Source organism: Cydia pomonella, chromosome 19 (assembly GCF_033807575.1).
Source record: "Cydia pomonella isolate Wapato2018A chromosome 19, ilCydPomo1, whole genome shotgun sequence".
Classification (NCBI taxonomy): Eukaryota; Metazoa; Arthropoda; class Insecta; order Lepidoptera; family Tortricidae; genus Cydia; species Cydia pomonella.
In genome coordinates, this window is record NC_084721.1 from 2,441,736 (window position 1) to 3,018,451 (window position 576,716).

General features: G+C 36.7%; 7 protein-coding genes and 3 long non-coding RNA genes across 18 annotated transcripts; 5 read left to right on the forward strand and 5 right to left on the reverse strand.

Moving 5' to 3' along the window:
* The first annotated feature begins 28,687 nt into the window (after positions 1-28,687).
* LOC133528681 (sodium/calcium exchanger 3) lies at positions 28,688-292,558 on the forward strand. 6 transcript variants are annotated; one of them, XM_061866147.1, is made up of 9 exons: positions 28,688-30,429; positions 222,039-222,130; positions 224,630-224,689; positions 264,040-264,182; positions 270,392-270,491; positions 285,134-285,232; positions 288,829-288,987; positions 290,498-290,669; positions 292,281-292,558. In XM_061866147.1, exons 1-9 carry the CDS (start codon positions 28,772-28,774, stop codon positions 292,483-292,485), a joined length of 2,688 nt encoding a protein of 895 aa, XP_061722131.1. In that variant the 5' UTR covers positions 28,688-28,771; the 3' UTR covers positions 292,486-292,558. The 6 variants fall into 6 exon arrangements, with proteins under 6 accessions (XP_061722131.1, XP_061722132.1, XP_061722135.1 ...); XM_061866148.1 differs by having other exon boundaries at positions 264,067-264,182; XM_061866151.1 differs by lacking the exon at positions 224,630-224,689 and having other exon boundaries at positions 264,067-264,182.
* On the forward strand, positions 57,593-60,697 carry LOC133528420 (uncharacterized). The gene is made up of 3 exons (XM_061865807.1): positions 57,593-58,358; positions 59,035-59,198; positions 60,286-60,697. The coding sequence occupies exons 1-3, from the start codon at positions 58,292-58,294 to the stop codon at positions 60,640-60,642; spliced, it is 588 nt and encodes a 195-aa protein (XP_061721791.1). The 5' UTR covers positions 57,593-58,291; the 3' UTR covers positions 60,643-60,697.
* Positions 172,365-176,920, reverse strand: LOC133528645 (uncharacterized). Its single transcript, XR_009801028.1, has 7 exons — positions 176,593-176,920; positions 176,041-176,171; positions 175,532-175,658; positions 175,025-175,155; positions 174,709-174,789; positions 174,026-174,228; positions 172,365-172,612 (listed from the first exon to the last, which is right to left on the reverse strand). It is a non-coding gene; the product is annotated as an uncharacterized LOC133528645 (long non-coding RNA).
* LOC133528693 (uncharacterized) lies at positions 189,899-393,923 on the reverse strand. Of its 2 annotated transcripts, none has more exons than XR_009801036.1 (2): positions 393,911-393,923; positions 189,899-190,184 (listed from the first exon to the last, which is right to left on the reverse strand). It is a non-coding gene; the product is annotated as an uncharacterized LOC133528693 (long non-coding RNA). The 2 variants fall into 2 exon arrangements; XR_009801037.1 differs by lacking the exon at positions 189,899-190,184 and adding an exon at positions 346,577-347,179.
* Positions 312,381-314,378, forward strand: LOC133528516 (uncharacterized). Its single transcript, XR_009801005.1, has 2 exons — positions 312,381-313,077; positions 313,276-314,378. It is a non-coding gene; the product is annotated as an uncharacterized LOC133528516 (long non-coding RNA).
* Positions 337,350-339,176, reverse strand: LOC133528536 (uncharacterized). Its single transcript, XM_061865934.1, has 2 exons — positions 338,882-339,176; positions 337,350-338,483 (listed from the first exon to the last, which is right to left on the reverse strand). Exon 2 carries the CDS (start codon positions 338,472-338,474, stop codon positions 337,596-337,598), a length of 879 nt encoding a protein of 292 aa, XP_061721918.1. The 5' UTR covers positions 338,475-338,483; positions 338,882-339,176; the 3' UTR covers positions 337,350-337,595.
* Positions 389,466-392,752, forward strand: LOC133528694 (uncharacterized). The gene is made up of 2 exons (XM_061866165.1): positions 389,466-390,254; positions 391,344-392,752. The coding sequence occupies exon 2, from the start codon at positions 391,355-391,357 to the stop codon at positions 392,375-392,377; it is 1,023 nt and encodes a 340-aa protein (XP_061722149.1). The 5' UTR covers positions 389,466-390,254; positions 391,344-391,354; the 3' UTR covers positions 392,378-392,752.
* A 26,408-nt stretch (positions 393,924-420,331) lies between the features above and the next one.
* Positions 420,332-446,652, reverse strand: LOC133528688 (eIF-2-alpha kinase GCN2-like). The gene is made up of 7 exons (XM_061866160.1): positions 446,392-446,652; positions 441,998-442,129; positions 438,568-438,764; positions 437,057-437,181; positions 436,514-436,633; positions 432,703-432,826; positions 420,332-424,968 (listed from the first exon to the last, which is right to left on the reverse strand). The coding sequence occupies exons 1-7, from the start codon at positions 446,464-446,466 to the stop codon at positions 424,806-424,808; spliced, it is 936 nt and encodes a 311-aa protein (XP_061722144.1). The 5' UTR covers positions 446,467-446,652; the 3' UTR covers positions 420,332-424,805.
* Positions 446,653-457,358: 10,706 nt separating this feature from the next.
* Positions 457,359-503,319, reverse strand: LOC133528680 (eIF-2-alpha kinase GCN2). Its single transcript, XM_061866146.1, has 28 exons — positions 503,115-503,319; positions 501,402-501,568; positions 499,296-499,431; positions 498,644-498,760; positions 498,200-498,330; positions 497,386-497,528; positions 495,977-496,490; positions 494,928-495,050; positions 494,378-494,504; positions 492,611-492,733; positions 491,452-491,657; positions 488,548-488,682; positions 486,947-487,185; positions 485,145-485,282; positions 484,472-484,515; positions 481,084-481,316; positions 479,037-479,292; positions 478,571-478,722; positions 477,600-477,733; positions 476,085-476,264; positions 475,050-475,273; positions 468,319-468,452; positions 466,778-466,940; positions 465,963-466,177; positions 463,748-463,833; positions 462,533-462,663; positions 460,250-460,431; positions 457,359-458,874 (listed from the first exon to the last, which is right to left on the reverse strand). Exons 1-28 carry the CDS (start codon positions 503,166-503,168, stop codon positions 458,727-458,729), a joined length of 4,635 nt encoding a protein of 1,544 aa, XP_061722130.1. The 5' UTR covers positions 503,169-503,319; the 3' UTR covers positions 457,359-458,726.
* Positions 503,320-504,322: 1,003 nt separating this feature from the next.
* LOC133528684 (uncharacterized) lies at positions 504,323-517,335 on the forward strand. 3 transcript variants are annotated; one of them, XM_061866154.1, is made up of 11 exons: positions 504,333-504,786; positions 507,263-507,418; positions 508,061-508,266; positions 510,979-511,100; positions 511,975-512,061; positions 512,689-512,774; positions 512,984-513,113; positions 514,318-514,509; positions 515,089-515,157; positions 515,950-516,118; positions 516,426-517,335. In XM_061866154.1, the coding sequence occupies exons 1-11, from the start codon at positions 504,667-504,669 to the stop codon at positions 516,583-516,585; spliced, it is 1,497 nt and encodes a 498-aa protein (XP_061722138.1). In that variant the 5' UTR covers positions 504,333-504,666; the 3' UTR covers positions 516,586-517,335. The 3 variants fall into 3 exon arrangements, with proteins under 3 accessions (XP_061722139.1, XP_061722138.1, XP_061722140.1); XM_061866156.1 differs by having other exon boundaries at positions 504,646-504,786; positions 507,279-507,418; XM_061866155.1 differs by lacking the exon at positions 507,263-507,418 and having other exon boundaries at positions 504,323-504,786.
* Positions 517,336-576,716: the final 59,381 nt, after the last annotated feature.

The window sequence follows — 576,716 nt, forward strand, 5'->3', positions numbered from 1 at the left end:
GATAATTTCAGACGTGACTGTACGGAACCCGTAGGGTACAAGTTAAGCTCACACTTGGCCGGTTTAATAATACTTTGGTACCTATCGTGAAAGGCAGGGCTATATCATTTTACAAGCCACAAATCATCGCGGGCTTCACAACCCTGATTACAGTGCTCCAGCCACTTACAGGATTGGACGCTAATAGCTAGGGTTGTCGACGATCGAAACTTTTAGTTGGTTGCGAAAATTATTGCTCGTAATGTAAACGAGAATATTTAGTAGGGTAAGCTGTGAAAATTTGGTTCACAAATAATAATATGATTTATGTAGAAAACTTAATTCGTATGTACATTGAAACTGCTGTTAGTAAATCACAAAATTTCAATATGCAATGATATTCATTTATTTTTAGAGTTCCGTACCAAAAAGGTACAAAAGGAACTCTTATAGTGCAACTCTGTCCGTCCGTCTGTCACATCGGTAATTATCTCGATTTGAAAGGAATAGTTATGAAAAACACTAACCCAGACACATTAAAAAGTATTAGTTATTTATTTATTTTTTATTAAAAATGGAAAATGTCCAATATAAAGTGGGGGCAAAATTTCAAAGTCCAGTGACTATTTATAAGGTATTATTTTAAAGAGCTCAAATTGTACATTCAAAAAACATTTTTTTTTCGTAGTGAAAAAAAAAAGTTACCTGAATGTTTGCGTTAGAAATTGATTTCAATTTGAAAAGGAACAAGTTTTTAGGCATAAGACGACCGGTCTGGCCTAGTGGGTAGTGACCCTGCGTATGATGCCGATGGTCTTGGGTTATAATCCCCGTAAGGGCGTTTATTTGTGTGATGAGCTCGGATATTTTTGTTCCTGGGTCATGGATGTTTTCCACAAGTATTGCCACATTATACAACACAAGCCTTCTTGGCTTACCATGGGACTTGGTCAATTTGTGTAAGAATGTCCCTATAATATTTATTTATTATATATTTATAAGCAAGTAGCAAATGTATGAACTCGCAAAGTGTTTATTACACTAATTTATGTGTAAACAGGCCCAAAGGTGAAGGCCATGCAGCTATACTTATCCATATGACACACTTAACCGTATGCTTAAATAGATTCTATTAGACTATTTTATAATTCTAAGAGTTTGAAATATATTAGTACTATCTAAAAACAGTAGATTAATATGGACGGTGCCAACCCTACAATCGATCAATGAAGCGCAGTGAGGCCTGGAACACTTGTTCCAAAACAGCAGAGTACGGTACGATAATACAACATTATAATATTAGTCATCGTCTTTCGTCTCATGTCTTATTTTTTTTTTGAAATTATTTTGAGTTTATTATTCTTTAGCAAGTTAGGGGTCCATTTTCCAATCGCACTTTAAGGTAGAGTATAGACATAGACATAGAAAATTTTTATTCAACATCACATGAAATGGCAGAGTTAACAGACAGTGACATTTCATACAAATAAGCCTTAAATTCAGACTTAAAAACTAAGAAATTGAGTTGTATATATGAGGGAGAAATATTCATGAGTGTTAAAAAGGAGCTTGCCTCAGCATAGTGTTGCAGTGTATTTACTACAACGCTGGTTTTCAGGCAGACCCTTGATATATTATCCCTTACTCGCTGTTAGTCGGAAACTAAATGGCTTAGAGTTATATTATTATGTTTGAGTGTACACTATATGTATTATAAGTAAAGTATATTAACTTATAAGATTGATACGAGAAAGATAACATAATGTAAGATATACATGCGTGCAAATATACTTAAAAAGGTAAAAATAAATAAATAAAGACATAAGGTGCATAAATATTATCATTATAAATATGACGGCGTGGCTCTAGTACCAGGAGGTAGCGTGATTTGTATTGTATCTTTCTTAGGACATCTAAAAATTTAGGTTTACATTCACAATCAGTTCTACAAAAGGTTCGAGATCCTACTAAAACTACTTTCAACTACGGAAAAAGCCCACTTACCATTAAAAGAACCCATAAAACCGGTTTTTACCGGTACAGTCCGGTTTCCGGCGCCCTATTTCTCCGCCATTACGCCGCAGCTTGTCATTTCCTCTAATCTAAAAGGCAGTCGCGCTATCGCCTTTCCGGTTCTGGTGCCTGCCCTAATTGTATTTGTTTATAGTTATGAGGGTATAACTTGAGTGCATGTGGGTAATTTAATTGTTACAGGGTCTTTCGAGGTTATATAGTAAGCTAAGAACTTAAGAGACCTCGGCCAGCTCGGCTTTCACCTTCCCATACAAACGGAGTTTCGTTCTCATTTTAAAACTACTTGTTGGATTATAATGAAACTTGGCGCGTATAATGATATGAGGTATATCTAGGTCTGAAGTTAGTTTATATCGCTCCACCTTATAAAACAAACGAAATAGAGCAAAAACAAATTTTGTATGAAAATCTTAAATTCGCTGTATTTTTGTTACTATACTATATGGTATTTGAATATGGTATTTGAGGCTACATAATCTAATTACAGCCTTATACCTTATCCTTAGCCTTATGGATATCTGGTCCGAAATAAAAGCATTTTATTTTATTAAATTTATCCTATTGTAAGTACAAAGTTTCAGAACAATCTAGGTAGTCGCTTTTTAATGAGAACGTAACTACGTTTGTATGGAGAACCGAGCTTGCTGTTTTCTTTGTAAGGTAAGGTGGGGTAAGACTGTCACAGGGACAAGACAAACACTTGTATAGAATCCTCACACTGTTTGTCATGTCATGGGCAAAATAAACTATGTTCGTCTTATCCCACCTTACTTTATAACAAGTTTTAGCAACGAAAACTGGTTCCAGACCAAGTTTCATGTAATTTAAGCATATCGTTTTAAAATGAGAGTGTTAATTCGCGGATCGGCTATTCGGTGGTGGGTTTGTGTGAGTTAAGGGTTTGTGTCAGTCAGACCAAAAAGTTGACATTTCCGAATCAGGGACCGTGCGCGTTGGAGGGCCTGCCATCTTGTGGCCTGAATCGGAACCATAAACATGCACATTTCACGTCACGTGTTTTCTTGTGCATAGTAGGTTCTGCCATCTTGTGGGCTACGTCGGAACAATAAACATCACATTTACGCCTCGCGCCAAAAATTTGACGGTTCCAGTGCTGCCTCCTACAGTTCATGCACGCTCCCTATACTGTTCGGCAGACTGTTAAACAGTGGGGTCCTTTAGAGCGGTTTCAGACTAGCGTATTTTTCTGCGCGTATACGGTCATTTCGGCGTTACGAGCTTAGCCACGTGTTACATTTCCCTACATTTGGTTATTACCAACTTACACGCGCGTCACTCTTCCCTAAATTTCGTCAAGCTTACACGCGCGTATACAGTCGCCATCAGATATATCTGAGCGGCCGAGGTGGTCAAAAATATCTGAACACGCTTAGGTTCAGATATTTTTACCTTGACAATAGAGGCGTGTTCAGATATGTGTGACCATCATTAGTGATTATTACGAGATAGCTAGGTATGAGTAGCCATATCGACATCTTTTCCGTAATTACTGCCATCTTAAAGGTCGGCAACGCACTTACAACCCCTCTGGTGTTGCAGGTGTCCATGGGCGGCGGTAATCGCTTACCATCAGGTGATCCGTCTGCTCGTTTGCCTCCTCTACCATAAAAATAATATATATATATTTTATTTGATATTGTATCATTATTTCCCGATATTAATTTGACATTGTGATGAATTTATTTTGCTATTGATATTTGATGATTTTTTCTGTCTTTAAATTGTATATAATAAATAGTTGACGATCATAATATAAATTCATATAGCTTGAAATAATTTATATTGTAATTTAATATTATGAAAGAAATTAATCTAAAGCTAAATCACCTTGGCCGTTCGGATATATCTGATGGCCACTGTACGTGTATGCTCGTATGAAACGCTAGTCTAAAACCACCCTTAAAGTCAAGCTCTTGATTTTCAAGTTTAAATGCCTACGCGATCCCGCAACACCATTGAAAATGACAGTTATCATTATGTTTATTGACAAAATAGACCTTATTTCTTTCAATTTGAGTCTATCTTTGCTTCAACAAGACGAAGAAAGTCTCCGATTGAAAGTTGTACGTCGAAAGGCCCAAACCGTAACATTACCCTTAAATGCGAAACCATCAACATTAATTCCCCATTATTATTTTGCTTCGGCAAATGATGAAAAAGCACAGATCATATATTGAAATAGATATCGCAAGCACCTTTAATAGTAGGTATTTTATTAGTTAGAGTTATATGACCCTTTTTTTTTGCAGGTAGTGGCACGCGCCGTTTTGGTTAACAATGGACAAAAGATAAGCCGTTGAGGGCCAGCTACAAATCTAACAACTATATTATAACTAAGCTCATCAATTTTGCGTACTATTTGTTATTTTCTAATGCTTAAATTTGACATTATACTTGCACGCTTGTTTGCAAGCAAAATACACATTGTACTTGAATATTTCTAATACCCTTCGTTACTGTATTTTTGCAAATAAATAAATGATTGATTGATTGATTATTATGAAGACGCAAAATGATTTTTTGGATTGGACATTTTTTTTGAAGCGGCTGATTTATTACAATTTACTATGGTGTATTTTTGTTTTGTTGCAACGAATATCTGACAGATAAAACGCATAGAATGGGAGTGCAATTGAGCGGTATTGGGTGCATAGCACCTTTGTACCTCTAAAGTGGAGGTCAATAGAAATTGCCAATAATTTAAACAAACCAATTAACCCTAATTACTTCGAAGTCTCGTACTTTTTAAGGACGACCATGGTTTTATTCATAGCTTATATACTTTTTATTTATATCAATTATTAGTAAAAATATAGTAGTAGTAGTAATCACTTTATTGCACACAACACAAATAAATTGCAGTAATGGAAGTACAAAGGCGGTAATGATTTTTTTTCTACTTTTTCCTAATCATACCACGATATCGACTTTTTGTTACGTCCCGTATGTTAATTGTAATACTATGTCGGTGGCAAACAAGCATACGGCTCGCCTGACGGTAAACAGTCTCCGTAGCCTATGTACGCCTGCAACTCCAGAGGAGTTACATGCGCGTTGCCGACCCTAAACCTGCCCCCCCCCCCCTCGTTGAGCTCAATAATAAATAAAAACAACTTGTAAAAATATTAGAGGTCATAGGTCAAATGCTAACAAAAATTGACATTATTTGCCATTTCTATTGAAATCCACTATATATACATATATATAATCCTCATGCCATCGTTCTACGCCAAACAGACCACACAGTATATGAGAAAAAACGTTTACTAGAGAAATACAGACACTGAAGTGATCACTAAGTGACCGTGAACCAAGTTTGACATGGAGCACTAACTAAACATGACAGGCTCAGTCTAATTCATTATAATAATGGTCTGTGAAAAAGAGTCACTTTCTCCTAACGACATCATTTATTTCATCGCAAAATGGGCGAGTTGTTGTTTAGTAGCTTATAAATAAAAACTGGCTAAGAGCATGTCGGGCCATGCTCAGTGTAGGGTTCCGTAGTTACCCTTCCGTCACAATAAGCTATACTGGAGCTATTAGTATAATAGATTATTAACCAAGGGATGAAATGGTACCTTTCACTCGAGTTAAACAAATATATAGGCAAATTTGCATAATCAGTACCTAATTAAGCAATAGACGTATGGCCATGATTTTTCCTTTGGATTTACTTTCACTCGGAGACTGCATGTCTAAAGATAAATATCCCATAGCTACAAACATTTAGTTTGCTATATAGATGAAAAAACACATATTTTTGCAAACTGCAGTAATTTAAAAATGATTTTGTTCATTAAAGCATGAAAAAGAAAAGTGTATAAATCTGTTGCTATAACAGGTCCTAGACATAATAACGTAAAAAAGTCGCCATCGATGCTATTTTTAACAGACTTCCAAATTTAGAAGGCTCTCTTGAAGTTAGAAGTTCTCATTCGTTTGGATCTTTTTATTAGGTACAAGCTTTTATTTAACCTGCCCTGTAGTATGTTTAGTAGTTTGTTAGGGTTCCGTACCCAAACCCTATTACCAAGACTCCGCTGTCCGTCCATCCGTCCGTCTGTCACCAAGCTGTATCTCATGAACCGTGATAGCTAGACAGTTGAAATTTTCACAGATGATTTATTTCTGTTGCCGATATAACAACAAATACTAAAAAGTACGGAACTCTCGGTGGGCGAGTCCGACTCGCACTTGTCCGGTTTTTTGTTAGTTAAAGTGGGTCAAATCTTGGATCCTAAATTTCACCTATTTCCCGATTTTCGATTGGCCTGAAAATAATGATAACTTAATTGATCATCATCATCTCAGCTGAAAGATGTCCACTGCTGGACTGAAGCCTCCCCCAAAGATCTCTACAACGAATGGTTATTCGCTGCCCTCAACAAACGAATCGATTGAAAATCGTAAATACCCCAATAAATAAATATTATAGGACATTATTACACAAATTGACTAAGTCCCACAGTAAGCTCAATAAGGCTTATGTTGAGGGTACTTAGACGACGATATATATAATATATAAATATTTATAAATACTTAAATACATAGAAAACACCCATGACTCAGGAACAAATATCCATGCTCATCACACGAATAAATGCCCTTACCAGGATTTGAACCCGGGACCATCGGCTTCGTAGGCAGGGTCACTACCCACGAGGCCAAACTGGTCGTCAAAATAACCCCCAATATGTCGTGATCATGTATCGCCCACTTCCCTTATGCATATATTGTTTATATTATGGCGTGGCCGGTCACAGGCACGGTGGCAGGACACAGAAGCGCGGGCTTCTGGCCAAAATGTGTCGAGTTTCGGCGGTTCCAGGGCAATCAGATGAATCCTACGCCAGATCAGACGACGCAACGGAGCCACAATACGTCGTCGCCCAAATAGAATTTGTGTTTTGTGTGTATGTTAGGTAATTTTTTTTTTTTTTTTTTTTTTTTTTTTTTTTTTTTTTTTTTTTTTTTTTTTTAATATTATAGGACATTATTACACAAATTGGCTATGTCCCACAGTAAGCTCAATAAGGCTTGTGTTGAGGGTACTTAGACAACGATATATATAATATATAAATATTTATAAATACTTAAATACTTACATAGAAAACATCCATGACTCAGGAACAAATATCCATGCTCATCACACGAATAAATGCCCTTACCAGGATTTGAACCCGGGACCATCAGCTTCGTAGGCAGGGTCACTACCCACTAGGCCAAACTGGTCGTCAATTTGTTACATTATATGTTCATTTGTTTTGTAGTTTTGCAGTGCCTTTTTTTACGCTGTGTGACTAATTTGAATAACAATAGTAGATTGTTAATTAAGGGATGAAATGGTGCCTTTCACCCGAGTTAGACACTCTACTTTTCATTTCAAATACGAGGAAAGTAAAATCATATGTGTTTAGGAAAAACATAACAAAGTATATACTTTTAAAGTACATATTTCTTGACCTTTCCATTTACAGTAGGTATGGGGAGTTAAATATCAGAATAGAAATTGTTTAATAAATCCATTTAAAACCAAACTTTTTTTGCTAAGCATAGAAAAAATAAAAAACGTACTTGGAGTGTAAAATGCTCTAGAACAATAACTTATCACATTCTGCACACTTTATAGAACAATAATGACACACTTTCAGATCATGAGAAAAAAATAATAATATAACAATCCACTTTGTTCTGAGAGATAACCGTTTTTTTACGAGAAAAAGCACTAAACACGCTCTAGCATAATAATATCTACAGAAATTTCTCTAAAAAAACGACAACGCCAGCTAATATTGTCCAAGCAACACGAGCAACACGAACGGAAAAGGTAACAAGTGCCACAAGTTATCTATGAAGTTACTCCCTTTTTATCCGCGGCTGGAAGTGCAATATGCCGGTGCATTCAGAGCTACGATTTGCTTAGCAGGGTGTTAGATTGAGTTCTTGTGCAACGAAAAGGGATTAGGTCAGCTTTGTATAGGCCTTTAGTCGATAGCGACAACAGTATGCCAGTAAAACTTATAAGGGCATAGTCTACAAAACGGCTGTCAGACAAACAAACAAACATTTATTCAGCAAATAGGCCACAGGGGCACTTTTACATGTAATTTTTTTACAATCAATAAAAATAACTAAATACATTGAGAAATATGGAACCAATGAAATATTAGATACTTTATTAGAGATGTATACAGTCTCTAAATATCGAAATACACAAAAAACTATGATAAAAAAATACAAACAACAAATACTAAACTTCTTTAGAGATGTTAAAGTCTCTAAGTGTCAGAGATAAAATATAATAGAAAAAAACGATTATTAAATTATCCTTAGAGTTGTAAAGGGTCTACAAGACTTGAATTCTTATATAAATAATTAAAAGACATGAAATTAAATCAGACAAACAAGAAGCAAATTAAGTGTCTCACGGTAATGCCACTCAAAAGTAAAGTTACATACTTATAACATGTTGCCCGTGTAAGCTTAAAGAGACAGGTCTCCTCAAACAGACCCGCTTTGCTATATGACACTGAGTGTTGGGCGCAAAGAACCACGAAAACAAACTGCACGTGAACGAAATGAAGATGCTGTGATGGTCGGCGGGAGTAACGCGACTTGATAAAATTAAATGAGTACAGGGTCAAACAATATATTAGTGATAATATGTATAATAAAATAAACTAATATACGTCAGTATGTGAGTCTAAACCAATATAATATCGTCAGTTGCCTCACCGTTCTCGAATTCCATTCTTCGTTGAGCCGAACGATGAATTCCGGTAACTGCCTCACTTGCCTTAACTCCCTAGGGAGTTATAGCTTTTTTCCCAATCCATAACTCCCGCGGGAACAAAATAGGCCATTGTCCTTCAGTACACCTGCATGAAATAAGAACTTTTTCGAGCAAGTGTGATGAAAACATAAAAAAATACGGTCGCATTGATAACCTCCTTCTTTTTTTTTGAAGTCTATTAAAATAGTGAGAACCTTTTTAATTTAGGTGGTTTAATTCTATTTAATTTAAAACTTCCAAAACTCGCCAAACTTCTAAACTACGTAGCCTGAACTACATACTGTGATCCAGAGTTTTAATTAATCTCTTGAGATCCACCATACACAACAGCAGCGGAAAATCTTGTTTAAATTTGGACTTTATTGCACGAGAATAAGGTAACAAATTACATGACTTTTCCAATGGCTGTTATGTGTGGACGAAGGTTAAGACGTCACCATATATCATATCGCGGTTTAGGTGCACGAAAATTACTATCGACCGATGAGGGAATAAGGTGGATATGGGTATACATAGGGTTGCCATACGTCCCGTATATACGGGACTATCACCGTATTGAAGGGTCGCGTCCCGTATCTGTACCTGTCTAGGTTGTGTCCCGATCGAATCCAATTACGAAGTTCTACGACAGTCCGTGCTACGCCAGATGCCGTAGCAGGCTTATCGCGCTACGAGCTACAGCTGCTACGAAATGAACCGAAACCCGATAAAAAATAGAGGCAGACTCTGATAAAACCAAATGTCAACAAGTTCGATAGGCAGGTTATCTAATTACAAGAAAATCTCGTGCTGTTTGTTTTCACTGTTAAGGAAAACTCGTGCAAACATTCTACGAAAAGTGGCGCAAATGGCTTGTAGTTAGGGTTCCTCTGAGAAACACAATTTTCAAATATTTTATCTGATACCATTTGAAACGAAGTAGGTCATGCTTTTTACAGTATAATAAATACTACTTACAAAAATGTTCACAGTTTAGAAAAAAATGATATTAGAAACCTAAATATCATTTTTGAAGACCTATCCATAGATACCCCACACGTATGGGTTTGATGAAAAAAATTTTTTTTTAAATTTTATGACGTATTAAAAAAAACTACTTACTAGTTCTCGTTCAAACCAATTTTCGGTGGAAGTTTTCATGGCAATGTATATCATATATTTTTTTTAGATTTTTCATTCAGTTATTTTAGAAGTTGCACACACATTTTACCACTTTGGAGGTGTCTCTCGCGCAAACTATTCAGTTAAGAAAAAAATTATATTAGAAATCTCAATATCATTTTTAAAGACCTATCCATAGATACCCCACACGTATGGGATTGATGAAAAAAGCTTTTTTGAGTTTCAGTTCTAAGTATGGGGAACCCCCAAAATTTAATGTTTTTTTTTCTATTTTTGTGTAAAAATCTTAATGCGGTTCATATAATACATCTACTTACCAAGTTTGAACAGTATAGCTCTTATAGTTTCTGAAAAAAGTGGCTGTGACATAATCGGACAGACAGACGGACATGACGAATCTATAAGGGTTCCGTTTTTTGCCATTTGGCTACGGAACCCTAAAAATGGAGTCGTACCATAAGAGTTCCTTTTGTACCTTTTTGGTACGGAACCCTAACAAGTGACACATAGGTTAAAATTTATCATAATCGAGAACCTATTATTTTTTTAAGTTAGACAAGAACTCGGGAATGACTCGCGCTTGTCGCTCGGATCGCTTGCCGCTTGTTTAGCAATCCATTAGCGTTCGCGACACCACACTAATTATGTTGTTGTAGGCTTTATCGTATTGCTTACTATATAAGCTTATTTGAGTCCAAATTGCTTACAATTTGGACTCAAAATTAACATTAATAAAACTAAAACACTAATTGCTTCAAAATTTCGCCCGGTTAAGGAACAAATTGTCATCAGAGGGACACATATAGAACAAGTAAACAAATTTAGATATTTAGGCAGCTTAATTACACAAGACTCCAGATGTACAGATGAAATAATATCAAGGATAGCAATGGCGAAAACAGCGTTCAACGCCAAAAAACATTTGCTAAAGGCTAAGATATCTAAGAATATAAAAAAAAACGCCTAATTGAGATATACATCTGGAGCATCGCTTTGTATGGGTGTGAGACGTGGACAATGAGGCAGAAGGATAGGAAACGCTTGGAGGCTTTTGAGATGTGGTTGTGGAGAAGAATGGAGAGAATAAGTTGGACTGAGAAAAAAACGAACGAGGAAGTGCTGCGAATTGTTGGAGAGAGGAGAAACCTACTGAGGACCATAGAGAATAGACGAGGAAAAATGATAGGTCACTTGATAAGACACGACACTTTCTTTAAAACTATTTTGGAAGGCAAGATCGAAGGTAGAAGAGGAAGAGGAAAACCACGAGCAAGTTACACGCAGCAACTAAAAGGAAAAGTAAATGTCGTGTCTTACAGGGACCTAAAGAACTTGGCCGAGGACCGCGAAAACTGGCGTCTACTCCACCGACAAGAGCCATGCTCTTAAATGATGATGATGACTATATAAGGGATAGAACCGGGTTAATGATAAAAAAGAATATTTTTACGAGTTTAAAATACTTCATATTATTTGAAATTTGTTTATATTTATTTGTTATTATTAAGAACGATTGTTACATGCTGTGGTAGAGAGTATTCAAGAGTTAAATATCAATTACAATTATTTTATTTAACAAATAAAATTAATGTAGGTAATTACAATTATTCATATCATAACTGTTAAGCAACATAATTAGAGATGGGTAACTCACGAGTAAATACCGAGTAAATACGCAGTTTTTACTAAATTTAGCAGTATTTAGTAGTAGTTTAGTATTTGCAGAAAAACCCGTTTGTAAAGGCCGAAATAATGTTTATCCCTCTTTAACTTTCCAACCAAAGTTCAAAAACATATGAAAAAATATCGGGAGATTAGCCGTAGAATAGAGTACTAAAAAAAAACTTTGAGCATAATCGGTTGAGTCATTTATGAGTTTTCATTAAAAAAACCCTTAATATAAGGTCGTAAGTGCAGCGTAAACACGCACTTTTTCGCGCATGCAGTTATCTAGAACACCGATAAAACTTATGTCCCGTATTTTTAAAGTAAATACATTCTTATTAAAATCAAAATTGTTAACTACGCATTATAACAAGTGCCTCTCATTGATTGGCCTCCCTTTTTAGGGTTCCGTAGTCAACTAGGAACCCTTATAGTTTCGCCATGTCCGTCTGTCTGTCTGTCTGTCTGTCCGAGGCTTTGCTCCGTGGTCGTTTGTGCTAGAAAGCTGAAATTTGGCACGGATATATAAATCAATAAAGCCGACAAAGTCGTACAATAAAATCTAAAAATTTAATTTTTTTTAGGGTACCTCCCCTACACGTAAAGTGGGGGTGAAATTTTTTTTTCGCTTCAACCCTAGAGTGTGGGGTATCGTTGGAAAGGTCTTTTAAAACTAATAGGGGTTTTCTAGAAACATTTTTTGATAAAGTGAATATATTCGGAGATAATCGCTCCGAAAGAAAAAAAAATGTGTCCCCCCTCTAACTTTTGAACCATAGGTCCAAAAAATATGAAAAAAATCGTGGAAGTAGAGCTTAAGAAAGACATTAAATGAAAACTATAGCGGACATGATCAGTTTAGCTGTTTTTGAGTTATCGCAAAAAGTTTTCCCTTCATAGTAAAAAGACTTACTTTTATTAGGTACTGATTATGCAAATTTGCCTATTTGTTTAACTCGGGTGAAAGGTACCGTTTCATCCCTTGGTTAACAATTTACTATACTTTAAGCTCCAATTTAGCTTATTGTGACGGAAGAGTAACTACGGAACCCTACACTGAGCGTGGCCCGACATGCTCTTGGCCGGTTATTATTTTTTTTTCAAAAATTAAGCGTCCTATATGCTTTTTAGTATGTAAATATTGTTAGTTAATATACGTTAACACTCTTCAATAAGAAACAATTTAGTTCTTAAATCTCACATTTTTAAATATTTTATTAGCAATCGTTTTTACTCACCTAAATGAGTAAATACGAGTATTTATCGGGTGCTTTGAGTAAATACTGATTTAATACTCAGTATTTACTCACCCCTACCCATCTCTAAACATAATTATGTATAATCATAATAGGTATTACCTATTAATTTAGTAATTTCGCACCTTGTTCAATGTTTACACTCAGTCTCGTGTCAAGCAACATAATTAGAAGTAAAATAGGTATTATTAATTTTGTAATTTCGCACGTCATGTACTTTACTTTCTACCTTTGGAAATTTGTAATTGGCTTCTTGTTTCTATTTCGCAACATATTTTGTTTCTCTAGCTGTAACTTTTCCTAAGAAATAAAATAAAACAAAATAAAAAATGTACTTTTAAATTATATTAATATTCCCATTTTTTTACCTACCTACCTAAATTTTTGTACCTATTAAATATCAATGGGTAGACTAAAATACTCGTCATATGAATAAAATGACTCCTGTGTCAACCACTTCTTTACAACAATTTGTTCGTATTCGAACTGACTGGAAATATCTGTGTGGCCGCCTTTTATAAAAAAACAAAATGGCGGGAACTAGTGACAGGTAAGAGTCATTATAATGGATTGCGAGTCCCATATTATAAATGTTATTTAATAAATGGGTAGATGTTGTTGAACGAAACACGGCAATGTTTAATTGTTTACGCTAATTGCTATGAAATATAAATACCATCAAGCTTCTCTTTGTGGCCTATTTAATAAGGCTGTTCAAAAAATCTAAAATATAAATATATTCTGGCAGTGTCGCAACCAGAATCAGGGGCATGGTTGCACGCGTTGCCTTCGCCCCAATTGGGCACCTTACTCGACAGTGACTCACTGCGCGTGGCTGTTGCTCTCCGCCTGGGCTGCGATGTATGCCAACCACACTTTTGCATCTGCGGTTCCATGGTGGGTGCTGACGGCCACCACGCACTGAGTTGCCGTCGTTGCGCAGGTAGGCACCCGCGTCACCATGCCCTCAACGATACTGTCCAGAGGGCCCTTAGGTCGGCTGGTGTCCCATCGGTGCTTGAGCCCCCTGGTCTTAGCCGCACCGATGGCAAACGACCCGATGGCCTGACCCTAATACCATGGGAACGGGGGCGGTGCTTGGTGTGGGACGCTACGTGCGTCAGCACCTTCGCCGCCTCCCACATCAGCCGTACCTCGCGCACGGCCGGAGCGGCAGCCGAAACGCAAGCGGCTTTAAAGAGGCAAAAATATGCCCCTATTTGCCCAGGCTACATATTCGTTCCTTTCGCTGTGGAAACGGCGGGTTGCTGGGGAGTGGACGCAAAACGTTTCATACGCGAACTAGGCCGTCGTCTCAGGCAAAAGGGGGAGGTTCCCCGCTCCGAGTCGTTCCTAGTGCAAAGGCTGTCCATGGTAATTCAGCGTGGAAATGCTGCGAGTATCATGGGCGCCTTTGCACCCGGGACGGTGGGGAGCGGTTTGTTTGTGTAAATTTTAAGTTTTAATAATATAATAATATGATTTTATTAATAAAAATATTGATAATATTAATCTGTTTAAAAAATAAATTGCGCTAGATATGTATATAGTAGAGCCGCTGTACTAAATAGGTAGATGTCGCCGAACTAAACACGGATATTTCTGAATCGCGCTTACGATTTTTTTTACAGCGATTGTATATATGAGTATGTTTGGGAATTATCTTCTAACCGAAGCGTCCGAAGCTTATTCGTGGCTGTGGATTTATAATATTTGTTCCCATTTGAAGAGTGCTTTTTATCAGACTAGATTTAAATACTTATGTGCACAAATCTCAAAACGAATTACTTAATGATCAATATTAGTAGTAATAACTTCCCGTAACTGTGTCCGTCAACATAACAACAGTGGTCCAGCATCTTGATTAAGGTCACACGCGATATATGGGGTCAGAGGGCTAGCGGGGTTTGGGCGATAAATATCACTTATACCCTTAACCACCCTTTCCTAAGTAGATAGTCTGCAAGCTTTTGTGATGCTTTCTTTCGTGTTCTTATATACCATATAAACCCCTTTCTGCAAATTTGTCCTCGTAAAAATTGGTACGTAACTGTTAACGTTTTTCCTTTCTTATTTCTATTTGCCGCCGTTTTATTACTATACGTTTTCGCTTCACTCGACATTGTTCGCTTCACTGTAATGTAGTATTACTGGAACATCATTATCTGTGCAGGAAACGTCTGTGAGCCGCGACAGTGGTGACGTCACTAATTTCGCTACCGTCCTACTTGACACTGATTTATTCAGGGGCTTGTCTGTCGCGTTTTATTGGGTACAGACAGCCATGGTGAAAATAAGTGTACGGTTGCCTTGATCGAAGGCGTGTTAAATGTGAATTATAGTCGGCCAGCGACGAAATATAATGTATAGAATCTATATTATAGATGAAGCCCTTGGAAATTTATGGTATAAAAACGGATCAAATGACTGAGACATCTGACATGTACCGCTTCTCCCTTCAAAAAAAGAAATTCCATTCTCCATAAATCGGGGTTATTTAGTTCGTAGTTTTGAATTACAAAATATTTATGTACAGCCAGCATCAATAGAAGCGGATAAAACAAGGCGCCAAAAGTATTTGATATTTCAGATAACTTTTCCAAATATACACAAATCTCTAAAATGTACGGGAAAAAGTATATCTTTTGCATTTTCATGACTTTCTGCTAAGTGTTACAGAATGATAGATACTTTTGAAGCGTTGTTTGATCCGCTACGTTTGATGCTGACTGTACATATGCTGAATACATAATTTACTACATAATTTCTCGCTATTAAAAAAAATGGTGATTAGCCACTAAAAGTTTTTTTTGGCCATAGCCAAACAAGTAACCGTAAAGTACTCACTTCATATAGATAAAAACCCACTTATAATAAGTTTTAAGCGAGCTTTGCGAAAATTTATTTGTAATAAGATTTAAACCTAAGAAGTACTTAGTTTTAAGCGAGTTTCAAACTTATTAAGTAACTAAGTAAGTAATACGTTAATATGCCATTCATACATACTAGTCGATGCAATCTAAGATCACAACACATATCTAGTTTGACCCAGGACTTTGTCATTTCAAACATAGACAGAGAGAATCATACTGCACAGACACGCTAGTTCTAGCACCCAAAAGAAAGGGATGAGTATAATTTTCCTGATTCTTACTGATTAACAAATTGTGTTTGCAAGACTATTTTGTATATGGTGAGAATGTTTTCGTTTAAATGGTATATATATATATATATATATATATATGTGACGGCGCTTCCCTAGCGCCATCTTTTAAGTTACGATGGAACTAGATTGACAGCTATTAACTGTCAGTCTGGCGGAGCGTTGGGTCGATGGTTAGCGCCGCCATGTTGAATGTCAAAATGATTTTGAACTTCAACGAGCGCATCACGGAACCGACGACGAATCGCTTTTCTTCCGCGTAATCTCGCGTCATTTACAATTGAAAGAGTGTAAAATCGATGAAATGTGTGATTTCCTAATTACCAGTGCATTTATTTTGTGATTATTCTTTTGATTTGATATTAAATAGCTTTTGATTGTGAAGTGAGTTATTCTTTGACTACTATCTAAAAGTGCATCTACTTTAACCACTATGGGCGATGCTAATAAAGGCGGAGAACCGCCTACATATATATAGGTATATAAGGATCAATTCATAAATGTCAAATGTGAGATCTTAGAAATTGTCCACTATAATTAGTGTTCTAAATTATTCATGACTTTCTGCTTCTTTCTCCAAATCATAAAACCCTGAAACTCGCAAAGTCCTCCCGCAATCCTGACAATGGGCAAAAATCCAGACGTGTCAGGAAACATTCTGACGTATGGCAACCCTATGCCTACATAGCCTTAAGCACGTTCATGCCACTCATGTTATACTTTTACCATCACGTCACTTGACACGTAGGTAATGCAAAAATATGTTATAGTAAACTAATTACCTATACCACCAGCTAGTTTCGGCAAGAATTCAATATTTGGAGTCATGCCCCGAGGAGTCAACTCAAACTAAGTTAGGTCGTTACGTGACTCCACTAGTAATTTGATTGACGGTGAGAAACCTTGTCCATTAATATATTATTGTAAATATAATATACACCTACTTGTATATACAAAGGGTCACAATTATCTAACAAATGATATTACATTTCTAAAGTATTTTTATTTGTATTGTTTTAACCGTAATTGACACAAAACACGGAAGGATTGTGAGTCAAAACCTGGCGCTGATATCACGAATGTATATCACCAAATATCACGTGGGGTAGAAGGGGGGTTTCGACAAATAACACGTAATTTTTCTGGCAAAAAAAGTGTAAAAATGCGAGATATTTACATTAAAATATTTCTATTATATTCCACACTCGCGATCGCTTCGTGCCGCGATTCGCTCACGAGTCGATTTCGCAGATTGTTCACGCCTTCGCGCCTTATTTCCCGTTTTTTGTCGGTATTTGGCCCGCGTCAAAGGAGACGCGAAGCGCGAACTTGCAAGACTACACACTCGCAATCGCTTCGCGCCGCGATTTACTCACGAGTCGGTTAATCTGTTAAACTGTCATAACCTTCTATGGCGGCTACTTGAAGGTGCGAATAGGTGCGAACTTGAACCAAAAATCAATTTGACAATCAGTGCCTTGCCGCAAACTAAATCCGATCAGCTGACGCTTCGACGCCATCTTGCCGCGAACCAAACTGCGAAATCGCCGTGAAGTTGTGCGAGTGTGGAGTCTACGTTAACGTCGCGGTATGTTCGCTCCGCGAAGTCGCGCCGCGATTCGCGCGCATACTCTGGAGGGAGCTTTTGAATCAGTGCCTTGCCGCAAACTAAATCCGATCAGCTGACGCTTCGGCGCCATCTTGTCGCGAACCAAACTGCGAAATCGCCGTGAAGTTGTGCGAGTGTGGAGTCTACGTCAACGTCGCGGTATGTTCGCTCCGCGAAGTCGCGCAGTGACCACATAAAAAAATCTGTTATTTGGTACTTGTGTGTACCTACATCGATATAGTCTGTCAAACCTGGGAGCCTAGCCATGAGGATAATCGTACCTATATCGAAAAACACCACATGAAGATAAAAAATATAGCGGGATGACACGATGACAGATACTACGAAAAAACATTACTATCTTTTCATACCTTTATTTTTCGAATGCTTCGATTCGCGTATTATATTAACGATTAACATCTTAGGCTCCCTGGACTAGGTAATATTGGTCGATTTGTTACCATTATCCGATACAGGGTTCCGTTTGTGTTTAATATTGTGCAGTTTTACTGGTGACGTTATTGAGGTTTATCTCTTGTGACAACTTGTGTCATTAATTAATATTTGAGTCAGTTTTTTATTTGCCTGTTTAGTGACAAAAATCAATATCATATAGCCCGGGTGATTTCACTTTGGACTGCCATCTAACGCAGACAGAAATCCGAACTAAGAGGCCTGGCTGGTGGTGTTTAAATATTATTGTGCCTCAGTCGATGGAATCACTAATCAACTGGAAGCACAGCTCTGGCCAATACGAGTAGGCGAAGTGTGCCCTTTAAGATCCCAATTCATATTATATTTAATAGTTAGTTGAAAGGTATTGACATATTTTTTTACTAACTTGATTGATGGTTTTATAATATGATTGATAATCGCTTTTCCAAATGTTTCATTTTTATTTTCCTTGAGTTGGCAGGCTTGAAATATCCATAACATTGATCTGTCGATCAAAGTTGAAATTATCTTGTCAATAATGCGCTCTTGATCATATTAATTAGGATAACTTTATGACCGGACCATATAAGTTTACATATGTATAGGTACATTCCGCAACAGTTATCTAATACCTAATAGATTCAATGCCCTGACGAGGACAGGCTCGCCTGTTCACCTTGTACCTCTAATGGCCTAAACCTAAACGAACATGTATATAATTAATGCTAAACTGTGTTATTCGTTGTATGGAGCAAAAATACATGTATCTAATAATGTTTTAGGTAAACTACAATTTTATATTTCAGTATTAAGAGATGTTAACTGCTAACGGTTTTATTAAATCTGCCCTTTATAATTATATGTTTTGGGTACAGTGCCATAAGGCGTCGTATTCAATTCATAGTGTTGGATTCACTTTTAGTGTCTTACTTAATAAACAGCCTGTATAATGAAAGTGATTACGGGGCTGAAACAGGGCGACGCACTGTCACCCATGCTTTTTAATTTGGTTCTGGAGTACGCCCAAAAAAAACTTTTGTTACTGGAAGGGGGACTAGAGCTAAATGGAAGCCATAAGGTGATAGGCTACGCGGATGACATAGCCCTACTTGGTGCCTCTGTAGACGAGGTGCGGCAGTGCGTCAGTGTTCTGACAACGGAAGCTAAAAAGGTCGGCCTAAGTATATCACACGAAAAGACTGAGTATCTCCACATGCGACGCTATAAAAATACCCGTGTTCCACCCCAAAACCTAAATGTAGGAGATATAGTGTACAAAGGCGTGTCCAAATTTAAATACTTAGGCTGCACCGTTACTGATACCAACAATCGTGACGAGGACATAAAGATTAGGATCCAGAATACATTGCGATGCAGTGCAGCCCTTCACAAGGTGTTAGTGTCCAAGCTTCTAAGCAGACGCACCAAGATCCGAATCTATAAGACCGTGATTCGCCCAATCCTAACCTACGGATGCGAAGCATGGACACTAACACTCAAGGAAGAAAACATGCTGCTAGTTGCCGAGAGGAAAATCCTCCGTAAAATATTGGGCCCCAAACGAAGACCGGATGGAAGTTGGACAGTCCTTAAGAACCGTGAGATTGAAGACCTAGTGGCTGAACCTAACATCATGGGAGAAACTAAAGCCCACAGACTCCGATGGTTAGGCCACCTTGAGAGAATGGACGAAGATCGGAACGTAAAAAGAGCGTACCTGGGTCGCCTAGCAGGAGGACGTCCTATCGGACGCCCTAGATATCGCTGGAGCGACATGGTGGAGGCGGATCTGCGCGAGCTTCGAGTCGACAATTGGCGAGAGGTCGCACAGGACCGAGAAAACTGGCGCTGTCTTGTGTCGGAGGCCAAGTCTCATTTTGGGTCGCTGAGCCAACGGAGTAGTAGTAGTAGTAGTATAATGAAACCAATCTTATTTTTGTACACATGTTTACTACAAAACCTAGGTTATAATTTTGTCATTAAGGTCAAGAGTATAATAAAATTAAAATCTGGTTTTGCGACTCTCAAAACGTATAGTTGACAATGTATCGAACAGTTGATTTACTTACATTTGTTCAGTCAGGTTGTCCAGTTGTTATGTTGGTGACCACGATATAATTTATATCATATAATTCACCCTTTTATTATAGTTTTATTGAACTCTAACGTCAGAGTAATTTATTGCTGCAAGTTCATATTCTGCTACTCAAAGAAAGATCGCTTTAAGTCTACAAATGTATGTGTTATAGGTATATTGCTTTGTAGTCGACGTAGTCATCACAAATATCATTGTTTCGATATAATTACCAAAAAAAAAACTAAATAGTATATTGTGATGATAAATATTAAAATATTATATACCGGGTCGGGTCTGTACATGAGCAAATCATTAAAACATAGATTGTACTTGTGGGCGGCAATCCTTGATGTTTGTGTATATGCATATTTTTAAATGCTTAATTTTAATTAGATTTTAATAATTTAAAATCGATAGTTACGAATTAATATAAAAAAATATTTGATTTAAAGGAAGCATAGTCAATTGACTGTTTAATTATAACTTTTATATGAGAAGCTGATCATGTTTAATTAAAATAATCACAATATTATTGTACTAAATAAACATGACTGTTAAATTATAACTTATCTTTAGACGATCTAGGAAATATTAATAATTGGGAATTGTATTGATAAACAACTATAGCTCAGGTGGTGTGGCGTGATCTCAGGTAGTCCTACCTGGAAGGGTAGGGCGGGAAAGTTTATTTACAGTACATATGGGGCTACTTTATAGCACTAGTGCGAGAAGTAGCATATTACGTTACTGTGTCGAACATTTAAAGGGCCATATGTACTGTAAAACGTTGTACGATACATGTGCGAATAGGTAATTCGCAACTCGTGTCGATTTAAAACACTCCCTTCGGTCGTGTTTTAATTTATCGCCACTCGTTTCGAATTTCCTATTTTTCGCACTTGTATCGTAATGTACTATTAAGTGGTTGCATGCCTTTGGTTGATTCATTCTTATGCTAAGCCTAAGTCTAGGCTTAGCATAATAATGAATCAACCAAAGTTTTTGTGTAAGAGCTCTAATCATGAATAAATAAACAAGTGAGTTATTAAGTGAAACGTCTGTTTCTTATCTTCTTTTCTATCCTAATGGATGAAGATGAGAATGTGTTACCACCCGATGACCATGCGGACCATACAAATAGTGGAACTTCGCCGACAGCAGCGGTGGGATCGCAATCCCCTATACTAGGCAGGCACCGTCGACCGGTTGCTCAACCCGAGCCTATTTTTACCATGGACCAAATGATGAACCTGGTAACCACAGTCACCAAGCAAGCCGCAGCAAGTGCTGTTAATGCGGCGCTGTCTGCCACCGCCCACATACTCCTCCAACGGTAACACTTTTGTTCATTAACTTTTAAAAATTAAAGGTTAATGAAAAAAGTCTTTAGACTTTATATATTTCATATAAATTAAAATCATCTTTAATGGACGTCATCGCCGTCATCATTATTAAAATTGACGTCGCTTGTTACGCCTTGAACATAACAAAATTCGCAATGCATTGCATCTTAGAATAAACATTAAAGTATACTCATAATCAAAACATACATACAAACACCTCACTGGACGCCGCTATATATTAGCAAATTCGAAAGAAACCCGAAATACCTACCTCTAGAAACGATATTCATTTCTTAAATTACCCCATTTCATTTACGGTAATGTGTCAGTACAATCGCTTCTGCCAAGCATGATCAAGTTTAAGACCAGTGTATGCTTACGCTCCGAATACTCATAATTGTTACAGATCAAGAGGTCACGTAAGACTGGATTTACAAACTTGACAATGAAATCCTATGTGAGATAAGGGTCTGTGAAATTGATACCGTTTCTATGTCGCTGACTCACCGGCGATTTGACAACGTCATATTATCCCGGCTAAGTTACTGCCCCATCACGCATAGAATCATGCTTATGCCCGGTTCACATCTATTCCAGTGGCATTCCAGCGCTGGTTGTTTCTGGAATTATGTGAACCGGCACTGGGATATAATCATTCATGGAGCGTTAACGATTGGCACGTTGTCTACGCACCCTCTGCACATAGATAACAGCCGTAAAAAACATTGAAAAGGTATTAGGGTTCCGTACCTAACAGGTAAAAAGACCTTTATGGTGCGACTCTGCCTATACGTCTGTATATCTATCTCGAGAACAATTTAAGCTATCGATTTGAAAGGGTGTAGCAGGATAGCCTAGGAAAAATTGCCCCCAGCGATTTTGGGCCGAAACTATAATCAAACGATGCCTTTTGGGGAGGTTATACTCTGCACAAAGTTTCATCCCTCTGTTACCCCCTGGGGGTGAAAAACATCCGATTAACCCCAAAACTGTTTTAATTATTTTTTCCTAAACTATGAAAGTGACGAATTTCAATTTTTGTACAAATATTAATAAGATTAAAAGCTATGTGCAAAAAAAAAATTAACCCCCTAACCATTTAAATTCTTGTAAAAAAAACAAAAATAAAAGAAGAATCACCCTGTATATCAAGTTTGGCTCATGGTACACACACCATTTTTTTTTTCAAAAATGAACCAATTTATATTCTACATTATACAAAAGTTTGATGGACCTAATCCAGAAGGAACATTGCGAAATTAAAATAAACGTACTATTTCGTAGCCACTAATCATTATACTCGTATCATGCTTAATACGCAACGTCTCGGTCCCGAAACCAAAATAATTAAAAAAAAAACCGGCTAAGAGCATTTCGGGCCACGCTCAGCGTAGGGTTCCGTAGTTACTCTTCCGTCACAATAAGCTAAACTGGAGCTTAAAGTATAGTCAATTGTTAACCAAGGGATGAAACGGTACCTTTCACGAGTTTCACGCGAGTTAAACAAATAGGCAAATTTGCATAATCAGTACCTAATTAAAGTAAGTCTTTTTACTATGAAGGGGAAACTTTTTGCGATAACTCAAAAACAGCTAAACTGATCATGTCCGCTATAGTTTTCATTTAATATCTTTCTTAAGCTCTACTTCCACAATTTTTTTCATATTTTTTGGACCTATGGTTCAAGAGGGGGGGGGGGACACTTATTTTTTTCTTTCGGAGCAATTATGTCCGAATATATTCACTTTATCAAAAAATATTTGTTGAAGACCCCTATTAGTTTGAAATAATGTAGGATTGAAGCAAAAAAAAAATTCACCCCCACTTTACGTGTAGGGGAGGTACCCTAAAAAAAATTAAATTTTTTGATTTTATTGTACGACTTTGTCGGCTTTATTGATTTATATATCCATGCCGAATTTCAGCTTTCTAGCACTATAGACCACGGAGCAAAGCCTCGGACAGACAGACAGACAGACAGACAGACAGACCGACATGGCGAAACTATAAGGGTTCCTAGTTGACTACGGAACCCTAAAAATGTTTTTATAAATACAAATGAGTTTGATTCATACTTCTTTATCCCCTTTTTCATACCTTTTTTCAAATCGGGCACGAGCAGCGGTCCGATCGCAAGCCATTGTTTATTAATAATGCAAGGCTCTTAGTGGGAGTTCAATTAATAGTACGCACCAAAGAGCCAATACATATTAATTTCGCAATGTTCCTTCTGGAGTAGGTCCATGAAACTTTTGTATAATGTAGAATATAAACTGGTTCATTTTTGAAAAAAAAATGGTGTGTGTACCATGAGCCAAACTTGATATACAGGGTGATTCTTTTTTTATTTTTGTTTTTTTTACAAGAATTTAAATGGTTAGGGGGTTAATATTTTTTTTGCACATAGCTTTTAGTCTTATCAATATTTGTACAAAATTTGAAATTCGTCACTTTCATAGTTTAGGAAAAAATAATTAAAACAGTTTTGGGGTTAATCGGGTGTTTTTCACCCCCAGGGGGTAACAGAGGGATGAAACTTTGTGCAGAGTATAACCTCCCCAAAAGGCATCGTTTGATTACAGTTTCGGCCCAAAATCGCTGGGGGCAATTTTTCCTAGGCTATCCTGCTACATCCTTTGGAATAGTTATGAACAACGCTAACCCAGATACGTTAATTTTTTTTTAAAAAGTAACTATGAAAAATGCAATGAAGAGGGGCAACTTCAAAGTCTAGTCTAGTAGTGACTAGATCAAGTGTAGTATTTGAAAGAGTTCAAATTGTACATTACAAAACACTTTTGTCTCTTTTTTTCATAGTGAAAAACAAAGATTCATGAAGGAGGATGTAAAAAAAACAACCGAAGAAAAAATAAGACAGAGGTCTATCTTGGTAACTTTTTTTTTATTAATATAAAACATTTCCGAATTCATTTTAAATTATACTTAGTATAGGTACTTCTGATCAGTCTTTCAAGTCTTTCGCCTTTCTAGTTACACGAGATAATTCAAAGTTTGTATGGAACCCTCGGTGCGCGAGTAAAACGAACTCACACTTCACCGTTTTTTTTATTTAAAATTTATTGCGCGAGAATAAGGATAAACAATGAATGAGGCTGTGAACTGCGTTCGTCCCGCTCACTCAAACTGTCCATTCCTTCTCACCATACTGGTTTTATGTCCGACTCCTTCGCCGTTGAGGCAATCTGTCTCTGGAATTCCCTCCCTATTTCGATTCGACAAGCCCCAAGCAAACCTGTTTTAAGCAACTACTCCGCAAGCATCTTCTGTCAGAAGAAGTTAAATAATGTTCTCCATCTTATATGTATATAAGTATGTAGTAATATGTATTAGTTTATCTTTTGTATATCATATAAGTAATAGTATTTGATTATAGTTTTGTAGGTTTATTTTTATTATGTTTTAAATGTATGTATAATATTTTGTTTTTCTTTTAAATAATTTATGAATATCTTCTACACCAATATATATGTCTCTGTTTGACCCAATGGTTGACTGGTAGAGAATGCCTTTCGGCATTAAGTCCGCCATTTGTACATTTTTAGGGTTCCGTAGCCAAATGGCAAAAAACGGAACCCTTATAGATTCGTCATGTCCGTCTGTCTGTCCGATTCTGTCACAGCCACTTTTTTCCGAAACTATAAGAGCTGTACTGTTCAAACTTAGTAAGTGGATGTATTCTACGAACCGCATTAAGATTTTCACACAAAAATAGAAAAAAAACAATAAATTTTGGGGGTTCCCCATACTTAGAACTGAAACTCAAAAAATCTTTTTTCATCAAACCCATACGTGTGGGGTATCTATGGATAGGTCTTCAAAAATGATATTGAGGTTTCTAATATCATTTTTTTCTAAAATGAATAGTTTGCGCGAGAGACACTTCCAAAGTGGTAAAATGTGTGTCCCCCCCCCCGTAACTTCTAAAATAACAGAATGAAAAATCTAAAAAAAATATATGATATACATTGCCATGTAAACTTCCACCGAAAATTGGTTTGAACGAGATCTAGTAAGTAGTTTTTTTTTAATACGTCATGAAATTTAAAAAAAAATTTTTTTTTCATCATACCCATACGTGTGGGGTATCTATGGATAGGTCTTCAAAAATGATATTAAGGTTTCTAATATCATTTTTTTCTAAACTAAATAGTTTGCGCGAGAGAACCTTCCAAAGTGAAAAAAAGTGTGTCCCCCCCCCTGTAACTTCTAAAATAACAGAATGAAAAATCTAAAAAAAATATATGATATACATTGCCATGTAAACTTCCACCGAAAATTGGTTTGAACGAGATCTAGTAAGTAGTTTTTTTTTAATACGTCATGAAATTAAAAAAAAAAAAATATTTCATCATACCCATACGTGTGGGGTATCTATGGATAGGTCTTCAAAAATGATATTAAGGTTTCTAATATCATTTTTTTCTAAACTGAATAGTTTGCGCGAGAGAACCTTCCAAAGTGAAAAAAAGTGTGTCCCCCCCCCTGTAACTTCTAAAATAACAGAATGAAGAATCTAAAAAAAATATATAATATACATTACCATGCAAACTTCCACCGAAAATTGGTTTGAACGAGATCTAGTAAGTAGTTTTTTTTTAAAACGTCATAAAATTTAAAAAAAAAATTTTTTCATTAAACATATACGTGTGGGGTATCTATGAATAGGTCTTCAAAAATGATATTTAGGTTCCTAATATCATTTTTTTCTAAACTGAATAGTTTGCGCGAGAGACACTTCCAAAGTGGTAAAATGTGTGTCCAAAGTGGGAAAATGTTGAACAAGATCTAATAAGAAGATTTTTTTTAATACGTCTTAAATTGTACGGAACCCTTCATGCGCGAGTCCGACTCGCACTTGGCCGCTTTTTCTTTGTTTGTGCAATAAAGTTTAAATAAAATAAATAATAATAAATAAATGAGGGGAAAGTTTGATAGGTATTTGGAAAAACCGTATTCTAATATCATGTCCTGGAATGTGACCCCAGAAGCATACACCCATATTTTATATTACGTTATGTAAAACTTCAATGAAATTATGACGTTTACTTGACACTTGCACTATCTGGGTTATTAAAATCGCTGCCAACTTATCTTGTTCTAACTGTATCACGAATCATGGGATAGCTTCCTGCGTTTACCTATTTATAAACATCTGGTAATTCTAACAAGTTCAGGTATCATACCTATAGGTAAGTAAAAAATTAGCTCTATTATCTATTATAATTTAATTAACAAAATACAACGGTTATAGTATTTTATGCAACAGTTGTATAAGAAGGGTCAAAAAAGGTGAGTGGCGTGAGTTATTGTAAAGGAATACGCCACCAGCATTTTTGACCTACTTATACAACGTTGCATACAATACTTTTCCTACGAGTCAACAAAAATATATCTTAATTTAGGTAAACAATGCAAAACTATATAGCTAAGATACGAGCATACCTTATTACGCGCCCGGCCCGCCGCGGCCCGGCAGGTTGGCGACACCTAGTAACTCATGAGGCCCTGGTACTTGCTCTTTGCTAAATTAAATTGTTGGACAGTTTTCATAATTTTCGCAACAGTAGCCAATGGAGACTAACAAGCAACGCTAAGCGGTCTTCGTAGTCTATGGGTGTTGCTATATTACGGGTGTCACATGCGTGTTTCTGACTTATGAAGCAATTGTTTCTACTGTGCAACCAAATGAATATTTTGTAAGTTGGCAGCAATGCACTTAGTTTGAAACTGTATTAGTTTTGTTAGGTTGGTAGCCATTAATCGCAGTGGTAACGTTATAGCGATTTTAAAGCACAAGTGCTGTTATGAGGAATAGACAATATAGACTTATATTCGTGTTAATGAATGTATAAATGACAGATAACAGTAGAGGAGTAGGAAAACATACTTATTGGTATGTAACATATAAGCGAGACTGAATTCGGATTCAGCGGGCATCCATCTTCATCCATTGTGTATACGTTCACAAAAGCGACGGGCGTTAATTACTTGACTGTTTGTTTTCATTATAACTCACGATACTTCAATTTTAAATTCTAGATAGACTACTGACATACTAAAATAGAATATAATAGAAGAATTTTATTAGACATCTCTGTACTGTATGATATACCTCAGGGCGCATTGACAGTTTTTATTTGTTATCGGAGATCAAATTATCAGTGCCATCAATTAATATGCGTAATTTTGAGCGTTGCCTGTTTAGTTTACCCAGAGTTCATACTATGCTCAAAATTCGCCCATAAATCTCATTCTAAAACTTGATAATAAACAATTCAATAGTATCGACTGCAGAACACTGCACGAAATCAACTTTTAAAATCGTGTTCGTTCACTGTTACTAAAATCCAAAAAAGCGACTGTTGACAAAATGTAAAGCTAGGTAAATAAATCACAAATTTTATCCGTCTCAAGCTATACATTCAATTACAGTCACATACACACACACGCACTCTAAACACAACCACACGTTATCTACTTTGTATAAAGTTCTTTTTACTATCTAATTTTTTTCGTAATCTCTTGTTAGTTGAACTTTTGTGGATATCTGTTATTGTCTATGTTTATTTACTTTTTGTATTACTGTTGATGCCTTGGGGCATATATAAATAAATAAATAAATACCTGCTCTTTAACTAAATTGTGAAATACCTATCGGTTATAAATATAATCCTAAATTTGACATGACTGTAATGCGAAATTACCCCTAATTCGGGAATAATGAAAACGTGTCTATGAAATATTAAGCTGCATTAATCAGCGAATTCATTAAAGCCGTCCGTCAGCTAAATTATTATCTCCGAGCGCTCCGCAACCGACAATCCAATTTAAAAGATTACAACCACCCCTTTATTGATACACGCCCTGCCATAAGACAACATAAATAACTTAATCGCCTTGGAAACTTCTTAATATTCGCACCCCTCAACCGCAAATGACAATATAACCGCCTACTCCGCAACTTCGCTAAACTTCTGATAACAAGAAGCGAATTTAAACTTAGTTTGATAACTAAGCGCGAGCTAATAACCTTTTTACTGAAAACTTTCTAAGCCGCCGCCAAATGAAATTTACAACGTTGCGTACATTAAAACGTGTACAAAGCCTAAGTATTCGCATGTGAGTTTTAGTTAACCGCAAGAAGCCTCCACGGTGATCGGCGCGGGGCGGGGCGGCGTCGCGACGCTCAGTCGGGCGCCGGCTACGACCAGCGCCGGTCGCCGCGCATGGGTGGCGTCAGGTAACGCGGCATGCGGCCCGCGCTCGCCGCGCTCGCGGCCTGCTGCGTGGTGGCCCGCGCCGAGCCGCCAGCGCGCCCCGCGCCGCGCAACGCCACCACCCCGCACCGCCTCCAGTGCTCCGAGGGGCTCGTCCTTCCCGTCTGGCACCCGCTCGAGGATGTTCCGACCCTCGACATCGCGCTCCGCGGCTTCGTCTACTTCTTCGCGCTCATGTACCTCTTCATCGGCGTGTCCATCGTCTCGGACCGCTTCATGGCCGCCATCGAAGTCATCACGTCGCGTGAGAAGGAGGTGCGCGTGCGGCGCAACGGCAGCGATCAGATCGTTGTCGTTCGCGTGTGGAATGAGACTGTTGCCAACTTGACTTTAATGGCCTTAGGGTCTAGTGCGCCTGAGATTTTGTTGTCCGTTATAGAGATAGCTGGAAAGAACTTCGAAGCGGGTGATTTGGGGCCGGGGACTATCGTGGGCTCCGCCGCTTATAATTTGTTCGTGATCATAGCGATATGTGTGGGTGTGATTCCTGATGGTGAGGTGCGGAAGATCAAGCATCTCCGAGTGTTTCTCGTGACCGCCACTTGGTCCATATTCGCGTATGTGTGGCTCTACCTCATCCTAGCTGTTATATCACCGAACGAAGTCGAAGTATGGGAGGGCGCTGTCACCTTCCTCTTCTTTCCAGCGACAGTTATGACAGCTTACATAGCAGATCGCCGGCTGCTAGTGTACAAGTATTTAAAGAAAGGCTATCGTGTTAACGAGCGAGGAGTGATCGTGGAAGCTGAAGGCGATGGTTCCGTGGAAATGGCATTAAAACCGGGCGATGATTTCGCATCAGATGATGACGAAGGTCGGGAGGTGGAGAAATCTCGCCGAGATTATGTTGCTGTTCTCCGGGAATTGAGGAGACAACACCCGGAGGAGGATTTGGAGACCGTAGAAAGGATGGCATTAGAGACACTGATGGCAAAAGGTCCCAAGTCTCGGGCCTTTTATCGTGTGGCCGCAACGCGGAAGATGACTGGTGGAGGTGACTTCTCACGTAAAATATCGGAAAGGGCTCAAAGTGATCTTAGTGAAGTGAAGGCTGAGTTGCAGCGGCGAGGATCCGGCTCACCGTCGATTGAACCTCGCGGTCCCAATGTCCGTTTCGAGCCTGACCACTATACCGTCATGGAAAACTGTGGTTCGTTCGAGGTTAGAGTGGTTAGGGCGGGAGACTTGAGCGGAGAAGTCTCTGTGCAGTATACAACTGAAGACGGGACAGCCGAAGCTGGGTCAGACTACGAAGCAGCTCAGGGCACTCTAGTCTTTAGACCCGGAGAGACGGAAAAAACCTTCACTGTTCAAGTAATCGACGACGACGTGTTCGAAGAAGATGAGCACTTTTACGTGCGTTTGATCTCGGCTAAAGGTGCTTGTTTGGCTTCGCCATCATCAGCTACTGTAGTGATATTGGACGATGATCATTCCGGTGTGTTCTCGTTCCCTCAAAGGGACTTTGAGTTGACAGAGTCGGTGGGGACGTATGATCTTCGAGTGGGGCGGACTGCGGGAGCGAGAGGCAAGGTGCGCGTCCCGTACTGGACGGAGGATGGAACTGCCAAGAGCGGTGCCCAGTACGAGCCTGCTGAAGGACACATCATCTTTGAAAACAACGAAACTGAGTGAGTACCTAGCCTATTTTATAACACTTTAAACCCTCGCGTTTTGTACACATATTTAGTGATTAGAACGTCTCTAACGTAATATAATTTTATTATTTTTAACTTATCGGTAAATTCAGCTGAGTTACACCATTTGTGGTCACGGATGACTGACATCCGAGAAAAATGTCAGTGGTGTGGGTAAACAACAATAAACTAGCCGAAAATAGTTTAATAAAAATATTCGAGCTCGGTGATTTTTTAATAATTTCCTCAACAATTAGACACTTGCATTTATGAGTATTCTTAAAAATGTACGATAACTGACATATTTTGCCAATATTTTTTTATTTACCTACTGAGTAATCTAGCCTAACTCTGTTTTAAGCCATTAGTAGTAAGTTAAGCATAGATAATCGTTCGAAATTGCGATTTCGGTAAATTCGGTTAGCGAAGGACTACGCAAATGGGATTTTGCAGATGCCCGTTGTCCCGCGTTATGTCATCCATGTTAGCGCTATTTGCTAACCACATACTGGGCGGAGTTCCTTGTGGCGACAGTATCAACTAATGCAGCTGATTCGACGTTTTGCCGAAACATTAATATATATTTGGTTCATTATTATTTACATTATAGATAATAGACAATAGACAGTGTTTAAAAACCAAATTTAACTAACAAAGTAAAAATCCTGCTGAACGTATAAAACGTATTTATTTAATATCATATTACATTCTTCTCACTAAGGATTTTTTTCCTTTATCATTTCGAAATATTTTTAAAGTCATTGTTGATGACAGTGAATACACTTAATAATTTAATTGCTAAACTTTATTTCTAATTCATTAGCTCAAATTTAACAAAGTATCGACTTAATATTATTAAAAGCAAACATAAAAAAACAACAAGGAGCAAAAATATTTTGGTTATCAATTCACGATGTCTATTCAGTCAGTTGACTCCAATTTGGTTAATGTAAGACGTAATTATGTATGTGTAATTTTCATATTCCTCTAATTTATTATTTATTTATTCTAACTTATTCTTATAATGTTGTAAAAAAATGTACCTATCTCCTCTCCCTTTAGGCTATATTTAAATAAACCATCTCACAAGTCAGTAACTATCAATATCGTTTGAATGGTTTATTCATGCGGTGTAATTCCCCTGCGCGCTACGTGTTTGCTCGTACCCTTTTTAGTCCGCACCAATTTTGTACGGAATTCCCTTCCTGCTTATTCCTGGAGACCTAACGATGATGATGTATTTTAAGGCAGGAAAACAGTCATTTTATGAAGTAAGCTTGATACGTCCCTATTAAACATTGTCTGGGGCGAATTGTATCACCCGGGCTACAATTTTTGTCGGCCATGTCACATAATATGAGTATTGGCAGCAACTTAATAAATCTTCAAGAAAACACTTTAATTAGGTACATTTTAAATTATACGTGTCAAATCGAATTCTGGGATTAAAAAAGCGTAATGTAAATATTGTTTTCTATTTTACAAGAAACAAAAATTAAATATAAAGTTTGCAGGCGTTTAACTGGATAACCGTGTTATGGTTTTGAGATGCAATCTATTGAGTCTAACTTAATTTCCATATATATAAAAAAAAATAAAAAAAAATTTTTTTCAGAACCATAAAAATTCCATAAAACATTGTAATATTTATATATAAATATAAATATTTTTTACGAAATGTTCAAATAGCAAAATAAATAATTATAAACCGCCATTAATTTACTTTTCCTTATTTTGAATATCGTAGTACCTATAGCATTACATATGTATTTTGAGATGAAATTTAAGTTTCAGTATTATTTTATGTTAAGCTATTCCCCTAAATTGTTGCACGCGAGATGAAAGACAAAATAAGTTTTACGTTCCACACCTCATCAATGAAATTGTCGTACAATAACATTTTACTTGGAAATCTACTATATTTCAAAATGGTTCCTCGTACTCTAAATGCAATATGCGACTATAAACTTTAAGTTATTTTAATTTGCTGAAGTTTGTATTTAGCACGCTTCTAATACAAATTCTCCTACTACTTAAGGCAAAAATAAATGTATAGCAAAATAAACCATAAAAATAAAACGATAATTTTATACTATACGTTGGATTTAGACAATTTAAAAAAATACCTCAATGGCTTAATCTTTCGTGAAAAGTAATATAAAATGAATTTTTAAAAGTAATTATTACAATTAATAACGTAAACTAAAACTAAAATATGACTAAATTAAATCTAGAATAAAACTAAAATAAATCTAAAATAAATTGGAAACGTGATTTCTTACCTATACCAGAGTTATTTTTGGTAACGCCCGAGACGTGAAAAATATTAGTCTAAAAGTTGATTTGCCAAAAAATTGAGTTGTTTCTTCTTTATATTAATTCAAGATATTTATTATATGCACAATTCATAATTAAATTCAATTTGCCGAGGTCAGATCATAAACCTACAGGAATTGATTGTACTTAGGTATGATTAAAGCCAAAACGATCGACTAGCAGCAACTTCATTGTCTCCGGATCTTCAACGGATGTAGTCATTTAACAGCAATTGGTGACTCGTGTTGAACTTCACTATGTATTTATGTTGTCAGGCTCAGTTTGCAAATATTTTCAATAGGATGGTCCGAAAATATAAAGATATGTAAATTCCTTTTACAAACGGGCTTTTTAGTCCAATATACGTAAAAAGTATCCATAGCAAAATTTAGATCATTGATTAGTGTTTATTGCGAATTCATATATTTTCATCACACTTGCTCGAAAAAGATTTTATTTCGTGTTGGTGTACTGAAGGTCAAGGCCTATATTCTTCCCGCGGGAGTTATGGATTGAAATGCCCTTGTCATCCAATATTGAAGGTTTGGATGTGCTGTCTCTAGTATGATACTCGTACGCCCACGATTCCCGTTTAAATAGAAAGAGCAATAATATATATATAGCCTATAGCCTGCTAAAGAGCATATCATGATTTTTAATTGGCTGACTAATTGGGCACGCAATTCCTTTTCACGCTGTTCATTACCTCTCTTTCGGTTTAGTATGTGTAAGAAGGATAGGTTATAAATGTTATAATGATAACTTTTTCTTTACATACACTGATGTGTTATGTGATAACCAAAGTTATTTTAAATTTCATATAATGATTCGACTCACTAATTAATTTTAAAATTATCGTGATAAATATACCTACATAATTTTGTATCATTTCCCTAAAATTGCCGCTAACGATCGCATTATTTTGCATTATGCATGAACGGATTGTCGCCAACCGCCTTCGGAACAACACATATCGATTATACGAAAAGTGTGTTTTTGTCTTGGGGAAGGTATCACTACAAGGTAAAAAGCCACTGGCCTAAATACAACGACTAGTATATTAAAGTCGATGGATGGGACTGGCGTTGAAACAGACTTTATGCATTTTCTTCTTCCTCGGTCCCTCAATGCTGAGGATCACGTCCATGTATACTATGGTGTGCGGTCTTAACCCATATGGGACACGCACTGCATGTTGCCGCCAACCTCACAGCATCAGAACATCTCATGGGTGCTCTTTCTTGTGCACGCATTTTACCTTGCATAAAATAAGTTACGGCTGCTTTTTCTTATATGTTGAAGGTATACCTTTTAAAAATACGACAGTAGAGTAATTCAATTATGAAAGTAGTTTAGTTTGTACATGTACAATATAGTTATAAGGAAAATTGCTACCCCCCACCAGGGTCCATGTGAAACTTTACATCATTTGTAACATCTATGTACATGCCATGGTTTGCAATAAAGATTTACTTACAAACTTTCCAAATTCCACCCTTCAATACTCGAGGAGAGCCGCAGGGTGAAGTTAACCGTGCTTACAAGTTCCTTCGTGAATTTTTAACTAGCCCAGGCGACAGGTTCCGTGCCTCGGCGGGAAGTTATCGGGACAGCCAACTTACGTTTAGGGGGCCTATTTGACTCGGCACACTGATAGGATGTGACGTGGCCTAGCAAATATACATGTCTCTTTGCCACCACACAGTCGTAACAATCATAGGGAAATTCGTTTGATTTCGGAATTGATTGCACGAGAATAGGTTATCATGCATGGTGGTCATTTCTCATAAATGGGTTCATTGTTATTTTATTGTAGTTTGTTTTTCGCCCGAATTCGATCAATTTGGTGGATATATAGAGTTCCCTATTCTGTACAATATAATAGCAATTTTAAATTTGTGTCCTACATAGTATTCCTCTGAGTTACGAAAACGTATGATTTCGTAGATCAATGGAAAATTACATACCAAAACTTATCAAAAACTATCGAAAAAAAAACTACAGGAAAATCAAAATCAGCAAATAAGTATAAAGTTTTACAATTTTAAAATATATTTATTGAGATAACAATATACATAATGGATATATACAGATGATTACTATAATTAGCTTATATCTAAAATAGGCCCTTGAGGCATTGTACCAAGGATGCTGGCGGCATTTCCTCGTTGTATCGCAATACTGATACGTTGTGCGAGGAAGCCGCCAGCTCTTCGGTCACCAGTTACGTCAACCAGACGTTTCGCGATTTCTCCAAAAAACTTGTGACCCCATGGACCCAGAGTTTCAAAGAAAATAAAAGAAAATTTTCGGGATAAACCATCAAAATGAAGCTCCGCTCGTGTGTGACATTGACACTATAGTTAGTTTGGAGTAGAAAAGTGTAATATTTTTTGTGACGCTCGCTAACGATGTCGGCGCTTCAGTCGGATTATTATTTGGCGCTTTTCCGAATCGCTGTTGAGGTCATACTTTTGTAGAATTGGATGGCGTTTTCGGTAATCTGGTAATATTACAGTACTCTACCAAATACAGACCTATAGTAAATTCGGCAAAATGTGTCACCGAAATTACGCGGTTATATCCACAATCCACAATGTACGGTTTGAGAGAATTCAACATGAGAGTCTCGTTACGTTGCGTGTTTGATCGATTTCTACTTTGGCAATTCTGTGGGGTTATCGCGAACCTAAATGAAAGAAGTTTGTCTATTTGCCTCTCTATCATTCGAATAAGTATGAATAACAAAAAGGCAAATAGACGAACGAAGTGGCTTGCTTGCGGTACACGCCCCGTTCCTAAGATGTCATATTTCAGTTATAAAATTTTGCTTGTCTGATATTTAGAGGGAGTGAATTGCAAAGACGACTAGCCTGGACGGCGAAAGAATTGGTCATAAATCATAAAACCAGTGCGGTGAGATGGCGTACCCTAAACATGTTCAGTTTTAGATTGCGGGAGGTGTTACAGCATTGAATACGAATTTACTTTGAGATATCCAGGAGCAGAAAATTTAAAAAGTGGAATTGATGTCTTATAAAAAAACAAGTGACCGAGTCCACCGGCAGCGGAGGCCAGAATCGAACCAGCGTCTACAGCTTAAGGATGACTCACGCTACAACGGCTGGGCCCGGGCCAGGGCGCTCGACACTTCAATCAAATATCAAACATTTATTCAGCAAATAGACCGCAGAGGCAAAGACAAAAACAAAATACAATTAAAAATGTGGAATCAATGAAATAATATATACTTTATTAGAGATATATATAGTCTCTAAATGTCGAATTACTCAAAAAAAAAACTATGATAAAGAAATACAACCAACAAATAATAGAATTCTTTAGGGATGTATAAGTCTCTGTCAGAGATAAAATATAATTTAAAAAAAGATCACTAAATTATCCTTAGAAATGTAAAAGGTCTCCAAGTCTTGAATTCTTATATAAATAATGCAAAGACAAGAAATTAAATCAGACAAACAGACAAGAACCGAATTAAATGTCTCACGTTAATGCCACTCAAAAGTAAAGTTACATACTTATAACATACATGTGCCCGTGTAAGCTTAAACAGACCGGTCTCCACAAATAGCGCTCGTTCACGAGTATGACGCGTATTTTCTATAGGTATATTCACACAAGATGATCACCTGTCATAGAAAACGAAGCGTCGGAAGACCCAGCCAGGTCTAACGTGAGTCATCCTACAGGGCTAAAAGTCCTGCGGTGGCAGCATGGTTCCATTTTTATCACCTGTCACTATGCCCGTCACTTTTGCGCTTACATACTTGTTAGAACGTGACAGGCATGGTGACAAATCATAAAGAGCCGACCATCTTAGCGCTACTGACAACTATACCACCCCACACGACACTTGAATTTCTCAGAAAATAATGTAAACGTGTTTGAAAGTTGCGTTCGTAAATTTTTAACGATGTGCCTGGCGGGATCCATGTTTCAACTTGAATTTATTGGGTATGGCGACTAAGTGTAAACTTGTGTCAGATGGTGTTGGAGCATTTCCTAGTGATAACGTTAAAGTAATAGTTTATGCGACTGCTATATAATGAAAGGCTTATGCTTGAGCGTGGGTTTATGAAACTCGCTCGCTCGTTTCATAAAAACATCACCTAAGTCTGTACAGTTGGACCGCATATTATGATCGGCATTCTGGCATTTGATTACACACTCAACAAAACGTCATCTCGACTGATACTAGAAATGAGGTAAAATCAAAATATCCTTTTCTTTTCAGATATATTTGAAATGTGTCTGTCATAAGTAGATATCGACGTTATTATTACGCAACAATAACTTTCTTTACAAATAAGAAATATGTTGTAACAAAACAGTTTATATTTATGCTTGCCGTAATTAGCGGTTTTGAGAGCATCATATTAACAATTAAAGACCGTGACGTCACCCACAGATAATTGTTAAGGGTAAACCCAAATGATACGTCACAAACATATTATTTTGTTCTAGTTCTAGTCAGTACTTTTGTTGCGACCCGGTTATTAATTACATTTTTATTTAGCTTTAGCTGCTCATTACTCGCCCTAATTCAATTTGCTGTTTTTTTTAGAAATAGTTTGATATTTTACTTGTCTCACTAAATTAAAGTACTGACAAGACACGTTTCACAATAGTTCAATTTGTTCGAGCGAAAATGCTTTTTAATATTAAATTGAGTTGACTGTAGTTTTTATTAAAGCATACTCTGATAGTGACAGTTCTATTTCTGCCTAAATTGGATTTTGATGGAAATCAATGAATAGGCAGCCTTTTTGCCAGGCAATATAAAATTCTAATCTAAATCATATTTCAAGTTTCGGTACCGAACTCTAGACCTTTTATTAAAATAGTTGTTGGTTTAATTTAGATATCGAGCTATATACCTAATAATTTATAATGATAAAATGCCATGAGAAAATGTCATGACGCATTAAGTCCGCCATTTGTACATTTTTTGATGTGCAATAAAGTTTAAAATAAATAAATAATAAACGCCTTAATTAAGAATCTTACATACATATTTCTTGTACATATTCTTAATTATGTTTACATATTTCATTTTTGTTTTCTTTTGGTACCGGTTATTTGAGTGTTTCTTTTTTTCTGCAATTTTATTATTTGACCTTTTGTGCCATTTTTGTGTTATTTCTAGTCAGGGTCGCGAGCCCTTTACATCCCTATAGGAGAAAAAAAGATACTGCCATACAAAGTATATGAGGAAATGGTAACACCATAGGAAAAACTGTAGGACATTTTTTTACCCCATTAGGATCGAAAAAGCTCTTGATTCTGAGTTGAAATAACGCAAATTCCCATTTCCAATCGTCTTTGTTTTTTCTTATAGGTTATATCGAGCTATAAGGTCCTAATCATATCTCAGACGGAAGGATGTGGTATGTATTTCAGCTGTTTCGTGGGAATTTGCCCAATAACACTAAAATAAGAGATATTTGTGGCCTGACAATAAATGTTTTCTTTGAAAGATTAACTGCGTTGCTTAACAACTAATAAGAAGGTGCAATTACTTAGCATTTGCCCGTAATTAAAACGACAAAAAAAATCAATATAGAAACTCTGTGAATGCAGCGTCACGTACCTTGTCTATTTTTGCCACTACCGGGTTTATATTTGGCTAGAAAACGCCCAAATTTATCAGTAAGCGCTTACGACACCCGTGGATGATCCCGGATTACCGCCTGACCCGCCTACTGGGGCGGCAGTGATACGTAGGGCTTCGGAAGCCCGACCGAAAATGTGGGTTATACACCTGATTGCGACAAGCTACACTAATGTTGATCTGAGGTCTACGTGAATTTTGAAAATCGTTTACGTATCTTCACCTGGTCTGGCACCTACTGGCGTTCTGTATTCACAAAGTAACTTATCGTAGAGTACGTTATTCTTGTATGACACAGTTTAATTAGATTTAATTATATATCATTCTTCTATCATCTTAGTAGGTAGCTACAAACAACTTACTTTTAACGCACGGTAAAAATATCACCTAAGTCTGTACAGTTGGACCGGATATTATGATCGGCATTCCGGCATTTGATCACACACTCAACAAAACGTCATCAAACAAGCGAACAAGCATACGGCCCGCCTGATGGTAAGCAGTCTCCGTAGCCTATGTACGCCTGCAACTCCAGAGGAGTTACATGCGCGTTGCCGACCCTAAACCCGCCGCTCCTCGTCGAGCTCTGGCAACCTTACTCACTGGCAGGAACACAACACTATGAGTAGGGTCTAGTGTTATTTGGCTGCTGTTTTCTGTAAGGTAGCGGTACTTCTCCAGTTGGGCTCTGCTCTAGATCTGGAATGACATCCACTGGCTGTGCCCTACCACACAAAGCGAGATGACATTCACAATGCCCCTACCTCTCTTTTGGACGTAGTTTAAGGACGTACCCGGGTCCAAATCGCATTGCGCATCTGAAGATACTATGTGTTCTTAGTGTTCCAAGGAAATTATATGGTTGTTTCTTGTATGACTGTTTGTGTGTTATCTCCGAAATATAAAAAAAAAAATCATCTGGAATAGGTTCGTTTTGTGTGATAAACAGACATAGGAATCCGTGTGGCAAAATTGTTTGACAAGTAGGGAGTTCCTGTATCGATAAACTCGTCTATCGATGCTAGTTCTATATACTAGTGATCACTCAAGGGTTTGCTTGTAAAAATACGTTTTTATTAAGAGTAAAAATAATAATCAAATAATAACTCAATGTACTCTTCTTCGTTTTTAAGACAATAAAATACAATTTTATAATTTTACTCATCCCAATTGTTTATGTCCCATTTACTATTGTTAAAGTAAACGACCAGAATTTGTTCCATATTTTCGGGTATTAAGCGTCTAAAATTATAAAATTGACTCGTCTTGTCTTAAAAACGAAGAAGAGTACACTGAGTTATTATTTAATTATTTTTTTACTCTTAAAAAAACATATTTTTAAAAGTAAATCCTTGAGTGATCACTAGTTAGCATCGATAGTTGAGTTTATCGATACAGGAACTCCCTACTTGTGAAACAATTTTGCCCCACAGATTCCTATGTCCGGTGATAAATAAACATTTGGAAAATTTGCTAGGGTACTCGTACGATACGAACGCATCTTTTTCATTGTTGATTCGCTCAAATAAAATTAGATGCAATATTATTGTTTAGTAATTATTATAACAATTTATGATACATTTTGTGCTGATTCTAGTAAACTAGTTTTATTACCCCTTCATCGAAAAAGCAAAGTCCTTGAACGTCAAGAGCGATAGAAGTCATAGAAGTTTTTTTTTTTTATCTTTATTAAATAAAGGGGTTTTATCATGTTTGATGATGTCACCCCCATTGTTACAAATCAAAATCACAATTTTACCGTCGCTTAATTCCTAAATTGACAAGTTTGTACAAATCTTTAGCTTTTTTAGACAAAGGGTGTGCTAAAATATCGTTACATGTACCCACATTGAATATATTGATTTTATGCTTAATTATAAAAGCTTGCCTGTCAGCTTCGTTTCGGATACATTCCATCATAATGTGAGTAGCATCTTCTCTTGTCCCACATTCCGTACAGTTTTGTGAATGACTCTTGCGCATCAAAAAAGCAAAGCAGTTAAGTGGAATGTGTCCAGATCGAAGTCTGAGGGCTGTTACAATGTCTAACCTACCCATACCAGATCCTCTAAACCATGGCACTTGACGAAGTCATAGAAGTTGAGATCAATGATTTCATTTATTTTACTTTATTGGGTACACTTAACAGAAATCGTACAAAATCATGAAACATACAATTGAATATCATGGCTTGGAATCTAGCACGAGATCCAAAACAAGTATACACAGCATTCTTTACAAGTAAGCGCAAATATTACAAATTAATTTAATTTAATTTAACACCATATCAACAAATAAAATAACATCTAAACATTACACTACAACAGAGTCTTCTTCTTTCTCGCGTTGTCCCGGCATTTTGCCACGGCTCATGGAAGCCTGGGGTCCGCTTGACAACTAATCCCAAGGTTTGGCGTAGGCACTAGTTTTATGAAAGCGATTGCCATCTGACCTTCCAACCCAGTAAACAAGGCCCTGTTGGGATTAGTCCGGTTTCCTCACGATGTTTTCCTTCACCGAAAAGCGACTGGTAAATATCAAATGATATTTCGTACATAAGTTCCGAAAAACTCATTGGTACGAGCCGGGGTTGAGCCCGCGACCTCCGGATTGCAAGTCGCACGCTCTTACCGCTAGGCCACCAGCGCTATATTACACTACAACAGAGTAACATAATTTAAACTTTACGTTGTTAAGATTTAACATCACAAATGAGACGAACCTAAGTCAAAGCTGATGTCATCTGTCAGTGAGAGAGGAGGAAAAAAAGGATGTCAGTCAAGCATTTCTAAAACCTAGCAATGTGATTTGCACAGTAGCTATTATTAGTTAAACACAATAATACTTTAATACTTTAATTCTTAGATTTATGGTGAGCTCAGGCTTTTAAATAAACGGGCGGGGTAAATATCAAACCTAGCGTACGTAACGCATCAATCACTAATCTGTACCGCTAGTGTAAATTTTATCGACATCATAACGTGATGAACGCGTTTGCGTTAAGTCTCATTTTGTATAGGATTTTGACTTACCAAAACGTCCCGCTTGGCGCGCTCTTTCTAAATCCAATACAAAATGAGACTAAACGCAAACGCGTACGTCACGTTTCAAAATCGAATTTATTTACACTAGGGGTACAGATAATTAAGGTCAAAAGTAATAAATACCAGGATTGAGCTTACTTAACGTATCAATCACTAATCAGATAGTTAAGATGAAATACAAGAAATAAATACCAGAATTGAGCGTACTTAACTTGCAAGATGTAAGCTGCCGTCGTCTCCATAACCCGACGTCAGCACGTGGCACTCAAATTACTATAGTTAATAACACTACCAACCGATCACTATGGCTTCCACGGGCAAAATGGCCGAGCGGCCGGTTGCGTCGGAAATTCAAGAGTATTGTCCTACCCACTTATAAAAATATAATTAATGTTGCCGACTTGTCATCGCGATATCGATATCTACATTACACTGTCAAACTATGTAGATTGGAACTCGATTCGCGACTGGGTACTTAGACGACGATATATGTAATATATACATATTTATAAATACTTAAATACATAGAAAACACTCATGACTCAGTAACAAATATCCATGCAACATCGGAGTGTTACTCTCTCCTCTCCTCTGGAGTTGAAGGCGTACATAGGCTACGGAGACTGCTTACCATCAGGCGGGCCGGGCTAACATTCGATTAGGTTAGGTTAATATTTCTGGTATAAACTTACATGCGCAGAAAAATCGCTAGTCTAAAAAACTTCCAAGCGCTGTGCACGAGTAATCAACCAATATGTATGCACGTATGTTAATACTCGTACAAGCAAACAATTTAAACTCGTGATGGACAAGTTCGTTAACTACTAAAATCTGTGGTTACTCTGAAAACTCGCTATACAGTTCATATTAGTAATTTTTACTAATATACAATAGGTGATACAGTGTGGAAGAAATGAATGAGATCTGAAACGTTATTTTTTATTCGCTTGTCACGCCTGGAAATTGAACAGACTAAAAATTCCAAAAAATAAACACTCGCTATTTTATTCTTCTAGTAGATATAGTTAATGTTGGAGTTAAAATTTCTCTAAGAGACACTGGGTCTGACACTCCTCTGTCGTACAAAATATCCATAAAATCGAATATTTAGTACACACGAATATTTTTAGACAAGCAAATTGAAAAAATAAATGAAATAGATTGCAGTTTTGTTTCTTTTTAAAAATAAAGTAAAATGGGATATCCTGTAGTAAACCCGGTTACAAGCTCTGAGGTTGTTAAGCTAAAGTAGGTCCCTAAGTAGGTAAGTTAGATAAGATGGAGTCCAAATAGCTGGTCCTGGGGAATACGAGAGGATGGCGCGCGCCGGAAGATAACCAGTGGCTTGCTTTTAATATTATGGTGGCTAGCGTGAGGTAATGTCACGCTAGCGTCTCCCGAGCGCGTCTAGTCAACCCTATGGCTGCTGCTCGACGCAATGTTGACGCAACTGCGCAGCGACGCCAATTTCCATAGCGCTGACTAGATGCCGACGCTCAAAAGACGCTAGTGTGGGGTGGCCGTAAATGCGAGTTACTTTGTCTGTATTTATCTGAATAACGATATATCCATATACAGGGTAATTCATGAGACGTGAGCAGGACTAAGCCTACACAATCAGTAAATGTTAATGAATCGTTCACCATCATACTTAAGTATAACAATCACGCTTTTTATCTGTTATTTAACTTTTTGTTAAGGGCAAATTTGATTATCTACAATCATGGACACCCTACAACACTTAATTAACAAAGATAAAACCTCTTTAACCGTTATGACAGCACTTTGATTATGAAGAAAATAAAATGTCACACTTGAGTGAGATACGATTTTATAAAAGTAACCACACTTCGATGACATTCAATTTGTCACTTATTATGGATAAAACAAAGAGGGTGACCATAAATATCGTAAATAAAATAAAACTCTTTTTTTTAACAGTAAAAATTAAATTAACGTTAATCTCACAAATACTGATACGAAACAGTTGCTGATAAACTTACTGAATATGCAGGTTTGATCCTGCTCACGTCTCCTGAATCATCCTGTATATATAGTCGAGTACCGTTTGAGTTGCGTTTTTTAGCACTCGATAAAATCGATTTTAAGAGGACCAACTAAGCCCCTTCTCCGTTTTGAGAATTTTAGGTAAATATCTCCGTTGCGATGAAGTGACGGGGGCGGTTCCTAAAATTAGTACGATAAGGACAACTTCAGCTTAGGCCAATAATCCTGCGTAAAAATCTCAGAAATCGAGATTTCGTTCTCGACATTTTCCTCCTCTAAAACTTAACCAATCGTTACGAAATTTTTGGATCGTAATGAGAAATAGATTATCTGTGTCTGACCGTTTTGATTTTTGCATTTATTGTTGCCGATTTTGTATGCTAGGCGTCTGTTTAAGGGCTTCACGGCGCTTTTTTTGCCGTTTTAGCGCTTTTTAATGTAACCCTGTATTTTATAAAAACAAGAAAATAAAAAAAAGCAAAACCTGCAGCCTCAGGTACTGGTAATATTGAACTCATATAAAATAAGGGTTCCTAGTTGACTACGGAACCCTAAAAACCATCTAGAACCAAAATCTAGAGAAGAATATGTCGAGGACGTTGTTGGTATGTCAAAGGTATGTTGGTATGACCACTAAAGCGAGACTCGTATTAAACTTTCTTACCTCTGTTGGCCGTAAGACTTGAAAAAAATGTGATGAACATCTTTTAAGCGTATAACGATATTAAAATAACGCTACAAAGTTTCCTATTCATCCATCAATTACTTTTAATCATCAATTTATAACAATAGCTGCGTAACCATCCGGGATACGGGTAATCTATTAAGGAGGGTAAATTACCCCGTTTTAACGGAAAACTGTATCGCGCGAAAAGGGTATTTGTTACAAAAGGTCTGAAGTTTAATTTCTAAGCCTGTGCCGCGACTTTGTTCGCATCGAAGTCATTAAAGCGCCCCATTTCCCTTTCCTCATAGTTTTCGTGGATTAAATTGGAACCCTTCATTGCATCCTCTTAGAGGATAATTTTGGGTAAGTACAAAATATCTGACTCAGAAGGTCTCAAAAGAGAAGCAAGAAACAAACACAGAGTTAAAAAAAATTATAAACATACGTATATTAAGGCAGAACTGTTTCCACAGAAATCCGCTCTATAACACAAAAAAATGTTTAACAATTTTTTTTATACCACGACGGTGGCAAACAAGCATACGACCCGCCTGATGGAGCAGTCACCGTAGCCTATGGACGCCTGCAACCCCAGAGATATTACATGCGCGTTGCCGACCCTTTAAATACCTGTACACTCCTTTTTTGAAGAAACCCATATTGTAGCCCCTCGAGAAAACCTCGGTATGAAGCTCATTCCACAACCGGAGCGTGCGCGGAAGGAAGTTCCTCTTAAACCGCACAGTGCGTGACCATTTAGGTTCTAGGGTGTGAGGATGAACACCCTGCCGACGGTGAGCGGTGCGGTGATAGAAAGCGGCCGTTGGCAAACAATTCTTCAGAGCACAGCCCATTGTACAAGCGGTAGAACACACACAAGGAGGCAAAGTCTCTCCTCATGTCATGGATCTTATGGAATCTCCAATGAACAAACAATTACGCATTATTTTTAAATACTATCACTAGAGTCTAATAATAGGATTTAAAAAAGCTAGTGACAGGACTGGACTAAGGGTACTAGTGACAGGACTGTAAACTACATGTACAAAAATCTGTTATTTGTAAAAAGAATCAAAATATTCAATATATTATTAGTAGGTTCGAGCACTTAAAGCTCTTTAGTTTGAGGTTATTTTTCTATTAAAAAAGGATGCATAATCTGATTGGGTTCTTGAATGCGACGGATCGCTTAAAAGCATGACTGGTCACGTTTCGCTTTGTTTTTTTTTAAATGAGTTTTACTTTTGCTTGGAAAAGCGAAAATGGAGCGAGTTTTTAGTAGTTTTACGAGTTGATATAAAACTTTACATTTGAGTCTGTTAGATCAATCCTCAAAGATTTTAAGATCTGAAAAAGAGATGATGTTTTAAGGGGAACGTCGTTCTTCGCATTACATATCTGTAATTTTTAGTTCTGCTCAGCATTGCTCCGAGCAATTATTAGGGTTGGCATAACTTGACTTCCCTTTGCATGTACGACCACAGATAAGATAATGACTTGAATTTCACAACCCTAAATAGCCGAAAGGGATAGTACCATACATAAGAAAGGGACAGCATGATTCGCCTGAATCGCTGTCAAAGTTCGGTTTGTGGGAAGTTTCTTTTCAGTACGGTTGTACTATTACTTATTCTATACTTATTTTATAATATTAAAACAAGCCTTAATTATCTACTTTAAGTCTAAAATGAAAATGGTTAAAGTCTTAATAGTTACTATTATGTTTGGGAGAGGACACTGACTTCTGTAACACACTTCAATCACTAAAATGTACTTACCTTAATGCCAATAAAAATTTATTTTATTTATTTTATTATTATTCTGTGATTACGTGGTGTAACCATAGAAAACGAGGCGCCGGAAGCTCCGGCCCGCCCCCAGCCCGGTCAGGCGTGATCAATTGATCATCCTTGATCCTTAAATCAGCCCTAAAATTGTCTTGTTACACCTGCAATATTGGCAACTTAAGCAGCCCCAAAACCACTTATCCCGTTTGCCATCTTGCGTGATTGACAATTGTTACTGATCGTTTACAACCCCGATTTGGAAATAATTTACCCAAAAACATTAACACGTAGATTGTATTTCAATCAGGATTGTCAATATATTAAAATTATTTTCAAAGCGTTACTCACGTATTATTAAGTCGAATATACGCTTGACATGTATCGATCCAGTTTTGAGTATCTTAGACTAGAGCACCGACAACACATTCAACACAAAACGAAACAATAAACATGTCGATCGTTTATTCCTCTTAATAATGTCAAGTAGCCCGTTGACGCTATACAGGCGGGGAAACCCAAGGTTGCAGGCTATAGAAGGATAGGGATACGCAGCTGGGCAAACCCGTTCCTCGCCGTGATTTGTATAGTGCTTTTCTCAAACTTGTAATGACAAAAAATTGAATATATAATAATATCTAGAGCAGAACCCAACTGGGGAAGTACCTCCACCTTACAGAACACCGCAGCCAAATAACACTAGACCCTACTCATAGTGTTGTGTTCCTGCGGGTGAGTAAGGTTGCCAGAGCTCAACGAGGGTGCGGAGTGTTAGGTTCGGCAACGTGCATGTAACTCCTCTGGAGTTGCAGGCGTACATAGGCTAAGGAGACTGCTTACCATCAGGCGGGCTGTAAACTTGTATTCCACCGACGTAGTATAAATAAATAATAATGCTAAGTCAGCCTATATACATCCCACTGCTGGGCACAGGCCTCCTCTCATGCGTGAGAGGGCACGGGCTATAGTCCCCACGCTAGCCCAATGCGGATTGAGGACTTCACATACACCTTTGAATTTCTTCGCAGATGTATGCAGGTTTCTTCACGATGTTTTCCTTCACCGAAAAGCTAGTGGTAAATATCAAATGATATTTCGTACATAAGTTCCGAAAAACTCATTGGTACGAGCCAGGATTTGAGCCCGCGACCTCCGGAATGAAAGTCGGACGTCATATCCACTCGGCCACCACCGCCTAAAAAAAAAAGAAAAAAAAGGAATATAACAGAACTTTTCATTTTACGACACACAAGTTACTTATCTACTAACGTTCCAGCTAGTCTGCAGCATCTGGCTTGTGTTGTGTCTATGTATAGGTAGATTTTAAATTCAAAACTTACTTCTAACTGTAATAGGCAGAGCGCCGGGGTGGAGGGGTTGAATCACTTAACACAGTATACAGGTTAACAGATGTATTGTCTCCCAGCTTGTACACTTGAATCCCCAAATACTTGCTATTCTATCATTATATATATTTATTGTACGTGACAGAAGAGGAAATCCCTTATCGAGTGGAGGCGCAAGATCTACATTAAATGTGCTGATCACTCAATATGCACTGACGTGCCAATATGAGTGTCTGCCTATCGCATAACAAAAAATTACTTATTTCAGTGCTTAATTTGCATAATTTACTAAGGTGAAATCCTCTTTTTAATTAATTATCGGATTACAGCCCATAGCAATTTTTATTGGTCCTACGAACCGGATCCAACCAAAGAGTCTTCAACTGTTAATTAACAAGTAATCAGAATTTGAGCATCAATTAAATCAATTTATCTCTCAGACGCTTAGCAAACTTTGATCCTACGATTTAATGTTGTGGTGGCGCTGGGGTGAGATCATATTACATATTGCTGAGGTTACATTAATATTACACGTTGTATTGAAACATAACGTATCTACTAATATTTGGTACCAGTAATGTAGTTTGGTATTTGTAATATGAGTTATTTCTTAAGTTTTATGTCCTAAATGCTGGCGACTGGCTGGCATGTTCCCTCTTTTATATATTTACGTCAAATTTTTAGCTATACTTCTTGTTTATGTTCTATGTATTTTATGTAAGTATTTACCTACTTACTGTTAGTCTAATTGTATTGACAATCCTTATTGGAGCTATAATTTTATTTCATTAGTATTGTTATTATTTTCATTTTTTAACTCGAAAAATCTTTTTAATTTAAGATTAGTAGTTAAGTTAGAAAAATGCATGTTTTTTTGATATGAAATAAACAGATTAAATTTTTTTTTTTTTTAATCTAATCTAATCTAATCTATGTCAGTATTGTCAGTCGGCCTACATCACCCGTTGAAATTGTGATATATATTTGTTGTTTTAATATTTATTAAAATAAGTATTATTATACATACCATACAATCCACCGTTAGCTATCAGTGATATAAAAAAATCTATTATTTAATTATTGTATTGTATACTTTTCCATCCCATTTGTTTTTCTATCTTGTTCAAAAATTGTCTACAAAAAACTATGGTCAACCAAAGAAAGCAACCCTTTGTAGTGACATTAAAACCACTTTACACTTGGAAATAGTTGCGGAAAAATACAGTAAACAATTGTATGTTTTATTTAATGTTACTTACGGTTGTTATAGGGTCAGACCAAGATAAGTCTAAAACGATTTTGCACACGCAGTGGAAGTGTTATATTAAACGTCAAATTTCTATGAAATTATTTATTTATTTAACCTTTATTGCACAAAAGTACAAATCTTACAGTACCTACAAAGGGCGGACTTAATGCCATTTGATATTATCTACTCGTCAACACAGTATTAAAATTAAATAATTCTACGGATTACACTCACGTATTTTTAGAACTTGTTACTGTTAGTGCTTGAGAAAAGAGGCCTAAGCTCTCCGAAACATGTCGCGCGAGTGACTAAAAATACGTGAGTGTAATCCGTAGAATTATTTAATGTTCGTATGTCTCACGACAGTTTAAATTCGAGTCAACACAGTAGATAATTATGGCATATAAATAACACTTGCACTGCGTGTGCTATCAAAATCGTTTCAGACTTATGTTGGTCTAACTCTATGAGTGATGCGCCAATTTATGCTGTCTGTTTTAGCACTTAGTGTAAGACCTGAGTGGACGCTCGAGTTGGGCGTGCAGCGGGGTGGGGCGTGCGGCGTGCACATTAAACAAATGCAAACGTATAGGAGCGGCCTTAGTGTACGCTGCTGAAATCACTTGTGAGCCCGACGCCACGCTGTACGCCCCGCCGAACGCTCCGCTTCGAGCGTCCACTCAGGCCTTGCACTTAGGTATAAAATTACATAAAAGTAATTGTAAACCTGTTATTTTTCCTCGGTTGATTGCTTAATAAAGTCAATGAGCCAATGATATTGAGCTCTGTGGTAAAATCTATAATTTTAAAACTACAGCGTGCGTATGCGTACCCTGTAACTGTACACCAACTCCTATTTAAGGTTATGTGGGGTAAGAGGAACTATGGGACAAAGGGGACACTTGCAGGGAAAATAAACATTTATATATACTTAAAATGTTAAAGAAATAAATAATATCAAAAATAAACGTAATGCATAAATCACATTGATTTAAAAATATCTATGCAGAAGGACTTTTCTCCTACGGTTTCACTTAACCCGAGCAAAATAAATATATGTTTCTGTTACCCAACCTGACCTTACCTATCTCACTTCTTTGTTTCAAGAGTCAGTGACATTCGAGTCTGTGGTAACCTAGCCATATTGAGACTATCTGCAGTAATTGCAGCCATGCGGTCTGCTCGACGCGATTAAACGCGTTTCGGTCACGCGTTGCGCTGAATGCGTCCATTTTGGCAATGTGGGCGGAGTGTTGAAGCACTCAGCTTTAGGAAGCTTTAGAATTATAACCCGTTAGCTTGAACATGTCATGCTCGCTTAAAAGTTTATGCTTACGGTGGCCTCGTTGATCGGGTCGCCACTTTCCCGAATGAAGGTTGAGGGAGGCGATGGTTGAGATACGCGTCATACTCGTGAACGGGTGCTGTTTGTGGAAACTGGAGTGTATAAAACACAGGTTATATTTAGTAACTTTGTTTTTGAGGATAATTACAGTGAGACACCTGGTTCGGTTGTCGTACTTGATAATGAATGTTTTAATTATACAGAATTTTGACTCTCGGAGACCCTATACAACTCTAAGGATAATTTGATAAACTATATAATCATTAAGTTCAGACGCTTCGAGATATTTACACCTTTATTAATTTTAGGTTTTTTTTGTATCTGTTTGTGTTTTTTTATTAATATTTTGCAGAGTCAGCTTCAACTCTAAGTCAGTGACATTTGAGCTCTGTAGTTATAATATTGAACCTGCAGTAGTAATTGCGGTCTGCTCGATGCGATTAAACGCGTTTCGGTCACGCGTTGCTCTAATTGCATCCATTATGGTGTATGGGCTGAGTGTTGAAGCACTCAGCTTTATGTGTATATGAGAGCAAGAGAATTACAAACGTTTATAAGTACCTAAATGTTTAAAGACCGACCAGAAATATATGATCATTGTCAAGAGGGCGCTGGCTGTTATTCTCTTGTATAGGGTGTAGTTCAGTTTTGTATGAAAAATGTAGTTCCAATGAAATTACGCAGTATGGCGCGTGATCATATATTACTGGGCAGGCTTTAATATACAGGAGTTCTGCGGCTAATTTCTGATTTAAAATTTAAATAATTTTCTTCCAACGGGAAGTACGACGGAGATGAGGAAGGGTATTTTAATTTCATGAGTGTTGTGTGAGTGTTGATTAATAACAATGAATGGCCAGCAGATTATCGTGCATATGCTATTAAGGCGTATCGCAGTAAAGTATTTTCACTTCGTACCGTAAAGCTTCAAGTTTTGCATTAATTTCGGAATATGTGGAAAAGGTTGGAACAGTGCGTACATAGCGAAGGTCGATATTTAGAAAATGTGATTTTCGTTAAATGAATTCCACATTCATCTCTTTTTGTAATTAATACCGCAGTGCATGAACAAACTAAATATATAAATACATATCCTTACACAAATTGACTAGGTCCCACGGTAGGCCAGGAAGGCTTGTGTTGCGGGTACTCAGACAATGATATATATAATATACGAATACATCCATGACTCAGGAACAGATCTGTGCTCATAACACAAATAAAAAGCTCTTAATTACAGTCTTTGCCCCGTAATTAGTATGAGTGTGAATAAGGGCATCAATATAATACTTTTGTTATTTTCGTTCGTAATTTCGGAGAGCTGTCAAGGAACGTATAGCGATGACAAATCGTCCAAATACCCCATTTAGACACGGCCCATCATTCATCGTGATCTAAAAACGATGACTTTCTCTCAATTTCGAACGAAACCAGATATAAGTATAATTATGTCAAAAATGACAAATGTGTAAGGTGTAACAACAATGCTCATTTTTTAATTAAAAGTACAGTACGGTTTATACTTCCTGTCTGACTACCTCTTTACACTTAAACCGCTAAACTAATGTAAGTAGATGACATTTGGTATGAAAATAGTTAGTCCCGTCATACCAAATATTTATTCATTTTATTTATTTATGTATACACTTAAACGACACAGTGGAATACTATATACAATAAATTATAATCCAAGCAAAATAAAATTAAAATAAAATTAATAATGCCTTTGATTAAAACGTGTAAAAATTTAATACAAAAACTACAATTTTGCGAGGTCGAATGGCAAAAGTCAGTTGGACGGAAAAGAAAACCACCAAAAAGGTTTTATGTAAAGTAGGACAGAAGAGAATTTTGTTGAGAATCATAGATAAGAGGAAAGATGCTTGGACATCTACTACGACACGATGACAAGAGGAAGACGGGGAGACCAAGGAGAACGTACATAGATCAAGTAAAGGAAAAACTCAAGTCGTGTCGTCAGGCTGTTAAGAAGAAGGCAGAGGACCAACGTACATGGAAATCGCTCCACCGACAAGAGTCTAAGTTTTAAATATAAGATGATGATGATCATGTAGTCGCCGCAGCTGCTGCTGCCTTCGGCAAACTTCGCATCAAGGTGTTCCGTTCACACGACATTAAGCTTTCAAACCAAGGTCTCCGTGTATATGACAATAGTCCTGCCCAATCTCCTATATGCCACGGAAACGTGATGCTTCTACCGAAAGGACATTCGCACATTGAATAGGCCTGATGCCTGCGTGCCATAATGAACATCTCGTGGTCGGATCGTGTCAGGAACACGAAAGTTCTACATCGTGCTCATGTCAGCAGCATTAAAGCCTATCTAATGCGGCGACAGCTGCGATGGTGTGGTCATGTCTCCCGTATGTCCGATGACAGATTGGCTAAGTGCATCTTTTACTCCGAGCTGCAAAATGGCAACGAAACAACACATACGGAGATTATTATTATTATTATTATTTATTTGTTGTAAAGTCATGTACATAATAAATCAGGATGTTATACCATAAAATACAAGTCAGACCATGACACCCTGTAAGGGCACACAACATTAACTTAAAACTAAACAAAACAAGTCTTCTCATTTAAACATGACAATTAATATTACAAAAAAAAAAAGCATGTTATAAACTATCGTCATTAAGAAAATCCTTAACCGAATAATAACATTTATCAATTAATAATTTTTCTAATTTATTTTTAAACACTGTGTTTCGAGTTTCTACCTTAATATTATTGGGAATTTTATTTGTTATTAAAATACATTTATATTGGGGACTATTTTTACACATCTCTAGGTTAGTCTTTGGTAATAGTAGTTTATTTCTATACTGCGTTCTCGTGTTTTCCTTGTCTTGTTTTAATGTGAAAAAATTTGAATGTTCCCGAACAAAAAGTGCAGCCTGTAATATATAAATACAAGGCAAGGTTAATAACCTATATTGAATAAAGTATGGGCGGCAACTGTTTGGGATACGCACATTAGCTAAGATACGAACACATTTTCTTTTGCATCACAAACAGCTGGTCGGCCTCGGTGCTGTCCCCCCACAGCACCACGGCGTAGCGGAGCCATGAGTACGCATATGCGTAGTAAGCAGATAACGCACATTTAAAATTAGTATTAGTTTTTAGTACATTAAGCGCATATATAAATTTAGAAATTTTTGTTTTAATATTTTGGATATGTCCTTTCCAATTTATTCCAGAGTCTATTGTTATGCCTAATAAGTTAAATTCTGTAACTTCCTCTATCTTATATGAATTACTTTCCAAATTTAATTGTATTGGTTTTTTTTGTACCGGTTTAAATTGTATAATTTTAGTTTTATTCAAATTAATTTCTAAATTATGGTCACTAAGCCATTTTTTTACCGTGGAAAAAATATTTTTGAGTTGTGAATTACATTCTGAGCTATTATTGCATTTAAATAAAAGGGAAACATCATCAGCAAACATAACGCAGGTAGTGTTTGTATCTAGGCTTTTTGGCAGGTCATTTATATACGCTAAAAATAGGAGACATCCACAAACGCTACCCTGGGGGATAGAACAGGTTATATTTCGCATATTTGACGTAATAGTTTTAATATCTTCGGATTCCTTATCAAAATATTCTATTTGTACGCATTGCTTACGTTTGTGAAGGTATGATTTAAACCAATTATGGGCTAGACCACGTATTCCCATGCCATTCAGTTTACAAAGTAATATTTCGTGGGATACTTTTTCGTACGCTTTTGTCATATCTAACAAGAGCCCTACGCTATACGATCTATTGTTTATATGGTCTAAGATGCTTTGTATGTATTGATAAACTGCTAGTGAAGTTGAATGATGTTTCCTAAATCCATACTGGTTTTTATCCAAGATGTTATATTTCTCAAAAAAGTTATAAACTCGATTAATCATACTGTCGCGGATACCGCGAATCAGCTAAGGGTTGCCAGCGTCATTGTATAGATGGCGCTGGCAGTCACGTTCAAGTTTAACATTGCTTCTATCTTGTTATGATTTTTACGGGGCGGACTGGCGGGTAGACGCTCGGACGACGGAAAGAAAAGTGGTTGTGTGCGAACAGATCAATGGTGAGTGCTAGAATATTTACTTTTATATCTACTCAAGAACGGTCTTATGCTGTTATTAGGATGACGATGTGCCTCACGTAGATTGACTAACGTATATTCAGTGCAAACAGTGAGCCGAGGAAGTTGTTGACGGCTATGAACTCAGGGTAAACTCGTGTGAGGAATGGGGTCGCTGTAAGGGGAGGTTTGGAGGCGACTATTAAGCTCAAGAAACCAGGTGGATAAGCATGTGAAACTCATGTTACATGTAGGTAATAAAGTCGGACACCAGCACAACTCATATCGTCATCTCACTAACGTCCAGGCCTCGTATAGGTACGAGTATGTAGTATATTGACATATCGATTTCCAGTATCCGTAAAAGCATTAGCTCATTCGATAGGTTAATACGTATGGTGAGCTTGACGACATGGTGGAGCGTGCTGGAATTTTTTTTAGCAGATATACTTGTAATCATCATTTAATACATTATTAATACAATGAACGGTTACACAACAGAATGACAATCGATTGGAAAATCGTTTCTATGTAATAGATAAAAGGTCAATTTCTTTAATTTATGTCCGCATTTAAATTTACTAAACGGAAAATGTAATGCTTTCCTGACGACAAGGGGTTTTACAGGAAATGTTAGTGGATCAACGGTGTATAAGTATAAGCAATTACATTTTAACTGAATATTCTTGCTCTTCAATATACAAGCGATTGCAATGTCTGTAGGTATATACAAAAATAATCGCGCTATGCGCATCGCCGCACTCATCACACCAGCTCAAGGAGGATACCTCCATTCTGTAAAATGGTTTTAAACTACAAAGGGCAAATTATCACAACATATTTATTTGATGGATACGATAAAACGATTACGACAAGGAGCGATACAGTGGCTTTTCACTCATTGACGGTTGGCAAACAAAAATACAATTGCTACTCGTCCAGTATAAGCGGAGCTGTTTACACTACCGCGGGGCTAAGGGTGCAGCCGTTGCGAGCGAGGGTCTTATTGCACCGGACGTGGCGCGCTAACCCTCGTCGCTGCAGCGATCGTCAGGTCAGAGAGAATAGTGATGGGGCAAGCGATAAGTACCATCCATACCAGTAGCGGCGCGTGAAAATTCTGGCTAGGCAACTCGGAACAAGAAAACACCTTAACATTATGTACTTTTTTTCATGATAAAAGTGAGGCGTGCGCAATGAATGAATACTATTGAATAGTCAAGCTTAGCTTCACTTCGCGCGCCTGCTATGATTAGTGCTTTAGTAAATCGTGTTATCAATTCCAAGGTAATGTAATACGTAGTGTTTTCATTATGGATTTATTTTTAATTTTAATGATGATATATAGGTTTGGTTTATGTAGCAATAAATTTTAGGCAAGCCGGTGGGAATCGAGTTGTATGGACCCGCCGCCCCTGATCCATACCCATACGGCAAATCGACAACACGTAACTGCCCAATGCATGAAATTAAACGGAGTGTTTTTTTTTTAGGTAAGGTTTTTTTAAAGGAATTTTAATACTTATTTGTTTTACTGGGGGCAAAGTTGTTGTTTGGCCGGTCTTTACAATATTGAACCACGAGCGTGGCGAGTGATTCGAGAGGGGAGTATTGAGCGTTGCGAGGGTTTCAGGGCACGAGGATTGGGAGATTCGCCACCGAGTGGAGCACAACATTTTTCACCTCATCAGCGCGGGGAGGGTTCTAGCTGTAAAATATCAACCAAAGTTAAACCAAATCAAATCCAAACGAACGTTATTAGATGTTTATCATCCAAAATCATCATTTATAAGTCACTTCTACGTGCCAGCCAACATAAGGAAGCAACTCAATATTTGCATCAGATTGCTTTGCCACACATGTGAATGAAATGCAGCTTTCTCATCCGTTTTTGAGCAATCATGAGGGCCTTTGCCAGCTAGTGTGGTGAAAAGAATCTAATTATATAAGGCCGTAATGGGGATAGTCCAATATCATCAATGTATTCCAGGTAACATCATCACCAATCCTACAATAACAATTATTTACGAAGGACGTCTCTATAAATAGGTATCCATCAACATTCGTAATTAGTTACCAACTCATACCTAAGAAGTTAAAGTGAACAGGAGGTAGATTTAATCATAATCTATATTCACAATGTTGCGTTAATACAAACAAGATTGAATTTTGCTATCTATGTTTGATTACATAGATGATGCTTTAATTATTTAGTTTTGTCACATGATCAGTCTTTAGTATAATATTATTGCATAATTAAATTAATCAATTACGCACCGACGACATTTACAAGCGAAATAAAATTTGCTGATCGATTTATGGTCCATCCTTTCGAATAGCGACTTTATTGCCTGAGCTAGAAGATTCACATTACATCGGCATCTCGTATGGCCAGTAAATCAACATTATTAGGTACCTACGTCTGTTTAAAATTACAGGTATCTAATGACAACTATGATCATCTTTTTAATATAATTTTATATAAGAAAAATAAAATCACATAAAAAACTAGACTTGTTTAATTATTTGTATTAGAATTTCATGAGTATAAGTCATACCTTTACGACTTCAATTACAATTGAGTTTAGATCTTAACATTGTATCAATAAGATTCATAATCTCACGCTCGACGCTCATTGTTTAGTGTTTTATTTATCACACGGAACGTTATTACCATGGCTTGCAGATTAACTCTTCACTATTAGAACCAGTTTAGGTGTGATTTCCGATCCAATGTATTTTCTATTAACTTCAGGTTCAAGTTATATTAGGGGCACTCCGAATAAAATTACTGATTGTGAATTAAAGCATAGGCACTATGTTATCATTATTATTCTTGATTTACCTACATATCTGGCGATTTTGATTAAACTGATCTAATTTAAATCATATTGTAGTTTTCCTTGTGGGGCGGGTGTGTCGCGGATACCGCGAATCAGCTAAGGGTTGCCAGCGTCATTGTATAGATGGCGCTGGCAGTCACGTTCAAGTTTAACATTGCTTCTATCTTGTTATGATTTTTACGGGGCGGACTGGCGGGTAGACGCTCGGACGACGGAAAGAAAAGTGGTTGTGTGCGAACAGATCAATGGTGAGTGCTAGAATATTTACTTTTATATCTACTCAAGAACGGTCTTATGCTGTTATTAGGATGACGATGTGCCTCACGTAGATTGACTAACGTATATTCAGTGCAAACAGTGAGCCGAGGAAGTTGTTGACGGCTATGAACTCAGGGTAAACTCGTGTGAGGAATGGGGTCGCTGTAAGGGGAGGTTTGGAGGCGACTATTAAGCTCAAGAAACCAGGTGGATAAGCATGTGAAACTCATGTTACATGTAGGTAATAAAGTCGGACACCAGCACAACTCATATCGTCATCTCACTAACGTCCAGGCCTCGTATAGGTACGAGTATGTAGTATATTGACATATCGATTTCCAGTATCCGTAAAAGCATTAGCTCATTCGATAGGTTAATACGTATGGTGAGCTTGACGACACATACATTTTTCGAAAATCTTTGACGTGGTTGGTAAAAGTGCTATTGGACGATATTGACTAGGATTTTTTACATCGCCGCCTGGTTTAAAAATAGGTTTTATTTTTGCGATTTTAAGTAGTTCTGGGAATATTCCTTCACTAAATGATTGGTTAACTAACTGCACGGAAAAAAAAATTTTTTACAATACTACCAGAATGTATAGTAAATGGGAATTTGTTCTTGTAACAAATTTTGCGTTCTCCTAACATTTTTTTCTGTTCAGCCAACCATTGGATTTGATGCGTTTACAATTCGTTTGTAACGGGCAATGTTCAATTCTAGTAACTTGAAAGCTTGTAAAGGTTAGGATCTAAATGTTATATCAACAATACTCATAGGATAGTTACAATAGCATCGTCGTCTTTACAATTCCCATCGTTGTCGCAGCTATATAAAAATACGATACTACAAGAATGTGTAGTAAGCGGAAATTTGTTCTGCTAACTAATTTAACGTTCTCTTTACTAATTTTATTGTACGACCAACTATTTTGATGTGGTAGCGATTTCAATTCGTTTGTAACGGGCAATGTTCAATTCTAGTAACTTGAAAGCTTGTAAGGAATAGTATCTAAATGTTTACACCAACAATACTCAAAGTAAGTTACATTATACTATTATACTATTGTTGATATTACAATACGGATCGTTGCGTCTGGGAGAGCAGAGGGGCGCGGGAGCCGCGCGGGGCGGTTTCAAACAATATGGCGCTGATGGTGACCAATCGTACTTACGTCGCCCGCGCAAAAGTAGTGACAGGCAGTTATTGATTTACTTAGCAGTGAAAATAACAAAAGAAAAACTTGTGTCTTACTGAAAATGGACGAAGACATCGCGCAAATATTGCATGAGTGGGGTCTGTCAGAATACTACGAGATATTCAAACGTAAGTCTTGTTTCCATTTTTTTATATTTAAATGTGATATCTGTAAAAAAAATTCTTTTGTGCCGTATTCTAATTTTAAAATGCCTACATAGACAATACATTAAAAACACAATCTATCTCAAACATACTCCAACACGGAACAAAAATCAATCAACCGATATTGAGGTTGTATGTACCTATTGGAGTTACATGTGAATAATTTTCAAGCAAGTTTTGATATTTCTGATTCAGTTGTTTGTCGTTGTCGTGTCTAAACGTGTTTTAAAGTTATAATATGGCCCAGTGTGTCTGTTTGTCTGTTACTTCACGCTTTAACGCTGAACCGATTTAGATGACATTTGGTATGGAGATAGTTTGAGTCCCGGGGAAGGAAATAGGATAGTTTTTATTCCAGAAATCGTGATTTAAGGGGGTGGAAGTTTGTATGAGAAATGACTTATTCCACGTAGATTAAGTCGTGGGCAAAAGCTAGTAGGTATAATAATATGCCTCCTACTAGTCCTACTGGGTAGTAAGTAATATTCCCAGCACCTTGTCAAATCTACCGCATCGGCACCGTTGCCGTTGCAGAGGTAGGGTAGTTTTCGTCCACATGTGTCAGTTTTCCTTATTTATATTCACGTACTTTCCAAAAGCTTAAAAGAAAGAAAGGGTTAAGTTTTGTTTGTATTTACAGAAAATAAGATCACCCTCAAAACATTCAACATCATATTGGATCAGGGAATGATACAAGAACTAATTAAACCAATTGGAGACAGAGCCACATTCATAAGCAACTTAAATATTTGGAAACAAATATCAAATGATGATGATGATGATTTCTCTCTTAGTCTTAGTCAGGTACCTATCTGCTTCAATATTTAGATAATTTAATAATATGACGTTGCATTATTGAAATAAATAATTATTATGGGACAGTCTTACACAAACAGACCTAGTCCCACAGCACAGAATAAATAATAGTATTTTATACGGAATGGCCATGCTATGCCCGCCCCAATCTGAATTACCTCACCCCACGGAGGCCGATTAGCGTTTGTCTCGGACTTTTGCCATAGTTCTATTGAGCCTGGGGTCCGCTCGGCAACCTAATCCCAGTAATTGGTGTAGGCATTATTTTTACGAAAGTGACTGATATCTGATCGTCCAACCCAGACAGGAAACTAGGACTTGTTGGGATTAGGTCAGGTTTCCTCACGATGTTTTCCGTCACTGAAAAGCGACTGGTAAATATCAAATGAAAACTCATTGGTACGAGTCGGGGTTTGAACCCAAGACCTCCAGATTAAAAGTTTGTTGTCTTACCGCCAGGCCACCAGCACTTATTAATCTATCTATAATAGATAGATATGCCTAAATAAATACTTAAATACATAGAAAACAACCATAACTCAGGAACAAACTTTACTGCCGAGTATATAATACAACATTTTTCACCGCGCCACCGCGAAAAATACAAGTTATAAAATATTAAAAATTTAAGCCAAATTCATGCTTTCAAAATTATATAATTCAAAATCATCTCTTTAAAGTCCATCCTACCAGATAATGTAAAGAAACAAGTCAAAACTTACTTTCCCCACATCATGCGGATAAAATGCGTTTTTCTCCTCCGCTTTCTAAGGGATAAAGAACGTTCCGAGGTGGAGTGGTGAATTTTTTTTAAACAGTATAGATCAAAGATTGGTTGACTGGTAGTGAATGCCTTAAGGCATTAAGTCCGCCATTTGTACCTTCATGTATTGTGTAATAAAGATTAAATAAATAAATAAAGATTCTTGGAATTATTTTATGAACGTAACAATGCTATCTTTATACAAAACGACCTAAGATCCGTGAGTTCCCTAGGTACATTACGGTTAGGTATGAAAGGGTTCATGTAAATATGTTTTTTATACAAGGGACTAATTAACTTGTGTTTTTTTAGGGGAGCAAATCGGACATTAATGTCGATGTGTTGAGTGAGAAACACAGAAACGTACCACCAATAAAGGATATTACCAACTTCCAAAGCAGTCAAGATGGATCCCCTTCTGACAGTAGCGTCAACACATCAATTAATCTACCACCAGTAAAGGACCTTACCAACGAAATCGAACAGTTGACAAGTGAGGTGTTATATTATATTACAGTCGCCAACAGATATATCGGAGCGGCCAAGTTGATCACAAAACAACGTCTTTATTGTCAAAGCGATATAGTGCACGTCCAGATATTTATGGGTACCTTGGCCGCTCCGATATATTTGATGGCAACTGTACAATGTAAAACCTTTTTTCTATAAATGTGACTCACAATCAGTTTTGTTGCCTATTAATATAAAATAATGATTGATTTCATTTGAAGTTTTTTTTAAAACTAGACGTTTCCCAACTTTAGGAACCTGTTTTGTTCATATTGTGAAATAGGTTAAGGTGACTACATTATAATTACCTATTTAAGCTTTTCATAACATAAAATTAATATTGTATAGAAAATAGTCTACAGTTAATATTGAACTACATCGCATTTATTATAACGCATAATAATTAATATATGTACATAATTATGTCTACTTATAATATTTCACAATTTGATTGCAACTTACGACTGACACGACTTGTCCCCAGCCTCTGCACAATATATAATAAATGAAATGCCAGATATTACTACTTCCCATGAAAAAGTGCTATTAAGTGGTTTTATGTTTTTATTTAAAAAATCAACGTTTTCGATAGAAGTCGAAAAAGATGTATCTGTTTTTTAATTCAAACAATAAGTACAGTTTACAGCAGTTTTGGGAAGTAGTATAATCAGGCATTTCATTTATTGTGCAGATGCCAAGGGATAAGTAATACAGTAGATACTACAAAGTTACGTAGTAGATACTACAAAGTTACGTAGTAGATACTACAAAGTTACGTAGTAGATACTACAAAGTAACATAGTAGATACTACAAAGTAACATAGTGGTTAATACCAAGTAACATAGTGCTTACTACCAAGTAACATGGTAGATACTACAAAGTAACATAGTGGTTACTACCAAGCAATATAGTATATACCACAACATATTTTTGGTAACGGATACAAAAGGCTGTAGTTATTTCAACAATACACATCCAGCACTGTTAACAATTTAAGCCCTACTGCTTACTATGTAACATACTTACCCATACCATATAACTTTTACGAGAAGAGAATAGTTGAGTTTACTATTTGTAGAGTTGTCACATATAGTACGATAAAAATTGTAGGGTCTACCGAATTCTCGTTACAACAACCAGATTTTTTTTTCCGTGTGTGTAAGAGGGGGCGCTAACTCAGTTGTACATATTTTTATGAGGACGGGTGGTATTTCGTCAATACCGAAACTATATTTATTTTTAAGCTGCTTTATTATTTTAATTATTTCGCTTTCCGTAACCGGCCGTACAAATATTGAGTTATTAACGGGCGTATGCACGCAACGCGCGCGCGCCGGGCTGGCTCCGGCTCCAAAGTTAGTTTCGCCTACCGACGCGCGAGATGTGACAATAAACCACGGCACTGGGAGACTTTGGCACAAGATCGGCTGAAGTGGAGCCATACAGTGAGTACATCAGTACAACAATGCAAGCCTTCGAAGAGAAGAGGCGAGTGGAACACGATGCGAAACGTGACGAGTTAAATGCCCCACCACCTGCGGTCATCAATTACAATTTTGTCGGAGGGGTGACCTGCAGTGAATGTGGCCGTACATTTGCTGCTAAATAGGTTATGTTAGCCACCTGAGAGCTCACGAACGTCGGTCTCATTAACCAGTCCTAAACAATCGCCTTGGTCGAAACTGGCCAGCAGTGGCAGCATGGTTCCATTTTTATCGCTTGTCACGATGCCCGTCACTTTCGCACTTATGTACTTGTTAGAACGTGACAGATATGTTGACAAATGATAAAGAGCCGATCATCTTAGCCCTACTGGACATTATGATGATGACATAAGTACTCATTCTATGCAGACAAAATCGTAGGCAGATATTTATAATGTATCAATGACGTAAATCAAATGGAATTTAATTAATTGAATTGTTTACGAGTTCAGCAGACTGTTTAATGTAAATATGAGGACATAAATTATTCATTACTCCCTTGTGCGGGAAAGCTCGAGTGTTTATTTTAGCAATTAAGATTTTTGACAACGGTTTCAGAGTTTTCGTCATTAATTTTAATGGTCCAAATCTCGCACATACTTAAATCGAATTTATATTACGATGTCCTTATGTAAGTGTGTTTTATTAAAAAAAACACGTGTTAGTGTTTTATATATTGACTGTCAATAAATTTGGCAGAAAATGTAAACAAAAAAAATATTACGAATTCAGTTAATTTTGGAAATTGAGATATCTTATAAACCGTTGTAATAAGAGTCCCATTTTGGAATTATCCCCTACTTTTTTAGTATTTTTTTTTACCTTAAATACCTACATCTTACATAAAAATTGATATAGAGTCCGTCTACGCTAAGTTTGCATGCAGGTAGTGACAATTTTTTTCAAATTAGTCCTACTATAAGAGTCTATCCACTTAAGACTATGGCAAGTTAAATCATCTGGAAACTGCATAAATTTTTAATGAATTAATTGTATCACCAAGTTTCAAAATAATATTTCCCTAACAGCTATTAAATTAAGTACCGCAAGGTTACACTAATAAATAAATATAAATATAATAGGACATTATTACACAAATGGAGTAAGTCCCGCAGTAAGCTCAATAACGCTTGTGTTGAGGGTACTTAGACAACGATATATATAATATATAAATACTTAAATACATAGAAAACACCCATGACTCAGGAACAAATATCCATGCTCATCACAAGAATAAATGCCCTTACCAGGAATTGAACCCGGGACCATCAGCTTCGTAGGCAGGGTCACTACCCACTAGGCCAAACCGGTCGTCAAAATTTTCAAATAAAAGACATGTTAAGATTGTTTACCGTTTTTCTAATGCTAAAAACCGATCTATATATGTATTTATCGATCCAATACTGAGGGCGATTTTACTGTATTTTTGAATCAATTAGAGTTATTGTTAAGCTCAATAATAAACGAAAATGCCCATATTTTGATAATGGGCGATATAAATATCGACCTATTGCAAACCACGAAGCAGAAACGTGAATTATTGGGCCTTTTGGATTTATTCAACCTTAAGTCACACGTAAATTTTCCAACGAGAATTCAGGGTACATCCAAAACGTGTTTAGACCACGGCTATGCTGATTTAATGAGGGAGCAATTGAAAGCATACCCTGTCGATCGCGCGATTAGTGACCATCTCGCAGTATGTGTCGAAATATATATCCCAGATAAGAATCACCGCCCAAGCTATTGCTTGAGGCGGCTGCTGACTCAAAATAAATTATTTACATTTTTGGATTCAATTGGACATATTGACTGGCTTAATTTTGCGCATGGGGATGCCGATTTCGATAATATAATGACGGCTTTCGCAAATAAGTTCAATTTTCACTTTCCACTACAAAAAGTCGCAGTTGTAGGTAAAGAAAAATCATGGTGTAACAGTAAGACAAGCGAAAGCAAAAACTTTGTTCAACTTTTGTGCATGCTGCGGAGGTTTCACCCAAATAACAGAGAACTGCATAATTTATATCTGTCTAGTAAATGTAAACACGACGGTTTGCTTAAAAGGGTAAAAAGAGAATACCTAAACCGATCGATTGCTAATGCACCTAACACTTCCAGGTCCCTTTGGCGTATGATAAAATCACAAACTAACAAGGGATCGCGGGGGGGAGACACGCTGAGCGTGCTGCGTCATGCAGTGTGCGGCCCAACTGGCTCGGACGCTCAGCTTGCCGAATCACTCAACGCGTACTACCTATCTGTCGTGCGTGATACGCCACAGAGACCTGATATTGCGAATGCAATGAATTATCTGCGAATGAACGTCTCAAGTGTTGCAAAGACAATGTTTCTTGCGCCATTTACAGTTGAGGAACTTATGTCAATAATAAAAAAGATAAAGCCTAAGGGCACTAAAGATATATACGGTCTACCTACTTATATATTGCGTAGTCTTCCAGGTAACTTTTTGCATTCATTGTGCTACTTATTTAATCAGTCCGTGTGCAACGGTAATTATCCAGTCACTCTAAAGAAAGTAAAGGTAACACCTGTTTATAAAGGGAAGGGCTCTCAGAAAGAACAAAAATGTTACAGGCCAATATCGATTGTCCCATCTGTGTCGAAAATGTTCGAGATGGGATTGTGTAATCGATTAATAAAATTCTTAATTATGAATAAGTCGCTCTGTGAACAGCAGTACGCCTACCAAATCGGTAAATCCACGACCGGTGCCGCTCGACTATTGTTGCGAACGGTGTTGGACAAATTGGAAAATAGGAAGCGCGTAGCTGCTGTTTTCTTTGATCTATCACGTGCGTTCGATCTAGTCGACCACAATCTCATCGCGAGCAAGCTGAACCATTACGGCATCCGTGGAATTGCTCAGAAGGTCATTATGTCGTTCTTGAGTGACAGGGAGCAATCCACGGATGTTAATAATGAACGATCGAGTCTTAACCTGATAGGGGACAGGTCTGTGCCCCAGGGATCAAATATAGGAAATAATATATTTCTTATCCTAATGAACGACCTTCCCTTTGACTCGCCTATTGTGGACTTTATAATGTACGCAGACGACATCTGTGCCATCGTGAATGCAGAGAGTAGGGACCAACTGCTAAGAAATGTTCAGTCTGTCATTCTGCGCCTCTCGGATTGGTTCACTGTTAACGGAATGATTCTAAACCTTGAAAAAACAAGCCTTACAGAATTTAACTTGAAGCGAGGCACAGATGCAGCTACCACATCAAACTCGGTACTCGTACAAAATACCGCCGTCAACTTTGTTACGCATGCTAAGTTCTTGGGTTTTACTCTGGACTCCGGCCTGCAATGGCAGAAACATATTGACAGGATATGCAGCAAACTCAACTCAGCCTACTACATAATATCTCGGCTTATGCCCATCCTGTCTAAGGAAAACTTAATAATAGCCTACCACGCATACTGTCACTCTGTTTTGTCGTATGGAGTAGATTTATGGGGCTTGGCTGCAGACAGGGACAGACCATTCATCATACAAAAGAAAATTATAAGGAAAATGGCACGGGTGGCACCTGATGCACCAGCTCGTCAGTTATTTATGGACTTCCATATTCTAACGCTACCTTCATTGTTAATTCTAGAGGTAGTTAAATATGTTAGGCTAAATTTAGAAAAGTTTCCAAGGAAAATATGGACCAGCAACCGCTTCCAGGACCAGAGGCGACATGACCTAGAATTGCCGAAACATAGATTAAGAAAATCTGCTCTCTGCTTACACGTATTAGGACCTAAACTTTATAATAAGATTCCGATGAATATAAAAAACGCTCGCACCAAATTAGGATTTATATTGAAACTGAAGTCGTTTCTAATCCAGAAGGCCTATTATTCCGTAGCTGAATTCTTGGATGAATAGCCTATTAATGTATTAATTTTAATTATTCTTTAAAATGACATATTTTGTATTTTTATTGTTGTATCTTCCTTTGTACTAATGTAATTATATTTGACATCCATCATGCACCTATGTACCTAATAAAAATGTAACACTGACAATGTATAACTAATACAAATAAATGAATATGAATATGAAAATATATGCGCCTATGCATTCAATCATTGTACTCACCATAAACCGACTACTTCCAGTCGGTGGCGCAGCATAAGGTATCCCCAGGAACTAAAATAACATTATATATTTAAAAAAAACAAATAAAAAACAAAACACTTAGTAACAGTCCTGCGTCATGCCAGGCGCAAAGGTGCCCAGCACGTTTGCTACTTAACCGCGTTCAATCGAGATGGATAACCTTTGCAACAAGTATGACCCGGAGTGGGGACCAAAGCCTGTACTTTAAATTTTAATATTAATATTTTCCAATATAATTATCCGTGCACGCTACAAAATACCAGGACTTAAAAGTTAAAGAAGTTCGTTAGGAATTCGAAATTAATTCAATTCCAAGTCAATTGGTCATTGAATATGTATGGCGTTTTAGGCTTTTAGGAACTTGATGAAAATATTACAGTCAAAATTAATACCGACGTTGACGAGCCTTTTATTGCAAATTCCCTCGATTTTGAGGCTTAAGTTAGTTAATACTGATGAAACAATGCTGGGTTGGATTTTATTTTAAGACTGTTTTAGGGGCTTTCCACAAAATTGTTAACTTTTTCGTGGACGTGACGCGTTATTTTAATAACCTACAGAAATCAGTATTGTGTACCGTTTAGTTAATAAGTTTTTGGCAAAAATTTCACTTGTGGTGCATGCTTTTATCGCTGACTGTACTTTTTTTCCACAGGCAACTAATACTCATCGAGACAATTCTAAAAACCCCAAACACAATTAGGTTGCGTTGTTTTATCACAGAGTTCCTATGGCTACCTCCTGTCTCCGTCTTCAAATCAGCTTGATGGTACCATAATATTGCATTGTCACCCGACTTATATGTATGCAAATTTTCTGCTTGCAAGATTTGTTCCATACATACAGGGCAAGTTAAATAAAAGCTTGTAAAAACTAAGTTAAAATATAGAGTACTTTTCGGGTATGTAAGATGGGAGAACGCTCTATTCTTGAAGGTTTGACGGTCGAATCGGTACGGAAATACCTCGGGCGACGGTTCATCCCACATTTGATTAAGCAACTTATGGACATTATTAAAACAAAAACCAGACTGCTTACATATATTGTTTTTCCACTAGCTTTCATTTGAAACCCATATTGCTATGGTAAGAAAGAATCCCTTTTCATTTGAAGGCGCCATTATCAAAATTTATATAGCCTATGTACTACCACGATTTTGACGATTTCTACGATATCTCAGACGTCAAAAACCGTCCAGCCGTTTGGGCTGTTAGGGCGTGCCAGAGAAATGTATACGCTTGAAAATTATTATCCTCTTGTGCGGGTAGTTCCAAAAACTGGCGCGGCTAGGTGTTGATGTCAACTTTAGCCAGTCTTCTCCGAGACCACGGGGCAACACCGTCCTCGTCGGAGGTAAATTTAAAACTGAATACACGGTTAAGTCCCATTTCTATAATTTAATAACATTACTCTCCTTCTGACGCAGTCGGGTAATAAAACCGAAAACACGCTCGGGCTAAACAAAACGGCCCGCGCCTAAAACGCGGAATCTTATGAATAGGGCTCTAACGAGCGCTTGACGATCGCTAATGAACTTTTTGTCACCCCGGCTGGGATATTTAGTGATTTTTCACTAAATATGACACAAATAGTGATGACTTTATGATACAACTAGGGAATAAATCAAATACCTATGTGTTGTTGAGTAGACACACTACTATAATATAAATTATAAAGTTTTAAATTATAACTAGGCTCTCTGAAACATGTCGCGCAGGTGCCTAAATATATACGTGAGTGCAAACCGTAGAATTAGTTTAATATAGGTACCACCGGACTTGTTTTTCTCTTTCTTACTATTGTCCACGCATGACACTCGTAGTCCAATACATGCACGTATAATAAATAATTAACTTTGGTGATACATAGGTGGTAAAATATCACTGATTGTAAGCGGACGAGCAACCGTCCGTCGCAAGATTGCTGAGAGAATGGCCGCTGCCGGCCCCACTTCCCCGCGCCCCGCACCATGCATTGCGTCGGCGACGTCTCCCGAAGTTGCCCGAACAAAGACGAGGCGTTAACAACAATAAATTATAATTTGTAATGTTTAAGGAAGGTATCTTCTTCTTCTTTATCCTCGCCTCATCCCGTTACGCGGGGTCGGCTTTCCTAATCTTGAGGCGCCACTTTGATCGCTGATAAGCGTCGTCACTGGACAGGCCCAACTCCTTCATATCTCTTCGGACATTCGTCAGCCAGTAGGGCGTGCAGTCCCGGGACCGGTTCCTAGTTTTTCATTTCCCGGTACCGGGTCGGAGCCGGTACCGGGATTCCCGGTACTCCCGGTTCTTTATGCTGAGCTGAATTATTTTTATATATTTTGTTTGACATCATTTAACTGTGAATCTTGCAACTAACTTTAATAATAATGAAAAGGAATCGCAGGAATAATTAAGAATTTTTTATAGAATAAAAAACAGTTTTAGGAATAATTTTTTTTTTTTTTTATACTACGTCGGTGGCAAACAAGCATACGGCCCGCCTGATGGTAAGCAGTCTCCGTAGCCTATGCACTATGAGTTACATGCGCGTTGCCGACCCTAAACCCGCCCCCCCTCGTTGAGCTCTGGCAACCTTACTTACCGGCAGGAACACAACACTATGAGTAGGGTCTAGTGTTAATTGGCTGCGGTTTTCTGTAAGGTGGAGGTACTCCCCCAGTTGGGCTCTGCTCTAGATCTGGAATGACATCCACTGGCTGTGCCCTACCACACAAAGCGAGATGAAATTCACAATGCCCATACCTCTCTTTTGGGCGTAGTTTAAGGACGTACCCCCGGGTCCAAAATACACTTTAATCAGTCTTTATAGTTACTTTAATCAGTCTTAATTGATTAATCAGTTAACAGTGTCATTGATCATAACCATAATGTTATGAATCATGTGTAGTAAGTAATACTTACAAACACCATAATATTTTAAAAATTATTATCATGATATTGTGAACTATCATAATTATCATAATATTGTAATTAAAAAAAAAAAAAAAACAAATTGTGCAAAGTTATACAAATTTTAATATCTCAACCTGACTATTTATGTAAGATGTCGTCGAATGTACTTGACGTAACGCTAATCATTATTTTAATTTTAAATGTGAACTTAAATAATATAAATCAGTCTAATTATAATAGTTCAATATTTTTTCTATTTCAAATGTGATTAACTCAAGATAATTGTAACATTGCAGTAATATAATAATCAACACACTTAAAACAAATACAGTTCTTTTTTTTAACAAAAATATAATCACCTCACAAATAAATAATTTAACATAAAGAACTTATCAAATACCTAATCTAATCATTGGCTTAAGACGGATGGAACTGGAGATCAATAACAATTAGACACAAGAATGTGATTTATAGTTTTATACATAAACATTGTAGTTTAAGTCTTGTGTATATAACATTTATTAAACTCTGAGTAAAAAGTAATCAATATTACGGAAACTTAAACGTAACATTAACAAATTATAATGAGGTATTTCAGGTCATTATCTAACATTTGAATCTTACAAAATAATAAACTTTTGCAAAATTACACCTACAAGTTCTAAATCAAAATCTGACTAGTTATGTAAATATGTCGAATTTGTTTGACGAGACGCTAATGATTACTTCAATTAAATGTCAACTTAAGATGATATGTATAAATCAGTCTAACTAAATCTAGTACTTAGTCCAATACTTTTATTTGCATCTCTTTTCTTGATAATATGTCCGAAGAAAACTAATGGCGTCTATGGTACGGTCACCTAGAGATGTTCGCAATCGATTGCATATATATATATGCGACGCTGCCGAACTTGCCGGTGCGTTAATTTTACTGATAATATAAATGTTTATTTGATGTTATGGCGGGAACCGGGAGAACCGGGACTCGTTGCTCAGTACCGGTTCTTTGGATTCCAAATAAATCCCGGGATTTCCCGGGAAATCGAGAACCGGTATTTCCCGGGAGGACGCCCTATCAGCCAGGTAGTTACTGGCCTGCCCCTTCCTCCCTTTGCTGCAGCCATGGAGAGGCACTTCTTCACTACGTGATTTTCGGGTCTACGCATCACATGTCCGAACCACCTTAGTCTGGATTCCTTAAAGAATCCAGACTAAGGTGGTTTTGATTTAAGGAAGGTATGATTTCTAGTTTTGGCAAAAAACTTCTTTTTACTTTACTTTAAGTGGCTCAACAAATGTCCGTGATTGTACGAGCCGGGGTTTAATCGCTCGCTTTTACTGCTGTTACCAGCGCTTTTTATTTTCATAGCTATTTTATCAAGGAAAATGTAAGAATGCAATATCAAGCTGAATAAGATCGACAATTCCTTTATAAAAGGCCGGGACAATGCAGGGCTTTTCTCTTATAAAATACGAGTATGCAATGCAACGAAGCATCCTATATAGTCTGAAAGCTGCCTCCGACTACACCAATAGGTACATTATGATTATGTTGCGGAGTTTTATAACGCAGTTGAACCTTATTTTTAAAACCTTAATAACCACTTATATACATTGTGAGGTTTTATGTATCTAGCCCAAGCGTCAGTAATAAACTAGTGTCCGCTGAGTGCGGTCGTTTGCCTTATCGCCACTTAACCTAATCTTATATATATAAACGTGAAAGATCTGACTGACTGACTTAAATCAAATGACGGAGTTACGAAATAACAAACAATTTAAAAAAAACACCCGAATTGATAACTTCCTCCTTTTGAAATCTTGAAGTCGGTTAATAAAAATATGTGGCCATGTGTTTACATGAGATAAAAATATTCATTCATAAAGAAATAAATAAATATTATAGGACATTATTACACAAATTGACTAAGTCCCACAGTAAGCTCAATAAGGCTTGTGTTGAGGGTACTTAGACAACGATATATATAATATATAAATATTTATAAATACTTAAATACATAGAAAACACCCATGACTCAGGAACAAATATCCATGCTCATCACACGAATAAATGTCCTTACCAGGATTTGAACCCGGGACCATCGGCTTCGTAGGCAGGGTCACTACCCACTAGGCCAGACCGGTCGTCGATTCATTAATTCATTCATTATGGTACGGACCATTACGGATTGAACTTATAAATATCTCCTAAATTGTTATAGTAATAGATGAATAAGGTAAAATTCCTCACAAATTTCACGCCTTTTTAAGAAGCCTTTTGCTTCCGAAGTTTCCTTCCAACTAATAAAAGTATTTTTTTGCCAAGCGCGTTCCAAGTCCGTATCCCCATAAAACTTGAACGTGTCAGCGCCCTCTCGGTTCCTAGTTCCTACTCGTAACTCTTGCATTTGCTCCTATTTTACTGCAAAGTGCAATTCATTTCCTGGAGCTGCTATTTATCCGCTCGAATATTCAGGAGTCGTGTTATTTGGCGCAAAAAATAGATTTTAGTTCGATTTAGTACTTAGAAAAACGGGACGTATCCTACGTACTGTTGTTGATGTAAAGGTTGGATTGGAGTAGTGATGGTAAAAAAGCTTTAGATTATTTTACTTATATGTTTCGAGTCGAGTCCTCTATTGAGTTTTTTTGAATCGCAATTCAAGAGGACTCAATCCTCCGAATAAAGTCTCCGTCCGTATAGAAAATAAGCGTTATTGTATCGTGAACCTAACCCATGAATTTGACAAGACTTTGATTATTTTCATATAAAAAATGAGAATTCTCTGAAAAGGGTTCAAGTCTCGGTTCTCCATACGAACATAGTTACGCTCTCATTTTTAAACGACTAGCTAGATTGCTCCGAAAATTTGTACTTAGGTACAATAGAATAATGTATATCTACGCCTGTAATTAGTTTATGTAGCTTCAGATACCATAGTAAAAAAAGCGGCCAAGTGCGAGTCGGACTCGCCCATGAAGGGTTCCGTACCATTTATGACATATTAAAAAAAACTACTTACTCGATCTCGTTCAAACCAATTTTCGGTGGAAGTTTGCATGGCAATGTATATCATACATTTTCTTTAGATTTTTCATTCTGTTATTTTAGAAGTTACGGGGGGGGGGGGGGACACATTTTACCACTTTGGAAGTGTCTCTCGCGCAAACTATTCAATTTAGAAAAAAATGATATTAGAAACCTCAATATCATTTTTAAAGACCTATTCATAGATACCCCACACGGGTTTGATGAAAACAGATTTTTTGAGTTTCAGTTCTAAGTATGGGGAACCCCCAAAATTTATTGTTTTTTTTTTCTATTTTTGTGTAAAAATCCTAATGCGGTTCATAGAATACATCTACTTACCAAGTTTGAACAGTATAGCTCTTATAGTTTCGGAAAAAAGTGGCTGTGACATAATCGGACAGACAGACGGACATGACGAATCTATAAGGGTTCCGTTTTTTGCCATTTGGCTACGGAACCCTAAAAACAAATTCATACAAAACTTGTTTTAGCTTTATTTTGTTTGTTTTATAAGCTGGAGCTATGTAAACTAATAGCAGGTCTAGATATACCTCATGTAATTGTATGTACAAAGTTTCATTACAATCCAACAATGAGAACGAAATTCCGTTTGTAAGGTGAAATTTGGCCAAGCTTGCTGCGGACTCTTAAGGTGTAGAAACGTGACCATATTAGTATTCTAGACGGCTGTAAATTTTCATGCCATTCGCAGTAGATATCCAAGACTGCCTGTTAGAATTACGTAGGTATATCATTTCCTTTCCTATCACGATTTGAATTTCAATACCAAGTGATTTTCCAATACGATTTGAGATTATGATTATTATACTTGTTTGCCACGGTCGTGGTATAAAAAATAACGGCGGTGCCAATCTAATAACTGTTAATTGTTATAGAGAGATGTCTAAAAAAAAACGTGCTTCCCGGTTTGAAAGCCGACACAGATGACGCTGTACTGCATCATGTGTTTTGTGGTCACTGGTCGATCGTCAACTTTTGGCACTCATAACTAATCCCATTCACGTCTCGGGGTGTCTCGACGAGTGTGTACAGCCTGCATAACAAATACAACTCCTCAACGTAGTATCTTTTCCAAGACAAATAAACTGAATTAAAGTCACAATTATCCTGCCGTGAAATGTCAAAATAAGTCAGTCTCAACAATATTTGGACACTATTGGAAAACGTAGTTTCGATTCATTACACTAATTTTCCTTGTTTTAGCCACAATCTACTTATTTTAAGCTAATTATACGGCTTAACTCAAGTACTTATAGTCACTTGCGCGATGTTTCGGATTCGGAGAGCCTAGGTCTCTTTCTCATGCACTAAAAGTGCGAGCAGTGGACACGGTGGCCATGTCTCGGGTACCATTGCGATCGCGAAGCGCGACCATCGTTACGCTACTCACGCACTATTAATGCTTGAAAATGGAGTCCTAGGCTCTCCAAAACATGTCGTGCGAGTGACTAAAATTACGTGAGTCAAACCGTATTATTATCTTAGTGTTAGTATGACTAACTGACAGTTTAAATTGGATTATCTACTTACATGATTGATTATCTGACCTTTATATATTTATTGAGTTCATTGACACAAAATGACATTTAATAACATGTTTTATGCCCTAATCCGCATTGGGTTAGCGTGGGAACTATAGCTCGAGCCCTCTCGCCTATGAGAGGAGGCCTGTGCCCAGCAGTGGGACATATATAGGCTGAATTATTATTATGTGTGTTTGTGTTTAATAGTCTACATATTTAGCTCCTTGCACTACCTGTTGACTTTTGTATGAGTTCTACATTGCCTGCTACCTAAAGGTTGTCTGGAAGAGATATCGTTTTTTAGCGATAAGACCACATGTTGTTACCTGGATCTATTCCTTTAAAATTTATTTGTAGTTTTACATGTATGTAAAATGTATAATTGTTGGTGCAATTAAGAATATTTACTTACTTGCTTAATATTGAACGATAAACATTTATGGGCTTTATTGTCTATAGTCTATTTCATTCGGTTTTTAAAATAATTTACTCAACCTTATCGGCTTATGAGGCACAATATTTTGCATCTAATTATTATGTGTTTTAACTTCGTTTAACTTGATAATCAATATATTTGTTGAGTTAAGAAAACTTTTACAGTATTAATAAATGACAATATTTCTTTTAGACAATTAATTAGCACGAACTGGAAGTAAGTTCCCTGGTCCCGATAGGCAGCCCTAATGACAATAGAACTCCCAATAAAGAAAGTTTCTCATTAGTGGACGAAGAAAACTACACAGGGGATAGTAAAACAGTAGGCAAACTAAGTACCAGTAAACAGATCGCAGGAACAATATTTGACACAGACAGGATTAATATTTGGGGACAATCTTACACAGATCGACCTAGCCTCAAACTAAGCAAAGTTGTTGATATGGGTATTAAGCGACGATATATATACGTAATAAGTGGAGGAAAACAAGTAGGAAAGCGGACTCTGGCTAAGGTCGGGATAACGCTGGGCAGAAGAAGAAGACATAGCAAACATCAATGACTCAGGAAGAGTCTGTGTTTATCACACAATTAATGCCCCAGATTCGAATCCAGGACCATCGGCTTCATAGGCAGGGTCAAATTGGTCGTCAAGTTGTTTAAACTTGTTGTTGTTTTTAAATATGTAGATAACAATTAAGTACATGTAAAATTACTTAGTACAAGGTCTCAATTTTATACTCGTAACACGTATGATAAAAAATAAAACTAAAAGTAAATAGAAAATGAATAAGTTTTAAATGCAAGTACAGTGCATATAAGCTTTTGGAATCGTGGGAATTATTTAATTTTGAACTTTGAAAAGCGTTAGTTACTTTTTTCCCTCGATATTTTTTTCCTTGCGAGATTGTGAGATACATAATTATACTTGCATGAATAGCGCTGATAATTGGTATTTTTAGTTGGTTGGTGGCAATCTTAATCACACTAAACAAGCCGTGCTGAGATTATTTGTGTAACTATATTCATTTGTTTAAGATTTTTCTGTAATATTTGCTGGTATTCTTCGGATGTTAATATCGCACACGGTATTTACGGACCGATACGACCTTGAAGGAAACTTCAACATTTTAAAGGCCGGCAACGCACTTGCAACTCCCTCTGCCCTCTGATGTTGAGGTATCCATAGGCGACGGCAATAGCTTACCATCAGGTGTTTTGTTTGCTCGTTTGCCTCTTATATTATAAAAAACTGATCCCATACGTGTTCCGTCAATGAAGTTCTGCACGGAGCACTAAAAATTATACTGTTAAATAGATTTAGTTTTGTTTAAACCATGCACTCTCACTACTGCCTAGTGTCTTCTGTGCCATCTTGAAAAAGAGCTTACACAGTGAGCGGGTTGAACAAAGGTAACTAATTGCTAATTACCGTGTGGGTTTGGAGCCCTGGCACATGCCAAATTTATTAGAGTAGGCAGGTAAGAGTTTACAAGTTGGCACGTTGAAAAACTACTCTGTATTGTTTATGTGGTAAAACTCTTTTGCCCGAGAAAAATCGTTTGACCTCGGTCACCCTGGAGTACGTATGGGTGGCGAGGCGAATAGAGAAGTTTGGTTTTTCTGAGTTAGGGTTGCCATACGTCAGCACTGACAAGCGCTGGAGGCCTAGCGGTAAGAGCGTGCGACTTGGAATCCGGAGGTCGCGGGTTCGAACCCCGGCGCGTACCAATGACTTTTTCGGAACTTATGTACGAAATATCATTTGATATATACCAGTTGAAATTTTACCGAGCAATTGAGACGTAACATGAGATGAGATTACGAGCGTAGACAGTTACATTAAAAAACTCGTATCTCGCAATTTATGTTTATACTACGTCGGTGGCAAACAATCAGTCTCCGTAGCCTATGTACGCCTGCAACACCAGAGGAGTTACATGCGCGTTGCCGACCCTAACCCCGCCTCCTCGTTGAGCTCTGGCAAGCTTACTCACCGGTAGGAACACAACACTATGAGTAGGGTCTAGTGTTATTTGGCTGCGGTTATGTGTTGATTTAATTGCGAGCCGAATTATTTTATAATGGTAAATTTTTTAATTGTATTTCTAAACAAACGCGCGATATGTTTCGGGGAGCTTAGGTCTCCTTTCACAAGCACTAACAGTGCCAGCAGCATTCACGACTCGCGCGAGTCACGCGAGTGACTAAAAATACGTGAGTCATGACATGACTCATGTATTTTTAGTCACACTCATGAAATTTAGTTTTTAACTTATCTCATGGTAAATGTAATCTACAGCTGAAAAGACATGCAATAGTACTCGTCTTCTTTATTTATGTATTTGATAACATACATAAATAGATAGACAAACGATACAGATAATATACAAACGAAATGAATTTCGACCCAAGTACGAAATTCAAATAAATATATCACAATTCGGGTTAACTTTTGACCATTATTGAGATATTTTGAAGGAAAGTTCATATTTTAAAAGCCTAATTAGAACAGGTTAATAATAGTAAAACCCTAACTAAAATAAGACCTATAACGATAGTTTATTATTCAAGTAGGCATATTACAATGCCTATGATGAACAACGGCCGACTTTAATGTGTGTCATTCACGAAGACGTGTGCCTTGATTCGTATTATTATATTATTAAAGGTTAGATTTGACAAATATGCGCGTCATCGTGGATGACACGAACTATATAGCTTTAACAAATTTATATAACCACAGTAACGCCCTCCAGTGTCAAACTAGAATTATCTAGTAAGTACTCTCCACACGCGCCGTTATTTATGACGCCGATAATTGCTTCACACGATAAATAATGGGGACGTCCTGACCGGAGTGGATTCGGAATCAGTAAATTTAATTACTATCTAAATGGTGCTCATTGTAGATTTCTAAATTGGGTGTTGTGGGATACTGACAATTTGTTTTACATACAAGGTGTAACAAAAATAGTGGGTATCCGTTTAAGGCTGCACCCGACGCCAACAACCTCGCGCGTGTTGTCGGAGCTTATACCCCTCACCGCCACCTGCTGCAAAAGATCGAGCGCGCAGAGCTATGCGTTCGAAATAGAATTTTGCTTGCTCGCGCGCGCAACGCAGCACATGCCGCGTAGCCAACGTTACAATCGTTAACGCTCCGTAGCGTAGCGTAGTCATCTCTCTCTATCACTCTTCCATATTAGTGCGATTGTGATATTTGCGTTTCGTTCGCCACGAAGCGTGAACGATATGCACGTTGGCTACGCGGACAGGTCCGTTTAGAAACAGGACTTGCCCCGCATTTAGTGATGGGTAGGACATCAATTTAAAATGAGTTTGTATGAGTACCTCATTCTCTAAAATGAGGTGTTACAATGTCTTACTTCAAATGAGGAGAGGTACTAGCAGTTTTGCAGCATCGACTATTCCATCAACTCCAACGCCAGCAAACCATATTTAATGTAAATACATATTTAGGCATTGCTAAACTTCCTTTTAAATATTTAATTGGAGTGCAATTCTGGAGGTTTAAAACAGAACTTTAACAACAGAAGACATAAATTTAAGAATCAAACTAAGGAGTTAAAGTACATACATCCTATTGCAACTTAATTTGATGCTTTTATGAAACTTGTTCTAATTTAGCAGTTTATTATTTTTATTGTTAGATTGTTCACTATCAATTTTTGCTACTTGATATCATTTTAAGTTTAACATTCATATATTGAAATAAATACTAACCATAAACTACCAAACAAACAATTAACAAACTAAGGAGAACAAATCCAATATTTTTTGTACCATTATTATATAGAAATTACTAACTTACCACCTCATAATTTATCAGTAATAATATCATTGTAATATGATAACAAACGAAAGCCTCAATAACGTTCGCGCGGTAATGCCACCGGCGTGTAATATACACTTGATTTTTGTATGCAAAAGACACAACGAAAGACCCACAGGTATATTTTATCGCGAAAACAATGTTAATATATTGTTATTTTGGCATAATTATAAGAATGGTCACTGATCACTATTTATAAAACACAACTAAAGATTACGAACAACTTTTTCGAGTTTCTCGTACTATAAATATGTCAAAATCATAAATGATCGAAATACTATACGAAGCACGTTAACAAAAAGTATTACAAATTCAAATCGTTAAAATGTACATGTTTATTTCACCTATACAAATTATATTTACTTTTTTTATCAATAAACTAATGTAAATTATCATATTTTGTGTACGTCACTATATTATATTTCAATAATTTAAATAATATTTTGGTCTCTTAAACGATAACTGTTTTTAAGCAAGCTTCATAAATGCCCAGTGAGACTTGGTTGGCATTTCAATCGCTTATCAAGTAACCATTTCACTGTCCAGTCTAATTGATTCAGATTATACATGACACCAGCAATATGAGTCTTGAGGTCAGGTTATACTGGTATGCGCGTTAGTACAATAATAGCTAAGAAATATGGAGGCCTACCGCGAACCACGAAGTTTTGCTTTGCTGTCGCACTTACGTATGAAATTACAAGTGCGACAGAGAAAAAAAACTTTCTTCGGTAGGTTCTTTGATGACTTAGATTTTTCGCTTTTGACAAGTAACTTAGCAATGCTAGGATCAAAATGGCGTAATATGTATGTAAGCTTGCGGACGCTTACGCTTGTTTTCTTTCGTGTTTCATTTTTAACGTATTTTCGATGAGGTGTTATTGAAGCACGGCGCGTGTCTGTCTCACTCCCTCTTTCGGTAAATCTAATTCATTGTTTCATTTTGAAAGGATTTTTGAGGGGATGTCACAGTGAGGCGAGTGAATGGTACAAACACAACGCATTTCTCGGTGGACCTTTTGTCCTTGCAATAAGGTTTGTAGTTGGGCAGTTGTTAGTTTGAGCGATGAATACGATGACGTCAATGACTCATTTCTTCATTTGAATGTCGGCGAGCACCGAGCGCCTCGCGACTCGCTTGCGAGTTGTGAGGAACGCGAGTGAGTTTGAAAGACTGAGAGTTTTTTTTTAAATTTGAAGTGTTTGAGTGGTAAGAGCTGTGTGTGATGCGCGCGAGTAAATGAGTAAAATTAATTGAGGAGTGATGTATGACATTTATGCGGTGTGAAGTTCTGCGACAATTTAACAAAGTGAGTGGTACAAATGAGGTGCCTCACGAGTGAGCAACTCAACACTACCCGCATTGACTATACGGACGGGAGCGGGGTAATGGTAGGAACCTAGGCGGGATTTAGGCTTATTATTTTAGGAATTAAGGCATAGTTTTATGAATTTGCAAAAAGAAGGAAAACCAAATCATTTTATAGTGTTTTGTGAAAAAGGTTGTAAAGTTCCATATATTTATTTTCGATAAAACTTGCAGTAAAGTAATAAAGATACAACTGAAAGAAATATGGGTGAATACAAGATTTTTTTCTTCACTTATTTAAATTAAAATAGTTTTCCAGAAAAAACATATCATTGCTCATATCTTGTCAATTGTTATATATTTTTTTCTGCTCAGATAGTGTCATATTTAATATAATAAAATGGTTCAGAGTAACTTAGTTTTACGGCATTTTGCGGAGGAGGAACCTTAATATATATATGGGCATATTCAGTATCTTGTCCTGATTAGGAAAAAGAAGAAAAATGTTTTTACGTGAATGTTTTTGGCCTTTTTATGAAGGGTTGGCCGACTTGAACGACTTACCCCATAGAAAAAACGTCTGTTCGCGTCAAAAAAAAAAAATCTTCTACTTTTCCTAATCAGAACACGATACCAAATATGAGCATATTTGGTATTATAGGTACGGATCCCTACTGTTTTTGTTACATTCTGTACAAATCTCATTTATCGGCGCATTAACTTCACTTTATAAATCCGCTATAAAAAAAAGTAAAACCACACACAGTAGTCATTTAATTGCTCCCTGGAGTAAAAGTAAGCCACATAAGTGATAGTGTTTATTTCAATTATGTTGATATTAAATATCTGTGTTTGAATGTGCCCCGGTCCCGATAATTCATGGTGGCAGTTTAAAAAAGTTATACAAATCTCTATATTCTATCTTTTTATTAATTACCTAAGTAATAAAATATGGTAGTATAAATAAAATACTATAATATAACATACACCACATACATTTTCATGTATACCGTTTTTGACATTAAGTAGCTTCTATTCGTTCTACTCACATATTCGCAATGTATTGATTCATCTTTTTATTTGATGTTAATTTTTTTTATGAAATATATATTCATGTAAATTGACAAAGTTTTTTTTTATGTAATGCTATTATGAAATAAATAGTCTAAATCTAAATTTATCGTACACGTTTTTCTTGCATAGGACCTTATATTTTTCCTCCAAACAGGTATTCATTTAGATAGGATATTTAACATTCTCATTTAAAATCCTTGTCTTCCGTGCTCATAATAGGAAGTAGTCTAATAAAACAACGGAAATACACCAAGATAGCGACCGTATACTTAAAACAAACTTTTATTTGCAGTTTGAAAACTGTTAAAACTTATCGCAAATGTCCTGTTAAAACTACTGAGGAACTGCATTAATAAAATTGCACACGCACACGATATGTATATTTCATTCGAATTTCGACTGTGTAGATTGGTAATAAAGTAGATAGTTGTATGTTTAAGTAGCAAATTGTCTTAGATGTCTGGAGAATGTGTAAATGATGCAGTTCCTATTTAATGATAAATACATCCCACTACTGGTCTTAATTTGGTTCGTAGGATGGAATATTGTGATAATGGCTTCATATGGAATTATTAACCACTTTAGTGGGTGTTTGCTTGAAATAGCAAAGCTGTTACTTTTTGACCGATGGGCTAGTGAAGCTTCCCGTTTTGAGTCGGGCAAACTGCTTTCGTATGTCCGGATATTTTCCTCTACATGTCGCAATACTCAACCGATTCTCGTGAAATTTTGTGAGCAGGTTCTGTAGTTAGATATAATTATTATGTCGTTTTTTAGTTTTTCCACTGAAGAGTTCCTTTGGCTATTACGATTTTGGCATCTCAAATCAGGTCCATATCAGCATATTGTATTGCCATCGGAATTACGGAAGTACTCCAATTTTGAACATGTGTTTCACTGGCCAACAGGTCGGTTTGTATTTTGTAACCACAAAATCGGTTTTAGGATATTGTTTTTTTTTTTTTTTTAGTTTTCCGTACAAAACCTTGTTCACGGAACACTTATGGGATCCCTTCGGTTTTGCAAATCAGTTAAATGTGTTTTTAAAATTACTTACTCAATGAGGTTTCTTTCAGTGTATAAAACTATTCAACGTTCGCTAAACGAGCGCCATCTATCAATGTGTGACGATGAGAAAACTTTACCGAATAAGTGTGTGGGTGAGCTACCGTGCGAGATTGCCGTTAGATATCTCGCTTTAATGCATTTTGGAGTGATAAGAGTCACGCGAAGGGAAGCACCTAGCCGAGAGTGCCTGAAAAAAGCGGTTCCGTCGCTTTTAAGTTTTGTTTTGTTTTGTCAGCTGCAGCTGGCCGTCCTGCAAAGAAATTTGTTTGCAAGGGAGTCAGCTATCTCTGCAGCTGACGGTACATATCTAAAAATGCATAGTGTTTTATTCAGTAATTCGTAGCTTCTGTCAACAAATGTGTTAGTTGCGGAAAATTTCTCAATTTTTCCAAAATTTCTGGGGAATTTCGGGAGATGGAGATAATGTCGATTTTTTGCGGCCCGCTTATAAATACAACTTTTACGCAAGTTTCTTTGCTATGCCTTCTGTCTCGAATGTCAACTTTACATGATTAATTGTTTCCTTTGTACTTTTTTGTCTACAATTAAATTGTATTGATTTATCTCTTTTTATTTTTCCCTTATAGAACCTCTATTTTATCACATTCTTTGTTTACATCAGTTGATGTAAACAAAGCATGTGTGTTTATTATAGTCAAAGCGATATTATGACGTCGAAATTTCTTTAACATTATATCACTATTTTTGCTAAAATTAAGTAAGTAAGTAAATATTCTTTATTGCACCAACAATTATACATTTTACATACATGTAAAACTACTCGTACAAATGAATTTTAAAGGAAAATAGAACCTGGTAACAACAGGCGGTCTTATCGCTAAAAAGCGATCTCTGTTAAATTTAAATTTAATCTAAGAAATTACATGTATTTAAATAAATAAATAAACATTATAGGACATTATTACACAAATAGACTAAGCCCCGCAGTAAGCTCAAGGAGGCTTGTGTTGTAGATACTCAGACAATGATATATATTATACTAACTATATAAATACATAGAAAACACCCAAGACTCAGGAACAAATATCCGTGCTCATCACACAAGTAAGGTTCACTACCCACTACCCACTAGGTCAGAACGGTCACTACCCACTAGGCCAGAACGGTCGCATTTCTCTAATGGGATTAAAAATGTTTTACTTACTAAAATTACATCTAAAGAAAATCATCGTCTTAAAATCGTAGATAAAAAAGCCTTTTACAGAAAAGGACCCCATTCTCGCGTCCATGGCGGCCGTTTCCCTATATTTCCCTAGGGATTCGGCGCGAAGAGGAATATAACTTTACATACAAATCTGCGCTCTTTTGAGAGACTTAGGTTTTGTTATTTGGGAGCCAATATATTTATGTTTAGGCTGGTGAGCAATACTTTTTATGCTGATGAAATAAAATAATATTTAAACTTTAGTTAAATGTAGGTAAAACTGTGATCCGTTTTAAAAATACATAGTTGCATTGTGATCAAATACGTAAGTCTATTAATATATTACCATACTATTAATATAGTATCGTACTATTATTAATTTATTCAATATCTCTGTCTCTCTTTAAAGTATTGTTATTGAGATTTTAGTTCAATAGGTATATACCGAATATAGGCCATACTGAATGTTCGTATAGTTATACTAAACGTTCAGGTCATAAACTACCCAACTTTTCGTTGACTTACTTAATATTACGAACGAACATCAAGAACGCCGGACCCAATTTTGATCCTTGAGGGACACCACATTCTGCATATAAAGTACATATTATTTTACGTGTAATTCGTAGACTAAATCTAAGAAATTAATTATTAAATTATTTTTCTTGTCAAAAAAGTGCAGGTCGTTTTTCAAAACATGCGTCGCTTAATGACATAATTCGTCGATCTCTTGCCACCATCAATGTGCCTGCTCTTCTTGAGCCAACTGGCATTATCAGGGATGATGGCAAGAGGCCTGATGGGGTGTCCTTGGTTCCTTGGAGCTTGGGACGGATGTTAGTGTGGGATGCTACCTGCGTAGACACACTGGCAGCATCCCACCTCCAACGGACTAATGTAAAAGCGGGCGCAGCGGCGGAAAGCGCCGAAATTTTGAAACGTAATAAATATAAGAGCCTCGGTAGAGAGTACCATTTTGTACCTTTGGCGTTGAAACTCTAGGTCCATGGGGTCCCAGCGCGCACAAGTTTTTTGGAGAAATCGCGAAACGTCTGGTTGACGTAACTGGTGACCGAAGAGCTGGCGGCTTCCTCGCACAACGTATCAGTATTGCGATACAACGAGGAAATGCCGCCAGCATCCTTGGTACAATGCCTCAAGGGCCTATTTTAGATATATGCTAGTTATAGTAATCATCTGTATATATCCATTATGTATATTGTTATTGTCAATAAATAGAATATATTTTACTAGAAATTAATTTAATATATTAAAGAAACCTGAGTAAGGAACTAAATAAAAACAATATTTATTCGGTTATATGCCATTTTGTAATGAAATATGTAATAAACGTCATTTCTGGCCTAGTGGGTAGTGACCCTGCCTATGAAGCCGATGGCGGGTTCAAATCCCGGTAAGAGCTTTTATTTGTGTGATAAGCACGAATATTTGTTCCCGAGTCATGGGTGTTTTCTATGTATTTAAGTATTTATAAATATTTATATATTCTAAGTACCCACAACACAAGCCTTATTGAGCTTACTGTGGGACTTAGTCATTTTGTGTAATAATGTCCTATAATATTTTTTCATGTAAACCACATTCAAATTGTAACCTTATATCATTATAGTTGAAGTACAAATTTGATTGTCTTGTATCAGTTTCCATTAGCCCGAAAAGTTGGTTTACCAATAGTTATAATGAAATTAGTTCCCTCGTGCTGGAAAAACAAACTGAAATTAGATTTTGAACTCTAGCTGCTCATACGATTATGTTACATTATGCTACTGGAAACGTTTATATGCATGATTTTCGAAAATTGTATATTTTTGAACTACGTAAGGTCCCCAGCAAGCTTGGTTCTCTATACAAACGTAAAGCCCGACCAGAAATATATGATCATTGTCAAGAGGGCGCTGTTATTTACACGTAAGTATAGGGTGACAGTTCAGTTTAGTATGAAATTTTTAGGGTTCCGTACCCAAAGGGTCAAACGGGACCCTATTACTGAGACTCCGCTTTCCGTCCGTCCGTCCGCCCGTCTGTCACCAGGCTGTATCTCATGAACCGTGATAGTTAGCCAGTTGAAATTTCTACAGATTATGTATATCTGTTGTCGGTATAACAACAAATACTAAAAACAGAATAAAATAAATATTTCTTTCCAATCTTGAGGTTCTCATCCAATCACCTAAGTTAAGCATCGTCGGGCGGGGTCAGTACTTGGATGGGTGACCGTTTTTATAGATAATGGTACGGAACCCTTCCTGTGCGAGTCCGACTCGCACTTGGCCGGTTTTTTAGTTCCAATGAAATTCCGCAATATGGCGCGTGGTCATACATATTACTGGTCAGGCTTTAGTTACGCTTATATATTAAAAATAATAGCTAGATTGCTCTGAAACTTTGTATTTTCAATAGGATAAGGTACGAGTATATCTATGCCTGTAATTAGTTTATGTAGCTTTAGATACCATAGTCAAACATTTCAACATGTTATGTCGTACCTGGTTTTCGGTTAATTTCAGTTGTTGGATTGATATTTTTAAATGAAAACACTTACGATAAATACGCCCCATCAGCCTAGCTTAATCAGAAGGCACTTATTATATTATTTTTTATCTATTCCTTTATCGAGAACTTCATCAAAGCCTTTGTGTAGTTTCATTTAGCTGCTAGATAATAGCTATTCTTTATTAGGTACTTTAGGGGCCCACTTCTCATAGAGTATTTTTTTTTTGTTCCTTTTTTTTTGTATTTATTTAGAAAATATTAGTCTAATATTATTAGTGTGTTGCCATGGAAACCCATACGACTTGATAGTTCGTTGTCTTATAATATTAGTCTAATTCCGTTCTAGAAAATGGGGCCCTGACGAACAACAATGAAGTGTATACTAATCTAATCGGATCACTCATATAGCTGTAATAAAATCATTCAATTATATACCATATTTTCGAGCAATAAATTCCAAATTCAAACTGGTTTTTCAACGGTAGTTACGGCTTTTATTCCTTGTGCGGTGGAATTAATGAACAAGCTAGGTTTATTGACAGCTTGATCTCGGTGTGGTCTAATATCTGCTACAGAAGGGAAACAAAGGAAACAGTTTAATGAGAAAAGCACTTTAGTACTAAATATACCCAGCTCGATTCAAATTTAGAATTTTCAGTTTTAAACTGGTTTTGATAGGATCTCGGCAAGGGAATAATTAGAAAACGATTAAAATATTGAAATAAAAAATGTGGATGGTTTGTGTAATATTACTCGTTAGCGGTTTAGTAATAAATGTTTTGAAATTGTGATTTTAATTAATTGCAGGTCCATAAGTCAAAAAAATGAAAACATAGAACCGTATAATGATGATTTTAAGACCAATCTTAGCAATTATTTTCTACAGAGCCGATCTTGTAAAATCATGTTTCACGTACGGCCACGGTCTTTGAAATATAATGAATATTAACATATATTTTTTTCTTTACTAAAACAAGTAGTTTTTCTTAAAAAAATTACTTAAGTAACATACATTTCAAGGACGTTGGGTGTTGACAGCCCTTTAACTTAACTTTGCATTCGCCAATCAGCATGAGCGATCTTCAATATCGGATGAAAATAACATCAATCCTATAACAATGTATTAAATCGGAATCGGGCTCAAGCGGAGTGTAGAACTTTTAAATTACAAATAAATGATGAGTTTTCTAATGTAATTACTTAGATGTAGTCGTTAGCTTTCCAGCTTGCTCCTTACGGATCTTTGTCTGTTGTAAGTAAAACCGCACATGCTACTTACCTGCATAAATAAGATTTCGGTCACTTTATTAATAACGAGTCTATTGTAATTGCAATTACATTCAAAATGAACTAATGGAAAAATATTTTGCGAGACTGCGTGTGGTCCCTTTACGATTACTGAGTGCCGGCGAGTCGAACGCTACATAACCAGTCTAAAATGCGTGTTATAGAAAAGCGCACTTACATTGGTTTTTTGAGCGCTGGAGCTGCACTAGAGCTCAGGTGCCAATTAGAATTATACGCCAATGACCAAACCTTTTTTTGCAGGTAGTAGCAGGTGCGGTTTTACTTACAACAGACAAAGATCCGTAAGGGGCAAGCTGGAAAGCTAACGACTACATCTAACTAAATTACATTAGAAAACTCATCATTTATTTGTAATTTAAAAGTTCTAAACTCAGCTAACGACTATACCTCTTTAACAATAGAACAAAACGTTCATATTATCTTACGCCTAAACAAATAACGGAAACAAGGATTGTATTGATTTAGTTCTTACTCAAATTGACGTGTTATTTTAGAGACGGTATTCTCACTGTGAACCTAACCTTTTGGGTGACATGTCAAATGCGTACACTTCAAAGTCTTCAAACACTTGTGGGGTTTGTCTTGTAAAAATTCACAAAAGGTTTATTGAGACAATGAGGCCGATTCCAATTTAATAATGTGGTATAGTTTTGATCATATTATGATACGATCATGACTAGTCATCGAAATTTGTATCGCACGGTAAGACAATTAGCGAGCTATGGAGTCGACATTAGCAAGAAAATTTATACTCATACTTATTCATCTATTTATTTATAAATTTAATTTGTTAATCAGAGACAAGAACGTTGACGAATTTGTAAACGATTCTTTAATTTTTTATTTGAATATATAAATAATATAATATGAATATAATATTTATGTATAAAGACAAAATTAAAGGATCGTTTACAATCTCGTCAACATTCTTGTCCCTGATTATAAAATCAAAATCATTAATTAAATAAATCAATGAGTATGAGTAATTGAGTATGAATATGAGTTGAATTCTATTGCTAATGTCAACTCCACAGCTCGCTAATAGTCTTACCGTGCGATAAAAACTCCGATGCCTTCATGAGCTTCATGACACGCCTCGTAGTGCATCACGCGTGCATCGCAATAAAGGCGACCTTCGTATGGTTTTTGATGCTAGACATAGAACGTAACTTTCACTTGTATTGGCATGTTAGTTAAGGTTAGATTTGATAAATCTGTGCTTCGTCGTGGATAAGCGTTTTCCTATTTTAAAAAGTGACACTGACCTTCAACCTCTCTGGTGTTGTGGTGTCCAGGATTAGATCAGATTTATCTATTTCAGAGCATAAGATTACAGTACAAATTAAATTCAATATTATTATTTCATAATCTATAATGTGATGGTCAAAAAATAAATAAAAGAATAGCAAGATAATCCAAATAAATTAATTTCATTGATTATACGTAATATGAAGAAAAATCACCTGAAAAGGATCGTCAAAGGATATCGACGGCGGTAATCGCTTACCATCAGGCGATTCGTTAGCTCGTTTGCCTCCCATATCACAAAATTAGTTTTTGGCAAAAATTTCATTTTTGGTACAAGCTTTTATCGCTGAATGTACTTTTCTTTCCACAGGCAACTAATACTCATCGAGCAAATTCTAAAAACCCCAAACACAATTTGCGTTGTTTTATCACAGAGTTCCTATGTCCAAATATGTATGTCTATGATCAAATTTAACTTGCAAGATTTGATTACAAACAGACAACGGTCAGGTGAAAGTAAATAAAAGCTTGTAATAAAAAAGAAATACTGATTTTACAAGGTATATACGTTATCATTGACCTTTCAGAAACACTGAAGGGTAAAATTAATTAGTTTTAATTAAAGAAACAACGAAAGCAAAACTAATGAGCAACAACATAAAATAAATGGCAACAAAAATAAAGCTTAATTAACCGTATTAAGTTCTCAAACAACATCTATGTACGGGTCTGAAAGCATATTTTCTTACTCCTATATAAACAACAGTGGCTGAGTACAGTAAGCAACATTTTTTTTACCTTTCTTTATGATTTTATCATAATTAAGAGGTTTTGTTGATATCACAATATGTTAATTAATCATTCAATTAAGAAAAGTTAATATGAGAGGATCTGACAGTAGTAGTATTACACACATTGACTCAGTCCCACAGTTAGCTCAATAAGGCTTCTGTTGAGGGTACTTAGACAACGATATAATTATATAATATATACATATTTATAAAGACTTAAATACATAGAAAACACCCATGACTCAGGAACAAATATCCATGCTCATCACAAGAATAAATGCCCTTACCAGGATTTGAACCCGGGACCATCGGCTTCATAGGCAGGGTCACTACCCACTAGGCCAGACCGGTCATACCTGAGGAATAGGCATTTTTACGTGGGCAGTGAAAGTTCCTATAACCACTTAGAAATGGCTCAGCGAAATAAAATATTCATGGTTCGAAAAATTTTCGAGGTACAATTAAAAAAAAAATCTAATATGAGTTTTAGAAATGCTGGCAGTTTGAAAATTGTATGTCAAGCATTTGTATAATTAACGAAAACGTTCGTGCTATAATTTAATATACGACTTTCATACCTTTCAATGTGCCCTCACTGCCCTCAGACGACAACGTGTTTATTGGTATAACTCTTCGAGTATTATCTTATAATGAAGCCTGGTCTCGTGAGACTGTTTGTGGTAGGTTAAAATAAACTGCTCTCATATTACCCTTACGGATGATAATCGAGAAGGAAGTCTAGTATAGAGACTTTCCAAACTAAAATCGCAGCTGTGTGCTCAAGTAAGTGTTTGGACGTATTTGCAAACTTCAATCCATAGACCGGTAAACTGTTAACTTTTTCTGCAATAGTGCCAATGCCTGTTGCGATCGGTTCATGGGTGACTATTGTTGTGCCTGTGAACGGGTTCCAGCAGGGCGTTCTACATGACATTAAAGCTGTCCCTTTGGAAGCTGTCACTTCTACGTGTTGGGTCGATATCCCCACGCAAGCCTATCAAAAGACCGGGACTTGTGGCGCGAAGTCCAAGGCAATACAAATAATAATAAAAAAAATCGCGTAACTGCAGATTCAGACAACCTTAGATATTCAAATGAGCTAAGTAGAAAAAAATCCTACCTTTACACATATGCGTCAGAAAATATGAATCTAAATATATACCCCACAAATTCAATACAAAATCATCGAGCGTCCAAATTTCCTAAAAAAAGTGACAGAAAAAATGGGCCGTGTACTTTTCAGGATGATCCTATCGTCAAGAAGATTTGTACGCGTTGTAGAAACAGAAAGAGATGTCATCATAAACATAACTTGTAAAAAAAAACAAGTTTCGCAAAACAGTTCTGCTACCGAAAAATGTTGTGAGATCCATGTAATACCAAGTCGGTTTATTTAGTCCCTACTTAAGGGACCTTCTGTCTTAAGTTATTACGTAATTATCGAACCCAACAACATCTTATAGTGACCATATCAATATTAAAAATCTCATATGTTTTAAATGCACCCTGATGTTAAACCCAGGAGGTGACCATAGGAACTCTGTGATAAAACAACGCAACCTGATTGTGGTTGAATTTGTTAGGATTGTATCGACGATGATGGTGATGATGATGATGTTGCCTGTTGAAAGAAAAGTACAGTCAGCGATAAACCTATGAACAATTTTTTTTGTCAAATAAGGTATTTTTAATTAATAAGAGGTACCAAAAACTATGCTCCAACTTCAATCTTCAAACAACTTGTGTTTTTTTTAGCTGCTATGGATTCTGACTGTACCAACTGGTGTTCATAAATAGTGGCTGGATTGTGATTTATGACGTCACGAGTGGATTGCGGAGGAAAATGTCTTCAGGGTTTGGCCTGTGTAAACAACGGGGATCGCTACGTTATGGCAGAAGTATGATAAATTATATTGACTGTGAAAGGTTTACTGTTATGCTCGTACTACGATAGATGGGGATTGAAGTGCAACGTAGATAAGACGGAATGTATCTTATTCACGAAGAAGAGGAAATACAAACCAACGGTAAAAATAAAAAATCAAACGTTCGCTTATAAAAAAAACATAACGTATTTGGGCGTCATCTTCGATAAGACCCTGAAAATGAACCCACACACCGACAAAGTAGTTAAAAAACTTAAACAAGTAAGAGGTGCCTTGGGTCCCATCATTGGTTATTATGCTAAAACTAATGTAGAAGTCAAATTAGCGGTGATCCAAGCCTGCATTCTTCCCATTATGGATTATGGGGTAGTACAGTTGCTATCGAGGTACAGCCACTCAAATCTACAAAAAATCGAGAGACAATACAGAATGGCCCTCAAGAGTGCCGGCCAGTTCTCAAGACGTTTACCGACGGAAACACTTTGGGAAATCGCGGACCTTGAGGCGTGGCACCTTCGAGCCGCCGACCTAAACCGCAAAATGCTAGACAAGATCGCAACTCTAGGTATAGAAGACCTTGTGACCCCTGGCGACGCCTACCTGGCTCATGGTGAATTTAACCCACTCCTAACAAATAATAGAATAGGCGAAATCACCTATACTCCAAATAAAGACATGAGACGCTGGCCTCAGGGCGCGGCGGCTCCCCGTCCCCTCAGAATTAAATAAATGTAATGTAAAATAACATAACATAGAATAAAATACATAATATTAACATCCATAATAATTGTGACATAACACCTTCAGCTTACACAGATCTTTTAGACACAAGTTAGCTGACACAATCCTACGGGAACGCAAGGATGTAACAATTAATAGGTAATAAACAAATTCTCATTCTCATTCTCATTCATTCTATGCTCGTATGGATGTGAATATCTAACGTTAAAAAAAATATATAAATAAAACTAATGTAGTATCGCGATTGCTTTCGCCTTATTATTGATAAACGTATTATATTATTCATTAACAAATGGGTGAATCAACTTTTTTTGTTTTGTTATCCTGTCCCGTTGTCCAAGGGACAACAGTGGCACAGTTTGTTTGAAGAGACGTTGTATGCCGTTCTATTAACATGCTTAGTAGGGGGCCCATTATGGACATTGGTTATAACGACCACAAAAACGCAAGTTTGATACATTTAAGTACCATAAAATCAGTATTTCAATGAACTTTTGTCCCCTGGACAACTAATAGTAACCATGGCAACGAGTGACGCTAAAAAGTTGATTCTCCCACATACAAAAGGAACTTAATCGACAAAATATATATCGGAATTGCTCACATTTCATAAATAAGTTCAAAAACGCGACTTACAGGGAGGGAGAACAACTATACATTTTTGTTCGAGCTGAAACTGATACCCTTAGAGCTCGCTTAGTCAATCAAAAATATAAAATTCAAGTGCAAAAAAAATAATACAAAAAGTAATGTCCGGGGATCGAACCCGGATCGGTGCTGATACCGCCTGTACCGTTTCTAAGCGGCTATATGCCAACGGCGCCATTATAATGAAATTCGACTTCTTATTCTCGCGAATTAATTTAAACAAGAGGCCGTGGCGGAAAAATCTTACACTTTTTTTCGCCTAGCTTAGCTTTCTAATAAGCTGTTTACCTCATATATGTAACAGACCTTATGAAGAGCATACTCATATCAATCTTTGAGATATAACAATAAATAAATAAATAAATATTATAGGACATTATTACACAAATTACATTAATACACAACAACAACAACAACACAAACAACAACAACAACAATTTAACGCTTTTTATCAATATTTTCTTAGGAAAACACCATTTTACGTTGAATGTCGTCTGTAGGCTATAGGGACCGTGCGCGTTGGAGGGTCTGCCATTGCCATCTTGTGGCCTGAATCGGAACCATACACATGTACATTTACACGTCACGTGTTTTCTTGTGCATAGTAGGTTCTGCTATCTTGTGGGCTACGTCGGAACAATAATCATCACATTTACGCGTCGCGCCAAAAATCTGACGGCTCCTGTGCTGCCTCCTACAATTCCATGCACGCTCCCTATATACCTTTAATAATTTACAATAATTTACATAGACTTTGTACTTGTTTAATTTGTTATAAATCTTGCAATATAATTTTAGAACGACCATCAAACAACAAAATAACTAAATTCATAATAAAAGCTTAACAAAAACATAACAACTATTTTGACTTAATGAGAAACGGATCTATCGCTAAAAAACTATAGAAACAATTGACAGTCAAGCTCTATGGTCCGATATTCCAAAAAGGCGCGTTTGGAAAACGATTGCGATCCGTCGACGCCGGGTGCATTGATTATGCATTATCTGTCTGCACCTGCCAATGGAAATACGGTCTGTAGTGGTCAATGGAAATACGATGTTCAGGGTGGAAAAAACTAACACTGTGAAGAATAGAATCAGACGTTACTTTACGGAAATCCATACTAATTAAAACAAAAAATATTACTGTGCTAATTCGCGAAAAGATAACGTGATACTCAACCAGTGCTAACCTGTTATACTTACTTGTGTATTTTACATGCAATTAATGTCCCCACCCTCCCATCGCAAAAAAATACGGAAATAAATATAACAACCCATCATCACCAAAAGTACAAAACTCAAAACTCTTGGAGTTAAGACTAACACTCTGAGCAAGTGCGCCAAATATCATCATCTTCCTGGCTTTGTCGTAGTGTAAGTTGTAGCCAAATGTTAGCTGATGAAATTGACTTTTAAGTAACGACTTTAACCCATTTAAAGTACATCATAGCTATCGTTTGAATTTGATTTGTAATGTTCTACAGTAAGTATTTCCCTTACGCTGGTGTGTTGAAAAACCTTGTGTCTGACTCGGTCGCAAAGTTTGTTTCGCCCTCGTGCCTTGAAACTCAAGATTTCCCATTTCGAATTTCAATTTCGAAATCTTTCGCTTGCTCGGTTATTTATCAATATTGGCACGAGGGGTAAAACAAAAACTTTGCTCCCTTGTAAAACGACTTAATTTTTTGTCGACGACATTTTGACTTAATACTACTCCTAAAATTTGTCGCTAAGAAAAATATATCACGTATGCTGCAATCCTTTTCTTTGTTCAAATAATGGAAAGAAAAGAAAAGGATCAGAAGTTTGTAAGATTCTGAATCACCAGTGTCAGATGCAGCTTACTGCAAAGTTTCTTTTTCGCGCTGGAAACAGAAAAAGATTTATCGCGCGCCAAAATATTTTAGTTGATGTGTGCAAAAACTCTTTTCTTTGTCGAGTTATATTTTGAAATGTTCGAAGTGGTCTGTCATTTTATAAAGGACCAAAAACCAGATATAATGAAAAGTGTTATGGCGCGGTGGCTTATATATCTCTGTAATTATAATACTTATTGTAATTATTAGCTCAGGACCGGGTCAAGTGGCGCACTGGAAGAGAGGCCTATGCTCAGCAGTAGCCGATAAAGGGCTGATATGATGAATTATAATACTTATATATAGTTTTGATATCAATGTATAGAGGAAAGTAGCCTTTACTAGGAAATGCTTCTGCAGCTGTAATAGACGGTGCTGATTTTACGCATTCGGAGCCAAAAATACCCCTATTAGCAGTGTTTACTTAGTAATTACTCATCAGTCCATTAACCTATTTCAATGAAATTGGAGAGATTTGATTAAGCACTGATCTCTTGGACGCTTCGGGCCTTAGGCCCCACGCGGAGCTCGGCTTTCGGCCTTGGCATTAACACTTGCACTATTGTTCTCTATTTTAGCACTGATCTCTTGGACGCTTCGGGCCTTCGGCCCTACGCGTTGTCCACACAACGTTTCATATAAACCATTGCGGCTGTGTCCCTGACACAGCCTATCCCCATTTTTGCCTAAGCAAAATCCTATTACCTAGTTAAGACAACATAGTGGTTTAATTTTCGTGACTAATACATTTAATCCAAGCTAGTTCTATTATATAATCATGTGCATGTTCTAACCAAGTTAAATTAAAATAGTTTCGAGAGCGAGTCACGAACGAGCAAACTGAAACTTGAGTATTAATAAACTGCTTTTCATTAGACCACCTAATACTTAACTGTTATTAGTTCAAAATACTAAAACAGAAAATGGAGTTAAATGTATTTATAGAAACTCAACTGCTTGCAGAGTACACGCTCAAACACATTCGTCTATAAGTAACAACAGGGAAAAACAACTAGACCCTACTCATAGTGTTGTGTTCCTACTCATAGTGTTGTGGTTTATAAGTAACAACAACTAGACCCTACTTCATAGTGTTGTGGTTTATAAGTAACAACAACTAGACCCTACTTCATTGTGATAGTTGAGGAGAACGATTATATTTATTACATACACACAAAGCTACATGAGATAATTAATTGCATGAACGAATGAGTGACTGTGATTTAATTGCACGATATGTATGTAAGCCATTCTAAATAATAATGACTAGTGGCAAATAATGATAGAGGAATTGAAACTAAAATAATGATGACATTTTGTACCTTGTCACAGTGACAAACAACATGAAAGTCGCTAGAGATCTCATATCATACTATTGTCACTGTATCAAGGTACGAAATGGGTCACATATTAAATCTTTTGACTACATCTACCCTATACGTGTTTAGGATTATTCCGTTCGATATGGATTAGACTTAATTCCTTAATATTGGAACAAATTGAACGCGACTAAGCAGATCTGGCAATTCACAATAATATCTCCGCCTGCGCTACGCGCTTTAAGTACATTAAGAGCAATTCCTAGCTGAGCAACTTTTCAAATCTCGAATTTTTGAAGCTATGTTTCTGTCGCGCTGCGGTGGGCGGGAGCCGGAGCTATCTAAGTGTGAGTGCGCGCACACAGACGCGAGACTCGTGCGCTCGCTCATTGCGCGCCGTTCCGTCGACATCGCCCGCGAGCCGGACGGAATTTATTCTGCGCTGCCCGACGCAAGTTGTTTTTGTTGTTACCACGTAATATTGTTTTTCATTTTTATATTATACTGTATCTATTACACCCTAATACCAAACACCCTATCACCTGTACTAAATGTATTTTACACCTATGATGACGAAATAATAATTGATTGATTGATTGATTGATATTAATTACCATATAGGTAAAAACTGCAAAAAAGAATGATGTCTCAGCTTCGGTTGTCGTCGTACAGTCAAGTGCAAAAATATGTATCGAAAGAATCGTCTCATAAATATGGTACTACGCTCTTATTACACTGGAATAAGATGCTATGGGACATATTTTTGAGTAAGATGTGTACACCCATATTTTTACACTTGACTGTACCTATCCGTATCAGTAAGTTGGGAGTGATCATGGTGTGTTGTGAAATTTTGTAAGTAGGTATAAATATACCTATGGTTAAACTACAATCTATTTAACTTGTAGTACGATGGGGCTAAACTTGGGCCGCCTTATTGAAGAACGTTTATATCGCAACAATGACAATCTGGGTAAAGTATGTTGGGGTAATGCCGAACAATTTTGGGACCAATTGAGAGAACTCGTGAAAAAATGATTTTTCGAGATCTCAACACGTGACAGATTCTTGAAGTACGTAGCGAATCGTTAAATAATAACCGTAGATTCGGCCTGAATTTTGGTAACCTTCAATATAGAACGGTTTTAGTTTTGTACCTGTGTAAAGATGAGACATACTTTTTTTTAGGGTAACGTGTGTTTTGCCATCAAGGGAGAACATTGGATGGTGAAAAAAGTTGCTTCTAATGGAAAGAGAATAAGGTATCACAAAGAAATAGGTCCGGTGTCTACCCTTTTGTATCCGATGTTAACCCGGATACAAAAATTGGTAAAATTGTGGCTCTCAAACTTTGATACTTATGTCATAAGGCAATTTGATAAGTAAACAATGTGCTAAGAAACCTCTAGATTGTAAGGTTTACCCGAAGTAATAAAAAAAAACCACTAAAATAATAGATACGTTGCGTAGTTTTGACAATTTAAGATTTCGTGAACTGTACAGGTTTAGGGAAAGTGTAAATGTATTGTTTATTGAATGGAATGTACTGGAAGATATTAAGTACTTAAGTAGGAGGGACAAAAATCAAAATAAAAAATAATCGTGCCCAGTCATTTTTAATGAAGGTCGCCAAAAAAATAAGAATCAAACTTAGAAATCAAAAACACTAAGTAGTTCTTTAAAAAGGTCAAGGTCACTGAGAGCCCATCTTGAAGTATGGAAAATAATTAAAATTGCGATTTTGTTGGTTTAATTTTGCAATTATGTATATATATATATATACATATATATGTTACTGTAAAAGCCCGAAGTACGGTAAAACCTAGGATATACCGGTAAGACCTAGGTTTTACCGATGCCGATCGGTAAAAGCCCGAAATGTGAGATAATTATTGTTCACTTCGGGCTTTTACCGACATGAATTTGGTAAATCCTAGGTCTTACCACGTCGATCGGTAAAGGTTGAATCATCCACTGGTTCTTGAAATTATTAGATGAAAATCTTGTATCAGTGTAAGGGGCGTTACATGTAGCGCCATTTAGAGTGATGCTTCGTATTGTTTTGGCTATTTTACTAGTCATATAGATCTAGGTCTTTCGGTTTTGCTGAAGGTGAGAGTGAACTCTACTCACTGCAAATTCGAGAGCCGTGAGTAGGGATGTAGAAGTCCTGAGAGCAGAGTAATGTGTGTCACATACCCTTTGTAAGCAATATGCCCAGTTGGTGGGAATTTTCGGGCTGTAGCTAGCCGCTGTAATGGGTAACAGAAACGCGTTCCGTATGTGCTTTGTTTTCCAGATGACTAGGGTGCACTGCATAATGCAGAGATTATCATATCGCGAACGGTTGGCATCTTGACTAGGTACCAAGGTTTAGGTATAGTTTACAGTAAAAACAAATTAGGTATCTATTAATAGTTCTCGCCTGTTGAAGCGACTATGGCTGGGTTATCAAATGACACCCAGATGCTTTCAATTAAATCATTTTATTTTAATTAAAAAACCTTTTGCCAAGCGTGGGTCATGGTAGTGGTTCGTAAGGGAGAGAAATAAGCCTGTCTGGTTCCGTGGTATGTTGGTACTCCCCTGTCATGCTAGTTGGTCGTACCGAGGGCCGTTGGTTAGCCAGGAACGTCTTTAAGCGCCGTGGACAGCTGATGTTGATGCGAATGGAGGCCTCTGCGTCCCTAGGAACTATTGGTACGGCCGGTCGGAACAAAGGAACCGCGCCGCTAAAGGGTTATTTGAACCTGAATCTTACAGCTCTATTATGTAAGACTGCTGTCGACCGAAAGTGTGATTTTGTGTCTTAAGCAAGCTGTCAGGTACTACAAGGACAGGAACACGCCGATCTATGCGTGCTTTTTGGACTTGTCAAAGGCGTTTGACCTGGTTGTGTACAAGCTTATAAAAACGGGAGATTCCATTGAATATGTCGCGTTGTTTAAACATTGGTACAACAGCCAGGTCAACCGAGTGAGATGGGCGGGAGAGGAGTCTGACGAGTACAAACTACAATGTGGAGCGAGACAGGGAGGGCTAACATCCCTTCTCCTTTTCAACGTCTACGTAAACGAGTTGATCGAGGCACTCAGCAGAGCACATGTCGGTTGCCATACAGGTGATGTGTGTTTTAACAATATAAGTTACGCTGACGACATGGCGTTGCTGGGGCCTTCGGCTGACGCGGTAGGATGGTCTAAAATAAAACACGGCCCAAAGTCAGCTTGTTATATTCAAAGCTCGTAAGTATAACCCGTCTACGGAGCCGAGGATCATGTTGTGTGGCGTACCCCTAAAAGTTGTAGATCGCTTTAAGTATCTGGGGCATATGCTTACAACTGAATTGAATGACGATCTGGATCTGGAAAGGGAGAAAAGAGCGACGGCAGTGAGAGGCAATATGCTTGCCCCCAGGTTCGCACGGTGTAATACATCAGTTAAATTGACGCTCTTTAGAGCTTACTGTCAGACTTTTTACATGTGCAGCCTGTGGGTGAAGTTTACACAACGAGCCTATAACCCATTGCGCGTTCAATATAATAACATCTTAAGGATGCTGTTGCGGCTGCCGAAGCACTGCAGCGCGTCCGGCATGTTCGCTGAGGCGCGAGTAGATGACTTTTTTGCCATCAGGCGGAAAAGAATCGCCTCCATGCTGAGACGGGTGCGCGGCAGCAGCAACAGTCTACTCAAGGTGTTGGCCGAGCACCTCGACTGCCATGTTATAAAATTTGGGTGGAGGTGGCAATTGGGAGAGCGAAATAGAGTATGGTAACCTACGCCCCTACTCTCCACACATCTTAGTGTTTAGTTATAAGTTCTTTTTTTTATTTTACTCTTAGTACCTAATTAGGATAGTTTTTAGTTTATACTAATAATCGTTATGGATCAGTGATCTGAAATAAAAGGTTTTTTTTTATTTATACCCAGGGGTCGAGACGAAACTTAAATACGTCCTTTTCTACATATTAAAGGTTGTGCTAAACTATTTACTTTTATACCTAACATTTTATTCTGTAAGAAAAGGAGACACTTGACCTGTCCGACGCGTCGCGTGTGATGTCACGGCGCGAAGCTCATGAACGCGACCGCACAGGACCGGACTCTAAAGCGACAGAGATGTCAGTGGGTCGCATCGAACGCCTAGGATTGAATGTGCCCCTCCCGAAGACTGAAGCAATTGTCTCCGGGGGACCTGGAAGGGCGCTACCTGAGGACTTAACTATAGCTGTTGCAGGTGAGAGGGTTCCGGTCAACTCACACATGAAGTACCTGGGTCTTGTTCTTGACCGGAGGTGGAATTTAGAACAGGTTAGCGCCCCGAATCGTGGGTGCTGCCTCAGCCCTTAGCCGGCTATTACCAAACGTGGGTGAGCCGAAAACCCCTTGTCGGCGCCTGTACGTGGGCGTTGTTCGGAGCATGGCCTTGTACGGGGCAAGAATTTGGGCAGACAGGCTCTTGGCTAAAGCCAAGCCTTTCCTAAGGAGTCCGCTGAGGGTGGTGACCTTGCGCATAATAAAGGCATACCATACGGTGTATTTCGCGGTGGCGTGAGCCCTGACAGGCACTCCACCCCGGGAGCTGGAAGCTAAAATGGTAGCTGGAAATTACAGTATGAGAGCAGAGGCCAGAGCGCGTGGAGAATGCCTCGACCCAGAGGAGGCGAAGAGAGAGCAACGACAGGCTGTCAAGAGACTGAGGGACCGCTGGAAGAGTGACCTGGAGGATTCCTTCTATGAAGTCCGCAGTAAAGGGGCTCTCCTCCCGTCATTCAACCAGTGGCTCGATAGAGAACACGGGGTGCCCAGCTACAGATTGACGCAGGTAACAACCGGATACGGTTGCTTCGGTCATTACCTGCATGAAATTAAGAGAGAACCAACGACAATCTGCCATGACACGGCCCAGCACACACTTGAATCGTGCAGGCGATGGGTTGTGGTACGCCAAAACATGGTGGTGGCAGGGGAAATCACGAGTGGGGACCTCTCGCTGCACGACGTCGTGTCAGCCATGTTGCGCAGCAAGAGGGCATGGAAGGAAGTTGAGGCCTTTTGCGAATCTGTGATTTCCCAAAAGGAAGCAGCGGAGCGGTTGCGCGAAGATAGTGCAGATGCGCTACCGCTCTCCGCTCGCTAGGGTCTCCTCCCTAGGTAGGCAATATGCCCTAGCCAACAGCTAGTTCCTCCCCCTCGTAGAGCCAGTGGATTGGGGGTCCCCACGGAACGGCTCTGCACGTGTGGGAGGAGAGCCAAGCGTCCTGGTGCTCTTCCTCATTGGCGCGGGTGTCCAACACAGGTCGGTCGGGCTGCCGAGGGGCGTCGCAGATAGAATGCCGCAAGCGATCCCATGACGCTCCCCTAACGGCAAAGAGGATGACACCGCAGGGGATGTTAGTGGGTATTCCCCTCCCCTTCCTCTGGCTTAGAGAGGGAGTAACGGGAGGAGTGAGTCCCACATACCACCCCCCAATGGGCTTCCCCAGCCCGGGGTGAGATGCGTAAATGCATTTACCCCTGCGTCAAAAAAAAAGAGGACAGGGAGAACACGCTTATCATTCATGCTGTTGCTTTCCAGAATAACTATCCCGCGTGACCCTGACGTGACCCTGTCGCCTCTAAATGGCGATCCAAGTATGCCCCGTAGAATCATGCGTCCATCTGGTCAAGAGGTGTTAGTTGCACCACCCACACCGACCCCCGAAAAATCCAGCAAAATGCAAAGGGCATTAATTATTACTCGTGCTGGAGTTCCAAGAGGCGATGGCCTCGCTCAGTACTGCCTGAGCTCCAGCGCGGTCCCTCGCCTTTGCTTTTTGCGACGCACTCGCTTAGGCGTACGACCCGTCGTCGTTGCGCTTCGAGCTACTGACTACTCTAATGTTATAAACTATACATGTTTAAAACAATTTGGAAAGCAACAAATTACTCTAAAGGCAACTTTCTCTTCACTCTTGGGAAATTTCCGAGCATATTCTTGGGAATGTTCTCGCGAGAACTTTCTCGAGCACTTTCTCGGCATTTTCTTTGTCCGTTTATTGAAGGAAACATACTTATTTATTGGGATAATGTTCCTTTTTTTGCTCAAATTAAATCCGTATGTGTGTTTTATTGATATTAGTAAAGCGACCTGGTCTCGAAACAATATTTTAAACTTAATAGAGCAAATTTCTCATTTCGCGATACGATAATCTCTGCATTATGCAAAGCACCCTAGTCATCTGAAAAGCGAAGCACATACGGAACGTGTTTCTGTTACCCATTACAGCGGCTAGCTACAGCCCGAAAATTCCCACCAACTGGGCATATTGCTTACAGAGGGTATGTGACACACTGTACATTACTCTGCTCTCAGGACTTCTACATACCTGCTCACGGCGTTCGAATTTGCAGTGAGTAGAGTTCACTCTCACCTTCAGCAAAACCGAAAGACCTAGATCTATATGACTAGTAAAATAGCCGAAACAATACGAAGCATCACTCTAAATGGCACTAAATGTAACGCCCCTTACACTGATACAAGATTTTCATCTAATAATGTCAAGAAACAGTGCATGATTCAACCTTTACCGGTCGCCGTGGTAAGACCTAGGATTTACCAAATCCATGTCGGTAAAAGCCCGAAGTGAACAATAATTATCTCACATTTCGGGCTTTTACCGATCGGCATCGGTAAAACCTAGGTCTTACCGGTATATCCTAGGTTTTACCGTACTTCGGGCTTTTACAGTAACATATATATATATAGTTGATATACAATCTTTTTTTTTTGATAAAATGTAAGGATCGTATGTAAAGAGTAAAGTATATATATATAGGAAAAGAGAGCCCTCTTGAAGCATTTTAAGGAAACTAATTTCGAAGCCCTATCTCTATTTTGTATCCGAAACTAGCAATGTATGTATGCGTGCACATCTAAATATGCATCCGTATGTGTAGGTACTTTATTGCGAAAAATTGCTCATTTGCTATCTATTTCACTCGATTTTGTTATAAATTTCAACATGTATCATCATCCCTATACAATATAAATACTCTTTATTGCACACCTCAATAAAAGAAAACAATACAAAAGAAAACATACACATAAGCACAGGTAAACAACATGCGGTCTTATCGCTAAAAGGCAACCTTTCGGTTGCGGAAATTAAAAAAATTACATTGTCAGTAACCGTCGCGCTGGTAGTGGTACTGGATAAAAATAATGGTACGAAAGTGTGATAAAAAAAAACAATAAATGTGATAATTAAGGTCAGTAGGTAAATTGAAGAAAATTTAAAGTTTGATAATCACTGCTGTTTTTTAAATAGGTAAAGATCTGATTGTTTCTGGTCCGATCTTTACCTGGAAGGGTCAAGATCGGATATCGGTCTACAGCAGTGCTAGATCTGTTAACACAATTACAAAAACAAACACAGTTTCATCACAATACGCAAAATAAATTACAGAGCGAAGATCGGATAGAAGGAAGAATTCGCGAAATTTACCTTGGCCCTTATTTTGATATCGGCTAGCCGTAATGTAATACGGCGGATTATACAATACGACTGCGATACTTATATATAAATCCCCTCGTCAATGTAATTTCATTAAATTTGCTATTTAGTGGCAAACATCAAAGTAGTTATCTTTTACTTGTGACGCACAAGTGTGAGCAATGTAAAATACTATATTTCTAAAAAAAATTGCCTACTACGTAATAAAAGAAAATGTGATTATTAAATTATAATACGAAAGGTGGTCAAATCGCAAAATGCTGTCGTTTTATTTAAAATAATGAAATAATTAGACCAGTTCCGAAAGTACCGAGAAATCCCGGTTCTTTAAAACAGTACCGGTTCTGCAATCCCTAATAAGGATGTTATGCCCATCACTATTCCTTCTGTGTACGTATATTTAGAAACTGTCTCCGCCTCCAATTCGTGCGATAAGGACAACTGCAGCTCGGACCGAAATTCACTCGCAAAAAACTCAAAAATCGAGGTTTCGCTCTCGACTGTTTCCTCCTCCAAAACGCAACTAATCATTATGAAATTTTGGAAATTGCAAGAGGAAGAAATAATCTATGCCGCTATGTTTTGATTTTTTGGATATTTTTTGTCATATTTGTATACTGTGCCTTTTTTTACAGCCAATTCAATTGAGCCGTTTTTGCGATTTTCGAGGCGCTGTATCTTTCTTCAAAATAAAATAATCCAAAAAAGCAAAACATAGCGGCACAGATATTGATGATATTGATCTTATTTGAAAAAATCACTGCTCTAGGTTAAAAATCCAGGGAGGAATCAGTCGAGAGCGTTTGTATGGAAAAATCGCAACTAGGAATTCCTCTTAAATCGGTAAAGTACTCCAAATACATATTTCAGCTACAAATTTATTGGCTAAAAATATGGCATTGTACGGTGCCTTTTTTACTGTGGAACGTACCACATTACAATCTATAAATTGTATGTATACATGTCAATCACAATGAAAAAATCAACGATGATCAACTATAGTCAACGTGGGATACGAACCCAGATCTTTGGATCCTTGAACCGGCAATCCAAAGATGTGGATTCGAGTACCATTTTGGCCAGAGTTGATCATCATTTTTTCATTGTAATTGACATCTGAATATACAATTTATATCTAAACCTTTCTCAAGAATTACCCTATTGATATGTGAAAACCGCATGAAAATCCGTTCAATAGGGTTTGAGTTTATCGCGACACAAGCCTTCTTGAGCTTACTGTGGGACTTAGTCAATCTATGTAAGAATGTCTTATAATATTTATCATATATATTACTCGTATATATATGTATGTATACATGCAACTTTGTTTTATAAGGTGTAATGATAAGTTTTACTTGATGGCATTTGTTTATGAATAGCCCTGCGTTAACAGATTCTAGTTTAATCACGATTCACGCTCGTTTCAATGGAATGATTAATAGCTAGACCGTAAATGGGACCTAGGCTGTGCCAGTGGGGCTTAATAGGATACCTAGCGATAAAGTGAGCTTCTGTAACGTGAAGTGACAGCTCTAATTTTGCAGCGTGAATTTCTAAATGAAAATTGGGCTATTTTGTGTGCTGAATGAGCTATCTTCACATTTCCACGTCTTTTTTGATACTAGGAAGTGGCAAACAAGGACACGGCCTGCCTAATGGTAAGCAGTCTTCGTAGCCTAGGTACGCCTGCAACTACGAAGGTAACCTTACTAACCGGCAGGAACACAACACTACTATGAGTAGGGTCTAGTGTTATTTGGCGGGTTTTTGCTGTTTTCTGTAAGGAGGTACTTCCCCAGTTGGGCTCTGTTCTAGATCTGGAATGACATCTGCTGTGCTGTGCCCTACCACACTAAGCTAGACGACATTCACAATGCCCATACCTCTCTTGTGGACGTAGTTTAAGGACGTACCCGGATCCGGATATTTATTTTCCACTATGGAAAAAATGTTTTGGAAAACTCCATTTGAGCTCTTCCTAACGGCACCCCACTTGACCTAGTAACTAGACTTTGAAACATTGCCCCCTCTTTATATTGGACCATAGTTAATAAAAATATAAATACAAAATTACACTTTCAATGTGTCTGGGTTAGCGTTTTTCATAACTATTCCAAATATCAAAGCGATAGCTTAAGTAGTTTTCGAGATATTTAACAATGTGATAGATAGAAGTTTTGTACCTTTTTGGTACGAAACCCTAAAAATAACTATTAAATTCAAGTAATTCCTGTAGCAGAAGCCCGACCCGCACTTGACTGCACGAATAACCGACATGACCGACATAACCGTCATCTCGCCTTGTGTGGTAGGGCACAGCACAGCAGATGTCATTCCAGATCTAGAGCAGAGCCCAACTGGGGAAGTACCTCCACCTTACAGAAAACCGCAGCCAAATAACACTTGACCCTACTCATAGTGTTGTGTTCCTGCCGGTGAGTAAGGTTGCCAGAGCTCAACGAGGGGGGTGGGGTTAGGGTCGGCAACGCGCATGTAACTCCTCTGGAGTTGCAGGTGTACATAGGCTACGGAGACTGCTTACCATCAGGCAGGCCGTATGCTTGTTTGCCACCGACGTAGTATAAAAAAAAAATGATCAGTAATTACCACACATAATCAGGTATTAACACTAATAACTGATGTGCATAAAGCTATGTTCACATGAACGCGTGACGTGCGTTTGCCACGTCATCGCTTTGTGCACACGCCAGAATGATTACAAAGGCGAACAGAGCTTGATATAATTATTATAATTCACTTGACAGACCGCCAGCGTGTATAATGAAAGCGGTCGCATTTGACGTATTTCCCGTCTCCCGGGATTAACCCTTTAGACTAGGCTTAAACAATTGTAGGTGATTAAATTTAACCGTCAATTTTAACTCATTTTGTCTTATCAACATTTAAATTGTATTTTCTATAGTAATTTAAATTGTATTTTTGCATGATAATTTATGAAATGTAATGTTTTGAAAATATTGGTCCCGCCGAGTTACTTGCCGGTCCCATATTGGGATTCATTCCCCTAATTTAGAAGGGATTTAAATCTTTCTCGAGCAGCGGTGTAGGGTTACAGCCAGCGTAGCTTTATTTGACGTTCGTAAAAATATTGTAATTTGCCTATTTGGAAAAGAAACCATATTTATCTTTACAAGGAACTTAATTTTGTTACTGTTATTAATTGTAATTAATGTTATTTTATTTTGTTTCAGGTAAGTGACATTCCCGTATCAAAACAATAGAGCCAAAGCATGTAGGTAAGTCGGGAAAGTTCCGCTTGGTATAAAAAACCGGTTAAGTTCCGTACTTTTTAGTATTTGTTGTTATAGCGGCAACTGAAATACATCATCAAAATTACCTATTAAATAATACAAAAATAAAATGGATGAGGTCAGTTCGATTAGAAAAATAATAAAAAGACTGGTAAATATCAATGATATATCGTATATAAGTTCCGAGAAACTCATCGGTACCTACAAGCCTGGGTTTGAATCTGCGACCTCCGGATTGAGAGCTGCACTCTTACCGTGGTCTAGCGCTTTTTTATTTATGTACAGTCAAGGTATTAAATATCGGCACGGACAAAGTGCCAAAAATATGTATACACGCCCTTATTGCCCATACATTAAGGTAGTGTGTACATATTTATGGCACTTTGTCCGTATCGATATTTAATACCTTGACTGTACCTAAATTATATTCAAATCAAAGTTACAAACTTTGATTTGAATACTACCACGACTAATCTTACTTGCACCTACTTAATGTTTCTGGTTTAACCCATTGGTTGACTGGTAGAGAATGCCTTAAGGCATTAAGTCCGTCATTTGTACTTTCATGTATTGTGCAATAAAGAATAAATAAATAAATAAACTTAGCACAAAATAGTTATCGTATCCTATTCTAAAAAACATTATTCTAAAAAAAAACAAATGATCATAATTCTTATGATAACTTCATATTCGATTGGAGGAACCGAAAAAATATCTGGATAGACTCTTCTAGGTTTTATCAAGGACCAATAAATATACGGGTTTTATGAATATTTAGGATGAAATATAGACGGGATGAAGCACAAAACGTTCAATAAGCAAAACACGGTATCTTATAGTGCTGTGCTTTTTCTGGAAAATATTGCCGAAATTAAAATTATTGCCAACATTGTCAACAATACTGAATAATGATTGGAGTGGAAATGTCATCCTATTAAGAGGATAGGCCAGGGCCGCCGCGAAACCGCCTTTTTCTACAAACGTAGTCCTCATTTTTTTATACTATGTCGGTGGCAAGCAAGCATACGGCCTGCCTGATGGTAAGCAGTCTCCGCAGCCCATGCACACCTGCAACTCCAGAGGAGTTACATGCGCGTTGCCGTTGCCTCATTTTCCTCTCTGGATATTAACCTTATGAAAAATATTTTGACACAGTTTGTTGTATATCCACCACAGCAAACATAGGGATTTGAATTTTTGAATATGGATTTGGGTTTGGCAAGACATTTCCGTCAGTAGAAAAAGGCAAAAAATAAAAAAAATAAAGGTGCGAAGGGTTGTTCTCCCTTAGAAAATTTGAATTTAGGGCCTTTTTCTACTTACAAAATGGGTTTGTCAGTCACAGAAAACCGCATAGTCTGTGGCCAGAATAAGATTCATTTTGTGCCAAAAACCTATCGATCACATTAGGGAAATCTCACACCGGGACACTACGGTGGGGCGCAACCAATCGCTGGGCACCAACAAAATGTATACTGCTCCATAGAGGGTATCTGTTGCGAATGCAACTTATTATTATATAAAAATATTCCCAATGCTGTAGCTAAACGCAGCCGTCGGGCTCGGCTAGTATTCGGAGGCTTTTCAAAAGCACCAATAGCAGGGCTCCACATATTTTGTATCGTGGCCAATTAGAAGCACCTAAATTTAAACCACCTTTTGTACCGATCAAATATTGAAAATCACTCTTTCGTCATCCTCCATACTAACAACACCCACTTTCTACATTTAACCGTTTTGATAAGAACCCTTGTAAACTAGTACATTTTGGAAGATTATACTTCACTTCATTATAAATCGTAGTTTTATTTGAGTCGTCGAGATCCTGACCTGCACGGCGGCTACTGTATCCCATCTGGTTGCTTCAGGAAGCAATAAGTTTGATTGTTTTTTTTTTTATTTTGTTCGGTCTGTTTTATGTTAACCTGTTTATGTGCAATAAAGTGACATACATACAAATTCTTATTAATATAGGTCGTGTCATTCACGACGACGCGTGCTTGACCTGTATTGTCATATTATTAAAGGTTAGATTTGACAAATCTGCGCGTCATCTTGGATGACACGAAGTACACGTATAATTCATATTTATTAACCGACTTCAAAAAAGGAGAGTACATGTATGGCGCATGTATGGTACATGTATGGCGCTTTTGGTAATATTTATTTGAAGTCGGTTTTATTTATTTATTATTTTATTTAAACTTTATTGCACACATAAAGAAAAATGTACAAATGTCGGACTTCATGCCAAAAGGCATTCTCTACCAGTCAACCATTGGGTCAAACAGAGGCATTTGTGTATGTTGGTGCAGGAAAAAATAATAACAAATAATAAGGAAAAAATTAAACGTCAAGAAGTCAAATAATATTTAAAAAAATATATAAATAGTTAAATACTACTACTTATATAATGTATAAAAGATAGACTAATACATATAATTATGTACATTTACATGATGGTGAACCTTATTTAAGTTCTTCTGACAGAAGATGCTTTTTTTATTTTTTGTTAAAAGTTTTTTCTTTATTTTACTTTAAAACTTATTTTACGCAGCTCTATTTAAAATGAATTCAATGGATGGATATTTCCTTGTATTTTTTTTTATATTTTACTTAGACAAAGTTGGGCACCAATGGTGAAGTTTGTCAACCCTTATTTCGACTTGAGGTCCCATTATCGACTTTTATCCCCTTTAAATTTCAATCTGTGTATAAGTTTTCAAACGATTCATAAAAATGTCATGTAAATGTTTCTATGCTGTTGTAGATATTCATAAGTATTTCGAAAAAAAAAAACATTTTTGATACAAGCATTTATCGTTGAGTGTATACTTTTATACTTTGTATACTTTTCTTTCCACAGGAAACTAATACTCATCGAGACAATTCTGATAAATCCAAACACAGTTAGGTTATGTTGTTTTAGGGGCACCTCCTGTCTCTTTATTTTAATGGAGGATACGTTTGACCACGATCTCACCAGATGGTAAGTGATGATGCAGTCTACGGTGGAGCACGCTTACCTACAAGATACCTATTTACTCTTGCCTTGAAGAGATCCAGATTGTACTAATGCGGAAACACAGACTCGGCCAGGGCATTCCACTCCTTGGCAGTTCGCATAAGGAATGTTGAACCAAAACGCTTCGTGCCTATTTGTGGAATACCTACCATGAAGCGATGCCGAAGTGCCGATTGTCTGGTATTAGTCCGATGGTGAAATTGGGGACGGAGGAATTAGGTTGTGCAGTTCCTCGCACACTCTCCGAAATGTAGTAAAAGAGCGTCTCTATCACCATATCAGCTCGATAGTACCGTCGCATTGTCATCCAACTTACATATGTACCTATCCAAATTTTCAGCTTCATCGGAAACCCGGTAGTGAGTCAAATTTAACTTTAAGTTATATAGTCTTTGCAAATTAAATAAAAGCTTGTAAAAATATTAAGTCCCATCACTAGCCTCCTTCGATGAAATTCCTCGGATATTGTATTATTTTTTCGCGAATTGAACACGCAGGGCTGGCTCGTTACATTTGAATATTTGATACGAGCCTTTGTGTGTTCGCGCGACAACCCTAATTTACATGGAATGGAAACCTTGGCAGTGAATTCAATTTTTAATGTTAACAGTTTGAAATTAGATCTTGGAGAAGATCACGATCTTTTAACTGTTAATTTCGAAATACTGAACGTTTTTGAAGGGAATCTAGTAGCAATTCATGACCGGTCTGGCCTAGTACGTGGGTGACTCTGCCTATAAAGCCGAAGGTCCCAGGTTCAAATCCTGGTAATCGCATTTATTTGAGTGATGAGCACGGATATTATTGCTGAGTCATGTGTGTTTTCTATATATTTAAGTATTTATATATTATATATATCGTTGTCTAAGTACCTACAACACAAGCCTTACCAAGCTTACTGTGGGACTTAGTCAATTTGTGTAATAATTTCCTATAATATTTATTTATTTATTTACTATATAATAATATTCTGACGTAATCAGAAAAAATAATTTCAAGATTTCATATGCAGAGTAAAACTAGGTTTGACTGATAAACCCTTGTTAAAACGAGTTTTCACCAACACCTTACGGAAAAATACTTTTAACTAGTGAAAACGCGTTTTCACTAAGGCTATACGGAAACCATGTTTAAACTAGGAAAAGCGCGTTTCAATAAAAGCAGGTTTTTACGGTAACATACATACCAGAGTTGTTAACTTTATGAACTTTTTCTAAAATGTGTTTGACCAATTTACTGGACGAGAAGCGTCCCATGGCTAATAAAAGATAGTGTTTTGCATTTTAATCACACAGTGAAATAAACAGAAACGTCGACGACGTGTTTAAAATCTCTTCTTCATTACTTATTCAACTCTTGCACTCATAAATTGCAACCGCGATACGAAAGCATCCGCACAATTATATTTCCCGACCACTCATAAAAGCTGTAACAGCTATTAGAAAACCCATTCAATTGTAGACCGTATTGCCACGCAATAAATTTTAAATTCAAACTGCTAATCAAATGGCTGTTGTTCGTGGTGGGACAGAATTATAGGTGCTATCCCAAGTTTTATCTAGAGACTCGGTCGTTCTGCGTTTCGGAAACAAAGAACCACTTAAAGAAGATGCTTGAAATGTAGATTTTATGTCGTTGCTTTAAGACTGAATTAAGCAAAAATAGCACGCTTGTTAGCACAATTGAACTAGGACAAAGCTCGAAATCTCTAGAATACCTTGTCTCGAAATTTGGTAATGTATGTTAATAAAAAATCCTGTCATCATTGTCCAGATGTATTTTATATTTTCTTAAATATAAAAATTGTCCAGATCATCTGATATTTGAGGACCGCGAAGAACCGCCGCCATCTTGGAAAATTAGTTCATCTTTTAGAAATTGGCTCTTTCTTATATTATGAAAGTAAGATCTATAAGACGTTCGAATGTCAACTGCAACTGATGCGGCATGTATTATGGAGGGTAGAAGTAAGGAGAACAATCTATGTAAGTATATGATAATTGTCTCTAAATAGGTGGCGCCACAATACATCGCGAACAAATGTTTTGACATTGACATTGATTGACAACGCATTTCACTCTGTCAATAACGTCTAAGTTCATGTCATGTCCTTATGCTACCCTAGCGTTACAGGAGAGATTTTGAACTATTATTTACAGCTGCCAGCTGGACACTTTAGCAACAGTTCTCCCATAAGAAATTGTTCTCCTTACCTCTACTCTCCATAGCGTCTGTGTTGCCGCCGCGGTAACTGTCAATTTTCTTGATAATATGAGTGACGTTCGCCGCCGCATTATTACCGTGATTATGACGTTCATTCCGTTATTCATATTATCAAAGAAATTTACAGATACAGCGGGGGCAACAACCAAGCCGCAACAGTACCTAATGTATAACTGCATTGACATCGGAACATCACCTTAAGACCTGTTAGTGTCGATGCGCCGCCAGAATTATTATACTTATTACATAAGTTTAAGAATATGGTTACTCAGTCTGAATTTAATCTCAAGCCGACCTCGCGCAAGTTTCTGTTCTGGCTTCCGAGCCGTGATTAACTTCAGGCGACAGCTGTAAGGGCGGCTGCGAACCAACGATTTTTGTTGTACTTTTTTTGTACTCAATTTAATTTAATATATTTATTTCGAATAATACAATCCATAATAGTGTTAGTACATAGCACAGCAAAACTTATAAATGTAGGTATGTTAGTGACACATATACAACAACAAAAAAAAACAGCGCGGCGCATGCAGCCGTACCCAGCGCGCAAACCAAGGCGATTCCCAGCGCTGCGCCAGCACGTTTAGACTGACTACCGATTTTCATTCTGTAACGTAGGTAATTGACCTATCCAGAAATACAAGCTATAATGTATCATATAAGTATAATAAGTAACTGTGGAATGAACTGTCGCCCGCGTTATTTCCGGACCGATACGACCTTCAAACTTTTAATAACGTCGTCGTGGGTTTCTTTCGACACCCTCTGTAGGTGTGAGTGTTCGCGTTAGGGTTTCCGCTTTAGACTGTGTCGGGTCGCGCCCCACCTGTGGAACGGTCGTTCGCCATCATTTTGAGGACGGCTGTGCCTCAGGTGAGTGCGAGCTTTCTCGTTACCGGCCGTTATCCAAGACCGCGACCCCTAGTCCAGTGATACCGTTTGAGCGGAGCAGGGCAATCAAGAAAAGAGCTTACTCCCATCTTAACCGCTGGTAAGATACTTACAACTCCTCTGGTATTGTAGATATCCATAGGCAATGGTAATTGCTTAACATCAGGTGATTTATAACACAAAAATACATTGTTACTACAAGATTATTTCTAAGAGCGTAGGCCTCAATCTTTAAGCTCTGAGAGCGTGAGATCTGTTAGTTTTGACGATGCGTAGAATTATTATACTTATTACATAAGTTTCTTACAAATGAAACAGGTCTGGGAGTAACCGAATCAGTCTAAGTTTAATCTCAAGTCGCGTCGCGCAAGCTTCGGTTCCTGAATCCGAACCGTGATTAAATTCAGGCGACAGCTGTAAGGGCGGCGCGGCACTAGCGATTTTTGATGTAACGATTATAATTTTACTAGTTTACACGTTACTTTATAGGTATTTCATATTCATGATTTACTTGACCGGGTTAATCTAAGGTCGTTACTAAAAAAAAGACGCTTACCACAAGGATTTTCGTATCTTGACTCGCCAGTTGCTATCTCTACTGCACGCGCATATTTATAGTGCTGTCACGCTCGCACAGTGACATTGACTACAACTTCATGAACAGGATGGCAATATAATAAAATTATACGCGTAAAACAAGCGGGTCAGTGTTCGAAAATCTTTGTGGTAAGCGTGTTTTTTTCGTTCGTGTGACTTATTTATAATATTGCATTTTTATATTATAAGTAATCTATCGTCTATCGTTGAACGAGAGTATAGGTACTCTCGATCAACGATAGACGATATAAGCGTAGTTAAGCAACAGAAGAATTATGTATCTACATATTGAATATACCTATTATAACAGGATACTTACGTATTTTAAGTCGAAAATTGCGTCTACATGTTTCACTTCATCAGTATCTAAATTATGTACATTTCAACAAGGTATTGGTATTCGATAGACTTTCTAGAATATTGCTCAGGCTAAGTATGTTAAAAAGGGTAGTGACCACTTGTATCCTTAACGTACTTAAAACTAGATTTATTTACTAAAATAATCATCAATAGAACTTGAACCTTTCTAGCTAAAACAAAAGGCATATAACACAATGACAAATTCCTTGGGTCGGACCCTTTTTTAACGTTGAATTGACCTTTAAAATCTCTCGTGCGTCGGATCCCTAACGTAAGGTTTAATACACTTAACCCAAGTTCTTGCGAGAACTTGGAGTGGCAAAAACAAAGAGAGGGTTTAGTGGGGTCCTTTGGAACTCTAAGAGAGTTTTCACATAGTCCGACCAATATTGGGTATCGGATAGAAGCAAAATGTATATAATATGTGTTTTTCTGTATTTATTGAATCATTGAAGAAATTGATAAAATATATAAAAAGGTGGACTTGATGACATAGAGTACTCTCCACCTGTTTACTCATAAGTGCCGTCTGACATCCAATATCGGAGAGGCACTTTGGATAATTTCAGCCATGTCAGACCATACGTCAGCTGCCGGACCGATAATTTTTGTTTGTGTGCGTATATGTGGGGACGGCGTAGGGGCGGCGCACCCTCTTACACCCCGCGGACCGACAATGCACCCAATTCAAAGTAGGATGGTATGGAAGGTAGAGTCAAAGAATAGAATCTCCATATACCAAAAAGTATCCGACAAAAAACCACAATACCTAGAATACTTGAGAAAAAATCTAATCATAGACAGCGCACTTCACTCTGTCAGTAACGCCTAGGTTCTTAGCTACTCTAGCGCTACTCTGGAGAGATTTGGAACTATTATTTATAGCTGACAGCTGGACAATTTTGCAACAGTTCTGCTTATAGAGATTCTATTCCTAAATTAGAACTTTAAAATACATCAAATATTAGGTACATATAATATATGGATCGGGTATACTAAAGTCAAAAGCGATGTTTTTGCTGGAAGACTTGTTATTGGAAATAAAATTTATATACATATTTGACGTATCTTCAAGTTCGAATTGGACCGATTGTAGAAGTAGGATCCTAAATATTATATCGGATCGGACAGTGTGAGAACGCTCTAAAGATGGGTCTTATAGGGTTCCGCATTGTCTGAGGCGTCGTAAGTAGTAGATATTTATCGAAATGAGGAGTGGTATTTACTTTCTTCTTATAAGTATTCTTCGTTATAATTCGTTTTTTTTTGTATTAAAATGTAACAATTATTTATATTCTTTTCCTTTCATTAGTTATATAAACTAATTTATAATAAAAAATCCAACAATTTTCGATAAAAAGACAGCTCCAGATTGTTCACCTCTTTTTTAGTGCTAAAAAAAAAACGAAGTATAATTAAGGTTCCTTAAAAGTTTGAATCCATAATTCGACGAACAGGGAAAATCGTGAGCTTAAACCTCTTTGGTGTTCAATAGTTGTAGGTTCCAGTTAGAAAAATGCAAAACAGCCTTTACATTTTACAATTCAGAAACATGAACACTGCAATGTTAGCGCCACAATTAAAAGGGCTTTTAGTTGATATTTGAACGCGCTTTATTACCCGCAAAGCCGCAATCGGAGCGGAGCAAAACCTGCAAATGTTCCCTAAACTTATAAAATGGTTTTAATGTCGCACTGGGTTGTTTCCTTCACACAGACAAATTAAATTGTTTCACAGTGGTCAATTGCGATCCAATGTACATAAGGCCATCCGACACTAGCGTCTTTTGAGCGTCGGCGTCCAGTCAGCTCTATGGAAAATAGCGTCGCTGCACAGTTGCGCTAACTTTGCGTCGAGCAGCAGCCATAGAGTTGGCAAGACACTGACGTTCGGTAGACGCTGCTGTGGGGTGGCCCTTACGGTCCTTTTTATTAGGTTGCCTAACTCGCCTATTCACAGAGGCGAAGATGCGGAGATGAGATGAAAGAACTCTCGCGTGGTCAACCAATTCTTATTATAATTATATTATACGTAATGCAGCGGTGCGGAAAAGAGAACCAATGCTATTGGTGAATTCCCCGCACATCCTCCTCCAAGACTCAAGACTTCTGTCTTTACGAAGATACACTAACTAAAAATACGATCAAAGAGCTAGCAGGATGTATTCATAGTTATAAAATAACACCTTTGCAGTTAGATAAATAAATCATCTAGGTATTTGACACCAGAAAAACACACAATATAAAGTTTATATCATCATAAAACACACAAATTATTGCACTAACAAAAAAAAAAGTTATTTTCATCTTCTTTATCGTCTTTAATTGAAAACTCCTTCACAGGGAAGATTTATGGCTCATCGCAATGTGCTGTAGAAATATTTATATCAAAAAACAATATCGTTTTCATGTTTCATAATAAAAGCGCCAGGTCCCTGGAGGGCAGTCAAAGGCGGTTCCGTTAATCAAAAAGTGGAAAAATTGAGCTATCCCGATTTTCCCCTACGACTCGTGTGTGTTTCGTAGACTACCCTAAACAGACTACGCTTCATGAAGTTTAGGCAAAGACCTTGAAGTCGTGACATTTTGCTCCTCTTTATTTTACAAATTCACAGGGCCCTGCTGTGTTGTATAGTTTAATTTGCTGTACGTGCGACTTCTGGTTTGGTTGTCAAACCCAAATAACCGTTTTTAGGGTTCCGTACCCAAAGGGTAAAAGGTGACCCTATTACTAAGACTCCGCTGTCCGTCCGTCTGTCTGTCCGTCTGTCGCCAGGCTGTATCTCATGAACCGTGATAGTTGAAATTCACAGATGATGTATTTCTGTTGCAGCTATAACAACAATTACTAAAAAGTACGGAACCCTCGGTGGGCAAGTCCGCCTCGCACTTGTCCGGTTATATTTTTACATAACTTTGATTTCTTAGATAATTGTTCATAAATTGTAGTAGATTTTGGAACACAGTATATGAACTGTCGATGACGTATATGATGAAGTGTCGATACAAACCCGATACGGTTTCACGGCACTTTTCTGTTTAGTTCAATGTAAGATATTTTATAGGATAAAATAAACTAACTATAGTATATTTAATCTGCTTTCATTTGATACCTTACACGTGCATGTACAATGAAAAGTTTAGGTGCAATATGCAGTATTCGCAACGAGGCGGAAGTTATTTTGATGACGTCATTCCGCTAAAGAAGATGGCCTGCGTGGCTGTCTCCCGGCCGTTTTGGGGTTCGAATACCATGCTCAACAACATACTAAAAATTGGGAGCGTTTCCGGCTCTGAACTATCTCTTCGACCGTTTACCATAAGGCCCTTAGCACACGGCGCGTAAGAGTAAGCGTCGCGTAAGCGTATCGTTAAAACGTTACGATGCGATGCGTAAAGTAGGGGGCACCAAGCGTCGCGTAAGTGTAATCGTTGTATAAGTGAAATCTAATTAGTTAAAATTATGTCGTTGCTGGCGTCAGATGTCGTCGGCGGATGTATCGATGATCTTACATTCTCGTCTGACGAAGATTTGTTGTTTTTTACGCGTGTATTACGCTACGCCTGTCGTAATGACGACAGAAATCTCATACGCTACGCTACGGCGACGCTTCGTGTGCGTTGTTTGAAGTTGTACGTGCTCGTAGCGCTCTCGTTCTACGCGCGTATTACGATACTCTTACGCGCCGTGTGATGCTGAGGGCCTAAGGCAGTAGACTAGTCGCACATTACACCATTTCATATTTCGTTAGTACAATATGTAATAATGATTACATGCGCCTAGCCTTTCAAGTTTGCATCCGGCCGCGGTAAGCGGGTCTTGAGGTTAGGTTAGACGTCTGTGATGTCAGTCTTCTGTATATTTCGTAGGTAAATGGTCTGTGGTAGGAGTACATTGGATCTGACGATTGGTTAGTACTTTTTTATTGGATCGTGGAGTTTTAGGGATTTCGATTCAACTCGATCAGAACCGCAGTTTAAAATTGACAAACCAATTGACAAACCAATTTACAGAGCAATTAGAGTTACGTGCAGCGAAAAGACATTCTTGGAAAAAGTGAACGAGAACATTCTATTAACTCAAAACTCAAACAATTTATTCAGCAAATAATGCAGCAATAAATAATAAATAAAATAAAACATGTAGTATTGAACTATAGCTGTGTGGTTCTTACGGTATTGGTATGGCATTCTAAGGACCCGCAAATATTAAAAATGCTTGAGTGTCGTGGAACAAACAAAAATATACAAAAAGTAATATTATCTGCATACACGGTACACGTCCGGGATTCGAAACCGGGGGCCCTACCGCGGAAACCGAATTTCGCAAACTGCGGGGATTTTTCTCTTTTACTCTCTATAAGACGTAGTTAGAGTGAGAGAAAAATGCCCGCAATTGACGAACTTCGATTTTCGCGGTTATAGCCCGGATCGTAGCTGTTTGCCTTCCTTTTCTAAGCGGTTGTTTGCGCACTGCACCACTAGGTATAGGATATAAGTCGATGAAATTAGGCTACTTATTCTCGAGAATTATTTTAAATGAAAGAGGGCCGTGAAGGAATATCTGATACTGTCTTTTTTTCGCCTAGCGTCCGATAAGGAACTTTGTTCTATAAACTCGGCTTATAAGGATTTGAAACTATTTTTTTATCCTAATTTAATGTGCCGATATTAAAACGTTTTGCTAAATTCTTATTCAACCTTATGATTTATATTACGAAAATGGCCACCTCAAAATTTCAACTTATATTGGTTATGCGAAAGTTTTGGGAGTTGGTAGACTTTTTCTTAATAAAAATGAAATTTTTGGTTAAAAGTCTAATTCAAACACTTATATATAATTATGTATCTACTTGTTCTGTTGGATTTGGTCTGAAATTAGTAAATATGTATTTAGCAAACGGACGGACTACAAATTACGAAGGCACGTAAACAAAACGATGGAATGGAAAAATTCTCACGATTCTGGAAAGTTTCGGTAGCTCAGACCGATTGAATCGGTATTCCAAAAGGTTAGATAGTGTCATTCACGAAGACGCGTGCCTTGACTCGTAATGTTATATAATTAAGGTTAGATTTCATTTGACAATTCTGCGCGTCGTGGATGATACGAACTAAGTATATATAGCAAGTTCGGACCTTGCCCGAAACGGTGAGCGAAATAGAATACATAATATATGACAGAATATAAAAACATGTTCGCTTGTATAAAAATTAGGAAATAATAAATGTAGAAATAAATAAATGTAAATAATAGTATTAGTATTTATTTGTAAAATCCACTATATATTTATTTCGAGTAACATGACTATACAATTTGTAGAATACACTATAAAACTTAAAACCTAAATCTAAAAATAAATAATACTAAACTTAAAATAAAATACTAAAAAATATCCCCCTGCGGCATGGTGCCGTAGATACTGGCAGCATTTCCTCGCTGTATTGCAAGACTAATTCTTTGATAATAATTCATATAGAGAAGTATGGTTTTGAAATATGTTATCAATATTATAATAACAAACTTTCAGTATGAACGTTTTGAGGGACTTCTTAGAAACATGGTACTCTCGTATTTCCTTAAATTCGTTTGGTAATCTATTGTACAAATTTACTGCTTGGTAGCGTACAGAGTGTTTAGACACTTGCAATTTCGGGAAAAAAAAATTGCAAATTTTTTTCTTACGTGTTTCTGAACGAACTTGTCTATCTTCCTCTGTTTCGTTCAGATTTTTAACAATAGCCCACCATACTAAATATTGGCTGATGAATTTGAAATCAATAGAGTACGAAACATGGTTGAATATATTTTGTTATGAAATCGAAAGAAAGAAAAGAAATACTCTGTTGGCTAAAATTTTCGTTTAATTGTAAGCAATGTATGGATAAAAATACATTCTCCTCGTTTCTTTTTTATGTGAAATATTGTCGTTTCTCGGAATCATTTAAAGGGTAAAAAACGTAGAAAAGCCTCTTCAGTTGACGGAGGCAACAGGCGTTTCGCAAACGGGGCTAAGTGTCCACTCACGGTTTTCATACATCGCTTAACATAAAGGTGTGTCTCTAATACAGATATCCGACGTGTTCAGATGGAGACACGGCTGTCATATATTGCTTCATACATAGACATTTTTTTTGACGCGTAGTTAATTTACGTTAGTCACGTTAATTTTAATGCTGACTTTACTTTTGTATACTAAAATTCAATAAAAAAGCATAATATCTACTTTACTTTCATAAAATATATCCAAATGAATACATCAACACAGTATTCGAACTGAAGTTTTATTAATAGTAGAATTAGTAGTAAAAGTAAATTGTCCCACTTTATCGCTCGCCATAAGGACAAGATTTGTATGTATCTTTATACGAATAACCTGACAAGGCGTCCTTATGGCAAGCGACAAAGTGTGACGTTTTGGTGACCACGGTCACATATTATGACGTAATCACAAATCCAATATGGACGCTTTCACCCACGAATCGCTTAACGCCAAACACTCGGCGCGTCGCGAAAGTAGAATTATGATATCATTTTCCCACCCCAGACCCCGACGCCCTTCCAGTAGATTGTTTACTTTATACATCTTCTGTAATCAGGCCCGGGTTCCTAACGCGTAGCGAGTATTGCCTACTTGACAGTTTTTTTTTAATAATGTCAATCGATCTTGATTTTCCTGAGGAACAAATGTCTATATAGGACTCATGGCATTTAAGCAACACAAAAGTCAGAAATGAGAGTCAAAGTCTGACGCTCGCAATCGACGATTGAAACGCCTCTAACAAAATGATAATGTAATGTGACATCACATTACAAAATGTATGGAAGATCAAGAAAATTGCTATTTTGACCGTGAAATATTGCGTTTATGTATATAGTTGTCATACAATTTATTTTTCAATAACATTTAAAGAATCGAAGGGTATAAGTAATTTTCTTTTTTATATTTGAAAGTTAAAAATTTTTTTTTGAGTTTTTACAGCCTTGTATTTTTTTTATAATCTCAATATGTCTTTTTAAATTTCACATTTTTTATAATGAATGGCCCATTTTCTATCCAGCAAAAAAATCAACATGTGTCAAGTACCTAATTACTGGCCAGTGTAAATGTGGCTTTGACGTAGTAATATGTGGCTTTCAATCAGAGAAGCGTCCTTATTCACATGGAGCATAAGGCATGGAAAACCACGTATTATCTGTTCCGTAAATAACACAGAGTAATTGTATTGTATTGTAATACGGGTGATTTTCCGCAACTCGACGACTGGCGCCTATTTTGCGTGCCAGGGTGTGGGGGCTAGTCCAACTAGTAAATATAGGACAAGCTTACACAAAACGATCTAGTCTCACAGTAAGCTCTTTGAAGCTTGTGTTTTGGGTACTAGATGGCGATATATATTATATGGATATGGAAAAAATATTTGTGTAAGCACACGAACAAATGCACTTACCAGGATTCGAACCCGAGACCTTCGTAGGCAGGGTCACTACCGCTTAGACTAGGAGGCCGTATTGGGCTCTAACTGATTCCAAGTGATATGGCAACACAGTTAGTAATTGAGAATAACACCAAAGTTGTCAAACGAGTTGCTGGTGAACAAATCAAACACAAACGCTCTGTACAATCGCCTTTGAGTAGGGAAATTGTTTATGCCAGTGAAAGCGAATCAATCGAAAGCCGACTCACCCCGTCACTGCACGGCGAACAGCTTGTCGGTACCGACACTCTCCAATGGCGAGCTGATGCTGTAGCTCCAGCGAGGGTTTTGAGCACACAAATCGACAGTTTAAATGAATTTCTATTTTATCACGAATAAGCTTGCGCATACGGCTATGAGCAGCCATCACATCAATCTACAGTCAACTGGCTTTTATAAACGTCAAAAATAATCGAAAAAACTACCCTACCTACTGTCGCTATTATGCATTTCATTTTACGATATACAGATATGACATGTATCAAAATAACGACTAAAACTAAACAAGATATGTGTCCGGAGCCATGACTCTCTTTTAAAAATTCTGCACATTTTTTTTGAAAACCTCAGAATTAGATGCTGTGGCTGTGAGTTCGAGAATTTTTCTTTTTTCCTTTCAAAAATAAAGATTTGACTAGCAAATGTTTGAAAACCTCACACGACATGATTAGTCTGGATCTGAACTAAGCGTTCGGAATATATTAAGCCTGCGGCAAATGATGTCATAATTCCCCTCCCTCCCCTTTTACGCAGTATCCTTTATGCAAATAAATATAGGATGAGGATTCCATGCTGCCGCGCTTAAACGAAGAAAAACGGGGGGAGAACGGGGCATAATGTTGCCATGAAATTTAATGCCGGTGTCAGTTTAGTTTTGCATGATGCATGGTCGTCTGGAGAGCAAAAATAATACTCTTGTTAAAGAAAGTGTTGCCATTTTTCACCTTTCCAGACAGTGGCGGTTAACGACTTTTTTTGCGGGATTTAGTCTTTCAGTGGATTGCTTTACTTGGCCGTTTGATAAATGATAATGTGTCTTTTCTTGAAAAATGTTGGAAAGGGTAAAAAAAATACATTACCATATAAAGTGAAGTTAAAATTTAAATGTACTAAACTAAGTCTCAGTTAATTTTTTTGGGATTTGAATAAACTCAGAATGCATGATAAAATGAACTTATTATTTTGAAGTAAATAAGTAATTAGTTTTCTCTATACATTTATAATTAACTGTTCAAAAACCGCAAATTATTTGTTGACTGATTTGTTAGAACTAATTTCTTACACGTGAAATTGTTATTATTGCGTAATACTAACGAACTGTCCTCTCCTAGCGAACATAATCATAGTGATCTTATGGTATTTGTGTAGATAAGCATGTGTATATACCTAACTGTGCATAATTAGGTATTCATTTTTTTTATAATCATCATCATCATATCAGCCCTTTATCGCCCACTGCCGTGCATAGGACTCTCTTCCAGTACGCCACTTGTCCCGGTCCTGTGCTAATCTCATCCAGAAGTGACCCGCAATCTTCGGAATGTCGTCCACCCAACGAGCCAACGGACGCCAGGGGCTTCTCTCATCTGAAAGCGGCCACCATTCCGTTAACACTTTAGTCCACCTGCCATCACTCTGCCATATAATATAGAATAGAATAGAATAGAATTTGTTTTATTCATAAACACACAAACAGTAATAGAAATACATAAAAGAGAACCTAGTGAGAGTAAAGTGCAAGTAAAGTGTCACGAAATGGCCTCATCTCAGCATGTTGCTGGCGACTTCCAGCGCTGATCTTCCGATGAGACCATAATAATATATAATGTAAATTTCTTTATTTCAGACTTTGTTACCCATAAAGTTATTAGTATTACACGAACTTACAACTATGTTAGTAACAACACAATACAGTTATTACATTACAATTATTAATGTATGCAGCAATCATATAAACTACTATTAAACCATTGTTTTAATTATTTTAATATAAATAATTAACAATTATATCTCCTTGGATTTCACGGGCCTATAAATTCCAGTCTTTTGATAGGTTTGCGTGGGGATATATATAGTAGCAATCATATTATTATTGTTTAGAGCCCACTGTGTCCCACTGCTGGGCAAAGGCCTCTTCCCTCTTTCTCCATTCATCTCTGTTTAGTGCTATATCTGGCTAGCCTTTTAAAAAGGAGTTCAAGTTATCCAGTGGCGGGGCAAGACAAAAAATTTATGTGGGCAAGGTACATTTAGCGAGGCCCTCTGGTGTCGCAAGAAATAACGAACATTTTTACGTTGTGTCCGAGATATTTTTATTATTTGAGGTGCGAGGCCCCTTGGACCGTGAGACCGTAGGCGGTGGCCCACGACGCGGTTAGACTCGTGGGGCTTCCACTCAGTGGTTATATTGGCCCAGTACTCGTCCGGCATTCGGCAGACATGACCAGCCCTGTCCCATTTCAACTTAGCCGCTTTCCGAGCTAAATACGTCTATTATTTGAGTCTTAGAGCGCAGCGTGCTGTTTCGGACTCGATCCCTTAATTTGACACCTAATATGCTGCGCTCCATTGCTCTCTGGCAAATCTCAAGTTTGGACTTATGCTTCTGCAGCTACCGTCAAAGACAACTAATCAACAATCCCAACAAACAACTAATTAACAATCGAAATTGCATTTCAATTGTAAATATTTAACTATTTACTTACCGTAATTTGCATATACATATTTTGTCTTGTTTCCGAATTGGTTAGCGGGTAATTTATTTTATTTTCGGTAGTCCAACAATGAGTATCCATTTAACTAGTTTCCAATTAAGATAAAATCCAACCACAGTTTGATCCAATGAGCTAAATTAAACAGCGAGTATTTACATTTTTAATTGAAATCAAGTCTTAATTGCATGCAAAATACATGTAGGCTCGTAAAACAAATGTAGTCATTAGTCGCTAGTACTTTAATAATTGCAAAACAGATGTGAGGTACACTAGATAATCACCAAAACCATCCAGCTCAAGAGCTATTTAAAACCGCTAAAATACTCACCTTACCGTGTGTATACATTCTCGAAGTGGCAAAGTACGTGCGACGTAATCTATTGCACTTTCCTACCAGGGGTGACGCACGAGGGGCGAATAGCAGGAGGTGCGACGAGCTGCGACCTCCTCGAACACGGCTTGCCAAATCGAAAAAGTGTCTACACACGATGGGACCCAAGATATACAACGCATTGCCACACGAAATAAGATATGCCACTAGCTACTGCTCGTTTAAAAATAAACTTAAAAATAAACTAGTAGCTGAGGCCTATTACTCGTTGGATGCCTATTTTCGAGTGCCAAACTAAGCAGCTTAAATAGTAACTGGTTAGTTAGCCACATAACGAATGATGTAATAATAGATTAAGTACCTAGTATTAAGACATGACATGTAAAATATATTTTATCAATAAATTATCGTATCGTATCGTATCGTATCGTAATCTATTAAAAAAAAAACAGTTTTTACAGTACATTGGGTGCTACTTTGCCACCCTGGTGCGGTACTAGCACTATACGTCGAAAATTTAAAAGGCCATATGTACTATGTACTATAAAACGTTGTACAATACATGTGCGAAAAGGTAATTCAACTTCGGTCGGGTTTTAATTTATAGCCACTCATTGCGAATTTCCTACTTTTTGCACTTGTATTGTAATGTACTATTATTATTACATAGTTATTAATTTATACATAGGGTGCTACTTTGTGATGTGGTGATTAGTGCCTACAATTTAAGACAACGACGACATATGACGATATTTCGACCTTCTTCGACCAGAAATGTCACTTTGGACACTGACATATCATATTCAATTCACACGTGTAATATTACACTATACGTGCCTTTATTGAACATTTGTATAAAACACGTGCGAGGTAATTCGCAAGCGCAACTCGTATTGGAACACTAATTTTGGTCGTGTTTTAATTTATGTTGCATTGCCAATTTCTTACTTTTCGCACTTGTATTGTAGTATACTATGGTATCACTCATTTATCACGCCCCGAAATTGTTGAATAATTTTGCAGATGACAGCTCCAGTATGAAAAATAATGCTGAAAACGATTAAGCTGGACCTTGAACCAGTTTTTGCTGTGGTCGTTTATTTGACAGCTTTAATGGTCGCTCCGTATTTACTTGAAAATTGCTGTTTTAAAAGTTTAGCTATAGTTTTAAAGCTATGATTGCATAGCTAAATAAATTTAATCGCTTTGGGGCGAAGCGTGCGTTAGTTTCTATGGAGCAAATTGAGATTTTTAAAACACAAAGGATTTTTTTATGATATTGGATGCAAACGAGCAGACGGATCGCCTGATGGTAAGCGATTACCGCCGCCCATGGACACCCGCAACGCTAGAGGGGTTGTGAATGCGTTGCCGGAATTTAAGATAGGAGTACGCTCTTTTCTTGAAGGTTTGAAGGTCAGAAAATACCGAAGGCGATAGTTCATTCCACAGTTTATTATTTGTGACCGAAACCCACCAAAACGCCCCACTTTGTTGTTTCTAATAAGGACACCTTGTCAGGTTATACGTATAAAGATACACGCAAATCTCATCCTTATGGTAAGCCACAAAGTGGGACGTTTTGCCGGTTTCGGTCACATTTTACAAACGCATTTAGTCTAAGAAATATAGGAGTATGAAGACACAGAAAGAAATGTTTGAGTAACAGTAAAACAGTTGTTTGTTTTACAAGGGGCCAAAGTTGTTGTTTAACCCCTAGTGCTAATATTGATACATAAGCAAAAGATTTCAAAGTTTAACCATGAGCGTAGCGAGTGATTCGTGAATGAAATCTTGAGTGTTGTGAGGGCTTCAAGGTACGAGGGTTAAACAAACTTTGCCACTGAGTGAAACACAAACATTTTCACCACACCAACGCGAGGAAAATACAGACCGTGAAACATTACAAATCATGTCCAAATGAAAGCTATTAAATATTTATCTTTCTGAGGGGTAAGCTCTTAAAGGCGACTCCAGTTGTTAAATCCTCCAAGTCACACAATCATCTTTAGTTTGTATACAATATACAGGATGCTTATTTAATCACCTGCAATCATTTACAGGGTGAATATATAGGTCATACTGAGCAACTTTTACTCTGGGACCAACCCCAAAATCTCGAAAAATAGGTATATCGGCTGTTTCATACATTTTGGCTGTGTGGCCTTGACATTTTTTATGGAAGAGTAATTTTTTTATCGATTTCGACCTATATATTCAACCAGTAAACTATTCCAGGTGACTACTAACATAAATAACTGTATGTGACGCGCGCAAAAATCGGTTGGCTAAAAAAATTTGAAGAAAAATGTTTTTTTTTTTTTTAATAATCTATAATGTGTAGGAGGCTGAAATTTTGCATTTTAATTACTAATGTAGCGCCACACCATTTATAAAATTACAAGCCCAAAGTCGAGGTAGCAGAATCATTTGGCTTATTCTGGGACGGCCTTTGACATTAACGCTAAGTGAATTTGTATATAATATGTAGCATGATTCCATTTGTTAGCATTCGTGCTTAATATTCTGGCGTAAACTATACCACTTGTTACATGTAATTTGAACCCCGAAATTGAAGTGACAGTCACTAATGTATCTGACGACTTGTGTGTGTTCGTTGACTGAAAAGATCGCACCAAAATGGTACAATCTCACAAATGTACTAGGTTCGCTCTTAGTACAGTAGTATAACTAAGCATAATAATGTAACGGAACGGTTTTTGCGACCGTTTTGTAAAGTACAATTCAAAATTAGGAGTCTCGCTTACTCCCGTGCAGTAGCAATGGAGTGACGGCTACCTGCTGTCTCGGTCATATTAGCCGAAAACCGTTCGGTCATCTCCGCACGCGCTCGGCGTTAGTTCGGTCGGATCACTCGGATCGCTTTGCTATCAGTCTCCTCGCTCCCGTTCCGTTTCACGTGGAGTATACTAAAATGAACTAAGAGCAGAATCATTAGTGTTAACAGTTCGGTCTAGTACAGCGGAGGAAATTGCGTCTTTTTGACTTTGGTACATGTACTACACAAGCCTACTGACGATGGCCATTTTGGTTTGACGTTAAACAGTGCAAGGGCGTATACCTACAGCTACGTTACAGAAAACCGCGGCTAAATCTCATAGTGTTGTATTCCTGCTGGTGACTAAGGCCAGAGCTCAACGAGGGTGCGGAGTGTTAGGATCGGCAACGCGCTTGTAACACCACTACACATAATATTTGTAGACATGAATACATACCTGCATACATATAATCACGGCTATTTCCCGGAGGTGTAGGCAGAGACGACGGATTTACACTAGCTACGATTCTGACATACCTCTTTGTCTAATGTCAATATCCAGAGGGGAAAATGGGGACTAGGTTTGTATGGACGAGTAGCCGTACCCTATCCTTAATAGTGTAACCGTAGTTTCTGCTGTTTGACGTGCGTTTTCGTGCCAGAATTAATGATAATTAAACCATAAATTAGGGGTATCCATGACGCTCCCACAAAATGGCGTCGTTCCTGCATTGATGTCATAAAATTAGTATTGATGTTGCAATTAGTCGTTTAATCTGGCCGACTATGCCCATATTCTGCCAACATACTTTGTATGGATGCGTCATATATTTCTTATTTTTTTGTATGATTGTGGATGCCGGTAATCGAAGTCAGACCAAGCTTAGCTTTCTATTCCTTTTTTTTCATAGTTTGTTACACTTATTATGTTAAAACATATAAAAACTCAAAAATGCGTGTTTTCCCAGAGATAACACCTAGCTAGATCAATTATTCGCACCCCCCATCCCCTCCCATATAGTAAATTTCATCGAAATCGTTAGAGCCGTTCCCGAGTTCCCCGAAATATATAAATTATATACAAGAATTGCTCGTTTATTAAGTTTCGTGTGTTGGAGATAAAATATGTCAAGTTTTGTAATGTAATTTTAACTTAACTGCAAAAGGGTGCTACTCAACCAATTTGACATCTTTAATGTTGTATGAAACCTAAATAAATGCGCGCATGGAGCCTTCATGTTGTGCGGTATACATATGTAGAAACAAATCCGTTCGGAACATTTATTTCTCAGCATTAAGGAAAAGTTATTGAAGATGAAATACTTCAAGTTAAAAACTTCTGGAAACTTAGCGCAAGATTTACAGCGGTATTTGAAACACCAATTTAAGAAACTTATGAAGTTTAGCGATACTTGCTACCGACAGATCGAGTTGTGTTAAGACTGGCGTTTTCCTTTTAAACCTTGATGCAATAAGAAGGGTTAGAGGGGTGTTATACCTGTCGTAAGTAAGTAACGATATGGCTAGGACCACCCGAAAAACGTTACAGCGGCAAACCATACACGCGATGGTCAGATGAAATAATAAAAGTCGCACACAAAAAACACAAGATAGATCCGACTGGCTTACTTCGGAGGAGGCATGTACCTGAGAAAGGGTTCTTGCTTTAAAATATAATAATATCTTTAGTTTAAAAAAAAAGTAATAATATAAAACATTTACTTAAAACTGATTATTAGAAAAATAATGAATTGATTGTAAGGAATTTAATGTTTGACATTGTACTATGCAAGAAATAAAAGGCTTATTTATTTACTTATATTTTTTTTCGTGGATTTCATGGGTCTATTAATCGCGGTCTTTTGATAGGCTTACGTGGAGATATAGAACCAACACGTAGAGGTCCTATGGAAAGCTTTAATGTGATATAGAACGCCTGCTGGAACCCATTCACAGGCGCAACAATAGACACCCATGAACCGGTCGCAGCAGGCATTGGGACTATTGTACAAAAAGTGAACTGTGTCTAGAAAAAGTGATCTATGAAGGGAAGTTTGGATGGACAACGAGACTGGTGTACGTCACAGGCCCCGCGATATACAACCGCCTCCCAGAAAATATAAGAGATGCAACATCTCACCAATCTTTTAAAAGAAATTTGGAATCGTGGCTACTCACAAAAAACTTTTATACTTTTAATGAAATGATGGAATTGCCACTGACTATATAATATTGTTATTTTATTTTATTAAGGATAACTGACATTACTAATATTTCGAACGAAATAAGTATCCTGTAATGTGGAATTTGTATGTTTGTTGTACAAAATTGTTTTTTTGACTTGTACCAGTACGCTACCAATAAAGATTATCTTATCTTATCTTATCTGGGTTATTGCAAGGACGTCCGGGCACCTGCCTTATGGCATTAAACATTGTTATCAATGTTTTCACTAGTTATCGAGGCAGGCGGTGACGTGCCACCCACTAAATGGACCCCTGAAACTGCTGTCGTGAAGACCAGGGGCAATTATATTATTATTATACTGGTACCTGTCTCTGTCTCATCGGGAGATCAGCGCCGGAAGGCGCCAGTAACATGCTGAGATGAGACCATAATATGTCATGGCACTTTCTCATTTTTTTATATTTACAATCAGGTAAATCGATTTGGATGCGGTTTTTATTATTTCAAAGTAGGTTTTCTAGCGCTGGTTCTTTATTTTCTATATATTTTATAAATCTATTGCGTTATCTTACAAAAGGTAATTTAGATGCTAAATACCTTTTAAACGTAATAGCTTGATAATTAAAATTTTCACAAGTGTTTGGATATTGATCGTTTGGACGGTAATGAAACCACCACTTCTCCTTCCATCTGTCTTTCCTCCATCCTTTCTTTACCATGTAAAAATATACAATAGAGACAATTGTGCCTCATAACGGAGACAACCTGTACGATGTTGACATATTGAATCTATAAACGTATTAAACTTATTATATTGTTATTGTAAATAAAGAATCATTTTTATATAACAAAAAAAAAACAAATCTCATAAGTATACTAAATAATAAGTTTTTGGAAAAAAAAAAAACATTTTTGATACAAGCTTTTCGCTAACTTTACTTTTTTTTCAAATAGCGTGTGTTTTCATCAAACTATTCTAACAAACCCAATCAAAATTAACGGAAACGTACGATCGTGTGTAAGTAAGTTGGAACTTTTGGGCCAGGTAGGGAACAGTTCGGGGCTTAAAAGTTAATTTTTGACGGGGCTAATAGTTTTTTTTTTTATTTATTAAAAACTGATCGGCGATTGGCTCTAGTCACACCTGATGGAAAGTGAAGACAGGGCCTAAGATGGAGCTCACCGATTCAATAGTTTATACTTATAGGTTAAAATGAAGTTTTATAATTATGTCAAACCTTCTGCGCAGCATTGCAATATTTGACGTAAGGAGAACCATCTATGTGTATGAAAAGTGTCTATCAAAAAACCTTATAGGGAGCGTGCATGAACTGTAGGAGGCAGCACGGGAGCCGTCAGATTTTTGGCGCGAGGCGTAAATGTGATGTTTATTGTTCTGATGTAGCCCACAAGATGGCAGAATCTACTATGCACAAGAAAACACTTGACGTGTAAATGTAAATGTTTATTGTTCCGATTCAGGCCACAAGATGGCCGACCCTCCAACGCGCACGGTCCCTATATAGATTGCGCCACAATACGTCGAGAACAAATTTTTGACTTTGATAAAAAAGTCAAATATCTGACAGCGCACTTCACTCCGTCAATAACGTCTAAGTTCATGTCATGTCCTCGTGTACCCTAGCGCCACCGGAGAGATTTCGAACTAATATTTACAGCTGCCAGCTGGACACTTTAGCAACAGGTCTTTCATAGGAGGTTGCTCTCCTTCCCTTCCATAGTATGTCGTTGCCAACATGCGTGCTGTACAGTTGAGTCACTCTAGACACAATTCCCGTGGGGTAGTTTTTAATCTTTAGTCATCAGTTTGTTGATCTGAACCCTTAAAAGTTTGAGCACGATCATAGCCTTTAGTTACGCTGGTCTAGCTGCCCGCTTACCTGTGAATCAATTCTTAACTGTAAAACGGGACTTAAGGCCCTGCATCGAAAAATAACGGGATCTTTGAAGCGTGGCAGGGGCTAGCCCCGGAAACAAACAGACGTGATTTTCGGATATATGTATCTTGACTATATGATAAGAGGTATGATACTAGTCGAAACAAAAAGGCTAAAAATTTTCTCGATAGAATATAAATCCAAAGTTACATCTAAATTTTTAGTGTTTACCTCAGTGCAACTAGAAAACACATCTTCATCCAGCATAATCCACTTTAAAGTAAAGGTTTTCATCTCGTCTTAAACATCATTCAACTAAATATTAACTTATTATCTTATACAAACGGATTTATTCTCGATTTTGATTTTATGAATTCAACAGAAAACGCCCATTTTACGCAGTTCGGCTTCTCTTTCTGTCATGCGTCAAAGTCATAAATGCGTCCTTTATGCCAGTAATGTTAGATGGCCGTGGTGCCTCAAAGAGGTAAGACCTATGTCAAATCGCGCAGCGCTACAAATTACGTAAAATCGACATATCCAATAAACGTTGAGTCGTAGCTCTATTAACTAGTAACGGAATCCGAGGTCTACTACGAATGGAGCTATCTTTACAGGCCTATACGTTACGCATGTGTGCGTGTTTGCTTAGCTACGTCAAAGTCTAATACTCTTTGAAAAATTACAACGGGTAAGGAAATTTCGACAGCTTCTGTAATGTATCGGTAGCTGTGTGGTCGTGTAGACACCAAAGAAAAAATGCGAGTCATCTATAGACCCATCAAATCTAATCGTAACTTTTTGTTTTCTTTTTTGTTCCTATATAATATCTATATTGCTTATTTTCTATTTTATTGTAAAAGTAAATCTTGTCTGTCTTATACAGAAATAAAGTTATTCTTTTAAATATGTGTATTAAAAGCATATTTTAATGACACGAATAATTTTATTTATTCATACCAATTTTTGTATAGCCTAGGTAATCTTTATGTAAAACAAATATACTTATTATATTAAAAAAAACTAAAAAATTCAACACGTTTATTAGAAAAAAAAACTCGTTTGCAAGGGCCGGGGTTTGAACCAGCGACCTCTGATTTGTAATCCGCATGCCTTGAGAACAATTCACAAAATTTATTTAACAGGATACTGTCAAAACGTCAATGACTAATATGACTTTTCAGCAAAGAGTAAAGTAAGTATGATTTTCAGTTTGATTTTACTTGACAAGGAGCAATAAGAAAAACGTACCGAATCGTCCCTTTCTTAAAATTGCCATTCAAAGAGAGAGATGGGCATTGTGATAAGAGAGGTATGGGCATTGTGAATTTCATCTCGTTTTGTGTGGTAGGGCACAGTTAGTGGATGTCATTCCAGATCTAGAGCAGAGCCCAACTGGGGAAGTACCTCCACCTTTCAGAAAACCGCAGCCAAATAACACTAGACCCTACTCATAGTATTGTGTTCCTGCCGGTGAGTAAGGTTGCCAGAGCTCAACGAGGGGGGGGGGGGGGAGTTTAGGGTCGGCAACGCGTATGTAACTCTTCAGCTCGTGTGTGGTGCTATCTATAGTTTTTTTTATATGGGTACGCTGACAGCTGTCGTTTCAATACGATTTTGCGAGATTTGGCCTTTTTAGGTTAAAAATTATATAGAGATAACACCTGTCACCCTACCCATCGAGTTTGAAAAATACTATAATGTTAATATATACAGGATGGTTTTTGATAATGTACATCTTAGAACTTAAACTGTTTTTAATTTCTTTTTTTTTTCAGATTTTAAAATTATACCGCTCTACTTTTATACCTTAATAATATATCTTAGTCTTGACAAAGACGATTAAAGTTTTATACTTAGCAAAATCGCTTACTAACAATGTCTTTACAAAATCGCTTTCCTGTAAGTTGAGGCAACTGCTATAGCCATTTAACAGCAGTATCAGTTCATTACACTTGGTTCGGTGCTTCAACCTCTTGTCTAACTGTCTGATAATTAAAGTAGTTCCCAATAGACGGCGTTGTGCAATTATGGATATCCCGATCAAACTTTTCATTTCAGAGGAACGCGATTCTGTGTTGATAATGTTAGTCTATACTTTATTTGTCCATGCTCTTGAAACCATTAGCCAACCAATTAGCTTATGGCGGGCATTGAAGGGTCGTTCTTTGAAATCAGATTATTAAATATAATTTCAATATAAGCCCATCAATCGAATAGGCATACATTTTGGTCAATTTATTACCTATCAGGGGAATAATAAAATCGATAAAAAGAATGTAAAAGCGACGAGGGAATGAAAAAAACCGATAAGGGAATGACAAGGAATGACATAATGACAATGAATTTCGGAACAATTCGTTCCAAAATAATACACTGAATCATAGAACACCCTTAGCAACTTAATGTTATTTTTAAGATCTATAGAACGAAGTACCACACGTTGATTTTAGTTGAAACCCCAGTCCAAAGGCATAGAATGAGAACCAGGGGAAAAGAAATAAGTATGTCTTTGATCAACTGTTATGATTACGATAATTTTTACTTAATCCATGAAAGTAAATAATCATTTACTTGACATATGATTTAACATTGTACATGCCCATGAAGAATACATTTTATATCAAAACACACGGGAATGAAAATCACAGTGAACCAAAGCCAGGGGAACGATATTATGAAATCGTTTATTTCAGGTGAAAGACCCATAATTACATCACAAACAATCGAAAATACAATACAAATTAACTTAAATTAAAAACAGTCAAAATAACAATTGTGTTACCTGTAAGAATAGCATATATTTTTAAGAAAATAAGTAAACTAAATGTCAATATACTTAGTAATTTACCTCTAGTTTTATGTCAACCTAATATCCTAAGAGCATTTATTAGAAACATATTAAGAAGTTCTAAATGTCACGGAACGTGTAGTGTGACTTCCTCCGATTTTATGATATTTTATTTTTCTTTGAAAGTGTTTTTGGAAGAATTTTATATCAAATGTTAACACTTACACCTATTCCACAATACGGTTTAAAAATTGTATGGATATATAACGACTTTATAACAATTTTAATAACATACATCTTGTGATCAGTTTTCGTGTCACCGACGCGCGTGGTAATATAAACATGCAGTACTCGGTAGAAAGTTACCTTTACGTCTGGCAGCCTTTTTAACGCTTTTTTTTTAGAACAGCAATACTGTGTTGTTGTCAGATTTGCAAATGGCTGAAGGGAGAAGTGTTACCGAAAATTATTTATTTGTGTTAATTAAAAAAAAGGTCAACCTTAACGCGTCACCGCCGTGTTTGAGTTTTAAAAGTCAGTACTCATTTCACGTTATTGTTTGTAATATAAGATATACCTAATACATTCGAGATTGAGCTAATTATTTAATATTTGCAAAGTCAAAGGTAATTTTTAGGTAATACCGAACATGTTTCAAATTGTCACGACAGTGGCCTCAAAATTCTGTCCCCGCCACGGACTATTGAATCCACGTTCGTGTCATATAGACACGTGGTCGTGACATTCTCAATTAGTTTGATTAATTTAGAGGCATATTCACTCTTTAGAAATGGATTTTATTACCTACGTTCATTTGTTATTATTGCCCAACTGCCCAAAGGAGAAAAATGGTTTCCGCGTGTATGTGGATGTATGATGTGTATCCGATTCTTTGTCACGCTCTACAGCGCTAGTATGACGAATTTCAACGTATGAGCTGTCATTCGATGTGTCGTAGTCATGGGAGTAACTTAGGCTATATTAAAAATATTGTATAATTCAAAATAGTGGAGTTGGCCGCCAAAATGCCGAAACGTCACGACTGAGGGACACTTTGTGACAACCGTGATTATGTACTCATTTGATTTACCTTTCCTGAGGGTATTAAGCTTGACCATATGCATCAAAAAATGCTTTTTATACGTAACAATATGTGAAAAATAAAAATCTTTTATGAAAAAATATTTTTCTGGACACAATTTAAGAATCACCCTGATTGTTTGAGTAATTGTTTAAAAGTTATTAGTTGAATATTACATATTTCAGCGTAATAAAAATACTTCACTTTTTTGGTAGTTTTTGTTGTTACCATATTACTTACTTTTTTCTTTTTTATATGTAGGTAGTTACCACTGACAACTGTGATTCAATATCATCCGAAAAATTGGTCGTCGGAAAACGGCACCCTGTATTTCCTGCCTCAACAATATATTACTAAATAAAATATGATAACTAACAATGTAATCTTACATTGTTAGTTATCACACCGAATTTAAAAAGATAGGTAGTGTTATACTTACAATTAACTGTACTATTAACATCTTCCAAAAATCGACAATAAAAATTGGCTATATTGTAGTCTCAGATTTATTACAATTTACAACAATATATTTTTTTATTTTCTAGTAGCAAGTAACAACGCCATCTTTTTTATTTTCTAAGAATTAAGTTTTTGGCCGACCGCGTATAATCGTAGTTAACTTTTGTAACGCTAGATGGAGCTTTCACCTTCACGTGCGCCGCGGACTCCGCGGAGCGCTTCCATGTGTGCGTGCTAGCGGGGAGTGAGGAAGCTAGCGGGCGTGGCTTACGAACCGGTATTCACGGCTTTAGTAGGCCCTTAAAATAAAAGAAGAAGAAGAAAAACTTTAGCCAGTCTTTCTCCGAGACAACGGGGCTATTGCTGTGTTTTAAAACATTCGATTAAGGGCCTACTAAAGCCGTGAATACCGGTTCGTAAGCCACGCCCGCTAGCTTCCTCACTCCCCGCTAGCACGCACACATGGAAGCGCTCCGCGGAGTCCGCGGCGCACGTGAAGGTGAAAGCTCCATCTAGCGTTACAAAAGTTAACTACGATTATACGCGGTCGGCCAAAAACTTAATTCTTAGAAAATAAAAAAGATGGCGTTGTTACTTGCTACTAGAAAATAAAAAAATATATTGTTGTAAATTGTAATAAATCTGAGACTACAATATAGCCAATTTTTATTGTCGATTTTTGGAAGATGTTAATAGTACAGTTAATTGTAAGTATAACACTACCTATCTTTTTAAATTCGGTGTGATAACTAACAATGTAAGATTACATTGTTAGTTATCATATTTTATTTAGTAATATATTGTTGAGGCAGGAAATACAGGGTGCCGTTTTCCGACGACCAATTTTTCGGATGATATTGAATCACAGTTGTCAGTGGTAACTACCTACATATAAAAAAGAAAAAAGTAAGTAATATGGTAACAACAAAAACTACCAAAAAAGTGAAGTATTTTTATTACGCTGAAATATGTAATATTCAACTAATAACTTTTAAACAATTACTCAAACAATCAGGGTGATTCTTAAATTGTGTCCAGAAAAATATTTTTTCATAAAAGATTTTTATTTTTCACATATTGTTACGTATAAAAAGCATTTTTTGATGCATATGGTCAAGCTTAATACCCTCAGGAAAGGTAAATCAAATGAGTACATAATCACGGTTGTCACAAAGTGTCCCTCAGTCGTGACGTTTCGGCATTTTGGCGGCCAACTCCACTATTTTGAATTATACAATATTTTTAATATAGCCTAAGTTACTCCCATGACTACGACACATCGAATGACAGCTCATACGTTGAAATTCGTCATACTAGCGCTGTAGAGCGTGACAAAGAATCGGATACACATCATACATCCACATACACGCGGAAACCATTTTTCTCCTTTGGGCAGTTGGGCAATAATAACAAATGAACGTAGGTAATAAAATCCATTTCTAAAGAGTGAATATGCCTCTAAATTAATCAAACTAATTGAGAATGTCACGACCACGTGTCTATATGACACGAACGTGGATTCAATAGTCCGTGGCGGGGACAGAATTTTGAGGCCACTGTCGTGACAATTTGAAACATGTTCGGTATTACCTAAAAATTACCTTTGACTTTGCAAATATTAAATAATTAGCTCAATCTCGAATGTATTAGGTATATCTTATATTACAAACAATAACGTGAAATGAGTACTGACTTTTAAAACTCAAACACGGCGGTGACGCGTTAAGGTTGACCTTTTTTTTAATTAACACAAATAAATAATTTTCGGTAACACTTCTCCCTTCAGCCATTTGCAAATCTGACAACAACACAGTATTGCTGTTCTAAAAAAAAAGCGTTAAAAAGGCTGCCAGACGTAAAGGTAACTTTCTACCGAGTACTGCATGTTTATATTACCACGCGCGTCGGTGACACGAAAACTGATCACAAGATGTATGTTATTAAAATTGTTATAAAGTCGTTATATATCCATACAATTTTTAAACCGTATTGTGGAATAGGTGTAAGTGTTAACATTTGATATAAAATTCTTCCAAAAACACTTTCAAAGAAAAATAAAATATCATAAAATCGGAGGAAGTCACACTACACGTTCCGTGACATTTAGAACTTCTTAATATGTTTCTAATAAATGCTCTTAGGATATTAGGTTGACATAAAACTAGAGGTAAATTACTAAGTATATTGACATTTAGTTTACTTATTTTCTTAAAAATATATGCTATTCTTACAGGTAACACAATTGTTATTTTGACTGTTTTTAATTTAAGTTAATTTGTATTGTATTTTCGATTGTTTGTGATGTAATTATGGGTCTTTCACCTGAAATAAACGATTTCATAATATCGTTCCCCTGGCTTTGGTTCACTGTGATTTTCATTCCCGTGTGTTTTGATATAAAATGTATTCTTCATGGGCATGTACAATGTTAAATCATATGTCAAGTAAATGATTATTTACTTTCATGGATTAAGTAAAAATTATCGTAATCATAACAGTTGATCAAAGACATACTTATTTCTTTTCCCCTGGTTCTCATTCTATGCCTTTGGACTGGGGTTTCAACTAAAATCAACGTGTGGTACTTCGTTCTATAGATCTTAAAAATAACATTAAGTTGCTAAGGGTGTTCTATGATTCAGTGTATTATTTTGGAACGAATTGTTCCGAAATTCATTGTCATTATGTCATTCCTTGTCATTCCCTTATCGGTTTTTTTCATTCCCTCGTCGCTTTTACATTCTTTTTATCGATTTTATTATTCCCCTGATAGGTAATAAATTGACCAAAATGTATGCCTATTCGATTGATGGGCTTATATTGAAATTATATTTAATAATCTGATTTCAAAGAACGACCCTTCAATGCCCGCCATAAGCTAATTGGTTGGCTAATGGTTTCAAGAGCATGGACAAATAAAGTATAGACTAACATTATCAACACAGAATCGCGTTCCTCTGAAATGAAAAGTTTGATCGGGATATCCATAATTGCACAACGCCGTCTATTGGGAACTACTTTAATTATCAGACAGTTAGACAAGAGGTTGAAGCACCGAACCAAGTGTAATGAACTGATACTGCTGTTAAATGGCTATAGCAGTTGCCTCAACTTACAGGAAAGCGATTTTGTAAAGACATTGTTAGTAAGCGATTTTGCTAAGTATAAAACTTTAATCGTCTTTGTCAAGACTAAGATATATTATTAAGGTATAAAAGTAGAGCGGTATAATTTTAAAATCTGAAAAAAAAAAGAAATTAAAAACAGTTTAAGTTCTAAGATGTACATTATCAAAAACCATCCTGTATATATTAACATTATAGTATTTTTCAAACTCGATGGGTAGGGTGACAGGTGTTATCTCTATATAATTTTTAACCTAAAAAGGCCAAATCTCGCAAAATCGTATTGAAACGACAGCTGTCAGCGTACCCATATAAAAAAAACTATAGATAGCACCACACACGAGCTGAAGAGTTACATACGCGTTGCCGACCCTAAACTCCCCCCCCCCCCCCCTCGTTGAGCTCTGGCAACCTTACTCACCGGCAGGAACACAATACTATGAGTAGGGTCTAGTGTTATTTGGCTGCGGTTTTCTGAAAGGTGGAGGTACTTCCCCAGTTGGGCTCTGCTCTAGATCTGGAATGACATCCACTAACTGTGCCCTACCACACAAAACGAGATGAAATTCACAATGCCCATACCTCTCTTATCACAATGCCCATCTCTCTCTTTGAATGGCAATTTTAAGAAAGGGACGATTCGGTACGTTTTTCTTATTGCTCCTTGTCAAGTAAAATCAAACTGAAAATCATACTTACTTTACTCTTTGCTGAAAAGTCATATTAGTCATTGACGTTTTGACAGTATCCTGTTAAATAAATTTTGTGAATTGTTCTCAAGGCATGCGGATTACAAATCAGAGGTCGCTGGTTCAAACCCCGGCCCGTGCAAACGAGTTTTTTTTTTCTAATAAACGTGTTGAATTTTTTAGTTTTTTTTAATATAATAAGTATATTTGTTTTACATAAAGATTACCTAGGCTATACAAAAATTGGTATGAATAAATAAAATTATTCGTGTCATTAAAATATGCTTTTAATACACATATTTAAAAGAATAACTTTATTTCTGTATAAGACAGACAAGATTTACTTTTACAATAAAATAGAAAATAAGCAATATAGATATTATATAGGAACAAAAAAGAAAACAAAAAGTTACGATTAGATTTGATGGGTCTATAGATGACTCGCATTTTTTCTTTGGTGTCTACACGACCACACAGCTACCGATACATTACAGAAGCTGTCGAAATTTCCTTACCCGTTGTAATTTTTCAAAGAGTATTAGACTTTGACGTAGCTAAGCAAACACGCACACATGCGTAACGTATAGGCCTGTAAAGATAGCTCCATTCGTAGTAGACCTCGGATTCCGTTACTAGTTAATAGAGCTACGACTCAACGTTTATTGGATATGTCGATTTTACGTAATTTGTAGCGCTGCGCGATTTGACATAGGTCTTACCTCTTTGAGGCACCACGGCCATCTAACATTACTGGCATAAAGGACGCATTTATGACTTTGACGCATGACAGAAAGAGAAGCCGAACTGCGTAAAATGGGCGTTTTCTGTTGAATTCATAAAATCAAAATCGAGAATAAATCCGTTTGTATAAGATAATAAGTTAATATTTAGTTGAATGATGTTTAAGACGAGATGAAAACCTTTACTTTAAAGTGGATTATGCTGGATGAAGATGTGTTTTCTAGTTGCACTGAGGTAAACACTAAAAATTTAGATGTAACTTTGGATTTATATTCTATCGAGAAAATTTTAAGCCTTTTTGTTTCGACTAGTATCATACCTCTTATCATATAGTCAAGATACATATATCCGAAAATCACGTCTGTTTGTTTCCGGGGCTAGCCCCTGCCACGCTTCAAAGATCCCGTTATTTTCGATGCAGGGCCTTAACATCCTCTACGTAGTTACTCGAGTGTTTTAAACTACCCGTACTTGGTCTTGTTTATCAACTTCAGCATATTGCACACTAGGGATATTTTATATTTAACGCGACACCTGTTCGCTACGGGTACATTACACCTGCCAGGCTTGTGGGCGTGTTTACCGTTTCCATATTGGCTTACACAGTCCTGCAAAACGTTGTCACCCTTCCTGACACTGCTATAGTCTGTGATAGACTCGAAGGCCAATGATTTTATATTTTTTTTTATGGTAGAGGAGTCAAACGAGCAGACGGATCACCTGATGGTAAGCGATTACCGCCGCCCATGGACACCTGCAACACCAGAGGGGTTGTAAGTGCGTTGCCGGCCTTTAAGATTCTTGAAGGTTTGAAGGTCGTATCGGTCCGGAAATACCGCAGGCGACAGTTTATTCCACAGTTTAGCTGTGCGAGGCAGAAAGTTCCTGGTGAAACGCACAATTGAGAACTGCCAACCATCTAAGTGGTGAGGATGGAAATGTTGTCGCGTAGGGCGATGGCGAAAAGAATTAATAATAGCACGGCAAGTGTCAGACATATCGCATGATCATATACATAAGCGATCACATAAAGATTAATGCAAACCCCGGTAATTGAATTACTGTCGAGGTTGTGCGGAAGTGTGTAAGGCTTCCCAGCCTTCGTACTATTTGTGGTGGAAGTAATGTAATTGCTTTGGAGGTCTGATTTTACATTAGTCTTCTGCTTTTATTTTCAAATAAGTGATTCGAAGTAATTTTGAAGAAGTGTGCGACTTGCAATCCGGAGGTCGCGGGTTCAAACCCCGGCTCGTACCAATGAGTTTTTCGGAACTTGTGTACGAAATATCATTCATTTGGTATTTACGTCGCTTTTCGGTGAAGGAAAACATCGTGAGGAAACCGGACTAATCCCAATAAGGCCTAGTTTACCCTCTGGGTTGGATGGTCAGATGGCAGTCGCTTTCCTGAAAACTAGTGCCTACGCCGATTCTTGGGATTAGTTGCCATGCGGACCCCAGGCTCCCATGAGCCGGGCAAAATGCCGGGATAATGCGAGGAAGAAAAAAGTGTTTCGAAGTAATTTTAAACGCTGCTTATAGAGACCGTGCGCGTTGGAAGATCTGCCATGTGACCTATCCCTTAATTCTTTTAAAATGACGGCTTCAGTCCAGTGGGACTATTTCGCCAGTATCAAGTCATTAGGAGCTTTACATACGACTAAAATTGTACGGTTAGTAAAAGACAGTGTATGGCGATTTTATTAGCTCATACAAATAGCTGGACTTTACAAGTAGCACGTGGACTACCGGCCGTTGACTCCAAAATGGTGATTAAACGCGTTTCAAGGTCAATTCTCCAACCACTGCACACTACCACATTAGTTTACTGTATAATAAGCTATCGATATTACACATTAAACAATGTAATTGAACAAAAAACAAAGGAATCAATCACGGAATTATCAAAATGGCGGTCGATCTGGAAGTGTGTGTGACCTAAATCGGAAACATAAACTTATTTTTTTTTAGTTAAAGCCGGTTTCCTCGTTGCACATAGCTACTGCCATCTTGTGGCGTAAATTAAACACTTAAGATTGACATTTACATTTCACCCCAATAAACAGGAGGTTTGAATGCTACGCTATGAAGTCTCAAAAGTGGTCACGTTTTTAAATTCGTTGCCTGTGTCTTTCATAATTGTGAATTGTTGGTATCTCTTTTGCAAACCCTTATTTCACATAAATTTTATTGAATATGAACTTTACCGATAATATTGGTATTAAGATTGATTTTATGTCCTTACGTAAGACAGTTTTATTACAGACGTAGTCGCCTGCAATTTTGACGGTGCCCTCGCTTTTCATTTTTGAAGTGATAATATTTGTAAAAAACAATACAAGCTTGTTCAAAAAGCATCTTGATATTTCTCACAGAAATCTGCGACCTAAGCATATACACAATCTTTGCACAATTCCTGCAAAAACATCATTGTTGCGAAAAAGTGTCTATTACTTGGCCAGTAAAATATATAATAAATTGCCGATTACCTTTAAGTCACTAAATATATTAGAATTAAAAAATAAGCTAATGACATTATTAATTCATAAATGTTATTATTCCATTGCAGATTATTTAAATGATGACTTAAGCTCTTCGCACACTATACCAATTCCACACCAACTCAACTCACTTTTGGTTCACCTTAGTGGACGACGAGTGGACGACGCGTAGACCACCCGACAGTTACCTAAATTTTAAACATTGTACTATAGGACATACAAGATAAGGCTTTAATTTCAATATTTAATTTTGAGTCGAGTGGCTGTTGAGTTGTAACAATGTGCTAAGACCTGTAGAATGATATGTATACAACAATAGACATCTAATGGACATAATATTTATGAATTATATGTAATGATACAAATTTATATTTTATATTTGGACAATTTCAATTCTTATAAACTACCTATGTACCTGATATTCATTATTGAATTGTCATAGCTGTAAGTAGGATTACATAATTACTCGTACTCTGTGAGCATGATAGTTTTGTTTCTAGTATTAGGTTTAATGTTTTTGTACGCCGTTTGGCAAAATATAGTGAAACTGTACATATATAAACTGACCACCAATGTAACTATATTTACAAATAAAACACTTACTTACTTACTTACTTGCAGTTACCAGTTTTAATGTAAAATGAACCTCAACATACCACATTATGGTGTCCCATTAGGGTAACAACACATTTACTTAATGACATAAAAAGGCTTGCCGTATAAGATTATACAGGAAGGCAATCTAAAGTGTATAATTAAAGGCACTTATTTAATCGAATACTAACGTCATAAGTTATGATTGATAGGTGTCCTTTATTTTACGATTTTCATACATTAGTAACGCATGCCTCCTAAATCGGTTTCTTTTATCCCAAAAAACTCTGAAAATAAATTTCAGACCGTTCCTATAATGGTAACCCGTGAAATTGCCGACTTTCATGCGATTCTCCCATACAATGTATGAAAATTACCAAAAAAAAAACTTTTTTCATATCAACCTTGTAATAATACTGCCATATAAACATTATTTTACAAAAAAATCTCGTTGCGAACACAAAACCAATGAGAAATTGACAAATTACTGCCTGACCAAATTTGACCAAATTGACAAATCACTGCCTGACCAAATTTCTCCATAGTAATTTATATGGGAGTTTCACTTGCAAGTTCTTGCACAGGTTCTTGTTGAAAAAAAATCAGGCTGTTTTGGGGTAGATCATTATATTGAGGGGGTCTTCTTCTTCTTAGTCGTATACTCTTGTCAAGAGTAGTCGTGGTCATTGCGGTCGTTGTACGGCTTTTTTCGCTGTTTCCCGCCATGCTTCTCTATTTATTGCCTGCCGCGCGCACAGATTCAGAGGTGACCCGGTGAGAGCTTTCACTTGGTCGGTCCATGTTGAGGGGGCATGCGTTTTTAATTTTAAAAATCGCAAAATAAGGGACACCTAATTATTGATTAGAGTATATTTTATGATACCGAAAACCTAAATTTTTACATTTAAAAGAATCACATAAGCGATAGAAGCCTAATGATACACCTCCTCGATTCTTTTTTTAATACTACGTCGGTGGCAAACAAGCATACGGTCCGCTTGATGGTACGCAGTCTCCGTAGACTATGTACGTCGGCAACTCCAGAATTACATGCGCGTTGCTGACCCTAACACTCCGCACCCTCGTTGAGCTCTTGTAACCTTACTCACCGACAGGAACACAACAGGAGTAGGGTCTAGTGTTATTTGACTGCAATTTTCTGTAAGGTGGAGGTACTTCCCCAGTTGGGCTCTGTTCTAGATCTGGAATGACATCCGCTGTGCTGTACCCTACCACACAAAGCGAGAATTCACAATGCCCATACCTCTCTTTTGGAAGTAGTTTAAGGGTCCCGGGTCTAATTTGACCTTACGTTAAGGTCGTTTCCAGATCTAAACCTTAAAATATATTTAATCAGAATGGGCCTCCACTGATATATTAGCTTAATAATTGTAATATAGAAGTAATAGCTTTTAGCGTTTTCCTGACCCATTTCAATTTCTCACTCTGTATACTGGCTTTTAAACCCTTTAATATAAACACCGACGCAATGGCTAACAAGCTCATTAGGAGCGGTGTTATTTTAGATCGTGACATCTGCCCAGCTTTGGGCGGTTAACACAAGGTCGTGTTTAAAATAAACTTAAAACCGAAAGGTGCGTGACTAAACACAAATATGCTGTGAAATAATTGGGTCGACATATTTTGGCTGGGTGAGAGCGAAGGTCTTCGTTTCTCGTTTGTTTGTCCGGCTGTTCTCCTCTATAGGTTGCATTCTTCAATCGATACTTGTGAAATTTGGACATTGGAGCTTCTAGCATTAGCATTCTAATTATCCAAGTAAAAAAAGCGAAATAGCAACTTTTTTTTGAAACTGTCATAAACATTATATCTATTTTACCCCACAAACTTCCAAGCACTAACACAAACGTAACTGTGCCGCGCGCACCGCGAGTGAAATCGCTTCATACAAAAAGCGCGCTAGCTGTGACGATATCTATCTCACGGTTACCTATACAAAATAATCATGACAAAAAGTTATTCGTTATTTACACATTAAAATAATGCGTTTAAGTATATACTTATTGTTATAATTTTCCACGTTATAACATAAGGAATCTGTTGAATGTGTTTAATATACATTAGGGCTCTAAAAAATTGGTTTTGAAACTCGAATTTTACCAAAGAAAAATTTTACCAAAAATTGCGAAGTTCACATTCCTACATTAATTCAGTGTTGTAGAACGTGTAAGAAACACTTCTTCAACCTAGCGTTTTCTCCGCCTAGCGCCAGGGTCCGCTTTCCTACTCAATCTTCTCCACTTTGCCCGGTCTTCGGCATCCTCAGGTGTGAGATTGTTATCTTCCATGTCCGCTGTCACGACGTCCAGCCAGCGCTTCTTAGGCCTACCGCGGCCGTGTGATCTAGGGCCTTGGACAGTGAGGTCGAGGCATCTATTTCCGACGTAGTCTACCGGTCTGCGGCTTATATGACCATACCATTGGAGGCGACTTTTCTGTAGCTTATCTGCTATGTCTAAGCGGTGGTGGCCGAGTGGATATGACGTCCGACTTTCAATCCAGAGGTCGTGGGTTCAAATCCTGGCTCGTACCAATGAGTTTTTCGGAACTTATGTACGAAATGTCATTTGATATTTACCACTAGCTTTTCGGTGAAGGAAAACATCGTGAGGAAACCTGCACACATCTGCGAAGAAATTCAAAGGTGTATGTGAAGTCCCCAATCCGCATTGGGCTAGCGTGGGGACTATAGCCCGAGCCCTCTTGCACATGAGAGGAGGCCTGTGCCCAGCAGTGGGACGTATATAGGCTGAATTATTATTATTATTATTATATCTGCTATGTCACGGATTCCGAGGCTGCCACGTGCATGTGTTCGGCGTTCGTTATATAACGTGTTTATCGAAGAAAAAAATATAAAATATTTAACATTGTACCTAGACGATGATAGTAGTAGACATGTATGTATTCGTTCAGCCCTTTATGAATGAATGAAAAATCTATTTCAAGCGCTTGACTCATCAAGTATTTATACTTCACTTCGCATAAGAATTTCCATAGAAATACAAAGTAATAATTTTACTAAGTAAACAATGTTTATTCTTAACATTATTTATGTAGTACAATTTTAATTTTATATTTTGACACCTAGGTGCTTTAAGTGAAATGTGAGCTTAATTATTTTATTCATGAGATTTAGTTAACAAATTTACACATACACACCATATTATTGTTTACTAAAACGGACATAAACATGCCTATAAACAAACCCTTATTAATAATTATCCAAGTGGCGTCGGCAAAAATGCGATAAGTAGTCAAGTGGCGTCGCGGATTTGCGCAAAAACAGTCAAGTGGTGGGTGGTCATGGTCAGCTAGGGTTTAGAACTTTAGAAGAACGACAACGAACAAACAACGAATTGTACGCTTATCTTTCTAAGAAAGTATTATATCGTATATCGTTACAATCAGCGTTTAATAGACTATTTAGATGTAGTAATTAAATTATTTCAATGTCTATATATTTTGCCAGACCTAACCAAACCCAGGAAGAGTGAAAGTTTCTTTGTTAAAAAGAGAGGTGTTTTTCTTCAAAGATTAAATCATAAAAAATTGACCTACCATAGGTACATTTTTTGTACATCATAAGCTCTTAATACTAATTATTCATCATAGTTATAAAAAACCGACAAGTGCCGATTATTCCCGCACTTTCCCTGCCTATATATACACGTGCGAATTTCTGATTTTCCGCACTTGTATCGTAATGTAAATAACAATAATTCCATTGTTCTTTCGCACGTCATGAAATTACAGCATTATGTTACCATACATACATATGTAGCATACATAATGCAGTGGGAATAAAATTTGATCACAAAGTAGGTCGCAGAAAATAGGTCAGAATTACCATCATTGTACAAACTTCCTGGTGTATTTCTATTGCTTACGAGATTGTTAGCGAATCGTGTTTCGAGGTAACCCCCCACGGCACATTCAAATATAAGAACGCGATGACTGAAATCGCAAAGCGTCTGGTTGACTTAACTGGTGACCGAAGAGCTGGCGGTTTCCTCGCACCAACGCTTGGAACCGGTCTTAAAAATAGCGGTAAATACCGGTTTATTCAGGCATACTCCGAATTTTCGTGAGAACGCGACCGGTTTAAGAACTTTATTGTAATCTAAATAAACCGATCCGATTTATTCGACAAGCGACAAGGCGGCCGGCCTGGTGCTGTGCCGCGTAAACAAAGACACCGACATAGAAAGAAACCGGTTTTTATTATTCAAAACCGTTTAATCTGACAATAACTTTATGGAGATGATCTAAAAAAAAGGTTTAAAAATAACGGTTATAAGAACGAAACCGAAAAAACGTTTTATGCCAAGTACATTATAACGATTCGGAAATTTAACCGGTTTCTGAGCCTTACCTCGCACAACATATCAGCATTATTGTTAACAAAGAAATGCCGCCAATATCCTTGGTACGATGCCTCAAGGGCCTATTTTAGATTTAATCTAATTAAAGTAATACCTCTGTATATATTCATTATGTATAAATATTGTTATTGTAAATAAATCGTTTTTTAAGAACTTGATGTGGTTTTGATCTTTTTTCCGATACGACCTTGAACGACTCGACTGCTCACGCTGATTAGTGCATGCGAAATGAAATGGAAGTCATGCGTGAGATGCATGCTTATCATCAATATCATATCGAAACTACTTAAAGAACTTTACAAATTGTGAATTTAGAATCGACCTCCTGGTGTATTTCAATTGTTATCTCATTCTGTCATTTATCTGCGCATCTTCCTCAACGATTGCTAATTACGGGTGAAATATAGGTGCCTACTGTTTTTTTAATGTCGACAGTCAAAAGATTTCATTTGTGACCCATGTCGTACCTTGTTACAGTGACTGCCGGACCAATCTAAACGTGCCCTATGAGTGCTCGTGCTTGGCAAGTGACAGGAATGAGCCTTGAGGTTAAAGCTGACATATTAGTCGGCTTTCGCCTGAAATATTCTCATGTGGAGATGATACATCGATAAAAACTTATAAGGTGACACGTATTTTATGACCCTATTTCCATGTCAGAGGTTACATATGAAGGTTTGTAGCGTGAATTATATGCCAACGAGATTTAAGATTTGATGTCTATGTATATATTATTGTGTATATATGAATGATTTTTTATACAGAATACACAAAGACACAAATATGATACTGATTGGGCAGTACACATGAGTGAGGTAAAACCACAGTAAAACGAGTGAGGTATTGGACTTTTAATATCTGCAATAATGTAACAACGAATGTCACATACATCACGGTAACATTAGGTAACTGATTTAAGATTTGATGTTTATGTACCTATTATAGTGTATCTATGAATGTTTTTGATACAGAATACAAAAAGACATAAATATGGTACAGATTGAGCAGTACATAGGCGATAAAATGAGTGAGGTATTGGACTTTTCAATCGCTGCAGTAATGGAACAACGAATCTTATACACAACACGGTAACATTAGGTACTTAGTTACTAACTGTAGCCTTACCGGTCACTGTCAGTATCAACACTGACATATATTTATTATTGTGTAAGTATCTGTGTAACCTACTTTCTATACATCTCGCTCGCACTAATATGCTAGTAGGCATTAGCGAGATGCATAGAAAGTACGTTGCGCCTGGAGTTACGCACACGCTAGCGAATAGCCTGTGCGGGAAGAGAAGAGTCGTGGAATGTATGGGCTTCCTTACATTCCAGGACTCTTCTCTTTCCGCACAAACGATATGTCAGTGTCAATCTCGTAGTAAGGCTACTGTTGGATATTGCTGCTCTTCAGTTACTTAACAAAAAAATACTGCGGTGTGGATGCACGTTTAGAAAAAATATATATTATAGCGTAGGATTTACAGACGGCCGCATCGGACCGCGAGCCTGGTTCGATCGTGTGTAAATTGGTCCGTCATACGTCCGTTAAAGACACAGCTGTAAGTGAATATGAAATAATTTGGCCTGGTCAAGGTCGCGGTCCAGTACGCCCGTCTGTAATGGCTTTAAACGTAAATTTTGTAATATTTACAGAAAAGATGCCGATATCCCCTGACATTTTTGACCTACATTGTATTAGTATACTCGGAAGGTCAAAGTCGCACTCAAATAAAAATCATTTCGCACCTTTTGATAAAAACAAAGTTTTATTTTATCATGAGTTTCTACGGAAAATAAGCGTAATTTACGAGTTCACTACAAACTAGTCAATCGAGAAACTGTTATGGAACACAAATTGCGTTATTGCGTGCTTCTGGCAAGCTTTATAATCAGGAGGAAAAGGTATTATGTTTGTGGAAAACTCGTATTTTTACTACCATTTTTGATTAAAGCTTCAGTACGGCTGTTGACCGGTGTGTCATTTGTATTAATATAAATCGAAGTAGGTTGATTATTTAATCGTAAAATACAACTAGGACTTGGAATTATTTTTTCACCACATCTTCACCACGCTTTGCTATTTAACGAATTCAACAGTGAATGAATTGAAATGGCGTCGAAAGGTGGCAGTAAATTTACTGTGGCTACAAAATCTTCTTCGACAATCCATTTCTATTGATTCAGAGTTAGTATAAATTCAGTTCTTGACCTCAGCTTGAGATGATTGTATAAGTATCTATGCTATGGTGTAGAAAGTAGGTACCTATGCGTTGGAATCGGAAATTAGACGACCTGTACAGGAAACAGGTATATCGATGTAGCTCATAGACTTGTCATGAGAATTAAAATTGCCGCATATTTGTACGTACCTACGTTAAAGTAGTTGCTGAATTGCTCGCTAGATGTCTCTTTTTAAAATGTGAACTAGCTAACGAAGATTTTTCCTGAAACAATGGGGTCGAGCCGTATCCGAGGCTTAATTAGCAACCACATAAAATGAAGTCAAAGTGATATGATATGTAGTGATATAAAATAACAGTGATAATTAATGATCAGTACACTATAAAGTGAAGTGTTAGGTGCACATGCTTGCAGATCCGATGGTCGCTGGGGTAGAAAGGTTCTAGAGTGGAGATCACATTAAGGGCCTACGCTAGCTGGCGCGGGTGCACGGAGCGGACCAAAGAGCATATAATCACTACGTTTTAAGAGACGGGACTTCCATACTAGCGAGTGGAATCCCTTTGTTTCGCAAATCATTACCAAAATGTACGACAAAGAACTGTCAAAGAACCATAGTACCAACATAAGCAATTTAAATCGAAATCAAGTTAGGATCGAGTCCACATTTAAGTTGTATGTTATATAGTGGATAGTTCTATGAGTGGACTTATACGTGGTCGAGCTTAATGTGGACTCGATTTTTTTTAGAACACCTTGTTGTTCTTCACCACTAGGAAGGATCAAAGTAGCACTTTTCTTCCCTACTAGGAGGGATCACTTTTTTTCCTCTTTTTGCATACTTCTTAGGTTAAATTATTTAATTTAATTACCATTATTTAAATTTATTTATTTTTTATTTGTACCATAATAATTTCTTCATTGGTGATGTGAAAGCAGTATGTAAATTTATCACGTGGTAGCAAAAATATTTCCACCTTAGGGTGGTATTCCACCTATCCAATTTCTTGTTCCAATGTCATTGCGTCTCACTCTGTCATTAATCAAAATGTGAGACGCAATACACATTGGACAAAGAAATTGCATAGGTGGAATACCACCCATAGGCGTTAACACTTGAATCCCTCACTACGCTAGGATTCTATTTTAGAATACCTCGTTACACTCAGAATGTAATTATAAAATCCTTCACTATTTTTTTTCTTAATTTTTTATTATTAAAAGCACTATTTTCAAAATGATCTGCAGATACATGTTTCAATAAATGTAACTTTTCTATGGGAAGATGTATCAGGTCTTCGTTCCCAACAAATTTAACCCACTGCCTGCATCTGAAAACATACAGCCTTGGTTATGTACAGTTTATATTCCAAGTATTTGCTAATGAGATGATCAACTGATTATTTAGCGCTAATATGCATCTATAAATCATGTTTTTTTGGCATTCAATTATCAACAACCCTTTATCAATGCTCCAACTTTTTATGTATTTATATGTCTGTTAATCATGAGAACCGGTCTGGCCTACTGGGCAGTAACCCTGCCTATGAAGCCGATGGTCCCAGGTTCAAATCCTGGTACGGGCATTTATTTATGTGATGACCATGCATATTTGTTCCTGAGTCATGTGTGTTTTCTATGTATATATCGTTGTCTAAGTACCCACAACACATGTCTTATTGAGCTTCCTATGGGATTAAGTCAATTTGTGTAATAATGTCGTATAATATTTTTTATTGATCACAAAAAGAGAGATTAATTTACTTACATTTCAGATTAATATATTAAATAATTACTAGATGAAAAAAATATGTTAAATAATGACCATTAATGCATAGATGATAGATAATTTTCCACTGAAAATCTTCGACGAATTAATTTTGTGTCATATTGCATGCAAGGGAAATTTCACATATTTTATTTAATTACTTACACTGATATACAAATATACATACAATTATCGATAGTTTTAGTACATCCCTAGTTCACAACTAAAAATAATATAAAATATCAAATTTTCGATGTGTTTAAAGCCTGCTGCACCAAAATAAGGTCAAAAGTATCTAAAGCAATACGTACCGGTCTTTATCCAAGGGAAATTTCGCCATAAAATCCCTTTTTTCGTGATTTTCTCGAGTGGCTCGCTTGCCACATATTTCACACTTAGTAAACCGTTTTCTCGGTGGCATTGTAACAAACTCGTTCTTTACTCTGATCACGGTTCACTATTTTCGATATTTTCACTAAATAATAAAGAAATTGCACGAAATACCCGAACAAAACATTGAAGCCTTCATAACAAACAAAACAATTAGGCTGACAGTTGACTTGATGTAAACTTGACAGAATAAATAGCACTGACGTTTTATTTTTCTTCGTTGGTAAAGATTTGCGAAACAAGTTCCATACAAAACTTATTTTGTTCCTAGTTGCGTCAGCCTGGAGCGGACGAGCGGGTTAACGAAAAATAGTATGAGCTACGCTAACTGAAGCGGACGCGTGCGGCGGATTTCAGCTACAAATAGCACCCGCGTGCGCACGCGGCGGGCGTCCGCGTCAGCTAGCGTAGGCCCTAAGACGTAGCTAAGATTGTCGACAAAGACGCCCAATCTTTTGATCAAAATTGCAGGTTACTTGTATTGTTCGAGTCTTGGTTATAAAAGGTTAGATTTGACAAATTTGCGCGTCATCGTCTCATCGTTGATGACACGAACTATATTTGATTACCTAATACCAAGTGAGTATTTGTCATTTCTCTGTCACAGTAGGTAACTATTACGATTAATTTCTGAATTTCACAATTGACGGTGTGGAAATCCTCGGGGCAGTTTTTAAATCTTTTTTTTTCAGATAATTTTATTATGCCCCATCTTCCAGCCTTATCGTTATTTTTGCCACAGCTTGCTTAACGAGCCCGGAGTCCACATGGTAACCTAATCACAAAAAATTGCGAAGGCATTTTTCACAAAGCGACCTCTATTAATTACTATAAATGTTACCTCGACCGCCCACGGTTTAATGCCAGTATTAATGCTTAGCCGAATAAAGCCTTTATAATAGTCATAAAAAGGTTATATTAAGGTATTCTCGTTTTAATGGCGTTTATTATTACATCGGTAAGTGGCTGGTGAAACTTTTTTTAATGGCCGTAATGTAATAATACTAATAATTCAGAGTCATAAGTGGTATAGTTTGTATCATCCACGATGACGCGTCAAGGCACGTCATCTTGAATGACACGATCTATAGATTGCTAACCAATGGATGAAAGACACTCACCTCTGCCGAGAGAGAGCGAAGTAAAGAGCGCCAATAGTCCGAGGCTGATATGAAGCCTTTCACCCGAATGAATCACTCTATATTTTATTTAGAATATGATGAAAGTAAAATACATGTGTTTTTTTGTAAATCATGACTAAGTATAATTTTTCATAGAATTTAATGAGATTACTTTTCAATAAACCATTTAGGTAGAAGTATCATTATTAATGGAAACGGGATTAAAATATTAGAATGGAAATTGTATAAAAAAATCCATTTAAAACCAAATAACAATTGCTTATCATAAAAAAATTAAAAAAATCGTACGTGGAAAGTAAAATGCTCTAGTGCAGTAACGTGTCACTTCCCGCACACTTTTTGAAAAACAATGACCGTCTTTTGGAGCATGAGAAATTAAAAAGTTATTATTGATTGCTTTAGCTATTGTGAATGATATACAAGTTTGTGTGAAGTTTCTCATAGTATTAAATTAATTTTGTATTAAGCGGACACATCTGCAAGCGATGCCGTAAAGGCGCCTAAGGCACATATGGTGGAAATTTTCGCTGTCCTCGAGTGAAGTCTCGGTAGCTCAGTTAGCAGAGCGATGAGCTGGTGATCCAGAGTTGCGAGTTCGAGCCTCACCCGAGATAGTGAATTTTTCCAGTGTAAATTTTTTTAGATTTGTTCATTTACAATTAATTTTATTTACAATAACAATATATATACATAATGGATATAATATACAGAGGATTACTATAACTAGCTTAAATCTAAAAAGGGCTTAAATCCAAAATGCCATTGCGGGGCTCCTGTGCACTTAGCAAATACGATGCAGACTTGTTTACCTTCGACAGTGACGTAATCCAATGGATACAGAACCTTAATAATAGTTTATGTGACTGCTACATAATAAAAGGCATTAAAATGAGTGAGTGTGGGTTTAAGAAACGAACGAAGTGAGTTTCTTAATAGGATCACACGAGTGTTTTAATGCCTAATTATGTACAGTTACATACACTATTTTATCTACACACATATTATAAACTTTTTATGTTATATTCACTAACTCAAATTACAGGGCATCGTTGCCCTCTTGGCGGAACTTGCGGATATGTGGTGGCGTTACCGAAATATTTTTATCGCTCATTTTACACGAAACTTTTGCTATAGTTACTTAAAAAACAACAAAACAAAATCATTTTATACTTAAAATTACAAAAGGGCATCTCGACTGATATTAGAATAGAGTTCAAATGGAATTGCTTTTTTTTCAGAGATGTTCCAAATTTGTAGTCATAACCACATCGATTTTGATGTAGTTATGAAGCTATTACAACATCATCACAGATAAAAAATTTGTTGTAACAAAACAGTTTATCGTAATGTTGGCCATTATTTACGGATTTTGAAGGCATTATAGAGTTTTATGCTATGTGTGTAGATAAAATATCTTTATAAATGACTGAACAATTGTGCCATACTAATAAATAAACGTATATATATATATATATCGTCGTGTTCTACCCACAGCACCTTATTGTTATTGTGGGCCTAATTCGGTTTATGTAGGTGTGTGTATGGTTTGTGTGGTAATTTATGTAGACGTGTGTGTGTGTGTGTGTGTGTGTGTGTGTGTGGTTTGTGTGGTAATTCAAGCGTCGATTGAGGAACTTTTTGCTGGACAACCGATTATATTAAATCAGTATTTTTTTTGACATAACTGTATAATTTATAATCGCATACCTATTTGAAATTGTCTTTGTTTATTATTGATATTATTTGTCGATCCTTTTCAGGTGAATTTTTTCATATTATGTGTAATTAATGAAATGATTATCTAGCTATTGTTTAAATTTATTTCTGACGATCACTATAATAAATAAATAAAATAAAAAGCCTTTTATTTCATGCAAAGAACAATTACATTTTTAAGGTAGAAAAAAACTAAAATTAATTTAAAAAAGTAATATGAATTATATATTATGTGTTTTCTTTTTTTTGGTTGTTGCACGAACCCCTCCTCTTAGGTGAAGGTGAAGGCCTCCTCTAAAGATTTCCATTTTTCTCTGTCCTGAGCTATTTGTGGCCAGCAGGGCCCCGCTACTTTTATTATGTCGTCTGCCCATCTGGCATGAGGTCTCGCTCTCCGACGCTTTCCCAGTGGGCCCTTCCATTTCGTTACCCTGCTAGTCCATCTCTCGTCCTTTAGCCTTGCTACGTGCCCTGCCCACTTCCATTTTTGTGTTTTAGCTATATAGATTATTATAAATTGACGTTAATGTATTATGTACTGTAAGCATATGTTATGAAATAAATAAATTTAATTTATACTATGATTGTCCTATACTTTTACAATAATAATGTCCCCCATTCAATGAAAACTTAATCTTTTATGACAACAACACAACCATTATGTTCATATTAACACAGCACAAACAATAATCGATCCACTTTACACACCTACAAAAATGAAAATAATGATAAAACTCACTCAAAACTAAAAAGTCGTAACACTCATAGCCATTCATAAAAGCTCTTTCATTCTGAAAGTATAGACCTTGGTTATGGTGACGAATAAAAGAGAGTTGCGTGTTTCGGCAACTTCAGCAGATTTCGTTTTATTCCAGCTAGCTGGGATAGAAAGGACATGTTAAGTTGTGTTAACACTGGCATTGCCATACCACGTATAAAAACTTCAATACTCAATACTCAGTATTTTATTGCAAATTCACTTGCAGTGTCCCCAGCAAGCTCGGTTCTCCATACAAACGTAGTTACGTTCGTAACGCTCTTTTTAATACGACTAACTATATTGCTCTGATTTTTTTACTTTTTTTTTATTACGAAAAGGTAAGCATTTGACCACAATCTCACCTGATGGAAAGTGCCGATGCAGTCTAGGATGGAACAAGCTTACCTAAAAGACTTACTTAATTTACTTATAATAGAATAAAGCAGTTTATGTAGCTTCAGATACCATAGTTAAAAAAATACAGCAAGTTTAAGTTTTTCATACAAAACTTGTTTTTGCTCTATTTTAAGAGACTACTCTGGATATACCTCACGTCATTGTATGTGCAAAGTTTCATTACAATCCAACACGTAATTTTAAAATATGGAAGAAAGAAACACCGTTTGTATGGGAAGGAGAAATTCGGCCGATCATGCCGGGGAATCTTAACTGACATTCGAAAACTTATTTAATTGTTTACCGTAGATGACTGTCCCCGCAAGGTTTGACAGAGAGCCATGGAGCACAGTATTCTTAGTGTCAAACTTCACAGAATCAGAAACTCCATCTTGCGCTTCAGAACCTAAGTAGCCGAATTTTGATACGTTTATTTTTTGTGCCAAAAACGTTATTTTCGAGCATCCTCGCAATACCGTGCCCTGTAATCAATTAAGTATTTGCCATCAAGCTCTTCCCAAATACCTACTCGTATGTAACGTATATTAAAATTACGTACGTAATGAATTACGGCGGTCGGAACGCTCCGCTTTAACTTTTATTCGTTGGTGCTTAATTTATTTTCTTAATTTATAAAAAATAATTTAATTTATAAAAAATCTACTGTCACTTAACTTAACAAAAACTAAGATAGTTAATTTTAGCATAAGTAATAAGAATCGTCCTGCAGAAGGAACTATTGTAATCAAGGCGCATTCTTGTCAAAGTGGCATGGTGTGCGCTTGTTTACCTATAGCTGAAACTTCATCAATCAGGTATTTGGGACTACAAGTCGATAAGAACCTTAACTGGCACGAGCATATTGATATACTTACGGGTAGAGTTCGTAAATTGATGTTCATATTTAAAACATTGCGCCATGTATGTGACAAAAACCTCTTCATTGCAATTTACAATGCCCTTTGCCAGTCAATTATATGTTACTGTATTGTAATTTGGGGAAACGCATCTAAAACGGCTATGCTGAAACTTGAGAGAGCACAACGGATGGTACTTAAGGTCATGACATTTAAGGGTTTTCGGCATGCTACTACAACTTTATATAGAGATCTTTCTGTGTTAACGGTAAGACAATTATTTGTACAGCAATTGGTCATTCTACAACACAAAAAGCTACCAGACTTTCCAATAACACGAAGAAGAACCGACATTGTATATTTTATTCCAAAGTATAACACAAAATTTGCAAAAAGATTTGGAAGAACTTTAGGACCAATGATATATAATAAACTTAGCAAAAACATAAATCTACGTACACTAAACTCGTATTCATGCAAATCAACAACAAGTAAATATCTAAAGCTGCAAAATTATGAAAATACAGAACTGCTTCTAAAATAAATGGCTACTATAGACACACACATACACGCATGCACGCTCACACACTCACACACACACACACACACACACACAAACTCGCGCGCACGCTACATGGATATGATTGTAACTTCAAACATTAGTGCTAATAATTCATAACAATCACTGTTCATTTAGAGCTACCTTAAATATTAGATACCTACTCTAGACTGTAGCTACTTAATCATATAATATGTACATAATACAAAATTAAATATTACTTAAGCGTAATTGTTGATTATAGTATTGTATAAAAGTAAAGATTGATGTGTCGTTTTTGCATATACTACGTGTTTACAACTAACTCTGCATTGCAAGCGCACATGGTTGTTAAGTAACCCTCTTTTTTGTTATGAACTCATTAAGTTAGGATCACCCGTGTTTGGGTAATCGTTATAAGAAATGAATTATGTTTGTTTTATATAAATTACTTTTTGTCAAACGCTTACAGATAAAATCCAGAGAAAACTAATAGAACGGCGAATGCTGTTCCACCGTGATACAGTTATATAACTAGTACGGGGAACAGAAGACGCTTACCTACTCCTATGTTTAAACAAATTAAATGATGTGTACCTTTAGCCTTTAGTGCATATATAATATATGTATACCTAAATTAGCGTTGTCCAAATGTAAGCAGTTGTTACTTTTATGGTACTAAATAAAGATTATTTTATGATTTATTTATTTATTTAATCTTTATTGCACAAAAGAAAAACAATCTTATAGTACAAAAGGCGTACTTAATGCCACGAGGTATTCTCTACCAGTCAACCTTAAGGCTAAGCAGAGAGATTGTTATGATTCACATAAGAGTAAGTTTATTTTCATACATCATGAATTTTACTGCAGTTATACAAATTAATAAAAAAAAATTACCTACTGAAACGCTTAATAACTAACTTCAGTGTACACAAGCCTTTACATTTGCTTACTTGTATTTGTGGCTATTTCGTCTATATGAAACCTTGGGTAGGAGTTTACGTAACATATCCTTGGAAATATTGACCTTTTATTTATTAGAAATAGAAATGTACCTACTTATTGCAAGAACATAGTGTTATGATACAATCGGTGGTCTTAGAATTGAAAGTCCTTATGTTCTACCCTATGAAAGGCATGCAATATAAAGCAAGCGTCAAGCAAACATGTAAACAAAACAATTAAAAATATAAACACCTAGAACATATTATGTATCGGATGATAAAAATTACAATTAGGACATTATTCAATAAAGCATCGATAAATAAATAAAGTTAAACATGTCATTTTTCAAATTATTGCTTTAAATAAAAATGAACATATTACCAAGCGTTAAATATTAAAATCATGGAAAAAATTACCAATTTCTCCATATGTATGTATATACTTTATTGTACATAGAAATAAAAACACGAAAAACACAGTTACAGAGTAAATTAAATACAACAAAGGCGAACTTATCCCTGTATGGGATCTCTTCCAGTTAACCTTTGAGGAAATGAGTAAAACAGAAATAACGGTGAATGAATGACAAACACAAACCAAAGTGTACAATCACTGAAATTAATGAAATGCACGTTTTGAATACACATTGATACAAATATATATAGATAGAAAAATAACCATAAAATAATGCATAAAAAAACAAAAATATTATAGGACATTATTACACAAATTGACTGAGTCCCACAGTAAGCTCAATAAGGCTTGTGTTGAGGGTACTTAGACAACAATATATATAATATATAAATATTTATAAATACTTCAATACTTAAATACTCGAAAACACCCATGACTCAGGAACAAATATCCATGCTCATCACACGAATAAATGCCCTTACCAGGATTTGAACCCGGAACCATCGGCGTCGTAGGCAGGGTCACTACCCACTAGGCTAAACTGGTCGTCTGGTATATATATATAAATAAATATTCAATATATAATATAAATAGATATGAATCCGAACCAGAAAAGCAAAGGAAACTAAAAAAGTAGAGGTACTCTATGGAGTCGTAACCAAAGTATCGGAAAGCCATATCTTTTTAATGCGACAGTAATAATAGTGCGACAGTAATAATAGTGCGATAGTGACAGTTGCATTTCGATCGCTATGGAGCGTATGCGATTTCCATGATGGCTACTCGGCCTGGTCACTCTTTCCGATAGGACTCATACCTCCAGCTAACTGAAAAGTCCATATTAAAAAGTATCAATTTAATTTGAAAACTTATATTACTTACAAACTTGTACTAATTCGTAGGCAGAATAAAAATATGAATTTTAACTTTGAGCCTATAGCGTTGGTAGCGTAGCGGTAACAGCGTGCGGCTTTCAATCAGGAAATTTCGGGTTCAAACCCCTGCTCGTACCATTAAGTTTTTCAGAATTTACGAACGATATATCGATTAAGCTTAGATTAAATTTAAAACTGGAAAGAATACTGTCTTGTGTGAGACTTGAACTCACGGCCTCTGGATCGATACTCCAGCGCTCTGCCATCTGAGCCACCAAGATACGATAAGATAAGATATGAGTGAGGAAACAGGACTAAAATAAGGCCTACTTTCCTAAAATCGAGTGCATACGTGAATTCTTGGGATTAGTTGCGAAGCAGACTCCAGGCTCCCATGAGAGGTGACAAACAACCGGAACAACGCGAAGATGATGATGATGTTAGCCTAAATATAAACCCGTCACTTACGGCTGTTACGCGTAACACTCAATTGACCTTGTCACGTGTCAGCCTCTCGACATCACCCGATTTGAACCACTTAATGGAAAGCCGTTTACCATATCAGTCGATTGTGCGAATTATGCATGAGCTACAAAACTATTGGACGCAGAAGGTTAACTGCAGACAAATAGTAATCTGCATACAAAAAGTAAATCAACGTTGGTAATGTATTTTACAGTACATATGTTTTTTTTATACCACGACGGTGTCAAGCAAGCATACGGCCCGCCTGATGGTAAGCAGCCACCGTAGCCTATGGACGCCTGCAACTCAAGGTGTTACATGCGCGTTGCCGACCCTTTAAAAATCTGTACACTCCTTTTTTGAAGAACCTCATACTGTAGACCCTCGGGAAAACCTCGGCAGGTAGCTCATTCCACAACCGGAGCGTGCGCGGAAGGAAGTTCCTCTTAAACCGCACAGTGCGTGACCATTTAGGTTCTAGGGTGTGAGGATGAACGCCCTGCCGATGGCGGGCGGTGCGGTGATAGAAAGTAGCCGTGGGCATCATGTCAAACAATTCTTCAGAGCACAGCCCATTGTACAAGCGGTAGAACACACATATGTTGCTACTTTATAGCACTAGTGCGAAAATTAGCATAACCTGTGTCGAACATTTAAAGGGCCATATGTACTGTAAAACGTTGTACGATACATCCCTTCGGTCGTGTTTTAATTTATCGCCACTCGTTTCGAATTTCCTATTTTTCGCACTTGTATCGTAATGTACTATTTTCTGCACGACGACTGTAATGGTTGAATTAAGATTTCGTATACCAAACTGGAATTGGGTACTTTTCATGTATGGGCTCCCAACTCAGCTATAATATTCATTTGGAAACGGTTAAGTCAACTACATATAATGAAATTGACCAATCACAGCTCGCCGCGGTCAAGAGGAGGAAAGAAAACGATAGCTCAAATTATTTATTTATTTTTAGGTTATACAACCTATCTTTCTGGCGTATCTTTCTGGCACTTGCGTCCGTTCAATAAGAAGAGAAGTTTATTTGGAGATGTTTTCATTTCCCATGCTCTGAAAGTCGGTCATTAATATCCTAAGAAGTGTGTAGAAAGTGACACGTTTTGCACTAGAGAATTTTACATTCCAAGTACGTAACGTTTTTTACGATGAGCAATTCAAATGTGGTTTGAAATCCCCATTACATAAATAACGATACATTTACCTAAATTGTTAAGTAAAAGTACACTTGGAAGTACTAAGTTTATATTTTGTCATTTTTTTTATTACACATGTATTTTACTTTCCGCGTATTGAAAAGTAGAGTGTTGAACTCGGTTGAAAGGCACTCATGTCTGTCGAGGTAGTAGTAGGTAATCTACCTCGACAGAAATGAGTGCCTTTCATCCCTTGGTTAATTATCTACTAATTGCCTTGTCCTACTGGATACTTTATGTACTGTGTTTCGTGTTAAATATCACAATGTCAGATTTAATATGGAACAGCGGTTGCGGTTGTTAATCGATGTTGCTCATATAGTATTTCATTAATTAATTCATGTCGCTTTGCTTAAATAAAACCATTTGTTCTGACTACATTAAACCACAACTGTTTTTGTTTCCTATATTACTGGCTAGTATAATGCATTTATTTAGGCCAGTGCCTAAATAAATGCCGCTTCAGCACTTAAATCGCAAAAGCAGCGCTTAAATCGCTTCAGCATAATATATTCTATTCATTCAGTAGTTATGAGGGACATTTTTTTTCCCCTGTGGCTTTTACTCCCTGTCAATTTGCACAGGGTTAGCCAATGTCGGTGTTGACTTTCACACGAGAGCAGAATGTTCGGTAATATTTTGAACTTGTGGAAGGATGTGGTATGAGGGACATTTACCGGCATACCCCAATTTGACAGGTGTCATTTGGTTTGACGTTTAAGAGGGAAGAATACCTCGTGATTGCCCAAACAAAAAGGGAAAACGACCACTTTTGTATGGTATTGACACAATGAAGAACTAGGTTTATAGGTTTTCCGTTTTTTCATTTGCAAAACATTTTTTTAAAAGCGAAACGTATAAACTAGAAGATATTATGCTGAAGCGATCGACATCAAAATCAAAGTGATTTGTTAAGATTTAGTTAGTGGAAAACGTTTTTTCCCGAAATGGAATTTCATTCAAAAAATACCGTTATTTATCGCTATAAAGCTATTCTTCTCTCTTCAAGCGAATCTTACTATAATTCGATGCATATAAAAATATTTATGTAGGCATGTATCATAATATCGAGGGCTTCAGGCCAAAGGGGCGTATACGCAAATATGCCATTTTTCGTTTTTAACGGCATCGTATTCGTCTTGTAACAATACGTAAGCACAATTTTTTTCATAATTTTATCATAACAATTAGTTAAGTAAATAATTAAAAAATCATTTGGCGTATAACAGACAGTCATAATTTTATGTCGTTCCAAAAAGCCGTACTGAAGGCGTATAAGTGATATTTTCATTCAGTCCCCGATATTCATCGGAGTATAAAGGCGTACGTACATACTTCTCTCACGTGACAGTGCGAACCACCAAATAGTGTCACGCTATATAGGCGTACATACATACGACCATAAACTTTTACCAACTATCCTCAAAGTGCGTCGCGGCAAAGAGGCGTATGAACATACGACCGTACAAAAATTACGTTGGCCTTCAAATAATGCCGGGCCAAAGGGGCGCGGAGACAGCGTCCTTGATTGCCGCATATTGCTATCCCTTTCTGTCAAGCGGGTAAGCGCACTAAGGCCTCCTGTCTCTCAGTCAGTGTCTAGTGCATTACAGTATGGTGTGCATCTCGTGCGAATAATAATAATAAAGTGGAGCGCTCTGATGCTGGTGGCTCTGCCCTGGGCATTCAAGAATGACGTGGGCGGATGTCTCCTCTGCCTCCAAGTACTCTCTGCAGAGGGAGCTATCTGTAACACGTAGGGTTAGTAGGTGTTTGTTTAGTGGGGCGTGACCGGTTATGGCCCCAGTCAAAAGCCGGACCTGTGGCCTCTTCAGCTGTCTCAGCCTCCTCGACAAACCGGGGTCGATTGTCGGAAGGGCTTCCTTCGCCTGCCTGCACGTGCCTAGGTTAGACCAGTACGGTTGGTGTTTTACCTTGGTGTTGTGTCGCAGCATGTTCCGGAGCCAGGCATAAGGCAGAGGTATAATTGGCTCTGGTCCTGCCACCCTCAGTTCCGAACATCCTCTCGCCAATATGTCGGCCGCATCGTTCCCTCGCGAGTTGCTGTGTCCCTTGATCCACTGCAGAGTTAAGCTGATGGTGGTGCTTACCTCTGACAGAGCTTTGTGGCATTTGTAGATTAGCCCTGAGGTCAAAGTATAACTTTGCAGAGCTTGTAGTACTGGCCAACTATCAGAGAGTATGCGGATGGAGTAGTCCAATACTTTCCTTGAGGCGATTGCGTGTGCTGCCATTATGATGCCAATTCTGCCTGGAAGACTGTGTTGTGGGCACCTAGTCAAGTCCTAGTGGTGTTGAGATATGTATGTTTAGGTCCTCTGAGAATACTGCAGCGCCAGTGCCTGACCTTGTCTTTGATCCATCCGTGAAGATTCTCAGCTCTCATGGGTTGAGTCCTTCACGAGGTTCTTCGTGTAACTGTATCTTAATTTCTTGTCGAAGACGAATTGTCTGGGTATCCTGTCAGTCACCGCTTCTATTAGCGGTTCCTTACCTATCGCCTCGTAGAGGATCTCGGTGTGTGGTACCCTAGGTGGTCTCCAGAGATTAGATTTTTTGAGACGTACCGCCGTAGCTAGCGCTTCCTGTTGTATAAAGAGGTGCAGCGGCGGCAGGCTCAGTAAGGCTTCCAGGGCCGCGGTTGGTATTGTCCTCATGCAGCCCGTGGTCGCCATACAGGCCAACCTCTGGATTCGTTGTAGTTCAGCTTCAACTACGGATAGTGTGGTGCGTGGCCACCAAACTATCGCACTGTAGCTTATTATTGGTCGCATGGCTGCCTGGTAAAGCCATAGAGTTATCTTTGGGGTTAGCCCCCAGGTTCTACCCACTATCCTACGACATTGCCAGATTACGACTGTGGCTTTGTCAATTTTGCCGTTTAGGTGATTGCTCTAATTCAATTTGCTGTCAAGTATTACCCCTAAATACTTTACTTCCGCAGATAGTTGGAGTTCAGTGTCGAACAGGCGGAAGTGTTTGTTGGTGAACATAACCAGCTCAGTTTTGTTGAGATTGTCTGAGAGTTCGTTGTTAAAACACCAGTGTTCCACGATGGCTAGTGCAGAGCGGGTAACATCGCATACCGTACCTGCATGATTGCCGCTCGTCAGTATTACTATGTCGTCAGCATAGCCGATTGTGTAATAGTGATTATTGTTTAGTGTGGTGATCAGGTCATTCACCACAAGGTTTCATAGTAGTGGCGATAGGACTCCTCCTTGGGGGCATCCTTTTGCCATTAATGTTTCGCCCGTCCCGAGTTTGATGGTTCGTTGGCTCAACATGTTGTTTATCCATTCTGTCATAACTGCATTCGCACCATGTCTTACCAGTGCTGCTGTAATGCTACTGAACCTGGTCCTGTCGAAAGCCCTTTCTATATCTATGAAGGTTCCTAAGCACATGGATCTGTTTTTGACCGCCACCTCAATTTTACTTACTAGTGCGTGAAGTGCCGATTCTGTAGATTTGCCAGGGCTGTAGGCATATTGGTTTGGATGCAAGGGCACATGAATTTGCACCCTCTCTCTAAGGTACCTGTCACACAACCTCTCTAATGTTTTCAACATGAAAGAGGTCAGGCTGATGGGCCTGAAGGATTTGGGGTCCGAGTAGTCGTTTTTACCTGGTTTCGGTATGAAGATAACTTTGACCTCCCTCCATTGCTTCGGCACGTACCGGTGAGCCAGACAGGCGCGCAGAACGATGGTCAGCTTCAGAGTGAGATGCTTCCCACCCCATTTAAGAAGCGCAGGGAAGATCCCATCCATTCCTGGAGATTTGTAGAAGTCAACGCTGTTTAAGGTCCACTGCGTGCGCTGCGGGCTGATTACCTCATATGTCTGTAGCCACTCGTCCTCCGTCGGGGTGGTAGTAATTCTTAAGTGTAACATTCCTCTGTTATAATTTGATGGAGACGTAAATGAGTTAAGTTGTTAGCTAAACTACTTTTAGGTTTATTAGTACAGAAGATTTAATATTGTTTCTTTTTATGAAATGACGATAAATGATGTCGTATTTATTTGTTTAGAAGTATTGATTAATATTTTATTGTTTAAGATAGTTATAATTTAGTTACCAGTGGTACCATTAAAGAAGGAGTAATGTTTATTGTCTGAATACAAGTTTTGATACGTTTTAACTTTAACCTTTTGTTTTAGTTAATGCACTCTAAATTTAATCGTTTGATTGTTTCTTGACTGCTTTTTTAGTAAAGCTGTCATTGTGTTGTCTTAGCAATTTCCATGCATCCTTTACTACCAATTTCAATTTTATTCTTTTCTATAAAATCGTTTTGTACTACTCGACTTTTGAGCGACTACCATTTACCTACTATCACAAATAGTAAAAATGATCTTATTGGAATTCAGTTAAGTCAGTTTTCTTAAGTAAGCCCACACGTCTTAACTCTAGCTCCCAGCGAAGTGCTAAACGACTGCTATTATAGGCAAAAATCAGAATAACCGGCGTGATTGTCTTTTGAAACACTTCTTCTTATCGTGTGGGTTGTAAGATTGATGTACCTTAAAAACCCTGGTGTTAGAGTTATTGAGTCGCCAAAGGCCTCTGACATGGCTCTCATGACGAGCACCACCGGATAGATAGCAGCCGGAACCAACGACTTTACACCGTGCCTTCCGAAGCACAGAATCATCTTACTTTTCGTACAATCAGGTGATTCAGCCTACAATGTCCTAGCCAAACCGGGAATAGTCTCACAAAGTCACAAAGCGACTTTTACTTGACAGTGTCCCCACCGGGATTCGAACCCGGAACCTCCGAATCGAGAGACAACCGCTCTAACCATTAGACCACGGAGGCTATTGAAACACTGATATGCTCAAAGTGGCAATTCAAAATAGTTACTTACCCAATCGGTAACCAGCTCGAGTCGACATTGCTTAATCTCGTGGACAGTTGTGACACTATCAAAACCATCAGGAATCATTTAATGGTAAAATCTAGATGAATTTATGAATATTTAGTCAAAATATAATTTGGCGCCCTATTATACGGCCACAAATAAAGGATACTTACACGATAGATTCGTCAGCCCAGACGGGCGTATAAAAATCAGAAAAAATAGAAGAAACTACACAATGATGACTAAATTACTGTAAATTTAAAGTATTTTGCATTATTAACAGTATTTCCACCTTTCATAATTAAATTATCGAATAGAAAAAAAAAATGAATTATACGACCATAAATCTCAAGTATTTTTCAAAAAATTTCAACCTATATGTCGGAAATTACTGTCGTGGTAAAGAGGCGTAACTACATAATTACTGCTTTTTAGAATACGTAGAACGAAACTAGGCATGACACATGAAACAGACAGTAATTTAAATACTCTATGCAAAATTGTAGAACAATCGGTACATTGTAACAAATTTTATTCAGTTTTTTGTCTCTCCTGAAAAGTAGGGTTCTTGCTTATACGCCCCTTTAGCATGAAGCCCTCGATATATTGTTTTGTGTTAAAATTATTTTAATTTGGCTCTAACAATACAATACAATACAAATATACTTTATTGCACACCTCAATACAGAAACAGTACAAATAATACAACACATAAAGAAGAGGTAAACAACAGGCACTCTAACTGTATATTATAAATAATAAATTCATTTATTTACGACCAACTTGGACCATTTTGTGTTAGTGATAGTTTTGATGTTAAGGCTAAAATGTCAGTGCATACATAATTATGCCCCGCACCAACTCACTCATTCGGTTTAGCCTTAGGTTAATTGGTAAAGAATGCCTACTGGCGTTAAATCCGTCATTTGTACTTTTCATGTATTGTGCAATAAAGTTTATAAATAAAAATGGTATAAAGGCAATTATCGTCTTAGAAAAAGTATAGGTACTAAGAGCTACTGGAATACTCTAAATTAATTCGCTTAAACATAAGTATTCGACCTAATATCGTTTTTGAGGCTGATTCTGCCGTAACAATTTCATATGGTCTTCATGTTATTTTGACACGACTTTGAGCCATATCATCAGGCATCTCACGTGCATCGATAAGAGTGTCCGAAATGTCTTAAGTTGAATAATTGCGACAGGTGTTCAGGGGGCGAGGGTCAAGCAAGCCGAATATCGAATTTAAACTATCGTGAGACATACAAATATTAAACTAATTTTACGGTTGATACTCACGTGTTTTAGTTACTCGCGCGCCATGTTACACTAACATGTTGCTAGTGCTTGAGAAAGAAAATCTAGGCTCCCCGAAACATGTCGCGCGGGTGACTAAAAACACGTGAGTGGCAACCGTAACATTAGTTTAGAGCCAAATATGACCAAATTTTACGTTTGAGGCAAAAATCCGTGTTAGAGTCAGCCCCAACAGCCTTCTGAACACTGTTATTGACAGTTTAGATTGTCCAATAGTTGCAAAGTGGAACGCTATGCACATGAACAAATTGAGCAATAGAGGTGTTGTTGGGCTATTTTAGTTATAAGACTTAGGTTAATTTAATTTATTGTATTACTCAATGACTTTTTTATTTTTATTATTATTAATTTTTAAATGTTTCTGTTTTTATTATTATATTGTGTAATAAATAATGTATGGGTCTTGTTATCCGAAATAAATGATTAAATTAAATTAAATTAAATTAAAAATAGTAATAGTAAATAAAATTAAATTCAAATGTTTCTAGACTTTTTTATTATACTACGTCGGTCGGTGGCAAACAAGCATACGGCCCGCCTGATGGTAAGCAGTCTCCGTAGCCTATGTACGCCTGCAAATCCAGAGGAGTTATATGCGCGTTGCTGACCCTAATATCCCCCCCCCCCCCTCGTTGAGCTCTGGCAACCTTACTCACCGGCAGGAACACAACACTATGAGTAGGGTCTAGTGTTATTTGGCTGCGGTTTTCTGTAAGGTGGAGGTACTTCCCCAGACTAAAATATGGCCAAATGTGACAAAACTCTCCAGACAACTACTCTTAACAAAAGTAACAATGAAAATTGTGTTTTTTTTTTTTTTAACTTGAGTGTCGGGTTCTCTGTTCGAAATTGCTACGAGCAGAGCGCTACGAAAACGTTGGCAGTGAATGTGTTAAATAACTCCAAAGGCATTTGTACTAAAAATTCAAATTTTGAAAGGTCATGTTGGAGTAGGAGTGGGGAAAGGGCTCCAGACTAATCTCACAACATTTCACCACAGCCCCATCCCTGCTTGCGCCATTTTTTTAACCTAAAACGTCTCTTTTGGCTCTGACAGTTCATATCCATAACAAACCCGATCAAATTCATAACATGTTATTACAATGAAAATACTTCCTGACTGTATTTCGTCAGTGCTACGAAATGCTACTGTCACTACGCGGGCTGGGCCGCAAACGCTGGTTGGCACTCAGGTCAAGGAAGTATCAATATAAGATAAAAACTTACTTACTTACTCCGTTGGCTCAGCGACCCAAAATGACACTTGGCTTCCGACACAAGACAGCGCCACTTTTCTCGATCCTGTGCCACTTCTCGCCAATGTTGACTCGAAGTGCGCAGATCCACCTCCACCATGTCGCTCCAGCGATACCTGGGGCGTCCGCTAGGACGTCCTCCTGCTAGGCGACACAGGTACGCTCTTTTTACATTCCGATCTTCATCCATTCTCTCATGGTGGCCCAACCAACGGAGTCTGTGGGCTTTACTTTCTCCCATGATGTTAGGTTCAGCCTCTAGGTCTTCAATCTCACGGTTCTTAACGACTGTCCAGCTTCCATCCAGTCTTCGTTTGGGGCCCAGTATCTTACGGAGGATCTTCCGTAAAATAAGATGAAAACCGTAAATCAAATTATTAAAACGGAAGAGGCCTCTTTAAGTATTCTCTGGTTCAGAATATGACACAAAATCTCTGTAAATCATAACTCCTTTACAAATTTGAACTTTATTTCCGTATGATAAGATCTGTTCCTTAAATGATGAATCTTGAATGATGTTAAATTGTGTGGTGAGGACAACTTAAGGAATTTTGTAGCGTTCGAAATTTAAATGGAGGAATTAGGGTGTTCTGAAACTTCTTAATTGAATACAAACCTAGTGGCGTTGTAAGACTTGGCAAAGAGGTTTATACAGCTTAGTCTGTTGCGGCTACTTAGAATTTTCAAACCCAATGCCAATATAATAAATCCGGCGAGCAAGTTATTTTTAGAGGGGTTAAATTTTGTCCGTAATGATCACAAATTCAAGCTTTCTTACAGCCAGTATTTTTGTCATTTTTCTCAGCGACGGAATATACACGGTGAATTTTAATCGTTGTTAGGAGTAGAAAAAATTGAATTACGACCTAAATGGAATTCAACACGCGAGATCACATGTAATTTACATTACCATCTACCTAATTAATTACCATACCCCGGATTTTTGGGTGCGGAAATGATTTCGTGTGTTTATAACTTTGTTCATTGTAAAATAAAAAAATAGGTAGCTCTAAACGGGCTTAGAAACGTTCAAATAGTTTCTTCTTTTACTGTTGAAGTGAAAACATCTTTAGTCACGTTGGGAATTTTTCGAGATGGGAAAAAACCACTAAACTCGCAAAACTGTTACCTTTACCGCAACTGACAGACGTCACTTTGTGACTAGCCATATGCCTATTGCGTAATATTAGCCTCAGTTTTGTATCAAAACACATAGAAAAATAACGAAATACCTTACAAATACTACAGTCCTCTTCGTTTGCATTTTTCGTTCATGATTTCACCCTTTATTCTAACAATTACAACTTGATGGACACGTTTCCATATTTCACCACTCGTGATTTCGTTTAAATACGTAACACACAGTAAATATTCATTATTTTGTTTTAAAATAATGCGCGAAATAGTAATGATTAATCGAAGTTAACCTAAAATGTGGAATAATATCACTGACATTGACATTGACAGTTCATTCTGTTGTGCTGAACAACTGGTAAGATTTGCGAAGCCAAAATCTATTCCTAAATCTATTAGTTTCTTTTAAAAGAATATTTGTAGTCGTACATGCAATTATTGGTGTAATAAAAACATTGACTTACCTATTTGATAATAAACGTGAAGTATTACAATACAAATGTTACTTTCAGGAAACAAAACTATAATGTCTGAAAGTAAATAATAATGCTTGCATATTCATGCTTGACAGGTTTTGGAACGTACCCTTTTATCATTGTTTTGGTCTACTTAAACTGACTACTAAGCGACTGCTGTCACTGTGTGCGCAAATGACATTGTGTGAGTAAACGTCATTGAAAATATCTCCGTCTTTCTTTGAGCCTTGTGTGCGATAGGGACACAGTTGACAATCGGTGTTAATGTGAATGTTATTGTATAGGGCGTATGGTTTGGTAAACAAGATGAAACTTATGACCTTTCGTCATAAGTCGTATGTCCCTACGTGCCATGAGGAGAGCAATCTCCTTCTGAATTCTGGTACCCTGGTACTTTTAGATTGACAATTGTCTTATTTAAGTCTAAGTCCCTACTATGTATCTAATATGTCCCCAGTAGCTACTATGTATCCATTGTGTATCCAGTAGCTACTAGGTATCCAGTGTGTCCCCGTTATGTCCCCATTGTGTCGCTAGTAAAGGCATATAAAAGGGCCGGTGAGAGCAGTCGGGATGCATTCATTCTTTGACCATCGGACTAGCAGTATCTCTGGCTTTGGGTAAGTGAAGTTTCTCTACTATTCTTTCTATTTGTTTGTGTTTGCTGGGAATTATCCTGGTAAATTTAAACTTGTAGGATTGTGTCTGTGTTTGGTTTTGCGATTTCATCGTAATGCTAAACTTGGGCTATGGTGGAGATACTTTACTTCCCTATTTGTGTTACTATATTGTGATTTTTTGTTAGCAAAATCTAACTTCGTTATTTACTATCTTTCTATAGTGTTAGTATGATATTTTATAAAGCCAGATCACTGTTTGGACTAACAGTTGTGTCCATCTAAGCGGTTTCTCCCTAACGGTGCCAAACTGAAGCCGTTTAGAAGTCTTTTGCTCCAAGTTGAGAGGACTTGGCGTCTCTTCTTTACCAACATAAGAGGCGAACAAACTCTCCCTAGTCTCAAAGTCCAGCTGTTAGATGAATGTGAGGGCATCACGTGCGTGCCATTGGGAGTAATCCCTACTCACTGAAGTCTGCAGTAATTGAGGCTAGGTCCCGTATTAAATATATTTATATATTTCGGTACTCTGGTTCGTGCTTGTGCTGGTTGCAGGGAAAACTTCTGTCGTGATTGATACCAAACACAAACAAGTCTTAGTCATGGCAGCGTTTCCCATGTGGCTAGTGCGGGTGTGGGCTAGGATGCCGATGTTTTTATATACATGCTAGGGCGGTCTATTCTCATCCACCGTGCCCACGTGGCGATGAGGAGGGGGCCAATCACACAGACACTAGGGTTTGCTATACCTCGGTTTTGTCGGCCGAATGCTTACAGCTTAGATTTAGGGATACACTTGTGTATGTTCCAAACCACTAGATCAATGGTAAGTACGATCTGTGTTCTGGACATACTAGATTAGGGATTAAGGGTAGGAATAGAGTAGAGTCACACACACTGTTATAGGGTCTCTCTTAGGTTTGGTCTATAAAGTTGATTGGTTGGTGTATATTTCTCTTTTAAAGGTTATAATGACGTGAAGCTATGGTTTTATATCTTGTACTAATGCTAATATTGAGTGAAATATTGGTAATGGAGTCCAATTACCTAACTGTACTTATCCTGAGTGGAAAATTGAAGGTTACCTATAACATCTTATATCAATTTATTTCATTTCTGGGTTTTTGGTGTGGAGACGAAGTACAGAGTATTGCGATCAGGTTCTAAGGTATTTACAAAATCAATTCTCAAATATCAAGCTGGGCTTAGGAACACAGACTATTCTGGAATTGAGTAATGGTTTGTTTTAGAGACCCTTTGGCAGGCGAGCGCAGTCCATTGGAATCTTTGAGTGGAATAATGCTCATCTTGATATTTCGATATCATAAAGTACAATAATACTTGTACTTCGTTTATACTTTTAAAAGGCCTGGGAATTCAGCCTACTTTTAGCTATGGGGACTGGGTAATGGCTTAGTAGCCTTAGGTTTTGGATATGAAAAAGATAAGTAAATGGTGCCTGTCGAATACTTATCGCTTCTTTTCGTCAGCCCTAGGTTTGCATAGGTTTCGAAGCGTTGGTCATAGTCCGTCTGGCTAATAAGGTAGGAGTAGGTGGCCCGATTGATATTGCTAATCGGAGTAAGAGTCTTCAGACCTGCATCTAGCATTAGAGGCAGCACGTGTGATCTATTCATACCTCGTTTAGAAGATGATAGGATCGATAGGTATTAATATTTAATCTTAATATAACTGTGTACATGGGCTTAACCCAGGAGTGCTGCTTCAATGTTACCCCGAAGACTTAATAGGAGTAGCAGGATTATACCAAAAATATTTTTATATTTATATCATCATATACGCTGCAATACTATTTTTATATTTATTTTATCTTACATTCTGCAATACTTTTCTAATGAATTATAAAATTATATTTTATATTACATTAAAATCACATTGACGTTTCTGTAACTTAAGGCTACACCCGACGCCAACGACTCGCGCATTTGGGCGGAGCCTATACCCTTAACCGGGACATTGCTATAAACTTTTAGTTTATTATACCTATATTTCCTTTTTACTCATAAGGTGTCATGTTTAATATAGAAATGGTTCTGAGTATCTTGGTTTTACGGTGTTTCGCAGGAGGTGGAATCTTAACATAATTTCCTTTAAATAATTTCTCATCAACATAATAGGTATATTATTATAGTACAGTAAATATCAGATCTTTAACATCTAGGTAATAAACAATTAGGTAAAATCAAAGTCCAAGATTTAGTTGTTACTCATTAAAGAATCTAGGGTTCCGCGGTTCACTTCGAGGGGTCCTAACCTTTAACTAGACGATCACTTGGCCAAATTATTGTTGGGGTAAAATTATGAGGGTAGAATTTAAGGGTGGTATCAATTTTAAAGGTGGGGTAGAGTGGGGAGTAGGAAGGGGAGGTTACATTTTGGTGAGCCGTGACGCAGGATTTATTTTACCTGGATTACTACGGGTTTTCAAGATATATCTAAGTAAAAGTAGCCTTCAGGCTACATTTTGTTGCCGTGAGAGCGGAGTGGGTACACTGAATTTTGGACTCTGTTTTTATTGTGTTTTAAATAAAAGTCATAAAATCGTTTATTTGTTTAGTTAGTTTGAAAAATAAAAACGTTTATTTTTCAAACTGTTATTATGTACAAAAAAAATCCTTAGAGTTATTGTCTACTTAATAAAAATATAAGGATTAGTTATTTTCTATTTAAAGTTTATCAGTCTTCTTTACTCGTTTTCTTCTCGTCGTTGTTAGGGGATTCATTTCATATTTGAGACGTGTCATCTCAAAATAATCAATTATAATTCCATCTTCTTGCGCCTTGATACCTAAAAAATAATAATAGCAAAATTAAAGCCTATGTAGCCAAAATAATCATACTTGATTCTTTCGCGTCATAGATTTGAAGAAATTATATTTATAGTAGGGACCAATAACAATAATGAAATAAATATTTTCAAGTCAGTCTTTCACATATCGACCGTGTCTCAAATTAGGCAAAGTTTGTGCTATAGGTACTAAGTAGGCGGCGTAGTGTATATTTCTATGGATAAGTACATACTTAGAACTTAGATAAATAGATATCATCCATGATTTAGGAACGCATATGCATAGTAGACGCGCAAGTGGATGCTTTTGTTAGGCAGCTTTCATAGGAAGGGTCGCTACCTAGTAAGCTAGGAGGCTAATAGTGCCAATAGTCTAGACATAAGATAACATTACCTAAGTCTACCTAGGATGCGGTTAGGTATAGCCTAGATAAGACACAGGTCTGTTAGAAGTTGTGCTTCACTCGAAAAATTATGGGGGCGTGAAATAGTTCATTTCACGTAATTTTCTTAAAATATTAAGGAACAGGGGGCGTATTCCGCATCTTTCTTACTTTTCTATAAAAGCCGGCAACGCAGTTACAACTCCTCTGGTTTTGCGATCGCTCGACTCACCATTGGGCGATTTCTTTGACTTTTGCTTTCTATATCATATAAATAGCTACGCGCATGTGATAATATAGGAGTTCGACTGTTATTAGAGAGTTTATAAACTCATAAAATATCATCCTATAAGCTACAGATCGGATAATAAAGTTCATGCATTATCTGACGGATAAGCTCAGCCCTGTCACTCATAGAATAGTAGCAACAAACCGTTAATTCTGTTAGGTACAATTAGTCGTTCTAAGCGTAGGTCTAAGTGACAATCACATACGTTAGGACTATATTTGTTTTGATTATTTTATGTGAACATCATACATTCGTTACTGTAGGATAATCATGTATGTATGTATGAACTAGGATCTGCTTGAGTTCATCTGACAAACAGAGTTATTTACCACATATGCTAGAACATTTAGTCTAGGAAAGCAAACAGTCATAGTACGTCATACAGTCATTATTAGAGGATCAGTAGAACATACAAATATGTATGAAATTTAGCTATATAGGTATTATTCAGAACCCTCACTATATTCATTAAGAATAGCACTGAAATATGTGCATAGTTACTGTCTATAGTCATTGCTATTATTTACTAGGGCCTCTACGAGTGCTTTGTTTTTCATGAAAATCGACCGAGATATGTAATGCGTTGTTGCCCTGACTAACGGCGCACATAAAAAAGCATACTTTTTTGTAGGATACTAATACTACTTAGGATTACAGTACTGATCTGTTGACGGTACTTTTCCATCGTATTCTGACTACGGTCGAATAGTACATGATTGGTTAAGCTAGCATAGTAAGTACCTAACATAAAAGAAGATCTTGAGTGTCATTTTCCCTATAAGTAGTATTCAATGTAGACCACTGCTGATGTGGGTGCAGGTTTCTAGAAATAGAGCCGTGGAACAGGAACTTTGAAGTGGCAGTAGACAGCAGCCATTGTTACAGCAAAAGTGATGAAATAAAATTATTGAACAGGAGTCTGGAGTAGTGCGGTCCTTCGTAATCTGAAATAAATAGGCAAGCATTAGAAAAAATTCTGTTAAAATTAAAGTGGAATAGGTAGCTTTTGATTTTCTTAGTCAGTTTTAGTTGGGCAATATATCAACATCTTTCTTAAGTCATCCATTCGCGGGGGCGCGTTATGATTTTCAATGCATAATAAAAGGATATATAAACACATCCTACGGAAATATTAGGTTTCATAAAATGAAGTAGGCAGTACATAAATTCCTTTTCAAAATCTAAAAAGTTTGAAAATCTTTGCCTTGCAGGACATACTTCCTTAACCTTGGTCACAAATAAGCTAGGTTAAGTCGAATTAGTCAATAGAATTAGAATAGGTTATGTAAGGCTAAGCACATTCTACATTTCTTCGCTCATTCATTGAGAACGCGCCGTTTAGGTATTTAAAATATCAGTCAAAAGGCATGAGTTTCATACATAACAATACATTTTGTACAATATATTATAATAAGATAAATTACCTTTCATCAATAGAAGCATTCAGTAAGTGTACATTGAGGGTAGATGTAATGACTGCGGGGCAGTGTCAGTTCTACGGAACACTAAAATTGAAAATGTTTAGCTTAAGTAGGGTATATTTAAGAAAACTTATTTTTAAATCTCTTTAATAGGTTTTATTTTCTATTATAAGATACTTCAGATACACAGTTCAGAAAAAGGTAGATCAAACAGTTCAGATTTCTTTATGACAAATGAAGGAAATTAAGTTGCTTATTTTACTAAGTAGGGTTAAGTCTAAAGATAGCTTTTCAAGGTGGCATTGGTTACTATACTTACTTGAAAATTGTGGCTTAGACATGGAGAAACAGGAATCATGAAAATAACCATAGAGATTTCCTTCGCTTGGCTTAAGTCTAACTGACTGCTAGGGGACCTCACGGCTAGGTGTCAGGAAACCATTCTGTTTGCTGAAAATTTAAACATATGTATATTGTAGATTTCATTGCATTAAGTAGAATATTTGAGACCAATAAAAATAAATGAGTAGATAGCAAACATAAAAATGACCAACTCGATGTACTGCATGTGATCTATGTTCAAAAAACACTGTGATAGGATTTATACAAAAGTTAGTCTGAAATTATATAAACTTGAGGATAGATAATATAAGTATTATTAGAAGTGTTTATTTTAAACTAAAAAGGTCTCAATATTTAAAATAATAAAAAATAAAAAAATTACTACTAAAAATTTTGAAAGTGAGAAAGTTTTCTTAAAATTTATATTTCTAAACAGGATTAAGTATAAAACATTTGCTTTGAGTGACAGAGTTGTTGTACTTACTTGGAGATTATCGAGACTCAGAAAAGTCCATGAAAACAGCAAACGGCAATTTGCTCCGCTCGGCTTAAACATCACCAAACACTAGGTATGGGTATATATAGGCAGCCATTAGTCTTGTCTCTGTTTGCTGAAAAATTAAACATATATTGTAAGGTTAATTGCAAGAAGAGGAATATTTATGACAGGTTCGAGTTTAGGTTCACTTTTTGAGTTACCGGACAACTGCCGGGATCCTTTTAGAAAGAAAACTACAAATTCACTAACAAATTTTCAGTAACGCAAGAAATCCTATTCATATTTTAGCTGAAGTCATGACATAATTTTTAATTTTCATAACATATTGCACTTCCAAATAAAAAAAAAAAAAAAACTCAGATTTCAAAAAAAAAAGACACCCATATCACCTTATAGAACAATAACATTTTTCAAATTCCAAATACAGTCAAGTAAGGCCTAAGGGAATTTGTTTAGTAGTAGTCTAGTAGTAGTATTAAAAATGTCATACTTACTCTTTAAGGTTGTGTAAAGATTCATCAAATCCAGCAAGCGGGGTTCTCCAGCACAATTTCAGTACATTTTCATTGTTAACAGTTCATGTGTGTCAGGCAACAGGGACTATTGCAATAGAGTTGTCAGTTTGCTGAAAAGACACGTATAGTTTGTAAGTCTTATTGCAATAGAAAACGCGTAGTAAAGAATCAAAATAACATTAGATAGGCAGCATAAAACAAAATTAGGAATATCATCCCGTCAGTACTTTGATTGCTTTCAGGTTTATTCGAAGAGAAATGTGTTTGTATTGGTGAACAAGACAATAAAAATAAGGCAATACAATACTCTAGGCCACTATAAGTAGAATAATACCAAATTGGGAACAAAGTGTGAAACAGACAGTACTCGTATTGTCTCGTATTTATTGGAAAAGCAGTTTTATTGATAGATAGGTCAATTTGTGGGTGGTAATTATTTTCTATCAGGCTTTAACTATGTGAGTATGTTTGACTATAGGGCTTCAATAGCAGTGATTTTTCTAAATGACAGAAAAAAAAATAGAAACTTACCTCGCTAGGAGTAACAGATTTCATATTTGAGCTCATTTCGATCGGTATATCGATTCGAACAGGAACTAGGCACATTAATTAAACATCCTTGTTTCTATACAGTTCAAACTTTAGGTCATAAGTCATCGTAGGGCATTAGGTTCATTGAAGATTTACACATTTTTGATGAAAGTGAAGACCATGATCGTGTTTGAATCCGAAAATCTATTTCGTTTGTCTTGTGCAGTTCTTGCGATAGGCAATGAGTAGGGATATTTAGAGAATCATAAAAGCGCACTCGAGGACGATCTTTTCCAGCTCAGTTTAAAGTTCCGTCATGGTAATTATTTGTCAAAAAAAATTTATACAACTTGATGAATTACAATATGGCGTTTGGATGGTTGTCACTTGTTTGCTTATTAAGGTGTTAATTCACTGTGACACTGATAGTTGAGGTAACTTGGGTATTTATGACCTTAATTATTAATTTTGAGATTTAATAACAAGATTTAGGCAATGAAAATGAATGATGTTAATAGAAAATACTAATAAAAAAACTTAAATGAACGGAAGTTAGAAAAGTGTCAGAGCTTAGGGCTGCCATGATTAAAATATCGTTGTAAGTCTAGAATAGTTTATGGTATGGCGTGATTGCATCAATTACTTTAATTTACTTATTGGATAAATGCATCCTTACTATCATATTAATATAAAATGCATATTCAAATCTTAAAACGGCCAAATTTCATTGTATTCTTTTATTTCTTGTTACACACGCCATCTATGGGGAACTTTAACTAAGTCGGCTACAATCCGATTAAATCATGTAGGCAGTGTTTCGTATGTTGTCAGGGATGCTAGGACGTATTTTTAATTTTGTCGCACATGGCCGACATCTAGAAAATATTGTTTATGATTAAAAGCGGTTTACACGATCGATTTAATTTAGTATTAAAAATAGTTAATAAAAATATTGCATTTTGTTTTTAACAGGTCCGATACGAAATAATCTTTTGGCAGAGAATTGAATAATCTCAAAATGCATAGATTCAGAGTACTACTTCCATCTAGTGTCGAGTAGAAGTACTTAGACGTTCCATGATTGATCGATGAGTGAGTTAATTCGTAGGTGGCGCTAAAAGTCAAAAACAGTAGAGTAATTTAATTAGTCAGGAAGTTTTATTTATTATCTTTATATATTTCTCTTTTAAGTTTGACTATCACTATATATCGATTTTTATAATTTGGCATTCGTTTCGATATGTATTTTTTTTCAATATGTTGTGTTTCGGATCGTGAAATGGAAAATGGCAGCTTATCTTTACAGCGTCATCTGACGGCGAACTGTGACATTACTAGAGTGCGGAAGTGAATACGTAGATAACCACCGTAATAGTGTCGCTACTTGACACTAGGTGACAACAACATCGATTATTGATAATGTTAATTTATGGTCAAGATTATTTGTATATTTTGCTAGGAATAAGTAAATGAAAAGAATAAATTCTTAAAAATCAATAATATAAAATACAATCCAGCAGGATGCACCGGGTACAAGTTTTTCCGCTTTTCGCGCATACAATTTTGAGTTTGCCGCCTATAATATACGCTTCCGATACGTTTGTTTGACAGTTTGTAGCGGTGAAGATGGAGTAAAGACTGTCTAATTGTTTTTGTTTTCAAGTTATCGTAAAAATAAGTCTAGGTCGTTTTAATAATGGAAATCCGTATGTGAGAGAAATAAAAATCGCTGTGAAGTTTAGGATAATATGTGTATTAGCAAACTGAGTTCATGACGTGTGGTCAATCTTAGTTATAATAAAAAAATGGTGTTTGTAACCGGGACAATTTGTTTTAGACAGAAATATGCCATTAGGAAGTGTTAAAATAAATTGGATAGTGTTTAGAACAAAAACAAATGTAGATGTTATCCCAGAGATTGATTATAAGTGCTGTGACAGTGGTTAAAAGTGGATATATTAGCAAGGAAATGCATTGGAAACGTGAGTACAGAATATTTTGACAAGAACATCTGTAGTCTGTTGGTATATGAAACAAATTTTAAATCTTGTGTTCGCGTTATATAAAATGTAATAATAATTTACTCAAATTCTTTAGATATTCCGGATTGTTAATTAACATGTGTTCTTGAATTTTATATTTACGTCAACTTCGAATTGTATGTAATTTGGATATATGCGTATGTAATTACCTAGTAAATATATATTTTTCTCTTTAATTAAAGATAAGACTTGCCAGTACGTGTGCGAAACACTTCATAATAAAAGGAAATCAGAGAAAAGTTACGCTACAAAGCTATTGCTAAATTCACCTCTCACAGTAACTCTCCCGTGGCGTAATGGTGCTGTAGGTTGTCTAATGTATGGAGGCTAAATGCTTTTTGCCCGAGTTCAAATCCCACTGAGTGAATAAGTTTTTTTTTGTTTTGTTTTTGTGAATCAGTATTAAATGATTAGCCAACTTTGCGATTACATTGCTATATTTTAGATCATATTAGGGCTTCGTTTTTTTTAAGTTTGTTGTAGTTGCGTGGCTTATTATTTTTCTTCGTTTAATATTCTTAAGAAAAACTTTATCTTTATAAGTTGATTTTAAATATCAAATGCAGGCATTTTCTATAAAAGGGGTTTAGTGAGAAATTATGTGTATCTGAGTGAAAAGTGGAGTGTCTTATAGTGTGAAAAGTGTTAATGTGGTTATAATTGAAGTGAATTAATGAAAACCTGAACTATAATTCAAGAGAATATTGTGATACCGGGACTAGATTATTTGTTAATGCCGGGCAACTTGGAGAAGAACAGACACCATAGCCAGACTTCAAGTGCTGGTGCCGCTGGTGAGACCAAGTAACGACAGTCACTGACTTTCCTGTTGCAACTGTCCTAAGGCCTACTGAGCATCGTGGTAAATGAAGAACATTAATGTGTGAAATCACAAGCAACTTGTGTTAGTCAAAGGCAAAAATTGTTATAAAATTATTTTTCTTTGCTATTAAACATTTTATACATGGAACTTTAGTGCTCTTAACATTCTTAATTTATATTGCATTTTATTGTGAAATAACGAATTAAGCGGATAGGTTGAGTAAAGTACATTGTTGTTTCAAACCTTGTTAAACATATTTGCTATAATTTGGTTATATATTAGGGTGTAATAGTTACATAGATATATTTGGTGTAATGAAAATGTGACATATCAATGACCTATGTCAATGCATTGTGCGGAAAAACATTTTAATTTCAATTCATTATTTAAATATTCATATATGATCAATTAATAATTATTATTTATCATCATCATAATTTCTAGTGCCATCTGAGTAAAGTTCGGAATTTTACTGGGAAGAAATATCTATATTTCATTTTATCACCCAGATTGTAGCCCTAAGTCCTGATTTGGTTTTATTTTATAATGAATGCTTGAGCATATTTTGAAATGTTTTGCCTTGGGAGATGGCTTAACCATATAGAGGCAGGGTACATCTAGATTCTAGAGTCAATTTTAGGTTTTATTGCCATAGCATTCCAATTTAGCCCAAGTTTTGTAGATAGTGGCTTTTGCCCAGTGTGACAATTTTCCCAGTATCAAGGTAATGAGAACAAAGTTGTATGACATTTAGCTGATATATAATTGTTGCATAATAGTGCGTGGTTATAGGCTTTTGTTAGAGCAATAGTTAGACATTACGTGTGGACATATCGATTCTCGGGGGTAAAGAGTGGAATGGTTGGGCGTGTTTCGGGATTCATTCTTCGTTATTTGTATATACAGTCAGCGGTACTATTCGTTTGTGTTCTTCCTCGGCTCCTCGTGACTCAGGGTCGCGGCCGTCTGAGGTCATTTTTTTTTTGTACACCCAGCCCTTCATTCTGCACCATGCCTTTTTAGTGATAGGCACTTGTGTAGATCCTCATGCCCAATCTTTATCCATATTCGCTTAAGATTCTTGCATATGAACTTTAATACAGGATGGGATACTTTTTGCAGCTGACGATACACGTCCATGACGCGATGGTCTATTGTATAATGGGTGGACGACATTGCATTTTTGAACGGCACTAGTGAACAAAAGGCAGGCGAATTAGTCGCTGAGCGTTGTCATAAAATATAACAATATAAAAAAAAATATATTTGAAAAAAAAAAAACTTCGTGTGTCAATTGAATTAAATACTTAATAAAAAATATATTCAGGTAGTAATTATTAAATAAATTAAACCGGTATTGGGCTAGTATGGGGCTAGGACAGAATGTTTTTTTTCTTACATTTTTTTTTATTACAAGTGACAGTACAATAATAAATTTTGTATTTCTATTTTTTTTACTTTTTGATTGCATCTCAAGAGTCTTGGCTGTTTGTAAAAATCGTGTGAATGCGTAACTGAGGAGGAATGTATATGAACGATGAGTGCTTATAGTTATGAATATGTGAGGTTTTATGAATAAGATGTATGAATATCAGATGATGGACGTAAAGTAGACGGATGTACCTATATTGAAAAAAATGGATTGATACAGATAGACAAAGGCTGGAGTGTAATCAAACTAGATTTGTCGGTGTTTGCAGGGGAACAGAAAGGGGGGGAAGGGGGAAACTCAACTAACTGGAAAAGTCTTATCAGTAGGTTAAAATCCATTGGATTAGACCCATTTAAAAGGGTAGATTTTTCTAGTTAGTACTCTACAAGGTATGAATACACTTACGAAACCCACACACTCATCTTGGATGGGATATATCCGACATTCGACATGTTTTATGGGCCGTGAGCGTCTAGAAGGGACGAGGCTCTTTTCAAGAATTAATTAAACATAATTATAATATTGTTTTTATTGGGATAAGGTGTAGTAATCAGCAAATAATTTTACCTTATTTAACTTGGTTTAGTAATTCTTTGGTTTAGACAAAAATATCTTTGCTGTATCATATTGAGGTACTTACTAGTGTCAAATTTAAGTTTGTTTAAAAAAAAAAAAAAAAAAAAACCACACCCAAACAAACTTAAAGGTCGGTATATCTTATTTAAGTATGAGACACTCGCCAAGAAAACGTGGCTGAGAGTGATAAGGCAGTGAAATTTGGTTCGAATTTTGGCAATGGAACTTGAAAGCTTCGTACTTATAAAAATTAAAGGATTCTTCGTTTTGCATGGGAAGTTTTTGCTGTCTCATTAGATGCTCTTCTACGGAAGTGTACGGTCCGCAGAGGGAAGGAATACTCGCCGAGACCGGGGTGAGCTGGCAAGGACGGGTTAATAGGACCTATCGGACTCACAATCTGGTATCTCTGGCAGAGCGAGGTTTCTGGGGAAAAAGTAGTCTTGGTTCATTGACGGAGTTCTGATGAACTGATTTCAAAGCTGAGTCGTTAACAGTCACTTAGTATTGGAATACACACTACACGTTTAAAAAAAAAAGGGGAAAATTTTCCGACTAAATCTAGAGGAAATTGAAGTTTTTTATAAATTCCTGTGGTAATTCATAAAAACCTTAAATTTGGGGGCGGCTGTGACTAGCCATATGCCTATTGCGTAATATTAGCCTCAGTTTTGTATCAAAACACATAGAAAAATAACGAAATACCTTACAAATACTACAGTCCTCTTCGTTTGCATTTTTCGTTCATGATTTCACCCTTTATTCTAACAATTACAACTTGATGGACACGTTTCCATATTTCACCACTCGTGATTTCGTTTAAATACGTAACACACAGTAAATATTCATTATTTTGTTTTAAAATAATGCGCGAAATAGTAATGATTAATCGAAGTTAACCTAAAATGTGGAATAATATCACTGACATTGACATTGACAGTTCATTCTGTTGTGCTGAACAACTGGTAAGATTTGCGAAGCCAAAATCTATTCCTAAATCTATTAGTTTCTTTTAAAAGAATATTTGTAGTCGTACATGCAATTATTGGTGTAATAAAAACATTGACTTACCTATTTGATAATAAACGTGAAGTATTACAATACAAATGTTACTTTCAGGAAACAAAACTATAATGTCTGAAAGTAAATAATAATGCTTGCATATTCATGCTTGACAGGTTTTGGAACGTACCCTTTTATCATTGTTTTGGTCTACTTAAACTGACTACTAAGCGACTGCTGTCACTGTGTGCGCAAATGACATTGTGTGAGTAAACGTCATTGAAAATATCTCCGTCTTTCTTTGAGCCTTGTGTGCGATAGGGACACAGTTGACAATCGGTGTTAATGTGAATGTTATTGTATAGGGCGTATGGTTTGGTAAACAAGATGAAACTTATGACCTTTCGTCATAAGTCGTATGTCCCTACGTGCCATGAGGAGAGCAATCTCCTTCTGAATTCTGGTACCCTGGTACTTTTAGATTGACAATTGTCTTATTTAAGTCTAAGTCCCTACTATGTATCTAATATGTCCCCAGTAGCTACTATGTATCCATTGTGTATCCAGTAGCTACTAGGTATCCAGTGTGTCCCCGTTATGTCCCCATTGTGTCGCTAGTAAAGGCATATAAAAGGGCCGGTGAGAGCAGTCGGGATGCATTCATTCTTTGACCATCGGACTAGCAGTATCTCTGGCTTTGGGTAAGTGAAGTTTCTCTACTATTCTTTCTATTTGTTTGTGTTTGCTGGGAATTATCCTGGTAAATTTAAACTTGTAGGATTGTGTCTGTGTTTGGTTTTGCGATTTCATCGTAATGCTAAACTTGGGCTATGGTGGAGATACTTTACTTCCCTATTTGTGTTACTATATTGTGATTTTTTGTTAGCAAAATCTAACTTCGTTATTTACTATCTTTCTATAGTGTTAGTATGATATTTTATAAAGCCAGATCACTGTTTGGACTAACAGTTGTGTCCATCTAAGCGGTTTCTCCCTAACGGTGCCAAACTGAAGCCGTTTAGAAGTCTTTTGCTCCAAGTTGAGAGGACTTGGCGTCTCTTCTTTACCAACATAAGAGGCGAACAAACTCTCCCTAGTCTCAAAGTCCAGCTGTTAGATGAATGTGAGGGCATCACGTGCGTGCCATTGGGAGTAATCCCTACTCACTGAAGTCTGCAGTAATTGAGGCTAGGTCCCGTATTAAATATATTTATATATTTCGGTACTCTGGTTCGTGCTTGTGCTGGTTGCAGGGAAAACTTCTGTCGTGATTGATACCAAACACAAACAAGTCTTAGTCATGGCAGCGTTTCCCATGTGGCTAGTGCGGGTGTGGGCTAGGATGCCGATGTTTTTATATACATGCTAGGGCGGTCTATTCTCATCCACCGTGCCCACGTGGCGATGAGGAGGGGGCCAATCACACAGACACTAGGGTTTGCTATACCTCGGTTTTGTCGGCCGAATGCTTACAGCTTAGATTTAGGGATACACTTGTGTATGTTCCAAACCACTAGATCAATGGTAAGTACGATCTGTGTTCTGGACATACTAGATTAGGGATTAAGGGTAGGAATAGAGTAGAGTCACACACACTGTTATAGGGTCTCTCTTAGGTTTGGTCTATAAAGTTGATTGGTTGGTGTATATTTCTCTTTTAAAGGTTATAATGACGTGAAGCTATGGTTTTATATCTTGTACTAATGCTAATATTGAGTGAAATATTGGTAATGGAGTCCAATTACCTAACTGTACTTATCCTGAGTGGAAAATTGAAGGTTACCTATAACATCTTATATCAATTTATTTCATTTCTGGGTTTTTGGTGTGGAGACGAAGTACAGAGTATTGCGATCAGGTTCTAAGGTATTTACAAAATCAATTCTCAAATATCAAGCTGGGCTTAGGAACACAGACTATTCTGGAATTGAGTAATGGTTTGTTTTAGAGACCCTTTGGCAGGCGAGCGCAGTCCATTGGAATCTTTGAGTGGAATAATGCTCATCTTGATATTTCGATATCATAAAGTACAATAATACTTGTACTTCGTTTATACTTTTAAAAGGCCTGGGAATTCAGCCTACTTTTAGCTATGGGGACTGGGTAATGGCTTAGTAGCCTTAGGTTTTGGATATGAAAAAGATAAGTAAATGGTGCCTGTCGAATACTTATCGCTTCTTTTCGTCAGCCCTAGGTTTGCATAGGTTTCGAAGCGTTGGTCATAGTCCGTCTGGCTAATAAGGTAGGAGTAGGTGGCCCGATTGATATTGCTAATCGGAGTAAGAGTCTTCAGACCTGCATCTAGCATTAGAGGCAGCACGTGTGATCTATTCATACCTCGTTTAGAAGATGATAGGATCGATAGGTATTAATATTTAATCTTAATATAACTGTGTACATGGGCTTAACCCAGGAGTGCTGCTTCAATGTTACCCCGAAGACTTAATAGGAGTAGCAGGATTATACCAAAAATATTTTTATATTTATATCATCATATACGCTGCAATACTATTTTTATATTTATTTTATCTTACATTCTGCAATACTTTTCTAATGAATTATAAAATTATATTTTATATTACATTAAAATCACATTGACGTTTCTGTAACTTAAGGCTACACCCGACGCCAACGACTCGCGCATTTGGGCGGAGCCTATACCCTTAACCGGGACATTGCTATAAACTTTTAGTTTATTATACCTATATTTCCTTTTTACTCATAAGGTGTCATGTTTAATATAGAAATGGTTCTGAGTATCTTGGTTTTACGGTGTTTCGCAGGAGGTGGAATCTTAACATAATTTCCTTTAAATAATTTCTCATCAACATAATAGGTATATTATTATAGTACAGTAAATATCAGATCTTTAACATCTAGGTAATAAACAATTAGGTAAAATCAAAGTCCAAGATTTAGTTGTTACTCATTAAAGAATCTAGGGTTCCGCGGTTCACTTCGAGGGGTCCTAACCTTTAACTAGACGATCACTTGGCCAAATTATTGTTGGGGTAAAATTATGAGGGTAGAATTTAAGGGTGGTATCAATTTTAAAGGTGGGGTAGAGTGGGGAGTAGGAAGGGGAGGTTACAACTTGAAGTGAAAACTTCTTTAGGCGCGCTGGGCATTTTTTTAGATAGGATAAAACCATCGAATTCGTGACACTGTTACCTTAACAGACACCTCTTGAAATGAAAACTTCTTTAGGCGCATTGGGAATTTTTTGAGATGGGTAAAAACCATTGAACTTACGACACCTCTATATTTAAGTACACATATAGTGTGTATGTACGTACATAGATACACATGCAGGTTGGCATATTTCCTAACGATTCAAAAAATACACACGTAATTGTTCAAGTTTTCACTTCTGTCGGCGCTCCCGGAGCCACTGCTACTTTTTTAGCCATTTTTTGGATAGTGTAAACCATTCCCGCACCCAAAAATCCGGGGTGTTTATGTTAAATACAATTAATGATATCGTTAAAATGTATAACCACTGGATACATGGAAATGTACACTCTACTTTTAACGAAGGGAAGTAGGTGTACAGTCAGCATCAAAAGTAGCGGATCAAATAACGTTTCAGAAGTATCTACCATTCTGTAACAACTTAACAAAAAGTGATGTCTTTAATATAGAACAACTAAGACTGTAAAATATATACTTTTGAGCACGAATTTTAGAAATTTATCTATATTTGGAAAAGTTATCCGGAATATCAGATACTTTTGGCGCGTTGTTTCATCAGCTACTTTTGATGCTGACTGTACGTCAAGTGTCATCGCTTAATATGAATTCGACGATGACAAACGGACAGCTTATTGCTCGTACTCGTACTTTGATAAGATGGAAACCTCTTATACTTAATTTTCTGCTATTAAAAAAAGTTGTGATTGGTCATTAAAAAGCGGGTATATCTAAGCATTAAAAGGTTTTTTCATTTCTCATACTCTGAAAGTGGGTCGTTGTTGTTCTAAAAAGTGTGCAGAAAATGATACATTTCTGCTTTAGAGCACTATACTTTTTAAGTACTTTTTTTCGATAAGAAATCAATATTTTGGTTTTAAATGGATTTGTTGTGCAATTTCCATTCTGATAAAATAACTCCCCATTCCATAAATTACGATGTTTTAAGCAAAATTGTTAATTTAAAGTACCCTCAAGTGAAGTGTATATTATCCATGTTTTTTTAAATGCACTTCTATTTTACTTTCTTCGAATTCTTTCGGCGGCAGGGTGTTCATCCTCACACCCTAGAACCTAAATGGTCACGCACTGTGCGGTTTAAGAGGAACTTCCTCCCGCGCACGCTCCGGTTGTGGAATGAGCTACCTGCCGAGGTTTTCCCGAGGGTCTACAGTATGAGGTTCTTCAAAAAAGCAGTGTACAGATTTTTAAAGGGTCTGCAACGCGCATGTAACACCTCTGGAGTTGCAGGCGTCCATAGGCTACGGTGACTGCTTACCATCAGGCGGGCCGTATGCTTGCTTGCCACCGTCGTGGTATAAAAAAAAAAGAAATAAAAAAAGTTAAACACTTTAGTTTAACTCGAGTGAAAAGCACCATTTCAGTCTCGGACTATTGGCGCTCGCACTGCGTTCGAGCGAAATAACCTACCTCGACGGAAATGGGTGGCTTTCACCCCTTGGTTAACAATCTCCTATTAACTCGTGTGTTTCTAGTCACTCGCGCGAGACGTTTCGGCCGTCGTGAATACTGCTCGCACTGTTAGCGCTTGAGAAAGGAGACTAGGCTCGCCGAAACATGTCGTGCGAGTGACTAAAAACACGTGAATATAAACCGTAAAAATAGAATAATGATATTAACATTATTCTACTTATCCCTCCAAGCTTCTTCGTAGCGCATTGATTCAATAGCAAATAGTGCTACCCGGACCTTGGATCCGGGTATGTCCGTAAACTACGTCCAAAAGAGAGGTATGGGCAATGTGAATGTCATCTCGCCTTGTGTGGTAGGGCACAGCACAGCAGATGTCATTCCAGATCTAGAGCAGAGCCCAACTGGGGAAGTACCTCCACCTTACAGAAAACCGCAGCCAAATAACACTTGACCCTACTCATGGTGTTGTGTTCCTGCCGGTGAGTAAGGTTGCCAGAGCTCAACGAGGGGGGTGGGGTTAGGGTCGGCAACACGCATGTAACTCCTCTGGAGTTGCAGGTGTACATAGGCTACGGAGACTGCTTACCATCAGGCAGGCCGTATGCATGTTTGCCACCGACGTAGTATAAAAAAAAAGTGCGCTGTGTAGTTTTCACTGTTTCAATATCTAGTCATGTCCAGCTACGGGCAAGCTATCACACTCCACAGTACAACCATTTTCACGACGCAAATTTCCCTAATACAACTCTCAAAGCAGAGATAAGCAAAGTAATAAGCCGTGTTTACACATAAAACACTGGATATATGCTCAAAAGTACGCTTGTTAGGTCGAAAATTAGTATTTTACAAGCTAATGTGTGAGCTCGACATATCGTGTCGGTTTACTTTAGCAAAGGCTATTAAAGTGACAAACCTCTATTCTATTTTGGACTTTATTAGACATTAAATAAAGTTGAAGTTAGGAATGGCATGTTACCACTAATTTCGTGCAAAGAACCGCTACGTCTTTGTTATATCAAGTTATATTAAAGCTGATAATTTCCATCTAGTTGTCAGCGGCAGTTCTTTTGAGATAACTTTGTAGGTTTTAGTAAGTAATTACTTATTTTTTAAATATTTCCGAGTTTTAAAACTCTCCGCCAATACTCGGAACCGGTTTTCAAAATAGCAGTGAATACTGGTTTATTTCGGTTCTACTCCAAAATTTCATAATAACGCGAACGTTTTAAGAACTTTATTTTAACCTAAATAAACCGGTTTATTCGACGAGCGACGAGACGGCAGGCTGGCCTGGTAGTGTGCCGCGTAAACAAAGACACCGACATAGGAAGAAACCGGTTTTTATTTTTCTAAACCAGTTAATCTGATAAGAACTTTATGGAAATGTTCTCCTAAAACCGGTTTAAAAATAACGATACATATAATAAATAACGTTTTGGAAAATTTACCGGTTTCCTCCTTTTTACCCGTTTCCTCCAATACAAATAAAGTAATTATGCTCTCATTTTAAAATGACAAACTGAAATGAAATTAAATTTGCCATGGACATTAAAGTACCATACAAGGTGTAGCAAAAATAACGGGGATCGTTTAAGGGCATATTTCGTATCATGTTCTGATAAGGAAAAAGTAAATGAAACATTTTATTGAGGAGAAACAAAATTATTGGGCTTTTTATTAAATATTTTTTCTCCTAGTTTTTCCAAGTCAAAATACGATACCGAATACACCCTTAAACGGATCCCCACTATTTTTCTTATAGTTCGTGTCATCCACGATGACGCGCACATTTGTCAAATCTAACCTTTAACAACATGACAATATCAAGGTACGCGTCGTCGTGAATGACGCGATCTTATACATCCTGTATATTGAATGTCTAATATTAGTTTTCGTTGCAAGCTATTGTAATATAGCTCCAAGAAAATAGGAGGTATATTATATAGCATTAAATAATATTAATTGTGAGATTGTTATTTATTTATATATGCTAGACCTAATAATAAAGTATGCATGTTATAAAATAAGTTACTATTTATATTAGTCATTTAATCGATTGAAAATAACAACATTATGTGAAATGCAAGAATAAAAAGCGGCCAAGTGCGAGTCGGACTCGCGCATGAAGGGTTCCGTACCATTTAAGACGTATTAAAAAAAAATCTACTTGCTAGATCTTGTTCAACATTTTACCACTTTGGACACACATTTTACCACTTTGGAACTGTCTCTCGCGCAAACTATTCAGTTTAGAAAAAAATGATGTTAGGAACCTAAATATCATTTTTGAAGACCTATCCATAGATACCCCACACGTATGGGTTTGATGAAATTTTTTTTTTTTTAATTTATTGACGTATTAAAAAAAAACTATTCACTAGATCTCGTTCAAACCAATTTTCGGTGGAAGTTTGCATGGTAATGTATATCATATATTTTTTTTAGATTTTTCATTCTGTTATTTTAGAAGTTACAGGGGGGGGGGACACACATTTTTTCACTTTGGAAGTGTCTCTCGCGCAAACTATTCAGTTTAGAAAAAAATGATATTAGAAACCTAAATATCATTTTTGAAGACCTATCCATAGATACCCCACACGTATGGGTTTGATGAAAAAAAATTTTTTTTTTAATTTTTATGACGTATTAAAAAAAAACTACTTACTAGATCTCGTTCGAACCAATTTTCGGTGGAAGTTTGCATGGCAATGTATATCATATATTTTTTTTAGATTTTTCATTCTGTTATTTTAGAAGTTACGGGGGGGGGGGACACACTTTTTACCACTTTGGAAGTGTCTCTCGCGCAAACTTTTCAGTTTAGAAAAAAATGATATTAGAAACCTCAATATCATTTTTAAAGACCTATCCATAGATACCCCACACGCATGAGTTTGATGAAAAAAGATTTTTTGAGTTTCAGTTCTAAGTATGGGGAACCCCCAAAATTTATTGTTTTTTTTCTATTTTTGTGTGAACATCATAATGCGGTTCATAGAATACATCTACTTACCAAGTTTGAACAGTATAGCTTTTATAGTTTCGGAAAAAAGTGGCTGTGACAGAATCGGACAGACAGACGGACATGACGAATCTATAAGGGTTCCGTTTTTTGCCATTTGGCTACGGAACCCTAAAAATAGTCGGTATAATTTGAATTAAAATTAATTAAAATTTTTGTTTGGCTCAAGATAATGATGTACCCTAGATAAGTGATAGATAAGTAATGTTTTAATTAGATAAATAATAATATGTGTAATCCCATTAGCTGTAAAGTGTTGACATGTAAAATACTTATATTTTATCAATAAATATTTGATTGATTGATTGATAGCATTGTATTTCAAAAAATAAATATTGTAAAACGAGGTACTTAACTAGTAATAAAACATGAAACCGTTTCAATGTAAAGCTCATCCTGAATCACGATATATCACAACTGAAAGGCGCATTTCGCTAGCTAAACTTGAAATGGCTCTCTCTACTTTATAGATTAAAGGTTCTATAACTCAGATAAGTGGCTACATTTACGACGTTTCTTTGCTACAAACTTTTACATATTTATTTAAATGTGTGCCTTCGTGCATGATAACAAGGTACACAATCGTGTGAGTTTTGTTATGCACATAAGGTAATGCGAAAGCTGTATCTCTCAGATAAATCAGCGAGGAGTTATGCGAAGCGGCAAATTGGCGTTGCTTCTACTTAATTCATGAAACATTCACAAATGGCAAATTCGTACTTACAGTCCGATATCAAAATAATGAAATAAAATGAAAATGAAATAAATATCTTTATTTGCAGGCAACAATTAGCCCATAGATGAACATTAAAAGTAGCATACATATAAAATTTAGAATGATTCAAGGTTAGTTTCTTTAGACTAAAATCGACCGGAATAAGAACCGCGATTACAAGTGTGGACGCAACCGGTGGTAACGTTGAAAGCGAACGCAGCCGACGCACACGAATGAAGGTAGACCGAGCGCGATTTACACAACATTGACACCCACCCGCTATCTCCAGTTACCCGTGAACAAGACAAGATGCATGTAACTGCGTCCAAATATCGGGAGCTCAAAAACAATAATATAAAAGGTAATCACGGTTATATCCCGGTCGATTTAAGTCTAGCATATTACATATTATTATTAAACAGTGTCAACCCCGCAGTGTCAGGATTGTCAGGGAGCCGCCCGAACTTGACACTCTTCGGTCAAAACTCCTTCTTGGTAGGTCGCTATAGTTCGTGTCATCCCCGATGACGCACATATTTGACAAATCTAACCTTTAACAACTTGACAATACGAGTCTCTCTACAATCTATAGATGTTCAGTCGGAACACTCACCACAAAAGAATTAAAATTGATATTGTGTCGAGTTTCCAACCTCACGACTCTCAGGACAGGATAATGTCATGTTGTAATCTTTTGCGCGTGCATTTTGCTCGTACATGTATGTATGTAAACACTGTATTGTACGTAAAACTGGCACTGAAACATGTTGAAGTAAAAATATAACACACAAGACCTGTTTTACCGTTAAGAGCGCTCTCACAAGAAATTAAAGTTGAAATAATGTAAAATTGATAATGTTCTTCGATGAAATTCAAGAGTCATTATTAGAAACAAAGAGTACTTATTCCAGTAAGAGCGTCTTCTTGTCTTTAGTAATACGGTGTTAAATATTAGACTTATTTAATTACTAATGATTATTTTTCCGATGGTCGTTTACGAAAAACCGCGCGAGGCACTGAATTGTGAGCTCTTATTTGTAAATTTTGAGAAGTTTGTTCGTGTTACGCCCACAATTCCAGAAAGAAACAAACGGTGACGAATTCTGCTGCGTAAAGCGAAAACTTTTGCGAAGCGCTAAATTGACGTGATGTTCGTACAAGTTACACGTGTTAAAACCGCTGCGACAGGGAAAAATCCAATCCGATTAATACCCTACGAAGAAGTTCGACATATACCAGAATATTTCAGTATGAATGGCAAAGGCATTTCGGTATTTTAGCGGGACCATTTTGTGGTAAACGCTTGTTTATTTTTTGTTTAAATTTCTTTGTTGTTTTACACTCGTATTTAGTTTATCACAAAAATGCAATGATTTCTCATTTCCGATTTCTGAAAGACCGACAAACGTAGTTTTGGTAGATCTTCCTGTGCCAGTAGGTAAAACCTGACCAGTAATATATGATCATTGATCACGCGCCATGTTGCGGAATTTCATTGGAACAATTTTTTTTAATACTAAACTGAACTGTCACTATATAGATGAGAATGACAGCATCCTCTTGACAATGATCATCACTGGACAGGCTTTAACAAATTATTGTTTGCCTGCAGCACATTAAAGTATTTAGTTTAACTAATTTGATTATACAGTCGAATTTTATATAGTGTGATACTTACTTGTTTTTCCCTTCTCAGTTCTTTTGTTTCTTCAGACTTTTTAGTGTTAGTTACATATATTTTTCAAATGATCTTTTTTCTAGCTTTCATTTGATACTTACCCATATTGTTATGGTATCCAACATTTTTTTCTGCGTGGGCATGGAATGTGAAAGAGATTAAATGAAAATAAAGCAGGTGAATGATGAAATCACAGACAACAGAGAGTTATGGAGGGAAAAGACATGCTGCGCCGACTCCAAGTGATGAGAAAAGGGTAAGCGGATGATTCTCTTGTAGATTTACAAATTGTTACCCATCATACTGCAATAAACTATGTGCTAACAGGAATCAATCAATTTGATGGCAATCGTGTTTCTGAGCACGGTCCCATTGTAGGCACGTCAGTCATGAGGCTTCACAGGCGACTTTTATAATCCGAACGAAGGTTCCTATCGCTCGAGTGTCTAACTTGACATGTATTGTTGTCTAGTTTTAAACGTATAACGAGGGTTTTTGGAACAAGTTTACAGGTATTTAGATGCATATTTATTTTGACCTTGCTAGCCGTATTACGGCTTACGATAGACGTCCATAATGTTTATTAAGGGTCATCCTCATCGAAATGAGGAGGACTATTAGCCTAACCTAGTTAATGGTGACCCTGTTTATAAAGCAGGAAGTCCTGGTTTGGAATCCTAATATATAGATAGATAGATATTTTATTGGATTAATAATGGTGCTTATACTACTTATATTGTTTTACTTACTTAATTTTTATGGTACACAACCAACAGGCAAGTAAGTGTCATCTGACCCCCGTACTAGTAAGAACTGTATCACGGTGGGTCAGGCGGCAAGATAACGGCATTTATTTGCGTATTTATGTATCTCAATTATTTGTTACTTGTTTATGGATGTTTTCTATGTTTACAAGTATAGTCTGATTAGTAATATATGATTGCGCCATGTTGCGGAATTTCAATGGAACTAATTTTTTCATACTAAACTTTCAACATGAGAATAACAGCGCCCTCTTGGCAATTATTACTGACTTTATATTTACCCCGTGGGCCAATTAAACCCGACAGATTTTAAGTATTTTAACCACGCATTCATGAGGTCACAAGGAGCAAAATATGTTTTATAAGTTTTGGACAAATTCGTCAAAAAACTTTTTTTCTGCGTTTTCTGCACACGACACGTTATTAATTTTTACATCTTGGTGAAAAAAATCTCAATTTTTAACTATAAATATTTTTTTTTATTTATAGTAAAAAATTGTGAGATTAGTTTAATGTCTGTCAGTAGGTATGTCTAAACCAAGTCAATTAGTGGCAACGTCACAGCTAAAAAGGCCGTTTTTCACCAAGTTATAACAGAAACAAATTTTCACAAAAAATATATTATCTCTAAAACTAGATCGATTTCAGGAAACTTTATATGACATTTTAGTCTCTAAGTGCGGTCAAGAACACAAACTATTTACATCCCGTGCGAGCGAAAGATTCTATAATTGATTCACGAACGTAGTAAGCAAAATCACATTTTGCTCACTATTTTTGAAATGAAAAACAACCAGTGCGCGTAGCCAACGTGAGAATCATTAACGCTCCGTAGCGAACGAAACGTAACTGTCACTGTTGCACTAATATGGAAGCACCACACGTTGGCTATGCAGCCAGCATGGATATGATGGTTGATGGTAGAAAATGAACAATGTCTACGTAACAGCGGGATAAATACAGTGTCCGCCGCTGGTGTTAAAAAGTGATGGTTTATCAATTGGATAAAGTCACCCATTTCCACGATACGCCTGCTGGATAAAATAGAATCCTAATGAGCGCTGAAATGGTGGCTTCGAATCAGCGAAGAGCAAAAAAATCAGCCGGAAATTCCGGAATTAAGGTAATCTGAATTATCTGAACGTTTTCCTGAACAATGACTTGGCTGTAACTATAAAAAGACTGGTCATTTACCCAAATCCCCTTCTTACAAGGGTTCTTGGAATTTGAATGGTAATCGGCTTCGTTTACACTTACATTAGGGTTTTTCTCTTATCGGGAGATTTGTTAGAAGAATACTCTATACTGTACCTCTAGTGTAAATAAATTCGATTTCCAAACGTGACGTACGCGTTTGCGTTTAGTCTCATTTTGTATTGGATTTCGAAAGAGCGCGCCAAGCGGGACGTTTTGGAACCTCAAAATCCTATACAAAATGAGACTTAACGCAAACGCGTTCGTCACGTTATGATGTCGATCAAAGTTACACTAGGGGTACTGTTCATGATTATACTACTAGTTCTATCATCTTCCTGGTGTTATCATTTGTCTAAGACACTCATCGTAACAATTTTAAGTACTAGGAGGGGCACTGTGAATGTCATCTCGCTTTGTGTGGTAGGGCATTCTAGATCCAAAGCAGAGCCCAACTGGGCAAGTGGCGGTACTTACAGAAAACCGCAGCCAAATAACACTAGACCCTACCCATAGTGTTGTATTCCTGCCGGTGAGTAAGGTTACCAGAGCTCAACGTGTGGAATGTTAGAGTCGGCAACGCGCATGTAATACCTCTACAGTTGCAGGCGTCCATGGTCTACGGAAACTGCTTACCATCAGGCGGGCCGTATGCTTGTTTGCCACCGACGTAGTATTTAAAAAATGCCTACTTAACTCATATTAAATAGTGATTTATTCATTTCTATGCAGTTATTTCTAACCCCTTTATCTACAGATATCCGCCATTAGTCTACTAATCTAACCATAATATTCATGTCTTGTCTGTTGGAATGAACCACATCATAGATTACGCAATACGTTTCCATCTTATTAATCATCTTCATACCACATAAGATCTCACGTATCACAGTCTTTATTACAAAGGCATTAAGAATCATTATTACGTGGTACCTACGGTTTACGCCGAAAGGGGTGTAACTGGGCGAACTAATCCTCAACAGAAGGATCTTTTCGACGTGAAGTGCGTGAAAGGGCTTTGCAAACTCCTATGAATGAGGTTTTGTATGTGGCTGGAATAGAGCGCCTTCTAAATTACGTTTTAGGTTATAATGAGAACTGTTTTGGGTCTAGAAGGCTGCCTTACATACAACCCCGTTATAATTCCACTTAATCTTTATCTAAATAAGCTTAGTGAAAATAAGAAAAATAAACAAGAATAAAAATAATATGCTTCGAAAAGTGGGCGTGAGCTTTGCGAGGGTTTCAAGGCGAGTGGGAAACAAACTTTGCAAACCGAGTGTGAAATACAATATTTTCCACCACACCAACGCGAAGAGAGTAACATGTAACAAATCAACTCCAAATGAATGCTACGAGTATTAAATATTTATCATACGAAAACATCATTCAAGTCAATTCTACCAGCCAACATGAGAAATCCAGTCAATATTTATGTGGCATGAAGTTTTAGGGTCGGCAACGCGCATGTAACACCTCTGGAGTTGCAGGCGTCCATAGGCTACGGTGACTGCTTACCATCAGGCAGGCCGTATGCTTGCTTGCCACCGTCGTGGTATAAGAAAAAAAAAAAGTCAATATACTTTGTTACCTAGATAAAACGCGACTTTCTCATCATTTTTTGAAGGATAAAGAGAGTCTATCCTAGCTGGTGTGATAAAAATGATAACACAATTAGTCTATCTAAGAACATTAACCTGTTTTCTACGCAGATTGGGTAAATACATAAGAAGTTGTACTGGTATGCCACCCAATAAGCACATAATCACGTTAATAAATGAAGCCGAAATTCATCAGCCCTACAACAAAAAGGGAATTTTCTCATATCCCCACAATAACGGCGCAGGATTACGAAACGTAAGAGATTACACATATTTGGGTGCAGAATCCTTGAAATGTGTAATATAGCGGGTAACTTAGGATAACCAAGACACTTATTCTTGTGACAGTGACATAGACAGTTTTAAAAGGAAGCAAAGTTGGTGATTACTATACTCTTTATGATAATACGGGTTCTCCAGCGGCAGATTTCCGATTTCAAAATATTATTAAAAAATAAACTTTTTGTTTAAGCAAATTTAGTGTCCCACTCCCAAAGGCCTGTCATTTCCTCCACTTGACCCTATCGTTTGTACATTCCTGCCAAATCCGTAAAAAAAGGAACTAACACAAATATAAATCAAAAATATTTTATGACGAGAAGATTAATGAGGATTTAATTTTTTAGAAATTACATATCTTAATGACGACCCACACTATGCACACCTCTAACCTTTTCTGCATCTAACCTCTAACCTGAGTGGACGCTCGAGTTGGCCGTGCAACGGGGCGGGCGTGCGGCGTGCGTGTCAAACAAATGCAAACGTATAGGAGTCGTCTTAGTGCACGCTGCGAAAATCGCTTGTGAGCCCGACGCCACGCTGCACGCCTTTTTGCTTACGGTACTAAGTGAAAAGTTTTTGGTACGATACGCCTCAATAGCATAATGTAGCTCTGCTGGCCAGCGATCCATTGTCACTAATCATCCGTCACTCACGAAATTAAAACAAACCCGCGCGTCTCCCTCGCACTTCGCTTCGTAAAATATTAGAATTTAAAATCGGATATCTGCCGCTGGACATACTGTATTTATCTCATGCTTGGTTCTTAATACAGAGTGTCTGTATATATCTTGTCAGGCTTTAAATAACGAGCGAGCTCATGACAATAAATATCCCGGAAAAGAATAAAGTCAGCGACAACAGTAACGAGCGGAATTTCCAGTGGCGGATTTGCAGTGTCTGCCGCTCTAGGCCCCAGGCCCTGTAATAAGTACTAGCCGCCCCTTTCACAGCGCACCCATCATATAGGTAGACTGCCGAGTGCCGCCCCTAATTATCTCGCCGCTCTAGGCCCAGGCCTACTTGGCCTTAGGGTAAATCCGCCACTGGGAATTTCCTCATATCGCCAACAATAACAAAGAACAGACCACCGAGTTCGCGAGATTACATGTCCGCGTGTAGGGAATCCTTGAAATTCGTAATATTGTGGCTCTTAGAAAAATAAAGCCCAAAAACTTAGTTACATAATGCGGACTTGAAAAGAGGTGAAGCCAAAATCACCAAAATCATTCTTGACATCTTACGCTATAATAATACTGAAGTGAAAACCCTCTGCTGGAAATTGCATACCGTTTTATTAGGCAGACGTCGAACTTTTTACCCCATAGCTCAGTACTTAGTCCATCGCTTTCACCCAATAACCTCGTTCTTTTTAGATTTCACCAATTCTCAATAGTCCTTACCTTACAACCTGGCGGGTGCTGCCTCTGCGTGCGTTCCACGACACGGGCAAGGGCAGCTTCTGATCGGTGTACCCCTTACATTTAATTAAAGTGTCAAAAGGCATCTACGTGTTGGCCTCGGCTTCGAGCACGCCTCCCAATGGTCCGGAACACCATTGTTCCGTGATAGGAAAGACATGAAGTGAAAATATTGTAATGGCAGGTGCCCGAACGTCTGCAATAACCCAGTCTCATTGTCCACCCAAACTTCAATCCATAGACCGTTATACTGTTCACTGTTTCTACAGTAGTCCCAATGCCTGCTGCGACTGGTTCATGGGTGTCTATTGTTGCGCCTGTGAACGGGTTCCAGCAGGCGTTCTACATGACATTAAAGCTCTCCAAGGGGGCTCTACGTGTTGGATCTATACTCCTGATTTATAGGCCTGTGAAATCCAAAATGAAGAGAAAACAAAAATGTGAATACGAGCAATTTAACTATAAATCTCCCGCGCCATAAAAAAAAGAAGTACTACAAGAACAACTCTTTTACATATAGAAAATCCCCTAAAAGTGCAATATTGTGGAAGTGACTTATGAAAGCATTAGCTACATGGAGTACTAATAGCAAAAAAAGGTAGTGATATGTTATGTGTGTGAAATGTGTTTGAAAGTCACAATATTTAATCTAAAAACTTTGAAGAAACTTATTGGCCATTATGATACAAGTTGGTGTCCTGCAGTTGGCGGTTAAATTTGTGTACCAACCTCACATTATGTAGATTTATTTTCCATTCGATATAATGTCGACATACAACGGCCGACCAAGGCCGTAAACACGACGATACAAAATCAATTACATCCAATTTTATCTCTTTCCTACAGCGTTGCCTTCGCTGCTCTGAGATACGGAACTGTCTCGCAAACTTCCAGCTCTCGCGAACCGTGATAAATGATCTCACCCGAGCTGACTTACGCATCTTTTTACTTTTACACAACTTGCCTTCACAACATCATATACCACTTGAGACATCCACTTGAACTTCAACCTTATTCTCTGAAACTTTAAGTATAAATTCGAGTTAGTTTAAGCGTTGCAGATTTTACCCTTTTGTAATGATGTGTAGGAATGCGTATGCGGCACGCTTATAAGCTAATGTGAATGTGAATAATTCATTGAGCGTATTTTATGAGATACCTACGTATCGAAATTTTTGGCAGGTTAAGGGGTTCAGTTTATTAACGGATTAAGTGTACGATTTAGAGGATTACGAGAAGTAAACGTTTACAAAAGATATATACGTGCATAGGTCTGCACTGATAAAAAAATATTACAAGTATCGTACATGTCAAAATCTCAAATTAAAGAAACTAACATTTGCTTCATCAGATTTCTAGACTGCAGTAGCTGTACCACGAGTTGACACTTAACGTTTACTGACACTGACGGATTGGTGCGATAGAGAGGTAATGCGATCAAGTTCACGCAGACACTAACCTAAATATCAAACGCCAACTTGTGGTAGCCATGCTGGTATACATTATGAACAAACCAAACGATAAAATATGACATAAACCTATAAGAATACATTGTCCCCTCCCGTTTTTCCCTAATATCCCATAACTGGAAGGTAACATTAGGACTTCGATAGTATCGATTAGGGAGACAATTTCGCTGAAGTGACAGGCGACAGCGATGAGCGACAGGGGCGTGTAGAACTCACAACAACATTATTAACCACAGTGTCGTAATTTGGTCCAACTTTGCTCCAACATTTGCTTAAAGAAATTGTGAATATGTTTTTATTTAAAGATTATTGAATTTTCAGATGAATTGATATTAAGAAGAACATCTTATTTAAGAATAGCATCTACCTAGCATCGATAGATCTGCACGTGATAGAAATAAGTTACACTTAAAAAAATTTTTTGTTCATTAAAAATTATAATTATATTTGAATATTATATAAATCTGATTAATTCTTTTTAAAATAAGTTAAAATAATTCGACCCGTAATGATAATGAACTTTGAAATAATTATATTTGTGTAAATAATGTTTTCATCTATAAAATAATAATGTGCGATTAAATAGATATAATGAGTTGACATGTAAAATAACTATATTTTATCAATAAAGTTTTGATTGATTGATTGATTGATAAGATAATTTTATAAATTTTATATTCAGAATTAAGTAATGTCCATACAAAAAGAAAAAACGTTTTACTTCTTCGAAATATTTTCCATTCTCTATGATTTTTTTGTATGTTATTGACACAACGGTTTATGGGATTTACTTTTTTTTTAAAGCAAAACCTATATACCTAGAATATATTATGCTGAAGTGATCGACATCAAAATCAAAGTGATTTGTTAAGATTTAGTTAGTGGAAACCGTTTTCTCCTGAAATTGCATTTCATAAAAAAGTACTGTTATTTTAAGATAACGAAACATGGTTTTACATATCTGAAGCAATGAATAAAGAGCAAAAGATACCCATTGTATGGGGATATCTTTCAAATCATAAATCATATATGGATATTTAGAAGACGACCAAGGGAAGCTTTATTGTGCAGAGTGCGACCGGATATTTAAAACAAAGTTCGGTTTTACGAGCCGTATACCTACTTCAGATCAACCCGCGTAGCCAATATGCCAATCGTTAACGCTCTGTAGCAAATGAAACTTAACTGCCACTGTCGCACTAATATGGAAAAGTGTGTGAGAGAGAGAGGAGCGTTAACGATTGGACGTTGCCTACGCGGGCAGAGAAAATTGTAAAGGTTGCCGTTATCGGACACGACATGGAGGACTATACAGGTTGAAATTTTTAAACACCGACTTGACTCTGCGTAGTGATTGTATAGGTCATCTTGAACAACTTTTATTATGGGGCCAATACCGACATCGTGAAAAAAAAGGCTGTCCCATAGCAATCAGCGTATGTATGAAACAGCTAACTTTTATTCGCAATTTATCGGCATTGGTCCCATAATAAAACTTGTTCAGTATGACCTATAAAGTCAATACATATAGTATGAACGGTGGTTAAAATTTCACCGTGTATATAGTCCTCCATGTCGTGTCCGACGCGCAACGGAAACCTTTACAATTTCCTCTGATGAGCACGTATATGCTCGCAAAACCGAACTTTGTCTTAAATATCTGGTCGCACTATGCACAATAAAGCTGCCCTTCGTCGTTATATGTGTATGCGTAATGTACTACGGTTACCTACGAGACAGGCTTCGCCTAGTGTAGGAGCCAGTGAAACCTACTGAAAATTCTTAAATGTACATATACTGCTTCTTAGTTTTAAGACTGAATAATTTCAATTTCTATGTAAGTTATCTTGTGTGCAATAAATAATTTTTACTTTTTTTTTTTACTTTTTTTTACTATTACGCATACTTTTCCACACTTGCACCGTATCGGAACCGATCAGTCGCCATACGTTACTGTTATTGAAGGGCGATAGTCGCACAATGGCTACAAATGTGTCGTAAGTGCTTCAGGCTAAGTATGTCGTAAAGTTCCATTGTCACTAAGTAATATTCAGGAACTTGGAAAAGACGTGAGGTGATTTATAAAGAGATGTATGAAAATGTTACGAGTTCTGTGGGTTCAAGACTAAAATCTAGTTTTAAAAATTAACCTTTTTAGGGTTCCGTAGTTAAGGTTATAGTTTCGCCATGTCGGTATGTCTGTCCGTCCGCGGCTTTGCTCCGTGGTCGTTAGTGCTAGAAAGCTGCAATTTGGCATAGATACATAAATAATGCATGCTCTTTCTTTGAAATATCTGTCCTGGGTCAAAATATATTTTACAGTACATATGGGGCTACTTTATAGCACTAGTGCGAGAAGTAGCATATTATGTTACTGTGTCGAACATTTAGGCCGGCGCCCCACTGCTGCGCACGCTACATCCACGGCCCACGTTTTAATACAAACCGTGGGCAAGCCCACGAAATTTTGTATAGGAACGTGGGCCGTGTACATAGCGTGCGCTGCAGTGGGGCGCCGGCCTTAAAGGGCCATATGTACTGTAAAACGTTGTACGATACATGTGCGAATAGGTAATTCGCAACTCGTGTCGATTTAAAACACTCCCTTCGGTCGTGTTTTAATTTATCGCCACTCGTTTCGAATTTCCTATTTTTCGCACTTGTATCGTAATGTACTATTTTTTTACTTGCCTTTTTTACTAAGCTATAGGAACCATGAAACACGTCGCGTCAACTAAATGCGTCGTCTAATTTTACGACGCTGACGCATACGTTGACATTATCTGTCATAAACGATAGCCATGGGACACGGAAATTATGGGAGATGATAAAAATATACGTCCCTAGTTGATATTATAAAAGCGAAAGTTAATGCTGTCTGTTAACTCTTCACACTTAAACAAACCATTTATTTCAGAATACAATAGGTTCCATATTATGGTTACTGACACTTGAGAACTATGTTAGACTGTTTTAAAAAGAAAGCAAACAAGCACAGAAAATTAAACAAATAAAATTAAATATATAACAATTTGAGTTGAGTTGGTTTGTTGATTTATATGTATAACGGCACTACCCGTTCAAAGTTGTAAGTTAACTTTCCTGCTACTCAAAGGTTGTCTGGAAGAGATCGCTTTTATCGTTGTTATCTAGTCTTAAACTTGTATTTCGTTTTCTGTGTAATTTTTAACTTTAAACTTGGTGCAATATAAAGAATATTATTATTATATAACAATAAAAAAATATTAGATAAAAATCGTCTACGGCCGTGTCCGTGAACATGCTTGACGCGCTGCAATAGCGAGGGAGCCATAACAGTGCCCTGAACTCGTTATTGTATTGCACTCTTAATGCACTGTACGCCCGATGTTTAACCAACTTAGAACTAATTAGGGCCCGGGGAAGGATATACGATCATCATCATCATCCGCGCAGACAAGTCGCCGGTTAGTAATATTATAAAATTAAACCTGCCTACTAGTATGACGCCTCTATAACCTGTAAAATAAAAGTAGTCTTAGAAACCTTACGGCCTTTAGTGTTGAAATGAATATATGATACTTAAATTAATTTAAAAAAAATCTACAGACAAATGAAATAAAAGCGATCGGATATGTTTCTTGTTTTCGAAATAAGAAATCCCAAAGCACTTTATAAACACAAGTAACTGGAATTTGGTACATTTCTTTATGGCGTCGTTACCTCAATCTTCCTAAACAGTCTTCCGCTCCGCTCATATATCTACTATATGCCCAAACCTAACTCACAAACATGTCCTAGCCCAAATCTGGCAGATAGCCAGGCCTATATACACGCAGTTTAGCTAACCTTAGCTTTAGTTCTCTAGACTTTACTCGAAAACGACTTAACAACCAAGAAACTCCTAGTTACATACGTCCTTTTACAAAGTGGGGCACTCTTAAATAGAACTGAATTATGCGGGTAGATTAAGCAAATTGTAACCTTATTTTCTTACTCTTAAAGCTTATACTAAGTGTACGTACCGACTTCTAAATACCCAATACTTATTCGGAACACTTATGCGGACAAATTAGGGAAAATTGAACCTTCTTTGTTTGTATTAAGTCGTTATCAGTTGTAATTATCTATACTACGTTGGTTTATACAGAGTATTTTCAGTCTATTATGTAGACGTATAAGGATTTTATCAGCTTTAGCAATCTAAATGCGGATAAGTCAATGTAATTTGAACCTTATTATGCTGATGTAAGGTTTATTTTGAGGGGTTTGCTGAATAATTGTATTTAGCACCAAATACATAAGCTTCATATAATTTGGATAAGTACCTTCTGGCCTAAATAATGAAAGTAAATTAATTCATTATTAAAATCATTGCATCATTTGTTTCCATAGTAGAAACGTTTCCAAAATGTAATTAAAAAAATAATAATCATGCATTTAAAAGTTTTAGTACAAATAGCAGAATAAGCAACTAATTGTCATTTACCACCTAAGACACTTTTGTACCTACTTATTCTTTGCAAATAAATAAATACAATACAATACAATACAAAAATTAAAATATTAATTTACCATTCAACGTTATAAATGTAACCTTAGGCAAACAATTCCGATGAGCTGACACTGGAATCAAATTGATACCAATTACCATAACTATTTACAAATTTAATTTAACATGATAAGTACCGGAAAATATGGATTTACAGCGTAATACGTTTAAGTATACAAATTGAACGTTATAGCGACGGAGGCTTATTTCTTGATTAGTTACAAAATACTAACAAAACCAATAATAAACCGCGAGCCAGGAACAGATTTCCATGACCAATCGTCTCCCGGGTGATAAATCGTAGTGGTTAACGGCTATGTATGATGAACCCTCGTGGACGTCAGCTGCCGCTCCGTTGGTGGGTTGAGGAATGGCAGCCACCGAAACACGTAAAAAAATTGTCATCGCCCCCGTTTGATACTTTGTCAACTTCAACTTCAACTTCAAAAATAATTTATTCAAGTAGGCTTAATAATAAGCACTTTTGACAAGTCATACAAATATAAGTACAATTATAATCATTAATTAAACAAAAAATAATAATAATAAATAAAAAAACAATGAAATTGGTAACAATTAACAATAACGTAAAAGACAATGTCAAACACAACAATAGGAATAAGAATAACAGCAGAAATTATACAATAATATTAATATTACGAGTGCATATGTCAACTCAGTCCCAGGCATCAACTATCAGATGATAGTTTAGGTTGTATGGCTGTGGAAAGAACGTCAGCTGGTCGCATGAACGTGTAAAAAATAAGCGTTAAGTGACTGTTTTTAACGTTATTTAGTACCCGCGTTTATTGTAAACACCTACATTATCTTAAAGGTAAGTTAAAAGACTAAACTTAGCGTTCCATGCACATGAAGCATAAGGACCCTTTAGGCTGGAATACCACAAATGACGCAGGGTAGGAACTCAACGCCAGAAAAATCAAACAAGGAAGCAACTATACAAGTATATGTAATATAAATCTATGGACGCACGTACTGTAAGCGAGGACCTACTTTAACAATAGACGGAAAAAACTATAATCTATGCTTGAATATTTTTTTATTACAATTTATCATACTACTTCCAAAAGAGAGCAATGGGCATTGTTCATGTCATCTCGCTTAGTGTGGTAGGGCACAGCATAGCGGATGTCATTCCAGATCTAGAGCAGAGCCCAACGGGGGAAGTACCTCCACCTTACAGAAAACAACAGCCAAATAACACTAGACCCTACTCATAGTGTTGTGTTCCTGCCGATGAGTAAGATTGCCAGAGCTCAAAAAGCTCGACGATGGGGGCGCGGGTTTAGGGTCGGCAACGCGCATGTAACTTCTATGGAGTTGCAGGCGTACATAGGCTACGGAGACTGCTTCCCATCAGGCCGGCCGTATGCTAATTGTTTGCCAACGACGTAGTATAAAAAAAATAGTTGTTAATAAAAAAAAATTAGCGTTACGAACGTAACTACGTTTGTATGGACAACCGAGCCCAACTGGGGAAGTACATCCACCTTACAGAAAACAGCAGCCAAATAACACTAGACCCTACTCATACTGTTGTGTTCCTGCCGGTGAGTAAGTTTGCCAGAGCTCAATAAGGGTGCGGGGTGTTATGGTCGGCAACGCGCAAGTAACACCTCTGGAGTTGCAGGCGTCCATAGACTACGGAGACTGCCTACCATCAGGCGGGCCTTATGCTTGTTTGCCATCGACGTAGTATAAAAAAAAAACCGGACAAGTGCGAGTCGGACTTTTTAGTATTTGTTGTTATAGCGGCAACAGAAATACATCATCTGTGAAAGTTTCAACTGTCACGGTTCATGAGATTCAGCCTGGTGACAGACGGACGGACGGACGGACGGACAGCGGAGGCTTAGTAATAGGGTCCCGTTTTACCCTTTGGGTACGGAACCCTAAAAATACAAATAAAAACATTTTTACCCGGTCAGTTCGTGCCAGCGATACGATCAAAGAAAACCAAATCGCTAGTCTTGCATGAATGATTCGACAAGATTGACTATCAGGGTGACGTAAGACGATGCTATCGTAGTAAAGTATGTCGCAGAAGTTTCAGTTATTATTAACTCGACTGCAAAAAGGTAGAACTGTTTCAACACTATACAAAAATAATTTAGAAATATACTCAACTGGCCCGAATTGGCGCAGAATATTTTTGAAATGAGCGTTAAAACTACCTTTAAGAATTCCAGTAGAATGAATGCCGATGAAAGATAATTGTGACCGCGGCCGGCAAAACGTCGTACTTGGTCGCTTGCCAGGACGCATTGACAGGTTATTCGTTATAGATACAAGCATATCTCGTCCTTATGGTAAACGACAAAGTGGGATGTTTTGCCGGCCGCGGTCACAATTGTGGATGTCACTGCTCTAGATCCAGAGAAGATGGATTATATATGTAGAAAACCTGAGTATAAGTTTATGTTACCATAAAAACGCCTACTTAGTTAAAACTAGTTTTCCGTATTGCCTTGGTGAGAACGCGTTATCACTAGAAAAAAGTAGTTTTCGCGAAGTGCCTTGGTGAAATTAGGATTTTTCAGTCAAAACTAGTTTTTCGCAGTGTAATCGCGTTTAATATGTACCTACGGGCAAGTACGTTACAGTGTGTGATCAAATAGGCCAGTACCCCTAGTGTAACTTTGATCGACATCATAACGTGACGAACGCGTTTGCGTTAAGTCTCATTTTGTATGAGATTTTTGACTTTCCAAAACGTCCCGCTTGGCGCGCTGTTCAAAAACCCATACAAAATGAGACTTAACGCAAACGCGTACGTCACGTTTCGCTATCGACTAAATTTACACTAGGGGTACTGATAGTTATTGCTTATAATAGTTTACTGCCAATACCTGCCAATACATTCGGTCATTGGCGAAACTAGGCTTTATAGGTACTTATCATTCTTATTTCGGTATTCTTTACCTAGGCTGTATTTATGAGTATTAAGGCTCACTTTAAGCTTTAAGAAAATTATGTAAAAATATTTTAAACGGCTGTTAAATTAATCAAATTAAATAATTTTAAACATAACAAAAATATTAAATTATAAACGTCAGTATCTTAAAAGTAAAACTCATTTACAGTACATATGGTGCTACTTCACCGCACTAGTGCGAAAATTAGCATATTACCTTTACTGTGTCGAACATTTATAGGGCCATATGTACTGTAAAACGTTGTACGATACATGTGCGAATAGGTAATTCGCAACTCGTGTCGATTTAAAACACTCCCTTCGGTCGTGTTTTAATTTATCGCCGCTCGTTTCGAATTTCCTATTTTTCGCACTTGTATCGTAAAGTACTAATATGCTACTTGGTTGTTATATTATAATAAATGGTATAATAATAATAATAATAAAAAACGCTATAACTCCATAGGGAGTTCTCTGTCATCTGTTACCTCTTCACGCTTAAACCGCTGAACCGATTTAGTTAAAATTTGGTATAGGAATAGTTTCAGTCCCGGGGAAGTACATAGGATAGTTTTTATCCGGGGGATCTTCCTGCAAGGGTGTAAAAAGGGTGGTGGAAGCTTATACGGAGATTCAACAGAAAGGGGGGGGGGAGAGAGGGGAAAAGGGAATTGGATGCAAACTAAGTCACCCAAATTACTAATTCCACGCAAAGTCGTGAGCAAAAGCTAGTATATTAATATAATAAATGCATAAGTAAATTTGTGTGTCCGTCTAACGAATAATAAGTCATCGTTGGCGTTTTACAATCTTCAAAATTTCAAATGTGATCGCGGCCGGCAAACCATCCCACTTTGTCGCTTGCCATAATGACGCCTTATAAGGTTATTCGTATAACGATACAATCAAATCTCGTCCTTATGGCTAACGACAAAGCGGGACGTGTTTTTCTGGCCGCGGACGCAAATAAGCTTAACTGTTAGATAAGTTACTAAGTTAATTTATTTGTTAATTAGCTATCCAATACTTTACTCCCTTTGTGAAGCAGACCCTATTGTATTGTAGTTCGGGCGATTTTCCGCAACTCGACGACTGGCGCCTATTTTGCGTGACAAGGGGGGGGGTGGAGGGTTGGCTACTCTTGCCAGCCCAACTCCTCGAGGAATCCTATAAAACCTTTGATGTTGAGTAGGACCTCAGGCCCTAATAATTTTTATTTTATTTTAGTTAATCAAGGGCAATGGTCACTGATTAAATGAGCCTACTGGTAGTTCGTGTCTTGTGGTACCTACTTGAAGGACGGCTATACTTAGCCCGTATGGTGGCGATAGGATCGATAGCGCCTTGCCGATGCAGCGGTCACCGCTGGCTACATTCAAAAATATACCTACTTAAGAATGTACCGCTTTAATGTAAAAAGGGGTAAGGGGGAACTGGGACAAGAAGAATGTTTTATGGAATATATTTAGTGTTGGTTTTGTCTCGAGCAAATTAAACTATACTTACCCTTAAGCTTAACAATCAAAAATACATTTTGTCACTTTAGAAATAAATAAATATTATACGACATTATTACACAAATTGACTAAGTCCCACAGTAAGCTCAATAAGGCTTGTGTTGAGGGTACTTAGACAACGATATATATAATATATAAATATTTATAAATACTTAAATACATAGAAAACACCCATGACTCAGGAACAAATATCCATGCTCATCACACGAATAAATGCCCTTACCAGGATTTGAACCCGGGATCATCGGCTTCATAGGCAGGGTCACTACCCACTAGGCCAGACCGGTCGTCAAAACATAAAAATATACTTAAATATTTATTGTGTTGAGTTTCGGTTACATAATAGTTTGCAGTTCTTGTAGCTTACAATATAATCCTCCAAATCCTACCATATTGGTATACACATATTAGGCACACAGAATCACATATACATATTAGGCACGAAGCGCTGCACGCTGGTGGCCGATGCGGCTTGCAATCCGGAGGTCGCGGGTTCAAACCCCGGTTCGTATTAATGAATTTTTAGGAACTTATGTACGAAATATCATTTGATATTTACCAGTCGCTTTTCGGTGAAGGAAAATATCGTGAGGAAACCGGACTAACCCCAATAAGGCCTAGTTTACGTTCTGGGTTGGAAGGTCAGATGGCAGTCACTTTCGTAAAAACGAGTGCCTACGCCAAATTAGTTGTCAAGCGGACCCCAGGCTCCCATCAGCCGTGGCAAAATGCCGGGACAACGCGAGGAAGAAGACATATTAGGCACACAGACTTCTAAATTTAAAATTATTGGTACCTATACACATATTAGGCTCAAAAAAAAATTATTCATATATATTTTTTTCTTATGGGGGCTCCCCGCGGTTTTCATCGATTTGTGATAAGTTTTAAGTCGTTACTCCTTCATTTGCAGTACATTTAGAATTATAAGACAAACGGTTATCGGTTCTTCGATCTTTTATCTCCATTCTAGCTTGCCGGATTTTGAAAGAAACGAACACTTTTTTTATAAACATTGTCTAAAAAAACACGTTTTTCGTTACTCGATTGCTGTTAACATGTACGAAATCTACACATTTGGGTTCATCTTTGACGTCTGTAAAAACTTGTTAGAGATTTTAATTTTAAACAAATTAGCACAAATTTACGGCCACAAATCAGTTTTTTGGCCTAAAATTGTTCAACTTTGATGGCAAATATCTCGAAGACAGTGAACTTTGAAGTAAATATGGGATAATATATTGCTAAAAGCCGTTGCTGTTAATATGATAAGCTACAAAAAACATTAGAAAACTAGGGAAAACGATCTGAATCGAAGGTCATTGGCGCTAGGGAGCCCCTTAACATATCAAAAAAGTTGTGAAATAGTGCAAACCACAAATTGTGTTTGTTAATCTGTATTTACTGGTGAAAACCTGTAATTGGCTTTTTGCATCACATTTAGAACACCTATAGACATGTTAACAGCTGTTGGATATCCGAATAATAATAACTAATGTCTTAAGGTAATTTCTGCTAATAGCTAACTGGGAGAATCAACTTTTTAGTGTCACTCGTTGCCATGGTTACGATTAGTTGTCCAGAGGACAAAAGTTCATTGAAATACTGATTTTATGGTACTTAAATGTATTAAACTTGCGTTTTTGTGGTCGTTATAACCAATGTCCATAATGGGCCCCCTACTAAGCATGTTAATAGAACGGCATACAACGTCTCTTCAAACAAACTGTGTCACTGTTGTCCCTTGGACAACGGGACAGGATAACAAAACAAAAAAAGTTGATTCACCCAACTATCATTAATACCAAAAACTAAACATACAATCGTGATATGTATTTTTATACACTTGCTGGTTGTATTTTGTGTTGCAAATCTCATACAAATGAACTGCAGAAAACGCTCATAAAGTCCATAAAAAAAAGAACGCGGCACAGACAAAACATCCCACGGAAACTCGATAACGACTAACTAACTCGTTTAGGTGAGAAAATATTAGCCTTATTCAGGGAGCGTATTCAGAAATAAAAATATAGTGCGAACATTATACAAATTCAATACGATCATGAAAGAACACTAGCATGACCAAAAATTCATAATCATAGCCGTAACATCTATTAGAAAATCTAGGTTGAATTTAGAATTTATAACTGGGGTAGGGTAGACCGGGGACAATTGAAACAATTTGCCTTTAACCGCCTGTGATCGTTATATTTTGATGAGTAGAAAGATCTACGCTCAAAATATTTCAAGGTTAGTTATCTGGTTCCTAAATAAAATGTATTTGGATGGTCTATAATCCATAGTTTTTTGACAATAATGTAATAAAGAGAATGGGGCAGTATGGTTCAATTGACCTCACATGAGTGTCAATTGAAACACTATGTGAGGTCAATTGAAACACTCAAATATCTTCGGCACAATGAAAGTACTTATATCTGTTTTAATTTTTTTCATCACTACCTCGGCATACAATGAGCTCATCAAAAGTCCGGAAGCATAACATAAAAATTTCTCAATTTATGAGCATCTGAACATCTCGACTAAAAAACTTGAGAAAAAAAAAGAAAATACGACTTTTAGTTGTCTTTGTCGCTGCTACCTTTTAAATTTACCTTAACCAAAGTAGTTTCAATGCAATTATAAGATATAACGATATAGAATCGCAGAAAACAAGCATAATTATGTTTCATACAAAAGTGCTTGTTTCAACTATAACAATGTTTCAATCATAACCATTTCCACACACTCTGTGACAACGAGTGTTGCAGACATCGGGATGTAAAATGAAATAATAGACGCAATAAAATAATCAGTATAAATTGTTTTATTACGTAAACAAAAACATGGCGATATGCCTATCAAAAAAAAAAATCCTTAACTCTCTCTGATATAAATTTTAGCAGTGGCCGACCTGTTTAATCAGCCGGTTGGCAGCAGTCGGTTGTTGCTAAAATGTATCTCCTTGGATTTCACGGGCCTATAAATCCCGGTCTTTTGATAGGCTTGCATGGGGATATAGATCCAACACGTAGAGGCCTCTTGGAGAGCTTTAATGTCATGTAGAACGCCTGCTGGAACCCGTTCACGGGCGCAACAATAGACACCAATGAACCGGTCGCAACAGGCATTGGGACTATTGTAGTAAAGTGAACAGTATAACGGTCTATGGATTGAAGTTTGGGAGGACAATGAGACTGGGTTATTGCAAAGACGTCCGGACACCTGCCATAACAATGTTTTCACTAGTTATCGAGGCAGGCGGTGACTCGCCGCCCACTAGATGGGCCCCTGAAAATGCCGTCGTGAAGACGACCAGGAGCAACACCGGTGTGAGCGGCTCAGGGGTGTCGAGAGGTGTACGCCGCTTTCTACCCAGTGGCTGATAACAGCCACTGTGCCAACTCGCGTCTTATGCAAGTTTTCACTTCCACCCCTGGAGCATTTAGCTCTAACGACTCCTCTCTGGACGGCCAATGAAGGCAAGCCAGAGCTGAGAGTCCTGCGGGTCCCCTTGGGGTCCACTCCGACCGACGAAGACACGCCGGAGACGGAGACCCTGACCGACTCTCGGGAGTACTCGGGTCCGTGGGGTCGTTACTCCCCAACAGCTCGCCACAAGCTGCCCTGCGGTTAAATGTATTATTATTATATAGGTATCAAACATATATAATCAACATATTATTATAAAACATTCTGTAACAAGTTTTGTGTCTCTCCGTAACATGCTTCCGTTTTCGGGGCATCGAAAAAAAACAGTTAAATAAATGTATTGTACAGAAATAGGATGAAGTAGTATAGTATTATATTTTTAATTAGCATTATTTGCAATATTTTAGTTTAATTTAGATCGCGGTGCTTGTTGGATAAAAAAAAATTACGTAAGGTTTGTCACCGACTTTAAAAGGTGATACAAATGTAATCTGAATCTACATGAACCCGTTCATTTATTTTTGATTTTATCTAAGTTTCATTCTTTTTTTTAGTTAAAAAATTTAATCTTTTGCTTTTATCATCAGCTTATCGTCACAATCACAAATTTTTTTTTTCACTAAATTGTATACCTACAAACATACGGGTCAAACAGAGATCCTTCTTTTTTTTAACCTGTTAATAATCATTTGGTCTATACACAAAAAAATTCTCCAGAATATGACAAAAACTTTTCTGAAAACCGCATCAAAATCGGTTAAGATGAACGCGAGATAATCGTGGAGAAACATACATACAAACATACGGGTCAAACTGAGAACCTCCTTTTTTATGAAGTCGGATAAAAACAAATGTTTACATTATCTCGAATAAAAAAACTGCAGATTAAAAAAAAACTTCGTGTATCTTCGTATATCTTCAAATAAATGTCAACATTAATAGAATAAACATGTGCATCGAATACAGAACCTTATATTTTGAAGTCGGTTACTTTTGGGGACGATTAAAACACGAGGACGATTGAAACGTTTCAATCGTCCACAAGCAAGTTGTTTCTATCGTCCCCACACCACGTTTTTCACTTCAAGGTCAAATATTATGTATAAAAAAGACTCGAACGCTGATCAACGACCATTAAAAACATTCGTTTATTCCTAACTATAACACCAAAATAATTTGATTAGTCAAAATACAAGAGTAAAAGAAGTTATAAGAAAATATACGAGAGCACAAATACTTACTTTTGACCGCGAAAAACTGGTTTGGCTCGTGGACACTCCCGTCTCGCACCGGCGCTCGAGCGCTACTGACCAAGGATTCAAACATGGCCGACCGCGTGTTCCGAGTGCTACGTCAGACGCGTAGGTATTATAGTTTTCGAGAAATTTGACTTGTTTCAATCATGACGTGTTTCTATTGTCCCCGGTCTACCTAAATGGTAAAAAAAATCCAATGGATGTTACGGCTGTTACATATGTGTCGTGGAGAATAGAGCCACAGGATATATAAAAAATAATGTTGTTCTGGTTTTCTTGTTCATTAAGAGCCCTTAATCCTTGGAGCGTTCTCCGATTTCACGAAATAACGCTCGATAGATGGCGTTGGCGCTCGGTACGCGAGCGCCGGCAACGCGACGCGCGTTTCAATGCAGACTAGAATAATCTTGATAGTTTTCAATATAATTTCAAGCAACATTAATTTTAGTGTCATATGATATCATATGGGCACTCTTTATTTTATTGTATATGCACAGTAGTTTTTTTTTTTATGTACACTACTACTAAGTGTACAGACTACAGAGTGTACTATAACCCTTGCTCTTTATTCTGTCTCTTTCACACCAATGGAAAATGAAGAAGTTACTAAATGACTGCAGGTATAAATAAAGTATATTAGTGCGATAGAGAGACAGATAGTGTTTCGTTGTCGTATCGTAAACGATTGGCATGTTGGCCACACACTTGCTTAGTGCCTAGCCAAAATACCAATCGTTTGCGTATATTAGTGCGATAGAGAGAGAGTAGTGTTTCGTTGTCGTATCGTAAACGATTGGCATGTTGGCTACGCACCCATGATACCTAGCCAAGAAGCCAATCGATTGCGCATATTAGTGCGATAGAGAGACAGATAGTGTTTCCTTGTCGTATCGTAAACGTTTGGCTTGTTGGCTACGCACCCATGCAGCCCAGCCAAGATGCCAATCGTTTGTGCATATTAGTACGAGAGAGAGACAGATAGTGTTTCGTTGTCGTATCGATTGGCATGGTGGCTACGCACCCATGCTGCGTAGTCAAGATGCCAATCGTTTGCGCACATTAGTGCTATAGAGTTTCAGTGTTATTTGAAATCACGTTAGGGTTTGTATTATTATTTTTGACCCGAATGAAGTCCATCCAGGTTCTTATGATGGAGTCAGGAGTTGGTCACCAGAACTCCTAATCTACTCATTATAATTCCATCGTGCTTGGGCTCAAAAGATTTGCCCTGACGAACACCATCGATCTAGATGAGGTCCAGGGTCTCATGACGGAGTCAGGAGTTGGTCACCAGAACTCCTAATCTACTCATCATAACTCCATCGAGTTTGGGCTCAATAGATTTACCCTGATGAGCACCATCAATCTAGATGAAGTCCAGGGTCTCATGATGGAGTCAGGAATAGGTCACTAGAACTCCTAATCTACTCATTATAATTCCATCGTATTCGAGCTCAATAGATTTGCCCTGACGAGTACCATCGATCTAAATGAAGTCCAGGGTCTCATGATGGAGTCAGGAGTTGGTCACCAGAACTCCTAATCTACTCATTATAATTCCATCGTGTTTGGGCTCAAAAGATTTGCCCTGACGAGTAACATCGATCTAGATGAAGTCCAGGGTCTCATGATGGAGTCAGGAGTTGGTCACCATAATTCCTAATCTACTCATCATAACTCCATCGTGTTTGGGCTCAATAGATTTGCCCTCACGAGCACCATCAATCTAGATGATGTTCAGGGTCTCATGATGGAGTCAGGAGTTGGTCACTAGAACTCCTAATCTACTCATTATAATTCCATCGTGTTCGGGCTCAAAAGATTTGCCCTGACGAGTACCATCGATCTAGATGAAGTCCAGGGTCTCATGATGGAGTCAGGAGTTGGTCACCAGAACTCCTAATCTACTCATTATAATTCCATCGTGTTTGGGCTCAAAAGATTTGCCCTGACGAGTACCATCGATCTAGATGAAGTCCAGGGTCTCATGATGGAGTCAGGAGTTGGTCACCATAATTCCTAATCTACTCATCATAACTCCATCGTGTTTGGGCTCAATAGATTTGCCCTCACGAGCACCATCAATCTAGATGATGTTCAGGGTCTCATGATGGAGTCAGGAGTTGGTCACTAGAACTCCTAATCTACTCATTATAATTCCATCGTGTTTGGGCTCAAAAGATTTGCCCTGACGAGTACCATCGATCTAGATGAAGTCCAGGGTCTCATGATGGAGTCAGGAGTTGGTCACCAGAACTCGTAATCTATTTATCATAACTCCATCGTGTTTGGGCTCAATAGATTTACTCCGACAAGCACCATCAAATTACCATTATGATGAATAGATTAGGATTTCTGGTGACCAACTACTGAGTCCATCATGAGACCCTCGACTTAATCTAGATCGATGGTACTCGTCAGGGCAAATCTTTTGAGCCCAAACACGATGGAGTTATGATGAATAGACTAGGAGTTCTGGTGATCAACTCCTGAGTCCATCATGAGACCCTGGACCTGATCTAGATTGATGGTGCTCGTCAGGGCAACTCTATTGAGCCCATACACGATGGAGTTATGATGAGTAGATTAGGAGTTCTGGTGACCAAGTCCTGACTCCATCATGAGACCCTGGACCTCATCTAGATCGATGGTGCTCGTCAGGGCAAATCTTTTGAGCCCAAACACGTTGGAATTATAATGAGTAGATTAGGAGTTCTAGTGACCAACTCCAGACTCCATCATGAGACCCTGGACTTTATCTAGATTGATGATGCTCGTCAGGGCAAATCTATTGAGCCCAAACACGATGAGGTTATGATGAGTAGTTTAGGAGTTCTGGTGACCAACTCCTGACTCCATCATGAGACCCTGGACCTCATCTAGATCGATGGTGTTCATCAGGGCAAATCTATTGAGCCCAAACACGATGGAGTTATGATGAGTAGATTAGGAGTTCTGGTGACCAACTCCTGACTCCATCATGAGACCCTGGACCTCATCTAGATCGATGGTGCTCATCAGGGCAAATCTTTTGAGCCCAAACACGTTGGATTTATTATGAGTAGATTAGGAGTTCTAGTGACCAACTCCTGACTCCATCATGAGACCCTGGACTTTATCTAGATTGATGATGCTCGTCAGGGCAAATCTATTGAGCCCGAACACGATGAGGTTATGATGAGTAGATTAGGAGTTCTGGTGACCAACTCCTGACTCCATCATGAGACCCTGGGCCTCATCTAGATCGATGGTGTTCATCAGGGCAAATCTATTGAGCCCAAACACGATGGAGTTATGATGAGTAGATTAGGAGTTCTGGTAACCAGCTCCTGACTCCATCATGAGACCCTGGACCTCATCTAGATTGAAGGTGCTCGTCAGGGCAACTCTATTGAGCCCAAACACGATGGAGTTATGATGAGTAGAGTAGGAGTTCTGGTGACCAACTCCTGACTCCATCATGAGACCCTGGACTTCATCTAGATCGATGGTGCTCATCAGGGCAAATCTCTTGAGCCTAAACACGTTGGAATTATAATGAGTAGATTAGGAGTTCTAGTGACCAACTCCTGACTCCATCATGAGACCCTGGACTTTATCTAGATTGATGATGCTCGTCAGGGCAAATCTATTGAGCCCGAACACGATGAGGTTATGATGAGTAGTTTAGGAGTTCTGGTGACCAACTCCTGACTCCATCATGAGACCCTGGGCCTCATCTAGATCGATGGTGTTCATCAGGGCAAATCTATTGAGCCCAAACACGATGGAGTTATGATGAGTAGATTAGGAGTTCTGTGGACCAGCTCCTGACTCCATCATGAGACCCTGGACCTCATCTAGATTGATGGTGCTCGTCAGGGCAACTCTATTGAACCCAAACACGATGGAGTTATGATGAGTAGATTAGGAGTTCTGGTGACCAGCTCCTGACTCCATCATGAGACCCTGGACCTCATCTAGATTGAAGGTGCTCATCAGGGCAACTCTGTTGAGCCCAAACACGATGGAATTATAATGAGTAGATTAGGAGTTCTAGTGACCAACTCCTGACTCCATCATGAGACCCTGGACCTCATCTAGATCGATGGTGTTCGTCAGGGCAAATCTTTTGAGCCCAAACACGATGGGATTATAATGAGTAGATTAGGAGTTCTAGTGACCAACTCCTGACTCCATCATGAGACCCTGGACCTCATCTAGATCGATGGTGTTAGTCAGGGCAAATCTTTTGAGCCCAAACACGATGGGATTATAATTAGTAGATTAGGAGTTCTGGTGACCAACTCCTGACTCCATCATGAGAACTTGGACTTCATCCGGGTCAAAAATAATAATGCAAACCCTAACGTAATTTCAAGTGAAAATGCGTTTTTCAGAAAATCGCAGCCAAATAACACTAGACCTTACTCATAGTGTTGTGTTCCTGCCGGTGAGTAAGGTTGCCAGAGCTCAACGAGGGGCGGGAGGGGGTTAGGGTCGGCAACGCGCATGTAACTCCTCTGGAGTTGCAGGCGTACATATGCGGGCCGTATGCTTGTTTGCCACCGACTTAGTATTAAAAAAAAAGTAACAGAAAATCCATCAATAAGCGAGTCAGTTGGGCATACTGTAAAAAATGAACTTTTATTAAGATTTTCTAATCGCAGTATATAGCACTTCTCGGAACTCCGTAGCTGATTACGATCGCAACGAATGCCTGACAATCGAGCACAGGTCCGTCCTCTAAGCGCGCTCCGCGCGGACTGAGAGCGGGGCGTCGCTGCTGCGTGATTTATACGTGTTTTAAAAAAATATAAATTTACGGCAATGTAGGTCCCATAGTTACGATTTTTTTTTTATAGGTTAACATAAAGTTACAGTTTGCTATAATATTATTTTTAAAGCAAAATATGCGTACAATTTGCGGAAATAAAATATAATAAAACCCTGTTTTCGCCAAAAAAATGAAGAAAACTCGGAAGGTATTTTATCAGTTTTTTCAAATGAATCTTCGATTGTTAATCATTCCAGCCCCTCGTACGAGATATGTTGAATCAAATTGTAGTCATTCATGTACCAAATGATTCTTGTTTATAGCAAAATTGAGAACCGAAACGCCACATCTCACTGCAAAATTTGGAAAAGACTCCCAAAAAACCTCATTAAAAAAGAGGTTTAAAAGAGAAAATGAAAATTTGAACTGTTGGAGCCCCTAGTTTAGGAAACGATTATTTAAGTACGTTATCAGTTTTTGAATAAATACTAATAGTTACGTCGTAATCTTGAATGAAAAAGGAAGCATTTTACAAAATACGCTCGTCTGTAGGAATAAGGACTCTTAATATAAACTATTAACAAAAAGATATCCCATAAGCTTATTTCTTAGCTACTTTACCCACAGGTTTGGTCACTATATGCATAAGACGCTAGTCTTAGGAAACCACGTCTCAGTACCTTAGTTCAGTTGCACGGAACGGGTGAGCGGGTTAACGAAAAATGCGGACGCGTGCGACGGATTTTACCTACAATGGCACCCGCGTGCGTTCGCCCGCTCCGGGCACCCGCGCCAGCTAGCTGACGCCCTCACGCTTCTCATTTCATACAGAGGACATTCCCGTGGTCCTTGACTGCTGTCGTCAAGCTCACCATACTTATTAACCTATCGAATGAGCTAATGCTTTTACGGATACTGGAAAGCGATATGTAAATGTACTACATACCTATACGAGGCCTGGATGTTAGTTCATTCATTCATTCATTCATTTCTTTATTTATAAAATAACATTTTACACGTCAACTAGCTAATTACACTTCAATATTATAGCATATTATTAAGATAATTACATTACAATATTTTACAGTTATTATTATCTAATAAATAATTAGGTTTCATTTAAAGTGTTTGTTCAGGGTCGGCAACCGTTATCGACGAATTCCTCGATATTATAACACGCTAAATTGGTTAATAATATTTTTAGTTTGTTTGCAAACAATTTATCGCTCTGTACTTCCAATATTTCTAATGGTATCGAGTTGTATAATTTGGCCCCCATGACGCTGAGGGACTTACGAGATTTAGCGAGTCTACTTCTTGGAATTATTATAAGATTACGTCTGCGAGTGCTCCTGCTATGTGCGTGAGTCGTGTCGTAGTTGTGTAAGTTGGCTCGAGCGTACTTACATGCATTCAAGATGTAAACTGCCGGCAGCGTAGTGAGATGACGATATGAGTTGTGCTGGTGTCCGACTTTAGTACCTACATATAACATGAGTATCACATGATTATCCACCTGGTTTCTTGAGCTTAATAGTCGCTTCCAAACCTCCCCTTATAGCGACCCCATTCCTCACACAAAGTTTACCTTAAGTTCATATTAGCCTCACTGGATCACTGTTCACTCTGAGTACTGATAACGTTGGTCACAATATACCAGAGACACATCATTATTTTAATAACACTATAAGAACGTTCTTGACTTGATCTAAAAGCAAATATCACTGCCGCGTCGATTTGTTCGCACACAACCTCCTTTTTCCTACTGTCGTTCTCATCTACCCTCTCAACTTCCCTCAAAAAATCCCAATAACCTAGAAGCGGTTACTTAACTTAAACGTGACTACTAGCGCCATCTACTCCATGACGTTGGCAAATATTAGCTGGTTCGCAATACGTTCGCGACAACTGCGTCATATAAGGGAGTATTATGATTGTTCATGATACCTTGGCCATGAGAAAACGTCGTCAATGAAGAAGAGATACACTTGGTGGTCAGTGACAATCTTTTACATAATGTATGAAAATAATCACGTGACGAATCCTGATATTTTTTTTTAGATTGGCGTTTTCAATAAAATATTGTCATATTGGCTACGGATCATGGTTACGCCTAACTTCGATCCGCCAAATACACGTCTGAGAATAATGTCCCAGCGCTGTGACGTGTGACCCTTATGAGGAGAACTTAAAGCGATTTACGTTGGGAAAAACGGCCCAGAGAGACGATGGTTAGTAATAACTTTGTAAGGAGTTTAGGCGTATTAGAGAGATACTGGGCGTTTATATAGGGTCTTACCGAATATAAGTTGCCCTCTTAGAGTGACAGTTTATTGTAATGTTATTGTCATGACATAATAGACGGCTGACGTGATAGATATAATACTCTCTCTCGTATTGGTGGTAATGTACCAACAGCAGCTGCAATTGCCATCCGAAATTGCAGCTGCTGCTTTTTTAGGGTTCCGTAGCCAAATGGCAAAAAACGGAACCCTTATAGATTCGTCATGTCCGTCTGTCTGTCCGATTATGTCACAGCCACTTTTTCCGAAACTATAAGAGCTATACCGTTCAAACTTGGTGAGTAGATGTATTCTATGAACCGCATTAAGATTTTTACACAAAAATAGAAAAAAAAAACAATAAATTTTGGGGGCTCCCCATACTTAGAACTGAAACTCAAAAAATCTTTTTTCATCAAACCCATACGTGTGGGGTATCTATGGATAGGTCTTTAAAAATGATATTGAGATTTCTAATATCATTTTTTTCTAAGCTGAATAGTTTGCGCGAGAGACACTTACAAAGTGGTAAAATGTGTCCCCCCCCCCGTAACTTCTAAAATTACAGAATGAAAAATCTAAAAAAAATATATGATACCATGCAAACTTCCACCGAAAATTGGTTTGAACGAGATCTAGTAAGTAGTTTTTTTAAATACGTCATAAAATAAAATATTTATTTTTTTTCATCAATCCCATACTTGTGGGGTATCTATGGATAGGTCTTCAAAAATAATATTTAGGTTCCTAATATCATTTCTTTCTAAACTGAATAGTTTGCACGAGAGACACTTCCAAAGTAAAAAAATGTGTGCCACGGGGGGGGGGGGGGGGGGGGCTGTAACTTCTAAAATAACAGAATAAAAAAATCTAAAAAAAATATATGATATACATTACCATGCAAAAGTCATAAAATAAAAAATATTTTTTTTTCATCAAACCCATACGTGTGGGGTATCTACGGATAGGTCTTCAAAAATGATATGTATGTATGTATGTATGTATATACTTTATTGTACATAGAAATAAAAACACGAAAAACACAGTTACAGAGTAAATTAAATACAACAAAGGCGAACTTATCCCTGTATGGGATCTCTTCCAGTTAACCTTTGAGGAAATGAGTAAAACAGAAGTAACGGTGAATGAATGACAAACACAAACAAAAGTGTACAATCACTGAAATTAATGAAATGCACGTTTTGAATACACATTGATACAAATATACATAGATAGAAAAATAACCATAAAATAATGCATACATATATATATAAATAAAAATAAATAAATATTCAATATATAATATAAATAAATATGAATTCGAACCAGAAAAGTAAAGGAAATTAAAAAAGTAGAAGTACTCCAAAGAACTAGGAAGTCGTAACCAAAGTATCGGAAAGCCACCATTTTTTGAGGTTTTTAATATCATTTTTATTGTAAACTGAATAGTTTGCACGAGAGACACTTCTAAAGTGGTAAAATATGTGTCCTAAGTGGTAAAATGTTGAACGAGATCTAGTAAGTAGATTTTTTTTAATACGTCATAAATGGTACGGAACCCTTCATGCGCGAGTCCGACTCGCACTTGGCCGCTTTTTAATGTTTGTAATTTGTAAAATAATGTAAATGTTAGTTTAAAATGTGTACCTTGTGTACCTACTTTGACGATCTCATTATGTGTGCATATTTTTGTTTGTATTAATGAAAATTGTGTATTGCTATTGAGAAATAAATAAATCTGAATCTGAAAGTAACCTGTAGAAGAGGCCTACAATCAGCATTGGGTAAGAACGGGATGAAGAAGATGAATAGGAAAGTTATATAAAAACACGTTTATAATTATAGGCTATTGAAACTCTAGGTCCATGGGATCCCGACGAGCACAAGTTTTAGCAGAAATCGCGAAGCGCCTGCTGGACGTAACTGGTGACCGAAGAGCTGGCTATCAGTATTACGATACAATGAGGAAATGCCGCCAGCATCCTTGGTACAATGCCTCAAGGGTCTATTTTAGATTTAAGCTAGTGAGAGTAATCCTCTTTATATATTGTTATTATAGCTTGATTTTGCATCTAAAATACTTTTTTCTTTTGTTTCAGAAAGTTCATACCACTGCACATCATAGAAGAGGACAGTTACGAAAAAGATGTGCTCTTCTACGTCAACCTGGGCAACCCGGAGTTGATCGGTGGTATGTAATGTAACATTAACATAAATAAATGTAACTTAAGGTAAAAATTAAAGAACATCACATCACATAACATCATAACATCACATTTATTACCGTGATGCCCGTTATTTTTGACAAAAAAGTGCATAAATTAGTAACGCGTTCCGTTTTTTTTCGTTTTGTACGGAACTAAGTCTTAGGCCCCATACGCACTATGCGGCCAGCCGCGTGCGGTTGCGGCGGACCGTTTAGTGCGTTCAGTATTTATGGTTGCGGTTTCATACATTCTTAACCGTCATGCGGCTGTCCGCACGCGGCTAGCCGCTTAGTGCGTACGTAGCCTTAGAGAGCGAAAAAAATGGGTTGTTGCTAAAATTCTAAAAGGAAGACTTTTTTTAATTGGCAGATATTATTTTTTTAATGCTGTCAACAAGAATGGATCACAAACTTAGGTAAATTGGTAACAAATTGAAAATGGACGAATGTGATCGAAACTTATGACTGAAATTTTTTTTTTTTTAGTAGATAAATATCACGCCAAAAAAGACTGTTTGCGTGGAAAAATCCTTCTTTTCAATACTTAATAGACATTGATGTTAACTGATTTTTATGATTAAAAGTCTATAAAACTATCATGTGTTCTCAACAGGAAACTAAAACGATATCACAGTCACAAGTTTCGAACGCCGTTCCATTTTCAAACTCTGCAAACGGCCCAATACTGACAACCTAACGATAACAGCGCTCGCAAGTTAACCAACATACTCGTGCCAACTCACGAACTTTGCCAACATACAAAACTTAGACCGTTGGCCCGTGAGACTTCCAACTAACTTACGGAGAGTCGCATCTCCCTTTTCCGTTTTAACATATAGGGTGATTCAGGAGATGTGACCAGGATCAATCTTATAGGGACCGTGCGCGTTGGAGGGTCTGCCATATTGTGGCCTGAATGAGAACTATAAACTGTACATTGACACTTCACGCCAAAGTAAGTGCTGCCCTCTACAGTTCACGTACGTTTTCTTATGCATTGTAGGTCATGCCATCTTGTGGGCTATACTGAAAGCGTAAACTTGACATTTACACTTCGCACCACTAAATACGGGGCTCCTGTGCTGCCCCGTACAGTTTATGTACGTTCTCTATGCATTCAGTAAATGTTAATGGATCGTGCGTCATCGTTTTTACGTAGAGCAACCAAACCCTTTTCCTGATTTTATATTTATATATTTTTAAGTAATAGTTTACTTCTCTACATTCATGGTCACCCTACAACAAATAAATAAAAATAAAGATAAAATTTCAGCCAGTAGAAAACGGCGTATACCTCTCGACACCCCTGAGCCGCTCACACCGGTGCGGTGTTGCTCCTGGGGGCTGATTTTTGAATTTCGAGCGCTCGAATTCGTCACTCGAAAATCTGTGGAAAACGGCGAGTTCATATTTTAGAAATACGAGCAATAGAAATTGGGAATCTAGTGGTATTGACTACTCGATTTCTATTATATTAGTAGAATTTAAATGCCACGAAATCGAGCACTCGAAATTCAAAAATCGGCCCCCAGGTCGTCTTTACGACGTCAGTTTCAGGGGTCCATCTAGTGGGCGGCAAGTCAACGCCTGCCTCAATAACTAGTTAAAACATTGCGTGAGCTTACTGTGGGACTTAGTCAATTTGTGTAATAAATAATGTCATATAATATTTATTTCAATTTTTTTAAATACTGGTAAGAAATAGTAGGTTATCATTAACTGAATGTATAAGTTTGATCCAGCTCACGTTTCCCGAATCATCCTGTATCCCTAATGAGAGGAATCAAGGTTAATTTTCCATTGACCCTGTGAAATATAGAGATGCCTAAAGGAGTTTTCTAATTATTTTGAATTTTTTAATGCATTTTACTAGTTAATTAGTTAATTTTAAGCATGGCAGAGATCCAGTTAGTTTGTGGAGTCGGCAAGTGCATTAACTATGTTTATTTGTTGCTCGGTGAAAATGATAATACCATGTTTTGGGTATCTAAGTAAAGTTAAACTAATCCTGAACCGACAAAGTGTAACGGTGCCATTAACTTTAATGTTCTTAGAAAATATGACGTTTAGGGTCGGCCGTCCATCAGTTAGCCACTGGTACACACCTAACCTCCTACCTCGCGAATATCTAGCGAACAGTGTAACTGCAAAGTTATATGTAGGTATATAGTTAGTCTTATTTGAAATTAAATATTTTAAATGCATTTCAAGGAAGAAATAAAACAATGATTTCTGTCTTTCTGATGGCTAATTGCTAATGTTTAAAAAAAAGATGACTAAAATTATTAATTAAAGACGCACGCATGAACAAGACTAATCAATCTTAAAAATATATTTTATCCAATCATTTTGACCGAGCAGTAATTTGACATTACTAAACATGTTTTCATAGCGTTTGGTAAAACATAGTCGATGCATTTGACCCATTAGCTTTTAAATTGGCTTTAATCCTAGTTTATGCATGAATTAATTTTGTCCCGGCAGAAGTATTTGAAACATTCCTGCCTGATGCATCGGCTACTGTCTCAGTAGCGTTTGAGCCTGGTAAGTTGTGTTGTGGAATGGGTTACGCTTGGTAATAACTATTTAACTAAGAGCTATTAGATATACAGAACTATTTAGATAAGAGCGTTTCTTTAAAAAATGCCACTTTCATTAATTTTACATTTTTTCATAAATTTTGTGTTATTTCTACTCGAATCATGAGCTCTTCCAATCCTAATGGGATAAAAAAATGTCCCAGAGTTTTTTCTAATGTGGGCGGTAACAAAAAGGAATTTTTGATAAATGTATGAATATTTTTCTCCTATAAGGATGAAAAGGGCTCGTAATCCTGACTAGAAATAATACAAACATGGAAGAAGGTCACATAATAAATGGCAAAAAACGCTCATTAATTGACGTGCTTTGATATCGAGGAATTGTTCGGATTAATTCCTGCCGCTTCTATCTGCCAACGGTCTACTGAACATTACCATGTTCACCACATACATGGTTGGCAGTCCTTAACTCTGGGCTTCACCAGAAACCAGCCACGCATAGCTAAGAGTAAACTGTGGAATGAACAGTGGCCTGTTGTATTTACAGACCGATATGACCTTCAAGAAAAGAGCGTATCCCATCTTAGGCCTAAGTCGTTCTCACCCGCCGCCCGCGGCGCGGCGTCTGTACAGTGTGTTCGCAGTTGCGGGTGAGAATCTGAGATCAGCCGAGGCCTTTAAGATCGGTAACAGTGTCCTTGGACGATAGCAATTTCCTAAGAATCACTGAAGGGTGAATACTGATAATTGATCATAGTTCCAGACATCCTTTGGTATCAGAAGTACACATTCTTAAAATTTATAACTTTGTTAATGATAGTATTGATAGTATTTACCAAGCGTAACCTAATTTGTTTTTTTTTTTGGCTACCGTTTTTTATGGATTAGCTTAGAATGTTTTTTTACGTGAATGATTTCACTGTTTGGAGTTAAGTGACTGCACGTGATTTGAACAGTTTCAGTGTTAGCCTATTAATGACTCTCTATGTAAATGATTTTATTTACCTTCTAGTCTATAAAAAAAATAACATAAAAGGTAATTATCAAAAGCACATTGCAATGAACCCCGCACGAGGCACTGTGTCGCGGGATCAAGGTCATCACGAGTTACCGATACACAATACACATAGAAATAAAAATACAAAAAAAAAAATTTACTTCATAAAAATGACTGGCAATTTTCGAACACTACCGCCGTACATACTGTGTGTACGTGCAGAGGCCCATTTCTCGAACGGTATTAGTCTAATATTATTAGTATGTTGTCATGGTAACCCATACAATTTGACAGTTCGTGGACTAATAATATTAGTCTAATACCGTTCGAGAAATGGGCCCCAGCCCATCTAGTAGTGTAAGAACGGGATCTCCAGCCTCTCGGATAACAAACTGGAGCTACCACGCAACCGCCGCATCAGGTATAATTGTTACGCATTATGGCTTGAAAGCTGTCGGTTCGAGTCTCCGCGAACATAGGTACCCAATGCACTGCACAAGCGCGGCAGACCCAATAGTATCCTAAATGCTTTGTTATATTGTACTGCGTGTATTTTACCCACACGTGTAGAAACTTGTGGACAAGCATATTAGTCAGATTACAATAATAGTTTTTTCACAAATAAGATTTTTTTTGTAACAAAACAGTTTATCTTTATGCTAGTCGTAATTTGCGGCTTTTAAAGGCATCATAGAGGGTTTATGATATGTGTGTAGATAAATAAAATAGCAGAAGGAAACTGCTCAAACATCCATGATTCCTAACACATTTATGTGTCTCTTTATGGATGTCAGTATTGTTTTCCGAACGGTTATAAACATAAAAGCAAACCAATCACACTTTCGTGCGACGTATAGTATCAACAAATACTACCAACTTACGAGTATCATTGCTAATGGTAAAGCCATCAAACTATATCGACTTAGTGCAAAATGTTGACGAGTCTGAAGGAGTGACGACTTTCTCAGCAACTTTGTTAAGTTTGTCATGTCACATGTGTTACCGTTAAAAGTTATGTCGTGTTGAGAGCTGGAAATACAAGTTTGGGGGTGGAAGATAAAAATAATGTTTGTTCAACGATTAGACACTCAAACTTTGTCATTAAAGAGGCTTTCTTGATTTGATGGGAAAGTTGTCATGTACGTTTGTGGTATGTACGTTTGTGGTATGTACGTTTGTGGTATGTACGTTTGTATGAAGTTTTGTAATCAGATTAGGTGACTAATTAAAGGTTATGAACAGCATTTTGGTTTTTTCAGACATGAATAATATTTTTTTCATTCAGCGCTAATTACGATACTGTCGTTTTGCCTCTACGAAGCATTTCCACTACATACCGGGAAATCCATGTTGTCGGCTACGATCGTAGCTCAGCGGTGAATGTGAATTCTAGAAACAAATATTAGACCAGACTTATTTTCCTGTCAAAACTGCAATGGGTATTTTTCACTAAATATATAATGAAAAATCTAATTAAATTAAAAAATGTCAGCTTCATTAGTTCTGAAAAAAATAATATAAGACTTGAACATGGACGCTCCGTTTGCTCTGGGTAGAACTTCAAAGAAATTTTATATGGAATATTAAAATGTGATATCGGTTTAATATCTCCTGCTTGGATCCTTCCAAAACGCGATCACGTAAACAATATTCTAATAAAACTCCTAAATCTTTCGCGCAATAAACCCCAAGAATTAAAACCCCTTAAGCCCGAATATGTGATGATTTATAGCATGCACGAACAAGCGATTTTCGACTTTCGCCGATACCCTTTGGTCTACCTAACGCACCATTTTTCCTTGACATTAGATAGTACATGACATAATACAGTCGGGTCCAGATTTCCTATTGCGAGACGAGAGCGGGTGAACTCAGGCAAAACTATGTTAACTATGACCTCAAGCTCTGTTACATTTTGGTCTAGCCTAGTCGGTATTGACCCTGACTACGAACTACGAAGCAGGAGGTGCCGGGTTTGATTCCTGGTATGAACACTTATTTGTGTGTTTATTACGACCGGTCTGGCCTCGTGGGTAGTGACCCTGCCTATGAAGCCGATGGTCCCGGGTTCAAATCCTGGTAAGGGCATTTATTCGTGTGATGAGCATGGATATTTGTTCCCGAGTCATGGGTGTTTTCTATGTATTTAAGTATTTATAAATATTTATATATTATATATATATCGTTGTCTAAGTACCCTCAACACAAGCCTTATTGAGCTTACTGTGGGACTTAGTCAATTTGTGTAATAATGTCCTATGATATTTATTTATTTATTATTATTTATTACGAATATTTATTTTGTCCTTGAGTTATGGATATTATCTATGTATATCGTCGCCCAGTACCAGGCTGGTTTGATCTGAGTAAGATTGTCCTGTCCTCGTATATTTATTTATTATTATTTTATCACAAAGGACAATTTATCAACTAGTCGACAATACTTTTACTCAAAAAATTTAACCCCATATGAGTGAGTCATATGACAATTTTGAATGCCAAAATTTCCTGCTTATTTTAGTTTGAGCACTGAACTTGCCTTGCTAAAAAAATGCCGTATTCATTGATTATTTCAAATATTAACTAAACTAAGCTTTTACTAACAAAATAACTTACTAACTGAGTAACTCGTGACATACAAAGTAATCAATTTTGAATAAGAACTATATTATTATATTTTGTTACTGTCTCAGTGTCGCACAAGCATTTCTTACATGAATATACAGCTTATTTCTTCTAGCTCAATCCGCTTCTCAACATCGATTAGAACACTGTTAATCCGAGGGAGGACCTTGGGAGCACTGACCCAATTCCCTGATCAACCGATAAGCCCCGAACAAGATTCTGACGTATTTCATTTATCATATTGGGCAGGAAATTGATAAAATTCCTTGGCTGTCATTTTCATTCTTTAGCACAGAGCATTTTTATCTGGTACGCCAGTATTAATGTGAATCTGTAATAAATATGCGTGACATATTACTAGATTGTTGTATAAACATACCTATTATGGTCTATACTCACTAGTCCTATACCGGGTGTGGCCTGTAACACGAGTCTCTTCTTCTTCTTTGACATGTCCCGTTATTTGGGGTCGGCCCTCCTCGTTCGAAGGCGCCAGGTTTTTCTGTCCTGGGTTGTCTGCGTGTTGATCTGCGCCCGCTCCATGTCTTTGGTAACGGTTGTCCACCACGTGGTAAGCGGCCTCCCTTTGCAAGTTCTTTTTCTCTGGACACACGAGTGAATAAAGTTAAACATTATACTCCTCAAACGATGACACTTTTGTTTAATAACTTTCAAAGATTATGAAGCCTTTAGACTTCCTATTTTTCATACAAATTAAATATTACCTTTAATTTAAGGTGTCATTAATGTAATTGACGTTGCTTGTCACGCTTTCAACATAACAACAACAACAAAATTCGCAATACATTGCGTCTTAGAATAAACTTTGTGCTAAAAATAAAAAATAAATATTTTAAAATGTCGCTGTAGGGCTAAGATGGTCGGCTCTTTATCATTTGTCACCATGCCTGTCACGTTCTAACAAGTATATAAGTGAGAAAGTGACGGGCATAGTGACAAGCGATAAAAATGGAACCATGCTGCCACTGCTAAACAAATGTTGGTCAGTCGGAGGACTACAGGTTTAATCTTTTGCTCATGTCACATGCTACACCCGGTATATCATGTTCAGATTTTTACTCTTATTTGTTCGTTGATTGGTTTGTATGATTTGTTGTTTTTAACCCCAGGCGCAAAAAGAGGGGTGTTATATGTTTGACGCCAATGTCCGTGTTAGTCTGTGCCATCGTAACTCATAAACGGATGGGCCGATATCGATGCGGTTTTTTACTTGAAAGCGAGTTTCCTTGGGCTCTTAGCTATGCTGGCTACTTAGCAAGCTCCGTTGCCTAAACACGGTTCTCGACTGAAAAGCTCTCTATTATATCACCATTGTTTAAAATACAATTTTAGAACGATGGTTGGTAAAGATCTTTGTGAATTCTACCGTAATTGAAATGCACTTTTTTTTTTTTTTTTTTTTTTTTTTTCTAATACAAATAATTTATTGAAAACAGTATAGTATACAATGTAGTATATATAAAATGTACCAAATATAATATCGTAACATTGTGTGCATCAAATAATACACTTAAGTATTAAGCAAAAGAATACGAACAATGTTAGAAGGTCGATCGATTTCTACTCAAATGTCAGGCATTGGTATGTGCCTACTAATTTAATAATTACTAGAGTTTGCCGATGGTTGCGTCGTACGTATAAAATATTTTCACTAGCTCATATTTTTAGTACATTCTATTGTCTACTGCCAAAAGTCTAGGTTTGTGTTTGTTATTTCAGGTGAATTGGTTTTAAATTTGTAATTATCATGTAACAATTTAAGTAGATTGAATAATTACGCATGACTCATCGCGGCTATCTGCTATTATAAAGACGGTTAGAATAGAATAGAATAGAATTTGTTTTATTCATAAACACACAAACAATAATAGACATACATAAAAGAGAACATAGTGAGAGTAAAGTGTCACGAAATGGCCTCATCTCAGCATGTTGCTGGCGACTTCCAGCGCTGATCTTCCGATGAGAACGGTTGAAAGACGTTCACATTCACCGCTGAGCTACGTTCGTAAAGCTACGTTGTAGCCGATAACATAGGTTTCCTGGTATGTAACCACAACAGAACCCGCCTAGCGGGTCGCTAGCAGTGAATGTGTTAAATTGATCAATGACATTGATCTTAACTGCTGGACAGACGAATTGGGGTGTTAAACTATCCATGTGTAATCGGGGATTAACCTCCGAGCGTTACCCCAGCAAAGTATAAATGGGATTAGTTGCGATATGTGTAAATATCGGCCAATTAGGACCGGCGGCCATTTTGTTTACTTTAACACTTTATTGTTTATTGTTGTTGTAGAATATTTATTTTAGGGATGTGATCATTAATAAAATTAAACTGCTGATTGATTACTTCTAGCCAGAGTCAATTCTAGGCTATGCCGCAGAATTTATTTATTTCAATTTTAATACGCAATATTTACTTAATAAATATTGTACATTAATCTCTATGTTTTAAGTATATTAAGTACACTACATTGTACTACAAATAAATTTGTTTAAGCGGCTGTTTGTGTTGCTTTCATATAAGAGGCTGTCCGAAACATATCGCGCTATTAACTAAAATTACGTCAGTTAAACCGTTGTTTCGGCTTAAATTAGTGTATGTTTGAATTGACCCGTAACAGTTATAATGTTGTGGTTGATTGAGTAATGATCAATAATTGATTATGCTAGTTGAAATTATTTCACTATTTTTATTTCATACAGAAATCACGCAAAAAACGTTATCTTGGTGTTACATTGATAAAAAATATAACGTATTTTTGCGTGATTTCTGTATGAAACAAAGATTTTCTAACAATTTAGCGCAATCGAAAGTAGATAGAAGCGCAAATATTTATGTAGCAATAGTGCGTAATGACTGGATAAAAGGCAACTGTTTTTTGTATGGAAAGCGAACCACCTTAACGCATTCACTGTCAGCGACCCGTCAGGCGGGTTCTCCGTTCGTAATCGCTTTTCACTGCATACGGGTTTTCGGCTCGTAGCGCATAGCACGCACTGGAACTGAATATGATGAACTCAAAATAAGTATATTTATATGTATTATACTCTAACAAACAAACAAAAAACTCTTGGCAAAACTAGCAAGCTTCCGTGACGGTATTTGCCTGAAAGAATTCCCCGTTTAATTTCTTACCTATATTATGAAATAATTTTGAGGGATGTTAGAAGTAATCACGTAGGGCATAAACATTGCCCCGTTTTTTGAGGGTAGAATCGTATATTTATATAAGGTAAAGTCTAAGAAAAAAACGTGTCCCTTAGAATCAGAAACATCCAAAACAGATGGCGCTATACTGCGCCATATGTTTTGCAGTCACTGAATTGTCATATTCGAAGCACGAAATTATCGTAGATTTTACGCATCCTTACTTAATCAATGTATGTTTGTTGCTAGTAATTAATAAAATATCGTCTTAAGTGTTGTGTGTTATCGATTTGAAGCAAATTTTAAATAATACCAAAATATGAAATTTTAATAAGATATTATTTCAATAAAACGGTCCATACATATAAAAAATGTATTTGGTAATTTTCATGTGATTTCTAAGTAATTAATCAAAATTGCGAGCTCTCTCAGTTCTAATAGGTACTATGAGAATAAAATAACAAAAAATTGCCTCATTTATTAAGCTATTTTACGGTTTTTGGTGTTAATTTTAATTCACATATATTTACTCACTTTTTTAAGAACTTAGGTCTCTATTTTCGAGTACTAATAGTACATTCAACAGACGGCTATTCATGTATATCCAAACATTGCATTAAATAATATACTTACAAGAGGTGTTTTACTTGATATTTCGTAATGTAATTTGTAATGTTCATTGTAATCAATTAACTTTCAACGCATCATTTAATTGACAAATAACTATCATATACTTTTTTCTACTCCAGCGCTCTTATTTGTCAATTAAATGATTACTAGAGAGATCAAAATCAACCTCATTAGAAGCGTGGCGCGCGGGTTCCTGGCGGGCCCCCATAATAGTCATAGTCCGAGGCTAAAATGATGCCTTTCACGCGAGTTAAACACTCTACTTTTCATTTCGAATACGAGAAAAGTAAAATACATTTTTTTTTAAACATGACTAAGTATATTTTTTATAGGATCCCTTGATGGTTATTTATGGAATGGGGAGTTAAATACCCGAATAGAAATTGTATAACAAATCCATTTAAAAACAAATTTCAATTGCTTATCTTAAAAAACTGAAAACAAAGTCGTGCCACTTTGTGCACACTTTAGAACAACAATGACCCACTTTCGGAGCACAAGAATGACACGTATCTACCAGAATTTGCCGATTTGCACTCAATGATACCCACAATTTTACAAAAGTTAAACTGGACATGCTACGTTTCGGTTTTGGTCAAGATGGAAATGTTTAATGCATGCACGAATCTCACCAGGAGCGGCATTTGGGTCAAACTTTTGAGACCTTAATCTGATGTGACATTACTCATACTATACAGATTAAAGAGAGTAGAGGTAAGGAGAATAATCTCTCATGGGAAAACTGGAAAAGTGTCCTGCAGGCAGCTGTAAATAATAGTTCGAAATCTCTTCGAGATGTAATGTTTTGAAAAGATGTTTCCTGCCGAGTTTCTTTTTTTTTTATATTATAGGACATTATTACACAAATTGACTAAGTCCCACAGTAAGCTCAATAAGGCTTGTGTTGAGGGTACTTAGACAACGATATATATAATATATAAATATTTATAAATACTTAAATACATAGAAAACACCCATGACTCAGGAACAAATATCCATGCTCATCACACAAATACATGCCCTTACCAGGATTTGAACCCGGGACCATCAGCTTCGTAGGCAGGGTCACTACCCACTAGGCCAAACCGGTCGTCGAGTTTCTTGCCGGTCCATATTGGGATACCCTCCTCCAATGAGGGGGATTTAAATCTTCTCGAGTCAGAGATGTAGGGTTAGAGCCAGTGTAGCTTTACTTGACGTCCTTAGTACCCATAGTACAAGCTTTGCTTAGTTTGGGGCTAAGTCGATCTGTGTAAGATCGTCCCCAAATATTTATTTATTTATATCTTACAAAATTGATATAGTGTCAAGCTGGTGGAGGGAGAAGTAGCGCTGATTGTCATAAACACAAGTAATTGAAAGATAAAATGAGAGCGGGGAGACATTTGTAGGTATGGAGAACGGAGCTTGCTGCGAACCCTTAATACTCCCAATGACATTTGGTATCATTCCGATATCATATTTTTCTTTTCTCTCTATGGTCGCATTTTTAAAATTTGACAGGTAATATTTTTACATTGTAAATCTGTGGATGCGATTGAGACGCTATGAAAGTAATCAAATAAATATCGAATCAACTTGAGATTTTAAGTTGAAATGCCGCTCTGTTCAAGTACGGCTGAGGTTATTTACATTTGATCACGGGATGGGCAAGTTTGGCACGTGTCCGAAAGGATTTAAGGTTAGCGCACATCTATCAATTCGACACTCGATTTATACGTTTGAGAAAGAGAGAGAGAGATATATATATTATTTATTTGTGAAAACACGGGTACAATGATTGATGTTACAATTCTTACATAGGTCTCGTAGTCTCACCATGCTCTGCCAAAAGTGGCGTACAAATACTAAGTACAGTCGCCATCAGATATATCGGAGGGGGCGAGGTACTCGAAAATTTCGGAGCAGCATTAAGTTTCAATAAATTCGTTACATATGGTGATTTGATTATGGCGAAATTTGATTTAAACTGTGTGATATAGACTTAAAGTATATTTTCCATAAATGCTCCGATGTTTATGATCATCCTGACTGCGTGGCGTTCTGTGCTTTCTGATAATTTTGCCTCGTTATGTGTTCCGAATCTATTGAAAAGTCGCTGCTCTTATATATATGACAAAGTGCGTGTTCTGATGTTATTGACCATATCTATTGTAACGAATTTATTGAAAAGTAATGCTGCTCCTAAATATTTGTACCGCGCCCGGTACTATATATTTGATGGTGACTGATACTTTAAACATAAAACATGCATTATAGTAAAATTTACAATTTGTAAATGAAATATTACTTAATCATTAAAAACATAGTCACAAAAAATAGAACATAATTATACTTAAGAAATAAAATGTAAACATTTAATTTTCATCTAAATAATCACTTATATTATAATAAAAAATTTCAATGAATTTTTTTTTTTGAGAGTGGTTGAAGAATTGGTTCATCATTTTAGCCTTCATTCGCCCATATCTGAGGATAGGCCTCTCTTCGTGCCACTTATCGAATCGGTTATTGTCGGTTATATCCAAGTTTTTTAGTATTTTATGCAAAACGCACTTACTACGTTGCCTCGATAACAAAGCCAATTTGTTTTGACAAATCGTGATCAAAAATAATAAATAAACCAGAAAACATCTTCAAAAATAGATACAGGACTCGTCGTGAAGGAGGCGGTATGACATAAATATTATAGGGAACAAGAATGGTTTTATTAATTTAGTAGTCACATCTTCGACTTGAATTACATCCCAAGTAAAATAAATGCGTTGTAAAAATGATTTTCTACACAGAACTTGGCCCATGATCTTAATTTTTTTGTCGGCGAAGTCAACAACAACGCATATACTCGTACATTATATTGAACTTGGCTCTAATTATCATTTATGTTTTGATGGGAATATATATATAGCATAATAGCGGAAACCGTAGCTAGACATCACTTACGATGAATTTTGCGCGCACATGACGCAATAATTAAAATTAACATGAAAATCAAGATTATAGGTTATTTACGACCGAAGCTGATGGTCCCGGGTTCAAATCCTGGTAAGGGCATTTATTCGTGTGATGAACATGGATATTTGTTCCTGAGTCATGGGTGTTTTCTATGTATTTAAGTATTTATAAATATTTATATATTATATATATCGTTGTCTAACTACCCTCAACACAAGCCTTATTGAGCTTACTGTGGGACTTAGTCAATTTGTGTAATAATTAATGTCCTATAATATTTATTTATTTATTATTTTATAGGTACCACATGCCAGGAGTGCGTTATGTGGGCGATAATCTTTAGCGTGAAGTGTATACGGAACGTTTTGAAATGTTTCTGTGAAAAGGTTTCTTAATGGTATGAAAGCGTGCACTGGAGAGCAGAAATGCAAGGAAGATACACTTATAAACAACATACCGGCATTTTGAATGCTTTGGACTTTTATAGTATTTTAATTTTTTAAATATGTTTTGCTTATCTACACAGTTTTCTATTTAGTCAAACTCCATTGGAAAATAGCGACATAAGGTACCTTTACCCGTGGAATGTCACATATAAATTTCATAAACTCAAAACTAAACACAATATATCGACAAAACGGCGTGGTTCCGTTGAACCGTCGGGTTGTGTGTCGGATTCTGCAGTTTGCCCCGAAACCTCCGAAACACCCTTAGATATACTATAAAGAGAAATGACATCGGTAAAGTCGACCACAAAATGGATTTTTCTTCTATGTATATAGGACGTGTCCTATTACGACGGGACATTGATATATTTGCCCTTATCTTCTAAGTACATCTGGCCCTGGCCTAGTACTTAGAATGCCGATTCTAATATAAAAATTTGTTAATTCAATTTTATATTTTATTCACAAATAAGCTTACAGTCTAATAAACCAAGGCGCTTATAAGTAATGTTATTATCTCCTTTATTTATCTTTTTTTCTCAGATTAGGCTTTTTACAATATGTATATAACAGTAAAATATAAAAACACTTACAAAACAATACAAAAGATATAAACACATTATAAAAACCTAACCTAGGGTGCCGCTAGCAGCGGGCAGGGCCCAAGCTGCCGGTGGTCAGGGCCGCAGAGAGAGGAACCGCCGGACTATCCGCGTCGTGTCCAAAATCATTAATTAATGTTATTATTTTATTATACATGTTAATGTCACACTCACACTATGAGAATTACATGTCAACGTTACAAAAACAAAAAGAAATTCAATCGAAATTATTTTGAGACAATTTGTTGTATATGAACATTTAAATTTTGTGTCATTTCTGGTTTTCGCTCCAAATTTCTATAATAATACAAAAATCGAAAAAAGTCAAACGTAGCTATGGTTAATTATACATCGAATTATGTAAAAATGTTTTCCAAAATGTCAATATCCAGTGAGTAAAATGGACTATGTTTGTATGGAGAATCAGCCGTCCTCTTTGCTCTTAAGGGGAAATATTAGTTGCGCCCTTTTTCAGATTGAAGAAATTTACACTAACCACTGGCCAGGAGAAACTTATAAAAATTTGCCGTAATTTTTATGTTTCTAATTTATTTATATTTTTTTTTATTATGTTTTTTGCATTTTACACACACTGCAGCTCCGCCAAAAATCCGACATAAAAATCGAGATTATGCTCTCGACATTTTCCTCCTCCAAAACTCAACCAATCGCAACGAAATTTTGAAAACAAAATGAGAAATAAATTATCTGTGTGTAACCGTTTAGGTTTTTTCGTAAATTGTTGCCAATTTTGTATGCTAGGCTGTTTGAAGTAACCTAGTTCATGTAAGGCCAAAACGCAAAGAGGAAAATGACGAGAACATTTGTATAGAAAAATTACGACTAATCTCTCCTCTTAATCGACTTGGTGATTGGCGCGCATATCACGCACTAATTTCACTAAATTTCACATGCACCATTCAGCATGAGCGATCTTCAAGGTCTTATTAAATTAAAATCAAAACCATATCAAGTTATTAATTCAGAATAGTGCTCCTACTCAGAGGGCCTGCCGCGAACCCCGTTCGACGTGTTGTTCCCCGACAGAGGCAACATGTCGAACGTGGTTTGCAGTAGGCCCTCAGATTGTGGGGTGGAAAATTGACAAATAGAATCCCTTACAAACTGAATGAATTTCCTTTTATTATTGATTTTATATTATTTTTTATCGTCCCTTCTCTGTTATCTCGCTACGCAGGGTGGACGTTGTTGAATGTCGAGATTTTTAAAGCTTTTTATTTTTATTCCTTTGTGTCAATTTCTATTGTTAAGGGCTTATGATTTAAACACGGTGCTTGGAAATATACCAATAGTATTTGAGCCAATAAAGTAAGATTTATTTTTTATTTTTAAAAATAATCTGTCAACAAAAGCACCTTAATACTAAGTCTAACAAATTGAAAAAAAAACTGAAAAATAACTTGTATTTTGTATGTTTTGTTACATAAAATGATAGAAATATTATTTATTTCTCACCGATATTAAATTAAATTAAGATTGTAAAGTTTCATATATTTTCGATAAAAATTGCAGTAGTAATAAGGATGCAACTGAAAGAAATAGGATTGACTTCAAGATTTCACTTACTTAAATTAAAATAGATTTTCAGAAAAACCATATCATTGCTCGTATTTTGTAGATTTTTATATATTTTTTTCTACTCGCATTTAATATAAAATATGGTTCAGAGTAACTGAGTTTTATAATATTTTGCGGGAGAAGGAACCTTAAGCATATAAATTAAATCATGGTAGACAACAGTCGGCCTTATGTTTAGGTGGCCATGTTTACAAACATTGTATTTTATAAAAATAAAAAATAAAAGATTTTAGGTACAGGAAAGTCGGTATGTAACTAAAACTTCGCTTTTCGTACAAGCCGCATGAATTCAATTTATTGCGGTTTTCTATCGGTCGACGAATATTTCATAAAATCGTTCTCTGTCGTTCAAAATTGAAAAGGTTGACCGTTACTGTGAGCAAGACGAGTAGACAAAAATGCTTGTAAAAAATTGAACGTTGTTGATAATAATACCGTAACTCGGGCTTTGTTAGATCTGGGGCCCATTTCTCGAACGGTATTAGACTAATATTATTAGTCCACGAACTTTCAAGTAGTAAGGGTTACCATGGCAACACACCGGTTAAACCGTTAACCCAGTGTCAAATTGTACTGGTAACCTTGGTAACCCCTGGTTAGTGATTGGTGCAAGTGGCCCTTATAATATTAGAGTAATACCGTTCGAGAAATGGGCCTTTGCAGGCCTGGAGTGTATATTCGGGTTTCAGACTATCTCCATACTTTGATCAGTGGTCTAAGCGTGAAGAGGTTACAGATAGACAGACAGACCTATCTCATTTATAAATTACTATAAATATTAACTGGCGATAATTTTCAATGCTTCTTCTTCTTCAGCGTGAATATGTCACATATCCGTATCCATGGCTATACATATATCCATATCCATTGAGATACCCTCCTCCAATTGAGGGGGGATTTAAATCTTCTCCGGTCAGAGGAGTAGGGTTAGAGCCGGTGTAGCTTTATTTGACGTTCATAAGTGCATTGTAATATGCCTACTTGAATAATAAACTATCTTTATCTTTAAGGGCTGTCGGCGATCAACATGCGAAAGTCCTCTCTGTGTTTCGCCATTCTACCCAGATTGGTAGCGTCTGCAATACCGGTCGAACTCATAATATTATCGTACCATGATGTTCTGGGTCTTCCTCTACCTCTTTTTCTATATTTGTTCCCTCAATATTTTTTTAGTAATGCATCTGCATATTTTATCTACTCACGATATTCTTAGCATTCTCCTGTATATCCACATTTCAAATGTATTTAATTTGTTGATTAATGATTTATTTAGGGTTCATGCTTCTAATAATCTACTCCATACATCCGAATTGGCAATACAATATATTTAACCAGACTCCAAGGTTCAAATTTTTATTTATGTTTATGTATAGTTTCTTCATTTTTATAAAGGCACTCCGGGACATTTATATTCTTATGCGGATCTCAATTTTTCGGTCCCATTTCTCATTGAGCCAGCATCCCAAGTCACTTATATTTGATGACCCTTATTTCCACTGGTTTGCCTTTTATATTCAGGGGTTCATCATTTTCATGTTTTGTACTAATTATCATGTTAGTCTTAGATATGTTAATTTTTAATACGTATTGGTCAAATTTTGAGTAAAAACTTATTCATATTATTAGCTATTATTTCTCTGTTGTCTGTGTATCTTAAATTGTTTATGATTGTACCATTAACGTTGATTCCTATGTCTACTTCTTTTTGAAATATAAATACTGAGTATAAATTTGACTTTGAATACCGTGTTTTAATTATATCTTACTGCTAGCCAATTACCTATTGCTTTAGCCGATGTTTACTTATGTGAAAGATGACAGCCAGCAGTTTTTCTACTCGATGGTATTAAATACTCCAATTTTTATTATTATTATAATGTAGTGTAAATTATAATCAAATATCAAATATCAAACATTTATTCAGCAAATAGGCCACAGGGGCACTTTTACATGTCCATTTTTACAAACAATAAATTAAAAAAAAAAACAATTACAAATATCGAATCTATGAAATAATAAATACTTTATTAGAGATGTATACTGTCTCTAAATGTCAAATTACACAAAAAAAAACTATGATAAAAAAATAAAACCATAAAATACTAAAATTCTTTAGAGATGTATAAGTCTCTAAGTGTCAGAGATAAAATATAAAAATATAATAATAAGTATATTGTATTCCTATGAAATACCACCAAATTATTATTTATACATTCGAATTTTTTATTTAAATTACCTGTAAAATTTCCAAAGCAAACAATACCATTTGGACTTCACGAGCTAAATAAACAAAAAATAATCTCACAATTCGCGTTCAAACAAAAGCTTTTCAAATGTTTTCTTTCAGACCTTTACACAAAAGTCTTATTTACCTTCGCCTCGTCTTATAAATAATTCAACGTGGAGCTTGGACAGAGAATTGACACTAGGAGTGGAATTCTAAACGCTACTTGAGCATGAGCGAATTGATAACTGTAGTGAACTAGGTTGAGCTTTTGATAAGGAAGACTAAGGAAATTTGATCATTGGCCCCTTATTTAAAATGTAAGTATCGTATAACCCATCTATAGTCTGACACTACAAGTATGGTTCATATGTTTCACGCTTAATTTAGTATCAATACCATTATTATTTAATATTTTCTAGGTGTAAGTTTTCCACTATGTATGAAATTACATTGCCTTTGAACTAAACAAGTAAATCAAATAATTGTCACACCTAATCTGTAGTTTATTTCGGACCCAAATTTTCCGGAGCTTTTGAACTAGAAATGAGTGGCTTTACTATAGTTATACATATATTTGAGAGAACATTTTAAAGTACCTACCTGTACTAAAATACATATGTATACAAATCAGAAGTTACCTTTAATCAATTATACCACAGAATATTCATTTAGTTATACGTAGTTATATAACATAGTTCATTGAAGAGATCAAAATAAATAGATATCTTTTACGAGATTACGTTTTTTTAAAAATACTTTAGAAGCATTCGAGTTTTAACTGAGGTTTTATTATTATTTTTGAGTAGTGGCCCTAAAGAACTTGAGTTTTACTGAACTTGAGGAATACTAAATAACCTAAAAATAAACGTTTTATTCGCATTAACGCATTAAAAAGGTTATGGTATCATTTGATGAATAGAAATACACTTTACACATCATATTATAACCTATAAAACTTAAAATCTAAATCTAAAATAAATAAAACTAATCTTAAAATAAATAATTAAAAACTATCCCCCTGCGGCATGGTGCCGTAGATGCTGGCAGCATTTCCTCCTAATAATTATATATTTCAAAATAAGTTATCGCATTATCGTAAGGACTTCAAATGTTCGAACCTTCACCAAAATCTCTCTCATACATTAGACTCATAACAGATCTTGAGGTCAAGTAACACCAGTTTATTCAACACCCAACTTTCCCGGCCTTACTCAAGCCAATCAGAATTGAAACCTGACGTTACACAAATTGAGATAAATGTCGGGATTCCCATAACGCGATATGACTAGTCTGATGTCTTATTCAGTATTCACATTATTAAAGGAAGACACACTGCTCCGTACTTACTTACGTGAGACGATATTATTTATTTATTGTAATTTCTTAACATTCTTTTAAGGTGAATTCTTGTGACATACTAATTAAGGGGCTCCTCGCGGTTTACATCGATTTTTGATTAGTTTTGAGTCGTTACTCCATTTGCACTAAAGATAGAATTCTAAGACAAACGACTATCGGTTTTATCTCCATTATAGTCTGTCGGATTTTGAAAGAAATGAACACTTTTTTTTTAAATATTGTCAAAAAAAAACATTTTTTTGTTACCAATATTGCTGTGAAGGATTGTACATGTACGAAATCAAAACATTTGGATTCGTCTTCGACGTCTCTAAAAACTGGTCAGAGATTTTAATTTTAAACTAATTAACACAAAAGTTATGGCCAGTAAACCAGTTTTTTGGCCTTAAATTGTTGAACTTTGATGCCAAATAAAGCAGAAAAAAGTGAACTTTGAAGTAAATACCTACCTATGTGAGACTATACTGCTACAACCATTGCTGTTAATATCTTAATTCTGAATCCCTTAGTTTTCTAATGTTTTTTGAGATAAGCTACAGAAAACTAAGGGATTCAGATCTAATGTCATTGGCGTTAGGGACCCCCTTAAGATCATACCTATATATCATAACTTAGAAATTTATATTTTTAAAAGCCAATCTTCCCGTAAACAGTATAGTTCCTGTCATCCATAGATTTGTCAAATCTAACCTTTATTAACATGCCAATATGAGTCAAGGCGCGCGTCTTCGTGAATGACACGATCTTTATACTCGTACCCACAAAGACCGCCCTAACTCACTGTTAGAAAAATGTTTTTCCCGTCTATTCTCGGCTGTTTGTATTTTTACGTAGAATATTTTCGATTCGGATCTGTACGCCAATTTCGCCTGAATTTGTCTGCTGTTCTAACTTTTACCTAGTTTCCAGCTTTTTGTACATTTTCCATGGATTTCGGATGAAAAACCAAATGGAAAGAGATTTGACCGAAATAATAAAACCGAAGCTTTGAAATTGCACTGTCTTGTGTGAAAAAATTGTGTGTATTTTAGCGAAATGTATTTTAATTTGGATCAGAAACGTTCGGAAAAACTAATGAGGACATTTTTTATACTACGTTGGTGAAAAACAAGCATACGGCCCGCAGGATGGTAAGCAGTCTCCGTAACCTATGTACGCCTGTAACTCCAGAGTTTGCCTGCAGGTGGCCGACCCTAACACTTCACATCTTCGTTGAGTTCTGACAACCTTACTCACTGGCAGAAACACAACACAGAGTCCTCTGACAATTATATTTTATTTATAACTTTCAACATATACATTTTAAGAATTAGGTTTTATGCTGAAAAATGATAAAGTACGATACTCAAAAAAAATTATACCCATTTAATTTCAGTATCAATGTGTTGCACATATGTAGTCGCAAGAATATTAACACTTTCGCTGCCGGGCGACCCGTTTCCAGTACAAAATGAAAACACATACGTGTTCTTGGCAGTGGCGACAGCTTTTCATATTAACCCCCGACAAATTAACAGGAAAGGGGATTCTCCATATAAATGTAGTACCCGTTTTCCACTCTTATATTTTTACATAATTTGATGTTTGTTTGTTTTTTGTTGTTTGTTTGTTTGTTTGTTTGACTGTTTTCGATTTAGTTTGTTATTATAAAAATTAGGAGCTAAAACAGATTTCATACAAATCAAGGATTTCAAAGGTTAGCTGGAAGAGATCCCTTTTAGGGATAAGTACGCCTTTGTACTCATTTTTTTTTGTTTAGTTTTGTCTGTTTTATGTTAACCTGTTTATCAATAAAGTGACATACATACATGCATTTTTAAATGCTCCTAACTCTTATAATAGGTAATAAAAAATTAGGAAAAAATCAGACGTAGAGGGGCATAACTGTGGTGGTGTCAAAATATTTTGAATAACCAGAGAGGAAAATGAGGACTACGTTTGTATGAAAAGGTGATTCACGCGGGTCCTCTACTTTCGTCTTAAGACGGGTTTTGTATCTATATAGAAAACCCCTTTCACAACACAACACGTCACCTTTTTATAACACAACACAGAGGAAAACATTTTTTTCTTCTGCGTACGGTATTCGTCAGGCAAGATATTTGTTATATTTATACCTACGATAGTTTTATCCCTAAGGTCATATTTTTACAATTTAGTCAGGGGTATTTCAATTTCAAATTTAGAATATGTAGCTTCCTAATTCAGTTCAATTCAGTTCATATATGTATTTCAGGTTAAAATATCTTTATAATATTTATTATTTACTTATATTATATTATTTAAGTGTCTATACGTTACCATTATTCAAAATATGAAATTTAAATAAAAAAAATATCATACTTAATTTCAAACTGTAAATTAAAACGAAAATCAAACATTAATATAACATATAAATAAATAATATTATAGGAAATTCTTACACAGATAGACTATGTCCCACGGTAAGCTCAAGAAAGCTTGTGTTGTGGGTACACAGAGAACGATCTTAATATACAAATACGTAAATACATACATAGAAAACACCCATGACTCAGGAACAAATATCTGTGCTCATCACAAAAATACATGCCCTTACCGGGATTAACCCAGGACCATCGGCTTCATAGGCAGCCTCACTAACCATTAGGCCAGAGCGGTCGTCAAATTACTAGATATGTATCTTTTCTTTTATCCTTATCTAACAATCTTATAAGATATAGAAACTTGTTAGGTACTACTTGAATTAGTATTTAAGGTACCTATTAAGTAACTATGAAATCTTCCACTTATAGCATTTTACATAAAATACCATTTAATTTTTATGTCATTAATGGGCTAGCACTAGTTTACAACTTCTATTTATACTTATTAATTGTATTCTTTTTCTTTCTCTTTTCTTCTGGCGGCTTCTATTTTCGACAAGTAAGAATTATTTTGTTTTTAGTTTGCTAAATAGATTGCGTTTTTTCTTTTTTTTTGTGTTTTGTGAAGTTTGATTTGTGTTGTGTTGTTTGTGTTTTTGCTTTTTATCTTACTTAAGAGTTAATTGACATTGTATTTTAATTTATAATAATTTTGTAATGAATTATACCTGAATTGAACTTAATGTGACAGTGTATGATTAATACCAAATAAAATCTATCTATCTATCTATACCACGTGATCGTTCATGAAAAAATAGAATACGTTTTTTCACTTCTAAATATATTCCATTCTTCATGGCTTTTAAGTATGTTATTGACACAATAAAAAATGAGGTTTATAAATTTTCCTTTATTTTTAAATTTGCAAAACAAAAAAAAAATCTCGCTCGTTTAATAACCAAACGGCCGCAAAGCTCAATGTCCTCATCTCCGTTCATGACAGGAAAAACATACGTTAAATCACGTAACCGTCACCTCTATTTAAATTCTACACGATCAAGCGAGTCACTAAGTCAATTTACATAGTAATAATTTTAACAACAACTTAGGGAATCAATAAATTATTTTATTAAATAATTTGTGTTTCTCGATATAGCGTTATGGCCGCCGGCTCGCCCTTAGATTTGGTCAAACACGCTTAGTCTTTCTAAGAATCTTATTCCTCGCGTTGTGCCGGCATTGCCACGGCTCATGGGAGCCTGGGGTCCGGTAGGCAACTAATCACTAGATTTTTGTTTTAGTTTATTTCACAAATCACAATATACAATATACAATTGGCGTAGGCACTAGTTTTTACGAAAGCGATTGCCATCTGACCTTCTAACCCCGAGGGTAATCTAGGCCTTATTGAGATTAGTCCGGTTTCCTCACGATGTTTTCCTTCACCGAAAAGCGACTGGTGAATATCAAACGATATTTCGTACATAAGTCCCGAAAAACTTATTGGTACAAGCCGGGGTTTGGACCCGCGACCTAGAGATTGCAAACCCTCTTGCCGCTAGGACACCAGCGCATTTTAGTATGATGTAATTTTTTTCAGTTTGCGACTTTAAGAACTAAGTACAATAGAATAACTTTATCCTCACAATCTTCCTCGCGTTGTCTCGGCTTTTCACACGGTGGACTTAGGGAGTTTGGGGTCGGCTCTGTATCCCAATCTCAATAATTCACGCGGATTAAATTTTATGAAAGCGACTATCAAACGCAAAGGAGAAACTAGGTTTTAAACTAGATTTCCAATAACTTAGTGCCATAGAATTTTAACAGACGTCATATTTCCCATTATGACGACAAGGTACTAAAATGGTCGAACATTCTGGCTGACGAGGACCTAGAGCCCGATTCCGATTTAACACCTTGTTACGATTTTGATCTTATTTCGATACGACTATGAAGATAGCTCAATGCTGATTGCTGTATGCCGAGTGAAAGCCTTGCTAATCATCAAGACGAGGTCAAGCTCGCATCAAAACCAGTTAGTTCAACACCGTAAGTTGACCCGGGGGTATGTCCCTAAACTACGTCCAAAAGAGAAGTATGGGCACTGTGAATGTCATCTCGCTTTGTGTGGCAGGGCACAGCACAGCGGATGTCATTCCAGATCTAGAGCAGAGCCCAACTGGGGTAGTCTTCCTTGCAGAAAACCGCAGCCAAATAACACTAGACCCTACTCATAGTCTTGTGTTCCTGCCGGTGAGGTTGCCAGAGCTGGCTGTTAGGGCCCGGAACGCGTATGTAACACCTCTGGAGTTCCAGGCGTACATAGGCTACGGAGACTGCTTACCAGCGGCGGGCCATATTTGCCACCAACGTAGTATGAAAAAAAGTTGCTAAATCTGAATTGGGCCCCTAGGTGATCCAAACCACCTGCGGGCATAATGTCATATTGCGATGCAGTTTGTGATAGCACATCGCTAACTTTAATGCATATCTAGGTTTTGCAGGAGACAGTTACCGTAGGAACAGAGTAGGTACTTCAGGTGCATCGGGCTAAGTTCGACAACAGAATAATTTTGAAAAATTATTAAAGCTTCCGTTATTCAAAGTATGTTTTCTTTAGGACATACGGTGAAATTGCGTATAGGTACTGTAGAAGTCTATCTATTCGTCATCCATTTTATCAAAAAAATAAAAGAACCACAAAATTAAAATCAGCCTAGTTACTCTTTATGAAACATTAAAACTATCTGTTAAATCCACTCCGAATCCATCTCGCTGTAATGAGATTTTATTTTATTTTAAAATAATTGGATGTTAGGCAAAAAAACGTGATTGATATGATTCACAGTGTATCTATGTACATATTTACGTAGGTAATGATTTTATGGCTAGTGAAAAAAAAATGATACCCTATATTTAAAAAATGTACTTTGATGTGTTTAAGACGACGCATTGTAAATTTTGGCGTCAGGTATCTTGATTTATCTCAGAATTTTCAAAACTCATTAAAATATTGTTTGGTGAACTACTGAACTAGTTCCTCATAACTTCGTCTTCATTTTTGTAGTTGCCATGATTGATTGGTCAACTTTTATAGCAAAGAAAATCGTATCGAACTTGCCTCTTTTTAAACAACCATTTTCATTGTACATCCAAATGGGACCGGTTCAAGCGTCTAAATTTTCCATGTAAATTAGTCTAAACACACACTAAAATATTGTAGTTGTAATTTTTCGATTAATTCTTGTTTTTTTTTACTTAAACGGTAAAACCCGTTTTACCACATCATACAACCTTATAGAATAAGCTAGTTCAAAAGCAAATTCACTACGCGGGAAGCATCGGAATGAGCGCGGGTTTCGGCAAGCAAGCAAGCAAGCGCCGCATTTTTTGATTTTATTGTTTCGTTTCGTCGCCTTAACTATTTCATAACTAACTAACTAACTGCTTTGGCTCAGCGATCCAAAAAGAATCTTGGCCTCCGAAACGAGAGAACGCCACCTGTCCCGATCCAGCGCGGTTTCCTGCCATGAATTGGCATTCAGCCGACGCCGATTAACTATTTCATAGAGAAATAAAAATACTATGAAAAATTACTTCACTTAGAAGCTTTTTACCGTTCCTTTGTTTTGCGAAACAGGGTCAAAGTTTAATAGTTACGACTTAAATGTAACAAAGAACGTTCAAAACGCTTTTAAAGGTTTACAATGGTTCGTGATCCCTTTCATAAAGGCAAAGGTATCATTAATGTTACTAGCCGGAGCCTTGGCACAGTCAACATTGTTGGGACAGTACGAATAGTTTAATAGTTAGTAGATCTAGAGACTGCCGTACTAGACCTGATTGACACGGTGAAGAAATCCCTAGAGGACAAGCAAACTGCTTTATGTGTTCATTGATCGACCGAGACGACCGGTCTGGCGTCGTGGGTAATATCCCTGCCTATGAAGCCGATGGTTCCGGGTTCAAATCCTGGTAATGGCATTTATTCGTGTGATGAGCATAGATATTTGTGCCTGAGTCATGGGTGTTTTTTATGTATTTAAGTATATATATAACGTTGTATAAGTACCCTCGACACAAGCCATATTGAGCTTACTGTGTATTAATGACTTAGTCAATTTGTGTAATAATGTCCTATAATATTTATTTATTATTATTTATTTATTGATGTCGAGGATGCTTTCGACAACACGCCCACAGAGCCCATACTCAATGGTATGAATGGTATATAGCATGCTTTCGAATAGAGTAGCCACTCTGACTCTGACCCTCAATACCATAGAGCATGAATTTTATCCACAAGGCGGCGTTCTATTCCCACTAGTAGTGAACCAACTTCTTGCAACTATGTCAGGCCAAGACCATGACACGCAAGGATATACCGACGACATTGTAGTCATTGTCAAAGGACCTTGCCTCCACATGATATCCAACCTAATGCAAGGAGCTCTAAACACGATATTCAAGTGGTGTGATTGTGATGCTCGGCAATACTACCTAAATTTCATGTTGCGCTAAAATGTTCCAGCTACTATGATAATATGCAGGTTTTGGAAATTAAAAAAAAAACAATGATGTGAAAATAAGTAAAATTTATCTTATTTTACAGTACTGGTTTTAAATTGTTTACTGTGTTAAAGTGTCTGGAACGCTACAATTTGGCGCGTTTACGTTCTGCGAAGAAATCGACGAAATTAAAACGATAAAAGCACTTTAATTTTACTTCATGCATATTCATTATGCAATCGTCATCTACATTGGAATAGTTGAGGGTAACTAAATGTTTCTTAGGTAATTTCATATCTATGGAAAAAGGGTGAGTATAGACGCGAGTAAAATAGTATAACAAAAGAATAAAAATAAAAGAGCGTCCCATTTTAAAGGGCGGCAACGCACTTACAATCCCTCTGGTGTTGCAGGTGTCCATGGGCGACGGTAATCGCTTACCATCAGGCGATTCGTCTGCTCATTTGCCTCGTATATCATTAAAAAAAACAGGAACATTTTGTAAGTGTGGTTGATAGCTACACATAAATGTTTGTGATTCAAATGTTTTATAAGGAAATATTTCAATCGTTTTACGGCTTATTTTAATAACTTAAGGCACGAGATACCCTTATAACCTTCAGCTAAATGGATTCGTGTCGTATAGCACCAAGCGAATTAATAATAAATTGTTTTAGTTTTTAGAAAAAACTTACCTATTTACTTATTGTTAAAATAGAACCTATTTCGGAAATATTAGAGTAAAATACGTATTTAAGATATTTAAACAACGACCAAGTTTTAAATTTGTAAGGTTAATAGTGACCGAAATTTACTTATAATGGTTCTTACATCTATTAAGTGTTACAAATAAAGGATTCTGAATCTGATTCTAGTTCGAAATTTAAAATTTTACGGCAGAAAACTCCCGTTTCGCTGGTTTTGTTGACTTCGGGGCCCTTTCACTAGCAGAAGTCCGCTATTTTGATCCATTTTTCGTTTCGGCGTACACGGTGAATCCATGATTTATCCGCTGTCACGAATCGACGTAAAAATCATTGAAATTATGCTCGAAATTTGTAACACGATATCGGTTTTCAACGGCTTTGAGCAAACGCGGCAACCATCTTGCGAAAAGCTTTTTCATACTTCAAATATTCTGCAAGATATGAAAAACTCGTTCAGATGGAATGGATTTGTTGTAGATCTATAAACATAAAAGAAATCAAACAAAATACAAAACGAGGTGTAAGTTCTAAACTTAAATGAAAAGGAAAATATCTCAACGAAACTGTTAGTTCCCGAGGTACCTACATTTCAACTTCACATCGGCTATTACAGCAAGAATCCCATCGTAGTTTGCCCGTAAGTCCGCGGCGGGTGAGGCCCAATTGCCGATTGGCGGACGAATGACTGCTTTTAACCGTAAGGCTACGATATGGAGCTGCTAGCGACGAGCGACAGCGATGAGCGGCAAACGGCAAATTTGCTTGTAGGTTGTACATAGTATTCTATACGTTGCTTCATATGTAATACTCGTAGGATGCTAGAAGTAGCCGCGCAGAGAGCGATAAGGGGGCTTTCAATCTCAAGCGGACGAACGATACCTTTAACAGTTAGGCTACGAGTATGACGTGAAGCTGCCAGCGGCAACGGTGAGCGACAAGCGGCAGTCAAAAACATCAAGCACATTTAAAACCTGTCAAGATTCTATTTGGGCCTGAGATAGTATCGCTGCAAGTAGCTTTCATATGGCAATAACGTTGTAAAGTCATATAAAATGCCAGGTAAATAAAATATAAAAAAATACGGTCAATTTATCGGCGACTAATTTAAAAACAAAATACAATACTACTTAGTTTTTTGGAATGCCACGCAATCCTTCGTCTTTTTATTGATGTAAGTATATTTTTTTGCCAAAATCGTTTATAATTGCGAAATATTTTCTTCTCGTTTCTGTGTCAAAGAGTCTCTTTGCCAGTTTTTTTAATACCACGACGGTGGCAAACTAGCATACGGCCCGCCTGATGGTAAGCAGTCACCGCAGCCTATGGACGCCTGCAACTCCAGAGGTGTTACATGCTCGTTGCCGACTCTTTAAAAACCTGTAGGTACACTCCTGTAAAATAAATTAGTACCACTAAAAGGCCACAACACGACAAGGACCAAAAAAAATTGATATGAAAATATCAATCAAATCAATCAATCAATCAATCAAATCATTTATTTGCTAAAATACAGTCAGGTGGATCTTAAATACATTTTTACGAACAGTGTATTCAGCCTGCGATTGGGCATGCAAATATTATACAAAAATTATCTTAACCTAAGCATGCAGCATGCATGAATTACATTACAATAAATTTAATAGAGATATGGCTTATAATCTAAATATTCTTTAATTGAGTAAAATGCGTTTTTTATTAAAAAGTCTAACAAGTATATCTTAAATTGAGGCATGTCTGATTCTATTATTTTGTCAGGTAACTTATTATATAATGTATTCGCCATGCCAAATACACTTTTTTCACGCAGGGCTGTGTGTGACTTTGTGCACGTAATTTTGTGTCGTTGACGAATACTATTAAAGCCAGTGAATTTATGTTTATTTAACTTTACATACATAATAACTTCAAATATATATAGACAGGGGAATGTTAAAATTTTCAGGTCAATATAGAAACGTTTGCAATCATCACTTTCCCTTAGCCCGCAAACAGATCGTAAACATTTTCTTTGTGCTTTAAAAGCCAAATTTCGATCTGTCGAATTTCCCCAGAAAATGATACCATAGCGCAGTGTGGGAGTTACGTATGCATGATAAGCAGTGAGTACTGCTGGTCGACTAACTATTTTATTTAATTTGAACAATGCATGTGAAAATGAACATAATTTACTACATATAGAGTCAATTTGGTTTTTCCACGTTAACTTATTGTCTAAATTTAATCCTAGAAATTGCGTATTGTTAGTTTCCTCAATTATATAATTATTATATGTCACATTTATGTCAGCCATTCTATTGATCCTTTGATAAAAATTCATAATTTTAGTTTTTTCTAAGTTTATACGTAAATGATTGAGATTAAGCCAATTGATTATTAATTTTAGTGCATTATCTATATTATTTTGACATGTTTGTGGATCATCGCCTGTTACTATAACCGTGCTATCATCAGCAAAGAGAACCATTGGGTAGCCAATTGCTTGTGGCATATCATTTATATAAATGAGAAATAACAGTGGTCCCAATACGCTCCCTTGTGGTACACCATGAGTAATTTCTTTAGAATTAGATGACAGAGTTACTTTACACTTCGATTTTAAACTTATATTATCTATTTGAACCACTTGTTTTCTACCAGTGAGGTAGGATTTCAGCAATTCGTAGATGTTACCGCGTATTCCATAGTTATATAATTTATGCAATAATATATTATGGTCAACAAGGTCGAAAGCCTTACTTAAATCCATGTATAGTGCGCACACAGGTTTGCTTTTATCTACATTTGCCACTACTATTTGTAATAAATCGAAAATAGCCATATTTATTGACTTATTTTTACGAAACCCTTTTTGTTCCTGAGCAAATAGGTTATTTAATTCAAAATATTGACTTATTCGGCTGCTAATCACTCTTTCTATGATTTTTGAAAAAATAGGAAGGAGAGCAATAGGTCTGTAGTTCTCCATATTCTCTTTGTCACCTTTTTTAAAAAGAGGTCGCACAATCGCCAATTTTAACTTTTCGGGAAAGATGCCCTGATCTATACATAAATTAATTATATAACTAACGGGTACTGATATGACACCTGCAACTCTTTTAATAATTTTGGTGCATATTCCATCATAACCCGTGCTATTATTGTTTTTTAGAGAATAAATTATATTGGTAACTTCTTCCGGGCTTGTTGGTTGCATAAATAAGGATTTTGATGAACTATATTTCAATGTATTATGTCGGTTTAACGTATTATTCGATATTACATTATTACAATTATTAGATTCTGAAATTAATTTAACTTGATCAATAAAATAATTATTAAATTCCTCAGCAATTAATTGAGGGTCAGTTATTATATTTAAATTATGTTTTATATGAGAGATATTTTCCTCAGGAAGGAAAGTCTTAGTTCTATTAACAATATTCCAAGTGGCTTTCGATTTGTTTAACGAATTTTTTATGTAGTAGTCATTTTGAGACTTTTGTGTCAAAGATATAATTTTTCTTAGGCGCTTGGAATATTGTTTAAAAATCCGTTTGTTATTTTCATTTGGGTTTATTCTACATTGCCATAACAAAGATCTCTTTTTTGCACAACATTTCTTTATACCTGAGGAAATCCATTTTGGTTTTTTTGTAAGGCCCATTTTTAATCTAACAAAAGGAAAACACAAGTTATAAAACAATAAGAAGAGGTGTATGAACTTATTATACGCTTCGCTAGCATTATTTGCCATATAAACAGAATTAAAGCTTAAGCTCTGTAGACACTCATTGAACTTAGTTATATTTTCGGCACATAGGTCTCTTCGTTTCACGTACCAATGCGATAAAAGGCAAGTTTTTTTGACCGGGCAATTCATTATTTGTGCAGTATGGTCTGATAGAGCAAAGTCTGTAACTTCTGTTTTGCCACCTCGAACATTATGAAGTATGTTATCGATACATGTATTGCTAAGTAACCTCGTAGGCGTTTTTACGCTTAATCTAAGATTGTAACTAGCGAGTAAATTTCGAAATTCGGCCGCAAGTGTTGTTCTTTTCAAAATGTCTATATTAAAGTCACCGCAAATAACAATTTTTTTATTTTTTGTGCATAATTTATGTAAAATTAATTCTAATCTACTTAAAAACATATTGATAGTTGTAGAGTCATATTTAGGAGCTCTATAGATACAAATAATTATAGTTTTTAAATCTAATAGCTCTACAGCTGAACATTCCAATAGATTTTGACAAGACAACTTTACAATGTCGGACAGAGTTTTAAATTTAAATTTATTTTTTACTAAAATACATGACCCACCATGTCTATTTTCTCGGCAGAAGAGACTTGCCAATTTGGCAGTTAGGTACATAGAGCTGTAGTTGGTCACCTTGTTTCATGTTGTGTTCGGTTATACAGAGAACATCTACATTTTTTCCAGAATCCTGAAGTTCGTGTAAATGGACGATAAGTAAGTCGGTCTTATTTATCAAACCGTTAATGTTTTGGTGTAGAATGAAAATATTACTAAGCACGAAAAAGCTCATTACTAATAGGATTGTCGTTACTTGTACTCTGAACCTGCGATTTGAGTGGTGATGTTACTATTTCATCATAATTCCAAACATAATTTTCAATTTCCAGCATAAATTGTTTAAGACTTAAAAATGCAGCTCTTGTGCCAAACTGTGTTAGTTTACCAGAGTAATGTGAAAACATATCGAAGGTTAAGTCACGGTTAGTGTCAAATAAATAGGCATAATTTTTATTCTGTATATCCATATACAACAGTTTACCAAACATTTCTACTTTGAAGTTGTGTATAGGTGCCCCACAAATATATGTAGGCAAACAAATTATCTTATTTGTGTGAGTTATTTTTGAGAGCGATTCACGTAAGCAGTTAACCAAATCAATGCCGTCATGTGTATTACTTAAGTCCTCTTCACCAATAAAAAATATACAATAATCATTCATAGTGAAATTCTTCAATTTATTACCTATATTATTTAATAATACGTTTATACCACAGTTTGTGGTTTTATAATGACAATAATTTACATTGCTTTCGAAAGTGCGTTCAGTGGCCTTCAATATGCCACTATTTTTCATGTTACTTAAAATACATAGTTGAGTAGGTGGCTTATGCATAGGCTGCTGAGGAGATGACGGTAGAGATGGGGGCGGCGATAGCTCCTGGTTCTCGGTTGAGTGTCCTGAATTTGTACTGCTCCTTTCTCTTTCTCGAGATTGATCTAAATCTAATTTTAAACGCTGCAAATTTTTTGAAGGATCTTTATTTTTAATTTTTATTTTTTTTGAAGTAGATGAGCATATGTGCCTCAGTTTATTTATTGTCTTTTCATTTCCCTTATAAGTTTTTGCAAACTCCCATTTTCTAAAAGCAAGGTTTGAATTTCCAGTTCAGCCGATTGCAATCTTAATTCTAAGCTTTCAAATTTCTTTTTGTATTCTTCTAGTGTCTCTCCACAAGTGTTGCACATGCTTGGCAAACTTCTGTTATGAAGGCTTGAGTCCATCATTGTATTGCTTTCTGAATTATTTGAAAGGTCAGATGCGTACGATTGTGAAGAACTGTCAGATTCAGGTAGTTGCGTTTGCGGTTTTTTTCTGTGGGTTACGTTTTTTTGGGACGGAGTACTATTAGCAGTATAGAAAGTACTTGGCGAGTCGGTTATGATATCCGCGACCGGACTTGGTTGGCTTACGGGTAAGTCATCAATGTTTTGCTCTTCGCATTGTGTAACGGGCGGGTGAGTATTGGGGGGCTCTTCAAGAGCCGGTGACGACTTCTTTTTCTTAGTATAATTTGTTTTGTGACAATCCTTATTTTTTGGCAAAACAGTATTTTTAGTCAAAATTTGATTTGGAGTGCTTGTACCTGGGCGACAATGTAGGCACGTCCATGATTTCTTACTTTCTGCTGTCATTAAAAGGAATAGTTTTAGGGATCTGCCTGCGCATTGTATATCATATACTTTCTTGCAACTGGAGCATTTTAGTATGTCCTTATCTTTCAAAGTTTCACTACATTTAGCGCATACTGGCGCCATCTTACAATTTGTGTGATATACAAGCAAAGCAAATATCATACATACCTACTGCTTACCCAATTTTAATTAGGGCAATTCATTCCGCATGCTTTTATACAATCAAGTCAGATGGATGTCTGAGGGAATGAATTTATAATTAACTAAATTGCTGGAGGGACTGCATGGAGTTTTACAACTGCACAGGTTTAGGCGTGTATCGTGCTGATGTTGGTTGTTCTAAGCTGCGGTAATTATCGATCGATAAGCGTGATACTTGTTTGCCAACGTCATGCTATAAATTGGCATGCACTCGATGTTTTCCACAACCGCATCACTAACTTAACGCTACTGCTCAATTGACCTCTCCGTTCACCGCTAAACGCTTCTGTCTTCGCTAAAACCTAAGCCTTACCCGAGAGCTGGTATTCCCATTCCATACACGTTGTGAGAAGGGAAGCTTCGGAACGATTCCGCTGTCAAATATTTTGGAGATATATCGCGTTTCTTGGCAAGACTGCGCAGATAACAAAGGAAATGTTTTTTGTAAATTCAGGCGATTGCTACTTGGCAAGGAAACGTGTTATCGAACAAAAATGTTAAAAGAATTTTATAATAAATGCATTTTCGTTCGACATGTTTATTGACCTAAAATATTGGTTGAACCAAAACGAATTACAGACTTATTGCTATCTTCTTCTTCGTCGTTCCCTCCAACCACTATGTCTCTTCACTTAACGCGATCAAGGGCTATGTGGGCTGCCCTCTGCATGAAACCACATGCTTGTCATATGGAATCCTACCATCTTGCGGGGACTCTTCCTCTAGTGCGTTTGCCTTCAACTTGGCCCAGTATGATGTCACGTTCGAGGCTGTGGTGTGGCGCACGCAATCGCATTATGTGCCCAAAGAATCTGAGAGCCCTCTCCTGGCAAATTGTTGTGTTATTGCTATAAGCATCTACAAAAAAAACTGTAATAAGCAGTCGTTGCTATCGATACCAAAATTCACTGTATCGAATGAAAGAAGAATACTTTACCAGTCCATGACTTTTCTCCGCAGGCACAGCCAACAAGCATTTCATGCAGTGGTCATTGTCCCGTACAGACGCGAATTTTCTGAAGATTTGCAGGTATAGGAGTTTCTTTTTCTGTGACAAAGTGTCAAAAATATGTCCAAAAAATAATCATCGCCTTTAGGGCGTCCGCTGGCTGCCGCGGTTCTACGGAGTGGGTGAGCGGGTTTACGAAAAATAGGATTTTTGCGCTTGCTTGCTTGCTTGAGCTACATTGATATCTAAAGACAGGCCTTACGGGCAATAAGAATGGGGCCAGTACAGCGGTGTCACGCTCACGAATTCGAGCAAGTCGTGCAGTCTAACGACACAACGTGATTAGTTGATGAGTTCGCATCACGCGCGCGATTGGTCGCAACTAGTTAGGTTAGACTGCACAATTGGTTCGAATTCGTGACTTACATCACTGAATTAGCACACTTCTTAGTGCCCGTAAGGCCCGTCCCTAGATATATGTCAATGAGTTGTAATGCTCGAAGAAAAATGCGTTTGTACGGTGTCCCGTGAAATGCTTCCAAAAAGGCAAACCAGCCGTCAAAATTCTCTAATAAAGTCCCCACAGTAATGCGGCACGTAAATATCTTTACAGCCCTTTATTCAAATCAGAGTCCTTCGCATTGACCTGGAACTCCGCTTTGAATAAAAAGATTTGTTCTGGGTCGGTAATGGAACACAAAACTTCTCGTGCTTGTCCCTGCCCTGTTATATCGATTTATAACAACAAACTAGTGCAGTTAGTAGTGCTTGAGATTTATGTTCAATTCCAATAGGGTACGGAATCTATAAACCAATACCGTCCATAAGCTACATAATATTTACAAGCTGCCCCAGCTGCAGGCTAATAGAACCATATCAATATGTAATTGTGACTTTTATAACCTCTTGAAAAAATATATTTATACAATGAAGACTAACTGCATAAAGACAGTCGTTCTTATGCAGTTAGCTTTAAAAAAAACTGTTGATTCTACTATGGTTGGTATGGTTTATAAAAGTTTGCCAACCCCTGACTCGACAGATATCAAAACTAAAGAAGGCTATCGCAGACTATTACGCTATCAAGTAGCTACTCATATAATGGTCAATTCTCCCTAATAAAGTCATCATCATATCAACCCTCTATCGCCCACTGCTGAACCTCTCTTCTAGTACGCTAGTGGTCCCGATCCTGAGCTAATTACATCCAGAAGTGAGCCGCAATCTTCCGATTGTCGTCCTCCCAATGAGCCAGGAGCTTGTTTCATCCGAAAGCAGCCACCACTCCGATAACATTTTGGTCTACTACTCTCTACCTAACAACATATCCCGCCCGTAAAAAACACCCAAAATAATGTACGAACAAACAGCAACCCAATTAACCATTAGTAGACTTTATATCTTCACAATAAGGGTTACATTTGATCAATTTACTTCCTTTATTCAAAGCGGGCGATCCAACTGACCCGTACCTACTACAATTTGAATAAAAAGATTGTTGTGTGTAATGGGACACGAAACTTTCCGTGCGAGTCCCAGTTTCATGGGATTATGACACATGCCAACAATGTCTAACTAATGGGTTAAGTGAGGAAAGGTGTTTTTGGGATGAAACTATCCCTACTACATATAATAATTATTTTATAAGGCCTATTTTAGATATAAGCTAGTTATAGTAATCATCTGTATATATCCATTATGTATATTGTTATTGTCAATAAATCGTTTTTTTTTTTTTTTATAATTATTATTCGAGAGTAACTCTATCTGCGCTGAACCGATTTAGATAAAATTTGGAATGTAGATTAAGTAGTTTGAGGCCTTAGCAAGGGCAAGAACAATAAGATTAAAATATGGTTTTTGTCAATTATCGTCACACACAGACGAAGTCAGAATGTTTTTTATGATTGGAAATAAAATTAAAGCTGCATACTCCTTTACAAATAGGGTTGTTTCCAATTTATTGAAACGCTTGTATTACGTTCTATATTAACTAAAAGTTGCCCTAAAATTCAACTTTTATACTAAAAACGGCTTTAAATATGTTAAATTAACAAAATATATTTTGACATATGCTTTCGCGCCCAAAACGCTCTTTGAAAATTGTGTGACGTCACAGTTTACGGTTTGACACATAACTACATACACACGTGGAAGATACGAAGTGTCAACTGACATTTGTCATTTGTTGTTTATCGCCTAACTGTCAACAGTGTCAATCCGAGAGTTGTGACGTCATCAGAATCTTCAAAGACGTTTCGAGTTTGGTCACGTGACGTGTGCCAAAAGATATTTTAAATTCAATATTTACAAAAATATGGTCATTACAGGTCCCCTAAAAGTAGTTTAACATGTTCTTATAATCCAAAAGAATTTATTGGGATACAATTGTGCCCTAAAATTTGTAGATGGAAACAACCCTATTATAAACTTTTTCATGCATTTTTCAAGATTAATACGCTATCCCCTTGGATTGTTTTTATGGTGACGTTCGGATAGCAACTGCAGCTCCATTACTGTTGCAACATTACCGCTGTGACATAAAATGAGTGACGGATTGAACGTCATAATCAGAGCAGAATTTAATATAATAACTAGTTGTTCGCCCCGAACTGGGAACTCGCGGTACGCCAAAGGATAGAAAACCACGTGCAATTTATTGCAAGGTCTGTGGAGCCCTTAACTGATAAATTTAAGTCACCATAGCGATTAAAATAAACTGTATCTGTGGCAAACCATAATCTTTCTTGTCAAATAACTAAATTATGTAGAATTTATTTTGTTTTTATCTTGCTAATTGTTACAAAATCGTTAATTTAAAAACAATATTATAAATGTGTAAACCAAGCCCTTTCATTTGATACAAAACTCGGCCATACTTTTGTGCAAATAAGATAACCAGAATAGCAAAAGCCCTCACAAATAGCTTTTTGGACTTCTAGGCTCTACTAGCTCCATTACTTCTTCATCCGAGCCTGCTCATAATTTAATGATCCAAATGAGCGTTTACCCAATTTAATTTAAGTTTTTGTCAATCAAACTATCCTCTGATTTCATCTTAAAAACATCTAAATGCAGGGACGTGCCCCTAGCCAGCCGTGTGTTCCAAGTTGAATGTAAGAATAAGAACTACACTTCGCTTCTTCGCTCGCTCGTTCAATAAGGAAATTAACAGATTCAGCGGCAGTAGGTTGTTGACATCCGAATAACACCTTTAAGCGGGTTTTACTGATACATCGTCTCTCACAAAAACATGCACCAAATTTTTGGCCCTTGCTCAAAAGAAGCTTTAATTCCGCAGAAACACTAAGTGCGGCATCGTTAATAAAAATTCGCGTTAACACTCGGGAAAGCGAGAAAAGCGCCTATAGAATTTTAGAGGAAAACCCGTGGAATTTCCACGTTCCCGGGAATTAAGAGCGCTTTATGCTTTCATTTTTATCTGGTTAAGTGTTTTCGCGGACTTTATTTCTGCAGAGCGATGTTAGGTTTTAAAGACGGTTAAGATTTTTATCTGGATATTTTATTTTAGATTAGATATGTTATCTTATTTCGTTATGGTTCGAAAAGCGCTGATAGCCTAGTGGTAAAAGCATGTGACTTTGAATCCGGGGGTCACGGGTTCAAACCCCGGCACGTACCAATTAGATATTTAATACTCGCTTTTCGATGAAGGAAAACATTGTGAAGAAACCGAACTAATCCCAATAAGGCTTAATAGTTTTTTCTGCCCTCCGGGCGGAAAGCGTCAACTTTGCTCCCGCTGCGCTAAACGTAGTTGCCGCTTTCCACCTCCGTCGAGCAGAAAAATAGTATGCGCACCACGGGAGGAAACGTAGGACATTCCATCCCGCGTGTTTGCAATTTGACACGCGGCACGCAATGTCTTTTTTTTTCCTCCCTTGGGACACAAATAACTATTTCTCTCGGTTAGAAGGTCATATAGCAGCCGCTTTAAACTACGCCGATTCTTAAGATTAGTTGCTAAGCGGACCCCAATCTCCCATGAGCCGTGACGAAAAAGTCGGGACAAAAGCGAAGAAGGTGATGATTTCATTATAGTTTGATTAGCACGGGACAAACTGGTCAGAGGAATGCACTAATATTCACAATACCTCTCTTTTGGACGTAGTTTAAGGACATACCCAGGTCTGGGTCCGGGTCGGGCCATATTTTCTGCAAAAATTTAAAAATTGTAAATGAATTGCCAACGAGTATTTTAAAATTTAGCTAGATATATTTGAGTTTCCGTCAAATAAAAGCATTGTGTTTTAACATCAGATTTTTTATTTGGACAACATCATTCTGAATAATTATGAGATTCGACATATGAATCAAGAATATAGTCCGTATTTAGCAACATTAGGTATACTTAAAACATGGTTCCACATTTGCTACAAACTATCTATTGATCACGTCAAATAAAAGCATTGTGTTTTAACATCAGATTTTTTATTTGGACAACATCATTCTGAATAATCATGAGATTTGACATATGAATCATGAATATAGTCCGTATTTAGCAACATTAGGTATACTTAAAACATGGTTCCACATTTGCTACAAACTATCTAATGATCACATTAAAATTTAACCCACTATAAACAACTTACAATGTATTTTACTGGCAATAAAGAAACGATAGAGACCGGGAAGTGGTTTATTATTACATTATTCTGATAGTTTACAGTTTTCTGCTGTAATCCGCTGAATTTTAAACCTAGATCTAAGAGGAAGCGAATGAGAAAGATTATAAATGAAGATATTATATAATATTATTCACACACAGGTGCAAAACTGAGATAGAAAACTATTTATATGATGTATAAAGGGGCCCGCTGATTACCAGTTCGCCGGACGATATTGGCCTATCAGTTATTCGCGATTGACAGCTTTTGTGAATAACTGACAGGCCGATATCGTCCGGCGAACTGGTAATCAATGAGCCCCTTTAGTCCGGGGCTCCGGACATTCCCCCTCTTAGCACACTTCATCTATATATACTTCTGTAGTGACAGAAAAAAATGTGCAATAGCTGTATTTGCGTCGCCAACATAATAAAATAAAGAAATAAATAAATATTATAGGACATTATTACACAAATTGGCTAAGTCCCACAGTAAGCTCAATAAGGCTTGTGTTGAGGGTACTTAGACAACGATATATATAATATATAAATATTTAACTGGGTCGGCGTCTTCGGGAGAGGGGCTGCGACCCCCCCCCCCCCCCCCCCCCCCCCCCTTTGGATTGTACAGTACAGTACAGTCAAAGTGGCCAAATAGTTCGGTACACCATACTAAATATATGTATATGGTATGGTGGTGGAGGGTTGGGTAGGAGGCGCATATTAATATTGATGTTTGTTCGATTACACTATTGTTTTGATAATTTAAAGAACCATTTCCCGATTTGGGCCATATGGCGTGCAGCGATAATTTCTATATCAGTGTTTTACTTCAGAGGAGTATATGTCCAGAAAAATATCTTTAGTGCCGTTTAGCGAATGCGCCTCAGTTTACAGGATGTTGAAAAATAAAAATTGCATCTTGAGGAATATAAAATCGAAAGTCTTTCAATACTTGCGCTCTTGTCTGCTGTGATACCCGGAACCGTCCTGAAAGACAGCCGAAAATGCATTGAGATTGTGTACTGGATGCTCTTGACATGTCAAGTCTGATAAGATTTTTTTTTCTTCAGAACTTTCTTCGATAGATTGTATTTCAATATTATCGTTATTTTTCGATTGTCTATTTCGAATAAATCTTTGCCAACATTTCTGACAAACGCAATCATTGGGACTTAAGGAACGACTACTACTGGATGGAAGTTGTTGAAAATATTCATAGGCTTCTTCATTTATTTCAGAACCAGAAAGAGTATATGTTCGCAAACGTTTTCTATTTCTTATAAGATTTACTCCACAAGAAATACAAATAAGTTTTTCGCTAAGGCCAGTAGTCCTTTCGGGCTGTCCCCGCACCAGAAGCTGACCATTTCCTTCTGATGCATCCGCCGCTTGCATCTCTTCCCCTCCAGGGCGGACTCCAGAGGCATCACAACGCATCGAATCTTTTAATCTTCTTGCCATGACGGCGTAATTCGCATCCAGGGGCTTAGCCGGTCAAAATCATACTTCTGACCGTTACCACCGTCACTACGAGGAGGTGCCCTGGATGCAAGAAGACTTGAGATGCTTTAAAAATAGGTACTGAAAAGGATTTTTTTTAATAAAACAAAATTTTTGGTGTCTTCGAGTCATACAGTTGGACCTCCTCTAAAACCTCACGCATTCAACGCAAGGATAAAAAGACACTAGATTGATATTGTACTAATTAAGTACTTCTTATTAGTATACAATTTAGTTCTGCACGCGCATGGCCCAAAACCACCTTTAAATGGGGCACAGTTCTTTGTGATAATAATTTATATAAATAAAAATAGTTAATTTGGTGTAATATTTATAAATACTTAAATACATAGAAAACATCCATGACTCAGGAACAAATATCCATGCTCATCACACGAATAAATGCCCTTACCAGGATTTAAACCCGGGACCATCAGCTTCGTAGGCAGGGTCACTACCCACTAGGCCAAACCGGTCGCGCGGAACGCGGTCTTATTCGCGAGTCGTATACATATAGGTAGGTACAGATAGGTAGGTACTCGTACGCGTAATTACCGTATATGGAATATATCGGCGTACCACTCACTGAACAGACAGATGCGTAGACCGGGAATAAAAACTTCCATGCAATAGAAAACACTTCTGCAGCTATCTTTACATAAACATAACCCTAAAATTGTATCATCCTCTTGTAGGTACCCAAAACTTATATTGTATCTGTATCAGAAACACGGCTTTAAAGAGCTTAGAAACAAACCTATTTTCGTTCTGCGGGCTTATCCGTCTCTGTTTCATGCTCAGCCGGATCAGAGTAATCGTTCGTGAAACATTTCATTTCAAGCATTTTATTGGAATCTCTTGAACGGCATTTGAACAATAAAAATGTATTATTGTTTTTGATTAATATGACTACCTACTTACATATTATAAAACAAAGACTCTCCTGCGTCTGTCTCTCTGTATGTTCGCGATAACCTCAAAAACTACTGAATGGATTTTCATGCGGTTTTCACCTATCAATAGAATATTTTTTGTGGAAGGTTTCAGTGTATGATTTGTTAAGGTTAACCCGTGCGAAGCCGGGCCGGGTCGCCTGCGCTATGTGATGTTGCACGATAAATGCGACTTTAATACGCCTGCTGGTTTGTATGTGTTTGTTATTTGTGCATCTGTTTGTATAGTAAGATTCGCTATAATATTTAGAGATTGAATGTGTGTGAGTGTTATTGTAACTACTATATCAGATTTACAATATAATTTCAGAACATGCCTGAAAATCGAAATTAGGTCCAAATTTTAAGTAATTCTACTTTGAAGCCTAACTGCAAAACTTTTACGACGTTTAACTCAAATGTGTGTAATACAGGGACTGTTGCGAAGTTTTTGCTATTAGGCTGTCATTTAATGTATTTATAATTTCAGAAGCTCAGAATGATTTCTCATAATTAAAATAAATAAATGATGAATGATTTTATATCTCTGTCCGAAAAAAACGTTTACTTTTGATGTCATAGTCAGTTGACTTCTAAACTATAATATAATGGCAACAATTTATTATAAAAATAGATTGATACTAATACTGATCAAGATTTGAGCTTCATTTTTATGAGATGCGTCATACACCGAGATTACGACCGTTACCCATGTGGACCGTTAATATACCCAAACCCCAAAAAAGCACTATTGGCTGAGAAGCCTTAATTTCTGCTTAACCTTTTGACCGCCAAAGACGTCATATGACGTGCTCGGCTACAGCCCAATATCAACCTTCATGCGTACCCACAAGGTTCACGATTACGCGCCGCGTACGACAGGCGTGGCGTTCAAAAGGTTAAACACCATTATCCACATAAAACTACTATGTGCTACTCTACCACCACTTGAAGCCGTGACCTTATTTAACATTACATTTCCACTCCAAATTTTCTTTATCTCCACCCATTCATGGACTTATTTTCTTCGCAGATGATGACAAACCCGTCTACAACGAAGCTAACCACCTGGCGACATTGCCTGAAGAAGAAGCAGCAGTCGCCATGATGGGGCTGCCTCGAGCTGGTGAGATTACCAGGGCACAGCTGAGGATTAAGGAGAGCAAAGAATTTAAGGTGAACAATAATTATGGAACCCATTCTTTTTTTTCTAGTCCACTAATACCACTGGTGATTATGACAGCTAACAGATCTATAATCATTTCATAACAAGAAAAGTAAAATGTACTTTTTGTCATCCTGTTATTAATTAGGCACGAAAGCAAAAAAGATATGATTTTGCCGTCACCATTCTATATTTTTTATAAGGTTATCTCTCCTTCTGTTAGATTATAAGGGTCAAAATTATCTTCGTTGTCTTGTTTTTTTTTTCCAAAAAATGTGAGAGGGTCGAGCTTTTCGTATGTGATTAAATTTTGTTTTTTTGTTTCTCTCATGTAAAATATAATGTATAGCTAGAAAGACACACAATAGCACTCAACTTTTTTATTTATTTAATAGAAGACAAATTGAAGGAAGAATAGAAAAAAAAGAGGCAGGGGAAGACCGAGACGTGCGTTCTTTGACCAAGCCAAGGAGAAAATCAACGTAGTGACTTATCAGGAGCTCAAAACAGGCAGAGAGAAGAACAGAATGGCGGTTACTCCACCGACAAGAGCCAGGCTCTTAAGAGTTATGATGAGAAGACAAAAGCCTGACAGAATGGTCACAAATAAGACAACAAAAATATTTCTGACCCATAACTGAAATGAAATGAAAATGCTTATTTGGGAAACAAACAAATTACAATTACAAAATATAGCTGGAATTTCCTACCAGATGATTAGCATACATCTGTGTCAGGAAACCCCGCTCTTCCGTTTGAGGCTTACGATAGCTGTTTCGGAAATAAACTTTTTGCAAATTTGATTAAATAGTGGTACGAATATAATGACCATTTCAACATTAATAATTCAATAATTCAGTGCATGTGTGTGTATCAATTCTTATTAACCTTGTGAACGCTTTATGTCATAAACACAAACATCACTCAAACGCCAAGCTCCCGGTCGCAAGCGAGCTAATGTAAACCTTACTTTAAAGTAACCTTCACACTTTCAACAGCGTCAACACAACTATACGTGTTACGCTGTATACGCTGTCAACAACGTCCGCCATAACACTTATAGTTGTCCTTGGCGCTGTGAGTACAACTAGTAACGACGACTTTAGGTGTTATTGGCGTTCAAAAGGTTAAGGACCGTACTAGGACTGGTCCAGAACTTACTGTGCTAAGCCCAACTCTGCTGGCATATTGGCAAGTATTACCATCTCGGCATGGTCGGCCTAAGAGGAGATGGCGGGACGACCTGGACGCATTTCTCAACAATTGGGCGGATGCTCCAGTTCATCGGGAAGATTGGAAGTCTAGGGGGGAGGCCTTAGCCCAGCAGTGGGACACTTTATAGGCTCTTTAAAAAAAATACCATCTCAGTCTAGCAAATAGCTGTCGCCCACTCTTACAGAACTCTAAGCCTAATGTGCTCATTGCAGAAGCATCCACATATAATATAGAAAATGATTTCAAATTGAAGCTTTATGCAAATAGAGCCTTATTGACAACAATAAGTACCCTTTTGGTTGAAAATGGCACATATAACCGCTTAAAAGCGTAGCATGTCAGCATAGTGTAAGAATTCAAAGATTGGGATCATTCAGCTCGCACTTCAGTCATGAAATATTACTAAAAACCTGCCAAGAGCATGTCGGGCCAGTGTAGGGTTCCGTAGTTACTCTTCCGTCACAATAGGTAAGCTAAACTGGAGGTTAAAGTATAGCAAATTGTTAACCAAGGGATGAAACGGTACCTTTCACCTGAGTTAAACAAATAGGCAAATTTGCATAATCAGTACCTAATTAAAGTAAGTCTTTTTACTATGAAGGGAAAACTTTTTGCGATAACTCAAAAACAGCTAAACTGATCATGTCCGCTATAGTTTTCATTTAATGTCTTTCTTAAGCTCTACTTCCACGATTTTTTTCATATTTTTTGGACCTATGGTTCAAAAGTTAGAGGGGGGGGACACATTTTTTTTTCTTTCGGAGCGATTATCTCCGAATATATTCACTTTATCAAAAAATGTTTCTTGAAAACCCCTATTAATTTTGAAAGACCTTTCCAACGATACCCCACACTCTAGGGTTGAAGCGAAAAAAAAATTTCGCCCCCACTTTACGTGTAGGGGAGGTACCCTAAAAAAAATTAAATTTTTAGATTTTATTGTACGACTTTGTCGGCTTTATTGATTTATATATCCATGCCAAATTTCAGCTTTCTAGCACTAACGACCACGGAGCAAAGCCTCGGACAGACAGACAGACAGACAGACAGACAGACAGACAGACAGACAGACAGACAGACGGAACCCTGAAAACGATTCATTCAATTGGAACAGATTGTATGTACAGCGAACTGCCAAATTGCATGGTCACATTGCAGCTGTATGCGTAGTCTATTCGCAAAAAAATCGATTCAAATTCGTATCCAATTTACGTCTGGTCTAAAATTTCCCGCCATTATATCCACTCAGACTGTCATCGGTGAAATAAAGTATTTCAAATTCCGAATCTCGTCAATTAAAGCTATAAATATTTCCATCATGGCCGACATTTAAGAGCTCGTTTGTATGGCGCTCGCATTCGACCTTTTTCGAATAAACGGATATTGATAAGATTGAAATTCAGCCCGAGTTTTGATGAAAGGTGGAGCATTTTGATGAATTTAAAAGCAAAATAGCGAAATAATTCATAACAGGAAATACATTATTAATGGAAAACAAAAGCTGAGTTCATACTGTAGGTAGATGCTATAGGATCCAATTCCACATAATGCATGATGATCACATTAAACTTGACCGTTGCATTGTTAAGTGACGATTATTATAACCTGAAAATTGTCAAGATTTATTTTGCTTGTCAAATTAATAACCATGTGTACGTGTACACCGTATGTATTATTTTCACGTAATTAAACACAAAATTGGTACCCGTGCAACAACTAATTCTGACGTTCAAAGAGTCCCCAGGACCAAATTGGGCCAAAAACCAACAGAGTTGAGAGTTATCTTATTTGATAGGTCTTTTTACCTCTTATTTTCTTTATGTGGACGCCAAGTTGAATTTCTACTAGTACAACGCCACAGATGGCGGTTGCGTTCCGCAGCAACTTCCGACGAGTCATGAGTATGGACTCATGACCATTTGAGTCATTTGACCATCCGTAATCATGTCCAGGATGCGACAAATATATAATAATAATTCCAAAAGGATAATTGTTTTGAAAGTCTCCAGAATATTATTTAGAACTCTCTAAATAATATTCGTAATCAACGCAATTCATTTTTAATTCCTACTTCAATCGCTTAGTTACTGTTCTTTGCCATGGTTTAAAAGTCTTGGTTTCGTGACACTGCTCACTGTCGTATTGGGACCTATTGCATTTTCCGAACTATTAAACTTGTCGTTGCGAACGTTCCGAAATGAGCTTCCCCAGAAGTACTCCCCTTGCTATAGTGATTCAAGTGACTCTTAAATACGTTATGTGAATACCTCTGCAGATACCATTTTATGGAACATACCTGGTACCTGGGCTAGGTTTTTTTTTTCCAATAACATTATCAAACTTGGTTGGCGCGATGACCCAAAATGAGTCTTGGCCTCCGACACAAGCGCACGCCATTTTATGATTTTACACGGTCCTGCGTGGATTCTCGCCAGCATTGTAAAACTAATTACCTATACTTAATAAACTGATTTTAAAATTATTATTTTTACAAATATTATAAATTGTACTCAATAATTAAAAAAAAGTAAATCGTTTATACACTGCCTTGTTCAAATTGTTGTTATTGAAAAATTATTTATGCAGAAAATTAAAGGAAAGTTTTTAAACTCTCATTAAGTAGGTAATTTCGTTATAAAACTTAATTAATTATACAGATTTATTCGTTGTTCAAGGCGAAGTACAAGAATGAAAGCATGGACAAGATTACTTGAGCACTTTTGAATGTACAATCAAAAAATTTAATTTTAGTACCATTTCGAACCTAGTACAAAAAACTTAAGTGTTATGTTATATAACTCTAAGGCCCACTTGCACCAATGACTAACCCGGAGTTAACCGGTTAAACCTGGAGTTAGTGGGATGGTATAAGTGGCCTTAATAAGGTAAAGATATATTTCAAAGTGTCAACGCCTCTTAGGGTCTCTTGTACCATCCCACTAACCTGGGGTTACCCGGTTAAACCGGTAACCCAGTGTCAAATTTTACTGGTAACCATGGTAATGCCTGGTTAAGCCGGTTAACCCTGGGTTAGTGGGATGGTGCAAGTGACGCTTTGATACTAGGTTAGCTGTTTATAATATTTAAAAAAAAATCTGACCATCCAATCCATATTTTATTAGTTAATCAGAAACACAATTATATGTTAGTACTTTTTTTTTACTTACATATATAAACACTTATAACTATAACTACCCGGGGTTAACCGGTTAACCCCGGGTTAGTGGGATGGTGCAAGTGACGCTTAAAGTTTATGTCGATTTATAGACGCTAAAATCACAATGAACGCGCAAAACACATACCTCATAACTTGACCACAGAATATGATGTCTCTTTGTTATTACTAAGATGTATAAGTACTTAACAGTGTACTAAATACTAATTACGTAAATGAAATTATACGAAGAAAGTCCAATAAAGCGGCTTCACTCGACTGATTACACAAATCACGCGAACAGCTGATAATAAACTATATAAAGTCAATTAACTATTCTTATTACAGACACGCGGCTCCTCTTCATTCGATTTTCATTCTTATACGCAACACATATGGTTGATATTGGTGTACACGTGGGCATAAATGTTGCTTACATCGTTAGGCACAGGGCTACACTTAGGCGATCCTTGGAAAACTCTGCCATTTCCGTTGATTGCGGATTGACGACCGAAGGTCGGATATAATGTACCTATTCAGGAGGTTTACTAGGGAAAAGGAGGAATTTATATTATGTGTGTATTGGCAACATTACGGATTATCTAAAAATTTCCTTGGCCTTGCTTTATGTAGGTTGATTCATTCATTCAACTACCGACCTTTGTCACTTCCACCGACCAAAACCAACTATCGTCAAAATTCATACTTTGTCCGAGCTCCGAGGTCAATGAATGAACTGTGTCATAGCAACAATCAACTGGATTTACATCTAATGAAACCTGCTATAATTAAAAACCTCATGGCATCTAGTTTCTTTGCTCCCCTGCCTGCAGAAGATTAGCATAGGTTTAATTTTAATTATTGATTTAAATAAGAAACAAATTACTTCTTTCTTTTCTCATAGCATGTTTTGGCGTTTGTAAAGTCTTTAATTTTGTGCTAACCTGTAATATGACTACCTTTGTATCCTGTCTGTGGAAACCTGTAATTGGCTTCCCTGATACATATTTATGTTAACCTAGTTTTAGTTTACTTAAGCTGTTGGTTTTCCGAATAAAATAAAATAAAATAGGTTGATTCATACGTCGTGATCAGAAATATGTGTTTCTTATCCTTACTCAGTATGTATAGTATAAACACTTGTACGTAAGAATATTCAAAAAAGTCTAAACGTATTTTGTTGTAATTATGCATTTTACATACATGTAAAACAACAAATATTTTTTAAAGGAAAATAGAACCAGGTAACAACAGACGGGTGTATTAAATTATAAAAAAAAAATACCATTATAGCTGCCCTACGCCTAACAACGGGATAATTATAAAACGTATATATTTTTTATTTACCTACTATATTTTCGTGCAATACTTACCAGGTTAAAAGTGATTCAATATCATTTTATGCAGAGTATCAGATTAAATATATACATTGTTAAATTTATATTTATAATTCTTGTTAAGTCGGTAATGGAAATGACTCCAATTCAGTTAAGTAATTAATCAATATCATTTTATGCAGAATATCAGATAAAATATTTACATTATTAAATTTATATTTAATAATTCTTGTAAAGTCGATAATGGAAATTACCCCAATCTACTTAAGTCATTATTTAATATCATTTTATGCAGATTATCACATAAACTATATACATAGTTAAATTTAAATTTAATAATTCGTGTTAAGTCGATAATGAAAATGACTCCAGTTCATAAAATTAACCGTCCATTCATTACTGTTCCAGCATATTGTTGTAAGCATTTCTTTATCTCCGCACATCCCAGAATGCAAGTTGTCTGTACTAAGGCTCATTCTAAACTATTCCTGCAATCTTTGTTCTTTTGTTTTAGAACACGGTGGACAAGCTGGTACAAAGGGCGAACGCATCTATAATCATAGGCACGTCGTCGTGGAAAGAACAATTCTCTGAGGCGCTCACTGTCAGCTCGGGTAAGAAAATTTATATCAATTTCTGCCGTGTTACGCGCAATTCCGTTAACTTAAGTTAGAAGAGTTACAGATACCCAGTCTAAATCGTCTTAAAAACCATTAAATATATATCTACTAAAACAAATTTTTGAAAATGTTAACTATTTACTGAGAAAAACATGACTAAGTCATGTAACTTAATTTTTTACCGATGGCGTCAAGCACATTACCTTTAACCTAAGTTTCATGATACTTATATGGGTGACTAGCACAACCATAATTTCACCATTGTTTCGTAAGTTACCGGAGTAATGCATGACTAGCCAAGCGCTTTTTTTATACTACGTTGATGGCAAAAAAGCATACGGCCTGCCTTCTATTTTCGCGGTTATAGCCCAGACCTTCCCTCTGCAAAGATGTTTGCAAAAAACAATAAACAGCCCTTATGATAGTTTATTTTTGTATCAAAAGATTATTTTTATGTGTATTTTTTTCCAAATTTAGATATACTAATATGAGAAACTAGACATTCTGGCGGTAGTTGGTAATAAGAGTAAACTTAAACTTTGTCTTTAAACTACAGTTTTATAGTTAAAGTACATAGTTTACGTAATAAAATGTATGTAGATAGCATTGAAACTTCTCAAAACATCCATTAGGCAAAAGCTTTTAACCTAAAAAGGTATAAAAGTTGTAGGCGCGTTCATTTCAAAAGTTTACAATTATTCTTTGGGTCTGTTTAAGAATATTTATTATTATTTCAAATGTTGGCCTAGTTTTAATAGAGAAGTTTTATGATTTGATTCCTAGCTTTTGATTTAAATGGTGCAACTTGTCGGCACTACCTAAGACATTTTTATGTCACGTTTACATGCAAAAGGTATCACATTGTCGCTTACCATAAGGACTGAGAAAGAGTAAGTAAGAGAGGTATGGGCATTGTGAATGTCATCTCACTTTGTGTGGTAGGGCACAGCACAGCGGATGTAATTCCAGATCTAGAGCAGAGCCCAACTGGGGAAGTACCTCCACCTTACAGAAAATCGCAGTCAAATAACACTAGACCCTACTCATAGTGTTGTGTTCCTGTCGGTGAGTAAGGTTGCCAGAGCTCAACGAGGGGGGGAGGGGGTTAGGGTCGGCAACGCGCATGTAACTCCTCTGGAGTTGCAGGCGTACATAGGCTACGGATACTGCTTACCATCAGGCGGGCCGTATGCTTGTTTGCCACCGACGTAGTATAAAAAATAAATAAAAAAAACAAACTATAAGGACGAAATTCTCGTGTATCTTTATACGAATAACCCGTCAGAGCGTCCTTATGGCAAGCGATAATGGTACCTTTTTCTTCAAAACGACACATATGAAAGCAATAAATTGAAAAATTCATCGATTCCGGCAAGACTCGAACTTGTGACCTTTTGGAACACCGGTGCGATCGCTCTTAACCAACTAAGCTACAAAAGCTTATCGGAATCATGCGAATCTTTCCGTTAGGTACTTAATTTTTGTTTATAGGCGTATAGCGACATCTACCGTAAGAATGTTCTATCTTAAAGGAAACTGATTCCCGCCAAGTCATATTGAGAATTCCCATACTACCATTCTTGTCGTATCACTCACAGACGTATCTGCTCGATAAAAATTAGTTAACTACCCAAAAAGTTATTTAGTCGGCCTTGCTCGCAAATCAAAACTTAGGTTTCTGTTAACTAATCATCGGTCAGAAAGATTTTAGAAAGTAATTTTCGTGCAGAAAACTTGCGGCTGGAAGTTTAAAAAGAAAATTCGTTTTCGCAAGTCACGTCAGAAATTACAGAATACCTGATTTGTCCGGGTGTCGACGTCGAAAAATAGTGAATATCCGATGAAGTCGGTGAAGTCATATTCGGTATCATGTTTTAATTATGTAGAAGAAAGTAGAAGAAAACAATTTTGACGCAAAACATTTTTTATGGTGTAGGTAAGGTACGGTTTAAGTCGGTCAACCCTCTATACAAAATCCAAAAAACATATCGGTTCAAATTTTTTTATCTTATACTTTTTCATAATAATAACAGGAAACTGAAGAAGCCCTTTTACGACCTTAATACGCAGGCAATATATAATCGTAGGAAAACCGTTGGTTCCATTGTACAGTTGACCTACCGCGAAAACCGAAATTCGCAAATTGCGGGGATCTTTCCCTTTTACTCTCACTAAAGCGTAATTAGAGTGACAGAGAAAAATGCCCGCAATTGACGAACTTTGACTTTCGCGGTTATAGCCCAGTTGTTTTTTTGTCCGATTTATTTTCTAATTTTTCGTTGTGGATATTGATTGAATGTCTGTTGAAATAATCAAACTACAATCAAATTATTTTTTCTCAAACTTGCTATGAAATGATGGCATTAAGGTTGACTCACGCTACACAGGGGCAGGGCCGGGCCGGAGCTTCCGGCGCTTCGTTTTCTATGGAAAGCATTACATCATCACCGGAGCTCTGTAGTGGCCCGGTGCGGGCTCGGACCGGAGACTAGCCGGTCATGCTATGAGCAAAAATCGGACTTCCCGGAGCCTCCGGGCCACCCGGTGACTCAATTCTTCCTTTCGGGTGATATTCCACTAGTCTAAGATCTTTGTCCAATGTGCATTGCGTCTCACTCTCTCATTAAGCAAAATGTCAGACGCAAATACACATTGGACCAAGATATTGGAAAGATGAAAAACCAGAATACCACCCTTCGCAATGTGCATGCTCGGATGTGTCGGTATATATTTGCCAAAATAAGAAGGTTACAAAACGTCATAAATTTGTTTGTTAAATATGGATGGTATATCCAATACATTACTTGGTCGGGTTATATTTTACTCGGCGCAGAGAGAAGTTAATTAACAATGACTGCCAATCTCTATATGAAACCAAATTTCTGTAAATAAAGCTACACAATTCTACATATTGCCGGTTTTGTGGAAAGCAATAAAAAAATGTACTTATATTTATTTTAGTCACGCTGGCTCCACATTTTACTTGAGATAGTTGATAGCGCCAGACAAGTTGCCTAAGAATTTGTTACCAATTTTAATAGTAAATGAAGTGGAATAAAAAATGTTCAGAAGAAGCAGAGCTTTAAGAACTAAATACTGCCGTTTCGTACATATTGTCGGATTATCATATTATTGACAATGAAATAAATTATATAACAAAAGAATAACGTACTATAAGTATATATAAGTCGTTACGTAGCCGCCTGTTGTCTGCCTCTACATTTAATCAATTGTTTGTTTTTTATTTTCTTTTGTATCTTTTTACTGAGGTGTTCCAATAAAGAGTATTCTATTTATACATCTATCTATCTATCTATCTACGCAAGGTTTATTACAAGCGACTTAGTTAAGTATTTATTTGACCTATATATATTTCCCGAACAACGCGGTATCCGTGAAGATTCAGTCTTTATTATTTACTTTTCCATGTTAGGTGTTACTACATGAAAGTCGCAACGGTCGCAACACGGGCGACTCGGATATATACGTCAAAATTATATAAGTTGGATAATGTCTTGATTTATTTTGTGAAATACGGAGGTGTTGCGGAAATGTAATTTAGTCGCATTATATTAAATGAGATATCTAGTAATGTTACTGCTTGTAAAAATTATTCATTAATGAGCATGTAGGTTATAAATTAATATAAATATACTAATTTTTTCTCATATTCCCACGTATTACTTTTCATTTCGTACGAAGTTATATATAATGAAATATCTCGTTAATAAATTTGTAGATTACGGGAAACTATTTCTTTTACTTAATTTAGAGTCCAACTGATCTTCTGTAAATCTGCCTGCTGAGAGTACGAACATCATATTTCAGTGCAGTTATTGAATTACTCATAAAGGTGCCTATATTTCATTTGCAATCTGTCGTTGGCGATATTATTGCTAACTGCTCGCGTACGATGCATTCTCCTGAAATAGATAGGCCATACATTTTTTCAGGCTGTAGAGAGCAGCACTAGCATGTATTATAAACCTGAGAGTAACTTATGCATACTATGCCTTAAACAGTTTTTTGACAAGTTTTCACTATGGCATTGATGCATCAAGGCGTTTTGGTTACAGATGGTCTAACGCGAAACGAAATTTCGTTACCTATCTGCCTCTCTGTCTATCGAATATGCAAGAATGATGGAGGCAGAAACCACAATTTAGATTTTCCATTTCGCGGTAGGCCCCGTGTGCGTTAGTAACGCCCTCTACGCAGAGTTTTGCGTAATATTCCCTATTTTATGCCTATTATTACTGTAACTACTGAAATAATACAATAATACTCTTCGTATGTTTTATTGTTCTTAAATTACTGATTAAGACGTGGAACGCATAATTTCGTCAAGGGGAAGCCTATGTGCCTCTCTTTCGCACAAAGAAAGATCGCGCAGTGATAGAGAGGCGAATAGATGAACTAATGAAGTGGTTCGCGGTTATAGCCCTTACTGTATTGTAGTATCGTGTCAGGATGTCAGGACCATGATAGCTATTTATAACGATATAAATAGCTATCATGGTCCTGACATCCTGACGCTTACTCCCAGTTTTAGTACCTTTTTTTTATTATTTGGTACATGACATCAAAAAAATTTTACCTCGCTAAAAATCGAGAAATATTGAAAATAATGTGGTCAAAAAAGTTACAGTTAGAATAAACTTTGTATGTGCACAGTGGTGCAGCCACTCAATGTGAACCGGGCCTTCAATATAGTTCAACAGTTAATATTTTTGGCTAAAACAGTTATGTATTTTAGAGAAGTGGAAATCTTGAGCGTTTTGGGGGTTTGAAGACACGAGGGTTAAACAGTTTTTTCTAACGACTGAAACACAACATTTTTTATAGTACATATGGTACTACTTTACCGCACTAGGGCGTTAATTAGCACTTTACGCGCCTATGTCGAAAATTTAAAGTGCCATATGTACTGTAAAACGTTGTATATGTGCGAATAGATAATTGGCAACTCGTTTCGATTTAAAACACTCCTTTCGATCGTGTTTTAATTTACTGCCACTGGTTGTGAATAATTGAACTCGTTATGAATTAATGTATAATTACCACACCAACGCCAAAAAATATTTAAACTTCAAAATCATCACAAGTCGTCGTCGTCGTTAATTTTACATTCCTAGGTGATAAATTAAAGATTAAATTACTTTGCATTTCTTGTGAATAAAATGTAAGTAACTTTCCCATCCGTTTTTAAAGAATAACGGCAATACATGCAAAAGACCGACTATGACTGTTAACCACCGAATCCCAGCGCTCAAAATGTATTCCACTGATGTCATGCTTAAAACAATCCAACATTTTGAGAATAATATGGTTAGTTATAATTTTTTACCCCTCTCATTTCTTGAAAATATAAGTAATTATGTTGAAACTCAGTAAGAGTTGCTGGAGAGATGCTATCTAGCAACCCTTACTGGACTTGTACTCCCTAACTATAGAGCTATTTTTTAATAAGTAAAAAGAAATCTATCTATCTATGACAGTTCAAGAATGCCACAATAATTCCGGTCTCTGTTAATAATAGTTTGCCACCTTATTGACGTGCATTTTTACATATCAAACAAAAAATAAATAAAAAATATTGAATGTGGATACATTCATCCTCCTTAGACGTGGCTGCTACAGTCTTCACGATTTTATTTGCCGTGTGATCATCGCTTTCCGGTTGCAGCTTGGTGCCATCGAGGAATGTCCATAGTATATGAAAAAAGAAAAATGTTTATAATACCATTCATTGTATCACAATATCGACTAAGTACTACTAGAGGGCACCTTTAACCTTATTTTGGCAATGTTAAATATCCTTACAATTGTCTATTAATGATAGTTTTCAGTAAGTAGCTCATAATTGGGTAGTTTCTCCCCTACACCCTAAATTCATCCAACGAAATAAAATGTTCCGTAGGGTATACATGGTGGCCTATTTAGATCGTTCAGTATGGGAAAGTTTGAAACTATAACACATACGAAGATCTGTTCCTAGGAATCATGCCATCGATTTTCTATATATAAAGACGGGCCAATAACACCTGCTTTGTATCTACTGTTTTATTTTTGAAGATTCTATACCTATGTTATAATTATCACCTACTAAGTTTTTGAAATTAACAAAACTAAAGCTATTTTAGTCTAACAAGCATATTGTTATACTTTCTCTTTCACATATGTAAACTATTGAATGAAAAACAATAGCCCATAGGTAAGCCCATATAATATACCTAAGCCCTAACTCGTAAAATACTTGTCAAGGAAAAATTATATTCTAATCTTCATGAACACGTTTCACCAAATAGCACTGTTGAAATGCAAATATAAAAAGATACTATATGTAAAATATTTGAAGAGTTTCATCCATTATTCCTGGGATCCATTATCAGAAATAGATCTTGACTAAAATGAAGCTTAAAAAATAACTTGCAGAACAATCTCAACGAAGAAGATATCGCCAAACGTGAAATACGCGTAGTTGAGGTGTTCCGTCTGGTCTTCATCAGCAGTTCCACTTAATTAAATGTCACTCACTTTTTTAATGTAAATGCTTGATTTGTTGATACAATAACAAATATATACAGGGTGTTTATTTAGTCATCTGCAAATAATTTACGAGGTGAATAATAGGTCATACATTCCTTTGTACATCTCTACAAATCTTATGATATGAGCTCTGTTCATGGGTTCTGCTCGTTTGCCTCCTATATTAAAAAAAAAATACTTCTACTTAACATAACGCCATTCCTTTGTACATTTCTATAAATCTTCTGATACGAGCTCTGTTCGTGGGCTCTGCTCGTTTGCCTCCTATATTAAAAAAAATAAATTCTACTTAACATAGTGCCATTTCTTTGTACATATCTACTTATCCTATGATACAACCTCTGTTCATGGGCTCTGCTCATTTGCCTCCTATATTTAAAAAATACTTCTACTTAACATAGCGCCATTTCTATGTACATATCTACAAATCTTATGATACAACCTCTGTTCATGGGCTCTGCTCGTTTGCCTCCTGTATTTAAAAAAAATACTTCTACTTAAGATAACGCCATTCCTTTGTACATCTCTACAAATCTTATGATATGAGCTCTGTTCATGGGTTCTGCTCGTTTGCCTCCTATATTAAAAAAAATACTTCTACTTAACATAGTGCCATTTTTTTGTACATATCTACTTATCCTATGATACAACCTCTGTTCATGGGCTCTGCTCATTTGCCTCCTATATTTAAAAAAATACTTCTACTTAACATAGCGCCATTTCTATGTACATATCTACAAATCTTATGATACGACCTCTGTTCATGGGCTCTGCTCGTTTGCCTCCTGTATTTAAAAAAAATACTTCTACTTGACATAACGCCATTCCTTTGTACATCTCTACAAATCTTATGATATGAGCTCTGTTCATGGGTTCTGCTCGTTTGCCTCCTATATTAAAAAAAATACTTCTACTTAACATAACGCCATTCCTTTGTACATCTCTATAAATCTTCTGATACGAGCTCTGTTCGTGGGCTCTGCTAGTTTGCCTCCTATATTAAAAAAAAAAAAAATCTACTTAACATAGTGCCATTTCTTTGTACATATCTACTTATCCTATGATACAACCTCTGTTCATGGGCTCTGCTCATTTGCCTCCTATATTTAAAAAAATACTTCTACTTAACATAGCGCCATTTCTATGTACATATCTACAAATCTTATGATACGACCTCTGTTCATGGGCTCTGCTCGTTTGCCTCCTGTATTTAAAAAAATACTTCTACTTAACATAACGCCATTCCTTTGTACATCTCTACAAATCTTATGATATGAGCTCTGTTCATGGGTTCTGCTCGTTTGCCTCCTATATTAAAAAAATACTTCTACTTAACATAACGCCATTCTTTTGTACATCTCTATAAATCTTCTGATACGAGCTCTGTTCGTGGGCTCTGCTCGTTTGCCTCCTATATTAAAAAAAAATAAATTCTACTTAACATAGTGCCATTTCTTTGTACATATCTACTTATCCTATGATACAACCTCTGTTCATGGGCTCTGCTCGTTTGCCTCCTGTATTTAAAAAAATACTTCTACTTAACATAACGCTATTCCTTTGTACATCTCTACAAATCTTATGATATGAGCTCTGTTCATGGGTTCTGCTCGTTTGCCTCCTATATTAAAAAAAATACTTCTACTTAACATAACGCCATTCCTTTGTACATCTCTACAAATCTTATGATATGAGCTCTGTTCATGGGTTCTGCTCGTTTGCCTCCTATATTTAAAAAAAAAAAACTTCTACTTAACATAACGCCATTCCTTTGTACATCTCTATAAATCTTCTGATACGAGCTCTGTTCGTGGGCACTGCTCGTTTGCCTCATATATTAAAAAAAAAATTCTACTTAACATAGTGCCATATTTCTTTGTACATATCTACTTATCCTATGATACAACCTCTGTTGATGGGCTCTGCTCATTTGCCTCCTATATTTAAAAAAATACTTCTACTTAACATAGCGCCATTTCTATGTACATATCTACAAATCTTATGATACGACCTCTGTTCATGGGCTCTGCTCGTTTGCCTCCTGTATTTAAAAAAATACTTCTACTTAACATAACGCCATTCCTTTGTACATCTCTATAAATCTTCTGATACGAGCTCTGTTCGTGGGCACTGCTCGTTTGCCTCATATATAAAAAAAAAAAAATCTACTTAACATAGTGCCATTTCTTTGTACATATCTACTTATCCTATGATACAACCTCTGTTGATGGGCTCTGCTCATTTGCCTCCTATATTTAAAAAAAATACTTCTACTTAACATAGCGCCATTTCTATGTACATATCTACAAATCTTATGATACGAACTCTGTTCATGAGTTCTGCTCGTTTAGATCCTACTTAAAAAAAATCGATTCTACTTAACATAACGCTGTTTCTTTGTACATATCTACCAATTCTATGATAAGAGTATGACCTCTGTTCATGGGCTCTGCTCGTTTGCCTACTATATAAAAAAATCTACTTAACATACCGCTGTTTCTTTGTACATATATATCTACTTATCCTATGATAGGTACGACCTCTGTTCATGGGCTTTCCTCATTTGCCTCCTATATTTTAAATAATACCAGACAAATGCGAGCCGGACTCGCCCATCTAGGGTACCGTAGTTTTTAGTATTTGTTGTTATTGCGGCAACAGTAATACATCATCTGTGAAAATATCAACTAACTATCACGGTTTACGAGATACAGCCTGGTGACAGACGGATAGACGTACTGACAGCGGAGTCTTAGTAATAGGCTCCCGTTTTACCCTTTGGGTACTGAACCCTAAAAAGGAACTTTTACTTATCATAGCGCTCTTTTTGGATATACTGTATAGTAATATTGAATTTACTGCTCTTCTGACCTATTTCGGTACCTTTTATGTACTTAGTACTTACCTACATACATATTAAGGTTATACAACTATTATTTCTAGAATCAAAAAATCAATACAAACAAACCTACGTAATATACACGTATTTTAAAAACATAATCCTCGAAACTCGAAAGCTCCTCTTTTTGTAAATGCAATGCAAATAAAACGCATTAAACTTAATCATGACGTCACGATCAAGTATCATTTAATAAGGGGCGTTTCGTGCGTAGATAACGATTGTCAGATTTGACTCTCATTTCTAACTTTTGTATTGCTTCAATGTTATGGGTCCCATAAAGACATGTTTCTTTTATAAAAACTTATTATCTAGCCTAGCCTTTTGGCAGTATTTTCTCGAGCTTTACGCAGTTGATTGAGGAAGCTGCCATACAAGACAAAAGCATTTTCAAAGCGACTTACTCTTAGAACACCCCATCTATCCGTCTATCTATCATAATTTATTTCAGGCAACTAGCGGCCCATAGATAAATACCTTAAGATTAGCATACACATTATAAAAATATATTTTAAAACTAAACACTACAAATCACATTATTTTACTGCGGCATGAAACTATTTATCATAAGACATACACTTTGAGACTGTCTACCCATTGTTTTTGTATATGACAGCTACACATCCTTTCAGCAATGGCTTTTAGGAACTGCAAACTAATAATCTATGGCCCGCTGATTTTACCAGTGCAATCAGTCAACTTCGGGCAGCTTGTGGCATGCAGTTGGGGAGTAACGATCTCACGTACCCGAGTGTTCCTAGGGAGTTCTGTCATTCGAAGGAGGGTGGGTGGTACAGGATTATCTGCTTCTGGGTTGCCTTGGCCGGCCGGCCAGGGTGGAGTCGTTAGAGCTATAAGTTCCAAGGGTGGAAGTGCAAGACGCGAGTTGGCACAGTGGCTGTTACAGCCACTGGGTTGAAAGCGGTGCACGCCTCTCGATACCCCTGAGCCGCTCACACCAGTGTTACTCTTGAGCCATCCCAGATGTCGCTTTTTGTGTCGTCTGCCGGAAATAAAATTGTATACCGTTTTATTAGGCAGGCGTCTGGTTTTTTATCCCATAGCTCAGTGTTTAGCCCATCGCTTTCACACAATAACCTAGTTTATTTTAGATTCCAACAACTCTGTCGGGCCTGCCTCTGCGTGCGTCCTATGACATGGGCAAGGGCAGCATCAGCTCGGTGTACATCTTACATTTCATGAACGTGTCAAAAGGGCCTCTACGTTAGGTTAGGGCTCGGCGCACGCTTCTCAAAGGTCCGGAATACCATTGTTCCGTGATGGGAAAGACATACAAATTAAAATAATAATAATCGTTAATGCAATGCAGTGCTCTATTTGTCAAATAAAATAAAATTGTTTCACACTCACAAAACATTCATTCTTATTTTTGCTTATTTTTTCATACATTAAGTATCTTTCTGTAAATAAGATCACTATTTTCTCTCTTGTCAGATTTATTTTACTATTTGAATAACATGACAGCGTCAAATGTCGTAAAAAGTATACAAGTAAAAAAGGTTTAAGAAAAGAGTCCGCAACATATTATTTATTAGACCTATTAGCAAAGAATATCCTATTAGTACGGTCGCGGAAATTGATTCTTTAGCAACTTGCGGTTCAAGTAAGTTGGCTGTACATACTTATGGTAAGAGCTGTCCATTGTAACGTGACACGTTAACTGCTAAAGAATCAATTTCCTCGACTGTACTTACAAGCTAAGCCTAAAGTGCCATGGCAATTAATGCAAGCTTACGAATAAATACAAAAACCGGACAAGGGCGAGTCGGACTCGCCCAACGTGATTCCGTACTTTTTAGTATTTGGTTTTTTATATACTACGTTGGTGGCAAACAAGCATACGGCCCACCTGATGGTAAGCAGTCTCCATAGCCTATGTACGCCTGCAACTCCAGAGGAATTATATGCGCGTTGCCGAGCCTAACAACCCTCCTTCCCCTCGTTGAGCTCTGGCAACCTTACTCACCGGCAGGAACACAATACTATGTTGTTATAGTGGCAACAGAAATACGTCATCTTTGAAAATTTCAACTGTCTATCACGGTTCATGAGATACAGCCTGGTGACAGACGGACGGACGGACGGACGGACGGACAGCGGAGTCTTAGTAATAGGGTCCCGTTTGGGTACGGAACCCTAAAGATGAAAACTGCTGCCATGTTACTATACATTTAAGAAACACAGGAAATCTGGAATTGACATATTGAAAAAATTATATTGTTATCTTCTTCTGCACGACTTTTTAGTATGAGGAAGCTACTTAGGTACGTAAGGCTAGCCCGATTCATTTGTTATGAGGGGGCCCTCGGCCTTAGAGCACGCATAGCACAAGGGCTACGCCCGACTTTCTCAATATGAGGCCGCCGCTGTAGCCCGACGTCAGAGCGTTCATATCATTTCGGGCTAGCATGACGGGCTACGCAAGACTCCTTTGCCATCTCACTTACTTGAATAACCTTTTCACTTTTAGTTACATGTATGGCGTGCCTAAAAATTATATTTTTATACATTTGAACTTCTAAACTAAGTAGTAGCTTACCATCAGGCCGGCCATCAACGTAGTATAAAAAATACCTACTTTCCACTTTTCTCTTTTGGTTATCTTATAGTTTTTGAGTAAAATAGCTGTGACATACGGACAGACAGATAGACAGACAGATAGACATGACGAAACTGTAAGGGTTTTTGCCATTTTGCCTACGGAACCATAAAATGCACACTGTAAATTTCAACTACCTAACCCACTCGTATTATAGATCAAAAATTCCTTTTTCGCAAGAAGTAAGTAAGCCAGTAAGTAGTTTATTTTTTGTACTTGTTAGACAATTCTATCTTAGTGTACCGAACTTAACAGTTCTTTTTTTTACTTTGAGAGCGCACCACCGACATTCTTAGTGGTGTACGCGTATTTTTCTGTAGCTGAATGTTTGTAGATGATTATCTTATATCGATACTTTAAAATGTTGTGGTATTCCTAACAGCCATTTTAAATATCTTCTCTTTTAAACTTAAGTTTTTCATGCATTCCTGAAACGGAACAAGTCTATGATAGGATTGATGGGAGAAAATAATGCAAAAACGCGGCATTAAGCAAAATGATCATTTGTGATTCAGGGTTAATATCTATCGGGTATCACTGAACCCCAACGGATATATTTTTGCAATACAACACAAATGCACACCTCAATAGAAGAAAATAATACTGAAAAACAATAGGCCTGTCTACTCGCTAAGAAGCACTTAGGGCAGCTTGTGATGAGTCAATCTCTAAGTAATCTGCCTAGTTACCTACCTCAAAACGAGACCGCTTTTCCATACAAACGTAGTTCCCATTACGGATAATATTTTTACAGTACATATGTTGCTAGAGGTACTTTACCGCACTAGTGCGTAAATTAGCATATTACGTTACTGTGTCGAACATTTAAAGAGCCATGTACTGTAAAACGTTGTACGATACATGTGCGAATAAGTAATTCGCAACTCGTGTCGATTTAAAACACTCCCTTCGGTCGTGTTTTAATTTATCGCCACTTGTTTCGAATTTCCTATTTTTCGCACTTGTATCGTAATGTACTATTACAAAATTGGATGTAGAACGAAGGGAATATCAATATCCAGAGAGGAAAATGGGGACTATGTTTGTATGGAGAACCGGTCATCCCTTTTCCTTTTAATAGTTTAATATGCTTCGGCACATGATTATTTGAGACAATATACACGCATTGTATTTCCATTACCTTAAGCAGAGAACACGGTGGCTTCGAAAGAGTCTCGGGTCATGTGGAAATAAAGCTCTTCACATAATGTTGTGTAATTCTCCTTTTTCCGAAAGTGTCCGCGAAATGTCCAAATGCACAATTGCCCAGAGTATGCAGTATTCTCTTCATCAGCTATTATGGCAGCCAGGGCCAATATTTTGATTTTATTATTTATTTCTATATCGACTTGCTTCCCATCGAACCAATTTTTTCAATATGATTGACATTTGTGACATTTGTCATGAACAGTCCGTTGCTTGGACGGCTCGGTGAGCTCGGACAGCCCGGCCCGGCCTGTCTCGCGCTCGGAGACTCAACGATAGTGTCAACGCATAGAGATACTATAATATAGAGATGATGGCCCGGTCGCCCCGGCCCCGGAACGGTCCGGCGACGGTGGCGCTCCTGAAAGTCCGTGTGACGGCTCGCTCCGGTCCGCCCCGGCCCGGTCCTGGCACTGTGTAGCGTGAGTCATCCTTTACTTACGTCAAATTAGGTCCGGAAATACTACATATCAGGTGCGATGAGTGAAGATGATATGTAAAAGAATTTCATACTGCCTTACACACCTAGGACTGTAAAGCAACCTTCTTTTGTTTTTTAACGTCAAATTGTGACACAACGTCTTGGCATCCAACCATCAACTAGCTTCAGTTAGCTTGGTAGGGTGATTTGTTGTGCATATTCGTTGCTAAGCAACGGCGGTGGCGCATCGCGCTGACGCGCGGACTTACGCGCGTAAGGTTGTACACCGCTGGTTGAGTGGCGAGCCGAGTAGGTCGCCACAAAACAAATTGACTACAATTTTTTGTTTTTATTACAAGTTTGAGAAAAGCACTATACATATCTCGGCGAGAAACGGGGTTGCCGTCCGCGTATCTCTATCCGGCTTCGCTACGCTCAGCCTCTCAGCATATCTACTTGGCCTGCAACCCTACGTTTCCCGGCCTCTATAGTAATGTACTATTCATTGAAATGATGATTCAACTGTGATTGTTATAGTTTTAAAGGGCCAAGCGTGCCCGGGATTGTGAATGTCATTGCTTTGGAATTGTTGTTATTACTTAATTAGTTTTAACATTAAAAAATGTAAGTAAACGATGAGTTTTATCAAAAATAAAATAACGCATTTTTAGAAACCTACATTATAAACTGCAATAGATGTCATACACTAAAGAAGAAGTGACCGATTCCACCAGAGGTATTACGAGAGATATTACGATTTGTTCCCTAATTGAATAATACATATACGAGTATAGCTTCTGTGGAAAAATAATTTAAAAAATTAATGGTGTATTATTTTTGGGCAAACTTTTAAAGATATAAAAGCGCTTCGATTTTTCAAAAACTGCTGGCTAAACCCACCTTAATGGAAGCTATAAATAATGGATTTTCTTTTTTTTCAGGATCCGACAACCCCGACGAGCCTCCTTCGGTGTCAGACTACTTAATGCACGTAGTAACTCTGTTCTGGAAAATTATTTTTGCTCTCATCCCCCCTACAGGTAAGTTCACGTGACAGTTACATTTTTAATTCTATCCCACAGAAAAAATGTAAAATAATTTTTCATCACACTCACTTTCTCGAAAAAGATCATAATTCATGCTGGTACACAGAGTAACTGAATACTTCGCTAAACATAAATAACCTGTCACCTATCGAAACTAGTAAATAATTAAAAATAAACTTATTACTTAACTATTCTATGAAAGACAAACGCTGGCGTGATCTAGTTCGACGCCACCGGCATCTAGCGAACGGTTTGCATACTTAAGTCTAATACATGTCATGAAACTGTGGAAACTAGCGCCATCTAGCGAGCAATTAGGTAAACTTTCCACATTGGAAGTGGTGTTATGTTATATTACTAATTATATAACTGCAAAAGATTTTCACAGATGTTTATTAAACATGTCCTTACTTAAAGAATTACTCCACGCAAAATTAAATTCTCAAAAGTGTTATGACCACAAAGAAGCTCATTTGTGTTCGACTAATAATTTGACCCCCGGCACAACGACGCGAGAGGCCGATTCTGTTTGCACAATTTGATATGTTTTTAATTTTATTTTGACGCGACCGTGATTCGTGTCGTCAGGCAATACACTCATCAATAAAAGCGAGCAAGATGCTTCATCAGACGACTCCTGATAGAATTTCATGAGGATCAATCGGTGTGAGACGACAACGTGAGTGTGAGGTGCTTGGGGATCTAGCCAAGACGACAATTGTTCGGAGAGAAACGAAACGAATCGCTATGTGTCTCTATCGCACAAATATGAAACAGTGATAGAGAGACAATAGCGTTTCGTTTCGTTTTCTGCAAACGATTGTCAACTTAGCTAGGACCCCAGATGACACGACTCAAGGAAAACTATTGAATAGTTATTTCTTGTTATAAATTTGTAATGGATATGATTTGTGAAACTAACAGAACATATTCATCACCAAATAATAAATAACAAGAAATTACCTACTATTTAAATACTCTAAATAGATATGCATGTCCTACCAAATTAAAATGAAAATCATAACAAATTATGGCCTAGTGGGTAGTGACCCTGCCTATGAAGCCGATGGTGCTGGGTTCGAATCCCGGTAAGGGCATTTATTTGTGTGATGAACACAGATGTTTGTTCCTGAGTCATAGGTGTTTTCTATGTATATATGTATGTATTTATCTGTACAAGTATGTACATCGTCGCCTATTAGTACCCTTAGTACAAGCTTTGCTTAACTTTTGCTTTGCTTAGATTTATCTGTGTATAGTAAGATCTCCCCTAATATTTATTTATTATAATCAGGGCCCATCCCGGTCCCCGCTATAAATGTGTTGTTTCCAAAGAGCGTTTTTAACTGTGGCATTTCGTTCGTTTCTTATCGTTTTAGTCTAGTAATTTCATAGTTTGCGTTTGCTCGCTCGGTTCCTCGTGCTGTTTGGTCACGGTCGGATGTAAAGGGACGGGTGACGGTGACGGGTTCGACAGTTATTACGCGATTGTCAGCTTTTGCGAATAACTGATCGGCCGATATCGTCCGGCGAACTGGTATTCAGTGGGCCTTATTAGGTTTAACGTGCTCCTCCACGTTTCGCCCGTCGTGACACCTACCTTTCCTCTCTGACAGAGCATAATGAAAACTAGTTTTAACTAGTAAAAACGTATCAAAATAAAATGGAAAATATATCAAATCATAAACACAGAATCGGCCTGCGGTTTAAATTAGGCGGTAATCAGGGCCCGTCCCGGGGGCGCTATAAATGTGTTGTGGTTCCAAAAAGCGTTTTTAACTGTGGGATTTCGATCCTTTTGGCCGTTTTGTTTTTAGTAATTTAACGGTGTGCTGCCGGCATAATTTACAGTCTTCTGCCCGTGACTTCGTCTTCTGCAAGAGCGTTTCACCGTTACCTAATCGACGTTTGTAGTTTGTACTTTTTTTTTAACTTTCCAAGCCTGGTACTCTTTCGGCTTGTCTTTTTATTGTGTTATTAGTATAAACTTAAAGCCGCTTGTGTTCTTAAAAACCTTTATAAGCTACTTTTACTATAATATGTGAGTTAACAAATAAATTTGGCATTAAAGCAAACGTTACGTAAGCGACTTATACTAAACATTATGCCATAATTTGAGCTACAATAAAGCATTGCTTAAATAATGGATTTTGTTAAAATATACAAGATGAGAAACTTACCGTTTTCATGGAATGCTTCTGCATAAATTTAGTAATTCCATAGTAAATAACCCCCTCCCTGTTTTCCTGTTTACCCCCATTAGGGATGATTTCCGTAATAAAAATTATTCTATGTCCTTTCTCAGAACTCAAACCATCAATTTAACAAATGACTTTTAAATCGGTTAAGCGATTTAAGCGTGAAGAGGTAACAGACAGACCGACTTAGTTTCGTATTTGCCTAATTATAATATTAAATTGGGATTGGAATGTAAATTTAAAATATAAACTAACAACATTATGTAAATAGTAGGGTAATGTCATGTGACCTTAGTAGTTCAATCTAGAAATGTAATAAACGTTTGGTCACAGCCTGTTGCCGAACCGAAATGACCTTCCATTACGAACACTCCAGTCAAGAAAATATAAGTAAAATATGTAATCCTTCGGGCACATAATATAGCTTTTGCGCTATGTGTACTAAAATTGAAGATATAAGATTTTTGAACTCTTAGGCCCTGTTTCACAACGTCCGAGTAAATTATTGGATGGTTAATTAACAAATAAATTAACTGCCGGATAAAACTACCTTAAGTTGTAAAGCTTAAGCTAAGATTATTTGAAGATTGTGAATCGCCAACGATGACTTTATACGTCAGATAAGTGGCGACTAGCTTATTCAGGACTTTACTTGGATATTGTGAAACAGGGGCTACAGAAATAAAAGAAAGTTCTAAAAAAAAATCAAAAGATCAAAACATTCCATTCAGTACGCATCAAGCGAAGGTCAGGGAACCGATTTAACTCCTATGCATTGTCAGTGAAAATTAATGGATTTGGAGAAATCATTGAAATTTAAATTCACACTTTGATTACTGTCAGCACAGTTTTCAGCCAAAGGTTTATATAATTAAGATTTTGTTCTCCCGACCGATTTTATAAGGGCATTTTCGACTTTTATTTACTTTGATAATTAATTCCAGAATTTAGGTCAACATGGTTCACGAAGAACAAATTATTAATAAATTCTCGAAAACCATATTTTATGTGGATATACTATTACTTGGGGGTCAAATCCTTCAGAGTGAGTATTGAAAGCGACAACTTGTTTAAAAGAACTTATCATAATCATAACTTATACAAACCTTAGCCATATTTTGCGAGGTGAATATACTATGGAAACAACCCCGAAATTGCACAAAAATGGCAGTTGTTTTATACATTTTTACATATCAGATCTCATTGTTTTGTATGCGAGAGCCATCATTTTTACGCGATTTCAGTGTTTATTCAATAGTAAAAGTTGGTCAGTATGAAAAATATATTTATTTAGCAAAATATGGCTAAGGGATAAAAATACACCTCGGTATTTGACAATTTGATGTCTCAAAATGTCATAACTGTTTAAAAAAAATTGACGTTTTTGACCAGATATCGGCGGAGGCTACGTATGCTTCGTGATCTCCATCATCTGCATTGGTCTCGTCACCGCCGTCATCGGAGACGTGGCCTCACACTTCGGCTGCACGCTTGGCATCAAGGACTCTGTGACAGCTATAGTATTCGTGGCACTAGGAACTAGTATACCAGGTAAAATAATATTCTAAACAACATCCCGTATTTGACGTTTTTGAGCAGGCGAAGACTACGTATGCTTCGTGATCTCGATTACATGCATCGGCCTCGTCACCGCCGTCATCGGAGATGTGGCCTCGCACTTTGGCTGCCCGTTTGGAATTATAGATTCTGTGACTGCTGTAGTTTTTGTGGTACTGGGAACTAAATAAAGGTACGGGTAAAACAATTTTAATAGTTCTTCTACCAGCGTATTTCAAATATATGTTTTTCATTCAATTGAAAATAATAAAATTACTGGATGTGATCATTCCAGACTATGCATATTTCACTATCCAAAATAGTTACTCAAAATAAATTATCACATAATAAATATTATAGGACATTATTACATAAATAATGTCTTTAGAAATTGCACCACACCTTGTCACAGTGGCTTGGATCCATTACACGAAATAAGTGGTTAAAACGTGACTAGCTCATCTTACAGCGGTCTAGTCTTCAGGGAGATAAGGCTTTTAGCTTTCTGGGACGATCTTATACAACCGTAGATAATAGGTGCAACGTGTATATAGACATGCTTAAATTATCTAGTAACACAAAATATGTTTTTCTAAAATGTTTTAAACAAAATCTCAATGATAATATAATATTATTATATGCTGCAATTCATTTTTTATATAAATAAATAAATATTATAGGACATTATTACACAAATTGACTAAGTCTCACAGTAAGGCTTGTGTTGTGGGTACTTAGACAACGATATATATAATATATAAATCTTAAATACATAGAAAACACCCATGACTCAGGAACAAATATTCATGCTCACCACACAAATAAATGCCCTTACCAGAATTTGAACCCGGAACCATCAGCTTCATAGGCAGGGTCACTACCCCCTGGACCAAACCGGTCGTCATTTTGATCATCAACATCGCATGTATCGCATTTGGACGTACCTATTATCGATATGCGAGTGCAGCACATAAGGCAAACGTCACAGTGCTCGACATGTTACTTAACGCCCAACAATTAACACCTCGTTGTCAGCTTGATTAGTAATGACGTAGGTTAATAACTTGTACTGGGACAGTGACGACCACTCACACTAAGCACTGCATTACCGTATTTAAACATAGAGAAAAAAACATAGAGAGATAACAATAAAATAAATTTAAAAATGGCCCCTGCAAGCTGTGCCGTACCTAGTACCGAAAACGCTAGCAGCATTTCCGCGCTGGATTGTTAGGTTTTCCCGATATACTTCTGGTGTTGCAGGCGTCCATAGGCTACGGTAACTGCTTACCATCAGGCGGGCCGTATGCTTGTTTGCCACCGTCGTGGTATTAAAAAAAGGCTGATACGTTAAGAAACGAATAAAGGAAGCTATCAGCTCTTTCGTCTGCTGTGGCGTCGCTGAGTCTCTGAAAAAACTTTGAAGAAACTTAGAGCACGAGGGCCTCACTCGTATAAGTAAATTATATTGCAACTGAATTCTAACTCCATCCATTCTCCCCAGACACATTTGCGAGTAAAGTTGCAGCCATCCAGGACAAGTACGCAGACGCGTCCGTTGGCAACGTAACAGGCTCCAACGCTGTCAACGTTTTCCTTGGTATTGGCGTGGCGTGGACTCTTGCTGCCATCGTCCATTGGAGTAAAGATGAGAAGTTCCTTGTTGATCCGGGGAAGTAAGTATCTTAACTCGACCCATTCTCTCCAGATACATTTGTGACTGAAGTGGCAGTCATCTATGGTTAAGTACGCGGACGCGTCGGTTGGCAACGTAACAGGCTCCAATGCTGTCAACGCGTTCCTCGGCAATGGCGTGGCGTGAACTCTCGACTGCCATCGTCCATTGGAGTAAAGATGAGAAGTTCCTTGTTGATCCGGGAAAGTAAGTATCTGAACTACATCCATCCTCTCCAGACACATTTGCGAGTAAAGTGGCAGCCATCTAGGACAAGTACGCGGACGCGTCGGTTGGCAACGTAACAGACTCCAACGCTGTCAACGCGTTTCTCGGCATTGGCGTGGTGTGGTCTCTGGCAGCCATCGTCCATTGGAGTAAAGATGAGAAGTTCCTTCAAGAACAAATTAATATACTTTATATGAAAATATTTTCCCTTTTTTGAGAAGTTCCTTGTTGAACCGGGGAAGTAAGTAGCTTGAACCTGGATATTATAACAAACTACTGTCACCATATTTACGAATGGAATGGACTATTTAGGACGGGTACAATTGTAAGCTACGTAACCATGCTTTTTGATATACTTAGTGGTCGCATAGATTGTGTATTTATTGAAAATAGTTTTGGTGATATAAAAGTATAAGTAAGTAGGTACGTAACTTGGACTTTCGACTTTGACTTCGTTTATTTCTTTGTTCTTTGACCACCAAAGACTACCACAGACGCGCACAATGACAGTTCAATATTAACCTACATGCATTCCAATACAGTTTACGATTCCAACAAAGTATCTACCACACCAAGGGTATTTTTATGATATCAAATAAGGTGCAATGGGAACGGATTCATGATTATTATTAATTACAAGTACCTAATTAAACAGTGGTTCCTCGTTAATCCGAAATAGAACTTGCACATCCCTCCGTTCGTCAATTTGATTTCTATTTTTACCTAGAAACATTTTTAAGTTACCGTGTGTTCTTTAGAGTGGAAAATTCGCTTGGCGGAGCTTCATCGACTTGTTAACGGGTCAAGAAATAGCGCAAAGAGATTATGACGAATGCTTAAATGCAACCTACAGAATTTTTTAACTGAATCTTGCTTGCTATAAGTTTCTTTCTTCATAGTTTGTTACACGATTAGTAGTTGAGGTAGGATAAAAACTTTAAATAGTATGAAAATTCTAAAAAAAGTTGTACTTGGCGGTGATAAAGCAATAAAGGTTTAGATTTAAGCAATATAGGTATTGTTGTTTTTGAGCCTTTTCTATTTCGTAGTCAACTAGTCACATATGTGATGATTTGGCTCAAGATTTTGATAACATTTCCGATTTTTACTTGAGGTCTTGTACTTCTTCTAGATCAAATTGGTCTTTTGTAAAAAAAACTGACTTCAAAATTGAAGCAGTAAATTTATAGAGCATTTGCTCCGATCCATCCGAGGAGATCACTGTTTATTTAGTAGAAGCATTATTAAATTTATTAATCGATAATCGGTGATGCAATCAAAATCTACTATCCTGTCTTTAATACAAAAATATGTCCGCATATTAAATCTGATGAAACCTTCTGAAATCCATTAAAGAGATATTCATCCTTCTTTTCTCCCTCAGCCTCGCCTTCAGCGTCACGATGTTCTGCTCAGAAGCGGCTCTCGCGGTCCTGGTCCTGGTCCTCAGGAGAAGGAAGTCCATCGGCGGAGAACTAGGGGGTCCGCGCGGCATCAAAATTTGCACATCCATCTTCTTCTTCTCTCTCTGGCTCATTTACCTTACCATGTCTAGCTTAGAGGCATATGACATCATCCCCGGATTTTAATTTTTAGTACGAACTTGTTTTGGTAAAATATTGTAGGTATTGCGATATAATTAACATTAAAGGGCAAATTGTACATTTTATTTTATTTTGCATCCGGAATTTTAACTTCAGTAGCTATAATCCTTTTTATACGGGTAGAATCGTTAAGTGTAGCTAGGCGATAATTCCGTAAACATAACAGATATAAAAAAACTTCAAATTGATATCGAAAGTGCGTTGCCCAATGAGTAAAATTACTTTAATATTTTCTTTTGTATGCAATGTATGCTACAAGAACTTAGCGACGCAAGCCTCGAGGTTGGTCTGACGATGAACCGATCTAAAACCCAGTTAATGACCAACAGCTAGAAACACGGGGTGACGGTGGATGGGAACATTTTGCAATATGTTGACGAGTGCGATATGCGCGAGATTGGTAGAGCCTAGACTGCAGAGCCTAGAACACCGTAGAAAGGTAGCCTGTTTATCGGTATTCTACAGGATACATTTCGGGGAGTGTGCGATAGGATTACACAATCTAATCCCCCCATCTCCGTTCTGCCACCGTGGGACTAGACGCGGACTTGCGTTTCACCCTTACGTCGTTACTCTGCCGCTGATTCGCACTAAACGCTACGCATCCAGCTTTATCATGCGAACGGCTAAGGAGTGGAATTCACTTCCTGCTAATCTATTCCCAGTCTACTATAATTTGGATCTTTTTAAATCAAGAGTGAATAGACATCTTTTAGGTAAGCATGTTCCATCCTAGACTGCATCGGCACTTACCATCAGGTGAGATTGTGATCAAATGCTTACCTTTTCCTAATAAATAAATAAAAGAGTATACTTATCTAGGCCAGATAGTCTCCTTCACAGATCGCCAGGACAAGGAGATTGATAGAAGGATCGAAAACACCTGGAGGAGCTTCTGGTCTATGAAGGAACTCATGGAAGGTAAACTCCCAATTGCACTGAAGCGCAAGCTTGTCGATATATGCATCTTACTCCTCCTCACCTATGGTGCCCAAACCTGGTCATTTACTGAGGCGCAAAAATCACGGCTCAAGGTTTGCCAAAGGGCAATGGAGCGGAGTATCCTGGATATCCGAAGATCTGACAGGGTGAGGAACACAGAGCTTAGCTCCAAAACCCGTGTCGTCGATGTTGGGATGAAGACCGCCAGGCTAAAGTGGGACTGGGCTGGACATGTCTGCCGGATGAATGATGACAGATGGGCCAAAATAGCCACTAGCTGGCATCCCCAGAGTAGTCGTGGCACAGGCAGACCGAGGAAAAGATGGCAGGACGACTTGGATACGTTTCAGCGGTTGTGGCGGGATCTTGCTCAGCATAGGGAGGATTGAAAAGCGAGAGGGGAGGCCGTTGCCAAGCAGTGGGACACACAAATAGGCTAATAAAAAGTAAACAAATCTTTTAATAAAAGTAGTTATATTAAAAATATTCAATTTAAATCCTCCCATATATTTAGCAGTACGACGACTCACCCCTCAAAGAACGTCGGTGTCGTAAGAGATAAAACTGCTTGAGATTAATTATTTGCACGATAAACTGTAATAAAATAATAATAAATGTAATAAAATAATTATGAAATAATAAATCTAACATTTATTTTTAAGGAAGTACATTTTTTTGTTTAAACTAGTCTTTCAACGAACGGCTTATTAAATTTATGGGAGGGTTTGAAGTTAATGTTTGGGATATTTCTGCTTTTATTAAAAATAAATTATGAATGTAATTTTACTCATTGGGTAACGCACTTTCGATACCAGTTTGAATTTTTCTGATATCTGTTATATTTACGGAATAATACACACACACACACACACACAGCGCTACAGTGTAACGATTACACCCTGTATACTGGGGATACCTAATGTTTTGAAGTATTGTTTTCATAAGCTGTAGGTGCTCAATGCTGTCAATTTGTATCGCAGCTGTGAGTCTTGTCGTCATTAAAATAATATTAATAGTAAATTACCGTCATTTAAAGGGTGCTTTAATATATGAAAGCAAAAAGGTAGAATAAACGCCCTTTCAATTTGTATACGCAAACGATCTAATCAAAGATGACGAATATATATGACTTTTAGCGATGGACGCCAATTCTAATGCACGTAAATTTCGCTTGTACATGTATGTACATGGATTGATGCGAACGAGACGCACGGGCGATTGGTAACAAAATTAAATTACATATAAATAAGTACTAAAATCCTCTCAAATTTCTCAAATCTTCTCTTTCCGAAACATTTTCTTCTATTTAAAAATTCTAAATTGGTCTCGCAAACACAGCCTAGGAGGTTGAAATTAGCTAGAAAACAAAGTAAAGTAATTAATTATGATGATTCCATATTGGCATAATTTAATATAAACATATTTATTTATTTAAATAGATGGGGTAAGACAAACAATACCTACGGTAATAGAAACACTTGTGGGGAATACTCATACGGTTTCTCGTTCCTCGAGCAAAATACTTTAGTATTCGGCAACGTATCGTGGTAAATAAATCCTACTTTCAATTTGTATATCGGTTCCCGTTAGTTAAATTAACTTTAAATCTCGGTTTTTATAAAAGGTATTAATTTATTCAATATTTATTCAATTTAATATTTATTTATTCGATACAAATATTCACTCACTGCCCTAACTACGACTAGTTGTGATTTTTTGAATAAATATTGTTTTTATTTGTGTTAAATAAAACAATCTAAATGTTATAATGGTCTACTAATGTAAAAACTCTATAAGAATATGATTTTTCTATAGATAAATATATAATATATTATTCAGATGTTAAAATGTTCGCATACCCACTACCTATTCCATTTTATTAATTAATTACTTTCGACACAAAGCAATATAATCTAGCTGAAAGAAATTTGTTCAAGATTACAAGCAAAAATTTATAAACAAGTGACCAAATTAAAAAACACGACTGCTTTCTTTACATGGCTTGAAAAGTTAAAAAATATTTTTATTCTTACGTCACACAGTATATGTTACTCGGGATGACATAAGGACTCCAACGATATCAATAAAACGTAAATCGGTTCAGGCATTTAGCTGTTACGGTGAAACAACAAACTTACATACCCACCTACATACAAACATGGGCCCTGAAAAGAATACACTCCTTTTTTTGTGCAGTCGTGTAAAAGTAATGAGCCGCGACTTATTTTTTAGAAAGTTTATTGTAGATAATGCCAACTCAGTATCGTAAATTATTTAATTTTAATTAGTGTTCTGTAAATAAATTATGTAGGCATAAATAATTATGTTCAAGTAACAAGTGTTCAATAGCGTACCATGAAAAATAGAATTGATTATTTTGACTATGAAGTAATTTTATTCATAATCAAAATAATTAATCAAATATTTAGATTTAGAATCAAATATTTATTTATAATTATCAGGAAACACGCGAACAAATGTATATAGCAGTATGCAATTATTATTAGGTTTTAAGCCAAGAGTCAGCATGTTAAATTATATATTGTCGAAAAAACAGATATAAAAAGAAATTGTAAAAATGCTTAGGGATTTTTATTTCAAGGAGTTGAGAAAATGTCGCGTTACATGTTGTCCCAAAAAGAACCAAGCTTTTCCACATTCTAAAAATCACATTTTAAGCATTTTTAAAATCACTTTTCGTGTTACATCAAACGTGGTGGACATTAATAATGACAATTTGCCTGTATTGTTTATTGTTGAAATTAGATTTAAGGTGCTTACGCATATTTGTTCACTCGTTAGCACCATCTATTTAATATTTTTTCTTAGATATACTGCCATTTTATTAGGTAGTTTTAGGTTAGTTTTGGTCTTACTTAAGTGATTATTTTTCCATATAAGCAATTTCCAAATTCCTCATCCAGTTAATTTCTTTTTTTTTTTTTTGTTTTTCTTACTAAGAATGTTAAACATTTCGGTATTTTTGTATTTATTATTCATAAATTAATTTAATTAAAAAACCGGTAAGTAATAAAAACAATTTTAATCACGTCTTACGGTTATCTAGATTGGTAATGTCAACGACATGAATAGATTGGAAAACAGAAAAAAAATCCAAATATTTTTAGGAATCGCTAAATTAATAATGTTCTACTTAGATGACAGCATCAGCATCTGTTAATTAAAAATCGCGCATGTAAGGTACTTTACAGTTTTATGAGGAAATGAAACGTTGACGATTATTCAGTGAAATGTGAATTTGAATGAAAATAAATTTGTATTTCTGTCATTCGCTTCTTGAAATTCTTCTAAAAATCTTGTAAATGCGAATATTCCATCAATCGACAGTCAATATAGTGTTCTCATCAACTCACACTTATAGTCATTTCAACCTACTCTTACTCTTTCTGACTTATAATGTAACAATTTTCTGCCTGAATTTGGACCAAATTAATTTCGAATTTATTTAAATTAGGATTTTTCTACGCTGCTCTCAGTGAACTTTTTAGATTTTCTAAATTTTCAATATGTAGATTGTGCTTGAATTTATAGAAATTTTATAACGATTTAATTTTAAATTATGGACTATCAGAGATAATATTCGGTTCTTTTAAAGCTATGGATTGATTAATCTTTCCCTAGACCTAAATTTAATCTTAAATGGAATCAAACTTCACTTTCTCGCTTATTACTATTCCGAATAACGTTCTCGTTTTCATATTAAATACGTGACTACGCCACGAAAGGCGCCTATCTACTTAAAATCATTTGCAATAAGAAATGGGATAGCTATCAAAGTTAACGACTTTGAATAATTTAAGAAAAAAAATGTCTATAACAAAATCGGCGTACCTAATAATATTTATAAAAGTAGATTATGATTACTCGTGCAAGATAAATCTTTGCGCGTGGCAATTGAATCAAAATTATATTTACATAAACCCTGGAAAATTTCTAAGAAAATTGCTCAATAAATATTGCGATTCGGGCTACATTGTCTCTGTAAATTACAAATGTTTTGGATTTTCTAAGCTCTATATCGGGTTTATCGATTTGAATTTTTCTTCAGTGTCTCATTCGTTATTAGTTTTCCACTATGACAAAATGAGGATAGTTTGATTTTTTTTTTGCCATAAAAATATACTGATCGACTATAAATACACGGATACGAATTGTAAAAGGATTTAAAAAGAATTAATCTTATCGATAAACCTTTCTATCTAATTGTCGTGAGTGTTTAGATTTCTCTGGATTCTTGTAATGTTATCGTACGCAAATTTGAATGTAGATATACGAACTGATAGTATAAATAGGTGTCGAGGTAGTTCCAAATGTGCATGATATGGCTTACTCAAGAAAAATAACACCAAAAAAAAACAAAAATAAATAATTCATTATTTGTACTTTTGTGCTTCACGAAACGTGATACGTATTTCAATAAAACAAAATATTTATTTATTACCGTCCGTTGCAAGGCATAATATTTTTAGATTTACTTTTTAAAAAATGTTCAAAAAGTGCTGTTTTACATATGTACAAATACAACGAATAATTTTCAAGTAAGCAAGTATTTTGTTTAAAAAGATTTTATGAATGTATAAAATAATGAAATATTGGCAGGTATGGTTTGATTGCAATATAAAAATGTTTATATCATTAAAAATTTACTTGTTACACCCGTCAAACGGTTGGTAGTCGCTGCCATTTACAGCATTTTTGCTAAATTTAAGTAAAAAAAATTGTAAATGACTGTGTAAACTATAGTTAGTTTTTTTAGCATTAGAAAGAAGGTAAGCGACCTTGACGTGTTTTTTAATTAAAAAACTTTTTTGAAAAATGAGCCACAGCAAATATGAATCAATTATAATTCATATACGATTATTTACACTATTTTGGTTTCATAAGTAATATAAACTGATTTTCAAAAAGCATTTTTCAATCAATTTCAATAAAAGTACACGTCAAGATTGTTTACCATTATTCTAATACTAAAAAAAAACTAAATTTAGCCTTAACAACAAAGGCGTGATCATAATTAATTTAGCGTTAGAAGCAAAAAATATTTATGGAAAATGAGAATCAATCAGCTTTATGTAGGATATTAAAAATGGGAGATAATGCCATTTATATTTAACTAAATGTAGTATAGTAATCGCCAGAAAATATGTGTTGTCGAAAATCTTCTGAAAATACTAAAGAGTATTTCTATTATAAGGTAGATATCTTAATCTCTTTAAATCTATAAAATGTTGTATGAAAAGTTGCTGTTACACACTACAAAAAAAAACTGATTATTTACCCCCTTCTGTATGAAGGGTAGAGGTAAGGAGAACAATCTATGTGTATAGAAAATGTCCATCAAAAAACCTTAAATAGGTGGCGCCACAATACATGGCACAATTTTTTTTGATATTGATAAAAAAAAAGAAATGACTGACAGCGCACTTCACTCCGTCAATAACGTCTAAGTTCTGGTTCAGATAAGTTCTGGTTCAGATAAGTTCGTCATTTATATGTCGTATAATTAACAGAAGCAGTTCGATTAGGTAACCACTGTGTCACTTTGACGTTAGAAATATCTTAGTTAGGGATCACAGCGGATTCGAAATAAACGTCAATTTTGACATGTCGTTTAGTTATCCATGTTTCCAAAATCTTAAACGTGTCTTAATCATTCTTCGAATCGGGCCGTAAGTTCATTTCGTGTCCTTGTGCTACCCTAGCGCCACCGGAGAGATTTCGAACTATTATTTACAGCTGCCAGCTGGATACTTTTACAACAGTTCTCCCATGAGAATGTTCTCATTATCTTTACCCTCCATACCCTTCTGTTATTGTTTTTCGATGCCATCATAAATACTGATTTAACTTTCACCATTTTTACACATTATTAAATTATAGAAACGGGACTTAATCGCTTATTGAGTTTTAAATTTACCTCCGACGTTTCGAGGACGGCGTTGTCCCCGTGGTCTCGGAGAACACTCAATACGCGATAGTCCCGTTTTTATAATTGAATATTGCCATTATAAATGTATAAAAAGTTATTATGGTTTTAGGAATAAAAACATATTTAGTAGGTACTTTTTAATAAAGTATGTAGATTTTGTTAACATAAATAGCATTTTATAATTTGAATTACTTCAGAGTTTTTACCGTCTCTTTTAATATCTAAAACTCATTTTAATATTACGTGCTTGTAACAGCAATTCTCAAACAATATTATGATTGTACGTTTCTCTTAGAATAAACTAAATACTCGTACATTTATTTTAAATCTTGTGGTTCCTATTCAAACTACAGTTTTGGGCCTATGCTTTAACTAAATGGTTTATGTAGTAAATTTATTTTCTAATATATTCATCCAACGCTATATGTATTTGTAAATTATTATAATAGGTTTAATAGTCATTATAGTATTTATTTTGTATATAGGACAGTGTCACAGTTTTTCAGTAAAAATAATCAGATACTTGCCGGTACTGAGTTAATAGGGAGAACCGGGAATTGCCGGTTTGGGGTAGGTTTAACTAGTCAAATCATGTTGATCATTAATAAGTAAGTAAGTAAGTAAATATTCTTTATTGCGCCAACAATTATACATTTTACATACATGTAAAACTACAAATGAATTTTAAAGGAAAATAGAACCAGTACTCATTTTGTACGCATCACACAGTACTCTAGTACGCATTTTGAGATTATTTTTATGAGATTTTGATGATTTTATAATATTAAAACATATAAATCTTGTATTTTTCTTATTTAAACTCTGCCTCACTGTCAAAATTTTGGCTTTGAGCATTTTTTAAATAATTGAGACGTGAAAATCATAAGCTCCCACTATCGCCATATAATGACTCACGTTAAAACGATCCAGGTTCGGGCTGAGGCGTCCGATACTTCAATTTTCTATAGAAAGCATCGCGTGATCAGCGATCAGCCGTCATAGAAAATTAAGCGTCGAAAATCTCGGTCCGGACCAGGACCCTTTTTATACAACGACGGTGGCAAACAAGCATACGGCCCGCCTGATGGTAAGCAGTCACCGTAGCCTATGGACGTCTGCAACACCAGAGGCATTACATGCGCGTTGCCGACCCTTTAAAAACCTGTACACTCCTTTTAACTGAGTTGTCCTTTATTTGGAAGTCATGTTCAGTCTGAAGTTTTGTTTTCCATTCGATGGTCAAATTCCTATCATTTCTGTACCTCTTTTTCCGCATATGAACATTAGTAATTAATGAATATTATAATTTTATTAAGCACACACGTATTGTGTTAAGTACTTTCCTTTCAATTTCCTGTCAAGTAATTTCCTGTAAACTAGATATCATAATTCAAAATTATTATTTCTTTATTTCAGGCCAGTTTGCCCATAGATTGTCAGTTATATACACTTACAAAACTAGTGTTAGTACATCTTAACCTAGGTCTCACAGCTTTTCATTTGGGGTCTTGGTACACAGGACGATGGGCAGACGCCCAGTGACTAAAAAATGGACAGCCCATCTCTCCGCTATATCTACCAGCAAGCTGTTGGTGCTCGACGCAGGCGATACATTTCAGAGGCGATTTGACGACGCCTGTTGCTGATTTATGGTATTACCCACCTGACAAAACCTGTTTTTAGAATTTTAATTTATCAATTAGTTTGTAAGCATTATTATGTACCTATGTGAAAAAGAAATTATTGGACTGAAATATTGTGACACTATCCAACTTAATATTAGTTTTATATCGACAGCACGCCGGATGATAGATTGATTGTGTTATTTTGATAAATTATTGTTATATTATTAAAGTGTTTGTTAAGTAATAAATAATGTGTTTCATTAACTTAACAAATAATAACCTAAGAGTATGGAGTGGCACCTGACGCAGCTTATAGCCTATTATTTACGGGATAAGGTTCAATTTTGATTGCAGGTGAATTATAAGGCAAACACGTCTGGATTCTAAACTGATTTATTGTAACTGAACGAGAGGGTAAAATGCATAAGTATCTATAGGTACAGCTAGATAGGTATAGGTATAATATGGGGACGGAAATCGACAAGAAATAGCCATTTTTCCGGTCCAGGGTGCAGGGGGTTGCCAATCGTTAACGCTACGTAGCGTAGAGTAGTCTTATCTATCACTCTTCTATATTAGTGCAGTGATAGTTGGGTTTTGTTCGCTACGGAGCATTAGCACGTTGGCTACGCACTCAGGTCAACGATGTTGTACGAAAACTCATGGCTGGCAACGATGTTGTACGAAAGTTCATTTATTTAAGATCATATTTGTAAAAGGCTGTTTGTTTTCTAAATAAATAAATCATCATCATCATCGTCTCCTAGCCGTTTTCGGCCACAGCAACTGCTTTCTACCGCTGAGAGTGTCGCGGGTGCGCTCTCAGGTGACTGACGTAGCCAATCTTAGCAGCGAATGTGCGGCCACACTCGCTGCAGGTCAGCACCCCTCCGACGTAATTATATGTTATGGCCATAGGTGGTCTGGCCTTTAGCTCGTCACGCTTATCGTCAAGTTCTGTGCGTCGCCTGGCTTCGAATTCACGCACCTGCGTCTGCACAATATGCCTCCACTGTGGACGGTCACCAGCTAGACTCTCCCATGTCGTTGGTTCTATATGAGCTCTCTTCATATGCCGCTTCAACACATCTTTGAACCGCAGAAACTGGCCGCCTCGCTTTCGCTTACCATTTTGTAGTTCGCAGTAGAAGATGCGTTTCGCGACTCGGTCCTGGGACATCCCGGAGACGTGACCGCACCATCGTAGCTGTCGTCTCATTAGGTAGGCCTCTATTCCGGCGACATCGGCACGTCTAAGGATCTCCGTGTTCCTAAGACGGTCGGACCAGTGGACACCCATAATGTCGCGGAGGCATCTCAGATGGAAGCTGTCTAATGAGCGAATATGCTTCCGATACAGGCACCACGTTTCTGAAGCATATAGAAGATTTGGCAGGACAATAGCCATGTATACAGCAACCTTTGTAGCGAGCTTTATGTCGTGTGACCGAAACACCTTTGAACGAAGTTTGCCGAATGCTGCTGCAGCGGCTCCTATTCTACAGTTTATCTCGTTCGCAAGGTGGCACTTGGCTGTGATGGTGCTACCCAGGTATTTAAACAGTCTCGGCCGAGTTTAATGTCAATCTGGGAATTGGCAATTGTGTCAAGGGCCAGAACTTCAGTCTTTTTTTTTTTTTTTTAATAAATAATACTAAAGCCTAACCTGTAATATATGATCATTGTCAAGAGGGCGCTGTTATTCCCATATATATAGGGTAGGATGACAGTACAGTATAGGATGAAAATAGTTCCAGTGAAATTCCGCAACATGGCGCGTGATCATATATTACTTGTCAGGCTATAATAGTATAGTAGCTAGTATAGTAGTATAGTAGCTTGTATTTTATTATACAACAGGCCGCAAGTACCATAAAACCACCTATAGTCCGAAATTGACTTGAATATCAAATAATAACCTAAAAGTCAATGTGATGTGATGGTGTGTGGTAAATGTGATGTGATGATGGGATTCAGGTGTAATTATTATTTGAACGTCGAAGTTTAAGGGAAAATGTTTTCATGAATGGAATAAAAACTCCGAAAAGAAGATTGGTATTGATACTTTATTAAGGATTGAACTTGTAGGCGGTTCTCCGCCTTTATTAGCATCGCCCATAGTGGTTAAAGTAGATGCACTATTAGATAGTAGTCAAAGAATAACTCACTTCACAATCAAAAGCTATTTAATATCAAATCAAAAGAATAATCACAAAATAAATGCACTGGTAATTAGGAAATCACACATTTCATCGATTTTACACTCTTTCAATTATACTTAAATGACGCGAGATTACGTGGAACAAAAGCGATTCGTCGGTTCCGTGGTGCGCTCGTTGAAGTTTAAAATCATTCTGCCATTCAACATGGCGGCGCTAACCATCGACCCAACGCTCCGCCAGACTGACACTTAATAGCTCCATCGTAACTTAAGAGCAATTCCTAGCTGAGCAACTTTTCAAATCTCGAATTTTTGAAGCTATGTTTCTGTCGCGCTGCGGTGGGCGGGAGCGGGAGCTATCTAAGTGTGAGTGCGCGCACACAGACGCGAGACTCGAACGCTCGCTCATTGCGCGCCGTACCGTCGACATCGCCCGCGAGCCGGACGGAATTTATCCTGCGCTGCCCGACCGACGCAAGTTGTTTTTGTTGTTATCACATAATATTGTTTTTCATTTTTATATTATACTGTATCTATTAATTACTATATAGGTAAGAGAAAAAAAGAATGATGTCCCTGCTTCGGTCGTAGTCGTACAGTCAAGTGCAAAAATATGTATCGAAAGAATCGTCTCATAAATATGGTACTACGCTCTTATTACACTGGAATAAGATGCAACGGGACATATTTTTGAGTAAGATGTGTACATCCATATTTTTACACTTGACTGTACTTATCCGTATCAGTAAGTTGGGAGTGATCATGGTGTGTTGTGAAATTTTGTAAGTAGGTATAAATATATGTTTAAACTACAATCTATTTAACTTGTAGTACGATGGGGCTAAACTTGATGACAATGACAATCTGGGTAATGCCGGACAATTTTGGGACCAATTGAGAGAACTCGTGAAAAAATGTTTTTTCGAGATCTCAGCACGTGACAGATTCTTGAAGTACGGAGCAAATCGTTAAATAATAACCGTAGATTCGGCCTGAATTTTGGTAATCTTCAATATAGAACGGTTAGGGTGTTTTGCCATCAAGGGAGAACATCGAATGGTGAAAAAAAGTTGCTTCTAATGGAAAGAGAATAAGGTATCACAAAGAAATAGGTCCGGTGTCTACCCTTATCCATTGTATATAAATTACATTACAGCCACCAATAATTACAAACTTAAAAGTTGTCAACGAAAGTGTTTTTCTTCGTATTTTTGTATCCGATCTTAACCCTGATACAAAAAAATGGGAAAAATGTGGCTCTCAAACTTTGATATTTTATTGGTTTAATTTTGCAATTATGTATATAATATATAGTTGATATATAATCTTTTTTTTTTGATAAAATGTAAGGATCGTATGTAAAGAGTAAAGTAAATATATAGGAAAAGAGAGCCCTCTTGAAGCATTTTAAGGAAACTAATTTCGAAGCCCTATCTCTATTTTGTATCCGAAACTAGCAATGTATGTATGCGTGCACATCTACATATGCATCCGTATGTGTAGGTACTTTATTGCGAAAATTGCTCATTTGCTATCTATTTTACTCGATTTTGTTATAAATTTCAACATGTATCATCATCCCTATACAATATAAATACTCTTTATTACACACCTCAATAAAAGAAAACAATACAAAAGAAAACAGAAACATAAGCACAGGTAAACAACATGCGGTCTTATCGCTAAAAAGCGATCTCTTCCAGGCAACCTTTGGGTTGCGGAAATTAAAAAAATTACATTGTCAGTAAGTAAGTGTACATAGGTACACATACAACTGGATGGTACTGGATAAAAATAATGGTACGAAAGTGTGATCAAGAAAACAATAAATGTGATAATTAAGTAGGTCAGTAGGTAAATTGAAGAAAATTTAAAGTTTGACAATCACTGCTGTTTTAAATAGGTAAAGATGGGATTGTTTCTTTCCGATCTTTACCTGGATGGGTCACGATCGGATATCGGTCTACAGCAGTGCTAGGCCTGTTAACACAATTACAAAAACAAACACAGTTTCATCACAATACGCGAAATAAATTACAGGGCGAATTCAAATTCGCGAAATTTACCTTGCTCTCTGTGATTGCGCATAGCACAAACTCCCTGAGCAACGCGGGGACACCGGCAGTCGAGGCGCAATGAAATGGTGTCTTACACAATGTTGCCACCATTAAAAAATAAAGCCAAATTAGGAAGAAATGAATGTCCTACGTTCTTCACCCGCATCCGGTATTTACCCAACATACTTTAATCGTTGAACCGCCGCATTTCAAAATGGCCCTTATTTTGATATCGGCTAGCCGTAATGTAATACGGCGGATTATACAATACGACTGCGATACTTATAAGCAGGGATCGGAACCGGTTTTTTGCAAAAACATTGAAATAACCATATATTTCGGTTTATTTTATACTCAAAATGTAAACGTATTATTAGATTGCCCGATTAGGAATGAAATAATTAACAAAAAACGAAAAAATACCGTTTTCCTTCCCATACAAAAAATACCGGTTTCCAATCCCTGCTTATAAGTATATAAATCCCCTCGTCAATGTAATTGCATTAAATTTGCCATCTAGTGGCAAACATCAAAGTAGTTATCTTTTACTTGTGACGCACAAGTGTGAGCAATGTAAAATACTAAGTATATTTCTTAAAAAAATTACCTTGTTTATTGATTGATTATACGTAGTAAAAGAACATGTGATTATTAAATTATAATACGAAAAGTGGTCAAATCGCAAAATGCTGTCGTTTTATTTAAAATAATGAAATAATTAGACCGGTTACGAAAGTACCGGGAAATCCTGGTTCTTTAAAACAGTACCGGTTCTGCAATCCCTAATAAGGATGTTATGCCCATCACTATTTCTTCTGTGTACGTATATTTAGAAACTGTCTCCGCCTCCAATTCGTGCGATAAGGACAACTGCAGCCCGGACTGAAATTCACATGCAAAAAACTCAAAAATCGAGCTTTCGCTCTCGACTGTTTCCTCCTCCAAAACGCAATCAATCTTTATGAAATTTTGGAAACTGCAAGAGGAAGAAATAATCTATGCCGCTATGTTTTGATTTTTTGGATATTTTTTGTCATATTTGTATACTGTGCCTTTTTTTACAGCCAATTCAATTGAGCCGTTTTTGCGATTTTCGAGGCGCTGTATCTTTCTTCAAAATAAAATAATCCAAAAAAGCAAAACATAGCGGCACAGATATTGATGATATTGATCTTATTTGAAAAAATCACTGCTCTAGGTTAAAAATCGAGGGAGGAATCAGTCGAGAGCGTTTGTATGGAAAAAACGCAACTAGGAATTCCTCTTAAAAGATGGCGCTAGGGAAGCGCCGTCAAACTTAATTCAGGATTGTAGTACTGAACTATACCTATAGTTGGACGGGTTTTACATGAGTACAGTTTTACAACGAACAACAAAGTCTTTAACCTTTTGAACGCCACGCCTATCGCACGCGGCGAGTAATCGTGAACCTTGTTGGTACGCATGAAGGTTGATATTGGGCTGTAGCCGCGCGCGTCATATGACGTCTTTGGCGGTCAAAAGGTTAAAACTTTCAAGGCCCTTTAGGCTAGCTGCAAGTCGCCGGCAACCGATCCCAGTGTGCCGTATCTCTGTAGAAGTTTGATGGCAAGTGGCCAGCTCATGCTGCCACTAATTAAGAAGAGGGGAGGAGGAGGGAGGTTTGAACTCTCCTTAAGCTATGGCAGGCGCTCAATTAATACCACTAGATATACAGTTTGGAAATTTGCTAACATCGTGCTAACATTTTATATATAAATTTACGCTTTTGTTATGTACGCTATAAGTTTACACTTTTTTTTTTCAATTGTACATCGAATAATTTAAAATTAGGAAACTATAGGTCTATAACGAAACCAATCCATAGCTATTAGCTAAGTTGCTCATATGTTTATTTTAAGACTGTTTGTTTCTCAATAAATTGTAAAAAAAAAAAAAAACATTTTGCGCCTTTCTTATCGTGTGTGTTTTATTGTTTTTTTTTTTTCATAAATATAAATAATTTTATTGCATAACAGTAAAAAACTTGCGAGCTGTCCGCCTTTTTATCCCCTTAATTCTTTGTTTCCACCATACTTTTGGAAATCTGTAGAATTTGCAATCACTATTCTTGTTAGTGTTTTTACAATTCACAACAACACATCTTGTTAGGACCATATTTATCTTAAAAACAATAAATATTTACTGCAAAACCATACATCTGACAGTTCATGTCAGCACTATTGGTTTCAATTTTAGCCGTAGCGAGCGCTGTAATCGTTTCGACTTCTACTAAAATTCAATAATCAAAATCATTTATTCTGCAAGTAGGCCTCAAGAGCTTTACAAGTAAATACAACATTTATAGTGACATGAAAAATACATAAAAATATTTATAAATATAAGAGCCAATACCTGCATGGCTAAACATTACATTATAATAATATTAAAATAAATAATACCTACTATATAATAGAGATGTATCTTATATCTTTACCAGGCTTAGTTGTTCTATATTAAGGACATCACTTTTTGTTACGCTGTTACAGAATGTAGATACTTATGAAACGCTACTTTTGATGTTGACTGTACAATACACGTGAGAAAAAGTAATTCGCAACTCGTATCGATTTATTAAATTCCCTTCGGTCGTATTTTCATTTATCGCCACCCGGCCGTTATGAATTTCCTACTTATCGCACTTGTATCGTAATGTCATATTACAATTTCATTTGTGTCAAAATAATTGGGAAATTAAGTCCAATTTACGCGACTATTGTTCCAAGTCGCTTTTATAATTGTTTTGAAGTATCATTCTCCCTAATGATATAGATATTATGAACTTTATTAAACAACAGTAAGGTTCATTTTTAATTTGCTTTGTCACGAACGTGCAGATGGGGTAAATTTAATGTGTTAACACAGTCGCGTTGAAAACAATGTAATACTGTTCGTTTTATTATACCGAGATTGAAATGTATTGTTTTGCATTGAATTGTTATGCATTTCTGTAAAATTAATTATTCAGTTAAGGTGCCGTAGATTCAGAAAACAGAGTTTTTGAAAAATTGTGGCTCATTTTTAGATTACAATACGGTTGCCAGAAAAAAATGGAATTGGCAGAGTTGGAATTAGCAATTATGAGGATTCTCTTTAGGGACTTCTTCGGTATTAATCCTGATTTTTTAATTTTGCTCAATAAAAAAAATCACGAACATAGGTCTAAAACGCACTTTAAAAATTTATAACAATTTATGCACAAAAGCTAAAAATATGAAAATTATATTGACTTTGGGGGCTACGTCTGAGTGAGTAAAAAGCAAAGAGAAATAAGAAGTAATAGAGTGCTCACTCCATACATCAGTTTTGGTACCAAAATGCTTATTATATTCGTAGTCGACATCTAGCATCGAGTAGCGGAACTCTCAGTACTGCTACTCGACAATACATATCGCGGCAAACAAAAAGTCTAATGCTCAACGATTTTCAGCTAATATTATAACCAGAGTAAGCGTAGGAGTTGAAAATAGAGTTCCGGTTACTCTGGTTATAATATTAGCGGAAATTTCTCTATGGTAAAAAGTACCTTTGTTAAACTTAAACTTATGTATTCCAGATGGCCATGGAGCGCGCCATGCTCGGCATCAAGCTTCAAGATCGAGTAAGGAATGTCGAGATCCGTCGTCGTACCAAGGTGCTAGACGTGGGTTGCGTCATTACCAAACTAAAATGGAGTTGTGTCCTGTGGAGACATGTCCCACCCACATGTTGCTAGGCAGAGTGATGGCAGGTGGACTAAAATGTTAACGGAATGGTGGCCGCTTTCGGATGAAAGAAGCCCCTGGCGTCCGTTGGCTCGTTGGGTGGACGACATTCGGAAGATTGCGGGTCAGTGTCTGGATGAGATTGGCTCAGGACCGGGACAAGTGGCGTACTAGAAGAGAGACCTATACTCAGCAGTGGGCGATAAAGGGCTGGTATGATGATGATGATTCCGGATTAACGTATGTAGTGTGATTGGGTACATACTCGTACAGTTATCGTCACATAATATTTTGCTGACCGGCACAACAACAATACAACAATATTCTAGACCAATAGTGGGACCGGATTTTTGCCCTATAAGTTTCGATAATTCTAAAGAGTGAAAAGTGATGTTTATCTGGTATGGGACATATTTTTAAGCATATTTGTAATATATGAAGAAAATTTAGAACGAGCGTTAGATATAAATAAGGTATTTATGTATTTTTATTGATGGATTTTGAATATTGAATTAAAGTACAAAATTTAAGCATCGTCTTTTATAATATGTATGAAGCTTTATGCTATCAAATTTTTAGAAAAAAAATCAACGTGCTACTTTGTCAAACTCAAATTAGCTTATTATTTTGTCAATATTGAATTAAAGTTTGAAAAATCCACAATATCATATCTAAATTCTTAAGTTAATAGGCAAGGCAAAAAATTAGAAGAATAGGATATGTGCTTTACAATTAATATGCGTTTTTTGTCCTGTAAGATCTAATATTGAATTAAAGTCCGTAGAGATAAGTCTATTACTATAAAATAATATATGCAGCCATTTTATGGAAAGGTAGAAATATCTGTGTGTAGCTTGCATTGTAATAGTAAAATCAACTTAAAAAGGCGCGAAATTCATAACCACGCCGCGCTGGTCCGTCAACATGTCGGCTCGGCGCGCGGGAGCCTATCGTAGCCGACCTAGTGAGCGATAGATACCTCGCCCCGCCCGCGCCCCCCGCTCAGCTTCTCAAGCGCTGTTTGTCTTTTCTTTCAAATCATTCATTTGTTTATTTATCGTGCACATCAATTAAATGCGGACATTACATGAATTTAATTATAGAATAGAAGTTATTATGACTTCAAAATGAGTGAAAAATGTTTGATATGTGTACTGTACTGACTTAGTAACAGAGAAAAAACGAGGAATTGAGCAGTTAATAACTGCGAGCAAATAATCTTTCTTGGTGATGGGAAAGTTAAATATTTCTACGGGAAGGAGGAACTACGTTTCCATAAAAAGTGTAGATTATACATTGAGTCGAAGGCTATACCGGCGTACAAAAGACTAATGGAGGTGGCATCAGAGGGCTTACCGCGAACCACGTTCGACGTGTTGCCTCCCTGTCATACTTACGTACGAATTTACAAGTGCGACAGAGAGGTAACACGTCGAACGTGGTTCGCGATAGGCCCTCAAATGTACAGCCAAGTGACGATGATGAAAATTACATTTTCAAAACTTTTGTCTTTTGTTACCATTGTGTTAGCCGCCTGTACTTACTTTCAACATATATTAGTAGTTTATGTTACTGCTACATAATAAAAGGCATTAAAATACACGAGTGTGGGCTTAGGAAACGAACGAAGTGAGTTTCTTAAAAAGATCACACGAGTGTTTTAATGCCTAATTATCTTATACCTTTAAACGAGCAATTCTTGTATATATATATTTCCGGGATCTCGGAAACGGCTCTAACGATTTTGCTGAAATTTGGTATATGGGGGTTTTTGGGGGTAAACAATCGATCTAGATTAGTCTTATGTTTGGGAAAACGCGTGTTTTCGAGTTTTCATGCGTTTTTCTTGCGACGCAGAATATGGTCGCTAATTTCGTATTGCCGGCCACTGTCCGTCTGGTCCAGCGGGTTAAGACGCGGACTGCTAAACGAGTGTTACGGGTTCGAATCCCGCCTGGTGACTAACTTTTGTTTTTTTTTATATGTTCAATTTTATATATAATTTTTTAATTTTTATTGTTTTAGACAAGTTTAATTTAGTAAAAGAATGTAGTTAAGATTATCACCTATACACCACCATATTACAATAAATAGTTAGTTATAACCGAGCAAAGCTCGGTCGCCCAGGTACTATATAATATAATTATTGCAGGTAGTTCGCAATCACATTTTTAGCACAGGCATTTGAGAGGTATGGGCATTGTAAATGTCATCTGGCTCTGTGTGGTAGGGCACAGCACAGCGGATGTCATTCCAGATCTAGAGCAGAACCCAACTGGGGAAGTACCTCCACCTTACAGAAAATCGCAGCCAAATAACACTAGACCCTACTCATAGTGTTGTGTTCCTGCCGGTGAGTAAGGTTGCCAGAGCTCAACGAGGGTGTTAGGGTCGGCAACGCGCATGTAACTCCTCTGGAGTTGCAGGCGTACATAGGCTACGGATACTGCTTACCACCAGGCAGGCCGTATGCTTGTTTGCCACCGACGTAGTATAAAAAAAAAATAAAAAAAACACACAATTAAAATATTTCATACGACATGTGCTAATTATTTGTCTCAGTGTAAACAAAAATATCTCATAATTATGATATCAATTTTCAAATTCAAAATGGCGGACATGTTTTATAACTTATTTTAAGAAATTATGAGTAGTTTAAGACTTTAAAAAGCAAGAAATTGTTTCTTGCTTCTGTTTGTATATGTATCATGTAGTATTTGATGTTTTCATTATTTTTGAAAGTCCTCAGGGTGCCGATTACGAAAATGACATCCATTATGGAACCCAAGATGGCGGACATTCATTTTTCTTAAAAATCGGTATGGGTGTCATCTCCGAGGTTCTTCGAGGTTCCGATTACGAAAATGACGTCCATTTTGCAATCCAAGATGGCGAACATTATTTTTTCTTAAAAATCGATATGGGTGTCATCTCCGAGGTTCCTCGGGGATCCGATTACGAAAATGACGTTCATTTTGAAATCCAAGATGGCGGAAATAATTTTTATTAAGTCGATATGGGTGTCATATCCGAGGTTCCTCGGGATTCCGATTACGAAAATGACGTCTATTTTGAAATCCAAGATGGCGGACATTAATTTTTCTTAAAAATCGATATGAGTGTCATCTCCGAGGTTCCTCGGGATTCCGATTACGAAAATGACGTTCATTTTGAAATCCAAGACGGCGGACATTAATTTTTCTTAAAAATCGATAAGGGTGTCATCTCCGAGGTTCCTCGGGGATCCGATTACGAAAATGACGTTCATTTTGAAATCCAAGATGGCGGAAATTATTTTTTTCTTAAGTCGATATGGGTGTCATATCCGAGGTTCCTCGGGATTCCGATTATGAAAATGACTTCTATTTTGAAATCCAAGATGGCGGACATTAATTTTTCTTAAAAATCGACATGAGTGTCATCTCCGAGGTTCCTCGGGGTTCCGATTACGAAAATGACGTTCATTTTGAAATCCAAGATGGCGGACATTAAGTTTTCTTAAAAATCGATATGGGTGTCATCTCCGAGGTTCCTCGGGGATCCGATTACGAAAATGACGTTCATTTTGAAATCCAAGATGGCGGAAATTATTTTTTCTTAAAAGTCGATATGGGTGTCATATTCGAGGTTCCTCGGGATTCCGATTACGAAAATGACGTCTATTTTGAAATCCAAGATGGTGGACATTAATTTTTCTTAAAAATCGATATGGGTGTCATCTCCGAGGTTCTTCGAGGTTCCGATTACGAAAATGACGTCCATTTTGCAATCCAAGATGGCGAACATTATTTTTTCTTTAAAATCGATATGGGTGCCATCTCCGAGGTTCCTCGGGGATCCGATTACGAAAATGACGTTCATTTTGAAATCCAAGATGGCGGAAATTATTTTTTCTTAAGTCGATATGGGTGTCATATCCGAGGTTCCTCGGGATTCCGATTACGAAAATGACGTCTATTTTGAAATCCAAGATGGCGGACATTAATTTTTCTTAAAAATCGACATGAGTGTCTTCTCCGAGGTTCCTCGGGGTTCCGATTACGAAAATGACGTTCATTTTGAAATCCAAGATGGCGGACATTAATTTTTCTTAAAAATCGATATGGGTGTCATCTCCGAGGTTCCTCGGGGATCCGATTACGAAAATGATGTTCATTTTGAAATCCAAGATAGCGGAAATTATTTTTTCTTAAAAGTCGATATGGGTGTCATATCCGAGGTTCCTCGGGATTCCGATTACGAAAATGACGTCTATTTTGAAATCCAAGATGGCGGACAATAATTTTTCTTAAAAATCGATATGGGTGTCATTTCCGAGGTTCCTCGGGGTTCCAATTACAAAAATGACGTCAATTTTGGCGGTTCTTGTTGGTGCAGATTTCAAAAATAGAGACCATTTTAGAATTAAAGGTGGTTGATATGACGGCTACACACATCGACACCCATTTCAAAAAGTAGCGTCCGCCATATTTATTTTCAAAATAGATGTCATTTTTGAAATCCACACCCCTAAAAACCCAGAAAACAACACCCATGACGACTTTTTCAAAAAAGTGACGTCCGCCATCTTTATTTCCAAAATGGACGTCATTTGTAAAATTAGTACACATACATCATACAACATGAAAACTAAAAACATTTCCATCCTCTTTTGGGCAGTTGTGTAAGTCTGTGATAACCCTAGGTAGGTACGGAGACCTTGAGCGGTGTCGGCATTTACGCAAACATCAAAGGCGTCGGCCCACTGTTACTTTTTACACTGTGCTTTTAGTGTGTAAACGAAAACGTCACATGATATATCAAAAGAAAAGTTATTTTACAGTACATATGGGGCTACTTTATAGCACTAGTGCGAGAAGTAGCATATTATGTTACTGTGTCGAACATTTAAAGGGCCATAAGTACTGTAAAACGTTGTACGATACATGTGCGAATAGGTAATTCGCAACTCGTGTCGATTTAAAACACTCCCTTCGGTCGTGTTTTAATTTATCGCCACTCGTTTCGAATTTCCTATTTTTCGCACTTGTATCGTAATGTACTATTATCTTATACCTTTAAACGAGCAATTCTTGTAAGTATATATATAATAATATTTCTGTGATCTCGGAAACGGCTCTAACGATTTTGCTGAAATTTGGTATATTAATAAGCGGGTTAAGACGCGGACTGCTAAACGAGTGTTACGGGTTCGAATCTCGCCCGGTGACTAACTTTTGTTTTTTTTTATATGTTCAAGTTTATATATAATTTTTTAATTTTTATTGTTTTACACAAGTTTAATTTAGTAAAAAAAAATGACCTATGTAATAAGAGAAATCGACAATAGATGGCGTTACTCTGTGACAAGTGCTGTAAGGTTAAAATCGATTGTAAATAATAATAATTGTCAGTTCACATTTTACTTTTTAAGTTTATGTAGATTATCACCACCATATTACAATAAATAGTTATAACCGAGCAAAGCTCGGTCGCCCAGGTACTATATTACTAACTGTACTAGGTTGCCTTTTTAACAAGTTGGTCCAGTCCATGGTTGCCTACATTTTATTTAAAAATCGGTTAATCTAGGCGACCATTAACTGGACCAACTTTTTTAATACGGCAACTTTCAAATAAGCTTTCATTTGATATATCATACGATGAAATAACAAACAAAAAAACTATCCGTACGCAATCTTACAAGGCAACCTACTTGAAATGTATCACTGTGAATTTTGTCTTACATTTATTTCTTATCAGAAATAAATAACATGAGGGTGCATATACCTTATAACGTATCTCTATATAACTATCGGTTATCAATATTAGCATTAGCGGTTAACAACAACATTCCCCTTAAAACAAATAACTATCGCGAGGAAAATACCAAGTCCAAACATCTGAAAAAAATCGGGAAAGAAAAGCTGCAACTGGCTTTTAAAATGGTACAAGGAAGGGTGGTCATCTGTATGAGAATATGTTTTTTATGTCTCTATTTGACCCAATGGTTGACTGGTAGAGAATGCCTTTTGGCATTAAGTCCGCCATTTGTGTTTTTTTTTAATTGTGCAATAAAGTTTAAATAAATAAATAATATTCATGTAACGCGATAACGAATTCTACGTGAACGAAACCGCGGGCAATACCGATTATAGTAACAACAAAATAACAATTTTCTATTGCTATTAATTTAAAACACGCTTTAGGAATTTTTTTGATGGACCGTAGACGCAGTCAAGGGCACCCCGCTCCCCACTACCGTTGTTCGCTGCCTCCTGCCACTGCGCGCGGCGCGCGCAAACTTGCCGCGCGTTTGAAACGTAACGTATTTATATAAGCAAGGAATGCATACATATCAGTAATGAGTGTCGCCGTGATTTTATATTTCTAAATTTTTGTTTAGTATCTGAGATCATTGTTGATGATCGATTATTATTAACTCTACAAACTTTAATTCAATATTAGCTATACTGCTTAACCTGAAATCAATATCTAGACAAGCACATTGTCTACATGTCTAACTTTTTACTAGAATACTAAGTTGATCGATAATATCGTAATTTTGCAATATCAGCAACTCTAATTCTATATTTACAAAATAACTCGTGTTTTTACGTTTACCAGAAAGCAGCTGTTCCAGATTTCTAAAAACTGAAAATTGTACATAAATTGAAGTGTTATTCGATATGCTAAAGTTTTCTGTAACTTTAATTCTATATTTACTTAGTTATTAGCAAAAATTAAAATATTCAAATATAACCGAAAGCTCAACCTTAAAATTTCTAATTTTTTACCAAAGTATTATTTAACATACTCCCAATGACATATCAAAAAAGAAAAAACTTTAATATTATCGAAACCCATTTTTGTTCAACCGCTGGTCTATTCATTGCATACCTCACGCAGTGTAAAGCAAGGTACCATTAATAAGACTTAAAATAACCGCAGCCAAATAACACTAGATCCTATTCATTCATTCATTCATTCTATGTTGTTCATGCCGCTGAGTAAGATTGGCAGAGCTCAACGCGGGTGAGTGTTAGGATCGGCAACGCGCATGTAAGTTATCTGGAGTTGCAGGTTTACATAGGCTACGGAGACTGCTTACCATCAGGCGGGCCGTATCCTTGTTTGCCACCGACGAAGTATAGCATATAAAAAGCCTTGGCCTTGCAAGGGATGACGGATATGCGCTATAAATTAAATGTCTGAAACATTGTGTATGGTCGAGGAAATGTTATTTGCACCGATGAATGTTATCGCTGATGGCTCTTTTACATTATGATAATAAAACAATTAGCACCCCGTCTTGCTTAAAGTATACTTGAGCTAAACAATCTTGATCCAAGTTACTTTTCAAAAGTTTAATTTCGATATCCTGGTATTCCAACTTTTCAATTCGTAGTCTATTGTTTAAAAAAATAAAAGAACTATGTCAACAAAACCTTAATTTCAAAGTAGATACTATTTGTGTTGAAAAAAAGTTTCATTTAACTAACAACGTGACGATATTATCCCAGAAACACAAAGTCATAACCAGTTATTCCCACTATATGGATGGGAGGTGCGGCAAAGTACTTCACGCGTCTTTTGTCCTTTGGCAATCGTAAAGATTAAATATTATGACCATTTAGATGTAACATAGTGTATTTCGTTGAGAAAACCGCTCCATGTAATTAAATTAATAGCAACATACAGTAGATACGCGAATACTAGTAACATTTTAAATAAAAGAGAAGTGGACGACATATCTCCAGTAATAACTTACCGCAGGGGCCACCGGCGCTGGCATATCTCCGAGTGCGGTACATTTGAGTTCTTTGCGCTGCACTTATTCAGAAACGTGGTACTAATATTTATTAACATCATGATATCAAATGAGATGTTAAGTGCCCTTAAGCTCTTTAAGGACCTTTCAAAAAGGTTAGCAGAGGTCACCGGCGACCGCAGAGCTGGCAGCTTCCTCGCTCAAAGAATTAGTCTTGCAATACGGCGAGGAAATGCTGCCAGTATCTACGGCACCATGCCGCAGGGGGATATTTTTTTGTATTTTATTTTAAGTTTAGTATTATTTATTTTTAGATTTAGGCTTAAAGTTTTATAGTTTAATTATGTTTTATTTTCAAATTGAAATAAATTTCGTTTCAATAATAAAAATAAAAAGTGCGAAATTGATGCATAACAGGTGATAAAATGCGACCATGATACCCCTGCAGTACATTAGAATATTATAACACTTCACTAAGAAAAAAAAATGAGATGTTTATTGAGATGTTTAATGAGATGTTATAAGGTAATATTACAATGGTTATCTAATACAATCGAATCGAGTCTACCGATAGCCCGACATACAAGAGTATATGTATATGAGGTAGGTGACTACCGTGACTACTGACTACGAGTATTTCCATGGAGTATTAAAGTTTTGATTGGCGTTTTCTGTCAATGGTTATTTTTATTTTTCTCTCAGTACCTAATTAACATAGTTTTAAGTTTATACTAATAGTCGTTATGGATCAGTGATCGGAAATAAACGGGTTTTTTTATTGTCATCTTGGGTAGGCTCTCTGCCACGCTTAGTGCCTATGTCCAATCACGCTCTGCGAGTGTTGAGCCATTTAGGGTCATAGCTAAATTGGTTGTTCGATACTTATGGTATCAAAAGTCCAATTTAGCTAGAACCTTAAGGGCCACTACACCATCCTACTAACCCGGGGTTAACCGGTTAAACCGTTAACCCAGTGTCAAATTGCACTGGTAACCATGGTAACGCCATATTAACCGGTTAACCTCGGGTTCGTGATTGGTGCATTGGCCCTAAATGGGCATAACAATCACGGAACGTAACTATACATTTATTTAGATCAGTTTTTGAAGTGGGTGTGTGGTAACTGGTAACCCTAAGTGTACCGAATACCTTATTGATATTAAATTGGCATCGCATCTTCATTTCCGAATGCGGCCTTTTTCTGAATATCTTATGCAACGAAACGACGGCCATTTGTAATTTTGTTTCAGGTCCAGTGAATTCGGCGATTCCTAGTAAGGTGGAAGTACTAGTGCTCGACGCTGCACTAGTACTCGACATGGGCACTTTATGTCAAAGTGACAAGGATTAAGTTCGAATACAGAAAAATCTTCGTTGTTCAAATTTAACCTATATTTCTATGAAATAAAGTGCCCATGTCGGTGACTATTAGTGCAGCGTCGAGCACTAGTACTTTTACCTTATATATCTTAATTTGAAACTATGCAATGCAACTGTATCAAGAGTATTGTTTGTTTAATAATTCATAATTTAATTAATATTTTAATTAAAGGAAATAATTGCATTTTCAACGTGATATTTTCTAATATACAAATATAGAATTTTTCAATGTCCGTAGTTGTTATTGAAAAAAAAGTTATACCTGAAACACAATTTTGCACAAATAAGCACGTAAAAATGACAAGATTTTGATATTATGTTCGCGAGGCGTGTTTAAAATAGACTAAATTTGCTACAGTAGGTACGAGACTAAAATTGTTTGACTGTATTGTATAGCTAATAGTTTCAGAGATAAAGCCTTTCAAAATTTATAAAAGTGGGAGAAATATTCGGCTCACTAGGTCCAATCTATGCTATATTTCTTCCTCCTTTTAGCTACTAGGGCAATATATATATTATTTTCGTATAATTTAGCGAAGAGAAATTCATTTTTGAAATATTCTTTATACCTTTTCATACAAAAAAACTGATTTTTGCACAATAAACGAAAATAATATTAATGTATTTATTTGGGACAATTTTGGCCTTAACAATCACAGTGTGGTGATCTGCCTAGATAAAAATTTTGCCCATTTATTCCTTATTCTATAAGGTGTATCACTTCAAAGCAGGTCGTAATACATTTTTGTATAAAAATATGTAGCGGATGGCAGTGAATGGCCAAAGTCAAAGATTAAAAATGTTAAAAAAATGTTGCCCTAGTTGCTAAGAGCAGGACGAAATATAGCAGATTGAACCTGGTGGTCCGACCCTTTCCCAAAGTAAGTTTTGTTAGGTATTGTAGTAGGAGTTGAAAAGTTGTTTCACATTTTCTTACCATGTTTCAATGGAAATGAAAACAGAAACTAAAAATAGCTGACACAAATGTCTCTAATCTTTAATGAATGATAATATAATTGTCTGAATTTAAAAGAAGAAACTAATTAGTTCCGTTCAATTGTGCCCTCGTAGTAATCTAATTTTGTACGTTGCCAAGGCAATGTCGTGAAAAACGTCATTAAGTACAAACAATTTTTACAATTATTTAATGAGGAATGGCCGAAAATAATTTTCGCGAGCATTATGAAATTTTGTTCCATAATTTAAATATTTTTGGGTGGAATTTCCATGGGTTTGTAGAGGCACTTGAAAAGAAAAGGACGCATTGAGTGAGAAGTATGAAGAGGGAATTTAATTTAAATTATTTAGCCACTTACAGAGGGCCGCGCTGGTGGCCTAGCGGTAAGAGCGTGCGATTTTCAATCCAGAGGTCGCGGATTCAAACATTTCAAACAAACCCCGGCTCGTACCAATGAGTTTTTCGGAACTTTTGTACGAAATATCATTTGATATTTACCAATCGCATTTCGGTGAAGGAAAACATCGCAAGGAAACATCGCTTTGTCCTGGCATTTTGCAACGGCTCATGGGAGGCTTTGATCCGCTTGCCAACTAATCCCAAGAATTAGCGTAGGTAATAGTTTTTACGAAAGCGACTCTGCAATCTGACTTTCCAACCCAGAGAGTAAACAAGGCCTTATTGGGATTAGTCCGATTTCCAACGATGTTTTCCTTCACCGAAAAGCGACTGGTGTCAAATGATATTTCGTACATACATTCAACTCATTGCTACGAGCCGTGGTTAGAACCCGCCACATCCGGATTGCAAGTCGCAAGCTCTTATCCCTCAAGGTCGGACAGCCAAAACGTATGAAACAGCGAATTTTTTTTTTCGCTATTTCGGGGTTGGACCCATAGTAAAAGTATGACGTATATATTCACCCCTTAAATTATTGCAGGTAACTAAACACCCTGTATATATATTTACATTACCTTATTTCCTTGTGTGTGTGTGTGTGTGTTTTGCATACAATCATAAACCTGTGTCAAGAATATTTTGTATACAACAGGAACATCGATCACAAAAGGAAACAACCAACAGGTAACGAAGCCTAACAAAAGAAACTCGAAATGCGGAGACCGTGAAGAATGTAATAACATTACAACAATGGACTCTTTCGTGGCGTACAACAGGCTAATTAGACCTATTTAATGATAACTCGTTCCAAAATTTGATAGAAAGATTAAACATCAAGAGATCTATTAAAGGAAAATACAAATTTTACTAAGACTTAAGAATAATTACAAATATGATATAAAATAATTATTAGAATTAATAATAAAAACCATAAGTAAACTAAAACTAAAATATGACTAGGTATATTAAATCTAAAATAATACTAAAATAAATCTAAAAATGGCCCCTGCGGCATAGTACCGAATACGCTAACAGCATTTCCTCGCTGGATCGTTAGATTGATGCGTTGAGCGTGGAAGCTGCCAGCTCTTAGATCTCCTGTGGCGTCTCTGAGTCTCTTAGACAGATCTTCGAAGAGACTCAGAGCGCCAGGGCCCCACGGACCAAGGGTCTCGACACCGAATGGAATAAAATTATACTCGGCGCCGATACCCCTGTATTTTCCTACCTTGGCGTTCTCCGCCGCGTCTGCCGCTGCCGCTCCCCTTATAGAAGTTCGGTGGAGATGTGACGGGGCTAGTGTGTCTACACACGTTGTATCCCAAACCAGCACCCGTCCCATACTCCACGGAATCAGGGACATCCCGTCCGGTCTCTTGCTGCAGTTCTGGATATGCCGGTCGGCTCTAAAAGAGCCGGCACATTAACTGAGGCTAGAGACCGGCGGATGATGTCATTGATGGCAGCATGTCTTGAAAAGCGGCCAGCGCTTCGTTGGCAGGAAAGTCCGTGGTGCCCTAGTCGGTCAACCTCACTTCTGCAGGGGCAACGATGGGGGGCGCAGACCGGGACCCCGAGACGGAGTCAAACTGGAATACGAAGAGTGTCGGGATTTAAATAGATTTAGGGGTTTCACAATGTCCAAGTAAAGTCCTGAATAAGCTACCTGCCACTTATCTGACGAATAAAGTCATCGTTGGCGTTTCACAATCTTCAAATATGGTTAACTGGTAGATAAAGTGCTAAGTTTTGCAGGAAGATTTATATTTACTCAAACTTCCATATCCTATTATTCCCATATTCCATATCCAATACTTTACTCAGACTTTGTGAAACAAACACTTAGGGCCTGTTTCACAATTTCCAAGTAAAGTCCTGGGTAAGCTGCCTGCCACTTATCTGATGAATAAAGTCATCGTTGCGTTTCGCAATCTTCAAATAAGCTTAAATGTGCTAAGTTTTGTAGGAGGTTTTATCTGACTGTTAATTTATTTGTTAATTAGTATGTATCCAATACTTCATAATTCATAATAAAATTTAATAGAATATGGTATATACAATTTTGGTATCGTTGTTTTTTTTTTTTGGTATAGAACAGCATATTCTGCCATCACTGGCGTAGAAATATATAAATATGTAATACATTTTAGCAACAAGAAATTTATATAACTTAACAGATGGGAGTTTGTTAAGAAAAGTTTGTTATATCATTATCTTATATATTTATAGATTTTTTTGTATATTTATATATTTCCGGGATCTCCGAAACGGCTCAAACGATTTCGATGAATTTTGCTATATGGCGGTTTTCGGGAGCGATCTAGCTAAGCCTTATTTATCTCTGGTATTTAAATTTAAACCCGATTTTTTTAGTTCTTATATTATATTTTTCGAGCAAAGCTTACTTAATGTGTTGCCATTTTTGGTACCAAATATCTCTTTTTTTTTCAAACAACGGTCCGAATTGTTCCACATCACTTCCACAAAACATTAGCCAGGAAAATGGGTCATGACGAACGAACTTGCTAATCAAAAACGCCCGTGGCTCAAATACAATCCTAAAATGTATATTGAACAATTCAATTTTCGTTCTCGGACGTCACTTTTTGCATTTGACGTGAAATTAAATGAGTGAACATGAACGGCATTTAGATATAACAATTTGATAAAGTTTTGATATCGGTTTGATACACCTGGAAACGACTTACAGCCAGGAGGCCTACCGCAAACGAAATACGTAAATTGCGGGAATCTTTCTCTTTAACTCTCACTATAAGACGTAATTAGAGTGACAGAGAAAAATGCCCGCAATTGACAAACTTCGATTTTCGCGGTTATAGCCCAGAGCATACCGGCTGCGTATGCACAGACGTGCATGTGCATCGTGCACGTGCTCTAAAATATTGGATGCTTTTTCATTTATTTATTTATTTTCTTAAAAATCTGTACATAACAACGCGGATGTGCCTTTACACTTTAAAATTTCGCGCGCACCTAAAGTCGTAGGCTAGTGCTATTTACGCACACGTTCTTAACGAATGTTCATATCAAATCAATATCAAAATGATAACAGAGATAAAAATCTGAATGTCGCTCTATATGCCGACTAAATTAATGGAAACGAATGGATACCATTTCATTTGCACTCCGAATGAAATAATCCGGTTGGAAAGTCATTACTTTGACTGCATTTTGCCTTCTACGCGATTGCCTACATTGTTCACAAATTAAAAGTAACCTGTCATAATTGTGTGGTGGCACAGAATATCGTACAGAAAAGAAACTTCCTACAAAACCGAAGTTCGACAGCGATTCAGGGACGAATCATGCTGTCCCTTTCTAATGTATCGCACTATCCCGGCCATTTAGGGTTGTCAAAATTCAAGTCATTATCTTATTTGTGGTTGTGCACGCAAAGGAACGTCAAGTTGTGGCACAACCCTGATAATTGCTCGTAGCAATGCTGAGCCGAACGGAGCCGAGAATACCCGAAAGGATCGGGTAAAACGGATCCTGGTGATGGTCAAAAATCGTACTCAAACATAGCTTGGGCTGTATAAAGCAGAAAATAATCGTTTTCGAAAAAATGCAAAAACATGATTAAAAATTGGGTCAGTATCCTTATCATACACAGACAAGAGTAATCTCTTCTCAGTGCGCATGAATTTATAGTAGATTGTTAACCAAGGGATGAGGCACCCATTTCAGTCTCGGACTATTGGCGCTCTCACTGCGTTCGAGTGCCAAACTACCTCGACAGAAATAGGTGGAATATTTTTTTAATTGGAATTGCTGGCCCCTTGCAGGGTCCATGTAATTGTACTAAAAATTATATTGTAACACCTTTATGTAACACCGTGGAAATGCAATACACAATAAACTCAAATTATTTATGATAATTTCTATCGAAGCCTCAGATGCCTCGGCCCGGACCCTGACGGTTCTAGCTTGAATCATCTTTCACTGACACTTAGTAATATGACTCCATTTGCCACCACTCGGGTATAAAGAAACAAGTTAAAGAAAACAATTATGTCAATACAAGTGCTTTTGACGACCGGTTTGGCCTAGTGCGTAGTGACCCTGCCTACGAAGCTGATGGTCCCGGGTTCAAATCCTGGTAAGGGCATTTATTCGTGTGATGAGCATGGATATTTGTTCCTGAGTCATGGGTGTTTTCTATGTATTTAAGTATTAATAAATATTTATATATTATATTAATCGTTGTCTAAGTACCCTCAACACAAGCCTTATTGAGCTTACTGTGGGACTTAGTCAATTTGTGTAATAACGTCCTATAATATTTAAAAAAAAGTGCTTTGTTTTCGCACAAATACACCTATTATTATTTACCTAAATAAGCTGGCAGTGATTTAGATAGCCCAGAGTGTGCAAGTGCTATTTTAAACATCAATTTGTGTATAATGTCCTATAATATTTATATTTATTTATTCGTCCCCCAATTTGTAATTTTTTGACAGGTTAGCTTCGAGAGCACAGACCTATTCGGCATTCAGCCACGATTAATAATTATGTAAAAATATTTTAAACGGCTGTTAAATTAATCGAATTATTTAATTTTAAACATAAACAAAAATATTAAATTATAAACGTCAGTATTTTAAAAGTAAAACTCATTTATACTACTTGGTTTGTATGAAAAAATGACAATTAAAAAAAAAGATATTACCCTAGGGAGTTATAGCTTTTTTTTCACAATCCATAACTCCCGCGGGAACAAAATAGGCCTTTTTACTTCAGTACACCTGCATGAAATAAGAACTTTTTCGAGCAAGTGTGATGAAAATAACTATTTATATCCCCAAAACACTATTTAACATCTTAATTTCATAAAGTACCTCACCTAAATAGTTTTTACAAATACACACCATCACTCAAATTGAAGGTAACAAAAGACCCAAAAAGACAAAACACAGACAAAAAGAAAAATCGTCCCTTTATGGAAATGCCGCGAAATAGAGACATTTGTTGAATTTTTAAGAGCGACTGAAGAAAAGTCGTTGGTTTCGATGGCTGTCGTAATATTCTGAAGTGGCACGCATTATTTTGATTTACAACGCCTAAGTGCCGCGGGGAATTGGGGGTGACACGTATATTTCGTTTAGTACCCGTGATGTACTATGAACAAAATTGCAGGTATCGTTTGAGGCTAATATTGTATACAATCGTGATTAAATAGAGGGCTTTTTAGTCGAGTACTGGCAACGAGGCTTATTGAGTTGCCTAAGTAAGGTACGAGATTGAAATAAACAAGCGGGTGAAAGCTAGTGTAACAATAAAACAAAGAAAGGGGAAAAGTGGAAATATATAACAAATATACGTATTACGTATTAAATATACGTACTGCGTGTTAAACCATCAAACCCATTGTGTAACGTAATACGTTTGGTTTGGACAGTCAATTACATTTCAACGCTGCGTTTACATGTTTAGCATTATTCAACAAATATGTCCACCAAATATACGTATAATAATTGTAACTATTGTTGTTCCAAATAATGGTGAAATAATTATTTAATACAACTGCCGCGAATGATATTGTAGGAGAATAGCGAGACCAGCTAAATAAAGGTAGGCAATCTCTGTTGCAGTCGGGATATTTGTAGATGATTTTAGGAAGCAAGGAATAACATCTACTTATATCCAAATACCTACCTAAATGCGGCGTTAAATTACTTTACAGTACATATGGCGCTACTTTACCGCACTAGTGCGATAATTAGCACATTACGTAACTATGTCGAAAATTTAAAAGGCCATATGTACTGTAAAACGTTGTACGATACATGTGCGAATAGGTAATCCGCAACTCGTGTCGATTTAAAACATTCCCTTCGGTCATGTTTTAATTTATCGCCACTCGTTTCGGATTTTCAATTTTTCGCACTTGTATCGTAATGTACTAATTCCATTTCTCATACTTGTACTCTGAAAGAATGCTGTTGTTTTTGGGCCACCCTGCTGTGTACCTATAGAAAATATCACTGTTACTTTAGTTACCAGGTGACAAAATACTTGGATTTCCCTAGCCAGTAAAAATATCACTGACGTGAGTGTGAAGTTATTCATTGTAAATAAATAAGGAACATAAACCGTATCATAAACACGTAAGGAAAACCGCAATCGGCGTTTGATGGCCTCTGTTATTTTTGTTATATGCTCTATGCTGGGGCATTTTAAATGAAGAATACCGATTGAATACGATTTTTATTAGGGTTCCGTAGTCAACTAGGAACCCTTATAGTTTCGCCATGTCCGTCCGTCCGTCTGTCTGTCTGTCTGTCTGTCTGTCCGAGGCTTTGCTCCGTGGTCGTTAGTGCTAGAAAGCTGAAATTTGGCATGGATATATAAATCAATAAAGCCGACAAATTCGTACAATAAAATCTAAAAAAATATTTTTTTTGAGGGTACCTCCCCTACACGTAAAGTGGGAGTGTCATTTTTTTTCGCTTCAACCCTAGAGTGTGGGGTATCGTTGGAAAGGTCTTTCAAAACTAATAACAAGGGGTCTTCAACAATTTTTTTTTTATAAAATGAATATATTCGGAGATAATCGCTCCGAAAGAAAAAAAATGTCCCCCCCCCTCTAACTTTTGAACCATAGGTCCAAAAAATATGAAAAAAATCGTGGAAGTAGAGCTTAAGAAAGACATTAAATAAAAACTATAGCGGACTTGATCAGTTTAGCTGTTTTTGAGTTATCGCAAAAAGTTTTCCCTTCATAGTAAAAAGACTTACTTGAATTAGGTACTGATTATGCAAATTTGCCTATTTGTTTAACTCGGGTGAAAGGTACCGTTTCATCCCTTGGTTAACAATTTACTATACTTTAAGCTCCAGTTTAGCTTATTGTGACGAAGAGTAACTACGGAACCCTACACTGAGCGTGGCCTGACATGCTCTTGGCCGGTTATATTACGTGTGAGTGCTTTGCGGGCTGATTTTAATTTTCTTGTCGATTTTCTTTTGTTTACATTTAGATTATACAGTATGTACTATATTTCGGTTTATTTTATATATATTATGTATGTTTACGAATGTCTATTTGTATTTCTTATATGTGTATGTTTATTCACTGTAATTGTGTGTGTGAATGTAGGCTTCATAACGTTTTAGCAACACCTACTTTTTCGATTAACTACTCTGTTTCCGCTACCCAAAGGTTGTCTGGAAGAGATCGCTATAGGACAACTCTGCCTCTACATTTAATCAATTGTTTTTTCTTGTATCTTTTTACTGAAGTGTGCCAATAAAGAGTATTCTATCTATATATCTACAATCGGAAATCGGGAAGTGGGTCAAATTTAACTTCCAAAATTTGACCCACACAGCAAGATACATAGCAAGGCAAGGCAAGTTAAATAAAATAACAGGGCAAGTTAAATAAAATCTTGTAATAAAATATGGCGTTATGTATTCATCAACGCCTGGAGGATCTAGCAATCCGATGACTATTGCTTGTCCCATACCGTAATTTCGAAGCTTGTGAATAAATACAAATACAAATAACTTTATTTTGCATGAAATATAATAAATAAATAAATATTATAGGACATTATTACACAAATTGACTAAGTCCCACAGTAAGCTCAATAAGGCTTGTGTTGAGGGTACTTAGACAACGATATATTTAATATATGAATATTTATAAATACTTAAATACATAGAAAACACCCATGACTCAGGAACAAATATCCATGCTCATCACACGAATAAATGCCCTTACCAGGATTTGAACCCGGGACCATCAGCTTCGTAGGCAGGGTCACTACCCACTAGGCCAAACCGGTCGTCATGGTACAAAAGGTAAGGTAAATATGGTACAAAAGATGGTCAGACAATATTATATGCACGGTGGGGCCTGTAACTAAAGAAAAAAATTAAAATGTACATTCTTCTCCTCAAACTACGCAACGTTTGTTTGACGACTTTGAATAAAAAACTTGCGGTTTGAATTTTGTTACATTTTAAAGTTAATTCGAACACGCAATGTAGTGTGAAATTGATTATGTCTGTAGAGTGACTAGACTGACAGGCGATGTCAATTAGACGGAGTTTTATGTACATTGAAAATACTATTTACTTTGTTTGAAAAAAGAACAATCTAAAAACTTTATGATTTTAAAAAGTTGCTACACAAAAGTTGTCTAGTTTGAGGACTAGAATCTACGTTTTAATTTTTTGCTTTAGTTACAGGCCCCATCCTGTATAACACATATTTCACCAGTATCTGGCATGCAAAAAACTTAAAACTAAACATACAACTAAAACTAAGTTTAAACAATTACAAAATACAAATACAAAATACAAATAATTTATTATCATAAGGGTGGTATAATTATAATTTAATTTAATTTATTTATTTCAAAAGACAACAATGGTCCATAATGGTTAGTAACATTTAAGGTTTAAAACTAAGTGTTAGTAGAACAAATACAAAAAGACAAAAAGAAAAGCGAAAAGTACAGCAACAATAACAAACAATCACCTAGAAGCGGTCATGTCTGTCAAGTCAAGGCCTATAATATTATATCACCTACCTCAGTCAAAAGATGACATATATTCCTCGATAGAATACAAGGCCTTTTGTACGAGCCATGCTTTTAATTTCACTTTAAACGTTTTGATATTATACATATTAGCAAGAGACGTTTGTTGCGTTTTATGGAAGGATGACTCACATGATGAAGAACGAAAGAACGGTCCGGGTCCGGGCCGAGCCGTACGACTCTCCACGATCGCGATCAGCTTTTTGCAAATAACTGATAGGCCGATATCGTCCGGCCAACTGGTAATCAGTGGGCTCCTTTACCTTATTTTATTACGTTCATATGGTGACTGGTGGAAATGTCATTATCGTAAAAATATGTAAGTAAGTAAGTAAGTAAATATTCTTTATTGTGCACCATACAGTTAAAAATAGACAGGAAATGAAAAACACGTAAAAGTTAAGTAACAACAGGCGGTCTTATCGCTAAGTATATGAAGTAATAATATTGATTTCAATTATTAAATTCAATTACATGTAATTTCCGTTTAGTATAATCAATCCGAATGTAATTTGAATGAAACAAATTTAATACACATAATAATCACAACCTAAAATTGAAATACCTGTAGCTCGGCTAGTTTTCTCCACCACCAAAGCTCCACTAAAGTGTGAACATTTTTTATACCAAACTAAAAATTACTCAAATAAAACCCCCAGCAGATAAGAGGACATTTCAATAGCAGCCAGCTGGAAAGATAAGGCCGTCTCAGATTACGTGACTGGGCCGCAAATGTAGTGAGAATATATTTTTCCTGACGTATTTCTGAGTGACGCGGTAACCAACTAGGTATAGGCCAATTCGAACGTAAACTGACATAGAATTATATCTGAATGATGTATTTTGGTTATCGTGCGTCTTGCCCACGCCAATACATGTATGAGTAAAATACACGATAACTGAATGACATAATTTAGATAACATACTGATATCAGTGTACGTCGGATTGACTTGTATTTCTTTGGATAGGTACCCGTGTCACGGAATAAGTTGTAAGTTGTAAATCTTCATGCGAAGGTGTATAATTCAAGATCGTATACTACGGACGTGCTTTAGATCTTATCTAAATAAACTAGTGGCTTTGTGAGCTGTAGCTGTCCGTTATTTTGAAAAAAAAAATATCATGTTCCTAATTGACGAACTTGCTCATAAAATTTCATGAGATACGGTTGAAAAATATAGAAACTGATAGTCAACAAACAACAAGAAACTTGGAGGATTTAACCACTGGACAGTTGGAGACGCCTTGTCTGTAATTTTTTGTACAAAAGTCTGCCGATTTTTGCAGGGGAGGGGCACGTCAAAAGTATGGCTATTAAAGCTCTTAAAGGCGCTAGAAACGTTAAAAGTAGATCCTTGAAATTTAATTCCTTTTTTTACATACCGAATAAAGCTCCACTAAGGAAAAGAAAGTCTGCTAAAACTATTGAAGTTGAAATTCAACCTGTATGGAGCTGGAAATAGGGTAGAATTTTTAACGCGTATGAATTCGCGGGCAGATCTAAAGATAAGTAGGCATCCTGGGGGCCTAGTCAAGATGACAATCGTACATCGACAAAAATTTTACATGATATTAACAAATAGATTACAGCGCTGATGGACAGATACTTACGTAACTTCACAAAGACGTAAACCTATAACCACTAAGTATAACAATAGTCCTTCCCACATCAAGGGTGCAAAAAAAGTCCGAAGTAAATGCCAATTTATTGCGCTGGTTGGTACAAATCCCTAAGGACAGGTTAAGGCCGTTACACATAATCACAGTTCCCGCTTGAAATGGATACTGTGAATGTTTAGCTTGCGGGAAATAGCTGTAATCTCTTTTCGTCGCTTAGTCTGACTTTTAGTTAAATTACGAAACTCTTCTAGTTAATTTAAAGGCGCATTTAGGCATATTATGGTCGCATTTATTAGCTACACTAACGAGTATGAATTAAATATCTAAGGGCGTCCGCTGGCTGGCGCGGTTGCACGGAGCGAGTGAGCAACGCTAACCGGCGCGGACGTGTGTTACTGATTTTACAAGCTTTTATTTAGTTTCACCTGTCCCGTTGTCGGTCTGTAATCAAATCAGAGCTTCAGCGCTGCGGGCCGCCACGTGGTGCGTCGCACGCCCGGCCACTTCGTGTGCGAGCAGTGTGGCCGCGTGTTCACGGTGAGTGTGTGTGTAACACCGACATGTACCTACACATGACCTGCACACCGCCGCAAGCACCTCGGACAACGCTTCAGCGCCGCGGGCCGCCACGTGGTGCGCCGCACTGCTCGCACACGAAGTGGCCGCATGCTCACGGTGAGTGTGTGTGTAACACCGACACATGTAAGTTAAATTAGATCCACTTCCCGGTTTCCGTTTAAGCTGAAATTTTTCATGCATATGTAACTCGGGTGACAATGCAATATTATGATATACCATCGAGCTGATCTGATGATGGAGACAGGAGGTGACCATAGGAACTCTGTGATAAAACAACGCAACCTAATTGTGTTTGGGGTTTTTATTCGATTCGATGAGTATTAGTCGTCTGTCTAAAAAAAAGTACAGTCAACGATAAAAGATTGTAACAAAAATGATTTTTTTGCCAAAAACTTATTACCTACAATGACACCCACGGGCGTGCGCCCGCTCCGTGCACCCGCGCCCGCTAGCGGACGCCCTCAGCGCTGCTGTGTCAGAACGATGTGCAGCTGATAATTTGTCCTTTTCACCACGTCGTTCCAATCATACACAAAAGAGATAAATACTCGCCAGCATTATTATTACAAACTAAAAACTATTTGACTATGGGCATGATAAATTTCCTTTATTGTGACACGAACGGGAACGTGAGTGACCTGTTCTTATACATTTATTACATCAAAGTCTTACGGAATTTTTTTTTTAGAATTGGCGTGATAAACTAATACGTTTTCAGCGAACAAAACCTTAATACCTATTTCACTGAATTAGGTATTCGGTCCCTATTCAAAACACCAGGAGATAACAATCATGTGATCAATAAATATAGGAGTTAAGGCGTCAAATATTGGAACTTTTACCACATATTACTTTCTGCCCAAAGCGTGTTTGTTGAGAGAACTCCGCCGCCACCGAAGGAAACTTTTCAATCGATGGGCAACTTTTCCGCCCTACTTAGCATGCTTTGGGCGAGTTTTTGTTTACCTTTGCGAGCCCAGCCTCTTTAATATGTCTATTAGAGTGCCAGTGAGGAAAATGGGGACTGCAAACTATGTTTGTATAACGAAGCGATTGTCTAATTCCCCTTTAGATACTTTCCTGTCAGAATAGTCAACTCCGGCGTACACAAACATGATTTTGACGATCCGTGTAGAGTATTAATAAGTCTTATGGTGAAATTAGGTATATTGTAAAACCGTCCACGTTTGGCCTAGAGGGAATATTTTACCATTAACTAGAGTATATAATGCACCAATAAGGCGCCATTTCTTAATATAATGACCATACATTGTTTTACGCTGTAAACGCAGCGGTAATAAGCTCATTGTCATTCCTACATTCCGTTGATCGCGTGGGAATTTATGAAAGAATAAAATCTATTGGCTCTTATGAATATAGGCTTAAATAGGTTGCATAATTGGGTGAATCAACTTTTTTTGTTTTGTTATCCTGTCCCGTTGTCCAAGGGACAACAGTGGCACAGTTTGTTTGAAGAGACGTTGTATGCCGTTCTATTAACATGCTTAGTAGGGGGCCCATTATGGACATTGGTTATAACGACCACAAAAATACAAGTTTGATACATTTAAGTAGCATAAAATCAGTATTTCAATGAACTTTTGTCCCCTGGACAACTAATCGTAACCATGGCAACGAGTGACGCTAAAAAGTTGATTCTCCCAATTATTAATTTAACGGATATATTTATCTACAGCGTAAATACACTTCTGTTAATTAACAAATATTGCCAGCAACCAACGAACAATTAAGTAACATTAACATTTCAATTTCATTGTGTATTGAGCGCCATAATTAATACAAATAATTATACACCAAGACAATCAAATATAAGTACGAGTAAAGTATAATCATTTCTACGTGCTACATGTATCTCATAAGATACATTCGTTACGCAAATTGTTATTTAACATAATAGGTAACGCCTCTACTAAGTAACGTCAAAATGATTACAAATGCTACGTTGTTGGTAATAAAAACGCAAATGTCTATAACAACCCTTAGTTTAACAACAACAATTAGTTTCCCTTAAATAGATGCATCTATGCATTTAATGAATTTACCTAGAAGTAGCAATGTGAAATTTGAGTAACATTCTAAAAATTTCCGTAATTTATGTAAAGGACCATGAGCAACTTTGTATGGAGCCTGGTCCAAAAATCAACAGAAATGAGATGTCATTAGATAGGTATTTCTATGTACTTCATTGCGTTCCAGGGGCACCAAGCGGAATTCTATTGCAGAACTGAAATATTTGTATTTTAGTCAAAATGTCATCACCCTTATTACCTAGGCAATAGTATTCTGCCTCTTCGCATCATACAGAACAAACATACCTACGAGTACAAATATCCAAATATACGAGTTGAAAGAAAACCTAACTTATTTCGGTCAAGATTAGCCACAACTACAAAAACTATGTCATCGCTCGGTTGCTCCCTAATACCATTTCCTCGCGTGGCTCGGAAGCAATCATTAGCGTGATAGACGACTGCCCTTGCACGGAACGCGGGCCTTATCAGCTGTTCACGGATTATTACTATATAATTCTTAGTTTTATTTATTTCTTTACGTATATTGCTCTGCCAAAGTTTAACTTAGGGATAGACATAAACGAAAATAAATTAAGCAAAATGCCCGTTTCATAGTTTTCATACAAACGTAATCCTCATTTCCCTCTCTCGATATTAACATTATTGAAAATATTTTGACACAATTTGTTGTACGAATGTGATGAATGTGTGGCGTTACGCGATTAGATCGCATAAGTAACGATCACATCTATGGCAGCCTCGTAATCCGTGACATAGCGGATAAGCTGCAGGAAAGTCGCCTCCGATGGTATGGCCATATAAGCAGCAGACCAGTAGACTACGTCGGAAATAGATGCCTCGACCTCACTGTCCAAGGCCCTAGATCACGCGGCCGCGGTAGGCCTAAGAAGCTCTGGCTAGACGTCGTTTAAAGTGAAGAAGATTAAGTAGGAATGAGGACCCTGGCGCTAGGTTGAACAAGAAGATAAAATTTCGCATCAATTATTTACAATAATCGAAAAATCTAAAAAAAGTCAAAGATATAGCTATGGTTAATGTACCTAAATCAAATGAATCGATGCGCAATAATTTCGCAAATAATCATTGGATGTCAGTAAGTCTTGTTCGTTTCAAATGTGCTGGTGGTGTACGAAGCCACAGTAGCAGGCGTGTAAAAGCACCGCGAAGTCTTGTACCATAGGTCCTTGAAGTTTGATGACCACACCTCGCACTCCAGGAGGCATTATGCGAGCACTTTTCATTGAAAAACCATTTAAAACAATTGATATTGCATTCACGTTTAATGCTTTAGACAGTTCCTTATGAGCCTATCGAACAAAACAGTAAATTTTACTGTTCTGAAAAGACAGTAAATTTTACTGCTTTGAGTAGCTAAAATGTAGAGACTGTTCGTTTTTTTTCATCATTTTTCAATTCTTAGAAAAGTTCAAACGGATAACGTTACTGTATTGTACTGTATTTTGTATTTTACTATTTTTCAAACATTTGTTGATATTGTATTAAAGCAGTTAATCTTAATGAAAATCACCTTAATCTATGCTCGATAGATCATATTTTTTTCAGTGTTATAACACTTTGAAACTTAAGTGCATCCTACACCAGCTTACCCTATCAGACTGTAAGGGCGCAAAATTAACAACTTTACATTCCCTTAACTTTACGCTGTCTACACGAAAGACACAAGGAAGTCAAACTTGGGTTTTATTTACTATATAAAATGTGTACGACCCAACTTCCTTCAAAAAACTACCAAACCATTAATAAAGTGAATTCACATGTCAGGGTTCTTAGCCAAGATGCCAATCGTTTGCGTTACGACAACGCTGGTGGCCTAGCGGTAAGAGCGTGTGACATGCAATCCGGAGGTCGCGGGTTCAAACCCCGGCTCCTACCAATGAGTTTTTCGGAACTTATGTACGAAATATCATTTGATATTTCCTAGTCGCTTTTCGGTGAAGGAAAACATCGTGTGGAAACCGGACTAATCCTAACAAGGCCTAGTTTACCCCTCTGGGTTGGAAGGTCAGATGGCAGTCGCTTTCGTAAAAACTAGTGCCTACGCCAAACTTGGGATTAGTTGTCAAGCGGACCCCAGGCTCTCATGAGCCGTGGCAAAATGCCGGGACAACGCGAGGAAGAAGAAGAGCGCAAACGATTGGCATTTTGGCTAGGCCCCCAGGTGCCCCGAACGACAGCAATATAATCATGTAACAAAAAGCAATCTATTTGGTAACCACAAAACCGCTCTTTCAACCCGAGTGGATAAAAGATATAATAAATAAAGCCTCCATGATGGAAAGGCACCTTTTCCATTCGCTCTCAAACTGACCTGGAATCGCTGTTGCAAGTTAAAAAAGACTGGATTATTTCTATTCAAAATAATTTTAAAAAGAAAACGCATCAGTCAGTCAATAGTAGCGTATATACAGGATGTTTTTTAGTCACCTGCCATAATTTACGGGGTGAATATATAGGTCATACAAAGCAACTTTTACCATGGGACCAACACCAAAATCACAAAAAAAATACTCTCCCAAACTAAATGTCAAGGTCAAACAGCCATAATGTGTGAAACAGACAAATCTTTTTTCGCGATTTCAGGGTTGGTCCCAAAATAAAAGTTGCTCGGTATTACCTATATATTCACCCCGTAAATTATTGCAGGTGACTAAATAAACAGCGTGTATACCTAAAACGACACTGAAAAAATATTTTTTACAAACGCTCGTAACCACTAAGCTACCGAAGCCTACAAGAAGCGTGCGAATATTTCCATTCCTTTCTTTTATTTACACGCCTTAGGGAAGTAAAAAAGTTCAATCTTATCGGCACCGTAGTCTCAAGTTATATTGAGAATTCCCCAGTAATGTACCCATACAAACCCATACTAGTTTATTAACAAATCCGCATCGTTATCAGTTCACGCGTCAGAGCTACAGTGCCACACACAGATACACGTAGCGATCAAACGGGGGTCATATGCAACAATTTGTTTCAAAATATTTTCAATTAGGTATGTGAATATGAATTGACATTGTATTAATATTTTTAGCAATTAAGATCGTTGACATATAATATATCTTCATTATATTTTTCATTTAAATTATTTTACAGATAAAGTTATTTATAACTTAGTGTTTTTGTAAATATGTTTGTTTTTTTATTCTTTTTGACATTTCGACAATACCTAGGTTGTCCCTAGCTATGTATACATTGACATTTTCTTTTTTGTCGTGACATTTCTTTATTTATTAATTTTATATTTTTTGTTTTAATGTTAAGTTGACGATCTTTTAGTGAAAGCCTTTGTTTTATCCTTTTGTGTAAAATACTGTGTCTTTTTGTTTAAGAAATAAATAAATCTAATCTAATCTATCCAGAGAGAAAATGATTTCACAGGGGTCCTTCACTTTCGCCTTTAATTATCGCGATCACCTGGCGTCCGAGGCACGGCATATTCTTCCGCCGTCTGGCGTTCAAAAAGTTAACTCCGCTCATCTCTTCACACAAAAACCGCCATAGACCGAATTCAATACATGTTGCCATCAAACAAGTGATGAATGATGTTCACGCGTCGCTGCCAGATGAATTTGGGCCTTATTTACAAACGTCAAACAACTCTGATAACTTATTTTCTATGTTGACTTAGGCCCAAAGGTCCTTATTTGATGTTAACACTTATGATCATATCACCCTGTACAGCCGGTGCCCTAACTTTACCCTTGGTATGTTTTAGCACTGATCAGTACCCCTAGTGTAAATTTAATCGACATCATAACGTGACGAACGCGTTTGCGTTAAGTCTCATTTTGTATAGGATTTTGAGTTTCCAAAACGTCCCGCTTGGCGCGCTCTTTCGAAATTCAATACAAAATGAGACTAAACGCAAACGCGAACGTCACGTTTCGAAATCGAATTTATTTACACTAGGGGTACAGTACTGCATTCCTACATACAACCTAAACATGTAAAACTTTGGCTGTCCAAAACATAATAAGTTCAAATTTTACATTAGCAAACAAAACGTTAAGAGGAAAGAAGACGGCCGTTTTTCCATACTAACGTAATCCCCATTTTCCCCTCTGGATATTGACATTATGGAAAATATGTTTACATAATTTGATGTATATTAACCATAGCTATGCCCTATGTTTGACTTTTTTAGATTTTTTGATTATTGTAAAAATTAGGGGTGAAAAACAGATTTCATACAAATTTTTAAATGCATAGGAGCTCTTATAATAATTAAAAATTTGAAAAAAATCAAACGTAAGGAAATGGAGCTGTGGTTAATAATCGTATACATCAAATTGACAGGATATCGCACCCCGCGTGAAACATGTGAAGGAAGAAATGATCATCGCGCGGGATTTTAACTATTATCTACTCTAGAACAGTTTTTTACTACGCTTGAAATTGCGAAATACACCATACATAGGGTGTATGAAAGGTAATGGAAATATAATCTTTATTTACATAACAGATATTCAGATGTATTACTTACATTACAAGGACATTTCAGTAAACAAGTAAAGTACAAAATAAGTATAAAGTCGCCGGCTGAACCAGTACCCCTAGTGTAAATTTGATCGACATCATAACGTGACGAACGCGTTTGCGTTAAGTCTCATTTTGTATAGGATTTTGAGTTTCCAAAACGTCCCGCTTGGCGCGCTCTTTCTAAATCCAATACAAAATGAGACTAAACGCAAACGCGTACGTCACGTTTCGAAATCGAATTTATTTACACTAGGGGTACAGATATATACCCCACTGTGATTTTAGTACAACCTATTTTATGGAACCCGAGACTGAGACGTGATAGGTTCAGCCACTCTGGATGTTTTCACTAGATGATGCACTAGAGCGCCAAAGTGCTCTTAGGGCAATCTGGACAATATTATGTTAAATGCTAAAATATTGAGGTTATATTCGGATTCGGACTCACATTTATGTATACAAATTATTTATGGATTCTTACATGATTTTCTGAAGAACAAATTTATGTAGGTATCGGGGCAATAAACAATACCTATGGATTTACTATTTACTGTTACTTTATACGTAGACGATAAATACACTTATTCAATGAAATATTTTTATTTATTACTTAGTTACATAACCTCATCGAAAAAGTGTGCTATACAAACCAATCATGCTTCGATTTATCTTAACAAATTTATGTCACGGTATAAAAGTAAATTCACATTAATTCTATAAACTTAGACCCAAATATCAACATTAAATGAATCGAAGAAAAAAGACAACATAAACACATCACAACTTATATCGGTACTAGCATAGCAATATGCATCAGTGACATAATTTTACAAATCACGTTTCATTTTCTTATTTGCATGTTGATAATTAACTAAATCACCACTTGAAGTTTTATTACCATCTGACACGTTCTCTCTTATACGCAATCGATACTTGCAGTTTATATTTCTTCTCTGCGAATTTTCCTTCAAATCTGACAACATTTCTATTTCATCCAGTTTCCTTAAATACTCCACTGCTTCTAAAACCGTACTCTTTTTACTTGCGTGCCATCCAATGTAAACTTGTTTAGTAAAATGATTCATTATATCTGCTATAAGCTCTTCATCCGGAATTTTATTAGGTAGCCATCTTGCTTGAGATATCAGGTTTATGAAATATTTAGACATAGATTCGTCTTCATCACTATAACAACCACTAACGATTTTTCTCCGCAATGAATTTTGCGCCGATTTACCCCAGAATTTAATGATAAAGGATTTTTTAAATTCATCTATATTAGACCAGTAGCTCTTATTTGCCCCAGCCCAGTCTTTTGCGAAACCTTCTAAGCATTCAAATGCTGTATCTAAATGGTCTTCTTTTGGTATGTTTTTCAAGTGAATATTTAAAATTTCCAGAAAATTCAACGGATGTTGTTGTTCCCAACAACTAAACATAGGTTTCTTTGCCTCCAAGAAACTTGTACTTGCTCTGAGTTCCAGCTTCGTTAGTTCATCAATTTTTTCTGTTGCTTTCACGATTTCGGTTCTAAGCTTTTTCTTGTAGTAGTAAAAAGCATCCTTTTTTTGATTGGTTGATGTTTGGTTGGGCCTTGTAGAAAATCGGTTCGTAGTCGTTGTTATTTGATCAGTTTGAGGTCTAATCGTCACATTCTGAATTGCAGACTTGTTTGCTGATAACCCAGGATTCTTTGTTTGTTCCATTGTTTTTATCTGGAACGAATATAGTAAATGAAGTTGGGAAATATCGTGATATATGAATACATGATTTTATAGAAATAGAAAAATACGTGTATACACGATGCCTGTGAGCATTGCCATAGATTTTAACAGTATATTCCTGATCATATTTAAAGACTAAAATGTCCTATAACCTTTTTTGGAATTCGCCTGATTCAGAGAACAAAAAAAAAAACATTTTTTTATTTTTACTTAGTGCTAAACGCCTTTTTGATGGCGATGTTGCCACTATGGGACCTAGTCTCTAGGCTTGTTCGAGCTGCTGAGGTGAAAAATATATTGTCTAGTTATACCTGCTTTGAAGCAGTGCAATACTTAAGTAAGCAACTTTTGAAAATCTTTTATAACCAAAATTAAAGAATAACACTCACCTTTAAGACACTGAACGTAAATAAGTCTAACCAAAACAATTTTTTTCAATTGTAAATGAATATATTAAACTTGGTGGTCTCAAAACCAGCACTATTATAACACTGGCAAAAATATCTCCTACCTACCCTTTTAAGCCCATCCCTCCATTTTTTAAAGAATGGTAATTTATATCGCCGATTAACTTTTGTCTCTTTCTACCATTTAAGTAGGAGTGATAAGGAAAAAATATTTTTTGGCGATAACATAAACGATAGGATTATTTTACCGAATCCGTGTAACTCGTGGTATTTTACAAAAAATCAGATTAAGTATAAAACCTTTATATTAATCATCATTGTGTTCTTCCTTTAGTTAGAATATATACCTGTACCCCTAGTGTAAATATTTTCGACAGCGAAACGTGACGTACGCGTTTGCGTTAAGTGTCATTTTGTATGAGATTTTTGACTTTCCAAAACGTCCCGCTTGGCGCGCTGTTCAAAAACCCATACAAAATGAGACTTAACGCAAACGCGTACGTCACGTTTCGCTATCGACTAAAATTACACTCAGTGCCAAATGTTCTCAGTGCCTACTTGAAATATACAACACAATACGATAAAATAGAAATTTCAAGTGTAAATAATACAAACACGCAAAGGTGGTCAAGAAAGAGGTGTGATTAAATACGGAATATATATGAATCGTTTGTCTTTATCTGTGATTTTGACTTATTTATTTGTAAGAAGGCGATATAAAATAATGTAACTAAATCAGGCTCGTAAAGTTTTATGAATCCCTTAGAAGATACTTAAAGATATGACAGACAGACGGACGCACAGAGCACCTTTTTGGTACGGAATCCTAAAAGGAGAAACAGTGAAAATATATAAACATATACAAATAAGCAAGATAAAGTAGAAGGGTAGATAGAGAGGTTCGTTGGTATCGCTCTAGATAATGCCTCGGCACTAATCTTCTTGGCACCTGAGACAATGGGCCGGTGGCAACACGGCTTAACCATTGTTTTATTATTATTATATTGGTTTACCACGATTGTATTGAAGTTTCTGTTGCACTTTCATATCGCAGAATAATTTATTTGGTACCTAAAACACAAAGCAAGAATTAAGTGTTAGTACATATTATTATGTATAAGTTACCTCAAATATATGTATATGATAATAATGGAATAATATTATAACTCATCTAGATCTTAAAAAGTAATTGATTATGAGTAAATTTAACTCTGTTTACTTATATTATTTTCTATATTTGACCACATTTTTTTAGTATAATTTCCAATTTATTTACAAAGTATTTTTTAAATAGTAATGAACTGCAATTTTAATAAGTTTTTTGTGAAAGTGTTTTTTTTAAATAATTGGTAAATATAGGTACAAATAGGTATTAAAAAAACTCACGAGTATTTATATATTCAGCACGTGTTGGTGATGATAAAAACAAGAACTAAAGTATTGTACCTACCAGTTATCAGTACCAGCAGGGCTAAGATGGTCAGCTGTCTATCATTTGTCACCATACCTGTCACGCTCTAACAAATATGTAAGTGCAAAAGTGACGCATGATATGACAAGTGACAAAAACACGACCATGATACCGCTGCAGTAATCATTCTTTTCTTTTACCGTTCACAATGGAAACAAAAGAATTTCAATAATCATTACATATCAAGACAAACATGTTATTTTGCAGCCACGTTTGATATTATTTTATACGTACACATAATGGAAACAAAGGAGCGGCATTAACCAGTGTTTTCAAAAGCTTCTTTTAAGATAAGAAGATAATTTCAATAATCATTACATATCCAGACAAGCGTGTTATTTTGCAGCCACGTTTGATATTATTTTATACGTACACATAATGGAAACAAAGGAGCGGCATTAACCAGTGTTTTCAAAAGCTTCTTTTAAGATAAGAAGATAATTTCAATAATCATTACATATCCAGACAAGCGTGTTATTTTGCAGCCACGTTTGATATTATTTTATACGTACACATAATGGAAACAAAGGAGCGGCAATTACCAGTGTTTTCAAAAGCTTCTTTTAAGATAACAAGATAATTAGCATGTGCTTCAAAATAAAATCCCCATGATTATTAATGATAATTCTACTAAGGTAGGTTCTACTTCGTGTAAGGATACTGTTTAGTTTATATAGATATTTTGTCATTATAATGCATTTTTCTAGATTAAATAAGCTAACTATACTATTAAAAGTATTTGTAACGATCGATCACGTGAAGAGTCACGTGATCGATCCCTCCATCTTAAATATTGAACGAGCATTCGGGAGGGGACATTCGAACGAAGACAGTCGAACGATGACAGTAGATGCAAATTACAAGTGGTTACGTTGATTGTAATATTAGCAGGTCAGTACGTTCTGTTTTGTTAGAACTCGAGACAATATAATTGCTTGTCTAAGCGTACTACTGTCGTGTGGTTAGTTAGATTGGAAGAGGTTATATTCATTGTGCCAAATAAATGTATTTTGATCACACCTACCGTTCTTTTAATATTATGGTTAGACCCCTTATGTTTGTATGCATTTGTATTAAACTTACTTATTTATTCATGTCATATTTGGATAGTCGTTTAGTTTAACACTCAGCATCCATTGGATTAGATACGTCGTTGTCAAAAATAATTGTCGACCGATAGTTAACTAACAGTTAATTAGATTGTATAACCGAGTTTGACCCACTTATTATGCACGGGAGTGGCCTGATTGCGTAAAAATGACCCCCTGAATGGGATTTAGTTTATTGTCCACTAAATTCAAGGAACCGACGACCAGAAAAATAATAAGCTAGGGTCTTAAAACGAAAGTGGAGTACCCGTCCTCATTTTCCTGTCTGGATATTAACATTATTGAAAATATTTTGATACAATTTGTTGTATATCAACCACTGCTATTTGATTTTTTTCAAATTTCATTATTATAAGAGTTAGGAGCATTTAAATATTTGTATGAATTCTGTTTTTTGCTCCTAATTTTTTTTTATACTACGTCGGTGGCAAACAAGCATACGGCCTGCCTGATGGTAAGCAGTATCCGTAGCCTATGTACGCCTACAACTCCAGAGGAGTTAAATGCGCGTTGCCGATCCTAACCCCCTCCCACCCTCGTTGAGCTCTGGCAACCTTACTCACCGGCAGGAACACAACACTATGAGTAGGGTCTAGTAATAGGGTAGTTTAGGGTATTTTTAGGGTAGTAGGGTAATTTTTACAATAATTATAAAATCGAAAAAAGTCAATATCAATGTTTAATATACATCACATAATGTCAATATCCAGAGAGGAAAATGGGGACTACAATTGTATGGAGAAGCGCCCGTCACATATATTACCGAAACTCATTTAAAAAAATTGCAATTTCAATACCTAGCCCAAGTATATGTCACTCTATAACCCTGGCAAAATACAAACTCTCAGTCATTTAACACATTCTCTGAAACGGGCGTCCTCTTTCCTCTTAATATGTTTTCGGACATTGTTCAATATCCTGGTACATAAACTATCAGAACCGTTGGAAAAACCATACTAAATACCAACTTCATTGTATGTATCGGCAACAATACAGCATTTCATCACACTTCACACTCAAAAAAGTAAGTGTACATACTTGTGTGTGGAACTTTTGCGCAGGGTACGTGTCGTCTCGGTGATTAACGGAGAATCGTAGGTAGTTTTAGGTTTTTGGACAAAGCTTGTTGCGGATTTTGTGTTTTACCTACATTAATGACGAAGCCTGTGGCGGATTTTCACTTATGTAAATTGGACGAAGTTTGTTGCGGATTCTGTTTTGTATCTATGCTTTTGACGAAGCCTGCGCTGTGGCTGATGGCTATGGATTAAACATTTTTTTTATTAAATAAATATTTAAGACATACTTAGATAGGTAATGATAAATGTTACAAGTTTAACACAACTCATCTCTCATAAATTAATTTGACATCAATTTATAGAATAGAATAGAATAGAAAAACGTTTATTGCAAAACCATCTACAAACAGCACCACATTAGAAAACAAAAAAAAAGTAAGAAAGAAGATCTAATACACTAAACAGTTATAACTACATGTAACTTATACTAACATGCAATAGTTACAGTGATGATGCTGTAATAGAGGCTACAATTGGACACCACTCAGCATATGCTCTAACATATATATGATACAGCGCTGGTCTTCCGTGGAGCCCAGGGCAAGAAGATAGCTCGGAACAGTAAAGGCAGTGTCAGACAGTGATTTAGCAAGTATTAATATTTAACACAAGTTAGAAACTAATGCACGGAAAAATTTCAAAGCGGAAGTGAGTGGGTTGGGAATATCTAAAAATATATATAAAATATAAACAGGTAAAGTCAGACATGTATTTAGTTTAATATATAGTAGAGCATATATACATAAAAAGGCAACTCGTTAAAAATAGATAAATAATTCAATTTATAACATAAAATAATCATAATCTAACTAAGGTGCATGGAACGCGAAGAACAATTTGAAAAACTTAACAAAAATAAGAAGTTATACAACTATGCTTTATATGACATCCGCTAAGTATGACGTGTTAGTCACTTCCCTTTGATGTCATTATAAGCAGATTCTACTTCATCGGCAACGGAACAGCTATTCCATCACACTTTTTCCATTTACCAACTTTATTTCCCCGTATCAAATGACGAAACAAAAACTACGTCCCGAAGCCTATGGCGTTCAAACAGTGCTAATTGTGTTTGCTCCGTCTGTTTGTTTGATAAAAACGCGCCATTTCCCGTTTCTGTGAAACAGAAGTTCGCTTTATACTTTGGAGTTTGGCGGATGATGAAAACCGAGTATTTATCCACTGATTACTCTTATTTTAATCTATAAGTTATGGGTACTTTTGAGTCGGGTAACAAAATGTTTGTTTTTCTACTCGTCGATGATTAATAAATTAATATTTCGTATACTAAACTATAATTGCGTACTTTTCATGTATGGGCTCCGTACCCCTAGTGTAAATAAATTCGCTTTCGAAACGTGACGTACGCGTTTGCGTTTAGTCTCATTTTGTATTGGATTTAGAAAGAGCGCGCCAAGCGGGACGTTTTGGAAACTCAAAATCCTATACAAAATGAGACTTAACGCAAACGCGTTCGTCACGTTATGATGTCGATAAAATTTACACTAGGGGTACCGAACTCAACTTTCAAATTTCTTTCGATACGCTGTAGTCAACTATAAAAAAAAAATACCAATCACGTGCCGCCGCGCTCCCATAGAACGGCGGACGGGCGGACTGGGCTCGAGCGTTTATGTCTTTCTGGCTACTTAAATCAGTGGTGGGCAAAGTACGGCCCGCGGGCCAGCTCCGGCCCGCGAAAGAATTTTATCCGGCCCGCCGCCAGTCCTATTAAATCAGTGGTGGGCAAAGTACGGCCCGCGGGCCAGCTCCGGCCCGCGCAAGGCTTTCATCCGGCCCGCCGCCGGTCCTTCGAAATAATTAGTATATAGCTCGAGAGATAACGGTTTCAAATCAAAATGTATTTATACTGCAGTTCCGGCCCTCCTCGGATTTTTTTCAATTTTCTGGCCCCCCATGAAAAAAGTTTGCCCACGACTGTATTAAATAATTAGTATATGGCATTGGTCCACGATAATCGCAAATCAAAATACATTTTTGTTGCAATTCTGGCCCTCCTCTTAAATTTCTGGAACTTTCTCGCCCCCCCATGGAGAAGTTTGCCCACCACTGACTTAGATACTTACCGGTTTTCATTACTTATTTAGGTTTTATACTAAAAAAATGCCTTGCGATAATATATCGTAAGATACCAAAATATATATTAAAGTTTCGTGTGTGGACTCTGTAAAAAGAATATTATTTATGATGACTCGTAGAAAAAGTATTGTATACAATAGTGATATAATCAAGCTTTTCAATCTCGTACCTCACTTAGGCAACTCAGCAAGCTTCGTTGCGTAAACACGGTACTCGACTGAAAAGATCTATATTATATCACGGTTGTATAAAATACTATTGGGATTTCCCAACGGAATGAAAATTTTCATTTACCCAGTTTCAATCAAAGTGGTCAATCAATCAAGGTACGTGAAACGGGAGGTGAATTCGATACGGAGTACGTGCGTAGCGTACGAGTATTTAGAGATAAATATTTCCTGTCTATATTTAATTTTAAAATGTTCCATATTTAAAAAATACAGTGACTATTGCGAGATTTGTGAGTGCATACATTTGCACGTTCTATTTTTCGCAAAAATGTTCCAAAACCGTCAATATTAAAGTGCAAAATCAATATCGAAGGCCCTCACTCTTTCCCTTTCAAAAGCACTTTATTAATTACCGATCATAATTTATTATGGGAAGTATTTTCAAGTTTCTTAGTAAAATAAAAGAATAAGCAAGTAAGTTTTAAACTTTATTATCAGGAAAAAGTGACTTATACCCGTCACAGACGGAGCGATAAGGTATATTAATATACCGGCAGATACTGACAGATATCTTTTTTAGGGTTCCGTAGCCAAATGGCAAAAAACGGAACCCTTATAGATTCGTCATGTCCGTCTGTCTGTCCGATTCTGTCACAGCCACTTTTTTCCGAAACTATAAAAGCTATACTGTTCAAACTTGGTAAGTAGATGTATTCTATGAACCGCATTATGATGTTTACACAAAAATAGAAAAAAAACAATAAATTTTGGGGGTTCCCCATACTTAGAACTGAAAATCAAAAAATCTTTTTTCATCAAACCCATACGTGTGGGGTATCTATGGATAGGTCTTTAAAAATGATATTGAGGTTTCTAATATCATTTTTTTCTAAACTGAAAAGTTTGCGCGAGAGACACTTCCAAAGTGGTAAAAAGTGTCCCCCCCCCCCCCCCCCCGTAACTTCTAAAATAACACAATGAAAAATCTAAAAAAAATATATGATATACATTGCCATGCAAACTTCCACCGAAAATTGGTTCGAACGAGATCTAGTAAGTAGTTTTTTTTAATACGTCATAAAAATTAAAAAAAAATTTTTTTTTCATCAAACCCATACGTGTGGGGTATCTAGAGATAGGTCTTCAAAAATGATATTTAGGTTTCTAATATAATTTTTTTCTAAACTGAATAGTTTGCGCGAGAGACACTTCCAAAGTGAAAAAATGTGTGTCCCCCCCCTGTAACTTCTAAAATAACAGAATGAAAAATCTAAAAAAAATATATAATATACATTACTATGCAAACTTCCACCGAAAATTGGTTTGAACGAGATCTAGTGAGTAGTTTTTTTTTAATACGTCATAAAAATTAAAAAAAAATTTTTTTCATCAAACCCGTACGTACGTGTACGTGTGGGGTATCTATGGATAGGTCTTCAAAAATGATATTTAGGTTCCTAACATCATTTTTTTCTAAACTGAATAGTTTGCGCGAGAGACAGTTCCAAAGTGGTAAAACGTGTGTCCAAAGTGGTAAAATGTTGAACAAGATTTAGCAAGTAGATTTTTTTTTAATACGTCTTAAATGGTACGGAACCCTTCATGCGCGAGTCCGACTCGCACTTGGCCGCTTTTTATCATACACGCCAATGATACCAAAATGCATATCCCTGTCTGTCTAGCACCTACATTGTGAGAGATGAAATATACCAACATATATCGTAATATACCGAGCGATATATCGCAAGGTGTCTTAAGAGCCCTTAATCCTTGGAGCGTTCTCCGATTTCACGAAATAACGCTCGATAGATGGCGTTGGCGCTCGGTACGCGAGCGCCGGCAACGCGACGCGCGTTTCAATGCAGACTAGAATAATCTTGATAGTTTTCAATATAATTTCAAGCAACATTAATTTTAGTGTCATATGATATCATATGGGCACTCTTTATTTTATTGTATATGCTTAGTAGGTTTTTTTTTTATGTACACTACTACTAAGTGTACAGACTACAGAGTGTACTATAACCCTTGCTCTTTATTCTGTCTCTTTCACACCAATGGAAAATGAAGAAGTTACTAAATGACTGCAGGTATAAATAAAGTATATTAGTGCGATAGAGAGACAGATAGTGTTTCGTTGTCGTATCGTAAACGATTGGCATGTTGGCCACACACTTGCTTAGTGCCTAGCCAAAATACCAATCGTTTGCGTATATTAGTGCGATAGAGAGAGAGTAGTGTTTCGTTGTCGTATCGTAAACGATTGGCATGTTGGCTACGCACCCATGATACCTAGCCAAGAAGCCAATCGATTGCGCATATTAGTGCGATAGAGAGACAGATAGTGTTTCCTTGTCGTATCGATTGGCATGGTGGCTACGCACCCATGCTGCGTAGTCAAGATGCCAATCGTTTGCGCACATTAGTGCTATAGAGTTTCAGTGTTATTTGAAATCACGTTAGGGTTTGTATTATTATTTTTGACCCGAATGAAGTCCATCCAAGTTCTTATGATGGAGTCAGGAGTTGGTCACCAGAACTCCTAATCTACTCATTATAATTCCATCGTGCTTGGGCTCAAAAGATTTGCCCTGACGAACACCATCGATCTAGATGAGGTCCAGGGTCTCATGACGGAGTCAGGAGTTGGTCACCAGAACTCCTAATCTACTCATTATAATTCCATCGTGTTTGGGCTCAAAAGATTTGCCCTGACGAGTACCATCGATCTAGATGAAGTCCAGGGTCTCATGATGGAGTCAGGAGTTGGTCACCATAATTCCTAATCTACTCATCATAACTCCATCGTGTTTGGGCTCAATAGATTTGCCCTCACGAGCACCATCAATCTAGATGATGTTCAGGGTCTCATGATGGAGTCAGGAGTTGGTCACTAGAAATCCTAATCTACTCATTATAATTCCATCGTGTTTGGGCTCAAAAGATTTGCCCTGACGAGTACCATCGATCTAGATGAAGTCCAGGGTCTCATGATGGAGTCAGGAGTTGGTCACCAGAACTCCTAATCTACTCAATATAATTCCATCGTGTTTGGGCTCAAAAGATTTGCCCTGACGAGTACCATCGATCTAGATGAAGTCCAGGGTCTCATGATGGAGTCAGGAGTTGGTCACCATAATTCCTAATCTACTCATCATAACTCCATCGTGTTTGGGCTCAATAGATTTGCCCTCACGAGCACCATCAATCTAGATGGTGTTCAGGGTCTCATGATGGAGTCAGGAGTTGGTCACTAGAACTCCTAATCTACTCATTATAATTCCATCGTGTTTGGGCTCAAAAGATTTGCCCTGACGAGTACCATCGATCTAGATGAAGTCCAGGGTCTCATGATGGAGTCAGGAGTTGGTCACCATAATTCCTAATCTACTCATCATAACTCCATCGTGTTTGGGCTCAATAGATTTGCCCTCACGAGCACCATCAATCTAGATGATGTTCAGGGTCTCATGACGGAGTCAGGAGTTGGTCACCAGAACTCCTAATCTACTAATTATAATCCCATCGTGTTTGGGCTCAAAAGATTTGCCCTGACGAACACCATCGATCTAGATAAGGTCCAGGGTCTCATGATGGAGTCAGGAGTTGGTCACTAGAACTCCTAATCTACTCATTATAATTTCATCGTGTTTGGGCTCAACAGAGTTGCCCTGATGAGCACCTTCAATCTAGATGAGGTCCAGGGTCTCATGATGGAGTCAGGAGCTGGTCACCAGAACTCGTAATCTATTTATCATAACTCCATCGTGTTTGGGCTCAATATATTTACTCCGACAAGCACCATCAAATTACCATTATGATGAATAGATTAGGAGTTCTGGTGACCAACTACTGAGTCCATCATGCGACTTAATCTAGATCGATGGTACTCGTCAGGGCAAATCTTTTGAGCCCAAACACGATGGAGTTATGATGAATAGACTAGGAGTTCTGGTGATCAACTCCTGAGTCCATCATGAGACCCTGGACCTGATCTAGATTGATGGTGCTCGTCAGGGCAACTCTATTGAGCCCATACACGATGGAGTTATGATGAGTAGATTAGGAGTTCTGGTGACCAACTCCTGACTCCATCATGAGACCCTGGACCTCATCTAGATCGATGGTGCTCGTCAGGGCAAATCTTTTGAGCCCAAACACGTTGGAATTATCATGAGTAGATTAGGAGTTCTAGTGACCAACTCCTGACTCCATCATGAGACCCTGGACTTTATCTAGATTGATGATGCTCGTCAGGGCAAATCTATTAAGCCCAAACACGATGAGGTTATGATGAGTAGTTTAGGAGTTCTGGTGACCAACTCCTGACTCCATCATGAGACCCTGGACCTCATCTAGATCGATGGTGTTCATCAGGGCAAATCTATTGAGCCCAAACCCGATGGAGTTATGATGAGTAGATTAGGAGTTCTGGTGACCAACTCCTGACTCCATCATGAGACCCTGGACCTCATCTAGATCGATGGTGCTCATCAGGGCAAATCTTTTGAGCCCAAACACGTTGGAATTATAATGAGTAGATTAGGAGTTCTAGTGACCAACTCCTGACTCCATCATGAGACCCTGGACTTTATCTAGATTGATGATGCTCGTCAGGGCAAATCTATTGAGCCCGAACACGATGAGGTTATGATGAGTAGATTAGGAGTTCTGGTGACCAACTCCTGACTCCATCATGAGACCCTGGGCCTCATCTAGATCGATGGTGTTCATCAGGGCAAATCTATTGAGCCCAAACACGATGGAGTTATGATGAGTAGATTAGGAGTTCTGGTAACCAGCTCCTGACTCCATCATGAGGCCCTGGACCTCATCTAGATTGATGGTGCTCGTCAGGGCAACTCTATTGAACCCAAACACGATGGAGTTATGATGAGTAGATTAGGAGTTCTGGTGACCAGCTCCTGACTCCATCATGAAACCCTGGACCTCATCTAGATTGAAGGTGCTCGTCAGGGCAACTCTATTGAGCCCAAACACGATGGAGTTATGATGAGTAGAGTAGGAGTTCTGGTGACCAACTCCTGACTCCATCATGAGACCCTGGACCTCATCTAGATCGATGGTGCTCATCAGGGCAAATCTTTTGAGCCCAAACACGTTGGAATTATAATGAGTAGATTAGGAGTTCTAGTGACCAACTCCTGACTCCATCATGAGACCCTGGACTTTATCTAGATTGATGATGCTCGTCAGGGTAAATCTATTGAGCCCGAACACGATGAGGTTATGATGAGTAGTTTAGGAGTTCTGGTGACCAACTCCTGACTCCATCATGAGACCCTGGGCCTCATCTAGATCGATGGTGTTCATCAGGGCAAATCTATTGAGCCCAAACACGATGGAGTTATGATGAGTAGATTAGGAGTTCTGGTGACCAGCTCCTGACTCCATCATGAGACCCTGGACCTCATCTAGATTGATGGTGCTCGTCAGGGCAACTCTATTGAACCCAAACACGATGGAGTTATGATGAGTAGATTAGGAGTTCTGGTGACCAGCTCCTGACTCCATCATGAGACCCTGGACCTCATCTAGATTGAAGGTGCTCATCAGGGCAACTCTGTTGAGCCCAAACACGATGGAATTATAATGAGTAGATTAGGAGTTCTAGTGACCAACTCCTGACTCCATCATGAGACCCTGGACCTCATCTAGATCGATGGTGTTCGTCAGGGCAAATCTTTTGAGCCCAAACACGATGGGATTATAATTAGTAGATTAGGAGTTCTGGTGACCAACTCCTGACTCCGTCATGAGAACTTGGACTTCATCCGGGTCAAAAATAATAATGCAAACCCTAACGTAATTTCAAGTGAAAATGCGTTTTTCAGAAAATCGCAGCCAAATAACACTAGACCTTACTCATAGTGTTGTGTTCCTGCCGGTGAGTAAGGTTGCCAGAGCTCAACGAGGGGCGGGAGGGGGTTAGGGTCGGCAACGCGCATGTAACTCCTCTGGAGTTGCAGGCGTACATATGCGGGCCGTATGCTTGTTTGCCACCGACTTAGTATTAAAAAAAAAGTAACACTGAAAATCCATCAATAAGCGAGTCTGTTAGGCATACTGTAAAAAATGAACTTTTATTAAGATTTTCTAATCGCAGTATATAGCACTTCTCGGAACTCCGTAGCTGATTACGATCGCAACGAATGCCTGACAATCGAGCACAGGTCCGTCCTCTAAGCGCGCTCCGCGCGGACTGAGAGCGGGGCGTCGCTGCTGCGTGATTTATACGTGTTTTAAAAAAATATAAATTTACGGCAATGTAGGTCCCATAGTTACGATTTTTTTTTTATAGGTTAACATAAAGTTACAGTTTGCTATAATATTATTTTTAAAGCAAAATATGCGTACAATTTGCGGAAATAAAATATAATAAAACCCTGTTTTCGCCAAAAAAATGAAGAAAACTCGGAAGGTATTTTATCAGTTTTTTCAAATGAATCTTCGATTGTTAATCATTCCAGCCCCTCGTACGAGATATGTTGAATCAAATTGTAGTCATTCATGTACCAAATGATTCTTGTTTATAGCAAAATTGAGAACCGAAACGCCACATCTCACTGCAAAATTTGGAAAAGACTCCCAAAAAACCTCATTAAAAAAGAGGTTTAAAAGAGAAAATGAAAATTTGAACTGTTGGAGCCCCTAGTTTAGGAAACGATTATTTAAGTACGTTATCAGTTTTTGAATAAATACTAATAGTTACGTCGTAATCTTGAATGAAAAAGGAAGCATTTTACAAAATACGCTCGTCTGTAGGAATAAGGACTCTTAAGATGCCTTGCGATAATATATCGTAAGATACCAAATTATATATTATAGCTTCGTGTTTGGACGCTGTCAAATAGTAACGTAAAAGATATCGTCAGATGCCGTATCTTACGGTATCTGTCGGTATATGATCGCTCCGTCTGTGACGGGCTTAACCCCTTAACACATTGTAATAAAAAAAAATTGTTTAAATTTGAACTTTAATAGCCGTCAGTAGAGTTGAATATTGTAACTGCCATAATATGGGTGCATATGCGGCAAAGGTTTAGGCTTTTAAAGCCCGAGGCTTTAGTCACTTAGAGGCCAAAAAACGTCTATTATTATAAATAAAGTACCTAATTTTTCATTGTCCGTTTTTCAGTGGTTGGTTCTTTAAAGTCCACGGGCTAAGGTCAACTGGGGTAAGGTCAACTGGGATAAGGTCAACTGGGATAAGGTCAACTGGGTTAAGGTCAACTGGGTTAAGAGGAACATCATTTATTTTCCAAGAGGCAAGACAAACAGACAATTTTAAACAAGTGGTTGGTCAGTTATATATTATGTATGAAAAAGTCCATACTTTCATTTTCAAATCCAAAATATACAGAGATTTATTCAAGGATTTCACTAGAATCGCTTACTTTTCTATTTAAACTCTGTTTTAGGCGAGAATTATGAGGGTAGAGTGATAAGGAGAAACGCAGGGAAAGCAAATGGTCTGGACGTAACGCTCAAGGTGACTGGATTTATTTCTCGTGAAATATCTACTGGCCTTTGCATGCTTTGTTTTAGTCTTGTCAATATAAAAAAAATAAAAAATCCTAAACCGTTAAATAGCGATAATACTGGAGTAAAATAAAGCTAACTCTGTACAAAGTCTGCAATGACAATTTGTAGAAATATCACCGTGACATTGACAAATATATCTAAGGACGGGCCTTATGGACAATAAGAATGGGGCCAGTACAGCGGTGTCACGTACACGAATTGGCTACTTGACAGTTTTTTGTAAATAATGTCAAACGATCTTGATTTTTCTGAGGATCAAATGTCTATATGGGACTCATGGCATTTAAGCAACACAAAGCTCAGAAATGAGAGTTAAAGTCTGACGCTCTCACTCGACGAATGAAACGCCTCTAACAAAATGATAAGGTGATGTGACGTCACATCATATACGTCTGTCCTAAATGTATGGAAGGAAATTGCCATTTTGTCCCTGAAATATTGCGTTTATGTGTATAGTTGTCATACAATTTATTTTTCAATAAAATGTAAGGAATCGAATGGTACCATTTTCTTTTCTATTTTTGAAAGACATTTTTGAGATTTTCCGAGCCTTGTATTTTTTTATAATCTCAATAAAAAATTTTAAATTCCACTTTTTTATAATGGATGGCTCATTATCTATCCATTTAACTAAATTTTGTTATAATATTCAACATGTGTCAAGTACCCAATTCGAGCCAATCGTGCAGTCTAACGCCGCAACATGATTGGTTGATGAGTTCGTATCACGTACGCGATTGGTCGCAACTAGTTCCGTTAGACTGCACGAGTAACTCGAATTCGTGAGTGACACCACTGAACTACCACCATTCTTAATACCCGCAAGGCCCGTTCTTAGATATAAATGTCAATGCACCGTGACATTTATTTATTTCCATAAAAATATGATGTGTAATGTGACACTGCTTAATTAATTTATGCTATTAATAATAAGTTGCTTCAAGACACAAATTAAGTTCTACGCATCAACCCAAAATAAAACCAATTGATGGTTGCGTTCTAACGTAGACTAAAAATACTTACTCAGAAAATTGAGGCCAAAAGTAATTTAATTTCCCTTTTATTCCAAAAGAATCGTAAAATTTGATTAATCATGGCCGCCATTTTGGAAGGACGCAGTAAATTCCAACCCGTAAATGTCTGGCTTCGTTGCAGAAATTAAAACTCTTCAAGCTAGTTAATCAGATATGGCAGAGCCCACAGACTTAAAAGATAGTCAGAGGTACAAACACTCCGATTTCCTCGATTATACGCGCGACACGCACACGTTCAACACTTAAGTAATAGATGTTGAGCGGAAAATGACTCAAACTCCGAAGTGAGGCATATTTTGTAATAATCGATTATAAATTTGATACGATCTGTCAGTGTAAAAAATGACGTTTCTGGTTGAAAAAACCGGGACAAGTGCGAGTCGGACTCGCTCACCGAGGGTTCCGCACTTTTTAGTATTTGTTGTTATAGCGGCAACAAAAATACATAATCTGTGAAAATTTCAACTGTGAAACTATCACGGTTCATGAGATACAGCCGGGTGACAGACGGACGGACAGGCAGACGGACAGACAGACAGACAGACGGACGGGCAGCGGAGTGTTAGTAATAGGGTCCCGCTTTACCCTTTGGGTACGGAACCCAAAAAACGTAACTTTTGATGCTGACAGATCATATCCATAACCTACAGGTTACTTCCCGTGAACTCAGAATCTTGAAATTTGGTACAAAGCAACATCTTATAGCACAGATAAAGGAAAAATTGCGAAAACCGTAAATTTTTAGTCACATCATATAATAATATATACCTACAGGTTTGTACGGAACCCTCGGTGCGCGAGTCCGACTTACACTTGGCCGCTTTTTTTATCTGAATCAGGCTCTCTCTCTCTGTCTAAGTTTCTACTCTGTGTTGGAGCCAGGGTTCTTTGCGAAATGGAAATGTTTTGAAACTTACTTTTAGTGGAGGTTTGTGGGGAGTTTCATGTTTTAAACTATACCAAGTGTACATGTACAACAAAATAGCTGCGACTTGAAATATTATACTTTATTTCTATGATTTTTTTTTCCTAACCCAACCAATGGGGGCAGCTGATTCCTTCTCGAGAACGAGCAAGGATGTGATACTGTTAATCGGCTCATGATCTATTTGTTATTGGCGTTTTGAAACGCTAATTTATTAAACCTTGAGGAGTCAGATACCTACTGTATAAATACTGTATAACCTCGTAATACATATGTGATGTGGTACCGCCGAGCTGGTTATTCTGTCTTACGGACACTCCTAGTAAGGCGCTGTGACGGGCTTGCATCACATTGCCGCGGCTACTGAAGTGGTAGAATATGTACAGTGATACCTGTTACTACATCAAATAAAGATGAATGTATAAGGTTTAGTTGTATAATTGTTGACAGGCGTGTCCACATTTGTTCTTCAGAGGAGCGTGCATGCGTGCCTAAAAATAGATTTTTTTACATCTGTTGCTATTTTTGTTTATTGTTTAATATTAAAATTATAAGAACCCTCTGAAGATAAATTGTAGATTCCGTCCCCCGACGCAAGACAGTAAAAACTAGCGCTCTGCACTGGAAGTCTAGCCGGCGAATCGAATTTATTACTGACGCCAATTACTGGGTTTCATAATACCGGAGGAAAGTCAGAAATGAACTCACTTGTATTATAACATCGCTGGTAACGCTCACAGAATGATGCTTAACCCTTTCCTTGGTAATATATCTTACAAGATACATAATATTATACCCTCTTTATGTATTTTTTTTCTAAGATCATTTTTTTTGCTGCGCGCCTTGCAAGTGAGGCTTGAACTCACGATATTTTTTTCAATCAAGTTAACGTATTTTTGACACGAACCTAACATTCAAGTGACGCATATGTGGGTATATGTATATCTATAGTACTAGATTTCGGTGCTAGAAATTGTAATACAATAAAATTAGAGCGAGTACAAGTGCTACATACAAAATAAATGAAATTGCCCAAATAACTAGAAAGTGATACTTTTGTCAGACCGTAAGAAATTCACACTTGTATCACATGTTAAAAGGGTCTAATTTTTCAATACTCGATACTCAAATATTTTATTGCATTTCATGTGTACAGAGGATCTTAGGGTTAAATACAGTATCAACATGAACCCTGCGAGAGTATAGCAACATAACAGACTAACTAAAACTAAGCTAAACATGTAATTCTCACCTAAAAATTCTTTCGAAGAGCCAATATAATATGTATATATATGTCGGAAATCGTGGGCGTATCATACTAGCGACAGCACATCACAACCTTCAATAGTAGATGACGAGGGCTTCCAATGAAATACGATGTTCAACTCACAGTCTTTACTCGACAAGACTGATCACAAAACATAGGACACGGTATATTTCTTATCTTAAACAAGCCAGTGGGTTTGATCCAGGAACCGCCATCGACGTTATCTTCTCCCGTTCTCTTCTGAAAAATGATAGACAGCCAGACTTCAATCGTTCTCGATTTCAATTGTTTTAACAGCGCACTCTATGACGCCTTGGCGGAACTGCGTCAAACACCACTCAGGAGTAACGTAACCACCCTAGTTTGCTCTATTAGTCAAATATGGCGTGATGAAACGCCTCTTAAAGACGATAGATGGCACGATTCAGTCATTCTCCGATATACATAACAAATAACTAGGGCACCCAGCCCCTATTAAGTTTATAATCCGCACAAAGCCGATATGATATCTGAGCTTAACCTTTCCTAAACACGAAACCGAGGAAAGGAATACAATTCCACATGTTTAATGATAACTTCTGACACCGTTTTTGTATTTTTTTCGTGTTAAGGTTCCTTAGAATATGGATGCTTTTCGGGGAGTGTGCACAGGAACTGCACGATCTGATCCCACCTTCCCCTTTCCATCATCGGACATCCAGGCGTGGGGAGCGAATGCACCCGTTCGTGGTACACATTCCATTTGTTCGCACTAAACGGTTTGCCTCCTCTTTTTTGTTACGGACGGCTAAAGAATGGAATGCGCTCCCGCCCTCTGTATTTCCTGATAAATATGACCTCGGTCTCTTTAAAGCAAGAGTGAATAGGCTACTACTGAATCGGTGAGCTCCATCTTAGGCCCTGTCTTCACTTTCCATCAGGTGTGACTAGACCAAACGCAGATCAGTTTTTAATAAAATAAAATAAAAATGCCTAGTGACTGAAGCACGGTCGCTTTTTTATCACCTGTCACTATGTCTATCACGATCTAAGAAGTGTAAGTGCGAAAGTGACAGGCATAGTGACAAGTTATAAAAATTCAATCACGCTTACACCGCAGAAAACAGCAGTGGGGACGGACCTAACCATTGCGTCTCTCCAACAAGAAATAACATAGAAAAAACAGTTCAGTCGATAATGTTATAAAAATTAGTCTAATTCCATGTTACGAACTAATATTTAATCATATAGAATAGAGTACTGGGAGTAGTAGTCTAGTATTCGGTGTCGTGGTGTCAGCATCCATCAGTAGCGACACCGATTTATCTGCCCCGACACAAATTGAGTTCTGTCGTCCGACACAACTCTAGAGACAGACGCAGTAGGCTTGTTGAAAAAATAAAAACAAAATGATTATTGATTATAAACTGAATTAAAAAAGATAAGTTACCAAGCGCACTAGTGGCAGAGGCTAGATTTGAACAGGTATTTTCAGGCTATGCGGCTAACGTACTGACTACTAGACCACCCGGTTACAGCGGTACCCGTGCCAAATGCTCTAGTACTTGTATTCAATCCTTGATAAACTAGGTGCTTTTGACCAGTTGGTCACACTTACCAGGCCTTACACTTAAAGTTCTAAGTGTAAGGCCTGAGTCGACGAGTTGGGCGTGCAGCGGGGCGGGGCGTGCAGCGTGCAAGTTAAGAGCAATTCCTAGGTGAGCAACTTTTCAAATCTCGGATTTTTGAAGCTATGTTTCGGTCGCGCTGCGGTGAGCTGGGAGTGCGTGCGTGCGATAAGGACAACTGCAGCTCGGACTAAAATTCCCACGCAAAATACTCAAAAATCGAGGTTTCGCTCTCGACTGTTTCCTCCTCCAAAACGCAACCAATCATTATGAAATTTTGGAAACTGCAAGAGAAAGAATTAATCTATGCCGCTATGTTTTGATTTCTTGGATATTTGTATACTGCGCCTTTTTTTGCAGCCAATTCAATTGAGCCATTTTTGCGATTTTCGAGTAAGTTTCTTCAAAATAAAATAATCCAAAAAAGTAAAACATAGTGGCACAGATATTGATGATATTGATCTTATTTAAAAAAAATCATCGATCTAGGTTTAAATCTAGGGAGGAAATAGTCGAGAGCGTTTGTATGGAAAAAGTGCAACTAGGAATTCTTCTTAAACAAATGCAAACGCCCCAGCGCACGCTGCCTTAGTGCACGCTGCTCAAATCACTTGTGAGCCCAACGCCACGCTGCACGCCCCGCCGAACGCTCCGCTTCAAGCGTCTACTCAGGCTTTACACTAAAGAGCAAGCCTTTCAAAGATTGCTCACGCTAGAGAATTTGGGAACATGACCTATTTATCACAAAATAGGTAAAGTCAGACCAAGATACTATGTTGCCTGTGCAAGTATTAAGTAAACGTCACAATTTCATAGAAGTTTGACGTTCAAAATAACACTTGCACTGTCTGGACTGTCAAAATTGCTGGCGACTTATCTTGACTCTAGATTGCCTAGAGTCAGACCAAGTTAACTCTGCAAAGCATTTCAATGTTACAGCAACGTCATCATTCATCATTAATGTCAAATTTCTATGAAAACAATATGACATTTAAAATGACTCTCCCTCACCTTGTTCTGTTCAAATCGATGCAAAGTTAGCTTGGACTGTAGAAGGAATCACATTGAGTGACGGGATCCCGTTCGGCGGGTTGTGTTTTCATAGTCGCTTTCCTCTGCAAAGCGGGAAAATGCCAAGATCGCTACAAAAACGTTGGCAGTGAATGCGATAATGACAATTTTGTAGAGTATGTTGTCTTTTTGTTTGTATTTTGTTTACCTACTGTGTATCTGTATCAGCTAGGTAACAAACTTGAGAACGTAAATTGATGTTGTTAACGAAGCTGAGATTAACGAGCCCCCGATTCTGCACTATCCGACTCCCAGCGCTATCCGGTTAAAGCCCCGTGCGTTCGGGGTGCGTAGACAAGATGCTAATCGTTCACATTCCGTAACGTAGTTCTCTCTCTCTCTATCACTCTTCCATTTTAGTGCGACAGAGACAGTTGCGTTTCGTTTGAGCTCTAACCATTGGCATCTTGTCTAACCATTGGCATCGCATCCAGATTCTTTTCTCTCTCTCTCATTCTCACAGCGCGTAAGTGTGAGTGAGATGGCTGTGCATGCCCGGGATTGCGGATATCATGTTTTTGAATTATCATTAAATTTTATCAACAAAAAAAAAAATCTATGAGTTCGATCGAAAATAAAAATGGGCATTTTTAAAAGGGATTTCCATTTTTTTAGCTTTTATACAAAAAAAATACAATTGTGTAAAGCGTGTTTTAAACCTGACACTGTTTTGTTTGTATGGAAATTTCAGTTTAACGTTTGTGCAATTGTCTTAAATTTTCAAGGTAATTTTAGTTAAATGATGTTATGATATTGTCCGTGGTTTTCCTCAGGATTTTCCTCAAAAACAAGTGTGACACTATGTTACAAATGTTTAATGATTCAAATTTAATGGCCGTTCATTTAAATTTGATTTCTGTTTTTTTTTTTGTTTCACTCGGTAGCAAAGTTTGTTCAGCCCTTCTTGAAACCTTCGCAATGCTCAATATTATATTTCAATCCACTCGCTAAGTTCCTGGTTAAATTTAGCTCGGGAAAGCGAAAGATTCCACGCAATCAATTATCAATATAAATACGAGGGGTGAACCAACAACTTTGCCCCCTTGAAAAACAAATAACCATTGTTCCATAGTTGCGTGTTATCTTGACACGCAGACCACGGAGTAACTTCGAAATCTAATCAATCAACTTATAACTCACTTCCTTAGTTCAACGAGCGTTGGTAGAGGTCTACGTTTCAACTTGGGCAAATTTTTTTTCGTATGTCCGGATGTTTTTGGACCCGAATACGTCCTTAAACTACGTCCACAAGAGAGGTATGGGCATTGTGAATGTCGTCTAGCTTAGTGTGTTAGGGCACAGCACAGCGGATGTCATTCCATATCTTCTATCTATCTTACAGTAAACCGCAGCCAAATAAGACTAGACTCTACTCATAGTGTTGTGTTCCTGCCGGTGAGTAAGGTTGCCAGAGCTCAACGAGGGAGGGTTCTTAGGGTCGGCAACGCGCATGTAACTCCTCTGGAGTTGCAGGCTTACATAGGCTACGGAAACTGCTTACCATCAGGCCGTATGCTTGTTTGCCACCGACGTAGTATAAAAAAAAAAGTTCTCCTGTGTAGGTGGCATTTCTCAACCGATTCCTGCGAAATTTTGTGAGCAAGTTCGGTACTTAGTCAAATCGAAATTTTCTATGGTTTCGTTCGAAACCTGACAATGTAGTTTCGACTGTAGGTAGATGTAGGAGCGGATTTTTAGCGGCATGTTATTGCGAATTGGCTACTTGACTGTTTTTTGTAAATAATGTCAAACGATCTTGAATTTCCTGAGGATCAAATGTCTATATAGGACTCATGGCATTTAAGCAACACAAAGGTCAGAAATGAGAGTTAAAGTCTGACGCTCGCACTCGACGATTGAAACGCCTCTAACAAAATGATAAGGTGATGTGACGTCACATCATAATTATAAGTCTGTCCTAAATGTATGGAAGATCAAGGAAATTGCCATTTTGACCCTGAAATATTGCGTTTATGTGTATAGTTGTCATACAATTTATTTTTTAATAAAATGTAAGCTATCGAATGGTACTATTTTCTTTTCTATTTTTGAAAGACAAAGAAAAAATTTTTTTTAGACTTCGGAGCCTTTTTTTTATAATCTCAATATAATTTTTTAAATTCCACTTTTTATAATGGATGGCTCATTTTCTATCCATTTAACTAAATTTTGTTACAATATTCAACATGGGTCAAGTACCCCATTTTAAGCAGACGCAAATTCCACCTTCAAGAAAAGAGCGTACTCCCATCTCAAAGGCCGGCAACGCACTTACAACCCCTCTGGTGTTGCAGGTGTCCATGGGCGGCGGTAATCGCTTACCATCAGGTGATCCGTCTGCTCGTTTGCCTCCTCTACCATAAAAAAAAATAATTGTATGTAGCCAACTTAAAACTACTTTCAACTACAACACAACAAACAAAGCTACAAAAAACTTGTGTTTCTTTTCAAAGTAGCTCTCAAGCTACCAATGAAAACGAGTTCTTAAAAACATTTCCTAGTAAAAATATTTTTCCACTCATTTCTAATTTCGACCTTAGTTGAATTAGAAAAATATTAAATAAATTTAAATATTTCGCATCGCATTATTGTTAATATTTTACATGATATGAGTTTTTTTTTTTTTGACATTACTATTAAAATTAATATTATATACACTACAATTTTATTGCATATAAAATTTTAACTATCAATAATATTATCTCTTAGTTGTGAATGAATTTGTTGGGTTACTATCAAAACGACTGAATCTCAAAATGACCTGTTTAGCATGAGGTCCAGAACGCAAAACGACCACAGTATCAAAAAGCCTATATCTCATAATAGCATGGTAGCAAAACGACTAACGAGTAAAAGGCCTTCGTCTCAGAATAGCTTAGTATCAAAACGACTTGTTCGCAAAACGACCACTCCGTGGAACGTCTACATCTTTAAATGCCTTAATAGCAAAAGGACTAGATCGCAGAAGAACTAAATCTCAAAATGGTTGAATAGCTAAACGACTTCTTGTTGAAAGGGCATGTAACACGTACTTTCATCTTGGTTTTTCTTGGTTCACGGCAGTTTTACGAAAGTGGCTTTTGGTTTTAGTTTCATGACGATGTTTTCTGGTACCAAAGAGTTTTTTTGTAATAAATTCAGTTAAAAAACCCGAAAGCATATCGGAAAAAAAACGCCAATTAAAAATGTGCCAATGATTTATTTTATTATTATGATATAAAAATCATTTGAGCTATTAGAGTTGGGAAACTCTGTTTAAAATGTCGTTATAATTTTAAAAATTTCATTGCGATAAGTAAAAGCAATTTTTTGTTAGTAATGAGTAAGCATATTTATTACCACGACATATATTGATTTATCTTTATTTTCTTTTGTTTTATTCCTTGCGATTTGACTATTAAGTAATTCTTTAACATACTTCATCTTCATGCATAATGTTTACATAATGTTATACAATTAGGTATCCATAGATGCCCGAAGAGAAATAGTGTTTCATGCCCTTTCAACAAGAAGTCGTTTAGCTATTCAACCATTTTGAGATTTAGTTCTTCTGCGATCTAGTCCTTTTGCTATTAAGGCATTTAAAGATGTAGACGTTCCACGGAGTGGTCGTTTTGCGAACAAGTCGTTTTGATACTAAGCTATTCTGAGACGAAGGCCTTTTACTCGTTAGTCGTTTTGCTACCATGCTATTATGAGATATAGGCTTTTTGATACTGTGGTCGTTTTGCGTTCTGGACCTCATGCTAAACAGGTCATTTTGAGATTCAGTCGTTTTGATAGTAACCCATTTGTTGACATAAAATTTTAAATTGGAATTAGTATAGAATAGTATAGTATAAAATCAACTAACCATTGGTATAAAACGACGTTTAAGTACATAACTTAGATTTAAGACTATTGCTGTACCCTATCAGGGTCCATGTGAAACTCACAACTACTACGAGTATGTAACACCTGTACAAACCATGGATGCAATAAAGAAAAAATAAAGAATAAAAGGATTAAATTTGCTTTAAATGGATTCGTTCGTGTTGTGTGATGTTTTTACTTAAAGTTACTGGAGTTTAAGTGGTCAAGTCAACGTGTTTGTTTTGGCTACGCTAATATTTTAATAGCTTTATGCTTGTAACTCTGGTTTGTATTTTGGTTAAAAAGGAAAAATATAAATTTGCAAGAACTTATGTAATCTATATACAGTCCTACAGTCTAGTAGGAAAAATATGACCACAGTACAATACAATACAAATACTCTTTATTGCACATCACAATACAGAAACAAAGCAAAGAATACCGCACATTAAGAAGAGGTAAACAACAGGTCTTATAGCTGAAAAGCGATCTTTTCCAGACAACCTTAAGGTAGCGGAATTTAATAAATTCATGTCAGTAGATGTTCCAGATGCAATAAAAGAAGTCTAGCACAGAATATACACAAAAAAAAATATATCAAACCAATAACAATATATATTTTTTAAGGAAATGAGTAAAAGGCTCATAGACTCTACCGGTGACCAGAGAGCTGGCAGCTTTCTCTCGCAGCGCATTAGTATTGCCATTCAGCGAGGGAATGCTGCCAGCATCTTTGGCACAATGCCGCGGGGGCCTTATTTAGATATATTTTAATTTAGATTAGTTTTTACCATTTTGTTTTATTATGTGCTGTATGTTTCCCATTAAATGTAATTATGTCTATAAGTATATAACAATAAAATAAAATAAAAATACATACTTAAAGATAAGATAAAGATAGTTTATTATTCAAGTAGGCATATTACAATGCGCTTATGAACGTCAAATAAAGCTACACCGGCTCTAACCCTACACCTCTGACCCGAGAAGATTTAAATCCCCATTGGAGGAGGGTATCCCAATATGGACCGGCAAGAAACTCGGCGGGACACATCTTTTCAAAACATCATGTTTGTTGTGTATCTTCACAAAATACATAACAAACATATATTTTACAATAAATTAAAAATATGGTTAACTGCCCAAGCTTTTTATGACATTAATGAATTTCTTAATTTTAAATGTAATAACATAATGTAGCTTAAATAATATTAATGTATGATTTTAATTTATCCGAATAACTTAATAATTTTAACTTGTCATTTTTATTTATTTGTATTTGTATTCTTTTATTTTAATCGAATGTAGATCAAGTAAATAATTTTTAATTTAATTTAATTTAATTTCAACTGAGTATTTTATTGCTGACATGTAAAATTGTATATTTTACTAATAAAAGAGTAATATGAGTATGAGTATATAAAAACATATTCATACATAGCACATACATGTACATAATTATGTGTAACTGAATGTTTTTTTACTGAGCGATTGGCCCTAGTCACACCTGCTGGATGTATGGGTAATACGGCCAGAACGGTGTTCATATTTATGGTAGGTACTATGTGCGTGTCGATATTATTATTATTATTCTATAAATACAACATATAGTATATTATATATAGAATGCATACCTTAACTGAAGAGAAGGTTCGAATCCTGATTACCTGCAGTGATTTTCTTAGAACTTTATTGTTTATTTAACCTTAATTGCACAAAAGAAAACCTCAGCCAGTCAACCTTAAGGCTAAACAGAGAGATTGTAGGTGGTCTAAATACTTACATTACACTACATACATATATATATTATAAACACATACATTACATACATATATATAAAGACGAAACATATAAAGCTAATACGTACACTAAGAACCTTCCATTCTGTTAGCAATGAAAGCACGTATTTTTTAAATGCAAACTTTAGAAATTTTGTACGAAACAAACAGCTTTGATCACATCTAAAGCCTAATTTTAGTTTAGTCCCTTTCGCATGAACCAGCGCTTGCGCCATTTCTCGTATTTTATCATGATAAAAATATAATTCGCATCCCCCATCAGAAAAACTCAATTTGGTTCCTAACGACGGTGGAAAGTGGCACTCCATTAATCCTGCGAGAATTTCCGTGAAAAATGATGCCGGGCTTACGTTCACCAAAATATCTTAATTACGCTCCTTAATTAAGATATTGTTGGACAAGTGTACAGAATGGCTCAAAAATATGTTGACAACAAATTACTGCGGTTTGTGACTCTGCAGTCTGCACCGTATTTGATAACACAGCGTGTGCAAGTGTTATCGTAAACGTACCTACAATTTATATGAAATGGACTCTAATAATAATAAGAAAAGTTAAACAATAATAATAAAGCTCTTTTTTCTTTTTTTACATACCACGACGGTGGCAAACCAGCATACGGCCTGCCTGATGATAAGCAGTCACCGCAGCCTATGGACGCCTGCATCTCCAGAGGTGTTACATGCGCGTTGCCGACCCTTTAAAAACCTGTACACACGTTTTTTGAAGAACTCCATACTGTAGACCCTCGGGAAAACCTCGGAAAACGTTTTCCAAACGTGTCACAGTTTCTATCTAGGTATTTACATAGTAATATTTACATACATATTTTATTTTTTAGTATTGAATTTAATTTATTTGGTAGTAGTATAAGAATTAAGATTGGATCAATGTTCGGTTCGTTTGAATGCCCAGTTTTGGGCAAATGCCACCATATCACGTCATTTGTGTTGGCGGTCTCTAGCTTTGCCATGTTTTGCCTGCTAGTTTTACTAAACCTGCCGCCCGATTCGAACTTTAAGTAAGATACGTCAAAAATATCGTAAAGATACGATATTGATTGGATATGTCAGTATCATAAATGACGTTTTTGTTTGAGAAGTCTTCTTCTTAAAGTTAAGTTAATTCAGGTCCATTGCAACAAAATTAATTACTATAATCTATAACGTTTTAGGCACTGTATTGTCAATATTATATGTAATATTTTCTAATGTAACTCTTCTGTAATGACTGTTTATGCTAAAATAAAGAGCAAAAAACAAGGAATTACATAACGAGCCAACCTGAAATCTTTATGTTTTTGGCCATTCACTCTATAAGTGAATAAAAACCGGCCGGCACTATCGAGCGATGAAATACACAGCCCTATCTGCAGGGGGCGCTAAATCTTCACATCGACACGGAAGCGTGAGGGTATATACTCGTAGCTGGCAGTTGTAATCAGTAGTAATCAGTAATCAGTGTATTTATTGCTTTCATAGGTTATACAGGTTGGTAAGTCATAAGCTACTCCTTAATAAATACAGGCCGGCGCTATCGGGCGAAGAAGTACCAGCCCTATCTGCAGGGGGCGCTAAATCTTCACATCGACACGGAAGCGTGAGGGTATATACTCGTAGCTGGCAGTTGTAATCAGTAGTAATCAGTAATCAGTGTATTTATTGCTTTCATAGGTTATACAGGTTGGTAAGTCATAAGCTACTCCTTAATAAATACAGGCCGGCGCTATCGGGCGAAGAAGTACCAGCCCTATCTGCAGGGGGCGCTAAATCTTCACATCGACACGGAAGCGTGAGGGTATATACTCGTAGCTGGCAGTTGTAATCAGTAGTAATCAGTAATCAATGTATTTATTGCTTTCATAGGTTATACAGGTTGGTAAGTCATAAGCTACTCCTTAATAAATACAGGCCGGCGCTATCGGGCGAAGAAGTACCAGCCCTATCTGCAGGGGGCGCTAAATCTTCACATCGACACGGAAGCGTGAGGGTATATACTCGTAGCTGGCAGTTGTAATCAGTAGTAATCAGTGTATTTATTGCTTTCATAGGTTATACAGGTTGGTAAGTCATAAGCTACTCCTTAATAAATACAGGCCGGCGCTATCGGGCGAAGAAGTACCAGCCCTATCTGCAGGGGGCGCTAAATCTTCACATCGACACGGAAGCGTGGGGGTATTGTGGGGGTTTACTAACAAACCAATGTATTTTTAGTTAATATTTTCCTTCTCTATATTTCAACTGTCACACATAACATACAAATGCATATTTGGTCTCCCGCGGTACAGGCCTATCCTAGTGCAGGGACCCTTGGCAATTCTGTATTATGTAACCATGCTATGCACCCACCCGAAATCACACCAATTCTGTACTGTACTGTCCTGTTTTGTGTGTAATAAATTTATTTTTATCTTTTTTTAGCTACTGGTGCCAGTACCTTACCTCAGCGCGCCCTGTCGTTGGCCGCCCGCCCCGGAAATGATGTCTAAGGCTCTAGTGCCAACTGAACAGAACTGCGCACTCCCTCCCTGATACATTATCTTACAGTAAAATACCTATTTTATACCTATAGCTTGACAATTATTTTTATGATTTTTTCTTTACTTACACGTATTTTAAACAAATGAATACTCCATACAAACGTGCAAACAGCTACGCTTTCATTTTAAAACGACTAGCTAGATTGCTCTAAAACTTTGTACCTACAATAGGATAAAGTAGCTACAGCCTTTTCATCGCTAGTTGCCGTAATTGCCATTAGCACCAAGTACGGTATTTTCTTCTTGCTTTCGAGAATGCCTAAACCTTCCTTCCTTAACCTTTTGACCGCCAAAGACGTCATATGACGCGCGCGGCTACAGCCCAATATCAACCTTCATGCGTACCGACAAGGTTCACGATTACGCGCCGCGTGCGATCGGCGTGGCGTTCAAAAGTATGTTACACGTTTAGAGTATGAGAAGTGAAAAGATAATTTGAGTTAAATGATACATTGCTTACTGTTCATGGGTTTGACCACAAAACAGTGGGATAAATCCGTCATATCACCGTGGACCCGATATTTCTATCATTGGCGTCAACTATTAACACTCTATGAGCGACGGCAGGCTTTAGCAAATCCCCCTTTACAAAAGGCGAGCGACCGCTTTCCAGCCTTCGATACCTCTGATTTATAGCCCAGATTTAAAACAAATAAAAAAGACCAATGTGCACAGAGTTATCGTTTTATTAGACCAGGCATTGACATATATCTAAGGACGAGCCTTGCGGGCAATAAAATAGGGCCAGTACAGCAGCGGTGTTACGCACGCGAATTCGAGCCAATCGTGCAGTCTTATTGTTTTTTTACGACCAGATATTTTGACGACCAGTTTGGCCTAGTGGGTAGTGACCCTGCCTACGAAGCTGATGGTCCCGGGTTCAAATCCTGGTAAGGGCATTTATTCGTGTGATGAGCATGGATATTTGTTCCTGAGTCATGGGTGTTTTCTATGTATTTAAGTATTTATAAATATTTATATATTATATATATCGTTGTCTAAGTACCCTCATCACAAGCCTTATTGAGCTTACTGTGGGACTTAGTCAATTTGTGTAATAATGTCCTATAATATTTATTTATTTATTTATATTTATTATTGTATGAGGCGACTTTTTGGCGACGGGTTCGTAATATTCTAAAAGTTTGAATTTGCCTTGTGATGAATTTTTTAATTTATATAAATACATTGCTGGCTGTAAACTTCCCGTTTACCGAACGACATACAGTTTAATAAACAAAGTTGTCCAATGCAATCTGCATGTTAATAAGAAAAGTTTCCGATCAGGCTCGGCAGTGCGCCGGCCGAGTTCGCACAATTTACTGTAATTCCATTCGGAAGTGCGATTACAAGATGGCGTAGCTTGGGGGTTCATTACCGGGGAATTTTTTTCTACCTATAGGTTTATACTATACTTTTTGCTATTTTTAGCTATAAACTGAGGTAGTACAGTTTTTTAATATTCCAGTTACTGTACCTGTGTGTGTGTGTGTGTCCTGTCACGGTCGCCATCTACGGATGGCGTTAGGAAGGATGTAAATCAAACAAATGTTTAGCTCGAACTGAACTGTATTGGTTACTGAGCCCGATTAAATAGTGTATATTATTATAAAGTTGAATATACATAGCGCAGATGACTTACCATTACATTACCTACTGTTGCTTAGGATTTTAATAAGGGTTAAAATTGTGTTAAAACAAAATCCGATAGGTACATCTTAAGTGTATTTTAGGACCAGTACCCCTAGTGTAAATAAATTCGATTTCGAAACGTGACGTACGCGTTTGCGTTTAGTCTCATTTTGTATGTGATTTAGAAAGAGCGCGCCAAGCGGGACGTTTTCGAAACTCAAAATCCTATACAAAATGAGACTTAACGCAAACGCGTTCGTCACGTTATGATGTCGATTAAATTTACACTAGGGGTACAGATCACAATTCCACTGAATACGTGTTTGTTTTAATGTTTTACTACAAGCAAATGTAACTATGCTTATATATTATATGTATATCAATTATTTTGTACCGTTGACGAAAAAACATGTAGGTACGTCTCGTATTTGACGACCGGTCTGGCCTAGTGGGTAGTGGCCTAGTGGCCCTGCCTATGAAGCCGATGGTCCTGGGTTCAAATCCCGGTAAGGGCATGTATTTGTGTGATGAGCACAGGTATTTGTTGGTCTATGTCATGGATGTTTTCTATGTATTTAAGTATTTGTATATTACATACATCGTCGTCTAAGTATCGGTACTTATAAAAGTATCGGTATTTATAAAAGAACGCTTGTGTTGTCGGCAACGCAAGCGTTCTTAAGCTTAACGTCGGACTTAGGCAATTTGTGTATGAATGTCCGTATAATATTTATTTATATTCAATTGACTGTTCCTTTTATGTTTGAAGATTATGATCATTTGAAATTTTAATGGTTACCCAAATAACTCTACTTTTCCATATACTTTAAATGCATGTTAATGTAGCTTTGCTCTAAAATAAAACAGCTACCATTTATTGCATTACACCCGGGACGTTTAAATCTGTCTAAACCACTAATTTATATGCCTATAATATTACCCAATGCTGATAGCTGTAATCATTCTAAAACTTTAATGGCCAGGGCCACTATACATGATAATTTGGTTCAGAACTTGGCTTGATATTAACATAACTTAGTCCGCGTAACCCGAATAAAGTAAATTGAATCAAAATACCTAAGAAGCATGAATAATAAAATCGTGAGAGTAGTATTAAAAAGTGTGTTATAAGTAATAGTAGTTGTTTCATAATTTGCATAGAATGTATAAAATAATCCTAAATTGCTTTTATAAATAGTATTGATATGACAACTGTCACCGTACTCAAGCAATGTCAAAAATACTATGGTGAGTAGTGTAACATTACGATACAAGTGCGAAAAATAGGAAATTCGAAACGAGTGGCGATAAATTAAAACACGACCGAAGGGAGTGTTTTAAATCGACACGAGTTGCGAATTACCTATTCGCACATGTATCGTACAACGTTTTAAAGTACATATGGCCCTTTAAATGTTTGACACAGTAACGTAATATGCTAATTTGCGCACTGTGCGGTAAAGTAGCACCATATGTACTGTAAAGTATATTATTATTATTCATTATAAAGAACTGATTCATAACGTGAAAACTAGGAAGTCTATGCATGTAATGGGAATCAGACTGTACAACATACTGGACGATGAAATAAAGCAAGCTTCTAGCGATGCAATATTTGTCCGCAAACTAAAAGCTGTACTACTAGAAATGGCTTGAAGAGTTCTTCGATGGCCACGGGTCATTGGCTCAATCGTGTACCTACTAAAATATATAGGAATATAAAACTATCTCGTTATATTACTATGTATTGTAATATTTGTAATGCTATATTAGTAAATAATCAAATGATATGATGTGAATGAATAGACATCCAATGTAAAATCTATGACAAGATTGTAAATATTTATCAATAAATATCATATCATATCATAAAATCAAGGGACTCCCATGGTAGCCAAACATGAAATGTGATTTATGCAGTTTTTTGTTACTATCTGGTACTAGGTATTAGCAAAGATATGCATAACTCCGAATAAGATAAATAAAGTCTAAGAGAAAAACGTGCCTCAAAAAATCAAGGAAAATTTATGCTCGAATAGATGGCGATATACCATTGGCCTATATCGAGTAGATGGCGACATTGTTTGATATTTAGCATAATAATATATCAGTGAAAGAATATGGGTCAAATAGCCATAATATGGCAGTAAATTTAGTAGACTACAAAATTTACTTTGACAATACGCCACTAGATATATGTACTAAATTCTCTTTGGTATTAGGAACTACATTTTCTCTAAATCTTTAAAAAATCTGGTAATTTTTTTGCAACACTAATAATGCAAACAAATCCACAAAAAAATTAGAAGATCCTCACATTTCTTCCTTTCATCTTAATCTCCAAAAATCTAAGAAGGCGTTAAAATATTAAGTTACATAATAGAATGGGTCATACATAATCCAGTTTTAGAGGTCCGGAAGTAGGGGATCATTAAAACTTTTCGAGTTATACTTCAAACCGAGCCGAGTTTTGATTAGGGATTGTTGGCCGTGTAGGCATTTTAAGTATTTCAGTGGGTAGGTACCGTTGTGAATAAATCTAACTAGAAGCATTTTAGTAATATTTGTGGCCTTCGACTGCGTTTGTCATGAAACATTAATCAGGAAACTACACTATTATGGAGTTAGAGGAGCGGCACTGGATTTACTTAAGTCCTACTTAAATGGTAGAATACAAAGGGTCGATGTGAATGGACAGCGATCACCGGGGTCATTGGTCTCTATGGGTGTACCACAGGGGTCAATATTGGGACCTTTCCTGTTCCTTATCTACATAAATGACTTGCCATTCCTTGTAAAGACCCACCATGATATAGTATTGTTTGCAGACGACACTTCACTTATTTTCAAAGTCAAACGACAGCAACAAGCTTACAATGATGTAAACGATGCTATTTCAAAAGTAGTAAATTGGTTCAATGTTAATAATTTATTGTTAAATGAGAATAAGACTAAATGTATTAAGTTTGTCACTAGTAATGTAAGGCATGTAAAAACAAGTGTCATTGTGAAGGATGAGGAATTGGAACTAGTTGATAGTACAGTTTTTCTTGGTATAACTTTAGATTCTAAACTCCAGTGGGGTCCCCATATTGCTACTCTTTCGAATAGACTGAGTTCTGCAGCTTTTGCAGTAAGCAAAATCCGTCAGTTAACTGATGTAAAAACAGCTCGATTAGTATATTTTAGTTACTTCCATAGCATTATGTCATATGGTATTTTACTGTGGGGTGGTGTATCAGATATAAATACCATTTTTGTTCTGCAGAAGAGGGCTATTCGAGCAATATATAAAATGAACCATAGAGACTCACTGAGAGATAAATTTAAGGAAATTGACATCATGACAGTGCACTGTCAATACATTTATGAGAATATTCTGTATGTGCATAAAAATATTGCCGATTTTAAGAAAAATTGTGACATTCATAATATGAATACTAGAAATAAACATAAGTTCGCCGTGCCCTTCACTCGGCTCCATAAAATTAAAAAATCATTCATGGGTAATTGTGTGAGATTTTATAATAAACTTCCAAACCATATTACTGAGTTTCCAATTAATAAATTTAAGAATCATGTAAAGCGTAAACTTATTTCTAAAGCTTATTATACCACACAAGACTACATGAATGATAAAACAACGTGGGATTAATTGTGATTCGAAATGATTAATTATTTATTATATTTGAATAATGATGATGAAATGGATATTCCAATGCATGTATTTCCTTTGTTGTTTTTATTATATTTGTTTGACATTTAGAATTTATTCTAGAAACAATCTAGACTAGTATTTTTTATACATTTTTTTTTTTGTATGACTATATTTTGTGAAAGTTTTAGTATTAAATTTGATCTATGAATTATATTCATTAGTATTATAATATATGGAATAATATTTACAACATCAATAAATTGCTCTGATAATTAGATTAAGATAATTATATGTAATACTGTCTTACTATTCATAAGTGCTTGTTGCTAGGCCTACATGAATAAAGTATATTTTGAATTGAATTGAATTGATACCTACTGCAAGTCTCATTTACTCTCAAAGTGTCAACTCGTTATTTTCTAGGGATTAGGATAAATAAGGAGATATCATTGAACACAGCGATATATAGCAATAAATTTCCAATAAAAAGTAGCCTAAATCCAACAACATGGCTTAAGCTTGCCTTTGAAAAAATATGATTTCAATAAATATTTTAATTTAATTTAATTTTGGCGCCAAAAAGGCAAGTTAAGATGTCCATTTGCATTAACCCACATTCACTTACTAGGTACCTATTATAACACTGATTTTTTTTGGTGGCTAATTGATAAGTACTATATTAAAAAATCATAAAAACCCAGGGGTATTTTTTATGATTTTTTGACACCCAAATAAAAAACTGATATACGAAATTTGATTTTTTAAGATGTCCAAATATTCCTTAAGAACACTTCCTACAATTCGAACCTTAAAATCCGTGGCAAAATGCTGGGACAACGTGAGGAAGAAGAAGAGAAGAGACAGACACACAGATTCAAGCTACGAATTCACTATAAACATTTTTATTATAACCACGGTTTATAAGTTATTATAACCAATGTTTTTCAGAAAATGTATGGTACTCATTACGTGGCTTAATAGTTACTTTCGCATCTATAATATTAGTATGGATAACAACAATAATAAAGTGCACGAGCCCCAATTTTTACAATAATATAATCGGAATCAGTTCGGAATGACCACGAGCGCGCCATATTGCACGAGTGTGTGCAAGCATCTGCCCGCGACGTGACGTCACTGCGCGGACAAGTGTAAAATTGCACCAGTCACCATGAACACAGATCACATAATAATGGATTCGCACTAAAATTCTTTCAAAAACTAATGTTTGACAGCCAGGCCAATTCGAACGTACACTAACATCAGAATGAGGTTATTTAAATGTTGATTAACCTTCAACATTCATTACAATTAACATGAAAATAAAGTTCAAGGCTAAATGTAATGAAACATTAATATCATTCAAGTACAATTATAATAAATGTGATTTCGCATAGATATGGAGGTCGATTCTAATTATAAAGCCTCAGTTTTGAACTGGTTTTGATACAACCTTGACGATTATCTTGTTTTTTCTTTTCGCCCCAAACTAAGCAAAGCTTGTACTATGGGTCCTAGGCGACGATATACATACGTATATAGATAAATACATACTTGTATACATAGAAAATATCCATGACTTGGGAGCAAATATCTGTGTTCATCACACAAATAAATGTCCTTATTCGGACGCGGGACCATCGGCTTCACAGGCAGAGAACAACTGGAGACGCCTCATCTGTAAATCTAATAATCTGTGTGTGTGTGTGTGTGTGTGTGTGTGTGTGTGTGTGTGTGTGTGTGTGTGTGTGTGTGTGTGTGTGTGTGTGTGTGTGTGTGTGTGTCATCTGTGTATTTTCCGTACAAAACAGTCTACTGATTTTCAGATGTCATGTCAGATTAACGTCAGTCCATCCAATACACGTCCACACAATAATATACGTGTGATGAGCATGGATTTGTTCCTGAGTCATGGGTGTTTTCTATGTATTTAAGTATTTATAAATATTTATATATTATATATATCGTTGTCTAAGTACCCTTAACACAAGCCTTATTGAGCTTACTGTGGGACTTAGTCAATTTGTGTAATAATGTCGTATAATATTTATTTATTTATTTAATACATGTGACCATTGGCCGAGGTTTTCGAAAGAGGGGTAAGCTCTTGAAGGCGACTCCGGTTGTTAAGTCCTCCAAGCGCGAGTTTCTCTTCATTTCTGATACTATTTTCTGAGAGCTATCTTCAAGGCTATATCAAAATAATATCAAAACCATAACAAGTCTATATCTGAATCGGGCCCGAATGCGTGGAATCGCGTAAATAAATGAGAGAATTTATTTGACCATGAATTTTGCGGTTTGACTTGACAGGTGGCAAGCGAAATGTGTTTTTGGAATAATTTAAATGTAAGCGGAATAACAGTATAACATTCATGAGTTATCGAGGTTTTCAAGCTGCGAATTTGTTGAACAAACTGTAGGTCAGGGGTTGCCAACTTGATTGGACCCAAGATCTCCTGTTTACTAACGAAACCCTGTGCGATCTACCAATTACATACTTCTTGAAATCTTAAATGAAACTGGTCTACGTATTTATATTTTTTTGCCTTGCCACGATCGACTGGACTAACAGTCGATGACCTGTTGGCTACCCCTGCTGTAGGTCATTTTTCTTAAATAATGGTTTTGTGAACGTAACAAATATAAGATAATAAAGAAAAATCATGTTCATACAAGCATTAATTGCTGCCTGTACTTTTCTATCAACAGACAACTGTACTCATAGGTACTCATCAATACATTTTACAAACCCAAACATAACTAGGTTGCGTTGATTTATCACAGATGGCCGCTCCTGTGTCCATCATCAGATCAGTTCTATGGTACCATGATATTGCATTATCACTTTACTATATGCGTGTGAAGTTTAAGCTCATTGGAATAATGGGAAGTGGGTCTAATTGAGCTCGTAAGATTCGACCCGAACAAATGTAGGTAAACTGGATTTCAATAGAAAAGACAAATAATGTAAACAAACCAATTTACCTCGCACTTTTTGTGGACAACCATGATTTGATCAACGGTTTATATAATTAAATATTTTATTTATACCAATTACTAGTTAAAATATGTGTTCAATGAAAACAACCATCGTGAAACTTGGTGTATGCGTCTAATTATGGAGGGTAGAGGTAAGGAGAACAATGAAATCTATGTGTATGCACACACACGCACACACGCACGCACACACACACACACACACTCTATTTTATATTAAGTAAATGAAAAAAATGTTGTTATCTGTTATTATATAGTTTCTATAGTTTCTATAGTTTAACATACTTTCTACACCTAAGATACTGTAAATTAACCGCGTGGAAGAGCGGTGCTCTCTTAGCACAAGTGTTTTTTCACTTAAAAAGAGGCACCAGCGCAGATATTGTAATTTGTTTTTTAAGCTACTGAATAAAAATATTTTAAATATTTTATTATTTTATTTATTTATGAACAGAGTCCATCAAAACCTTAAATAGGTGGCGCCACAATACATCGCGAACTGATTTTTGACTGTGCTAAAAAAGACACTGACAGCGTACTTCACTCCGTCAATAACGTCAGAAATTCATGTCATGTCCTTGTGCTACCCTAGCGCCAACGGAGAGATTTCGAACTATTATTTACAGCTGCCAGCTGGACACTAGCAACAGTTCTCCCATAAGAGATTATTCTCCTTACCTCTACCCTCCATACGTCTAACTCTACCAACCAATGCTAACAAAGTCTGTCATGTTTGATTACATTATTTATCTTTTCTAATTTAGGTACATGTACTCGTAATACAATACAAAACAACAAGTGAAAAAAAGTGAAGTGAGTGAAGTGTGTAATAAAAGTTAAAAAGAGTTAAGTTAAGTGAAATAAAAGTTTGTAAAAAATATAATCTCCTGTTTGCTAAATGCCCCAAGTTTCGTCGAGCCTCGTACGTATCGCTAAAGTATTTACCGGTAATCGAACGGCGAGATCGGCGAAATGAGGGCCCTAACTTAATATCGGCCGGTGTTTCACGGCGGAGGGTGTTCTGAGTGGTTTGTACAACAATGTTATTTTATCTTGTTATTGGAGGATTGAGATTTTACAAGCTTCATGCCTTAACGTGCAATAATATTAAGTACACACATGCATACATAAATAAAAATAAATATTATAGGACATTATTACACAAATTGACTAAGTCCCACAGTAAGCTCAATAAGGCTTGTGTTGAGGGTACTTAGACAACGATATATATAATATATAAATATTTATAAATACTTAAATACATAGAAAACACCCATGACTCAGGAACAAATATCCATGCTCATCACATGAATAAATGCCCTTACCAGGATTTGAACCCGGGACCATCAGCTTCGTAGGCAGGGTCACTACCCACTAGGCCAAACCAGTCGTCGTACTCGTACATGTAACTTGTCTTCATTTTCAAAATATTTTTCGACCACTTTTTGCTATCCAGCTGAGTGTTATGGATCCTTATCCACGTGATAAAATAAGTATTACGAGGATAAACACAAACATCATCCGTACTGTTCTACCCATCGATACCCAAGTTAATGAAAGATCTCGAACTGCGTTAAAATTAGCCGCGCTTAGAGTCGGTTTGGAGTAAACTTCTACTTGTGTTATGTAAATACAGGGTGCTCGCGAGGAACCCATATAACTTTACCACCATGATCTTGACCATCTTTAGAAAATAAAATGTCATATAAAGTAAACTGGATTCGGCTTAGTTTGCGAGTAATTAATATTTTTTATTTAAGAAAAAATCCAGTATAATGTACCTTTAGGATAGCGACGTTGCAAGACCGCATCACATTATCTGTCTGACGTAAATTGCAGAAGCTCGTTCCTGTCACTATCATCGACATGTGTCATTGAAAATTAATACGTAGAATCTTAAAATTCTATCACTTAATCCAAAGTATGATCAATGATCATTGCTTTTGTTAAGTCCACGACTAAAACAATGGTATTAGTGAAGTATTGATAAACAAAATTACTTAACGCCCAAGAATTGATAAATTTAACCGTCTTAGTTTTATTTTGAAGTGACACGTATTTATTCATAAGAATGCATATTTCTTAATGATCGATTGATTTCTTATGATGGCAGAACAACGAAGCTAAGTTTTTGCTATTTCGGGTAAAAATTGGACACCTATTCAGTTTAAATCGTGAAAACTACACATGAAACTAAATAAACAGTTCGAAGTGTTTTTATTACCCATACCATTATTGTTTGATTGTATTAAAGCTAAATAAAGTAACACAAATTTTAATAAGATTATTTATTTATTACCCTACAAACAAAAAAGTATGATCACTGTCAGGAATTGCAATAGGTACCCTTCTCATTCTACCAGCTTGTTCGTCTACGTGCACTTCGTAGAATCCGTGAATCCGTAACCACTCAACTAGATACTGCTTCAGTATTAGTACTCGCAGTATTTTCTATTACAGCATCCTTAATACATTTTTCACTGAGCAGCACTAAAAAACCAATTTACTCTCCTTTCCACTGATTAAAAAGTCTGCCGTCTAAGTTAAACCGCACGATTTGTCCAATTATTAGGAAAATTATTATTCGTCGCACTGTTTAAATAAATGTTATAAACGTGAGACATCATATTGATATTAGAATCAATACCAACAATGTCACCCATCGTTCATGTGACTGATGTCATTATTTAAAGTACTTATAAAACACACTCGAAGGAAATTTCCAAGTGGCCAGTATGTATCATAATCCATGAAGATTGATAAAATATTACTAAAATTATTTATAAAAATATTAATAAAAAGTATGGTCATTATCCTTACCACCTCAGAAAAGTTCAGGGACTGATCGAAAACGACGGCTTTTCAAGACTTGCCTACTGTCAGAGAATTAATCAAAAACTTCTTCAGAACCCAAATTTCCTTAAAACTATTTTATGGACTGATGAAGCTCAATTCACGAGATCAGGGGTATTCAATTCACGCAACTGTCATATGTGGATGGAGGAAAACCCGCACGCAATCAGGGAATCCTCGCACCAACATCAATTTTCAGTCAATATGTGGGCAGGCATTATTGACGATAAATTGATAGGGCCGGTGGAGCTCCCTGCTAGACTAAATTCAGAAAGCTACCTACATTTTTTGCGAAACAACTTGATCATTCTCCTCGAAGACATCGATTTGGAGACTCGGCGTTTAATGTGGTTTCAACACGACGGAGCTCCCCCCCCATTATGGTCTCGTGGTACGGGATTATCTTAACCAACAGTTTCCAAATAGATGGATTGGTCGAGGATCTCCAACGATACAGTGGCCTCCGAGATCACCAGATCTAACCCCTTTAGATTTTTATCTATGGGGCACTATGAAGAATATGGTCTATTCAAAACCAATTAATTCAAGGGAAGAATTGATCCTAAAAATCACGGAAGCCGCTCAGAACCTGAAAGACTGGCCTGCTCAACTAAACCAACAAATGCGTACAAGAATAAATTTATGTGTTGACAAGGGAGGATCCCACTTTGAAAATTTTTTACCTTGAAGAGTGGCGAAAGCAACCGTAAAAGTTAAAAGCATTTTAAGAGTATTTAAGTTTTTTGATAAGAATCGTATAGTTATGTTGTTCTCCTTATGTAGTTTAAATGTTATTTTTAGTTACATCTAACAACAAGAGGCGATTCTCGCTGAAAAAAGGCAATGTTTACATTTCGTGAAGTCTTTTCTTTTCTTTCTCTTCTTTCTTCCCTTTCTACAGGGTTCTGACAACACTGCCAGATATTGACTTACAGATTGAAGATATGTTTACACTTTTGAACCTAATTACAAAGAAATAAGGTGAAAAATTGTAAACATATTTTTGACGTCGACTGTACAACTACGATTTAAATCGCCGGTGGTTCATCATAATATTCATAATTATCATAATCCTGCGGGCGGAAATACTAGTGTGTGGCAAGCCTTAAATAAGTAAATCATACATAGGTAAAGAGATCCGATTGCACATTATGTACATTCTGGTTTGAAATAATTTGTTTGACAAGAAATGTCTATGTGACTTACTTGCCGTTCTAGTGAAAAGAGATAGAGACAATAACAAACGTTGCCAGCTCGTCCTAAGGCATTGTGTTACTGGTGAACCAAAAATAATTTATTTAATTTGTATGAAAAGTTAAAAAAGTTAAAAATCTAATTTCGACCTATGTTTATATAATGTTTTTTAATTATTACGACCTCAGCTATATGCTGGTAAAGTTATATGGGTTCCTCGCGAGCACCCTGTATATTTACTTGTGATATTTATAGTAAAACTATAAACTTACCCAGCTTTGGGCACTGAAGGCCTTGGTCACTATTTCTTTCGATTATGACATCTATTTCAGTTTAAAAATGAAAACTGATCAGAAAATTGATCACTAAAACTCATCTTGGCTAACTCGTTAAGTAAAGTTAAAGTAAGATATCAAACTGCAATAAAATTAACGCTCGGCGTCGGAGTAAACTTATTTCGTCGTAGTTTATTTTTGGTTATGTTCATGTTCGTAAATTTTATTAACAATGAAAACTATATCAATAGTGAAAACCGTCTGATAATACATAATGTCTAATAATTTAATTTGTATTTCTCATGCCCTGATTTTTGACCCTCTTGTCATTGTTGTTCTAAAAAGTGTGCACAAAGTGATACGTCTCTGCATTAGAGCATTTTACATTCCAAGTACGTTTTTTTTTTTTTACGATAAGCAATTGAAATTTGGTTTTAGTAGTAAATTGTTAACTAACGGATGAAAGGCACTCATTTCTGTCGAGGTAGTGCTCTCAAAATAGTCCGAAACTGTAACTTCTTTGTTTATCTAAGATACATATTATTTCAGCAGAGCCCCTAGTGTAAATTTATTCGATATGGGATTTAGAAACAGCGCGCCAAGCGGAACGTTTCTGAAATTCAAAATTCCCCCATACAAAATTAGACTTAACGCAAACGCGTACGTCACGTTACGGCATCGAATAAATTTACATTAGGGGTACAGATCATTTTAAAATGAGAGCGTTACGTCGATTTTATGGTGGAAGCTATCGGCCCGATTCGAACTTTAAGACATGTCCAAAATTTGCTAAAAATACGATATAGGTCGTATATGTCAGTGTCAAAAGTGACATTTTGGTTTGAAGAAACGTCACTCTTGACACTGACATATCCGATCCATATCGTATCTTTAGCAAATTTTTAACCTATCTTAAAGTTTGAATCCGGCCGTATGTTCTTGTAACTTTTAGAGTAAAATATTAAACTGCAATCAAATTATCGCTTGGCGTTGCGTCGGCGTAAACTTCTGATTGAGAATTCATTGATTAGAAGGCGTTGCTCCATTGATCGAGTTTGGTGTTGAAACTAAGAAAGGGTAAAAGGGTCATTCTCAAATTTGTATATTGCGGTCAGGCTCAACTCCGTCAAACGTTAATTTAGTACCTATGGTTTGACGGAGTTTAGACGCAAGCACAAATCTGAAGAATGATCCAAAACCATACAGAGGGAGTTGGCCACGCTGTCTCGCTACTACTACTATAAAAACCTCTACTACTAAAAAAACCTCTACTACTATAAAAAACCTCTACTACTATAAAAAACCTCTACTACCATAAAAACCTCTACTACTATAAAAAACCTCTACTACTATAAAAACCTATACTACCATAAAAACCTCTACTACTATAAAAACCTCTACTACTATAAAAACCTCTACTACTATAAAAACCTCTACTACCATAAAAACATCTACTACTATAAAAACCTCTACTACTATAAAAACCTCTACTACTATAAAAACCTTTTTGCCTGTCAGCATCAGAAGGACGGTAATATTTTTCTAACGTATGTATGTATGCATGTCTATTTCTTTGACACGTCCTACCTACAGCCCAAAAGGCTGGACGGATTTTGACCAAATCAATTAACCAAATAATCATCCGTACAAATTTAAAATGACGCAATTTATTCGGCATTGAAATCGAGGCATTGTTTTCAGTTTCGTATTCCTTCGCCGCTTTATTCTCTAATGATTTAGGAATTTTCTTTTATCACTTTCCGTACCATTATTGTCTTTGTCACGAAGTTCGAAGATTTCAGATTAAATTTATTGATATAACTTTCGATGTTAAAGTTTTTAATTGCTGAAAATACGTGTTGAAGATTTGTTTTAGTATCTGTAAATTCTTAGCCATATTCTGTTTTTCTCCCTTTTTGAATTTATTGTTTGTAGGAATAATTCAAGGAAAGTTTCGGCTAAAATATCGGATTTGTACGTGTGAAATAACGGCAATAAATATTAATACGTATTAATTGTATTTTTTTATGTAAAAAGTCATCTAATATCAAGTTGATTCTAACGACTTACAACTCTTTGAAGTGAATTGCAAAAAAAATGTACATAATTAAAGTTATTAGTTAAGAAGCTAGGTATGATTCGTTTTTAGTTAATTGATTCATTTGTGTTACGAAAATTAACCATGCAAATTGTTTTGTATTGTATTTATTGTACTTAATTAACACACATATAAATCTATAGAATACACTTTCACACTTTCATGCATATAACTTAAATAAAAATTGCTTAGTTGTCGTAACACAAGGGAATCATTTAACTTTTGACTAACTACAGCTCCTTAACTATGTAAAAAAAACACTTCTATATTTATGTCATGTGATTGGCATGTTTCAATAGCGAGGTTTTTTTATAACCCTTATTTTCCACTACTAGGCCATTTAACTATTCCATGTCACGTAACTAAACAAATATAAGCTACATATTGTAATAAAAAACTAAAACTTGTTCACCTTATAAACCCACGAGTCGTTTTGTGCACACAAAATTGAGTCTATCAGGCCTATTCGAACGTACACTGAAATCAGAATCATATCATTTGGTTATTATGCGGTTCGCTCTCGCAAGTACGAACTAAATACACGATAACTGAATGAGATCATTGAAATGTCAATGTAAGTTCGAATTGGCCTGTATAATTTATTCTGTCTTCGTAGCAAAGCGGGTATTTATCGTTAGCACGTTCGTAGCGCCGTAGCGCCATCGTAGCTCGTGTTCTACGACTGCGACATGTTATAGTGCTAACAAACGGGCGTACCTTCGTCCAGTCAGTTTATATCTCTTTCTTGCTTTAACTCATAGCTGAGTCCTTAAATAATATACAGCCAACCTTCCATTCGATCGAACAGGCCTCGGATCAGACCAAGGTCGCTTACAGAGGCCGAGAGGCCAATATAAACTTTAACTGATGTCAGTTTGTATTTATTCGTACGAGTACATGCATTTCAGTCGTACTTGTTCGTACATGTATTGGCGTGATGGAGACGCACGGACGAATGATAATAAACGGATATCATTTTGATGTCAAAATGTTAGTACAAAGTTTAAAATTACTTACGCTGATTGGTGCGCACAAGATGCACAAATGCATTAGGCATCTCGCTCACACTTGTTGGTGGACGTGAGATGCACTGCCTGTCATGAGACCGTTTCTGATCAAACAAATTGTTTAATCAGTATCACTCTCATACTTTTTGTATTAACTTCTAGTTGAACGAAGTTGTGTTCTTCATATAAATTATAAGCACGCATCAGCAAACAGACCATGGTTAATTTTATTTGTTTAGAAATATTATTTTGTTGAGCGTTCCGATTGAACGTCTAGCGACTTTCGCTCGCGACGTCAAACTCGTGGTATAGATTTAGATATATTTTATATTATATGCTAATTGTTATACTTTATGGGTCAATTGTTGCCTGAAAATAAAGATTTTTAATTTCAATTCATAGAGAATTGAGCACTAGGTGGATCGATCTTTACGTGTCCTTTTATTAAAAAAACGCTTTTAAAAATAAGTCGCAGCAAACATATAACAATTATAAATCATGTACGATTCACATTCTTTTGCTTTCATATTTAAGTAATAAAAAATAAGCTAATAAATTTTAATGCTAGTATCATAACCCCAAACATGGGGTTATCTATAGTTTTATTATTCTACTGTGTTCCTGTTAAGTACAGGGGGCTTACCGCGAAAACCGAAATTCGCAAATTGCGGGGATCTTTCTCTTTTACTCTTACTAAGACGTAATTAGAGTGACAGAGAAAAATGCCCGCAATTGACGAACTTCGATTTTCCCGGTAGGAGCCCTGGACATACGCACGGGAGGAGACGCGCGGGCGGCGGACAGAGCGCGACGTCATCGCGGCAAGCCGCAAGCGCCGCTTGGCACACACTCGGCTTCACATACTCCACCGGCAACGGACGAATACCGTAACAGTTTTTTATAATATATCTGTAATTAAGGCGGAATAAACCAGCCTATTTTTATACAGTCCGCGTTATCATTTCTACGTCCAGTAGAACCCTAACAGTTACTGACAAAACTTGTTTGTTGCTACTAATATCTAACCTATGGTTAACTTATATTAAATTGACAAAAACAGGCGTAGACGAGCAACATTACACAATTACAAGTAAAAATAAGAGTAATCAATGGATAAATACTCGGTTTTCATCATCCGCCAAACTCCAAAATATAAAGCGAACTTCTGTTTCACAGAAACGGGAAATGGCGCGTTTTTATCAAACAAGCAAACAGACGGAGCAAACACAATTAGCACTGTTTGAACGCCATAGGCTTCGGGACGTAGTTTTTGTTTCGTCATTTGATACGGGGAAATAAAGTTGGTAAATGGAAAAAGTGTGATGGAATAGCTGTTCCGTTGCCGGTAAAGTAGAATCTGCTTATAATGACATCGAAGGGAAGTGACTAACACATCATACTAAGCGGATGTCATATAAAGTATAGTTGTATAACTTCTAATTGTTTAAACAAAAAAATATTCTTTATTCTTTATTTGCTTGAAATATGGTATAATGAGATGGTAAGAATAACATATATCAGTACAAAACCATATTTTGCTAGTTTAGCATGCAAATGTACACTTAACTTAATAAGTTAATAACTATCTAACTTCTACTTAATATTAGGTATCTAACATGCAAAACAGTACCCCTAGTGTAAATAAATTCGATTTCCAAACGTGACGTACGCGTTTGCGTTTAGTCTCATTTTGTATTGGATTTAGAAAGAGCGCGCCAAGCGGGACGTTTTGGAAACTCAAAATCCTATACAAAATGAGACTTAACGCAAACGCGTTCGTCACGTTATGATGTCGATCAAATTTACACTAGGGGTACAGGTCATCTGTAGTATAAAACATCTTTGTTTTCAGCCAACGATAAAGTTGTGCTTTAAATGAATTAAGAGGGAGATCCTTAACATTATCTGGAAGAGCATTAAATATTCGTATACACATATAATAACTACTTTTCATGAAAAGGGCACTACTGGGAACAAAATCAATTACAAGTCGGTTCGGGTTTCTTGTGTTTCTATAATATACATCTTTAGCTTTTTTGAAAAGATACGGGCATTTTTTTACAAAAACAGCTGCTTCAAAAATATACATACATGGTAATGTCAAAATTTCATACTTACTACTTTGCTGATCAGCGAAAAGATTTATTATTTATTCATTGCATATTAATCATGTGGTACATAACAGGTATTACATTAGGACAAGTTCACACATGAACCCTGTGCCCAAGATAACGTGCTAGTCAATCAGTGCTAACCCATTATACTTACTTGCGTATTTTTACATGTAATTAATGTTCTCCGCAAGAATAGAAAAAAGTAAAACAATATTTTAGCGGATCAGGAAAGTAATTTTTGTTTAAATTAGTATGGATTTCCATAAAGTAACGCCTGATTCTATTCATTACTTCTATTGTTGTTAAGTTTTCCAAATCCAATCATATCAAACAGGGATCGGAATCGGTTTTTTAGAAAAACTTTGAAATAAACATATATTTCGGTTTATTTTATACTCCAAATATAGGACTCGGTTGTGTTTTTAGATAACGACTTCGTATTATTAGATTGCCCAATTAGAAATGAAATAATTGACAAAGAACGAAAAATACCGTTTTCGTTCCCATACAAAAAATACCGGTTTCCGATCCCTGATATCAAATTACTTTATTTAACTTGTAACAATTATCATTAGATATAGGTACATAATTATATAAGTATGTACACATACTTTGTGACATACTTTTTTTCTTTTGGCCTAATTTAGTGTCCAACTGCGAAAATGCGTCCAAGTCGTCCCGCCTCGCCATCTCCTTTTCGGTCTGCCTGCACCCCGGCCAGCACACGAACTCTTGTTGGGTCCAGAACTTGAGTTTTAGATATATGTGTCAAGACCGCTAAGCTTAAGTGGAACTGGGCTGGACATGTCTGCCGAATGCAGGGTGCAAAGGTGACCCAAAATGATTACCGAGTGGGACCCACGAAACAATAGATGAATATACTTACATTGCAAGTTAAATAAAAGCTTGTAAAATATGTACCAAGTTTATTACTGTTACAAACAAAATTAAGATCACACAGTGTGTCTATGTGCGGCCGTAAAGAATCATATCCCCTTTTATTCGTTTTATGTCGCTTAGGTATAGACATAGACAAGATAATAATAAAGACTGTTAACCATCATACAAAGTAGCGATCATTCTTGTAATTTTAGAAGGTACTATATACGTGAGGTCTTACGGTGTTACCCAACCCGCCACGTCACCGGATCCGATGCACGCACCCGACCAGGCACCGGGAGCAACGCGGGTAGATCTCAGCGCCGACGAGGACTCCTCGCGCAGAGTGCGAGTAGTATAGCCAATGAGAAACTGAGGACTCTGGATGAGGCGATTGACACAAGCACAATGTCATCAGCGAAAAGCATACACCAGGGTGCTTCTTCCTGTATATCCGACGACAGAGCGTCCATAATAAGTAGAAAGAGGTAGGGACTCAGAGCCGATCCGAATAAATATAATAAATAAAGGAGTAATAACAATGACGAGTAACGCGACTTTGTACAGTTATTTGCAGTCTTTATTAGTTAACTGTCACTGGAATCGGTTTACAGCAGGATCACCCGTTTACTGCTGTATGGGCATTCAACTAGTGCTAAATCTGGACTATAAACCGGAAAGTACTGGTATAAAGTTTTTTGCACGAGTTCGCAATGTGTTTTAGATGACAATGCAAAAATAAGGGCATATGGTAGAAGCTGGTAACTATTATACAAATTATTACCAAAATTTTGACAAAAATAAAATTTTACTAAAGGTGACATTTGAATGACTACAGTAGCGATAGCATGAGATAACATATACGATATGGATTGGATATATCAGTGTCAAAATTGACGTTCTTGTTAGAAGAAACGTCACTTTTGACACCGACATATCTAATCCATATCGTATCTTTAGCAAATGTTTGACGTATCTTAAAGTTCGAATCGGGCCGTCTAAAGGAATAACTTTTAGTATGTCGCCAACCCTGATATTACGAAAAAAACTACTGTTCTATAGAAAACATTACGAGAATTATTATGATTCTCGGATATGTATGATACAGTAGATTTTTCTAGGCGTAAAAGTTGTTCAGTATGACTTACATATTTACCCCTCAGTGTGTGGTAAGACATGACAAAATCACTGTGTATAATTGTGATTCAATAACCGGTTAAAGTGACCGGACCATTTTTTTATGCAGGTAGTAAGTAGCACGTGCGGTTTTACTTAACATTAGACAAAGAATTAGCCGTTCGGGGCCAGCTACAAATCGAACGACTACACATCCCAATACACGTGTCATTTTTACGGAATCAGCCCTCTGCTGGCTTGCATAATAGGCCCGGCATCAGGCCCAGTTAAACAATTTAATGACTGTTAGTTAACTTTAATAATCATAATAATATAATATTTATTTCAGGCAATGTGCCCATATCACAAATTACAAATTTACAATATCACATTAAAATACAATATTTAAGCTAAAATGCAGAAAAATTTTTTTTTATTTCGATCTATCGATCGATAGTTGCTTATATTCTTGTCATCGATGTAATTCAATGGATGCAATTTTGAATGTAAATTTAAAAGACTAACAAAATACCATTACATTGGCGAGAGGTCGCACAGGACCGAGAAAAGTGGCGCTGTCTTGTGTCGGAGGCCAAGTCTCATTTTGGGTCGCTGAGCCAACGGAGTAAGTAGTAAGTAACAAAATACCATACGATAAGTTAATATATCACAAATGCGTACAAGCCAAGTAAGAAATGTATCATCAATAATCATGGGGATTTTATTTTTAAAGCCATGCTATCTTGTTATCTTAAAAGGGGCTTTTGCAAACACTGATTAAAGCCGTTCGTTTTGTTTCTACTTTCATTATGTGCAAACTATAAAACAATCTCAAACGTGGCTGCAAAATAACACGCTTATCCTAATAACAATCATTAGCGGCCTTTGTTTCCATTCTAAAGGGTAAAATAAAAGACAGATTGTAAAAGCGATAACTAGTAGGCATACTTTACCAACAACACGTGCTGAATATTTAAGAAACAAACAATTCATGATAAGTACTCGTGAGCTTTTTAAATACCAATTATATAAATATGATTTCAACCTAAACAAATTGAGTATGATGTTTATTCTATTTAAAAATACCTGTCAGAAAAGAAAATGTGTTTAGTAAAAACTAAAATTATATAAGTAATCAAAGTTAAAATTATTAATAAATTTTCAATCATCGTTTAAATATCTAAATGAGTTATAATATACTGTCACCGGGTCATAGAAGGCACGTCATTTGACTTTGACCACCATGTTTCTGAACGCAACCATGTATACGACCGAATGATTTTATTACTGTATCCATTCGTCGACTCACTCACTCTCTTTTTTCTCAACAACTCCACGGTTAACATCGCTCTGTAATTAATATCCGTTTTTTAGTGAAAATACACAGTTTCATCGATAAAAGGTGACTTTTAATTATCCACCAACACACCATTTTGCATTTTTTCTAAACCTAAATCAATAAGCTTCGAGGAGAGTTGAACTCACGACTTGCCACGACTGTTGCCAAATTAAGGATTAACATTGGTTTTGACATACGTCAGTAAAAGTAACCGCCATCATTATGACATAATTTTAAGGTCATGTACTATTTGCTTTGTGTTGTATCAAATTAATTTATTTCCCGAACATCAATATTTCAAGGGCAACAGAGTCTTAAATATAATCAAGGCAATCGCCAGTTATAAAACTATGGTTAAGCTGCGTCCCCACCGGGCCGTTGTCTTAGGTGCCAGAGAACAGATTATTGCCGAGGCATTATCTACAGCGATACCGACAAACCTCTATATCTATCCCTCTTTGTGTTTCTTACTTGTACTATGTTTGTCTCTTCACTGTTTTTTTTTTGGGTTTCGTATAAAAATGGCATCACTCTGTCAGTCCGTCTGTCTGCCTTTTCTTTTCTTATTTAATGCATGGTAATTTGTTGAAATTCTACTAACACATCTATTATGGATTATGTCATTGACATAAAATGTACTACGTACTAGACACGCTATCGAGAAAAACTTATGTCCTCCGTCTGTCACTAAGCTTAAGAATAATAGCTAGTCAGAAGCGAAAAACTTTTCATTTTCTGCCTAAATACGTACTGTAACCTCCATGTTACATCTGCGAAATGTAATCTATGCGCCAAAGAAAATGGCGTACCACCGCGAGTGTTTAAAGTGACGTTTCAAAATAATCTAAATAAGCTTAAAACAAAACATTTTTCGCAGTGGATTGTTATTATATTGGTTTTATTTTGTTTCTAGATATTATAAGAATACATTTTCATAACGCATAAAGGCATTTTCAATTTTTTTTTTAATTCGTTACACGTGTGGCATCTCGCCAGTAGTCGGAGACGTACTAAACGCAATGAAGTGCCGGCACTTCAATGAGGTGTGGAATTATTTTGTTGGTGATGCCGACTCTAGTACTATACCTCAATGGATTATGTTGGTCCGAAATAAACAATTATTTTTTTAATTATAAGATGTTATGTTTTGAAAAGATTTTTGCCGCCGAGTTTCTTGCCGGTCCATATTGGGATACCCTCCTCCAATTGAGGGGAGATTTAAATCTTCTCGGGTCAGAGGTGTAGGGTTAGAGCCGGCGCAGCCTTATTTGACGTTCATAAGCGACCGGTTTGGCCTAGTGGGTAGCGACCCTGCCTACGAAGCTGATGGTCCCGGGTTCAAATCCTGGTAAGGGCATTTATTCGTGTGATGAGCATGGATATTTGTTCCTGAGTCATGGGTGTTTTCTATGTATTTAAGTATTTATAGATACATATTTATATATTCTATATATCGTTGTCTAAGTACCCTCAACACAAGCCTTATTGAGCTTACTGTGGGACTTAGTCAATTTGTGTAATAATTTCCTATAATTTTTTTTTTTTTATAAGCGCATTGTAATATGCCTACTTGAATAATAAAATATATTTTATCTTAGTTCTGTGCTATCATCAGAATAACTGCCTACTTAAAAAGAATGAGATAAGGTCAATATCAGGTCTTATTTACGCATTGATTAGTGTTTATTGTGAGTTAATACATTTGCCACTAACATAACATACATTTGCAAGTAACAAGTAGCAAATATATAAACACGAAAAAGTACATACCGAGAGAGAAATTATAAAGAGAAAATATAAAAGATATACCTGGACGATATTTGGCTAAATACCTGCAAGGCTAAGGATAAGATAGCCGGTTTTTAGGGTTCCTAAAAAAAAATTAAATACGTTTTAAAGGACGCTACCGCACTTTGGACCCTCCAGACAAAATAGACCTACCTATTTTTTCTAATTTTTTCGATGTTTTGTTGTGGGACATTAAGTCAGGGTGTATGAATGTGCAATTTAACGTAAAATAATGCCGCTGTTTTTTTTAAATCATTTTATTAATATTTAAGGAGTTCTAAGAATTGATTTAGGGGTGCGTTCAAACTTTTCGTTCCTATTACATTTATTTCATTTTGATGGCAAGTTGAAAAATTGGACATTATTTAAGAGGATAGATAGTCAACAAAATAATTTAAAATCAAACAGTGCCTAAAAAACATTGTACATGCCGTACCTATCAGCTTTAATCGTAAGTCCACTTTATTCACATGAAAAAATATAACCCATGCAAATATCGCTATCTCTTTCTATCGTACCACTGTCTTTTTGTCGGCCCTCTCCGACAGAATCAGTGACAACAAATGAGAAGGGGGAGAGGACGCAAAATAGCATAAATGCCATGCTTTTATAATTTTATAAACAGTACGATTTGGACAGCGGTCAATTGAACACGTGAATTGAGTTATGCACAAACTATTTCAATAAATAAAAATCATTAGGCATTATATTCGCCATTTGTGCAATAAAATATAAATCAATAAACCTTAGTCAGTGAATAAAATCTGTTCTAAACGACAAGTTGGTGTTTAAAGCACATTGTACCTATATCAGGTAAGCAATAAAATAAATTATTAATAGGATTAAAATTATTATTTACTTGTCCTGAATTGGGTAAGTAATGAAACGTATACGTACTTATGGTATATTCCATAGAACATATAAACTCTAATAGTATAATATTTAAAAGTATAACATTCACTAAGAATAACGATTATAACGAATAACAACGAAAAATATAATTTCATAATTAATAACACCCTTTAAGTATACTATCATTTATGATAAAATTCATGTAATATTATAATGTTGAATTAATATAACTTTAAAAATATATAACAAACATTACCAATAATAATATAAAAAAGTAACATACTAATAAACGCCAAACTTTCTCTCTATTCTGTCTATTCTCTGTATTAGGTACTCATGTTTCTCTCTATTCCCTGACAAACTTTGTCTCTAAAATCTGTAGAAACTAAAATATTAACACAAAGAGTTTTATACGAAAATCAATAAAACAAAAAGTCAGTTCAATTAGCTCACAGTTCACCTAACATGCTCCTCCTCGCTCGTCGTCGCACCTATCTATAGTCTGTCAAACAATACTCTTCCGTGACAGTATCTACACGCTCTGCTGCTTTATATTCAAATATTATTTAAAATGTTATTCGAGTGTTATTTTGTTTGTGTCATTTTGTATGTATGTAGATTATTTGAAATTGATATATTTTATGTATGTTATATCATTATGAGCTTATACTTTTTGAACATAGACAATTCGTACATTATACTTAACGTTATTATACGTTATGAACGTTTGTAAAGTAAAATTATACCAAAAGTGCTATACGTTTAATGACGCACCCTCCTGAATGACCTACTTTGTACTATAAGTAAATATATTTACATATAGGTATACATTATTTTTGGTTTGTTTTATTAACAATAAATATTTTTTGTCATTAAAATGGATATAATTTAGATTAACGGAAAATATAACTTAATTAATTAAATTTCTAATAGACAGAATACTGTCCATTAGACATATACACATATATATGTCCCACTGCGGTAATTTACCACACAAAGTATTAAAATATTTACGTGCATACAAGGATTATAGCGTTGTGTTTTTTCCAGGTTTTGCCACAATGGCGATGAAAAAGAAATTAGAAGAATTAAGGACTGTACTCGAAAAAATCAAATACGTGAGAGAAGGTATCAATGTCACCGAAACCACATTATCTAAAATGTGTTTATCACCACAAGAAAAACAATGTGCGGCTAATGTCCAGAATGAAAAGGTGCTAGCAGCGACAGCAAAAGTGGACAATATACACACAAAACTAAGTGAACTAGAAGAACAAATGAAGGCGGAATTGAATAATATCAAAAGGCCAGAATTTACATCACCTAAATTTCGCCATCCGCTAAATTTTCTTGAAGATCTAACCGATTACTTAGAAGATATACCTAGTGAATATCGCACAGTTGAAAACATAGTTGATTGTTTACAAGGAGACGCTTACAGTTGGGCAATAATATTTAAAGAACGTTGGTCGAATATTGAAGATTTTAAGAAAGATTTTCTTGAATACTACTGGGGCCACGCCGAACAGAGCCTGCTGAGGAGAGAAATTGTTTGCGGTGTATGGGATAGTAAACGAGAGACTATGGCAGAGCACTTTACTCGTCTGGAAGCTCAAGCAAAATTGCTTACCAGGAAAATCGCCGATGAAGACTTGATATTCGACATCATGAGTCATTTTTCAGAGATTGTCCTAAGTAAGTGGCAGGTAAGTAGGCAAAGAACTATATCAGCAGCAGTTGCTTTTCTACAGCAAATGGATAATGAACTGCCAGATAAGTGTAAAAGTACTAAACCGAAAATTAGACAACCGATATCTGATGACAACGTAATAGATCTAAATGATACAGATGAAGATTATGACGATATCGATGACGCACCTATGGTGCGTTTTAATGAACAACACAATAAACACATAGTCAGTTCAATTGAACAATGCGAAAAGTTGGTAAAAGAAACTGTAATTATTCCGACTCAATTAACAGAAAAGAGTAAAGAAGCCCTTAGTCAGAGTTCAGGTAATCAAATAATAAACATTAATGCTCAGAAACCAGTGTGGGAAAAGATGTGGACAAACTGGCCATAAAGAATATAAACTTATTTATGACAAAATTAAACAATGTACTTAAAATTACTTACCTAAAATAACTGTCTGAAATTATTGTAACTATACTTAGGTGGTAGTATAACCCTTGGAGTGGTAGGCCGTCGACTCCCAGCCGATTATGTCATTTAAATTTCAAATTTGATTAATTGAAATAAAATCGAAATTCCAATCACTCAAAAACTACATATACATATGCCACTTGAAGAGTTATGACCAGGAGACGACGTTGTGTTACCATGACGTATTTGTATTGTCTTTTTACTTTGTTTTAATTTAGTGTTGATATTCCATGTATTTTATAGAATTTAAGGGTATTTACTTTTATATCGTAATATAACTAAAATATATCATATACCTATATACGTTTTTTAGAATAAATCGAAGCACGATTGTTTTGTGTATACGATAATCTTATGGTATGTACTTGTAATAAAGTGTGTAAATAGCTTATAAGATATATTCTTGTGAAGTTTTGATGTACTTATTAAATATTTTCAGTAATAAATATCTGTGATGGAATAAGCGTATTATTAATAACCTGCGTGTGTTATTTTTTGCAATAAGCCATAGGTACTTCTGTTACCTACACCTAAATAAATGTATCTAACTGCATCTTTAAAGTACTTATATGTGACCGCGGCCGTTAGAACTTTCTTCGCTTGCCATAAGGTTAAGATTTGCTTGTATCTTTATAAGAGTAGCCTGACAAGGCGTCCTTATGGCAAGCGACAAAGTGGGACGTTTAGCTAATAATTAAAAGCAACAGTAAATGGTGAAACCTAATATTTTTGCCCCGGTAAGTAGAATTGTCTATCAGGAAATCATAATGAACGTCTATAAACCATTAATCAATAAAAATGTCAGTCGGAATCCGAATGTCACCTTAAAGGATGTCTCTTGCTAGGACGGACCGGGCCCGGGACGTGGCCTCCGACACTTTTTTTTATGACAGGTGATCACGTGATCTCTATAGAAAAGTGTCAGACTCGGACGCCCCGGCCCGGGTCCGGACCGGTCTACCGTGAGTCATACGAAATCATGAATCTAGTATTTAGTATGGATTGGGCATAAGTGGTGGGGGGAACTGACAGAAAAGGATAGTCTTATATATCTTTCAGTAGGAGTAGCAGAAAAAGCGTTATTATTGTTTGTCCTTGGCACAGTTACATTTTTTTATTCCCTACCGTTAATTTTAGTATGGTTTACGGTGGGCAATAAATAAGCCGACCAAGTTACGTGGTTGTTTTTGGTATGTTGACGGGAATGTTAAAACGTGTTTTTAATTTTGACACATTGCGTATGTTCTGGCCCTCACGGGTGCACGTGTATTAATATACGCGCTAATGCACATCTATACGATCCTACCATCTATGTACAAAATGTCTAATTTTAAAACGAAATGCTTAAATTACATGAAACTTGGCATGAACATAATTACGTAACGAGCGAGTTTTTGTATATAAAACTTCTATGCGCTCTTTTTTCTTTGTTTTAGTATGCTAACTTATGCACCTAAGTCGGAGGCTGAAAAAAGTTGTCGGGTCTTTTTTTACTACGTCGGTGGCAAACAAGCATACGGCCCGCCTGATGGTAAGCAGTCTCCGTAGCCTATGTACGCCTGCAACTCCAGAGGATATAGGATATTTGTTCCTACGTCATGGATGATTTCTATGTATCTAAGTATTTGTATATTATATATAGTTGTCTGAGTACCCTCAACACAAGCCTTCTTTACTTGTGGGACTTAGTCAATTTGTATAAAAACGTCCCTAATAATATTTATTTATTTGTGCACAGTCACCATCAATAGTAGCGGATAAATCAACGCGTCATCAGTTACTGATATTCAATACACATACAGATTTATGTATACAAATATACATACATAAATCTCTAAAATTCACGTTCAAAGTATATATTTTACAGCCTTAATTGTTCTACATATATAACCATCCCTATATGACTTATGACGACCCTTATGACGACCGGTTTGGCCTAGTGGTGGGTAGTGACCCTGCCTACGAAGCTGATGGTCCTGGGTTCAAATCCTGGTAAGGGCATTTGTTCGTGTGATGAGCATGGATATTTGTTCCCGAGTCATGGGTGTTTTCTATGTACTTATTTAAGTATTTATATATTATATATAATATATCGTTGTCTAAGTACCCTCAACACAAGCCTTATTGAGCTTACTGTGGGACTTAGTCAATTTGTGTAATAATGTCCTATAAATATTTATTATTTATTTATTATTTATTATGTGAAGCTGTTACAGAATGCTAGTAATACTTTTGAAGCGTTGTTTGATCCGCTACTTTTGATGCTAACTGTACACATTTGCAAGGGCAGACTCAAACTAGAAACCTTAAAAGACTAAAGTTGGCTCGATAGAAAAAAGACATAAAATGTCTAATTTTCATTTATTTTCAGTTGTCTATCGTTACTTTGCATACCACAACAACAATCTATTTTCTGATATAAAAAAGCTGGACACCTATCACCTTAGATGTTTAAGACATATACTCAGAATCAAATGGCGAGACAAAGTTCCAAATTCTGAAGTCCTGCGTCGTTCTGGCCTCTATGGTATGGAGGCTCTACTAATGCAGCGACAGCTAAGGTGGTGTGGACATGTCCTCCGTATGGATGACCGCCGGTTGCCCAAAACCGTATTCTACTCTGAATTGGTGGAAGGCAAACGCAAGCACGGCGGTCAGCATCTGCGTTACAAGGACGTGCTCAAACGACACCTGAATGCTTGCAACATCAACCCTGAGCGCTGGGAGGAGCTTGCTGCAGACAGAGCATCTTGGCGGTCCACCATTTTTAACCACATCAAATCGTTTGAGGAAAGCCGCCTCAATGCCTTAGATACCAAACGCCAACAACGTAAAGAGAGACCGAAGCCCTCTTACACGTATACATACAACGCGTCTGGCCAACTCTATTGTAACACCTGCAAAAGAGTCTTTAAGACCAAGTTCGGCCTGGCCAGCCACATTAGGGCCCATAATCGGCGTAATCCGTAATTGCTGAGGTCGCCGTCATCGAAATCGATAAGGAGGACTATATACTATACTACCACAACAACAACAATTTAAATAGAAGTATATTTTCAGAGTAATTGAGATACAACGTAAAAACCCGCCTGACGGCCATATCTTTTGTTCCCTTTTAGCTCACGTTAGTAAGTTTTAGTTTTTTTTTAATTCTAGTCCATTCCCTAGGCTTTTGATTCGGTTTATTTGCTAGCTGCCAGATTTAAACTTTAGTTTATCCTTTGTTTTACCGTGAAAATGGCTGGTTGTCAATCTAATAAATTGATAGCCAGCCTCGGGCATCCTTCCGCGGGGGATCCTTCCCAATTTCGCATGTATTTACAAAAACGCATTAAATACTATAAATCAAATTAACAAATTGTTATTTTAGAATTGGCTTCCAGAGTGTTTTTAACACTTACCCATATTGAGTAAGCTGAATGTGTTGGTCATGAGTACGGAATAACTTTTATTATCGATCCAACCCCGAAAGAGCAAAAAAAATCCTATCACACAGAAAACATCGATTAGCCTAAATACATGGTGAAATCTGAACCACCGTTCATACTCTACGTAATGACTTTATAGGTAATACTGAACAACTTTTTTTTTTACTTGGAAAACAAACAGGCAATATAGTACAATAAAATAATTAATTTAGATAATACACACCCAAAATAGTTTCCACTTATGAAACAGGTATTTTTTTTTCGCGATTTAGGTATTGGTCCCATAGTAAAAGTTGTTTAGTATGACCTATAAAATCATTACGTAGAGTATGAACGGTGGTTAAAGTTTCACCCTATATATGAATTGCCATATTTTGCGATTTTGGACGATGATGGTCTCATAATACAAATTGGTCAGTATCTAATTATGTATTACCTCTTGTTTTATTGTTTGTTTGTCTCTTTGTTTGGTAGGGGGGTGCTGTAGCAAAATTGCTACATAATCAACATCTGTCGGTTTAAAACGACCAGCAGGCAGACTTTTAGTTCTACTATTTTAAAGTGATTTTATAAATTTTGTAAATTTTAATTTTTTATACAGGGTGAAATCAAACTGATTTTTTTTTAAATGTTTTAAAAATTATACGTAAACTGCAAAAGTTTTTGTTTTACTGCACTACCTAATCACACACCTCACACACTACCTCACGCAATATGGCTAAGGGCAGACAAATATGCCTACATAAATATACCGTGAGTTTTCCACCAGAAAATTAGGCAAGTTGCTTAAATGATATTATGTATTAGTAAAAATACTTGACTTTCTAGTACTTGAGTAGTAGTTTAAATTGTACCAGCCTCTTTTTCTGAAAGTAATAGGTATACCTGCATCGCTTCTACATTTACAAGTACCTAGGTAACTATCTGAGATTAGGGTACGAACGGTTTTTGAGCTCAATACAGCCTGGAATGTTCCACATTTTTTATGTAAACGTGTTCAAACCTTGCTGAAGGAAAAACCACTTAGTAAAGCTCATTTAAACATGCAATATTATACCTTATTTAAAGATCTTAAAGACTTTGATAAGTGGTTATGTTATCGTGGTATTTGAGGATGGGAAAGATGCCAACTCGCACCTTCTTTAGGGAACGTTAACGAGATTTTCAAGGTATTTTAAGACTATTGTTTTGTGTTGAATATTTAATGATACTGATTTCAAGCTTGTTCGGAGAAAGTGTTAAATTTGTATACTCATTCAAGTAGATACAAGACGTACAGTCGAATGAATAGAAGAAGAATAGAATAGAAAAACGTTTATTGCAAAACCATCTACAAACAGCACCACATTAGAAAACAAAAAAAAAGTAAGAAAGAAGATCTAATACACTAAACAGTTATCACTACTTGTAACTTATACTAACATGCAATAGTTACAGTGATGATGCTGTAATAGAGGCTATAATTGGACACCACTCAGCATATGCTCCAACATATATATGCTACAGCGCTGGTCTTCCGTGGAGCCCAGGGCAAGAAGATAGCTCGGAACAGTAAAGGCAGTGTCAGACAGTGATTTAGCAATATCGAATGCACAAACATGTTTACAAAACAATGTTCCAAAAATATATTTACACGCTTCTATGAATTCATCGTATATATTATGATATTATTAATTTGATACGAATCTCAGAGTGCTTAAAAAAGAAGAAGGGGCGAAGAAAAAGTGAGTAATCCTTTAAGGATGTCTCCCTCTACAACGGTACGGGTCCAGGCTGGCTAAGGCGTCAAACACCACCCCACGGGTGGGTGGATGTCACGGGAACGTGCTCACCGATCATCCATCAAAGAAAACGAAGTGTTGGACGCCTCGGCCCGGACTCGGACCTTTCATAGTGTAAGTCATCCTATAAGGGGAAAACCTTAGATCATCGCGCAGGTTAGTGTGCCTGGTACAATGTTTGGGGACAGCACAGGGGACCATGGATGCAGCAAGTGTGATGGGCACATTTATGACCGGCTAATCCCATTATAGGACTTGTACACGTCGTGGAGATTCGTTTTAATAAGCTAAATATCTTGTTTATATGCATTATTATTTGTAATGCCATGCGATAAATAAATATATTTTTTATTATTATTTTATTTCTAGAAAAAACTTAAGTGTCTTAATATGTATACCTACGTATACATATTTTTTCGCCAAACTGTGGATAGTTTGTTGGCGAATAGTGCGCTCCAAAATAAAGCTAGCAATGTTGTGTCATACCTACTCATACATTATACAAACTTATTTTAGTAGGTGTTTTTGTAGTAGGTTTTATAATAGTGGTGTAAGCGGAATTGCATAATATATTTAGACACGCCATTTCGATCTCTTTTTAGCCGGACGAAAATCCTATATAGTAGATACCCCTATAATGTCGACGACCGGTTTGACCTAGTGGGTAGTGACCCTGCCTGCGAAGCTGATGGTCCCGGGTTCAAATCCTGGTAAGAGCATTTGTTCGTGTGATGAGCATGGATATTTGTTCCTGAGTCATGGGTGTTTTCTATGTATTTAAGTATTTATTAATATATATATATCGTTGTCTAGGTACCCTCAACACAAGCCTTATTGAGCTTACTGTGGGACTTAAGACAATTTGTGTAATAATGTCCTAATATAAATTAAAAAAAAAATGTAAGGAACCGGTAGTGGGACACTAAGCCACAAATTCTGTAAAATAAGTATCTAAAACTAGTTTATAAACACTGGCAACATTTTACTATAAACAAGAGTCATAGAGCTGCTTAAGTGTGAAGTTTCTTTAAATTTCCTTTTTTTTTGAAGAAATTTGCGCCAAGCTAAAAGTTTTCGTGGCACTGAAAAAAATAATTAATAAGAATTCTTAACTCCGCTAAGAGAGGTGAGTATGTATTTTAAATTATAATAAATTATTTACTTCTTGTATATTAGAATGTGTTTTGTGAATTGCATTTACCATGGGATTAGGTATACAACATTGTGTTACTCCAGAGATGTAAAAAAATGGATATTTTGCCCGATCCCATTATAGGAGCTGTAAAACTGCATGCATACCTCCTATGATGGGACAATCTTATACAATGATGCTTGCACTGCCATTCCATGTTTAAATAATACATAAGTAAAATGTAGCTAACAAACATGTCAGCTATTTAAAAATTTTGTAATTGACGTTTGTGGCAGTAGGTATGGTATGATAGCATTAGGCCGGTTGTAGATGTCCGGCGTTTTCGCCGGAAACCGGACCGTGTTACGCGACTACGTCCGGTTTTGTACATGGCTACCGACAGCTACACCCAAGAAAACCAGACATCGTCGCCTAACCCGGACAATTGTCCGGCGAAAACACCGGACATCTACAACCGGCCTTACTGCTATCCGCATTTCTGCTGTAAATGTCAAAAGCGATGTTGCTGCGTGTAGTATTGACATTAGCGGCAGCAATGCAGTCGGCAGTCATATCGCGCTGCAATACTGCTGCAGTAATGCTGGCGCAGTCTAAATATGAACGGTACCTTAAGATCTTGTTTAGACGACACGCAAGCACGCATGAGATTTTAGCTAGATTGCGGACTATTGAGGTTAATACATTGAATTCTTCCGACCGATCAAATACCGCAAGATAATGAATCGACTTCTCTGTCTATCTCTCATCATCTAAATGAGCCCTAATATATTGAACTGTCGAATTAAATACATTTATTTTAAAATAATATCGTCTTTCCCTATTCTCATTCTAATATTTCAGATCGCTAGGGTCATGTACGAGTATTCATGTCCCATTATAGGGGACCCATCACTGGTTCCTTTCCATTACCGGGGTTCCATCAATGGAGCTTTGTGGTCCATGACTGGAGTACCTAACTAAATCTACTGTTCTATCCAGTTTTTTTATACCCCTTTGTATACGATAAAATACTAGAGTTAACTGCGAGTAGTAGACCAACAAAAACAAACGAAACTGTGGTGCTTTAACTAAACACACAGTTTTGTAGTTTCTACTTCGGCGGTAACTTCCCATTATGGTCGCTATGGCTGTCCGCTGGCTCTATTAAATACTGAGTAAAAAATACTTGTTAAAAATATTAGGTACCTACATTAAGTATGTAAAATGTCCTTTTACAGTGCCCTTACGTTTTCGCTCTAGTTTTTATTGTTTCATAAATGAGGTGCTTATATTATTAATACTTTTTCATAAATTCCTACTTCAGCGGTAATTTTTTTACCATTCCTACGGTCTCGAAATCTTTGGTAGGTTCATGTGTCATCCACGATGACGCGCAGATTTGTCAAGTCTACCCTTTAATAACATGACAATATGAGTCAAGGCACGCGTCTTCTTGAATGACATGATGTATCTATTAGTCTAGTAGTTGTCGTGGCCATTTTGGACACCGCTGTAATTTTACTTAGGACCTTAATGCCAATTCGAACTTACATTTACATTGCGAAATCAAAATTATGGTATTTTGGTGTCATTCACCGTCTTGCTCGCGCAAATACTTGTACAAACAAGTACGAGCGAAATACACTAACGTATAATAACAAAATCACATCAAAAGGTAAGTTTGAATTGGCCTCTTTACACTTCTTAAAAGATATTTCGATACCGAAGTGCTCCCTACAAATTTAAAATACTAAGTATTAAAATACTTGTAAATAAAATAGTCGCAGGTAAAATACTCGCCATTAAAATGGTCCGTCACTAAAGGCAGTGGAACAGACCCTCGTTCCTAAATGCGTCGTAGCTATTTGGGTCACCTCGCTGTGACTGTGACGTCATTTATGACTTCATGGAGTTCTGGTTAAAAAAGTAGCTAATGTGTGTCCTCATTTGGGCGGCCAAGGGCGAGAAGAGTCAATATTTGTGGACCAGTATCCATGGGCCAGTGTATAGTGGAACATGGCACAAATCGGAACGTTGGAATTTTGCAAGTTGAATATAAATAGTCATAGCCATAGTTTTTCATTTGCTAGAATAATGGTACAGTGTAGAGGTAGACATAATTTATTAGTTCAACATAATTCACCTCTATATTGGTATTCAAAACTTTATACAAACATGTAGAATCATTGTAACATACACATATAGCACATGAAAATGTCAACTTAAAACATATTTAAATAAGTTAAAATATTGTAATGGACTATATTATAGTACCATACAACGTACGTACATGTTAGTTATGTACGTAGTTAGTACAGTATAGGTGTATGATGACATGAAGTTCATCATCATCATCTTCCTGGTATTGTCCAGTCTGGGCTTTTTTTCCGCGGCTCATGGGAGCCTGGAGTTCGCTTGGCAATTAATCCCAAGAATTGTCGTAGGCGCTAGTTTTATTTAACGAAAGCGACTGTAGTCTGACCTCCCAACCCAGTTAATAAACTACAGCCTTATTGGAATTAGTCCGGCTTCCTCATGATTATTACTTCACCGAAAAGAGACTTATCAGTCAAATGAAATATTGTACGTTTAAAAAAATCTCTTTGGTATGAGCCAGGGTTTGAGCCCTCGCCCTCCGGATTGAAAGTCGCACGTCCTCACCGCTGCCAACGCTTTTTTATATATTTATTTTTTATACCATGACGGTGGCAAACAAGCATACGGCCCACCTGATGGTAAGCAGTCACCGTGGACGCCTGCAACTCCCGAGGTGTTACATGCGCGTTGCCGACCCTTTAAAAATCTGTACACTCCTTTTTTGAATAACCTCATACTATAGACCCTCGGGAAAACCTCGGCAGGTAGCTCATTCCACAGCCGGAGCGTCCGAGGAAGTCCCTGTTAAACTGCACAGTGCGCGACCATTTAGGTTCTAGGGTGTGAGGATGAACGGCCCGCCGACTGCGGGCGGTACAGTGATAGAAAGTAGCCGTGGGCTGATCTAACAATTCTTCAGAGCACAGCCCATTGTACAAGCGGTAGAACACACAAAAGGAGGCAAAGTCTCCTCGATTCGATTCGTACAGCACGCAGTTATGTTGTTAAATTACCTATAACTAGACATAAAGGTGATATGTTTTAATTTAGCTTCAAGTAGGCATAACTGCCAGGAAAGTAACACAAAAAATGGTCGAATGGTGCTGTAAAAACGTAAAAATATTTCTACAAAAGTACAAAGTTTTCCTTTGGTTTTCGTGGAAATTTTAATCATAAGATGCGAAAAGAGAATTTCTTAATTTGCAAACTTTTGCAATAATCTAAGAATCTCCTTTTTATTTGTATGTTGTAGTTAGAAGGAGATTTTTCTGGTTGTATTTTTTGAATTTGTTCCATAGCTGTTGTTGTAAGTCATACATTCGAATGGCAAATACAGCAGCGTCAGGGGGGCGAAACTGATCCTTTCGGGCATTCTCGGCTCAGTTCGGCTCAGCATTAGTCCAAGCAATTATTAGGATTGGCGTCCCTTTGCGTGTACTACTACAAATAAGTTAATGACTTGAATTTTGACAACCTAAATAGCCGAAACGAATAGTAGGTACCATTCATAGAAATCAGAAATCAGAAATATCAGAAATATTTATTGTGCAAACTGTGTAGGTACAAGAATATGACTTAGGTACATTTTTTGATGAGTATCAACAGTTTTACCCTTCTCGGGTATACAATTATTTTTAACTTAAACTAGGTTTTAATATTTTATCTTAAACTATATTTTAATATACATTTAGGTTTACATAGTTATAAAATTCTTTTAAATTATAGAAAACTTTGTCAATTAAAAAGTTTTTTAAGCATCTTTTAAAAGTATTTCCTTCGAGGCTTTTTATTTCGTTTGGCAGATGGTTGAAGACATAAGAAAGGGACAACACGATTCGTCCCTGAATCGCTGTCAAACTTCAGTTTTGTGGGAAGTTCCTTTTCTGTACGGTAGTATTGTTACTTATTCTGTGGCAGCAATGGATCGTACGTATAAGTTGTATTAAAGGCATAGATGGTAGGATCCTATATAATATGTGCTATACGCGTGCGCCCGTGAGGGACAGCACATACGCAATGCAAAATTAAAATCACGTTTTAACATTTCTGACAACATACCAAAATCAACCTACGTAATTTGGTCGGGTTATTTGTTACCAACCATAAATGACAAGGACAAACAATAATAAAGCTTTCTCTGCTTCTCCTACAGAAAGATTCATAAGACTATCCCGTTCTATCAGTTCCCCCCACCACTCATGCCCAATCCATACTTAATACTAGATTCATGATTAAAGAATTACCCACGTTAGACCCCAACCGAGACTTCTGACTCTTCCATTTTATAGAAAACATCACATAGAGATGGATAGTGAGTAAATACCTAGTAAATAAGTATAAATAGTAGTAAATACTCAGTCTTTACTCAATTTAGCAGTACTTACTCGTTTATACCCAATTGGGTATAAACTATTTAGAGTGCTGAAAGGGGCATATAAATTTGAAATATATGTAGGTGTATTATTTAAGCCGCTACTGGATTACGTACTCAAAATAGTAAGAAATATTTTTTTAAGGGGGTAGCTAATACTGAGTAAATACTGAGTATTTACTCACCCCTACCCATCTCTAGAATCACGTGATCACCGATTCCCCGTCATAGAAAACGATGTGTCGGATGCCTCGGCCCGGACCCGGACCGTTTTAGCGTGAGTCATCCTTTGTGAAGCAACGACATTAATATTTATCAGATTGGCGGATAGGTACCTATAGGGACCGTGCGCATTGCAGGGTCTGCCATCTTGTGGCCTAAATCGGAAACATAAACATGTACATTGACACTTCACGCCCAGAGACATGTCAGTCGCTTCGCTTGACAGACAGATGAAGTGTGCGAAAGAGAAGCCATGACGTATATGAACAAGCCATAAGTGCGAAAGAGGCAGACTACATATGAGAAAACGTAACCAATTTTGAGTTCGAAGGCGGCCGAGGCGGCCAAAATCATATTGCCGTATTTTTTAACGTGAAAAATATAAGAGAATCAAAAAGAAAAATATATATTAAGTAAATTAGGGACGATGGTGTCATGTTGTGTGCCGGGTTGTAGTGTTTCAGTGCCAAAAAACCCAAGAAAATACTCATTTCACAGGTAATTATGATATTCCTAGCGAACTTTTCGTAACGATATTTTATCAAATTAACAGCATAAAAAGAGTAAAAAAGCAATTTATACAGTTCATTATAAGTTTTTCTTCAATTGTGTGTTAATATTTCATCATATTAGTCAATAATTTAGAATATTTTGTGTAAAAACCTAAACTGTTACTTTACGCTAGGGCTTGACAAAATGTTCATATGACTGTATCGATAACTTGTCGGTATATTAGTAGGTATGGAATTAGTTGTTCACAAGATATCAAAAGAGATATTACCTTTATAACCGACTTAAAATAATAACGATTGTTATAATACCTTTTTTGAAGGTGCACATGTTTAGCGATAAATTTAAACTTCACTTTCCAACACAGTACTTACATTTTAACCACTTTTCCACGGCTTTGCCGCCAACACAAGGAATCACAAGACAGCGTATACTTGTACACAGCGTATACACACCCAACCCAACTTGTCAGCAGGAAAAGGTGCGAAATTCAAATTTTCTTTGGTAAGTCAACTCTTTGCGAACACATTTTCAAACAAGTTCAACTTTATCATTTTCAACTTTTTCAAACACATTTGAAAAAGTAGTCGATAAAGCAGTTAAACATCAATAGATTATTAATATGTTGTAACATGACATCACTATTTTTGTTTGCACATAGACAATTTACGCACACACTTGCATTTCATTTTTGGCCACACTTTCGAAGTTTGACAGTCGTTCTATACTATCCTATTTCTATGTTCACGCCAAAGCAAGTGCTGCCATCTACCGTTCTCTGGTTTTTCTTGTGCATAGTAGGTTCGGCCATCTTGTGGGCTACATTGGAAGCAAACTTCACATTTACACCTCACACCAAAAATCTAACGTCTCCTGTGCTGCCCCCTACAGTTTATGCACGCTCCTCTGGGGCGTAGCTACCGCCGTATCTGCCGTATCACAATATAAATTCCTAAGAATATACCACGCGTAGTTTTAAGTGAAATTGTATATTGTGAGATAAATAAATCATATCATATCATATCATATACGGGGCCCTCGGGCCACGGGGGCCCCCAACGTGCGTTTTTATGAGAAATTTTTACCCTTCCTAAGGGCCCCCAAACAAATGTGTATACGGGGCCCTGCCAAGGCACGCTACGCCACTGACGCTCCTTATGGGCAAATCATTATCTTCTAAAAGAAAGGCGTGCTACATTTGGCAAGCGTTCTTGAATAATGCCATAAATCATTAAGTGACACTTCTTGAGTTTTACCTAGGTAAAGAATACAGACTAACTACACGAGCATTGATAAAGCCTTTACTTTCCCATCGGCTCAGCTACCTACAACCTACAGCTAGGAAGTGTTCGACGCCATTTGCAATCCACGCACGTCTCGCTTCCGGCACGCTAGCATCCAAATTATCCCTAAGCTATACTTGTGTAGCTTACATAATAACAGCTAGAGCAGTCGAGTTACATACCGTAGTCTAAAGGGGCACACACATTACCAGTTCATCGGACGGTAAATTTGCGAATTACTGACAGGCCGATATCGTCCGGCAAAATGGTAATCAGTGGACCCCTTAAAGGCAGGATTCCATCAGTGTGTGACACTGTGCGGCACGAGCAATTTTGTACTGAAATGCTTGTGCTGCACAGTGCCGCACACTGGTGGAATTCCACCTTAAGAGATCGCCAAACCGTAAAATCCCCATTACATACCCTTGCCAGAATATCAGCCGGCATCCCAGCAACAATACAATGGAACTTTTGATGATATATCGTTAGGAAGAAGAATCGGTGATGGTATACATACTTGAACTTTCGTGATGTTCCTAACAAACATTTCGTACTATTTGATATCGTAAGTTAAAACCACATTTAACGCAAATAAAGAACTTTATTTATTTATTTATTTAACTGGGAGAAATTACAGCCTTGGGTGAGACTTAAACTCACGGCCTCTGGATCGATATTCCAGCGCTCTGCCAACTGAGCCACCAAGACCTCATCCATATCCAGCAAATTTTCCCACCATATGGGTCTAGTCTAGCGAACCCTAGCGATATCTACCGTAAGAACGTTACACTTCTTAATAGCATCGTTGGGAAACGTTTCTGCTTCTTAAAAATTAATTTATTTGATATCTGTCAATTAACTCATGTCACAAAGTAAATAGCGGCGGCGCGCGCCGGAGCAGAGAGTTCGCTCAGTACAAAGTGCCATTTTCGCCGCACGCACACAGAAGTGACATTTACGCACACAGACGTTACATTTACAGGCATTCTCGGGGACTCTCGGGCAGAGCTTCGTCGGGCTGTGCGCGCGTTGCTCACTTGACGTCCCCGCCGCTACGTAGGTAACTACTGTCATGTACGTCAAAATGCAGTCTCTAACGGGCGAACTAGATCGGTCAATGTGGATCTGGCGGCAAGATGGAGGAAGCGTGAATTCTTGAAGTGTAGCCACTTGCACGAACTTTGTCGCGATAAAATTTCTTTGATGTGTGGCAAGAAACCGACAGGACCCCGAACACAGTTCGAGTTCGCCCAAATGATTCGCGCCACAGCGAACTGCGTGGCTATACGTGTCGCGACAGGTCGAACATTCGCCGAATCCCGATAATGTGGCCGCAGCATTAGGAATGTAAACATGATAAGATGTATGTATAAGCGAATCGATGTATGTAAACTCATCTTACCTACTTTTTAAAATTCGAAATTAATACAATAGCAAGCCTAGTGAGTCGGGCAAGTTTAGGTATGTATTTTCAAGAACGGCGGGAACGGACCTTCTGTTTATTTTTTATTTTGTGCTCATGTCTAATGCACTGCACATTGTCGCGCACAGCAATTAGAGCAACAATAGAACGCTCTTTTTTCTAACTAAGCTGTGCGATAAGTTAACTTGTATCATGCGTTCTCCTGACTCAGCCGAGTAAGGATTTTAAAGACGGTCTTTATTAAGTCCTTTTTCCTGATATAAGATATAATATATAATAAGATGATATTTCAAACCAGCTTCTACTCGCAATTTCGCCTTCGTGGGATAGGGCTTGTACATAAATAACGCGAGATTCGATAAGGGGGGACCAGGGACCGGGAGGCCACGAAAAAATCACGACGTATTTTTCTGCAGTGAACGAAACTACGAAAAAATATCTACCACATGATTAGATATTTTTTCTCGGTTTAAAGTAGTTTAAACAAATTTTTACTTCGAACAAAATAGCGAGTTTATTTTACGACATGTTGGAGTGTGTATAATAAATATATCATCAAATTCATAACGAAAATAGAAAAAAAAAACAAGATTTACTATGTACAATACTAGTTATCTTAAAATTAGGACAAATGAAAAAAAAATCAAAGAAATACACGTGTTATGTGGGGGACGGTGTGGTAGCTGGGGGGCCAAATGGGAGGCGGGGGTCAAAAAGTAACCGAAAAAACCTCGCGTGATTTGTGCACAAGCCTATACGTGAGACGCACGTTTCCCTTAAAATTATTAACCCTTTACCAGTAAATATAAAAGCAAATGAAACAAAGCGAAAAGCACAATTCACAGCATAAGTCCCCCAATTGCCTTTAAAAGGCAAATATTGGCAAAGCACTCACTGCGCTCGGCTGAATATTTACATAGACAAGGGGGCCTATTCGAACTTTCATAATCTTTAAAAAATATTTTCTAATATCGTATTTTAACACACTTTTGTTAACATAAAAAGCCTGCAGCGGTATCATGGTCGCATTTTTATCACTTTTCATGTCATGCGTCACTTTCGCACTTACATACTTGTTAGAACGTGACAGGCATAATGACAGATGATAAAACACCGACCATCTTAGCCCTACTGGTGTCCGTTGGCGCGTTGGATGACATTCGAATCGCGGGACACTTCCGGATGAGACTAACCCAGGACCGGGATAAGTGGCGTACACGAATAGAGGCATATGCTCAGCAATGGGCGAGTGGAGGCTAAAATGATGATGATGATGAAAAATATTAATATTTTCCGGTATATTTGTCTACTTAAGCCATCATTGTCTTTGTAGGATACGACCTTGATATTGCTCGGAGTACGCTCTCACTTACGGAACGTACGAAGCGAAACATTTTCGTTTTACGGTTTTAGCTTAGGCAAAGAATATAAAATAAAGAATAATCTCGTATGGTCAGCAATGTTTCTCTACAGGTAATTTATTGACCGATTTTCGTGAAATTTTGTGACCAGTTTCGGTAATGTAGACGACGGATCTACCAACCTTTGTGCTCTGTTGCCGCTGTCAGCGTGCGTCTTTTATTTATTATGTTCAAAGATATTTATTCTTGCTGTAAAATGTACATTTTGGACATTATAAACGTAAAGCCCGACCAGAAATATATGATCATTGTCAAGAGGGCGCTTTTTTTCTCATATATATGGTGACAGTTATGTTTATATGTCACTTTATCCACACGTCATTTTGTTCATATTTCCCCTACATTTAGTCAACAGTACAGGCTTGTATCAAAAATGAAGATTTTATTCAAAAAAATTTTTATAATAAATTGATACTCTGATTTTTTTAAATATTACAAAGTATGCCCCCCCCCCCCCATTCACAAATAACTTTAAATCGCAAACTAAGTACGCAATTTTTCAAATGAAACCCATAATGAGGTCACGTCTTCTAGATAAATAGAAAATCCTTGGAAATCGACGGGAAAACTGCTGTTATATAAAACCAGCCAATAAATAACTCTATATGCTTGCACCATAGAGTTGCTTTTCCCTTATCATAGTTTATAAAGATACTTCTTTTTCAAAGTGAAACAGGAGTCAAAGAGCGATTTTAGATTTGAGACATTTGGGCTGTAATTTTAAAGACGTATCGCAATATTCCTATTGATCGAAATCAAACTTTACTTTAAAGGAACAAGGTTTATTTTAGCATTATGGTATTGGTTTAAGGCAAGCTTGTCAAAATGGTATATTACAGGATTTAAATAAATATTTGTTTACGCGGTTCTGCAAATGGTTATTTTACGTGATTTTAACTTTATTGCTTTTTAATATCAGCTTATTTAGCCTTTTTAGGGTTCCGTAGTCAACTAGGAACCCTTATAGTTTCGCCATGTCCGTCTGTCTGTCTGTCTGTCTGTCCGAGGCTTTGCTCCGTGGTCGTTAGTGCTAGAAAGCTGAAATTCGGCATGGATGTATAAATCAATAAAGCCGACAAAGTCGTACAATAAAATCTAAAAATTTATTTAAAGGTACTGTTTCACCCCTTAGTTAACAATTTACTATACTTTAAGCTCCAGTTTAGCTTATTGTGACGGAAGAGTAACTACGGAATCCTACACTGAGCGTGGCCCGACATGCTCTTAGCCGGTTTTTTTTTTAAGGTATCGCTGGAGCGACATGGTGGAGGCAGTTCTGCGCGAACTGCGAGTCAACAATTGGCGAGAGGTCGCACAGGACCGAGAAAAGTGGCGCTGTCTTGTGTCGGAAGCCAAGTCTCATTTTGGGTCGCTGCATGAGCCAACGGAGTAAGTAGTTATAGGAGTCCTGAAACCAGAGATCAGAAACCGGTATTTTTTCGTTCTTTGTTTCAAATTGGACAATCTAATAATATTAAGTTGTTATCTAAAAACACAACTGAGTCCTACATTTGGAGTATAAAATAAACCGAAATATATGGTTATTTCGATCTCTGCCTGAGAAAAATAGTAGACTGCGCCTTAACTGATTATACAGATTAGGGCTCCCAAAAATTTATGTAGTAATTCTGTAGAGCGGTCACCACGATACAGGCCTAGCCTAGTGTGGGACCACTGAGCTAGTTATGTAATTTTATCTTCTTTCTTTTAATAAACGATTTTTTTTAGGGCCTGTAATTAAGAACAAATATAATATTATTAAATTAATCTAATCCTTTTACAAAATCATAAAAACTACGTAACTAACTAATATGTTAGTTCATCACATGGGACGGTACGCTTCTTTATATTGGAGTCGTATATGAAAATAACCGCGGCCGGCAAAACGTCCCACTTTGTCGCTTGCCATAGCTATTTAAATTGCGCAATTAGCACATATCCACGGAGAGTTTAGCTTTTTTGTGTATGTACATAACACATTCATCAATTAGGTTTAAGGCTTTTATGGCCTAAATACATGAAATCTGAAATTATGAAGCTATTCATAATAGCTTCAAATCCATATTTATTGCATAAAATCAACATCTGAAAAATGTGACAGAGCACGTTCATCCACTCACGTCTTCACATGTTTTTATGTTGATTTCATGTCACTATATGATGTAACTGTAAATGTTGCATTTATTTATGAAATTATGAAAGAGCCATAGGGGCCTACTTGCAGAATACATGTTTGAATTTTAAATTTTATTCACAACTTTTCTTCCTGATACCACCATAACAAAATGCTGATAGGTATATTAATAATAGTTATGTATGACCAACCAACTTACAGAATTAAGAGCATTTAATTCCATTAAATGTACATGAGGTAAATAACAATTTAATTGATAAAATAGTAATAAGTATTAATGCACGTGCTATAAGAAATCCAAGACTGAAAATGACTTATGTCAATGTGAATAAACATGCCACTATAGAACTTACAAGTAATATACTTACTATTGCAATTGCGTAATTCCCAGTGGAATAAAAGGAATTTAGATCACTACTGCCATGAACGTTACTAAAGATTAATCCTAACAACCTACTGAGTCAATTAGCTATATGGTATACTAATTAGCTTCCAACTTACAGTTTATAAAGAAGTTTCCTGTCATTTTGTTGTTGAATTACGTTGAAACTGGTTGTGTTAGCGGAACAAATATGTATTACCCGGTTGGGCTATTCGCCCTACTTATTGCCCTAAAGTTCGGTGCCGAGGCGTGTACCGATCCAAAAATGTCTGTGATTGGAGGAGTTTATATTGACAACGAGAAAACACATTATGTGCGTGATGGATACTCAGTAGAAGTTTTCTGTTCGAGCGACTTCCCAAATCGACTTGAGATATTCAATTTCAATAAGTTATATTCAGAAATCATCAACTCAACGACAATTAGAACAGTTATCAAGGTCTCAAGAGATAATCATGGATTCCTAGAATGCCGTAACACTTGTCCTTCTGATTCTCAATCTGATTATAGGGCAGTTCAGGTCGAATATTACCCTAAAATTGCAGACTTCAATTGCTATTGCGAAAATTTTGAACTTCTTCATTGTACATGGTCTGCACCTAATGATAAAGGTAACTATTCCTTGTCCTATATACAGCAAGACGGGGCCATATTATTACAAATTTGCAGAAAAACAATTTGGTATGATCGTTCGTTTACGTGCGTGTTTGACTTAAGCAACCTGGAAGATACAGATTCCGTCGATCCACACGTGAATTTGAAATTAGAAATTTGTAATTATTTTGGATGTGTGAATCAAACGTATGACGTTGACCTATTGGAGATCACGAAACTTGCTGCTCCGACAGACTTACGAATGCGATACTTTACAGACGCGTATGATGAAACGGTGTTATTTTTCCATTGGAAGCCTTTTAGAAATGAGCTGGTGTCTGAAATGGAAGTTTATTTCGTAGTCGAATACTGGTTCCATGGAATAGAGCCAAGGGTGTTAATTTCCGAGACAAAGCTATGTTATAGACGTATAGAATCAAACCACATAGTAAACCTCCCGTGCCCCGACAAGCAGTTAAATTTGAGAGTGTCTTGCAGACCTGCTAAAGCTCCTCCGAAATACATGTCCAACTACGCTTATATTTCATTCCACACAAATTCTGACCCTGGGGCCAAGGTGGACCCCATATGTAAAATAAGGCCTGTGGTGGAAACGCCGCCAGTGATGGTGTATAAGACTCAACTTTTGGGAAAATACCTTGATGAAGAAATTGAAAAATTCAATCAGCTGAAAAAGCCTTTGGCGGACAAGGCGGCGGTAATCAGAAAGCTTCAGAATAACTAACTCTAAAAGGTACTTATAAAGTGTGTGTGTAACGTAGTAAGTACCATAAAAGTTTCTAATGAATTTGAATAGGAGACTGTCACACATTATCCTTTTCATGTGCTTAAGTATTTATGAATATGAATAAAAACGTGTAAGCTTATTGATCCGTGTATTCTTTGACGGAGCAACTCTGCCGGTGTCATGGGGATATTATGACCGGCTACGGTCCGGGGTGGCATTGTTACCCAGAAACGTTTGTAAACGATATCATAACGAAAATAAAACCGGCCAAGAGCATGTTGAGCCATGCTCAGTGTAGGGTTCCGTAGTTACCCTTCCGTCATAATAAGCTAAACTGGAACTATTAGTATAGCCACTCACGTGCTTGATATCTTTCAGTGACTTCTATTATTATAATAAAATAAGGGTGACAGCTGGTAACTACGGTTACCAAAAGCAAGTGAGTGGATAGTAGATTGTTACCCAAGGGATGAAATGGTACCTTTCACCCGAGTTAAACAAATAGGCAAATTTGCATAATCAGTACCTAATTAAAGTAACAGACATATGGCCATGTTTTTTTTCTTTGGACTTACTTGCAATCGGAGACTATGCATGTCTAAAGATAAATCCACAGCGAAAACATTTAGATTGCTATATATAGTATGAAAAATTTAGTTCCATCTGTCTCTTCCTTAGTGTTTCTGTCCGCGTTACTGGTTATCACTTTTAGCAAGAATTATATAGAATTGTATATATGTATATATGTAGGTATATAATAATGTAAGTAGTATGTACGTATATGAATTGTCTTACTGTTGTAGACTTAAATTTTAAAGGTATTGTCTCTACTGCCATTTAGTTTTAATTTAGTTTTTTGCACCTCCTAATTAGTTAAATTAAAAGTTTCATTTCTCCACTACCTAAAGGTTGTCTGGAAGAGATCGCTCTGTAGCGATAAGGCCGCCTGTTGTTTACCTCTATCTTCATGTATTATATGTGTTTCCATATGCATTTGTTCTGAGGTTGTGCAATAAAGAGGATTTGTATTGTATTGTATTGTTCCAATGAAATTCCACGATATGGCGTCATCCTATATTACTGTACCCCTAGTGTAAATTTAGTCGATAGCGAAACGTGACATACTCGTTTGCGTTAAGTCTCATTTTGTATGGGTTTTTGAACAGCGCGCCAAGCGGGACGTTTTGGAAAGTCAAAAATCTCATACAAAATGACACTTAACGCAAACGCGTACGTCACGTTTCGCTGTCGAAAATATTTACACTAGGGGTACTGGTCAGGCTTTATAAATAGCTCGTTATTTGTAAATATTCTGTGTTTTGCCGTGTTTCTGTATACGTAATTGTATTATACTTATGCTGTACAGCCAAAATTTTACGCGTTATTTTTCATCATGGGCGGCTCGATAGAGTACAAGGTAAGTATATGGATTTTTTGAGATATTAAGAAAATTGGTAAAATAGCGAAGACATATTCGCGTTTGCCGCTCCCGTATTGGCTTACACAGCCATGAAAAACGTTGTTGCCCTACCTGACACTATTTCTATAGGTAGTCTGTAATAGAATTTAAGGCCAATGATGAGAGATTCACGAAATCTTTTATAGACACTTTCTTTTTAATACGTCGTAAGCAGTTACCGTAGTATATGGACGCCTGCAACTCCAGAGGTGTTACATGCGCGTTGCAGACCCTTTAAAAACCTGTACACTCCTTTTTTGAACCCCATACTGTAGCCCAACGGCAAAACCTTGGCAGGGAGCTCATTCCACAGCCGGAGCGTCCGCGGGAGGAATATATTTTCTTCAAAAAAGGTTTGTTTATAAAATTTTAAACGTCGGCGTCCAATTCGTTTTACAATACCGTACTCAAAACTGTAGTCAAATTTTCAACCCACAAATGTCTGTATTCCGTATTTTAATACGGAATACAGACATTTGTGACTGTATCGTATTCACTCAAACTATCTTCATACCCAATTCAATCTAAATCGGTTAAGCAATTTAAGCGTAAAGAGGTCATAGTTACGTTCGCAACAGTACGAAAGTAGGGAATTAGGGATACGGGTATATTACCTAGGCGCGGGATGTCGCTATAATACGCGCATAGCGTTGTCTCGCTCAAACATCGGAGCGCCGTGCGAAACCAGTGCAATGTGCCTTAGGGATTCACAAGAAAAAGAACTCTTTTGGCAAAAAAAAATGCTCATGTAAAATAAATATACCTATAAGTAAGATATACGAAGTTATTTTATTTACACCCATTATTCAGGAGCAAATATCCGTGCTCATCACGCAAAGATTTGAACCCGGGACTATCGGCTTCATAGGCAGGGTCAATACCCACTCGACCAGACAGGTCGTCCACGCCGCCTGTAATGATTTAATGGTAGATTGTGCAACGAGAGAGGTAAGTGAAATTTTGCAAACAAGCCCTTTAGATGCACAACAGCCGTAGGCTGGAGTGCATTAAAGACTTGAGTTTGTAATATTCTTTCCCCCGGAGTTACACACAATGTTTTTCATCCCACTTGCGAAGAAAAAACTAAATTTTAAGCGAAATCATTCTCAAATACGATGACTTTTAAAACATTCGTCCGCCATATTGTCATTCTTTGACAGTAACTGTCAAAGAATGATAAGAGAGGTATGGGCATTGTGAATGTCATCTCGCTTTGTGTGGTAGGGCACAGCCAGCGGATGTCATTCCAGATCTAGAGCAGAGCCCAACTGGGGAAGTACCTCCACCTTACAGAAAACCACAGCCAAATAACACTAGACCCTACTCATAGTGTTGTGTTCCTGCCGGTGAGTAAGGTTGAGAGCTCAACGAGGGGTTAGGGTCGGCAACGCGCATGTAACTCCTCTGGAGTTGCAGGCGTACATAGGCTACGGAGACTGCTTACCATCAGGCGGGCCGTATGCTTGTTTGCCACGGACGTAGTATTAAAAAAAAACCTTTTTCGAGCAAGTGTGATTTAAAATATTTTTTATTATAATTCGTAAATTTTCTCTCAGCAAGCGCTGATTTCATCAATTTGTAAATTCACGTTCCAGAGCTATTAATTTCCAACCTTCTGTCATTCACGCCCACCCCCGCCCCTATTCTGAAAGCGAGCGACAAATTAACGACCGAGCGACATCGATTAACCGTTTGATTTATGTTCTGCTTTGTCTCATTGTTTGTCCCCCATTGTGCATGTCTATTGGAATCTCGAAATGAGTTCTGGACAATGAGATCTTTGAAGCATTACCGGAAGAATAAGACTTGAATGGAGTAGGGGAGACCGAGGCAAGATGAACCTCAGGGCAGGAGGGATAATGTGAGTTACGCACGATATTGAGCTACTTAAGCTCTAGTAGTACCATTTTCATTTTATTTTATTTCATTAATTTAACATTAAAAGACATGTGCATTACAGAAGATGTTAGTTAAATGTAATCAGTACATGGCACCTGGGTAGGGCTCATAATGTTAGTACTTATTATATTTTAAGTCGCGGATCACCGGTCAGTGGAAATAACGAGTTCCTTCTTATGGCTACTCCACGTGAAATATATTAATATTTTGAATAATATTGAGATATTTTATGTCAAATGTCGATGTATTATGAAGTTCATAAGCATGGTTTTACAATATTTTCAAGCTAAACCCCGTTAAGAATGACCAAATTTTTAAATTAGGCACTGTTTATAACCTTTACAGTTTTAGGTTGGAAATGCTTAGTATTTTTATCTATAACAAATATTCGATGCCGGAAAGGTATGCCGTTTTGCCTCGTTTTACGATTTGTACTAAACATTTTATGATTTTTGGATTGTAACAAAAGCGCAATAAAGGAATAAAGACTAAGAAATGACTGAGCTTGCATTTACTGCGAGTATCCAGTCGAACGGTGGGTGATTTATAATAATTATGTGATATCGCTCAGTAGGACGAAGACGAGGATGTGTGCATACGCGTGAGGCGTGAGCATTGTCAGCCCTACTAAAATATGTACTCTTTTTGTTCAGTGCGATTTTCCATTTTGACTCGAGCCATGGGACAAGATATATGGGATATTTATGTCAAAGTCAAAGTCAAAATATTCTTTATTCCGCCTAGCAACAAGCACTTTTAAATCGTCAAATTTTACAAATATCATCTTAATCTAAATATCAGAGCAATTTATTGATGCAGTTATTATTGTTCTAAAAAAAACATTGAATTATTATAGATATGGTAAACTAAAATAAGAATTTCACAAAAGGATCTATGTTCTGTATTGTTTTTCCTAATCACCGAAAACTGATTTGGATAGTAAAACAAGTTGATTATATAAAGTTAACTTACTGATGTTGCGATACATGTAAATGTTATTTTATTAAACGGTTTAATTTTCCTTATATGTAAGTTTTTCCTTAGGTATCCCGTCTTCACCCGGTTTCCCCTACGTCTAAGCTAACTTTGCACTGACACGAATAGAACGAAATGAGGGGTCATTATAATCGACTTATTTTCATTGAAATTTGACATTAATGATGACATATCCACATTCTGTCATTGCAAATACTATGCAGAGTTAGGTTGGTCCGAATCTAGGAATGCTGATTGTTCTTACGAGAGAAGTATACCTCGTACTTGTCTATAAAAAAAGAGAAAACGTTTTTCCACTTCTAAATATTTTCCATTTTCCAAGTTTTTTTAGTATGTTATTGACACAATGAAAAACTAGGTTTATAGGTTTTCCTTTTTAGGGTTCCGTAGCCAAATGGCAAAAAACGGAACCCTTATAGATTCGTCATGTCCGTCTGTCTGTCCGATTATGTCACAGCCACTTTTTTTCAAATATTTTAAAGTGAAATCTGTAAACCTAAAGTCAAAATGGTTTTTTAACATTTAGGTATATAGTGGAAACCGTTTTCACCCGAAATGGAATTTCATAGAAAAAGTACCGTTATTTAGTTGATCGCAAAGCTATTCTTCCGTCTTAAACTAAATTCCATAGCATGAAATACGAGTAAAAAACTAGTAAATTATTTGAAAAACGCATATTGCAGTCATTATTTATTTTATGTGTTACTTTAATGTTCATGGCAAATTTCATGGAATTCATGTCGATTTAGAATTGGTGGCGGTTCTTGTGACATTTAAGCCTACTAAAATAGATTTGAGGTATCGTAAAAGTAACCAACTATAGTCCGAGAGCTTTCAAAACTAACTGTAATATCTGCGTTCAGAAGCGACTATTATTTGAATATTGTATTTCTATGGTAAACAATTTTTCACATCACCTATTGGGAAAAGGGCTTTTTCTTCATTGCTAGGAGGGATGAAATTGGCACTTTTCTTCCCTGCTAGGAGAGATCAAAATGGCACTTTTCTGTTCTACGAGTATAACACATTTTTTAACTTTTTTGGTACTATTTTTAATTTAAATTATATTTTGAAACATAGTAATCACCTTATAGGTGATGTGAAAAGCGGTATAAATATCCACCTTGGGCTAATAACAAATAAATCCCTCACTACATAGTCTCAGGATTCTATTATAGATTCCCTGGCTACGCTCGGGATTCATTTATAGGATCCTTCGCTTCATTCAGGATGCAATGTACGCCCACGCCGTAAAATATGTCATTTTGCTCCCTTGTGACACAATCTACTAGGTATTTATAAATGGAAGAAAAAACTTAGACATAACATGACTAAAAGAAAATTGGTATTTATACGTATTTACGTAGGTACCTATTGACCATACTTATGTTGGGTGGTTTTGCGATAACTTATGCACTTGTATAGGTAGGTAGGTATTATATAGGTACTATTAATGCGTTATTCGTTATTGTTTTTTATTGCTTAAAAATAGCAACATAAATCTTTACAAATCTTATCAGCAGAATATCACGTCGTTTCCAGTTCTATATTCAAATAAAAATGTAAAATAGATTGCGCCATGAAACGAGGTTATTCAAATTCGGAGTTCAAAAAAAAATTAATTTAAATATCGAATACGGCCGAACGGCGCCATCTATCTTCGTGCAAATAAAACTGTCACTTTCAGTCATTCTCGGTTGGAAATATACGTATTTAATCTGTTTTGGATTTGGAACATCACGTTGTTGTACGAATTTGTAACAGTTGGTGTTGTCATTTTTTTAAACGGCAGATAAACGCACGCAATTAAATAATAGAAAATTATTTGAAAAACGTTAGGTAGTATTTCTTGGAGAAAACTCTATAAATCTAAGGAAAAGTAATTAGATCCGTTCCCTGTCCTCCAGTCACAGAATCGTAATGTTTTCTCTTTTACCGGAACAATCCTGTTTAGTTTATCTCATAATTTATAAATAGTATATAGTATAACCAAGGGAATGGGCACTGTGAATGTAATCTTGCTTTGTGTTGGTAGGGCACAGTACAGCGGATGTCATTCCAGATAGCAGGGCTATAACCGCGAAAATCGAAGTTCGTCAATTGCGGACATTTTTCTATGTCACTCTAATTACGTTTTAGTTAGAGTAAAAGAGAAAGATCCCCGCAATTTACGAATTTCGGTTTTCGCGGTAGGCCCCCTAAGCACAACTGGGGAAGTACCTCCACCTTACAAAAAACCGCAGCCAAATAACACTAGACCCTACTCAGTTTTATGTTCCTGCCGGTGAGTAAGATTGCCAGAGCTCAACGAGGGTGCGGATGTTAGTCGGCAACGTGCATGTAACACCTCTGAAGTTGCATGCGTTCATAGGCTATGGAGACTGCTTATCACCAGGCGGGCCGTATATTAGTTTGCCTAGTATTTAAAAAAAATGTCAAATTATCAAACCCGGATATACGGAAACGGTAGGCATTATTGCTTTACGGTAGTTTATCGGCAATATCAACACACCGCAGCCGCACTCCTAATTACTAGTGCTAAATTAAGGTTATTGCGACGCTACAGTGCGAATTTAGGGGCGGTATTCGGATTGTACTAACCAGCGGCACTCAATGAAAAACTAGGTTTATAGGTTTTCCTTTTTTTAATATTTTAAAGTGAAATCTATAAACGTAAAATCAAAATAGTTTTTTAACATTTAGGTATATAGTGGAAACCGTTTTCTCCCGAAATGGAAATTTCATCAAAAGAGTACGTAACTTCAGCTAGGATCGCAAAGCTATTCTTCTCTCTTGAGATGATAAAGATAGTTTATTATTCAAGTAGTCGTTGATAGAAAACGCCAATCACAACTTAAATAATGAATGGAAATAGTAACGTACTTCTTGATATTTTTTTTCGGTTCGTTTTGCGCGTTTCAAGATTAATTCTTCATTCACTGCACACTACCACATTAGTTTACTGTATAATAAGCTATCGATATTACACTTTAAACAATATTAATGAGCAAAAAACAAAGTAATTAATCACGAGGCGTGACTAAACTATCAAACTAAAACTATAAAAATGGCGCTCAAACCGGAAGCCGTTTAACGTTTGACGATTTACAATTGGTTACTTGACAGTTTTTTGTAAATAATGTCAATCAATCTTGATTTTCCTGAGGATCAAATGTCTATATAGGACTCATGGCATTTAAGCAACACAAAGGTCAGAAATGACAGTTAAAGTCTGACACTCGCACTCGACGATTGAAACGATTGAAACGCCTCTAACAAAATGATATTGTAATGTGTCGTCACATTACCTTAGTCTGTCCTTAATGTATGGAAGATCAAGAAAATTGTTATTTTGACCCTGAAATATTTTGCGTGTATATATTTGTCATACAAGTTATTTTTCAATAAAATGTAAGGAATCGAATGGTACCTACCATTTTCTTTTTTTCTTTTTTAAAGTTAAAAAAAATTTGAGACTTGAGCCTTGTATTTATTTATGATCTCAATATGCCTTTTTAAATTCCACTTTTTTTAAATAATGGATGGCTTATTTTCTATCCATTTCGCTAAATTTTGTTATAATTTGTATATACACCGTGTTTTTTTTGATTTGCGTTAATTTCAAGGGTGCATCCCTGAGCTTAAATTAAGTAACTTTCTCAAAGACACCGGTATTCTAATTAACTCCATTTCGGAGATAATCAATATTTTATTTTTATCTTATAAAGCTCTTACGAGTGTGTACACTTACCTTAGGGTCCGTTCACATATTGATTAGTGTTTAGTACGGGTTAATACATTTGCTACTAAACGTAAGTACTATCTCGGACGATCGGTGTTCGAAATGACATTGACATGTCACAGTTTTCAATTGTTTGATTGAGATAAATGTAATGCCCGTGCAACAATAACGCTATATGCAACATTTAATTACTTTTTATAACAAAAAAAAATTAACAATAGGATGACAGGAGGGTGTCATCTATTGGGCAATTAGCGTGTCGAGCACTGGGACATTTACTTAGTAAATGATTCTGGCATAGTTAATAATAAGAATAGTAGGTAGATAATTTATAAAATTATTTATTAAAAATATAAAAAGTTTACAGAATTATAATATAAAAAAATTACCTCGTATAATTTTAAAAATAGCAAGTAGGCCTCTTCTACACTACGTCTCAATGGCTCTTTATACTCTATAATTATATTATACACTCTACTCGTATATAACGTAACGTATAATTTCTCAAATACATTAAAATAATCATATTTTGTAGGTACAGTCACGTCTAAAAATATAGATACGGACAAACTGACAAAAATGTATATACACTACCTTAATACATATATATACATATATATATAGCTATAGACATGGCTATGCATAGCTTGCCCTCTACACGAATACAGGCTCTGCATCTTTTTATAAAATTCCTTTTTAGCATTCGTGCGTATCTTTTTTGGCTTATTGCTCTTGCAGCAGGTTGAATATTGTGACGCAGCTCTTGCACGGAATTTATTGATTTAGAATAAACCATTTCTTTAATGCAGCCCCAGTAAAAAAAATCCAGCGGATTTAAGCCCGGAGAACGTGGAGGCCATTCTATTGGCCCAGCCCGGCCTATCCATTTACTGGGGAACGTTTCGTTCTGATACTGGCGGACTTGAACGGCAAAATGAGCCAACGTTTTGCAACCACATGGTTGCTCTAATGTTCAATGGAACGTTCTCTAATAAAATGGGAAGTTCATTTTGAAGAAACTCCAAATATCTGGGTCCATTTAAAGTCTGTGGCAATTCAAAAGGGCCAATTATTTCCCCGTTTAAAATCCCCGACCACAAATTAATTTTAAATTGATATTGTGAGTGGTCCTCTCGCATTAAATGTGGATTGTGTCCTTTTACCTGCCAGCTGTGCACATTATGCATATTGAGGAAGCCATCTCTTTGGCATGTTGATTCGTCACTCCACAGAATTTCGTCAAAAAACGTTGGATCTTCTTCCATTTTTTCAAGCATTAGTCGACAGAAATTCACTCTTGGAACATATTGAAGGTGCCTTTTCAAAATGCTGTGTACTGTCGATTTTGCTATCCCCGTGTGTTGTGCGATTACACGTGTCGATGTCGAGCGATCGGCCTCAAGTTCCTCAAGCACTATTTCTTCAAGGTCGGGATCTCGGGGTCTGCCTTCGGCATGACCACCAACACCTTTCTTCCTTCACAATATGCTGTGTGAACTCTCGTAAACACTCGATGATCGGGATGACGTGCGTCCGGATATCTCTCGGCATACAATGCAGCAGCTGCATTAGCATTTCCTCTACATTCCCCGTAGATAAAATGCATATTGGCGTACTCGCGGGGTTGATACTGGTTTGGCATCTCGCCTAAGAAATTACACCGTCCAGGATAACGCTAAGTCGTTGTTAATTCGAATGTCCAGAACAAACCAGGTTACAGCAAACAAATACAGCACACACAAGGTCAGGGTAACAGGAAGGTAGTAGGTATTATCTCCAGTGAAGTTGATAACATACTAAATTAGTACATTACGATACAAGTGCGAAAAATAGGAAATTCGAAACGAGTGGCGATAAATTAAAACACGACCGAAGGGAGTGTTTTAAATCGACACGAGTTGCGAATTACCTATTCGCACATGTATCGTACAACGTTTTACAGTACATATGGCCCTTTAAATGTTCGACACAGTAACATAATATGCTACTTCTCGCACTAGTGCTATAAAGTAGCCCCATATGTACTGTAAACAATCCTTTCGTACCTAATAAAGAAAGTTAATAAAAGGTGGGGAAGCCTTATCAGGTGGAGTTCAATGTCGTTAAGGTAGTAGATAGGTACTTAGCGACGCAACTAGCTGTCATTTTTTAATGATGTTCCAAAATTAAATCTTTATTGTCAATTTGGTAAGCAAATCATTAGAACAATGGCATTTTGCCCTTTGTTTACCACTCCGATCATCAGGCACTTAGGTACGGTAGCACATCGGTGGCTTCTTTTAGCGAATTAATAAAAATAAAAATAATACACTGTCATTATTCTAAAGATAAGCTTAGAAAGCAATTGCGACAAAGTTAATCTTGGAACAAATAATTTTTGCAGTGCAAACTAAAATCATCTTCAATCATCAAGTCGCTCTTAATGATTATTAAAGGTAAAATATTTTTTTCCGTAAGTAGTAAATATCACTTGTTTTACCTTTTCTGAATCACCATTAAGTAAGCTAATTTTTAGGGAGTTGGCCGCTTTAATGTCCATACAAATTTTTTTCACCACAGGCGATCAAACTTGTAGAAAATGTAAGTCAAAAATGATTTTTTTTTAATGAAGGTCTGATTACAAAAAAATCGTCGGGACTGCCAAAACACTGTTATGTTAGTCAGTTAGTAGCACTATTTGAGAAAATTTTTCAAAAAACAGATCGTAAAAATCTTTTTATCTGTGGCTTCCACGGTCATTAGAGTGAAATGAGGAAGCAAAATCCTGAAATTATGAAAAGCGTGAAAATCTCGAAAACCAGAGGCCTTTTACTAAACCTCTAAGTCGATTTTCTGGACCAGCCTAAAGTGCCCTATTCGTGGTTAGAAGGTTGTCCATTCATTACTGGACACCCTGTATGAGCATTAAGGTCTTGTATACATATTATTGGGATTTTTTCCGTATCTATATTTTCAGACTGTGACTGTACCTACTTATGTATATGTATGTATGTTGTACCAAATCTAAAAGTCTCACTTAGTGCTTTAAATATTTTAACATAACCTAAATAAAGTATGCTTATTGCTTATGAAACAATTAGGTAAGGATTGTTCCTTGACCACCCGGTTGTTATTGGCCAAGGCCAAATCGTCAGGTCGACCAAAACTTACTACTATCACAAATTAACAGCCCTAGTGAACTGTGCTAGTACCAAAATAAGGTTAATTATGCTTAATTTTTTTTTTTGATGAGTGAGTTTTGGTTCAGCTGACGAAATATGAAACTTCACCGTATTACAATATTGTTCTTCGATTTTTTTTGTCTTTTTCATTTTATTATTTTAACCCTTCACGTGGGTATGCCACTTTACGGTAGTTGGAATTTTAATTTTATATGAATTTTCAAATTTCAAATTTAAATAACGTTATCGACCACGAGCCGGTGCCCTGCCACTTGAAGTGGACATATGAGAAGTGTCTTTTCAAGTTTTCAATACGGCTTACTTCCACATACACTATTAGCGGGAAATCGAGAAAAACATAAATCTACGGTTTTCATTCCGTAATCATTATTTTATTTTCGATATTCTACTAACGCATTGCATACATTTCTTTATTTATCTTAATAATTATTTTAATTACTATACCTACAATTTCAGAACTACACACTTTTTGTGCGAACTTTAAGAACTAAGCCGATTTGTTGAGGCCGTGTGATATATAAACATTTTTTATTTGTAGAATGTAGGTACATCACAGCAATATTTTTTAATTGGATAACTTTTTATTCAGTAATTAAAAATAACTATTAAAAATAATGGTATGTTGGTGTTTATGTATAATAAAATTATTATGCATGAAGTAGGGTGCAATACAAAGTGCAATTATTGATGATTTAATTGATTAAGATAAACATTTGTATTCAATAACCATGTTTATAACTTATTTTTACGTACACAGGTACTGAGTCATAAGATAACCAAGTGCTATAAAAATATTGGCCAAGGAACGCTGTGTATGTAAAAGGATGAAATAAGCTCTTTTGATCCGAACTTATTATTATTAACTTATATTTGAACCTTTTTTTAGAGAACAATAAAATATTTTTTTTTTAACTTTTATCTTAATTAAAATGCGTAATTTTATGTTTTAAGCAGAACTGAATTGATAGCAAAAAAAAAACGAAAAATGGAAATAAGCCCTACTAAGTACAAATCAAATTATATTATGAAATATTCTTTGATTTGTTTTTTTAAGTAGTCACACTACTATATATAAATTATAAACTGAAATAGATATCATACACCAAAGAAAAAGTAACCAAGTACACCGGTGACCGAAGCGGAAATGAACCCGCGTCTTCAGCAATTTTTCTATGGTATATGACATTTTATTTCAGTTTATAATTTGGAAATAACCCCTTTTGAAAAGGTACTCCTCATATGGACGAATATTGTGTATCCAGTATTTTATTTTTTCAAAATATATTTTATTAAAACTGAAACATACTTAGTAAATTAACAACAAAATTAGTTTAAAATATAACCTAAAATTATAACTACCTACAAAGCTAAAACTAATACCTAAAAAAACGGACGACGTTGCCCAATACGATTTTATTTCAGGCTTATTGCCCATTTCAGTGTTCAGCAAATAATCGATAATTGGCCCTTACATCCTTCACTTATTCATATATTTTACACGTTATATTTTAAATCCACTAAGGCTTATTCATATATTTTACACGTTATATTTTAAATCTACTGGCGCTTATTTCATTGCTTGCCGCCATATAGATTTTTCCTTGTTCATCTGCAATATTTTCATTGTAGTATTTGAATAAATCGGCGCACACGTCGGCGCACGGTGGACGCTCGCCTTTGCAAGCTTCCTTAGGTTGTCGGAGCAATCTGTAACGAAATAAAAAAATTACGTCAAACAGAAATAGCGGGATGGTTTGACGTGTTCTAAAAGACCGAATAGCCATAGACACGAGATACGTGAAGGACACTACACTAGACACTACACTCGCGAGCAGAGAAACGGAATCATTTCAGATGCTTGGCTTCTCCGCTCAATAACTTATCAATAACATCATTCGCCGTCCGCCACTAGTAGTGAGTTGTTGTGTGTTACGCTCCTGTTACTTACTCATAAAATAATAAATTCTACGATAGCGTCAAACTAACGAAATTGGACTCTAAAACATTAGTGTTATAAGTTAAACTAATGTAATAAGGTGTGAGATCTGCATTCACCACATGCGGCGCGCTTATCAGCTACTGCACAAAAAAGGTATGCTCGCATAGTATACGCAAAACTTTCCGATAAATTATCGAAGAATGCCCCCTAAGATTACGGTTAATAAATCTTTGTCTCAACCAAATCTACAGAGTACTGAAACTAGTAACGTTACTAACAGAAAACGCAAACCAAATCCAGACATGCAAGATTTACTAGCGCTGAAGCAAGAGATAGGGGAGATGATCGAAAACATTAAGTCATCCCAACAAACTCAGACTAATCAGTTGCAGAATTCTATTGACGAACTACACGCACAAAATAGAGAGATCATTAAGACAAACTCTAACATAGAAAAACTACTCGTTCAAACAAATGCATTGTACAATGATATAAAAATCAAAGTTGATAGTCTAGAAAGCGGACATAATGATGCTCTTCTTAGAATTAGTGCACTAGAAGAACAAGTTGAGGATTTTCAAAGGAACCAGCGAGTTGCTACCTTAGAAATAAGAAATATGCCAGAAACCGAAAATGAAAACCTCGATCAGATAGTCACTAATATTCACAACTTCTTAAGTATTCCTGTTTCTACTGAACATCATATCAAGCAAATCAAGCGCATCAAAGCCAGCAATAATAAAGTAATCATAGTGGAATATACAAATTTGAGAACAAGTTCCGCAGTTATGAAGGCACTAAAGATATATAATAATAATCATAAAGAAGACAAGTTCAATACAACATGCCTTAACCTGCCTGGAAAAAAACACCCAATTTTCATCGGTGAATCACTAACTCCTACAGCCAGGAAATTATTCTTTCTTGCACGAGGTCTTCGAAAAGACCATGGTTACCAGTACTGTTGGACTTCGATGGGCCGGGTGTTTGTCAAGTACGCTGAAGGTTCTCCCGCAATACATTTGAAGTCTACTCAACAAGTGGAAGCCTTGAAGGGATCATCTGCCGCTGAGTTGTCTTTGACACAACGGATGGATGGACCCACTGCTCTGGCCAGTACAACGCCTCCTGAGGTAGTGGAAGCCTCAATAACTTCGCCAGGAAACATATTTTGACTATATGTTACTTATCGAATTTACAGGCCAAATTTTTTGCTATTGATTTGTCTTACTTTCTTTATTTTATTTTCAAATAACACAAATGTATCCACACGTATCACATACTCAATATTTACTAACCTGCACAAAACACATACAACAAAACAACACACAAACACACAAACACACAGAATGCCATATAAATCTATGTTCCGCATTGCGCCCTGGAATATGATTCCGCCATTGAAAAATAATTTTATACAGATAATTTAGTAAAAAGTATCCGAATGTCTGAAATAGAAAGGTTATCAAGCGATATTGACGAAAGCGTCAGTATCGGTAACTCAATGGTGGTGAATATTCCGGAGCAATGCAAAAGTCTTTTACCGAATACGAAAAATGTGTTAAAACTTTTTACATTAAACATACGCAGCATAAATCGAAATTTTGATGATTTGCAAGTACTCCTAAGTAGACTTAATATCGATTATGAAGTAATCATACTGACGGAATGCTGGTTGTCCAAAAATTCCATACTACCAAAATTACAAAACTATAAACCGATTGCTACTAACCAAAATTTCAATCAGAATGATGGTATAGTTATCTATTTAAAAGAAAATATACCTTTTATAACTTTAGAACCTACGGAATCTATAGAAGCTAATTGCCTTATTACCACACTTGGTTCGGAATATGCTATAGTTTCAATTTACAGGCCCCCTTCTTTTAAAAATACAGATAAGTTCATAAATGGGCTAGATAATATTCTGAATAAATTAAAACGTAATAAAAATGTTATTGTGTTGGGAGATATTAATATCGACGTTAAGGCGGATAGTCAGGATGCTCGTGCACCCGATTACTTAGATATGCTTGCAATTAATGGACTTCTGCCAGCGCACACCCTCCCAACAAGACTCAACAATTGCCTTGATCATTGTTTTATTAAATCAAGACTACCTATATCAACAATAGTCTGCGATACTACTACAACTGATCACTCTTGTGTAATGGTCTCTATTTCCAATCATCGGACACCTAAAGCTATTTTACGCAAAATAAAAAAAACAGACTATAGTGCTGCTATTAAGGAACTCGAATCAATTAACTGGCCTGAATTGTTAATGCACAAAGATGCTAATAAGGCTACCAGTACATTTATCTCTCTTGTATCTAATACATTAAACAAATATACTAATTATAGAACTATATCTCGTAGTAAACACACCATCAAACCGTGGATTACCCCAGGTCTAGTCCGCTGCATGAGAAATAGAGATCGACTACACTTAAAGCTAAAAAAGGATCCTAACAATGCCATTAATCAAATTACTTACCGTAGATACCGTAATACATGTAATAATATTCTGAATAATGTAAAAAGAGCCCACCTTAGGTCCCAAATCAATGCGAATACTCGTAATTTAAAAAAACAGTGGGCACTTATTAAAAACATTTGCAAGATTGATAATACAGATAAAACGATGCATTTACTTAATTTGAGATCGAGCCCTCTAGAATCAGTTAATTACGCCAACAAATATTTTACTAATATCGGTAAAGACTTAGCTACAGAAATAATTAACAAATCCAAACTTTCTGAAACTGAACGGGCTCATTCTATGAAAATCCCGACTACATCATATGGCTCCATGTTTATGATTCCTACAGATGATCAGGAAGTTAAGGAAACTATTCTTAGTTTGAAGTCTAGCGCAGCCACTGGTTGGGATGGAATTTCATCACTTTTCTTAAAAATGAGTGTAGATATCCTGAGTAAACCTTTAGCTACTATTTGCAACCTATGTTTTCAGGAGGGTAAGTTTCCAGATGACCTGAAAAAGTCTGTAGTTATACCTATATTTAAGTCGGGGGACAGCGACTGTATTACCAATTACAGGCCAATTTCGTTATTATCGACAGTGTCTAAAGTAATTGAGAAACTCATAAATAAGAGATTAAAATCATATCTTGAAAAAAATAACATTCTTGCGGCCAATCAATATGGATTCAGAACAAATAAATCAACTGAAGACGCCATTAGGCTTGTAACGTCTTATATTGTTGACCACATTGATAATAATAAAAAAGTTTTAGGTATATTTCTTGATATGAAAAAAGCTTTCGATACAGTCTCTGTCCCTGTCCTTATCAAAAGGTTGGAAATGATAGGTATACGTGGTGAACCTCTCTTGCTCTTGAGTGATTACTTAACGAATAGAAAACAAGTAATCAGAGTAGGTGAACACTACAGTGCGGAAGAAAATGTCATCTATGGTGTACCGCAAGGTAGTGTTCTGGGGCCTACTCTTTTCCTGATTTACCTGAATGAACTCTGCCTTCTTACACTTAATAAGGGACAAACTGTAACATTCGCCGATGATACAGTTCTGCTCTTTCAAGATGATACGTGGCCTAAACTTCAGAAAACAGCCCAAGAGGGTCTCGATCATGTAACTAAGTGGCTAAATTATAATTTACTTACTTTGAACTCATCAAAAACTAAGTGTATTACATTTAGCATGCGAAATAATACCCAACCTCCTCCTGGAATAGTTTCGATTAAAGCACATATCTGTCAAAGTCTATCAGACTGCACTTGTATTGAAATCGAAAACACGGACAATATAAGATACTTAGGTATTGAACTTGATAAAAACCTTAACTGGAATAAACATATCTTAAATATAACTGCAAGAGTAAGGAAGCTTATTTATATTTTTAAAAGCCTCAGACATGTATGCGACAGTAAGTTGCTAACCACTATATATTATGCACTTTGCCAATCTATAGCATCTTACTGCATCACTGCGTGGGGAGGAGCTGCTAGGACTCGAATAATGACGCTTGAACGTGCCCAACGCGCTGTTCTGAAAGTAATGATATTCAAGAATTTCAGATATCCTACTAGAACATTGTATAGTAATACATCAGTGCTCACAATAAGGCAACTTTATATAAGAGCTCTCATATTAATGCAGCATCAAAAACAGCCTGACTATTCTCCAATGCGTCGCAGATGTGATTTTGTATATTCTATCCCTACATGCAAGTCTGCATATTCTCGCAAATTTCATAAAGTGCTTGCACCTAAAGTATATAATCGTGTTAGTAAACATGTACAATTACGTTACCTGAGTTATTATGAATGTAGAAAGGTGTTAGATACATTTTTGAAAACCCTCAGTTATGAAGACACGGAACAGTTAATAAAATAAATGGCTAACGAAACATTCATTCATATATACAACACACACACACACACACACACACACACACACACACACACACACACACACACACACACACACACACACACACACAACAGTGGATATTATAGATACATAAGTAAAATACATTTTTTTGTCAATATTAGTTTGAGCATTTTTCACTTTTCATCTGCATCTTGTGCATATACTACTTGTTTACGTTTAAGTTTAGCTGATAGCAACCACCGTAGAATTTTGTGTTAAATTACTTAACTGGTAAAATGTAACATAACTGATAAAATATTTAGTATTTAATACATTTTTGTAGAATAATTGTAACACTCCAACTTCCATATTGTGTTGTTCATATCACATGCAGATGGATGACGATTCTTACCTCACCGTGATACAGTTTATAACTAGTACGGGAGGTAAAGGTCAGCATTCAGTGCAAAGGATGTTAATGACAACTTAAGTGATGAATCACAAATCAGATTGTTAAGAATGATAAAACATTAGTTACCTAATTATAAGGTTATTCAATTCATGTTGATACATTCGATGTCGCGATGGTAATCTATTACTTAATACCTACGCATAAGAATATATTTATAGTGTTGACGGCAACGAATGTAGCAACCTAAAGTAATAAGTATTGTTAAATTCTATCATAAATACCTACCTACTCATGTAACATACTTATGTCTTTACGAAATAAAGATTTATTATTATTTAAAAAAAAAAAAATTTAAAAAAATAACTGAAGAAAATGGTATTAAATGAAAGGATTGTCCCAGCATTTTTGGAAATTAAATGAAAGTGATCTATATGAAATATATATATGATCTATATATGTATAGATTGATATGATATGATATGTGTTTAATAGAAATGTGTTTCTTACTTTTAAGTTAGTTTTAAATGTATATTGTATACCCGAATTGGGTTACCGTTGAAACTTACACATGTAATTAAATAACACCTCTGTAACACGGTTGTACAATAAATAATTGTCTTATCTTATCTTATAACTTATCAGAAAACACTACAGTTTTATTTATTTCAGGTTTGATGCCCAAAATTTTTTGTACTAAAATATGACAAAAATCATTTTTTTTTTATTTAAAATACTGTAATTTATCTAAGGGTTTTTTTTGTATTTTCTTAGAAAACAGCATTTTTTAGTCATTAAACCTAAAACAAATAATTTTTAAAGATTTTTAATAAGTAGGTTACATTATTAACCTTCCATTTAATCCATTTTCTTCAGGATGGCATGAAATATGGAAAAGTTAATGAGCATCGCATTCTTTTCTCGTGAGCTAGGAACTACTTAATAAAAATATCGTTCGCTTAAGAACTCCTTGACGCGTCGAAGAAAATTACGTTAATTTTGTACATACTTTATAGATTTGTGTAGATTAACTACAGAGCCATGCCATTACGTTAGGTTGCCTAGAAGGCCAATCAAATTAGATTTTTTTGAGCAAGCTGGAAATCGTTTTAATACCTTCATTTGCGCGAGTTTGCGCAATCCCAGGAGGTGTGCAAAAATTGTTGTACGTCCGACGGAATTTTTTTTACAACTTTGACTACGAAAGACGACTACGACGACGACTACGACGACTACCTTTCGTAGTCAAATTTGTAAAAAATGGTCACCATTTTGAATTTCTTTATTTTTTATGATTATATTGATCATGTTAAAATTCATAAAATTGCTGGTAGTGCCATTGTAATTGATAGTGGGTTCCTAACATCGAGTGGTTTTGGCTATCCAAGTATTGAGGTCGCTTGGTCAGGATAAAAACAACACATCAAATTTATATCAATCATGTATTTTCCGACATTCCTTTAATTATAGTTTTACAATCATAGTTGTATCCATCAATCCTTATTTAACTTAATCGGTACTAGGAACAGTATTTCCCAAGACATCCGTCACATTCCGAGGTTAACAACAGAATGCCTTGTTCAGATACTCGCTTGTGTTTTTAAAGGCGGCTGTTCCCGTCAATCTACCCCCTCAGTCGATCCGCTGGACAAGTCACGTGACAGACCACGTGACTTGTCTAAAGAGTCAATTGACTATCTCTTATTAAATAAAATATTATTAATGTTTGATTACAAATCTGTAAAATGCCAAATGTTACCTTACACAAGGAAAAATGTATCTCCCAAGGCACCCAAAATTTATGCACACCTGCTGGGATTGCGCAAACTCGGATTAGACGCATATAAGACCAAATGAAGGTATTAAATCGATTTCCAGCCTGATCTAATAGGCTAGTTGACTATTTTTTATTAATGGTATCAATCGATCAGAATTGTTTTGAGGATCAAATGTCTATATGGAACCGATTGCGTTAAAGCAAAACAAAAGTCACAAATAATAGTCAAAATCTGACAAGCGCACTTCACTGACGAAACGCTCCTGACAAAATGACAATACTTCGTGACGTCACTAAGTAACGTCACCGTTTCGATGTATGGAAAGCAAGGAAATTGTGATTTTGTAGGTGAAAGATTACGTACAATATACAATATTTTATATTTTATTTTATTTTTAATATTTTTAATATTTAATTTTTTTTATAGTTACTATACAATATTTTAGTACTATACAATCTAATAGTAAATACTGTAAATATGGTCTTCTATTTTTTTCATATATTTTTTAAGTTTCCAATTTATTATGATAAATTGCTAATTTTCTCTCTATTTAACTAGATTTAGTTATAAAATTCAACATGTGTCAACAACCCTAATTGATTGGCCTATAAATAGTGTTTAGTTTTAGCAAAGAGAATTTGAAATAGAGGTGGATTGTCAAAGAAAACTTTGTAGCCACAGTAAATTTACTGTCATCTTTCGACACATGATTAAAAATTTTAGAGCGCCAATTGACTTTGATCCTTATTCTTTCACTGATGTGTTAAATTAGTTAAATATCAAAAAGTGGCGCCATATAATAGTTCAAGGGCAAAAGGTGCAACCTTTAGGTTTTGCGGTAAGATGGCGCCACTGAAAAAACTCCTTACTTGTCAAACAATTTTGCCCCGCGGATTCCTATGTCTGTTTATGAGTAATATTTTCATTTTTGCCTAAATAGATATAAATAACAAATACACACCTATATAGCTTTTTCGCTACAGTGATTTCATCATTTTCGTTGTTATTCTCTTCTTCATGCTTGGATAAATTCTTACCAAACATCTGCTCCAATATAATGATAAGGTCCATTGACATGTTGTAATCTGAAACAAAGCATTCTGTGATATTTAGATATTCACAAACCGCGAGAAACAAGCATGCATAATATAACCGACCGCAATGAGAAAGATTTGAAAGTAACGTCAGCACAATAGGGTGCTTAGCCAACGTGCCAATCGTTAATGCTCTGTAGTGAACGAAATGCAAGTGCCGCACTAATATGGAAGAGTAATAGAAAGAGATGACTATGCTATGCTACGGAGCCTTAACGATTCGCATGTTGGCTAAGCACCCTGGGTACACACCCTGAAGTCCTAGCCAATATGACGATCATAGATAGAAATTGCTAATTGAAACTTAAGACGAAAGTAAACATAGTCCTCATTTTACCATCTGAACTCAATGTACTCATCGGTACAAGCCAGGATTTGAACCCGCGACCTCCAGATTGAATGTCAGACGTCATATCCACTCGGCTACCACCACTTATAGAATGTATTATATATTATAACTATATATGACTATTTACATATTTGTTTTATTTCATATCCCATTTGAAGGTTATAGGACTTATAGGTTTCCCTATCTTTTAGGAAATTAAATATTTTCTTTTATGCTGTTTAGTACAGTTTTGATGTCTACCATTATCCAATTCTTCCTCAATTGCTCAAAGGTTAACTGGAAGAGATCCCTGAAAGGGATAAGTTCGCCTTTGTACAAACAGTTGTTTTTAGTTTCTTTTTGTACAATAGTGTTTTACTACTACTACTGAATATTAGCATTATTTAAAATATTTCAATGCAATTTTTTATAGATATTTTTTTTCAATTTCTAATTATTATAACAGATAGGAGCATTTTAAAATTTGTATGAAATCTGTTTTTTACACCTATTTTCGACCATAATCAAAAAATCGAAAAAAGTCAAACGTAGGGGCATGGCTATGGTTAGGGTTGCCATCCGTCCGGGTTTCCCCATTTATCCTAGTTTAGAGGGCATCCGGGGAGCCTCCAGAGGGGGCTTCATTTGTAGTCCGGGTTTAAAAATTTATAGTCTTAAGCCGCCCGCGGCACACGCACAACCTGTTTAAAAGACCTGTTGACATATCCGGGTTCTGGTCTCTTAAACTCCGGGGTTTTCACGCGTCTTGTCCTGTTTTCTAAATTTTAGAAACAGCAACCCTAGCTATGGTTAATATGGGTTGTAATACTTTGTAGTATACCTACACCCAGTATTTTAAACAAGTAAATGTAGTAGTATATAGGTATTTTCTAGGTTAGATCGTTGGATGTTTGTCTGATGAGAATTTAGTAGACAATATACGTTTACAGCTGTTGTTATGGTAAATAATTCATGGGTGGAGACCCGTATTGTTGTTTTTAAGCCTAAAACATACGCTTTTGGCCATAGTTAGAGGATTAAACTTACCGAAAGGGTGGGTCGATTTGTACATTCAAATTGTCGCATTGTCTGCGCACATTTCTCGTTCAAGCGTTGAATTATGACACGAACACTTTGTTGATATCGTGATACATATATTCACAATTGAAATTCATTTATAACACTGATATACTGTACACAAATAACTTAGATTTGGTTACTTTAGGAAAAGCCGATCTATTATTTACTTGAGCGGTGGACATGAACGTCTGTCAATGTCAGTTAGTTTATTGTCTATGATTGATAAAAGATCGATTTTGTGTGGTTTTTTTTAAACAATTATGGCCTGGAGATTTTGTGTGGATTTCAATAAGCTTCCGTTTCGCCATACAGAATAATCACACAAAAAAAAACAGAAAAATAGAAAAAACAAAAAAGACATAAGTACTCTTCTCATGATGGCGCCTGATCCTCGTGCTCCCCAAAGCTCGAATTTTGCCAAATTTGATTACTGTTACTATTGTTTGAACCCCTAAAAACCTAAAATCTGTTTTTGCAATCACAATAATTAGCCCTAAACATTTTTCCTCTGTTCATTATAGTATACTCGCAGCCTCGGTAACCCAAATTACAGCCAACGTTGGGGCATCGTTGCTCTCTTGGCGGAACTCGCGGATATGTGGTGGCGTCACCGAAATATTTTTATCGCTAATTTTACATAAAACTTTTGCTTTAGTTACTTTAGAAACAACAAAACAAATTCATTTTATACTTAAAATTAATTTAAAGATTAAAGAGAACTGTACGTCAAATTGCGGTAAATGAAAACTTTTTTCACGCATGTCACGCATCCGTAGTCTTTATTTAAAATCAGAGATAAACTAGAGTCGGGGGCCTATTTCCGTATCATTCGATACAAAATAACATGCGAGATTTGTAAAAATCGTATGCAATAGGGTTGTTTCCAATTTTTTGAAACGCTCGTATTACGTTCTATATTAACTAAAAGTTGCCCTAAAATTCAACTTTTATACTAAAAACGGCTTTAAATATGTTAAATTAACAAAATATATTTTGACAGATGCTTTCGCGCCCAAAACGCTCTTTGAAAATTGTGTGACGTCACAGTTTACGGTTTGACACAACTACATACGCACGTAGAAGATACGAACTGTCAACTGACATTTGTCATTTGTTGTTTATCGCCTAACTGTCAACAGTGTCAATCCGAGAGTTGTGACGTCATCAGAATCTTCAATCACGTTTCGAGTTTGGTCACGTGACGTATGCCAAAAGATATTTTAAATTCAATATTTACAAAAATATGGTCATTACAGGTCCCCTAAAAGTAGTTTAACATATTCTTATAATCCAAAAGAATTTATTGGAATACAATTTTATTCTGCCCTAAAATTTGTAGATGGAAACAACCCTATTGACATTTCATTTCGAACAAAAAGGTATCTCGACTGATATTAGGATAGAGGTCAAATCGAATCGCTTTTTTCAGAGATGTTCCAAATTTGAATGTCATAACCATATTGATTTTGATGTAGTTATGAAGCAATTACAACATTATCACAGATAAGAAATTTGTTGTAACAAAACAGTTCATCGTAATGTTGGCCATTATTTACGGATTTTGAAGGCATTGTAGATAAAAACATTATTAGTATCGATAAATATGCTTTTAGCTGGTATGACATTTGATTCATTATAATTTGTAAGAAAAAAAACCGACTTCAATGAGGGAGACCGGTGAAAGAACGATTATTGTCACTTTTTTAAATGTTAATGCTTGCTTTGTTACAGAAAATACAAAAATCACTATATGTATGCCTTTAACATTTGAAGAGTTCCCTCCATTCCTCATGGATCCCATCATCAGAACTGAGTTTTGACAAAAACGGGACCAATCTGTATATATATAAATTCAAACAAAAAAATAATTTTCAAAAACGGTTCAGAAATGCCGGAGTTATGGAGGCTTCATTTCATAAGGGAATCACTACCCACTAGACCAGACAGGTCGTCAAATTACAAGCATTTATGAAAAGTCTATTTATAATTTGACGACCAGTTTGGCCTAGTGGGTAGTGACCCTGCCTACGAAGCCGATGGTTCCGAGTTCAAATCCTGGTAAGGGCATTTATTCGTGTGATGAGCATGGATATTTGTTCCTGAGTCATGGGTGTTTTCTATGTATTTAAGTATTTATAAATATTAATATTATATATATGGTTGTCTAAGTACCCTCAACACAAGCCTTATTGAGCTTACTGTGGGACTTAGTCAATTTGTGTACTAATGTCCTACAATATTTATTTATATTTATTTATTAATTTACTTACCTGCCGACGTCGACATTATTCCAAAGTCAGCAATTTTCACACATCCTTCGTGATCAACCAAAATATTTTCATCGTGAAGGTCCCTATGAAATAACCCTTTCCTTTGCAAGTAAATCAAACCTAAAACAACACATTTATTTAGCAAGTTCAGATTATATTAACTTAAGGAAACATTAAGGCAGTGTCTGATCATGGAATTGTGAAGAATATTTACAAATACCGCTAATCCAGAGTCACGAGTTCGAGTGTCGTCCGATGCAATGGATTTCTAACGCAGCGTCTTACGTAAGAGAACAACTCGCGAAGCGAAGCGGGGCGGTGCGGCGCAGCGGGGGCGGCCCAAGGCATTTGCGTTCGCAACGAGATCGCCCACGTATCATTGAACAACCGCGCCGTGCCGCTTCGCTTCGTGTTCGCGAGTTAGTCACTTACGTAAGCCGCTGCGTTAGAAACCCATTGCATCGGGCGACTCTCGAACTCGCGACTCTGGAATAGCGGTATTGTAAATATTTTTCACAATCGCATTATACACTTATAAGTTACCTTTCAATATCTGCCAAAAATAATCCAACTTGTTGTTTGAGTATTTAAATCTTTTGCTGCGCATAACTTGTTGTAGTGTGTATTCACAAAATTCCATTTGGATGCACAGCCGTAGACTTTGGACACTTAAACAAACAAAAAAACAGATCAACACAGATTTTTACACACGACAGAAATGAGTGAGGAAACTGGCAAATCACCTTGCGAAAAATTAAAATAATGTCTCTATTAAAATTTAAGAGCACATCAACGTGCTCACTAGCGCCACTGGAAAATAACTGTGATTGTTTAAATTTAACGATAGATATTTAAAAAAAGGGTGCCGCTACGTACTGTATTTTGTATTTAAGTACCTTTTGAATACATCAAACTAGTTTTTATGTTGCTGGATTCGTCGATCTATGAACTCAAAATAAAACAGGCCGTTTTAACTTTGGACGCCTAGATTGACGAATCCAGCAACGTAAAAACTATTATGATGTATTCAAAAGGTACTTAAAAGGCTGTCAACACCCAATGTCCTTGAAATTGATGTTACTTAAAAGGTTTTTAAGAAAGACTATTTGTTTTAGTCAAGTAAGAAAAATATATGTTCATATTAATTATATTTCAAAGACCGTGGTCGTACTCGATACACGATTGAACGAAATCGGCTCGATAGAAAATAATTGCAAAGATTGGTCTTAAAATCACAATTAAACGGTTTTATGTCTTTATTGTTTTGACTTATGGGTCTGCAATTAAAATCACAATTTCAAAACATTTATATCTAAAGCTTGGTCGAGTTAAATATTACACTAATAATCCACTTTTTTTATTTAAATATTTTTCTTATTATTCCCTTGCCCAGGCCCAGTAACATGCGACAGTGCTATCTCATTTACTCCGATACAAATAGACAGTGTGCGCGCTTTAGGTATTGACAGCCCCTTAAATACAAAATACAGTACGTAACGGCACCCTTTTTTAAATATCTATCGTTACATTTAAATAATAACAATTATTTCGCAGTGCCGCTAGTGAGCACGTTGATGGGCTCTTAAGGTCTTTATTTAAATTACTAATTAATTTTGTTTCTGTGAATACCCTATAGATATAGGATAATAGGAGTAAAATCACAAGGTCGTTTCATTCTAAAATGAGAATTGAATTGGGCAGATTGGACACTAGAACTATCCTTTTCGTATCTGAAATATAAAAACAGATGTTCATTGTTATGATTAACCGAGCGTTAGCGAAGGACTCCGTTTCAGCTTGGTAAAAAATGGATTCGTATGTCCAGATGTTCTCCTCTGCAGATTGCATTTCTCAACTGATGCTCGTGAAATTATGTAAGCAGGTTCGATGGTTTTTTTTTTCTGGAAAAAGTTCAAAATGGCGGAAATTGGCATAAAGGACTTGAGCGCCATTCATAATGACTCAATGAAGTATTTTTAATTTTTATATTTTTAAGCTTATCGCGAAATCTACAGCTCAGCAGCAGTCAGTCAGTCTAGTTATTAGCCACTCACCTGTTGTTATTTTGAATTTCTCCGGTGTTTTTATTTATATCTGGTACTTGTTCATGTTCAATCCATGAATTATAGTAACGAACAATATTTTCATGTTCTAGGCGAGACATTAGTTTTGCTTCAGTTATTTCATCATGCACATATTCGAGTGGGATACGTTTTATGGCATAGTACTGCTTGTCAATCTTATGTTGTACCTGGAATAGAGAATACGAGTACACATTAATAAAAATAATAAATAATTCAGCCTATATACGTCCTACTGCTGGGCACAGGCCTCCTCTCATGTGCGAGAGGGCTCGGGCTATAGTCCCCACGCTAGCCCAATGCGGATTAGGGACTTCACATACACCTTTGAATTTCTTCGCAGATGTATGCAGGTTTCCTCACGATGTTTTCCTTCACCGAAAAATAAATGTAACCAGTTGTCAATATCAAGTAAATACCAAATTAAAATATTAAATATTCACTTGTAATAAAAATTTCTTTATTTTTTTTTGTACTATAATTGTATACACAAGCTATCTCTGGTAATAAAACAAAAAATCCATTAACCCGCATGTCATGTCAATGTGGTTCAGTGAAGGCGGGACGGACTGAAAATCAGCGCTGCGCAGTCAATTTGTAATAAAATGGCTGACGCAGCGTATGCTGAGTCCGTTCCTTTTGCCGCGCATGCCTATTTTTTTTTTTAAGTTAATCATTGTATTTTGTGTGGCAATAAATGGTTTCTTATTCTTATTCTTATTCTAAAAGCTAGTGGTAAATATCAAATGATATTTCATACATAAGTTCCGAAAAACTCATTGGTACGAGCCAGGATTTGAACCCGCGACCTCCGGATTGAAAGTTGAATATTCGCTTAAACCGCCGATCCGAGAGAATAGTAGATTGTTAACCAAGGGATGAAAGGCACTCATTTAAGTCGAGGTAGTTTGGCGCTCGAACGCAGTGAGAACGACAATAGTCCGAGACTGAAATGGTGCCTTTCACCCGAGTTAAACTTACTTTAAGGCCGATATCAATAATATATATTTTTAAAGGCATTATTTTACACGAAACATGTAAAAATAAAGTGTTAATATCCATGTTAAAAATAAGAAATATTTTCCATTTCACAAACGCTCACTAGGAGAATAACCGGAGTGAGGAGCAAGTGTGGCAATAAGTGTTGTAAATAAGTTAGTTTTAATACCTAACATGATGTATTAACTGTTCAAGTTCTCAGAATTGTAGACCACCATGTTCATTATAAATAAAACAACAATGTATTATTCAAAGGTGTAATGTAATTGGTAGGTACAGCTATTAAGGTGCGACCAGACCGCAGCTTGAAAAACGGTCACGATACGGAATCGCAGTGACGCGTCGTATGCGTACCGTTTTTGACGCATGCTCCCCACACCGCTGCTTAAAATACGCTGACGCACCGTAAATTGATCTGCGTAAAAATCGCAAAAAATATTACACGGAGATCTTATGGCAGACACCACACGGGTGACGTAAAAGACGCAAAGATTTGCGAACAAAAAAGATTCGCGTGAAGCACGTCACTGCGATTCCGTACCGTCACCGTTTTTTAAGCAGCGGTGTGGGGAGCATGCGTCAAAAGCGGTACGCATACGACGCGTCACTGCGATTCCGTATCGTGACCGTTTTTTAAGCTGCGGTCTGGTCGCACCTTTATTTCATAGCTCTTGTTTACAACGGAGCGATAAATTCAATATAAGCATTCTGTGAACCTTCGTGCGATAAGCCTACTACCTACTGTACGGTCGTAACGAGTAGGTAGGTTTGTTCTGTTAGCTTACTTTTTTTTTCTATGTCCCTTGTATTATTGTATTTGACCAATTCTTTTCCTTTTTAACCGACTTCAAGATTTCATAATTAGAAAAAAACCGACTTCAATGTGAACCAGTGAAAGAACGGTTATTGTTAATTTTAGATTTCATACAATGAAATTAAAAAGACAGCGTTCTACGCCTAATTATGTAGAAAAGGAGGTAACATGTTTTTTTTGCCACTGCACCCACCTTGACACATTTCAGATTTGCCCTATGATTGACTGGTAAGATACCCGCAATAGGGTATTCGACTGTATTTAAGATAAATTATTTCACACCATGCATGAAATAAAGCATCAGATAATTATTAAAAAACTAAATAGGATAGAAATATAAAAAATCGGCCAAGAGCATGTCGGGCCATGCTCAGAGTAGGGTTCCGTAGTTACTCTTTCGTCACAATAAGCTAAACTGGAGCTTAAAGTATGGTAGATTGTTAACCAAGGGATGAACTGTGGGTGTACGTCTTTTTACTATGAAGGGGAAACTTTTTGCGATAACTCAAAAACAGCTAAACTGATCATATCCGCTATAGTTTTCATTTAATGTCTTTCTTAAGCTCTACTTCCAAGATTTTTTTCATATTTTTTGGACCTATGGTTCAAAAGTTAGAGGGGGGGGACACATTTTTTTTTCTTTCGAAGCAATTATCTCCGAACATATTCACTTTATCAAGAAATGTTTATTATGAAGACCCTTATTAGTTTTGAAAGACCTTTCCAACGATATCCCACACTGTAGGGTTGAAGCAAAAAAAAATGTTCACCCCTACTTTACGTGTAGGGGAAGTACCCTAAGAAAAATTAAATTTTTAGATTTTATTGTACGACTTTGTCGCCTTTATTGATTTATATATCCATGCCAAAATTCAGCTTTCTAGCACTAACGACCACGGAGCAAAGCCTCGGACAGACAGACAGACAGACAGACAGACGGACATGGCGAAACTATAATCCTATATCTATAATCTATATCCTAGTTGACTACGGAACCCTAAAAATGTGCCTTGAAAACCTAAGGAGCAAAAAAATACTTCCATATTTATTTCTTGTGGCGAAGCATAGTGATACTTTATTATCCATTTAAGACCTATGTTTAACAAATAAATAATTTATAATTGGAACAATGTGTTATTTTTGTTTAATTTTCGCATTCCATTCATCCTTTTCACACTCGTTGTTAAACATAAGCTTGTCTCTTTCTCTATCGTTAGCACGTTCACATTTCTCGCTTGCCCAGGTGCGACTAAAAGCAAATTGTACAATTTGTCACAAGTCGCTTCAATTTTTTAACGCCTATAACACATCCTGAGTTACTAATAATTGTTGCTAAAATAGTACACTAGAGCTCATTGGGGGGGGGGGGGGTTAGGGTCGGCAACGCGCATGTAACTCCTCTGGAGTTGCAGGCGTACATAGGCTACGGAGACTGCATACCATCAGGCGGGCCGTATGTTTCTTTGCCACCTACGTAGTATTAAAAAAAAACACTAATAAATTAGATCTTTCATTGTTTACCAGGCGATTAAATTTGTCCGTTCATTTTTCTCCTATATTATTTGAAAGTAGTCTCTATATGTGAGTTACCTTTATCACTTTTCCGAATGAACCCTCGCCATGTTCAGAAATGACGTCAAAGTTTGCAGTTCCATTGATGATTGGCAAGTCCTCATAAAATAGATCTTCAGGATTTGAGGCCGGAGACTGAGGTCCGGCTGCCTGGAAAATGTAATATGTACTCATAACAATTTTTAACCAAGAGATGTTAAATAAAAAAATTCTATGTCTATGTCTAGATGAAAGGCACTCATTTCAGTCGAGGTAAATAATCTTAAATAAAATTTAGGACCCGGGTACGTCCTTATACTACGTCCAAAAGAGAGGTATGGGCATTGTGAATGTCATCTCGCTTTCTGTGGTAGGGCACAGCACAGCGGATATCATTCCAGATCTAGAGCGCAGCCCAACTGGGGAAGTACCTCACCCTACAGAAAACCGCAGCCAAATAACACTAGACCCTACTCATAGTGTTGTGTTCCTGCCCACTGGCTAGTAAGGTTGCCAGAGCTCAACGAGGAGGGGAATGCGCATGTGACTCCTCTGGAGTTGCAGGAGTACATAGGCTACGGAGACTGCTTACCATCAGGCGGGGCGTATGCTTGTTTGCCACCGACGTAGTATATTAAAAAAAAAACCGAGGCTGAGATGATGTCTTTCTCCCGAGTTAAACACTCTACTTTTCATTTCGAATTCGAGGAAAGTAAAATACAGGACTGTTTATAAAACACATGATTATAGTAAAACTTTTATAGTATTTCTTGAGGGTATGTACCTTCAAATAACAATTTAGGTGAAATCGTTATATTTTATGGAATGGAGAGTTAAACATAATTAAAATTGTACAACAAATCCATTTTAAGCCTAGTTTTAATTGCTTATTGTAAAAAAGTGAAAAATTTATACGTACTTGGAAAGTAAAATGCTCTAGAGCAGAAATGTATCAGTTTCTGCACACTTCATAAAACAACACCGACCCACTTTCAGAGCGTGAATACAGAAAAATATATAACCAACTCTCAGAGTTACACAAATCATCGAACCTCAGGTCTCTCACTTGTTCTTACAGTACAAATAATAATACACCTCTGGAGTTGCAGGCGTCCATAGGCTACGGTGACTGCTTACCATCAGGCGGGCCGTATGCTTGCTTGCCACCGTCGTGGTATAAAAAAAAACTATATTGCACAATTCAATACAGAAAACAATGAATGAAACAACCTAGAGCAATGATTTTTCAAATAATCAATCAATATCTGTGCCGCTATGTTTTGTTTTTTAGGGTTCCGTAGCCAAATGGCATAAAACGGAACCCTTATAGTTTCGCCATGTCCGTCTGTCTGTCTGTCTGTCTGTCTGTCTGTCTGTCTGTCTGTCTGTCTGTCTGTCTGTCCGAGGCTTTGCTCCGTGGTCGCTAGTGCTAGAAAGCTGAAATTTGGCATGGATATATAAATCAATAAAGCCGACAAAGTCGTACAATAAAATCTAAAAATTCAATTTTTTTAGGGTACCTCCCCTACACGTAAAGAGGGGGTGAAATTTTTTTTTCACTTCAACTCTAGAGTGTGGGGTATCGTTGGAAAGGTCTTTCAAAACTAATAGGGGTTTTCAAGAAACATTTTTTGATAAAGTGAATATATTCGGAGATAATCGCTCCGAAAGAAAAAAAAATTGTGTCCCCCCCCTCTAACTTTTGAACCATAGGTCCAAAAAATATGAAAAAAATCGTGGAAGTAGAGCTTAAGAAAGACATTAAATGAAAACTATAGCGGACATGATCAGTTTAGCTGTTTTTGAGTTATCGCAAAAAGTTTTCCTTTCATAGTAAAAAGACTTACTTTAATTAGGTACTGATTATGCAAATTTGCCTATTTGTTTAACTCGGGTGAAAGGTACCGTTTCATCCCTTGGTTAACAATTTACTATACTTTAAGCTCCAGTTTAGCTTATTGTGACGTAAGAGTAACTACGGAACCCTACACTGAGCGTGGCCCGACATGCTCTTGGCCGGTTTTTCTTATTTATTATTATTTTATTTTGAAGAAACTTACAGCGCCTTGAAAATCGCAAAAACGGCTCAATTGAATTGGCTGCAAAAAAAGGCGCAGTATACAAATATGACAACAAATATCCAAAAAATCTAAACATAGCGCACATAGATTATTTCTTCCTCTTGCAGTTTCCAAAATTTCATAATGAGTGGTTGCGTTTTGGAGGAGGAAACAGTCGTGAGCGAAACCTCGATTTTTGAGTTTTGCGTGGGAATTTTAGTCCGAGCTGCAGTTGTCCTTATCGCACGTACGCACTCCCGCCCACCGCAGCGCAACAGAAACAGCTTGAAAAATTCGAGATTTGAAAAGTTGCTCAGCTAGGAATTGCTCATAACGATTTGCTCGTTGGCTACACGGGCTGTAGGCCTAGATGGTCGGCTCTTTATCATTTGTCACCATGCCTGTCACGTTTTAACAAGTATGTAAGCGCGAAAGTGACGGGCATAGTGACAAGTGATAAAAATGGAACCATCCTGCCACCGCTGAGCTCAATTACACGATTTCACTTCAACTTCTTCAACTTCAACATTTAATTTTATTCAGCAAATAGGCCACACGGGCACTTTTATACGTCAACATGGAATTTAAATACAAGCAAAAATAAGCACATCACCTATTATAAAATACAATTAACTAAAAATATTAATGCAAACTAATGAAGCGAAATATCACCCTACTTGCCCCACCCAAACCCAAGCGCAACGCAGCCATGTTAAATCATTATATTGGTCATAATTTATGGGGTCCATGAGGAATCGAGGGAACTCTTCAAATATGAAAGGCATACATATAGTGATTTTTGGATTTTCTTTGACAAATCATGCATTTACATTTAAAAAAGTGACATTTGATGAAGTAGAACTGCTGATGATGATCAGAATGGAACTCTTCAACGACGCATAGTACACGTTTAGTGATTTCTCCTCTTTGCTGTGTTTGTTAAGTAAATTAGATTTTCAAGACAAACTTTTGTCAAGTTCGAGTTGCTTGTACCTAAATGCTTGATTTGTTACAGAAAATACAAAAATCACTATAAGTATGCCTTTCACATTTGAAGAGTTCCCTCGATTCCTCATGGATCCCATCATCAGAACTGAGTTTTGACAACAACGGGACCAATCTGTATATATATAAATTCAAACAAAAAAAATAGTTTTCAAAATCGGTTCAGAAATGACGGAGTTATGGAATAACAAACATTAAAAAAAAACATACAACCGAATTGATAACCTCCTCTTTGGATCTTGAAGTCGGTTAAAAAGTTAATATATATGCATTTTCGTTATTAAATTACGAATTTAAAATAAAAGCAAAAATATGATGGATAAGGATAAAGATACGGTCATTAAATTGTTGAGGCATTCAAGGGTTCAAGCTAATGTGATGTTCCTATACAGGATAAGCATTGTCCAATGTAAAAAGAAAAAGCGGCCAAGTGCGAGTCGGACTCGCCCATGAAGGGTTCCGTACCATTTATGACGTATTAAAAATAACTACGTACTAGATCTGGTTCAAACCAATTTTCGGTGAAAGTTTGCATGGTAATGTGTATCATATATTTTTTTTAGATTTTTCATTCTGTTATTTTAGAAGTTACAGGGGGGGGGGGCACACATTTTTTCACTTTGGAAGTGTCTCTCGCGCAAACTATTCAGTTTAACAAAAAATGATATTAGAAACCTAAATATCATTTTTGAAGACCTATCCTTAGATACCCCACACGTATGGGTTTGATGAAAAACATTTTTTTTTTATAATTTTTTTGACGTATTAAAAAAAACTACTTACTAGATCTCGTTCGAACCAATTTTCGGTGGAAGTTTGCATGGCAATGTATATAATATATTTTTTTTTAGATTTTTCATTCTGTTATTTTAGAAGTTACGGGGGGGGGGGGACACACTTTTTACCACTTTGGAAGTGTCTCTCGCGCAAACTATTCAGTTTAGAAAAAAATGATATCAGAAACCTCAATATCATTTTTAAAGACCTATCCATAGATACCCCACACGTATGGGTTTGAAGAAAAAAGATTTTTTGAGTTTCAGTTCTAAGTATGGGGAACCCCCAATTTTTTTTGTTTTTTTTTCTATTTTTGTGTAAACATCATAATGCGGTTCATAGAATACATCTACTTATCAAGTTTGAACAGTATAGCTTTTATAGTTTCGGAAAAAAGTGGCTGTGACAGAATCGGACAGACAGACGGACATGACGAATCTATAAGGGTTCCGTTTTTTGCCATTTGGCTACGGAACCCTAAAAACCGTATTCCCATCCTAAATGTACGAAATCGCTTACCATCAGGGAATTCGTCTGCCTGTTTGCCTTTTATATCCTTAAAAAAAAAGATGAATATATGGGTGACTGTACCTGGCCGTTGTGGATCCCTGTAGATGTAGACGAGCGGCGAAAACTAGATATATTATTATTGCAATCCATGTTCATTAATATACCGCTTCACTATAAAACTAATTTATTTATCAAATTCGCAATAATATTACGTAAATTAGTAACAGAATAGGAAAAATAACGTTGGCTGAACGACTAGTACTGAGGGCAGATAACTTAGAACTGAACCCGTACCAAGAGTCACTGACAGTGTCAAAACTGACATATAACGCTATCGAGAACGTAATTTACTTTTCACGTCAGCAGCTCGAACAAGGGTAATTTGCTGCTTAAAAACAGTGAGCAAAATCGCATTTTGCTCACCGAGTGAGACAAAATAACATGCAAGTGACCTTTAGATTCGAATGTCATTTCAACGTGCGGGGCCTAATACAAGTTCGAAATATTTGGATTCTATTATCTTTATCCCTTTCACGTCATTAGCAAAAAGAAAGAGACAAAAAAGTGCATACGTAATTCAACGGTATATTGACGGTTTATAATAGACCCCCGAAATAAGTCAGACCGCATCGTTCCAAAACACCCTACGAGTCTTCATTCGTAATAATTAATTAATGAAATAAAAGTTTAAAATTTAATAAATACACCATATTTTACGTATTTTATTATACAATCAAAACAATGAACTTATACAAATTTACGCAATTGTTATGCAGTAAATAATTCTACTTAACTACCTTTAACGATCTCTACTATAGTTGACAAATAGTAGTATCCGCAATTCGGACCGGATCTTAGAAAGTTTTTTTTTTACAAAAAAAAAGTTGGCGATTGAACTGTCAATTGATGTTCGTTAATTCATTATTTTCGTATTATTTTATTGAAACTTTCGTTTTGTTTTATTGCGGTAATTAAAGTTAAATGTTAGATTACCTTCAGAAAACATGAGTTAAATAGTGATCCGTCCTTCTGGATTACATTTTTTCAGGTTGTATTTTTTGATGGCTGACTGACGTGAAAATTTTTGTGTACTACACGAGATCAAAGTTATTTACATCTCGTGCGCTTATGAGTCCCTTTCTACGCTCAAGATTCTAAATTAGATTCACGAGCGTAGCGAGTGAATCTATTATAAAAGCTTTCGCTTGCACGGGACTCAAAACAAGCACTCGAAGAAATATCAAACTTTGCTCTCGTGTTGTACAAATAACTATTCTATACATCTCGCTCGCACTTATATGCGAGTACGAGCGAGATGCATAGAAAGTTAAGGTGCTCTTATAGTCGGATTTTAGTTTTTTGAGGGGGTGAAGCAGACGAAGTGGTAGAACAGGCAGGAGGGCGCCCCGCGCGCTGCGCCCGCTGTACGCCTACGTCCTTATTCTGACGCCATCCTTATTTTGGTTTGTTAGTTCCGGGAATATATATTGATTATGATTTATACTTAATGAAATTAAAAATTAGATAATTATATACAATACTAAAGTATACCGCGGCAAACTGAGAACCTAGTAAAATTATACCAAAGAATTTTATGACTAAAAAATTGTACTCACAAATTCAGACAAAGGTTACAACTGTCTGCTTTAAATCATATATAGATACCTCATTCATAACTTATTTAACCTTAAAAATGTAATAGAAGTCAATTTGGGGTCAGTAGTGAAAAAAAGGAAAAATACTAGCAAAGGTAAGATAATTTGTGGGAGTGAAAGTGGAAAGGTACAATTTTGCAGGTATTGAATATGCCTATGTAGCTCCAAAAAGTAGATAAAATTTGCTATCTTCACAAATAAGAACCATGGCTCTAACTGACTATTTTTTTTATCGACGACGATTATAAACTTCAAATGCAAAAGTCGAGAAAATTGCATTTAAAGTTTATAATGGCAAAAAACACTTCTACTTCGAAGTTATATAGTGATGAGTATAATTTACTGTTTAATACAGAAGCAGTCTGTTGCCCGTCACTCTGTCTCTAATCAAATCTTGCAAGTATATTTGAGCCACAGTTTGCCGATGAAGTTGAAAATTTGCATTCATATGTAAGTTAGGTGACGAGCTGATCTGATGATGGAGACAGGAGGTGGCCATAGGACCTCTGTGGCCTAAAACAATGAAACCTAATTGTGTTTGAAATTGTTAGAATTGTCTCGATGAATTATTTGTCTGTGGAAATAAAAGTACAGTCAGTGTTAAAAGCTTGTACCTAAAATGTTTTTTTTTGCCAAAAATTTAAATTAATTCCTAAGCATAGCGAAGGCAACCCTAGTATTACTATAGTTATTTGCGTTGCATTAAAGGACATTCTATTGTCTTTTGTGTAGGCATCATAACGGTAAGTATCCGCTTTCTTCTTTGAGAGATTTACCAGATGAAGAGATTCACCAATCAGCTGAAATAACTTAATGCGTAATTGATTTTGGCAAATGAAAATAAAATAAATGAAGTTTCGAGGTCACTAATGTTCTAAACATTGGAAAAAAATACACATCCTCGGGACTGGTGACAACCATTTAAATCAAGTACAGGTTGATGAGAATGAACAAAATTATTATGTAAGTATAATTTTTGATACTTTGAAAACACGTCGTGAAATGGTAGCCTGAATAATAAATCTTGAGGCTGGAGAAAGATACTAAGAAAGCATAATTTGACTGGTATTATTGTACACTTATGTTCCCTAGGCAGCGATTAATAATAAACATAGATGACGAACTAGCTCTGCAAAATGACCCCACACTTATTGTGCCAAAGCGGGAGGGGCATCGACAATGTGCTGCGGAGCTGTTTAGTTCGCAAATGGCGGCCCGTTGTCACAGTCGTAGTAAGAATATTTAAATTATATCTTTAACAAAAAAATATGCCTTATTGTGCGGTTAAATGATGTGCTAGTCGTTTCATCAAACACTAAAAAAATATGCGATTACCCTTAACGTATAATTAAGCTAGAGTCATATTATTTTGATCTCTCTTGATCAAAACGGGTTTTATAAGGGGATGTTATGCACTTTTTAAACAATCAATATTTAAATACTTTAATTTTAAATTTGTTCAGGTTGTTTTATTTATGGGAGTAAATACTAATCGTCGTTGTAGGTGACGCTTTTTTATGTATACATTTTTACCAAGTCCCTAGTATCTCGCTGCTATTTATAACTTCTCATTAAGTTCGCGAACGGCTGAACCGATTTGGCTAATTTTGGTATTGGAATATTTTTAGGTCCAGGGACGGTTTGAACGGTGAAAAAATATGGAAAGATAGGAAGGAAAATAGTCGCTTTGATACTCATCGCAGGTCATGCAATCTTCATAAATTTCATCTTCAGTCATCTCGTCCGTTTTTAGCCACTGTTCTTTTATACGTAGGTCAACGTTGAACAGGGAATCGGCTCGAAGCTGGAGTTTGTTGAAGGCCGCGGTGATTTCGTCGATATTTGTTGACTCTAAATTAGCTTCAAATTCGTTTTTCGCGGTTGTAAAAAGCCTCCTGGCTATACCTCGTTCTTTTCGTAATATTTCCATTTTAATTATCGGTCGCCAGATGAAGAAAATTACATGAAATATAGCCCGAATGAAAACACGCACGAAACGTTTAGCCATTTATTTTAGAGTGACACATGTAAAATCAAGAAAAATATAAATTTAAATATTTGACACTGCTGATCTCAAAAGAGTTTGCAACAGATACATAATGTAAATAAGTGTATACCATGTGGTATATTTAAATATGAAAGTTAATTAACCAGAAATACTCGTACTAACCAAAGTCAGTATTGGTTCTTGTAAAAATACCTAACGGAACAGGCCTTATAGTATAACACAAAGCTATTACAGCCATTTGAGCTCTTCCACAAAACTCATGTAACTCGGAAACTAAAGTCGTGAATTGGTACCTTTCATTAAGCACTCCCACATATTTAAATCCAGTATATCTCCTGCATCCTGTATGTGTTAAAATTGTAGGTGTTCCAATATAATGACTTATATAAATTAAACAAGCGGATTAATTTAATTAGTTTACGTTTATAAATAGGTATTCAAATTGATGATTACTGTAATAGCCATTTAAAATATTTTTTTCATTTCTCATGCTCTGATAGTAGGTCGTTGTTGTTCTCAAAAGAGTGCAGAAAATGAAAGGTTTCTGCTCTAGTCTAGAGAGAGTCTAGAGTACTGAACTTTCTTAGTACGTTTGTTTCTATTTTTACGATAAGCATTTCTGAAGTATTTTACTTTCCTCGTATTAAAAATGAAAAGTAGAGTGTTTAACTCGGGTGCAAGGCACCATTTCATCCGTTGGTTAATCGTGGCTGAATGCCGGACGGGTGCGTGTGTAAAACTTGTCAAAAAAGATAATATGACGGACGGATGTCTGAATTGTCACCGTATTTAAGAATCAAGTAGCTTAAAAACAAGTTTTTTCTTCGCAAGTGTGATGAAAACATTGTGTGTATAATATATTTGTGTATTAATAGTGTGATTATTCATTTTATGTAACGTCCTAACATGCTAAACTAGCACAGGTCCGTCGCTGACAGTGGTCACGGGCGTACTGACGGTATTGCCGCGCAGGGTACCTAACGTTTAGTAGACAAAATGTTGAATTCATAATTATATTATAATTAAAAAAATTAACGCATCGATAAAAGGACAAGCAAAATCTTAGAGTTACTTAAAAGCTATCGAATGAAGTAAGTTTCATATTGATATTCGTCATAGTACTTCTAAAATATCGAAACAAACACAATTTTAAGCATATTTTCAAAGCAATAATCTATCGAGAAAAAGCTGAACAATTGCTTCTGACAAGCAGAAGGCTAGTACAAGGACTGAAGTTATACATACTAGAAAATAATCGATGAAATCCTTGTACAAGCCTGTAAGTATCGAATTAAAAATAGCGCATTTTACTATACACCGCGCTTTAAGTTCTCAATAGCATTTATTTCAGTTCGAACTCGTGGTAGCCACACTGAACGTGACTCGAGCGGGGTCGATTATTATAGACAACGACTTTGTTATTACGGTGACTAATTATAGATAATTTCAACCCAGGCCTTTATCAGGTTCAGGAAAAAATATAATAACTATAAAATAAAAATAAAAACCTACTTACACGCTATATGCCAACAAAATCTATTTTATGCCAAAAATGCCTTACATCATATTGGAAAAGAGCTGATACTCAACGCAAACTTCTGGATCGATTTCTCTGAAACATAACGTTTTTTTTTTCAATTTTTTGTACATGGCAAGTAATTTTATTAGTAAATAAATAAATATTATAGGACATTATTACACATTTTGACTAAGTCCCACAGTAAGTTCAATAAGGCTTGTGTTGAGGGTACTTAGATAACGATATATATAATATATAAATATTTATAAATACTTAAATACATAGAAAACACCCATGACTCAGGAACAAATATCCATGCTCATCACACACGTTCCAAAGGTTGTCTGGAAGAGATCGCTTCTTAGCGATAAGACCGCCTGTTGTTACCTAACTTTTACGCGTTTTTTCATTTCCTGTCTATTTTTAAATGTATGGTGCACAATAAAGAATATTTACTTACTTACACGAATAAATGCCCTTACCAGGATTTGAACCCGGGACCATCGGCTTCGTAGGCGGGGTCACTACCCACTAGGCCAAACTGGTCGTCTATTATTAGTAAAACTGGCACTTAAATAAATTTATACTTATTTTCATAAAACCTAATTATACATTAAATTAATGAGGTAGTGCGCAGTGAATGGAGAATTCATCTTGAAACGCGTTTAACCACCATTTTGGAGTCAACGGCCGGTAGTCCACGTGCTCCTTGTAAAGTCCAGCTATCGCTTTACAAGAGCTGATAAAATCACCGTACACTGTCTTGTACTAACCGTACAATTTAAGTCGTATTTAAAACTCCGAAGACCTTGATACTGGCGAAATAGTCACACTGGACTGAAGCCATACTTTAAAAAAGCGGCCAAGTGCGAGTCGGACTCACCCATGAAGGGTTCCGTACCATTTATGACGTATTAAAAAAACTACTTACTAGATCTCGATGAAACCAATCTTCGGTGGAAGTTTGCATGGTAATGTACATCATATATTTTTTTAAGTTTAATATTCTGTTATTTTAGAAGTTACAGGGGGGAAGGGGGCACGCATTTTACCACTTTGGAAGTGTGTCTCGCGCAAACTATTCAGTTTAGAAAAAAATGATATTAGAAACCTCAATATCATTTTTGTAACCTATTCATAGATACCCCATACGTATGGGTTTAATGAAAAAAAAATTGAGATTCAGTCCTAAGTATGGGGAACCCCAAAAATTTATTGCTTTTTCTATTTTTGTGTGAAAATCTTAATGCGGTTCACAGAATACATCTACTTACCAAGTTTCAACAGTATAGTTCTTAGTTTCGGAAAAAAGTGGCTGTGACATAAACGGACAGACGGACGAACATGACGAATCCATAAGGGTTCCGTTTTTTGCCATTTGGCTACGGAACCCTAAAAAGAAGATACACTATTAAAATCTTTCGGGTTCCTCGTGTTACAGTATTGTTGTGTTGTACGTGTATAATTGGGAGTATTATTTGCAGATATTTACTTACTCCTATATAGTTACTTCTTCCTATATAGCGTTATCCCGGCTCATGTCATGAGAGCCCCGAGTGCGTCGACAAGATGCCATTCGGTAACGCTCCGTAGCGACCGACACGCAACTGTCTCTGTCGCACTAATATGGAAGAGTGATAGAGACATAAACCATAGATTAGTATCTATTCACAGATAAAAAAGATATCTTAATTCAAAACGCAAAACTCTCTTGCGCACGGTTGCTTGAATAAAATAATAAATTGCTTAGTCCAATAAATAAGTCTTGAGTTAAAAACAACATAATTTTTTAAAGGAGAATAAAAATTATTTAGTTTTATCTTTACACATTTTTAAAGCGAATGGTAGTGATTTGAGTTAAGATATTAATTATTCGCCGCAAGAAAAAAACGTCTTAGCAAGAGATATAGCACGCTCTTAAAAAACGGTTTTATCTTGAGTAACTCTTCCTTAAACCAAAAATATTACCAAATTCCAAAGAAGAAGTACCAAAATTGTCCTTTGAAACTTTTAAGTTTTTAGGCAAGAGCGATTAATTCTTGGTTTGATGTTTTCAATATACAGTCAAGAGTTAAGCTATTTTAAAAAAGAAGCACCAAAACTTTGTTTTGAGACTTTTAAGTTTTTATACAAGAGGCATTAATTCTTGGTTTGATGTGTTCAACCTACAGTCAAGAGCCAAAGCTATTTCAAATTTTTCCTTTGAGACTTTAAAGTTTTTAGACAAGAGCGATAAATTCTTGGTTTGATGTTTTTAACCTACAGTCAAGAGCCAAAGCTATTTCAAAGAAGAAGCACCAAAATGTTGCTTCGATACTTAAGTTTTTACGCAAGAGCGATTAATTCTTTTTTATCACTTTTAAAGCAGTTTACTGAAACAGTAATCGACTTATAATTAAACGAATAACTAACTAACTTATAATTAAATATACTTTTAATTAATTATTCATTTATGCACTCTATATCTATACTGTTTTTATTAGTATTGAACGCTAACCAAATTTTGGTGGTAGCTACTGGGAAAAAAAATCCCACCTTTTACCGTTAGTAGCTACTGGGAAAAAAAAGTTAGTGGTAACTAGTGGGATTTTTTTCCCAGTAGTTACCACTGATAAAAGATGGGAAAAAATTCCCAGTAGTTACCACTGGTAACAACTTGGTGGTAACTAGTGGGAATAACCCAAAAATCCCCGCAATTTGCGAATTTCAATTTTCGTGGTAGCCCCCCTGGTTTTCGTTTCACTCGATTTTCAATCGACAACGGGAAGGAAGGTTAAATGATAATCTGGCCAAGATCGCAGCGAACCATTGTATGACGGCAGCACAAGTCTAAAGTGTCTGTATAATATATCTAGCTTTTGCCCGCGATTTTGGTGATGAATGAATCGATGATTCATAAAATCTACCTTAAATCTTTCCCCTAGCCTCAAAGTATCTCCACAGATACCCAATTTCATCTACCGGGTTAAGCGCGAATAGGTAAGACAGACCGAGTCACTTTCGCATTTATTTATTTAGAGATTTAAACGAAGCTAAGAGACTTGTTTTTGTGAAAATGGCCCTTGAAACCAAGGTAAGTTAAGTACGCACTCGTTCATACATCTAAGTACTTAATAACTATATCGTTGGTAATTTGTCGTACCTACTTACTCAAAGATAACTGCTATCGTATAAAACCGTAAATGTAATATAAACGGTACCTACCTCGATTGTTTATCACTGTTTGTTTGAGTCAGTCTCTGATCGAGTCGAGTTCCTTAGCTACACGTTCAAAATAAAAAGTTATTCGTTTAAAAACTGTACTCATGCGATAACTGTAAAAAGTTTTAAGTTACTCGTGCAATGTGTTAAAATAAATGGATCCAGAGAGGCAACCGCTATTGTCCGATGTGAGGTGTCGGAGAGTGAGGTAAAGTGGTTACATGTGATATATAATACATGAGTTCATAGTGGTAATCAAAGTTATGTTGGCATACTTTTACTTACTTTGAATTATGTAGGTTCAACTAGAGTAAAATAAAGTTAACATTTTCATATATTGTGTTCAGGGGGCCCACCGCGAAAACAGAAATCCGCAAATTGCGGGTATCTTTCTCTTTTAATCTCACTAAGACGTAATTCATAAGTTACCTTATTAGGATTTTAGGGTTCCGTAGCCAACTAAAAACCCTTATAGTTTCACCATGTCCGTCTGTCCGTTCATTCGCGGCTTTGCTCCGTGATCTTTAGTGCTAGGCTAGAAAGCTGCAATTTGGTATGGCATAAATCATGCACGGCGATAGAACGGTAAAATCGAAACTAGAAAAAAATGTTGTTATCGATTATTGGAAGTAACTTTTGCTTGAAATCACATGAATATCAGCACATCTTTAAGAATATTAAATTTGTAATTAAAAACTTACTTTGTCTCTAATTGCCAAAAATGTTTAATGTTTGATATATTTGCATATTAACCACTTTTATACATCTCAAATATTGTAAATGTAAACAAGGTACTGATATTTGGTGAAACACAAAAAGATTCTTTTTCGGGCCCCAAATCGGGTCTGATATCAGGCCTGGTAAAGTGTGGATGTAATTGGCACTTTATACGACTTAATTTGCGATGTAAGGTGCACAAGTACACAGCCCTTAGGGCTCCTTTACACGATGGCCCATCGTATGCCAGTCTAAGGGACGCAGCTATGCAGTGGAATGGGATATCAATATCACTTGTTCCCTCTAACGCATAAATGCGTCCCTTGGACTGGCCTACGCTGGGCCATCGTGTAGAGGAGCCATTACAAGGTTCCCAGCTGTTTATTATTTTGACATAAGTACCTAACCTAACCTGGCGACCTCACACTGTTACTAAACACTTCATAATGCGTTGTCTGTGCAGTCTACCGCTAACCTAGAACACAGGTTCCAAGAAACGGCACTTCAGTCATATTAATAACGACAAACCTTCCAGAGCTCTAACCTTCGAGGAAGTACTCGCCGTCCGCCAGAACAGCATTTGGCGTCGCTGCCGTTTGATCCTGATCCTGATATTCTGGGCGACGATAGCTATGTTCCTGTCTATGATAACCTGCCTGCTGCTGAAGTCACAATGTCGGCCAGAACTGGCCAGTGTGAAAGGGATACCACCAGTACATCTGACGTTGGCACCGCTCATAGCGACAACGCGAGCTGATGCGTACATACTCTAATTATGGGATGTAAACTCACTAATTATGGCCAATGAAATTTACCAGTTAACGTCACCTATTTTTGTTAAATTCACCACTAATGCTAGACTATAATATACTCTAATGCAGCCATACTCAACTTTTTTTTATTAAGGCCAGTTCAGACGAAATGACCAAATCGACCGATTTTATCAGAAAGGAAATCCATTCAATCCAATTTAATCACCAATTTTAGTTTTATGGTGATATTTGAGCGCTCTAAATTTCTTTTTAAAGGTAATTCGGTCATAATCGGTGGTCGAAAACGGCGAGCCAAATAGGGTTGTTTCCAATTTTTTGAAACGCTTGTATTACGTTCTATATTAACTAAAAGTTGCCCTAAAATTCAACTTTTATAAGTATGTTAAATTAACAAAATATATTTTGACAGATGCTTTCGCGCCCAAAACGCTCTTTGAAAGTTGTGTGACGTCACAGTTTACGGTTTGACACATAACTACATACACACGTAGAAGATACGAACTGTCAACTGACATTTGGCATTTGTTGTTTATCGCCTAACTCCGAGAGTTGTGACGTCATCAGAATCTTCAATGACGTTTCGAGTTTGGTCACGTGACGTGTGCCAAAAGATATTTTAAATTCAATATTTACAAAAATATTGAAAACATTAAAATATTTGCAGGCGTACATAGGCTACGGATACTGATTACCATCAGGCAGGCCGTATGCTTGTTTGCCACCGACGTAGTATAACAAAAAAAAATATGGTCATTACAGGCCCCCTAAAAGTAGTTTAACATGTTCTTATAATCCAAAATAATTTATTGGGATACAATTCTGCCCTAAGATTTGTAGATGGAAACAACCCTATTGGCGTTTGCATCCACACCACCCGATTTGATCAGAAAATTTAATCAGATTGGTCAAAACTTGTTCCCGTCGGGACTGGCCTTAGGTGATGTTTGGATGGCAAGGTTAACTATGTTCACTTGGCGGGTAACCTAAAAAAAGCCCGCGGGCCGCAGTTTGAGTATCGCTACTCTAATGTAATTTGATGTCTGTATAAATGCAATATAATATGTTATTTTATAGAATTTAAGATTTTGCAGAGTCTGTTGTGGCGTCCATACCGTCTAGCATGCTAGCAGGTCTGCACTATTGAATTCTATTGTATTTTAGCCAAACGAAATAAATATTAAAAATAATACCATTTAATCAACGATTACAAAATTAATTATTTTAATTTGTACAAATCATTATTATTTAACTCTGCCTGTTCACTTCACAATATTTGCTTTTGTATAGAATATATATTTGCTTTTGAGCGTTTACCGCGAAACAAGAAAATCTAAATTTCGGTTTTCGCGTTTCCCAGTAGGCCCTTTGTAAACAAACCGCCTTGATGCATCAATGTCATATTTTATTGTCTGTGTAAACTTGTCAAAACCAGTTTAAGGCGCAGTATTTATAATTCAATCTATGGTTTACGATGGGTGCTAGTGCTGCACTCTGGCGGCAGAACAATTGCAGTAATACTACCTATATAAGACAAACTATCGACAAGTATAAATGCAGATTTACATCTTAAGTTATTGTATAATAACTTAATAATTGGCACATAAAATCTCAGTTTAAAAAATATAAAAACATTCCATGCAGAAATTTAAGTTTTATATCTTTACGCACATGGTTGAAATTACATTTGGATAAATTGACTACTTTCATTTTTTATATTGCACAAAAAATTACAAATTTAAAATTTAAAGTAGTAGTAATTTATAAAATATATAAACTACTTCATTCCGAGCACTCTTATTTTATTAGTAAAGGTCCAGTCGTCATCGGATATATCGGAGCGGCCGAGGTTTTCAAAAATATCTGAACACGCACTCTAGCGCCTTGGCAATGGAGGGCTGGAGGCATGTTAAGATATTTATGAGCACGTTGGCCGCTCCGATATATCTGATGGCGACTGTCCAAATATAAGTAAAGAATGCAAAATAGTTTTAAGCCGCTTTTTAGTGCACTTCACACACATTACTTTATTAAGTAACTGGCGACAGGGAAGGAGCAATACGGAACCCGGTTATCCAAACCGTTATCATGTACTTGGCGCAAAACCTTTTCATTTCGGTTTCGCTAGAAAAACCGCTATTCTTAAACCGGTTTTTATGAGAAAAGTTCTTGTCAAACTAACCGATTACGAGCCATAAAAACCGGTTTCTTCCTATGTCGTGTCTATGTTTACGTGGCACACCACCAGGCCGGCTAGCCGTTTTGTTTCTCGTCGAATAAACCGTTTTTTTAGGTAACAATAAAGTTCTTCAAACGTTCGCGTTCTTATAAAAGTTCGGAGGAAAACCGAAATAAACCGGTTTTAACCGTTATTTTATAAACCGGTTTAAAGCCTTGGTGAGAAGCACATATTTGTAGAGATATGTGCTTCTCACCAAGATGAACTGTAGAGTTTCTATCGTATAGCTTTGTGTGGGTGTGTGAAGCGCTTTAGCAACGTCTATTGTTGGGTGCAGCGCAATAAATGTACAGTTTTGTTTCCATTTTCAAGTAATAAGCCTACATAACGAGTCGGGTATGGAATACAGCGCGTACAGTTGCGTTTCGTCTGAAGACCGACTCTGGCTGTTCTGTTTGCTGATGTTGATCAATTCTTCTTGAGCTTCTTCGAGAATTTTCTGACGTTTTGGGTATCTGAAATAAAATAATATACTGTACATTTTACAGTTCGGTGTGCGGATTGTCATTTGGCATAGGTTAATATGATAAAAATCATCTGGGACAGATACATGTGCGGGATGTTATATATGTAAATATTTAAACTATAGGAAAAATATTGGAAGTGATGCGATATTATTTTCGCTGATAGACTGAAGCACAAACTGAAGATAGTAATAGTGATACCTGAATAAATAACAGTTTTTCGTGCATTTCATTAATTTCAGTGATTGTACACTTTTGTTTGTGTTTGTCATTCATTCACCGTTAATTCTGTTTTACTCATTTCCTCAAAGGTTAACTGGAAGAGATCCCATACAGGGATAAGTTCGCCTTTGTTGTATTTAATTTACTCTGTAACTGTGTTTTTCGTGTTTTATTTCTATGTACAATAAAGTATATACATACATACATATTTAATAATAGTCATTTTCTGAAGAGCGCACAGAGACATGTTTTTTTTTAATTATAGGACATTATTACACAAATTGACTAAGTCCCACAGTAAGCTCAATAAGGCTTGTGTTGCGGGTACTTAGACAACGATATATATAAGATATACATATTTATAAATACTTAAATACATAGAAAATATCCATGACCCAGGAACAAATATCCATGCTCATCACACGAATAAATGCCCTTACCAGGATTTGAACCCGGGACCATCGGTTTTATAGGCAGGGGTCACTACCCACTAGGCCAGACAGGTCGTCAAAAATTGAGACACAAGAGATTGAGTGGAACAATTTGGTGACGACCTGTGCGATGGCATTATGTAACTATATTAAAGTACAATAAAGTGACATATATACACACACACACACACATTAGTCGCGGCGAGGCCGAAGGCTTGAGTTCCATATAGGCCAGGAACGTTCATAAGAGGCGCGCTCTATACGCATAGGGCAAGCTTATGCGGTAAAAACTCCATCTTTATTAGCAAGCAATTATGCTCTAAAGGATTATGGCACGAAATAATATATTAATCTGTATATTTTTTGACGATCTTAGTATGTATTCATCTTTATATTCGATTGTAATAGAAACATGTAATACTTATTGAGAAATAAATGAATCTAAATCTAAATCAAGCCCACGGCGAAACTTTGCTAGTACTTATTCAGTAACGACCTGTGCGATGGCATTATGTAACTATATTAAAGTACAATAAAGTGACATATATACACACACACACACATTAGTCGCGGCGAGGCCGAAGGCTTGAGTTCCATATAGGCCAGGAACGTTCATAAGAGGCGCGCTCTATACGCGTAGAGCAAGCTTATACGGTAAAAAACCCCGTATTTATTAGCAAGCAAGCCCACGGCGTAACTTAGCTAGTACTTACTCAGTAACGACCTGTGCGATGGCATTCTGTACATCCTGCGCGCGCAGCGGCGCGGCGAGGCGCGCGGCCAGCGCGCGCACGCAGGCCGCGTCGCACGCCAGCGCCACGCACGCGCACCGCACGCGGCTCAGTAACGGTTGCAGGCCTAGGTTCACTAAGGTGGACGTCAGCTGGGTGTTGATCTGTGGGCCGATTCAATTTTTAAATCGGTCGTTCTCCGGTTTATCTAGTCTAAAATCAGTGAAAAAAGACCAGCAGATTCTGAATTTGAGAATTACCATAACAAGATCATAATTCCAGATCAATTTGTGTACAATCGGGAAACAACATGGTTAATATAAAATTATATCTGAAAAATGAAGTGACGAAATATAATATATATACGTGCCTATGTCGAAAGTTTAAAGGGCCATATGTACTATAAAATGTTGTACGATACACGTGCAAATAGGTAATTCGCAACTCGTGTCGATTGAAAACACTCCCTCCGCTCGTTTAATTCATCGCCACTCGTTGCAACTTTCCTACTTTTCGCGCTTGTATCGTAATGTACTATATTTTCTTTAAACTGAATGCAGTTCTTTTCCTTATCACTGACATGCAGGTCGCAATATAAATAAGGGCGAGTGGACTGGCAGGATATTAATAAACAAAATTATCGTAATTGTGCAGGTCGCCTTATCTTCAGGGTTCACTAGATAGTTATGTTTACCTACTATAAAGTAAGGGTTCGCGCAAAGAGGTAGAGTAAATAAAATTTTGACAAAAAAATCATTTTTGGTAAAGTCAAGTTATTAACCTTTTGATCGCCACGCGTATCGTACGGGGCGCGTAATCGTGAACCTTGTCGGTACGCATGAAAGTTGATATTGGGCTGTAGCCTCGCACGTCATATGACATCTTTGGCGGTCAAAAGGTTAAATATCGACACGGACAAAGTTCCAAAAATATGTATACCTTATTGCCCGTGCATTAAAGTAGTGTGTACATATTTTTGGCACTTTAATACCTTGACTGTACAAGCTTTTGTCGTTGACAGGCAACTAATACTCATTGAGACAATTCTAAAAACCCCAAACACAATTAAGTTGCGTTGTACCATCACAGAGTTTCTATGGCTCCTGTCTCCATCATCAGATCAGCTCGATGATACCATCATATTGCATTGTCACCCGACTTACATATGTATGCAAATTTACAGCTCAATCGGGAATCGGGAAGTGGGTCAAATTTAGGTAAGAATTGACCCACAGACTAACTTTTACATAATAACAGGGCTAGTTAAATAAAGGCTTATAAATGAAATAAGAAAGGTACATTAAGAAGATAACATAGTTCTATGGAATATATATATATATATATATCAAAGAATAGAGGATGGCGCCACTTTTTGATAATCAACAAATTTGATACATATCAGTGACAGAATAAGGATCAAAGTCAAATGGCGTTCTAAAAATTTTAATCATGTGTCGAAAGATGGCAGTAAATTTACTGTAAAAAAAAAAAAATTCAGTAACTTCTTTACTTAACAATATGCAGGTTGGCGTCTCTTTTTATGTATACAAGATACCTGTGTAAAGAGACACCGCTCTTCCTTACTGGTTTGCTAAGTAACAATAAGCAATACGTCTGTGGAATGCTCTCCCTCAGCCTATCAGACAAGCTCAGAGCAAGCTTTCATTCAAAAGCAAGTTGCGAAAGCACTTATTTGAAAACATTCGTGACTAAATGTCTGCGTGATATCTCACACTAATAGGTACATTATTATTATATATATGTATGTTTATTTATATATATTGAATATGTATATGTGTAGGTATATTTAAAATATATATTTGTGTAAGTATAGTATCATAGTAGTATCGACTTGTGTCTATTTCCATATCAACTCGTTACAATCCTGCACCAAACTAACTATTTCTGTTTAGCCCAATGGTTGACTGGTAGAGAATGCCTCAAGGCGTTAAGTCCGCCATTTGTACTCTTTTTGTAAATTTGTGCAATAAAGTTTAAACAAACAAACAATAACAAAACAACGGTTAAAAGAAACAAAAATATAACTAAAAAAATTAAATTAAGTTACATTTAAATTTACGTTGCAGGAATTTTGCATTTACTGTGTCTACAAAGTTTTATTTGACAATCCACCTCTATTTCAAATTCTCTTTGCTATTATGTATGTTCTTATAATAGTATTCATGAATGTATAAATGTCAGATAACACTCGAGGAGTAGAAAAAATATCTTGCATACTGGTAAAACAAATAATGTAATTCTCACCGAATTTTCGCAGTATCTCTTAGAATTCTTGGTCATTTTCTCGCTGGCGGTTATAAATGTGACAGAAATGTTGGGACTGTTGGACTTTTCCACATCGTTCCAGTTTTGGTACGTTAGGCGGCTGTTTGTACCTGAAGCAAAAGTTTAAAATTAAGTTATTAATATTCCTAGTACATTCTCCATACCTGTGAGATGAAGATGCTGAGGTGGGCGGCCGGTGTAACGAGACTCGATAAAGTACACAAAGAACACATCAGAGGAAGCTACAAGGTCGCCCCCATCACTGACAAGATCAAAGATTCCCGCATGAGATGGTACGGACACGTCATGAGACGAGATGAAGATCATGTCGTCAAGAAAACTACCAGACAGCAAGAGATTTGAAACAGGCCCAGCTGAACGAAGAGACAACCCGGGATCGACCGATCTGGCGCATGAGAACGAGGTGGGCCGACCCCAAATAATGGGAAGAGGCACGGAAAGAAGAAGAAGATGTAGAAATAGTACATTATAGAGACCGGGAAACGAAGGGTTGCAGGCCAAGTAGACCGAGCGCGGTCTACACAAATTTGACACCCACCCGCTATCTTCAGTTACTCGTGAGCAAGATGCATGTATACACCAGTATACTGGTGTATACTGGCCCGAGAAAATCTCTAATGCCAGCCTCTGGAGATGCTGCAATGAAACCCCGATCGACCAGCAGATCAAGCGCCGGAAATGGAGTTGGATTGGGCATACACTCCGAAGGGATCCTAAACACATACCGAGGCAAGCCCTAGACTGGAATCCCCAAGGAAAAAGGAAACGTTGCCGTCCAAAGCAGACCTGGCGCCGGACTATAATTGCAGAGGCGAAGGCTATTGGGAAGACTTGGAGCGAACTCAAGCACGAAGCTCAAGACCGATCCAGATGGCGGCGCACTGTGGACGCCCTCTGCCCCATCTAGGGGACATAGGACAATAAGTCAAGATGCATGTAACTGCGTAGAAATATCGGGAGCTCGAAAACAATACAAAAAATAATCACGGTCCATATCCCGGTGGACTAAAGTCTATTGGAACATGTTTCAAATTTTCGAAAACCTCTAACAATTTCATTTCAGTAGTCGTAAATTGCAAAAAAAAATGTTGTTTTGTCTAGATCTTTTCGATATCTCTTCGGACTTTTTGGACAGTTTCCGCAAGTTACATAATAATATGAAATAATTCTTACTCTCAGGCGTCCTCATTGTTTCCGGATTCAACTTCTGTTTGACAAAATCCACTGCGTCGATGTACGGCACTTTGAACTCTAAGACCCTGCAAACAAAATACATTTTAAAATAGACGTTCAAAGCAAAATCATCCTAAGCTAGGTTAATTTTTCCCGATGTCATTTATTTTTTGAAATATCTTAGGTACAGTCGAGTACACAGATATCTTTACAACCCAACATTTCAAATATATGTCAACGCGACCTTAAAGTCAGTGTCATAGAGGCGTGTAAATATATTATTGGCATGTTGGCTTGTAAAGATGTTGGTGACGTCGACTGTACACTAAAAAGTTACCTTCTTGTATACTGCAACGCACATAAGTATTTAGGCGAATCAACTTTTTGATCGATACAAACCTGCACACACAACTAGCATGTTTTAAACTTCGTTGTAATATTTCACCTTCGAATAATCGTTTTTCTATGATTAGATTAGATATATTTATTCTTTTTGACTAGACTTAAAATATTTTTTTTTTGTACTGACCTTAATAAATCGATTATAATATTTTAATTAAATCAAGTGCAAAATATTAAATATTTTTCATAAATATATAATCAGGGCTGGCAATTGTATACGGAAGATCATTTCTGCCAAATCTCTACCTCTAGCAGGAAGCAATTTCTCAAATGTTTGTGCAGTTTAAAATATGTTGCTTGCTCGATTAGTTTCGAGAAAACCGACAGTGATTGGCCCCCGAAATACCCAAACTTTGCACCTCCTGACTTATTTCTGTGGGGCTATAAAATGAAAAATTACGTCTCTATGCTAACAAACTGATGAAATGTAAACAGTCAAAACCGACTATCCGACACAAATTTACTAAGATAACGCCCAAAATGTGTGAAAATATGCTGAAACTTGCGATGATAATGGCTTACATTTGCATGCTGTTAGAGATGGACATATGTCAGACATTATGTTCCGCATGTATTTGCCAACGCTGAATTTTTTTTTAATAATACTTAATATTCTTTGAACTTAATATAATAAAAATTTAAAAACAAAACGTATACTTCTTATTTGCCCATTTATATGCTTTATATGAACCGCTCAGACGTTGGCAACGACGGTGTTACCAAAACGCACCAACCTAATATGAACTTTACCAACTCAAAATAAGGTTCGTTCTTCCCTGTCTCCATTATAATATCTTATTCCACAACATTGAAGCTCAATTCAATCTAATATGGACCGTACTATCTATAAAATAGGGTTCAATTTTTTTCCCCCTATGTCCGGTAGAGCAAACCCCAGAATCTTCCCGCGCCACGGTTTCTCTGACTACTGAGGGCCTACCGCGAACACCGAAGTTCGCAAATTGCGGGCATCTTTCTCTTTTACTCCAATTAAGGCGTAAGACGTAATTAGACAGAGAAAGATGTAGGAAGTAGGCCCTCAGCATTGGGGCAGGGGCAGCAATTAAAGCCGTCAACCCAATATGAACCTTACTATCAAATCAATAAGACTTGATTGTTTCGACTGTAGCTGTCCGCTCGGACTCTCACGTCGCCAACTAGAACCACGTAGTGTTAACCTGATTTCAACCGTACTGCCTACAAAATAGAGTTCATTCTTACCTATCTCCACAATAACAAACCGCTCGCACTCCTGAATTTTCATATTCGAGTATTAACCCAGCGCCGCTGTTATTTCTGTCTACAGTATTGGAACAGAAGCGGCAGCAGATACCGTCAACTTAATATAAATCTTACTATCAACACAATAAGACTCTTATTTTATTGTTTCTTTCAACTCTAGTTTGCCCCTCGGACGCTTAACCCGCAAACTAGAAGCGACCAGCGTCAACTTAATTTGAACCGTACTGCCTGCAAAATAGAGTTCTCCCCCTGTCTCCACTGTAGCAGGCTAACCTAACTTCAGAATCTACATATCCGGAGGCCCACAAGTCTCGGGCTATGTTGGCCCGTCGATCCAATAAGAACCTTACGTTCAAGGCAACAAGACTCTTATTTTAATGCTTCTACTGTGGCGGGCCACTCCCACGCTCATGCCACTACCTGTAAATATGAACTTTACCGCCTTAAAATAAGGTCAATTCTCACCTGTTTACACAGCCGGCTGCTCGCGGGCTTGTTATATTTAGGATGCGCGCTGGCTCGTGTCAAGCTAATATGAACTTTAACACTTGAAAATAGAATCCTTTATTACCTGTCTCCACTGTACCAGGCTGCTTTAACCCCAGAATCTTCATGTTCCAGAACTATGCCAGCGCCGCTATTTTCTCGGTCCACGGTACTGGGGCAGGGGCAGCAGCTGAGGCCAGAGGCCCACAGGTCTCGGGCTAGGTGTGCCCGTTGGGAGGCCGCGAGGCCGTCGCGGCCATTGCCGGCTGTGCCGTGGACGTTTACGCAGATGAGAGTTGGCTAAAAAAATGCAACGTGGTTATTTTGCATGTTGTTACAATGACTTACAATGAATTTTAAATGTTTTTTATTTAGAATACAGTGTCAATTAAATAATATAATGCATAATTAAATAGATTAGGCATGGGAAATTAGCATTGCCTTTTTCTATTTGAAAAAATTGGTAAAAGAAAAAACAATTCATTTATAAAGTACACTGTTATATGGTCGTAGAAGAAAAATGTATTAAACGAGTGCAATGTTTTTATTTTATGACCGTTTTTAATAGAAAATATCCATCTGACCACTACAAGTAATATCCCAACAGAAATTTTGGCGAATTGGAAAATATTACAACGATAAACCACTTAACGACTCACACAATAAGGTTTAAATTACTTCGCTACGTGCAGTATGAGGCATCTCCGACTCCATTTTCTTCACTATGGTGAACATTCTTTCTAGACATATAGAAAAATCAACTTTGCACTCACACAATATGGGTCAAATTAACTCGCTAAGCGCAGCACGAGGCATTTCCGATTACTCCGACTATTGTGACCATTTTTTCTAAAGACAGAAAATGCAACACTATGCCTTACACAATAAGGTCTAAATTACCTCGCTAGCCGCTGCGTGAGGCATCTCCGACTCCATTTTCTTCACTATGGTGGCCATTCTCTCTAAAGACATCGAGAATCCGACGCAGGAACATTTCTGCTTGGCACTGTCGATATCTTTTGTTCGGGCTATCTTGCGGAACTCTTCCACCAAAGCGTCGTATCTGGTGGTTAAGTAATAACTATTAGTTTATGACTTATACATACACAGATTCAATTTTAAAATATTCTAGTATTTAAACACATTCGAACAACTGTTACGACAGGAGTAATTTTGATTTAAAAAACTAATTATTTTAGTTCCTATTTTTTTATGTCAGTTCTGTAACACTTTTAACCTGTCGTTTACCCAGAACAAATATCTCCGGTCAAAAAGGCCATATTTATTTGTCAAAGATTTGAGACAAAATTACCCCTCTATTTACCCCGGCCGGAGATTTCCGTACAGTATTTTGTGCCCCTTATTTGTAACGTACGGAGATCTCCGGCCATTTTAACCCCAGTCGAAAAGCAGTTTTAGTAAAATCAAAATAAAGCTGCTTTCGGCTGCGAATTTGCTCGGTTGCAAAAAAAATCCGTCGTAACAAATCTGGGATGGCCCACGCGGGCGGGGAGCGGGAGACTATTCTCCGGCCTGGGTAGATAGGGGCGCTGTTTTTGACAACTTGGTAGACGACAGGATAAATAGATGTCTATTTTACTAAAGTGACGCTCATATTTTGTATAGAAAACCGAAGAGTCTTTGACTCAGATCTTCCTAGCATTCTCCCGGCTGTAGGCATGTAAATTCCGGAGAAAATCAAATATTTTTGTCGGGAATTTTACCAAATTTGGATTTTCGGTTTTTTCCTGTTTTATTCAGAAAAATTAAATACGTCATACACAATGCCACTGATGAGTGATGACAGTGTCAATTATATAAAATGCCAGAAACTAACACATTAGACGTGCAACCTTAACCTTCTTGTTTAAATTCCCAATTAAATTCATAATGGAAAAATACAGAGGTATAAAAAAAACTTGTTTTTACAGAAATATTGTAACCGAAGTTTGGATTGTTTTTATCGAAAGAAAACGATTCTTTAGATTTTTTTCGGGTTTTTTCAACGCTACCCGGCTGACATCGCTCGGCAACCTAATTCAAGTTTTTTTTTATACCACGACGGTGGCAAACAACCATACGGCCCGCCTGATGGTAAGCAGTCACCGTTGTCTATGGACGCCTGCAACTCCAGAGGTGTTATATGCGCGTTGCCGACCCTTTAAAAACCTGTACACTCCTTTTTTGAAGAACCCCATACTGTAGCCCCTCGGGAAAACCTCGGAAGGGAGCTCATTCCACAGCCGGAGCGTCCGCGGGAGGAAATTCCTCTTGAACCGCACAGTGCGCGACCATTTAGGTTCTAGGGTGTGAGGATGAACACCCTGTCGACGGCGAGCGGTGCGGTGATAGAATGGCACAAGCACTAGTTTTTATCATTACATTATTGGGACACTTTAATTTTGAGTAAAATATAGAAACCGCACTTTTTCTAATGATACCTGCCACCAGCAGCAATAAGGTCTCCGGCGCGACGTTTGGTATGACGCTCGTCGCGTGCGATGGACATCTGCCAGAACACACCACTGTGCTGTGTCGCGTTGTACGCCAAAAACGGCGCCACAGTTATCGGACACTGTGAACAACAAAGGCAAAACTGATCAGGACATTATATCACAAAATATTTAATAGATAATTACGTACAAGAAGCGCTGGTGGCCTAGGGGTAAGAGCGTGCGACTTGCAATCCGGAGGTCGCGGGTTCAAACCCCGGCTCGTACCAATGAGTTTTTCGGAACTTATGTACGAAATATCATTTGAAATTTACCAGCCGCTTTTCGGTGAAGGAAAACATCGTGAGGAAACCGGACTAATCCCAACAAGGCCTAGTTTACCCTCTGGGTTGGAAGGGCAGATGGCAGTCGCTTTCGTAAAAATTAGTGCCTACGCCAAATCTTGGGATTAGTTGTCAAGCGGACCCCAGGCTCCCATGAGCCGTGGCAAAATGCAGGGACAACGCGAGGAAGAAGAGGAGCAGTAGAGGGGGGTCAACTCATTATGGAAACCTATAAAAAGTTGGCCCGTCTTTGCAGATCCTGAAGGCTAATTAGAATAATTATAATTAACTTATTAAGTTAAAATAATACAGCATGGTTATATTCAACTGACACAAATGGAAAATTAAGTTAAAATAATACTCATGGGGAAATTAACTGCCATCAAACCGCTTCGCAGTTTGGCAGTACTATTCTGATGCAACACATATGTACCGTGTATTATGAGAATAAATGATTAATAATAATAGTAGAGAAGATTTAATCTGTAGTATTATGTATTTTAGCGATTTCAACGGATAGATTGAAGAAGAAATTAAATAGTGCTTACTGTATTAGCCGGGTAGCCGGACGGATAGTGCAGCTCTTGTCATTTGTTACATAAAAAAATGGAACCTTGCGTAAAGTTGGACCTTTAACGACATTAAAGTGTATAATAGACATCAGTGATCAAAAAGTGAACTGCAGGTGTAAAATATGTGATAAACTAAAGTGTTAATCAAGTAAATAGTAAGTAATTCCAAACACGGACAAAAGTCGCTCAGTACCGTCATCACAGATATTGTATAGTGTAGTTACTCAAACGAATAAGAGCCTAAAATCTTAGATTTTGCGCGGCGTTTATGTCGAGTGTTTCTGAAGCCGCGTTGTGTAAATCTGAAGAACTTGTATAGAAAAGTGAACGTTGTTTTAATACCACTACGGTCGTGTTTCGTGATCGGACATCGAATTCAATAAAATAAACCACCGGCATTATTTGACTATTTTGCATTAAATTGATGATAAATCCTACAATGAAGTGCATCGGTTGTGATTTACCAGTAAGCAGCACCGAACTACTTGTGTGCATACATTGCCGTGATTCTTATCATTATGGATGTGTTAGTATGCCCGACATTCAATATAGGACCCGAATAAACGAGCTAATGACAACTTGGTCTTGCCCGGCCTGTAATAATGTTACGAACCGTAGAAAAGGTACTGATGACACTCCAGTTCGGGCTCTGAACCAGCCAAGGCAGCCTGCCTACAAGAACCAGCTGTTGCCTGTGGGGCAAAATAACCCCAGTGTGTATGTAAACACTGATAATTCACAAATATCGGAGCTACAGGCGAACATGTCCTGTGACGAGTCACTTCTGGAGACTTCCAGCTTCTTAAATGAGACCAGCAGTCAAATCAAGCGTCCGGAGATGGGCCATAGTACCGGTCAAGGTTCTATTTCATACAGTGATTTCGAAAAACTACTCGATTTGAAGCTGTCACGGTTTCATTCAGAACTTACCGAACGTTTAAACATAGTCGCACACGATTTAAAATCCGACTTTAATAGCAGCTTTCGCACGCTATCGGCCGAGCTAAGTGAGTTGAAAAATGATATGGCATCTGCAACTGAACGAATCAAGATTTTGGAACGTGAAAACTCTTCCTTGAGAGCAGATTTAACAGATATGAAATCGCGACAGGGGTCCGAAAGTGACACCTCTTCATTACTTGACACAGTTAACAGTCTCAAAACAGAACTCAATGAAAAGGAACAGGCTTCATTACTGAACGACGTTGAGGTGTCAGGCGTGCCGGAGTTCAGAGGTGAATCCGTCAGCAGCATCATGTTCGCCGTGGCGGCGAAGTTGGGAGTGACTCTGGACGAGCGCGACGTGGTGAGCGCGAGCAGGGTGGGCCGCCCTGACGAGACGCGCGCGCGCCCGCGTCCGCTCGTGGTGCGCCTGGCTCGGCGCGCGCTGCGCGACGCGCTCATTAAGAACTCTAGAGTGCGTCGCGGCGCCTCAACTCAGGATCTGAACCTTCCGGAACACATGCCTCGGACCTTTCACGTGAATGAACGCCTCACAAAGACGAACCGCATTCTGCTCGGTAAAGCTAAAGATATGTGTAAAACTAACCAATGGAAATTTTCATGGTCCAATGAAGGACGTGTTCTCGTTCGAGAAAATGATAAATCTAAAGTATACCATATCCGAGCAGAGTGCGATTTGACTCGTATTTTTATCGCGGCGGCCGTCGATCGGGAAACTCCATAAAATTAGTAACTTAATAGGGCGGAAAAATGGTACTGTAATTTTGTTAGTTCTGGTCTCAACAACAGAGTGTTTAACCAAGAAATTTAATATTTATAGTAATTGTCAATGTATTAATGATGTTATAAAAAAATTAGGAAAAGTGGTATTGGTCGAGTGGCATGTGTTCGGTATATTAAGTAATATGTGTGATTATTCTCTAATGCTCCCTACTGTTATAAATATATCTGTGAACTGCATGGTATGTTTACGTATCCTATTATGTACTTTTCTATATATAACTAAAATAAAATATTATGCATGCAAAATGTTTCAATGCTCACTTTACGTATTTTACACTGAATTAGCTCAATACAAAATTTATTCCTGCATAATTCTAAAATATATTTATAAATTTTATAACACTCTTAATTTAAAGTACCTATTTATTAAATGAAAGGAAAGCGATTTAAATTCGGTCTTTTTAATGCAGGATCTTTATGTAACGCACGAAAACATAATGAGCTTATTGCAGCTATGGAACGTCATCAACCAGATATTATTGCAATAAATGAGACCTGGCTGAGAGCAGGCGAGGCAGGGCGCGCGCCCACCGTACGCGGCTACAGGCTGCGCCACATCCCGCGAACGCTTGGTACACGTAAGGCTGGTGGTGGTGTGGGCTTCTACATTAAAAGTGGTTTGAGTGTGCAAATATGCGAACATGTGCATTTTCCTGACGTGGAGCAAATGTGGATTAAAACAAAAATAAACTCCGTTGGTTTTCTCATTGGGACCGCTTACCGTCCGCCCTGGCTAGACACTAATACTTTTTTGGAGGCGTTAAGTGATACTATTGCTACGTTCACAAAATATGACCAAATAATTCTATGTGGAGATTTTAATATAGATTTATTAAATGAAAACAGCGCAAAGACTAAGTCTCTATTACAGTTTATGTCGTTAAATAAAATACAAAACTATATAAAGGGAGCTACTCACTTTACAGAAAACAGTTCTACACTTATTGATCTCATCTGTACAGATGCCAGCGTACATAATACCGAGATCGACCATGTAGTGGAATTAGGGGGGCACGCTTTAGTGTTTGTCGAATTATCCGCAAAATGTGTAAAACCAAAACCTAAAAACATTATAAATCGATCACTGAGCAATATTGATATTAACAAATTTAATAAAGATGTTGACTTTATTGATTGGGGGTACATAAACACATTCACTGACCTTGAGGCTAAAGTGTCCTTATTTAATGCAAACATACTACAATTATTCGACACTTATGCTCCGATACGTAATCACGTCATAAAAGAATCCTCGAAACCTTGGTTAACTCCGAACGTGCGGTACATGATGGTTCTCCGTAATAATGCTCAAAGAAAGTATAGACACACCAAGTCTGATACGGACAAAATTAATTATAAAAACTTGAAACATCTAGTAAATACCAGCTTGCATTTCGAACATCAAAACATTAATCTTAATCTTAACCATCCTAAACTTCTTTGGAAAAACCTTAAGGAAAACATATTACCTAATTTCAAAACCGAAGCAGACATACCAAATCAGTTTGATAACCCTACAGCTATGAATATTACTTTTCTAGACGTACCTGGTAATAATATACCAAACTGCGATAACATAATGTATTTTGGGAATAACTTATATGGTAATTCATCTTTCCAACTATCAACTGTAACTGAAAGCGTCGTCAGTAAACTATTACTTCACATAAAATCTAACGCCATTGGTTATGATGGTATTAATTTTGACATGATTTTGATGACGCTTCCTCGCACCTTGGGTGTTATCACTGATTTAATCAATTGCTCTATTACAACCTCCGCATTCCCATCATTATGGAAAACAGCTGTTGTCCGCCCTATTCCAAAAACGAATGATCCAATTGATCTAAAAGATTTTCGACCTATAAGTATACTGCCTTTCTTGTCAAAAATTTTAGAGAAAGTGGTATATGACCAAGTATCCAAGTACTTGGAAAATAACAACATTTTACCCGAAATGCAGTCGGGCTTTAGGCGAGGTCGTAACACTAGCACTGCGCTTCATGACGTAGTGGACGAGGTTCTTGCTGGCCAAGACCTGGGCAAGGGAACTGCTTTGGTGCTGCTCGACTTTTCGAGAGCTTTTGACTGCATAAATATTCCACTTCTTTTGGCAAAGCTACATTATTATGGTTTCGATTACCGCACTATCAGATGGTTCGAGAGCTACTTTAAAAACAGGAAACAGTTGGTCAAGATAAGTCGTAGTGACGGTAGCTCTATATCATCGGAGCCAATACCTGTGACAAGAGGTGTCCCGCAGGGTTCTATTTTAGGTCCCTTGCTCTTTATTTTGTACAGTGCCGACATCGTCCAATGCATTAATCATTGTAAATACCATTTATATGCGGATGATCTTTCAAATATATTTTTCTTTCTTTCCCAACGACACGGACTCAGCAGTCGCTAAAATAAACTCCGATCTTAAACGTATTTCGGAATGGGCCTCTGAAAACTGCTTGGTTCTCAACCCCATAAAGTCCAAATATATGATCCTGGGTTCACCGCACCAGATAAACGTCATCACAGCCTATAATCCTGTAATAGAAATTAATGGTATGAATGTGGCTCAGGTTACTGAAGCGAGAAATCTCGGACTTTTGATGGATAGTAACCTCCGCTTCGAAAAACACATAGCGGAAACATTCCAGTACTGTATGTACCGTTTAAAGGTTTTATACAATATTCGTGAATTACTGAGTGTAGATCTACGAGTGAGACTATGCGAAGCCCTTATTCTATCGAAATTAAATTACTGTATTACTGTATATGGACCTTGCCTCTTGGGACGCTCGCAGCGCTGCATTCAGAGGGTCCAAAATGCATGTGCCAGGTTCTGTTACAATATTCCCCCGCGGACTCATGTCACCCCATTTATAAATAACGGAAACTGGCTCAAAATGCTACCACGTCAGGATCTAATGTTGGCATGCTTACTGTTTGATGTAATAAACACTCAGACTCCAAGCTATCTGTACAAAAAACTGGTTTGGTCAACAAACAGAAGCTGTCACTCGGTTAGAGCCCCGCGTATTCTTATGCTGCAGCCTCAAAAATACCGCGCTGCTGCCTTTAGGGGAAGTTTTAGGTATCGGGCCACCAAATGTTGGAACAACATACCCCCACCAATCAGAATATTAAAAAGTAAGCCTCAATTTAAAATTAAATTACGCCAATACCTATTAGAAACTCAAAAACTAAGTGCCTAAAACTTAACCCCACCTGACCATGCCATTACCTGCCGTTACCTATCCACTTGCGTTCACATCGTGTAAATTCATAAGTATAATAACTACGTGACATATTTTTCTTGCAAATATTTACAGTACCTACATACACACAGTACAAATATATGTAACATGCATAAGTATATTATTTAAACATATAAGTACATTGACTAGTGCTGCACTGGTCGTTTATTAGTGTAGGTTTTAAGGTTCTGACGGAAGATCAGCGCTGTGGTCTCCGCAGCATTTATGCTGAGTCAGCGCCTATTCTTTACCACAACACATGACCCTCTACTAATATCTCTATTAATCTAAAAATAAGACACGTAATACATTTGATTGTTGACGTAATTATTGATATTAGAGTCAAACTGTATGTTACTTTTTCTTTGTCTCTTGTCAATTTTCTTTCTCTCTTGTTATTTGTTGTGTCACAAAGCATGTAAGTTGTGGTTGAATAAAGATTTTATCTATCTATCTATCTATCTATCTTACGACAGAGTTTATGAAAAAAATGTTATCTCTAAGAGATAGCACTACTGCATGGCTACTAATGTATTTTCTTATAAAGACCTGATGAAACAAACTTACCTCACACCCGAGCGCCTTAGCGTTCCTATAGACCGCCTCCAACTCGGCCACAGCTTGGGCCACCAACTTCGCCCACTTGGTTTGCTTCACGAAGCGGGTGACGAGCTCCTTCACTTCGTACACCGCGATGTCCGCCTCCATGAGCCCAAGGTTTTAGATGACGTGGTGACAGAGATAGCATTAGTGCACCGCGCTCTGATCTCTGGTAAAGAGTGATAGAGATAGCACTACTGCATGGCTACTAATGTATTTTAACTTACCTCGCACCCGAGCGCCTTAGCGTTCCTATAGACCGCCTCCAACTCGGCCACAGCTTGGGCCACCAACTTCGCCCACTTGGTTTGCTTCACGAAGCGTGTGACGAGCTCCTTCACTTCGTACACCGCGATGTCCGCCTCCATGAGCCCGAGGAGGTTGGAGACGTCGCGGTTGGTGATGCAGAGGGATGTGAGGTGGGTTTGGAGCTGTAAGCTGGTTATACGACCTAGAAAAAAAAACACCTTTTTTTATTTTTTTTATTTATTTAGGATTACCAACAGATAATACATCTTAACATGCTCTTAAATCTATATGACAATCAGGACTGATGCTTATCTAATTATAGGTAACCACATCTTTTTTTTAATATAGGAGGCAAACGAGCGGACAAATCGCCTGATGGTAAGCAGTACCGTCGCCCATGGACAACTAGAATTCCATATTATAAATGCAATAGAAAATACAGAATGAGGAAACATCTTTACGCAGCGTCAAGCTGATCTGATATATGCTGGCAGCCGACAATTCGAGTCGCTCTCCACTGGATGCTGTCCAGAGGGAGAAGCTGGTACTTGGGTGCCCCTGCCCATAGATGAGAACAGTATTCCATATGTCGGCGAACCTGCGTGTTAAAGCAGTAGGCCACCAAGCTTTTTCGAGGGTTATTTATTTTATTTTTTAGACAAGTTAATTTGTTGAATCAAGCGTTAATTTACGGAAACTCATATTTATTAAAACAATAATATATCTTTGCCAATCCGCAGTACACACGATCAGTGCTAGTTCGTCTACTTACTTGTGTATTTTTTATACAATTAATGTTCCCATCACGAAAATAAATATGCAAATAAATATAACAAACCACCACCAAAACGTCTCTCGTCCCTCTACTAGGCATTATCGATGTCTTTATATTTCGCGGCGCGCCATATCGTATCTTCCCTTCTAATTACCGTTTTTTCCTATCTTTTCACCCCCTCTTAAGGCCAATTTCCTAACCCCAATCATTAGTAAAATAATATTGCTTATGAACTTACCAAAAGTAACATCAACAAGTATAGGGTATATATCAGCGTGTTTATCCAACGGCACTCCACAAGACATTAGTAGAGCATTCAGTAGCTCTGTATGGTTCAGATGTATCGTCACTTTCAGGCTGCTTTCAGAAGCCGCCCGACTTGCGACTACTAGAAGCTCGGCGTCGGGCCAGAGAGTGTCTGAAAAGTAACAATCGTTGGTCGAGTCTTTTTTTTTTTGTTTTGACGACCGCTTTGGCCTAGTGGGTAGTGACCCTGCCTACGAAGCTGATGGTCCCGGGTTCAAATCTTGGTAAGGGTATGTATTTGTGTGATGAGCATGGATATTTGTTCCTGAGTCATGGGTGTTTTCTATGTATTTAAGTATTTATAAATATTTATATATTATATATATCGTTGACTAAGTACCCTAAACACAAGCCTTATTGAGCTTACTGTGGGACTTAGTCAATTTGTGTAATAATGTCCTATAATATTTATTTATTTTACTAGGTCATATATTCTTGGTAGGATTAGGATGCCCCATTGGCAGAAGTTATATTCCACACTGATGGGATTAAGAACGCTCCAAACCCCATCGAGCAAAGACGAAACATAGTAGTGAAATCTACACTTAGATGTTATTACATTGTAGAAGAAAAGTTTTTTAAGAAGTGACATAAAGCAACAGATATAGCTTAGATGATGAGAAGTCAAGGGCCTATTTATTTGAAGCTGTACGGTCATAATCAAATAGATAGTGACGGCCAAAGTTCCCAAAGAAATAAGGATGTGATTTTGATATATTTGGCCGCTTTGGCTGCGAATCACGCTCAAATATGACGCGGACTTACACAATAGTTTTTTTTTTTTTTCAATATAGATATTTTAACGTCAGTACTACTCAGAATTACGAGCTCTGTTGTTTCTAGTTAAAAAAAGTGTCTCCAGATTTTTTTCCTCTGTTGTTGTAACTTTTCATGGACTAACAAAATGAAAAGATCGAAAAATGTATTAGTATTTTGGATACAAAAAGTGGTGTGTACAAAATAGAAATCTGTCTTGTGGAGGATGTTTTCCCACTGTTTTCATTTCTAATCACCAAAGTATTTTTTTTTTAATTTTTTACACAGATTAATTTTAATAAGGCTTGTGTTGTTGGTACCTAGACAACGATATATATATTTTTATTTTATTATTATTAACTATTAATTTTGAAACAAGATTGAACACAAAAAGCCACTATTGAAAACCTCTAGGGTTTATGTAATAGTTGGCGAGATAGCGCGGACCGATCCGCGTATGCTTATAAATACTTAAATACAGAAATATAGAAAACACACTTAAATACATATAATTATAAATACTTAAATACATAGAAAACACCCATGACTCAGAAACAAATATCCGTATTCATCAAACAAATATATGCTCTTACCAGGATTTGAACCCGGGACCATCAGCTTCATAGGCAGGGTCACTACCCACTAGGCCAGACCGGTCGTCAAAATTTATACAAAATGAAACCTTCCTCACCTGACTTAGGGTTGAATATATCAAACGCGCATTCAATAATCTCCCTCGGATGAAATCCTGGTACGTGTTTTTCTCTGAACACCCGATCAATGACATAACGACGCATGTATTTCGATCCAGAGTATGCCACGTGTCTGGAAATAATATAGAATATTTCGTGACTATACCAACAAGTCCCTATTAGCGTCTGAAGTCATGATGCTATTTCGTTCACGCTTAAAGTCGTCCTGCAAGATTTTAAGAGATGGCACCATAACTTTAGTTGCCACGGCAATACTGTACACTTTCTCAACATTACCTACAATACAAAATCGTGCTAGGCTTTAAAAATAACATTGATTTATGTACCAAACAAACGTATTTATTGTACATTTATTGTCAACTATGTGAGGTGTTCAATAAAAAGTATTGTATTGTATTGTAATGTATTCAAAGGTAATGATAAAAAAAAATTCAATTCTTAATATATCTATCGTATACAGCTGTTTAGTAGAGTATCACTGTGTCTTGTTAAGCCATGCAATGGTCTGGAATGGTGGGCGATGTTGACAAAGTTTGCGATATTGAGTTTAGCCATAAATTTATTCAATAGGTTGGCAATAACCTCCTAAAGCCCAGCCATACAACAAAAAAAAAATTGCCAGTGAAATTTGAAATCATAATGTAAGACTTAAAGTTGATTGTGTTTTGATCAAGATCGAACGAAAAAAAACAAATGCATCTATGTTTGCTATGCATAATTGCAAATTATTTTGGGGTAGAACCTTGAGCCTTAGTGTAAGGAGTGCACGCTCGAGTTGGATGTGCAGCGGGGCAGGCGTGCGGCGTGCATGTTAAGCAAATGCAAGCGTATAGGTGCGACCTTAGTGCACGCTGCTCACAGCACTTGTGAGCTCGATGCCTGTCCACTTGTTCTGTCAAGCGTCCACTCAGGCCTTACTCACTTAGGATAATATTCTCGGTAAACTTACCTCGCAAAAGGCAGCCTCAAGTCATGCGGCAGATGGCAGACGGTGCCAGAAGCGGTCATGACTTTTACCGCGTTGGGGTAAGCGTCCCACGCCTTAACTCGAGGAGTTAGGAGTGGTGGGGAGAATTCGACCGCGCCGTGACTTCTGAATACCTGAAAAAGTGTGAAAGCGTATAAAAGTGAAAACCACTTTTTATAGTCACTAAATAACCATTCGCAGCTTCGCTGTTTGTCTTCTCTATCTTCCTATCTATCCTGACCTCAGCAACGCGATCTGTCAGCCATCGCAGTTGGACTTTCCTAATACCAATATGGTAAGTAATATCTTCTACTGTCGAAGGCGCTTGCTGAAGGCACGCACCAATCAGCCTTTTCTAACATCGGGAACCTTGAGAACTCTGTATGGGATAAATGCCCTAAGACATCCTACAAGCCAAGGAGAGAGAGAGAGAGAGACAGACACCAACCTCAGCAACGCGATCAGTCAACCACCGCAATTGGACTCTTCTCATGCCGTTATGATATGTAATATCTTCAGCTGTCGAAGGCGCCTGTTGTAGGCACGCACCGATCAGCCGTTGGTAACCACGTGACCCTCGCGAACTAAGTGTATGTGATAGTAGTCCAGATAAGGCGCCTTCGGCTACTGGGCGGGGTACATGGGAACTGGATAATAGTTCTGCACACGTTGGACGGACGCTGGCATCATGGTTTAGTAGCCATCTGTAAGTATTCAGTTTGTTACGGGAAAATTTTTAAAGTTAATAAATAAATAAGCTTCAAATTAGGTCCGGAAATACTACGTATCCGGTGCGATGAGTGAAGATATGTAAAAGAATATCATATAGCCTTACAGACCTAGGCCTGTAAAGCAACCTTATTTGTTTTTAAACGTCAAATTGTGAAACGTCGTCTTGGCATTCAACCACCAAATAGTTGTAGATTCGTAATTTGTTTTTAACTGTGTAAACTTAGTACCGTCGATTTGTACCGCCGAGTTTCTTGCCGTTCCATATTGGGATACCCTCCTCCAATTGAGGGGGGATTTATATCTTCTCGGGGTCAGAGGTGTAGGGTTAGAGCCGGTGTACGTTCATAAGCGCATTGTAATATGCCTACTTGAATTATAAACTATCTTTATCTTTACGAATAAAGCAAATTGACTACTTTTTTCTTCATTGCGAGTTTGAGAAAAGTACTATACAAAATCTAACCTAACCTAACCTTCGTTTCTCAGCCTCAATAGTAATGTACTATTATGGAAATGGGTTGGCAGGATAGCAGGCTCACGTCCGAAAGCGGGAGCTTTACAGGCTGCCTTAGATAGATTCAATTTGGTGTTTCTAGTGACGTGGACGATAGACGTACGCTGGCGTCATAGTTTAATAGACGTAGTAATCAATTAATCATAATCTTTATTGTGTGAGAATTGGGTTACATTGGCAGTGATTGCATTTAAAATTGTATTACTACTATAAAAACATCTCTGTATTAACCAAGTATGGACTTGTGATTTAAATATATTCAAATCGTTATTCTTAAAAATGTCAGGTAATTTATTATAAATATGAATATACCTAATACACGAGTTTTTGGAGGAAAGTGCCAAATTAACGAAAGGTTTGTGTAAGTAAACTTAGACTGTGTTCTTGTCGCACGGGGACCCATGGATTGGAATTCTACAAGTATTTATACTTGTGTACGAAAACACACACTTCGGAAATGGCGATACGATGATAGCAAGGAATAGGTAAGTAAGAATAGGCCGATTTTTATTGACGTAGCTAGAGGTTTCTAAACGGTGGTTTAAGATTCCATTAGCTAAAGTTCGATTGGCAATTCTAGTACCCAGTCATTTTAGTACAAGACCAGACAAATTGGGTGGTACATTGGTCAATCGAAGTAATCGAACTGTAATGAAAAAATTGGCGAAGAGCATGTCGGGCCATGCTCAGTGTAGGGTTTCGTAGTGACCATTCTGTCAGAGCAGACGAAACCGGGGCTATTATTAAGTACCATGTACATTACAAGCATAAGGAAATAAGGGAGTACCGTCGCAGCGCTTTGTACGTCTTTTTGCTAAGGGGAGATTTTTGCAATAACTCAAAAACGGCTGGATTGATCATGTTCGTTATAGTTTTTATTGAATGTTTTAATTGTGTTTTTGTTTCACGATTTTTTCATATTTTTGGACCCATGGTTCATAAGTTAGAGTGAGGAGACACAAATATGTTTTTACTATCGGAGCAATTATTTCCGAAAATATTAACTTTATCAAAAAATGGTTTATGAAGACCCTCATTCGTTTTGAAATACCTATCCAACGATACCTCACATTATAGGGTCACAGCGAAAAAAAAACATTTTTATGTAGTTTTTATTTTACCGTTCTGTATCCATGCCAAATTACTTTCTAGCACTAACGATCATGGAGCAAAGCCGAGGACGGACGGACAGACTGACATGGCGAAACTATAAGGATTTCTAGGTGACTACGAAACCCTAAAAACCTACCTTATAACAATAATCTGTTTCTCATTATCCTCACACTCGAATCCCTCCGGCATGACGATATCCTTGGTCCTCAAATTGGTCAGAACCACCATACGTTCCATTCCCGTACTTAGTGGCGGGTGGAACATTTCGAAGAGAATTATACCAAGCGAGTAAATGTCCACTTTCTGGTTGTATATCACTTTGCTGGCCGACTGTAGGAGTTCTGGGGCTACGTATAGGGCTGTGCCGATCTGTGAATAATGAAAAGGTTTAACACTAAACACCATCATAAGATGCTGTGTCTTAGATGTTGTAGGTTTTGTTTGCCTCCAATACTAACCATCTTATTTATAAAATATAACAAGCACTTCGCTGGCCCAATATTACAGGGTTCTATGGTCATAGAGAAATAAGAAGTACATAGAGTGCAGACTCCATACATCAGTTTTGGTATCAAAACGCTTATTATAGGGAGCGTGCATGAACTGTAGGAGGCAGCACAGGAGCCGTCAGATTTTTGCCGCGAGGCGTAAATGTGATGTTTATTGTTCCGATGTAGCCCACAAGATGGCAGAACCTACTATGCACAAGAAAACACGTGACGTGTAAATGTACATGTTTATGGTTCCGATTCAAGCCACAAGATGGCAGACCCTCCAACGCGCACGGTCCCTATATTCGTAGTCGTCATCTAGCATCGAGTAGCGGAACTCTCAGTACTGCTGCTCGACAATAGATATCGCGGCAAACAAAAAGTCTAATGCTCAATGATTTACCGCTAATATTATAACTAGAGAGCTCAACGAGGGGGGGGCGGGTTTAGGGTCGGCAACGCGCATGTAACTCCTCTGGAGTTGCAGGCGTACATAGGCTACGGAGACTGCTTACCATCAGGCGGGCCGTATGCTTGTTTGCCACCGACGTAGTATATAAAAAAAAGAGTAAGCGGATTTTCAACTCCTACGCTTACTCTGGTGTGCTCTGGTTATAATATTAGCTGAAAATCGTTGAGCATTATACTTTCTGTTTGCCGCGATATCTATTGTCGAGTAGCAGTAGTGAAAGTTTCGCTACTTGACGCTAGATGTAGACTAGGAAAATAATAGTATTTTTGGTAACAAAACCGTTGTATGGAGTGAGCACTCTTGGTCTTCTTAATTCTCTTTGCGATGGTTCACTTTTATCGAATTGAAATTTAGTGAAATTGAGTCGAATTTCAACTACTTATCTTGAAAATGTAACATAGGACCCTGTAATATTGTGCCAGCGACTTATAAACCTTTGATAAAATTTACCTTTTCATAACAATCAGAAATTATATTTCTTGTTTCCGATAAGGAAAAATTATAATTAATAAATAAGCGTCGCTGACTTCTTAGTCTTAATTGTGCGTAGTTATTACAATACAATACTCTCTATTGCACACCTCAAACAGTTTACAATACATGTATAGAAACAAATAAAGATAGTTGGATACAGGTAACAACAGGCCGCCTGCGGCAAGAGCGATGATTACAGTACCCCTAGTGTAAATAAATTCGATTTTGAAACGTGACGTACGCGTTTGCGTTTAGTCTCATTTTGTATTGGATTTAGAAGGAGCGCGCCAAGCGGGACGTTTTGGAAACTCAAAAACCTATACAAAATGAGACTTAACGCAAACGCGTTCGTCACGTTATGATGTCGATCAAATTTACACTAGGGGTACAGATATTGCAAGACACAGTTTAGATATACTTTAACTTCGAGACATGTGTGTATGAATAATAAAATACTTCTATTCTATTATATACTTCAACTTTAACAAATGCTCTTGAAATGGACATTACATGGTGATCCTGATATATAATAAATAAAAAAATAAAGTTTTATTTTCAGGAATCACGTACATTAGTACACCCATATCACACTAAAAGGAATTGCTTAAAACTAAAATAAAAGTAAAACAAGTAAAATAATAAATGAATACTATTTTTTGTTCTCGTTTTCATGCACTGAGAGCCGGTGCCTAAACATATTACAATTAATATTGCGGTACACCGAATAATGGATGCTGCTATGTTAAATGTATTTTACAGGCTTTTGACAGGGTCTGGCACGAGGGCCTTATTAGCAAGCTACCGTCCTTCGGTTTTCCCCCTAGTTTTTGTGACTGGGTATCAGACTTTCTGAGGGATCGATCGATTCGTGTGGTCATTAATGGCTGCTCGTCCGATCAATTGGCAATCAATGCCGGAGTCCCTCAGGGGTCCGTGCTTTCAGCGACCCTTTTCCTGCTCCACATAAACGACCTGCTGAAACCAGGTACGTTCGGATATGCAGATGACACTACGGTTGTTGAAAGCTACATACCCAATTCACGAGCTAGTGGAGTCCAAATACAGTCGCTCAGGGAGGCAATGGTCGAACGCATGAACGTGTCACTAAAGGCAGTCTCTGATTGGGGTGAAGCCAATTTGGTCTCGTTCAATGCTAGTAAGACCCAGGCGTGTCTTATCTCCGCCAAACGGAGTCCATTCCATCTGACTCCTACTTTCCGAAATGTATCCCTTCCGATAACCGACCATCTTGAGCTTCTCGGAATCTCGCTGACTTCAAAACTCAACTTCGGCCCGCACATCGAGTCGAAAGCACAGTTAGCAGCAAAAAAGCTGGGCATCCTCAACAAGGTGAGGCAGTATTTTACACCTAGGCAACTGCTCGACCTTTACCTAGCACAAGTGCGATCGTGTGTGGAATACTGTTCGCATCTGTGGGATGGTTCAGCAAAATACCAGCTTGAGGCACTCGAGTCAGTTGAGAGGAGAGCCAAGAGAATCATTAATGATGACGATCTGACGAATGCTCGACTCCAAAGTCTGGAGCATCCTCGCAAGGTTGCCAGCTTAACGATCTTTTACAGGATACATTTCGGAGAGTGTGCCGAGGAACTGCACAACCTTATTCCTCCGTCCCCATTTCACCATCGGACTACCAGACAATCGGCACTCCGGCACCGCTTCATGGTAGGTATTCCACAAATACGCACGAAGCGTTTTGCTTCAACATTTCTTATGCGAACTGCCAAGGAGTGGAATGCCCTGCCCGAGTCTGTGTTTCCGCATGAGTACAATCTGGGTCTCTTCAAGGCTAGGGTAAATAGGTATCTCATAGGTAAGCGTGCTCCACCGTAGACTGCATCATCACTTACCATCAGGTGAGATCGTGGTCAAACGCTTGCCTATCGTTATAAAAAAAAAAAAAAAAACAGCTCCAAAGAGTTCAAAAAGCTTATCATATAACGCTATAATCTGTTCAATTGCTAAAATGAATCGTCGTATGAAGAAAGCTTGAATAAGCAAAGAAGTAGCAAAGAAGAAGCAAAGAAGAAGCGTAATAGAAAACACGGTTATTACCTACAACATACCTGACCAGTAAGGGAACCGCTGATTTCTTCTTGTTTACTTCTTTCTGAAAATAGTCGAAACCATATGATTATAATGATCTTGATTTTCACATAAGCATAACTATCGTAGGTACAAGACATCGAGTTATGAACCAACTTATTGAGAAATAAACAAATCATAATTATAATATGGAGAAAATGAATTCAGTACGTTTGTATGTATCAACAGGTTAATTTTATAAATGGGAGGTTAACACTTAAAAACGCATGAGGTCGTCCGTTTTTGCAAAGGCTTTGAAGTTTATAAAAAAAAAAACAAGTTGATTCGTTGGTTGCTCGTATGTTGGTCTACAATTCTTGAGTCATGGGTGTTTTCTATATATTAAAGTATTTATATATTATATATATCATTGTCTAAGTACCCTCAACACAAGCCTTATTGAGCTTACTGTGGTGGGACTTAGTCAATCTGTGTAATAATGTCCTATAATTTATTTAATTTTTTTATTCTACATTTTGGCATATATATTATGTCTGTTTGACCTAATGGTTAACTGGTAGAGAATGCCTTTTGGCATTAATCCGCCATTTTATTTTTATTTGTTTATGCAATAAACTTTGAATAGAAAAAAAAAACTAATTTCGCACCCAGTTTCACAGTACAAAACGACAGTCGAATCTTTAAAAACCTTACCATCAACAGGCATCCCACTGAAAGCTTTTGTGGCCAGACCGAAATCTCCGATTTTAACGTGATCATTGGAATCCAAGAAAATGTTTACTGGCTTTAAATCTCTGTGGATCATGCCTCTCTGATGAACATGGGCCAACCCTGTAAAAATATATATACGTTTTTTTAATACTGGCAAACTAGCATACGGCCCGATGGAAAGCAGTTACCAGAGTCTATGAACGCGTGCACAGCAAGGGCGTCGCATGAAAGATGGTGTTCCTTTTAAGAACTCACATAGGTACTGATATACCCAATACTGTACACGCATAGATTTTTTTATACTACGTCGGTGGCAAACAAGCATACTGCCCGCCTGATGGTAAGCAGTCTCCGTGGCATATGTACGCCTGCAACTCCAGAGGAATTACATGCGCGTTGCCGACCCTAAAAATAATAGGAATATCTCAGCAAAGGGTTCATTCTACGCCTGGAGCATTCTCAAAAGGAAATTCCTTTGTTATCACAGAATATGTGATCGTAACATGCTAGGAGCCTAGCAAAGTGAAAATTATTGATATAAAATGAGTATTGGGATCTTCGGTGTCGACATTTCCAGTGACGTCCAATTCCGTAGCCACCTGGAAGGAAAGGCTGCGCTGGCATCCAAAAAACTCGGTGTCCTCAATAAAGCGAGGCGATACTTTACTCCGGGGCAAAGACTGCTGCTTTATAAATCGCAAGTCAGACCCCATATGGAGTATTGCTGTCACCTTTGGGCAGGAGCATCTGCATGCCAGCTTGGACCATTCGACTCAGTTTGAAGGCGCGCTGTACGAATCGTCGACGATCCCAAACTCACAAGCGGTATCGAACCTTTAAGTCTAAGGAGAGACTTTGCCTCCTTGTGTGTGTTCTACCGCTTGTACAATGGGCTGTGCTCTGAGGAATTGTTTGACATGACCAACGGCCGCTTTCTATCGCCGCACCGCTCGCCATCGGCAGGGTGTTCATTCTCACACCCTAGAGCCTAAATGGTCGCGTACTGTGCGTTTAAGAGGAATTTCCTCCCGCGGACGCTCCGGCTGTGGAATGAGCTACCTACCGAGTTTTCCCGAGGGTCTACAGTATGGGGTTCTTCAAAAAAGGGGTGTACAGGTTTTTAAAGGGTCGGCAACGCGCATGTAATACCTCTGGTTTTGCAGGCGTCCATAGGCCACGGTGACTGCTTACCATCAGGCGGGCCGTATGCTTGTTTGCCACCGTCCTGGTATAAAAAAATTAAAAAAAAAAACGCCAATCGGAACTGAAATATGATAAAAAAAAAAAAAAACGTTTATTTCAGACAGAATCCATAGAGTGAGTATTAATAATAATTACATAACACTTAAGCTACGAGTATGTTAGTATTGTACATGCCAAAAAAAAGTAATAAATAACAATAATAATAATTTAGTTTAAGTATCTACCCCCCCCCCCCCCCCCCCCCCTGGAACACCCGGCACTTGCGCATGCGTTCGAACCCAGTGTCCCAGAATGGGGCAGTCCGTTTTCTCACTTATGACCCTCAGGATGGTGTTGTGGCTCCCGCGCACCCTGCGCATGAGTGATGCGATACGTTTACGAATCACCGCGCCAAACGATAATGAAATAATGGAAATGATAATGAGACTTTTCAGTCTTACTATTCGATCGGCGTTTTGTCGAAGTACGATTGACATCTTGGTTAGACTCCCTGGCCACAAACGCGAACATAACAGGAGGTACATGATAGCGATGCCTCCTCAAATCGTTCCTTGGTGTCGACGGATAAACTAAATAGTTACCTTCAACGATCTCCCTAAACAGCCTCCAAGCTCTATAATGCTCCTTAAACAGCCCATTATCAATCGCGTGCCGCAGCGTATTCTTCTCGCAGAACTCCATCTGTATGTACAGGACTTGCTTGAGCCTCTCAGAGGGCGGGCGGGTTGGCGTGTCTGATGGGATATTCTCTGATGGTATGGTTTCTGACTTGTTTGATAGGTCCTCGAATTCTATGTCGTCGCTGGATTCGTCTTCGGGACTGTGAAAAGTTGAGTTGTTTTAAATAAAATTAAGCGTGTCCACGTTCCACGTTAACCACGTTCTGAAAGGTTGTAGATTTCAAATACGCATGTCATTTTAATTCACTTGCATTATGCTCACGCATACGCGTCCACTGACCGCGTATCGTCGAGTATATTAAGAATAAGAATAACATTTATTTGTATAACACAGGTGATACAAAGGGTCTTAATATACAAATATAAACTCTGTGTTTTGCCTATGGGCGTACAAATTTGTTCCTTAACTAACTAACTTAAAACTAATTAAATTTAGTTATAAAAGATTATTAAATTAGGTATTGCTAAACTGAACAAAAAAAAATAATTTAATAAATACAATTCATACAATTAAAATAAGAGAAAATCTAAATATCAATTCAAGAAACAACATATAATTTAACTCAATTCAAATAATATAGAAATAAAATAGTTTACAATTAGATTTAAATGTCAATGAAAAAGTCATTAATGGAGTAATATGTTTTACTAATTAGAAAAGTTTTTAGTTGCTTCTTAAATCGGTTTCTGTTTTGAGTTTTTATATGTTCTGGAATTTTATTATATATTTTATTATATATTCAAAATGAAATTCTAAATCAAACGTTTGATGGTCGTTTTTTGGCTGACAAATTTAGATCCCTTGCAGTTGAGGGGCTAAGTGTCCGTAGTGGGTCATTATAAATAAATAAATATTATAGGGACATGAATTGTGTACAGTCACCTGCAATAATATGTTACACAACGAAGGCGTATTCGTAGAGCCATAAGAGCGTGTTACATATTTTTGCAGCCTTCGAAGAGTAACATATTATTGCAGTGTACTACTTAAAAGGCTACTTACGTAGTCTATTAATATTTTACCTAATGACCGTCTGAGAACTTCACAGAAATCAGTAAAAAATGTATCAACCTGCCGTTCTTTCTGCCGGTCTTCATCCTCGCTGTCTTCGTATTTCTGCAAGATGCCTTCTGACATAGACCACTCTTCTTTCACCTACTGTCTCAACTTTACGCCTTCCAGAGTCCTGGTCATTTTCTAGACACTTGTACGAACCTGCCGTTGAACCATGGGTCTTCATCCTCGCTATCCTCGCATTTCTGCAAGATGCCGTCTGACACAGACCACTCTTCTTTCACCTATTGTCCCAACTTCACGCCTTCCAAAGTCCTGGTCATTTTCTAGACACTTGTACGAACCTGCCGTTGAACCATGGGTCTTCATCCTCGCTGTCCTCGCATTCCTGCAAGATGCCTTCTGACATAGACCACTCTTCTTTTACCTATTGTCCCAACTTCACGCCTTCCAGAGTCCTGGTCGTTTTCTAGACACTTGTACGAACCTGCCGTTGAACCATGGGTCTTCATCCTCGCTGTCCTCGCATTTCTGCACGATGCCTTCTGACATGGACCACTCTACTTTCACCTCCTGTCCTAACTTCGCCACCACGCCTTCCAAACTGAGATCTGTTCGTTTTCTGGAAAAGAAAAAAAAAATAACAAAGCGCACGATAGGGGTTGCGTTAAGGGTTAGAGTACGACGGATCTGAAATGTATGGGAAGATCCGGGTACCCGGATCTTGATTTCATACATTTCGGATCCGGATTGCTACCCTAGTCACGTTAAAAGAGTTCATAAAAACGAGAGGAGTCTTGTAGCTTCGAGTCATTAAAACTCGACAAAGGTTTAACTTACTCAGTTTTACAACCTGCCCTGTTAATATTATGTATGTACATACATACATATAGTGTGGGTCAAATGTTAGAAGATTGATTGATGTAAGAAAATTTTACACACTTCCCGATTTCCGATTGAGCTGAAGCAGATATAATATGTAAGTCGGATGACAATGCAATATTATGGTACTATTGAGCTGATCTTATGATGGAGACGGGAGGTGGCCATAAGAACTCTGTGATGAAACAACGCAACCGTGTTTAGTTTTTAGAATTGTCTTGATGAGTATTAATTGCCTGTGGCAAGAAAAGTACAGTCAGCGATAAAAGCTTGTAATAAAATGTTTTTTTCTTTGCCAAAAACTTATTTCTACGCTAGGCCACTCTGACACACTGGATTTTATCCAAACACTGTCGTATCCAAAAATGCTCTCAATTTTTCTCTCTCCTTGTTAAATCGGGACGGTAAGTTCACTTCGCGGGTTATCTATTATATTATAGGCTATTTTACTTGTCCTTCCTAAGAGATTATTTAATTATTTAACTACCTATAACAAAGTCGAACAGATAGTTGCTGAGTCAAATATCATATGGGTGTCACAAAGCCGCAAAGGTTCGGTAGCTCGGCCATCTAGAGCGAATGGGAGGCACTCGGCGGTGAAGAGCGTTTTAGGGAAAACCGACAGCACGCCGCCCCGCTGGTACCTAGGTATCGATGGGCGGATGTGGTTTTTTTTAAAGGAGGATAGGCAGGCGTTTGACCACGATCACACCTGATGGTAAGTGATGATGCGGTCTACGGTGGAGCACGCTTACCTATGGATACCTATTTACTCTAGCCTTGAAGAGATACAGATTGTACTCATGCGGAAACAGACTCGGGCAGGGCATTCCACTCCTTTTGTGGTGGACACGGATCTGCGCGAGCTCCAGTCTGAAGACTGGCGAGATACTGCACAGGACCGGGATCCGTGGCGAGCAGTTTTGGAGGCCAAGACACACTTTGGGTCACTGCGCGAGAGGAGTAAGTAACTATAACATACCTAGTAGTTTTCTCTTCGCTAGGACACTGACACCTCAACACTGGACTCTATCCAAGCGTTGTAGTATCTCACGACATTCTCGTGATTTAAACGAGACTGTAACTTTACTTCGCGGGTTTTCTTCCTATTCAGGCTATTTTATTTCCTTGCCTGGCAAATTATTTAATGCATTAACTTACTTAATGATTGACATACCTAGTAGGAGTTTTCTCTTCGCTAGGACACTCTAACACCTCCACACTGGACTCTATCCAAGCGTTGTAGTATCTCACGACATTCTCGTGATTTAAACGAGACTGTAACTTTACTCCACGGGGTTTCTTCCTATTCAGGCTATTTTACTTGCCTTGGCTAGCAAATTATTTATTGCATTAACTTACTTAATGTTTGACATACCTAGTAGGAGTTTTCTCTTCGCTAGGACACTGACACCTCAACACTGGACCCTATCCAAGCGTTGTAGTATCTAACGACATTTTCGTGATTTAAACGAGACTGTAACTTTTCTTCCTATTCAGGCTATTTTACTTGCCCTGCCTAGCAAATGATTTAATGCATTAACTTATTTAATGTTTGACATACCTAGTTGGAGTTTTCTCTTCGCTAGGACACTGACACCTCAACACTGGACCCTATCCAAGCGTTGTAGTATCTCACGACATTCTCGTGATTTAAACGAGACTGTAACTTTTCTTCCTATTCAGGCTATTTTACTTGCCCTGCCTAGCAAATGATTTAATGCATTAACTTATTTAATGTTTGACATACCTAGTAGGAGTTTTCTCTTCGCTAGGACACTGACACCTCAACACTGGACTCTATCCAAGCGTTGTAGTATCTCACGACATTCTCGTGATTTAAACGAGACTGTAACTTTTCTTCCTATTCAGGCTATTTTACTTGCCCTGCCTAGCAAATGATTTAATGCATTAACTTATTTAATGTTTGACATACCTAGTAGGAGTTTTCTCTTCACTAGGACACTGACACCTCAACACTGGACCCTATCCAAGCGTTGTAGTATCTCACGACATTCTCGTGATTTAAACGAGACTGTAACTTTTCTTCCTATTCAGACTATTTTACTTGCCCTGCCTAGCAAATGATTTAATGCATTAACTTATTTAATGTTTGACATACCTAGTAGGAGTTTTCTCTTCGCTAGGACACTCTGACACCTCCACACTGGACTCTATCCAAGCGTTGTAATATCTCACGACATTCTCGTGATTTAAACGAGACTGTAACTTCACTTCGCGATTTTTCTTCCTATTCAGGCTATTTTACTTGCCCTGCCTAGCAAATTATTTAATGCATTAACTTACTTAATGCTTGACATACCTAGTAGGAGTTTTCTCTTCTCTAGGACACTGACACCTCAACACTGGACTCTATCCAAGCGTTGTAGTATCTCACGACATTCTCGTGATTTAAACGAGACTGTAACTTTTCTTCCTATTCAGGCTATTTTACTTGCCCTGCCTAGCAAATGATTTAATGCATTAACTCATTTAATGTTTGACATACCTAGTAGGAGTTTTCTCTTCGCTAGGACACTCTGACACCTCAACACTGGACTCTATCCAAGCGTTGTAATATCTCACGACATTCTCATGATTCAAACGAGAGAGTAATTTAACTTCTCGAGTTATCTTCTTGTTCAAGTTTACGTTTTCGGGGTTGAGCTGAATGCGTTTGATGGCGTAGAAACCGCCGTCGAGTTTATTCTTCACCTGTATGTAAAATGAATAAACTATAACTGCTAATATGTTCATGAAAATATTTGTTTTATGATTAATCTGAGCAAATGCTTATACCACATACAAAGGAATACTAAAACAAGTAAATTAAACGAAATCCAAAATATAAGGCTAGGCTAAGGCCCTCAGCACACGAAGCGTAAACGTAAGATACGCGTAAGCGTATCATAATACACGCGTAGAACGAGAGCGCTACGAGCACGGACCACTTCAAACAAGTCCGCACACGAAGCGTCGTCGTAGCGTAGATTTTTGTCGTCGAAAAAATCAAAACTTCTGACATAATCAAACAATAAAAAAATTGTTGCCAAGCAGACCCCTGACTCCCATGAGCCGTGGCAATACGCCGGGACAAAGATATAAAGATAGTTTATTATTCAAGTAGGCATATTATAATGCGCTTATGAACGTCAAATAAAGCCACTGAGGCGGGTAAGGCTGGGTGGTTAAGAAAACACCCAGACGCTTTCAAATAAAAATATTTATTTTAGGTAAAAAAAAGCTGCGGAGCGAGGGCCGTGGAAAAAAAAACCCTCCCCTGTCGCGCTAGCTGGTCGCGTCGCTCGAACGGTTGATGGGGAACGATGGGGGAGGGCCGTGGATCGCTGGTAAAGTTGTGGATGGAGGCCTCTGGGTCCCTCGGTACTCTGCGGCTGGCCAGAAACAAGAAACCGCGCCGCCAAGGGTTATTCTAACTAATCCGGAACTTACAAACGCTAGGAAGATGACGCTTACGCGACGCTTAGTGCCCAAAACTCTACGCGTTTCGTACTCGTAACGTTTTTACGATACGCTTACGCTCCGTGTGCTGAGGGCCTAACGATCTTCATTGGAGCCTTAGACAAATGTAAATCATACTATTATATTAAGTAAAAACTTGATAATTAGACAGTAACACTTTCGTTATAAAGTACTTTCTTTCGTACCTTCAGTACATCACCGAATGCGCCTTTACCAAGCCAGGTTAGAACCTCAAACTCTGCGTTGAGGCGAGAATGTCCGTTCATTTGTAAACTCGTTCTTTGTATCCGCTTCACTGGATCTTCGTCCTACAAATTCACAATCACTTACAATAACACAATGCGAATTTTAATTCGTTTGTGGTGAGTGTTCCGACTGAACGTCTAGCGACCTTCAACAAGGAGGAGTTTCGGCCGAAGGGTGTCAAGTTTCGGCGGTTCCGAGGCCGGCTCCCTGACACTGCGGGGTTAATGTGATTTATAGTGTTTAGTTGTAGTATTAATTTTAAAATATATTGTAATATGCAAAGACAAATACTTAAAAATGTACTTAAGTAAAATACTAAAAACTATCCCCCTGCGGCATGGTGCCGTAGATGCTAGCAGCATTTATTTCCTCGCTGTATCGCAAGACTAATTCTTTGAGCGAGGAAGCAGCCAGCTCTGCGGTCACCGATGACTTCTCTAATTATTTTAGATAGTTCCTTAAACAGGTTAAGGGCGCTCGGACCCCACGGACCAAGGGTCTCGACGCCAAATTGTACGAAATTGTATTCGGTGCCGAGACCCCTATATTTATTATTATTTAATTTTTCGGCCGCCTCTGCCGCCGCGCCTGCCTTAGCAGATAGCGTCCCACACTAGCACCCGTGCCATTTGTCTTTGCATATTATAATTAAATATAATTTGCGATTGATTGTAAATAAATAAATATATTATTATAATATGTATGTTCGTTTTAAGGTATTTAATTATGGGCCACTAGTTGCCTGAAATAAAGATTATCATTTCACTTCATTCAATAAACTCAATAAAACTTGTGCTATGGGTTATTATTATTATTACGAGCCTACTGTGTCCCACTGCTGGGCAAAGGCCTCCCCCCCCCCCCCCCCCCCCTCTTCTTCCACTCGTCCCGGTTTTGGGCTACGACTGGCCAGTCTCTCAAAAAGGAGTCTAAGTTATCCCGCCATCACCGACGAGGTCTGCCAGATCCCCTGTTTGACTCGCGGTGCACCTACTCCGTGGTTATCTTGGCCCACAAGTCATTCAAATGTGTTATGGGTACTTGATAAAAACATTATTATATAATAAATAGATGTAGTAAATAGGATGAAGGACTCACGCTAGAACAGAACAGTCCGCGTGAAAATACATAGCAACATTTATAAATACAACAGCCAACACCTAGGTAAACATAACATTATAATAATCTTAAAATAAATAATGACTACAGTATAATAGAGATGTATAATCTCTATAGTCGTTCGTTTTGTAGCTGTCCCCGAACGGCTAATCCTTTGTCTACTGTAAGTAAAACCGCACGTGCTACTACCTGCAAAAAATAATTCTAATGCACCTGAGCACGGGCTAGTCCAACGCTCAAAAAACAGTGTAAGTGCGCTCTCCGATAACGCGCCTTTGTTACGCATCTCGATGACACATTTTACACTGGTTCTGTAGCGTTAGACTCGCCGACACACAGTAACCGTAGAGCGACCACACACAGCCTCGCAACATATTTTTCCATTAGTTAATTTTGAATCTTATTACAATTCTCATAGAGTCGTAATTCAATAACCGGTTAAAGCGAACGAAACTTTTTTTATACACGCCATTTTACTTACAATAGACAAAGGATTAGCCGTTCAGGGCCAGCTACAAAACGAACGACTATAACATAACAACAGCTAACAACTTCTTACTAGACAATAAATGGCAGAACAATCATACCTCAGAACCACTGCCAACGTCATCTGTATGATTAGTGCTAGGTTGAATGACTGGTGAGTCAACCAAGAATCCGTGGTTGACAAGTTGCTCGGCTGACCACTGGGAATGCTCTTCTTCTGTCAAGCATCTAACGAATAAAGTGAAAGTAACGATTACTTCAGATCGGAACCTAAAAAGAGCGTACCTGGGTCGCCTAGCAGGAGGACGCCCCAAGTATCGCTGGAGCGACATGGTGGAGGCGGATCTGCGCACATCGAGTCAATAATTGGCGAGAAGTCGCACAGGACCGAGAAAAGTTGCGCTGTCTTGTGACGGAGGCCAAGTTTCATGTTGGGTCTCTGAACCAACGGAGTAAGTAACAATTACTTAAGTTTTCTTTGTACGTACCAGTCAAAAAAGTAAACTTAACAAGTATATGATAAACACACAAATGAATGTTCTATCGCTTTCCAGTATCAGTAAGGGCATCAACTCATTCGATAGGTTAAAAAGTATGGCGAGCTTGACGATAGGCTCGTTAAAAAACTATTTATTAAAAAAATTAAATTACCTCGATAGAAAATCCTTTGCAGAGCTCGGCAAATCTGAAGGTACTTCGAGAACGGCACTATCTTGTGATACTATGGATAAAAGCATCAGTGCCGAGGCGTAGATATCTTGCGCTTTGGTCTGCCTGAAACGAAGCAGAAAGGTACTAACAAACAAACAAACATTTATTCAGCAAATAGGCCACAGGGGCACTTTTACATGTCCATTTTTACAAACAATAAAAATAAAAAAACAATTACAAATATGGAATCGATGAAATAATAAATACTTTATTAGAGATGTATACTGTCTCTAAATGTCAAATTACACAAAAAAACTATGATAAAAAAAAAAACATAAAATACTTTAGAGATGTATAAGTCTCTAAGTGTCAGAGATAAAATATAATGTAGAGGGTCGCCAGGGCTTGAATTCTCATATAAATAATTAAAAGACAACAAATTCAAACAGACAAGTACCGAAAGAAGTGTCTCACGTTAATGCCACTCAAAAGTAAAGTTACATACTTTAACAAAACCTGTACCCCGTGTAAGCTTAAACAGACCGGTCTCCACAAACAGCACCCATTCACGAGTATGACGTGTATCTCAGCAATACTAAGACAGTTATGCAAATAAAGAAATACCAAGACACGTTAAGTGAGAAGGAGAGCTGGAGTCACAAGGGGAACACCCGACCGCTGACAAACTGGGCTTCGACCATCAAGAAAGACCTACTGACGCAGGGCTTGATACGCAAGGTATAAAAAAAGACCGCCAAAAATGGCGCCAGAGTGTTATGTGCCGACCCCAAGTAAATAGGATAATGCAAGGATAATTATTTATTTATATTTACTAAAAAAATATTTCAAAACGTCGGGTAATTGGAAAAATGACTTTAATATGATGGAATTAGGCTCCGCTTCCACCAGACATATGCGGGAATGAGTATCGAGGGATGTGTTTGTTAAGAACCAAATGAATGCGTAACTACTTTTGTATGGAGAACCGAGCTTGCTGCGGACTCAAAGAAAATAGATGTGAAATAAGAAAACGGAATTACCTCTCTTACCTATCACAATAATCTTCTCCCTCCAACATCTCCGACAATCTCATATCCAAACTCGCCCCGACCAGCTTCACGTTACCACCGTCATCCAAAAACACATTTTCACTCCTCACATCTTTATGAACAACACCAACTTCATGTAACACTTTCAAAGCACTGAACACACCTAAACCTACATGCCTTAATAACTTTAACGCTTCGTATTTATCTTTATACACTTTTAACTTAGTCCTTAGGTAATTTAAAGATGTTCCTAGAATAAAATCTCTAAAGATGTAAATGCAAATCTTGACAGTCCGTTTAGTGGTTTCCTTTGACGTTTCCATGGCTGTGTATGGTAGTAGGGTGGATTTAGTAATGCGACACATGTTTTTCAAGTCTTGTTGGAGAGAGTTGAGTTGTCGGCTGCGGGTTTGGAAGTCTGTGGCGGGGGGGAGGAGCCATTTTTTGGTGATGAGCCGTTCCCCGGTCTCATCATCTATTGCTAGGTAGGTTGTTGAGCCGTTGGATGAGTGACCTGTGAAGAAACAAATAAAAAGTATAAAAACTAACAATTTTTAGAAGTCTTGGCTTACTACCTTCAATGCCACGGAACACAAACTCACACACCAGCCCAGAAACCCCTAAATTTGCTGCTATAATCATAACAAATACACAAAGAGAGTGTATAAGGGAGAAGTAGAAGAGGGAACGAAGGGGTAAACCTCCGCGGACTTTCTCTGATCAAATCGGGGAAATCCTGAAGAAGGCCAGGTCAAGAGCACCCTAAACCGACGAGCGTGTATGAGGAGTGTTATGAAAGTGAAGGAAGCGAAAGAGGTATGTCAGGATCGTAGCACGTGGAAATTCGTGGTCTCTGCCTACCCCTTCGGGAAATAGGCGTGATTATATGTATGTATGTAATTATAACCTTTTCCTTACTATTTTTAGGCTTTGTTGGTTAGGTATAAACTTTTCGAGCATACAATTCATGGATGGATTGTGGCGTGCCTGCACAAACACTCCAGCAATTATCGAGACCTAATCATCTTAGTGAAGTGGCTGTCTGGCGTCAATCTATATTTATATCTGTTTGTTTTCTGTTTAAAACACCATGTCCTATTATTAAATAAATACATACGGCATGCCATAAATGGAACAGTGTGCAAGAATACCGAAAAGGATATGGCGGGATGACTTGGACGCATTCTACCCGTGGTACTGGTGGGAAAGAAAAGGCCTTTGCCCACCAGTGGGACATTAAATTAGGATAATAATAACTGTCTGGGTTATATACCGTAAATTCCATTGAAACACATTTTATTGTAAAATTTAAGAACTCAAAAATGCGTCATCAATCTGTTGTTTCGGTACGCACTAAAATATGAGTATAAAATGGTTTGCCTTAGCTAGGTTTCTGGCAACATACATACCTAAACAGTTCCCAACGTAAACCTTCTTGTTGTTCCGTTGTGTCACGCGTACTACTTGCGCAGATTTAATGTTGCAAGTACACGCTACGTTAACACTTTCACTACGACACATCTTTATTGGTGTCGCCTTGTTATCTGCATAGCTGTAAATAAACGATGACGATTAAACATCAAAATCCAACCTATACTATACTGCACTTTCGATAAAGTAACTGTATTGTATAAAAGTGACGAACTTATTTCGCAGCAATAGGGTTTTAAAATATCAGTATAGTCACTACAGTCGTTCGATTTGTAGCTGGCCCCGAACGGCTAATCCTTTGTCTATTGTTAAGTAAAACCGCACGTGCCACTACCTGCAAAAAAGGGTCGTATAATTTCTAATTGGCACCTGAGCGCGGGCTAGTCCAACGCTCAAAAAACCAGCGTAGGTGCGCTCTCCGATACCGCCTATACGCGCCTTTGTTACGCATCTCGAGGACACATTTTAGACTGGTTCCGTAGTTTTCGACTCGCCGGCACTCAGTAACCGTAGAGGGACCACAAATCGCAAATTATTTTTCCATTTGTTCATTTTTAATCTTATTGCAATTTCCATGGGAATTGTAATTCAATAACCGGTAAAAGTGACCGGATCATTTTGATGAAGGTAGCATGTGCTGCGGTTTTACTTAACAATAGACAAAGGATTAGCCGTTCGGGGCCAGCTAAAAATCGAACGACTATACCTAGTGTTTTCTTTGCTCTATCTACCAAGAGTATTGTAAATTCAATCTTATACGAATACAGATATGGTTGGAATTTTAATACTCACTATACTAACTCTGGAGCATCTAGTCCATCAGTGCTATTCTCTTGACTGGCACTAGATCGATGTATCCTCTGTCTCCCGGCAGCTTTTAGGATCTCTTCCCTTCGCTGTATTTCATCTTTTATTTTCTTTCTCTGCAAACAGTAAAATATAAATATGCCTAACTTTCGACAACAAGAGTTCCCGCATAATTTACGCAGCCTTACAGCATCATCTAAGTCAGCTGTGACATTCGACGTGGAGGCACACTGGTGAAGTGTCCACAGTCGTCACATCCCTCAGCCATGAGGATATATCAAGGAAGAAGAAGAGAATATACAACTCCTTACAAACTCGCATAGACTTCTGTCCCCAGGCATAACACCCGCCTAGCTAGAAAGTACTCTATTGACCTCTCTCTATCTCTTCACAACCCTTTCTTATCTTGCCGTAATCAGTAAGTGTTACCTCTTCATCTTCCTTCAATTGCATATCATGTAACTTAAGCTGTTCCATCTCTGTCTTCTGCTTCAACATTTCCTCGTAGAAAGAAAGAGTAGGCTTATTATGGTCATGTAGAAATTGCTGAAAACAAATGAGTTTTGATTACAAATACTCATAAATAAATCTATTTTTTGTGTAAAAATGTGATTGTCCCCTTTTTGCACCATCAGAAATAAAACAAACAATAAAATCATTTTGGATAACAAGGCCCATACATTGCAAGACATTACTAATTACGCAATAGAATAAAAAATATAATTAAAAATTAATGATTAACTTAATCTATTAACCATTAATTCAGTGACTTCTATTATTATAATATTTATAATAAAATAAAGGTGACAGCCTGCAACTACAGTTACCAAAAGCACGTAATTAACTAATGCATTTAAAGCATTGTCTAATAATAACATCAACTCGTAAGAATAAATTATAATTAAATTGTCTGGTACATATTTATTTTAAGTAAGTAAGTAAATATAGTAAGTATATTTATTGCACCACAAAGAAAACAAATTTAAAAACAGATTCACAATGTAAAGAAAGGTAGCAACAGGCGGCGGTAAGGTAATAATCATTTAAAATATTAATATTGAAACATAGGTAATAATATTACCTGTGCATGCTGAGCTAATTCAAATATCATGACCTCCCCACATAACTGTTGAGCCAACGCATTCAGCTCATCCAGGAGTTTGGTAGCATTCTCCGTTGACAGACCATGCATTTTGTGGATGTTCAGGTCTGGTGGCCTGAAAGTTTATAAAATAAACGTGCACACCGATGTTCATAACTAAGCAAATCCAAAAATATGGTGTATTCCCATCTGTGCCCGCCCCACGTGACCACCGCCATACAAGAGGCGGGCACAAATGGGAATGATTTGTATGTAGCGCCTATTCCCATCTGTGGCCGGCGGGGACAGATGGGAACACAGCAAAAAGATGGCCGCGAGAACGTCCATTATAAGTTGACCCGAGACTTAGTCTGTTAAGAAACGAGCCGGGGGTCGACCTGTATTGGCTCCTTTGGGAGGTCATCCAGCAGGCGTGCTATCTCTTTCTTACGCACGCATACTGGGCTTGTCCCTGTCACACGCTAGAGCAAGCATATGTTTATGGTAACTATTAACAAAATGCACAATATCATCAAGTTTAAAAATAAATTATTGATGAGCAAATTATTGTCTTAAAAACCACATTATCAGTTATTACAACTTCCTGCTAGTCATATAACAGTAATTATTATAGTTGTAAGTTTATTTTCCAGTAACAAGAACTACCAATTTTGTATAGTAATGCAATGTCATGAAAATACTGCAGCTTATAAAACAGAAAAAAGTTCCCCTCAGCTATGCAGTTATTAAATTATAGATTAGATAAGACAAAAATGAATGGAAAAAACGTGTTCACAAGTTATTTTCTGCTGAAAGTTAAAGTCTAAATTTCCGTAATTAGAGTTGTCTCTATAAGAGTCAGAGCACAAAACAGATAGGTACAGAAGTCAATCACATGTATGTACTTCACTTTTCATACCTACGCTCGGCGGTCGCTCTAGGGTTGTCAACTATGGCTTATGCACAAAAAACTATCTTGGTAGTGGCACTCGTATCTAGTTGTTTAATTATTTTTGAGAATTAAATGGGAAGAATGGAAATATAAATTAATAACAACTAAAATATTTAAATACCTATTAATTTCATTGTTGTATTACAAATTTGTCACAGAATATATCTTGCGACGATTTCGACATTAGCGAAATGCACTATTATTATATTTTTAAGTATAATAAATTCGAATTCTCGTGTACAATTATCCTACAAAACAAAATTATAAACCTCATAGTAGTCATACTATTACAATACAAAAAGTGTACAGAACAGAAACTTCTAAACGGATTACCCTAGTTACACAATTTCCATTAGCCTATCCGTTTTAGATCCCTACCTACCTATTAAATGGCAATAAAAACAACACAATATCTACACAGACAAAAAACATGTTTTCAAACTTACGTAAGGTGGCATGAATTTACCTTACAAAAATGTAGTTACTTCGTTTATACTGTTTAAAAATAGGTAACTATTATATAAATCTACTATCTTAGATATATTCTTCGGGGGCCGGGGCGGAGCGCTTACCTACCTACCTAACTGTTCTGTGTAACGTTAAAACGAACCATCGAAATACAAGCAGATACCTACTTACCTTTCTGAAACCACTAGTAGCTTAAAAAACGACAATTTACCGTTTAATGTTGAATTTAAACAACCGTGCACTGAACAGTTATAATAACTTTTTTTTGTTGCTCCATTATTGCATAAAAAAGTTGACAGACGCGTGTCTCAAGTGAATGGCACTCGCGCTCGCACTAGTCCCAACCAGTCCGAGATATTGTGTCCGTGAGCAGTGTCTATGTGTGCGTTGCTTGAGGGCACTTTGTATGTAGATAGATTTCTGTACCTATCTGTTTTCTGGTCAGAGGCACAAGACAACACATACAAACTTTTGAGTGTGAAGATAGTGCAGGAATCATATATTGAAAGTCCCCCAAGACCCCTCTCTTCTAATACCTCTTCACATCACTACTGAAGGCAGCAGTATTTTTTATATACTCTTATTGCCTCCATGTTTATGTATATTGTATCTTACGTTATCTGATTAAAATAATTTATGATTATGAATGACTGATGTCTGGTTTGATAAAGGAAATTTAAACATACTTATCAGGATAGTTTGGGCAGCATGTTATATGTAACGTAACAGAGCAATGGACACCCTGCACACCAGAATTATGCAACGGATGTAGGGTCAGCATCAGGTCCAGTGGACGCCATACCTTCCAGGCATTCTGCCCTCGGTTATCAGACACCGCATCACCAAATATGGACTGAAATATAAATAAAGGTGTAAGTACATGCTCAGGGAAAAGCAGAAGTGGTCAAACATACTGACTGAGTGGACCCCACGCTACAACACAAAAAGAAAAAGAGGCAGACAATACAAAAGATGGTCAGATGACTTAAAGAAAACTGCTGGTCCACTATGGACACGACCAGCCAGAGACAGAGGCATGGAAGGCATTGGAGGAGGCCTTTGTGTCAAAAGGACATGTCGAACCGACTGTTGTTGCAAACACATAAATAAATAAATAAGTATTGTATTAAATATTATTAACTGTATGTTCGATAATAAAAGGCTTTGAAATTGAAATTGAAAGTACAATGTATGTATGTATGTAAGGTAGTGCTTGTTCACAATCAAGAAAGCATATTCTAGTCTTGGCTTTTATGTACTAATTTTGCAGAATGGTAACTGTCAATTTCATTGTTAATTTAAACCGAAATAGAAATCACATACTAAAGAAAATCAAACAAGTGTGAGTCAGACTCGCCCACTGAGGGTTCTATACAAATTTGTAAGTACATGTTATAAAAAGTATAAAAATGTACAAAAAGAATTGGGTCACCCATATAATTATAATTCCAATTATATAGTTCCAGATTTTTCCATGTACTTGTAGTATACAACAATATTACTTGCCAAATTTCATAGTTCTAGGTCAAAAGAAAGTACCCTATAAATTTGGATTCCCTTGAGGGTGTCGAAATATAAGTGGCCCTATATTTTTTAACATCAACTTAAAAATTTGATTATTTCACAGCTTCAAGGTACTGTAGAGTAGACCTGAGTATATGGTTTTAATTTCAACTTGATATCTCCATGTATTTCCGAGATAAAGGGTCTTGACAGACAGACAGACTGACAGACAGATGGACAACAAAGTGTTACTATAAGGGCTCCCTAAAAAGTGACCAATCCCTCCCAAGCAAAAGTAGCTAAGGCTGGACTGTAAATGATAGTCTATTTTTAAAGGAAGGGAACCTAGAAGATCACTAAAAGCGAAACTTGCAATCAGAGATAGCTATATTATTTGTCAAATTTTTAATAGCATTAAAATGTTTAGAACTCAATATGAAAACTACAAACTTGTGTTAGTCACTAAATTGAGTTATTAAATGGCTATATGCAGCAAATAGCAAAAGTCTATAAGATATTTCTGAGTTAGTTATAAGAAATATATTTTTGCTTGAGGAAAATCTGCAGAAAAAAAAACAAATGATGTATTAAAAACAAACATAATCATCTTCATATACATAACTTATTTAGAAATATAGGTATATGTATCATTTTAAAATGAATAAAAATGTTAAGAATGGTTTCCTTTTTTGAATGAAGTTTACATGGTTCCAACTAATTTAAGTGTTGGTTCACATATGTTTAATTCAGATTTTAATACTTTTAATATGGAATAGAAGATATAAAAGTCACTTACAAATATGTAACATATGTATGAATAACCTCAAAAACATGTTATTTTAACCAATTTGCAGAAAATTTTAATAGGAATATATTACTAAAATAAATAAACTAACCTCCAAAGCCGCATATTCGTTGTCCTGCCGCTCTTCCTTAGTTTCGTCACCCATTTCGCTAACATAAACGGTACATTTTGCATCTATATTTCAAAAAACCAAACCACCAAAGAGCATATAATCACTACGTTCTTGCAAACCACGTATCAATTGTCTAATTTTGCTTTTTCAGCAAAGATTTATAGTTTTTTAAGTTCAATTCTTGAGACGCAAATATATAAATAATATACTGTCAGTGTCAACTGTCAATAATGTGACTTTTTTTTTAACAATTATGGCCTGGATGAGAGTATTTTAAGCCAAGTCTTTGTTTAATAATGTGTCAAAAGGTAGCGCAGTGCTGCCAGGTGAGTGGAAGAGAATTATCGTATTTGAGTGTCAAAAATATCGTACCGATGTAAAAATTATCGTACGCCTATGAAAAAGGCACTAGAGTCAGGGGGCCTACCGCGAAAACCGAAATTCGCAAACTGCGAGGATCTTTTTCTTTTACTCTCACTAAGACGTAATTAGAGTGACAGAGAAAAATGCCCGCAATTGACGAATTTCGATTTTCCCGGTAGCCGCCCTGAACTGTCAGACGAATGTTTTCTCCGGCTAGAAGTGGCAGTGTTGCATTGCATTATATTTTTAAAACATTGTCAAAATTACTTTGTTTTGAAAATACTTTGGAAACCTTATTTTCATAGGTACTTAAAAAATAAAACAATCAGTAATTGTGGTATGGGATGCACTGTAAGCATACTTTTACGCGATACTTTGTACTACGATTATTTTTAAGTTGTAAGGTAGGCGATTAAATTAAATGTGATGAATTCTATGAGTGCGCAACCGTAATGTTGTAACTGTAATTAAAACGTAAACACTTTTATGCATTTAGTCATACGAATATAAGTGAATAAGTAATGAAAACGTTATGTAATTGTTACCAAGTGATGTTATAGTGAAGTACATACCTACATAATCATGTGCCTGTTTTATGCTGATAAGAAATAATTCTACCCAATTGGTATGTACACAAGTCCGAGCTCACTGTTTGTATATAAAAATATGTAATATTAAGTTAGTTATACATATTTCTCGTGTAAGTGAAATGTAATTTCTTATGAGAAATAAATGTCTTTAAACCGAAATTATGAGTAAATCGAATTTTTTAAGGCAAATACTAAACTAAAAACCTACTCAAACATAGTATTTATCACTTCAGGTAATCTACAATTCTTAATACTGGTGCTCTCTGACTTTTATTTTATTACTTGAAACACTGATCGATTGAGAAAAGAAAAAGGCGCGAAATTCTATCTAGATTTTTCTCTGTCAGTGTCAAACTTAGACGTCTAGACTTCCCCTCCTCAGGTTTTGGTCCCCCCTCCACTCCTCCCTCCTCCATTTTGGTGTTGACTACGGAGGGGTGCACGCGTGTCATTTTATTCTTTGTTACCGCAACCGCATGTGCATTTAGAGCAAGAAAGAAAGAAGTTTAAATTACAATATTTTTGGTGCTATTGATTAAAGTTTCACCTTGAATTACTTTGTTAACTTGTGTGAAATAATGGACTTTAATTTTGAAGATGTTGAGAGTGAAGACCGGCGAGAAGTTACTGAACTTTCTTTATTAACTCCAGCATCTTCTCGGGCTGCGAGCCCAATCGATCAGGAATTAATAAATCAGGTAAATGTCTTTCTGTTTATAGATTTTCATTCATACATTTTCATAAGCTTGGTCTAAAATTAGTGATTCTCACTTTTTAACAAAGCATTTCATAGGCCGGTACAGTCAAGGGCAATATGTAACAGGTAGCCAAAACCTAAGGACTATTGCCACATTACTATTCTATTTTTAGCAATTGGATATCTTTAGTTTTAGATGATTTTCACGAAATAAATGATCATACATTTTGTGAAAAACATGTTAGACAATCTCCAATTGGAACACCTAGGGTTTCTAATAAGACATGTTGTTTCTTTATTTAATCTTTATTGCACAAAAGAAAAAACCTTACAGTCAAAAGGCGGACTTAATACCATAGCGGGTAACCTGTAATTGGCTTCTTTGATACATATTTATGTTAACCTAGTTTTTAATAAAATAAAAATAGTGGTGGATTTTATGGTTGTCCCAAAAGCAATGACATGGGAAGTATAGTATATGACCTCAATCACTGCTTATTTAATGTGGTCTGTTTTATTTTTATGTGCCTAGTTTACACATTGTTACCATTTCTAATTCTCACAATGTTCCAACTAACACTTTATACTTTAGAAATACAGAGGGCCTTCATAAGCTTGCATCATGCTTTCTGACCTCAGCAATGCTTTCAGCTTTGATCCAACTCAGTCAAATTCCATACAGCCCTCTTGTTTTATTTTCAAAGTGAATATATACTAAACTATGGACCTAATGAACCAAGAGAGTTCCTTGTTGGTACCTTTTGCTTGAATCTCATGTTATATAAAATTATCCCTTTATTAAATTGTCCCTAAAAGTGTTACCTACTATTAATATTTATTTTGAGTCACGTTATGCTTGTTACATTACATGTATAAAACTTAAGTAACTATATGTTATTTGTTTTAGTATTAAGAATTTTGCGACCCCCTTACAGGGTCCATGTGCCTGAATGTTACATTGTAATTGAAAAGTGTACTTGGATGCAAATAAAGATCTCTATCTTTATCTATCTATAATTGGGTTGGAGTGAACTCCACTCCGGTCTCCTAGCTTGCCTGGTCAGCAGTGAACCTGGCTATGGAGCATGAGGTCCTGGGTTCAAATCCTGGTAAGGGCATTTATTTGTGTGTTCATCACAGATATTTGTTCCGGATTTATGGATGTGTTTTATGTATTTAAGTATTTATATATATAAATAAATAAAATAAATAAATATTATAGGACATTATAACTTGTGTTGAGGGTACTTAGACAATGATATATATAATATTCGACGAACGGTTTGGCCTAGTGGGTAGTGACCCTGCCTACGAAGCTGATGGTCCCGGGTTCAAATCCTGGTAAGGGCATTTATTCGTGTGATGAGCATGGATATTTGTTCCTGAGTCATGGGTGTTTTCTATGTATTTAAGTATTTATAAATATTTATATATTATATATATCGTTGTCTAAGTACCCTCAATACAAGCCTTATTGAGCTTACTGTGGGACTTAGTCAATTTGTGTAATAATGTCCTATAATATTTATTATTTATTTATTTATTATTTATATATAAATATTTATAAATACTTAAATACATAGAAAACATCCATGACTCAGGAACAAATATCCATGCCCATCACACGAATAAATGCCCTTGCCAGGATTTGAACCCGGGACCATCAGCTTTGTAGGTAGGGTCACTACACACTAGGCCAAACCGGTCGTCAAATATATTTAACTATTATATGAACATATTGTCATCTAGTACCCACAACACAAGCCTTACTGAGCTTGCTGTTTAGCTAGGTCAAGTTGTGTAAGGTTGTCCCATAGTATTTATTTATTATAAAATGTAGCAATTAGATTCATGTCTGTTCTGCAGGTGATTATTATTATTATTATTAAAGCTTTATTAATTCCATATTTTTGAATAGTTTATATATATTATTATTTGACATGAATGATAGATTTATGGGTCCATATAATATAAGGGATAGATGTTTGGGTAAAAGCCTCCTTCAACTTATGCCATTTTTCACGGTCTTTGGCTGACTCCATCCAGCTTGCACCTGCGACCTTATAAATGTCTTCTGCCCAATGCCTTCGTGGTTTGCCTGATTTTCTTTTTCCCTGACCATGTTGTTGTTTTAAGTGTCCATCTTTTATCATTAAGTCTAGTAATATGGCCTGCCCATTTCCATTTGAGTATCAGTGCATGCTGAAGGGAATCTGTGAGTTTGGTTCTCTTTCTTATATCTTTGTTTCTTACTCTGTGTATTTTTCTTAAATGTAATAGACTTCTTAAATCTAATAGTCTTCTTTCCATCAAGCGCTGACAAACTGCAATTTTGTTTTATTTTGTTGGTGAAAGTCCATGTTTGGCTTCCATAAGTTAGGCTGTTCAAAATGCATGTATCCATTACAGTTTTCTGCAGGTGATATCCAAACCAAAATGATCATATTCAACACCACCAACATTGTATATCTTTACAGGGACTTTTTGATTTAGATCAAGGGATTCACCAGACTGGTGAAGGTTTAACCTGCATTGAGGATCCTATTAACTCAATCATACCAATATCAAGGCTTGGTAATGACATGAAAATAATTAGAAAAATTGACGAAGGCGCTTTTGGAACTGTATTAGAGGTAAATTTATATACACGATGTTTTTTTAAAGTCCGTTCATTTCAAGGGTGCATGCCTGAGCTTAAATTAAAAAACTTTTTCAAAGAAACTGGTATTCTAATTAACTCCATTTTGGAGATAATCAATGATTTATTTTTATCTGATAAGGCCCCTACAGTGTGTCACTTGCCTCAGGGCCTCTTTACATATTGATTAGTGTTTAGTATGAGTTTATACATTTGCTACTAAAAGCAAGTACTATCTCGGATGATCAATATTATCCGTCATTGATATGTCATAGTTCCCAATTGCTTGGTGGATTAAATATAATGTCCGTGTTACGACAACACTCTTAGGTAATAACTTTTTACGAAATAAAAAAAACTTAAAAAAAATAAAAATGAACTAGGCATGCCATTCAGTTTCCTTAAATGTACTTAGCCATACTCTGAAGTAACCGGAGTTTGAAAAAATACCGTGTATATGTTTTCCTTATTTTCACAAGCTTTTCTTTAACTTGATAAGTTCATATGTAACTAATATGAAACTTGTTAAATTTTAAAACTATTTATCCCAAAATTTCTACAGAGAAATATAAATGCATCTTACTATTTTATCGCCTTGTTCATGTATAGTTTTATATGTTTCTATTTTGAATTCCAGGTACACCACCAGATCGACAAGCAATTGCATGCTTTAAAGTGCATAAAGTTAACCACAGAAGACAAAGAAAAAAGAATCAAGATAATGCGAGAAGCCAAAACGCTAGCAGAGCTCAAACATGAAAACTTGCTTCGTTACGGTGGCTCCTGGATCAATATATATTACCCCTTGGAAGATATATCATGTGATGATAATGATAATACTAGGTGAGTACTCTGAACTACATAGGTATATTTAAAAAAAGCATTTAATAGACAAAGTAATCCATACAGTCCTAGTAATACATAATATACAAATTAAAAAACTTAACTATGTTAGTACCTAAACGTAAGTGTTGAGAGACTGCCACGAATCAGGAGACTGTGGGAGCTGTCGCGCACTTTGCATAGCGTCACGGCGCAGCGCTTGCACAGCTTTGAATTTGTCCACATGTGTGTATATTAGGGAATGCAATAACCGGGCGTTTTTCATTACCGGTAATTTACCGACGCGAGGTCCCACTAACCGGTTAACCGGTAAATTACCGGTTATACGTTTATGAAATAAAAAACATTGATTTTGCTTTATTATTGATTGTGTCCTTATTTTCGTCAGTAACCTTTAAAAGTAATCAACAGCACGTTATAGAAACATCGACAAAACAAAATAATGAAAATAAACTATAAACATTAAACAAGATATATTTACTAATCATATTAAATAAAAAATCAAACATGTATCATTTCAAAGCGAAATGAACTTGTACATTAAATAAGCAACATTAAACTTTTTTAATTCTTTAAAAATCGCAGTAATCAAAGGGTAACAAAAAAGTGACAGTCGTCATTTAAATGTCATACACGTTTGCATTTACACATCTATCAATATAATATTGTTATTAAAGTAACTAAAACCGTAATCAACATTCATTAAAATCTAGTAAATATAAGAAAAAAAAAATTAACAGCAAGATTAGTTTATGTTGTTATTAGCATAGTTATAGCTGTTGGTTCTCCATGTAAACAAAATAAATAAATAAATAAATAAATATCATTTTAACACTAGTTACTTTAAAATTGCACTTTAAGAGGCCGTTATCGATTTTAGTCGCAAAAATGTCAAATTGATAGATTAAGCGCATGAAATTGTACACCTTTTGTTAACTATTAAAAATAACAAGTACTGGTTTCTATTAGCACGTCTTGTTATCTTTCATTATAATTTTTTTTTTTAAACAGACTCACTTAATTAGTAATGATTTTTTTTTAATGGACGTTTAGGTAAACGCGCGAAAAGCAGTGATTTTGTCGATCTTATTTGTAAATTTCGTTAAGTTTGGACTGCTAAAAATGGTAATTTTGTATTACACATATCCTGTACTTCAACTTTAATAAACTACATTTTTGTTACTATAAATTTGAAGTAGTGTAAATGAAAGTTAGACGAAATCAATTTTCTCCAGAAATTTCTTCAAAACAAGTGACAATTTCTCTGAAAATTGACTTAATTTCAACGTAATTTTGATACTTAAACAATCTACAACATTTGCTAAAACTGTTCTTATACATCATTTTGTATAATTAACTACCATAATTTATATGAATTTTTAAAAACTATCCCTTCTCGTCACCTATTACCGGGGACGCACGCTTGCGACCTTATTATTAAAAGGAAAGATGAAAAAACGTGCTAATAGAAACCAATACTTGTTATTTAGATATTACGTAACAAAAGGTGTACAATTCCAACGACTAAATCTTTCAATTTAAAATTTTTGCTCTAAAATCGTTACCGGGCTCTTAAAATAGGAGTTGGAATCAGGAACATGTCATCATCAGATCATTCTGTTAATTATATATAAAATATAGAACGTTGCTTAGACATTCGTGAACGATATCTTGAACACAAGTAACCAGCGGTAGAAAATGTTCTTTCGCATTCCACACTTGTCTGACACTACAGACTAAAACAAAGGACACTGAACATAGTAAGGCGGATCGGGTAGGGTTGGCGAGAAGGGAAAGGGCGAGGGATTAGCGACCACTCATTTGTCACAAAACATTGCTTCCTAGTTCCTACTCCGACGAGATCATAAGATGTAGAAAAGTAAGTATTTTAAGTGTCTCTTCGTAATCGTAAACCGTAGTAATTGTTTTTTTTGTAAGTACGAAGACATAGATGGGCTAATTCAACAGGTTGTTACATTTTTATTTGCCTATACAACGTTCGGTAAATTCCCGGTTACGGCTGGAAATTACCGGTATTTTACCGACTGTAATATTGGTCAAATTACCGGGTAACCGGTTAACCGGTTAACCGGTTAGCATTCCCTAGTGTATATACATATAGGTCAGGCGCTCACTTATCTCTGGTGGTTGATAAAGAAGTGTAGCCGTGTTTTGGGGTAAAACTAATTTACTTATACATATATTTATTACAAATCAGCTTTATGCAGACTTAACCTTCAATAAGTAATCATCCCCATTTCACCATCGGACTACCAGACAATCGGCACTTCGGCATCGCTTCATGGTAGGTATTCCACAAATACGCACGAAGCGTTTCGCTTCAACATTCCTTATGCGAACTGCCAAGGAGTGGAATGCCCTGCCCGAGTCTGTGTTTCCGTATGAGTACAATCTGAATCTCTTCAAGGCGAGAGTAAATAGGTATCTCATAGGCAAGCGTGCTTCACCGTAGACCGCATCATCACTTACCATCAGGTGTGATCGTGGTCAAACGCCTGCCTATCCTCCATAAAAAAAAAAAAAAAAATCATAATAAATTCTTACTAATTAGGCGGGTCCAGACAGAGCAAGCGCGTATGCTCGCTCTGTGTGTACCTGCCTATTGCCTCGCGCCTTGCCTCAGTTAAACTTACCTCCAATTTCATGTTTTTTTTCTAATATGCTTATCGCATTTTTTTATCTCTATTATAGTTCGAGGACACTGCTGTGCATATTAACAGAATTATGTGATACTAATCTTACTCAGCTTATTGAAGCTGATTTGCACCGACAGCCTTCTAGAGCGAGGAATATTTTTTGGAAGATAGCGGAAGGTATGGCATGAGGACATGATTGTACTGGTATTCCAAAGTTAGTTTATGCTGGCATATTGTTTTTATCCATTATAATCAATATTTAAAACACGCTGCCCTATTGTATGATTGTAGGAAATATTGACTTAAATGATAATTAGGTAGGTACGTATAGTAGAAGAGCAATTTTTTTTTGTTTTTTTTTTTTTTTTTTTTTTTTTCTATGAACATGATTAACAACCGGCTAGTATTTTGTAAAATAACGTTTTATATGCGCCACACTTTTTTTTTAATAGCTCAGTCCCTACCCGTTATCCAAATTTGGTGTCATACAATAAAATAATGCTATGAGTAAGCCCTTTCAAACGAGATTAGTAGACACCTATGGGACAAAACGCTCACTCTGCTTTGAATGGATAGTTGGAGTTCTTTATTCTGTACATATAAGTGCAATTTCAACAGAACAAAATCTTTCACAGAATTTTTTACACTTTTTTGTCTCAAATTTCTATTTCGTGTTTATTCCGAACAGCATGAGCAGCTCGTCAAATTTACCAATTTTTATCAAACGCTGTCAAAAAATATAATCGTCAAAAAAATCAAAAATGGCCCAGAAAATCAAATAACCATGGTAGATGTACTTGAATTTAAACTATTTTCGCTATCTCTTTTTCTGTACCCAAGAATAAAATTTTAAAAACACTGCTAGCATTTGGTAAAAAGCACGAAGAATAAATTATCAGGGAATTGCTTTTTTCTTTTAATCGGATCATTTTCAATACCCACATTAGAAAATACGCGGTTAAGTATAAGTTTGAAAGTTTTTATGTAATGGATGTACTAATAGTACTGTATTATTACATCGCAATTCAACGAATCAATTATAACTTTCCAGGCCTGGCTTATTTACACGCCAGAGGCTTCATTCACGGAGACCTAAGGTCGGACAATATTCTTATTAAGAAAAAGGACTTAAACAAAAGTAAGTATACGCAAATTTCCTTTCTAAATTGTGAAAAATATTAAAAGTAAAAATGAAGCTAAGTAAATTAACATCAGCTATGTCATTTACCGAACTAAAAAGGAGTTGAGGGGGACATGTTGCTAGGCAGAGTGATGGCAAGTGGACCAAAGTGTTAAAGCTAAAAGTAAAAACGCCTGGCGTCCGTTGGCTCGTTGGGTGGACGACATTCGGAAGATTGCGGGTCACTTCTGGATGATATTAAATCGGGACAAATGGCGTACTACAAAGAGGCTCAGTTGTGGGCGATAAAGGGCTGATATGATAAATAAATAATAAATAAATATTATAGGACATTATTACACAAATTGACTAAGTCCCACAGTAAGCTCAATAAGGCTTGTGTTGAGGGTACTTAGACAACGATATATATAATATATAAATATTTATAAATACTTAAATACATAGAAAACACCCATGACTCAGGAACAAATATCCATGCTCATCACACAAATATATGCCCTTACCAGGATTTGAACCCGGGACCATCAGCTTCGTAGGCAGGGTCACTACCCACTAGGCCAAACCGGTCGTCAAAATGATGATGATGATGAAGTAAATTAACTGTTTATATTTTTTAAATTACAGAAGGTGATTGCGGAGTCTGTTTTCAAGGGTGCTACAGTTCTTTTCAGTTGCCCTGTAGACACATCTGTTGTTCCCTTTGTGTTAAAGTAAGTTTGCACTCACAACTTTATGCATTTTACGAGATCTATTATGATTATGAATTTTAATTAACCCTTAGTATGATGCCCATAATTATGGCATGCTTTCGCAGCGTTAATGCGAAAAATTTTTTTTTGACAGATCGTTAAAATTCTAACAACTCAAAATGATGCCAGGACTGAGTTTATTATTGACATATTGTTTTATTTTGTTTTAGGTAATTGCATTCGAATCTAAGGACTGTGCCATATGCCAATTCAAGATCCCGTTTGGTTATTTTGATAATCCAGTAGATAATATTGATAAAGAAAACCAAGTATATCAATGGAAATATGCAGGAAAAAAGGGTAAGTATTTACACTATAATAATGTATTTCGAACTGGTAACTGTCAGATTAAGAAAATAATTGTCACATTAAGTATTAGCACAATTCTAGCTTCAACGTGGACCACAATAACCAAATTCACAATATACTCGACGATTCTTTTGACTGTTCACTAACCCCCCACCAACCAACGGACCAGCAGAAAACCTTAACCACTAAGGTACATTCTACGGGTAGCAGATATCACTCATATCTTAATCTGACACGGTCGAGTCGCATAATCAACTACATAAATCCCCTCTTGGGCTACAACAAGTCTCAGTTTTAATCGGTTTATAATTATAGAACTAATCAAATTATTTTTAACCATATATATAGGTATTGGCAGAAGAGCTCAGGTGAATTATAATACACACAGCTACATAGAGCACTAATTGCAAAACCGGTAGTGAAAGAATTAATGTGGCTTAAGAAAACTATATGAAAATTCGGCCAACTTTCTGGGCACCCTACCAAGCGATCACGATTTAGAGCAATTTTTCTGTTTAGTTTTGAATTTAAGTGTTTAATTACGATTTTACCGTCTTGTTTTTCGTGAAAAAAGAAACTATATTAAACTTGTTAAACCTTATTGATCAATAATACGAAAAAAGAGATTTTAAAATGTTGCTGTTATTACGAGTACATGTTGCTGTGTGCGTGATCTTAACTCTGGAGCCGTAACTTATTAAAAAAAATCGAGATAGCACATACTTACAAAAAATTACGAGTATGGTGGTCTAGGGGTTACAGACGCAAATTCGATTCTTGCCTATGACCCAGTTTATGAACTTATATTTTTTGTTCTGAAACTATTATGGATATGTTTTGCAATGACAGTGAGAAAATGTTATCATTTGGCGTCCTTTGGCTCGTTGGGTGGACGGCATTCGGAAGAATGCGGGTCACTTCTAGATGAGATTAGCTCAAGACCGGGACAAGTGGTGTACTAGAAGAGTGACCTAAATTCAGCAGTGTTAGTGTTAGTGTGTAGTTGTGCCGTTCTAGTGAAAGTTCTCAATTTACTATGGGGTATATTCTCGAGCAAGAATATTCCCAATACAAAAGGGAGAACGTTCTCAAGAAAGGCACACTTCTATATGATGATGATTATTATATGTTTTTAGTACAATCTTTCAGTTTACCCTATTTTTGTGTATTTTCTAGTTAAATAATTATTTCTCAGGATGGTATCCATACGATAACCAACATAATGTTGCATTAGAAAATGCATTTAACGATGGATGCCTGGAATGCAGCGTGAGAATTCAACACACTATGTACCGAATTAACTTTCAAGACATGGTACAAATGCAAGAGACTGATAGAACTAAGACTCGCAAGATCAGGAGGGAACCTCCTTCATTGATGGCTAAAGGTATCCATTTTGTATTTATCATGTTCTCTTTTTATCATAACATTCATAAAAGTAAAGGGAAAACATTTTGCTCTCTGACATGACAAGTTTCAATCGCTTGTAAGTAAGGTGACCATAATTTTACTTAATATTTGACGCTTGGGGACCTGGTACATCTCTAATCGCTCAACAGTAACATGAACACAATTTCACTTAGTTATTGACGCTTGGAGACCTAGTGCATTACTAAATTTTCTATTTATTAATTTTGATCATTATAGTATTTTTACTTAGAGACTTTATGCATCTCTAAGTTTTTTTTGTTGTTGTCTAGCATTACATACTCGTATTTAAACCATGGTATGTAAGTCTTACAATTAAACATTCTATCGATGAGGAAATGAGGATTTGTATGGATTTATTATAAAAGTTATATTTAAATTTACCTAACTGGAAGCCTAAATTTAAGAATTTCACCGATTTTTCTATTTTAGTGCTTCCACTGTTAAACCACTTGCTCTATCTAACGTATAAAAGTGACAACATGATTTTCTACTCTACATTTGTGTGGTCGAATGAAACTTTTTTTTTTAAATGCAGATGATGATACAGATGACGTCAAGATCGGCGATTTTGGACTTACTCAGTTGACATCGGATATGTTTACGGGTAAATATTGTCAAGTCTGCTGACAAAGAGAATATAACCTTTCTGTTTATTATTAAATTACAATCCTTTTGTAGAGTCCGTCTAAGCTTTGCACTGACTGGGACATAAGGTGTTGGAGTGTCATTTAATATCACATGTCATTCAATATTTACTGGACATATTTTGAATTTAAGTTAATTTCGTTTAAAGTACACTCTTATTATTGTTTGACATTTAACATATTATTTTCGTTTGACATTATGTTACAATTAATGCATGCTCCATCTCTTCTTGAATTTAAAATTTGTATGCCAAATGGCAAAACATAGTGAAACATAAATTATTGTATAAATAGCTCTTATTTAACCTATGTTTACAAATAAATATATTTTGATTTTGATTTTTGATTTTTGTTCATAAAAATTTGACATGAATGATGACATGCTCTGTAGTAGTTGGTAGATATTTCTTCCTCATAGCTGGTCGGTGCCTGTGTAAGATTTTTATTTTTTATATTTTATCAGATTACGTTAAAATTTGCGGAAAGCGGTAGCGTCAATACTTACCAGTATTTTTTGATTCAACGGGCCTAGATTTAAAACCATTTTTAATTGATATGTAACTAAGGGGGTTTATATGTGAACACTATTACAAACGTAATTTTATGAAAGATTTTTGTAGGATGTTTAATTAGATAATGTTAAAATTTCGCCCATTTTCTTAAATAACTTAATAAAATAACGTCGAAACATAAGAAAAGTATACATATACATATATTTATTTGAGATTATCACGTTCTTACTTTGGTTTTAGGTTTTACTCAAAAAGATGACATGTACCGTCTTGGCGTGATTTTGCTGGACATGTTCATGTATTCTATAATTGACAAGAATGTATGCAGTGGATGGAACGTGCGACTAAAGAAGGATACTGTTCTGCGGAACAAAGACCCGGAAAACATAGGTTTAATATATTTATTAGGGTGCGTAATGGATTTTTTCTACATTGAGATGTATGACAGATGAGTAACGAATTACTTACTTAATTGAACTGATTATCAATCAAAGGCAATCGAAAAATATTTTTTGATTCAGGAATGTTTATGGAAAAACTAGCTTCTTCCCGCAAGCAGCTGTCTGTCTGTCTAATTTGGATTAAACCTAGCCAAAAATGGACCGCGAGGTTTTAAATGTAGAATTGTATTTTGATTGTCATTTAGGACGCGCTATCGTGTCCGTGTGATGCAAGGGGATAAGCAGTATATTAATTATCACCTTTCTATATTACAGCCTTCTTCTGAAAGATGATCCTAACGAACGTCCCACCTGCGCCGAACTCCTAGGTCCAGTTAAAAGAGGGTTCGAGCAGAAGCTAAGATGGAGGAAACGTCAAGCCGAACAATTACAGGATGACAATATGAAACGAATGCGCGAAACCCAACTTCGATAAGTTTTCATGCTTTTAGTCTTTCCATGTTCAAATCATGTTGTATTTTGTACTATTTTCTTCCCCATAGGTTTTTACTTTTTTATATCAAATGATTGAAACTTAATTCGATAAGTATTACTTCATCGAGTGGAAATGACAACACTCTTGTTTGTATCGTTCCAAAAGGAGTTCACCTGTATTTATTCTGAACAATGTGTTCATTGGTTTTCTTGTGTCACTTCTGTCTTCTGTCAATTCTGACTTGTTCTACATTTCGTTATTGATTTAGGTCGGTTGCATTAGGTAAATACTTCCGACCAACTTTGATTCCTATTCGGCCCAAAGGCCCTAAAGTGTTATCCCCTCCTAAAGTGTTATCTTCGTTGCCATATATTCCTACAATAATCACCGGTAATATACATTTGAGGACACAAAAAATTTGAGGCAACCCCATCAGACAAGACCTTGTCTCTACATGTAACTGAGAATATACCGCCCTTATTCTGCTGATAAGAATCTGATCACCCGCTGATCTTTTAAATGTATAAAAGTGACTGAAAAGGAATTTTAATATTTATATGAGGCACCAATAGCGAAAAATAACGTCCAACATTCTTTAAATGAAAAAAAAACTGAAGATGAAATTCGCAGATTTATTAACACCCATGGGTCGGGTCGCCTTCGAGTTGTGTTGACATGCTCACTTGGTCAGCGGGAACGAAGAAGGAAATGTATGCAGCTGGTATTATAATTTTATAAAAAAAAAAACAAGGAAGATACCTGATATATAGTTCATCTACGAGTTTTGTCAACACATGCAGCGGAAATCATGAAGAAATCGTACACAGCTGAGCTGAGATTTTCATTTAAAACAAAATGGGCAATACACCAATAGCCAAATATCTGATTTGGTTAATAATCAATCCGTTCAATAGTGAAGAATCACTTGGAAAAATAAACTAAAGAAAATCGATGCAATAGTAACAACCCATCGTTAAGACTAGTTGCAATCAATAATAATTAATTGAAAGAGAAATTCCATACCATGCAAGCGTTCAGTAAATCAAGACATTTGGCCTTGCTTACACACATATTTTATGAAATATCTACCTGATTTGGAGGAGCATACGGCTGATGTACGAAACCAGATGAAGAGCTTTTATGTAATACCTACAACAGAAAATGTATGCACAAGATACTGGGTCCTAAGAGCCACAATAAATTTAATATCTTGTTTTATCTCGTGACTACACGATGCAGAAGGCAATTCGACTAAAGGACCCAACTAAGGTACTAGTCCATCGATTTTTTTGTATTTTTACTCATTCCAAGCAGAAGCGGAAATCGCCAGGTCGAGCGCTTGGTCGGTAGCATCGAAGCGTTTGTATGAAACCGGTGCAGCATCACTAAAAGGTATTTTGGAATACTGATCGGATGCGGAGTGATCAGATCATGAGTAAGTGTGTGAGATATTACAAGAAATGGAGAAGGTGGAAAGGAAATGTGTAATTCTAATTTATCATTTTATCAAATCCGTCGTATCTCACACAATAAGCTCGAATGCAAGGGTGGAGATGAGACTTATTGAAACCTACAGTTAGTAGCAGAGAAAAGTAAACTCACCTGCATAGAAGCATCTATACAGGGGCGCATATATTTCTTTTGCTAACTGTACGGCGACAAGACCGAGATGTATTAAGAAGATAAACGGAATTATTGTCCAGGTTTGAGGTTTGAAAGTCCAATGAACTTACTCCGAAATTCTGTGCTTTCATGATTTTGTTCCGAGGACTGCTTATTTTTGTATTTCAGCGTTTTGAATTCTGCAGTATACGGACATCAGGGTTCAGTCCAGTTTTTATCTTTGCGGATATAACGATTGCCTTTGTCAAGTCGTGAGTGGCGCAAGAGAGCCTCCTTCGTCTCTTTCGCAAAGTATCAATAAGAAAAGTAGTTTTTCTCGCCTATGGTCGAGTTGTATGATTTAATGTGCTAGTGGCGCTGACGTGTTTTTTGACAAGATTTCTTTCACCTCCTAAATGGAGGTATAATAGATGATCTTTACAATCATCATCGCAGTCAACATTTTCTAGTCATTTTTTATCGTTAAGAGATGTTTTACGCCTCCACAAATGAAACTAAGGAGGCGAAGAAATTGGAGACCCTATACATCTCCAACAAATTAGTATTTATTATTTGTTACAATTGTTGTTAACACTTGTTAAAGTTTATAATACGGTGGGTATATATAAAGCCCTAAATTGATACTTGGCTGCCCTCTAGTGTCTTTTTTGCCACGACTTTGCATACCTGTTTACGTAGTTGTGCTTGGTTATTCTTTACTGATGCCAAGTATTTTTCCAATTTCCTAGAGAAAATAAGACTGATGATTGATTAATTAGGTAGAAAATTGCTTTATTATAAGGACAAGCACGCTCTCTTTCACCAGATCACGTTAAATCATCATCATCATCGATTGTGTCTGGTGACTAGCTGACTGAAACATTTGTGTATGCAAAATTTCAGCTTAATCAAACACCGGGAGATGGGTCAAAAATTTGACTTGCGTCCTGGTCATTTAAAATTTGAATACATATAGATAATATGCTAATATTGGGGAAGACATTGGAATAGTCAGAGTAATGTAGATATTTTTCTTTATTTTACTTATGATTTTGTTTCCTTTTTTTGTCAGACACAGCGGATGAACTAATATCGTGTTAAGGCCGTCGACGTTGATTGTCCAAAGGAAGCTTCTTCTGCGACGAATGGATTGATCCTGATTCGAGTTGCTGCGACTACATTGGCTGGATAAAGTGGTTAAACGATTTTGTATAATAGATGTTTCCGTTCTTCTTATTTTATTCATGCATAACTATATCTGGTTTGTTTTTAATTTTGTTACGCCCTTGACCAATTTGGGGAACTGTTTGGGAAATTTGTAAATATTCCTGCAAACTAAAATAGGTGCCTATCTTCAGTAGCCACTCTTTTACCCTACAGAATAGTAGTTTGAATTGAGGCACTATAAAATTGTTTTTTTTTTTTTTTAATTATGCTACCTCTCGCGAATCTACTACAACTGGATTACTGGATCAGGCATGAGTGATGGGGGAAAATGACGGAACGGGATAATCTTATGTATCTTTCAGTAAGAGTAGCAGAGAAAGCGCTATCATTGTTTGTTCTTGTCAGAGTTAATTTTGTTATTTCCCATCGTAAAAATATACCAAACGAGACTTGAAATAGTTTTCATAGGGAGCGTCGTCTGTCATCATTCGACGCGAGATTATAATAAACATCGGAAACGTTGAAACTACATGAAATGACATGACATACGCCTTATTGGTCAACGGTGAAGTATCATGAAATCTTGCACCCTAAATTTTTTTTAAATAATTTATTTGTTTCAGGTAGGCGAAACGAGAAATTCGGCTGGTATCTTAACATCCCTTACCTGCAGTCAGGAGTCAAGAACATCGTGAATAAAATGAAGAATCTTCTGGATCGAGACTATAACAATTTATTTATTTCCCAAGTCACTACAGCTGGTTCTAAGCTGCCCTCGTACATCTCAAACATCATAGAAGGAAGAGAGGGAAGCCAAGAAGGGCATACATAGATCAAGTCAAGATAAGTTAACGTCGTGTTGTATCAGGCTGTCAAGGAAAAGGCTAAAGAAATAACTACATGTAAATTGCTTGATTTGCATAATAATCCGTCGTCTACTGTGATCTTCATCAGATGTTGGTCTATCATGTTTAGAAGTCCACAAAGAACATCAATGCCGCAGTTGCAATTGGTCCTTCGAACAGCTTAACCCACTGCTTCCAAATATACCTCTACTGTTGAGCTCATAATGCCATATTTACCTCTTGCTTGGTCTTAGCAAGTTTATGTCTTCAACAAGTGCCTTCACTGGATTTTGAAAACCACCAACGTGTTACAAAGACTGAGCGAATATTGGAGTCTGGTTCCATGTTTGTTTAGTAAGTATAGGAAGATTAGGTTGGTACATTTTGTATCAAAACATTTTTGTAGTTTAATTCTTGTTTATGCCCTTAATATTTTCTTTTCTTTTAACAATTGCAATTATTTATGACATGTGTTGCTAGAGATACTGTCTTCGTACGTACATTGTTAATTTTAAATTCGATAATGTCTATTCGATTTGATCTATTGTTAATTGTGCTTAGTACTTAGTTTATAAATCGTATTTTTAATTTGGCTAAAGTAGTTAACCCATATTAATGAATTTTTCATTTCAAGCTGGTTAATTTACTTTAGTTACTGAATAAAAAATATGATTTATTTTGTAGTTTCTCAGCGTTTTTCCTCTAGCCTCTTAAGGCCCAGCCATAGAAATGGAAAATCCAAAATTTGCCACTGGAATTTGAACCTATAGTGCACGGAATACAGTAGATTTTAATTTGTTTGAAAATTGCACGAAACAAAACAAATGCAATTAGGACTTATTCAGGTCCTATAGGTAGGACCTTGGGCCTTACGAGGATATAAAAGCGCTGGTAGACTCAGACATGTAAAATTGGTTTGTATTAGTTTTAAGTTGAAATGTTATAAAAGATGACCTACTGCAGAGTTTCTTGCGGCGTTTCTTCTCTAAGCAATGGGTCCGTTCCGAAGCGCTGGTAGATTCAAAACAACGTGTAAAATTTTATTATGAATAAATAAAGAAGGAAACTAAAGTCGTTGAAATTCCTTTCATCTGTATCCTTGATATTTGACATTACATACATACCAGCTGCATTATTATTAAAAATCAACATTTGGATACATACTTATAAATATAAAAAAATAAACTATGTAAGGGATGAACCATTACTCCTATTTCCATCGCCCTTGCGTCGGGTGTTAGAAAGCACGGACACGGATTAATTTAGTTACTACATATATCCTGATGCTTGATGCTTTAAGTGGCGACTGTACTACATTTCATAGGAGTGTGGCGAAGAGTAAAGTATGTCCAAGGAGAATTTGAAATTGAGGTTGATTGTCAAAGAAAACTTTGTAGCCACAGTAAATTTACTGCCATCTTTCGACACATGATTAAAACTTTTGAACGCCATTTGATTTTGATCCTTATTCCTTCACTGATATGTGTTAAATATTTGGCCTATGGTATGGTATGGTATAATATATAAATATTTATATATTATATATATTGTTGTATAAGTACCCTCAACACAAGCCTTATTGAGCTTACTATGGGACTTAGTCAATTTGTGTAATTATGTCCTATAATATTTATTTATTTTATTTATTTATTTATGGTGCTGGCCATCATTTTTAATATCAGCGCCATCTAAGATGCGCTAAACGCGCTGTTGTAAATCCAAGCCAGAGTTTTTCATTATTAGTTTGCATCATTATTTGATAGATGTCGCCCTTTTGCATGGATGTTCCATGTGAACAATTGACGCAGTAAAAAAAACGTCTCCTAAATATTTTGGAACGAAGCTCCTTATCGCACGGACAGTCCGTATCCGTACGGACTTGGTGGATGGCGGGGGCTAGGCGAATAAAAATGTAAGAGTTTTCCGTCACGAGTTTCCGTTACGACCCCTTCTTTAGTGTAGTCGATTACAAGTATCTATCGATTATCCATAGCGCGTAGGTATGCTATGGCTGTGTTCAGTTATTGGGTCATTTATTTGTACCTATTTGTTCATCAATAATATAATACGTTTTATTAATAATACGTTTATTATTAATAATAACTTCGTTCCAACCGAGTATTCCACGATACTCACGCATTTTTTTTTCTAATGATTTTTATACATAGGTACGAGTAATACAGAGTATATTAGTCAGTGGTTTTGAGATCCACGCGGATTGTCACTTATGAGATGCGGTTTCGGCACGAGCCTTATCGGTGTGGTATTTGCTTAGTTGTCAGCACAAATTAAATATAATATTATGCAGCAGAATTTAAATATAATATGAATACCTACCGTAAAGCCCGACACAGACGGAGCGAGAATATAATATGAATATACCGACAGATATCTAGGCACCACACACGCCAACGATACCAAAATATATATGCTGTCTGTCTAGCACCTATATACATTATGAGAGAGACAAAATAAGATATCTTTTGACATATTATTGCTCCGTCTGTGACGGGCTTTACGGTAGGTATTCAAAATATTATATTTAAATTCTGGAATGGGAATGGAAGTCAACACAAGGACCCTAGAAATATTATCTTATTTGTTTCAATGACTGGTTCCAGAAAGCCATTAGCTGCATCGATGCTAATGACCCTATCCTTGGAAAGACAGTAAAAGCGGTAGATGCGACAACCTATCTTGTTATAATTAGGGCCATTTAGTGTTTTGACATATTGCCATAATTGAATCGCAGATGGGTCAACAATTAATGTCTGGGACCGGACTACAGTCCGTGTTAGCACTTACCATTTCAAACAGAACAACTAGAGAGAGGGAGTGTCAAACATTATAAACGCCTTTTTTATAGCAATTTGACATAAATGATGACATGGCCACACTTTGTAATTGCAAAGCCATGCAGAGTTAGCTTAGTCCGACTCTTTACTTTTAAATGAGTTCTCGACATTTGGCCACTGTTTCCTGCCTGCCTTCTTCGGAGTAACTGACGTGCTTCAAGATAATTTTTTTATTAAAATAATTATACCTAATTCGAACCATCGATTTCGTTGAAAACAAAATTGCCAAATTGTCACCTCACACTAGGGGGAGGGGATTGCCAAATGTGACGAGGGGGAGAGGTCAACCCACGTTGACTACGTTTATTTGGATTTGATATCCGACGCTGCAGACAAATCGAGTTTGTTTTATTCCTATGTTGTGTTGCGATACTTCAATCTATCAATCATTCACTTTTTTTTCCAATAGAACATTCTAAAATGCATGCAAATACAATTGTAATATGGTACACAATAAAATCAACAAAAAGTTAAATGAAACAATCACAACAATATCAATGCATTACAACTCGTGATCGTACAGTCAGCGTCAAATACTTCGTATCAGTCAAAGTAGCCAAATAGTTCGGTACACCATATATTTAGTATGGTGTACCGAACTATTTGGCCACTTTGACTGCTACGAAGTATTTGACGCTGACTGTACTATGCAGGTATTACCTACCTACCAGCCTATAATAATCTTCACAACACTTTAGCTGAGCTGGAGATACTTTTCAAATATCAATTGAAACATAGTCCGACAGGCCGCCTCTACCTCCCAATCCATCTAAAATCTATGACATAAATTGCATAATTACCCAAAGGCGCCGGCTTGGAGACTCCGTTTAGATCTCGTAAAGTGTAAAGTCTAGATCGTATCTGTTCTTGCAGGCAATTACGACCGATTAATCTTTGTTAAATTGCATGACAACATGTGTTTTCTTATGACAGGGAGTTCTGCTCGCAAAGATCATACTTATGCGAGTATCTGGCAGATCAACCAGGTACAGTCAAGGTATTAAATATCGATACGGCCAAAAGTGCCAAAAATATGTACACACTACCTTAATGTATGGGCAATAAGGGCGTGTATTTTGTACAAGATGTCAGGTGAGTGTTCGAAGTTACTCCACAGGAAACTTATCAAGTGAGAAGTTTACTACGAGGCCTGTGCACACCAGTGTGCGTAGACAAGGCGTAGGGTATTGTATAATGTATTGTTTCAGGCGATTTTTCGCATCTCGACGACTGGCGCCTATTTTGCGTGACATCTGGGGGTGGGCTAGTCCTGCCAGCCCCGCAGTAACCGCGTTTATGAACAGTCCACTAACAAGGATCATTTTTAGTTTCCTAATTAGGATGCTAGCTAGGACTACCGTATTAAGTAAGGTGTATGAAGCGTTAAAGCTAAGACGAAACGGTATTTTTATGACACTTTTCCGATAACCAGAAAAAAAACGCGCCGCGGACGCTTCGGCTGTGGTATGAGCTCCGAGGTATTCCCGAGCGACTACAGTATAGGGTTCTTAAAAAAAGGAGCGTACATGTTTTTAAGGGGTCGGCAACGCACAAAGTAGTCTCTAGTGTTGTAGGCTACGGTGACTGCTTGTCATCAGGCGGGCCGTATGCTTGTTTGCCACCGACGATGTATAGAAAAATCATTTTTTTTCAAGAACCGGCAGCTGTTTAAAACTAATTAGAAAGAACCCTCGGTGCCAAAGTGTGTCTTACACTTGAACGGTTAATTGAAAATTTAAACCATTAATAAATGTAGGTATCGACAAACTGCCCGCCATTTCAAAACAGTTGGACCGCGTCAAAACCTTTAAATCATGCATTAATTACCGTCTCATTAGCGAACTGTTACTCATTCCTTCTCTACGGCGGTCTTCACATTACATTCCGTTCCGCCACGGAACAAATAGGGCTGGATGAAACGTATGGAAAATAAAGTTAGTTCGATTTTAATGCAGAGTTTCTTGCCGGTCCCATATTGGGATACCCTCCTACAATTTAGGAGCCTTGGATGTAAATCTTCTCGGGTCAGAGGTGTAGGGTTAGAGCCGGCGTAGCTTTATTTGCCGTTCATAAGCGCATATAAGCCTTTTTGGAAAATAAACAATCTTTATATTTAATATTTCCACTGATTTAATTGTGATATGGTTTAAGCTTTAAAAGTTAGAGATTATCCCTTAAGAATACTTTGTCATAGCAGCGAGGGTTCTTGGAGCTTGGAGCTGCCTTAAGAGGAAAGAGGACGGCCGATTCTCCATACAAACGTAGTCCCCATTTTCCTCTCTGTATATTGTAATTTTTTACAATATACAGAGTTACGTTGAGAGACCCCTACGTTGGACTTTTTTCTATTTTGGAATTATTATAGATTTTAGGAGCGTAAAACAAATTTCATACAAAATTTTAAATGCTTCTAACTCCTGTAATAGTATAAAATCGAAATTAAATCGAACGTAGGGGCAAAGCTGTGGTTTAAATACAACGCATTGTGTCAAAATATTTTCAATTATGTTCATATTCAGAGAGGAAAATGAGGACTACGTTTATATGAAAAGGTGATTTCGGGCGGGTCCTCCACTTTCGTCTTAAGTGCCCAATTAAAAAAAAAACACCACTGTCTCGCTCACACACCGGAGCGGCGTGCAGGCACTAGTGTGATAACCGCGTTACCTTCCCTGATTGCAATTTAATGAACATTAGAAACAGAAGCTTCAATACATCAATATTATAATGATTTATGTTGTTCCTTAAAATAAAAATGAAATTTTCGTTATAAGAAACTGTTAAGCGGGAATCGTTCGTATTAAGAAAGTTTAGGAGAGTAATACAATTTATGGTACCAATAAATCTCAGCAATTTATTAAGCAAAGTTTTAGGATTTTTTTTTAACGAGCATAAACGTCTGCGAACGATGCTATTAAGCTTAGAATAAATTTAAAAGTGGAAACATTACTGTCTCGGGTGTGACTTGAACTCACGGCCTCTGGATCGATACTCCAGCGCTCTGCCAGCTGAGCCACCAAGACCTCATCCATAGGCAGCAAATTTTCCACCATATGGGTCTAGGGGACCCTAGCGACATCTACCATAAGAACGATACACTTCTTAGATGGCTGCCGGAGTTCCAAGTCATATTGGAAATTCACCTGTAACGATTGTGCTATACCCATACTAAATTTTATTTAACAAGCAGAAATGTCTGCGAACGATCCAGAGGCCGTGAGTTTAAGTCTTACCTGAGACAGTAATGTTTCCACTTTTAAATTTGTTCAAAGTTTTAGGAATATTAAGCAAAAAAATAACATGAAAATTTACTTTTGTTTGTAGCACCTTCTTATCTTCTATCTTGATCATCGCTTGTCAATTTAAAGTCATCAAGAAAAGAGCGTACTCTTATCTCAAAGGCCGGCAACGCACTTACAACCTGTCTGGTTTTGCAGGCATCCATGGCGACAGTAACAGCTTACCATCAGCCGCTTGTTTGCCTCCTACATAATAAAAAAAACTCATTATTATATATATAATATAGGTATATAATATTAAGTTTTGTCACTATTCACCCCAGCCGTCCCTATTTATCCCGGCTGACGGTATTTATTTATTTATTTTTAAAACCGCGAAGTGTCTGGTTGACGTAACGGTTACCGAAGAGCTGGCGCCTTCCTCGCGCACAACGTATCAGTATTGCGATACAACGAGGAAATACCGCCAGCATACTTGGTACAATGCCTCAAGGGCCTATTTTAGATTTAAGCTAGTTATAGTAATCCTCCGTATATATCCATTATGTATATTGTTAATAAAAATGTTAAATCTACCACTTTTTAATAACAAAACTTCCGTGAGACACAGATATATTAAATATGTTAAAACGGGTCACTCACGTATTTTAAGTCGAAAACGCTCGACATGTTTCACTCCGTTCCGAGGAGTGTCGTCAAGAGCTTGCGTTGACGGATCGGCGTAGACTGCGGGCCGCAGCCCTCCGCGCCCGATGACTCGGCGCGGGCGAGAGACTACCCTCGTTTACGGCATTATTGTCAAATAATGGGTTGCACACAACACTCAACGTGATCAACGACGTCATTCGCTAATGGTTCGTCCACACTGTTCACCGACGTAGTACCCAACACAGTTTTCCAACTCGGAGGCACGGTGGTCAGCCTCCGAGTTGGAAAACTGTGTTGGTCAGTCTCCAACCACAATCACGGTTAAAATTCAGATGACGACTAATTTCGATAGCCTCCCGTACTTTTCGATGAACCACAATTTTAGTGAGTCGAATCCGAATCCAATACGTGTTCCGTCACCGCAGAGCCCCGGCTATCCCTTTTCTGTACGTGAGTGACCCGTTTTAACATATTATTTAATATTTTTATATTTTTTATTACATAAACACCATTTACCCACAGACCCCTAAACTTCCATACGTGGCCCAAAACGAATGGTCGCCATTAGAGCAGCTTCGTCTGCGCCGACGCAATTACCCGGTGATTTATCTACATCAGGAGGTAGTAACCCATCGATAATTAATATCCAACGGCTAACCTTTTTGACGGTGGCTTTTGGCCCCGCAGCCCTCAACTGATGTTAAAAGGAAATGTAATACGGGTGTCATGATTTATATATGTTCACATTTAAGATAGCAGTTGAATAATAATTTGACTGTGACAACATTGTTATGTTGCCCCGATTGATACAGGGGTGGTTGGGAAAATAACGTTATGCTGTTGGCAACACGGTAGTTTTAGCAAGTGGTGGGGACACGGTAAATGTTGGACAGGCTCGTTCACTTGGATTAGGGAAGCCAAAGAGACGACATATTGATGGTAACGGGTTGAGCAAAGTAAAGAGGCACTTCCATGTTATAATTAGAGCAATGGGATATATTTATAATATTTCAGAAGTGTTAACGTACCACTAACCCACATTAGGATTTTTAGATTCGGTCGGTAGATTAAAAACGTAAGTTGTCTTTATTTCATTAGTAAGTACCTAATCTTGAGTGATTTATGTGTTTCGAATGCAGTTTGTTTAGCCGTAAGAAGCTTAGAGTTTCATTATATTGTTGCTTTGTCGTGATGTTTTAAACTATCAAAGTTTTATAATACGTGAGTGATAGTGTTATTCAATTTTATCATCAAGGACCAAGTAAACTTTACAACATTCAATTGTAAAAGTATTGAATTCAGTTTGGTTTATTTTGATGAAGGTAGTACCTACATTTTGCAAACGGAAAAATAGTTAAAGTTAAGTAGTCATATAAATGGGTGAGTAAGGAGTATGACTTAATTGGAGTTAAATGTTTGACAGTGTTAAAATTAGAGTATCTGACCTAACTACGTGTTCGTTGCAAAAGTATTTGGAATTTAAGAATAATTGTCGATATAAGTATTTGAGTTTTAGTACAATTATTTTGATCGGTTACGATTACGACACTTACCTACAATGGAATAATAGGTAATTATTGTAGTATTAAAGCGGCAGATTTTAGATATTGGAATGAGTTGATAGTTATGTACCCACCTATTTAATGGCTATTTAACACAGATTATTGTTTTATATACAGTTATTATCTATAAATGATCAAAATTTTTGTCATCAAATTGCAGCGTCGTGAGAAAATTTATACATTTATGAGTATTTGAAATGCCTATTATTTTGATCTTATTATGTTTTCACTATTACAGATTCTTTGATGTGTGGATTTGTGTTGATGGCCAATTATCGGAATCTTATTCCTTTCATTAAATATAGGACATGCCCAGCAGGTGGAGTTAAATTAAAACGGTATAAGCTCTGTTCATGGAGATTGATTAACTATTTAAAGTGTATGTATGGCGTGGAGGCGTCATTTATATGACATGGAGGTGTCATTTGTGTATGACGTGGAGGCGTCATTTGTATGACATGGAGGTGTCATTTGTGTATGACGTGGAGGCGTCATTTATATGACATGGAGGTGTCATTTGTGTATGACGTGGAGGCGTCATTTGTGTATGGCGTGGAGGCGTCATTTATATGACATGGAGGTGTCATTTGTGTATGACGTGGAGGCGTCATTTGTATGACATGGAGGTGTCATTTGTGTATGACGCGGAAGCGTCATTTATATGACATGGAGGTGTCATTTGTGTATGGCGTGGAGGCGTCATTTGTATGACATGGAGGTGTCATTTGTTTGTGGCGTGAAGGCGTCCTTTATATGACACGGAGGTGTCATTTGTTTGACGTGTTGATGTCATTGATGTTGATTTGTATGACGTGTTGACGTCATTGATTTTGTTTTATATGACGTGGAGGCGTCATTGAACTTATTTGTATGAAGTTTAGATGTCATTGATGTTGTTTTGTATATTGTAGTGGCGTCATCGGAGTTGTTTTTATGCCGTTGAGACATCATTGAAGTCGTTTTGTATGACGTGGAGACGTCATTGAAACATTTTTTTTTTTTTTGACGTGGGGACGTCGTTGATGTTTAATTTCAGCATTCGTCATTGGAGTTTCGTGTTGTATATTGGACACGCGGCTAATGAAGTTGACTTTTGTACAGACCTATGTCGGATGAATTTGAGAATGTTGAGATACGTTTGGCAAAAGTATTACATCATACATACATGTATACTTGTATAGCGCGCGTGTACGTTGTTGAAGTTCAGTATACCCATGCCTGACCCAAAGTAAAAAAAAAAAAAAAAGCTTTTGTCGTAAGGGTCTGACTGGCTGATGTTTATAGTTTATTGCATGTCATCTTAAAATGGTTTAATTTGTTTCTTAAAAAAATATATATGTCGCGCGAGTGCGACAGATTTAGGTATGTCGATGTCGAGACAGCTCAACAGATTGTTGAGTATTTTGTGATATAATGCATTTTAAGTCTATTTAAGACTCTAAATATGGGCGGTTGTAAAGACATGAAAAGGGTGTATGATTTTTTTCTTCTCAACATATCTTTCTTCAATGCAGCAGTTTTAGTTAAATCTATACGAAATCAGTGAATTGGTAATAGTAAAATAGAATACCCTCGTTGGACAAATAAATGCTTTTGCCTTTTGAGATCTTAATGAGATATAAAGAGATTTGTTACGGGCTAGAAGCCTGAAATAGTCAATATTTTTTTTTATTAATGAGATAATTTAATTGGGTTAAATTACACTATATGCACAATGTGAGAATGGATTTTAACAGTGTTTAAATTTAAATGCATTGATTCTAAATCACTTATTTAGTATTAAACGACAACATAGAACTTGGAAAGAAGTTATGATAATTAAACTCATGCAGAGTTTGTGTAAAATTGCTATCCGAGATGGTCTACCAGTATGATTCGAAGTTACGCAGGTACACGATATATAATAACAATGTGAGAGAGCATTATGGTAGCTTAACACAAGCGAAGGTAACTTGAGAGAAGTTAACTCAAGCTTTTGTATGACAATAATAAATAATATATTTATTAGCATGAGAGCGAGTATTGAGAGTTTGTTTTATACAGAACTATTCAGTGTCAGTGCCAGATGATAGTTTTGTTAAAGACAACAAAGAGCGAAAGAAATATAATTTATAACGAATTTGTTTGTTTTCAGTGATGAAAATATTTTTATTCAATTAAGTTATTTGACTTTTGTTGGACGTGAGAGTGCGTCTAAAATTTGAGTATTGTTTGAAGTGAGAGTGCGTCAAGGAATGTAAACATTAAAGTACGTGAGAGTTCGTCTTAATATTTTATTTTTGTTTGACGTGAGGGTTCGTCACGGATGTTGAGAATTAGATGAAATTGTTTGTTTTTTTGACGGAAGTGTACATCATTGAAATTGAGAATTATATAATGCGAATGTGCGACTGGTCAATTCTGTATGACTAATTGCTAAAGATTTGACTATGGCGGTCGCGAGAACGCGACGGATGTTTTTTTTTAGTCCAAATAAGATGACTAATCTTTTCTTTGATAGTTCATAAATTATATCCTAACGTGACATTGCAAGTAATATTAACAGTATTCAGTACGATGACGAGAATGCAACTGGTTATGGATGGAATGATAATAAAAAAAGTAATTTGTAGTTTATATTGATTTTTAATTCCAACAACCATACCTATGTATTGATTAAACGGAGATACAGAATCACAATAGTGACTTGTGAGAGACTGACTTTTATATGAAAAAAAAACGTAACGTTTGTAGCGAACGTTCGTTCTCTTGAAATGGTTCATATATTAATTTATTTCTTTATATGGATGAAATTAAAATAACCCTGAGCATAGGCCTCAAATTTTGGAGAGGTGAATCAAACGAAAGATGAATTAGTGAAATTACACTCTTATGACGATAAGAATTATAGATTTTTATCGACGCTGGCAGTTTCACGACTGTTGTGTGTGTATGTGTGTGTGGAGATATAGATACGCGATTTTTTTTAGGCCTTGTGAGAAGAGAATATGAAGTATAAGTGGGTAAAATGTAAGACAGCGTCTTGATTACAAGTTAGATCGAAATTAAGTTTGATCTCTGTTGAATTCTATAACACAGAGTATCAAATATTTTATTTTGTGAAATAAAAAGTATATCAAAACCTAATGGTTTACATCTACCTAATGGTAGATACTATTAATAGATGGTAAAATGAAAAGAGAAATAAGTTATACATAGAAAACATATTGTATGTCTGTGAGCACTGTCCGATTGAAATGGTTAATACTATTAATAGATGCTAAAATGAAAAGAGAGACAAGTTATACATAGAGAACAGATACTGTATGTCTGTGACTATTGTTCGATTGAAATGTGTGTTAAAATAAATATTTTTTACAAAAATGTTTTGTTAGAATTTGGGGAAGTTTTTCTTTTTTCTAGGAAAAAACATTTGTTTGAATTTCGGGTGTTGAGCCAGATGAAAAACGTAATTGAACATGAATGCGTTTAATGCTTGAACATTGATTAAGGCTCTTGAGTTTGATATAATGATCCAAAACTAAACTGCAGGAATTTAAACCGTCGTGAGTAATGATATAGTAGTAAGTACGTAAAGTGACTGAGTTCTAACACAGATCGAGGTTTTCTTTCTTTCTTTCGAGTAAAGAGATTTGCCTTTAAGCAAGAAATTGAAAAGTATCGAGGTACTTAGGTAGGTAAGCAGAAGCCGGTATCTAATGATTGGTGTCGATTTATTCTTAAAGTGACTAGAGAGAAAGATTTTTAAAGTTTATACGATTTATAATGGATAGACCAGAGCAGTGTGAGTAGTATTTTTGAGAGGTGGACAAAATACAAAGTGAAAATAGAATAGAAATATTTTATTGACAAACTGTGTACAGGTGATGTCATTACAGACTAAAGTATCAAGTTACCCAGTTTGGGCAAGAAATTAACCACAGGCTCATTTTTATAAATGAGTTCTGGGTTTTCTTAATGCAACAGATAATTAAGATACGAAACAGTATTGCAAAAGTTTGCTGTAGTTTGTTAGCTTACTTATAGTAGAACAATTCGTGATCTCTTGTGAGTCAATAGTGAAATGAGAAACAAAAAACGTAGATAATGACATAAACAGTTAAAAAAAAAGAGAGGCGACAAGATAGAGGTAGAATAGAAGATTTGAAAATATGATGCCTGGGATAAATGTAACGCATATGTTCGAACAATAGGATAACTAATAAATAAGTGTTGAACGTAGTAAAAGAAAGGAATTCTTGAAATTATTGAAAATAGTCAAAAACAATAGAGTAGAGAGATTGGGTATGTTATAACATACAGCCGTTTCTTTATAATTGATATCGAGAGGAATATGGAACAAATTAGGAGTATAGAATGATGATTGTATCTTATCAAATAATTAAAAGACATGACACGATTGACTGGCTCGAGTTAGCTGATGATCAGGAGTTTATCAAACGAAGTGGATGCTTATAAACCTATCCACGTTTAGTTGAGCTTTTGTAAATATTATTTTGGATAAATAGTATACACGTCGCTTTATTGATGTAAAAATAAACTTTTGTTCAATTTAATCCACTCAGAACAACATAGTTGACTAAATGACTACTTATACGCAGTCTTGACGAAAGATACATGTGTTAGAGTTGTAGCTCCTTTTTAGTATTCAACAAGCTAAATGTGATAGTATTAAAAATAGTAAAATGAAATTGTGATAACATTTGACATCTTATATTGGCTATGGATGTTTAGTGTTTTTTGACTGAACTTTTGAGTCGCAAACTTTTGTGACAGCGAGTTTGTGATCAGTATTAGAAGAAATATCTTTATATATATGTGAAATTTTAGTTAATATTTTAGATTATAAATTAGTTCATATTGCATTTTGAGATATGGTACAGACATTAGACATTAGAGACATTGTTGTATGAGTATATTTTTATGCACACGAAGTTCTAACTATCATAATTTTGAGGTAACTTTAATGATCATCGAATAAAAAGGTGTTAAATGTATAGAAATGCATTAAATAAAAGATCAGAGGTAATTAGCATGAACTAAATGAGATATTCCGTTGAATAAAACTAATGAATGCAGGTGGATGCATAATGTTGAAGTGATAAGTGCTAACAAATAAACAGTAACAGGATAGTACCTGTATAAGTATATGTATACCTACCTATGGAGATTACCAAAATACCAAATGTTATAGTATAATAAATGTGTTTTACTGTACGACTTAAATAAAGAACAAATATAGTATATAGAGTAGACTTCAGACAGTACAGGGGCATCTCGGGTAAACATATTTTGAGTAATCGAGATTGTAAAGTAAACAGCAGATCGAACATATTGCAAACGATTTGTTGTATCCATGGGATTTGTGACAAAGGCTAACAAGTGAAAAAAAAAAGTAAGCACTTGAGTGTAGATGATGGCAATTGCCCTAAATATAGATTACGTAGGGAAACAGGGAAGATAAAGGAGCAATTATTCAGACAGATCAATAGAGAGACGAATATTTTGTTTGCAGATTGAATGGTGATTATCTAGAATTGGTTCGAAGTTATATTTACATAATTAACGTTTTAAACTTAGCAAACGCGGTGTTCAGTTCGAACGATTCAATATAAGTTGTACTTGTAGTACCTATGCGAGTATGCGTTGTAGTCGTAACAGCATCAGTTAGTAGCGAGCGACGTTAAAGTTAGATAATTACGACAGGACAGATAAGATAATTGAGTTGAACGCAAATGTACATGGTCATATTTCGCAAGTTGAAAGTATAAAAATATGATACAGATATCCAGAAAACGTTTTAACCTGCTACGTAGTTCCCGAAATTCAAAAGTGGAAGTAGTAAAAAAAACGATGTGTAATTTATTTAAAAAAAAACGCATGAAAAAGAGATGTGCAGTGCATAGACGATAGAGATTTGACGTATCTGTAGAGTTATTAGTAGCGTTACAAGGTAAATACGCAATAAATTGTATGTAATAAGCTTAATGAGGATAGTTAGTTAATAAAGTTAGTATTTACCTGACGATAATAACAAGTAGCGTCCAAATAAGCTATAAATATAGGTTTGACAGAAGAGTTATTTATATAATCTTTATTGCACAAAAGAAAACCTTATTTATTAAAAGGCGGACTTAATGCCATGAGGCATATTTGGGGTTATTGTCCTTTTAGTAAAGATATGTCTGTTATGGTTTGCTACTTATCATAATTTATATTATTTACAAAACTAATACAAGATATTGGATGAAAAAAAAAACTCGTAGAGGTTTAAGGCAAGAGAATATTAATAAAAACGTGAACTTAGAGCAATGATATGAGCAATATATTGTGGCATAGATGTAGTCCTAAAAAAAAAATATATAGAAAAAATAGATTTTATTGGATATGACAATAATTTGATTTGGTAGTTTCAATCATTGTTACAATTAAATGAACTTAAGTTTTTAGTGATGACACTTGTCATTTTACATTGATGTCACAGGCGCATCTAGCAGTGCTTTAGTCACCTTAAAAGTAGTATACTGGAATCTTATGTTACTGTATAAATACAACATAAAACCTGAAACCTGATACTATTTAAACTGAAACTTTTGCTAAAATAGTTGGCATCCTTTGAAATTACAAGGCACAAAATTTAATTACCTCAAGGACACTTTAGTATCACCTCTAGTAGAGAGTTGTATAATAGCCTCTGAAAGTGGCATTTGAATAAAGAAATTGTCGTGTGTTATTGTCATACGAACACATATTATGAAATGAGTAGTATTATTAACAATCAGAGCACCTTTTAAATAAAAAAGTACAAAAATTTGAACATTGTTACAGTTCCAATTATACGTTTATATAAGTTTGGCACTTCACGTGCATATATGGATCCAGAGACATAATATTGTACATGTATAAAATTTCAACTGATCTTAATAGTTTTGAGCTGAACACAGGACTAATCACCATTAAGATTGTCACGTAGACTTCAGAGTTAAAACCATTTAGGGGTTAAATATTATATCTTAGCTGTTACTACGTTACGTAACGATTAATACGTGAATGGAGTAAGATGAAGTCTACATTAACGCAGTGTATACAATATTGGGTCAAGAAAGGTTTGATTGTTAAATGTAGAACTGAAAAAGATAGTGCTGAAGTCGAACCACTTTTGACTGGAAAACAATGGGTATTGAATTAAATCAAAGACAAGTTTTAACGGACAGAAGTAATGTTTGGTTGTTTGAGAAAACAAAACAAACTTTATACATAATAAAAACTGAGCTTTGTTTTTTTTTTAGTTATCATACGAAATTAACAACAGGTATTAAGATTTTTCATTGACGTAGCAAAATGCTAATGTCACAGCATAGCAGTAAGTTATATGAACAAGGCGAAACAGAAGACCGAATGTCATGATATTATTTTCATGTAGAGATACATTATAATTTTATTTAACACATTTCCTGATTGTGTAAATGTATCAATTGTGATAAGTTAAGTTTCAATTTACGTCATTGGAAACTGTTTTGACGCTTTCAATAATTTTTGACGGTTGGTGTAAGATTAAAATGGATCTAGCTTTTAGTGAGAAGGTTCGTGCGCCGGAGTCATGCACGAAGTTGGATGGCCGAATGTCATGATTTATATATGTTCACATTTAAGATAGCAGTTGAATAATAATTTGACTGTGACAACATTGTTATGTTGCCCCGATTGATACAGGGGTGGTTGGGAAAATAACGTTATGCTGTTGGCAACACGGTAGTTTTAGCAAGTGGTGGGGACACGGTAAATGTTGGACAGGCTCGTTCACTTGGATTGGGGAAGCCAAAGAGACGACATATTGATGGTAACGGGTTGAGCAAAGTAAAGAGGCACTTCCATGTTATAATTAGAGCAATGGGATATATTTATAATACGGGTGATTACAAAACTGGTTTTAGTTTAAGTTTAAAAATATTATTTTATAGAATCGTGATATAATAGAGAGCTTCTCAATTTCAATATTCAATACAATACTTTTTCTACGAGTCAATAAAAATAATATTTTAAATTAATAAAATCATACAGGTAAACAAGCCAAAAGTATACAACTATTTAAGATACGCGAGCAGCCGCGATAGATAGATAGATGATGTTCGATATGTGAAATTTCTTTTACTTAACAAAAACCATGAACAACTAAAGTTTTTCCAAAATCCAATGGATATTTAATCAATTTAAACATTCCTTCTACCAATAATGTCCTGAATGACAAAAAACCGGAATATTTATACTCAAAAATACATATTTCCTCATTCCACAGACGACATGGTACTAGATCCACCAGGCGTTGTCTTTGAGAAACACATCCACACAAAACCGTCGCTTTTACGGGCTGCTTCAGGTATCTCGCAACCAAGTGCTGGAATAATATCCCTCCACCATTAAGATGCCTTAAAACAAAGCAATCGTTTAAGTCTCATTTTAAAATGTACCTTTTAAATAAACAAATTGCAGGAATACTCTACGGGTACTTGGTTGCAGATTACCGAATCTAGTCTGTATGTGTACAAACTCTTTATAATTATTGTAGGCCGTTTTATACTCGACATCTGATATAATAAGGTACTACACACCAACACGCACCACACTTTTACATAATCCATACTACGACACTTATTATTATTTTATAGGCATGCTACTAAATATTTATGTATAGTATATATATGTTTTTTTTGTTACATCGTGAATCGTTCGTGATCTGGGTTCTAGCAGAATTATCAGTGCTTCACCCGAAAGAGTGGAGCGTATTACTGAGCCAGAACCCTTTTGTTTTGCTGCAACGCACACAGCACACATTACCTTTTATTGATGCTTTTTGTTCTTTATTTAATTTTTATTTTGGTGTTGCTATTGTTTGTATTATTTTTTTGTTTAGTTGTGTGTATTGTGGCAAGCGAATAAATGGTTTATCTATCTATCTATCTATCTATCCATGTATATGTGCTTCTCACCAAGATGAACTGTAGAGTTTCTAACGTATAGTTTTGTGTGGGTGTGTGAAGCGCTTTAGCAACGTCTATTGTTGGGTGCAGCGCAATAAACGTACAGTTTTGTTTCTATTTTCAAGTAATAAGCCTACATAACGAGTCAGGTATGGAATACAGCGCGTACAGTTGCGTTTCGTCTGAAGATCGGCTCTGGCTGTTCTGTTTGCTGATGTTAATCAATTCTTCTTGAGCTTCTTCGAGAATTTTCTGACGTTTTGGGTATCTGAAATAAAATAATATACTGTACATTTTACAGTTCGGTGCGCGGATTGTCATTTGGCATAGGTTAATATGATAAAAATCATTTGGGAAAGATTCATGTGCGGGATGTTATATATGTTAATATTCAAACTATAGGAAAAATATTGGAAGTGATGCGATATTATTTTCGCTGATAGACTGAAGCACAAACTACAGATAGTAATAATGATACCTGAATAAATAACAATTTTATTTTTTTATTTTAATAATAGTCATTTTCTGAAGAGCGCACAGAGACATGTTTTTTTTTTTAAATTATAGGACATTATTACACAAATTGACTAAGTCCCACAGTAAGCTCAATAAGGCTTGTGTTGCGGGTACTTAGACAACGATATATATAATATATAAATATTTATAAATACTTAAATACATAGAAAATATCCATGACTCAGGAACAAATATCCATGCTCATCACACGAATAAATGTCCTTACCAGGATTTGAACCCGGGACCATCGGTTTCATACGCAGGGTCACTACCTACTAGGCTAGACAGGTCGTCAAAAATTGAGACACAAGAGATTGAGTGGAACAATTTGGTGACGACCTGTGCGATGGCATTATGTAACTATATTAAGTGATATAAAGTGACATATATATACACACACATTAGTCGCGGCGAGGCCGAAGGCTTGAGTTCCATATAGGCCGCCCCTACCCCTAGTGTAAATAAATTCGATTTCGAAACGTGACGTACGCGTTTGCGTTTAGTCTCATTTTGTATTGGATTTAGAAAGAGCGCGCTAAGCGGGACGTTTTGGAAACTCAAAATCCTATACAAAATTAGACTTAACGCAAACGCGTTCGTCACGTTATGATGTCCATTAAATTTACACTAGGGATACTGATTGGCTAAAGTTTGTTCTGTAAACTTTTTACTTTCATTTTGTTTGTTTCTTTACATTTCTCGGTTAACTCATTACATTCAAACAATTTTAAGTTGCTACACCCAATGGGCATAAAGAAGCCCAATTTGTCAACCCAATGATCAAATAAAAAGTCAATATGCCCTTTAAAATACTTACGAAATTGTCTATGGCGCGATACTTTTAAATTCGAAATGTCACAACTGCGTATTTTTCTAGTTGAATTCATTCTTCTATGATACTGTTTTCTAAGTCAAATATATAGCAGGTAGAGACAGAAAATATGTCTTTTTGGAATTGTACGAAAGAATAGTACAGAGAAATGGTCATCATAAGGGACAACATGATTAACCCGATAGATCCCTATCTAAAATATGGCGCTTAATCAAAAACTAGTTTTGATATTCGGTCCTCATCCATCTAAAGTTCTTCGGATTTTTATTAAGGGATTTTGAAACTTATTTGAATGATATTGGGGTTTAGTATCTCTTGGGGTACACATTGGATCTGGATTTATCGGAATTAGACCTCGCATTTCAAATTTAAATGTTTACGTAAACATGAGAAAGGTGGGTTTTATCTGTTTTTTTTTAAATGTAGGATAATAAATGTACAATTCATCATTAATTTTTTTTTATCTTAATATTATTTCTTTCATGATTTTAAGTTGTATTTTTTTCTATAAATACAGCTTATTCCACAATTACTCAGAGTCCTAGTTAAGACCAAATTCCCTTTGAAATTTAGATTAATTTACTTCAGCTATACGGGCTTTATGTACTTAAATCGCAAAGAAAAGAAAGGGTCCATGCAAGCGTCTCATTCTATTCATTTTCAGAGAATTACATTGTTTAATCCTTTAACTGGTGCGTAATCCGAAATTCCGAATGCTCCAGATTTCATTTTCTACTCAAAAAACATAAACATTTTTTTCTTAGTCAAAGAGAAGAAATATATTCCTTTGTCTATGGTATAGTCAAGAACAAATAGAAAGTGAGAGTCAAAGGGAACAAACATGACGCTCACACTAAGTATAATAATATATAACAACTGTATCTACGCGGCCTGTTAATTTCTACATCTCTCTCTTATGGACCCTCTCCTAACTTCTATTCTTATTAAATACGAGTATATACAAGAATACAACATACAACTTCAATTCTACTTCCTGACGTTCTTTTTTAATTCTACTAACATCTATGATAGATGATCTATCTATAATTCTTACGTTTTTTCCTCCATTTCATCCGATTTCCGCTCTTTTTAGGGTTCCGTAGCCAAATGGCAAAAAACGGAACCCTTATAGATTCGTCTGTCTGTCCGTTAATGTCACAGCCATTTATTTCGAAACTATAAGAAATATACTGTTCAAACTTGGTAAGTAGATGTATTCTATGAACCGCATTAAGATTTTCACACAAAAATAGGAAAAAAAAACAATAAATTTTGGGGGTTCCCCATACTTAGTACTGAAACTCAATTTTTTTTATCATCATACATACGCCACAAGTATGGGGTGAATGATAAAAAAAAATTGAGTTTTAGTCGTCAGTCAGGATAGGTCTTCAAAAATGATATTGAGGTTTCTAATATCATTTTTTTCTAAACTGAATAGTTTGCGCGAGAGACACTTCCAAAGTGGTAAAATGTGTCCCCCCCCCCCCCCCCCCCCGTAACTTCTAAAATAAGACAATGATAAACCTAAAAAAATATATGATGTACCATGCAAACTTCCACCGAAAATTGGTTTGAACGAGATCTAGTAAGTAGTTTTTTTTTTATACGTCATAAATGGTACGGAACCCTTCATGGGCGAGTCCGACTCGCACTTGGCCGCTTTTTAATTATATTGGCACAAGGTCAAATATGTCATGTCCTGTGTTTTTCTCTGTCGTCCATATTATTTGTTTGTTTTCCTTCCTTCCACAAAAGTCAAAAATTAAAGAACATTCTCTTCTCACAAGTCAAAAGTCTGGCAGAATCCACCTAAAGTCATTTAGGAAAAAAAAACTGTATCAAAAACCAGTAACAGATTTTGAAATTAGAATGCCGTGTCAAAACGGGTTGCATTCGTCGCCGCGCATCGGTAATAAAAAGTAACATTTGTTTTAATCAACACTATGTCTGTCCTGCTCGCACGTTAAGTTATGCGTGTGCATGTGCACTCATTGGGGTGTATTAGGAGATTGCTTTTACAAAATAAAACGTAAAAACACAGTGTAGGTAGAAAAGTTAGTATCTAAACTAAACTCTAGCACACCCAGGTTGTCGGTAGAACAGGGCGGCAAATAAAAAAAGTAAAACACTGATTTAAACTTTAACGATTTTTACACATTATTAAATAATAGAAACGGGACTTAATCGCATATAAAGTTTTAAATTTACCTCCGACGTTTCGACGACGTTGTTGTCCCCATGGTCTCGGAGAAGACTGGCTAAACCATGCCGTTTTATATGACCATGTAATCTCGTAGATTCTTTAAACGAATATGTAATTTCTAGCTGGTATAACAACTCTTACAAAAATGAATGAAATCCCACCAAAAACATTTCATGTAATGTGTTGCCGAGACTAACAGCCGCATAGAGCTTTTACCATATGTTGAAAGTCTGCTCTGGCTGAGCATTTAGCTGAGTCAGGACCAAACCACTGGATCGAGCTGTATAACCCTAAAATCCTTTCCACGGATCGCCATTCCCACAGCAGAAAAGTGCGGGAAGCCATTGAAATAAAGAAAACATTGCAATTTCAATCGGGACGAGGGTTTGGGGAACTCATCCACATGGAATCCAGTCATAAATATATGTAAGCGGAAACGAATATTGATAGTCGAAAAATCGAATATCGTTAATGTTGTGTCGAAAGAGTAACATCCCTGGCTGCGTAGACAAGATGCCAATCGTTAACGCTCCGTAGCGAACGAAACGCAACTGTCTGTGTCGAACTAATATGGAAGAGTGATAGAGAGAGAGAGATAACTACGCTCTACGATACGGAGCGTGAACCATTGGCATCTTGTCTACGCAGCCTGGTGCGCAAAAAGTCTAGTGTACTTTTTGCGTACAACGGAATGGTTGTAAATTATATGGAGATCACAGCTGATACCGTACCCAAGCTATGTGAAAAACACTGAGTGTGGGGGTCAGTATAAATGTAACACTGTTTATTCAATATATTTGAGACAACATTTGTCTTACCTACGTCTCTCTATTCACTATGACAATCAAACTAACAAGCCATTATATCCTACTTAACATTCCCGTTTACATGTTTACCATAAACCCATGTTCTCCACCTCCTCTTACAACACATATACATCTAACTAACCAATCATATACCTTATTTCGTCGCAACAAAGCTCATAAATGATTAATTAACCGATCTAGCCTCCTAAGCTAAAAAGCGGTATTTAAAAAACAAATGAACTTAAAAATGGAACTATCAGATCATGATTTTAAGGTACATGTTTGCGTTCAATTTTCATTTGAGATACTGCTTTTTAACTTATCAGGGCTGGTACTTACAACAGGAAATAATAAAAGCCGATACACATCAGAAAGTCCCTGTCAAACAAGTAATTAGGCTATTTAGCTGGAAGGATGAATAAATCAGTGAAATGCTGTAATAGGACAGTTTAAATATAAATTAAGCATTCTTTTAAATCACCTGTTTAACAAGTTGTGCATGGATGAAGTCACTGACGGGTAGGGTTGTACAGTCGCTATCAGATATATTGGAGCGGCTGAGGCGCTCTAAAATATCTGAATACGTACTCTAACCCCTTGTCAATAGAGATGTGTTCAGATATTTGTATACACCTTGGACCCGGACCTGGACCCGGGTATGTCCTTAAACTACGTCCAAAAGAGAGGTATGGGCAATGTGAATGTCATCTCGCCTTGTGTGGTAGGGCACAGCACAGCGGATGTCATTCCAGATCTAGAGCAGAGCCCAACTGGGGAAGTACCTCCACCTTACAGAAAACCGCAGCCAAATAACACTTGACCCTACTCATAGTGTTGTGTTCCTGCCGGTGAGTAAGGTTGCCAGAGCTCAACGAGGAGGGTGGGGTTAGGGTCGGCAACGCGCATGTAACTCCTCTGGAGTTGCAGGTGTACATAGGCTACGGAGACTGCTTACCATCAGGCAGGCCGTATGCTTGTTTGCCACCGACGTAGTATAAAAAAAAAAAAACCTTGGCTGTTCCGATGGCGATTGTACAATTTATCGTTACCTTTACCACGTTAAAATATAAATAAATAAGAGCGAATATTTAAACGGGGCTTAGCATAAGGACCTAAGAAGTATATTGAGATAAAGGACCATGGGCAATTTTGTATGGATCTTGGCCCCAAAACCAACACAGCTGTTAAATCTTCTTCATTTAATTCTATGGGCACCAAGCGGATTTTCATTGCAGAACTAAGAATTTTTTTACTTTAGTCAAAATGTCATGAGCATGACTCTTATTAGGTACCTACGCAATATCGGCCCGCAGTGTAAAGCTACACTCAAATTTATAGATACGAGCTTTTTAAAGTAACTTTCAACAGTTACAAACGCTTTTAAGCAGTTACTATTTAAAGCTCGCGTCTGGTAATGTCATGTCATGTTATGTTTCGTAATGTTTGGAGTACATTGCTGGTCGGTAAATTCAAAAATGAATGACGGAGTCATAATTAAGTGTAAATAAAAAAAACACAGATAAATTCTATAATAGGTATCTCGTTTAATTTATCGCCCGTTTTGGATTTACCACCGTATGCTGTCGCTAAAGCATAACCTTCCCTTTCCTCTGCCCAACATCAAACTTCTTAGCTAGTTTCTATAGTGGCTAGTTAAAGGTTTCTAAATGGCTAGTTAAAGTTTCTAGTGGCTAGTTAAGGTTTCTAAAAACCCTGACACTCGCCAAGTTTTCCTGCAATCCTGACTAACAACCAAATAACCTGATATGTCAATTTGGTTAAAAATTAAAACAAAAAATATTACTTTGCTAATGTGCGAAGAGATAACGTATAGTCCATCAGTCAACATCTTAAGCATCTCCTGAGGATGCCTCGTAGAAAGGCGAAACACGTTGCGAGTTTTGTACTTTTGGTGGTGGGTTGTTATATTTATTTACGTATTTTTTTTTGCGGTGGCAGGGTGGGAACATTAATTGCATGTAAAAATACGCATGTAAGTATAACGGGTTAGCACTGATTGACTAGCACGTTATCTTTTCGCGGAGCAAAGTAATATTTGTTGTTTTAATTAGTATATATTTCCGAGAAGTAACGCCTGATTCTGTTCATTATGTCCATTTGGAGCATAGTTGGGTGGTTTTAGGGTATACAAAATTACATCACACACGATACGATACAACAATTGTAATATTGACAAATTACTGTCATTATTCACCTTTAAACTCGTCAAAACGAGCGCAACCGATCACGCCCGAAGTGAAGCATCAATCAGTAGCCAAGAATCTCCGGGGGAGCTCAGTTCAAGGAGCGTATCATTTCGGCCAGTTATCATCAGATCTTTAGGGAACCCTCGGAATTAATGGGGCCAAGCCAGGAATCTTAATGGGCGCGATATCTCCTGATTCTAAGAAAGAGCTTAAGCGACATTGAATTCTGTGGGAGCTTCGTCGTTTTTATGAACGTCTGAAATAGGATTGGACGATGAAAGGTCTTAGGTTAGGTGTTATTCCCAGCGCGATGCTTCATAAATCAGTTAAGTTCAACCTAACTAAATAAATTTGCTGTTGGATGTTGTTAATGTCTCGTCTGGGATAATAGGTAGTACGTAGGTACGTACCTGGGTTATAAGTTATAACCGCGAAAATCGAAGTTCGTCAATTGCGGGCATATTTCTCTGTCGCTCTAATTACGTCTTAGTGAGAGTAAAAGAAAAAGATCCCCACAATTTGAGAATCTCGATTTTATTGCGAACCACGTTCGACGTGTTGCCTCTCTGTCGCAACGACGTGTTTTATCAAAATCAAATAATTATATAAATTTCAAAAGAAGTATTGCGTACAATAGAATCAAAATATTTTTATTTCAAGGTGTTCAAGGTAATGACATAAAACAGTGCAATAATTTAAATGGATTCTCAAAAATGCTAAAATGTTATTTATTAAAGAGACCTTATTACTCCTCGCAGGAATATTTCGATTGTATGACTAATAATAATGTTTTATTAAAATTTGTATAAAATAAAATTCTTAGCTTCCGAATTATCGTATTATTAGTTATATAAATTTAATGTTTTCGTAAACTTAGGCTAAATGTATTACTTAGTGTAAGTTTTGCATGCCAAGTGTGGCAGAACATGCATTCATGTAACCCATCTACTGACATGACAAATTGTACCATCTGTGTAATGTTCTAGCAAAATAAATGATTCTGGTATGTAAATAGACCCTCTGAAGCCTACCACGAAAACCGACAAATCAAAATTTCATTGTTTGACTTATAAAGGCCAGATGGCCTACCGCGAACCACGTTCGACGTGTTGCCTCCCTGTCACACTTACGTACAAATTTATAAGTGCGATAAAGAGACAACACGTTCAACGTGTTTCGCGGTAGGCCCTCTGGCCACAACAAATGCGTAGGTAGGTATGCAGACCGTCTCTAGAGCGTTTCGGACCATGCTAAGTGTTCATGCCAATGCCAAGTGCAATGTTAAGTATGGAGATTATGATATGATATGATATTTATTGGTAAATATTTACATTTACAAGTCATTTTGTATACAATTATCTTGTCATAGATTTTACATTGAATGTCTATTACATTATTTTATTATTTATTATACTCAACTTTAGACTCATATAGCATTACAAATATTACAATACATATTAAGATAACGAGATATTATTATATTACTATATATTTTAGTAGGTACACGATTGAGCCAATGACCCGTGGCCATCGAAGAACTCGTCAATGGTATAGCAAGCCATTTCTAGTAGTACAGCTTTTAGTTTGCGGACAAATATTGCATCGCTAGAAGCTTACTTTATTTCATCGTCCAGTATGTTGTACAGTCTGATTCCCATTACATGCATAGACTTCCTAGTTTTCATTATAGGCATATATGTATATGTATGCGATCTTACTGCCAAGGCTGTGCAAAGTTAACGTGGTCAGAGTCTAGCTGAGGGACGTTTTGTTCACTTGTTGATTTGCCTCTCTGTCGCTCGAACATGCAATTGCAATATCCGTAGTGACCAGCCGAAACCATGATTCTTTAGGTATAGGTACAGTCAGCGTCAAATACTTCGTAGCAGTCAAAGTAGCCAAATAGTTCGGTACACCATATATTTAGTATGGTGTACCGAACTATTTGGCCACTTTGACTGCTACGAAGTATTTGACGCTGACTGTACGTACGTATACAGTGGGCTGGTAAAACCAGACATATTTTAAAGGTGTATTCTTGAACGCATTTAGAGACTAAAAGGTCATACAAAGTTTTCTGAAATCAGTCTTATTATAGACATAATGACAATTCTTGTGGAAATTTGTTTCTGTAATAACTTAGTGAAAAATTCCTTTTTGGCTGCGATGCTGCCAGTATGTGACTTGGTTTAGTTATTTACTGACAGACAGTAATTTAGAGGAAACTCGCAACTTTTATCTATGAAAAAAAAAAATTACGTGTTGTGTGCAGAATATGCAAAAAATTTTTTTTCGCCAAAGTTTTTCAGAGCAATTTCACCATAACTCATATACAATTTTTTTGGTCCGTATGATCCCAGGAATGCTGTTGGGTATTACCAGCCCACGCTGCATATCACATTTCAGTTTAAACGCTACATTGTTTAGTGTTCGTCAAGACCCGAGTCCTTCGAGTCCTCCGTCTGTGTTTTTCAAAAATGTAAATTTAAAATTGTCTTGAAATAAAATTCATGGGTTTGGTTGTTGTATTAGGAGACCTCACGTGTATTTTTCATAGTAATCGAAACTAAGATAAAATATCTACCACATACTTTTTCTCGGTTTCGTTAAACATAAATCTTCACTTGCCCCTTCAAAACAGCCAGTATAAACAAGATTTACTCTATAAAATACTATTTATCTTAAAATTAGGTCGAATGAAAAAAAAAAATACACGTGAGATTATCTGTGGGAGGGTTAGCCAAGAACCTCACCAAATATCACCAATGGGGAGGGGGGGTTAAAAAAGTTGCCGAAAAAACCTCGCGTGATTCGTGCACAAGCCCTTACAAGACTCGAGTTTTTATCAAATCTAATATTAATGTTACACAGGAACTCGATGCGCTGTGGCAATAGCAAGCCAAGATGGTCTTTAAGCTCTTTTTGTGATCGGAACTGATCAAAGATAAAGCTCAACATCGATTATCCGGACTATTGAATAATTGGATTGTAACTTTGGTTTGGAGCTAAATCACTTTAGAAGATCCGATGCTGGTGTCTACAAATAGATGAGTAAAATTGACATTTGATCGTAAGATGTAATCACTGTAATAAGTAACAAGAAATGTAGTTTTTATACAACGCGTAGACATTTTTGGTAATCCAAATACACTACGGTGTAATTGGCAACACTGAGCGACTAATATTTTATTTGTTATATTTTAGCTGCAAGCATTTCAGTTACATACCTACCTAAATTTGCTTTGTAAGTTTGAACTAAGTTAGCCGCAGGCGTTTGTTAATTTGTATACCTACCTAATAGTATTTACTGAATTTTTTTACATTCACTTTTTTCATACATTTTACATTTCTGGTCCAGTCCCCGCTAAGTTTACGAGCGGTTGGATCCGTAAGGTCTATGATTTTATTTTCAACTTAATCTTAAGCTCTGCTCACAATTTGCATATATATCATCCTTGAAATGTTTATTACCATATTCTCACGTATCGCACTAAATATCAAAATCATGATGAAAATTGGTACCTGAAAGACCTTTTAATATGAATCCATAGGTAGTCAAGATAAAAAAGTAACGACCGCCACCTTGGGATTCTTGATTTCTTATTTATTCGTGTGGAAAATTAAATTGCTATAGCTAAATCTATGAATCCGCTCTATATAAATTATAAATCTGTTTTCCGCCATCTCGTTTACATATCAAGTTCGAAGCATGAAATTTTCTTAGATTTTACGTATCTTAATCAATGTATCTTTTCTAGTAGATACCTAGTAAGTAGTATAATAACTTAACTTGGGTTCAAAAGATCGTATCTTAGTAAGGAATAAAGTAATACTTGGAGAGACTTTACACCTCCAAATTTTATTAGTATTAGTACTCTGACATTGGGGACCTTTTACATCTCCAGATTTAATGTGTTTTTAACCATAGAGACTATACATCTCTATTGTATTGTATTAATTATTTATTTTAAGATTATTATAATGTAATGTTTACCCAGGTATTGGCTGTTGTATTTATAAATGTTGTTATGTATTTTTCATGTCACTATATGATGTTACTATAAATGTTGTATTGACTTGTAAAAGAGCCCTTGAGGCCTACTTGCAGAATAAATTTTTGAATTTTGAATTTTTGAATACAATCAAATAAGTTATTCCTATATAAAGGGCCGCGGTGAAAGTGATCATCCCACGCCAAACTGGTTGCTCGAACAACCAAACAAAACACTATTCGACAGTAGTCCCCACATATGTGATATGAGATATGACCACTTTTCAAGTACTGTACCGTATCGTCGTATATCGTCGGCGAAAGTCGAAAAGCTCGTAAATCTATTTCAAGGATATTAAGATTTGCAACTTTAGCCGACAATACCTAAGGTTTGCAACTAAAACCGACGAATTGGTAGTCAAGTTTTGTGGGTTACGACTTTCGATCATACATGTACCTAATTCACTAATGAACATCTTACCAACTTCATAAAAATGAAATTGAGAACCGCCATTTTTAAAACTTGGTTTAATTATAATACCTCCGTAAAAAGAACTTTACCTGAAGTGCTACACCGCCTGATCTTATTCTTCTTAAGTTTGAGTTAATCTTAATAAAATATGCTAATAAAACTCAAAGTTACCTAATCTCGTAAAAAACTTATTTTACAGCAGAAAAATCTGAACTTCGTGAGAATGGCGTTAAGAAGTTATTTAAGACTTAAGTTAGTTTTAGTAAAAACTAGATTAACTATCTTGATTACGACTGGAAGATTCTGTTTCGAGAACATTTTAGAGGAAAGTGGATGATAGCTTCTCCATATAAATGTAACCGTGAATCATTCAAAACTATTACCGTATTTTCCTGTCTGGATATTGACATTATGGAAAGTAGGTATTTTTCATAATTAACAACTTATAAATTCCGCAACAAGCTTCGTCAAACACACTTATAATCTAACGCCCATCCCCACTCTGCAACAAGCCCGGCCCCAAAGTTCCCATTATGCCGGCAGCATTCCCCCGCTGTATGGCGATGGAAACCTGTTGGACCAGCCAAGAGCCCAAGACCCAGAGCGGGGATCATTACCCTTCTCCTGCAAACGCCTGCCCAACTCCCTAAAAAACTCCAGAGCCTCATTACCCCAGGGTCCAGCAGTCTCCACGGCGACCGGTACAAAATCGTACGCCACTTCTAAGGTGATGGAGTACTTGGCGTGTTTGAGCCTTGCAGCCGTTTCTGCCGCCGATCCCGCCAACTTCCGAGTGTGTCTCAAATGAGATGCAGCATATGTACTTACACATGTTGCATCCCATACAAGAGGATTAGAAGAGTTTTCATAATTTGATGTAGTTACGTAAGTAATATATTAACCGCTATAGGGAACGTGCATGAACTGTACGGGGCAGCTCATGAGACCCCTGTTTATTGGTGTGAAGTGTAGATGTCAAGTTCAAGCTTTCAATGTAGCCCACAAGATGGCAAAACTTACAATGTAGAAGAAAACGTACGTGCGGACTGTACAGGGCAGCACTTGCTTTGGCGTGAAGTGTTAATGTACAGTTTATGTTTCTGATTCAGGCCACAAGATGGCAGACTCTCCAAAGCGCACGTCCATAAGGTGCTCCTACGTTTGACTTTTTCGATGTTGTTATTATTAATAATTAAACTGTTTGTAATAATTAAAATATCGACGTTTTAAAAGTGCATGCTTGTGTGTCTATCATAACAGCCAATCAATACCTACAGCCAAGGCATGGTTTATTCGTTGCTCAACCAGTTAACCTCTTGTCTGATGTGGTTTGTGCATTAGTACGGCTCCTTAGTCTCAGACTGGTCCCATCCGGCAGAAATCACGAAACTTGCCATATTATTTTACGTTTATAGGAATACGAGTAAATAGAAGTAGAAACACGCCGCGAAGTTACTCCCTCTTACTTTATATCCCCATTTTTAGTTTTTATAAATTTTCATGAAAACTGTGAAAGCTATAATAAGCATAGCATTATATAAGTAGTAGTATTTAACTACTTATATATTTTTAATATTATTTGACTTCACGTTTAATTTTTTCCTTATTATTTGTTATTATTTTTTCCTGCACCAACATACACAAATGTCTCTGTTTGACCCAATGGTTGACTGGTAGAGAATGCCTTTTGGCATTAAGTTCGCCATTTGTACATTTTTCTTTGTGTGCAATAAAGTTTAAATTAAATAAATAAATAAAACTGTCTAGAAGAAGTACATTCTCGATAAAATTCTCTACAATATTGTCTTTGGAAGTATATTGTTAAGAGTTATAGTTTTCAAATTATGCTTAATTTATGTTATATTTCGTTAAAATATATTTACCAAATATGGAACAATACATAAGCTTAAAAATAATAATACAAACAGTGGCGTAGCGTGCCTTGGCGGGGCCCCGTATAAAAATTTGTTTGGGGGCCCTTAGGAAGGGTAAAGATTTCCCACAAAAACGCACGTTGGGGGCCCCCGTGGCCCGGGGGCCCCGTATAATTGATACGGCAGATACGGCGGTAGCTACGCCCCTGAATACAAACTACTTATAAATAAACTTAAAATAAAGGTCCTATACTTAGTCAAGCAAATCTTGTCAGTAGCAAAAGGCGGCAAATTTGAAAACTCACGGGTTAGCAACACTGTCTTCGAATAATTCCAAAATCGCGTGTCATTTCTGTTTTATCTGTGGAATGTGGATAGTGAATGACAGCCATCATGTTTGTTTACATTCTGAATCGTTGCTGTTTCAAGAGAAATTTCTACTGTCACCATTAAATACCAATATATTAAATAAGCTTGTGCATGAACTTAAGCAAAGTCTGGTTATAGTGCCTACAATATACAACCACCCTCGTTGATCGTAAATATGTATTTGTAAAATTTGAGGTTATGATAAAAATTTTGGTTCGATGTACATTGCTGTTTTTCTTAGCGCAATAGCAACGCAATACTGCTTATTGAGTGTTGCCCTACTTCACTTTGCTGTACATTGCTACTGACAAAGTTTGCTTGATAGATTATATAAATAAAACGTCCTCCAAGTCAGTGCCGATGGGCAGTGTGCCCAGAAGGCTGGCCGCATTGCCACGTTGAATGGCAATGCTAAAGCGTTGAGTCACCTGTGGTCTTTGTATGCTTAATTTGTTGTTAAGGAGCAACAAACTGCTACTTATTTGTTGTGTTATAACAAAATTTATTTTATCTCAACTCAAACCATCCTGTATATTTAAGTGTACATTATACGCGCTCGTTACGATGAAACATCGCGATAATGAGGCAAACGACGGGTTAACAAGCCCTTTCATCTGACTTAACCCGTGAAATGAATTCTTTTTTAATTAAATTGACAGCCGATGATGTGTTTTGGTAAGAATAAGTATAGGGTATGTACTAACAGGAATTGTTCATTTTTGAACCTTAAGTATTTACATTAAGGTATATGATATGTCAGTTAACACTGTAGTCGATGGTAATGTGAGGGACACAGTTCACTGATCATTTGTGGGCCTTATTGCAAGGGAGTTAGGTCTACTAATGGTCAATTAAGTGAGTTGTTGTTAATACTAGCCGTTCACATTGGATGCGCGTGCACGGGTGAATTTGTCATAAAATTTAATAAATGTAACCTAGAGAGATGACTACGATACACTACGGAGCCATAACGATTGGCACGTTGGCTTCGCGGCCAGATCTTGTAAGCTAAATTGTCTACCCACTGCCCAATATTCGATTGAGCTGAAACTTCACATACAATATGCAAATTGCATGATAGTGACAATGCAATATTATGGTACCATCGAGCTGATCTAATGATGGACACAGGAGGTCGCCATAGGAACTCTGTCATAAAACTTATAAACCGACGCAACCTAATTTAGTTTGGGTACCCTTATATTTAACCCAGCTGTACAGTTATTTCATGCTAGTTTTATGGTGGTAATTACAAGTTGCAGCTAGATAATTTAATAAACAGCAGATTAAAATACAAATTATAGGCTGTAACACTGTAAAAAACGGAATAAACCGTAATTTTTCACCTGCATCTGGACCTGGAAACCCTGCCTGTGGAGCAGACCCCACAGGCTACCACAGATGAGGGGGTGTGGCCATATTAATCTCCCACAGCTGAGGAGTTAGAATGTCTCGATGAGTATTAGTTGCCTGTTGAAAAAAGTACAGTCAGCGATAAAAAAAAATCGAAAATTACCCCTATCATCCCTATTTTGATTGTCTCGTGTCTTCGCTCCCTGGTTTGTCCTGGCTATTGCTCAAGCTCGGAGAGCGATAGGAATGTCTCCCGGAACGAGTTTTTGTACGGTGCGACCACACAGTACGCTACACTTTTTGTAATTATAGACTAGAACAGATGCATAACGCTGGAAGCTGAGATGTTTGTAGGAGTCACGCGTTACACACACTAACACGCGTCAGAACCCCCCCGGAAACGTCATTAAACTACGTCCAAAAGAGAGGTATGGGCATTGTGAATGTCATCTCGCTTTGTGTGGTAGGGCACAGCACAGCGGATGTCATTCCAGATCTAGAGCAGAGCCCAACCGGGGAAGTACCTCCATGTGGGTGGCATATCACTCTTTGACTGGGTTAAAATATGATGCTCATTTTGTGTGAAATATGTATTAACAACACAGTAGGAAGCATTAGCTGATACCATGACGCGTAGGCGTAGCGTAGGCTGGGATTGCTACAAATTAGACAAATCCTTAAAAGGAAATTAACACCTACGCAATTCGCAAAAGCCAGGCTTTTGCAAAATAGAACTGATCTTTTTAAACCGTGAATAATCTCATTTTCTTTTTCAAGTAGAAACACGAGTACGAGTATATAACTAAAAATAGCGTTTTAAACACGTTTATTAGGAGAAAATGCTTTTTGATAATATGATTCACGGATAGCAACAGAAATAAAGTTAATTATAGTGTCTTCTTATAATTTTCTCGAATTTACAATGAAATCACTTTGTCAACATCATTTCATCAAAGACGCCGATCAGGGGGCCGATTTCTGAATTTCGATCGCTTGATTTCGTGTATTTCGTTCAATACTATCTCCAATAATAGACATATAATTTCTACTAATACAATGGAAACCACCACTACCACTAGATTCCCAATTTCAATTGCTCGTATGTCAAAAATATCAACTCGCCGTTTTTCACAGATTTTCAAGTAACGAAATCAAGCGTTCGACATTCAAAAATTGGCCCCCTGTTTTTGAAATAAATAATCGATTCGAGTAAATTGTGCATTTTAAGCCAGCAATGAATGAACCAGTATTACTAATAAGCTTGAAAGCCCAATGGCTTTAAATGCATGACCAATGTTTTATCCATCCATATAATGTTGTATTAAAATATAGCAAACAAACTTAAATGTGTAATTTGCAGGTACAACTCTTATCTTATCTTATCTTAATCAATATTCATCGTGATTCTGAAGAAAGTCAGACCTAGGCGAGTCTGCAACGACTCTAGAAATAACCGAAAGGTTGATACTTTTTCCTAATAGGAACTCTTCTTCTTTAAGTGCCTTCTCCATCCCGGAGGTTGGCGACCTTATGTCTATATGCCATTCTATCTGAAGTCATGCGAATTAACTGAATAATGCGAATAGGAACTGGTAGAGTTAATGTATTTAAATGTAAATTATTTTCGTTGTCTTGTTTTTTGTCCCCAAAAAATGTGACGGAGTGGAGTTTTTTTGTATGGGGTGAAATTTAGTTTTTAGTCCCATGAGAATTATAATCTACAGCTAGGAAGATATGCTATAGCACTCAACTTTTTTATTTATTTGATAAAAGATAAAAATAGAAGCGTAACAGAGTGGTCAGAAACAAGACAACTAAAATAATTTTGACCCTAATATCGACACAGACAAAATACCAAAAATATGTACACTACCCTAGTGAGGGCAATAAGGTCATGTATACATATTTCTGCAACTGTGTCGATATTTATAACCTTGATTGTACACTTTTTTCTTAAGCCACTGGGAATAGTCTTCTAAGGATACCTAGTTTAAGGTAAAATAATAAATTAGAGCTAAAAATTTGCCGAGACATTCAATCAGAGTCTACTTTTATCTGGAGCCATTAAGATCATGTCTAGACGGCACTGTCAGGGGATTACACAAGAAGCCTCTTTAATAGATTCAACACTAAAATATATTTATTTGACAATTATGATATTTCTAAGACCAAGGTAAAATCCACAATGCAGGGTTCGTCAATATAATAAAGCAGAAAACATTTGCAGCGAGTTTCAAACTATGCACCTTACCTGCAAATAAATATACATCCACCACAGGTTTCATCAACTGCCTACCTATAAATCATAAAATAATAAATATTATAAGACACTATTACTGTTATTACACAAGTTGACTAAGCCCCACAGTAAGTTCAAGAAGGCTTGTATCGTGGGTACCCAGACAACGATATATATCATATATAAATACTTAAATACATAGAAAACACCCATGCATGACTCGGGAATAAATATCCCAGCTCATCAGACGAATAAATGCCCTTACCAGGATTTGAACCCAGAACCATCGGCTTCATAGGCAGTGTCACTGTCACTACCCACACTAGGCCAGACTGCTCGTCAAATATAAATTAAATTACCTAAAAATAAATAATTATTGGGATGAATATCCGATACTCACTCGCCAAATGTGCTAAAAATACTGGCGGCATTCCCTCCCTGAATGGCCAGTTATATTTGTTAGACCAGGAAAAAACCAGAGCGAGGGTCGCAGTTTTTCGGGTCGTACACGTTTTTTAGCAAACTCGTTCGCGTCTTTCCTGTAGACATTGCAAATTTAAGGGAACTTAAAGCAAATTTGTACGCGTTATGCAAAAAGTACAACGAAAAACTTCAAAACTAGAATTAGCCAGAAACCTGTTAAACGAAAAACTCCATACAGAGGCTAAAAAGATGGCATATTCTAGGGTTAGACCAGAGACAATAAGCCCCCACTTATACATAGGATTGTTATTAACTCGCTTAAATCCAAATTAGGCCCTTGAGGTATTGTATCAAGGATGTTGGCGGCATTTCCTCGTTGTATCGTAATACTGATACGTTGTGCGCGGAAGCCGCCAGCTCTTCGGTCACCAGTTACGTCAACTAGTCGCTTCGCGATTTCTGCAAATAAATTGTGCGCGCTGAAACCCCATGGACCGAGAGTTTCAACGCCAGGTATTAATTGGGTGGCATTCCATATTCTTAAAAATAAAAATATAATGCTTATCTATCTGTAGATGTTTACTGTTTTATTCGCTATAAAAGGACAATACAAATTAAAGGAGCATTGACTGTAATACCATACTTTATATCAGTTAATCTCCAAAAATGTAGCAGATCTTTGCAATAATGGCGTCCAAGCGTGTAATAAGCCAGATTTCGAGAAACGATTATTTTAATTTCGCACTTCGGAAATTCTCGCTCGATGTTTTTTAGCCAGTTTTTGTGGTGTAACTAATTGTAATAGTGGGGTTCCTTCTGAATCTTAATAACAAAATATCGGTTACTTTTTTCTGCAAACCTGTTTTACTGGATAATAAGTTTTTAACAAAGGTTTCGTTTTTGGTACAAGCTTTCATCTATGACTACTTTTGTTTATACAGGCAACTAATACTCACCGAGACAATTCTAAAAACCCACCGCAAACACAATTGGGTTGCGTTGTTTTATCATAGACCACAGAGTTCCTATATTCACCTCCTGTCTCCATCACCAGATCAGCTCGTTGTATCATAATATTGCATTGTCACCCAACTTACATTATGTATGCAAATGTTCGGCTTCATTGGAAGTCAAGTCATGGGAAGTGGGTCAAATTTAACTTGCAAGATTTGACCCACACTAGTTACATACAAATGAAAGCTTGTAATAATGATGAAAAATGAAGATTATTTTCGCAAGTGTTTAACTATTTTGTTAACTAGGGCTATAAGGGGTAAAAAAAAATTGGCTGTCTGACCTTGACTTTGTCTATGGGAGAGTAATATTTTTTTATCGCGATTTCGGGATTGGTCTCATAGTAAAAGTTGCTCAATATGACCTATATACCTATTCAGTCCGTAAATTATTGCAGGTGACTAATTTGATAGATAGACTTAAATTAGTGAGTAGACAAACAACATGTTTACACTTTTACACCTTATTCCTTTGTAATAAAGCGTAAAATGTAAACATTTCTTTGCGTCGACTGAACTAAGATTACGCTGTGCTTTGTCATTCAAATCATTAAGCCAAGACTTTAAAGCTAATCCCGTCAAATTCGAAATGAAAACTGCGTACGCTTTAATTAAGTCGACGTTTATGAATTTTAATTAATTTTACGTCTCACCGAAGTCTGCAGTCGATTCTTATTTTAAAGCCTCCATCTTGTTTTGACACGACCTTGACTCGTGTCATCAGGCGTCTCAGGCGCATCAATAAGGGCGAGCGAGATGCCTAATGATACGACTCTTTATTGAATTCCGCTGCTAATCAGCGTGAGACGCGGGCGCTGACGCAGAGCGGCGCACGATCCCTCATTTTGATTTTAAGGTTAGAATTTTTCTAAATTCATTAGTAGTGGTAATTAACTTTTCCTTCCGAAATGCTATTTCTGTGAAATCTAATATCGTGTCAGTGCGTATTTAGTCAGATTTAATTTTGGAGGAAACAGTTACCACTGCTTTTGAGGTTATAAAATTTCTAATCTGAAAAAAACGGACTATAGTAGTGACCCTACCTATGAAGTTGGAGAGCCCGGGTTCAAATCCTCGTAACGCCATTTATTTGTGTGTGTATCACAAATATTTGTTTCTGAATTATGGATGTTTTCTGTGTTTATGTATACAATATTTATATATTTATGTAAATATATGTCGTGACCAGTTCTTAGGGTTGATCATTATATGATTTGGCAATCATTTCATGAAATTGCCAGATATGAAAAAGTCAGACCCTGAGGTCAGACCTAACCTAACCATATCATGAAGTGATTAATTCTAAATAAGTATTTCGTGAAATGATCTAAACCTATGATCTGGCTACGAAATATGTGTATATCGTCGCCCAGCATCCATAGTAGGTTCAAGATTTGCCTAGTTTGGGGCTAGCTCGATCTATGTATTCATTGTTATTCGACGACATGTCTGGCCTAATGGGTAGTGACCATGCCTATGAAGCCGATGGTTCCGGGTTCAAAACCTGGTAAGGACATTTATTTGTGTGTTGCATAGGGATATTTGTTTTCGATTTAATTAAGTATTTATATATTGTACGAGTATATATATATAGTTGTATAAGTACCCACAACACAAGCTTTATTAAGCTTACTGTAGACTTAGTCAATTTGAGAAATAATGTCCTATAATATTTTTTTATTTAATAAAAAAAAAACAAATAGTCAGTACTGAATCGGCCCCTAGGCCTATCCATAAAGGAGGAAGCGAGGTAATTAATTCAAAAATAATCAAGCTTGCATCGACATGTGAATTATCAATTTATAATGTTTGTTTTCCATCGGGCGCCATAAATTTAAAGGCGTGATACACTTTTACAGGTGCCGGGCTAAAATGGCCTGTGTTTTAATTGGTTTTGTATGGGTTTTTGGATTGACAATTTTACAATATTTTATGAGTTTTGGGCGTTTATGGTTTGATTTATAAACATGCTAAAAAATAAAGCAAAAATAAAAATTCTCGGAGTTTCGTCACTTTACTAGCTTCTGTCCGCGACTTCGTTTACGTGGAATGATGATGGTGACTGATTCAAACTATCCGAGGCCTCAAACTACTTGCATAGGATACCTGGGAGCTTGCTCTAGCGACCTATATATTTACAATGTTGTGTAGTAGGATCGGTAATCCAGGGGTACTGGTCACGGTGAACCTGTGCGCGCCCCTACGGTATGTCAGGCGCCGGCGCTAGCCGAATCGCGCGCGCGCACCGGCTTTCTGCGCGAGGCGCCGTGGACGAGAGCCCTGCGCATAGGTATAGTTGTGCCGTTCTCGGGAACGTTCTCCGTTTACTATGGAGAATTTTCTCGCACGAGAACATTCCCCATACAAAACGGAGAACGTACTCGAGAACGGCACAGCTATACCTGCGCACGCTCAATCAAGTTGCTACGTTTTGCATTGGGCAATTGTCATGGTAGCTGTAGTGTTATTTTAAATAAATAAAAAATATAATTATTCTAAATTGTTTCAATGGTTTAAGCGTGAAGTGGTAACATACAGACTTACTTTCGCATTTATAATATTAAGGTGACGCATCGTTAAACAATGAAATCTAAAAATGCGGTGCTTGCTTGCTTGCTTGCTTTCCGAAACCCGCGTTCATCCCGATACTTCGCGCGTAGTAAACTTGCTTTTGCGCTAGCTTATTCTATAAGGTCGCATGCGGCGGGTTTTACCGTTTAAAGTAAAAAATAAACAAGAATTAATAAAAAAAATCGCAACTACATTACAGTATTGAAGTGTTTAGACTAATCTACATGGAAAATGTATAGGCTTGAATCGGTCCCACTTGCCTGTTCAATGAACAAGCGAAGTGTTGTTTAAAAAGAGGCATCTTTGATACGATTTTTTCTTCTATAAAAGTTAACCAATCGTGTAACGGCAACTACAGAGATGAAGTCGATGCCATGAATAACCAGTTCACCAAACAATACTTCCATGAGCTTTGTAATTTCTGAGATAAATCAAGATATACCTGACGCCAAAATTTACAATGCGTCGACTTGGGTAGGGAGTTGGCATTTGGCCCTTCTATTGTTCTGAATATCTAAAGCATCTATATCAAATATTAGCCAAGCAAATTGTAGGTAATACGTGTGTCGTTCGCAATGAAGGCACCACTTTGCTGTTTGTCAATAAAGGTTTATTCGCGTATACAAGGACGTATACTTCGTCGACTACTGAGTGGTATCTCTTATCTGAAAGTGTCACATATCTAGCCGATATTCGTCATGATCTCGGAGTGCTGTGTCAATAAAATGTCTTCCATGTGATTTCTAGAAAGCAATAACATTAGTTATATGCGTATCCAACGGATATGTTTGAAGTCAGTGCCAAGCTAAGATTCGATGACTACCATGACTAATTGAATAATAAGCATGTGGCTATATGCAGGCCGAAGAATATCGTCTATTTTCTGGTCGGCTGACTAATACTAAATTTTTTGCTGTTCCTAACATATTTGAAAAATTTAAATGCTTTGCATACTTATAAGGAAGTAGTTACCCATATATTTTATTGTACTTAAACAAATACGTATTTATTATACAACGAAACACGATTAAAAACATAACAATTAAAACAACTCAGTACAAATGTTTCTACAGTTAGTAAATATACTAATTTAAAAAAGTGTCATTCGGTTTAATTCTCATACATTAACGTACAAGTTAAATAATGATAATAAAAAAAGAATGAGGGTTATAATTTCTAGGATTATGAACCAAAAAGCTGTTCGATAAGTTATACGTTAAGATCAAGTGTATTGAAATAGTAGATTCTTAACCGAGGGATGTAAGGCACCCATTTCTGTCGAGGTAGGTAGTTAGGTTGTTATAGTCTGAGACTGAAATCACCCGAGTTAAACACTCTACTTTTCATTTCGAATACGAGGAAAGTAATATACATATGCATCTAAAAATAAATACGGCGAGGTATTAATACTATAAACTTCAGTATTAGTAGATATTTCTGGTACTTTCAATTAACAATTTATGTAAAAATATCGTCATTTATGGAATGTCATTTAGAACCAACATTTAAATTGCTTATGGAAAAACAGAGAAAAAAAACATACTTAGAAAGTACAATACTGTAGAGCAGAAACGTATTATTTTCTGCACACTTTTTGGAACAACAACGACCCACTTTCAGAACATGAGAAATGAAAAGTGTAATAAACGATTTTTGATGTAAGTCAGTATTTTTACAAACTACAATCAAAGTTATATAAATCTATGCTACAATCTACTGATTAGTAACCTATATACATAACAATATGCAAATTATATATTTCCTAAATTGCTGACAGTTTTCTTTCCTAATTTGTGTAACGTTACAACCTCTTTTCGTCAAAAGCTACAATTTAAGATGGCAATGCGTGTGGGAAAGACATTTTACTGATGAGTATAATTAATTCACACGCCGCTGTTTATATCGAGTTTCGATCGATGGAAGTAATATCGGTGTGTAGGCGTATATGTTAATTTGTTACGTGATTCAAACACAATTTTTAACAAAACTTGTGACGCTATGTTAACAGCTTGTTTGCATTATTTTAAGAAAGCACAAATACCTTTTGTGTATAAAATATACTGTGGTACCGAAACTGGATTTCGCAATCGAAACCAAAGGTTCTGTTTGATGGTTTCGGCTTTTATTTTAGCTTAAATTTAAGTGTAGAAAATTTATAGAATAGGAACAAGGAATGTTATGATTTGGGCATTTTTATTTTAACTTGTAGGTACTTTACAGCTTGTAGCTTTTTTTAATTATTATAAAAGGAGCGAAAAACAGGTTTCATACAAATTTTTATATGCTCCTAAATCTTAATAATATAGAAAAAATCTAAAAAAAATCAATAGCTATGATAAAAATACATCAAAATGTGTAAAAATATTTTCAATAATCTTAATATCCATAGAGGAAAATGGGGACTACGTTTGTATCGAAACGCGGTTTGGGGGCGATCGTCTCATTTCGTCTTAAGTCACGTCTAACAACCACTTTCATCACAAAACGTATTCATAAGACGTTTAGTGTCAGTTTTGTGAAAATGCCCATTTTATTCATTTTTTCTCATCATCGTATCTCTTTTGTTTTCACAATGGAATTCCTTTTACGTTTCCATTTCCCTGTTTAAATGAGGTACAAGACAAGAGCAAATACACTGTAATATTGAAACCTTATTCTCATGGGTAGCAGGAGCTCATTCTGCCTGCCTTAAATAATCATGACGCGTTGTGACGTAATGAAATACAATATGTATTTCAATGTCTCACTAGGTACGCTTTATTTATTACAACGCGTTTATACATTTTTCCTACTCCTCTACTTTTATGTGTCAATTACATTCATGAACACGAATATAAGAACATACATAAAAGGTTTGAAGAAAGTCTATATTGTCTATTCCTCATAACAGCACTGTGCTTTAAAATCGCTATAGGGGTTGTCGTTGAGATTCAAGATGGCGAAGACGTCTCGAGAATATTTTTTTGTGTTTTGCTCATTTATGTTGTTCAAAGTGTAGTATTGATAGCTTATTATGCAGTGAACTATCGTAGAAGTGTGCAGTTAATGAAAAACTAATCTTGAAACGCGTTTAACCATGTTTTAATCAACATCCGGCAATCCATCGTGGCTTTTAGTAAAGTCCAGCTATCTCTTTACTAAAAGCAACTACCGAACAACGTCATGCTCTACGAGCACACTTAAAACTTACAACGAAACTTGACATTGGCAAAATCGTCATAGATTTGTTGGAAGCCATATTTTAAAAGAAAGAAGAAAATCGCTATAACGTCACTGTGATTAATGGCTACCAAGATAAAAAAAAATCAAACTTACACTTCCAAATTAAGTGCATTGCTGCCAACTTACAAAATATTGGTTTGGCTGCATAGTAGAAACATTTGATTCATAAGTCAGAAACGCGCATGTGACACTCGTAATATAGCAACACACATAGACTACGAAGGCCGCTTAGCGTTGCTTGTTAGTCTCCCTAGGCTACTGTGGCCAAAATCGAGAAGAAACTGTCCAAAAATTGAATTTAGCAAGGAGCAAGTACCAGGGCCTCATGAGTTACAACTGTTACAAGAAGCTGTCGCTGACCAGCCGGGCCGCGGCGGGCCGGGCGCGTAAGAAGGTTGCTCGCGCATCTTAGTTGTATACTTTTGGTTTGTTTACCTATATCATCCTACTAGTTTAAACACTTTAAACTGTTTAAAGTATTATTTTCGTTGACTCGTAGGAAAAGTATTGTATGCAACGTTGTATAAGTAGGTCAAAAAAGGCGAGTGGCGTGAGTTACAATGTGAGCCGGAGCCGAACTGTTGCATAAAATACTATAATAACCTAACTGTTTTTGGGGCGAAGCAGTAATAACTGCTGCATACTTAACTTATAGTTACCCAGCCCAACAAATGCATAAAAGATGACTCACATTAGAAAGGTCCGGGTCCGGGCCAAAGCTCCCGACACTTCAGTTTTCTATACTCGTAGAATGCTTTTCACCGATCACCCGTCGGACTTCCGATTCGAGCGCCATCTTGATAGTCACACCTCGTGATCAATTCCATTGTTTTTTGCTCATTAATATTGTTTAAAGTGTAATATCGATAGCTTATTATACAGTAAACAAATGTGGTAGAGTGAGGGAATGGAGAGTTAATCTTGAAACGCGTTTAGCCACCATTTTGAAGTCAACGGCCGGTAGTCCACGTCCTACTTGTAAAATCCAGCTATCGCTTTACAAGAGTTAATAAAATCACCGTACACTGTCTTGTACTAACCGTACAATTTTAGACGTATTTAAAGCTCCTAATGACTTGATACAAGCGAAATAGTCCCATTGGACTGAAGCCATAATTTTAAAAGAATAATGAATGAATGATCACCCGTCATAGAAAACGAAGTGTTGGAAGCCACGAAGTGTTACTAGCGTTAGTCATGGTTTACTCTTATTTCCGTGGCTCCATGCCATTCTCAATCATAATTATTTTTTAATACAGTTGCTCAAAAAGTGCTACTCTACGCGGCTGTTTAGCGTGCGGAAAGTTGGTTATCGCGAAATAGTGTTTTTCACTTTTCCAATTTTTTTTTAATTACACTTGTTCCAATTCATGAATACTTATTGATGAGTGTTATGTTAGTTTCCTTTAAAAGTCGTAATGAACATAAAAACCTACTGTTAATGTAAGAATAATGAAAATAAATATATTTCACATTTTATTAATTACTCTTCATCATTATAACATGTTTATTGTTTAATATTGGATATTGAAAAACCGTTCTTAATAAGTTGTCTGAATGGAACGGAATAGCTGCCGAAACGCTTGTCAAAGAGGCGTTTTTTCTTACTGCAAGCATGTTTTAAGTTTCCAAAGGCAACATTCGATATTGTTTTTATACAATTTCAATGTACGATACACAAATAATCGTAACGACACTTTGATAATAGTAATACAATGTTTTATATTTAAAATTGTTTCTGTCTTATAAGTAGAACATGCATAAAAAAATTACTTGTTGTTTTTCTTATTTTTTGGCAACTGTATTAAAAAACGTCGTTCGACGCACGTGCGGAAATGTCATTCTTTCAAGTAATGACATACTTTCCGCACTAGCATCGAAATGTAGGAATGTACTATTACAGTACTTATGTTGCTACTTTACCGCACTAGTCCGAAAATTAGCATATTACGTTCCTATGTCGAACATTTAAAGGGCCATATGTACTGTAAAACGTTGTACGATACATGTGCGAATAGGTGATTCGCAACTCGTGTCGATTTAAAATACTCCCTTCGGGCGTGTTTTAATTTATCGCCACTCGTTTCGAATTTCCTATTTTTCGCACTTGTATCGTAATGTACAGTACATATGGTGCTACTTTACCGCACTAGTGCGATAATTAGTACATTACGTAAGTATGCCGAAGATTAAATTTGTACAGAAACCGATCACGCGATGTAGTCTCCTTTACGCTTAAGAGAAATTTCCAATCGATTTTTCAAAATAAGGTACCTTGCTTGGCTTGAACCCTCCTTTATAACTTTATGCCCTTATAAAGTAGATTTATTGGTATGCTTTCCTATAGCTCCATACTCTTGAGGTTTTATCTCTCAATCCTTATTAACTGCCGATTGTATTGAACGTAGATAGAATATTGCTTAATAGTCTATTTTACGAGCGTATCCTAAATGGTATCGGAAATTGCTTTATTTTGTGCCCCTTTACAGCGTAGGCCAATTTATGCCTTGCATGAAGGCGATGCAACCGATTGGTCGTCGAGTCCATTATTTGAGTTATTTATAAAAATAACTTTGAAACATAGCTTATACCGATATAGGATAAAATGTAAAACCTGACCAAAAATAGGGCGCTTTTTTTTCATGTATAACGTGACAGTTCACTTTAGTATGAAAAATTTAGTTCCAATGAAATTCCGCAATATGGCGCGTGATCATATATTACTGGTCAGGCTTTATATGTGGAGGAGACTAGGCATAAAGGAGCTATTTGCATTATTTCGGTAGTTTCAGAGCGAATTTCGTATGAGCAAAGATACATTGATTAAGTAAGATCTAAGACAATTTCGTGCTACGAATTTGACAAGTAAACAAGATGGCACTGTACAGCTCCATACATTTTGCGTATGAAAGGTAGAGGCAAGGAACAGAATCTCCATAGGCAGAACTGATGCAAAAGTGTCCAGTTGTCAGCTATAAATAATAGTTTCAAATATCTCCAAAGTAGCGCTAGAGTAGCTAGGAACCTATAGGATAGGCGTTATTGACGGAGTGAAGTGCGCTGTCTATGATTTGATTTTTTTTCAACCTATTTAAGGTTTTTTTGACGGACACTTTTTGGTTTTTCTTTGACATTACCTCTCTTTATGACGATGACGCACCGATTTGTCAAATCTAACCTTTAATACCATGAGTCAAGGCACGCGTCTTCTTGAATGACACGACCAAAGTTAGTCTCCTTCGTTATACTTCTCTACTTCTTCAGTTAGCAGCAGAGATAACTGACCACCCCTGCATAGAAATTTGTTTGCAGGGGCAGTCAACTGTACTTCTTTCCTTCTATATTTAGTAACTAGTCGTTTTCTTATGGTTGAGTCTTATTTTGAACTCTTTATAGTAAGCCAGCTTAAAGAAAAAGAAATTCTTTTGAAACTGTTTTTAGTAGTAGATATACCGAAGGGGGTTCCTTTACATAAATACAGAAACAAAAAACAAGTTTAAATATTTACTAACCAAATAAGCTTAAAGAAGAAAATAGATATTATTTAAAATAAATTTAGAAATAGCAGTATGTACAAAATAGAAAAAATAGAAAAATATTCCAAGTTTGTAAGTAATTGTTAAGGAAATAAAGAGGCTTTTTTATTTTTATTTATTTTTATACCGAAAAAAATAAAGGTTTAAAATTTCACTTAGGAGAAGGGGGGACTAGACGGGGTTGGCGAGCAAGACTGGGTAAGCGGCTTAAATCACGAAGGAATTAACTAATCAGGGCGGCTACCGGGAAAATCAAAATTCGTCAATTGCGGGCATTTTTCTCTGTCTCTCTGATTACGTCTTACTAAGAGTAAAAGAGAAAGATCCCCGCAATTTGCGAATTTCGGTTTTCGCGGTAGGCCCCCAGGTGTGTGTTACCAACTGACTTCGCGCCGCCATTTTGTCCATTAGTCGGCAAAGTGCATAAACAATTACACTACGCGGTTTTTTTTTTTCCGTAAAGAATAGTTTTTTTGCAAATATTTAGTATTTTTTCATATAATTTAGAGCGTGTACATGTACTTAAGTAACAACATTTCAGACAAGATTTAAAGTTATCCACATGTGACAATGTCTTTATTTCAAATTTAAAATTATTTTAATATTTATCGGTTATTCACAAACCGAAATCAAAGATCAGCACTATTTGTTTTAAGCTGGTCACATTATTTCTACGTTTGACATTTGTGGTTGTCATTTTAGTCTACGGAATAAAAGAACAGGGCCCCCAGACTATAACATCATATTATATCCTTTGATTATATCTGTTAGAATCAGACCAAGCCAATTGTAAGTTGGCAGCGATTGTGATAGATAACCTAGCCTGTGCAAGTATTCAGTAAACGTCATAATTTCATAGAAGGTTGACGTTTATAATAACACCTGCACTATGGAAGGTGGAGAAAAGGAATTAAATCTCCATATACCAAAAAAACCTTAAATAGGTGGCGCTACAATACCTAGAATACTTGACAAAAAAATCAAATCGTAGACAGCGCACTTCACTCCGTCAATAACGCCTAGGTTCTTAGCTACTCTAGCGCTACTCTGGAGAGATTTGGACTATTATTTATAGCTGACACTTTTGCAACAGTTCTACTATAAGAGATTTCACTCCTTTTAATTCCACAGTCCATAGTTGCCAGTTTATCTTGGTCTAATTCTTGTTATTTTAGCATTAGAAAAAAATAAATCCAGACGCTTAAAAAAAACTTTTTAACAAAAAATAAAACCGACTTTAAATAAAATTTACCAAAAGCGCCATACATAGCGCCTTCATATATTACCTATAACATTTGAAGAGTTCCCTCGATTTCTCCAAGATCCCATCATCAGACCCCGACTTGGTGCCAACGGGACGATCTCGGGGTTATACCCGTTCGATAAAAAAAAAAATGAAATTTGGTTCACGATTCTCGGAGATATCGAGTAACATACTCCTCCTTTTTTAAGTCGGTTAATTAGATAATATTACGTATAAAAGCAAAATAATATAAACAATAGTATATTATTTATGTTTGTAACATATTTGCTGTGATTTATTTTTCAAAAGTGTTTTTTTTTTATATAAAAAGGCATGCCAAGATCACTCACCTTCTTCCTAATGTTAAAAAACCGAATTATAGTAAGTTTCCCCAAGGTGTGTAATAGCCTTAATAGCAACCTAAGTATGAAAATAATCCCGTCGATTTAAAATCAGAAGAATCTAAATAACTATTAAACATATGCAAGTAACATTTTATGTTATATCTTTGCGCTGCTGTTTACAATAATAAGAGATAATAATCTTATGTAAGCTGCGTACATACTGGTGTGTGCTGTGAATTTTTAGGCAGTTGCTCGTAATTCGCTACCTATATGATTTTAATTATAGCATTCGAACTTCACCTTTGATAACAATTTTGAATTATTCACGGTTAGTTTCACTAGACTTAAATCGACCGGGATATGAACCGTGTTTTTTTTTTTATATTATAGGACATTATTACACAAATTGACTAACTCCCACGGTAAGCTCAATAAGGCTTGTGTTGTGGATACTTAGACAACGATATATATAATATAAACATATTTATAAATACTTAAATACATAGAAAACATCCATGACTCAGGAACAAATATCCATGCTCATCACACGAATAAATGCCCTTACCAGGATTTGAACCCGGGACCATCGGCTTCATAGGCAGGGTCACTACCCACTAGGCCAGACCGGTCGTCAATGAATGATTACCTTTTATACTTTTTATGAGCTCCTGATAAGGTAATCACGGTTCATATCCAGGTCGATTTAAGTTCACTTGCGATCTCAAATTGATTTTACTCGCAGTAAATCATATAATTTTTGCATCAATTATTTCGAGTAAGATGTAGACACCTTCCTTAATTGGCCGGAAGAGGCGCTAGATCGGTAGTCGTGGAGATCAAGGGGGGAGGCCTTTGCACCAGCTATGGGACACTAAAACAGGCCAGGAAAAAAAAAAGAGATGTACTGCGTTTCATGTTAAAGTGAGATCGAATGAAAGTTGAAATGATGCTAATAATTAATGAAACTGATGCTATTCTGTCAGATTAGTAACGATTTCTCCTAAAACTTGCCACGGTTTCTTAAGCTACGCGAAGGAATCTTCTTTCCTGTATCAAGATATTCTTTGAGTATGTTATGAAATTCTCCAGAAATTTTCGAGGCTTTTTCAATTTATTAATAGGGGTCCATTCATTACGTCACATGCCTCACGGCCTAGCCAAGGTGTCAATCGCTATGGCTACGACAATGGAACGCTTTGTGTATTTCTATCACTTTTCCTTATTAGTGCGACAGTGACAGTTGCATTTCAGTCGCTATTGCACCATTGATTAGCAAGTTGGCTACACGGCCTGATCTGATACTCATGCAATTAAAATAAAAACACAAAGTTTTTGTTTTTATCGCTAATCAGCAATTTAAATCCCTACAACCTTGTCAACTTGGAACTTAATTTAGAATTAATGAGACGACAAGACGCACGACGATGCGAATTGTAAAAAAAAAACCATACGGTATTACGGCCAAGTTACGTAACTCTCAAGTGTGCACCCAGCTTTAAACTGAGATATACCTACCAATATAAATGCACATTTAGTAATCTCAATATTCGCATATGATAACCATTTAAGCTCATATCAGCTTGAATTCATTTACATCAGAGTCGTTATTTTTGTTATTTTGCAAGAAAAAGCGCAGAAGCCAGAAAACCGGCCGCTCTTTGCCAATGAGGCCAATTTGTACTTTATTGCAATGAAATACGGTGTAATTTTGCATAAAAAGTCACTAATCTTTCTGAGATATTCAGTGCTAAAATAAAAATATTACGAATTCAAAAATAAGTATCTAGAACTTAATTTTAGATACTTATTTTTAAAAGTCCGTAGTAAACTCTGTTCTCCATACAAACGTATAGTTACGTTCTCATTTTAAAACGACTAGATTGCTCTGAAACTTTGTACTTAATAGGATAAGGTATATTTATGCCAGTAATTAGTTTATGTAGCTTCAGATACCATAGTTGAAAAAATACAGCGATTTTAAGTTTTTCATACAAAACTTGTTTTTGCTCTATTTCGTTCGATTTATAAGCTGGAGCTATAAAGTACTACCGGTATTTTTTGTACGGGAACGAAAACGGTATTTTTCCGTTCTTTGTTAATTACTTCATTTCTAATTAGGCAATCTAATAATACGAAATCGTTATCTGAAAACACAACTGAGTCCTACATTTGGAGTATAAAATAAACCGAAATATAAAATATTAAGAAGTTTTTGCAAAAAACCGGTTCCGATCCCTGAGTACTATAAACCCTAATTACAGGCATAGATATACCTCATGTCTTTGTATGTGCAAAGTTTCATTGCAATCCAACACGTGGTTATAAAATGAGAACGACCCTTAAGTAAGTATTAAAAATGGCCAAGTGTGAGTCGGACCCGCCCATGAAGGGTTCCGTACCATTTCTGACGTATTAAAAAAAACTACTTACTAGATCTCGTTCAAACCAATTGTCGGTGGAAGTTTGCATGGTAATGTATATCATATATTTTTTTTAGGTTTATCATTCTCTTATTTTAAAAGTTACAGGGGGGGGGGGGGGATTTTATAAACCTCAATATCATTTTTGAAGACCTAACCATAGATAGCCCACAAGTATGGGTTTGATGAAAAAATTTTTATCGGGAACCCCCAATATTCTTTTTCTTTCTATTTTTGTGTGAAAATCTTAATGCGGTTCATAGAATACATCTACTTACCATGTTTGAATAGTATAGTTCTTATAGTTTCGGAAAAAAGTGGCTGTGACATAAACGGACAGACAGACGGACATGACGAGTTTATAAGGGTTCCGTTTTTTGCCATTTGGCTACGGAACCCTAAAAACACTTTAACTTTCAAAATTGCTACTATTGCGCCAGGAATCTTTAACAATAGTTAAAAGATTTTTTTTTGTAAAGCTTTAGGCATTTTATGCGATAAAATTTTAAAGTTAATAATATCCGCATACACAGCCCGATAAACACTATCATGGTACTTCTGAAAAGTTTACTTTGCCATATTTTGGGAAACCATTCCTTAATAGGGTGAAAGTGATGATTTCGAATAAATAAATAAAAAAATAAATAAATATTATAGGACATTATTACACAAATTGACTAAGTCCCACAGTAAGCTCAATAAGGCTTGTGTTGAGGGTACTTAGACAACGATATATATAATATATAAATACTTATAAATACTTAAATACATAGAAAACACACATGACTCAGGAACAAATATCCATGCTCATCACACGAATAAATGCCCTTACCAGGATTTGAACCCGGGACCATCGGCTTCGTAGGCAGGGTCACTACCCACTAGGCCAGACCGGTCGTCAGAATTAAAAGAAAACAGGTGGAAATATACTCAAACACACCCAATTTGTCAGTAGAAAAAGGCGCGAAATTTAAATTTTCTATGGGTCAAATCTTCGCGCCTACATTTCTTATGGCTCAGTTTCATTGGTCGATAGAACCCGCGTGCGGAGTGCGGGAGATTTCCATAAATCATGCTATAGGGCCCACATTCGGGGAACTGTTTTCATTGGTCGTTAGGGCCCGTATGCGGGGTGCGGGAGATTATGAGTTTCACTAGTCGTTATACCACTTTACCACCTGTGGGGAGTCTGTAGTATATCGACCGAACTATCGACTTACAAGTTTCACTAGACGTTATTATATAGACCGAGTTATCGACCAATGAAACTGAGCCATTAAATATACCGTCTTTTTCTACTGATAAAGTGGATGTGCCAGGGTATAAATATTCACTCTATAAATCTTAAATTAAGGCAGATGCTAATTAAGAAGTTAATTACCAATAAAGTGGTTCTATTTTAAGACTAAGTATCAGAACGTTTCTCTCTTTGGTACGATGTTAATGTTAATAAAAGCAAAGGCGGGTAGATAACAGTCGGACGTCGTAAAACGTGAACTTTGTTTAAGCTCGGCCTAGTTGATAGTCTGATCAAATAGGAATATTTTAGTGGAAACCTGTTTGCTATTAAGAGGAATGAGGACGATTAATGCTCCATACAAACGTAGTCCCCATTTTCCTCTCTAGATATGAACATTATTAAAAATATTTTTACAGAATTTTATGTATTTTAGTCATAGCTATGCCCGCCCGTTTGACTTTTATTTCGATTTTTTAATTATTATAAAAGTTAGGAGCGAAAAACAGGTTTCATACAAACTTTTAAATGCTCCTAATTCTTATTATGTAGAAGAAATCTAAATAAACCAAACGGTTGGGAATAGTTATGATTAAAACACATCAAATTGTGTAAAAATATTTTCTATAATGTTCATATCCAGAGAGGAAAATGGGGACTACGTTTGTATGGAAAGGCGGTTTCTGGGCGGTCGTCCCCTTTCGTCTTAACATATTAGTCGATATAAGAAATAGCGTCAGACCAGATCAAGCTACTCATAGTGTTGTGTTCCTGCTGGTGAGTAAGGTTGCCAGAGCTCAACGAGGGTGCGGAGTTTTAGGGTCGGCAGCGCGCATGTAACTCCTCTGGAGTTGCCGGCGTACATAGGCTACGCAGACTGCTTACGATAAGGCGGGCCGTATGCTAGTTTGCCACCGTTGTAGTATTAAAAAAAAAAGTTAGCAATGATTTTGAAATCCCAGCCTGAGTAAGTGTTAAGTAAACGTCATAATTTAATAAATACGTTTAAACAGTTGCACCGTCTGAGCTATCAAAATCACTGCCAACTTATCTTGGTCTGAATCTATTCGAATTAATAAAATATAATTTCAATAAATAAATAATAATAATAATGGCAAATCGTTGTAATAAGATAACATGCAAATAATATTCGGCTTAAGTATTAAGTTATTAGAGAAACGCCAGCACTTTTTTAAATAATAAAATTATTCCCGTAAAAAAAATTAAATGCATGCAGTCTTTTTCTTTAGTGAGGCATTTTTTTTTAGCGTCCAAAGTTTTGTTGCAAAATCCATGCTCATCACACAAATAAATGCCCTTACCAGGATTTGACGGGGACCATCGGTTTCACAGGCAGGGTCACTAGGTCCCACTAGGCCAGACAGGTAACCTAACCTAACATAGAAATTTGGCAACTTGTCAAACTTTTCCTCGGTATGTCGCTTTAACGTCTTCGTTGCCTGGGCTATAGGGGCGTTACGAAAGCATTTCGGCAATGTTTACCTGACCTAAGTCATGTTTATGACGGAGAAACACACCTAAATCTACTGTGTTTTGATCTAAAGCAGGCTATCACAATGTCCTGCAATCCGTCGGAACTAACAGACGTAAATTTATGACTTGATTACCATTTGGGTGCGTTGTTTTTGAGATTTCTTTTCTAATTTCTATAATAGTTATTTGTTTTACAAGGGGGCAAAGTTGGTGTTTAACCGCTCGTGATAAAATTGATACCCGAGCAAGCGAAAGATTCCGAGTACTAATTACTAATTTTAATTTTTAATTTTGCCCCCGTGTGAAACACAGTTTTTTACCACACCAACTCGAGGAAAATATTAACTGTAAGATATCAAACACAATCAATTCAAATCAAATCACAATGGACGTCATTCAATATTTATCATCCAAACTCATCATTTGAAAAGTCAATTCTACCAGCCAATATAAGGAAACAACTTAAATATTTACATCAGTTTACTTTGCCCACATGTGGATAAATGCAACTTTCTCATCAGTTTCTGAACAACCAAAAGAGCCTTTACCTGGTGTGGTGAATAACTATGAAACAGGTTTTGGTTATTCTGATTTCTGCGCTCTTTGCAAGTGAGAAAATGCTCGAAATTCAAAATTTGCATGGGAGACAGTCTCTGTTTTTTTTTAAATTGACTGCCCAGAAAAAATAATTAATTTTGCCCCCTAAAACCAACGTTTTAGGGGGCAAAATTTTATCGACAGGTTGGGGGTTCCTATATCGATAAAATCAGTTGTCGATGCTTTTTAGGGTTCCGTACCCAAAGGGTCAAACGGACCCTATTACTGAGACTTCGCTGTCCGTCCGTCCGTCCGTCTGTCACCAGGCTGTATCTCATGAACCGTGATAGTGATCTCTGTTGCCGCTATAACAACAAATACTCGTACTAAAAACAGAATAAAATAAATATTTAAGGGGTAATACATACAACAAAGATATTTTTTTTGCCGTTTTTATAAATAATGGTACGGAACCCTTCGTGCGCAAGTCCGACTCGCACTTTCCCGGTTTTTTTCCATATACCGTCGTCTTGACTGACTTGTCATTAAATGTTGCCCCCTAAAATCATAAAAAACTACTTGCATTTTTATCACTTGTCTCTATGCCTGTCACTTTCGCACTTACATACTTGTTAGAACGTGACAGGCATGGCGACAGGTGATAAAAAATACGACAGATGAGAAAATAATTGAAAAGCTTTCAGCCACATACTTTGTTAATTCGAAGTTTATTATAACAGTTACACCTGAGGAATATACTAATATATCTTATGACCAGGCAAATAATAAATAAGTTTCCAGATTGTTTTCGATAGCGATTTCATAAAACGTTAACCTACTTCTATAGCAAATTTTACGCCAAGTGTCTATCGAAGTAGAAGAAAATTGGGTTGACTTTTCCTATAGCGTGTTACGAGAACACCATTATGTAAAACTTTCCTAAATCAAGTTGTTCGTGCTATCAATATTATCTAAACATCACATTTCCATGCAACCAAACGCAGCTGTTTGACTTCTAACCTTATTTATGCCCGATCAATATTCTACGACCGTTAAGAAAATTAGTGGCCAGTGTTCATCAGTTTAGAACCGATAAATTTGAAAAAAGAACGTTCGTGCACGTGTTCGGTTTTCGAAAAATGATTTGTCGTTCCCCGAACGAGGGGCTACTGGGAGAACAATCCGCATTCTTATTTATTTATGGTCACCTTCTTCGAACGTCGTGTGTGGACTTAGAGCCCTTTCATATTATTCTACACTATTATTTGGTATCAGAGGGCCTACCGCGAACCACGTTCGACGTGTTGCCTCTTTGTCGCACTTGTAAATTCGTACGTAAGTATGACAGGGAGACGACACGTGGAACGTGGTTCGCGGTAGGCCCTCAGAGCGGACACTGAGATAATCTATTCCAAATTGTATTTACGTCAATAAACAAAAGGTGACAGTTTAGAAACCCACTTTACTTTGACACCCACCCGCTATCTCCAACAACACAACAACAAAACAACAAGATGCATGTAACTGTGTCCTGGTCGATTTAAGTCTAGTGAAACAAAAGGTGATCATCATACATTAGACTATTATACATACATATATAACGTGATTCGCAGTCACTGTTTCCAGCTCAAGCCTTCAATCTATTTGATAACGTCACTCAAAGATTCTGAATCTACCGGCCCTGTCAATTATCCGTTTTTTTTGTTCACTGTCAGCAAAATAAAAGGACTGCTGCAACAGAATCTTTAAAAATCTTGTCTTTTGTAATATTAATTGACTTGCGTTTCTACTTATTTTGAAGCTGTGCTTGCCTTATTACCACAGAAAACCTAATATTAACAATAATAATTCAGCCTATATACGTCCCACTGCTGGGCACAGGCCTCCTCTCATGCGCGAGAGGGCTCGGGCTATAGTCCCCACGCTAGCCTAAACCTAACCTAATAATAATTTATTTTTTAGCGAAAGTTTGGCAGTTATTTATATGGTAATTCTCTTAAGCTGTTAGTTTCAAGCTAAGACTATTTTTAAGTGACAATTTTTTTTGTGAAATGACATCTAATACGTGTAGGAGCCGGCAGTCAAGATGACAATCATACTACGAAGTCACCTGACTATTTCCATGCATTATTTAAGTTTTCTATCATCAATTGTCATTTTGACTAGCCCCCCTGATATAGGACAATGTACAAGTGCCCTGACTCGTTTGAAACTGCATTACGCTCCCCACAATACACGTTTTGCGTCGGACAAATTGCTCCTATGATTTATTGGGGACGTTTCTCGCACGTTGTAAATTGTATGGGATTTACGGTTGACTGGTGTAAATACTGCTTTATTTACTGCAAAAAGTCTTAAGTACCATATTAACTTCGTTATTAAGTGACATTTTTGTTTCTAGTGCAATAGCGTACCTGACTCTGTATTCCTATATCGCAATGTGACCAGTGAGTTTGATCTCTCGATCCGTAATAAATACAGTAGAAGAGGGTTCAAGCGTATACTGGTTTTTATAGTATAAGCAAGAGAATAACTGCTTAGATATGATGTACGAGGGTTATTTCTAGTCTGTATTTTCTGTATGACATCATAACCTAGTTTATATGTTTTGATTTATGCATTGTATGTGTATTAGATTGTGTAAATTTCGAAATTAGTGCAGCTAACTTGTATTGCAGTTTGCATTTCAATGTGTCGGTGCAATGAGCTATGTATCGGTGACTTGGGAGTTCACTGCAAACTAGGACCAATGTTGACAAATTTACTTGTTTGGTGTACGATGTTTACAAAGCGCTTAACAGAGGCTTATCCAATATCCTGCTAGATGGCGCTGTTACAAACAGCGAATATCCTACATCGCGCTAACGTTTGTTTATCGTAGCATTTATAAGATGTTACACTTTGTTTGTTTGTTTGTTTTTAAAGGTTATTAAGTTGAGTTGATAACCGATTTTACACATAATTTGTATGGCAATTTGCAAACACCCAAGAGGAACGAAAACTGGTACTATTGAATAAAAAAAATACAAAGAAAATACTTAACCTGTGTAAATTGCTCTTGAGTGTACCTATAATCCCTTATTGACATTGAACTTGGCATTACCGTTAAGAGGTTAAAGGGCACTGCACTTGAAAAGTTACCGCCACACTTTGTCCTAATGGCTCTCGAACTAATACCCATTGCCGAGCACACAGCGACAAGGTATTAAGTATGTTTACGTTACTAAATAGTTAGAACGTTTTGGTTTTGAAAGGCAAATTTTATGGTAAGTCAGTCAGTGAGCGAACGTTTAACTAGTGTGACCGGCAATCTACCACGCTTTTGTGTTTATAGAAAACAGTACGGACAAAATACATTTCACTATAATCCAGAGGACTTACCGCGAAAAATTATAATAAATAAATATAAATAATAAATTAATAAATATCGTAATTTCGTTATCTGCCCCTCTCTATCACTCTATTCGTACGATAGAGAGGCAGATAAGGCGCCATTCAAATAAAAATATAATAAATAGTACGTAAGCCGGTTTAGGGGGGTGGGGTGGGAGTTGAACATGTCAATTTTTTTCTAACAAGGGGGTGGGATGGGGGGGGGGGGTTTTCATAGTTCTTACGTAAGATGACGAAGATGCGAAAGAAATGAAAAAATGGCAGACGAATGTTTGATATTTCACTGTATTAAAGAATTATATCGCTTAAATTTTTTTTTTCTTCGCAAGTGTGATGACTGATGATAAACATTATGTGTAACTCCGGGGGTAAGAATATTGCAAACTCGGATCTTTAATTCCCTCCAGCCAGCGGCTGTCGGGAATTACCACCCTCGTTCCCGAAATTTCACTTATCCCCCTCGTTGCACAATTAACTATTGCTGTGACAGAAAGTTTAAAACATGAACAAATCTCTATTTGGAATATAGTTCCAGGGTGCCTAGAAAAGTAAAAACATATCGAGATGACAGATGGTACGAAAACTCACATGACTATTTCCATACATTATTTAAGTTTGAATTGGCGTTTCCTATCAACGTTTGTCACGTTGGCTAAGCCCCCAGGGCAGATACTTTTGGAGCGCTGTCATCCGCTACTATAAATTCCGACATCCGCCGACTGCATATAAATTATTTCCTGTCAGTGATTAAATTACTACGTAGGTATGTTCCAATGTTTATAAAATTCTTTCATATCTATTCATTCCATTTGTCTTCTCAAACATACTGTTACGGCTGATTTGATAAACGTCTCATTTCCATACGGTTTAAAAGTGTTACATTAATCATTTTCAAATTAAATAATACTATATATAAAGTCACCTTTACATTTTATTG

Excerpts from the sequence above, each read along its gene's own strand:
- LOC133528420 (XM_061865807.1), top strand. The coding sequence starts at position 58,292 with ATGGACGAAGACATCGCGCAAATATTGCATGAGTGGGGTCTGTCAGAA. Across the intron at positions 58,359-59,034 it reads ATACTACGAGATATTCAAAC|AAAATAAGATCACCCTCAAA; the intron begins GTAAGTCTTGTT and ends TTGTATTTACAG. Across the intron at positions 59,199-60,285 it reads TCTCTCTTAGTCTTAGTCAG|GGGAGCAAATCGGACATTAA; the intron begins GTACCTATCTGC and ends GTGTTTTTTTAG.
- LOC133528688 (XM_061866160.1), bottom strand. The coding sequence starts at position 446,466 with ATGAACATGGATTGCAATAATAATATATCTAGTTTTCGCCGCTCGTCT. Across the intron at positions 437,182-438,567 it reads GAAATTCAAAATAACAACAG|TGTCCAAAGTCTACGGCTGT; the intron begins GTGAGTGGCTAA and ends TGTTTGTTTAAG. Across the intron at positions 432,827-436,513 it reads AATAATGTCGACGTCGGCAG|ATTACAACATGTCAATGGAC; the intron begins GTAAGTAAATTA and ends GCTTTGTTTCAG.
- LOC133528536 (XM_061865934.1), bottom strand. The coding sequence starts at position 338,474 with ATGGAACAAACAAAGAATCCTGGGTTATCAGCAAACAAGTCTGCAATT.
- LOC133528694 (XM_061866165.1), top strand. The coding sequence starts at position 391,355 with ATGGCGATGAAAAAGAAATTAGAAGAATTAAGGACTGTACTCGAAAAA.
- LOC133528684 (XM_061866154.1), top strand. The coding sequence starts at position 504,667 with ATGGACTTTAATTTTGAAGATGTTGAGAGTGAAGACCGGCGAGAAGTT. Across the intron at positions 512,062-512,688 it reads GAAAAAGGACTTAAACAAAA|AAGGTGATTGCGGAGTCTGT; the intron begins GTAAGTATACGC and ends TTTAAATTACAG. Across the intron at positions 516,119-516,425 it reads GGTTTAATATATTTATTAGG|CCTTCTTCTGAAAGATGATC; the intron begins GTGCGTAATGGA and ends TCTATATTACAG.
- LOC133528681 (XM_061866147.1), top strand. The coding sequence starts at position 28,772 with ATGCGGCCCGCGCTCGCCGCGCTCGCGGCCTGCTGCGTGGTGGCCCGC. Across the intron at positions 224,690-264,039 it reads CTCAGTAGCGTTTGAGCCTG|ATGATGACAAACCCGTCTAC; the intron begins GTAAGTTGTGTT and ends TTTTCTTCGCAG. Across the intron at positions 285,233-288,828 it reads TGCTCTCATCCCCCCTACAG|ATATCGGCGGAGGCTACGTA; the intron begins GTAAGTTCACGT and ends GTTTTTGACCAG.
- LOC133528680 (XM_061866146.1), bottom strand. The coding sequence starts at position 503,168 with ATGGGTGACGAAACTAAGGAAGAGCGGCAGGACAACGAATATGCGGCT. Across the intron at positions 494,505-494,927 it reads GCAAAGGATTTTCTATCGAG|ATGCTTGACAGAAGAAGAGC; the intron begins GTAATTTAATTT and ends TTTATTCGTTAG. Across the intron at positions 477,734-478,570 it reads TTGAGGCTGCCTTTTGCGAG|ACACGTGGCATACTCTGGAT; the intron begins GTAAGTTTACCG and ends TATTATTTCCAG.